The sequence below is a fragment of the Oryzias latipes genome, chromosome 7 (assembly GCF_002234675.1).
Source record: "Oryzias latipes chromosome 7, ASM223467v1".
Lineage (NCBI taxonomy): Eukaryota > Metazoa > Chordata > Actinopteri > Beloniformes > Adrianichthyidae > Oryzias > Oryzias latipes.
The window spans coordinates 20,519,643-21,041,361 of record NC_019865.2 but is presented as its reverse complement, the minus strand read 5'-3'; the positions used below and the strand labels follow the sequence as shown (position 1 = coordinate 21,041,361).

The window sequence follows — 521,719 nt, the reverse complement described above, 5'->3', positions numbered from 1 at the left end:
CAAACAGCTGATGAATGCACAGACGGGTGAAGCGTATAGAGTTATGGATAATGGCAGAGGATGTGAGAGGCAAGGTGGGGTTGCTTAAAAATCCTTGTGGTGAGAGCAAATAATGTTTAATCTTCATGATCACCACACTCTTTCTGAAAATTATATTTAAGGCGTTAAACATGTGAAAATATTTCCTACATATCAATGAGGAAAGGTTGTTAAAAATCTATAGCCATTCACTTTCAACATTTTTGAAGTAAAATCTCAAAAGTACTGTACATGTAAGGTACATTTGCACAAATTTGTTTGTGCAATTCCGCAGTTAGGAGCTGCATCAATAAGTTAAATCAAACAGAAAAAGCGCCCGTCTCTTTGAGGTGAGTCTTGAAGGTGAACCGTGGATCCTGTGGTCATTTCCCCATTCTTCAGAATGTCTGAGCATTTGATTCATTTCGTCTTGCCTTTGAAGCCCCCTGTTTCCTGTCTGTTTTTTTCTTCTTGTTCTGTTGTCAGCTTCCACACAAGTGTTGCTGAATTTGACGTGGGTTACTTATGCAGCCATTTGCGATACGTGGCTGCCCGGGAATGAGACACTCTCTCATCAGGGGGACAATTTGAAATGCCCTTCAGTCACTGCGTTGAACAAGGAGCTCTCATAAGATGCACTTCTTCCCGGGTCGATTAGCGCTCTTGCATTCCTGCTGTTTAATACTGCAGTTTGATGTCTAATACTGAACCCTTTGCTGGGATTACAGCTCAGATGCAATGTGTGAACCTGTTTCAGAGAGGTTTAATGTGTAACTTTAATAACAACCTTAACCAAAAAACCCTTTGCACAAGTTGCCTTCATTGGAAGTCACTTAGGAGTCACAAACAATTATTTAAAGCTCCACATGACGTCTTTCTTCTTTTAAAAGAATTCACATGCATCATTTTTCCTCCTAGTTGAACTACTCATCCTCCGATTGCATTTTTGATCAGTCTTCACAGAGAAGAGACAGCTTATTAGACTAGAAGCTTGCTATCTCTTTGATGGTCTTTGAATGAGTCACCATCTGTGTTGAGATGCTATATTTATATTGTTTTATTTTGTTGTAATGTGGGTTTTTTTCTGTCACATATTCAATTCTTTTATATCTGTAGCTGTGCTGGAGAAGGGTTGGCTAATTCAGTTTTGTTTAAATTTACTGACCTTGTGGCATTTTACACGTTTTCCCTTTGATGTCAGATTTGTTAACGTTCATACTGTGGTCATTGACGCACTGGGAAGAGAAGCATCATCAAGTTGGTCATAGGGGCTCCTGTAAAAGTACCATCAAGCCAGTACTCACTTTGTGAGTGACCTTTAATCACATGCAGTAAATTGATGCACCGGTTATATCCCTGTGACTTAACTTAAGTTGTGTGTGAATTTTGACAGGAGGCAGGAAGTAATTTCTTGTTAGATAATTTACTGATCAATAGTATTCAATAGGCACATTCAAGAGGTGCAGAACACAGTAAAAGCAGACATACTGTCTCTGTTTGAACTGATATGATATCTAGTTGACTCTTCTTCCTTCCTGGTTCTGACAATTTGTATTTTTTATTTTGCACATCAGTTTTCAAAGGTCAGACAAACTGGAAGTCGGTGTTTGCAGAAAAAGTAATAAAAACTGAAAGGTTGAATGAATTTCACATAAGGAAATCAGTGCCTTTAATCCTCATGACACATAGTTCTTCATTTGAACTTTTTCAAACATATAGCAGTGGGACTCACACCCTCTTATTATCTATAAGGATCTAAATGAACTCAATAAAAAATAACAGGCAATTCTGGTTGCTCTAATTATATCATATATATTTGCAATCATTGTAATTTATTGAACACTGCTCATTCCTTATTACTACACACAAAACAATGCAAATAAATAAATAGATAAATAAAATAGATCAAATGACTTGGAGGGATTTAACTGTTTGTTTAGGCTATAAATAGTTTTATGAAAATCCGTCTTCCATAATTCTTTGGGATGAACCATTTCTCAGTGTAAAGGTAAACTGGGTTTTTATAATAATAATAATTGATACTTTATTTATCCCACACTGGGCAAATTCTTCTCCGCATTTTGACCCATCCCCTGGGGGGAGCGGTAAGCTGCAGACTAGCCACGCTCGGGGGGCGACAGCTGGCTGGGGAGAGTGGGGATCGATCTGCCAACCCTTCAGTTGTTGGACGACCTGCTCTACCACCTGAGCTAAAATGCCACCCCAATAGTTTTTAATTTTCTATAAACTGTAGGTACAAAAAAAAGGTTTGGATATAAACATTAGGTACGTTTTTATATAATTGAGAACTGTCTAAATTTAGTAAAGGTTGATAATGAACAAATGTTTTTCTTTTAACTATGTGCTTGTTTTCTTTCTGTCCAATCTAATGTGGTTTGAAACTGGATTTTTCTGCAGTTTCTGAGAGACTCAGAAGTTCACATCTTAATGTTGAGCTTTTCCTGTGAGGATGGTGCCCTTTGGTTTGGTTTGTCTTCAGTTGTTTTCTTGGTTCTTGTCGTTGCCCATTTTGCTTTTTGTTATCCTTTGAGTTAATTTAAGTTTTAAGCATCTGCCACAAAGCCCCCTATGTTTTAGATCCAAAAACACAGATTCCTGACCCTTATTGCAGTTTGAATTGTATTGTTTGCTCATTGGTTTTGATAGACCCATCAACACTCAAATATAGTGATGAGTAAAAACAAAGCTCTTTTTGCACCTGACACTGTTTAATGTTTCACACTAACTTTATTTTCATGCTACTGACCTGTGAAGGACACAGCATATGGAAAGTTAAAAAAAACAAAACAACAACAACGTTCTTAAATGTCATCTTGATGGTCCCGTGTGCTAATGTCAGCCCATCTATGTTTCTGATATGAATTAGCATGGTGTCTCTCAGAGACTGCCTGTTGCGGGACACTTAACGGCGTGTTTCCTGACTCATCAACGACCCTTCTGATCTCCCTGACACTAGTGTCTCCGTTTTCTGAGTATCTAATGCACTTCCCCTTCATTGTAATTTTAATATCTAATTATCCTAAGTTTGATACGTCTTTGAATGAATGTATGAATGCTTATTGTGTTGTTTTGTGCTTTATTCCGTGATTGCTTGAAAGAAACCATTTCAAATCAAATCAAAATCAAATCAAATTGTGAGCTGTTTTACTGGAGCTTCCTCAGCCTCTACCACACTCCCATTAGGTTTTTTTTTTACATTAATGACAGATGTCAAAGCTGGTGTGATTTGAATAATCTCATTTACTAACAGAATTTTGCTGTTGAAGCTTTTGTATCTCTTATTTAAAGTTATTTAGGAGGTTTTATTGTTTTCTTGCTGTTAATATTTTCATCAATATATTGAATTTACAATTAAGAGAATGTAACGTAAAATAAGAAATTTTTACATTAAAAGGGAGAAATAAAAATTTGCTTTCTGTTGAAACCAATTTTAATAAATTAAGAAAATGAACAATTCTCATAAATTATTAGTTTTTATATTGATTATGCTCTAACCTAAAATAATCTGTATTTGCTAAAACAGTTTATTCATTTTTCAAACGCATTCTGTATCCTCTGTGCTTACTTTGGCCAGCGGAGGGCGGTGTCTCCCCTTCCTCCCAGAGACATCAATGACAATTATGTCCTAATTATACAACTACAAAAGTTTATTTAGAACTTCCATTTAAACTTTTGTTTAAACATCTGTTTAAATTTGTTTGTCTTGCAAATAAATTTATTGCACACGTCAGTGTGCTGGAGGGTGAAAGGGAGGAAGACTCTTCAGCCTTTTGACGTTTCTCTAAAAGCTTTGGGATTTAAAGCTGAGAGTAGAGGGGCTGAGTCTGTCTCTGCTGTGGCAAATGACCTATTGATTAGCAGGCTTAAAGACAAAGTCCCCCCTTACAGTCACAGCAAAGCATCCATCACAGAGTTGCTAAAGGAAAGATAGTTGGCCCTGAAGATCCATTAGAACTGAAATAGATCTTCCTCTGCAATGAAGATCAATAGATAACATGCCACTGTAGCTGTTGGGACCGGATTTGTGTGAGAAGCACAGCTTGTCATCATTAATTGATCCTCTAATCAATGCAACATAGGACGGCTTGATTATCAAGTTATTTATGGCTGCTGAAAATTTTCAGGATTTGCTGTTTGAAATATGCAAAAGGCTAATTTGTCTCATTGGAAATAAAGTCCGCTTTTTATCTATTTAAAAGAATACCATTTTATCATTGTCTGCCACGACATCTTAGTCTTCAGCGAAGAGACTATGAAAAGCCACACCGTGAGGGTGAGCCTGTTTGTAGCCCAAAACCTTGAGGGGCAAATGAGCCTAGCAGGAGGAGGGGAGCTCAGAGTGCAACCTCAGTTCCTTCCAGTCTAACAGTCACCAACCCTGTTAGAATGTGCAGGTTATTTTCAGCTGTCTGCTGATGGAGTCTGCTCAAATGCTGGTTGGCGACCCAACAGAGGATGTGAAACAGAAGAAGTGAGAGATTATGCTGCGCAACAAGCTAAATTTGATATTGTCGAATCCCTGACAGTGTTTGCATGTTGTGGAGCCCTCTTCTCTTAGCAGGTAACTTCAAGCATTTAACAAAACAAGTAGCTTCAGATATTATGCCTTTGCACGAGTCTTCTTGCTCTGAGTACTCTAGTGAAGCCTAAAAAATGCAACTCTGTCAGAGCTAAAGCTCAAGTCATTTCCTCATGCTTTGAAGCACAATTCCCCTCAGAATTTTCAGTCCCTTCAAATATTTGCACGGCACCCCTTCCCCTTCAAACCTTCCCTCTCCAAATATCGAGATGTATGTGTGTCCTTGTGTAATACCATGAAAATATTTATAAATTACATAGGGGCCATATAGATAGTTTACGCACGAATGCAGCGTAAACACTGTGGACTGGATAAGGGGTTGTTCATTCTTCAGTCCAAATAAAACGCAGGAACTGCTGCAACCCTTAAATTTGAAGATAATAACATCTAAAGATTGGAGAAAAATAAAAAGATTCCTGATGACATATAAGACATTAATGAAACATGAAACAATCTTAGGCGTGCTTTGTCAAACTTTAAATTCAAGTAGTAAATTTATTTGGACTGTAGTGAAGGGAAACATTTTGTGAATGATTGCAAACTCCCAAGCATTCATTCTTCTAATTATTCTATTTGTGTCCTAAAATACAAGTGAAGGAGCGCCAGACCATCCCAGAGTACTCTTCTTAAGGGCAACTGTACTTTGAAGATTGACCATGAATACCATTCACAAGTGTAGCTTGTTTCGCACAAATTGCAGATGGAAAATTCAGGTCATTTATTTTCTGACTACTTCAGAGGTTTGGCAAAAAGTTGAATAACTAGATGTCACATGAGCAGATGCAAATGTTCAGAGAATGTCATAATGGTTGGTTCATGTCGCATGTTGCTTGGTGGGAGTCTTGGGTTGTGTCCGAATTCCCTACTCACTACTTAGTGCACTATAAAGTGCGTTTGTCATTTTGTAGATCTGTCTGTACAATTCCAAAATTGAGTGCCCTAATTTCCCAGAAGCTCACAACTTTTTTTTGTAAATGGCAAATACAAAATCTCTGACTTCATGAAAGATTATTTATGAATCCACTTGGATAATTTATGAAAAAAAAATCAAACAATTGTATTATTTTTGGAAATATATATAAACCCAATGGATTGTGGTCTATTTCCCCCAATTTAGTGAGCATCAGTGCACACTGGCACACTTTGCAGACACTTCTGGAAATGGTAGATTTGGACAGCTCTACAAAATGGCAAATGCAGTATATAGTGAAAATAATTCTAACCAGAAAAAGATGGAAAGAATTTGCATACTTCTCTCTCTGCATTGCATATTAACTTTAAATTATTCAGGTAATCTGGAGAAACTTCAGCGGATAAAGATCACTGTCATAACCCTACAATCCTCAGGATAGCTTGACACTCAGAGCAAAACCTTAATGTTGTCTTGGCGACGCAAGAGAGAAAAAACAGGGACATAAATAACTATTACAGATCTGTTTTTACATTTATACAATAAAACTGGTGTCATGCTTCTGAATGCACACAAAAAATATATTGAGATTTTTGACAAATGTGTTTTTATTAATCACATTTTGCTGCCACTATATATTTGTATATATAGATATCCATAAAAACAGTGATGAAAATGAATGAGTGATTTCTACATCTGCTGTTTTCATCCCTCCTCATCTCTCACTGACAACACAGCCTTTCAGCTGCAGCGTCTCTCCTCATTCCAGTGCTGATATGATTTTAGTTTCCAAGAAGGGAAATAAATGACTGACTTCATGTGGCTGTATTTTCTTATTCATAAACTGCAAATGGGTGGAGATGACACACATGTGCATGCATCTTTGTCTTGTTTTTACCTCCCTTTGAAACATCCTCTCCTAGCTTGGGTTTATGAATTGCAAGTCACTGACACTTAAGAAACAAAGGAAATATGTGTTTTTTTCTCTTCATTGTAATATTATTAACGAAGACATGCCTTCCAGGCAAGAACCTCAATTTTTGACCGGTGTGAGTCTTCCTTTGGGATAAAAGAGGAGGCAGAACTGTTTGTGGCATTGGGCCTTGCTTCTGAAGTGATGTGATTAAAGGCTTCTGTCTGGGCGGCACGCTCAGGCACATCACAGCTGCTTTAGTTAATTGAATTGTCAGGAAAGCAGACAGGACTAAAGGTAACAGCGAGACGGACGTGCCAGACCAACAGAGTGGCACTTAAATAAAGTTGAGCTGTGCCAGTACCAGGAAACAGATTTATGTCTTCAGGGCATGGCTGCACACATTTAAGGGGAATATTGCATTTTTCTGAGAAGATTGCAAATTATTTTAAACAGATAAAATATCAAATAAAAACTGGCCCATCAATGGTCATAGTTTCTAATGATCAAGCACTGCTGGTCGTCATTTCATTCTATAAAAGTAGGCTGAGAGGTTTGTAACTCTGCAAGTTCTAAACTTAAATTTTTTTCTTTTGTTTTGTCATCAACTTTTTAAACAATCTATTTGTTCTTTTTATCAATTCACAGTACTTCTTATTTCAATGTGATGTGGAAACAGTAAAAGCTGTTTTTTTGGATGAAATATCAGCAAAAAAAATTATAAGAGACACGGTTAGATAAGACTGCACTGACCTTTTCTGTGGGCTTTCATGTTTTATTGATTTAACTTAAAATCATTTATTTGAAAGATTTATTTGGGATTTATTTGAAAGGGACTTTAGGCTGATCTTGCTTGTTTTAAAACATGCAGTAACCACATATGACCAACAAGGGGAACTAGAGAGAGCTACATCCAGTGATAAAATAAAGAATCTTGTAGAACTATACCAACTGAACTAGCAAAGATTGCTTCCTCAATAGTCACAAAAAAAGAAAACATTTAAATTGGTTTAGGATTAATTGTTTTCATCTTGGATTTGATCATAAAGTAGATTCAGATGTGTTTTTCAGGTGTTCTGGAAGCTTCATATAAACGTTTCCTCAAATTCAACTGTGACTCACCTTTCTGTCAAAGAGCACATCCCTTCTAAAGCCTTATCTTAGATTGCACCACAGCCTGAAAATTTGGAAGTAACTGTCAAAACCCTGACAAAAAGGCTGACATTTTTGCTTTTGTACAGGTGTTAAGTCATGGAATGCACATTTAAAGCACATCTGCACACGTTAATGTTAAAAAAGTTAAAACTAAATACACTTTTAATAGTATGTAGTCTGCAACATACAGACTGTGCACAAAAGATAGATTAACTGGTGTTGGAAAGTTAGCATTCAAATGTTAGCTAGATTTATCTTTAATAAACTTCATTATAAAGATTGTTCTACTGAAATTGGAAACCCAAGAGTCATTCAAGTATTGCTTTTTAGCTCAACCCTTTTTTCCAAAAGTGGTTACCTATGGCTTCATAAAGACTGACATAGTAACAGCTGAAGGCAGGGGTTAAGACTCCAAAAAGAAAGTTTACAAACCAGCAGCTAATTTTAGGGTCCACTTCTTTTACAATAAACAAGGCACATAAGTTAAAAGAATCTTTTATAAGATTGAATACTTTTTATGATTTAATCCAGTTATGATGTCTAAGTGCACTATATAGTGTGTAAGTGGAAAGTCCTCCTTTTTTAATCCAGTCATACTATTATTTGTCAGAAGGATGATTTATTTATTTGAGATAAAAAATAAAGTTGCTAAATGTTTATGCACTCGTCAAAACTGAAATGAAATAACTAAAGCCATAATAATTACAGCTAAGAAAATCTGCTGTGTCACATACTAAAGGCAAGCCCAACAAAAACCCAAAGGCAGGAGGGTCTGTGCCAAAAATACGTGCAGTTTAATTATACATGGTCCACCAGCAGAGTGGAGACCATTAACAACAAAGTCAGCCAAGGTCTGAAGAAAAAAACACTTTTTAGACAGTCTTATGACGCAACAGCTAAGAGATGATCTCACTTTTTGTTGGCATGTTGTGCTTTCTTCCATCTGTTTATATTAATTGACGTACTTGTCTGCAGAGATCCTGTGAGTCATTTACAGTTACTCTGATGAAGACATCAGCTGGACTTTTGCCCACTGTGTTTCTATGAATGGATCTTGACAGAGAAAGGAAGTTTCTTTCCTTTCTCTCAAAAGGTTCCTGTTGTTTCAGGCTAAGAAAACAGGAGCAAGCTGAGTGTGACTCTGAGATCCGGAAGTAAAGGTCTATCAGATCCCAGGTTTAGACCGCTATCCCTCTGCATGCCATAATCCACCAAGGCATTAATGGATCCTTGTCATAGTTTATCAGAGTTGACAGCTAGCTCAAGGAGAGTGTCCATTAGAAGATAACATTTAATCAATGCATCAACAGCTGAAGTAAAGCTGAGGAAACTCTTTGCTGCATTTACTGTGTTTCTACTGTAGGCATATGAAAAATGTTGAAGTGAGACAAAAAACAGATAAGTGAGTCATTCAGAGGTCATCACTGACAGTGTCATATCAGGGAGGGGAGCTGTTCAGCCTCGCAGCGCTCTGTGACTGAGGCGTTTTTAAGGAATGGTTCGTCTGGTGTCTCCAGCTTGTTTGACCAGCTGTGCCGAGGTGACATCAGGAGGAAAACTAGTGTTACTAGAATTGCCTTAAGCCAACTCCCACAGAGTTAAGAACTCCTATTTAGTTTCAACACTATCAAGTATCCAAAAAGAAATGTCGTGGGACTTGATGTGTTGTGACAATGTTGTGTGTTCAAATAAAAACAATCGTATACAGTAAAACATACGTATTTTTTGTGGTTTTGAAGTGTGAGAAACAGAAATGGTGTGTGGGATAAAGACTGGTGCTTGCTCCCATGGTTCCCAGGCAGATTGGCATGGTCAGCAGCCCTCCCTCCAGCCCCCACCCTATTGTCCTCATCCTCGTGCTGCTCCTCTGTTGTGTGTGAAGGAGGCGTGTGAGCGAGGAAGAGGCAGGGCAGGCAGGGCTTGGGGAGTGGAGGCTAGACGGAAGGCAAACCACACAAGCGCGTACACAGGCGCACACTCATACACGCTCAGTCAGCGTAAGTGACACAAGCACCGGCTCGACTGAGCAGTGAGTTGCCTGGCTCACTGCTGTCCTTTAGCCGGTATGCCGCAGAGGAAGAGGAGTTTCACTTTTGGAGCCTATGGAGGGTAAGACTGAAAATCCTCTTGAGGACCATCCTTTTTTCTGTTCGGTGTTTCATTGTGAGGATGGGCTTGTTTGCTTCTTACATCTGGTTTAATGATTCTGTGGATCTATTTTTTTCATATATATTTGTCCTGATTTGGCTCCATATGCTTTCATTTCCATGCAGACATCATTTCAATTTCTTATCATTTCTATACCCTTTCATTACTAATCAATGTCATAGTCATCAAATTGCATCCTAATGGTCACTCTTGAGCTTTAGGTAAGACATTAAATGATATCAAAATGAAATAAAGACAATTGAGAAGGTTTACGTTTAAAGATAGTACAGAGGATTTACATCAACCTTTCATGGCTGATTATGGGTGAACATGTAACGAACTTGTATTAGTTGTTATTGAATGAGAATCTGTTGTTTCTGATTCATTTAGAGAAAAAGGAAAATCCTTTTTTCCATATGATGCCGAGCATATAGAACCAGCTAAAGATTTTTAAATAATCAGGACTGCATGCCTCACACAGCCTCGCAGACAGTGTGTATGCTTCATATTGAAGCTAGTGTTTGTCTGTGTGTTGAAGTTGGCTTCATGAGTCTTGAGAATTAGTTCTACCATTAATAGGCACAGCCATGTCAAGTTGTTTACTTCGGTTTACTGCTGACTGTAGCATATAAATGTCCTCATTAGAGGAATTATGGTAGTTGTCCCAGTCAGATAGAACTTTGCCTTGAAAATAAACTGTGTACATGAACAGAACAGCAGGTGGTCTACAGGAAAGTACCTGTAACTGGTAATGAATGCTGACCACAGAGGAGTAAAATTTAACTTGAAACAATCTAAAAAGTTGTCTTGCTGGATCATAACTGAGTAGATCTATGATGTAGAATTTGTCACATTGGGATTTTTTTGGTCTCATTTCCTCTTATTTTTTTTCACCATTTATTCAACTTATAGGTGGTCATCTTACTGTAACCGGTAAAACTATACCTAGTCATGCTGATTTTCAGAAACTGTTTACAACTACAAATGTTCAGAAAGGCAAAATTAAGTAATAATGTTTTTGAGTGCCCTTAAGTAGAACTTTTGGCTACTCTGTCCAAAGCATTATTTCCTACCTTTATCTGCTTGTTAGTATATCAATTAACCCAGCTGAATACAGTCCAGTTATACTTTTCTGATGAAAAAACAATAAAAATGACACTGAAATTGACTTTGGCAATTTTTTAAAATCACTATTTACATTTTTACAGGGTTCTCTTTCACACTTCCGGCATCCCTTTTAAACTCTTTGTGACAGGAAAACCTACTTACCTTATAATTTGTTTCACATATAAAACACTATGTATTGCTGAAATGTGGTAAAAAATTTGCCTACGCTGTCCTGCATTCTGAAATGATCACATCTTTGGAAAAGCTAGATTTTTCCTGCCCCAAGTAAAGCTGTACAGTTCAATCTGTCTTACTTAAAGCTGTGTTTTAACACAAAAACATAATTCATGTCAGCCTGAGTGTTCTTGTTCCATGTCAGAACACCATACACACTTATATGTATTATATATTCAGCTAGCCGTACTCACCAAGTTTCTGGTCTGTGCTGTAGCAGCTGGCAGGTTTCTTTTCGGCTGAATTGGGCCGTGCATCCACAGCTGCATTGCTCACAGCACCAATTAGACAATTTATAAAGCATGCTTTCCAACCATCCACATGCCCTCTACCGCTGCCTTCCTACTCCAGGTTGCACACAATGCATTGTTATCATAGCGAAACAATAAAGAGAGCCATGTTGCATACTTCACCAAAGAATTAGTCAATATAGAGCTCTTTCATTGTGTACACAAAAGTTGAAAAATATGAGCAAAGCCCAACTAATCTGAATTACCCAAATGAGAAATAAATTTTTGATTATGTTGCACCAATAAACATCAGTTGTAGTCAGTATTAAAACTGAGAGATCTTCATGCACTTAGATGAAAAATTGATTTCTTGTTTCAGGTAGCCATTGGGGGTCTAAGCCAGTAGCTTTAAAAGTATTCTTAAGTGTTTGTTTTGAATGTGCTGCCTACTTATTAATATTGTTTTTCATTTAATTCTATAGTTCAGTGTCATTTCTAGTGGCTGGATGGCTCAGTTGGCTGCATTTAGGACTGGTGCGATGGAAACCAAGTTTGGGTCCCCCTGTGCTGGTCCCCAGCCTGGATAAAATAAAGGGTTGTGTCAGGAAGGGCATCGGGCCAAAAATATCGGCCAAATCACATGTGTAAATCAGTGAAAGCTGATTCGCTGTAGCGACCCCTAAAGGGATATGCTGAGAGGTGAAAAACAGTGTCGTTTCTAGTTTTACCAGTCAGATTCTCCTTTGTGCATGTGTTTCATTTTAAATTGTGTCCACTCTCTTTGAATCCGTTCTTTCAAAACCTCATCTTGTTATTCAGGATTGCTGTCAGTCTTCAGTTTCCTTTATTTACTGTCACATTCTTACAGTCTGTCTTGATCATGTGACTTGTTTCATGCGTGTTTTCTGTTCAGTTTTGGGTTTTGTTTTTCTGTCCTTTGTTTGCTGTGCTTTCTGTTTTGTTAAATGAGTTGTATGTAATCCCCATCTTTATGTGGGCCATATATGGTTCCTCCACCACAAACACATTCTGGTGACAATGCTTACACATTATAACGTGTTATGGTCGGAACTACAAGTAAGAAGAGCAGGTTGGCTTTTTGCAAATATTGAACTTATTGGGTATCCAGTAAAATTATGCTTTTTAAGAAAAGTATTTATTTCTTACTAAGAACCAGGACTTTAGATTTATTTTGTTTGTCTCTAAAAATGTCACTTTTTGTTTGTAGTTAAGTGTAAATGCACATACATGGGTTTATTGTGTGATGAGGATCTATCATGACAGAAGAAACATCTACTAAAAGCCTTAACTAATTTGGGAATGCTTATTGATTTGCAGCTCTGGTGAGGCTTTCAGATTGGTTGGCAAACTGTTGTGAAAGCCTTTCATTCCCTAAAAATGAATAAAATGCTCTGGAAAGGTCTCAACATTGTTTTTCCTTTTTCTTCTGAAGAAGGTTTTTTGCTGTGAAATAGTGACATTGTGACACTCTGCTGCCAGCTCATTCTCACTCCCAGTTCGTCAGAAGGAGAATGCCTGTAGAGTCAGAGCCAGCATTTGTCTGCAGCTTCTATGTCTTTTATGAACTTTGCAAGCAAGGTTTTTCATGAGATGCATCCATACAGTTAAAAACTTTGGAGATTTGATGGGGCAAAGGGGAAATGAGAGAGGATGTGAACCAGAAAGTACATCTTTGGAATGTAGTTTTAGATTTACTGAATGTTAAGAAAGGCAGATAAAATTCCAAAGCTAGAGCTACTAAAACACAACGATCCCTTGGTATAACAGCAACACGGAGGCCAGTAAAAAAGGTTATTTACCTTGACAAATAATAAAATAAACATTTTTAATGTTCGCCGCATACAAGTGTTATTAATGATGATTCTTTTTTGCATCAATAAGAAAACAAATGAACTTGGAAAAAAGTAAGTTTCATAAATTATGTTAGAGAGGATGAGCCTGAAAGACCTTGACTTATCTTCCCAAGGTTAGGACTGAATTAAAAGTTTGAGTTCTACAAATAAACCTTTAAAATGTTAAGCCAGCTAAAGTATTCTAGCTTTGCAGTTAAAACCTTGCTAAAGTAGTACAAAAACCCTACGTTACAGATCAAGATTTAACTGTCCAGACCTGCAATCTGGCCTCAGTTCTAGTCTGAGTTTTCTTTCTTTCACTCAGGCTGCTCATATTTTGGATTTTTCCTCTCTGCTATCACATTACTGTCATAAAGCCCAGTCAAAAGTCACAGCAGATAAAATGACAGATAAAAGGCTCACATCACAGTTCCCTCATGGGAAAGCTTGATTTACATCAGTATCCTCAGGTAACTGGGTTCCTCAGACGTCTTATTGGGTGGGGCCAGAAAGATCATTACAGATCTTTTAGTAACAATATCCGTTTATATTGTTTTTTTTGTTTTTGTTTGGAAAGCTTTTTTTTTTTTTTACAGTACATAAAAAGTGCATGCCACAACAGCAGTACTGGAAATTAGCTTGTTTTGTGCTTAAAATGTGTGATTTGTGTATTAAAATAAATTATTTATGACATAAATTTCTATGTTTTTGTTCCTCCCTGACTTAAGAAAAAAATGAGTGTAGAAAAAAATTAATGTATGTTTTTTTTTAAGTAAAATAAATTGTTTGATTTTTTTGTGGGATCTTGGGGTCACCTTAAAACATAACCACAAGTCCTATAGAGAGGTTGTTGGGAAGGCGGTTGTATAAAAGAGATTTGAGAAAAAGTTTGTAAAAACTCAAACTTCTATAAATGAGAGGAATAGAAACTTTGCAGAAGAAGCATTGACTCCTACTGTACTTTTACACCAAAGAAGTCTGGGTGCCGTAGTTCAACTACACAGGGAATTCTGAATTGTCTAAATTGTCCCTAGGTGTGAATGTGAGTGTGCATGGGTGTGTGATTTGTGGTGACAGACTGGCAGCCTGTCCAGGATCTCCCTTGCTTTCACCCACGAGTGGCGGGGATGGGCTCTAGCAGCCCCGGGACAGTTCCCTTGAATAAATGATAACTCTTAATTTGGCATGGTTTGCATTCAAAGTCTGCTCTCTCAAAAATGACCAAACCACCTGAAATGTCACATAGTTAGAACATGTGCTTGTATGGGTTGTACTGTTGGAGTAAAAAGAAAAGAAAAAGGGCATTTAATAACTCCAGCTATAGTCTCAATGGTCCTGACCTCTAACTGTTATTGATAAGTGAGAGCGGCTGGGTAGCTCGGTTGGTAAGGTGGGAAGCTACCACGCAGGAAACCAGGGTTCAATTCCCGGAGGGGAATGAGCAATGGTACTGGGGCAATTACCATATCAATGGCGAGCAGTTAACATCACCCAGTGAGGGTCCTTAGGCAAGACCCTTAACGCTACTGCCTCCCGAGCGCGGCTCCAGCTGCAGCTCACCGCTCCCCAAGGGGATGGGTCAAATGCGGAGAAAGAATTTCCCTTCGTGGGATAAAATACAGTGTATAGAAGAAGAAGAAGAAGAAGAAGAAGAAGATAAGTGCACTACATCATGTTCATTTTCCTGCCTTCCCAAAATACAGAATCTGTACTTTGGGCTGTTTTCTTTTCCAATCTAAATGCATGGTCTTCATGTTACTTAAAGTGCTTCTACTCGTGGGTTGTTCTGCAGATTTGTTTCCTAAGCAGGGAAATAGGATTCATACACCTTCATGTTGTTTGGTTTGCTGCCTCACAACAGAACTTAAGAGAAGACTTTTAGGGAACTAAAACGCATTGTAATTTACATAGTTTGAAACTTAATTTGAAAAGTTATTGATCAAATTGAGCTCTGACAAGAAAAAGAAAAAAAAACTAGGAAAAACAAAACTGGCTACTAGCCTAGCCTGCTAGTCCTTTTTGTTACACCCTTTACTTAGAGGACAATTCCCAAGTGTCGCAAGATTTTCACTACTTCAGATTCAAATTGTGAGCTGTTTGTTTATTCCTTTCTCCAACTGAACAAAGCTTACGTCATTTGCTCCCTTTGCTTTGCTTCAAAGTTTGGTTGTTATTGGATCCTCAAAATGCATGCTCTCAAGTGGGCAATGGAAACAAACTCTGGTGTGGACCAAATTGGCCAGTGTGAATGTGCCCTTTAATCTCCTCAGTTCACTTGAGGTCTTTGTCTGCATGCTCACTGTTGATGAACTATACCAGGTTTACTTACAGGCAAACAGAGACCCTCATTTACAGGCACAGAACAGTGTTTTTTTTTTGGCCTGCACCAGAGTTCTGATTAACTTTTTCACCTGTCACACCAGCCAAACTATCTCAGTAGACAAACAGACCAAACAGTCTAGTGTACAATGCAAGCATGTGCAATGCAGTGGCGCAGTGAGCACAACTACATCCAGGTTACTGCCAGAACTTATCTGACCGTTAAAATTAATAAACCATTTCAGTTGTTGTGATCTTTAACCTAAGGTTTGTTTGTGTTGCTGCAGGGAGTTTTAATGGGCTGCTTTGTTTAGAGTCGTTATCCCCTGCTTATTTCATCTTTGTGGTGGTACAACAGAAATGGTGTCGGAAAAGGATGTGTTTTCTATAAGACGCACACCGCCTTTCTGTTCAGCAGTTGACCTGGAATGGCCTTTAGTTTGACATTTTGCTTTGCCTGTTTGATGCATCAACAGGTGATCTGGGATCCACTCTGCCCAATGCTTCCTAATGTAATGCACTGAAAAGAATAAACAGCTTTTCTTTGACACATACAGCTTTAGAGCTGTATATTAATGGAGCTGCCACTTAATTTCAGACTTTTTGGTGTTTTTTATTAGCTGCTTCTTCTTTTTTTTGTGCTAAACATTGTTGCTATCTTCAAAAATGTTGAGAAGTGAGTTGGGTCATAATTCTGCAAAACAGATTTACCATCTCTACAGTCTCTTTTCGGTTGGAACGTGACACAATCCCAAATACTCTTGTAATCCTGACATGAACACATGGAGCCACGCACTGTGAATGAAGTGAGGGCAAACCTCAGTAAAAATGACCTTCAGGCAACCTAAACAATGATGTTGTTGTAGGGCTGAATAGAAAAAGTGGAAGAATGCTTGTCAGGCCTGTTTAGAGGCAGTTGAGCGGAAAAAAGAGACTGTTTTGAAATCTGAGATGGCTTCAGTTGAAATTTGTATTCCCCGTTAAAAAATGTAATTTCGCCATGTAAACAACTCCACAGACTACAGACTTCTCAGCGTCAAAGAAAATATTCCAATTTACATCTATGCTGTGTCAACAGGGTTAAGATTAGCAGTGAGTTTGCTTCACTGTAACTTTGTGGCTTCAACAGAACTCGAGGTCTGACATGACTTTTAAAGATAAAATCAACAGTTAAACAGAATGCTATATCAATACACAAATGATGTTTATACTCCCATTTTAGCTGATCTGGCATCTGAGGCACCACGAGTTGTACCCTAGACAAAAATGGTCGCACACAAAAACATTCATTTCCAAAAGATTATGCTGCAAGACCAAGCTACTTCAGAAAGGGAGCACTTTGAAGTACCTTTCCAAGGGCAGTGGCAAAGCAAACAGGAGTTGCAGGGCAGCCTGAGGGCTCTTCAGTGTCTGCGCTCTAGGTCCCACCTTGCATATTTACTTTGACATTCACATCCACATTCATAACCACAACAGCAGGCCATCTGCAGAGAACAATGGGGAGGGAAGGCATTGGATGAACTGACAGTGCCACTGATCTTTTCTTCATTTTTTTTCACTCTGAAAAAGCAGAAAAACATTCATTGATTTTAAAATCTGGCCCTGGAGTCACATTGTAATTACTTAACTCTTAAAACTTTTAATCTTTTTTAAAAAAAATCCTTCTTCATGGCTTAAAGGAAAATTCATCGACAGGAACTTTTTTCTTCACTTTCATATAAAGTAGTCAAATTCTGAATGCTAAATTTATATCGCAGCACATCCATCATTATAGTTGTTTTATGACTCTCCTCATGAACTATTAAGAAACTGTTCTCTGAAGACTTGCAAATGCCTTTTTCCTGCTGAAATGTGGGCATAATCCTTACAGGAAGTGACAGTTGGTTGCTTTTTTTCTTTGTGAGAAATGCTCCAGCAAATGATAAGACAAAAAAATGCTGAACATGACACAATTATGTAAACAATACCTGGAAAGAAAATACTGGTTTGTTAATAATGAAAGTCCATCAATCTTTCCTTTTTAACTATCAGTGGTTTGTCTCTTTTTGTCTCAAATCTTTCATTAGGATCAGCAAATTAAAGTCTTTTTTAAACTACCATAAAATAAGAATAAACCATTTATCTTTGGTTTTACATAAACACTCAAGATAAGTGGGTGAAATAGGATGAAACGCCAGGAGAGCAACCATAATCAATTCCATCCCTATTAGGGGCCATTAGAATAAGAAAGAGCACTTCAGATTCAACTAAAAAAAGAAGAAAAAGCTCTGTCATGTGTTTTGTTTTGTGCATGGAATGAATACGTGCATGCGAAAGTCAGCCTAGCAGAGGCACTAATGTGTGTGGCTCCACATACACTGTATCCTACTGTACCATAAATAATGAGGACATTCAACGGCTTTTTGCTCATTTACGTTAGCTGAATGACTCCATGTCAATGGGCCCATTCAAGCCCACACAGAGCCGCGACAGTCAGCCGACTCTCTCAGTTCAACTTTGTCATTTGACAATGTAATTCTTGCTGTGGTATTTATAAAGAAATAGATCGGTGCTAAAGGAAATTTGATAACAGGGCTTCAGACTATTGTGGACAGGTGTGAGTTGTTTTTTTAGTGGGTATTTTACCCCTTGGAAGTTTCCTTGTCGATCCATCAAACTCATGGTTGGTTAAGAGGTAAAGGTAAAAGGTATTGTTTTTTGGTCCGTTGGTGAAGTTAAGAAATGGTTTTGCATGACGTGCAAAATCAAATGCGGCCATCGGCATGCACTGTTATTTTATTTACTTTACTTTTTTTTAAAATGTGTCAGGAATCTGACAGTTTTGATTTTGTCTTTTGTTCCTCTTTGTGTTTTTCTTTTTGACATTTGATGGGAGATTAGATTGCAATGTCAAACCACCAGAGCTTGAGGAGTAATTTGGATCTTTTGTTTAAATTAATTCAGTTTTATTTATACAGCCAATATTACAATAATAGTTGTCCAAATGGGCTTCATACCATTAATTGTATGACAACATGAAATGCAGGCATAACATACAATTGGTAATTTCTAAACTAAACAGACTAAGTTAAACTGGGCATCCCTGCCCTTAGACCCTCCTTAAGGAAAAATCCTAAAAAAAAGGATTAGGATTTAGGAAAAAATCTGAGGAGTTTACTTCTAGAATACTGAAGATATTATAATATTATATATATCCAATAAGGATTTGAGGTCATAAAAAAATAAGATATGTAAGCAGCTTCATATTTTTATTTACCATTTGTTTTTTCTTTTTGTTTTTCCTCTTAAAAGTTTGACACCATCCTTGGTTGTGTAGCTTTATGCAAAAAGTAAATTACCGTACTGGAATTCTTTGCTAAAGCACTCACAGGATGATTTGGTCAGATTGTGTTGGTTTGGACTTTACCAAATTTGCTATGCTTCTTAAATTTTAGTGGTAGAATTACTGCAAGAACATGTTGTAGCGGCAGATTTGTGGCTGAATGACAAACTTGTTGGCTTTAAGCTGGATTTGCGCCCAACTGACTTGTTCCTGTCTGCTGACCTACTTGCCATTAGAAAAGCTGCAAACTTCTTTCATGATGGTAGCTGCAGTTTCTTTTCAAAGTGCCAAAAATGTTTTAAAAAGTTTGGAGGAAGGAGGAGAAAATTACAAGCTTTAAAGCCACCTTAAGATGAATTAACTTCTTGTTAAGTGACACAGCTGCTGACACAGTAGCTGGTTTCTGAGGCTGATCCAGAGCCGTCTTATCCCACTTGGAAGTTTGCTTCCCTGACTACCAGGTAGCTAATAGCAAGGGCTCACTACCTCCCTATTCTTGTGACTCATCTTTGTAAAGCTTAATACAGGAACATAGTTTTACAAAATTAGCTGCACATATTTCATCAACATATTAATTTGGGTATGATTGATGCATTGCGTTTTGTCTTAAAAGGTTGACAGGAGCTCCTTTAAATTTAAGATTTTTGTTGTTATTTTGCCAGAGTTGTGTTTTTAAATGTTTGGCTTTTTTTGTTTTATTTTTGTTCCTGACTCCTTATTTGATGGTGACCAGAAAACCTTGACTTTAATTTTCTGGGAATTCCTTGAAACCTGAGAATGAAAGGGTGGTACTGTATGAAAACAGGTGTCCCGCCCTTACTCTCAGCTGTGCAGCAGCAGAAACAACACCCCAAAATTATTCCGGCGTTCCCACTGGGACCACTGTGCATTCCACCCATAGTGGAGTGCTGATTCATCACACCCCGTGTGTCTGTCGGACTCACTGAAATCCTCCCTAGTCTAAGATAGAACATCAGCATGAATTCCATCTGAGTGTCATAATGTGTCACATGGAGGCCTGGGGCTGAAAATGATGAGAGATGTTTCATGCAGTGGGGATAAGAGCGACAACCTCCTGCAACAACACAAGTGCAGTGAACTGATGTCAGCCAGAGCCCCTTTCCTCTAAATCACACTTACACTTTTTCTCAGAATGAGGAAGATTCTGGCTTTCACTTTTCTTTAGACTGTTTTTTACATAAAAAAAAGGAATCACCAACATTTTTACTTTTGGTTCTGTTTGTTGGGAAGTTCTTAGCAATAATGAAGTTGTCTGTGCTCATCTGCTTAACTTTTTTGTAATCTCTAATGTGCAATTTGGCTTTGCTTGTGAGGTTTTACTTTTGGGAAGTGTCAGTCTACTCCTTTTTGTCCACAATAGAATATTTCTGCAGCAATCATGAGCAATTGTTTATATTTATCAAGGTTTAATGTTGCTTTCATTCACTTAAACAAGTTTTAGTTTCAGTTAAATTTCTCCACATTCAAGAGACTCTTAGAATTGTATTAGCTTTTGTGATATTCAGACCTTACCTTTCCATTTGGTAAAACACGTTGTGATCAAAAACTAGCAGACATCATATTTTTTGTGTGAAAATCAAGTGTTTCCATGCTATGAAAAATCCATAGAAGAACCCCAATTTTAATCTTAGGTTGTTGTTTATGCAAGAAAGACTGCGTCTAAAGTCTGAGAGCACTGTTTTTATTTCAAAGCCTGCACCTTCAGCAGCTATAAAATGAATCAATCATTTTTTTATGACCTTATCAGTCTCTCATGTTGCTGTAGAGGAATTTTGGCGCACTCTTCCTCACAGTGTTGCTGCAGTTCATTAAGGTTTTTAAGGCATTCATTTATGCACAGATTTTTCTCTGCTCCCCTCGTGGCATTTCAGCCCGGTTCAGGTCTGGACTTTTAATGGGCAATTATAACACCCACCATTTTTTATGTTCTCCAGTTTTCAGCTTTCTGTTGCAGATTTGCTGCTGTGTTTGGGTTCATTTAGTTATCAAGATGGTTGTGAAGGACTCATTTGCAGAAGGCCTGAGAGCGACCAGAAATGGAAACCTAAATAGTTTTGTAAATCAACTTGAAGACCTGAAAATGATGCCAAGAAAACGTAAAAATGCTGAATGCAATTAATAAAATAAAACAGCAGAGTGATAATTGATTTAACCCAGGTGTGATCATGACTCTGGACAGAACAGAAATTCAAACAAGACAACAAAAACACAAAAAGAATTAAAATAAAACAAAGGGAAGAACTTATCTACTCTCATGCTGGCTTCATGAATTGCCTCTTTGATATTGGCTTAGAAATATTCTGAAAAACATTTCAAAGCAATTTCATGACAGAAAAGATAATAAGCTGGGGGCTATCGTTCTAAGGAACCCAACATTGTGCAGTCTTACTCTTGGGTATGGTTTTAACAACACTGGACTGAGAGATGTAGGGCTTAGGATGGGATTTGTTTTGTTTTTTCTGAGCATGGTCAGGACAAACCGGCTGGAACATCCACAATTGTCAAAACCACAAACTGTTTTTATCGTTTACTAATAGAAAATATTAAATATTATTATATGGGGATATCTAAGTTTTTTGCAAACTGTGTTTTTATATTATGGACAATACACATTAGCATATTGCATGCAGTCTCTGTGTCCAGCTAACAGGAATTTATACATTAGTTTGCACTGCTTTTGTTCAGGGTCAGTGTTGAGATATATTTTCCCAAACATTTTTTTCAAATTGTGAGAAGTATTTGCAGTCAAGATATTAAGGGCAGTGTAAACAAAAGCTGGCAGACACATAAAGCTGTGGGATGCTAAATCCATTTGCAAGACGCAAATTAATGCACAAGTACCTGATTGACAGACCAGAGACTTTCAACATCTTTCCTGAAGTCTTTTCTTCTTAAAAACATTTTATATATATTTAATATATTTCTAAATTTGCATCTTTCGTGTTTTTCTTTGCACTAATTTGGTTCCATGATGAGGAGCCTATTCTTCAAATTGATTTCATGCGGTGCTTTATGTTCACAACCAGATCAATAAGAGCTCCTTTAAAAGTTCCACCTTTTAGGTGATAGAGAAGCCGCAAAAGAGACAGGAAAACAAAAATCCATCTTACAGTCAGGATGTGGTTTGTTTTGTCCATCTTCTTTTTTGAACTTTCCTCTGTATCAATTAGAGGCTAAGTTTAGATACAGAAAAGTCAAATGCAGAGGCCAGTAAAACACACAGCATCCAATCAATGTGTCAGCCGCCGCTGCCAGTTATGACAAGTCCTGAAATCATGACTCACAGGATCAAACTGAACAATCCTGCTTTCATAAAGCCTTTAAAGCTGCAACCTTTAAGCAACTGTAAGTAGTTTATAGTATACATTTTTATAAATATATTTTTAGAGGTTTAATATATTTTTTCAACCCAAAACTAGAATTGAGGGATAATTACTTTGCTGCTCAAAGATTGTATTTCTTTTGCACACACAGTGCCATCTAGTGGCCAAAATTGATCTCTACATTTTTTTTCAAAGGACCTTTGTTTATTCTATGATTAACAATTATCATGACTGAGTCTATTTATTACATATTTATTAAAATAGTATTGATCTAAACGCAACATGCTTCACAAAGAATTCAAATCAAAACAGTAAAGACTTTAAACCTGCATAAAAAATACAGAGATTACTGTGTTAAAGCCAAATAAAAAATCTATTCAATCTTATACAGCCATACCAAATTAAAAATGATTCATTTTTTGACTTACAAAGACGTTTTGTTTTAAGTAAAGTAAACAAGTGAGTTTTTTTTAATTTATATAGCACCTTTCATAGAACAGAAGCCACAAGTTAAAAAAAATAAAAGAGAAAAACATGTACCAGGTATAACAATCATTTGAAGCCCAAATAATAACATATGAAATAAAGCCATAACACAAATGATAGAACACATTTAGAACACATTGAATAAGACTTCAGCACTGTAGAGTATGTATGTATTATTATTATTATTTTTATTTTACATATTTATTTATTTCTCTTCGTAGTTTAATTGTTGCAGTAAAAAAAAAAAAAAACAATCTAAAATCTTAGTTTTTCAGAATAAAAGCAGGTGAGAAGTTCACCTCTGTGAGAGACTGCAGCTCAAAAATAAAGCATCCAAATTTAGAATAAAAAGATTCACTGCATCAGGGGTGTATATATAAAGACAACTGAGATGCATCATCAAAATTCCTGAAACCAAAATGGGAAAATGTTTGCTTGCAAGGACAAAACAGAGGACGGAAGGCACTGCGGTAAAGAGGTTCAATTTTTGCATTTAAACATGTTAAAAATCTACAAAGATAAAAAACAACTATATTTTCTTAATTAATATCTCTTATGAAGTATCCACAGTGAAAATCTGGGATATAAATGACTTCATGAAACGCAAATGAAATCAGGACATTCTCCCTGATATAAATATGTTTTAAGTAGGGACTTAAAGGAGGACATTGATTCATCTGACCTGATTTCATCAAGCAAATTATTCCACAACCTCAGGGTCTTGGCTTCAAATGTTCTGTACCCCTTCAGGGAAAGGCAAAAGACCTCTGTCCGAGGATCTCAAATCACGTATCGGCACATACAATCTTCAGAAGACATACAAAAGGGGGCAAGAAGTCATGGCGAGTGCAAAAAGTAATCAGTAAGATACAAATTAAGGTCTGATTCAGGAACAGCTGATAGGTTATTCTTGCCTGACATTGAGTAATGAACCTCAAAGCAAAGATTTGGAGAAAGATAAGATTCATTTTGTCTCACGAGAAAAAAAAGAAACAGACAAGTAATCATCCTTTCCTCCCTGGAAGAGCTACTCCAACAGATGGCAAAAGTTATTTCAGGGTAGCTCAGCACAATCCACTCTCTCTATGGACTTTTATGACAAAAATGGGTGACCAAATATCTGCTTGACAAAAATGTGGAGACTTTTACTTATTCATTAATTTGCCAGCATGAGCTGAGCTTGAGTCTTTGGTATTTAGATGGTAATCAGTTGGAATTGGTATTCAAAAAGATATTTCAATAAATCTACCTGTTGGTAGGTGAATATAATCAATAACTTGTTTTGTGCTTTTTTTTTTTCCAGAGTGGACAAGACATTCTCCAAAGCGAGAGGCATATGGTAAGTGTTTTTTTTATGATGGAAAATCCTAAAATTAAAATCATTTATCGTATTTTAAGTATATTTATATTTAGACATATTATTTTTACAACAAAACAAAAAGCAAAAAATATGTCTCTGACTCAGACTTGCCTGTGACATGTCTGTGTGTGGGTCAGTTCACCAACCCGAATGTAAGCCAGATGAATGAGGCAGTGAAAGGAAGAACAGATGGGCACCAGTGCAATGACAGACAGATAGATAAAAGAAAAGATGTTGGCAAGCTCTGCTTGCTGCTGTGAGTGGCACATGTAGGCATGCAGGCAGGGGTGTAAGCATCCACACCTCCTGCCAGAGGAAGCACGCCTTTGTCAAAGCTTAAGAAGGCATGAGTGCCCAGATATCTAATGATGGTAGATTAAACATTGCTTCACACAGTGCCACCCCACCTTCGTGCTGGAATAAAAACACAGGAGTGCACTCCAAGCAGACAAGCAACACCTGGCCTAGTTTATGAACACACTATAACTCTGACTCACACAATAATTGTGTCTTTTTACAAAGAAGACAATAAATACTGGAGCGAAAAAAAAACGGTGCGGAGGAGGATGTAAGTAGGACTCAAACTGTAGTCGAAATAGAGGAATTGTGTGAAAAAGATGGAGGATAGGAAAGCTGGAAGAATTTGATGGGGAGAGATGGCCATGTCTGCTTTATATCAAAGAGGCAAAGTGGGATAATCACAGCCACACTTGGCCTTGTCGTCTAAATTCAGCAAATATGACCTGCAGTGTTGGAAGAGAGCTACAGTGAGCCTCATCACATATGTCTCACGATGTTCACTAAGAATCAGACCTGGAGAATGCAGACAACAGCTGAACACAGTGCAGTTCTTTAAAGAGGGACTTCAAGTCCCACTCTAATCATCTTTGGATCTTTTGGAAAACCATTCCCAGTGGTCTTTTAATTATGATCTTACTGTTTTTTGTCCTAAATTAAAAAAAACTGTGTCGTTTTCTAGGACACAGTTTCTGCAGAGCGGCAGGAGTTTAGTGGAAATTCCCCTCTGAGTTATGGGCCAGTTCTGTTAGTGAAGAATAAGCTTGCTTCATTTCTCATCATCCCTGTGTTTACACTCTCTCCCGCTAGCTTTCAACCCCTCACCCCCCCAACCTAACATTACCAGAGAAACAAAAACAGCAAGCAACATTGGAGCTATTCAGCTGTACAGTTTTGATTTTTTTTGGCAGATGTCAATTCAGACGAGGAGAAACAAAGACACACATGGATCTAGTCATCTACAAGTGGATTTACCAGAAAGGAGTGGAGCAGGGAGCTTATGGCCTGCCGATTGTAGATTTTGCATCACACTTCAAGCTTTTTTAGAAAAGGATCTTTTTCATCTGCTCCTGATTCCCAACAATTTGAATAAAACATTTCTCAGAAATGCAGTTTTATTCTTAAATTTATTTTTATATGTCCTCCGTAATGAGAAAATGCTACAAGAACATGTTAAAAACACAAAAAACAATTTCCATTTTCATTCAAAGAAACTTCAAGAAAATTCTGACAAATATGAATTTGTTTTTGTCCGTCTGTCAAAGCTGAGCATCGTAGAATGACCTAGATTACCCTTTTTTAAAAACTCTCTAAAGGTAGCATTGACTTATTGCCTTGCACATACTGACTCATAATCTGCTGCATGTATTAAATGTCAAGGATTGCTCAGATCTGATCCTTCAGTTACTGCACTTGATTCAATGTTAAATGACCACCCTCCATCTGGTGGGTTATACACAATAAATAGATGATCCACAAGCCCTCCTTCCATGCTCTCCAGGGAGGCCTGTAATTGGTTGTAAGCCTGTCTTGCTAAGCTCCCTGATGGGAAGAAATGGGAGAGGAGGGTTACTCTGGATAATGGTTATACTGAGATGATGTGGTTGAGCCTCCGTGTCTCTCTCTCAGCCACCCGCATATGAACAGACATCCAGACACTAAGTGCACTCTTGCTCCTTGTCCCCGGAGCATGATGGATTATTGTAGTGGGCTGTCTGTTGTGTAACTCTCTGGCCATCCTTTCACACAACCCAGCTGCTGATCCCACTGTTTTATCAGTGCTTCAGCATGACCGCAGGCAGGAGGGGGGTGAACGTTGGAACCACCCACAGGTGCTTCTTTTGTTATATGGAAGAATTCAGAGCGGACTTTAAAGAAGCTGAGGAACTTGTTCTGTGAATGGTTACAGAAATCACAAAAACGTTTTATGGAAATCTCTATTAAAAAGCTAAGTAATTCTTCCAGGTGATTCCGTATCAAAGTACCTTTAAATAGGCTGTTACATCTTTTACATCTCAACATCTTGTAATCTAGAATTTTACAAATTGAATTCAGTGCTTTGCTTCATTCCATAGCTCTTTTTGAGATCTATAACTTGCTGTGTTTTTATGCTTTAGTTCCTTTTTAATTCCAATCCCTGCCTTGCAGATATGTCCAAAGAGTAACCCCAAACACTCCTTTCTGATTTGCTCATTTCCCACGAGAAACGTCCTGCATCATGATCCCCCCCACTGCATGCATGTGCATGCAGGGGGGAGGATCAGACTGACAATCAGCCAACCTGATTACCGGTTTGCTTGTGCATGCTCATCTGTGTACATCAAGCTGAAGTTGTCCAGAATTATGGACATTGTAGGGGAACAAGCTGTCAAGCCAGATCAGACTGTGCTGGCTCTCTGTGAGTCTCCTGCTGTCAGACCAAATATAGCACAAGCTGGACAAGCTTGCTGCTGGTTCTGCCCAACTCAGTAACCCAAATCTTCACATCCATCACCCAGCATGTCCAAAAAATACAAACATCTAATAACTCCAATACTTTGTTTGGGTGGTAATCTTTTCTGTTTTAAAATATTTTTAAACAATTGTTCCAAGCAATAGTTCTACGGGACAAGTCGGGGGTGGGGTGGGGGGTTCCCATCAAAAAATGAAAATCTTGCAGAAAGATAACATAATTTGTCTTGACTGGCAGGAGGCCACTGCACTGCAGGGAACCAACATCTGAATATCACTCATAGCCCTAAACTCGAGCACAAATGAACACAAAGTCATATGGGGTGACCTTCTGTTGCTGAACAGGAACATCTGTGAAAGCGGGATTTCCCAGGGGTTATGTCTAAAGTAGCATGCACAATGACATTGGTCAAAACAAAACCAAAACAAAGCAAGCTGTAAACTGGAAACTACTGGTTGCATCAACCTACTTCCTTCCAGAACGCCAGCTATTCCCGGCTGTTAAATGCACACAGAGTACGACTGCCCGTCTGGAAGGAATTGGGCTCAGGGGGATGCAGCAAAGAGCTGCTACGGACCTTTTTAGTATATTTTATTTCCACCAGGATTTTATCATCCTGTGCTCCAAAGCTCACTTCAGTTCTTTCATCATAAAGCCTGAATGCAGTTTTACATTGAACTTTTTAGATAAAAGACAAGCCCCCTTTTGAAACGTTTGATTTTTTACTTAAAATATCCCTAGGTTTCCTTTCTTGTAAATATTTGTATGGTTTTATCTTTTCAAATAAATGGTTGATTTCATAATTTTTTGGTATGCAGAATCGAATCAGAAGACCATTCAAATTGTTTTGCATATTAGATGCTTTTTTATTTCTTGCTAAAATTTTAGATGTCTTCTTAAAATTGTCAGAGGAACATCAGATGTCCTGACCTTCAAAATTTCTGAAAGAACAGGAAAAAAAATTGGTGCTGAGGCTAAAATTGCAGGCGTTGTGCTCAGCCACAGATTCAGACATCGCTCAGAGAAATGGTTTCCCAAGAGAGGTAATCATCTTTTCATTTGTTTGAGTGCTTCAGGTCAGGGTGAGGAGCATGGAGGGATGGCCTTGAGACCAGTCCAGACATAGAGTTCATTTTGAAACAATTTATGCCATAGTTGTTATTTATTTGTGATTGGAGAACTGTTGCTACAGGCAAGGGAGCAGGTGGCTCTGCACCTCCAGGATTTTAGTGTGAGTGATGATGCAGAGCAGCAAAATCTCAGAACATACTATGTTGGAGGGGATTTATTGATTGTAGAAAGTTTTTATTAATTAACTTTCTAGCCTCCAGAGGCAGCAATCTGTTAAAGGCTCAAAGTCAGCCTGTTCTGCACTGAAGACCAGATTAGCATAAAACAACGATCTCCGCCGTGTCTCTGCAGGCTGCACATTTGACAAGTGCACTTTTTTCCTCTTTTGCCATTAAATTGACAAAATTGCTTTTTTCAGATTAAAAATAGACAAGTTATGACTAGTTGGGTCATGATGTTGCAACAGTTTCTGTTCAGGACAACATTAATTTTTCTTAAGATCGTTAAAAAAATATATCTGAAAACTAGAGAAAAGCAAAGTGGTAGCTCTTCTCACTAGTCTAGAGATATATGCCTTTCAGATAGACTGCCAAGATTTTAGATTAGAAGATTTTTTTAGGATTACTAAAGTCAGTCACTCACCATTAAAAAAGTCCAGGGTCCGAAGATTTCAAAGCCTGTCCGGCTTTGTCATTTCTAGTTTACTACGGATGATTCTACGTATGACTTACCGTATTTTCCGGACTATAAGTCGCCCCTTTTTTTCATAGTTTGGCAAGGGGTGCGACTTATACTCCGCAGCGACTTATATTAGAAATAAATTGAAATAAATACATTGTTAACCCTCCTGTTATGTTCATTTGTGAGGAACAGAGATGATGTTCCTGGGTCAATTTGATGTATGAAGTATGTTAAGTGTTAAGAGTCTGTTAAGTGACTCAGAGAATCAGCAAACTTTTTTTTACAGTAAGATCTTGAAGGCTAAGAACATAATATTCTATTTTCCAATGATTTCATAGATTCAGAAATGCAATAAAAATGACAACTGTTTCTACAAATACAGGATGAAAACAGAGTATTAGTTGGCCAATGATGCTTCATGAAAAGAATAAATAAATAAGTTTTAAAAGAAATTCTGTGAAATTATTAGATAAACAGTCTGCTATGATTGTGTCATATAAGGTTGTGAAAGTTAAAATGCGACTTATAGTCCAGTGCGACTTATCTGTGTTTTTTTCTACTTTATAATGCATTTTTGGGCTGGTGCGACTTATACTCCGGTGCGACTTATAGTCCGGAAAATACGGTATATGGAAATGCTAGACTCTTCTTTTCTGTACTTTAGTAAATGTACACCTCTAAACAGAACATATCAAAACAAAGTTCAGCCTTGAAGACCCTCTCCAATTAAAGTAGTTTATTTGGTGTTAATAACATGTTCTTGTGACATTTTTCTCATGATGGAGAATATATATAAAGAAAACTATTCTCAAAATTGCATTTTCTTAGTTTTTTTTTTCAAACCTTAGTGAATCAGGGGCAGCTAAAAAAAAGAACTTATTTAAGACGTGGAAAATACGCTGGGTGGGCCTCAAGATCTCTGCTCCGCTCCACTGCCCCCCACCCCCAGCCCGCTCATGCCTCATGCTCTCGTGTGCGTGAAGACTTAAGAGATGATCGAGAAACAACACCTATGTGTTGAAGCTTGTTTCAATTCTAAGAAAAGATATATAGATGCTAGCTTGCATTTGTTACCCAAAAAGCAAAAGGGAGGAGAAGGGGGGTGGGGTTGCTCCATGCCAACGGTCACGCACACAACTCAGAGGCAAATTTTTATAAAACGACACAGGTTTTTTTATTTTGGCTAATGACATAATCATGATTACTGCTGGAAAGCCTTTGAAAACAAATCAAAAGATAATCAGTTTGGAACTTTAGAAGTTTGCAAAAGATTACCTGCACTGTTTTCATGACAGAAAAAATATCTTTTATTAAATCAGCAAAACTATTTCAAAGTGTCAGTAGGTTCAAGTGAAACATGGATTAGAAAAATGATATTTGCTAATAGGCTAAAAAGTAATTTTTCAAAAAATAGTACAAATATCAATCTTTATTTTTAAGCGTCTGAAAGTGTAATCTTTTACTCGTATCCTGTTTGTAATCTTGTAAACAATAATTGGTAACCAAATGCACACCTCTGCTTTTCCTTTTTGCTGCTGTGTTTTAAAAACTCAAGCTAATTTTTAATGATTCTAGCATTACTCTGCTCTCTTTTTATGTTCGCCTTTTGTCTGTTCCCTACACAAACTGATTGCAAAGTAGAAAAACACAGTGTGAATATAAAACTCAATTAAAATCAGTCTCAGCACGGCTCAGGTGTGCCACACAGAAATCAAAGCAGCAATGCAAAGTTCCCAAGCATGCTCACATGTTTCTGGCACTCCTTTTTGCTTTGCAAATGACCTGATTAAACATCATCTATGAGCTTCAGAGTGAAGGCAGAAGGGTTCAAGGTTTGTCCATGTGAAAGGCACAGACAGAAAATTCTGCTGGACTGACACATTTATTTACAGTCTAGCTTTCAGCCCCTGGAGACCAAGCACTACTAATTATGTTTCACCCTTTGGAATACACGCGCTGGTTGTTGATGAATAAATCATTTTGCTTGTGTGGAAGATATGTGCTCCACATTCAGCTGACATTTTTTGTTTGTTTTACAATGCCATCAACTAAACTTAATAAACAGTGTACACTGCTCTCTCTATTGCCTGGCCCAAATCCTTTTGGAATTATGGGATCCAGCGAGCTTTAGCATTATTTAAGCTTAAATCTTAAAGGATGCTAGATTATTATCCGGCAGTTTTTAAACTGGGAAATAGCTGCACAAAAGTGCAAAGTCAGAGGTGAAGAAAAGAAGGAGGATGATGTGGGGGAAATTTCCAGAAAGCAGAAATGTTCAGAGGACAAGGTGTTTGGGCAAGAGAGCAGAGAGTCTGGATGTCCTTTCTGCAGGCTAACGGGATGGGAATCCCTGGCAATGAGGTCAACCGGAAGGCATTAACTTCAGGATTGTCCAGAGGACACTGATGCAGAGAGGAGGCTATCAGTTCAAAACCACCAGTCATCTACGGGAGGCAAACAGAAAGCTTATCATGACATCTGTTTTCATAAGTCTGCTCACACTAATTTCTTTTTTTTAAATTTTGTTTGATGTTTGTCAATTTCAACTGTTGATCAGTGACAAAAAATCCTCATGATTTCTTTGGTTGAAACGTCCTGGAAATGAGCTCTTTTGCAGAAAAAAAGAGTAAAGAATCAAAGATTTGTAACCTTTTTATTTAAAGATTAACAAAGGAGATTATTGTTGAATGCAACCAGTGGACAAATCTTTGGATAATTCTAAAGTTTGCTTCAGTTTTTCAATCCTAATTTTATTTTCTAAAGTTGGATAATGGATGGATTGTTTGTTTTTAATGGACCACTCTTAATAGAACAATATGGACCAGTGGTGTAATCCCTTGTTATCTCCTTGTGTTTGATGCACACACACAGTGCAGGTTCTGACTACGTACAAGTGTGGGTTTAGCAAGGAAAGGCACCGCTGGTGATATGAGTCAGGGGTCTGCTGGGAATTGTGGATGTCAGATTAGTGAAGGAAGCACAACGCATTCACAGGGGATTTGATGAGACACATTACAGTAATTAAAAACCTTTCCACTCCTCCTTTCTCATCCCGCAAAAGGAGCATTATGAACTAGCGTTGTAGCCTGGTGTCGGACATAATCACCTTGTTCAGGTCGTGTTGTCATGAACATGAATGTGCGTGTTTTCTCTTGTAAGTAAGTGAGTAGCTGATGCTGGTTGCCACAGCAACAGCCCTAGCTGTTTGAGAGATTGTAGGGATTGTGGATGGCTCCCTTTGCCCTAATAATCCCTGCTTTCTCTGTCAGGGCGGTGGCCTTTGTTAAAAAAGGAGGGGGGCAGGTTGTTCTGCTTTCAAGAGGGGTCAAAGGTGATGGAGATGTTGGTGAAGAGGGGGTTAGGGATGGTGTGGAGTTTCAGATTCAAGGCATGTGAAGCTACAGAGTGCACAAAGAAGAAGGAAACAGAGGAAGTGACAACTTAATAGTGCACATGTGAGGGAGAGAGAAAGAGAGCAATGAAGTGGGAGGAGGTTTAAGGAGGAGAATCAGAGAGGATGCTCACTGGAAATGTGCTGCAGTTGGAAGAGCTGAGAGTGAGGCCAGCAGGTGAACGAGAGACGAGGAGCAGCGAGTGAGCAGAGTGGAGCTGCTGGAGAGGCAGAGGAGATAAGTGAGTGAAGGGAGGGGAAGAGCAGACTGTGAGTCATCTGCAGGAACCTCAGAACAGGTCGCTTTCCGGACTTCCCAGGGAGAGCCCAGTTTACGCTGTGAAAGTAAGTTTTCTATTGAACTCCAGGCTGAACATCTGGCTGAACTGATGCACTGATGCAGTGTCTTCATCCTGCAGATTGTTGTGGTACACTTCTAACCAGCTGAGCTGTGTTATGTAATTTGTTGTGGCGTTGGGATGAAGCTGTGGGTTTCTACAAGCTGATCTATGTGAGGGCTTGAGTTTTAACACCAGGACAGGTGTGTATGTGTTGTATTACATGTATGTGTGTAAAACTGAGTATTTCCCAACTCTGATGCAAATTTTATGTTTGATACATAAGTGATACTTCTCTATCAAGATGTAATTACTGTGACTTTATTTCGGCAATTCTCTCAACACAAACCAAGGAGCTCAAATTTTCTTGGAACCAACTGTGACAGATGAAAGCATTTCATTCCACTTTGCTGCACCTTTCATGCGTGTGCATGAGCGTCTTAGTTCTGCATCCTTCTGTGGAGCATCAGCTCTAATTGAGAGTTAGGGGCAGCTGATGCCCAGTTGTGTTTTGTTGTCTTGAGGGAGAGCCGCTGCTGGAAGTGCTCGACTAGTCAAAAAATGCCTCATTTTCAGAATTGTTCCTCTTTTCATTTGGGCACTGCAGGACGTGTCTTGATTGGAGATTCATTGGTTGTGTAATAGCTATGAGGCGGCTCTGTATGTTAATGATTCATGCTCTCTCTTTTTTTCACCTACATTTGTGTCTGAGTGCATTCGGCAGACTCAGATTTACATCTTGGTTGTTGTCCGTCTTGAACATTGATTCTCTTATCTGCAGCCCAGGCAGCAGCTTGACATTTCCTCCTATAGTGATGCTACTGTATGCCTAATTATTGGTTCATTTCTTTGTTAGTTCCTTGGTTTGGACTAAATTCACTACTTATGATGCTTTTTGGCTGCCCTAGTGCCTCACACTTCACACGGGGTGCTAAAATTCATGAAGGATTTGTTGAATTGCAACTTTTATTTAACATTAAATAAAGCCAAAGATTTAATTGAGAAAGCACACACATGTTGCCTCTTTGTCAAACATGCAGCAATCAGTGATTTTAAAAATCTTTCTGAGACATTGAGTTTAAAGCAAAAGATGCTCAACAGCAGATAAAAAAAAGCCAGGATCTTTGTCTTTTGATGAATACGAAGCTTTTTTTCTTAAGTGTTTGAGTCATTGCTTCATATATTAAAATAATTGAAGACATGCCATAAATAAATATGCTTTACAATCATTTGGAAAAGTATTTTTAAATGAAATTAGTAAAGAAACATTGACATTTGTATCAGAGAGGCAGACTTCAATGGATGCTATTCAGATATGGTTAAAAGTCATGGAAAGCTGCAGACCTTGAGCATATTGCCCTGATTAAAACTGGATTTTTGCGGGACTTTCATAATAAATGAAAGGTCAAGTTAGAGTGTGCTTGAATTAAAGAAGAATACATCAGCCCCTTGCAGTGCTGTGGACAAGAGTCAACACAAATGCATTTATTTTTTTATCTTGGTGAACCAAAAGACCACTAACCATCCCTGTGGCATTACCTTTTGCTGTCTCCTTGCTCGATCGCAAACTGTGACCTTTTCTGACTGAATCCTCTCCTGCATTTTTCTGATTGTAGGAAGCAAGATGGAAGTGACACCCGAGTCTCTCCCCTACTAGAGGCTCAACCACTCCAGCCAACACCCAACCACAGCAGCTCACCGTTCCACAAGGTGGGAAGAGAAACTGGAGCACAAAATTTGCCCGCCTTCTTTCATTGTCTGATAATTATGCAGCCATTTTCCCTGAGATCTTTGAGGAACTCCCCTCCTCATTCTATCTCTTCCGCTTATCTCTTGACACACTTGCTATAGTTTTTTTTAATGTCCGGAATTATTAGACTCATTCTGTCTGCCTGCAGTATTGCTTCACATTTTGTTCTTTTCCTGTTGTTTTAGTTGAGTAATTAGGACGCACAAAGCTCAGTCACTGGAATCATCATGTCTGACTGATTCAATTAATACAAGTCTATTTTTGCCAGTCATTCTGATTTTGACAACTTTTTAAAGCTGAGACTGACAAGTGGATCTTCAATGAAGCAGACACATTCCAGCTTGACTCAGTTTTTGGCCTTTCCAGAGTACAAAAACAACCCCCTTCAACTGTTTCGTCATCATGTTTTACAACAATAGACTTCCAATGATTAAGTTCAATTATTTTCTTTCCCACCCTTACACATGTACTGTTTGGGGATTTAGAAAAGACTCAAAATTTTAAAAGTGACGACTGTTGGGCTTCAAAATCTCATTAAAATTTAAGAAAATTTAATCCTCGAGATGATCTGAAATCACAAGAAGGTCATAAATTAGACAACAAAAGCAAGAGAAAGAATATATCTATTTTCAGCATCACGGCTCCAAGCGAATCTAACACACTTTTAAAATCCTCATGCTTAGCTTTTTGTGTGTCTTTAAACGGGTATTGATGTGAAAAACCTGCCAAGGATATTTTAGGAACATAGAAATGGAACAGATTTAAGCTCTGTGGTGATCAAAAGCTCCAACAATCTCTCTTGTGTCAGACTGGTTTCATACACACTCTCACACTTTGGAATAAGCTTACATTTCTCCCAACCTGGCTTAATCTGTGGATAGCAAAGGTAGTGGAAGGGATTAAGGGAGAGGAAATGTAGAGGCAAGGCTGTTTAACCCTCACTCTTGATCTCTGCAACAGCTGTAGGTGCCTTGCACCTGCTAGTTTCTAGAAAAGATTATTTCAGTACACACTGATATTCTGATTTTCTGTGTCCATCATAAATCTCACACAGAAAAGAAACTAAAGTAATTTTGTTTTCTTGTAATAAATTAGTTGTATTTGATGTGACCCCCTAGAGCAGGGGTGGGCAATTCCAGGCCTCGAGGGCCGGTGTGTCTGCATGATTTCCAGGTACTCTTGCCCTACTCATGGCTGATTACCTGGTTCAGGTGTGTCCAGCCAATAATCTTGCCCTACTCATGGCTGATTACCTGGTTCAGGTGTGTCCAGCCAATCAGAACATGCCAGAGCAGGGTATGCTGGAAAACATGCAGGACTGCGGCCCTCAGTGCCCACCTCTGCCCTAGAGTAAGGGTCTGCAACCCTCAACACTTCAAGAGCCATTTGGACCAATTTCTCATTGACAACCCAGTAGGAGCCACAATCTCTTAGTTTACCCTTTAGAAAAGTAAAACACAGTTTTGCATTTATGTTATTAATATTATGGCTAGTTTTTTGGCCATAAATAAAACATAAGCATGAAGAGAAAATGGAATGAAAAAGTTTAGAATTTGGTGCGCCTTTCGAATGAATTCTGGTTGTGCTTTCTCACCTCAGACTGATTTTCGAAGGCAAACTGGCGCTTAACAACCTGTCCTCTTGTTCGACTTTAGTAAGCCATGAAGCTGCATTTCGTAAGAAATTGTTGGAGCATTATGTAGTCATGTTATGTAGTCAGGAGCCTGGTGGATTGATCCGGAGTGTGATTCAATTGTTTGTAAATAACTTGAATATAGCTTGACTAATCTGACTGTTTTGTTTTGCATGAATGTAGTCCAAAAATGATGCTTTATAGGATGAAAAATATTTTTTTCTCTTTAGCCAGGGGTCAAAAGAGGGGTCAAAAAGCCACACGTGGCTCCAGAACTTTAGGTTACAGACCTCTGCCCTAAAGGAAAGTGTGGTGAACAATAAAGATTATCTCTTAAATCCAGTCCTTGCAAAAAACAAGCTAATCTCCAATTCACCCAACCAGATAAAATGGTTAAGCAGTTACAGTAAGCTTATATTCTTGTTCTTTTCTGAGAAATCTTTGCTAGCATGTAATGATTTTTAAAGTTTGATGAGCAGTTTATGCAAAAGCTAACAAAAAACGACAAATACTTTGACACCATCCACTTTTTGTGAAGCTCGAATGCTACAGTCATGTAAAATATGTTTGTTGTAAAATCAGCTTATTTTGCTGAGTGGTTTCCCCTGAGTGAAATATTTTTTTCAGACCTTTGCGTTTTTTTTGTCCCAAAAAAGAAACAAAATTAACATTAGTATGCTAAATCATACCAACAGTGCAAATGAAAAAAATTTTCATTGGATTTACGTGGCCAAGCTGCTCGTTCTTTATACACCCTTTGAGGACCCAAGTTAGCAGCTGACAGGTCTGGAGTGCAGAGGAGGTGTTGTTCATTTAATTTGTCTGTTGTCATAATGACCGTCCTATTAGCTCTCATAATGAAAGGTCTCAGGACCAACACCTGCTCTTCGTACTACTCACGCTCTCTGGGGATCTCCACGCTTCTTCCACTGTCATCTCTGTGCAAAATAAGAAGAAAACGTCTTATTTCTTCTTGTTTCAAATTTTTTGTTCATATTTGAGCGTTACCTTTGAATGTCATTTGAAGATGAGTGTCTTTGCACAAATGCAAGAGACTAGAAGAGTCAACTTTAGTCTGAGACAAGCAGCATGTAGTGACTGTGAGATAGGAGGCTGACTTGCATGTATTTCCTCCTGCAGTAAAGAGAGTGATAGAGGAGGGCTCATCAAAAGAAGACACCTCTCACCTTCAAGCTAGAACAGCCGGCTTTGCATTGCAACCTGAGACACACGCTTTCTGATAACCGTGTGCTTGCAGCGTGCGATGATAGAACCTGGATCTTGCCTCCGTCTCCTTTTTTGTTTTTTGGGAAGGTTGTAGATAACTGGGATGTAGCTTTGTTCCACTTGTCTGTCGCTGCAGGAAAAGCTCAGCAGTCATGGAGATCTGAATCTAAACCCTGTAAAATGCGTCACATGTAAAGAGTTTTGAAGTTGCAGGATTTTTATTGCCAAAAAGTTAACTATGGCTAAACATCTTGTCAAACAGCATTCTGCTCCAGCATCCACAAAGACTCACTGGAAGAAACCCAGGACTGTAAGTACCTTTATTTAGACACACAGTTAAAAAACATTGGAAAAACTGCAATTTATAACTTTGAGCTACATTATGGTTTATGTAACAAGTCTTTTCTTTAAAATTATACAGATTTTAAAATACTGAATGCAATGTGAACGCAAAGATGATACAATGCTTTTTTTCCCCCATCCTTTGGTCAGAGCTTGGCTTATTTACTTTTAGGGTTTGTGGCAGACTATTGTTTGCTCATGGTGGAGGACTTTACTCATACTCACACAGAGAGCTAAGACATGATTGCTGTGCACACAAAGTGTTTGTTTCAGGCTTTGCAGGCTGAACCTTTCAGTTCTTGCCTAACTATACCTTGGACAGATACATCCACAAGCTGCTTATCATCCTCGATTTTCTCGACTTTTGCAAAAGTCGGGCTTTGCCGACGAATTCAACGTTTTATCGAATCACTTAAAAGAGTCATGCAGTAGTTGGGGTTAAATTTAAAGCAAATTTCATATTAAATACTTGATAAAGGAAAACAAGCATTCAGATATTATTCTTTGATTATTTAATCCGATTGTAAGGAAAGATTTAAGATAATTAATAAGCTGAGAACTATAGTGTTTCATACCTTAAATGTAGCTGAAATGGCTAAAGTGATTAAATATGTTGTCGGATGCCTCATCTCAGGTTGATTTACTGCAACAATACTTCAAGGAAAACTGTGTGGACCCTTGTTTATGGGTGAACAAGTTTATTTTTTAGTTTTCCCACAATTCTTTGTGTGTAACATTGTTGATTCAGCAAATTTTATTTGAAAGACTTGTATGTGAATTAATGTATCACAGATGCGGGATGTCCTCTATATGTAGACATCTTTTGTAGCATTTTCTTCTAAAATGATCGAAATGTTCACACCCACGTAGGAAGAAAATGAGGACAAGGTTTGGAGGACCAAGTATGTTTTTTCTGTCACTGGATTGAGTTTAATGCTACCCAGACATGTTGACAAAGCTCAGTGAGTCCTACAGAAAGAAGCGAGCCTTCACACTCATCAAATGAACTCAGAAAATGTCATCTCCTCTCCTCAGACCACAGAATTATTTGAAATGATTGAAAAGATGCAGGTAAGATGATGCATCGATTTTTGTTTTATTGTCTCGCCTCACTAACCACTTGGCATCTCTTTCCAATTCTGCAGCACCTTTCCTCAGCTACAATATTTCTTATCTGTATGTACTTTAGAGGATATTGAGTCTTGTCGTTTCATAGGCGTGATGCAAGAGCAATCCGTTTTATAGTGCCTCTCCTGATGTGTTCAAAACACAGGCTGACAGCCCTGTAAGCTTATTATCTCACTTCAAAAGCCATCTCTTGGTTTCTGAAGACTCTGGAAGGATGTTTTATTTAATCCCTCACATAAGAAGCTAAGAGTTTTCTCTGAGAATGATGCAGCTTATCAAAGCTCATGTGCACGCACCAGTGTTTGCAGTTTGTGATGAACTGATGGCACATTTAGTCACTGTTTTCCAAATGATCAAAATCGCTGCAGGAAAACTTTCAGTGGCATCGACGTCTCTCGTATCCTACAGTGGAATGGGTCTTAACAGAACATTATAAGACAATGTTTATGAAAAAAGAAATATTTTTCTGTGACAGACTAATTTTTTACACTTTGCATTGATGAGATGTTCTATCTTCCTTGAAGGCAGGCACCATCATCTGGCTCAGTCCAAACATCACTGCATCTCTTTCTCTGCTTTGCTTTATTTAGCTTTTTCTGTCACACAAACACACCTCAGGTGAAGTGATAGGAAAAGGTTCAACTAAAATCTACATAATCGCAATCTCCATGCTCTAATACTTTTTTGTCACTGACTGGATGTTCTTTGCTGTTAATTTGTTTCCCCTCCCTGTGTAGGCTTTTTGAGCTGTCTCATGTTGACTTTGCTTTGTTGTTGGCAGAATACCTTATGAGAAATCTGTGATGTTACGTAACAAGTTTGATCATTTTCTCTGCTTTTTTTAGGTCATGCTTATCTCGTTGCACTAACAACATATTTTTTAATCTTTGAGTTTTTTGGTTCAACATTAGCACTTCTTTAGGACTTTTTGTGCTTTGGTTCTCTTCTTAAACAGGGCAACAGGATGGATGAGCAGAGGTGTTCCTTTCCTCCGCCGCTCAAGGTATGACTTTCATCTAGAGATGCAGTAATTTACACAAAAGGATCAGTATTTGCAAAGACACGAGATTAGATGAGTTGAAACAGGGCATGGTAAGGTAAGATAAGATAGGATAAATAAGATGAGATAAGAAAAAATAAGATATGATAAGATGACATGAGATAATATCCAGGAAGTCAGGACAGGATAGATAAGATAAGACAAAATAGATTACATGAGGTCAGGTGACATGGAATGAAATAAGAATTAACTTGTTGCCATGTATAGTGAGATTAAAATGGCAGTCCAGGTAAAGAAAAAGTAAAATTGAATTAAAAAAAAACCAATTAGCTAAAAAAAGGCAAGTAAAAAAAAAAAAATCACAACATTTTGCCCCTAATAATGCTTGTCAGTCTTGGGTTTCTATTTGCCACACTCTTCATAAACACATTCAAGTTCTGATTAAGAAAATAAGATTTTATCTTAAATGAAAATGTTTTATTCCGGAATACCTGCCAAAGCCACTACGAGGATTTATTCTTTGGTTTTTTTGAGTCCCATCCAATGCTGCTGCAGCCACGCCATTTCAGTTCAGGCTGTTTCCCAGCTGGACTGCCAGGGGAGTAAATATGAAAAAAAGAGTTTTCAGATTAGCACATAGATGCAAATGTTATCAAGACAACTACTAGGAAAAACAAGTCACCATTTTATTTTACTTCAGACAGGGATTGTTGTTTCTTGAAACTTTGGCCAGTTTCAACGTTTTGACTATATGCGTACATTGCTAATTTTTGCGGAAATTTAAAGCTTTTCTTTTTTCCCCTTAGTTGCGAGCTGTGTATGGAGTAATTGAATACAGGCAAGGTTTTGGCTCTTGAGGACCAGGATTGGTCAGGCCTTTTGTAGAATATTGTGGGTTCTGGCTAAAAAGCTCATTGCCACTTCATTCCCCAGAGCAATAGTCCTCCATCACCCCAATGTGGATGGAAAAAGTGATTTTTTTTTCTATCCTCTTTTTATGTTCATATCCACTGTTTTGCTCACACTAAGACAGCTGTTGCCATGTCATGCTACAAAGCACTTCACTTTTGTTCTGCATTGAAACACCCTGCAGCAACAACAGTCTTTGCAGACGTTTGCAGGCTTAAAATGATAACAAAGAATGTAACCACATACAGCATTGCTGCAGTGGTGCAATTTAAAGCATTAGGTCAGCAAACAATGAAAAAACCTTTGAAGACTTACATTGATAACTATTTCTAATGTCACAGCTGAACACATTGCAGTTGCATAACAGTTATGCAATTACTCTGAAACTGCATCCTTTGGGATTCTAGTTGGACATTGTGGCTGTCTTTTATTCTCTGATGTGGAAACATGTTTTTATACATAAATTTTTTTCAGACTGAGGAAGACTACATTCCATATCCAAGTGTCCATGAGGTAGGAAGTCATTTTAGACCAACACTGGTCATCACAACTGCTTTTTATTTTATAAATGTTCCTAAATCCTCTATTATTCATTATCTTGTCGTACCACTGATGTTCCACTTTCTGCAGGTGTTGGGGAGAAAAAGCCCCTTTCCTCTCATTTTGCTGCCCCAGTTTGGTGGCTATTGGATTGAGGGAACCACCCATGAGCTAGGCAACTCTGGAGAGGCAGAGCAGCTCAGGCCTCCGTCCCCAAACAGCCGCACCAAGTTGGAATGTAACACGACAGCTACACTTTTCCGGAAACACTTCCTTGGAAAGGTCAGTCACATGTTGAACAAACATACAGTATGCCTTTGTCCTGCTTCATCATAAATTTACTAACAAGCTCATGGATAAGGTTTTTTGAAAATGTGCCACAAGGAAAGAATCTGGAATTTATTTAAACAAAATAGTGATTAAGGTATCATAGTATGTAAGAAAGGTTTATTCTCAATACATCGTTGGATTTTTTTTTCTTTTCGGCACGTTCTCCTCCTCTCTTTGTTATATGCTTCAATCATTATTAATTTGTTTTGACAAAAACAATTTTGAAATACTATAAGACATTTTTTAATGAATTAATTTGACTGATGCTGATGTTAAGTTCTCACTGCGCCTGTGCATCTTTTTTTGTTGGTCATTTGTATTGATCATATTGCATATTCCCCACAACAGCGGTTTTCACAGTGTGGTCTTGTGATGAATCTACCTGTTGACAGTAAACCATGAATACCAGGATCCAGAGTTCATAATTTCTTCATGCCGTGACCTTTAAAAGAATAGATTTTCTTGCAAATTGACCCAATTGATCATAATAGTTACTGCAAAGTATGCTTGGCCAATTGCTTTCGCTGTAAACCCAATTTGGGTTGAACCAAAACTAAAGCTTTTGTTGGAATGGAAACTGACATATTTATATACACAAATGGGTTTGTTTGGAAGCCGACTGACTGTCAGTGATTTTTTTTTTATAACTTCGTGTGAGTTTTTTGGCACTGGCTGGTCAGTTGCAATTTAATTTGATTATTTTCTATTTCTTCCTTAATTTAAAACAAGAAAGTTTAAGTACATAAAGTATTTTTAAAATCTCGATTAATTTTTATTTAATTTTTCAAGATAAAAGATTATATTTTTGCTTTATGTCTGTTATCTGTTTTTTTTGTTTGCTCTTTATTTTTATCTTCGAAAGAGACTTTTGTCACTGGGTACTGTTTAAAAAAGTTGCAATTACAGCCATAGTTTGACACCTCAAACGAACCCAAATCTTATAAAAATGTGTTTGAGCTTACCACCTGTTGTAACACTCCAACATTGAAGAGAAGAAAGTAGAGCTGGAAAGGTGCTGGGTGTCTATGTGTGCCTTTCATGCGCTTGTCTGTTTATGACAGATGCTAATAGTGCTCTGCTTGCATTGTGCCCTCAGGAGCACTTTAATTACTATTCAATGGACAGCACCCTTGGACATCTGGTCTTCTCTGTAAAATATGATGTGATTGGCGACCAGGAACATCTCCGTCTGATGCTCAGGTAACATTCAATATGCATGCGTGCAGTCTGTGTGACACACATCAACAGGTTGGGCAGGAAAAGTGCAGAATTAAATAAAAAAATAAAAAAACTTCCTACACTCCTTGAAAAAGTGAAAGTGTACATAACACAGTCATTTGTGTGTGTTAACCCAATGTTGACTAAAGGTACACATTACCGTTATCAGATATGTAATGTGGCTATAGATAGTGTCAACAGAGCTGTCATTTCCACGGGAAAGTAACAGATGAACTATGTATGACAGCAAGTGGGCAGAGAAGGAGAAAGGAGAAGAAGGTAAAGGAAAAGAAAGGCGCGCGGGGGGGGGGGGGGGGGTCTGATAATGGTACAAACCGGATCCTTCCTACTGGATTTGATCTTGTCTTGTGTGGCTTTGATGGCCTGCCCTGATTCTTTTATGATTTTCCTCAGAACCAAGCTGAGAACCTACCACGATGTTATCCCCATTTCCTGCCTGACAGAGTTTCCTAATGTGGTTCAAATGGCCAAGGTTGGAAGAGTTTTATGCAGACTAATAGGACTATGGTTAGATTGATGCTGACATTGTTTTATGCTTTTTTCCTATTAAAGCTTGTATGTGAAGAAGTCAATGTGGACCGCTTTTATCCCGTTCTTTATCCAAAAGTAAGTTTTGTATTATAACGCTTCTTTTTCTTAAAATCCCACTCCAAGTATCTTTTGATCTATTTTAAAAGTGCTTGTTTCTTGCCGTTGTAGGTCCTGATCCACAACTAAAGGTTTTTTAAACAACAATCTTTTTTCGTCTGCTCCCGATTCACAATGATTTGAATAAAGAAATATTCAGAAATGCAATTTAGAGCCTAATTTTATTATAGAGAAAAATGCCACAAGAACATAATTCAAAGAACACAATTTTCATCAGAGTGGGTCTTGAAAAGTTGGGGTATTTACTATAAAATCTCATTTAAGCGCTGCACCTGCCCACCATCATTAGAGAAAGGAAATATGCAAATTAATGTTGAATCCATTTATTTCCTTTCCTAATGGCAAAAATAATCTGAATTTGCAAATTTGAAATTGTCCATATGTCATAGTACTGATTTTCAAGAAAGAAAGTGATGCATGCAATTCAGAGTTTAAAATTGTTAAATTACATTTCACTACAATGTTACTCTATTTTACTAACAATACAAAGCAATCAAAGACTCATTTCGGAAGCATAGATGTTCACACTCAGATGTTACTCCAGTAAAAAACAGAACAATCCATCCTGTTTTTGACTGGAAGCCACCACAACAGCAAGACTATGTCTTTTTGATGGTTAAGAGTCAGGCTGCAGGGTGTTGTTCCAGCTGCAAACAGCAGATACTAGATAAAACCAAAGTTGCAATAATCCAACCTTTAGGGGATTACAACGGTGCTGTCTTTACTGTACCATAACATCAATAGTTCACAAACACTACTGACTTAAACAAAGACGATATGGAACAATTACGGATATTCATAATAGGATTATTGATCCTGGTCAGAGAAAATTACAAATGTTTTTTGAGGACGCAAATGAACTTTTTCCTGAAGTGAGGGAACAGTAAAAGACACTGTATGTATGTATGTGTTTTTTTTTTTTAAAATGTGTCTTTTCACAGGCATCCAGGCTCATTGTGACATTTGATGAACACGTGATAAGCAACAATTTCAAGTTTGGAGTCATCTATCAAAAGTTTGGACAGGTGAGCTGCAGATCCTGGATGTGCAGAAAAGCCTCATGACCTCACTCAAAAAAAGAAAAAAAAATCTTTCTGACCTTTTAATTCTCCCAAGAAAGCTGGTTGTGCTCAGTCCCTCGTCTTAATTACAGCTCTCACTCAAACTCAGTCATTGCTGCTGACTTCAACTCACCCTCTCATTATCTGAGGCAATCAGCTCTTTCGTGCACTCCTATAGAAAGGTGGGAAGGCAAAATGAGCAGTTCTGTGTTTTCCAGGGGTATATATACATATTCAAAGAAAATACTGTCTTGACCACCTTGTGAAATCCATGGAAACTTGCCTGAGGAGATATCTGATGAATTGCAGGATGCCTTTTGCTCATTTTGCATTCTGCAGAGGTGCAAAGAAGAGAGAGGCATGATTATCATGCAGGTTTATTAGACATACATTATAAATAATGAAAAATGACAGCAATTTCCTTGTATTTGTGCTTTTGTTTTGTACATCAAATACAAAGTTTATTTGATATGCAGATCACTACAGCACAAATATTTCATGAGAAACTAATTGAAAAAAAGGGAGTTAATTTGAAAGCTAGATATCCACAAAAAAGTTGAACATTTACACTCATGCACATACACTTACAAACACACACACACCTACACCCCCCCCCCCACACACACACATCTATCAGTTTAAAAAAAATGCTATTAGAAAGAACCCAGAAAATGCTGTGGAATTTAAGATAAACAGGTGATATGTGTATGCAAAAATATACGTTTCAGTGAGAATGTAAAACTTAATATTATTGTAAACTGAATATTAAGCATGAAAACATTTCTAAAACTCAGATTCACATTGTCATGGATATGAGTTTTTCCTAACAAAGAGAAGAACCACACAGGAGATGAGAATTTCTGGATATCAGGAAGAAAATAAGACTAAAATTATCGCATAAAAATAAGAAGCGTCATTTAGTATAATTCTTGACTAAATAAAAGCCATTTTTTCAACAAAAAATTCCACAAATAAGGCTAAGAATGCAAACACCTTCCTTTGCAACGCTTTTTCAAGCGGCCACTTTCAACGAAAAGTCCATGCAAATGCATGTAATGCACATTTTAGGTTTCCGCGTTTAAAATGCTTGCGTTCGCACGCCCCTACGCAAGTTTTTACGACCATTTTTGGGTTCTATGTATGAGAAGCGCGAACAATGAATGTGCTTTGCCAGCTAAACCAGACTGAACTTTGGCAGTGACTCATGGATGACGTTCTTTTTAATTAACGGAGGTGCAAACCATGAAATTTGAAAACTCAAATTTGAAAACACACTTTAAATCAAACTTAGAGCATAACTGGTTTGTCTGATGAACCCAGAGACCGCGACGAGCCTGATGATCTGAGTTTGTTTTTTAAATAAATATGAACAAAGGCCATTCCCCTTTGTATAACTGCCAATGCAAGGAGGCTACCAATGAACCAAACCATTTCTGTTTTGTGCCCCAATTGCGAGATTTGCACTGCTTTGACATTTTCCACCAATCCTCTTCCAACTGTAGGTGGTGGACATGTGCTAGTAAACAGTAGAAAAAGAAGAAGAAGCCCCTCCCTGCATGTCCAGTGTGAACATCATGGAAAGAACGTGCGTCAAATGCCCGTTGTGTACCTGTCTTTACAGTGTTTAGTGGGTTTTGGTTTTTGCAACTGTAAGCAAAAGTGCATTTTAAATTTAAGGGCTCTCTTCAATACATAGAAAAACCCAAGACCCTTAAACGAATACATTTATCAAAATTTATCCTAAACCTTTTTCCATCTACTTACTGACAATAGTGTCATATCTGGAATTGACTGAGCCCACAGCCAACATCCAGGGTGAAAATACGAGCTGAAGGTTTTAATGTTTTCGCAAATCCTGTTAATTTCCTAAAATATTTGTATCTCTGCTGCCTCATTTTTGTCATGGCTCACATCTTTTCAGGGTGAGTTAACATTTTTAATTAACAGTTTCATTAACTTGCTTCATTCCTGACTCTTTTGCTGGTTGCAGACCTCTGAAGAGGAGTTGTTTGGTAACAGCAAAGAGAGTCCGGCTTTTGTAGAATTCCTCGAGTTTTTGGGAGAAAAGATTGAGCTTCACAACTTTAAAGGGTAAGAATACAACAACATAATGCAGTTTGCATCTTATGCAACAGACGAGTAGAAGGCTGGCAATGTTTAGTAGAAAATCACAGTTGTGCATGACTTTGTGTGCTCCCAGCTTCCGGGGAGGGCTAGATGTGACTCATGGGCAGACTGGCACAGAATCTGTCTATTGCAACTACCGCAACAAAGAGGTCATGTTCCATGTGTCGACAAAGCTACCGTACACAGAGGGGGACACTCAGCAGGTAAGACAATACAACAGCAGTCTAACACACGCTTCATGATTCATAAAAATCAGTTCCCTGTAGGTGTCATTGTACCATATGCTGCAATTACTCCCCTGTTGTGCAGAAAACAGCAGCACATATAAAAACCTAAAGCCTCAAGAGTCCAGAAACCCCTTCTGTATTACAGCCAAATCCTGGAAGTCTTAAGTTTGTGCATTTACACAAACACTGAACAATGACTGTTTTCATTAGTGTATATATATTTTACGTTTTTTTTATTGATTTTTTAAATTTTTATATTTGTGTCTTTTTTTATTGTTGTTTATTTTTATGCATCATTGGATCGGGGTCTGTGAGGACAGTAATGTCGTCTGTGCCATATTGTAACGTACATTGCACATTTGACAACAAATATATATTAAATCTTAATGCTTGAAGTTGTATAATTGCATAAAAATCAGCTTTCTTGTTGCCATAAAAGATAAACAGCACCACCTTGTGACATCTAGCAGATTTCTGAGCCGTTTGGCTGCAGTTAAAAAATTCTTGCCTTTGAAGGCTTCCTGTAATCAAAATTTAAAAAATCCAGGACATCAGCTGAGACTGCCTTACTTCTAGAGAACCTCATCGTTCAAATCATGTATCATTTGTCTTTTTTTTTTTTTTATGAATTCTTGAATTATATATCCATTACTAATGCCTATTGCCAGCTCCTGGAAACCAAAACCTCAGGATAGGATAATTACAAAATTTATTTATAAACTTTGTCACTTCAACTCAATTAGAACCAGTACATAAAAACTTAAAATAGACACAAATTTAATTTATAAGCTTGACAATTATTATTGCCCTGTTGAAATTATCTTGGAATTATTTCAGCCAAAGAAATAACCTCTTGGGATGGGGCTGTTGTGTTGCAGCTGCAGAGGAAGAGACACATAGGGAATGACATTGTTGCCATCGTGTTTCAAGAAGAAAACACTCCCTTTGTACCAGACATGATAGCATCAAACTTTCTTCATGCCTATATTGTGGTCCAGGTGGTCAACCCCTGCTCTGACAATGTTCTCTATAAGGTAACCTGCTTCCCCTTTGTCCTGTTTTCTACCAAAATTGTCAATTTCTTGCAAAACTGAACACAGTTAGCATATTTGGCACTTTCTAGGTGTCAGTGACAGCACGGGATGATGTTCCTTTTTTTGGCCCACCCCTCCCAAATCCTGCTATCTTTAAAAAAGTAAGAAAAACAGCCACACTTTTATCCACAAATGTCTAAAATGTGTGTTTGACCAGTTTCATCAAATTTTCTTTGTCTATTTCTTGTCTTTTAATTTTTGGTCTTAGGGCCCTGAATTCCAAGAATTCCTTTTTACTAAGTTAATTAATGCAGAGTATGCCTGCTACAAAGCTGAAAAATTTGCTAAATTGGAGGTAAGTTTTTTGAAAAACATTATTATCCTACATGTCTGGCTAATTTACTTTACCATCCATTTTATCGTCTTTTTGTCTGAAAGGAACGAACAAGATCAGCACTGCTGGAGACCCTTTACGAAGAGCTCCATGTGAACAGCCAGGCCATAATGGGTCTTGGAGGAGAGGATGACAAACTTGAGAATGGAAGCGCAGGAGGGGGGGGCTTCTTTGAGTCCTTCAAGGTAACTGAAAAATGAGGACCAGGGATTAGGAACATAAATCTGATTGATGTTCAGTTTAATGATTGGAAAACCACAAGGGGTGACCTTCTGGCTGAAATAGATGGATCTCAGAGTGAAGGATTTGATTTACTTACTGGAGAAGCAGTAATTTTTCCCTTTGAGATGATTTGCCATCAAGAAAATCATTTGTCTTAGTATTTAAACACTGTCATGAAGATGTAATGCTTTTATTTTTTCTATGCATGTAGTCAGGTTTCTCCCTTTTCTCCATGGCAGAATTGTAGGGTCTTTTCTTCACATGTGAGTTGGGCTGCAGCAGTTCCATCAGCACTTCTGCACTTCTGCAATCTCAATGAAGAGAAGCTCTTCCCTGCTGGAAATCCTTGCTCCCTTGCTTCACAGCTTTTTTCTGCTCAGGTGGTCTTACTTTGATGAGGTGCTCAACAACTGGCTGCACATTAGTATGCTTTCGGCCTTTTAGTTTGTCATGATGTCAAGGGGAAAATGGTGGATTTCTGTCACTTTGCTTCATTCGAAAAAGGTTCTTCTGGCTGCTCCACTTGGCCCTTTCTACTTCTTCTCTTCCTCTGCCTGCCAACCTAAACATAATGATTCATCTTAAGCACCCTCTGGGTACTAAAGCTCAGCAGCATTCTCTGCCGCTTCCTTTTCTGTCAGGATTAGCATCATACCAGTGGATTCTGCCTGTAGCGGTCAGTGATCAGGGACAGCCCTGAGGTTCCTCTCTGCCTATAACAGCGATACCGAGGTCACACAAGGCAACACCATCTCAATGTGTTTCCCCCTCCTCGTCTCTTTTTATAGCGGGTGATCCGCAGTAGGAGCCACTCTATGGACACCATGGGTCTAGGTTTCAAGAAGCCATACACACTCTCCTCTAGCCCGAGCGGCCCCTTTAACCACAACTCACCTGAGAACCCCAAAATCATGGGGACAGTAAGTACAGTCTGAATCCTCTGAAGTAAAGCAAACCTGGCTTTGTTTGCTTCCTTCTGCAGTTCTGACGCATTAATACCCCGTCTTCCTCACTTGTCTGCTGCACTAACGTCCCACAAGGTGTGCCACACGGTCAGGCAAGGAGTGCAATTGCAGGAAGCTTTGGTCTCAAGCGCTTTCAAGTTCTCATAATGTCTAAAAGACAGAGAAACTCAAACAACTGAGCTGATTTTGTGTATCTGCATTGTACATGTGTGCTCACTGGAAGTGCCGGTTGGGTTTTATTTGTGAAAATGAGTGTTTGTGAAGCATGTGCACTTTTATTGATAAATGTTAACATGGGAAAAATAGAATTAGATTCACGAGGAAAAGCCTTAGCCCCCATGTCAATTGTTCACATTTTCTGAATCATCGGATCCGAAAAGCAGAAGTATGCATTGAGTCTTCTTTGTGGATTTGTTAGATTAAACACAAATCTAAGTGTTTTTTAAATAAAAAGGTCTTAACACATGTTTTGATTACTGTCTCTGCTATTTTTAACCCTTCTCTTTACAGGCTTACAACCAACCACAACTGGTTCACTGTGCCTCTCCTATTCAGCAAAATGTGTTGCACTCATGGAGCTAAACTTCCTCCATCTATACTTTACATGTGCTTTGCATTTTGTTTGACCTAACATGACTGACTGCATGAAATCTCATATATACCTGTGTAAATCTCATGTTAACTCTTCTCTCTCTTTTGTCACCTGTCATCACCACTCTCTGTGTCTCACTCTGTCTGTTTTTCTGTCTTTTTGTCTCTGTACTTGTCTCTTTTTTGCCTTTTCTTCCTGCTTTACTCAGTCATTGCTTGTCCCAGGCAAAAGTCCCAGTAAATATGGACGCCGAGGCAGTGCCATAGGAATAGGAACAGTAGAAGAGGTTCATGTCTAATTCTAACTCCTCTCTAACTTCCTCCTTTTCCTCTGTTGCTTTTTTTTGTAACTGCATGGCTCTACTGCATCATAGACAAACATTTTTAGCTTTTTGGATTTCAGCTGTGTAATTAGGTTTCAGTCCTTTGGAGTGCTACAGAGAGGGTGAAATGTGTTATGCATCTTTAAGAAAAACTAGAAATAGTTCCATAAAGATTTGCATGAAAACACTAAAGATAGTGTTAGTTCTCCTCTGCTGTTTTTGTGCTTTCCAAAGTACCTTCTAATGTCTTTTATGCTAATTAAAATATAATTACTTTATTTCAGTCAAATCTAGTTTGAGACTCCAGTTGCAAATATATATATAAATTTACAAATACATATCTATATATATCTATCTATATATATATATATATATATATATATATATATATATAGCACAACTGCTCTGACAGAAAGACTATCAGCAGCGTCTCATTCAGTGGCTTTTTCTTTTAACTGGAAGAAAACAGCATCACTCTGGAAATTCTGTTTACTTAATTTCGATTTATTTTAATCAAAATTCTTATTTGCCACATGAAAAAATGTATTTTTCTCTTCAGGGATAATCAAATGAACAAATGAACATTGTTTTTAAAATAACGTATTTATTTAACCCAAAGTTGTGTTGACTCCTTGACAGTCTCTGATTATACCTGGAAAAAGCCCGACCAGGAAAAAGTCTGGACCTTTCAGCTCCAGGCGAAGCAGCGCCATCGGCATTGAAAATATTCAAGAAGTTCAGGAGAAAAGGTGAGCCGAGACTCCTGGACTTGTCTTTAGGGATTTTCTGCTAGAAATATTTGAACTCTGTGATAAGTTTTTATTTAATAATCAATTTCATTTGATGATTTAACAGTAGAGATACCTCCCCAAATACCCAAAAGACACCTGACAGTGGCCATGTTTCCCAAGATCCTAAGTCTGACAACTCAGATCAGAGCTCTCCAGAGGTGCTCACCACAGCCAAAAGCAGGTGTGTCAAAAGATTTAGTTGTTGGCAGAAACAAAATGTTTCACTGTTTTCAGCATTTTAGTCAAAACTGTTTAGCTGTGAAAAAGATAACCCAGAGAGTAGTTCTTACTTCTGTGGCAGGACTCCATCAATTCCTGAGGCCCATGACCTCTCCCGGTCCTCCTCCAACGCCAGCAGCTTTGCCAGTGTGGTGGAGGAGAATGAGAACGAGGCCACAGAAGACTATGACACTGGCATGGTGAGTGAGGATCAAGTCCTGTGTTCAACCGCAGCTAAGCTGACACAGTTTGCGTTGAAGTTTTAAGGCATGTTTTTCTTTCCACTGCTCCTTCCATGTCACCACAGGAGAGTTTATCGTCAGCTGGAACCCCCCACAAGAGAGACTCTTTCACCTACAGCACTTGGTTGGAGGACAACATTAGTTACTCCAGTTCCAACAGCCGTGGAAGCTCACCAGGTAAAAAAAAGCAAAATTCAAAAATGTTACAATAAGCAGCAAATGTGAAAACTTGTTACACATTTTTCTTTATTTTTTGTAAAAATGTAACACCTCCTTAATGTGACATATAAACACCTTTTTTTATTTTGTTCACATTTTATTCAATAAATGCTTGTTTTTTAGGAAAATTAAACAATAGGATAAGTTCAAAAAATAAGAGGGAAAAAGACGACAAAACAAGAACTTGGAGGTAGTTTGGACAAAAAAGGAGCTGATCTACTATCAGAAATCAAGACTTGAGCAGAGTTTCAGTGGTGAACATATAAAGAAAAGGACTTTCAGGCACAGAGTACTACAGATCTCACTTGACGAAAAAACATCATTGACCAGTGAGTCACTAAAGTTTACCTGAGAGACTTTCTGAGAAAACAAGCTTGACTTCACACCAGTGAAAGCTGGATCACAACAATGTCTTGTAAAGTCTGAAAATATGCTATATAATCTTACAGAGCTGTAGCAGAAATTAATCTCTAAAAATCCTAGATGAATCCCTTATACCTGCTCAAAAAAAGACTGAACAACTGCAGCTTTAAAACTATAAAATCAAATCTGTTTCCTATATTTGATTTTACTTTATGACAGCTGACAGAATCGCTGAAAAATTAGGCTTAAGGCTTTATTTGTTGCTGGTTTAACACTTAACTCTTTCTTCAGGTCATGGTAAACCTGACCGAGTGAAGGCGACTGATATCCGTATCAAGCTGGAGCGATCACATGATCATCAGTCCTCAGTAAGAAAAGTTTGACCTCACTCCTAAAAAGACCCATATGATCACGTCTTTCAAGAGTTTGACACCGAAGTCACTGTTGGAAAGACTTTTTTTCAGAACACCAGGGGATGACTCCAAAGCTTTTGGTTCAAGCTTTGTCTGTACTTCTCTTTTTATAAGTTAGGGAGTATGTCTAAAAAATAAACAATCAACTCAAGCTTTTTCCCAACTGTTTTCACATTTTCATTGCTTGTAGTATGTAGTTAGTTAGTGAGTTATCTTACAGGAACAATAACGTATTCTCTCTTGTGTCAGATTAATTTAGGATTGAAAATCTCAGAACCACAGTTCAGTAAGACAGAAAGAAAAACTGACAAATAAAAACCATACAATTAATTCAAAGATTGTACAAAACTGATAGTTTGAGATCACTAGGATACAGTTCATGCCAAGAATTATTTGTTGATGTTTTTTCATTCATAAAATAGCAATGTAAGGGCTAAAATGTATTTTCTGTTGATACAATAAATGTGAAATGAATGATGATTAAAGGAGATTGAGAACATAACATAGTTCTCAATAAGTAATAAATCAATGTTAATTGAAATTTGAAATGATTGACATTTGTGTATGTGACACAAAAAACACCCTCTAAACGTGGACCCTCTTGCAGAATGCTACCTTTCTGGAGACTGGCTTCCTCAAACAAAGCTGCGGTTAAATTTGCAATTACTTCACACCTTCAACGTGCGCATGAAAATGTATATAATCTGCTTCTAGTTGATATTATTGGACAGCTAAGTGCAATTTTCTCTGAATCTCAATTTGCTTTGTTATTAAACATTTTGTGCTTTCACAATGACCCTCTCTGCAGCTCTTAAATAATGTCATGCTGTTTTCTTTCTTTGTCATTTTGTGCAGAACTGTTAGGTCACCCTCTGGTTTTATCCAGGATCCCTATCTTCAGGTAAGACTTCCCTCTTTATTCCCTCATTAAAACTACTATCATTCAGGTTGTTGGGCTTTAACACAACTTTTTGTCTTTTACCTAAAGCAACCCCCATTGGTTTTCTCTCTCTGGGAGATGAAAGACATTCAGGCCCTTGCCTTGAAGATGATGAAGAGAAACAGCAGGTGGAGCTGGGTGCCTGCGGCGATTGGGTCAGAGCTTACCCAGATGCCTGAAAGACACTAGAAAAGGCCATTCACAAAGAGGGGCCAGTTTTGCACACGTTGCACACTCTTTTTCCTTCCACTCCTTTTGTTTCCCTTTTGTCGTCTGTTGCCAAGCTCCATGTGTATTTTTCTACCTTTACTTTTTACTTAAAAAACAAAAAAGCAAATTAGATATCCTAAGCAAACTCTCTTCATAAAAATATAATTGGTTAGATCTATAAGGTGAAGACAGACTTCTCTATGGAACTGGAAGGACAATAAAGACAGCTGCGAATTTACAAACTCAAGCCACAAAAATAAAAAGATGAGGTTATTTGGTGGAAAAACAGAAATAAAAGGACTCTATGACCCTAAATAGTAGCACTAAAATCAACAGTAAGAGTACCAGTACTAAAACAAACTCAAATAGCCTTAAATTTCCAAAATATTTTATTTGGGTTTCATTCTTTACTTTATTCACATGTTTGCAGGTTTTGGGACAACACTAACAGAGAAAGTCAGAAAGCAAATCTGAATGAGACAAACTTAAAGCAAAGTGTCATAAACATGGCAATATTTATCAACCACACTGTGTCACTGCCTGTATAGTCTGCTAGCATGTGAATATTGTCTCTTCTGGGGGATTAACTGTTTGTCCTTGTTGTCTGTTGGAGCGTAACCCAGTCCCATTATAATCTGAGTTGATGTTTTTTGACTTTTTTTCAAATTTCTGTCTGGTGCTCAGTATTTTTTTATTTATTGACTTGTTCCCTGTAGATGACATTGATGGCAAGTATCTATACCGCATCTCTGTGTTTACCACATTCACGATGTGTTGTATGTGTTGCTTTTGGCATAAAATATAATAATAGCACCTGTAAAGCTCTTTATGTTTCAGGGGTCAGATCTTTATTTTGTGCGGTACAGTTTGTTATGCAAAAATGACAAACTGATGTATATTTATTTGCTTTGAAAGAGGCTAAATATCTCCATTTACAACTACTGATAGTGTAAATATAGTTAGTAATATAGTGTATAATGTAAAGACCTTTTATTTTAAATATGACTGACATCTGAAAATGACTGCCATTATTTCTTGTACTCTTAATATTACATATTATTTTATTTGAAGATCCATTTTTGGAAGATGTCCAGACTATTCTGCGAACGGAAAGCTATTGCAGGATAGTCCATCCAGCTGATGGTTTCAGTTGCCTTATGTCACACACTGATGGTGTATGTGAAGCTGAAAAAGCAAATAGTTCATTCTCAGCAGGATCTACAATGAAATGAATGTTTGACTTGTTTGTTTTTATTGTAAATAAAGAACTTGAGAACTTTAAAGGCCCCTTGTTAATATTCTTGCACAATATGTTATATTTTCACATATAAATACTTTGCTCCAAGTAGAGTATGGTGAAAAGCAGCATGATAAGTATGTTTGGAAGATGAATGTTTCTGTTAGAGCATCAATCTGCTGACATTTCATTTATTTTTTTTAACAGTTAAGCCATAGAGGAGATGAACTTGTTTTGCCTTCATCATGTCTCAGCTGGGTTACTACATTTCTCTTTATCTTGGATTTAGCCAGTCATCTCTCTCACATCTCCAACATGTCCAAAATGCAGCTTTCCGTCTCTTGGTTGGGGGACGTAAGAGAAAGCACATTACACCTATTTAGCATCGCTCCACTGGGTGCCTGTGCATACAGTAGTAAAGTTAATTTTAAGATTATTTTATTCAAATAATCTTTCTCTTTATTTGCTGGCCTCAGGTTAGCTTCTTCTGAAGACACCGAGGACCATGCAGAAGCTCAGGGGGGACAGAGTCTTTGTTGCTGGAATTGGAAAATAGAATATTTATTAAATGCATGAATCAATTTTTTTTTGTATTTTGTCAGGAAAATTAACTACTTTTTTGTTATTGTAAAAATTTCCATTTAGAAATGAAAGTTCCATATCTGATCTGTTTCTTATTTGTTTTAAATGTTTTATTGTCTTTTCTTTTCCATAAGATTATGAAAAACACAAGCTTATAGTTAATAATGTTGTGAATCAAAATGAAATCAATGTGACTCCCAGCTCTCCTGGTGTTACAGTCACCTTGGCTCAGACAAGAAGATTTAATCTTAAACTCTCTTCAACATGTGTCTTAAAGACATAAGTCTTGATATCTCTTGTCATCACTTCAGGACAGCACATCTTCCTCTTCATCTTAGGATCTTCAATTGCCAATCCCCAAATTTCTGCAAAAAAAAGTTGTGAGTCATTGTTCCCAAATATCTTAATTTAACTGAAAAATCTCCGCTGAATACTGACATGCAAATCTTCCCTCTAAACCTAATGAAGGTCAGACTTAAACTTTCAGTTTATCCAACCCAACTCTTTGTCAAGACACTTGCCATGTCCTGGCTTTCATACTGATTTGCATTTTCATCAAGCCAGCACAGTGCATGATCACCTCTATAGATCATACAAAATTTTATTAAACATTTAATTTCTAATGAGCCAACACAGAACAGATATCACACCACTGTTTACCGTACTGCCTTCCTGTCTCTGCATTTTGTTTTCTTTTTGAATATGTGGAGTATGGTGTCATGGTTATTGCCTGTAATATTTTGGTGAGAGGTGCAGGGAACATCCGGTTCTCCTTGTGAGCAGTGACAGGCAAGAATTGTAGTGGGATTTTTGGTTGGAAGGTCCTATTGGGCTTTCCATTCTGTAGGCACACATCATCGATTAAAAGGCAATTAGACTGCACCAACTCCTGTTTACTTAAAGCAAAATCTACTCATTAATTTCCCTTTTAACTGAGACATTTTTTCAGTACTTCAATTGCTGCTGCGCTTTTAACTAATTCAATTTTCACTTCTTATGTTTATCAAGAGTTCAGTTGTTGTTTTTAGTTTTAGTTCGAGAGAGAGAGAAAGAGATTTTAACTTTATTTGTGACAGCGGAACCTTCTCTTCAGAGAAACAACACGCGGAATAAAAAGGTTCGGACCATAGGACGCGCAGACCGGAAGTCGGTTCTCCTAAGTCACATTGAAGATTAAACGCCGGTCGACGCAATTTTTGGTAATAAATAGCGCTTTTCCTTAAGTTGCGTTTTTTAGATCGTGGTCGCTTTTAGATGGCAACAAAACTCTTTTCACGAAAAATTAATTTCCAAGCTGTTTTAAACCTTTTATGTGCCCACAAAGCTATCGCAGCTATGTTGTTGCTGTGTTTGCCAACACGCGTGTGTGACTAGATATTGGTTAACCCAAACCTAACTAAGTTTCTCATTTGTTTATTTAAAAAGAAAAAATGACAGAATAAGACAGTTTTTAAAAGGTGAAAAAAGTACAAATTGTAATGCTTGAACACCCCAGCAGCAAGGCTCTGTTGGAAAGAAAACCTCCCCGTCGTTTGTCGCTAACAAAACCCACGATAATGTATTTGTGCTGTCGTGTTTTATCTTTGTTTTTAATAGAATTTTAGCCAAAACTGATATTTGGTCCATTATGTTTAGCATATAGAATAGAAAAAAAAGTCAAGTGTATAACTAAATCAGTGTTTTTTTTTATGTCCTCACAGGAGCAGTGATCCAATTCATTCCTAATGACACAAGACTGATCTTTTCCAGTTGAGGATGTTTGTTTCAAGGGTTTTCCCTCGGGTTGGTTTTTTACAGAGAACAATATGTAAGTATTAAACATTTCCACATTTGTTTGTTCTTGTATTCCGGTACAGATTCTTTGACTTTGATGATGGCTGCCTTTTTAACATTCTTTTGGGGGGAGCTAGTGGTGATGCTAGTACAAGTTTTTGACATTTCTTGATACATTAACTGTTGTTAAAACTATTCAAAAAAGGTTTTTCAAGAAAATGTTTACAAAACCTCATTGAAGATTAGGACACATTAAATATATACAAAGAAATAAGCCTTATTTGTTTTTCTTTGGTTTATCTAGAGTCGTTTTTTGACATTACATTTGTAAATTGTAACGAGAGAGGACGTCAACAATGAGAGGTAGTCGGTGTGTAAATATGCAGTTGTGCAAGAATGTAACAGTGCAAAAATGCAGTACTTAGGTAGAAGAGGTTAGAGGAAATGTATAACAATAAAAGCAGTAAAGAGCAGTAATAAGTAAGAAGTCCAATTTCTGACAGGGATACAGAGTCTGTGGTATTGAGTGTGGTGTGTTAATGGGTGTTTAGTTAATGTGACTGCTTGTGGGAAAAAGCTTTTCCTCAGTCTGGTTAGTCATGGACCACTAGTTGAACAGATTTGGAACTGAGTTAATGCTCTCATTGCACAAAGAGTGCCGGTGCTTTTTATTTTATTTTTTCACCTTAAATTTTATTCTTGCTCTGTTAATTTTTTTTTTTTTTTACTCCCTCATCCTTTTACTCACAGTATTGTTTGTCCTATTTTAGTTCTAAATACTGATAGTTTGTTTTTGATGTCAAAAACAATTTCAGATTCTCTCTTGTCCCTGTTGTCTCTTGTAAATGGGATGACAGATCTTCAAGTTCTTCAACTTTTCATCTTATCACATGTGTCCAGGTACACTTCAAGCCCACAAACCAAGTTTTAATGGATTTCTACAGAAGGCTCTTCCTCCTTCGAGTTCCCCAATACAACAAAAATATCAAAATTACTCAACAGCAGCAGACAACACATCTCCCCCACGATGGATCCAACTTGAGCCGGAACTGGACGAAGCCCTGGTTCCACGTAAACTGTCAGTGAGTCCTCTGGAGAGCTGGCTCTCACTCCGCTACTCCCTTCCTCCCCTGCTGGAGTCCTCTCAGCCACAGGGAGATGTAGAGCTGCTGAATGAAAAAGTGCTGCCCCCCATTTCTGTCCCTTCTTTGGACGATGGGGAGAGCCCTGCAACACCCATGAAGTGCAAAAATGTTCTGGAGATCCGACGAAGGAAGATGAATAGGCATAAATACAAAAAGCTTCAAAAGCGAACAAAATTCCTAAGGAGGAGAGTAATGGAAGGCAGGGGGAAGAAAAAACAGGTAAGTTTAACTGGACTCATCCTAATTTAAATGCCATATATGGTATATGTAAAAAAAAAAAAGAGCACATTAAAGTGAACAATTTTTGTTGTCGTGCTCAGAAAAGATTTGAAGAGGATCTTCAGAGGATCTGGATGCGAGCTGGACTCAAGAAGCCCCCAGAGGGTTGGACTGCGCCAAAGATCTTCATCAAACAGCACGGAAACCGAAGGAACTGAGATACACAAACAGCTTTTTTAGTTTATCACAATCATTCTCATTGGCTGACCTACACATACCCAACAGAGTTGACATCTATGTCATTGTTTTCTATAGAAAGCAAAAATGAGGCCAACTTTATCTAGTGTGTAGTCAAACTCTGTGTAATCAAATAAAGACATGTCTGACCTGCATGTTGTTCCTCTTTACTTCTAAGCTCTCAAAAGCTGATTCAAACAGTACTGTGAACATTTTCCATATCCTCACTGTAGATGGCAGTATTGGACAAATGCTCAAAGTTAGTGATGTAACATCTGCAGAGCTTCAACTATTTACTGCATTTAAATGTAGAATATCAACAAAGAAAATTCCAAAAATGTTAGAAATGTTAACGGGGGGCAGGATGGAGATTTTATTTTTAAAAAAGATCTGTAGACTGAAGTGCAGCTGCTTACAATCTTATTAGCATTTTTGTATTTGGGTTGTAGGAATTTGGAAAATAAGAAATTTGTGAAGGATTCTGAAACTTCACATGTACCAGATTGGCGTTTTGTAATAAGGTATACGAGTTCAGATATTGCAAAAACTGTTCGAGTGGTGAATCAACTGATTCGAGGTAACTGAGGTCAGTTTCATAGACGCATGGATTGTTATTGGATGATAGCACAGCTGAAACATAAAAAACACAATCAGGTTTTTACTGACTGGGAAAAGTTTATTTAGCCATGTAGAAAAGTATACATATGCACTGACTGAAATGTAATGGCTCAGTCTTTGCAAGAGTAAACTTCAATTATTGGGGTTGAACTAGTTAATGGACAGTGAACCATTTGTCTATCAGTGGAATTGTTAACACTATATTTAATTAAAAAAACAACAACTTTAAAGTGGTTCTAATGGGTTTTTGTAAACTAAAACATTATCTTTATGATAAGACATGGGGGCCTGCTTTCATGGATTTTTGACTGGAATGCCCTGATTTCAGTCTCGGGAGCAGTAGTATTTGCCCCATCATTACCCCAATATAATTACTTCTACCTCAACTCACCCAGGGGAGCTGCCCAGTGGTCAGAAGGGTTAAAAAGCCTTCCACTGGATACAGCTAAATGCTTTGACGCCTAAATTTATTTCCAGCTATGAAAAAAAAATCTCTAATGTTTTTTTGCTCAATTATTGGTAATTTTGGAGCTGAAATGGTTTGATACAAATATGCAACCATAGGCATCAAGGGATAAGAATGAAAAATGTTTTGGGTGATTTATGGTTCTTTGGAAAACTCAAACATGATACGACCTTTCAAAATGTGTGTGTTGGGGCCCAACAGAGAACTGTTTCCTGGAAAATGCTGTGAAATCTTTTTTTAACAAAAAAAACAAGAAAATAAAGATTTTGTACACCAAAATTCCTTGAAAAATACCATCATTTGAAAGGCTTTTTTCTGAAAGAAAGGTTAACACCTGTGCTTCCCTATAATTGGGCATGTTGATGGCTGTCCTGACCACATTTTTATCCCTCTAGTTCGTTGACCTTTTCTATGCTGAAGTCTTTGGAAGTTACTGTGCATGTTTGTGAGGAGAGCAGCAGCTCCAAACTGCTGCAGTATTAGGTTTCATGGACTTTTGGAGGTGGAGCATGTGAAGACTCCAGACTTACAGAGCATAAAAACACTGAGCTGCTGCTGCAGCTTCATGAACTTTTAAACTGCTCATCTGCTTCTTCAGTTAAGCAAAGTGCACGACCTCTGCTGCCAGCATGAAGAAGAAGATGCCACCATGTATAATTGTACTTCAGAGTAAGTATTTCTTCTAATTTTTGTCTTTTTTCCTTTGTTTTCTTTAAAGAGAAAGATCTAGAGGAATCTGTCTTTGTGCTATAATTGGATCCAGGTTAGTCATCGGGAATCTTACTGTTTGTTTCACACTGCCCTCCTGGTTTTTAGACAGATCTGTCTGCTTCTCAGCTTTAGCTTAAAGTCGGAATGTCCTTTGTGATTACTTTGTGCAAAAATCCAATTTGCATCTGTAACAGGGTCATAAAAATGACGACGCTCACTTGATGTTAAATTATTGACTGTTGACCACAATTTATCTGAGTGACACACTTTCAATGACAGCTAAACAGACACGATGAGTGAATTGCTACACTGATGACACTATCTGCTTTTAAATCAAACAAATAAACACAAGTGTTGGTCTTCATCCTGACAATATATGATGAATAAAGAGGTAAAAAAATAACTCACTGAATGTATTTAGCCAAAAAAAAAGCATTCTGCAACTATGTTTTCAAGGCATTAAAGCCTTCTTTTGAACAATGAACTAAAACTTTAGATTGTCAATATTGATAAAATGTTGTACTGTGTTTTTTAGCATTGCATAAATAGATGCTTATTACTTGAGGATTATCTAATCCCTGACCTTTTCTCATGCTCTCTTTGGTTAACATTTTTTGGTAAACACTGAAATCATTCTAGTATTCATAATAAAAATTATAGATAAAATGCTCCACTGTATAAAAGTTAGTTAGGTTTGTCGGTGCTTAGTTGTTTTCTGAATTCAGGTCCATAGATGGCGAGCTTCAGTGTAAAGCCCCATGGCTGTGATTGGGTCTTTTCTGTCGATCCAGTCTTCAGTGGCTTTAGTCCAATATGTTTCCAGTTAAATGCGGTTTGAGAGAAGGAGTCAGCACAATCCAGCAGCCAGTCATTATATGTGTCAGTAATGAGTGTTTTACCATGAGTGGGTCGGTTTGAGTCTGGGCTGCGTGGAGGAGCAGGAGGAGGAGGGGGATTTACTGCGACCATGTTTATGATCTTTGGCTCTGTTTTAATGAACAGCCACGAACAACAGGGCATGGAGAAGGTAAGAACTGATGTTTGTGGGAGAACAAACATATGGACATATTTCTACCTTTTGAGACCAAATTACAAGGTTCATATCAAGATAGTTAGTTTAGATTCGGGAAAGACCCTGCAGACTTTTGAGTACACTTTGCCTTGTGGGAAGGTGCCCACCTACTGAGACAAGACCCCGAGGAACATAAATTTAGCAGTTATGACATTTTGAATGAGATTGTTGATGCATTGCTTGCAAATAAATTGCATAGTTGTGGTTATCATATAGAATTAGAGTTTCTCATTAAGTTTACCACATAAATGTGACATATAATGTGAAATTACGGTGGGCAAGACAAAATTAAGTTGTTAAAAGTATGAATTAAAATTTTACAGATTATTTTTGCATTACAAAAAGGTCCGCCCATTTCATAGGCATCTGCAGGTACCACACATGTTTAGTTGGGGGTGGAAATGGCTTGATTGGTTTAAGAAGTCAATGGCTCTGCAACGTTCAACACTAAAAGAGCCATTCAGGCCAGTCTCTCATTAACCAGAACTTGGTAGGAGTTACAAAGTCTTGTTTTACCTATAGAGATATTTAACACCTCTTTGTATTTATGTAACCTTCTTTATGATATAAAGTACACAACTGAACTCTTAATATTCAGACATTATTAAGCAATTTGAAAATGAGAAAAGCACACACTTTCAAAAATAAGACATCCTGTGCTAAAGCTGCTGCAGTAAATATGTTTCATCCTAAAATGTTATGTAATATAAGTCAAGAAAAGCATTTCTTTATTATTTATGGATCTACTTTGGTGGACTGCAGTCCTTTTCTTTACTCACTAATGTTAACTTGAATAAACATATGACTTAATTTGTTTAACATCCAATAAAAAAAGTAGGCTATATACAAATACATGTGTTCTCCCCTCTGGACAGCAACTATCTATCTATCTATGTACCCAGGCTCTGTCCCACCAAAGTGGGGTAGCCTAGACAGGGCACCCATTCTTACCGCCCTCCTTCTCTTCCCCAAACCCTCCTCCTTCATTGTGTTATTAAAATCATTTGTTTTAAATTTATCCTAATAATTAACAGAGCAGTTTTTGAAATTTGTGCATTCTAGGGAAAACAAGGCCACTCAATTTAATATAATGTCAGCAGCAGTGACATTTTTCTTTTTTTTACAAAGTTTATCTTACTGGTATGAGAGGATCTTAGCCGTAAATTCATAAATCTAACAAACTAAATTTAAACCACAGAGCATTTTATTTTCTTCAGACAGAGAGCCACAATGGAAAGGCAAAAGAGCCACGTGTCACTCTGGAGCCACAGGCTGCAGACCCCAGTTAATCTCAGTTTTTAACTAAATACATCCACAAAACGTACCCGATAACAAAATCTGCTGGTAGCATTGATTTTTTTGCTAATTGTAAATACACTTTTTTCTCCCTTAGGTGTGTTCTCCTCCACAATCTTCTCTGTGTTTACTGGGGTACTAAAAAAAAAATCAGGGGGGTATTTTTCAGCTCATTTGCCAAATTCCTGTTTTTATCCCTGCTAATTTACAACCACATTGTTAAGTCTTAAACCAGCCTGATGAGTCAACAGCTTCTGTGTGTCTAATGAGAGACAATTACAGGGGCAGAGACACTTTGCTTTACCATCTGCAGGGAAGTTTATGCCCTTAAGTAAAGGAAACGGCTGACTTTTTCCAACATCAGGTGTCTATGCTGGAACCAAAATATGCCAATAGAGCTTAAGATTGAATAATAAAATGAAAAAATATAGTCAAATTCTCATTGTAGATAACTCTTTATATTTGTAACATAATTTAAAAGGAAACTGATCATCTATAAAGATAAATAGACACAAAAAGGTGAAGAAAAAAGAACAGTCACAGTGATTTTCATTTTTAGTGCTTTTCTAAGTTGGTATTTTACATTGAACAACAAATGTTTATTTACACTTTTCAGGGAATTAATATATTTTACAATATATTTTAAGTAGATCTTATAAAACAGATATTAATAATAATGATGAAAGGCTTTAAATAAACTACAGTGACAAACATAAAACATACCATTATTGGTTTATTGTCTCCCTTTGTAAACATTTAGGTTCCTAATAAATGAACAGCCCAGTAGAAATCTACAGGTGTTCATTGTTCATTTTCCTGGACTTCTGAAACCAAGCAGTGAAGCTAAAGTGAGCCAAAAAAAAAAGAGCCTGGTTCTTCGTCCCTTCAGGATCACGGCCCCGCAGCAAGCCATCAGCAGCCAAGATGAATAAAGGCTCTGTATGCTTTGGCAGCATGCTTCTCCGCTGCCCCTTCAGTAAACAGACAACAAAATAGCTCTGTGGGAATATGCACTGAAAACAGCCAGGACACTAAAGAAAAAAGAAAACTGAAAAAAGGGAACATTAAAAATAAATTAAACAGTAAGGATACACCGGTTCTATTTGCGTCATGCTTTTCTAGACTTTAATAGTTTGTCTGTTCCCTAAAAACATTTTTCTTTTCCAGAGTTTCCTTTTACTGTCATCAAAAACATTTATCCATTTGCTCAGATCTCATCATTGGGTGGGAGGACTGGCAGTGTTCCTCAAATCTTGATCAGTTTTTCGCCTTGCCTTTCTAAATGCAATTTAGACCATTGTGACAACAAGGGAGGGTGAATTACAGGCATTTGAAGCTAATTATCTGTTCTTTGATCTGTTTCAGTTCTTGCTGTGTTCTTCCTGCCGGGAGGTAAGACTCTTATGCAGTGAATATATATAATAGATTAGTTTCTTTTGAAGTGCACCCTGTTGATGTGTGTGTTCCTCTATTGTGTCAGCGTGGGCTCAGAGCGGCAGCAGCAGCAGCAGCAGCAGCAGCAGGCTTGGTGTTGTGGTGGAGGCCAAGAACATCACTCTCCCAGCCGGGTCTAAGGCTGTCCTTCCCTGCCACAGCACACGCATGATATGGACACACGACAGGCTCAAGGACCGTCAGAGGGTTGTGCACTGGGACTTGTTTCGAAGCACCCCAGAATATTCTGTGGAGCGAATCGTGGACATGTCACCAGGAGCTCGCTTGAGGGTCTACAACAGCTTCAACAAGGGCCGCGTTTCTATCCCAGACTCTGCCTTCAGTGATGGAAATTTCTCACTTGTCATTAACAGTGAGACTTCTTTTGTTTCTGCAGCACTATAAACACACACCATAGTCTCTCAGAATATTATGTCATGCTGTTTGTGGCTTTTCTTCTACATCCAGATGTGATATCGACTGACAAAGGAGTTTACACTTGCAATTTGCATCACCATTACTGCCAAATTCAGCAGTCCATTCAAATCCAGCTCAACGTCACCAAGTCCGGTAAGATTTCATCATGTTGTGACGTGTTCTTCCATACAGCTTATCCAGTAAAAGTGTCTTTTAAATGTCCTATTCTCTAGCTCGGAAGGAGAAGCGTTACTGGGATGGAGAGAGGACGGTATTTGTGGTCTTGTTGGGCAGCTCTGTAGTCCTTCCTTGTGTAAACCGCCGCCCGCTGTGGAGGGAGGGCCTGCTGGAGGACCAGCAGCAGGTGGCCCACTGGGATTTCCAGCCACCTGGTGTGCGCCCTGACAGAGCTGACCGACTGGTCGATCTGTACGGCTCCGGGGAGCGAAGGGATTACGGACCTCTCTTTTCACAGAAGATGAGTGTGCTCGAAGATGCTTTCACCTTAGGGGACTTTTCACTGCAAATCTCGGACTTGAAGCCTGTCGACAAAGGCCTTTATTCCTGCCATCTGCACCACCACTACTGTGGTCTGCACGAGAGGCGCATCTTCAGACTCTCCGTGGGGCCTCCCCTTCCTCTTAACCCAACTGAAGAATCAGGCGTTTTCCAGAACAACATTGAACCAAGTAAGAAAAACCCTGTTGGCAGTGGTGTGATTTCCCAGAACTGTCCAGAAATTCCCTGCATATTATTGTTTGAAGGGAAAACTGCATGAAGGGAGTTGACTGCTCTTGTTTGTTATATTTACAGGCATAGTTGGTCAGTTGAATCAGTTTCCTCCTGGCGCCAATTTTCTCCTCAGACTGCCCTACTTTTATATTTGAGCTGAGAAGGGAGGAGGCGGTGCTGAAGGAATGTAGAGGCCATCTGAGTAAAAGAAAAGAAGAAAGTTGGGAGAAATTCTTTTTGAGTCTCATTTTAGTTTAAAAGGGCAATTCATCTGGTAAAAGAATTTGCTCAAGAATTTCTCTTAAGTAAACAGATGGCGTGATCTGCTAAGACCTTGTTTCATCTTCAAGTTTATTTTGTTTTTCTGCAAAGACCTTAAAGTTGCTATGCAATGCAGTTTTTGCCACTTCATATACCTTAATAAAACCCTTCAACTTTAAATTGGCTCAAAAAGCTAACAAGTTTAAAATTCTAATCTATATTAAACTGCTCTTTTTTTCTCTAGCTTTATTTATAGCAGCTCCTGGTACACATCACTGGAAGTTCCCCATTCAAAATCCAACTTCAAACTGCATGTCATTTGTGAAAGAGTCTGTGAAATGGTGCTAACCAACAAATAGCAGTGCTTCTGTCAATAGAAGATAAACTGCATCCACTGCTGGACAGCTAAAAACAGACTTCTTGCATTTTTGCTGTTACTCCTTCTAAGCAATACAGCCGGCACACATAAAAAACTTCAATGATGGAACACCGACAACCAACTGTGCTTTGAGCTACTTTACCGTCACCCTGTGGGTCCCATGGTTTATCACAGATTTCCTGCCTTTAAGAGTCCAGAAGGTTCTCATAAAGAAACTTGTCAAATCAAAATTAGGTTTCAAGGAAGAAAAAAGTCAAGCTGAGAAAAAAAAATATTAGGTTTTGACCTTTAGACTATATTTATTATAGATGGATAAATACACAGAAAGATATTTAGCTCAAGAACATGGCAACAGTATGGATCTCCTCTTACTAAACTGTGAAGCAACAACATTTTAGGCTTAGAAAGATCATAACTAGTGTTACTTTTTTCTGTTCTTTTCATCCTAATCTTAATTTTCTCATCCTAATTTTAAATGTCTGCACTAATAGTATGTCGTGTCTTGATTAGGTTCCTCTGACAGCCTCTGCTTTGTTTCCTTGAAGTTCTGCTATCTTCTTGCAGAGGCGTGTTTGGTAGGAGTCAGAGGAAGTCTGCTACATCTGTTCAACATCTGGGTTAGATGTAACATGAAAGAGCAAAAAGGTGGGAGTGGGGACAAAGTTATGTGTTAGACCACATGTCCTCCCTCCTAAGTTGAAGAATGCGCCCTAATAGTCCTGCAAATTTAGCCGAGAAGAAATGCACACATGGGTTGTAGGCATACACTTGCTTTGAATCGACTTCAGCTCGAAGTCTTCACGCATCACTGATTACCAGTGTTGGATTAAAAGCAAAATGTTTGCACTCTCCCACGGTGGAGCTATTCACTGTAATGCTGCCATCACTCAGTCCCAGAAGAAACAGATTATTTCTTTGTTATCCCAAAGGTAACATTTTTGACAAGTCTGCAATTCAGCTGAAATCTTTATTTATTATAATGAGATTTTTTTAAGTTCATTGACTTGCAAATGATCAGTGTCCCACTGAGTTACAATTTTTTTTATCTATTTGCATCATGCGTGAAAGCCACAGTATGGCTCTGGCACTCATCTGGCCAGGTCTGCTCTGGAGTCTGACCTTATACATGTCCTTGTATTTTTATGCATATTAGGTACATTATACAATGACAGCCGATAATTAGGGACCAAGCTCCAACTGAGAAGGTGGGCAATAATGGGAGAATTTTTTTCTTCTGCTAATTGGCTGTATTTTTTTTATTAAAATATGACTACTAGTCCCCTCTTTATGTAAACATTCACAGTCAACCATTACTGATTGTGTGCACATTGAGTTCAACTATGAGCTAAAAGATTTATTTTCCATGCATGTTGGAAGCAGACTTCTGTGTTTGTGAAAAGACTCCAGAAGTCCTAAATGGAAAACTAATCCAGACACACAGACAGACCACATTACAGAATTCGGCTGTTTCCTCACGCCTTTTCTTTTTTTTCCTGGTCATTCTGTGTTTTTCTGCGGAGAAAAAAAATAACAGCTGCATGACATCAGGTCTGGAAGTCATTACTGCTGGCCAGCTTTCCAAAGCTTAACTGTCTGCTCTGCCTCCAGCTGTCCCTTACCTTTAGGAACACGTGCACATTCAAGAAAAAAGTAATGTTATGTTTGCGGAACTTCACATCCCACTTGATTTTTGATTGATTTCATGCACGAGCTGTTCGAATATGTGAAAAAAATCCTGCTGTCTCAGAGGTTCTGAGTGTTTTTTTTTCTCCTTTTTGTTCAGTCGCTTTTCTGCCTTCAGGCACAGAAGAGGTGTTGCAACACAGAGAGAGTCCACATGTCCTCAACGTTTTCCTGCCTGAACATCAAGGTCACTTTGTGCAGTATTTGGGATACATCTTGGCAACATTCTTGCTGCTTATTTTCATCGTTGTCATTATCATTGTGTTGACCAGGCGACGCAAAAAGAGAGGTACTGTACTGTGTTTATGAATTTCTCTCCCTGTTAAAGTTTTTTGTTATTTTATTAATGTACTACACAATAATTTTCCCTTACAAAACTGTGTTAACTTTCATTTGTGACAGAGCTGGAGTATGAACTGGCCAGAGCTGTAAGGTGAGAACAAACTACCTTTAAAATGTAATTATCTCCTTCATTTTAACCATAACAAAAGTAAAACTTGCTCCGATCAGAGGGAGTGTGACCACAGGAGGGGAAATAGCTTTAGACTACTCGGAGCCGAAGAGCTGCAATCAAGATCCCATGAATTCAGGTGCGGCAGAGTGAATCCATGCAGCAAGCATGCTTGAAATCTGTTAACTTAAACTGATTTCTACTGTTTTATAACATGTGTGTGTGTGCGTTTATTCACAGACTACAAAAACAACTTACTGAAAGAAAAAGACATGGCCAAAGACTGCAATAAGGGTGAGATGCTCTCCTGTAAATCATGCAGAGACTCATACCATCTGTCTGTGCTTTATTCTCCTGTTTTTTCATTCAGATTTTGATGGGAAGATGTGGAACTGAGTGCAATATTTCGAAGATGCTGCTGGCAGGTCCAGAGCAAAAACCAAAGGAGAAAATGACGGTGGAGGAAAAAAATGAAAGGAACACCAGGAAAAAAAGGCAATCCATAACAGGACAGGAGGAATGCTCCCTCTGCTGTAATCCAACGACAAGACTGTTTTTCTTTAAATTGCATTGCCAAGTTCCTTATTTTTTTAATTTCACATTTATGGTAGCATAACAACATGCTTTGATATATCATTTGTTTTTGCATTCATTTTGATGTAAAGAAGACATTATTTTTGAATCTTCCATTTACTTTTACTTTATGATGCTCACACTACTTTCATTTAGCTTTGAGGACATTCCCAGGGTAGCAAGCTAATTTCCCCCCCCATCTCTTTTTTCCTTATTTTATTGTACTGTAATCAACAAAAGGCATTTTTCAGAAGTTTATTTACTGTATGTAAACATTTTCAGGATATTTCTACTGTTAACAACTAAAATCTACTTTTAGCTTATTTCTGGTATTGCAAAATAATGTTTTCTTTTTTGCATATTTGTTCCTATTAATAAAGCATCAAATTCACAAGACATGAACTTTTAAAAACGTTTTTACCTACAGGTATTTTTCAGGTTTCAGGTGAACTGATCACTTTATCTGCAGCAGCTCAGGAAACATATTTTAATCATTCACAATATGAAAATTGCCTCAATTAACCATGTAGAACATTGAAAGTAAGGTTAATTTGACACTGAATTTTTATGCAATATTCCCCTCCAAAACGGCATTCTTGCTACAAACCTGTATAGCTGTAACTCTGTTATGTATGAGGGTGTTTTGTGTCTCCAACATAAAAAAAATGTACCTCGTCTTTGTCACAATTCCCCTGTGATTTAGTGACTAGATGAGTATGGAAAACAAAATGAATAAAAAATAGTAAGAAAGCAAGCTGCTTTTTTATGTCATTGCCTTTTTCATAAACTGTTAAACTGCAATAGACAGACAGACAGATACATAGTTTATTAATAACAAAACCTAACTAAACGTAACATAATACATAATATAATATTTTAATACAAAAATATTTATACAACCGAAATGAATAATAAATATACTATTAAAAAATGGGATGCCATTCCCACTATATCAAACCTCCTTTCCCTTTGTTTCGCATGACTGCGGACTGTGCGCGCGCGTGTTGTTGCACTGCTCAAACACACAACTAGGTGGCAGCACTGTCTCACCAACGGGCAAAATAGCAAATATTCCCAGCTCCATATCACAAGGATGTGGACGGTCCCTTCCTGTTTTAGTACCGAGAGAGCCACCGTAGCGGCTCACACCGGAGCTGGAATACAGACGCTCACAGCGCGATTATGTGTGGATTTCCTCTGTGTTCGTCCACGACGCGGAGCTGCGTTTCCCCCCGCGGGCTGAACGGTGGGAAGTATTAGCGGGGAATGCGGTTGCGGTTGTCCGGGTCGCTGGTATCATTAGCAGGCCTGTTTATTGCGCCGCTTTCCCGTGTTGCTTTCCTGTCAATGATTGTCCTCTCCTCACTCTCATGGCGGAGACTAAAATAATATATCACATAGACGAGGAGGAGACTCCTTATCTGGTCAAACTGTCGGTGTCTCCGGAGAAAGTCACCTTAGCGGATTTTAAAAATGTCCTCAACAACAGACCGGTCAACAGCTACAAATTCTTCTTCAAATCGATGGACCAGGATTTTGGGTAAGCCTTCTTTTTGGCCGTCCGGGCCCTGCTGGGCAACATCAAACGAAAGGCTGCAGCCTCGTTACATGTGTGTGCAAACTGGAGTAGCGTGTCTGTTTTCCTGCCCCTGCCTGGCACCTGCTCATTATCTGCCCTGCGCGCGCGCGCGGAGGAGGAGGAGGAAGAAGAAGAGCCTTGGGGAGCGTTTGAAGTGACACCAGAGCCCCCGACGATGCAGCCCCGCATGCATTAGCCCGCACAGCCAGACCCCCGCTCCTCCTATCAGGGTCACAGCCATGTGCGGCGTGAGCCGCCTTTGACGCGTGTCCACCCTCTCAGGTTTCACAATATTTGGGTTTGTTTCACTTTCTCTGATGGCATAGAGGAAGTTGTGTGTGTGGATCTCGGTGCACAATAAATGCAGAGTGGATCCTGAGGGAGTGTGAGGAAGCACATGACCCTGTAGGCCCTTTTTTAATTGCCTCCGAGACAGATTTATCCCTCCAAACCATGCCCCATCCTCAATAGTTCTCTTTTATTGGTTGTCAAACTGCTATTTTGATTGTGGAAAAAAAGAAAAGAAGGAGCAATCATTTCAGTCAATTCAGTCCTAACCTAATGTGTGTTGTAATGTTTTTTGGGCATATTTAGATACTATTCAGAATGCAGAGACACTATTGAAGGGTGGGGAAATGTCAGTTAACTTCTGTTTCTGGTAGTCTACAGCAGGAAGTGATGGCGGGAGCTTCCTCTTTGGTGGATAGTGCTCATTCCAAGTAGAAGAAATATTTTCTTCCCCATTTCCAGACACTTTTTCTTTTGTTTGTTTTTTATTCCTTTCTCTGGAAGCCCACCCTGATTCTCAGCAGTCACACAGAGTCGACAAACCCGTCACGGTCTTCCCGCTTGGCGTTTGTGTCGAAGATGATATATTTGTGTCAGTGTCTGTTCTCGTTCTAGTTGGAAGAGTCATAGTTGGGCCACGCCGCATGATTATTTTGCACCGTAATCCCAGTTGGAGGGAAGAAAATGCACAGCTGGGCGGGAGACCAGTGCACATTTCCACAGCAGTTGTGGCGCTGCGAGGGGAAGCTATAGCTCTTCCTGCTGTGGTGGTGGTTGTCTGGGCTCGGTGGTCCCCGGGCTCTGGCTTCCTGTCTGCCGGGGCGGCTTCCAGCCGGGCCTCAGGTGATCGACAAGCAGATTATGGAAACAAACAAAGCATATTTGCTCTCCCCACATGAAGACTTCAGGTTGCCGAGCAGATTGCCAGACCAAGCAGCTGTTGCTGCATATGCATCAGCAAAAGCACATTAAAGTGGATTTTAAAGCAACTATGTCTCCACAGGGCCGTTGAATGCTGAACACAAAAGGCGGCGGAGGAACCATCGCCACAGTTGAGCTGATGGGTGAATTTCTAGACACCGTGCATGCCGTGTGGTACTGGCACGGCCTTTAAGCAAATCCTGTCAAAGGCATAGGCGCTTTGTGGTAGCCATGCTGGCTCTGCTGCATACAGACAACATTGTGGCTGTTGGAAGAATTAGCAGCTGAGGAAGAAGACTGCTGAGCAGAGAGAGGAAGAACATCAAATCCCTTGCAGTTATAGTCTTGTGTTTGAAATGTAAATGAGCAGTCAGCGCTCTGTCCTCTGTAGTATACCCCCTGTTGTGCGGTGGAAGGGGGAAAAAAAAGATATTTTCTTTGGGGATTTCTGTTCTGCATTTGTGCTGGCCATATCAGCTCTTAACGCGGTGGCCACACCAATTCCATAAACGGTTTGGCGGTGCAAACAAAACACCACGGTTTGCTGCGGCGATCGTGTTGTCTTTTTTTGAAATAATGTAACAATAAATTGTGACATTCCCATTCAAAAAAAAAATAATCAGAACAGCAAATTAAACAATGAAAATTCCTTGTACAAATTTCTAAACTACAGTAATGTTTGTTTATTCATCAATATTCATAAGGCGGAAACTAAACAGGCTTTGGTTTCAACTTCTTGTGCTTTTCGGGAGACTTCAATGCGATGTTGCCTCTGGAGGTGAGTGGGTTTGAGAGCTCACTGCAATGCAAGTCACAGAGGGACTCTGGAGCTCAGGAAGCAGCCAAGCTGAAGTTGTGAAAGAAACAGGCTTGTTTGTTCCTCAGAAACGTGGGGTGGGGGCAGCTGGGAGATGGGGAATGTTTCTTCCGCTGAGAAAGGGGTGCTTGGTTGTGACAGATTTAAAGGTTCATCTACATACTGGTCAGGAGCAATTTAAGTATCGCAAAAAGTAATGAGTCACTGCAACTCCAAACTTTTTGAGTATCCTACTATGTTACCACTCTATAAACAGCATACTTTTAGGGGGCTTAAGCCTTATTAATCAGATAATTTAGTCATATGTAGCCATAATCCTATTTGACTACTAATATTAAGCTTTTATGATATCATTAGCATCAGTCTATCAATGTCCTTTGAGTGCTGGTAGGAACGGGTGCTGCTTTCACCAGCTGTTGGGTTCTGGTTTCAGTCTGCCCGTCTTTCCAAGTAAATAGAGTAAATAAACACATCTAATCTTTCCCAGCCACACAAATATCTCCAGCGGCACAATATTCCGCGATCACATCGGGTTAGATCTCATGGCATTATCCTCTGAAAGCTGTTAAGAACGCTTAAAGATGTCCGTTGCAAGACGCCAGCTGTGCGACAGATCACAAACGCACACATTTCTTTACGCACAGTTTTTTTAAATTTTTTTTGGTTTGTGCAAGATTAAGAGCCCACATGTTGAAAACGAGGCTTGACTGAAAAGCTTTCGCCATTTCTTCCAAAACGAGAGAAAAGCAGCTGCATGGAGACACTGGGAGCAGACCACCTCATTCCGGAGAGCTGCTGTATTATTTGTAGGGCCACTCCCACATCCTCACAAGTCACCTTACAGCTGGCCGTGCAACTCGACAGAGAGGATGCAAACACTTCCTACCTAACCAGCAGAGTCTGGCCCTCACCTCCCCTCCCTTTTCCTCCCTGAGGTGGACCAGGCCGCAGCGGCAGACTCTGCGGTCGTCTGTTCCAGCCACTGAACTGCGTTATCTCTGTCCCCCACTCCCTGCAATACGGTTCCCACAGCAGCAGCGCACAAACACGCAGCTAGCCTGGCTAATCATTGCATGAGCTGGGAAGTTCTGCCAAGAAAAAACTGTGGAAAAAGAATCTGGAAAGTCGCTGCCAGAGAGAGACACCCCTGCACAAAATCTTCTTATGATTTCCTGCTTCTCTCAAGTGTGTGTGTGTGTGTGGGGGTGGGGGGGTGGGCTCCTTTTTCCTGTGCCATGTTCAAAGCCAAGAGTCTACAGCGTTTTAGAAGTATATATCAATTCAGGAAAAATGCCCGTCCACAAAGAAGCTTGCATTTACGAATGCATGCGGTTAGTGAAAGGAATACTTGGTAAATCTATGTGGCTGTTTCCAGCTTGTGACTCTGTCAGTGTGCAAGGTGTTTTCCCCTGCTGGCTCCAGACATGATCTGTGTGACACGGGCCCAGCAGGTGTGGTGACGGGTTGCATCTGAACGGTGTCCCAGCAGGTCAAAGGCTAACTGTGAGGTATTTTTGTTGAGAATTTACAGCCGAAGACGAACACTCAGAGGGAGGCTCCTTTCACTCTGGATGACTATTAATACACGTTCCTTCTCTTTGACATGTTGTTGTCACGTTCTGCAGCTTTTTTCTATTTACCCACCTAAAAGTAATCAGACAGACTTATAGATCTACTCGTCAGATCTACTGCTAATGGGAACCAACAGCATTTTATTCTCTGAGACACACTCCTGAATTCAAAACTAAGATATTATACGTTTCTCGCAGATTTTTTGTTTTTCGATCCGATTCACTGACCTAAAATTGATCCTGGACAGATTTAGCCAAAAATCCTACCAGTATGGCTTAGAGATAAATACCTGGGTACTGCAGGTGAAGTTTTCCAAATTCCTTGTGATTTTTGTAAGACAATCAAGTGAAAATTAAATATGTGAACAAACAAACAAGTATTAATGACAAATCCATTCACATTTAAGTTTTGTAAAGTTCACCTCTCTGTTGTTTTTCCACATCAAAACAATCCAAACTATACGGTCACGTGTTTTTGCTCAATTCCAAGTTTTTTCTCACATTGACGGCTTGATCCTTTTTTGCTGACATCACACACGTGTTGTCTGCTGTGGTTACACTTGGTTGTTTTTACGTTATAGTAAAATAAACCTACTGTACCTCAATCCAAATGGTATTCGCCAATATTGATTATTAGTCATATATTTCATTTTGGAACAATCTTATAATGGCATGAGTCGATTAAATTAACAACGTGCCTCAGTTGATAGATTGTTACACACCTAGTGAATCAGCTTTCAATGATTCACACGGGTAGATGGTTTTTATGCTGGATGCCCTTCCTGTGTTTTTCCTAAATTTGTGTTTCTTCACCCTCTTGATACTTGGCTAAGAGGGTTGGTGATCATCACTCATGTGTTTCCATTTACAAGTTTTATTACATTTGCAAAAATTGCATAAAGAATATAAATCAAACTAAAGGTTCCCACTTGAACTGATTCAAAGAAGCAGACCTTTCAAGTTTATTGGTGTGAAAACGCCCTATTGTTCCTCGCCATGTTCTTGTGATGGAAGCAGGACAGCAGTCCAATGAAATGTCCTTTCTGATCAAACCTTCACTCTGTGGGTTGCTCAACAGGTCCACATGTTATGGCTTGCACACCTGGACAGGTTTTCATCTCAGATTTGTGTTGTTTCTGGCAGGTCGGCAGTTCAAACCATATTGTTCTTCACTGGTGCAAAAAGTAAACACCTCCACCTGCATTTAGGGGAACGGCCTCTCCATGTCATTGCATGGTGCTGCCTTCTTCTCCTGGTTGGTTAGTCTTGACCCTACCTCTGTTCCTGCTTCCCAGGGTTGTCAAAGAAGAGATTTCCGATGACAACGCCAAGCTGCCATGCTTCAATGGCAGAGTCGTGTCCTGGGTAAGTAAGACGCATCCTACAGCCTTGCTGTGCTGATCTTCTCTGCTCTCCTGAATCCACAGCTCCAGCCACAGAAATGTGGCTCACTCCTAGATCACGCACACAAACACATGTAACACCCCCACAGGAGGGAAACGCTAACTCGCACTCTTCAACTGAAGTGGAAATCTGTGACTGATCCATCACTGAACCACGGCTACAAAAGTCAATCATGTAGAGCTGAAATTAGTCAGTTTATCTGTGGAATCATGTAGCTCCTGAGTGGTTTTATTACACACAGTAAACAACATTGTGAAAGCAAGTTTCCCTTTGGGAAGAATAAAGACGGTTTATTTTTACAGTTTAGCTTTGTTAGAGCAGGATTTACGTCTTCATCACTGTTTTGTCAACCAGGACAAAGGAGTCAGGTTAGAGCTTCCTAGAAATATTGATCTAAAACTAATAAAAAGGACATGCAATTTCGTTTGATAGGATGTGTATTCAATCAGCTTGATGGCTTTTTTTTTTAACAGTCCTTGATGTTTTACATTATTGATCTCTGAAGGGAGACTCATTATTCCTCCCTGAATCCGAAGGTCAGGGGTTAGTCAGGGGTTAGAGTTGTGCACTTGTTAGAGCCGTCTTTCTTAGAAACACTTAATTAGTGTTGATACCGGGGGCAAAGCTCTAAGCCTCGGCTTGTTTATCAGGTTCTTACTTTGTTATATTAGTGTCATCAACCCATACATTTCAGCTCATTGTCTTTTACACCAAACTTCAAGCAAAAGCCCACATTTACTGCTTCCGCTTCTCCAGGGTTTGGACGGTCATGAAAAACCTGGAAACGTTTCGGAAATTAAAAATGCAATGTCTAAGTCCTTGAGAAGTTTGTGAAAAACAAAATCTTCAGTAACATTTTGGAAAAGTCATAACAATGCAATATTTTGAATACAAAAAACATAAGATAAAATAGTTTATGAGATTCAACTTTTAATTGTGGCAGACGTTCAACTTCACCCTATCAGTGATGAGAGTTTGTGTTGCCATAAAGCAGTTTGAGTTGTCGTCAGTTCAGCGCATGGCGCGTTTAGCTTTCTACAGTGAAATGCTACGAAATGCCGGTAAAAATTTAGCTTTAACCATGAGTGGTTTTTCTAGCAGAGGCATCAACCGTTCCTAAAACACATTTTGCACCAGAAATGTGCAAAATGCAGGCTTTTTCTCCAAGTCCTTCGACATCAGCAGCATGAGAGAAGCGGGGCTGGTCAGAGAATTAAAAAAAACAAAAACAGGTAATGATGGTGTTACTATGGAAGCGTATTGCATTCAATAAAAAAAAAGAAAAAAGAACTGGTGATCTACGTTCTAAATTTTTTCCGTCATTTTCGTTCAAATATTTTTAGGCACTACAAAGGCGAAGAACTCCAAACAGGCTGGGCACTAACTTTATCTGCTCATGAAATCTATAAGATGAGCTCTGTAATATTAGTGGATAAAGTCTGTAGGAAGACCAAAACAGGCGATATCATGACGAGCACATAAACAAAACAGATCATGTCTAGGACATGCACACATTGTGGCTTTTCAGCTTTTAATTGCAGCTCATCTTATAGTCTTCATGTTAGCTTGTAGTTCTTTGCTTTTTTAGTTCACTGATTCTTTAACGTCGGGTCAAAACACGTCCCACATAAAAGTCTTTTTTAAATGGATAAAAATCATTATTTTAAAATGGATGGACATACTCACAATGTTAGATCTAAAGGAATTGTGAATAGTAGATAATTACTTTTTTAGAGATGGACGCCATCAGGTCACACTAGTAACCAGCATTGAAAAACCTTAAGTATTTACAAACATTTATATCAAATTAAATTTGAGGGTTAAAAATGTCTAAAACAATAAATATCATGAAAATCAAAACAATTTTTTGAACAGTAAAAGGAACAGATGAAGTTTTTCTGAAGGTATTTTGTCCCAACTCTCAAGAACCAATGAGCTCTTAAAAATATCAGGAAAGGTCTGATTTAGCGGAACCGACTAGGTCTGACGGAAATGTGTTTGTTTTTGGTTTTGGAAATTCTGTGAAAGGTTATGGAAAAGTTTTGGAAAAGTTATGGAAAACCATTGCTAAAAAAGTGTACAAACCCTTCTCTTAGATTCCTTTCAAAATAAGAGCTTTAACTCACCTGCAGGTTTCTGCTTCTTTTAAAATGACGTGTCTCATAACTGTCTTATAAACCTGTGCTGCTGGCTGAATCACTAAGTCCACCAATGACTTCCCTCACCAATAAAACACAAGTCTTTGTGGTTTAAATAACCACTATGATCATCTTTTGATCAGTGCTTTTTTTTCATAATTATAATCATGCGGTTTTTAGCCAAAATCTAAAAACCTGTGTTGTTTTCAAGGGCATAGTTTCTTCAGAGCAGCAGTACTTCATCAGAAATTCGTCTCTGAGTTGTGGGCGGGACATTTGAGAGACCCACTTCCCATCATCTATATGTTTAAACAATCCATTGCTACCTTAAAACCCTTCAGACCCCCAACCTAACATTACTGGTGCAACAGCAATGGCAAGCAATATTGGAGCTATCCAGGCATGCAGTTTTGAGCCAGATGCCAGCTCAGATGAGAAAAACAAAGATGTCAGTCAGAATGTAGCGGAGCAGGGAGCTTGTGGCCCACCGACTGTAGCTTCTACGTCACAACTACAAGCTTTTTCAAACAACATCTTTCACCTGCTCCTAAATGCAATTTTGAACTTTATTTTCTTTATATATGTTCTCCATCATGAGAAAAATGCCACAAGAACTTTTTAAAAACACCAACAAATAACTTTCAACTGGATGTCTTTAAAGGAAATATTAAAACTGTGAATGGAAATGTTATGATTTTTGAGTTTTGATACAGAATTAATACAAATTAAATGTGTTATTAAATGTTGTGTTGCAGTTTATCGATTTTAGGGGCATTTGGGGGGAAACTTTACAAGCCTTCTAAAAAGATGTTTGAGCTGCTTTTATAAAGGATGAGATCAGATAAGTAAACTTCATTGATCCTGCCGTGGGGAAATGTAATTGTCACAACAACTCTGGAGATCAGGCATCAAGCTACAAAGAAAAACAAAAGGAAAGTGTGTAAAAAGATGAAGGTTAGGGCTGCACGATATGAAGAAAACTCGCGAGATGCGATTAATGATTAATATTGCCATGGCGATATAACCTGCGATATATGAACAAATAGCAAAACAACCATAAACATCCTTTCCATTTCACTGCAGTTTAATATAAATACGAGTCAACATACCTTAAGTTAAACTCCAAATGAAACTAGTCTAAATGGGAGGCGAGAATCTAACATAAAACGGCTTCATCCAATTGGTCAAATGCATAAATGGATTTATTTGATTCACTAAATACTTCAAGCTGCCATAAGATTGTTTTAACACATTTAAAGTAACCATTTATTGCGATTTTCGCTGACCTTTACAATGTTTGTATTGCACAGCTTGATATCGCGACGAGAAATTTGCGATTTATTGCGCAGGCCTAACGAAGATGGGTTAAAAAATAAGAGGTCACGGATATATTTGTTAAAATATTCTTACTGCAAAGAAGGCTTCTAAAATTACATAAAAACAGAGGCAAATGTCTTATAAGCACTTCAAAGTTTTTTTAAGAGAGTTGGCATCAAATGCACATAATTTGTCTATCCTCGGAAAAAAGCTATTGTCTTGGTTTTTTTTGTGTAAATCATCAAAAATAAAACTTAAAACAACAACGCCATTACCTAACCTTGTAAAAAGTACAGTTTGATAATATTTTCATGAACAAGAAATAGTTGTTACAATTCTCAATCTTTATTTTTCTCCAAAACTGGAATATCTGCCCTCAATGGGGGCAGACATGTGAATGAGGACCCAGCCTCCTATAAAAGAGCAGTTATGAAAGCAGACTGCTCCTCCTTTTAGAACTGTACCACAACAACACACCCATGAACCCAGAGGTTGAATAAAAACCAATCGTGGCGCCCACCGCTGATGGCCTGTGCACGGGTATCTGCTTTAACATTCTCATTTATGGCTTAGATGAAAGGATGGGTTCCTTTTGCATCATTTGAAAGGAGACATTGCTGGGTAAAAAAGCTGGACACTCTTTCAAGTTTCTGTGCTGTTTACCGTCTGCCCGAGTTGTTTAGCCATGGCTAGGCTTCTCAATTTATAGCCTTTCCTCATTTATACATGCACACAGCGAGTGTCTGTTTCCACAGCACACAAATATCCCCCGTGTGTTTTCCTCTGTGTGTTTTCTTACTCTCTGTTTGCAGATTTTAATGACACAAAAATCCGACTTGTTTGTTCCGTGTTTCTCAACTGTTCTTCACCAGCATGTTCTCCTCTTCCTCAGTTGGTCCTGGCAGAGAGCGCGCACTCCGATGGAGGATCTCAGTGCACGGAGAGTCACCCCGAGCTGCCCCCTCCCCTCGAGAGGACGGGAGGCATCGGAGACTCGCGGCCCCCCTCGTTTCAGTAAGTAGTTTGCTGCGCATTTGTACTACAGGTGTACTGTCAGATGCTGTCAGGCACAGCTCTCTGCACTCAGTGTGCCTTTTTTTAATGTAGCATGCCATATGTGCTAATTAAGAAGTGGATAGTTCACGGGAGACTCATCCTCCTCATCATCATCAGCTGCAGCAGCAGCTTGTATGGAAAGTGTAGGTGCCTGATTAGGCGATGTGTGAAGATAAAGTCTGCTCAAACTGGAGTGTCAGAATACGCACGGCTGTCTTTGTGGGTTCATTTCCACTCGTGCAAGCATTGGAGCGAGGTGCTCGTCCACCCCTTTGTGTAAACATGATGGGTACTCCACTGCTGATTCTCCAAATATAGCCTTTGCGGCGCAAAAATCTTCAGGCAAAAACTGGCACTGAGTGAGACTCGTGTTCAGTCACTCGGAGCATAATTAACTAATAAAAGCAGAGTGCCTCAAAAAACACATTGGTGCTTTAAAGGTCAGAAGAGGAGATTCCCCTGAGCTTCATCCGGGCCACCTCAGCGCCGATTTTGGCGTAAAACTGTCAAATTTGAAAATATCACAGCTTCGACCAAAGAGAAGCGCCTTGCTAAATATAGCCAGGAGGGGGGTGTGGGCTGGGGCTGTTTCAGTCATAATGTTGGGGCAGTACTGCTGAAGCTCTATATTGAGAGCGTGCAATCTGTCATGTCTCAGTGTATCTCTTTATCCAGCGTTTGACATCTCAGCTCTCTTTTGCCCTCTATGGGACGCTCCCCGCCATGTGGCTGTCAGCCGTCTTGATGATTTTATTGTTCCCCTCCATTTCTCAGTGCTGCCACCTCGTGCAGGCTAAACGCACTGCGCTTCTTACCCCACGTCATTTCCCTCCACCCCCACCCTCCCTCGCCGTCTCTCCTTGAGTCCGACAGACGAGCTTTTCTCTCAGGGAAGCGGTGTGGTGTATTCCCTACAGCAAACCTCCTCTCTCCTTCTGTCTGAAAGGAAGCCCGTCCTCCGGCTTTACCTCTCTGTAAATAGCCAGAATACTATTACCACTTCATTTTCTCTTTGTGCTCTATTCATGCGTTGCATGTATTCCACACCGTGAATGGCCGTGTTTGAAGAATAGGTGTTCTGGGTTTAGAGTGAACCCAACTGATGTGCCTCTGCCTGGTAATCCGGATTAAAGTACGCATCTCTATTTCCCAAGAGGAAAAGGCAGACGATTGGCACCAGTTGGGGAGGGGAAGGTGGAGTGGGATGGGAGGGGGCCTCTGTAGAAAATAGACAGAATTTGTTCCCAGCTGCTGGATAAATCTCCCTTCTTACCAGCAGCTATCAGCAGCCTGACAGACAAGCAGCCGTCACTGTCCCCACTTTGCTGTCCAAACAATAAAAAAAAAAAGCGTCTAAAGCACGCATCTTCAGACATATTTGCATACATGCAGTGACCTGTGCTCCAGAAGTCGTGCTCAGGTGCACCCATCTGCCCGTATGTAGCATGTGAGCATGCCCCATTGAGCAATTTATCCCGCTGAGTGAACACAGCGGCCCCAGCATCCAGTCTGCTTTTAGAGATTTAATTAGCATGCGTCCTCCACACACTGTTGTGCAGCCTCTATGTTTAACCACAGCTGATTGATGTTTATTCACATGTTTCTGTTGCACCTCTTTTTGTTCAGTTTAAGCGCTATAAATCCGAGTGCACGTGCGAGGAGTCTTTTTTTTAATTTTTAAGTGCATCCAGGCGCATATGCATGAATTCAGGAGCGATTACTCATGGAGGTAGAAAGTGAGTTTGACAGACTGACAGGACTGAGCAGAGTTCTCACCGGCTTCAGGTTTCCTGCGAGCCCGGTGGCAGTTTGAGTCCCTAAACCCCGCTGCCTGGGGCGACTAGGTTTCCAGCCGCCTGACAAAGTTACCAAGCCCCTCCGCAGTCCTCAGTCTGCTAACCCCAGACCTCAACAGCGGCCGACTTAATGCTAAGCCCACACCTGATCTACCACTTCTCTGTTTTTATACGATTTGTCAGTCCCGTCTCTGCTCCTCTTGCAGTCATGCTTCAGGCACTATGTGGACTTTCAATAGACCTCATTAATGCCAGTATTGTCCAGAATGTCTCCCCTCCCAAGGTGTCTGGTCATTAATGACACTTAGTGGAAAACACATCACATACCACAGAACAATGAAACTGCTATTTTGGCCAGAGGGACTTAATCTGAAAGAGACGTGATATGGATTTCAGGCTGAATGGCAGCCGGGCAGATATTCTAGCAGACAGAAAAGTATCTCAAATCCAGAAGGAGTTTGACCCTGACAATGTTTTCACTCCATTGTGAATCTAATTGAAGTCTTCCGGTTCCAGTGCCAATGCAGTGAGCAGCCGCGATGGCCTGGACACAGAGACGGGAACAGAGTCTTTGCTGAGCCATCGCAGGGAACGCGAGAGGGAGCGCGCTCGCAGGAGAGCACGAGAAACCGAGCGTGAGTATTATCAGCCAGGCACAGATGGATGGAAGGAGGGGAAAAAATCCAATTATCTTGTCATTTTCTCATTATTAGATTTCACTACATCTTCATTTAACTCCCATTTTCTGCACAGAAAAACATGGTAAACACATCCTCAGAAAAGAGAGCAGATTGAGTGGAGCACGTTAAACTTTTTCTAACATCTTCACAACTTTAACAGCTTGCCAAGGTTTTAATAATTTACTGTCTTGCCCAGTTATCCGTGGCTCTGTGTGGAGAGTGCCAGTCACACTTCAGCCTTCTGGATTATTATAGCCTTTCAATCAAAAACATGTTTTTTTAAATGTCAGAGAAAAGCCTGTTGAAACATAGATTGAGGCCCTACACCTCACTCCATCTGCAAGACAAAAAAAGAGATTGAAAAGCAGATGAGGACAAAATGTATTGATTTGAGACCACAGGAAGTGAGTTGATTCCCCTGCTTGCACTTTTTCTCTTGTTTTTTTGTTAACTGCAAAAGCAGCACTTCTTCTTCTTCCTCTGTGTCTGTTCCCCAGTCCTCTGCTCACAGCTTGCCCAGTTCTTTGCATACTGCTGTCCTGGATCATTAACCAAAAACTCATTAATTTGTGCGGCGCAATTAGTAAGACAGTATCAGGTGGGGGTTGTAAGAGGGGCTCAAACTCTTTAGCGAGCTGGGAGCGCATTTAATTATATTGTAGCTGACTTCTCTCTGTTGCATCATATAAGGTTGATCCTGACTTATCACTGTTGGTTATGGTAATCCCCTGTTACCTTGTTAACTCATTAGAAAAAAAGAGCACTACTGTATTTTAAAGGTCACCTCGCAAGACATGCAGCTCCTCGCTCTCTCGCGTCACCTCTCATTGCCTGATGGTTTGTCTCCACGGTTTGTTACCGTCCACTAACTAAGTGAAACCACTCTGGGGGGCTGTCTGGAGCTCCTCCTGCTCCACCAGCAGTTTTGGGGCTCATAAATCAGGGGGCTGTGGGAAAAGTGTAATTCAATTTGGCTCAGTCCGATGGTATGTGAAGACGTATGAGGAAGGAGCCTTGAGCCCCCGTCTTTGTGCTCTCATGCCTCGCTGCCTGCAGCATCATCAGCTGCAGGAATTCCCCTGTCACCTTATACATGTGCTTCAAGCGACCACCCCTTCCCCCTTGTGTGTTTGCGATCTGTTGTACAGTGGAGTGTTCAAGCCTGAAAACATAACCCCTTCTTATCTTCTGTCAATGTCGGTGCAGCGGGAGGATGAATAACCCAGCAGGAGCACATTTCAGGAGGGGGAACAGGTGTATGACCTGGAGGGCAGTCTAACATTTCTCTGCATCTTGTATTCTACGGATCATGTCAGCTGGCGCCAAAAGACGGAAACGCAAGCGTTAATGCTGGACTTAAATGTGCTGCTTGGAGTAGTTGGGATTTGGGTCAGAGAAGATATCACTAAGCCAGAGCACTCGTGCTCACAATCAAGTCTTCACACAAAATAGAAAAAGCAGCTGTTGACCTTAAACCGCGCTCTGTTATCTGAGGTGTCTTAATGTCTCACTTTAGCCGAGCGGCCAAGAACACAAATTGCACTTTTAACAGCCTGTTGGAGTTCTCACATGAGGAGGAGAGCGGAGAGGACACAACATTTTCTCAAATCCCACATTATCGCTGCGTGTTTTGGAGAATCCCTGCTTGTGATTGGTCCAAAGCAGATTAGTAGTCATTCTACTGAGGGGTTGCATGCCATGGCAGGGAGGGAGGAGGCTAGACTTTCTACTCTCTCATAGATTACTTTGTCTTTGCATCGGATGAGCGCACACCGTCGGCTGTGGGTGAGGATTTAGCGTTGGGTTCGATTGGGACATTTGACATTTGGATTTTTCACTCAATAATGGAGATTTCCTTTTGCTGTCTGTTTAATGTAGTTTGTAGTTTCAGTGTGGAGGAAAATTGTCTTGTTTTCCAGCATAACTTGTGAAAGTAACTTTTTTTGTAGGGATGCTTCTCATTCAGCATAGATTTAACTATACGATTATTTTTAACCGGTTTGCAGCAAAGGGTCTAAAAATTTAGTTTTTTTTAAAGGTTTGAGTGAAAAAGTGGACTTTTGCTGGTATGTTTGTCACTGCAGAATCCTTCAGGCTCGTGCTTCACCATTGCCACTTTCTGTTGTAGATAAGCTTTGAAGGCTACGAGCAGCCAGCTGGTGTCTTGAGGCCATCTGAGGCTTTTAAAGAGCGACTGGAACAGACGGAGGAGGGCATAAAGACACAAATTTGCAGGCTGCCTTTGTGACCCTTTGCCTATTTTGTGTGTGTGTGTGTGTGTTTGTTTACTCTGGCGGGACTCATTAGAAAGGTGTGGGAGGAAATATGTGTGAGTGAATCCTGATAGTGGACTCTGATTTGGTGCGTGGCTGCAGTAGTCCGGATTTCTTGAAAGCACAGTTTGGGTAGAGCTGGGAATGGAAACGCCTGCACTGTTGGAATGTTTTGCTTGCTCAAGGCGAACACGTTGGCGACCACGCCCTCTTCGGCTGATGAGACCTTTCCAGCCAATCCGCTGTTACCCTGAGGCAGCACCTCCACGCAGGCTGTGTACGTATGAATTGAGGGAGGATAATATTACTTTTTTGGAATTTATTATTTCCAACTTTATCTTTTTTTTTGTAGTGTCACCAACTCTGATTCCTCCCTCCCCCCTGAGTTTGTTGCTCCTCCGATCCGACTCAAAAACAAGAAAACATGACCTCCCTTCCGTCCGACTCACTGCCTCTCTTCTCTCTTTCTCTCTGCAGTCCCTCGCGTCAACGGTCACTCTAAATCAGAGCGCACAGCCAGGGACTCGGCCATGGGTTACGACAGCGCCTCGGTCTTGAGCAGCGAGCTGGAGTCTAGCTCATTTGTTGACAGTGAGGAGGATGAGGATGCCAGCAGGTACCATGCTGCCCCAGTGCCTTTCAACCAAACATTTCTTACAAGCAGTTTCTAAAAGCAAGAAAACAGAGATCGCTCTGTTTTCTTTTAAGCATCAAAAAATAAGTCTTCACTTTTTTATTATTCATGCGAATTATGGTTTAAATGTAGATGAGATACAAAGATGCTGCATAACATCTTAAGAAAGTTTCTACAGAAAAAGCTAAACAAGTATTGAAAATGCAATAAATTAAAATTACACCCCAATAAACTTATAAATTGTAAAATTATAATATCAGATTGCAATTGTGATGCAAAGTTGTATTGTCTAGGATTGTAAACAATAATTTTACGTCTTCTCTACCAAAAGACAAACCTGGCATCCTTCTTTAATCCAATAAGCACTTTTTTGGTTTGCACTTTTCCTTTGTGTGCCATCAATCCCCCTCTTTTCTTGTTGTTCAGGCTCAGCAGTTCCACAGAACAAAGCTCTTTGTCCCACCTCATGCGCAGACACAAGAGGCGCCGGCGGAGACACAAAGTGTCCAAGATAGATCGGGTACGCACGTCTAAGGCGCATCACCGCCTTGGCTAAAAATTGATGCTGACGCTGAGTGCCAGAAACAGATGAGAGAACTGATGGATGGAGACTTGATGCCTGTTTTTATTTACAACGTGCTCACAGCTGATCTCTATTCTCCTGCCATTTCAGTCCTCATCCTTCAGTAGTATGACAGACTCCACCATGAGCCTCAACATCATCACTGTCACTCTCAACATGGGTAATTCACAATTTACTATTGGATTTATTTTTAATATGAATTTGAGTCATAAAATCTACTCTTCCTTGCGTGTGCATTCACACTTATTCACTGCTTTCTTGACGACAGAGAAATACAACTTCCTGGGGATCAGTATTGTGGGGCAGAGTAACGACCGGGGGGATGGCGGCATTTACATCGGCTCCATCATGAAGGGAGGAGCCGTAGCGGCGGACGGAAGAATAGAACCCGGAGACATGCTGCTGCAGGTGCGCGTCAGCGTCTACACATCATATTTCAGCTCATTCCTGATGAACATCGAGGTGGAATGACCACTCCTCTCAGCTGTTGCTTTGTTCCCCCATCAAAGCTGACATATACAGAGATCATCTGTACCCCATTATGGCATGACAACCACCATGTCACATCCTTGGTCGATTGTTATCGTTACAGTCACTTCCTGTTTTTAACTTTTGCCCTGCATGCAGTGACCTCGTGTGGATTGCATTGACCTCGTGAGGATTTCACTATAGCAGATCAGGATTTGCAGGAATTTGAAGGCCTGAGAGTTCAGCTGAGATTATTGTGTGCTCAAAGCATAAGTGCATAAACACATCTGAGTCCTCCCCGGAGCTGCAGATTAACATTTTAGTCAGGAAACCGTGTAATTTGATATAATGGCATGTCTTGTCTGTCAACCAGGTGAACGATGTAAACTTTGAGAACATGAGCAACGACGACGCGGTGAGGATCCTGAGGGAGATTGTTTCCAAAACAGGGTGAGAACATGAAACTCCAGCTTCTGAGGACAATCTCACCCCCTGCTGTGGACAATAATCACACAACTTTACATTTGATGGGTGCAGTGTTGTACTGCAAGTGTTGTACTGCAAAGTAAACAGGCTGCTGCATAGATGTTCAGAGCATTTGAAGAAACAAAGATTTTGACAAAGACAAAGATTTTGAGTAGTTTTAATGCAGCATATATTAGACTTGTTAGACAGCTAGTTTCTGTTTATTCCAGACCAGAAGTACTCTTTGATCACAGTGGTTTAACAGGATTTGTAGTAATCATTGTGAGAACATTCTTGGTCAAAAACACTTGTGTTCTCTTTCAGCTGAGAGTTCAAAACTATCAAAATTAAAAATCAGTTTACAGTTTTGATGGTTAAAGCAAATGTTATTGTTGTGCGATGGACACACAATTTCTTCTTTGATTAGTTAGATCAAGAAAAAAATGTTCTTTCGGGTTTCAATATATCCCTTAAATTGACTTTTTTTTTTTGCCCTTCAGGCCTATCAGTCTAACTGTTGCCAAATGCTGGGATCCATCTCCACGAAGCTACTTCACCATCCCTCGCGGTAATATTGGGCAGTTTTAAGAATGACTTTAACTGGCAAATATTTTTCTATTTAACGTGTCGTTTTTTTAATGCTAATAATCTCCTTTTGTCTCCTTTTGTTGTTCAGCTGAGCCTGTTAGACCCATAGACCCTGCAGCTTGGATTTCCCATACTACAGCTCTGACAGGACCTTACCCCCACTACGGTAAAGACTAACATGATTGAATGTTTTTTTTCTAAAATCTAACAAACTTGGTTGATTGTTTTTTCTTTATTTGTCCCCTCATGTCAGAGTTTGATGACTTGCCTCTATCAGCAAGTAAAACAGACATGGCAACCATCGTCAAGGTGATGCAGCTGCCAGATTCAGGTCTGGAGATACGGGACAGGATGTGGTTGAAGATCACCATTGCCAACGCAGTCATCGGTAAGTAGAACTGAAGAGATGAGGCAGGCAAACTCTCATGACTGTGATCCACGTTGAACCATTCAGACCGTCTGCTTTCTTCATTGCTGTGTGTCAGTAGTATTCTTGTGTTTGCGACTGACAGGTGCAGATGTGGTGGACTGGCTTTACTCCAGGGTAGAGGGGTTTAAAGATCGACGGGATGCGCGGAAATACGCCAGCAGTTTACTGAAACATGGTTACCTGAGACACACTGTCAACAAAATCACCTTCTCTGAACAGTGCTACTACACTTTTGGGGACCTCTGCCAAAGTACGGCCTCTTCTAAAGCAGCTCCTGTGTTTGCTCCCTGCAGAGTATCGTTCTAAAATCAGTTTCTTTTCATCCAGATATGGCGTCACTCAATTTAAACGAGGGATCCAGCGGTGGAGGCTCTGAGCAGGACACTTTGGCACCACTACCTCCCACCACCAACCCCTGGCCTCTGGGCGGACAGCCATTCCCCTACCCTCCTTTTCCCTCCGCACCTCCCAGCTTTCCACCAGGATACTCGGACACGTGCCACAGTTTCCACAGCGGGAGCGCAGGCAGCCAGCATAGTGAGGGTGAGCCTTATTGGTTTTCCATCAGCTTTTTTCCTCATTAATGGGAGATAACCTTGACTCAACATGCAAGATGACATTAAGTGAACTGTCTCTGGCACATGACAGCGAAATTAACAACCCACTGATGTTAGTCTTTTGGCTTTTTGAGCAGAAAGTTGACATTCAAATGTTCTTGATGACATTTGTGTATTCTAAAACTCGTCCTGTGTTGTCAAGGTCAATCATGAGCATCTTGAGTCATGCAGCGGACAGCTCTGCAGTACTGGGTGTGTACACGGCAAAACTAAATGAAATCCCTGATCGACTTTGTGATTACACATCACCCGCAAGTCCACCTCGATTCATGAGTGCTTGATCGATTCTTTGTTCTCATTTGGAATCAAAATGTGATGGTGTTGCATGGCTTTTTGATTTCTGCTTTAAGGAAGAGAGGAGATCCGGGGGTGGGGGTGCATATTGAGTTGGCCTTAATAGTGCCCTTGTGTTTGTTTCAAGCAGAAAAAAAATGTGGTAAATGATTGCTTTGATCTTCATGCTGGGAGTGATTCATTCATGACATCCTCACTTCTTGCTTTCAGCCATTCTTTCCCCTGATTTGTCAGCTACATTTAGGGCAGAGATGGAAAAAGCAGTCATAGATAGGTCTTTGTTTCAAAGTACTCATGGGTAATTAGGATCATCATCATGTGATGATCTGCTTCTGTCCTTCACGGAGTGCATGTGTGCATTTTTGGGCAGTTTTTTTAAGTTTCCGTGATAAAAAAATGACCAAAACCTTGAAAAATATTAGTTTAAGTACCAGGGTTAGCGGGTGTTCTCGTCACGGGGACGTCTGGGCTGGGCGGTGTGTGTAATTCTGTTGTTCCCTCTGTTTCTGCTGGGCAACGGTAGACTGAAGGAGGAGGTAGTCCCAGGACACTGGGGGAATCGGTAAGCCTGCTAACCCCCTCTCTTCTCCTGCCGCTCTCTTGTCTTCAGTCATGCCTCCTCTCTTTCTCCTGTGCTCAGCATTCTCCACCTATCATACTGCAGCTCCTAACATTTTTTTTTATAAATCTCCCCTCGTCTGCCAGCCTCATGTTTTTTTTTTTCTTGTGGTTCCTGTGCATCCTATCTTTGACTCTCCTGAGAGTTGATTCTCCCTCTCTGCTCCTCGGGGCATGCATTTGTACTGTGCTGGGAGGTGCATGATGCAGGATGATCACTCTGAGGCCCGTGCTGTTAGGGGGTAATCATGCACCACCAGTGCTATTGGGCTTGTATTGAACAGAGGGTGGCGGGGGGAGCGGATCGTTTGACTTTGCAACCGTGTGGTACACCTCCATCAGTTTGACGCCACTATGTGTCATCATTTTCTGCGCATCATCCAGAAAACCTCCATTACGAGGTGATCAGACCTCTGATGCTGGTGTATCATGTTGGGTTTTTATGATCTGTGAATGTTTCAGTGTTTGTAAGAACTTCAGATAGAGTTCAGAATAGTGGTGAAATGTGGGCATCTTTTGATAATCATGTTTCCTCTTGCTGCTGACTTTTGAAGACTGCATAGGAAATATGTTGTCGTGCATTAAGAACTTTATCAGAGCGTCGCTGAGGATCTGTGACCTTTTGCTCCACGAGCTTTGTGTGAGTCAGCTGCAGCAGCTGAGCAACAGTTTCTCTGGATTACAGTGCAAACACTGCAAAACTCTCAACTGAACCGACCTCCTCTTATTTTTCTTTTTTTTTTTTTTTAAACAGGAAGCCGAAGCAGTGGATCCAACCCCAGTGCAGACAAAGGACGACACTCCTCCCCGCAGGAGAAGAGTCAAAGGACAGCATGCAGCGAGTCAGAGCCGGGCGTCCGCGGCGGGAGGCGCAACGACAGGTCCGCTAGCCAAATGAGCCATCACAGCCATACGGTGTCCAGCCACAGTCACGCCCGATCGAGCCTCAGCCAGAGCCATTCGCACAGGAGCCACACGCTCACACATAGCAACCACCCCTCCTTCAACTTCAGCCACGCCCCCTTCACTCAGGTGGGGCCAGGCTCCTGTGCCCAGAGCGAGAGAAGCCACGCCTCCTCCTACGGACCCCCGGGCCTACCCCCTCCTTATTGTTTGGCCCGTCTGGCCCCCAAGACTTCAGTCAGCAGTAGCACACCCCCTGGAGCCCCCCCTGGGAGAGAGTTAGCAGCCGTCCCCCCTGAGCTGACTGCCAGCCGGCAGTCGTTCCAGCACGCTATGGGCAATCCCTGTGAGTTTTTTGTGGACATCATGTGACTGGACAGTGCCTTCACACAGTGAGCACAAAACGCTACTCCCCAATACCGAAACCCCCATGTTTTTGAAGTCCACACAAAGGAATGAAGGCTGAAGGAGCTCAAAGGAGGGGGTCCTCTTACACACAAGCACACCTCCTCCCGTTTTGTATTATGTACAGTTTGTTAAACGTGAGTGGTATTCAGTGTGGTGACGTCTTTCAAAGCTGACAAGCAGATATCCTCAGGAGGGTGGACCTGGGATATGTTCTGCTTTGTGAGACCTTTAATCGGAGTGGATCTGGATCTCCGTCTCCCAGAAGGATCGCCTTGGTGGGAGCTTGGTGGGCCCAGTCCCTCTGGTCCCCACAAGTGTCATTGTGAAACTTACACCAAACAAATGGCCTCATCGGCTGCTTTCAGTTCTAATTTGCCAACTAACACCAACAAGGCCCTGCTAACTTCATGAGAAGGGGATGAAGGGGCTTTTAGACAGCCCTTAGTTTAACAAGACTGCATAGTGCATGACTGTCTCAACTGCTTTAAATAGATTTTATGAAATTGATTTTTTAATGTAATAAGATTATTTGAGGAGGAACGTTACTTCTTGCCAATGTTTTAAAGGATGGATCCGTACACTGGATGATTTTTGTGCTGTTATTTATGTGTTTTTGTCGCATTGACGATGTCATACTTTGTCTTTTATGATTGACTGACAATCAGGCTTCACCCTTTATAAGTCAGCGGCCGATTTCCACCTAGCGTTGGAAAAATGTTTCATCGTCAGGGTCAGTGGCTCAAATGCTGACATTCACAAAAGTATCTTAAATCAAAAAAACAGCAGGCAGCAGACATGCGTCACATACGTCAGAAGGACTCAAAAAAAATCGAGATAAAGCAGATTGCTGAGAGCACCAGACTTTTTTTTTATTTTGGTAACCAAGTGTGAGCTTAGATAAAAGTCTGTGTGTTAAAAAGCAAACATTGTAATATCTTATCATAACATCAATGCCGTCTGTGATGCCCTTCGTCTCTGCGATTATCATCAGGCACTTTTTTTTTCTTTTTCAAGTGACTTCAAGGAGAATCCTTGCCCACAGGATGATGCTCTTCTTGGAAAACCTCTGTTGTATCTACCTTAAATTCAGTTACAGCACAACTCTCAAACACTCTAGTTTTATGAGCACTTTTCCATTTTGTCTCTCCCTCCTTTTAGTATGAAACACTGTTTGCAATCACAGCGTTCTCTTTTAACCTTGTTTCGTTACAAAAGATAAATGAATTGTACATAAAAATTTATTATATATAAATAAAAATCTATATGTTAAAAAGTTGTCTTCTTTTAATAAAGACACAGAGCATACATTAAGAAAAATTGAAGTTTTAACTGACAAAATAATTATTTTTCCTATGGCCACTAGATAGAGACATTTTGCTTCCTCTATCCACCTTAAGCTTTATATAATGTATTCTTTTAAAAATCTATTTTAAAACGTGTCTATTACTTTGAAACTACAAGTTTTAGAAAATAAAGAACTACACAAGACAAGAGCAGTTTTTCACTAAAGCGACTCGATTTAGCCTGGGCGGCTACTGACGTCACCAGAAAGTAGGTGAAGTATCACCTCCAGTCAAAATACACCCCTAGTTCTTCAGACACTTTATGGTTAACACCCCTGAGTGGAACTTCCAACAGAATCTTTTCTGTAAGCACTTTCCGAGTGGGCAGAGATTAATTTCAAAATGCTCTACATTACAAGCACGACCCCCCAGTCTGTTGTATGTAACCCACCGCGCTCCGACACGTGACGGAACGCCGCCAGGAAGGAAGTGACGTCACAACCGCTTTGCAAAGTCACCGCTTCAATAATACTTCTTCTGAAACATCAGAAGTGTACACCTATGCACTATCTGTAGCATTTGCACACTGAATATATCTAGGGCCTACGTCAGCCTACATGCATACGCTACAAACTTACCAGCAGACTTAGAATTGCTGCTGTAATGTTTACTGAACACTTGAAAAGTCCCATTTCAGTATGGTAATTCAGCTGCTGGGGTTTAACACTGTGTTTTTTTTTTTTTGGGGGGGGGGGGGGGGGGGGGGGAGGCTGAGGAGTAAGTGTGAGAGGCGTTTCTTAGCCAGAGCTGTTCTGAGAGAAGAGGCGGTCATTACTGATGTCACATTTTCACGTAGGACGCTTACACTCTTACAGAAAGATCCTGTTAATTTATTAAAATGTCAAATCACCCAAAGGTCACAGGGTGACATGATGAGACATATGCATGACTCAGGAGAAGGTCTTGTGAGTGTGACACATTACAATTAACTTATTTAACTCATTTGCTGTTTCCCAAACTAAATTCCAGAAGTTAATTAATTTACCCTAAGGTAAACACAGTTTCCAGTTAGAGGTAAACTTCCTAACTTGTTTTCCCCAGACAGCTAAAGACACGTTTTACACTTTTGTTTTCAGTTTTCTTATCAATACAAGAGTAGGACATATAGATAGGGAATAGAGTTTGACTGTAGTATCATTGTCTAAATAAAAAACTAAAACCAAAATAAAAAACTCTGTGGTTTTTGCTTTGAGGATTTCAATACCAGATGACCAGCATGATAGAAAAGTTTTTAACTTAACAACTCAACTGGTGACACATAAAGCACTTGTAAGCTGATCACAGGTTGGTGATTCAGCGAAGTCACTGTTAGATGTCCCAGATAATAAAAAAAAAGTTTTTCTTTTTTGTTTGATGTCTTAGTTTCCCTTTTTGTTAGACTGTAAAGAACTGTAAAACGTTTTGTTAGCGTTCCTTCAAAAAGTTTGTCAGACAGTTTGTACATTCTCAAAGTATCAAGCCAGTTCAATGCTTTATAATGGTTTTAAAATAATCTAAATATTGGTCTAATGAGCAAACATCACACTCAGAAGGCTGCCCAGCCTTTTTCTCTGAATTTACTGTATCATCCTGTTTGTTACTCATCTAACTGCCCTGTTAAAAACTTGGACAAGGTCTTCTGAGGCATTTCCAATACTGAGTCACCTGATAATCAAGTTAACCCTTGTGCTATCCTAGACACTTTACCATTGGGAGTTGGGTCATCTAGACCCACTAGACAGTGCTCTGAAACTTTTTTCTTCAATGATTTGTGATCTTCCACCTTTATCCACCTTTGTCATGGTAGGGAGAACACGTCAATGTAAGGGTGGGGTCATCTAAGATAGCACAAGGGTTAATCACCAGCTAGTAAGGCAGGAAAAGCTGAAAAACATGCATGTGTTATTCCGGGCATTCCGGCGTCCTCCCACAGTCCTATGGTAAAAAATGGTAAAAGTAACTAAATATATTAAAATGAATAAATAGATTGATTAAAAAGAAAAAAGAAAAATAGCTATATACACATACACATATCAAATTGATAAAAAAGAGAAAATAAAATCCAATGAATTCCTAAATTTTAATTAAAAGCAAGATTAAAAAGGTAGGTCTGAGCCTTCCTTTATAAACATGAACAGTCTCTGTGGCCCTGAGGCTCTCTGGGAGGCTGTTCCACAGGCCAGGTCCATAAAAACTGCATGAAGCCTGGCCGTATGTTTTTGTTCTAACTTTTGGGGCCTGTATCAGAGGACCTCAGGGTCCGCGAGGGCTCATACTTTAAAATCATATCAGATAAATATGAAGCCCAAGACCATAAAAACATTTGTAAACCAATTAAAGAACTTTAAAATCAAATCTGAATTGCACAGGGAGCCACTGCAGCGATTTTAAAATGGGTGTAATGTGTTCCCGCCCCCTGGTCCTCGTCAGCACACATGCGGCTGACACCACGCCCCTTCTATGACGTGGGAGGAGGCATGAGTCTATATAGGCATTACTCAGACAAGTGTGAAGTGAATACTATGTCTGAACACTGATGTTACTGGGAATAGAAAGCTACAGAACACTGGAGTAAAGAAGAAAAAGTTGATTTTTCACACCGACATCAGGATGGCTGCACTCCTCCTCCGGCTGATGGCTCTCGCTTTGCTCATCCAGGGCAGCCAATGCAGCCTTGGGGACATTCAAGTGGGCTGCAAGAGCTGGGAAAAAAAAGAAAACGGAGTATGTTGTAATGAATGCCATCCAGGTGAGTCAAATTCCAAAATATGGGCTCGTGCTGTTTCAATACTGTGGATGAAATGTTTCCTCTCTTGGAGTTCCTTTGTGGTAGCTGCATGCACCCATTCAAGTTTCAGTGGTTTCACACCACAACAAAAGCGAGGAACTTTCATCATATAAACGTAAATTGTGTAGCATTCCCAGACATTACTATTTTTCAAAAGAGCATTCTTCTCACCAAAGTCTGTTTTACCTAGGATCACTGTGGAACCACTGGTGTGTGTGTATTGAGTCTGAAACCTATTTGTTTGCATGTTTTTCAAGGAAACCACCTTGTTGAAAGGTGTGGACTAAGACCTGCAGACCTATGCAAACCTTGTGAGCCTGGTACTTTTACAGTGAATCCCCTGGACTATAGATGCTACCTGTGCAATGCATGTATCGGTATGTTTTTGTCATGGCTTTCTAAAATCTTACCGCCAGACACTTTGTTAGTGTTGTCTGATCCCAATACTTGGACCACTTTCTTCTTACAGGTGCACAAGTCCAGGTGAAGAACTGCACAGCCAGAGCAGACACGGTTTGCAAATGCATTGAGGGTTACCACTGTGAAAACAGTGAATGTTCCAGGTGTCAGAAAAATAACCAAACAACTTCCAAGCCTTTGGACAATGGTGAGCTGAAATAAAAAATGCAACATTCGCACATACTTTTGCACACACTCATCTGACATTCAGTGTGTGTCAAATTTACCACCTAGTAAACACTAAGATGATTATGTCCTTAAACTGTGTTATTTCATATTTCTATTTAAGTATGCATGTTTTTTTGCTCTGTTGTCAGATTCCACAGAAGTTCCTGTTGATCAAGTAATTTCAAGACCACCCGGTAAAGCAGGATTATTTTTCACTGTTGTCAATTTAACCATTTCACTCTTTTATTTTTTAAGACCTTAAACTAACCCATTTCTCTTGTTGCTACTACAGAAAATACATGGACCATCTTCCCAGTTTTGATCGTGGGTGCAATTCTGATGACCATCTTCATCACTTTCTTCATCGCTGCAGCTGTTATAATCAAAAAAAGAGGCAAAAAAGCAAAAATGCAAAACCCCCAATTTCCCATTGTCAGAACTCCCACAGGTAATTTACTTTTAACATCATGGAAATGTGTGATTCCAGTTGGTTTTGTACTCCAAAATAGTGAAAATAAAAACACAATCTTTACGTTGAATCTCTTTTCTCCCTGCAGATGATCCCAGGACATTAATTGCAATCGAATGTAGTTTCCATGAGGCTCAGCAGGAGCAAGGGACCAGCACAGAGTCATTGATCTCCAAGTAATCCCACAGAGGAGTTCGCCACTTTGCAATACAGAGACTGCTTGCTTATTGGGGAGATCCAATATGGTAACAAGGTAGTCTATAAAATAATGAAGAAGAGTTGGTGAAACCGAGCTGCAGCTGGAGATGTAATTCCTAACAGGGGAAACAAGCCAGGCAACAGACAGTTAGTGCGAGAAAAACTGAGCCACAGCCAAAACATTGCTTACAAGCATTTAAGTATGTAAAAAGATTGACAGGGGAAAAGAGGGACATTCTGGGTGGGGGATTTAATGTTCTTTCCTAATCAAGTAAATAACAGATTTTTGGTCTGTATTTTTGGATGTGGTGGGTTTATAAATGACATTTAATTTAAGATAAAACACTTTGACATTCTAAGAAGTGTGGAGCAGTCCAGTTGCTCACATTGAAAGTCCAGTGCAGTGGGTGTTCAGACAGCTTTTTAGTGGATCTTAACCCTGACCCCCCCCACCCTCCCAATGTCAACTGCCATCACATCTTCATTGTTCAGCCTACTCAGTTAAGGAAGTAACAATGTGCCGCCTTTCATTGTAATTATCGCCAGGAAATGCTTGGACTTTCCTACTATTGCTTGAAGAATTAGAAAAAAAGTCCACACTGCAGGGAAATCCCCTTGTTTGTAAATAGGTAATTTTGCTGTAATGTACAGCAGCAAACAGGCCTAAAGTGGACACAGCCGACAAGCCGCTGACAGATTCCTAAGGAACTTTTTTTTGAGAACCCAGGCTGAGACATTCCTCTTGGGCGACGGATTTCCCAAGGACCTTTACACTGAAAGAAAACTATGGCGAGATAACAATATCTCCAAGGTGCGTAATGTGGGAGGTCTTCATGCACGACTGCCAGACAAGATGCCAGTGGGGTTCAGTGGAAATCCCCACTCATGTGAATCTTCTGTCCTTCGGTACAGTTAGGTGGGCAGCAGTCCGTAAGTTGTTTTGTCAGCGCTGCGTACGTTTTCAGAACTGTAGCGGGCGTGCTTGAGAAATGGAAAATGTGAAAGATGGTGTGGCTTCGTGGGTGAAAATGTCATGCTCTTTGTGTGATTGCGTCGAGTGTGTATCGTAAATGAGTCATCTTAGCCGTAATATCTGTCTCCAGACCTCAAAGTGTTAACTTTTGTGAGGTAAAACATCAGCTTTACATTCAGTATGTTTTGTATAATGCATTTGACTTTTTATTTTAAGTACTCTAATATATTTTCATGTAATAATGTAATGTGTTGTCTAATGATTCTGAATCACAAAGCTCTGTTTACACACTTTTCAAACTTTTATCATCAAATAAATTTTTTTTGTATTTATTCTTGCTTCAGTACAGAATATCATTATACACTGGTTTCAGTATGTAGTGTCTTATTCAATTAACAAAAACAAATGAGAATAACACAAAAAACAAACTGATAAAACACAAAGACAATTGTACTTCACCGCTCTTAGTGTTGTGTACGACAAATACCTAAAGTTGCTTAAGCTGGCTCCTCAGAACCTGCTGCTGCCTGTAGAACTGGGACACTGAGGTGTTGGGGTTTCATCTTTGTAAATAGCAGAGCTTTCAATAATACAGTTTCTAAAGGGAAATCATTGCATAACATTTTATCTCTCTATTGCATCTCAGTGTCAGCATTTTACTACACAAAAACAGTTAACAGCATGTTTCAACTTCATTTGTCATGTCAAATGGGGTCAAGATTGTCACTGCAATTTTTGACCAAAAAAAAACAACATTTAGAAAAATAAAAATAAAGCTGGCACATACTTCTAAAGAGGAAGTTAACTGGAAACATGTCCTTCAGGTTTACCAAAGTGCTTTTACTTCCCTCTTTCTTTCCTTCTTAGTTAAATTAATGGACAGCATGGTTTAAGCCAACGGAAGATTTCTCAAAGTGCTAATGACACTGCAGAAGAATACTTGCTTTGAGGTCGCTTAGTGCTTCTGTGATACAAGTTGGGTAAACAAAAAAGTGGGTGATATTTAAATGGACTTAAAATAAAGATTAAACAAAATACGAGAAATATAAAGCAGCAAATGCAAATGAAAAAAAATCCCTTTAATTAGCAGAGGTGCAAACACGAGGGCATGTTTCACTTTGATATTTTCAATTGTTCCACTGCTTCAAAGTGCGACTGAGCTGATGTGTTTCACAATGAGAACTAAAAACAAAAACTAAGTTATTTATATGCGCCCCCCAAAAAAAAAAGAAAAAAAAGAAAAAAGGACGGCGTGCAGGTTATTATTGCTGCTTGCAAGTCTCCTTCTTCGGTTTTTGTTTCTTTATGTCAGATTTTTCTGCCTGTCGCTTCATTGGGGGAATGAAAGTGGGCTCTTCCAGGAAATCGTGGAAGCTGGAGACAGGAGGTGACCCGCTGACTGGACCTGCAGCAAAAGCAGATGTGTACAGCTATTGTTTCAGGAGTGTGACCTCGACAGTGGCCTTTCCCGTGGAAAGTACCTGATTGTCCGACTGGGCCTCCCACATCGTGTCTCCTGGCCTGAAACGTTGGGTCTAGCTCCTCTGCAACGTTTCTGATCTGTGGGTCTTTTCTGTAATAGAACTGGTTTCAGTCAGTCTGAGGGTCACGATAGATTGTGTGATGAATACAGAGATGGATCTTATTACGGTGGTGTGGCTATGGGGCTGGGTGGCTGATCCTCAGGAGAGCAGTCTTCTGTGGGGGAGGGAAGGCCTTCAGAGTCGAGCCTCTCTCGTTGGACCTGTGGAACAGACAGTTCCGGTTTATGCAACAAAGCATAAAACAGTTCGTTTCTCAAAGAATGTGCTTTTCAAGGAAAACCACCCAAGTTGGGAAGTTTTCTACTGTTCGTGGAGTCCACCTGTCTTTCTCTGGTAGCCTGTCTGTCATGATGACTGATCATCAGTCTGTGGTCACGCCATGATGCCGGTCCTTCCAGCTCATGAGATCGTCGCTTTGATTTGATTTCTCGCTTTTGCATATAACGTGCTATTTCCTAGCCAAAAAAAAAAAAAACACAAAATGAGGTGAAAGGAACATTCAAAGCAAAATAAAAGGGCAAAAGTTCTGTCAAGCGTACCTCATCTTGTGCCACTTGTGCTACTCTGAAGTCCCCTTCTGGATAAGTGATTCCTGAAGATTGTCTGGAGTTCTGTCAAAAGACACCACATGCAAACACTGTGCCAAACACATTCAAAGCAAAACTACATTTCGGAATTCCATACCCTGCTCAACAGCTTTTCCTCTTCCTTCTGAAGCTTTCGGGCCAGTTCTTCATCACGTAGGACCTGGTGCAGTTCCCCCAAGTCAAGACTGGATTTCCTTGGCTCTGGTTGAAGTGAAGCTCCTACAAAGATGAGGTTTTACAATGGATTTATAGTCATTTCAAGTCATTATTTTGGGGTTGAAATAATTTGATTATAAAATGAATAGAATAAATCGAAGTTCAATCATGACAGAAATATGCAAAGAGTCTTAGAGCCAGTCTGATATTCGGGATTACACCTAGAGAGCAGAGGATGTAGGATGTAATAACATTTTGGAAATTGTTTTTGCAAAATTATCATTTAACAATGAAAGAATGAAAAAAAAAACACACAGAAAGTAAAAGCCAAAGACTCCAAACTACTGAAACTGGACACATGAAGCAGAAAAGAGCCACACTCCTGTAAGAGACTAAAGATGCAACCAAAGCCCATTTTCAGATGACACCATGATTCAGGGAAGTTCAGGCAGAAGATGAAGAGAGGAAAGGGGGACAGAATTCAAGTTTTCCCTCTCTTCAGGTCTGGGTGTTACCTCCTGCCATGGGCTTCAATCTATTCCTGGTTGTAGCTTTGCTGATGCGGAGGCTTAGGCTTCGCAGCAACGGTCGTCGCTTGGGACGCTCCACTCCACTCCTCTCCACCTCCTGCGCTCCCTCTTCCTCCTCAGCGCTGACTCTTTCTTCTGTGATCCTGTGCCACCGCCCACGTTCACTTGTTGCTCTCCTGACTCCGCAGTTGTCTGGCATCCTTCCTCCATTCTTGTCGCCGTTTGTGTGTTTTAGCTCCTTCTGCCTTCTGCTGCCTGGCCTCTGACTGTCAGACATGAAAGAGTCTCCTCTGCAAATCTTAGGAACCTCTCCATTTTCATAGCATCTGTCCGGGGCCTCCCTGTGATCTCTGCTACTGTTCTCCCGATACGACAACCTCCTCCTCTCCCTGATGTCTCCATGGAAACTGTGCCTCGCAGTGGCAGTTCTCTGGAAGAGCCTCTGATGTGGTTGCAAGTCACCGTAGGAGACCTCACTCCCATAAAGCACCTGGCTGTCTCTGCTTTGAGGCTTTATTTGCAATGGTGCCCCGCTGCCGCCGATCTTTACAGGCACGCCCCTCTCTCTGAGAATGTGGCCGAGCATCTCCCATACCTGGCTGTTTTCACGCTGCTTGTGGTAAGAGCTCCTGTCGTCATCCTGAAAACTGACCCGTTTCTCAGGGTTGTCCTTGCAGCTCCAGGTTCTTGCCAAGACTTTGTTTCTGTGATCACGTCTGTCATGTATCCTCACTGATTCACTGCGGCTATGTCGCCGTTCTCCAACCCCAGCTAACCCGCTGACCGCCTCCTCATTCCTGCTCCTGTGACGGTCATCTTCCTTTCTGGGCCTCCTTTCTCGATCCTGATACCTGGATACCCTATAGTCCTCATCCAAGTCCTCAGTTTCCTCCTCAAAGACGTCAAATGAGTCTGGGAAGTTGCCATGAGAAAAAGTCCTGTTGCTTTTAAAATGTGGCTGATACACAGATGTCCTCTGCCGAGGAGGTGCTGTGCTGAGTCCTTCATACAGCCGTTTGGACCAAAGAGAGAGCTGCTGGTTAAAAGCAGTGTCGGAGTCCTCGGATTCCTCACTTAAAGTCTCTCTAACTTCATTTCTCATTTGCCCATCAGGTTCTGTTTCTCTGTGATTTGACCAAGAAGTTCTGTTGTTGCGTGAACCAACTCTCTGTGGGGAGCCATGATCATGAACCTCTGAACCTCTGTGGGAGGTAAAGCAGCGCCCCCTGATGGCGTCAGATGAACACTGCTCCTCTGGAACTGCATGCAGGTGAGAGGGGAGCCGATCAGGCTCAGCGGCTCTGCCTTTTGCATTTAAAACATGCAAACAAAAAAGCAGGAAGGGTGCATGAGTCTGTTAGAGACTGGTACAACAAACGTGCACTTAATGGAACAGAACAGTAATAACACAAGCTGCTGGTGAGCGCGTTTCATGCATAAACTACAACTTTTTAGACACAGTCGTTTGTTACATGATGCTAAAGTGAAGAAAGAGTACAGGAGTAAACAGCATCATAATAGAGTTAAGAATAATTCCATTCTACTTTTCTACAATGAGTAAATGAATGATATCAGAATCCAAGTTTTGTAAACATTGTAAAAAAATGGACAAAGTCACAGTGGCAATGAAAATGTCCAACCCGTTAAAACAAAAGCGAAGCGGAACAACACACCAAACCAATTGAAAAATATTTTAACGATACCTTCAGCGTAACCATCGTGTCCTCTGCTGCTCCTCCTCATCCACTGCTCCTCTTCTTCCTGCAGTCGTTTAGCTATTTCCTGTGAGAATACAAGCATCCTGTTAGATATGCGTTTTGTGTGAAGCACAATGAGTACTTTGTCTGATTCAAGGTCGATTTATGTTAGACATTTGACACATAAAGTGCCTAAAAGTCCTCAGGAGCTGTAAAGGACGTGAAGACCTCTGTGTCTGCTCAAAACAAACATTTAGGCTAATTGAGCTGTAAAGGGCTACTTTAAAAAGGAAAGATAAAGCAGGTGAACAGGTTTCTCTAAAATTATTCATTTTTTTCTAAAAGTTTGATCTTTTTTTAAAGTAAATCTTAATTCAACATCAGGCTAAGGTGGGTAGAAATATTTTCTTCTTTTCAATTTTAAAAGAAGTTTAAAACAGCATGTTTTTATGGTGTGGTATGTATAAGTAATGCTTCTATCTTGGCATTTATTCTTATCCTTTTTAATTCATCTATTTTTTATTAGCTATATTCTGTACCTCAACTTGTGTATTCTTGACACTATATCTTCAATGTAGTGGGTCTGTGTACAGTGATCCCTCGCTATAACACGGTTTACTTTTCACGGTTTCGCTACTTCACGGATTTGCATCGTGCATTGTGTTCTGCATTCTGATTGGCTAAAAAGTCACTCCGCTTCTTCTCTACCTGTGCGTCAATAACGCTGCAGTTTAATATGTACACGTACGTAAAACAGCTTGCCAAATGCACATTACGCAGGTGCAAATCATCTTTGCAATTTCGAGTTTCTCAAAACCCATAGAAAAAAGAGCGACTTCAACTGCCAATCATTATGTTCTTCTCCCGATCAAACACACCTGCACCGCGGGCTTCAAATGAAGAAAACACTGCAGGATGCAGCGGCTCAGTCTGTAGAGCAGTGAAATACACCTGAGTCACTATTTGTCCCACTGTACTTTGTATTTTTTTCATAATCATTTTAAATTTTCTCCCGTTTAATCCAATTACTCGGGTCGCAGTGGGCGGGGCTAACCTCCGCGATTTGAAGCCTTCTGTTCACATTGATGATTAAAATTATTATTTGACAGTACAGAAGTTATTTGTTGAAAAAACGTTTCTAAAGTACTTTGATTTGTGAAACAAATGCTTGAGCCTGTAAAATGGTTTGTTCTTTCTTTTCAATGTATAATAGAGGATTTAATTGTATAGTAATTGTTAAAAAAAATAGAGGTTTCTACTTCACGGATTTTGCCGATCACGGGTTCTTTTTGGAACGTAACCCCCGCGAAAAACAAGGGTTTACTGTACTCCTTTTTACTGATTGGACCATGAGTCTGGAATAAATTCTATCTCTCTATCTATCTATAGGCTGCATCAGCTGACAAAAAAATCTGGAGGATTTTCAACCAGCAGATGGCAGCACATCTTAGCGTGTGAAAACAGTAAAACAGCCTGGGTCTGTTATTTTCTAAAGGAGTCATTTTCAGATTAAGATTTGGGTTAGCTTTTGCTCTGTAACAGGGATGCTGCTTTTTCTTTTTAAATTCTCATTAAATTGTTTTGGTTAAAATCTCATCATCCCTGTTTGATTTGATCTATAAAAGAGCACCAGAAAAAAAGCCAAAAACCTTCAACCGATCTAGGGATTTTATTCTTTTTCAAGTGAAGTAGCACCTTGTGACAAGAACAGTTTATTCTCTGCTCTCTAAAAAGGTCAGGAATGTAAGTGGTGGGTGGGCATGATCACATCTTAGTGCTACCTTTCTAATTTCAGCACAAACCTATTTTGCTGACAACTTCCACAACAGAAGAGTCACATTTCACATCATTAATTCCCATCATAAATCACACCAAAAAGCAAGCACAGCTCCTTCTGTGTGCAGTTGGGTGGACGGGGAGCCGCTTTGCCAGGATCAGCACACAATTAGCAGCTTCTGTGCTGGGTTAGGAGTTTAGAGCCACGGGGATCTGGCATTTAAAACTGCACAGTTCAATGATTTTGTTTTTACTTCATTAAAAAGGCAATCTACAGGGACGGACATTTTTCATTAACACCATCAACTTGCAGACACAGTTTAGAGGTTCGACAGCAGAAGCTGACGCTTCATGGGACTTCTGTGGAACAAAACTGAGAAAAAAGTCACACCTAAAACGTGAAGATAGTTTTAGCATTAAAGTGTGAAGACAACTGTAAATCATTTTTCCCAGTGCTGACAAAAGAACCTCACAGCTTCTAAAGAAGGAGCTTCAATAGGCAGCTTCTATTAAAAACTACTTGAGGCCCAAACTGCAGAAGCAGTCGATCAGTTTCAGCCTGTGTTTCGACTAGTTTAAGCATTTTCCTGCTGTAACTACTGAGGCTGAAAATGGGTTCTCGAGAGGAAGAGCGTCCAACAATGCTGCCATCCTTGCTGGACAGCTGCCCCGCTATTTCCAGGCAACACGTATGGAAACTAAAAATATATTCAAGTCGAGTCGAAACCCTGAAGGTCAATGTAATATGAAGCTTCAATCAAGGAATCGGAAGGTTTTACATGAATTCACAGTTTAGTGGGACCAACACACAAGTACATGATAGAAGAAGATGTTCCAGCTGACGTGGTCTTAAGGAACACTTTGGGTCAAAATACAGGATCAGTTCTGGGCTTCCTTTTCCACAGGCTGTTGGTTTCAGGGGGATGAATGGAGCCACCGCCCTTCAAAGCTGCATGACTCATGCATTATCCGAGACTAATACAGACTCAAGCCACTGTTAAATGGACACGAACCGTGCAGCGAGTCTCCTTAAGCTCCAAAGCACACACAGCAAACAGGAGTCATGACAAAAAAAAGTTCACGAGCAGTTTGACCCACAAGCGTTTGTCTGGCGTGAACTTCACCCGCTCACTCACATGTGGGAGGCAACCTCGCTTAAACTCAATGTTTTTTTAACCGTGCAATCAAGAAACCAGCAAACCCAGGACAATAAAAAGGAATGTAGAAATAATTTAACCACAAGCAAGCAATAGATTTACATCGGAGAGATTGATTCTATGATGTTCCAGTTTTAAGTGTTTATGGAGTAACCAGTCAAACCTTGTAGAGCTTTTAACTGTTTTCATAAACCTTTGAAATACAACTTTCAGTTTATGTTTAAGCTTCTTTCTGCAACATTTGTACACTGAGGAAAACATCCAGACTGATTTGAAACAAGCCTTCAGAAGATGAAGAAAACTGAAGAAGAGTCTGTGCTTACGGCGTCGTGCTGCTCCCTCCTGCGCACCTCCTCCGCACTTCGCTGGAGCTCTTCTTGAACCACTCGAGCGTACTCCAGGTCCTGCTCCTCTCTAGCAACAGCAAGGAAAGAAAATACTTTATGATTTTAATGCAAAAATAAAAAGATGTTTAAAGTAAACTCAGTGATGCATAAATGACATGAATTTGTAGTATTTATATCTATATTGAGAGCGGCATACATTTGTCGGGATGCCTGCCTGAGGAGGGCGCTCTGCTGCGCCTGCTGCTCCTCTTCTTCATCCTGCATCCTCTTGGCCAAACGGATATCATTCTGCACAAGCTGGTTCTTCTGCACATTGGTGCTGTAATACTGCTCGACTACAGCGGCAAGGCAGACAAGAGCAAGATGAGACAAAAGGAGACTAGATTTTATGTACCGTAAATGTCGGGCTATAGAGCACACCTGATTACAAACCGCACCCTCCCAATTTAATGAGGATTAACCACTTTTTACATACACAAGCCGCACTTATATACAAGTCGCATGTTGTGGCAATGCAATTGGCACGTCACTGAGACCACAATAGTCTCATAGAGGGAGGAAGTTTAGCCTATTTATTTGAACACACCCACATCTGCCAAACAGCACGGACCTAACTTCAGCTCACAGGTCCCTCAGTTTTGGTGTGGAAATTCACACTCAGATTCCCCACTTCCCATGAGTCTTGGGGGTTTAACCCCCGGTTCGCCACACTGTGTTGTAGATTGAGGATGTATTTGTGCTGAAACCGCGTGCGTGTTTAAGAAGGAGCAGGGAACTGCAGCAGAACGCGATAGCAGCTCTCCCCTCCTTCCGCCTGTAACACGGCAGCAATGTGGAAATAACAGGGCTGGTTAAAAAAAAAATACCAGTAAAAGAGAGCAGCAGTGACTTATAAGCGTGCGCGGCATGCGCCTATGCGCACTCTACGCGCCTCGGCGCAGCGCGTATTCCAGAAGTTTCCTTCTACAACAGTGAAGGAAACTTCTGGCACACAGCAGACCGGCTTTTCCAAACCCGTTGGTGATGGTGGATTTTTTCACACTGCTTTTAACGATTGCCTTTAACTTGAAAGCTGCGTCATATTGTAGTGGCGGTGATGTGCACGTTGGGTCTAATGGCACCAAAGGATTGTGGGATGCGGCTGAGCATGGGTGTTTCTTTTATAGCACCATGACTTAAGTGTCTAACAACTGAAGTGAGGTCCATGCTGTTTGGCTGCTTGTGTGTGTGTATTAAAGCAATCGCGCTTGTAGCTTGACATAATTATGCAGGCAGTCTCCCCTCTGAGACCGCCGTAGCGCTCCTGGCGGCCGTTAAATAAAAGCATAAATGAGCCTCATCATTGAATTAGCCAAAGGATCGAAAGTTAGTGACAAAAGTAGCGGCTTATAGTTCAAAAAATACGGTAAACTTTTCATTGTAACGGTTTGTCTCAGCAGTGACTGTGCAGCTAAAAAGGGTTTTCTTGTTCTAGCCACGCTTGTAGTAAACATCCATTTGTGGGAAGAAGAGCAGAAATCACAAAGGATTTGTAACGTTTTCTGTGCTACTGTGCTGTTGTTGTTGACTCCTGTTTGGAACTTCTGGTAACCCTACAGGCTGACATTTGTGGGATATGCTCCATGGCATCGCCAAGACGTGTCTGACTGTCCGACTTTATGCTGGTCTTCTGCTAAAGGACCATTCCATATCAGGAAAACTGGGGCCTACGGGGCTGCTTTCCTCACACTGACAACTCTTAGGAACCACACAAAGGTTGGACATTTTAAAGATTCACATGAAATGTTTTCAAAACCTTGTGACAACTCCATGCCCAGAGAATCCAGAACAGATTACACTAGAAAGTGGACCAGCAAGCATGATCCAGTTACAGGAGAGAATCACTCCTTATCATGGAAAGATCTATGCTGTAGTACAGGAGGAAAAGGGCCTGATCAACAGTCAGATCAGGAAAAAAATCTTCTGCAACATGTTTTTACCATTTCCCCCAACACCTGTTTCTATCTAGCTCTACTGAACAGTACGCCTCAGCCTTCACAAGAACTCAAGCCTTCCTGCAGCATCAGCTGTTTTATTTATTTTTTTATTACAATCAATAGTTTTCTCCTCTCGTCTTTTTGCACTGGTTTTAAATAGTACATCATCTCCATACTTACTCTCCTGCTCCTGAAGGTTGTGTGCCAAAGCTCCATCCTCCAGCACAGCAAACGTCTGGCACACTAAAAGAACAGATGAAGGCAACATTTCAGCAGACCATAAACAGAAACATCATCCCATACAATGACCTGGATGGAAGGAAAGTGAGTAAAATAGTAAAGACACATCTAAAGAAGCGGACAGCAGTCCAACTTGTGACTCTGTGGCCACGTTTGCAGTAGAGACCCTCCACACTGGATGACCTGCATTAAAAAAAAAGCAGCCATATTCCACTCTGTCTACATTAGCTGTTGGACACATCCAAGAGTCTAATATTTAGAAATACACAACGGCTTTTAGGAGCATCTCACGTTCATTGATCACAAAATCTGTCATCTTTCTGATTTGAGAACATCAAGTTATCTTTTCATAACAAAAAAATGTACAGCCTACAGTGATCAGACAAGCCTTTAGATCACCATAGTGGAATCTGGGAGTGGCTTTCTTTACCTGCAGTGACGGCTTTCAGGTTAAGAGCAGATGACAGTGTTTCAGAAGTGTCTTTATTGCTGAAAAGCCTCCGTGCTGAGCAGGAGGCAGCACCGACTGAAACACCTGCATTTAAGCTAATCTTTTCATCGAGCCCATCAGGAGCCAGGGGTAATGTGGAGGCAATGACTGTTTATACAGAACATCCATCAAGGTGAGGAAGAGGAGGCTCAAGATTTCAGCTTGAAGACCCGCTCCCAACATCTTTTGATCTGTTGTAAAGCAATCCAGATGGACTTTTAGTTATGATTATTCCGTTTTTAGGCAAATCGAAAAGAAAAACCCGGTGTTGTTTTCTAGGACATAGTTTCTGCAGAGTGGCAGTAGTTCATTAGAAATTCACCTCCGAGTTGAGGCAGGACCATTGGCGTGGAGTAAGCCCCTCTCCCTCACTTCATGCCAACCATCTGTTTACACTCTCTCCTGCTAGCTTACAGCCACTCTCAACGCCAACCAAACATTAGCAAAGCAACAAAGCAATATTGGAGCAATGCAGCTGCAGTTTAGATGCAGATGCCAGATCGGACGAGGAAAACAAAGACGTACATGGATCACATTATTCACAGGTGGTAGCATCAAAATGGAGCAGAGCAGTGAGGTTGAAACCTGGCGACTGTAGTTTCTATGTTACAATTACTAACTTTTTCAAACAGCAATTTTTTATCTGGTCCTGATTCACCACGATAGGAATAAATAAATACTCAGAAAAGCAATGTTAAGCTTCATTTTTCTTTATCAAGGCCCTCCATCATCAGAAAAATGCTAAAAACATTTTATTTTATCCGAGTGTCTTTAAGAGCAGTGCTCCTCAACACAGGGCGTGTGGATGTACTTTATACTGAAAAACCACACAGGACGTCCTACTGACATACATTCTTTCGCGCCATTCTGATAAGAAACATTCTCAGAGTTAGTCAGAAATGCTGACTAATTGAGAAATCACTAGGATGCGGTTTCTAGTGGTTCCAACTCACTGGGTACAAAATCACAACCAGATTCTACAGATCTGAAATGCTTTTGAGGATTTTTTTTTTAAAGGTGGGGTTGGTTTATGAATATGTTTAGGCACACAACTTATTGTTGACTGGCTGACAAAGACAAAAGCAGGCAGCTTAATCAGCTGATTTCACTGAACTCCCAATGGTCTTTGCTGCTTGCAAAAAGATGGAAACATTTTTAATTTAGACATCAAATCATGTTGAGGCCTAAGCTTAAAAAAAACACCAGACCAAAAAGAAAACAAATGGACTCTCACCGGAAACGGCAGTTATAAGAAACATATTTTAAAACCTAAAACTAAAAACGCCTAACTTAAAAAACAAAAAGTAAATTAAAAAAAAGATTTTTTCAAGTTGGTGTCTATTGCTGTTTCCTACACCGTTTCATTTTTCATCTGGTTTGAGTTTTGGACCACCATAAACCAATAAGCTGACATCTGGGTTTTTGTTCCACCCCACTCTAAACGTACTGCACTTTCCCGCTGCTGAAATGCTATTTATAAATGTTTCTAGTTTTACAGGAGGGAAATTTGAAGACACAAACATACAAAAGTGGGGAGGCGGCAGCATTGTCTTAACTGTAAATAAGAAGGGAGACAAAGTGCCACAGACAGCCTGCGCTAAAAAAAACACAGCCAGAACTTTTTTTCTCCCTAAAACCCCAAACTGAACCTTGCAGTTAAACACTATTTTAGGGTTTACAGTCCTCTAATGTTTACAGAAATCACCAAGACAGCATGAAGCTACAAAAGCATTTGAGGATACCATACACATAATCTAGTAACTTTCAGCCCGCGACAGTCACTTACACCTGTTGTGGAGCTTAACAGAATATCCGCTCAGTGGATCTCCAACCTGTTCTTGAGGATCCAGCCTGTCAGCGTGGGCCAGACGAGTTAAAGCCTGGACTTTTTTTTTCCTCTATCAGGACAAAGTGACCGCTCTGAACAGTCTTTACGTCCAACATGAACAAAAGCGATGATCCGACAGTAACAAAGACAGTACTTCCTGGAGCAAATTAGCATGTCTGTGTGTGGGTGTGTCTGCACTGTGGGCTAACTTGTTTTTCTCCTTTTAGATTTGTTCGCAGTGGGCGAAGGCAAACAAAACAAAAGTATACTGTGGCGGCAAAATAATTTAAAGGGACGCTTTTATTTTAAAACCATCTCCAGTGATCTTTTAATTATGTTTTTTTAGCCAAAATTTAAACCAGCAGTAGTTCATTAGAAATTCACCTCTGAGCTGTGACAGTCAGCCCGCCCCCACATCCCGTCACCCATTAGTTTACACTCTCTCCCACCAGCTTACAGCCCATCTCACCCCACCCTAACATTACCAGTGCAACAAAAATGGCGAGCAATACTGGAGCTATCCAGCCGTACACTTTTGAGCCAGATACCAGCTCAGACAATGACAATGTACCGTATTTTCCGGACTATAAGTCGCACTTTTTTTTATAGTTTGGCAAGGGGTGCGACTTATACTCCGCAGCGACTTATATTAGAAATAAATTGAAATAAATACATTGTTAACCTTCCTGTTATGTTCATTTGTGAGGAACAGAGATGATGTTCCTGGGTCAATTTGATGTATGAAGTATGTTAAGTGTTAAGAGGATGTTAAGTGACTCAGAGAATCAGCAAACTTTTTTTTACAGTAAGATCTTGAAGGCTAACAACATAATATTCTATTTTCCAATGATTTCATAGATTCAGAAATGCAATAAAAGTGAAAACTGTTTCTACAAATACAGGATGAAAACAGAGTATTAGTTGGCCAATGATGCTTCATGAAAGGAATAAATAATTAAGTAAGAGAAAGAATTACTGTGAAATTATTAGATAAACAGTCTGCTATGATTGTGTCATATAAGGTTGTGAAAGTTAAAATGCGACTTATAGTCCAGTGCGACTTATCTGTGTTTTTTTTCTACTTTATAATGCATTTTTGGGCTGGTGCGACTTATACTCCGATGCGACTTATAGTCCGGAAAATACGGTACATGGATCTATTTGTTAATGCATCAGAATGGAGCAGAGCAGGGAGATTGTGGACTGCTGATGTAGGTCCTACATCACAGCTACAAGCTTTTCCCGTTTCTCATCTGCCTCATATTCACAGCAATTTCAATAAAGGAATACAACATGAAGATGAGTTTTCTTAGTATAAGTATATGTATCCATCATCAGAGAAATGCTACAAGAGCATGTTAAAAAGTCCAAAAACACCATTTCCATTGGAGTGGGTCTTTAAGGGAAAGGGCGTGAGGCCGTGCAGGCCAACACTAAAAACATATGTTCACTGTAAATCCAGGGATACCTACTCTAAGCTTCTTATTAACAGGCCCCAAACAAACCGGAGTCTTCTTCCTAAGAGGATAGTAAATTAAAGCTTCAACTGACAAAGAGTGCATCACCCGAGGTCCATAGAAACATGTAGAAGGATGATTTTATACCGCTTTTGCAGATTCTCCTTAGAGGCGATGGGGAAGGCGGAACAGAACAACCACTGAAACAAACTTTGGAGAACTTGACAGCAAAACAAGGGAAGATGAGCATATTCTGGCAGAGAGAAGAATAAGATCAAAGATCCTCACAGCTTCTTGGACAGCAGAAGTGTCAAGTGGTTTCAAACGGAGAAAATAAAAGGCAAAAGGAGAGGATGACAAGTGCTTCTATTTTCAGGAAATAAGATCTCCCACTGAACGCCCACATGCTCTGCGGCTCGCTTCCTCCATGGCCTGTTCTGTTCCTCACAATCTTTTTTAGGGAACTTGAACTCATCTAACAGATTAGTGTGTTGGAACATAAATTCATCTTATTGGGATAAAGTGCGTACAAACTGGACATACGTTTTTGGGGGGGGGAACACAGAGAAGTGAGAGGTAATGAAATGCTGTCACTGACACTGGGAAGAAGTTGAATTCCTCAGGGAGCTGCCTTCCCTCTGCACGCTGGCTTATATCAGGAGGAGCCACAGCAAAGCCAAAACAGGAACAGATAAGAGGGCAATGAAAACAAAGGGAGTTCATTTAGCGCCGGCTCTTCGATGAAAGGCGAAGAAGGACAAACCCCTGAGGAAACTGTAGTCGCAGCTACAATGTTCACCAAAACAAAACAAAAACCTGCAGTTTCCAGGCATGATAGAAAAACAGAAGTAAAGCGTCTTTCAGGCCAGACACTTTTCATCCGTATTCTGCTTCTTTGACATATTTATAGACGTCATTAATTGCTTTGTTTGTGCATTGGCCCTGCTCGATAAGGCGTGAAAATGCAATGCTGCACAGAGTTCCCTTTGTGTGTGCAAACAAGAGTGGATCGTTGAGTTATCTCTCCTGATTAAAAAAAACAGGGCCCATGCAGACCCACTTCTACCACATTCATTAGTGAGGGCTCAAAGGCTGAGTTAAGCATCTATATTCAGGACATTCCTCAGAAATTCCTAACTTATGAATGTTTTCCACTTCACACATGGGGAGGGGGGACTAGATCAGAGCTGCATAGAAACTAGTAAGTAAGCGACATGCATACATTTTGTATTTTTTTTACTGCAATAAATCATTTTGTTGGCATGAAGAAATTAGATTTAATTTAAAAAAAAAAGTTTGCTATGGTAACTGTCTTGCAGCTGTAGCCTGATGGCACATTTTCCCAGCCATCCCAGCTTTATCTGCACTCAGCATACCAGTCGTGTCAATGATAACTGTGTACAGCTGAAAAACAAAGCCTGAGTGTGGAAAATTCCCTCCCTCCTCAGCTGTCCTGTACCTGCATGTCCCAACTCCTCCATGTCATGTGCAGATCCAGACTCTCTGCTGCTGCTGCAGGTGCAAAATTAAAAACACAAACCTCCTATGACGCTTATGTGATTTAATTAAACGTTTTTATTTTTTTCTTCTTGCTGACAGCAGAACACACCATTACGCACAGTTTCCGTGCACGTGAGGGTCTGCAGGACAACTTACCCTCGTGGACACGTGGAAGGTTGGATTGGTCGATCTCCAGTTCTGCCATCTCTCTGCGCCTGGACTCACTGCTTCATGACTTCACAGAAGACCCGGACACAACAGAAGCGGGCTGTTCAAACACGGAAATGGGTTTTCAGAGCCAGGAAAGTCTGAGAAGCGGGTTTAAGGGTTATCTTCTGACATCAGCAATAACTTCAACCAGTGGAAGTTTAGTTAATGAGGCTGCAGCCATGAGGCTTGTAAACAAAACATCAAACCTGAAGCAGGTATATCGACTGAAGTACAATTACCAACCTGTTCCTGACTCGCTGCACTGTTTTAGGCGTCCCACGCGCAAATTTCCCTTGAAAAGTTTGTGGAGAAACAACAAAAACTCCCAAAAGTGCACTTTTATTCTGTTCCTTCCTCTTTCCTTCTTCGCTTTGTCGCTAATTTGCTTCTTTGCTAACAATCCAAAATACCGCAAACGCGATTCCCACTTCAGACGAGTTTCCCTTTTACGAGGAAAACTACACGAAACGGTCGTGTTTTTACCACAACAGAAACAAAGAGCCTTCAGCTCGTGGTGGGAAGTCAAAGTTAGCCCACAGACTGACGCTTCAGCTGCTCCTTCTTCATGAATCCTACTCGGCAGCAGCAACAGCGTGGGCGGGCAACTGTGCTGCGTTCATGGACACATTCAAAGCTCAAACGTAGTGCCATCCGTGCCACAACTTTCAAATCCCGTTAAAATGTAAAACATGCTGCCATAGTTTGGATTCCTAAATGATATAAAGAAATAAAGACATAATGGTGATACTCCAGGATCAACCACTTACTGTAAACAAAGAGAGAAAAATACTACGTAATACTCATGATACATGTTCTTTGAATGAATGGAAACATTTCCATGAGCCCTTGAAAGCAGCACACAGCCTAATTTTCATGGTACTTGCGATCATCTGCGGATAAGTCTGTAGCTGACTGTTTATTCACTTTTGCCTTATTATTTCGACGATATAATGTTTATCAACACATTACATGCGCATGGTAAATTTTTTTAAAAGAAACAAAAACATATAATAACCCTTTATTAAGTTGACAAAGCAATACAGTTGTATAAGTGTTTTACATTGTTCAATAAAATTTTAAGAACACTGTTTCTTAAAAGTTTCTGTATAAATAACCATGGATAAATAAATTAAGGTGTTAACCCTTGTGCTATCTTAGATGAGCCCACCCTTACATTGACGTGTTATTCCTACCATGACAAAGGTGGATAAACTAAGGTGGAAAGATTTCATTGTAATCCATGGACACCAGTGAAGATCACAAATCATTGAAGAAAAAAGGTTCAGAGCACTGTCTAGTGGGTCTAGATGACCCAACTCCCAATGTTAAAGTGCCTAGGAAAGCACAAGGGTTACAGTTGTCTAACTTGGTAGAAATCTCCATTAATTTCAAAGTTTATCGCGTAAAAGCTCCTCAGTTACATTTCTTAAATGTAAGGTTGCCCTCTAGTGGTTGTGTTGATGAACGACAACAGAACTGAGGATTTGTATTTGATCACAAAGCTCGATCAATGGAACCAGGTGAAGAAATTATCAGTAAAAAAAAAATAAAAAATGCAGCCAGAGCTCTGTTACAAAGCATATAAATATATGTATGACTCCACTTTAAAGAGATTGCTTTATACCATGTTGTTTTTTAAATTTTACATCTTTTAAATGTTTTTTTTGTCTTGTTTTTGATCCTGCCTTTATACTGGTGAGGCCAATGATGTTATAAACGTAGATCTCTCTCTGCTATTGTACTATAGAATTTACATAAGCTGCAGATGTATTAGATTACTTTAGTTGAAAAGAAAGGATCAAATTACGCCCTCGTCGTTACACTGCCATTTCCACCCATGCTGCCACAACAAAACCCTTGTTTAGGCCAAAGTAAGTTTTCCTCTGCATATGTTAAATAAGAGCAAGAAAAACAAAGTCTTTTTAAAAATGAATGATCTTGTTTATCCCTTGTGCTATCCTAGGCACTTTACCATTGGGAGTTCGGTCATCTAGACCCCACAAGACAGTGCCTTCCTTTCTCTTTCGGCTTTTCCCATCAGGGGACCCCACTAGACAGTGCGCTGAACCTTTTTTCTTCAATGATTTGTGATCTTCACTGGTGTCCATGGATTACATAAAATCCTCTTCACCTTTATCCACCTTTGTCGTGGTAGGGATAACACGTCGATGTAAGAGTGGGGTCATAGGATAGCACAAGGGTTAATGGTTTGACGCAAATTTTGTTCGTGCTTTTTTTGGTAAATGGGAGCACTGAACCTGGTGATAAAACAAGAACAGATCCAAGTAATTTAATGTGTTTCATCAAAATGATTATCTGTTTGTTTACAATATGCTTGCATAATTTGCAGTGACACCACTTAAGTGGAACCCAGAGACCAAACAATGTCAACAACCAGGTACAATTACATGTACCAAAAATATTAGATGATTAGAGATGATCATATTGCTATGATCTTTTAAAGTTGTATTGATGATGCAGAAATCAAAAGATTGTAGTTGTTTACATTATTCTGAGAAAAAATAATAGCAAAAATGGAAGTGAGGACTGAGGAAAAGCAGATAAAAATGCACACCTTCTGTTTATTAGCTATTTTTATTTATCATCACTCAAATAATATGCATCATTGTCATTTTCTGTCATTCTTTAACTTTTGGATTGGACATAATATAATATGAAACCATTACTATCATTTTTTATGTTTCACTATCTACGGTAATCACATCTCACTGATTAGATCAACCCTCTGACCTGACAGAAGTGGAATTGCTCTCATATCAAACAAATGGATCTGTCAGGAAAAATATTGATGATCATCGTTTACTAATCAGTCTTGTGGTCCGCTGAAGTCCCAGTTCTCCATCTTTAACCTTTTTAGCCTTGTATCGTCACTGATCAGTCTTTGCTGATTGGTTGGTGTCAAGGTTTATTGATTTGTTCGGGTAAAATAAAATCCAACTCAATGTTTATTCTATAGTTTTAACTAAAATTACAGCCTAATAACTCTTTAGTCATTTGATACACACAAGAATCTAAAACAAAAACAGATAGAACAAAGTACATAATACAAACTTAATAGTTATTGAATAAGCCAGAAGAGGAGGACTTTTGGGATTCTTTCCCCCCAAAATAAAACAGCACGGCCTTAGAAATGTTTGCAACTTTAACAATAATACAAAACCAAAAAACATTCATCTATATTACATTGAAACCAAGCCATAAAGCCCTTACATTGCTAAAATGAAGTTGTTACTGAACATCATAGGCTTCAGCAAAAACAGAATAAAAAGTTTGACCCACTAGTTTCTGTGGATTTTTGTAAAGGGCAGTTTTAACCTCATCAGCTTTGTTTTTGTGTGTTAATTTTGACTAAAAATTGTAGCTTTTCCACACTCTACACTCTGTGTGTTAAGAAATGATGATGATAATAATAATAATATTAAAAAATATTCATGTGAAATTCTCCTAATTAAATGGAAAACCATTTAATTATCTCCTGTATTTGGGCTGGCTCAGCAGTAATGCTCACTTCCGAAATATTGACAAAAAGTACAGGAATTTTGTTTTTTAAAATGAAAAGAAATCAAAGCCCAAGTGTGAACAATGACAGGTGATCCAGCCACATGCAAAGGTCAATACTAATTTTGGAGGCTTTGTAATTGCCTGGTGGGAGTTGAGTCAAACCAAATATAAACCGTGTTTTTCCAACCATAAAATCAAATGGCTTTTTCTGTTCATCTGCTTTTACAACACTGACGTCATTCCCTGTTAAACATTTTAAGTACATGCACAGGTGCAGCATGTAACTTTGCAAAAGGCTCTTATTCTAATCTATGACAAAGCTGCGCTCACACCTCCTGCTGATGTTGAACAAACTCATAAAGTTTTTCACTGCGTAAATAAGAAGAGGCAAATTTACAAATGCATCTTCCACCAGCCAGCTTTCTAAATAATGTGCATCAATCAATTTTATTCAGTGACCTGCAGAAAATGTCCTGCCCTTTAAAACTGACTGCAAATGTCAGATGGCTCTTCGGCAACAAGGTTGTGAACATTTTAAGACATCCTGACTCTCTGCTTATCAATAGGCTCTCCGCTCTCTGCTTCGTATGTTGTGAATCTTAAGTCAAGGGGATTCAAATGGCCAAATGACTCATGAATTAGTGCCATAAAGATGGGGGTCATTTGTCTGGCTGGCTTCTCCAACATCTGCTCCCCTGGGACGTTCTTGACATGACAATCAAAGCACCTGCTTTGACTGCATTTACAAAGTCAGTAAAACCAGTTAATCAAGCCAAAGAGCTCGAAAAACACGACTGTGTCCTTGCAGTGTGGCCTGCTGCTTCCGCCTCTTTATTGAGTCTATAATTCACCTCGGACTGCTGCTTGATTTATCCACACAAGAGGATGTGGATTTGTAATGGCTCTAGTGGCAAGAAGTGGTGTGTGTCTCCTGCTGCATGTATATAACCCGGATGGGATATGCAGGGCATCCAGACGCCTTCACCTGAGGACCTCTGTGCCAATCATACCCACTTCCAGCAACGACCTCCGGCAGTGATGAAGTGCAATCATTTCCTCTCCTGGGCATTTGTGCTTATGGCCTCTGGCCCACTGTTGGCCCACCCCATTATGGATTCAGCTGAGATGCCTTACTCAGGACCCGGTGAGTAAGAGACAATACCTTAGTAACAGCCATTATGCAAAATAATTTGTCAGTTTAGTTGGCTGATTTGCATTATATTTTAAATAAACCCCCCCTCCCCCTGTCCTGGGGCTTTGGGGCAATTAATTGAGTATTCCCAGATCTATGGGAGACTGCTCCACCAACATTCAAGTCATTTTTTCTTCACAGTTCAATTACAGTGTAAGTTTAAGGGATTCTTGATCTGAACTTGCTTCATTTAACTTTACATGATGGGCTCCAGCATCCGTGGAGGAGCAAGGAATCAGCGCTCTGGATGATCTGTCCTTCTCTGAGCAGACTTTTCCCTCACAGGATGGTACTGGTCTCAGATATTCCACATTGATATCCGGGAATATCAACAGAGATGGTAAAAAATTTACACACACTTTTTGACCACAATGTGGCTAAAAATTTCATTCAAACAGTTTTTCATTTGTATAACTAAAAAAAATAAATCTATAACCTAATTTTATAGTGGAAACAAAACAATAAATTTTCCTGGATTTCCTCTCCCAGGTGTCAGAACTGGATTGCTGCCCAGGGGGATGAAAAAAGACGTAAGTTTTGAACAAATTTTAAATTAAACAGAAAAGTAATATTACATCTATTAAAAAATATTTGTTTGTTTTTTCTTTTAGTTTTTTCTGGAGAAGCAGCGTCTTCTTAACCCCTTCGGCCATATTCTAGGCATCCAGAAAGATTTCAGGAAGAGATCTGGGAATACTGAGTGCTTCTGGAAATATTGCGTTTGAAAAAATTCATTGTTGTCAACAAAAAGGCAGAGACTGCACTAAAAAATAAATATATATCATACCTAAACCTGTTTTTTTGCACACTAAAAAAAGTGGACTATTGTCGGTTTTCCTGCAAAAATTAAATGCCTAATGTGTGACTGAAACCTGCTGAAGAAAAACTTATCAGTTCTTGATGTTTAGTTGTCTTTTTTCTTCAGTTTGTCCTGTGAGTGAGAGCTGAAAGTTAAACACTATGTAGTGCCAAAAAGAAATAAAGATCTATAAAAAAAACCTTTTGTGGTTTTTATCATTCCATAAGAAACAATGAAAGCATCCAAGCATTCATAAAAGAGGAAGCAAAAGTAGCAAAGTTGGTTCTCAGGTTTTCTTCATTATTTCCTTTTTTTATTATTTTACAGCAGAAAGAATATAAAGCATTCAGAAAACATCTTCCATATTTTAAGGGCAATTCAAAATGTTTTGCATGGCTTCAGCAGCTGAAATCTTTTTTTATTTTTATTTTTTTTTAACATATCCATCGAGTCAGTGACGCTTTTACATGCACAATTACAAAAATAAAACTTACAAACAAGGGATTGGAATTTAAAAAAAAGGAGGAAAGAAAAACACATGAGGAGAACCAAGAGGAGATGAAACTTCTAAGGTTTGGGAGCAGAGAAAAGTCGGGTCACATAACAGGGAAAGACAGAGAGAAAGACAGCTATAGAGGAGAGGAAAAGAGATCTAACACTAGTTCACATGCAAAGTGAGGACCCGTACTTTCTATCAAAGCAGGGTCTTTTTTTTTCTCTTCTTTTCCGTTTGGATTCAATGAAAACGTGCAATTCGATAAAGGGTGCCATATAATTGCTGTCCATAAACTACTGAATGCTTGTCTTGCAATCCTGGCATTTGCATAAGAGTAAGTCGACTACATGTGTCCAATCATTTTTGAACTCTGCTAGGTCTATATGTCTCCACAAAATAGTTCTTTATTGCTCTGTGTCAACAAGTGGAATAACGCTGTAAAACTGCTCAGTTCTGTTGTCCTGATGCGCCTACCTTTCTCTGGTTTGGGTGCTTCGGAAATAAAAGAGGAGGAAAGGCAGATACCCAGGCCAGTTCACAGAACATCGTGAAACTGATTGATGCTAAGAAGAGTGCCTATCAACTAGCCCGTCATCCCACACATAAATGGCAGTAAAACAAGATTTGCAGGTGCAACTACATTCTTAATCCTAATTATCCTCTATGCTTTGACACTCAAGATAAATCAAAGGCCCAAATAAGTGGCCAGAATTATTATACAATGACTTGACAGGTTTCTGTTGAAAACAATTGTCAAATCATTTCTCCTGAAGAGCTTTGTATAGATTTATATGTGTAAATTGACTCTATTCCAGGGATTCACTTGTGTCTGCTATGCTCAAGGTTGCAACTACATTCTTAATCCTAATTATCCTCTATGCTTTGACACTCAAGATAAATCAAAGGCCCAAATAAGTGGCCAGAATTATTATACAATGACTTGACAGGTTTCTGTTGAAAACAATTGTCAAATCATTTCTCCTGAAGAGCTTTGTATAGATTTATATGTGTAAATTGACTCTATTCCAGGGATTCACTTGTGTCTGCTATGCTCAAGGTTGCTGAGAAGAAATAAATATGCTATTTCTTTTAGCTGTTTTAACTTTTTTCTTTTAATCTGATTATGTACCTATTCCATGAATTTTTTGTTGCTGTGAATCACGTCCCGCTCTGTTTCCTCCTCCCCATTTTTGGCACCCTGAGTAAAATACAGAAGGGAGGTGAACCTGTCCCTCAGCCTGGAAAAAGAGCAAAGCGGCTGTCACCACTCAATTCTCGAGTGAAACTGACAAACCTAAGTGTGTGTGTGGTGCGTGTAGTTGTGTGCACAGGTAAATTTGTTTGCAAAGTCCCAATGTCTCCGCCATTGTCCGTTTGTGAGAATCGGGGGGGAGTACACTGGTAACAATATCAATGAATACTTCAAAGAAAATGAAAACGTCAGGGCTCGCTCTAAAAACTATCCTGTCATCGTGCTTTGTCATGAAAGCCTCGGCCGTTGCTGAGTGTTGATCATTGGTTTCACTCCAGGTTTTTCCTCTGGTCACATGCCCTCTGTCTTTCTGAGTTCTGTGACACATCAAACCAATGTTCATCGCTTTACAGACAGCTATGTCTTTTGACTATCCGACTACCGATTCAAGGAAAGTAAGCATGCTATAGGTGCAGCTTGGTCACCCAGTTAACTATTTTAACCCATGCAAGCATAATAAATCCTTTGCCTTTTTTGCCACAACATTGCATTTGGCTATGCATTCTAACCACAGACTAAAGGGTAGATGGATGCAACAAACCCCAGTAGTGGCATTTCAAAATAAAAAAAAGCTGTTCTGTTGGAAAGTGGATACAAAGGCATGAGGGAGGAAATGAGGATGAAAGCTGGAGAACTATGTTTATACTGCTGCTTGTAAAATGTACCTTTGGTGAGTGTTAGAGCAAAACTGGCAATCATGTTGGTTGATAATGATCCGGCACTAGATGTGTGCGTGATCATAAGCATTCTCTTCAGGTGCATTAAACACACTCACAAAACTGGACTGCTGCTAAGAGAATATGAATAGGCACTTTCTACATAAACCAAAGAGGTCCCAGTTATTATGTGAGTAAAAAAAAAACATGGTCAATGAACCCTAGAAATACCAATTTATCCTTATAAATGTCTGACAGGGAAAAAAACACTGTACGGGAGTTAAATATTGTAGAAATTGGCAACAGTTTTTCTTTTAGGTCTGATGTAAAGTAACATCTCATGCTTCATAGATGGTTTTCTAGGATATTTACTACAGTCCTTTTATCTCATGTGCAGTCCTGGCTTCCTGGCTAAAATCATCTTAGCACCTTTGACAGTGAGAATGGTTCATGTTAGCAAATGTGCGCTAAATTGCATAACAAAAAAAGTAAAATAATAATAAAGAAAAGCAACACAGTCAAAAACAGTTTTTCACACACTTTCCAGGGTGAATTATTTTGCTCCACATAGAATACGTCTTTTGAGACACTGGCAGCCTTGATCAAGGACATTTCTCAAGAAGCACTAAGTATTTAGGAAACACTGCAACCAGTTTGCAACGGAGGGCATTTCTGTTAAACCATATATCAGAACCGGATGCAAGAGAATGTTCGTTAAAAGCAATAAACAACATTGTTTTAGACCATATTGATGGGGAGGGCTTCATAGTTATCCATTGGGCAAGGCTGCCATTTACAATCTTTAAGCTCAGACAACTTGAGATCACATTCTGTTTTCATTGACAACAAAAAGTGAAAAACTTTGATATGCTAAATTCAGTAATGAATAAATGTTCCACAGATCTGCAGAGATGCAGGAGACAAAGATAAATGCAATTTTGTTTGATTCAGGGAACTCTGTAACCTCTGTTGTTTCTGCTATTGTTAGCCATTATAGTCATCTGAACTACTGTGTGTTGTACTGTATGATTATCTGTTCTGCAAAAAATCTACTACACTATCTTCCCCAGGTATATAGCATACTCATACCTTGGCACCATTGGCAAAAGTTTCTTGGGAGCCCAAAAAAAAAAGAAAAGAAAAAAAAAATAGGATAATTTTTTATTAAGATAATTTTGAAGACCCTTCCTAATGCTAAATACAGTATTTTAATTTTTTCTTCTTCAAATATTGCAATAATATCATGCTTTAGCAAAATGTTGTCTGACAGACAAACAAAATAAAGTTAAATACTTCAATAGTGAAATAGTTTTTCATTTTACAGAGCATAGCCACTACTGCTTTTGTTGTTTTTTTTCTCCCCCCTCCCTCGAATTTTTACTCTGTTCATACTTTTCATGCACATAGCTCATTTTGATCCCAGATATTTACACTATATACAAACAATACAACCATACTTCTTCGGCATTCAAACAAAACTATACAAATATTCTGTTTTTGTCTCATACCTGTTTTTGACCCATTTTTAATGAATAAAATAAAATATTTCTAAAATACAGTCCCTGTAAGGAGCATGTTTTTACCTACGTACTTTCAGCCTTTGCTATATACAGAAATCACTCAATTGTCAAAAATATGGATTTGTCAAACCCCTATTTTGGGACAAGCTTAGGGACCCCTCAAAGAATCTCTAAGACGTCAAGGCAATGTATGTGATCTTCCCCTCAAAAGCCAGCACAAGGCTCTGAAGTTCATGGAAAAGAAGAAAGAAAAACAGCAAAATAAAAAAACCTGGATGACCCGAACACAAAATTGGCAAGTTCTTATGTCGTGTTTGAGTAGGGTGGAGGGGGGCATTGGCTAAGAACAAGTTAAATAAAGCCAACACAGAAAAGCTTCCTTAGAAAAATGAAACAGGCTCTTACGCAGGAGACCATGGAAACATGAGCCACTAAAGTAAGATATGAAAAAGGATAGGCTGAGAGACTAGACCATAAGTACACAAGCAAAGACTTTTCTTGACAACAAGTCATGCATTTTTTTTTCTTTGTAGAATTTAACAACATATAGCCTGAAGATACAGATCACCAATACATCGGACATGATGGGAGAAATACATTGAACAATATGAAACAAATTCAAGTAAAGTGACAATATTTATATACAATAAAGCATATTCTTATTCTCTCAAGAAATGTTAAACATAAATATTTCATCCAAAGTTTGCCTCTGCGTGTTTCAACCCCACTACATTCAATTGTAGCTCCACTCGTGTGGGCAGACTGGTGGGGCGCACAGGAGGACAGGCGAAGCTAAAGGGGCTAAACCGAATACCGTACAGTCTGGAGCAGTTGACAGCAGTCGGCGTGGGAGTTATTGATAAATTGGCTCAAAAAAGTCTTTTTTTTGTTTTGTTTTTTAATGAAATGGTTTGTCACTTTAAAAAAAAGTACTCATGAAAACACAGTTAGAGCCCAGAATGTTTCTGCATGGTATGTGTGTCCTCTGAGATCTTCTGCTGCAGTCCTTTGAGGTCCTTCCATCTGACAGACCACCCTGTTGTGTGTCGCTTTTCTGCAAAGTCCAGACCGTTTTTTTATATCAAAAAAGAGCAAAGCAATCCATGAAAAAAGTGCAAAAAATGCCAGCAAGCAAATGTCCCCCTCCCCTATCGTTTCAGTTTGTTATCCAGTAGAAGACGTTGCCACTCTCCCAGCAAAATCAAGTCAGTGGAAGGAAGACAAACATGGAAAAAAACAAAAGTAGAAAAAAAAACATGAAGATGTAATATTAGCCGAACCAGTAACACTGCTATAGAAGTAATAATTAGTGTTTGCATTGATGTTTTTTTCTGTTCTCTTGTAAAATGTCTTGGGTTGAAACAAAAAGAGGACAGAGTAGTTAGGAGAGTGATGTCACATCGCAAGGGGGCTCTTCTGAGGGGTCTCATGTTCCCTGGCCCTTTTCAATTCTTTCACCCTGGAACACAGAGACAGACACGTGTCTATGAATGCAAAACACGCACAAGAATACGTTCTACCAGACACCACACATGCAGGCCTAACTGCGTCATACCGTTCAGCCTAAACTGTTAAAAGACACAAACAAAAAAAGTTAAGTCAGAGCATACGATCAGGAGCTGGTCTGTGAAGAGAATTATAAGTTAAATGCATCAATGTCAGCCTATGTCATATAAGGTATACAATAGAAAAAGCATCTGTGACAAAGTAATAAAAGGAGAACATCATTAAAAGGAATGGTTACATGATGGTACTTTGAAATATTTCAATAATAATCTGAAGATTATTTGGTCCAATTTAGCACAAAAAAAGAGAAAGATTATCACATTTATATCAAATCACAAGATAAAATCTTTTATTTACATTTCTGGTAATATGTTATTTGTAAGACAGGCCATATAAATTATAAACAACATTTAAAAAGTGAAAAAAACCAAAAATAAACGGAAAGAAAAGTTAGATTTTACACATAAAATGTTTTACAGGATAACAATGAATCAAGACTAAGACTAAGAATTTGCTCCAAAAAGGGGTCAAGAACTGTGACTGAAAAATAAACCCAAACAATTATCCCTCCATTGTTGTGCTAAACACTGCGTGCGAGATCTCCCTGCAACATGTTGTTTCAAAAATGGAACAAGGCCTTCAAATTTAATGTCAATTGTCATTAGGCATTTTTCCAGAAGTCAGTGTATTTCTAGGTGTGATGGACTTTTATCATTTGTGTTCTGAGTAAGAGCAATTGATTCTAACTTTTTTTATGCTTCAAAATGGAAATTGAGATCAATTCTAAGTTTACAATGTTGAATTTTGGAAGATACGTTTTTGTCTTTGATACTTTTTATTTAAAACATGTATGATTATTCAAACTTTGCTTTAGAGTCCTTTGGTAAAAATAAATAATAACCCTCTCAGGCCACTCCTTGTATCTTGTTTTTAATATTTTCCTTGCACGTTATTAATCATCCATGGTTGTATTTGCCTAAAAATGATCAATTTTGACAGCCAAGTGTTTTATGTTTTGAAATCTTGCCCTACACAAAATATAGGATTAAAAAGATAGCACACTTGTTTTAGAAAAGACTGCATGTTCCAAACTCTTTTTATGCATTCTTCATTAAATAATTGCAACTAACTCGTTGGAGTTGAATTAAAAGGTTAGTCTTGCATTTGTCAATGACAACAATCTAAAAAGTCTTCCAACCTGTCGAGTGGCTAGAAACAGAGCACACAGGCAGCCAGGCAGCCAGAGAGACATTTGTTTAAGAAACAGCAGTTTCATAGCATGCCTCTATGGAGAAGAGCAAGGCATCTTGATTTGACCACATGCAGATTAAATATAATTGAGAAGAAGCCTCCCACCCACCCCAGTGCTCTCAAACTGGCTTTCAGCACACACACAATGCTGAATAAACAAAAGAAAAAAACAACATAAACAAATAGGACTCCCCAAAGGGAGGAAGGACAGTTGGATAAGCATCTGTAAGTGTCGCAGTGAAGTCACTCATGAGCATTTTGTTAGTTCAAGGGTAAAATCTGCTCCTAAATCTGAGTTTCTCAGTTCACCAGTGGCTCTGGTCAGCAGACTACATGCAAGCAGGCATCAAGCAACAGTGATGAAGAATGGGGAGAGGTGGCCAGGGAGGTGACAGAGAGAAACAGCAAGACAGAAACGGAGTGACGGAATGCACCAGCTGAGGCTTCAGGAGGAGAATATCGCATTATTCAAAAGAGAGATTAGGACATAGTAGGGATTAAAGGACAGGAAGAGGGAGAATAAAAAGGTAAAGAAGAGACGGACAGTGCGGGAGGCACGAACTGAGTTGCTGAGGCTGCACTCACCCGCTTGAACAGTCTATGGTCCATCAAGGGGCTTGGCATAAACAGCAAAACAATACCAGACAGCTATTAGCACACAGTAGACACTGTGGAGGAAGGGGGCAAGGAGAGGTGGGGGCCAAATATTGTGTTGGGGGAGGGAGGGAGGGAGGTGGGGCTTGACATTTGTAAATAATAATTGTTTTTTATAAAATTCAATTAAATACATCCAGAGAACCAGCTGTCTGATTTAATAGATAGATAAATAAAAAAATAATTATGGGACTGATAGGTACACTCAGCACAAAGAGCAACCAAATTGATGTGTTTTTAACCGTCATGACTGATCATCTTTACACACTTAATGACTCCCCTGGTTAAAAAAGTGAAAACTAATTATTTTGAATAATAAAAACTACAAGTTTAGGTTATTTCCATTACAAAATGAAAAACTGATTTTAATCTTTAGAGTCCTGTGTGCTCTGAATCTTAAACATGATAGAGACCTGAAGTCATCATGCCAGCTTTTATTTTGGTGAGTGCAAATGGATATAAACTCATTTTGTTAATTAACATTATGTAACATTAGGAACTCAATCTGACTTGAAATAATTGATTTTTTGACATGTTATTAACTCGTTTTACATCATTTACTACCTTAGAAAAGATTAGGTGTCATTAACAGTTACAAAAATAGATGAAGTTATTTGGTATACATAGTGAGAGAAAGCTAATGCTGTTACAGAAAGTTTCAACCTACATAAATGAAGCCGCACTGGGCCATACTCAGGTTTTTTGTGTTTAAACTAAGTGCTGCTGATTAATTTAATAATTGCTGAATAAGGACCGGTGTTTGCAGCAAGCATGCAGCTTTGCATCAAGGCTGCTTGCAGGAGTGTGAGTCAGTGTTGGAGCCTACCTATGGCGGCAACGTCGCAGGAATCTCATGATCTTCCTGGCAGCCTGATCCTGCCTCTTTGTGAGCAGACTACCTCTGTTGCACAGAAATAAAATAAAATCATCTTCTTGTCCAAAATAGAGAAATAGAATGTTATAAAAATATATCAAATTAATCTGGCAAATTTCAATAAATGGCTAGCGTGCAACAATTTTCAGCTTTTATTTTGGATAAGTTCCTTTCTGGATCTTATTCTCTGTGGCAGGATTCAATGATTTAAATCAATGCCAGTGCAGGAGCATCTACCTCAGTTTGTGCTGCACCAGGGTGGCAGCGGCCCCGTGGTGGCGCGGCCTCAGCCGGCCAAACTCTTTATAGCTGCGGTAGTATTGCTGAATGAGTACAGCAGCCCTCTTGCTCTGCTGGAACTTCTTCTGCTCGTGGTAGCTGCGGAATTTACTCTGGATAAGGATGGCGGCCTGCGTCATCTTCTTATAAAGTGCATACTGGAGACAGGAAAAGAAACCAAGTATCAGACTTAACCGTGTGTGGACATTATTTTTGTTAAACACCACGGAAAAACACAACCATCAAGTTACCTTCAAGGCTATCCATGTTAGCTTGTGAACAGGAAATGTAAAACATAAGTAATATTCTGCAGAAAAACAATTATTCGTATTGAACACACTTGGGTGGTGCCTACCTGTTTATATTTCTTGTAACACCGTTGTATTACAGCGGCTGCTACTTCCTGTTGCTCTCTGAGGGGCCGCCCCTGTTGGAGAGTAGAGTGGGAAAGGTGAGAGGACACATAGACGTCTCACCACAAAAGGATATCAGTGGTCTTCTGAAGTTTCCTGGTGGGTAGCACATGAATCCACCCTGGAATAAGAGCACACATGTTGTGGACCAGCCACCCGAGAATGAATGGAAGAAGTATGCTGCTGCCCAACAGGGAGCCAGATCGGTTTCAGCTGGGCACAAAAGACAAGTGTGAATGTCAGTAAAGAATTTGTCACTCGAACATTCAATAAAAGCCATTGAAGAGGGGGTTAAGGAAAGGGACTGGGGAGGGCAAAGACGATTGGTTCAGAGACAGATTTTTGAAAAGCAGGCAGAAGAAGCTGACTTACTCCTTGCAGAGGACAAAAGAGTTAAAGTGCGAGTACAGGATCTTAAATATATATCAAATTGCAGCAAGAATATGGGGAAAGTGCAGATCCTCCAAGCAAGCCCATGCTCTGCTCAAGCCACTCTTGCCATGCGGAAACCACGGGAACATTGTCATGTAACTTTTCTTGATTTTGTAGTGTGAATATGAGCATAAGACCAAAACGTGACACAAAAATCTTTACAAAAATGGCAAATCCTACACCTGCAGCTTTTTTAGTGTAGACACCAGGACACGGCTGGAAGCGGGCCTGTACCTTGTACTTGCGGAAAGCAGTTTGAACTAGCCGGGCAGCCTCATACAGCTCTCTCTGCTCTGGGTCAGACAAAGTCAACTGGGCCAGGTCTCGTTCCACCTTGCTGTTGGAGGCATTGATGAATTCACTCCAGTCTGCTGGAGAAGGGACCGCCGATCTGTCCAGAGTCCCTTCTCCCAATGGGGAACCCCCGGGACTCAAGCTTGGATTGGAGGACGGAGTCAGAGGCTCATTATACAGAGGCCTGATGAAAGAAAATAGCAGATTACAGCATTCAAAGAGCTCAGGTCCTATTCTTTAGCATGCAGAATTTCTGAAGCAAACAGCATACACAATGTATGAATTAAAAAATTGGTTCAGTCACTTTAAGGAAATTAATTTCATATTAACCCTTTCACCTATTTTACTTAACATAAGCTTTTACATGGGTTTTTTGGTGTTTGTTTCAGTTTTTCAGTGTGTGAATGTGTGTATCCATGGGTGAATGGTACTGTGACTGTAAAACACTTTGGGCCTTCTAGAAGGTAGAAAGATGCTACATAAGTATACACCATTTCAATTAAATTAAATCCTGATACAGCTAAAATGTGCAGTATTTCTTCTCTGTCTGATGGTTTAAGTCTCTGATTACAAATTAGCATATTCTTTGAAAAATACATTTGTTTAATGTAGGTTGCAGGTTTTCATTTTCCTCACTTCCTGTTGCAGCACATTGTAGCATTGAAGTCAGGCTAGAATCAAACCTCCACAGCACCCTAATGCTTTGAGTTTCATAAACACTAGCATTCTATCTGATATTTCCTAAAAAGTCATTTTGCATCATTCACTCTAAGATTTGCCTTAGATGTTAAGTACACAGACTCAATTTTGACTTTGGAATTCTAAGGATATAGTGTCAACACGTCTTTCTGTTTACTTTAAATGTTTCCACTGAACTTCTGTGATTGGTTTTTACATGAAAAGATGTGGATTTTGTTTCACGCATAAGGCACAATGTAGTGTCCATAAATGATGGTTGATGTAGATATTTATTTTGCAAAAAACTCATAATCTTGCAGTTATTTGTACTTTCATGAACATTTGAAATGTTGTGCTTTGAAATCTTTCTAGACCGAAGAGTAGCAGCTATATTTTTAGTTAAACTTCAGTGAATGATTGCTTCAATCAAATAACTGGTAGATGCATTTAATATGAAGCATCTGATTTCACTTTAGAAGACACTGCTTTTAGATTTGGGCTTTTTCTGATCTTGCATGTTTTTTATATTTTGAAAACTCAGCAAAGAACATGTCATTAAATTTTTGACATGTTCTGACACAATCAATCTAGGTTAAGTAGAAACTATTTGATCTTTCTACTTTTAAAAGTTTAAAGTAAATCATCTGTGTAGCAGGAAGGTCAAATATAAAATCAAGCACAACTGCATCATCCTAGTTTGTTGATCCTCTCCATACTGTTCCTTACCGTAGGTGAACAATGCTTGGCAACTGCTCCACATTTCCCAGGTAGTTTGCCAGCCAGCTCATGGTGTTACTGACCCCTGATGGATCTAAGGGCACGGATTCTGTTGTGGGAAAGTTCTCTCTTTTGATTCTCTCTGGCGTTGCTTCAATGATGTGCTCTGCCAGGGTCATCATATTTGCCTGTTTTGTTTAGAAAGACAAAGACAACTGAGGTGAGCACTCCCTGAGTAAATTATCAACAGTGTGGTAGTATATGCGCAGGGCTGCTTATGCAAGTTTAATTGCTTGGCTCTGTGACAAAAATGCTGGCTTTAATGGCAGTGCCGACGATAATAGTGATTTAAGTGGTTTTGCTGGAGGATGTAATTCTTAATCCAGCACTACATCTCTTCAAACTATGGTTAGACTGATATGGATTGCTGGAAAGTTGCCTTGGCCATCGAAAAGGATCAATGGAAACTTTGTTGCGCAGAGATGATCTCTGACTCACAGAGATGACACTCGTGCTCACCTGCAGGTCATCCATCTGTGTGAGACAGGCCTGGTTTTCTAGATCCTCTCGATACGAAAGAAGTTCAGAATCAGCCATTTCTCTGTCCGTCATCACCAGCATGCCCAGCTGATCCCGCTGCCGCAGACGATTGGCCAGTTTCTCCCTTCCCAAGCTACTGCCTCCACTGATCCCCAGCACCTTCCTGCCCAAGTTGTTACAGGAAAAGCTCTCTCTGGAAGGCCACCTAGATGTTCCAATGCTGCCTCCTGTGGGATGACCTTTGTCTGCACTCAGGCCTTCTGTGGACATGCTCTTTGTGGAAGGGGACAGCTTGGTGAGTTGTTGTTGCTCCAGACTCAGAGGAACAGACGCAGCCTTGTCGGGCTGGGTGTGAAACAACTCTGGGTTGGGTTTGTGTTTTTTGGCTAGTGGGAGGTCTCTTTGGCCCTCACTGCTGTAGTAGTTTGAAGGCTCTGACCTGGGCCTTCTCAAGTCTGCCAGAAACATGAAAAACAGAAGAACACCCCCCCCACAGTTAGCTGAAAATAGACACAGCTTGTCGGTTGTATACATATGAAAATATTGTGATCTTCCATGCAAACGATGTTTTTTTTCTTTAGATGCATGACCTGGGTTTAGGCTGGTGGTACTGGACATGGTTGTTGTGGTGGTTGGAGCTCCTTTCTTGCCACTTGGGGCAACGATACTGTCACTCGCCCAGCTGGCCATCCAGCTGTCTGTGGTGGCTGAATCAGGGGCTGGAGAAAAAGACATACGTGTAGTGGGGGGCAGAGGGCCCGGGGGTTGTTGCTCTTCCCTCTGTAGCTGCTCCAGACATTCAGCCAATTTAGTATGTCCACGAGAGCGAGCAATTGACAAGGGTAAGCGACCCAGGGAGTCCGGGATAGCTAGGGCACGCCTGTCCCATTTATACAACACCACTGCTGCCTCCAGGTGACCCAGAGCACATGCCCACATCTGCATGGAAAACAGGAGGACCACACGTAGGTTTAGGTAGACTGAATGCATGACTGAAGCAGGACTTTATGATTTTTTTCTTCCACCAGCAACTTTCTTACCAAGGGTGTGCAGGAAAAGTGATCCACATTAAGGGGGTCCACTTCCAGCTCTAAATCAATACTATCAGCATGCTTTGTGCTACATGTAAAACAAGAAACAGAACACATAAGTCATGTTTCAGTGTACAATCACAGGGCATAGTACCAGCAGGGAGCATGCAGATCATTTTATGCTTACCGCCACTTGATGAGTGTCTGAATGAGGGTAGCGTAGCCCTGGCCAGCAGCGAGGTGAAGGAGTGTCATGCCTCTAAAGGTCTTGGAGTGGATTAAATGTTTGGACTTGGCCCAGCAAGCTCTGCTCATCATCTTCTCACAGACCACCACAACACGGCTCTCAAAGGAACTGCTGGCCTGAATTTGGCCAGATATACACTTTAAAAAACAAAAAAGCACATTTTTTTTCTCCTTTAAAAAAGCAAAATAAATCATTGCTCCCATTTGTGCAATTGAATTTGTGCGAATATGGCACAGTAAGTGGTATTCATTGAGGTACACACTGCAAGATGCAAATACGTTTTTTTTTTTACCTGTGACTGACTGTTGTTTCCTCCCCCACCACCTCCTCCCCCACTGCCTCCTCCTCCTGTTCCTCCCCCAGCTCCACCACTCCCTGCACTGCTCGACTGCTGGTGGCTGGCCATCTCTGCCATCCTCCTCTCCATCTGCTCCAAGCGCTCCAGGATAGACATTCTAAACTGGTTGTCTGTGCAAAAGCAAGGGGGGGACACAGAGGAAGAAACACGTCAACACATAAGTAGCATCATATGTGGGGCAAAAAAAACAAAAGCCGCCTCTTTTTCACGTTTACACTAACAACCCTGAACCCTGACAAGACAAATGCTTACAGAGTGTGCACCACAAGCTGCATCAATATGTTGCTCTGAGGAGATTTGATTTGAGACTGTCGCAGTGACTCGGGGGCTAAACGTCACAAGGCATACAATCAACCGCTGAGAACAAATTCACAAGTCAATTTTTGAGATACAGCAACGCTGAAGGACAGTTAATTACGTTCAGCTTTAAAACACACACAAATCTATGATCACTGTTTTTCTCTAAAGATTATCGGAGGGACAACAGCATCAATTAGCGACTTTAGAAAGAGAACCTTCTCTAAAATAATCCTCTAAAGCTTATCAGACCTCCACTAATGACTCCCATCATTAAACGTCTTTCTCAAAGCACTTTTAAAGAGCTTCAGTAGACTAATAGAGGTTGAAAGACAGCTGGAGCATGTAAAAATGTCTAGAGCTCTTCAGACACTTGTGGGGGGAGTGGACGAATGAAGGCCTGCTTCAGCTGATTAATAACACAATGTTTATATTGATATGAATAGAAGAACTGCCAAAAGGTTGACAGTAGAGAATAAATATGCATCTATTTATAATATATATATATTAAAAAAAAGCTTTGTTAGGCAGAAAGACATATCCAGATTGATTTGGCTTAAATAACATTAACATTTTATGTTAATGGATACTGTATCAATCATTTGAGTGCACAAAAATGAAAAAGAAAAAAATCAGGACAAGCACTAATATCTGGTGTTGGTGCACAAGGCACATGACTTAATGTCAAATTAAATAAACCACGACATCCAACCAGCACCTGTGTGTGCTGTGTACAGACAGTAGATTGGGATGGGCATTGAGGGCCCACTGCAGCATGGAGTATCGAAGACTGCATTAGCATTCCCCATTTAGCTACTATGGGGCCGTTTCTGTGGCAACCTGCTGCCGAGCGGTAACCAGGCGACAGGAACATAGCTTGTGAGCCTGCATCCTATTGGCTTATTGATGAAGGGGAGGAGAAGAGGGCAGTATACAAGGGAAAAAATGTAGACATGCAAACAATGAAAACAAAATCTATAAATCTTTGCCCGAGTGCATGGCCTCTTTTCACTGTCAATGACCCAGTGTAAGGACTTATTAACAAGAAGTGGGGAATCTCTACCTATAGTGACATTGGCTTTTTAAGATTACTCACAAATTAAGGCTCCATAAATAAGGGGATGAAAAATAAAAGGTCCAGTTGTTTCCACCACTTGAAAAAGGAACTAATGTCGACTTCAGGCAAATGGATGCTTGGGGTAACAGCATTTTCCACTTTGAAAGGGGGACAGGAAGAACAACAATGAAGTATTGGATCGTTTTGTGGGTTTTGGACTCCTGAAGTGAGCACGCTGGTAGATCAGCTGATCACTCTCATATTAATGAGGGAAGCTGCTCCGTGTTTGCACTGTCTGTTATTATGGAGGATCCATCTTCACCTCTCAACACAGTGGCTTGAGGAGGCTAAGAGGTGAAGAGTTGCCAGCCTACTCTAGATTGAGTGCATGCGTCAGGGAGGGGAGTCAGTGGGTTGAGATAAGTCGCAGCCCAAGAAACCTGCCTTGACACAAAGCTGCGCTCTTCCTTTCCCTCCGTCTGATACGGGGGGAAGAGTAACAGACAGAAAGATGGAAGGGGGGGGGGGGGGGTTGCTAACATTAGGCTGACATGTCTTTGTTCAGACCCAATACTGCAGTGTGCTGCAGTGCAGATGATGTCATCTCCACCTGCTGCCTGCTGCTCCAAATGCGATGCACGTCCACTGCAGAGGGAGGATGGGGGTTGAGACGAGTGGGAGGAGACAGGGAAGGTGAGCAGCCAAACAGTACCGTAACAACACCGTGACGTTTTAACACCCTCCTCCTCTCTGGTTTACTGCCTTGTGACGGTGTGTGGTGGCAGACATTACTTAAAAAATAACAGGCACCAAAAAAATGTAACAAAATACAGACCTCTGTTTGTTTTAGAGAGATAGAATGAGCAGTTTTAAGAGAAGCAAGGGACAAAACCAGACAGAGGTTGAACTATAAAAATCACAATTTGACTGTCAGTTTATTAAAAAGTAATAAAAGTACTCAAAAGCTTTGCTAGTTGCATAAACCAACTGGAAATGTGAACCCGATATGACTGTGAAGAGAAGCTATCTCATCACTTCTAAAATCAAACAAAAAAAAACCTGATTCTTTTTTTTCTCAAATCTCTTTTATTTTAATAAGAACTGACACATTTGGAAGTTTTGTTTTCTGCCTTAAAAACATTTTGTTGTGAAACGATGACATGACTTGATTTCCTTTCTTTTTTTATTTGACTTTCTTGCCCTTTCAGACCTGACTCACAAAACCTGAAATAAGTGCGTTTTAGTGGAGTTGGATCTTCTCAAAAACAATTCAATATACAATTATCCACAGAAAATCCCAACAAAGTAATTTGGCACTGTGCTTGAAATGCCACTAAGAAAATGTCACTAAAGGTTTTGTGGACATGATTATGTTGTTAGAATAAACTCAAGAGTGTTCTCAAAAAACAAGGAGCCCTTCTCTCACTTGATAACAGTTTTTAATGGCTGACTTGACCCTTCACAAGATGAAGAGCGTGTAAAAAAGGAACAGATGGATGTCTTTGTTCCTGGATGAACAATAATCTAAAGCCTGTTTCATATAATCTAAAGACTTCTACCCATAAAGTCACAAGACAGTTGTTTGAAATCTCTTTATCTCCATAAGCACCACAGCAGGGGTATTGTAAAGCACCTCATGGCTAATTAATGTAGACCCAGAGATGGCCCTTATAAATTGTAATAACTGTTACGTCTCACAGAGGCTCTTTTCTTACTTTCTATTCCCTCCTTGCACATCCTTAGAGAGAAACAAAGAGTTAGGGGTTTTTCAAATCGGCAAAAGGCTTTAATCCACAAAAGCCTGCTTCAGTGGATTGGTCTCACCTCTGGAATGGGGCAGCGACTCTTCATGAGAAAGGATGATAGGGATAAAAAAGGAAGGACACTAAGACAAAGTGGATCAAATTTAGAATTGGTTGCAGGGACAAGGAAGGCAGCACAATAGAGTCAGGATAAAAATGGGAAGTCAAGGGTGAAGCGAGGACGGGAGGGCCTAAAAGAGAATGATGGAGAGCTGTTAAAAATGAAGGGGGCAAAAGGGGAGGAATTACAGGAAATACTACGGGTCGCCAATGTGAATAGTTATCCTTAATCATAAATGTGAAGAATAGTACTATTGCAGAGGGTGTGAACACACTGACATGCAACCTATGAAACCTTCAACTCATAAACCACAGAGAACTCAACAACTCCTGTTGTATAAAATTAAAAATCCTTTACTTAACATTGGTCAACTTACCAATTTATCAAGTGTCACATAAAAACAATAATGGATGGATGGATGGAATTACATGGCAGAAGACTAATAAAATAAAGCCCCTCTTATACAAAAAGTAGTGGAAATTGTATAAATGACAAAATAAGCAAGGAGTACAAATGGTAGACCACACATAACATCATGTACAGATTAAATGTGATAACTGGCAATGAAGAAAAACAGCGTAGTTCAGTTCCTAATCTTTAGGTTTAAAACTAAACCTCACAGGCAAGGGTAAAATTATGTTCCCATTTAACTTAGTGACTGTTATCTTTAAGTAGCTAGCTTATTTCTTACGTGTCTTCCTGTAGGAAGACAAGAGACCGGCCTCCCTCTGGGTCTTTGTGTGGTGATTGACAGGGACTGTTATTTGTGGACATCAGAGGAAGGGGTCAGGCCTCATGGTGGCTGTCCTCACAGCTGGAATTTGTAGGTGTTGACCAAAGACACATCTTTACTATTAGCTTTTTTTTTTTTTTTAACACAGAGACAAATGCATTTAAAATTACAGGTAGGTCTTTCTGTAATTTTGGATGGATGGTTCTGCAATATGCATTTAGTGATATGTGTTTTTTTTCCATTAGGAACATAAAAAAATACATAGAAATAAATAAAGTCACGTACAAAATTTAATTACAACAAACAAAAGCAAGTATGCAGAAAAGTATTCGATCTAACACTTATTAGGCAGCTTAATCACAAGAATAAAACCCAATAATGGCAAAGTTCAACAAAAATCCACACTTTTTTCTCTGCTGGCAATTGTCCACCCTATAGGTCAATTCTAGTGCAGGAGAAGATGCATTCTGTCACATTGAAGTTAAAATGCCAGGAGGGGACACTGTAGGGATTTACTGTCACCTGCTATCACACTAATTGAGTAACACACATATTGACTTTTTTTTGTCTTTGAAAGACGAGAGGTTTGATTTTTTTTTAAACTCGGAAACTCTGCTTTTGTAGTAACAAGAACATTTCATTAGCTTTGTATCTGCATTCTACGTCTAGTGCTGCCTGTCACATCCTGCAGGCAAATGCACAAATCACTGATAAGTGGATATATTTAGAGAAAACTAGATCTAACATAAAACTCCAAAGTCCTTAAGAACAAGCTAGGCTAAAGGATCCAAATACCTTCTTGTCCAAAACCAGACTGACTCGAAAATCCTTTCAAAACAGAACCACAAATCACAGTCAAATCTTTGGTCATACAATTTTAATTTCAACTTGATTTATCCAAACTCTTTAGACATGAGAGTGAGCAGATGGCCACAAATACATATTTAAAATGTTAACAGCTCATTATGGCTTAAAGAGGACTGTTTGATATGTTCTGTTTTAAACAAAAAAAGTTGTTGGTTATCAACCTGCTAATCAACAGCCATCCATAACATCCATAAATGAGACATAAAGGCATAAATCATAAACATCTATTAGATGAGACAGAAGGAAACAGAAGACTAAAGTAAAATCACTCACTACAAAGACATGTTTTTACTGATATGCATTATAGCTACTAAATGATTTACTTCAACGCAGCAGTGAGACTTCTATTTAAAGAACCCAGCAGTCCCCACACAGGCAGAATCTACAGACTCGCTTTAGATTTAAAAGGTGAAGAGGATCATCAGGTTATAAAGTATGGTACAAAAGAAACCAAAGTATCTCTAACACTAAATATAATAAAACTATATTGCTTTAAAATATTTCCAATTACTGAAGACGTTTATTTAAATGTGTTAAAGGTGTAGAAAACAAAAGCCAGACTCTCTCAGGAAAACTTTCCTTTGGGGAAGTTTATCCTGGAATAAGTATTCTCACGACACTACTGCTGCTGCTACACTGCGAGTAAATACTGCTACAACTTCATGATGCCTTATTCTAACAGCAAAACTGCTGCAATCATACAACTTTAGATTCAACTTAAGCATTTTATGTGATAAAGAGACCACAGCTGATCATTTCGAGTGTTTTACCAGCAAACTTAACAGGACTTTGCTTTTAAGGACCATTACATTCAAAGGATGCTTGTTACCATTTAAAAAACTTCACAGATGAGCAACAGGTAGATAAAAGCATGCATTGTGTCACTTTGGGGAAAACAAGTCTCCAGCATGTGAGCCTCTCTAACATCCCAGCAAAGCATCGTTTGTCACGAAATCGTGGCAGCTGACTGCGATCTGAACTGTGCAGCGGTAGATTTCCACGCGACGTGGGTTAGAAACCTCAGCGGCACCGAAGGATGCGACAAGTCTAAAAGCTACAATAACACGTGCAGCTTTGCTCTTGCAGCAGCCTTGGGTCACGCTGACCCAGAACTTCAGCATGAGAAATATTCAATGGTTGAAGTTAACTTGCAATTAAAGAACATGAAATAGTTGAATGTTCTGTGTGTTAAAAAGGGTAAAGTCGTGATTCGAGAGCTGGGCTGCAGCGGTGGAGTCGCAACGTTTCTTTACAACTCCTCTACAGTAAAGACACAAAAGCTCTGCATGCGCTGTCATTGGAAGAAACGCGGAACTTTAGGCATACATGGAAAAAAAAACCACAACAAGCAGCTCAACAGACAGCACAGCCACAACACAACACAAAGATTTAGCTTAACACTTCTAACCTTCTATTTTATTTTCCATTGGTAGACTCCACCTCAAAGCCAAAAAAAAAGTATACAGCCCCTTTGTCTGTCAGGAAATGCAGGTGTCATTCACTGGCATCCTGACCCACAGAGGTCCAAACAAAACTGCATTTCCCACAATGTGTGATTTTGCCCCGACAGGCTAAAACATAGTATTATGCGGAGAAAATGAAAGGAAAAAAAGGCTATATGCATATAAATATATATATATCCTTGATTTGGATGGCAATCTCCACAGAGCACTCGTCAACAGCAGAACAAAGTGAGGGGAGAGAGCGACGTGAGGCAAGAGGGAGAGGAAGAACCTTCATTCTCTTCCTCATCTAATAGCCCCCTCCTCTTCTTCTCTTGTTTCACATTGCACAGTGCCCTGGTGTCGGTTGCTGCTGCCCGAGTCTGCAGCAACCAAGAAAAATAAATAAAAAAACAGCAGGAACCGTTGCGCACACGTGCAGCCGGTAAACAGAGCCACGAATCCACGTTGTTATCCCCCCACGTTCACGAGCTGCGCTTTCCTCTCCCCTAAAGACCCCAGCTCTCTGCTCGTGTTACCGTGCTTGCTGTCATTTTTTGTCCACAGTGACCGCCCTTCTCTGCGCCTTTACTGGGGTACTTGGAGCGCGCTCGTCTCCAGAAAAACTCTGCGCGCTTGAGTTAACCAGCTTTTCCCAAACACGCCCATTCCTCCGCGCCTTTATTTTGTGCACGCGCTCCGCTGTTTGCCACGCACGGAGGCTCAGTCTGCGCCCCCCCACCCCATCTCTCTGGCGGGCTCAGGCGCTGCAATTTGGCGGCTCCCTGCGCACCGTTTGGCCGAGAGATGTGAGCTTGCGGGGACTCGGTGGGGGCAACGATCGCGCTCTGCAGCTCTAACAGCCTTTCTGTCCTGCCCATGGCTCCGTACCTGCAGCACTGCAGAGAAAAGCGCCCCTTCCCCCACTCTGCATTATGACAAATCAAGGCAGGCAGCGGTGCCATTAGCACATCATAGCACAGTTTAGTCTTCCACGGGAGGGCAAACTCAGGGAGCTGAGCTGCGCGCCGCTGCAGACTCAGGGAAAATGTTGAGGAAGCATGCCTATAAAGACAAAAGCCCGTCCGTGGTACCAAGCTGCGCGTTTGACAAGTCAGTCAAAGAAGGTGGAACTTCTATTTATGAGGTTCAATGTGCGCATAGTTGTATTCTGGTCTGTCATTCCAAAGATGTCAAATTAAAATGTGAAACTAACTGACCTATCAAGGATTTGCATGCGCGCTCTGTAGGCGCTGTCCACAACACGTGGTGCTGAAACTCTCTATCTAATAACGTTGTGTTAAAATGACCTCTTTTTGGTGCTTTTGATAAATTGTTTTAATTAATACAGCCTACAAATTGTGATATAATAGTCTGCTGCACTCAAATAGGTACCAAAATATTACTAAAAAATCCTTTCAACAGCATTCTTTTGAAAAATACAATTTATATGAAGTCCAAGTGAATAAATCTCACTGCAACTATTCTTTTTGTTAGTTTGCCACTTAATTTGTCACAAAATAAGAGAAAGTAAAATATATAATTGTATAGAAAACCAAATTTTAAGATACAGCAGGCAAGGAGTTAATATAAGTAAGGTAATAGGGTGGGTTGTGTATTCTCTGAAACAGTCACCTCCTCCTCAACTGTTTCTGTGAATGGGCCAGAGAGGCAGTAAGGTATGAATGGCAGAGGTAGCAGAGGCCACTGGTGTTGCCATGTATGGGAGCTGCCATGCAGGTCTCCATTACTCACTCCCACTCCCTGAAGGACCGTCTGCAATGCAGTTGTCCTGCGAGCCCGCGCTTCACAGTGCCCTACTTTATCCTGCCAGTGCTCAAACACTGCAGCAGCGCTTTCCCGAGCAACAGAAACGCACACAGTGACAGTATAAACACATTTCTACATGATAATCACATTCTGGAGAACATACCTACTGTTGGTTGCTTGAGTCAGAGTCATTAGCAAAGAATACATTTACCAATCTTGCAATATTGATTCATTTTCCATACAGACAGAGATCAATTCCCACTGTTATTAAGAGTAAACATGTGTACACCTTCCTCCGTAGGTTGTGAGACAGTCACTGGACTGCACAAAGGCAAACAACAAACAATCCTGCTTGCTCACACTTACTCCTACTGACAGCGATGAAGCAACAGTGAACATAACATCAATGCTTTTTGACTGTGGGAAGAAACAGGGACATGAGAAAGCCCACACATGGACAAAGGAAGAATGCAGACAACAGATCCAAAGATTCTTGTCAGCCTAAGATGAATCTTATGGTACCTACCACTACCTCACAGCTTAACCTATATTTCAACAAATATTTTTTCAATTTAGACAACAAACAAGCTCAATCTCTGGTTGAAATATTTCCTCAATGTTAATACCAGGTCATTTCTTTTTAATTAATTACTATCTTTGGAAGAATTTTCAGAGTAACAAAAAGGATTTGAAGGTAATTTTTTTGTACTTTCAGGTATGACATTACAGTGATTGCCTGAAATAATATTTTTTCAATTTCAAATGTGTTCCAGAAGCACACTAAACCTCTAATGTTGGTGTCAGGAAATCTTGAACGGTTTTAAGCCCATTTGAAACAGATAAACTCTGACATCACCCATAAGATTCCAATAGCACACAAATTTAAGCTCCAATAAAATCAGAGCAACTCTCCTCCAATCGGAAATAAATATTCTGAAGGTTTTTGACACTGGACAGTACATACATTAATTTTGGGTGAAAAATCAGACTTTAGAATCACATTCACTAGTTGTTTTTTTTGCCACCAACCCACTGATACAGTTGGTACTTCCTAGCAGTCTTTAAATCCGTTAATGAAATGTAAAGATTTGGGTAATACAAGCAGTCTTGAGGGGTTGTTGTATTATAACAGACATCATTGGTTATCTCAGCATTAACCAAGAGAAAATAGACCAGGCTTCTGTGCATTTTTTTTTTGGATGAAGAGTAACTTCAATGTTTTGTTGACTTGTTAACTAAGGCCTGCATCAAAGACATCAAGACCTGGATGACAATTAATTACCTCCTCCTAAACCCAGAAAAAACTGAGGTCCTAAAACCCTGAGAGATGCTTTGTCGGATCAGATAGTCTCCCTAGATGGTGTAAATATAGCCTCCAATTCCACAGCTAGAAACCTAGGGGTTTATTTGACCAGGATTTATCATTTAAGGCTCACATATCACAGGCTTATAAACCTGCATTTTTTCACCTGCACAATATAGCTAAGATCAGAAATATACTATCTAAAAGTGATGCTGAAAAACTCATCCATGCATTTGTTACATCTAGGCTGGATTACTGTAACTCTTTGTTAGCAGCGTGTCCTAAAAGTTGCTTAAGAAGTCCCCAGCTTGTTCAGAACACAGCAGCTAGATTGTTAGCAGGAACTACCAAAAGAGATCACATCACTCCTGTGTTGGTTTCACTTCACTGGCTCCCAATTGATTCTAGAATCAAGTTCAAAATCCTCCGGCTAACCTATAAGGTTTACATGGTACAACCCCATCCTACATTAAAGACCTCATAGTGCCTTACCACCCAAACAGAACACTTCACTCATAAAATGCAGGACTGCTTGTGGTTCCCAGAATTTGTAAAAGCACAGTTGGAGGTAGAGCCTTTAGCCATCAAGCCCGTTATATGGAATATGCTCCCAGCTTATGTTAGAGAGGCCGACAGTTTCTATATTCAAAGTTAGGCTTAAAACTTTCCTCTTTGGACTGGCTTATTGCCAGGTTAGCTAGTAATCGGCGAATATTTGGGGGAATAATTACAATTTTCATTACATCCATTATACATATTTCTCTGTAGAATGAAGATTGTTCTATAAACTAGGCCAGGGCGCCCCTTTTCCCCTGCTTAGATTAATACTATATTGTATTAATATTGATATCCTAAAAATGTATGAGTTTCAAATATTATTATTACCATCTGCTATAAGTATCAGAGTGCATGCAATTTGCTATTAATATGATTGAATTAAATTTAGTAAAAATCACAATTAGTCTTTAGGCTGCTAGAAGTTAATAGCTGGGGAAAGTATGGTGCACTGGGGTTCTGTCCTCTATTCTCATCTACTTCTTCTCTCCTTCTCTCCTCTATTCTTGATCAATTAGTTATCATTTACTTCTCCATGCCTCTGTTTGGTGCCGTGCGATTCAGGTGTTGTCCCTCTTTTCCATTCCCCTCTGGGGGAGCGGGAGTGATTCCAGAATTCCAGTTGGCTTGTCCGTGGTCCTGTTCTTGGCCGTGGACCCTGCTTCTGGCTCGTCTTGCGCCCCCAGCCATTCCCCCTCCCATGTGGATAAAGCCCATCAAATATGTAGTTGTAGATTTAGATAAGTTAATTCTTCTCAAAGAATTCTGGTACATCACATGTCCGTCCTGGGGGATCCCTCCTACATGTAGACATCCCTGAGGTTTCTTCTTTTTTTCCTGTAATCGTTTTTCCTTACAAAGAGTCAAAGGGTCTAAGGGCAGAGATGCCCAGCTTAGCCTAGTCCGTTTAGTTAATGTTTAGCCATTAGTTTAGTAATTACCTACTGAATTCTATGAGTTCATGTTCACAATTACTGGCAGGAAGCCCATTGAGATGACTATTGTTTTAATATGAGGCTATATAAATAAAATTGAATTGAATTGGTGCTACACTATAGGGGAAACATCTGTAAACAAAGAAGCTATATCTTTCTTTAAAACTACTTTTAGAGTATTTAAGGGTCTGCAATCTTTGATGCTAAAAGAGCCATTTGGTCCAGTTTCTCACTGAGAAAACCCAGTGAGAGCCACAAAGTTCCTCCCTTCAGTTTGGACAAATAAACTTTTTATTTTTGAGGCCAGTAAGGCTTTAACTTATCAAATGTAGCTTTTAAATATCTACAATAATTGAATTAAAACAGTGTTATAGCTTCCTATTTGTAAAGCGATTTTAACTTATTTTACTTTAGACAGCAGCAGTTGCAAGTTGTTTTCAAAATAAAATACACCCTGTGTCAAATAACTTACTAACCAAATATTTTTTCAAAGCATTTGCATTTTTTCTTAAAGCCAAAGAGCCACAATGGAGGGGATAAAAGAGCTGTACGTGGCTGCAGATTCCTGGTTTAGGGTGTTTGTATGAAAAGTGCTATATAAATAACTGATTTGATTTGGTTTGTGTTGTTTAACATATAGATAGTATAGGCACTTGGAAGTTATAATCTAAATAACATCAATTCCTTACAAACATGTGAGCAGCAGTTTTGCACTGAACCACAGTTTTTTGTGCATCCAAAGTTTGTAAATAAAACTACCTTAATAGGTTGCGCGTAGCAATCAAACAAATTCGATCTGTAGCTATCAAAAAAAGCAACACAAATCTACATGTAACTGCAGCCTAAATGAAAGTCTTTTTACAATTGTCATTCTGCTTCTTTAAACTGCCAGTCATACAGTATCATGTGTATAATGTTGCCATCCATAAATGTACAACACTTTAAGTCGTAGACAAATGTGGTTGTAGCATTGAAAATACACAAGAACTGCTTTTGTTTTTAGTAATCACCATGGAACTAAAGCTAAAATCACACGTCTGCTTAATGTAAAAAATAGAGGACTGGAAAAATGCTGCACGGACTAATAACTCTTTATTTTACCTCCAGCATTCAAATGGCAGCATTAGAAATATTTGTTGAAGCAGCATGGAATCGTGGCTCCATCTTGCCTTGTAACAGTTCAGGTTGTTGCTGGTGTAATGGGACGGGGGCGATATGACCAACACACATGAGGTGCTTATGTCAACCTCAGGGTTTCTGATTTCGAAAGAACTTTACTACTTTACTATCTCCTCCTGAGAACCGAGGGAAAAAAGTGTCTTACAATTTCTGTTTTTGTGTGATTTCCTATCTATTTGGGCCTAAAAGCACACCTTACAATTTAAATTTAATTTTTATTTTTTTATTTTTATTTCACTGTAGAGGACAACAGGACGATATTTCTGTGAAAATAGAACAATTTGGAAAATCCGAAAAAAAAGAGCAGATTAAATCTTTAGAGTGATATTCATCCAAAAATCATTAAATTTTATTCTAAAAGTATAAAATTCTATTTCACTCTATTGTTACTTGTTGGACCATCTGATACAGAGGAATATCAACTGGTAAATTGAGAGCTTTGCTTTTTACCTCAGCTCTCTCTTCACCACAACGTACCGGTACAGCAACCGCATAACTTCGGACGCTGCTCCGATCTGCCTGTCAATCTCACGCTCCGGTCTTCCCTCACTCATGAACAAGACCCCAAGCTATTTCAACTCCTCCACCTGGTGCAGGGACACTCTACCCACCGAGAGATGGCAAACTACCTTTCTCCGGTTGAGAACCATGGCCTCAGATTTAGCGGTGCTGACCCTTATCCCAGCCGCTTCAAACTCGGCCGCAAACCGCCCTAATGTACGCTGGAGGTCCCTGCTCGATGAAGCCAACACGACAACATCATCTGCAAAGAGCAGCGATGAAATCCTGTGGTCAGCAAACCAGACCCCTTCTGGCCCCTGGCTGCACCTAGAAATTCTGTCCATAAAAACTATGAACAGAACCAATGATAAAGAGCAGCCCTGCCGGAGCCCTACGTGCACCTGGAACAGGTCTGACTTACTGCCGGCTATGCAAACCAAGCTCTTGCTCTGGTCATGCAAAGACTGGACAGCCCTAAGTAAGGCTTCTCGGACCCCATACTCCCAGAGCACCCTCCACAGGATACCATGTGGGACGCAATCGAACGCCTTCTCCAAATCCACAAAACAAATATGGACTGGATGAGCGAACTCCCACAAACTCTCCAGCACCCTAAAGAGGGTGTAGAGCTGGTCTGCTGTTCCACGACCAGAACGGAAACCGCACTGTTGTTCCTGAATCTGAGGTTCGACTATCGGACGGACGCTTCTCTCCAGTACCCTGGCATAGACTTTCCCAGGGAGGCCGAGGAGTGTGATTACCTGGTAGTTGGGAGACAACTAGAACAAAAACAGATTTTCGAAAATGTTGTCATCAATGTACTGTGAAAAGTACGGGATTGGACTCCAGTATTCACAAACTTTGGGGTCGTCTTGATAGGCAGGGCGCCCTGCTAGCACAGGTGTAAACATGTTATGATGGTTGTTTAAAAAACAAAAAAAAATCATCAAGTCAGTTAAAAAAACAACAGTTGTTTTTTTTCCCATTTAAACATAGTACAAATACTACAATGTTCTCACATGGTCATAAAATGTAAGACATTAGCCTGAAACTAAATAAAACATACAAGTTATTCCTGGCCCACAGAACACGACGACTTTGCTGCTCCTTCTCGGACTCATCAGATTCTCCTGAATCATCATCTTCTTCATCTTCATCATCTTCATCTTTCTCAGACTGAATCTCATCCTCATCATCCGAAAGCTCCAAATCTGAATCTCCCTCGACTATCTGGTACAGAATCCTCTCAGCTTCACTTCTTTCTCCTAAAATAATGTGCAGGCATTAAATACATTAAAATGATCCCGGTGTCCACCACAGTTGACATTCATGAAATGCCTGCTGTTTTAAAACAGAAATCATGAAACTGTTTTCAGATCTAAAAATATTGTTCCTAACATGTTTATGACCAAGAATATATATAATTATAATGGTAAAAAAAAGCAATAGAAACAAAATATTTGACTTAACATTCACCTTTCCATAAAATGACGTTACTGGCATGTCATCTTGGTAGAAGAAAAACATAAAGTTCCCAGCATGCAAAGTCATCACAAGACACATCACTGGAAAGCCCATGATGTCCTCTACAGAGTAGAGTAGGATTTGGAAAGGTATCTCTTAATTCCTTAGAAATATACAGGTAAACATTATAAATGTTCTTTATAATGGACATAAATGAATGGACCGGGTCTCAGGAGGATCTGCCTTGAATGCCCAAAAGGGCTTTATACTCACAGTCCTATTCACCCAGGCACTCACACATTAACACACTGATGGCAGCTCTGCTGTCAAACCCTGGCAACAACCTACAACCACCAGGAGCAATGTGGGGTTCAGTGTCTTGCCCAAGGAAACTGCAAAATAAACCTGTGAACTTCCAATCCGAGGTTGACCATATCTTACCCATAATCTGATGACAATGCACCATAGCAAATATTAAACGATCACAAACTGGTGTCTTGAGCATGAAAATTAGTTTACTATAATCCAGAAGCTTCCACTAATCAGAGTTCAGTCTACCAGAGGACCTTTGAGACATGTTTGAAAGGTAGCAGTAGATAGTACCAAATTACATTTATTCAAGAAACTTTTAGTAAACATTGTAGAAGTAGTTGTACTGCATCACACTTTATCCTTTTACATGAGTAGATTTGCAATGAAAAAAAATCAATCTCCTGACTTTGTTGTTGCCAGAATTCTACAAAAAAGCCTTTGCCACTTAGAAATACTAGCGCTTGTACCGGTAAATGCATTTTGATTACTGGTCTGAGTGGTTCTTAATGAAAGAATCTGGTCTGAGCATTTCTGATTTATTTAGAACTAATTGGATTTTAATGATTGTAATAGACTTTTCATTTATTTAAGGTTTTTCTTTTATTTTTTTATGGAACACTTCTGCTGTGTATTCAAGTACTATGAATAAACTCAAAACAATTCTGTACATTTTTGTCTAAAAAAACAGTCATAATCAAATTATTACTCAATACTTTTCATTAGTTACCTTTTTAATTTAGCTTGAGTAATCTAATTGTACCATTATATACCAAAATGCAGTCAGTGCAGTAGTATTGAAGTAGTAGTAGTAGTAGACTTTCTGGTATTAAAGTGTAATCAACATATGACTGTGATTCACGTGTATAAATCACAGTAAGATCTAACAAAAAAAGCATGTTTTCAGAGTCACAAAGTAAACTTATCGACTCAGTTTGCAACCACAACAATTAGCAGAATCAATGCCAAACATTTGGAGTTTTTCAAAAACACAGAGAGCAGTTTAGCTCATAATCTTTTCTGGTGGTTGTGGTGAATATAGCAGTTATCAAAAACATACAGGTAGAACATGATAAACACTGTACTATTGCTAATTCAGTATCATGAAGTAACAGAAAATTTGTATTTGCACTGTGAGAGAAAGCTAGAAAGAATAATAAAATGTGGATAAAAGTATGTTAAAAGTCTCTACTTTTTGTAAGAAGCAGTGTGTTTTGAAAGTCTCTTAAATTTTTCTTAAAGATTTAGTTTCACCAGAATTAATGTCCTCAGTGACTTTTACAAAATAAATGCTCTGAATTTCATTTAAACCAAGACATTAAGTGCCTAAGAACAGTATTTTGTGAATGGAGGACACAAACCTTTTTTCTGTGTTACGCATATAAATCAGTAATTTAGCTGTGACAACCTGGGACTGTGAACATGGTAACACTGGTATAAAATGAGTTACTGAAATTAATATAGCTATCCAAAAACAAATCTCTGCAAAACATTTTTTAACAAAAGGCAAGATTAACTCAGTCAGAACCTTTAGAAGTGAAGTGTCTGAAGATGTTTCCCAAAAATATGAGTAAGTACAGAAATAAAAGGACCAGAAAGACCAAACCAGCAGCTATTAGAGGTGCCAAGGTAACAGACGGAAAACTATAGACAGGAACTGAGAATAATGAAAAGGTCAAATAAGAACAACATAAAAAAGCAAATTCACAAAACCCAACACTGCAAAAAACAAGCAAAAAAAATAAAAATAAAAATAAACAAAGAGCAGACATACCATCCAGAGAAAGCCAGTCGTGCTGAGATGACGGCAGTGATGGAAGAGCACGAGCCTTGTACTCAAACACCACCGAGTTGGATATGATCTGGTTACTGATAGCCACCTGCAGTGTCACCAGGCCGGTGTCATGAGCTAAAGAAGATAAATGTGAAAATGTGTTAATCATGTGGAAAAGTCCATAAGTCTCGGTCCTTGTCTTTCATGTGACACTGCCCTTGACTTATAAAAGAACAAGGTAAAGCTTACATTATGTAAATGGATTTAAACTACTATAACAATGCTCAAACACAAAAATATATATTCCCAGATAAATAATCTGCAGAAAAAAAATTACATATGAGCAGAACCGTTTAGATACAAATTAAATCTGATAGAGCAAACAAATAAACAAACAAAAAACAATAACTAAAAAAAGAAGGTCAAGTAATTTTTACCCTTATGAGCTTTCCCCAGTCTTACCTGGGCAGTAGCAACGCAGCACCCCTGGCTGAATGAGAGATGCTGGGACTGAGATCTGGTCAAACAAGCAGCTGTAGTTTGAGTTGGCTTCTTGCCAGGGACCAGTGATCAGCACCTTCACTCCACCCTGAAAATATGATCATTGAACAAAAACAAATCTGTGTGAACATTAGTCTGACCAAACATAAGTGACGATTACGCTGCCAGAGAGCAAAGACAAATGTGACAGGACGCTGTTAAACGTTTACTTTGACCTCTGCTGCCACCTTCAGGAGATTTAAAGTAATTTCACTTCACACAATTTGTCGATACCCTGACACTAAGTTTCGATGTTGTGCTGCCCTCTTGAGGCAAAATGAGCGTATTGTCGCTGTGTACTACACCAGTGTTTTTCAACCTTTTCTGAGCCACGGCACACTTTAACCTTAAAAAAATCCCGCGGCACACCAGCATCCCAAAAAAAAAAAAAAAGGAGAAACTCATGGTCTGTATTGATCTACAGTCCCTCCACAATCTCACATGCATTTTTGAGATAATTGTGTCAGAAAAAACTGGAAACTGCAGCTGTTTTTTTTCTAAAAAATGCGATAAAAGTTAATTTAGAAGATTTAAAAACAGATTGATGTGTGTTCGTTGTTTCAAGACGTTTAACAACAGATCTCCTTGTGCGCTGTCAATCTCACGACCCAATGCATCATGGGAGATGTAGTGCATAAAACGGCTGGAGATCAGTTTTCGGAGCTTCAGTGTTTTGTTCACTTGTTCCACGGTCTGATACCGGATTCTGTGCAAAGCTACACCGCTAAAGACGAGCTTTAGCTGCTATTTTTGTTAGAACTGAGCGACTTTACGAGATAAATCGGGACAAGGAAGTGAAGACTTTAACCACTTCTGATTGGTCAGACTGATGACATGTGATTAAGCCTTCAAGAATGATTGGTGGAGACAGTTAAAGGGACGGGACTTTTCCAAAATACAGCCGAAGGTGCAGCTGAATCGCGGTACTGTACAGTCATTCTTATCAAAATGTCTTTAATAAAATAAAATAAACGCAAAGAAAATTTATTTTACATCTTTTATATTCCTAACTCCTCAGTGTTTTATCAGGGCCTGTTTGGATGAACAGAGAGCTGAAATCCTGGAGATGGGAAATGTTTTTAGATCAGTTAATGAGGACAATTTCCCACGGCACACTTGACCATCTCCCACGGCACACTAGTGTGCCGCGGCACACTGGTTGAAAAACACTGTACTACACCATCCTTAAAGACCACCAATAAATAAGAGTAATTGAAATCATAGTATATCATTTTTGCCTTTATGTTATATTTTGAGAATTTTATTACAAAAAACATTTGGCTATATCATTTTATATTAATTACAAATCACACAAATCATCACACAATCTACAGCATATCACACAAACTACAGTATAATTGGTTTAATTTAGTTAGATGTTCAAAAATTAAAAGACCTAAAATGTAGTTTTGTTGATGTTTTTTGGGATTCAAAATAAAATATTAGTGTAAATTCTTAGGTGTAATTTTGCAAATCAACTGTTATACCTATGGCACTTTTTGATGATTGAATTGTCTTTTTTCTTTAAACTAAAAGCAACTATCTGCATTTTTAACAAATATCTCCAAAGTCGTCTGGTTTTTGTGACTGTTGGTGTAAAAGTGGTTTTTAGATTTTTTTTGTTATATTTTCAAATATAAATGTAATTAATAACAATTTGATATGCAAAACAAAATTATTTAACCTGTTTTGCAACTATTTTAATCAAATTTTTAAATCAACAACCAACTTTTGGGACATTTTGGCATCCGTCATGTTTCTTTCGTTTTAGTTTGCACATCAATTTTTCAAAACCAAACTGATGTATAAAGCACTTGGTCGTTTCAATTATTTGAAATGAATGTGTTTGCAGTTCCTTATTTAAGAAAAGCTAAGCCAAACAATACAATGGAAAATGTTGTAAGTATACAATTTGATGGTTTATTGATTGTCTTTGGCTTCATCATGGAGTAAATCAGCATCTTTTTTCTTCTTCTAGACACTCCTGTGTATTTTATAGCTGCAGGGATCAGGGAAAAGTTCACTGTATGAAACTTGAGAAGGGAAGTCACCTTGACAGAGCTTGTTCTGGGAAACAACAAAGGATGTGTTCATCAAAGTTCTTGCTAAATCATTTAATATATGTGCATTCCCTAACCAAAGGGGAATGACAAGTTTGTAAGAAAAATCATAATCACACAATTCACTCGAAAAGAACAAAATTGGGCTTAAAAATTGTTTACAGAAGTATGTTGCCATTTATGTTTTTTTCAGCGGATGACATTTGTTTTGCTGACAAAACCAAAATTGAATATATTCTATTAATGCAGAATCTTTATTTTTAGTGTAAAGAAGAACATTTTTTTTGCAGCTGTGTTTTTTCAAGCAGAGAAGGACAGATGGTTCCGGGAAATGAGGGGTTAACATGCAATTACGCTCACACAATCCCTTTTGGCTCTTACTTTGATTTAAAGGTTTCTAAAAACTGATGTTCCCTTAGGATAAAATTTATATAGCATTTATATCTTTTTTTTTTGTTGATTTGGCAACTTTACCAGAATCTGTGCATAAACAAAACTACTGTTATTCTAATGGGGGTGGTATTATATATATTCAGTTCCTTCCACTCACTTTCAAACAATTAATCAAATTGCATTTGACAAACGTCATATGTAATGGATTCAGTGTGTCATGTACTGTGTGTAGAGGTGGACACACGCCTACTTATGATTAAGAGTAAATACAATGGCATGTTTACACACACACCCTTTCCAGCAGAATATCATAGACATTTCCATAATTCCATTCAAAAAACGAAACTTTCATAGAATATAGATTCAGGGCCCACTGTTTGACCAATTTAAGAAATTTCTTTGATTAGTATTTACTTAAATTGGGGTCCCAGCTCATAAAACCCACAAAAACGGGATTTGAAAAAAATGTAAATACAAAAAAGAAATTTGACCAAATTTGCTGGGTACCAGTGTTTTAAACTGAGTTTCACCAAATAATCATCTACTACACTCAAAGCACATGTACAGGTTCCCCATTTGTCATTAAGTTTGATCAGTTTGGTCCTATTGTCTCAGTTTGATTCAATGTGGGGAAAACTTCAGACTTGAGAGCTATCCAGAAGACCATCATTGATTCCCTCTGTAGTCTCGGTAAGCCACAAAAGTTCTTAGCTAAGAAGGCTGGCTGTTCACAGAGCGCTGTGTCCAAAGCAGATCAGTGGAAAGACTAATGGAAGGGCAAAATAGGTCAAAAGAAGATGCACCAGGAAAAGAGGCGACCATGGACTTCTGTGGATTATCAAAAGGACAGGATTCAAGAAGCTGCAGACAGAGTGAATGAGGTGGAGGAAAAACTTAAAAATCCACCACATTCAGACAAATTCACAAGATGGGCTACAACTAATGATTTTGTAAGAGAACTAGACTGAGTGAGTGGGATGTCACCCATAGAAAATTCCTTACTTCTGGCTCCAGTGAAATGAAGTCAATTCGGTTGCCATTTTTCCATGGAGCCAAACAAAAGTGATTGGTCTAAGTGGATCTGAGTCAACGCTTCTATGGGAACTACTGTCACCAATCAGGAGTAAGCTTGTTTGAAGTCCACACCCTTTCTACTGAAAGCGGCTCAGGAGAATCTGTCAATCAGACCTTGAGGTGGGGGGCAGCCGGTACCACATGCTTTTATTGAGGCATCTCATTGGTCAGTTTATAACTTTAATAACGTGCGATAAATAAAAATATATATTAAAAAAATTTGGATTAGCGAGAATTATTTTTAGTTTGATTACATAAAAAAAAAATCCAATCTAATCCAAAACATGTTAAAAAGATGAATCAGAGCCAGAATGGTGATTCTAAAAAATAGAATTAGTAATAGCTGTTTATTTCTCAATAGAAGCCAATGGGTTTTGGCTTCTTGGAGGTAGTTCCTGACTTGAACACAAAGTGGGAAGGAATCACTCAGTCCAGTTCTCATATACAGTCAGTGGCTACAAACTGTTGGGTTCCTCGGGTCAAGTCTGATATGTCTATTTGTAGGTATAGATTTCTTTTGTTTGTCTTATTCAAGATTTTGTTTTGATTGCTTGAAATAAACCAATTGCAATTTATGATGTGATCAATGCATGACAGTAATATAGTCTTCCAATAATTGTTTTAATTTCAAATCAGTACTTTTTCTTTAAATGGGCCTAAGAACAAACAGTAATACTACAGATATTTTTTTCATTTATGAAGCACCAACCTAAATCCTTCAATAAGAGACATGAAGGTAAGAGAGTGCAGCTTCTTACCTCAGGATAGGACCACTCAGGGGAGTAGTCAGTGACCATGAAGAGGCGCCCCGTGGCCTGCAGCATCCCCAGAGCCCCCTGGGCAACAGCTGCAGAAACCACCTCTGCGACGTTCATGTAGGACAGCGAGCCTGCTTCCCCCGTGTTCCCTTCTGCCCCAGCCCTTCCCCCCAAAGACTGGGGACTGCAGCAGGGTTGGAGGCAGAGATCTGAGGGGCTATAGCCAGATCCTCTAGCGCCTCCATCCTCTTGGCCCTGCTGGGCGGGTCCACCTGCTGTGCTCTGATTTTCTGAGCTGTGAGACGTGACCAGCTGGTGAGCATATAGGGCCCCTGCAGTTGACATGGCAGTTCCACCACCGTCCACTGAGATGAAGTCATTAATCAGGTCAGAAAACTGGTTTCCAAATGATATGTCAAAATGGTCCAGACTGATCTCCATGCCTGTTCCTCCTGCTCCTCCATTACTGGCTGCTCCACTTAAGCTTTGGTGGGTTCCTACTGCGTTATACAGGCCTTGTACCATGTTTGTGCCTTGGAGTAGAGGCTGTAGCTGTTGTTGCTGCTGGGTGCGGTTGCTGCCATCGCTGTTGTTGTTTCCATTATGAATAGCTATTCCTTCACCTGTATTTCCTGTCCCCACCCCTCCACTGTCTGAAGCTTGTTGCAGGTAGTGCTCTGCTCCTCCTCCCTCTCCATTTCCAGCTCCACAGGTTTGAATATGATCTGCTGGCTTGAGCAGATTGTCAGCTCCACTCTCTGAGGCTCCAGCTTGACCTGAACCCACACTGCCAGGCTGCTCCAAACCAACCACCTCCTCATGCTCAGAGCCCAGTCCTGGAAAGCTGCCCTGGTACTGCAACAACTGCAGGGAGCCAGCCTGACCAGGCCCTTCTGTGGGTGAGCCTCCATTACAGTTGGTTCTGTGCTGGGCCTGATGAGCCTGATGGTGGTGATGAAGATGTCCATTGGTGCCGGTAGAGTCGGATTTCACCACCTGCAGCCCCATATAAACTCCAGAGTCGTGGGAGTTGTGCTCCATCATGTGTGTTTTCTGTCCCATGCCGGGCCTCCCTTGTTGATTCTGGTTGGGTTGAGAAGCATCCTGGAGGAAGAAGCTGGGTGAACGATTTTGGTGTTGCATGTGAGGACTGGGCAGGGCCTGACCGTAGGTCACCGTGGTAGCACCAGATGTATAGTCTTGCTTGGCATCAATGGCACTGAAATCCATCTGCTCCAAGGTAGTGCTGGGACTAAGAGCCCCGCCAGAGGGAAGCAAGGAACCTGCTGAAGTTAAACCAAGGTTGCCTTGGCCTGAGGTCCCACCAGATGACACAGAGACTCCACTTCCACAGTTTACCACTCCACCCACCTGGTAGCCACTCTCTTTGGCCAGATGCTGCTCAAAGGAAGTATCTTCTGTCTTGATGTTCTTCACGAGAGCTGAGCTGAAAGTGTACCCATTGTCCGACATGGTGGGAGAGCGCTGCAGATTTCCATTGGTATTACTGCTTCCCCCAGAAGAGGCTGAGGAGGAGTTGCCCTCTGTCTTCAGTGCACTGCCTCCATATGTCTGGCCCTGTTTGGGATTGTTTAGAAAGCAGTCCGGGTCAAAGTTCATGGTAGTCTCTGGGATCTTTATGCTTCCAGAGTCCAGACTGCTGCTTAGCACCAGTTCCTCCGATACCCCAGCTGTGGACAACATGGACAGATTATTTCCTGCTGTGGTTGTTCCGGGTTCCCCTACTCCTCCTCCACCAGGGAAGGCAAATTTGTGACGATCAGCATTCACAGACAGCACCAAGCCCTGTGAAGTGGCATCAGGACCCATCAGGTGAGGATTGGGACCCCCAGTAGGTGACATGCTGTAGACAGGGTCTCCAGGGACCTCAGACATAAACACACTTTGGGACAGGCTGGACATGACTGAGGCCACATGACTCATTCCTGTCACCACAGGGCTGTCTGCCATATCTGGATCACTGTTGAGGCCACTGCTGATGGAGACAGGGGAGTTCTGCGTGGTGTCCGGGACCTCCACCTGGTTGGTGGATGACACCTCTGTGCTGTTCTGATGCAGCAGGATAGGCTTATGGACTTTGCCATTGCGTTTCTCCCTGGCGCTGCCCCCTCCACCTCCACTCCCAGAGCTTTTGCTTCCACCATGGGCATTGTGCTCGGTCTTCCCCTCTGACACGTCATTGTTTTGGACCTCAGAGTGTGCATTGCTGTAGCCTCCAGAACGGGCGTCAACTTTTGGAGAGATGATGCGGTGTTTGGCGCTGTTACATTTGTGGTGTACACTGCTCCCAGCACCTGCATGAGAGCAAAAAAAAAACAACAAACAGAGAATTGCAGATGTTGCTGGACATGGGATAGTTAAGTGGGTAAGTCAAATGAGGAATTAATACTTATGGAAGAACAGAAAAATATTAATCAATTTTGGAATGAATTGATGAATCAATCAGCAAATTTCAGTTTGGTGGAAGGTGAAGACTTGTAATATCTTAATTGTTAGGCCAAAGGGATGAAATGAGGGATAATTCCTTTAACATAGTAAGGGACAAATAGGAATTATGAAAACTGTCAAGCATAGTGATGACTCCAAAAAACTCTCAGAGAATTTTTGTTTCAACGATTTAAACACAGAAAGGGGAACCAAAAAAAGTAAGACGATTCTGAAGAAGTATCATACCGATTAAGCTGGTATTTGCATTATTAAATGACAAGTTTGTTTATTATGAATTTTACCATGTTTTTTTTTTTGACTTAGTAGAGGTTTTTAAACTGAACCGAACAGAAACTGAACATAAGCTAATCTAAAAATGTGTCAATATGGGAAATAATTTCAATTTATTAAGAATATAAATGTGCCAAACAACAGAGAACTATGACTACCATAAAATATTGACAGTGTGATAGTAATATTTATTATAATTTTGGAATGTAAAATAAAAATAGAATGAAGAGGTGTAACAATAAAAATGCAACTTTTTACAGCTTTTATTATCTGTGTACAGTAATAGCCTACAGTACTAACATAAATGCACATTTGTTTCTCATTTGAAAGTCCACATGTTGTGGATTTAGGCAAACATTTAAACACGTTTAATCTAAAAAAATGCATGGAAAAGACTATTTTGCTGTACCAATATAGAATCCAGAACACTAATTTTTAAATAAATTGTGCTTTTCTTAACTGCTTTATTTTAAAAGGTATGTTGTCCAAATTTTAAGACATCACTTAGTCTTACACTTTAAAAAAAAGAAAAAACTAGTACTGTGGTGGTTATTTTCCTCCATGACCTGGGCTTTCTCAGGATCCATTGTTCAAGTTACTTGTTTTTTTTTTTTTCAATATTTATCCTGCCCATTTCATTGAACAATGAGTAAAAGTAAACTTGGAGTTGCTGGTATTTTGTTGACATGAGATAAAATTTAACTTCTGTCTACCTCAGCTCATCAAAGTGCATATTGATTATATTTTGGTGTGGACAGCAGTTCTTATAAAATGTGCCAAACTAAAAAGCCAACAAAGCACAAATCTGACAGCTCATTAATAGATGTACATAACAGCAGTTTAGTTAGGACCCAACCTCTGATAAAGTGACTCTTAGATCCAAGTTATTTTATTATTGAAGGCTTTTTATTCTTAGTGACAAAGGGACAAAAGAGACATAACAGAAAAGAATGAATGATGACTGACCCTAACATAGATTGCAAGCCCTTGGTGCTTTACACTTGGTTTCACCATGAATAATATTCCTGTAAAAGACTTCTCACACTGTATCTAATCTGCCATGCTAAACAAGAATATATTCCCATCTTCTCTCTTTCGCTTAGGTTTTCTATTCTGTTCTGACAGGATCATCCGTTCCAGCCCCTAGCCCTTACCCAGGGTACCAGTGCAGAGGCAGTTGTGAGTCCGGGGAGGTGGCTTAGTCTGGTGGCTGTCCAGAATCTGTTGCACTAGCTGCTCCACTGAGAAGCCAGAGCTGCTGTTCCCATTGCTGCAAGTCCACTTGATGCCATGAACTGCCAGGAGAGAGGAGGAGACAGAGATTTCAGCCAGCTCAACGGACCACCAGCCATGCCAACCTCCAGCCCTACCCACTTCCATCGCCGTCTACCAGCCAGTGGGAAGTTAGTACAAAAAACGGAAAAAGATTGCGTTTTGTTTTCTTCAAAAAAAAAAAAAAAAAAAAAAAAAAAACTGCACTCCTTCGAGCTTGGATAAATGTAACTCATGATTCATTCTCTTTGATTTCATCACCACACTATCATAAATGATTTCTTTTCCCTTCTCCAGCTTTGTGAGCTTTCCGTTCTCTAATTTTCTCTAACTAACAATACATTTCCAACCAGTCCAGCATGGAACCCTGACCTAACCTTAAGACAGCCCCTCCTGTGACCTTGAACAATATTAAGTCAGTATTGAATCTGGATCCATCGAACAGTCTCCTTATGAAACCTCCTGTTATACCTCCTTATCTCTGTTTTGCTTCTTTCCCTCCCACGTTGAAACCTTTGTTGTTACTCTGCTTTATATTGTGTGTTGGTGAAGTTGGAAGAGATCTTGACCTCTACATTCATTATTCTGAACTGCAGTTACATTCTGAGAAGTCTCATGGGAAAAACATTAGCATTAAGCATCAACATTTCCCTAAAAAGTTTACATCCGTCCCTTCACTTGGATCCCCGACTCCTCGCTGATGTTTTACATACCAAGCAGGCCCCACTTCTGATAAGACAGCTGGTATTTTTTTATAGTTTGAAGGTAGCAAGAAAGACTACTGAGAGCTACAAGTAGGCTTTCAAAGGCAAAAAAAATTAGTATTTAAGTCCAGAAGCATACTTAGAATATCAAACAAACTCGAGCCAGCTTTAATTAAAGTACTTTTCACTGTAGTACTTCTTTAGCTTCATATATACAAAAGAGAAATGCTCCCCATAAAGACAGTGAGGCTTACAGCTTGTAAGAATTTGCTTAGCGACTGTCTGTTTGCACTTGAGATAAAAGGAAATGGAAACAGTGGAAGAGGTTGAGCGTACTGCAGATTAAAGATACAGCTAGTTAAAATGAGGCGAGAAAAGCTGGGGAAACATAATTAGATGACTGTGATGAGGATCTAACTTGAAAGCGTTAAGATCCTCTGGCAGATTACAGGCTGGTCACCAGCAGACGTCAGTAGAGCTGCTGTGATCAAGCCAAGATCATACGCTCCCCAGACAACTTGCTGTTGATGCAGCAAAGTCAGATTTATTCAGCCTTTTATCTACAATAACGGAGCTGAAAAAAAGAACAGTAAGTGTAACAGGGAAGCTTTTTTCTAATGTCAATTTAATTACTGCGCAAATAATTGTTTGTGTCTAGAGATTCCACTAAACGGGGCAGCTTCAGTCACCATTAACCTTCTGACAGACGTAATGCAAACAACACAAGTGAGATGATGCCAGCATTACTAATAAAGAGATAATGAGATAGCTGGTGAATGAAACAAAAAAAAAAAAGCTGTCATGAATCCTGTTTTGCGGCAAAGCCAGCGAGAAGGCTACAGGACGGTGGAGTGACTCCCAACAGTCCAGCAAACTAAAAGTGAGTGCTTAAAACAACAACTTACATCCAGCAAGCAGAGCTGTGCCTATTTGTCCAAACAATCTTGTCTCCTATCTGCACTAATCCCTCATGCCAGACCACTGCAGCCTTCCTCTTCTAGACAAATGTCTAGATGATGTCAGGGCCCCTGGAGGCTCTGGGTGGTTGATTTACAGTTACCGCTGTGTCTGCCTGTCTGCTCCTCTCACCAAGGCTTCGACTCTAAAGCGGACATGACAGGAGCAGCACCGCTAGGTTTTAATCTCAGGCAGCTGCAGCTGAGGTGCCAAACAGCAACCAGCTCCCATGATAATTCTAATAATTGCATGAACAGCATGATTTTGCCCCAATGACAAACACAGCTGATCTATGAGGCACCTGACTGCCTCTGCTTAACTTGGCACAATGTGGGAGAATGGAGCACAGCTGTCCGCTTCAACTGCTCTGCTCTTTTCTGGCCTGGAAACCAGTCTACTGTCCATCTGAGTGTTTCTCAAAGCTGCCCATGCTGTCAGTACACCAAGGACACAGTTGTGGAATTCTAATGCTCTGATTTAGTGCATTACAGGAAAGGAGTGAATCGAGACGGCTGCCTCGTCTATGAAACTGTTGCGTGCCCGAGCAGTGATGCCCCCTTGCTTCTCCTCCATCTCACAAATGCCACGAGCCGTTAGAGAAGATGAGGTGAAGCAAGGTCATGTTTCAGAACTTACACATGGAAGTATCTTTGTCTGCGAAGGAGTTTATGTGGGGTTTTCATCATCGTGAGACAGAATAACTTGATGTGATCCGTGAAATCTCCACAATCTCCTTTGTTGTTGTTTTTCTACATTAGAGGTGTTAAATGGTTTGTGCGGCAAAATATCAAACAAGGAATCATAAAAGGAAACGAAAAGATCAAAGAGGGTTATTACTTCGCTGAAGTAGGCAGTGTTGTGTTAAAATGCCAATTGAACATGAAAGCAGGGGTTTGTTGGAAAAAAATACTCATGAAACATTATCGGAATACAAAAATAGTTTCTGAAAATTTGCTATTTATATTCAAAACTTAAACTATGGGGTTTACAATTCTGCTAAGTGGGGATAAGAAAATAAAGTAAACATGTTGCCAACATCTAAACAGCCTAATAGGAATGTCAAACATTCGACATAGGTATGCATGTAAAATAGAAAAAACAAATCAACATAAAACTGAGTGCATAAATATGTACAGTGTGGTTTGGACTGATTTTAGTTTTAAAATCAGACACAAACACTGACTCCATTGGTAAATGCTGTCTTTTCTCAAGACCACTAGAGGGCAATGTTGCTCCATCACTGTGAGCCAACGTGTTTGATGCTCCCGGACAAAGAGAAAAAAAGAAAATATCATAGAAGAAAGACAGAAAGCAAAGATAGAAAGCAGGAGAGGGAATACTTGCTCTTTATGTAGCCCCTTCATGTTGCATGGCAGCTAGAAGGCATCACACACTCGCCCTTTTTGTCCCAACAACTACCACAGCTAATGACTTCACACATTACAGCAAATGGTGCTTGATTTTTACATTAAGCCCACAGATGAAATGAATACAGTAGGCCTTTGTTGCTCAGTGGCCGCCCTGAGGTGATGCTTCATGTTCAAATGTCCTTAAACTAATGCAGTGATGAGGGTAAAGATGTAGCTTACATTTTGGTGATGAGGGCTTTTGACTGCTTGTTAAGCAGCTAGTATTTGTGTGTGTGTCTGTGTGTGTGTGTGTTTGTAAAGTTGCTGACACTTTTCTCTTCACCTGGCCACATCACTAATAATTGGCCATCAGATTCAGCTATGCTAGTTTCTGAAAGACACAGTCTGTGGTATTTAAGAGTATTGTAACAGCACTCTAAAATATTTTAATGTCCCACAAAGTCCCCTTTTTAGCTATTATCGCCCAATAAAAACCCTCCCCTTCTTTAAAGTCTTTGCTCAGATGTAAATGCAAATAAAAACCTGCAGTCCACCTAAATAAAAGTTAATAAAGCTAATAACAACAGCAAATGGTCTATTTGAGAAAGATGGAGAAAAAAGAACCAGGGAGGGGAAGTGGAGGTATGGGGATTTCAGGTGAGTCAAATATTCCTGCTCTCATCCGCTAACATGAATCAATAACCAGCCTGCTGCCCTCCTCTGTCTCGATGGTCTCTATGGTTCAGACAAAAGGGAGCTGCACTCTCACTCAGCCCAGAATGGTGTCAGAGGTCAAGGGGAAGAGCTGAACTTTGCACAAGAGTGGAACGAAGCTCCGGGAAGAGGAGATAAAACATTGTAGGAATACTGGAAAGAAATGCATACTGGAATGAAGTGTGAGCCGTCTACAATGAGGGTGGAGGGGCTAAATCTCCCAGACCTGCAGAGTGTACTTCCGTGAGACGTTAGCTATAAAAATAAAATGCAAGGAGCAAATGCAAAGGCTAAAACTACATGAAATGTCTAAGATTCTAAGGTGGTGTTTAAAATACTCACACATTGGCTTGAGCTGGCCAATCAGCTCCTCCTTGGTCCACTTGGCCCATTCTTTCTTGTCGGTATTGATGGAGCACAGTATCGGCCCGCATGGTTTCCCACAATCCTCAATGGCTGGAACATTCAAATAGTGAACAAGGACGATATCAGGGTTCTGCAAAGAAAACAGAGCATGAAAAGGGTTAGGAGAGATGATAGGATGGATCACTTCAGGAAGTGCACAACAGGAAGAGCTGTTGCCACGCGCTGTGGCACTCACACACAAGTGCTTTATAGTTGAAAATAATTCCAAGGTTTTGTGAATGAAGCTAAATTGCTGCATGGTCACTCTCACGCACAGGAGAACAGAGGAGTGAGCGTGCAACAATAAACACTGCCATGCAGCTGAACAAATCTGGGATCAGAATGCAGCAATAATCTCGCTCATTATATGACTGTCTGTATCTCTGCATCTTTAAATGTGTGTGTGTGATTGGTTTGGTGGGCTCATTTACTTGGGTGCCACTATGTGCATTTGTGTTAATTACAACGTGTGCTCACATAACACACTTATGGCATTTTGTCAAATCCTCCCACACAGTGAGACAATGCCCTCCATTAGCTCGCGTTTACCACGTCGAAACTTAACAATTTACTGAATGCAGATTTCCACTGGGTTACCTTTGCAAATTCTCTAAATTGACAGCTTATTAATAATAGGCAGCATTAAAAGATTAGTTGTGCAGGTGTGGATATATGGTAATTTCTTGTGACTATGTGAGGATTTTATTATAAAATGCTTCACTTCCAATCTTTACAAATAACAAAATATATCTAATTGCCCCAAACTGAAACAAATAAGCCAGTCACACCCACACTGACTACTCAAAGCAAAACTCCAAATCTTTTAGACTTTCAAATCTTCTAGGTCAAACTCAGCTTGCTAATGTCTTTGTTGCTTTGGAGGAAAAGAGTGAATCCCAATGTTTGTGCCCAAGTAGTTTAAAAGCAGCTAAAACCAAACCCAGGAGCGTGCATCTAAACAAGATGCGAGAACAGACAAACAAACTTCGACACTGATTGAGAAAAATGCCGTGACAACACATGTGCGTGACTGCAGTAGGAAGCTTCATCAGTGCTAAGTGGCAAATAAATCAAGGTGCTGCTACTGTAGACCTGTGCTCCCTCTCAATGTGAACCATTAATCTGAGAGTGCACCCCCCCTCCCAATCTTCACTACTTCCTTACATCAAACAGGGGTGTAGCTTTCAAGTATGCAGATCCGCAAATGCTACAATAAACATCACAGATCTACAAAACAACCGTCTCTGCGTCATCACTGTCAGGCGTTCTCAGGAAGACAGATGACCTCAACCACAAACTTTAGATGGACATTGCAGTAACTTTATCTCATTGCTTTCCTGTCAGCGACACAGACATTAGATGACTGACGCCTTGTTTAGATGGAGAAGGCAGAGGCAGTTTGTGTTGCCCCCAGATGGCATCACCAGCTGTGTCAATAGCCAAGAGATGCCCTCAATCTTTACTTGGAATGAGAGCACTGAATGTAGACAGCTTCATTCAATTATGAGCGCACATGAATGCATGGAGATGCGCGAGTGCAGGTGGGAGTGAGAACGCGCAGACACATGCACAAAAACAGATTGAGGAAGGACAAACTCATTAGCATAGTGTTAACAGACAGAGCATATAGTTGCGAGACACACAATGGCTCACAGGGAACACTTGTGCATGTAGGTATGAACACTCCTCCATTCAACTCCCACTGGTTTCGCTAACTTTTTACACACACTTGAACGCTTGGTGTAAATACATGTGGCAATCCTGAAGTTTTTCCTAGAAAAGGAATTTTTGTGTGTGTGTGTGTCACCGTGTTCCACAATTGGAAATCTGTTACGTGTTGTCAACAGAGGAGGGAGCTAGAGGCAAACAACGACCAGAACTTTTCACTCTCCTTCCCCAGTCCTGTTTTAATTCCTTTTCTCCTTCTACTTTACAACATATTTAACAGTTTTCTCCCAGCTCAGGCTTACCTCCACTCAGAGAGGCAAAACAACACAATGAAAATGTAAAGCGCCACATAAATCTATCAGGATGGTAATTTAATTTAATTTCCTGCTGGCTGCTTTCTTTTTCCACTGTGTAATATCAGGAGTTTGTTCAGAGAAGAGGGAAAAGGCTGAGGGGGAACTTTTTGCCTGGATGGTCTTTTTCAGAGAAAATGAGATCTCATTAACTTATTGATTAATTGTGTAATGTAGTCTTTTGGTTGTTTTTTCTCTCATTTCCCATGCGGGTCTCAGGGCAGCCTTCCAGCCTCATTTCCACTTTGCTGGGGAGGACTGGGATAGAAATTTGAGGTGTGCAATGATTTCAGAGGCTTCCCGTTTTTATTTCGGATTCCACAAATCACACCTATCTAAACAGCGCTGCTCTGAAAATATCAAGTAATTGTAAAATTAGAGAGAGGCAAAACAGATGTGCCTGATGAAGTTGCAAAATCTGATTGATAAAAAATAATTTCATTGTTTTTGACCATATCTTCACATTCCTCCAAGTACCAACAATTCCTGGACATTTCTGACTGTTTGCATGAATTTTGCTTGTTTCTAGATTCACATGGACATGCGTGCCAACTATTCACATGTATTAGAGAATGAATTATCAAGCAGGCTTGTCTCTTGCCAATGTTTTGATGTTGCTGTGTTGTGTTAATGTTTGCTGCGCCTCCCTTGAACAGATGGATGGATGTTGAGCTAATTACTAGCAGAGTCTTGGGGAGTCAGCCATGGGGGCGGAAGGCTTGCTGAGTGGGTGGTCTAGCGCCATGATGCCCCTCTGTTCACCCTTCTTGCTTACAAATACTACCAAATTCACAAACATACATGGCATGTGGGCACATGTGAGATATCGCGCATTCGGAAATTCAGTTTGTTGCAAAATGCACAAGACCTCTAGGACAAAGCTGGTGTGGGAACGCTTTGCACGTTTGAACACACAGGCATATGCAAGACATCGCCATCGCAACCGAAGGATAAAGGTGCTGTTGTAGCCTGGCAACAGGTTTTTCTGGCACCCACGCATTTTAAGGCAGCCCATGCTCCTACGATCTCTCAGTGACTGCCTGGCTCGTCCTGAAGTCATAACACCCTGTTCTACTCCTAAAGACGAGGAGGGAGAGGAAGACGAAACAATGGCTAATGAAGCTAAAGACAAGGACTCGTCAGATTTTGGTAGGGATGGATACAGTGACCTTCTACTTCATGTTGAATATGTGACAGTGAGCCCACGTGCTGAGCTGAAAAGATATGACTAAATGAGACTTCAGCAGGAACCACAGCAATCGGAAAGATCTACTATAAGAGCTTTGCCAGTGTGTGCATACCCTCATTAAGTCTCTGTGACCCTGCCAAAAATCTGCCACTCCCCTCTTTCATGTTACTGTTACCCCAACAGCCAACCACAGCTCATTAATGATATGGAAAGCAAACCAGAAATCGGTAAAAAAAAAAAAAAAAAAAAAGCAGAAATATGGAGATGTACACTCAGTCGTTCAGGCAGCTTTGCTCTGTGGTTTCACTCGAACCGGCCTCGTAACTTGTGCGCAGAAGTGATAAGAACACCATTAACATGAAAGGATCTTAATTGAGAGGGGATGCCACTTCAAACATGGATGAGCCAGAGCGTGTAGGGGGAAACCTTGTTCCACAGTGATAAAAAGGAAAACATTTTGTAGAGGGTTGGCTTCAAATCTCTTCAGTACAGAGCAGACATGGTCTCAGGTATGAGCAAAGGCTGACTTTCCACCTCAATTCTAACAAAGGAATGGGAAAAATCATAAAAGCAGGGAAGAAATAAAACAGTTCTTCATAGTAGAATTGAACAAGCAGGCTTTGGGGACATTCATATCAATGAAAAATATGATGAAAGTTGGAGCAGACAATTGTTTGGTTGCAAACATTTGCGGTAAGTCGTAAATGAAGAGGGTGATGAATGTAAGGCGGTGTATGTTTTTGTTTGTCTTTCAGTCTGCCCACATTCAAATATAAATAGCCTGTGAATGAGCGTCAAGAGGCAGATTTTTGCACGTTAGTTTCTGTACCTTCATCAGTATGCACGCACAATGGGTGCAATGAGCTGTGAGTCTGAGTGCACCGGCTGCATATTCATGTTGGTTTAGTGAGGAACGCATATTACATTTCACTCTGTGCATCTTTTTGCATGTCTCTGTGGTTTTATCTTCATATGAAAGCACCTTTGCATTGGATCTATGGGTTGCACATCTTGTACACACTGAAAAGGTTGCACGGGTGATTAAAGCCTTGCGCACGTGGGTTTGCGGGGGCAGGTGCCCTGGCAGTGGCACTGTGATGGATAGCATGGCGTGCCAGTCATTAGGCAGCCTCCTGGCCTCTGGCACTGAGGTTGCACTCTTAAACACTGCCCTCCCTCGCCTGTCCCCAAACACCACTGCTTATTTCAAGGTCAACTGCCTCTGTGGTGCTGCAAGTTCACCTCCGCGAGTCACAAGACTTCTTGCTTTGTTTGGAACCTTTATCACTCACTGCCAAAGGGTGTGTTTCAGAACGTGGGGGTGGTTGGCTGGTGCCTTGCCTCGTGCCGGCACACAGAAGCACACGCAGTGCATGAGCACACAGCCTCACATACACTGAGGTAAAAAAAATCTCAAACCAGCCTTGAAAAAACAACAAAAACCCACAACTCCAATTGAAGAGGAAGAGCAAACCCCTGTTTGATCCTGCTTCTCTCCGGGAAGTCTGTGACAAGCTCCTTATTTAAATGTTCCCAGTTTAAAAAAACATCCTAATTTGGGTGTCTGGAGTCAATACTTAACTTAACTGATAGACTTTATAGTCTGCTGCTGCACCCTGTTCTCCTCCAATGCAATACAGTTTTTATGCTAAGCAAAAAAAGTTTACCTGGGGCGGGTGTCAATCCAATACTGAGAGGCAATTAGGTGTAATGTGACCAAAGCAAAATAAAAAACAATATCCTATTTTAAGACAACACATGACAGGCTTATTCTTGCAGGCAGTAGTTTATCTATTGTATTTTTTAAGTCTTTTCCTGTTTGAACAATTTTAACATACTAATAAGTTAAAATAATGTGCAATACCTCTGACAAGTACACAGCAGTCTGAGGAGAAATTAGCCTGATGGAAGTAATCGTTTTTCTTTTCTTATTAGTTTTACAGGAGATCGTTGCAATTTCTTCATTAAAGTTAACAACACAATGTTTTTTTTTTTTATCAATGTGTGCTGTTTAAAGCACACCCGTCTGATCTACTTAATTAGAGCTTTAACAGTATTCACCTCCCCGTCTGTAGTTACACCTGCTGAGCTCTTTAAGAGCTATGAGTTAAGTAACTCCTAGCGCTTGCACTAATGTTGACAGTTTTATAGATGGAAGGTTGGGCTAAAGCAATAATACTGCAACTTTGAATTGTTTTTGATGCAGTGCATGATTAAGCCGATATCAGGTTCTATAATTTGACCAGTTAGGTGTTGCTGACCCACAGGTAAAGCTACTGGGAGTTTTGTAGTGATATTCTCCACTCAGTGATGAAAAGACTGAACTTTTTGACTCTGAACTTTTTTCCCCCCACATGATATGTTCTACCTTGTATTCAGCTTTTCAAACAGTCTTGTACACAGTCTATAGTGGTGCTCGCTTGAATGATGTCTTGACTTCTAAGATTTTCACCACCCACAGCCTGTGCTTCCTCCCACCATGTTTTCACAATATGTTTACTTCAAGTGATAAAACTAATTTAGCTGCAACAATTGCGGTGCATTTTTTCTTATTATGGTTCGCGTGACCTGGTTTCTCATACTACAGTATCTAAGCATCTCCTCTTACAGGAACTAAGACTTTAGTAAAGCTGTAGCACTTTTCTCACATCTATACCGTGTGTGTGTGAGAACATAAATGTGTGACACGTCATGGCCTTTTTATATTCTTAATGTGACAACTGTAGACCTTTATATTGCAGAAAATGGTGCATTACGATATGTCACAGCCCTAGAGGTAGTTTGTGAAGAATTTTCTTTTAATCTGTATCACCTAAACTGTTTCCATCCAAGAGCTGTATGAAGGATGGAAAACAAGAGCCACAACCAGAGATTCTGATTCAGGGAAGATTCTTACTCCACCTCTTTACCTCCACTACCTCGTGTTGAGGCTGTGAAATATGAAAGGCATAACTCGGAACTTTTGAGGAACAGGAAGAGGCCAGCATGTTTGAGCTTGTTTCAGAGGAAGCCAGGGGCTGAGGCCTGTGATGTTTAATTCAGTAGCACATAATCACTCCGATGGAGTTGAGAGTGAGGCTTTAAATAACTCAGCTTAGAGGGGCAGAACTGCTTCACTCTGTGTGGGGGAATGCAAGTCAACGTGTATGTGTGAGAGCATGTGCTGTACGAGCTGTGTGTGTGACTGTGTTAATATATGAGTGCGTTTTGCAATTCTACATGTCTGAGAGTTAGCATGAGAGAGTGCTTCACTATTTTTGAGCATGGCTCCTCCCAACTTTGAAATGTATTTGTGCGGTTCACCACTTTTAAAGGTGGAGTTCATCTGTTGCTGTGCCAAGCGTCTGCATGCATTACATTGCAAGTGCAAAAGGCCAGTATTCAGTGCCTGAATATGGAGGAGCATTTTGGATGCCAAGCAGGCAGGCAGGCAGTAAGTCAGGCGGTAAGCCGGGCAGTCAAGCGTTGAAGGCCCTTTAGCTGCCACAAGTCAACTCACAGTTTACAGCCTACTTATTCATCCTAAGGCCCTTACAGAGTACACTACCCTCTCCATTACTTGTGGTGGTCCCAAGTGAGAGGCCCGGCTGCCCGGAGGGGTTGAGAAAGGGACATCAGGAGCTCATATGGCTGCCATAATGACCTCAACAGCGCCAGTGGCACTGATCCTGATACTCACCGGCCATGCAGGTGACCCAGAGTCACAGATGAGTAGGAAGAAGAAAAGGAAGTTACTGAGCTCTTTCAAATGCAGGAAGGATTCATTTCTCTGCTGTCCATTCATGTTTTTTTCTCTGGTTTTGTTTTGTTTTCGCCTCACGATAACCTTCCAACCTCTGGCTCTCCCTGAGTCTTTTCCAAATGCTTGTTCTCTCATTTTCATCTCTTTCTCTTGGGGCACAGTGCAATTCTTTTGGATGAAGAACCACAGCTAATGCCATCTCTTTCATCTCTCCATCTTCTGTTCTTGTTCCCTTTCATACCAGTGCAGATTCTAATTTGTTTATGTGTGTTGTCTTTGTCCGTGTGCCAACGGACAAGGCAAAATATTTATGTGGCTCTGTCCGTGTGCCTGTGAGTGAATCAGGACTTCACAGGGGCATCCAGGAGAGTGAGATGTGATGGTGCATTTTTAAACAGGGACTTACAGGGAGGACTGAAGTGTGTCCAGCTGCAAGACAGGCTAACCTGGCTGCTCTCTTTCTCTCCAAAAGCTCATCAACAATGGACAACACTAGTTATCAACACCACCCACAACAGCATTTGAGGCTGGAAGAGACAGCTCATCCTTTCACTTTCTGTTAGAACATACATAGAGATCAATATTCACTAAAATGCTTTAAAAACGTCTTACAAATAATTAAACTAAGTCATAAAAACTGGTCTGCTGCGATTATTTGTTCCGTCAAATCTGCTTAGAAGCTTGTAATTATTACAAGTTTGAATAATGGAGCAGACCCTGAACTCAGCTTGGCAAGACCTCTCTGTGAAGAAACACACCAGCTCTGACACACACTCCATATAAATGGGTAATCAAACGTCTGCCCCCAGGGGAAAAAAAAGCTCAAACGGTTTCTTAGCAACCAATAGTGTATATTGGTTCCACATGAAAAATGGAAAAAAAAGGCTGCAGCTGCAAGTGAGAAAGAATTAAAGAATGAGGTTGAGATAAACAGCACATATTAGAAAGAGATATAAGGGTTCATGGGGTGAAGTACAGAGTGGTCAAAGATAAGAGGCTGTTTTATTTGGATATGAAAAGAGACAGAGGGAAAAAAGCGCCATCAAAGGTCTGCCAATCTGATCGACAAACAGCATTTCCCTTGCCTCCCCACAGGGGCAGTGTTGACTGTGAGTTAATCTGAGGTCCATGGACAGTTGAGATCATGGGAACGAGCTGTCAAATCAAGGCTTAGACAGGGATCATCACAGGAATAAATAATTAGCTACACACTGCTACAAACATGTGACACAGGAGGGAAGGGGGCTACATGGGGCTCCAGAAAAACGGTGTTCTTCAAATTACATTAGTTTAAAAAGCAAAGCACAGAGGTGTGAGCTGTTGAAATGATGGAAAAAGTAATGAGTCCTATAAAAATCTGAAAAGAAGTGAAACATGATGTTTTTATCTTACAGAAACTTATGACCAATGCTAAACAGACAAGTCAAGACAAGTCTCCCTTAAAATGATCTAACAAAAAGAAAGAGTTGCATTTTATTTGTTTATCTGCGTGTAAAATGCAAAGAGCGTGTAATAGTTGCTGTGTGCGTCTCCAAGATAGTAGTGTGCCAGTGCATATGTGCTCGCCGCTTTTTGTAGAATTTGCAGTAAGGAGCCACAGCGAGGCGTCCTATCGGCAGCCGGCAGCTGCCACAAGGAGGCTTCCAAATAGCAAGTGCAAGGCCGTGACAGAGGGAAAGCAACATCAGCCTTCTGGTTGTGTAACAGGAAATTAATTGAGACTATCAATATGGTATTAATCATTAAAACACAGGTGCTGACACAGCGCTTTGCTGATTGCTCCACTGGTGGAAACCAGCACATACACAAAGAGTAAAAGTTTAAACTGCTGGTTTGTAAAGAATGCAGATGAAAGGATGGTGGAACAAAGTGCAAAAGTAAATCCAGCTATTTAAATGCATTAAGGTGGGTAGTTTTACAAGTACCTACTTTTTGAGCTGCCTATGAAAGTGCCTAAATCGTGAGGGTAATTGAAAGGACATTCAAATCTCAAATTGCCAAATTATCTCCATTGGAGGCCATGGTTCTTATAACACCTAATCATTTGTGAGGCAAAACACAGCAAGGACGGGTGTTAATCAACCAGAGGAGAGCCTAATACACAAACACTGTCTCCAAATTGTTGTTGGTGTCTTGGTGAAGGCTTCCCATGAATAATATATCACAATCATCAGTGAAGACAAAGCAGAACCACCTAGTGATATAATACAAAATATTAAAAAAAGAAAAAAAATGATGCATATATGTATATAGATATATATATGTATATATATATCTATATATCTATATATAGATATATATAGATATATAAAGATGTTTGATTGTCTATCAATGGTTTAACAGCTGTGAAAGATGTTGGTGTTTATGATTATTTTTTTTGACTAAGTTGAGTCCAGCATCAACTAATTGCTCTTGGCATATTATGCCGAACTGGCTCTCTGAATCTGCTGGTGTCAAGGTAGAGCTTATGAAATGTTTATGATTCTAGAGCTGTAGATAAGACGGAGATTGATCTGGATCAAAAGGCAAATAAGATTGCCAAAGCTCAGAGTCAGCTGAAAAACAGAGGGGAGGGGAAAAATAGACTTTAAGAAGAAGATGCATTAACACTGCTCTGGCCCTGGGAGAGCATAAAGTAATAAGTACTTCCTCTAAACACCACACTGGAAATGCTATACTAATACACAACCACCACTGGCAGCTGATACAGTAGTTGTGTAACTTTAATTAATTACAGTTTTAGAAATTTTTATATCAATGCTTGTTTTAAATAAAATGTGTTTTTTAAAACATTTCCTCACAACTGAATTGTAGACAAACACCAACAAATGATGTCTGGTTCAGAAAAGTGAACGATTATTATGTGTACGTCGAGGATGAAAGAATCTCTATGAAATTGCTTTAATTTGACTAATGTAATGACATAATTGGGCAGATCAGAAAACGTTGAACTGCATTTAACATTTGTTAAACACAAATGGGTAATTTGCTTTTGTGAGCAGTGTTGTGCTGGTGTGTTGTGGTTGGGAAAACAGCATATTTCCAACATAGTAGTAGTGTCTTAGCATGCTTACTCCTGTATTATGCCTTAGTCAAATGCACTCGTACGGAGATTGATCTGTACAAAGGAGCACAGGCGTGTCTTGCAGTTTCCTTGTGGCTCATGTGGCCACCTGTGAAAATGGAACGATTGCTGTGCTTGTGGTAAGTGTATCGTGAAGAATTTGTAAGCATAATGTAAGTTTTACACACATGATGTATGGGTGTCGTTCAGTATCCTTATGCCACACTTTAGTCATTAGTAAGGTGTGCACACTGGCTCTTTACTGACTACATGCCCAAAGCACGAGGTGTGCATGTGATATGCAAGTGCATGTGGGATGCCCACACAAACTACACTTTGATTTTCTAATTTCTTCATTTCTATTAGCCAGACTGCAAGCATGAAACATGCAACAGGCACACAATTATTATTTGAACAGCACTAATGAGCTCCCTGAGCAATGGGAAGGTTTTGGGGAGGTTTTTAAAAAAAAAGAAGACGTACTATGCCTGTTTTCATCTATCTACTTACCCTAACAATCTGACACCTGCAGCATGCCCGTCAAAACAACATGCATGAACATTTTTGCCCTACAGGCTCACAGAGCGATCTGCAACTTTGATATTTTGTTGCGGTCACTTGCGTGCGGATATCCCATGTCCACCCGAAGGGCAGTTGTAATTAAGGCATTCAATTGAAAAAAAAAAAAAAACTATCAGATACAAATAAAGCAAAGTGTCAATGTTTGTCAAAAATTTTAAGTAAAACTTTAAGTGAAGGTCAGTCATTTTTTATTGGTTTCTGTGAAAACAAACAGGCTTAATTGGAGCAAACCACTCCACCACATCTGTTTTTCATTAGACCAAACTTTACTAAATACTCTGGTTTTTACTCATCTCATTTTCAGTTTGCTGAGTGCTATCACTTAGCTTTCCTGTTTAAATCTGATGGACATCTGGAGGAGCTTCAACATCTTTCTTGTGAGAAAACTAACTTCCCCTGCATTTGAGTCTTAATGCAACATAACTTAACAGTGGGCCTGACTCAGACAAAGGCCTGTTGGCCAAACTGTTGAAACCTCAGCCTTTGTTTGAGGGTATATGATGATGGTAAATGGTGTATACTTATATAGCGCTTTTCTACCTTACTCGAAGGTCCAAAGCCCTTTATAGTCACTGTCCCATTCACCCAGTCACACACTCACACACTGATGTCGGCTCCGCTGCCGAACACTGTCGCCAACCTACCACCAGAGGCAAGCTGGGGTTCAGTGTCTCGCCTAAGGACACTTCGACACATGGGTGTGCAAGGCAAGGCGGGAATCTAACCTGCAATCTTACAATCAGGGGTCGACTGCCCTACTGCTGCACCATGGCCGCCCGTGATGAGGTCTTGCATTTAGCACTGCACAAGCCAGCTGGAACTCTTATCAGCTTTCCTGCTGCTAACATTTCTGCTTTGGTTTGCCATCACTGGAGCAAAATGGGAAATGATATCATCAAATGGAGCCCCTTTTCAAAGGCCAGAGGAACTTGTATGTATGCATTAATACGTGTATGTATGTGTCTGCAACTGGGCCAGATAGATGGATGGGATCCTTTGATGATACTCCCAGTGGCCCTGGCAAGCTTACAGGAGCGGAACAAAGCAGAGACCACCAGAGACTTGGGGTCCAGGCTCCAGGGCCTGTTCTGTCCCTCCCCTTCTCAGCTTGCCTTACCCTTACCTCCTCTGATCAATACTGGTACCTAATCACTGAGGACAGTATGTTAGACTGCTCTTTCTCTCATCTCCTCTTTTAGTTTTCTTCTCCAACTCTCTAACTTGCTGCTTCTTGCAAGCATCAACTAAATGCTTGCTGTGTCCCATTTTTGCTATTCTGATTTTTGTTGAAGAGATTTATAGTAAATATTTGAACAAATAATTCAAGATAAGAGAGTATCCCAGAAAAACCAACACTGATGGAAACCATAGTAAATGATGTGCAGCATGCATGAACTTGAATAATAATCCATCTCCTCAATTTGGTGGCTTTATCCTAGTTATCTAATTGCCTGTGTGCTTTTTTTCTTAATAAACTAATGAATGCTGCTAAGCTGAGGCATGGAACAATATAGGAAGCAATAAGAAGCACTACTTTAAACTGCACACTGCATCAGAACAGCTGAATAATTTGTGAGAGAAATAATTACGGGGCAGAAGAGCAGGCATCAATCCTGGAACACCGACAGTGCCCTCACTGGAAACTACCTCACCCATAAGCCAAGGCTCCATTAGGTATTGTCTGGGGCCTGCCGGCTAATTTGTTTGCATCAATAATACATTCAAATGATTTATCTAACTTGCAAATGAGTGTTCATTTACTGGTTTGAGAGGGTAGGAGGAGAAGAGGCTGCAGGAAAGTGTGAAAGGCTGAAACAGCTGGTTGGGGATATCTGGGACAGAGTTAACGCTTTTGAAGGCTGCTGGATGGTGATCCACATTTTTTAGATTTATAATAAAATGGTTGTGTTTTACATGTAGTGTTAGTCAGACTGCATGTGAGGCAGCAAAAGGTCGCAGTGTGAGTGACCAATCCTTGCAAAGTCACGACAAATGCAGCAGAGTCCCACAATATTTTACCTGTTGAACTGTAACGTGTATTTGTGTCTGTCAGAAGAAAAAGCTGTGGCATTAGTGAGACACGGTTGGTTGCCGTTTGGGAATATTGGGACCCCCAGTGCCCTTTGATCTCTGAGCTACACTGCCTGAAGGAGGTGAAAGGCAGCGTGGAGGCGAGCGCTGAAGAGAGAGATTGGAGAGGAGGAAGGAAGCTGGCCATGTACATATGCTGCCTCTCTGTGCCAAGCCCCACTGGCTCAGGCAACCCACACATACGCTGCACTGCTGCTGCTGTTAGCACTCAGGCCCTCTCCAACACACACACACCATGGCACTACTTAGTCAAACAAAGCTGGAACGATGAATCTGGAGAGAGACCGGGTCTCCCCACTCACAGCACTGCCAGCATAGGGTGGCATAACACAGCCTGATTACACACAAACACACACATGCACATACTCAGTGGTGGCTTTCAGCTGTTTGGCCAGTGAGCCCCTATATTGTTACTCTTCTAGTGTTGCTCATTGTGAAATGCTGTTGGATGAATTGCAGTATGAATTGAGATACTTTCATTATCTCCTGATGTGCTGGTCTTCTTCACCTCCATTGAACTTAGGTAGAACCTGTGAAATAATCATTTTTTTTTGCTAGGCCCCCAAACAGACCCATGAAGAGGAAAAAAAACAAACATATATATATACGTACTTTTACAACTTTTTTTCTGAAATCCAGTAAAATGATAACACTCTAAGGGCAAAGGGTCCTTATCATTCACAGTAAAAACCATTTAGAAAGAGATCCAACAATGTTAGTTTTTTTCCACTGATTTTTTTTTGTCAATTGGGGAAAAAAAATCCTGTCTTGGTTGAAATAACAATGAGCAGAAATTGTTCAGAACTGGTGATTCTGAAAGAGAAAACATTTTTTAATCCTAACTACTCCAACTTTTTTGTATTAAGGAATAAGGCGCTGTGCATATATGTTTAATTTAGAGAAAAAGAGGTATATTGTGGATACAGGTACACTGATTTGTGTTGAACTACACACTACACTAAAAAATATAATGAGCACTGGCAGTTTAGATTTAGGTTCCTCAATTACTGCTTTTTAAAAAATTATATTATAAAGAAAAGATGCTAGATTGTTCAGTTTTATCATTAATGCTTTCTTTTGGGACTTTATATTGCTCTAACTACTACAGGGTGTTTAAAAACCCATTTTGATAAAAATAATGTTTTTGGTATTTTTTACATGGTCTTGTGGCATTTTTCTCAAAATGAAGCACTTATATATTGAAAATTAAGCTGAAAAATACAATTCTGAGTAGATATTTATGTAAATTGTTGTGAATCAGCAATAGATAGAAAAATGCCATTAATTGCGATTTTCTTTGCACCGATAATGTTAGGTTGGGGTTGTGAGAAGTTGTAGGCACGGAAAGACAAGGCGAGGCAAGATTATTTGCATAGCACATTTCTTGTACAAAGACAATTCAAAGTGTTTCACAAAAAAGCTAGGAGAGGGTGTCAACAGCTGAATATAGGGGCAGGCTTACTCTGCGACAACCATCCTGTCCATAACTCAGAGGACATAGTTACTGTCACTCTGCAGTAACTATGTCCTAAAAACGACTCAATTTTGTAATCATAAATTAAAGCATCAGTTGGAACATTTTATAATAGATCAAAAGATGACAGGAGGGAGGCTTTAATTGTGCGGAGGAGCATACACAATGTGTTAAGAAAAGACAATAGTAGCATTTGGGGTAAAGGGAGGACAAGGTCTGGATGGCCTCTGAGCTGCACTGAACAGGTCTCCCTGCTGGGATTCACAGCAAGGTCGAAAAAAGCAAGTAAACACCAACCACATCAGATCCAATTTGCTAACACAGATTCACACACAAACACACATATGTTTTTAGATCTCACAGAAACCCATATGTAATGTAATAAACCTACAGAGGAATGCAGACACACCAACACCCCTGGAACCATGACACATACCATAACAGATGCTTGTGTAACACAAAAATCTAATTCAGTGTTCATCTTGTAGTCTGGGCTTCACAAACTCAATTCCCCTCTGCCATCCAGCCACCTCGCATTTAAAGCTTTTTCCATGTGAACGAATGGGGTCAGTATCGTCACATAAACATCACCTCTCCTCCCTCCTCACTCTTCCCCTTTTTTAGTGAATGGATGCTGAGCACTGGTGCATATCTACACAGGGATGGCAAGGGCACAAGGAGAGAAAATCAATACTATATCTCACCACTAAGCACAATTCCAACCAAAAGCAGCTGGAGTTTGCAGGTTGCTCCATACACTCGACAGCTTCATCTAGCTGGCCACTGTGTCCCTGGATTGCTACACTGATGCTCTACAATGCACAACCAGCTAAGCCAGAGCCTTCTTGACACACAGGTAGACAAACTCACAGGCACAAAAAAAAGGTACACACACAGAGACAAACGGCCCACTCCCAGGGGCCAGAGAATTGCAACAGCAATGAGAAAAACCCTCACGAGGCAGGAACACTGTGACAAATATACTTTCATCTCTCACAGGAAAAGAAAGGAAAACTCCGGATCATTTAGCCCACCCTTACTGTGCCCGTGTTTGCCGGTGTGCACAGCCATTTCCAAACATAAAAATAAACACACACAGGCACACATGTTTGTACAAACACACAGGCATGTATAAAGGAAGAGCCCTGAAAGTAGCAGCTCTAAAAATAGCTTACTGAAAACAGAAGTGAGGCTATTATTATTGGACACACGTCCCGCCCGGTCCCACCAAGGAAAGGGAAGAGACTAATGATTTTCCTGGTGCAAGCAATTAAAAAGCTATTTGTCACCTGCCAAGCTGCATATGACGTTAGAAGTCTTGGCAGAAGACTGCAGAGTGACTCCACATGGCAAAAATGTACACATAGCAGAAGGGATGAGCTATAGAATGTGGCACAGGCGCTAATATAGTGCACAAGATAGGGGTAAAAAGGAGAAAGGGAAAATGAGGTAAAATGGGTGGAGACATTGAATTTTGGAGTTCGGTAGTTCGGTTAACAGCTGATTTATCTGGACAGGTTGAACTAGCCAGAGCCTCAGACAGCACATCGCCATCAGGAAGTCATGTAATATTTAAAATGCGGCCAGTGAAAGTCATTCTCCTGCTGCTGGACTACTGGCTAAAATAGAGCTGTATGTTTCCCCCTTTTTCTACACCCCACATTATCACAATAAAACCCAAAAGATAAAAAGAACAAAAACAAAAAAGACACACCTTTCACACGCTTATATCCTCCACTATGTCTGTCTGACGCCTTTTGTTGCTCCTGACTTCATTGAATTGGCTGAGGAGGTTAAAAGAACTTCAGCAGACCAGGGAAAAAGTATAATTGCACTTAATTGAAAATCATGGCTTTAATATATTTTAATAACTCCCTGTTCCTGCATTGGTATCTGTAAAATGAAGTAAACATAAACAACAACGGTGAGATGAGAAAACAGTTTAACTAAGCGTTTTTTGGCGGAAAGCCCCATGGAGAAGATGATTGTTTATTTATATATTTTCTCTTGTTTGTTGGGGCCTGTCGAACTTTCACTTCTTTTTTGCAAAATGAGAAGGTTAGGTTGCCACTCAACAAGCATTCAACCTGACTTACAAGTTTGGTAGCAAAATGTCCTCTGACGTTGATCCAGATGGCCAATATTCAGCTCTGGGGCGTTCGGGGAGAAACCAATATAAATTGGGAGGTGGTTGTAAATAATGTTAAGGCAAGCATTATGCCTGTCTTGCACAAGGCAGTCCCAGCCAGAAGCATACGCTCGGCTGCAGTTATTTATGAGGCAGCTCGTTAACGTCAGGTGATTTGCACTGCTCGTTTGCTCCTGCTCATCTCCACCAAATGATATCATCTCCTACCTCTAATCTTCTAATTTTAATCCCCATTCTCAAAGCACTCCTGCCACCTCTTGTTTTCTCCCCCTCCTGCCACTTCTTTTCTCTCCCCTTCCTGCCTGTCTGACTCCGTCCTCATTTTTTCCTCCTTCCTCCCTGCTGGGTTTCCTTGGGCGTGCTTTGAGATGGAGAGCAGACAAGGATGCCGCAGGATCAGAGCAATTCCACTGAAGGGAGTGCGGATGTTTGTGTTCTATTTGACATGGACTCACATCAAAAAAGACTAAATGAGGTCTGCTTTGACTCTAAAGACTAAGTGCCCTTCATGTCACTTTTCAATTGTCTGTTACAGAAGGGGAATAGGAGCATTACAAACAACTGCACCCACTGAAACCTGGGAGATTCAAGTGTATGCTGAGGTAATGCAAAAATAAGAGTTTGATTAGAGTGGTAAAACTCAAACTTAAAAAGAAAATACCAAAATAACAATTCTCATTACAGGGAGCCATTATACAACACAAAAATGAGATTTAACATTCTATTTCTCCATAATGAAAGACTGTTGTGGCAACTCGATTTTGCTTTCCACTCCAGCTATTAAACTGATTAGGTCTCATTGGCTTTCTTTTTATCTTCCATCTTTACACCAACAGGCCTACTTGTCCTCCTCCTGAATCCACAGAGCAACAGACCTGTTTCAAACCAGATACAGCTAACACCTTCAGAGAATTAGATTTTCACAATGAAAATTGCCAATTATAGAAATTGCAATCAGGGCGGTTGGCTTGTATGTCAATGAGTGGTTGCTGCTTTAAGGGGAATTGAGATCGATAAGTGACTCAGACAACAGGCTTCCTAACACTGAGGCTTTCATGCCAACTCTTCCCTGGTCTCCGTCTGCCACTTTCCTCCTCATCTGCTGCCCTTACCTCTGTCCTTTCTTCCACTGCCTCATTCTTCCCTGTATGACGCATCCGAGTGATTGTGTCGAGATGTCAGCCCTCATCCACGGCTAATTGGGGCTCAGAGGAGTAATCAAGGCAGGACAAATCAGACAGTTCTGGTCATTAGCTGTGACCAGTGTTCTCTGGAAAGATGGGAGATTCGTGCACACTTCTGCTATCATGCCAGAGCCTGTAAAGTGACACTGGTGACTATAGCTTGACATGAGAAGAGATTGGGTGGACTAGGCTTACTGTAAGGTGGATACATTGATTTCTTCTGCTTTCTAACACACAAACCCAGGTGGTAAACACAAATAAGGCTAGGCTGATAACACAATGCCAAGAGACCTCTTATTATCTAAGATGGGAATCAGCAAGCGACAGCTGAATAGAGAGCTTACAATGTACAACACCGAGGAAAATTTCACACATGTTGCTAAAGTTGCTGGTTTAATTCTCACGTGTTCTCAGACAGGAACCTGTGTTTTACACAATCCAATGAGATTTTCAGAAAAGCTCGACTGAGCATTTAAGAGAATGTGAAAACACAATTCCGGAAGATCACCGGTTCCGGGTTACGGGCAGGGCGCGTGGCGTGCCTCTCTGTGAATACAACTATCTTCGAATTACTTAAAAGGTTGATTTTCCCCAAAAAAGAGAGCTGACCATGCCCCCGAAGAAACCCCAAGAATACGAAGACCTCAAAAAGACTCTTGACATTATTCAAGAAACGCTGAAAAGTTTTATGGAACAATGTGTCGGCTAAGCTAACGCCACTTTGGGAAATGATGGAAGAGTTCCGTAGATTTCGGGCTCAAAACGAGCAGCGAGAAAACCGGGTCGAGATTCTGGAGAAAAGACTGGACGATGTGGAACAGCAAGTAAGGATGAATAATGTAATTCTCACTGGAGTACCGATCATCAAGCCTCAAGCGAAACTGAATGCAGGAGCAAGCACTGCTAATGCTAGCACTAGCGTAGCTAGCAGTGCTAATACGGTGATCGGGGCAGAGTCTTTGGAGCGAATTTATTCATTTCTCACATCTAAAGGGATTTCCCTGGATCTCAATACCATCGAGACCTGCCACCTGCTCCCCAGGAGAAAGGAGACGGATAAACCAGCGATCCTCATCAGGTTTGTGAATCACAAACACAAGCTAGCTTTGATGAATCAAAGGAAGAATCTGAAGGGATCTGCTGCTTATCTGAACGACCATCTGACCAGAAGGAATGCTGAAATCTCAAAACATGCACGGCTTCTCAGGAAGCGTAAGCAGATTGAGAACACTTGGGTTAAAGGCTGCAGGATTTACGTCAAACCACTCGGTCCAGAGGACCGATCCAAGGTTCTGGTTGTGAACACCATGAAGGACTTTGAGAAGTGTTTGATCACGGTCGTCTGAAACAACATGGAGTAATAAACCAAAGAGCCAAATAATTTCAAGAAATATGACACGTGGATTCATCACTTTACGTAACCTGAATAACAGCAGAGTTCTGACCTGCAGACAACTTGACCTCAACTTTCACCGTCGCTGATATCAGCTGAAGAAGGATATGGACCTGAATCTAATGTCTGCAGTCATAACATCAAAGAGAACTATTAACTCTGTTTTGAATCCAGAAGATCAGCTGTTATCAGTAAAAGAAGAAATACCAACCTTGGACAATCGCCAGTTATGGACCCTTTTTTTACTTTTCCCCTACAGCATTACTTTATTATAAAAAAAATAAAATAAAATAAAAATACAAAAAAAAAAAATTTAAACAAATAATTAATCACTTATTGAAAATTATTGAATTGATTGACTTTTAATGATATTACTTCACTTTCTCCAAAAAATTGATAAATTGATTCAAAAATCATTCCTAATGTAGCATAATTTTGCACATGTTTTTAACTTTTGATACTTGATGAAATTTTGCTATGAAAATTCCTGAAACAGTGTTGTCTACTTTACTGATATAGTATTATGTTTTATTCATATGAATGGCTTTTATAAGTAACATAATCTGCATATATTTCAGATGACTGATCTGCATTTGCCATGTTGATTTATAAAATAGTTATTTTTGACGTAATACTTAAGTAATTCATCTTTGTCATGTGCTTTATCGATATCTTATGATTTTTAATTCTGTCTGATAAAAACTGGGAACCGGATATTGATAAATCATGTAATAAAATGGTTACATAACGGGGTGGTATTATATAAGTTCGCTTCCTTCCACCCCCTTTCAAGCAATATTTATTAATATGTATAATTATCCTAAGTTTGATTAGTTACTGTATGAATGTATAACTGATGATTATATTGCTGTTGTGTATTATTTGTACTTAATTGCTTGAAATAAACCATTTCAAATCAAATCAATTCCACGTAAAATATTTGTGTCAATAACAAGATTGAAGCCACAAAATGTAAACATTTCGATGGCAACTCTTTCTGAAAGCAGGCACAAAACCCTTGAGCAAGATGAATGTCAATTCTCCGTACTGGCAGAGGCTTAACCTTTCAGGAGAACTGAATTATTTAAGCATCACATACCTGCTGTGGTCCTCTATTTCTCCGTCTGGACCAAGCCCGCTATATGGAGGCTACGTGAGACTATGGCCATGCACGCCTGTTTGGCTGCAGAATGAAAATGGCAAGACAAATGTGCCGGGGGATTTGTGATAATTGGCCGTGCTGGTGGGCCAGGCGATGAGCCTATAGAAAAGGTCGCAGGCGCTGAGGAATGGATCAGTCTTCCAAGAGGAGAGACTGCTCAGCATACCACTGGGGTTTTGCTCAACTTGCTTTTAATGCATTGTGTGTTTGTGGTGGGGTGTGGTGGAAGTGCGCTCCAAGATGGGTCAGTAATTAAACAACAGGGTGAAGAGCTTTTTGTTTACACGCTACAAAAGCTCCAGGGGTCCCTGTTCCTGTTGATGCAAATGAGGAACAAGTAAAATTTTACAAAAAAAAAAAAAGACTTAAAGACAGAGTGGTTGGAATTTAGCATTTTGAGAGTGTTCATTTAAGACTATACATGTTCACAAAGTGTAGTAACAGTAAGGGAGAAGATAGAGGTGGTGAGAGTGTGTGAGCATATTGGGGACACAGGGACATGGCTCACACCCTGTAAAGCTCCTGAAGCAGCTGTTCTCCTCATGGTAGTGAGAGTCAGGGCCTGCCAGCAGCAGCATGCTGCTCAGGGCACCACAGTCTCTCAACATAGAGTTTCAACAGAGCGGAAAAATCTGACACATGCACTCCTACAGAGACACACACATGCACAGAAGGACAAGCATGTGCAGACACTGACAGGTATGCAGACACATACTCCCAATGCATGTACGGCCACCTGTTCTCCTGCCAGTCGAGTGTTGATGTTTTGAATTTAACGGTTGTGTCAAGGAGCACAGTCCCGCTCTAAAAGTCTGCACTTTGTAGCGGCGCATTTCCATTTGATACAAACAACAGCCTTCATAGCTAAAGGCAATTATATTTCTGCTGCCTGCGTTTGCCCCGAGGTTGTAGACAGCCAGTTAAAACCTCACCAGATTTTCCTGACTCTCTACCCTCTCAGTGAAATCAACAGAATGGTGCCTAGCCTCATCCATGATTTATCTCAGTGAAATATTCATTACGTAGCCTCACAAAGTCTGGACGTATCTGATGTGCATCTGGACCTGACAGCTCTGCTCTGTCATCAGATATCACCTGAGCCTCTCGGAATCTGGCACCTGTCTTCCTGTGCTCAACACAGAGGCAACTAAACTGATTCGAATAAATAGAGAACTCTGATAGATATAAAGAATCCATCGGTCTGCCTTTAGCCTGCAGGCACGACTGCTGTGGAGCTGCGGTGCCCTGCGTTCACATAGAACCGTGGATCAGCATGGCAAAAGGAGCTTCTTAAGACTTCCCATTCAATTAACCAGACTGAGATAGACCTCTGTCTCTACTGGTGCAGAAATGTGAAGTAGCACTGCAAGCACATGGGCCAGCTCCTGCGCATGATCTGTTTACTGCACTGGCTTGAAGTATTAATGCATTGGAGTTCAAACGATCTTGTATGTTTATTTAATATACCGTAGAACCAAAAAGGAAAAAACAAAACAAGTATTTGAGTATTGTGCTGCAGAGCACAGAGTGTCAAAAAACTCTCCTCAATCAGAAAGTTATCACTCTGCCTGTCCAGTTAACTGACCTTTGAATTATTCCATAAATTAAAATCACTGAAATACTGTCTAATAGAGCTGGAATGATCACTAGGACTACAGTGACAACTCATTTTCCAACATAACACTAATTCAAGTAGTTCCAAAGTCATTATACTCTGAAGGACTAATGTAATAGGAAAAATGTAACTGCAGTGAATTATGATATTAATAATGTATTCATGTGAGACAGAGACTGGAGCACAGAAGTCTAAGCTGAGAGAGGTAAGAGGGAAAAAGTGATAGCTCTAAAGAAAAAGGTCGTCAGCATTCCCTCCTGCCTAACTAGTCATTTTATTATCTCATTCCTCTCTCTTACTCTTTAAAGCAGGAAACGAAGGGAATGGCTATTGACCCCCCCTCTGTGTTCATGCCAGGCAGCAGGACAAATTATGTTTCCCCTCAAACCCCCCTCCTTATTAATATCATAATTATCTCCACCTCTGTGGCCCTGCCGGCCAGCACAAACTCCACTGTCTGATTTGATTGAGGGGTGCAAGCGGGGAATTCGATTAGCGCTAAACAAGAGAAGGAGGACAGAGAGGAATGGAATCAATCAGTGCCACCAGGACAGGCGAGATACTCTGTGTCAGTAAAAGTGTGTGTGCTTGCAACAAATCCTACAAACAATTTGGATACAGGACCCCCACCCCCACATGACAGAGGCCCGGGGGGAAGACTTGGCAGTCAGTGCTTCATGTTTGCCCATGAGGCCTGACCAGGCACAGCCCTTCAGAACATGTAATTCCCCACCTGCAGGACACTGTGAGAGGCTGCAGGATTATGAATCGAGCAGCCATAGTTGGTGCTGCTTTCACTGAAAGAATCTGTGGCGAATTAAACTTTGAAGCAACATGTGAAAAAGTTGGCACAGTTATGCAATGAATTAATTCATACTGATATGCTAAGTGTAGCATTTGCCAAATTTGACATTGTGCATCGGGACCAAACGCATCCACTTTGGCTTCATTTGTCTATGAGAAATTGCCTCAGAAATGTCAGTGTTTGCTAAAATTTAAATTTAATCCCATTTTTTAAAAATGGCACTGTCATGTTGTTTTGGAAGCTGCTTGGCAGGGGATCGGACTCCTTTTTCAGACAAGTTTTCCTTGTTTTTTCTTTGAGAAATTGAGAACTTGAGTTTTGGGACTGGAATCAGTGCCCCCATAACAGATGATGTGAAAGACTTTCACTTTACCTTAAGTCTCAGGTTTTGACTAAGAAAAACTAATAGAAATGTTGAAACTTTGTGCAAAGTTAGCCGAATATCAGCTACTTTATTGTCCATTTGTGTCAGGATCTACAACAGTGTTTTTGACAACTGCTCTCAGTCTCAGTTGTCAATTAAGTGTATTGTTTGCTACTGTTGACAGCAGTGATACTTTTCTTTAGTCTAAGCCATTTTCCAGGATGGGCCAGACACTAAAGTGAACTAATGACATGAAGAGATGGAGGCAGGGTGGACGGGGTGAGCAGATTGTGAAAAAGAAGTGAAAAGGGTTTAAAGAAAGTGAATGGGATAAGAGAAGACCCCCTTCTAGAGTCTTTATTCTCGTCCCCTGTCTCATTACCCAGGCTTTGACTCAATAAAGAGAGGATTGGGAGTGGATAAAGAGTCAGATGCCTCCCTCAAGCTGTCTTTCATTTAGGCTCCTATCCACTGCCATACATTTGATCATAAATACTAACATCAAGCAACATTCTATCCATTTTCTCACATTTATTATACTGAAGTGTTTGCATGTGCTTACAATACATTTGGATCAGTCTTATATCTTGGCTATCCAAGAGAGTGCATTTATTGCTAAAGATTAAAAAAAAAAAAAGTTTGGTCTATCCTCTGTCATTTCAACCCTGTCTCTACCCCATCCGTCCTCTGTGTTCCTTGCCTGTTGGGGGCTGTGTAATAGGAGTTATTTTCATCTCAGTCTCTCCGTGACTGTGGCTGCAGGATGGCTGAATATTTACATTTTTCACTCACTGGTGACCTTTCCCTGTTGCTGCTCTGGGAGCTCCAGTCTCCTTGCTGCTCTGCTGTTGACAGACTACTGCCTGCAAATCTCATATGGACACAGCAAATGGTACACAGGGACTTAGGAACAGAGGGCTCAGAGAGTGGAGAAGTATAGGGAGAAAAAAGGGTGGGAGTAAGTGTGAAAGACTGCAACCATGCTCTCTGAAAATGGCAGGAAGTGACAGAGAGGCAGAAGGTTGATCTCAGATCAAAAGTTGAATCTCCTTGTCTGCTATATAAATGATAATATTTTTTTTGGCCATGAACATCAATAAACCACTTTTGAGAGATGTAAACTGGACGTTCAAAAAGAATCAATGATGAGAAAACACAAGCTTATGAGTAAATGTTGTTATTTTGGCAGCAGAGGGTACTGTTGTGTTTGAATGGGTGGATTTGTTAGTTGCATATATACAGCCTGGAACCTCGGGAGTTGAGTAAGAAGATCTGCTGAGCCGTGTACAGGGGGAAGGCCAAGGATTCACACTAGACAGTTGTTCTTAGCTAATGCTTCATGGTAACAGGAGAGAAAAGTTGAGTCAGTGAACTCCTCAAAGTTTAATGATTGTTTATGTGTGACTCTTGCAGCAAGCTTACAGAGAAGCTGAAAAAAGTTTGCAGTTTTAAAAAGTAACCTAGTGTGACCCCAATGCTGTTTGTGCTTTATGAAGTGTGTACAAATGTGTTTTTTTTGAACATCTACATGCTCTGGGGCTGAGATTTCTGTCAAAGTAATTTTGGACTGATTTTTCTTCTGGAACTGCAGCTTAGTTTTATTTCCTATCAATCATTTTTTGGAGTGTTTCACACCAAGTTTCTGAACCTGCAACATTGAAGTGAACTTCCAAATTTCACAAAGTGCAGCAAAAACATACAGAGGCAGCATAAGATTACATGAACTAAAAACAAGAGACATTGTGTCCACAATCATAGGTTGGTGTTCCTGCTAATCAACAGTCAATACAATTAGATTTGGGAGCATTAGGATTACTTTTCCTAAGACTAACTTTTAGTAATACTATAAAAAACCTGATCATTAAGGCTAAATCCATTTTGTAAATATCATGTTCCTTTAATAGGTTTAAAAACACAAGTTAATGCAAATCACAAGAGATTGGCAGAGATGAGATAGGCAGGGGAATGGCTTTTAGCAGCTTTAGCTGTTATTACTGCTTAGTACAAAGAATGCAAATAAGGAAATAAGTGTGAAGATAAGAAACTAAAGTATTTTTGTGGTGAGACCATTAAATAATTTTCAGCATTTAGCAACTGATATTACAGCTTTTTTCTATTCTATCTTTTTCGGAAGGGTCAGTTTTTGCTGAGTCCAGCATGGTAAAGTTTTTAGTAAGACAATTTAAGTTATAGTGGCGAACCATAACTATACTAAATAAAAGGTGTCTCTTTAAATATTTAAAAGAAGAATATAATAAGAAAAATGAGTACTACACAGCGGCCACCAGTGTGTGAATGTGTGTGTGACTGGATGAATGGGTCTGTGACTGTAAAAGCGCTTTGTCCTTGTAGGTAGAAAAGCGCTATACTAGTATACGCCATCTTACTATGGACAGAGAAATGTTGGAGGCTGCTGTAAAATGAAAAACCAAAACAGTGTCTGATGTTTTCTTTACATAATTTAAACTGTCTTTTCAAATAAAAACAATAGAGAGGGAAAGAATAAATGCAGAAATGCCATTTTCAAATACCAGATACATTCTAATTCAAGAAACAAATAAGGAAATAATCCAAGCATTAAGTATTTAGACATGAAAGCCCAACAATGCACTTTATCCACATCCAAGCTGGGAATGAAAGCCTTAAAGTTTCAGAAACCAAACAAAAAATTAAACTTTATTTTCTATATACAACTCACGGAAGTATATCCTTTAACAGTTTTAGCTTGCAATTGAGGATAAAACACTTACTGTCTTAAATATTTTCTCTTTGTCACTTTTGTTGTGATTGCATTTAGTCATTTCAACAGATGAAAAATCTTCATTTTTAGAAAAAATACATGAATAAACTTCAGAAATTTCAGGATATCCTTAAAATGTTCTCAGATTTTCCCTTATATTACATGAACCCCTGTGCTATCCTATGACCCCAGCCTTACATGGACGTGTTATCCCTACCATGACAAAGGTGGATAAAGGTGGAAAGATTTCATGTAATCCATGGACACCAGTGAAGTTCACAAATCATTGAAGAAAAAAGGTTCAGCACACTGTCTTGTGGGGTCTAGATGACCCCACTCAAAATGTTAGAGTGCCTAGGATAGCATAAGGGTTAAAATTTCGATACACTGTCATTTTATCTGTTCAAAAAACAAAGACATTTAGTTTTAGAAACTTCTGTTCTCAGGAAGTTGAGCTTCTTCTTTGAATCTGTGTGAAAATGGCTCCAACAGGCACCCTCCTACAGTAATGGCTGCCATGCAAAAAGAGAATGTTAAGATATATGGTGTAGGTGATTAAAGGACAACTATTTACAACTGCTCTCAGCCTGCAGACTTAAGGAGGAACAGTAAGCACACTGCACTGTGCAGGGAGCCTCTTCCATCATGCTTTTACTGCCCATCACTGCAGCTGTTAAGCAGGAGAGATGGTAAAGCTTTTAACAGACTGAGATACTGTCCTGCTGCTGGACAGCTTGTATGGGCACTGCCATGAGAAAAGTGAATGACTGGCACAGATAAGGGAAATGGAGACCAGGAGAGAAAAGGGAAGAGGGCAAGGGCCATTGGTGATAGAGAGAGAGGTCGATGTCTGCCAATCGGTGTGATAGAAATCAATATCATTGGACTAATTCATGTTTTAGAAAAAGTTTGTATGCAAAGGTTACCAGAGAAACTAAAGAAAGTGTAAAGAAGAAAGAGGTCTTACCTGGAGCAGCCAGTAGCACCTACGGTGGAAGGTGGGGATGATGGAGGAGTGGACGTAACAGCCATACAGACACTGCAGACAGGAGAGAAGGAGAGAAAAGGGGACAGAAAGAGGACATTATAACACAGCATAGTGCACAAAACAGCCGGAATTCTCAGCTGATCATGACAGGTGTGACCTTTTAACCCATGACCTTTTTTTCTCTATCACATAACTCCCTCATGGAGCTGTAGGCAGATGGTCAAACAATTGTTCTTGAGAAAAAAGACAATGACCTGGAAGGATTCAGTCAAGGAGGTTAACCTGGAAATATCCCTATAACTCTGTATGAAACAATCCCCCAAACACACCTTATCACCTCTCTGACAATTGCATATTACTTTAGGAGCAATTTTATCAAAAAAAAAACAGGAATTACATTAAGGTAGATGATGGTTGCTGAAAGGAATTTCCCCTTAACAAGCATGGAACTTGTTTTGCGTTTTATTCTGATGCAAATGAAAGCAGGACAGAGTGGGTCACATCAATTTCGTTTAAAAGAGACGAAATGAATAAAATGTAATGTCAAGAACAGAAAATCTGATGGTTCCGTTTTTTAAAGATACAAAAAGAATGTTTGCTTATCTCTGCAAACTTTGCATTAGCTGTAAAAACGTTTCAACCATGAAAAACACAATACTTAATTTTTTAAGCATCGGATACAGAGACACAGGAGCTGTATTACACTTCATGGGGGTGGGGACGCAATAAACAGACAGAATCTAAAGAAGCTTGTTGCTGTCCGTATCTCATCAACTTTGAGATGGTTTGCAGCTGTATGCAGTTTGATAGTTGTTCATCCACGAGCAAAAAAAACAAAAAAACTGACATACAGTCAAGTCAGTGGCTCTCCTTGAAAGAACGAATCAGAAACCTGCTCACCCTTACCTTCTTTAACACTCCCCGGAGCAAGGTAGCACATAAGTAAAGTGCACTGTTATTGATATCCTTATCGTAAAAAGATAATACTGCACTAGGGGGCTCGTTACAGTGGTAAAAGCAATGCAAGGCTGATAATGCTTTCTGGTATGCAGCACCTGGTCCTGCCAGACGTACCTCACCAGCCAGAAACAGCAACAATGCTGCATGGGTTGACAGAAAACAACACTTGGCCCGCCATCCTCCCTTCTCAGTGCTTCTACTCAGTCGTTTTCTGTGTTTTCTGTGTTCATCTGTCTCTCACTTAAAAGTTAGGACATGGAATATTTTTCCGTTTTTAACAAAAGTGCAGTTGTAGTAAAAAAAAAAAAAAAAGAAGGACGTTTCTGGAATAAAGAAAGCAGATAGGTCAAGTTAAGTTAAGTATAAACTTTCTTTAGTTTAAGAAATTGGACAAGAAATGTGGAGAAAATCCTTCTGGGCATCATACATGCAGTGTTAGAGTTTATGTACGTCGGTGCGCCCACATCTCTTCAGCTTCCGGACACAGAGACGGACAAAGGCTTTATTATTTAACAAGTGCTGTAGGTGTTCATTACGATAAGGTGGGTTTCCTGAGGGGCTGTCAAAGAGGAGGCAGTGCTGAGGGGACAGATGGAGGCGTCTTAGTCTAAGGATGCTGGCCTACATTGCCTTTAGGACCATGCAATGCACAGCGCACCTTAAGTATCATGTGCCCCAGAGTTATTTTGGGTCTAGACATAAACTACCTAATTATACCGGAGAAATGTAAAACTTTACAGCCAAAGCACAAGGACAAAAAGGACATGGACTCTAAAAATAATCAAACCTTGCAGATGCACAAACACGTGTTTGGTTGTGTGTATCCAGCACACTGGCATGCAGAGAGCCTAATTGACAAACACATCAGCCCTCTCTGTTTCTCCAGGTGTTCCATTGTTCCATTCGCATCTATTTGTTAGCAGATTTCAATACCAACAAACTCTGCTTGTGACCGCTTGAGATGGTGAGCGTATGCAGACCGCCTCCTGTTCTGATGTTTTTGCTGTACTCTCATCCATTACAGCTGTCTGGAGTAGGATGCATTCCTCCTCCCACTCCTATTGCTCTGCCATCCATTACTCTACGCTGGGAATGGACAGACACTTCCTCCTACAGCCACAGTGAATTCAACATCACATTACTACAGTCAGCCACAGCAGCTCAGCTACACATAGATTTCTTCTGTGCCACTTTGAGAGTATGTGTGCTCCTTACTGTGTGCTTTGTAGGGATTAGTGATGCAGTACTGTACACTTACCTATAAGGACTGGAGTGTTTACATATTTCGCCAAAGTTAATTCAAACAGAAAGGGGTGCATTTTTTTTCCAAAATCATTTTATGCCAGAAAACACAGCATAGATTTAAATAGTTTAGAATGGGGAAATTACTAATTCATTGAGGGAACATTTTTGCAGTCTTCTATAAGAATTTTATGTAAAACAATTATTTTTTATACATCAGAAGCTTTTGCACTATCTGTGTGAACACTGTTTAGGAGATAATAAGTGCACAACAGCTGCCGATTCTTTGTGATGTGCTGAGCCAGCTGCTAGTGAATAATTATGTAAAAACATGTAGCATCACACAGTGATGACTTTGAAAAGTAACATTCAAAAAAAATAAAATGAAAGGATTTGATTTGGACTGAGAGCAGTGATTTCCTTTGAAGTTTGTTCAGATTTCTGACTCTTCCAACCATTTACATGGATAAACACAACCTAATGCACATAAGCAAATAAATAAAAAGAATCTCAGAATGACCATGTCAAAAAAGTGTGTCTTGTTTTCACAGATAACTTAGCATTTCTCAATTTATCATGGATAATATTGTTTTAGCCTTAGGCACTTTACCTGCTGAGAGTGAGCTACGTGTAGCCGGACAGTATAACATTATAGCACGCTCCTTGGGATTGACAGGTGTGCCAGTGCAACAGGCCTATGTGACTAGGGTGACTGGGGAGAGAATACATTAGCCCCCAGGCTGCTCTTCTCTCCTCCTGTTTACTCCATTACTCAACCACACAAAGCGGCATGCCAGACAAACAAGCAGCTTAAAGCATAACACAACTGTTGCACCTGTCAGTGCCAATATACAGTAGGCATCAAACACATTTGCAGTCACACATAGGCTTGTGAGTCCTGCATGAAAATCCCACCGGTTAACTCTCTATCATAGACATACACAAGACGCAGAATTCCCAAGCACACACACAAAAACCCACTAACACATTAACAATACACAATGGAGCAAATGGCTTTTGCATAGACAAGCTCAGCCATATTCGCAAAGCTCATCACACTTGAGTCCTTATCAGTAATTCAAGACGCATATCAGTTACTGGTGTTTCTGCTGCTTTCTGCATGCTGAGCGTCTGGGTGACAAAGTGACGGCAGAAGAACCATTATTTGCTGTCTATGGGCTGTGACAGATGACAGCACATCACAGGGCAAGCAATTAAACGATAATTATACACACATAGCCTCTCATAAAAAGTGCACACTTTCCCAGTGTGTCATTCTGAAAAGCTGCAATCACAGTGGATGCACATGTTCACGCAAACACACAGGTTCACACGTGCATGTGCACACGCAGCCACACGCTTCTAAATGTCTTATTAGTTAGCTTTTGCGCACGCAAAAAGAGACACAGACGGAGGCTAAAGAATTGTTAACCAACGAATTTACAAAAACATGCTTATAATGTATTCATGAGCTGTCACAGCAGACAGAGCGAAAAAGAGTTACGGCGACATGTGTCCTCCAAAGCCAGATGGCGATGGAGAAAATTCATTTAATGCTGCCACTCAAGCAAGCGGTCAAGGCAATAAAACAGCGATATGACCCAATGAAAAGGTATTATTACCAGGGCTAAAAATGCCCCCTCCTCCTCCTCAAAGGTGTCATCACGGGTAGAGCCAGATCAAACGTCATATGGGGCAAACAGGCCAGACAGTTTGTCTTACATAAAGCCATCAGAAATAGAGGCAGAGCAACCAGTTGCTGCCCATCCCTACCTCTGAAGGCAACTTCTGCCCCTCGCCTGCCTGTTGCCCCGGTGACATTCCCTCACTTACATTCATCCATCACAGTTGACAGGTGTCAGGCGCAGCTAGAGATGGGTTTTTGAAACGAAAAGTTGGTGAAGGCAATCTTACCAAGCACACAGTTTTAGGGGGACTGAGAGAGGAGAAACTCTCTTATAATGCCACCATGATGTGTGAAGACAGTCCTAATCAGCACATGGCACCTTGTTTATGTTGGCAATTTGCTGTTTCCCTGCTGTGATGAAAACGTTCCAATGTCAGAGGCAAGTTCGCAGTTGTTGGATTGTCAGTCTCAGAGGGGAAAAGCAGAGATGCCCACTATAGCAACAGACTACAAGCAGCCATGCAACTGTAAAGCTTCTATCGCGTCAAACTTTTTCACGGATAGTTAGCAACTGGCACATTTTTTAAGTCTTTCTTGGTCGGCATCAGAAAACCAGATACGCACAAAATCGTCAGCTTCCTGCTTTATGACTTTATTGAACAAATCCATTTGCATTATTGCTTAGATATGTTTCACAAAAATACCTAGCAAGTTATGTCACTTCTAGTTCACTGCTTCATTAGAAGCAATGCATCATTTGGTGTGTGTGTACTTCTCTTTGTGTGCATGTTTGCATATGTCTGTTCACACAGATGCCTGGGGCAGGTGATACAGCCTGGGGCACAGCAGCATAAACACAGCTCACACAGCAGCCAATCAGCCAACTCTATCAAATGTTATCTGTGGAGGGAATGCAAAATCCATACTCAATAGAGATTCATGGACCACGCAACAATCAAACTTGGTTGGCCATTGGCAGCATTCATGATGACTATTGATCAGCCAACGATTTCTGGCTCTAGACAGATGTGATTAGATGACTTAGGGCTGAAAAGTGCCACTTCCAGTTTGGAGGATGAGCTCATTTTCAACTGATACCATGATGCTCTGTATTTTACCTGCTGTCTTTACAATCATCCACTCTGCTCCACTCCTTCCAATAGTTCAGAGGGGATCAAATTATTTATAGTGCCTAGTAGGGTGGCACTATGCCCAGACGGCGCATAATATGCAGTATATCTGTTTCATTTGATTCAGAGAGAGATGCGTGACTCTGTATGGCGGTGGCATTGTGAATGTGGCTCTTAGCCCAGATACTCTGTCCCTTATTAGGATTCTCCCTTCACATGCCTTTAAATGAGACTCAACTTGTAAGGCTGTAACTATAATTTTTCAGTACATCTGAAGTTTTAAGCAACAGTTGATGAGACATTATGCATAATAAATCAAAAGAGGCTTAGATTTATCTCCCCAGCCCTCTCTATTGGACCAGCTACAGTTTCTAAATCAGTCAAATCTGAACGGGCTACAAAATGAATTGGCAGGCTGCTCCTGACATGAGTGGAAAAATGGAAAATAAATCTAAATTCCTATAAAAAAAAGAAAAACAAATAAAGCTCTGACAAAAAAAAAAAACCTCAATTTATTATGTAAAGAACCAACTCTAAATATAGAATACCCATAGAAAAATGAACACGAGCAGTTGATTTACAAGCCTCGAGGAGGGGAATTATTTAGCCGTGCTGGACGTGTAAATGCAGTTACACATCAGCTTCAAAAGGAAAACAATATCAGGACTGCAGCATTTTGAGAAAAAAATACTTTGAAACACTTGTCATAATTAAAAAGCATAACTAGGTTTTGCTTCATTCCTAAAGGCTCTAGAAGACAAGTAATTCAAAACAGAAGAAAACAAAAGACATTTTAGGGAGGAAAACTGTAGTGATGAAGCGAGGTAGTTAAAAGAAATGTACTGAACAAAGACAGAAATGAGATTGGGATGGACATCAGGGAAAACAGGGGTAGAAAGATAGAGAGAGGGGGGATACAGGTTCACAGGCATGCTTTCGCACATGCCAAAGGAAACTCATGCACATGCTCATGCAAGTCTGTCTCCATGACTGAAGACACAGTGTCTGTTGATGCTAATGCTAGCCAGCTGGGCTCCCGGCCAAAGGCATTAAGTGGAATCGAATTCCACCAAACTAGCTTTAATCAGCAGGTTTTTAAGGTTAGAATTACTCTCCCTCTCCTCCAGCCTGCTGGCCAAGGTTAAAGCAGACACAGACAGGGGCTGGGCTCAGCTAATGGGATAGAGGGTTGGCACAGCCCCTACGGCGAGCCACCGAACCCAAACACACGAAAACTGAAATACACAAAAGTGAAACAACGACAGTGTACTTTTACAGCAATCCTGCATGTACAACAACAATGAAATCTTTAAAAAAATACCTTCAAGAAACTAAAAATGTCATTTTGGAAACACATATGAAGACAGAGGGGTTAAAATAATTAATATTTGTTATTAATAACCTTTTAACTTTCTAAACTGTAAACAAATAATTTGTGCGTCTGTTGATAAAATCCCTTTAAACTTTGATGATTAAGTGGAGCATAGAGGAGGAAATGCATTTAACTAAAACCAAAGATAACCTCCAAACCTTGATTATTTTTTAGACATTTCCTGACTGTGTTATTGAAAGAAGCCAATGCTCCATAAGTAAGCCAAAACAAGGAAAAATACTGAAATCCTTTAACCCAAAAAGAGAGGTGAAAGAGTTTCTGTAGATGAGTGAATGTGTCAGGCTGCTTTTTTATGCTTCACAGTGTCGAGGTCTCGCCTTGACCTCAGCCTACTGCAGCAGTCAACACACTGATGCCCGTCAACAAAAGAGAGCTCAGTAAACCTTGCAGCGCTTCTGTCAGCCTCTCGAAAGTCAAACCGTGTTTCTATAGTGCCCACACTGTGAGAAAAGGCCTACACAAACAATGGTTAAAGAATGTAACTTTTCTTTTTCTGCGTCTGGTTTAGTCTCTTCACGATTGGTGTTTCTTCGCGTGGATCAATGAGGCTCTAAAGTGGGCCAGGCATCAAAAAACTTCAGCCATGTTTATGAAATGCTTTAAAAGTTATTTAAAGGCCTCTTAATAAATCTTGCTTCATTCTGGGAGGTGGGACACAGTTTAAAGTCTAGGTCAATCTGCAAGTCCTCGCGTCATGACATTGCTCTGCTACTGTGGCCTAGATTGCTTGAGTTTGCTCCAGAATGCAATATGCATATTTTTTAGCTGTGCCCTTTCCATTCTCTTCCTTTTTAATAATCCATAAATACTTGTTATTATTGAAATTACCAACTCTATTTTGTCTAATCACAGATGTTCAAGTATTTATGTTTGTTTTCCCTGTCCTCTCTGACCCCCACTGGTCATGGCAGATGGTTGGCCTTACTGAGTCGGAATTTGCTGAAAGTTTGTCCCTGGTAGCGAAGAGTTTATTGCCCTTATTGGAATAATTGAGACCAAATTAGATGATGAAAAAGTAAAATAATTTAACTTTGGTTTACCTCATTTTAAATTTTTCTGGGTTTTTTTGTACACCTCTTTCAAACAACCTTGTTTGTGAAAAGGTCTTTACTTCAATGTACCTCTGCCCTGTAACCTCTGAGCTTACCTGTTGGTTGCCTGTCTAGGACACAAGTGCAAAAAGACTATTGATTGTCTCTTTGCATTACAAGATAGGGACTGTTGAATATGAAGGGTACTTTATTCTATTAAAAGTTGAATAATGGGCACAGCAAAGAGGTTATGAAGATACAGCAGGGCTGGAGGTCAGATTTTTAGTAAAACAGCTGAGTCTGGGAAGACTTTGCTGGGTTTGATCTCTTCATTGCTTTAAGTGGAATCCAAATGCATGTGCTGGAGTGTGGCCAAAGAGACGTCAGCCTCAAACATGCATTCATGTTCCTCCATGAAAAACAAAAAGGGGGAACTTTGGTTTACCTAGTAAAATAAAAGCTCAACAAAAGGAATGCTTGTTTTCATTTTAATGACAACTTAGCATCAGAGCATCAGTGAGACGGGTGCTGCTTATTAAATGTCAACGGTGATGTGGGAGACTGTCTGACCGCATATTAACCTTCTAGCTGAGGTAAGGATAAAAAGGGCACTGTTTAGGGAAGGGGGACACGTCCTTTGCACATAATGAGAGCAAACACCTAACCCACTTCTCCCCCTAAAATACAAACTCCCTTCAGATTTACTGAAGATGACATCACAGGCCAGCCCGTTCCACTACAGATTATTCTAGTAAGAGATGCTGCTCAATCGTAAAACTCAAAATTTGTAATGCTGCACAGCTCAGTTGGGGCTGATTAGCAGACGCTCATGCCCTCTCCCCTTGCAGTGATCTATGGGCATTCACATTTTCTTATTCCTCCTGTGTAAGCAAGGAGGAGCTGAGAAGGTCCGTAAATCACGACAGGACCTACTGAGTGCAGGAAGAGGAAGAAAAAAGACAAATGCAGAGAGAAACAAAGAGTGAGTTACAGAGAAAAATATTCAGCTTGTATGGAAACATGAAGGGAGAGGGGAACGAGGTGAAGGGAGAAGCAGCGGTGCACAAACAGGCGTGAGGAGCACACATCAAGGAGACATGAAAGAGTTGGGGAGGAAAGAAGAAAGGAGGGGAGAGGAGATATGATTACCAAGGAAACAGCAAGAAAAATAAAAACCTGCTGGGGAGAAAGAGGCAGAGTGTGTGGAGTAGACAAAAAGAAGGAAGAGCATGGGGGAAAGAAAGCGGGTGGGAGGACATAGAGACACAGAGAGGGAGACAGAAAAAGGAGAGAATAGAATGAATGCTAACAGGGAGCCCAAACCTAGTACTGAGGCTTTATCCTTCACAGGCGGAGGAGCAACAATCGCAAACACATTTTCTCTCGCCCTGGCCCTAAGAGAGATAAAAAAGCAATTTGTATTCTATTCCTATTCAGCGTCGCTTGGCCTGTTTCTCTGCCTGCATATTTGTAAACACAGCTTTGTCAGAGCAGCTTAATCTTCTCAACACAAACACAGACTACAGGAAGGAGGGGCAAGGAAGGTTGAGTAGAGAAGAACAGTGATTGGAGGTGAGGGTGGGGATGGGTATAGGGTGGTGGACGATGAGAACCAAAGAGAGAAGAAAGGTGAAAAGGGTAAGAGGGTGAGCATGGAGGATGGGAGCTTTGAGAGGCGCCTGAAGCATCTTAAAAGAAACAAGAGCAAAGGACTTTGTTAATGTTTCTTCTGCCACTGATGTCCCTATGTAAACTCTGGGAGACATAGATACACACGCACATGCTGTCATCATGGTCCCCCCAGGCCTAAAGTCAAAACGGGTTGACAGAATCCAAGGCGCAAGCACCATATCATCCCCGATTTTATAGTGTGGATGTGACAGATGGACAAGGTAGGCCCTCGTGCATCTCTTACTGCCACCATTTTTAAATTTAGTGCTTACCCTGCACGTTCACCTTGACAGTGGGCTTCCAGGCCTGGACTTCTAGGTTTCAGAGGAACCGAAGTGCACGTTCAGTAGTGGCCAAATAACAGTCATGTGAAAGAACACACACATCCCTGCAACCCAGTATACACTAAAGCAGAGGAACTGAAAGAGTCGCAGAAAGAGAGAGAACGAGATGGGACTTGGAAATGGCGATTGTCTGGGTGCACATTCGCTCACAGAGGCGTGAAATTAGGCAGAGCGACACCTGCCAATACTCATCGCATTAAAGTGCGCTAGGTTCACCCACTCTCTAGCCTTCTGAATTGCTCTGTAAACTCTCTCTTATTTTCCCTTGTTCGGTTCCAACATACTTTGAGATCGCTTCATTATGACCCATTGTACCCAATTAAAAACGGATAGCTGCAGCGTTCACCCAAAATGCTACATTGCAGAGAAGACGATTCTCTATTTTACAACATGGCAACAATCTGTACCAGATTTTGTGCTCTTATTTTTCATTCACACTCAAGTGATCCAGCCTAAGTCCAAGCAGAACCCAAGACAATTGATTTGGAGCATCTTCAGGTACAGCTACAGCAACAAGATTGACTCTGAAGGTTAAGTGAAACAGTGAGTTTTAATCCTCTATGTACACCTGTGACTTCAACAACATCAGCAGAATCAGTCATAGAGTTGGTTTACTCAAAACAATAATGAACAAGTGAGGGTTGTTGTGGATAGCACTTTTGCCTCACAGCGAGAAGGTCCTGGTTTGAATCCCGGCTGAGTCCATTCTGTGTGGAGTTTCCTTGTGCTCCTCATGCATTTGTGGGGGTTTTCTGGGAACTCTCTCTTCCTTGTCTTCCTCCCATAGTCCAAAAACATGATTTATAGGTTAATTGGTGTCTCAGAATTGCCTCTTGGTGTAAAAGCGAATGTGCGGTCCTGCAACAGACTGTGACCTGTTCTGGGTATACACCGCCTTCACCCAACAGGAGCTGGGTTTGCTCCAGCAGGCTAGTGATCCCAAAACGGGTGCAGGGGGTTCTGAAAATGGATGGATGGATAGGTGTGAGGGCTGAAAAAAGTTCACTAATCGAGCACTAAACAGGGTGCATTTGTGAGGTGCATTTGGTTTTGACACAATTGTCACCAGGGTGCAAAGTTAACTTTCATCCTTGTTATCTGCTGCTGCCCTTTTAATGATTGTTGAACCTAACAAAACTTTGTCTTTGTGTAATATTTATCAGTCAGTGTTATAACTTAGGATGTTACCAAAAAACTACAAGTCTGTCAGTACTTAAATGTACTTGCAACTTTATGTGTGTGCCAAGAGCCCTGCAGAAAGAGACACAGACAAGAGATAGATTTGGAGAGACAGGGATTGCCACAAACAGACTGAGAAACATGCAAAGAAAGACAGGGAGAGAAGCAGACACGCAGCAGGCAGATAGGAAAGCCTGAGAGCCCCCAGGCAGCCTTGAGTTAAAGATGGTGGGGAACAGAACTGAAGGAGGCCATATTATGTGCAGATCACAGTTGGGGGAGGAGGTTGGTAAAGGGAGTAAGGCAGGAAGACAAGAGAGAGGGAGTAAGAGTGAGTGAGGGAGAAGAAAACATCAGCCAGTGAGCCAAAATGAGAGAAAGGAAAGCAAATGAAAAGTGACACTTTAATTCAGGGGGCTTCTTCTGCCTGAGTTATTATGAGATGTTTGTAAGCTGGCTTGTTCATGCATCTACTGGCCTTGTGCCTGGCTCCCTCTCACTGAGAAGACCTGTGGAGTTAACCTGGCTTTATCTGAGCTGCACAGAAGGGGACAGTGCTCTGCCACCATCCTCTGCTTTGATCCTCCCACTTTCACCATTGCTCTTTTGCTGCCTCCCTCTTTTATTCACTTTTCCACCTTCACTTATGTGTAAAATGGCTTTGTACTGGGGCTGCTCTGATACAGCCAAAGTCATCAATGCTCTTGTCACTCTTAATTAACTCCAATTACTCTAATCTAGGAGGCAAAGGTTAACGTTGACTTCAAAGAAGCACTTCTGTACACAGCAGAGCACCAGTCCCACATATGAATGAAACCACTGAATGGAATGGAATCCTAACAAGTGTCTGAAAAAATAACAACATCTCCAAAACGATTGAAGATAATAAGGAAACTTGGACCAAACTGCTATTCCAGTAGAAACCAGACCACATTTGTGATTGAAACCACACACAAAAAAGAAGGCTATAGGATTTTTCTAAGAATTGGGAAAAGTGCTACAAACCAGAGAAGAAAAGGAAACAGGAAGGTAAAGAAGACTGACAAACAGAGGAAGGGAATTACAGGGGGGCATATGCAGTCATAGACATTTCAGACAGGTACAACCTAGCAGCCAAAGCAGACAAAGATGGGCGAGAGGGGGCTGAGTGTCTGAATGTAGGAAAGTCAATCAGGCAGAGAGATGTTCGCTCACTTATACGTACAGTACAAATGCATGTACAACATGACAGACAAGAACATGAATAGAAGCACCGTACGAATAAGGAATATGATAGGAATTGTAGCGGTGGATCAGGCTGAAAAAATATCCTGGAGCAAAGTTACTGTGAGCATGAAAGAGAGGAAGGGACAGAGATGGTGGTGAAGGCAGTCAGCTGGAGTGCCGACAGGTCTCCGGAGGTTGGAATATATAGGACTCTTTCAATCTCTCAACAGCAACTCCAGCCTTCCTTTTTCATATCCTTCCACAGTCTGAGGACGGAGAGATACCTCCGTCCTTCGGAGCCAAATCGGCATTCAAGATGATTTAATGCACATATTTTCTGACATTAAACCCCCAAATCTGGATGGTTATTTGTGAGCTTATGTGCTCCCCATCCCCATTTTCTTTTGAAACCTCAAGGTTACAAACAGTGAAGGATGGATCTAAAATGCCAACGTCAAACACATTTCTGTGTTTGTCTTGTTATGTTTCCCCTCTCCCTGAGATCTCCCTGAGAGGTTTGAGACCAATGCTTGATTTATCTGCTGCATGCACCATTAATCCTGCGACCATGCATGCCTCTGCTGAATAATTGATCTCTGCGCTACTGTAACTAAATCAGTCAAAAGACTGACATTCTACCTCCCTCTCTATGCCTTTACTTCCGTTTTGTTTCCCTGTAAACCTTCCAGTACCTTCATAAAACACATTGTTATAAAGATCAAAAGTGATTTGCCTTCTTCCAGGTTTAGAGTCAGCAAAGCTGTTAAAGTAGAGGTTATAATTAGTGAAAGGGATATGACTAAAAAGAAAGAGTCTCCCTCCAAAAAGAGGATAAGCTGCAACTAAATAACAAACCATTACTTTTTCCATGACAGTGTAACTTAAATATGCCATCATCTTTACTCTAAGGTCTGCCAAAGAAGGCAGGTATATAAACAGGAAGGACTGACCTCTTGAGGCAATCCGTTTTAAGTTATATACCTGAATTTTGACAAGAAAAGCTGTGCCGCCCATAGTTAAAGGGCAACAATGACCCTTCATATCCACACCTCCCTTCCTCTCTTTCTGGATGTCTCTTTGACTTCTCTTTGCATACTGCATTTAAAGTAATAAGTACAGTATCTCCTTGAATGCCACAGTCCTATAAATCAGGGAAAAATAGACCTGTCAGTAAACAATGGAGCAGTTATCATTAAAAACAGAAAAAAAAGATTTGGAGGAAGTCAAGTCATGCATATGAATAGGATGGGACCAGTCTCCTTGGTTTGCCCTAAGTTTCTACATGTGTATATCTGTTTGCACTGATACGTATGCAGAAACATCAAATGTGCACAAGAAACATGTTTTTAACTTGACATCTAATTTCCTGGTTTTAGAAAAATTATACAGATTGATTGTAATAAGATCGATTGGCTTAGAATTAAACCTAAACTATAATTCCTCTATAATCTACATCTTTGAAAACAATTTAAGCCTATTAAAACCTATTAAAAAAGTTATTTTATGACATCCCTGAACTCTAAATGTGTAAGTACGTGCTGTGTCCTTGTCCTGAAATGTAAGCAGTCATGCAGAGGGTGTGGATCTTAAGCATACAAAACATGTTTATTTCTCAAGACCTTGTACAACGAATCAAGGTTTCAAAAATAACAGTTTGATTTTGACATTTATACTGTATAATGACTTCTTTTGACAAACAGCGTACGATCACAGAGTAATTCTATCATAACATGTTGGTGCGAGTGACATTAGTAAGATTTAGGTCATTGCTTGGAAAATGAGCTCTGGATTTCGATTGCAGAGACGACATTGTTCAATGTCACAACAGGGCCATGAAAATTTAAGATCATTTGTTATGTACAGCTATCAATGTTTATGACAGCCAATACATTGCCAAGTAAGCTGTATGTCAACCTTTATGTTGGCTTTATGAAACATGAATCACATGAAATGTCATGGGATGTCACCTATGTGTTTGCAGATATGAGACTTATGAAGAAATCCGTTCTTAACAAGCTTTTGCTGAGTTCAGACCTTCATGTTAATCAGGTGACCATGCCGCACACATGCTGCTTCTTTGCAAAGCGACATTGACATCTTCTATGGCAGAGCTCTTCAGATGCCTCCCGAGAGGAAGTTCTTGGAGGTACTTCAGCCTGTTCTGCTTCAAAGTGACTGGGCTGAAACTTCATCATCCCCCTGCAGATATTGCCTCTCTAAATACTAAATCGATTTGACTCCAATTCAAGTTCACGTTTTTATTTTATTTTTAAATCACATGTCAATTAAATATAGATTTATTAGTCAAATTTTCTTTCTATTATATATTGTGTTTATGAAAAAATTTGAATAACTGGTCATTTAAATTGCACAAAGATTGAACTTGCATAGTAAAATTATACTTTCTTTCTGTAAAAACAAAAATTAACATTTTTGTCTGGAAAAATACAAGAAATTTGCTTTAAAGATAAATTCATCTTCTGCCGTTTTGTCCCTTTTGGGGTCACGGGGCTGCTGGAGCCTATCCCGTCCACTTTTGGGCAAAGGCAGGGTACACCCTGGACAGTTCGCCAGTCTGTCGAAGGGCCGCAATCACACATCCATTCACACCCACACTCACACCTAGGGACAATTTAGAGCTGCTAATTGACCTATGAAGCATGTTTTTTTTGTGGACAATGGGAGGAAGCCGGAGATCATGGAGACAACCCACGCATGCACGGGGAGAACATGCAAACTCCACACAGAAAGGTCCCCCATTGGTTTTCTGTTTCAGGTCTCCCAGCTGGGACTTGAACCGTCTTGCTGTGAGGCAAGAGCACTAACCACTGCGCCACCGTGCAACCCTTTTTTAAATGAAACTGTATTAATAATTCTTTTAAACCCAACCACCCTTTACCTTTCCAAGCTGAGTGCTGGAAACTCAGAAAGACGTAGAATGTGTGTGGAAGACAGTTACAGACATAGCTCAACATTTTCCCAGGTGCAGATTTCCTGATCCAGCATTTCATCACCGCCCCCAGCCGATGAAGGCAGCAATAAACTGGGATTCCAGAAGTTTTACCAAAGAATTTGTCCGCTGGCGGTTAAACAACCCATTAGCTTCAAGAAAAGTAGGTGGTTCCCTTAATGATATTTGTCGAGAATGGAAATGCTCACATCTGTGTACAATGTACCTGCAAACATGCCTCCAGCACTGTTGTCCTATAATGCTATAGACTTCTGTGAGGACCCTAAAGTGCTGCAGCTGCACTTTCTAAAGTAGGTAGAATTACAGCATTACAGAAACTGTAAACTTGTGGGAAGACGAGAAATAATTTGAGCCACCTTTAAGTCTATAAACAGCGGCATTCTGTGAGAAAAGCAGAGATGGCTTTTATCAACACACACGCACACAAACTCTTAATTAAAGTTCTCCTTCCATCATGCTTGAGCTGTGTTGCCTGACTCTACGCTGTGATAAATTCATTCTTTCTGCCAGACAGAGTCACTTGAGCTTCAGTGTGTGTGTCAGTCTCTGTGCACAGCTGCCATCCTTCACACAGACTGGGTGACAGAGGGGTCTTGCATGTGGTCTGGGAGAATCTGAGATCTGACATGTTCCAAAAGCTCCACCCACTGTCAACCCACAACCTCTTTCCCGTAAAGCCCCAGTGCTCCTGCCCTGTCTCGTTATGTGGGCAAGATGTTTGTGGGTCTCTCTGTGCCATCATGTCGCTCTGTCAGCTAACATAATGCCTCCCAGTGGGCGCCGAGCTATTGCAACACTCAGTTTGGCTCTATCTGAAATGTTTCTGTGTGTGTGTGCGTACAGTCTTCTAATCTAAAGAATCTTTTTCATCCACTGGTGTATTTGTTTTACAAAGCCAAAATACAAGAGCGGGAAAAAGGTGGCTATTTTGGTCTAGATGGTGTCCACGCTGACTCAAATGCCACTCAATTTCCAACAGACTGTTGTAAATACAATACCTTTATTTGTCCATGTGTCTTTTCAATTTGTGCCCAATGCACAGGGTAAAATTTAATTTAGTAAGGATATTTACACAACCAGATCACAATGGGGCATTGGGGAGTGCTGGTAAGAGCTGCTTTCCAGCTGGCAGATTAATAAAAAGTCAGTGCAAAGATGTGCGAGATGACAAACAGTGAGAACTAAAAACACAAAAAAGAGCAAAACAATCAGCTCGTTGAAAAGGCTTAAATGACATTTAATATATTTACTGGCAAACATAAACATAAATTGACAATGGGAGGCTGGGAGGAGTGAATACAATATCTGCGATTGTTATTACTGGCATAAGCAATGACAGCATGGACTAGATTGGAGTGGTATATTGAATTTCATGTTCTTTGAAATGAAGTCTGAAATGTGAGATTTGTCTTTTGCCTCTGAATAGCTCTCCGCACCCCACACCCCCATCCCCACCCAATTCTCTTTCATTTGGAGACTGGCACATTCAGTTAACTAATGCACGGTATATGGCGATGCAACACTATTACCCCATTCTCCCAGCCGCCTGTCGAAAGGGTTGCAACATCAGATGCGATTTGGGGATGCTTTCGTCTTCTTTCTGTTTCACATCAGAAATATACCTGCTGGGAGGATTTTTTTCCCTCAGTTCCTCCTCTCTTCAGTTGAAATGCAATTCATCTCATTACAGTTGATTGGGATCCTCATTACATTAGAAGGTGCACACAAGCACGTGTGTTTTCATGCATGTAAATAAAGAAGAGAGATAATGAGCAGAGAGAAAGCGAATGAGAGTGAGCGGGAGTGCAGGGGGGAGAGGATGAAGGAGGGAAGAGTATGTTAATGAGTGTGATATGTGTTGAGGTCGCAGTGTTTGTTCTGTAATAGTGCGTTGCCGGAGAGCACTGCCACCTCAGGTGGGTGATTAGCAGTAATTATATAATTACACCAAATGTGATAATAAACAGCGCGGAGGGAATCGGCTTCATCTTTGCTAAACTTCACATTTAACACCATGTATTTATATATGAATAATTTTATGCACATTTCCTTATGTGCAAACAGAAAGACAAACAAACACATTGATTACTTTCATTAATATGCATATTTGAACACAGCAACACAGGGAAAGATAGACAAACCCATTCACAGCCAGATAATCCTAACCTGATACAAAAAGTAATGGAACACTCACACTTGTCCTCGACTCGCACCTGTGAGTAAAAAGCGATTTGCTCTGTGACACACAGTAACGGCCAATAAAACAAGTGCTGACTCGCTCCCAGAGGCAGCCGAGGGGAGCGGGGGGACAAATGAACACAAACTGGGAGTAAAAAGCTGCTCTCAGGAGGATTTTGCTTTTTGTGTAGTCCTCATGCTCCTTCCTGCTTTAGCAAAAAACACTATCTGAAAGAGCCTGCAATTGTCCATCTCATCGCTGGGCCAGCTTAAAGAAGGCGAAAATGTCTGGGAAAAGAAAAAAGAGAGATAGGTGGCTGGCTGATACATCCCTTGGTTCTATTTGAGGGCATGTGAAATGGCCTTTTTTTATCCTTTGCTCTACTTAGAGTAAAAGCTCAATGCGTATGTGTGTTCATGAACGGAAGTGAGAAAGCCTGTGACCTTCACCGGAATTATATGGTTTTACTTCCATGTAGGCAAAGGCTACAAACAGTCATGAAAGAGCCCAGGAAGCACACAGTAACAATAAGAATCGACAAATCATGGAAGTTTGAAGAAAAGTTAGAGGAAATATCTGTGTCTGCAGAATAAAATAGAAAATAGACTGAGAAAACAGCATGAGGTGGAAGCCTTGAATAATTACTGCTAATAAAGCCTAATGGAATTCATGGCTCATGCCAGGTGTAGGATGATCTGATTACTGTTGGGTGGCAGAGGAAAATTGGGAGCTGATATGTTAATCCCACCATGCTTTTTCATCCATAATTTGGTGAGTAGGTGCGTATCAATATGTGTGCATCCTCACAATTTCAAAATTGCACAAAAAAGTTAAACTTCACACAGCAAGCACACAAGTGTGATGTAATTATCATTAATAGTTTCAGTGTATATATTTCAACAGTGGCCCTGCAAAACTCTACAGTGTGACTCAGTATCATATTAGATTTTATATTGGATTTTTTAAAATCGTATTATTACCAGGTGTGCGTGGCTTACATTTCGAGCATGAGAGCCCCTAGCTGTGACCTGCAGTTTTGCTGCTTCAGAGCATTGACCTTGTAAAAGTCTGTGCCATAGATTGTGCTTGTACGTTCGTGTAGAGCAACACCATATGTGCTCACATGCATGCTGGTTGAACTTTTCAACCAGCTTCTTCCCCAGACTTCCTGCTGATGACTGTTCACCTTGGTAGAATATCAAAGTCTGTAAGCACAAAGTTCACAGCAAAAAGACCAAATTTTCAGTTCATTGTTTATCTGAATGAGGACAATAAAATGTTAGGAAAGTAAAATATGGATGAATGGTTGACTAAATAGTTTGGTGTGTGGCATGAAGAGGCATCTGTTGACTTGTGCACTTTTGGACCACCAAAAGATACTGTAGTTATGCTGAAGCTTCTTGAAACTTGAATGATTAAAACAACCCCTTTCTCGTGTGCAAAGCCATCCCCATGGAGCCTAAACTGTGCTATTTGCTGCTCTCATTTGGCTTTGACTTGGCTCTTACAGGAAAACAATTTCAGCACAGTGAGCAAAAAAAAAAAAAAAAAAAAAAAAAGGAGTGAGCGTCATTAGGCTGGTTGGATATGCCTTTTTCAGCCTGCCCTCTATCTTTCCAAAGCACCTGCTCCATCCCCAGATGAGATCAGGTAGGTGGGGCAGCGGAGGGCAAAGGAAGGGTGCTGCACAGTCTTGCTTTTAGCAGGAAGAGACAGTGTAGACGAGAGATGGGAAGGAAGAGAGCTGTGTGCAGAAGATATCAGCCCATGCCTCAAACCAGGCTCCAGGCAGCTGTTATCGTGGTTTGATTTTTTGCTACGCTGCTCAACATACTCTGCTCATTGTAATGGCTCTTGGGTGTGAACACAGACGTGGCAGCTGCAAGTCAAAAGGATTAGCCACATAAAGAGCAAAAGATGTTTACTTTCAAGGAGTGGGCTTTCTGCACATTTATCAAAATGAGCTTCCAAGGCAACAAGGAAATAATATTCCCAGAAGAAAAATTCACTTCCACATTAAAAAAGGTGCCCGCTGTGTAAACAAATAGAAAGAAAAAACATTGAGATACCACATGTAAAGTCATTACCTCCCAAATGTGAAAAGCCTTGTTCAATAAATCAGAACATTTTGAACACCACTAACAACATGAAACTACAACAACATCCTTTTCTCACCAGATATGGCCACTTTCAAGCATTTACAGAACCAAGACCATTTTTCACCACTTCCAGCCAGATGAAACACCCGTATGAATCATTATCTTTATATAATAGCATATTGACCTTGTGTTGTAGGAGATAAAATACACATCATACCAGGGAGCAATATTATACAGCAGTTTTCTTCATTTTACTCTGCACAAAATGCCTATAATTCGTGCTGAGTAATGACATAATTTAACACAACTAGAGCAAAGCTTGCTCAAATCTAACCCAGGGAACGTATTTGCATAAATGCTTTACATCAACTTACTTCTAAAGCAACACCTGAAGTCCCACTATGACTAGTGAGTGCTTTCGCTCACTCTGTGTAAGGCAATTTATATAGTTCCACAAAGTTTGTAAAAAGCTTTTTACGGCCTGCCAATGTGAGGCCTTGTTGGGTTTTTACAGAGCATCATTTGTGCTTCTGGTGTGAGGGTGAGATAACATATTGGACGTTTATTAGACCTAGAGTCAATGCTCAGGCAAGAGAGCAGCTATAAAACTGCCCTCAATTGCTTGCCGGTGGAGGCAGGCAACTCGGCCACAAGCCTAGTCAGGCCAGATGCCACTGAGGTGCTCACAACATGACTGGCCCCCAATGTCCATCATCACCAGGTTGTGCTAAAAATGTCTAAGAGGGATGCACACAATGGAGCGACCCCCCCCCCCCCCCCCTAAAGTACAGCATGCAATGTGCACCAATGTGCAATAAAAAAGAACAACTGTAGCATTTAATCCATAAACTGAGCATTTTTGTCATGTATTTGCAGGTACTCAATCTCTTCTTTATGGTGTTCAGCACCTCTGTTACTCTGAACTCTGTGGTCCTGTGGGGGTCAGGGAAGGGACACAGAAACAGGCAACTGCGAGATCCAGATTCAGCAACTTCCAAACAAAGATTTACCATCTCTGGCAGAGCAGATAGAGCATGCAGATGTGGGAGGAACTCTAGGAGCCAACCGGTATTTATTTTGGGATTCTTCAATCTCTAAAGCGGGAACAGAACACCGACCAGAAGCCGTTTAGAAACCCCCTGCGGCAGCATTAGAGAGAAACCCAGGACAAACTCTCGAAAACACAATCATGCACACATGTCACGCTGAGACCTGGGAGTGTGGTGAAATGCAGAGCGCTTATAGGACCTGATGGACGCTGCTAGTCCCTTCTCATCGATCTCTTCCTCATGCTGTTTAGCACCTCCGTTACTCTGGGCTCTGTGGCCACAGATGCGTCTGTGTGGTCAGCCGGCAGAAGCACCTCCCCAAACAGTGATTCACAGGAGAATCATAAAAGACAAAATATCCGTCTACATTTGGGCTGTGTCAGACACACTTTTAGGGGATTGTGGCAACTTTATGGAGCTAAGGGAAAGCAGCCCCATCTTTATTGCTCTTTAATCAGAGCAGTGCAGGCTTGGTAAAGATCAATGATCTTTGAGTGTTAGCATTGACTTGGGCCAACAACTCCCAATCAAGGGCCCTTCTCCCACCTAATGTTACATTTAATGAGCCAATTAGTCCACAATGGCGTGGCCAGCATCCTAAATTGTTGTTTACTCTGCATTCATTATTAATATCTCATAGATAGGTATGAATAAAATTAAAAGGAGCAGTGAGACCATTAGCTCCCCACGGTGGATGCTTATTAAGATAGGATACTTTGTTATCTAAGCTAGGGGTGGAGTGGTAATTGTTCGTGGTGAGCAGGATATGCTGGTTCAGTAGCAAGATATGTGTGATTTATAAAACCTTGGAGATGTTGTTGCACGCGTGTATGAGAGACGAAGTGGTGTGGTTTGCTCTAATGCCTCCGAGAGAAGAACAGCCTGCGCTCAATGGCTTCAGATGCTGCTTTAGCTCCCTCATAAACATCCACTGCTCGCGCCCTCCTCTCATTTCCCCTCTCTTCCTCCTTCCATCCCTCACTCCCACTTTAACAGACACCTCTGTGGGGGTATGCAAATTCATTTTATGTCCCCTCTTTGTCATTGTGTCTCTCCTGCTTATTGTGCTGTACTCTCCGTAATCCCTACTTTTAAAGTTTATGCAGGGAGGGAGAGGACAGAGTGCAGTCAAATCAGTTTTTTTTTTAGAAATCTCCTTATTCAGCAAAACTGGAGGTAAGTTGAGCCAAATATGCCCAGCTGTCATCAATGCCGCTTGCTCTGCCATCTCCAAATGGAAATTGTGGAAGTGAGACCAAAACCTGCAAGAATTATTTTTTTTTTTTTTGCCATTTGGGCTTCTTCTCCTGACAAAGCCAGAGCAAAAGAGTGTATGAGCGGCAAAACAAAAATGTCAATGAGACTTTAACTTTAGACTTTAGTTAGCAGAGCGAAACTCTGCTCCGCCCAGCAGCTCTTTCATGCATAAAGATTCCCTGCTTCATCTGTTGATGGGCGATTCAGAGTGTTCTGCAGAGAAAGTTTGGTCCACATCTTGCTAAATAATCTTACTGTGGGAATAGAAGCGAAAATATTCAGCATGTGTTAAAACTGCAGTTTTTCGAAATGATGCAGCGATCCCTTGCTCAATGGATGACTCTTACAACCAATCATTACTATTGCTCTTTAAGAATTCATAAAATTAAATGATCATTGTGGCAGTTTAGAACAGTTTTGTCCCTCTAAGTCAAATGAATTGAAAGATAATAGCTTAAAGGGAAAGTAATTAAATGGCTACAAAAATCCAGCAGAGGCTGCATTATCTCTTATAACAAATTTATGTTTGAGTCCTCTTCCGCCCTTTTCAGTTTAGTCATTCTGAACATGCAAAGGGATCCGGTGAGAGTAAGGAGGTAAGTGTTTTTTTGGTTCCACTGCTTTCCACAAGTGATGCAAGCAATAATAACTCATAGTCAACATCATGATGGAGTGCAGAGGCAATTTCTTTCAAGCTCCTTCTTAAAATAGTCCCAATGACATGTCTGCTGCTTTACATAAGCGCCTCAGTCTGTCTGGAAAGGCTCCGTAATCCCAGTGGTGAGAGACTCTCCAAGAGGAAAACACTGGAGAAAAAAAAAATCATTCAGCACCACAGTGACTGCAACAATTTACAGAAGGTAACTGTGGGGGGTTGGATTCATCTGCAGGCCCAGATACAGGGTAGAGAGCATGTGGGGGGTGGAAAAAGGAAGTGAACAGCGCATGAATAGAATATTAGCCAGCTTACAAACAGATACCACATTTCCTGGAAGCCAAAAAAAAAAAAAATCTGACAATAAATGCTGCATTTGTTACACTTTGTATCCCAAACTGTGGTGAACTCTATAATAAACATAACAGACAAAATATCCACAAAAACAAAACATAAATGTTGACAAATATGAGTTGGAAGAGATTAGAAAAACATAAATTTTTATGTCAAAGGGGCTTTAGCAAAGTGGCTAGATAGGCTGTGATGCTTGACATGATCAACTAAATTAAAGAATTACAAAAAAGTCAAAGAAAAAGAAAAGCGAACTGATGAGCTGCAACAATGACTGGTAATGTGTAACAGTACGTGCATAGAAAAGAAGTAATTATAACTTTTGCGAGGGCGGCGGCTGGAATTAATGCTCACCCTGGAGAGGATGCCTCGATGGAAGAACTGCAAACTTTGGAAAGACAAGTTATTGCTTTCCTTGAAAACCATAATTTCACCATTGAGAGGAGAGTTATTACCGCTCACCACAGTGTTCCTCGTAAAGATCGCAGAGCAAAGCCTGCTGTGATTGTCCGTTTTATTAACCGTAAAAACAAAACTGACAAGTTTAATTCAAATTATTCAAATTAATTTTATGTCTATAGCATCTTTCATGAAAAAAGAACAGCTCAAGGTGCTGTACATAAAAACAAACAAGAACGCGAAAAAAACAATTTCCACACATGCAATAAAACAAGTCCCTTATAATAAAATACACAAAAATGTACACAAATAAAGAGAAATGTTTATATATATATATACAAAAAAAAAGCTAAATAAGTGAGAACCCAGAAGGTGCCGACTGCCCTGCCCTCCTGTTGGCCATGGTGTCAGCATCTAAGCAGCACAAGCACAACTCATCCCCAGCACCTCCCTCCCCACAGTCCCCCAACCTCAGGGCCCAATGTCCCCAACGTGAGCACACCAGGCCAGGCAGCTCGGAGGACCCGGAACAGAGGACAAGCAGGGCCAAAACTCTGGGAGCCCCAACACAAACACCCCAGCCAAGGGTGAAAAGGCACTCGTAAACAGTCTAAAATGTAGAAGTAATACATAGAAAAGTTAAAATATGAAAACAGATAATATAAATTATTCGAAAATACAAATAAAAAAAAGTGCATAAAAAGGTCTAAAACACCTTAAACACACATAAGTTAAAATCTACAACTGTGCAACTTGACTAAAAAGCATCAAGCTAATAAATATGTGATAAAAATAATATACAATATTAGAGTAAAATTCCACATCCCACATACAAGATCTAATTGAGAGCTAAATTAAATAGATGCTTCTTTAGTTTCTTTTTAGAAACCTTAAACAAGTAGAGAAGCTTAAAACAAGCGTAAACCTGCATGAACATCTCGCCAGACAAACAGGGATCTTCAGATCAATGTCGAAGGTTCGCGGACAAGGAACTGCAAGGAAGTTCAGGAAGTTCAGTTCAGGAAGAAAGAGTTATGATCGAGAAAGAATAAGTCAGATTTTTTATTCATAGATCGGCCATGGGTGCAACTTATAATCAGCGACTTGGTGTAGGTGCATGTATCAGTTTTTGCTGCTGACTGCAACGTAGAAGAAGATGCACCGTCCAAAACAAACATGGAGAATAATCTCATCGTTCTCCTCTAGAACGTTATGATGTCTTTCTTATTTGCATTAAGACATGATTATAATTATTTTTATTTTTTCTCTTCTTTGAGTTATGCGAGACAGCAAATCATCAAACTGGGTCACAGGGAGACAGAAGAACAACTATATACACCGTCATTCAGATGCTACTCCTGCAGTATAGAAGGTAACAATAGACGTAGACACAAAAAGACTGAATGATCTCATGAACTAACATTTTGTAGAGCTCTTCAAAATAAGTAACTGTAATCTCTCAACATCTTCTGTGTATTATAAACAAGATATGAAGTCAAAGCCTCAAACTAAAAACCTCAATAAGTAGCTTCTCCACATACAAAGGGAGCGTTTAGTTTATGAACAAATTTTTGGACTAGGATTGAGCATTTAATTTTAAGCATGTCAAAAGAGATAGCGGCCGCAATTTTGACGCATGAATCGCATTCGGTGCATTACGCCGGGCTTGGCGAATAATTCATAAATGCTGGACTTTTCTCTTAAAAGTGCAACCTGTACTCCGAAGCGACTTATATATGTTTTTTCTTCTTATGCATTTTTTGGCCTCTGTGACTTAGGGTGTGTTCAGACTGGATACATTTGTTTTGCTTAAAGTGAACTAGACCGGAATCACCCGGAACAAATATTCAGTCTGAATACACCCAAGGGGACCCTGGTCTGGGAGCAGGAACCGCTCTCAGACCCATCTTTGGAGGTGGTCTCGCTTCGTTTACAAACAGACTGAGCTTCGGTTCGCTCTGAGATTCCTCAGTATGAATACAATTCATTCACGGAGCAGAGCAACTGCACGAAAACGGCCGCTGTAGCCGACATAAACGGAGTAGGAATGTAGGAACAAATGAGCTGCAGACAAGTATAAAGCAACGATTATCATGTTATCAAACAGAAAACAGGGTCAAACTGTTTATTTGCTAGCACGTTTATGTTAACACAGCTGAAAACACTTCTTATAAGCTTTTTTTGATCTCGTCACGTGGCACGCGGCCATTGTAGTTCCGTAACCCTTGTGCTATCCTAGGCACTTTAACATTGGGAGTGGGGTCATCTAGACCCCACAAGAGCACAAGAGCACTAAACCTTTTTTCTTCAGTGATACGTGATCTTCACTGGTGTCCATTGATGTCATAAAATCCTCTTCACCTTTGTCCACCTTTGTCATGGTAGGGAAAACACGTCAATGTAAGGATAGGGTCTGCATAAACTAGTCTATGCAGAGTTGCAAAAATACAATTTATTTCCAGAAATGTGGCTTTATGAGAAAATGTCCAATGTGTCTGATGTTGAACCGAAAGGACACCAAGTCCTTAAAAATTTACCAAGTTAGAAAGATGAGATGCTGTTAATGCGAAGCTGTTGTAATATTGACATGACACTAGAAGCTGGAAAAGGAAACTTGGAAAAACATTTGTACTAATCTGGATTCCAGATATGATACATTCATGGCCAGATCTGATACATTGTACTAAATACACTGCCCTCTACAGAAATACATATTTAAATGCAAAAAGAAAAGCCTTGGATCACTACAGGTTAGAAAAATGTATACAGTAATAAAAAATAGTTTATGCAGGAAATCCTGATAACAACGATACATTAGGCAAATGTTGGACAAAAATTGTATGACAAAAATAATTTAAAATTAAGAGTTTACGGACTAGATTAAAAACAGTACTATCAAAAGCTATTGGATTTCAGAATACTCAAGGCATCTGAAAGGTGCTTGACATAACCAGAAAGAAATCTGAAGCCACAAAGAATCCATCATATATAGATTTAAAAGTGACAGAGTACCTTAGGGACACTTTATTTTGAGAAAACAAAAATGTTTACTGTTCCGTATAATTCCTGGGGAAGCTTTAAAAAATGGAAAATGAGGAAGAAAGACTGATTAAGTAATAGTTCAACAGCAATAAATTATCCTTTAATTTCAGCTAAATAAAATGTATTTTGTAAAGCAACTTTCAAACCCCCAAAAATTAAGAGAGATGAAAATTGACACTGAAATTAAGAGAGTGTAATAATTGACGATAAATCAAACTGGAAGACATACATCAGCTTGGTGGTGATGTGGTATAGTGTCTGCCCTGTGACTGGAAGTTTGTGGGTTTAAATCCATGATTGGTCCACACTGAAGACATTAAAAATGGCATCCCTGTTCGACCCTCAGCAATAAAGGGGTTGGATCGGAGCAGTTAAAGCACCAAATGGTTTGTGAGCTCCACTGTGACCGCAGCTCACTGCTCTCCTAGCAGATAAGTCAAAGGCAGAGAAGAAATTTTACACACCCAGGTATTTCATAACTAATGTAATTTTCATTTATAGAAAACATGTGGCTAGTGGTCTATTAATTATGATTATTACGTTTTTAGGCAAAATAAAAACAAATGTTTTATTTATTTATTAAGGTGTTATTTTATTAGACATTTGCCTCCGAGTTGTGGGCAAGACTGTTGGCGCGGAGTGTTTCCGCCCCTTCCCATTATCCATCTGTTTACATGCTCTCCCACTGGCTTACAGCCCCTCAAGCCCCCAACCTAACATTATTGGTGCCAAAAAAAAAAAAAATGCAAAGCAATATTGAAGCTATCCAGCCATCTAGACCAGCTAAGACAAGGAAAACGTAGACGTATATGGATCTATATGCCTACAAGCGAATGCATCAGAATGGAGCGGAAAAGGACTAGCATTTAGCATTTAACTTTAATTAATGTTAAGCGTGTCAAAAGTCACAGCGGCCACAAATTTGACACATGAATCGCATTCGGTGCATTACGCCGGGCTTGGCAAAAAGTTCATAAATGCTGGACTTTTCTCTTAAAAGTGCAATCTGTACTCCGGAGCGACTTATATATGTTTTTTCTTCTTATGCATTTTTTGGCTCCTGCGACTTAGGATGTATTCAGACTGGATACATTTGTTTTGCTTAAAGTGAATCAGATTTAGACGTACATGAATCTATATGCCTACAAGCGAATGCATCAGAATGGAGTGGAAAAGGGAGATTGTGGCCTGCTGTAGTAGCTCCTACACCACACTTACAAGATTTTTCAAACTGATTCACAACGATTTGAATAAAGAAATACTCAGAAAAACAACTTTCAATTTAATGTTCTTAATATATGATAAACACGTCCATAGGATATACCAACTGATGAATGTACCTTGCTATAAAAATGCCAGAAGAACATGTTAAAAACACTAAAAACCCAATTTCCATAGGAGTGGGTCTCTAAAGGATTGATAAGCTGTGCTACAACCTACACCCTTTTCAGGTAATAGTATGTTCTTTTTGGTTTCTTGTTGCTTTTTGTCTTTTGTATGTTTTAAAACTGTTACCAAAAAAAAAAAACAAGACAAAAATAAAAAGGTTACAGTCCAAAGGGTTGTAGTCAGAAGTTGTTTAAGCTCTTCTTGGACACTTTCTGCTCTCTGGCCTCCTGCATCTGTGCCAGACAGTGATGTAAACCACACTCTCTTCCAGCTAGGTCACATAATATTGGCCAGACAGGAAGAAAGGAGGCTATGATGTCACCTGGCTCCGCACAAAACTTCACTTTCATCTCCATATTACACACATAAAACCTCTCTTCTGAAGGCAGCATATCTATTACACAAAGGGGAGATTTTTTTTCAGGTTTGTCCTGCCTGACTTGCTATTTTCACTTTCCGTCTTTTCCCTTCTTCACTGCCTCATACTGTTATACTCCCGGCTCCCCTACTTTGCTTCCTCACTCTCTGCCACCCTATCACTTCCGCCTCCCTCTTTTCCCTCTCCCACCCTCACTCCCTCTATACCTGAGGCTCTTGTTCTTTTATAGCAAATTGAACCTTTCACTCTGAAAGAAATAATTACTCTCTGGAGAGAAAGGGGACTGCCGTGGAATGCTGATATGACACACAATGTCACCTTGCCAGTCAGAGGCTGCTTGCACACCCGGCTCAGAGAGTAAAGGGGGGGTTTCGAGAGAGGGAAGGAACGGGTCATGGAGCAGAAAGGGTGAGGTGGGATATAGGATAAAACTAGTACAAACATAAAGGAGAAGAAGAACAAAGCTTGAGAGATGACAAGGAGAAGAAACCTTTAGTGCAATTCCTAAAGAAAACAGGAGATGAAGGGTGATAAAAATATAAAAGAAGGACAGGACAGGCAAGGTAATCAGCTGGAGGTAACGAGGAAAAGAATGACCAAAGAAATAGATGGAAGTGGGAACCTGATTGACATGACTGAAAATGGTAGATGAAACTACACAGGAAAGTGAAAGAGAAGGACAAGCGAGCATATGTGATAAGAAGGAGATAAGTAGGTTTCAAAGTAAAACTGGAAAAAAGAATTAGGTGGTCTTTTTAAGGTCAGACTAAGAGAGCTGAGTTAGAGATGAGGAGGGTGAGGGACACGGAGCAGGAGCTCTGAGTGGGGTCAAACCATGGATGGATCCATCTTTACTGACGTGAGCTGGGGAGGAAGAAAAGAGAAAGTGGTGAACCGGATCACTGCCATATTCGCTTATTACCCATCATGCCTTTCAGAAAAGTGGCCATGCGGTCATGATTTGGCCCTGAAAAAGCTAAATAGCTCTCTGTGAGTCTTGGAGATAGAGGGAACACAATCTATGGATGGCTGGGTAGCCAGGTATGAGGAATTAGAGTTTGGAACGTGTAACGCTATTAGAGGGTTTTCAACTGAACCATTAGCTGGATGTTGGAAAAAGCTAGGCTAATTTCTCCAACTGTGAACATTTTAGAGCTAAATATCACTTTTAAAACCTATAAGACTTTCTTGACTTTGAAAATAAAGAATAACTTGAATGAACTGTAATTTTTTTGGACACACCTTCAATTCACACTTTTCACTTTATTTGGAATTGCTACATAAAAAAAGTTCCAGCACACTATAACACATCTAGAGATGTTTCTGAACAATTTTTCTTCCAGAAATATAAATGGTAAATACAGTTTTTAGATTATAATGTCATCTGAAAAAAATTAATAAAATTACAAACCACAGATTGTACAGATGTTTATTATTTTAACCCATGATTTATGCTGCTCAGATTCCCAAAATGTATTTTTATTTTGGAGAAAGCTTTGTATACTATTAACAAAATGGTTGTTTAAAATTTGCCAAATTATACTAATAATACAATTATAACTAAAAAAGTGACATATTTCAACCAAGACTGATCTAACAATTGAATTGGTGGCAGCTGCCATTGTCCTGGATACATAGTAAAACTAAAGCTTTTGATTGGCTCAACCCAAAATTTGCTACCTTGGATAGTCAACTTAATTTAAAAAGTGAAAGCTTTTTCAAATTTTTGGTGTCCCAAAGCAAACTCCAGTCTGGCTGATAAACTGGGTCTTGGTTCAACCGAAACCAAACCTGTAGTTTCCTAAAGGGTGAACACAGTCAGCCAACCCAAAGACAGAATGAGAAGCAAATAAAGAAATAATTTTAAATGCTGTTCATGTTCAGTTGAGATAAATCTACCCACAGCCCAATCTGGACCACTCTTGAAAGTGCATATACATATAAAAGCAACCAAAGTCAAACTAAGGCGTGTATAGTTTACATGTTCTCTGCTGAAATGATTGGAATCTGTTAGGCCATCCTTGTCTGAATCCTAAATCTCAAGACAAAGAAACACTGGCTTATGATTTGAAGCCATGCTCCCAGCAACATTTTTAGTAAACAATTCTAGCCATTAATGTTGGAGCGTTGAAAAATAAACAATAAAAACGATAGTAAAAGAACTTTTCCAAAATTTTATAGAAGACTGAAGGGTCTAATGTTACTCTAAATGTTTTATCTTACCACTGATTACCACAGACCAAATATAAACGTCCATAAGAGATACCAACTGATGAATTTACTTTTCTATATTACAGCAAATGCTTAAATGTGTCTAAAATGACATACCAAAGACACGGTGGCATTGATCTATTTGAAAAACATCTTAAAGTCGTAAAAATACTGGGATGTCTTGAATGGACTACATCACACTGTTCTATGGGATCTCCCTCACATAACTGTTAAATGTCCTGGGGACAGGGGTCAATGTCGTTAAGTACCAAAGTAAGTGTGAACAATGATCTTAGTATGTGTTAAAAAAAAGCTCTAGTATCTGATGCCATGTTTTGACTTTGGGCTTTGTTGTATAAAGTTCAGAAGAAAATTCAAGCTGTAAGGAATTTTCTTAAAAGTATATGCATTTTCTGTGTACTATACCCAAAACTTTGCAGAGTACATACATATTGCATGCACATTGTGCACACCGACAAGTACCTCTAATATCAGCAAACCTCTGCCACCTCTTTCACTGTAACTCATGAAATGAGAGCTATTTTTAATATCAGCTTGAGTGCTTTCTGAATAATGGGCAAATATTACTCAAGGTCACAACTCATTTGTCAGGCTGTGAGTGGAAGGAATGGCTCAGTGCACTAAGGCTAACATTCAGCTATTCCGCTGATAAAATCCACATTGACTTTACAAGTACAAGAGTTAAAAATGGAGAATGACAGGAATTGTGGAATGTGGTGGAGTCTGAGTGGTGGACAGCACAGCATGACAAAATTATTTGCAGTGAAGGGAGGAAGGCAAAAAAAGGAGCAAGAACCACACTTGGTTCAAATTGGAGAAAATCCATCAGCGCATGATGTTTTAGCTGAATACCAAAGGTGGCATGAAGGAACGGCTCTGAGGATAAATTATGTTTCCCCCGATTCCTTGACAGCTTTAGTCACAATGATGTCCACAAAGGGGCTGTAGCGATCAAATGGGATCAGTGATGAATTCATCCAAACGTCACACCTCTTATATCCATGCCTCTCAGGGCAAGCATTATTGAATCTTGTGAGACAGTTTCATGACATTGTGTAAGTAATATAAAAAAAAAGTTTCATGGCAGAAAGTGAAGTCAATCTTAAACCATCTATTGATAATATTTTAATAATTTACAACACCTGAATTGCTTTGAGCGTTTCTGACAGTTTATTTTCCATTGCCCAAATGGTAGGCATTCTTGGTCGTTGGCCGTTGCCTCAAATTGGTTTGTATAAATAAGGTTGACTTGAATTGGCTGTAGTAAACAATAAAATCCAAACAGGTATTGAAGACAACACCATGTCATGTGTTACAACTACATTATTAATCATAAAGGTTCGTCATGTACTGTCATACAACTGTAAACTATTACAGTGCACTACCGCTGTGTTTTTGCAGTCCCACAACGCATGGTCTTAAGTTATTAAGTCATATAGCCCCCGGACTCCATTTCTAGCTATGATGCTTCCAACTCTGGCCAAAGACTTTTATCTTCCTCCCCAGCACAGGCGCGGCACCTCCATGATGCTTTCAATTTTCTGCTCTGTGCTTCTGTGTTTTATGAGCCTGTGTAAAGGTTCCAGCCTAACTGGCTGGGCTGACCTGGACTCCCTGCCTGTTGGTGCGTGTGGTGTAGCTAGGGTGACATCAAGGCCACCGGCCAACCAGTCATAGGACCCTGAAGCTTCGTAAGCCAACCACAGAACACCCGTATGCCCCCAGCCACAAATAAAAAGGGCGGCATTGTGTTCCACACATGCCAGCAGCACATCCGGTCTTCTCTGTACTTGAAAACAAAAAATAAATCATCGCACACAGCAACGCGCAGAGAAAACAGGTGTTTTAGTTTCAATGATAAAGCCTTTTCATGAATTTCTTCAATTGTTCTGAAAATTACTGTTTTGACAATCAAAGCAACAGAATCTAAACTATGTTTTTTTTGTTAACATCTGTGATGTATCCTAAAGCAAAAAATAAATAAATAAAATTTAAATGTAATCACAGAATATCAGGAAAGAAAATAAGATGGATGGATGGATTACTTCTTTGTATATTCAAAAGTGTAGACGCAAGAACTCTACTTTCTGTAAATGTAATATTGCCAATTAGATAAAGCCACATCCCTTAATTTCAGGCAAACTTAACATTTTCTTGACATTTGATTTGTTTAAACTGGCTTAATGAGTTATATAAAAAGTAGTTAATAACCAGCCTGTGGACACCTTAAGGGACTGCCCATGTGAAAATAAAGTTGTTGGCTCTTGGCTATCAATGCATCCATGCATTACATGGACAATGATTGCCTAAACCTTATGTTTTTGAGTAAACACATGAAATGGTGGGAATGTAACTCAATAAGGAGGATTTAAAGTATTTAAAGTTAAATAATAACTTGATGTTCAAGTCTCATAAAGAAAACACGTTTGCTCAAGCCCTCTAGGTGTCTCCATCCTTGGTGAATGATTTGGTTTAGCTGCTTGTCATGCATTTGCATCTGGCCAGAAATGGCTATGGGGGGGGGGTTAGGATCCTGTCAAATCTCTCTCAAGCCTAGGGATTCTCGCACTATTAAATATAAATCTCATGTGGCCTATGAGACAAGTACGGAAGACCTTAGCTCTTCTGAAGAGGTCTGAATAGTGAGCATAGGGTTTTCCTGTGAACGGGAACATGGTGTGATGCATTACTTTTCACTCCCCAGCACCCGTAGTCCACCGCTTAGCTGATCTTTGAAAGATATTGCTTATAAAAGAGATGACTCTAGGCGACAGCCAAGTTCTGTAGTTTTATTACACCTTGGGGCTACAGAGGCCTGTCTTTGGAGAGATAAGGTTGTACCCTTTTCATTTTGTATCCTCCGGCCGATATTTTAAGCCGGCTTGTTAAGGGCAGGCGAGCTGAGCGCTGGAAGAGAGTTTGATGCATGGCTTTACAACAGGAGCCGGGCCCATAACGCTCAAAGGCCGATCATTACTGACCTTAATAGCCCAGTCTGCATCTGGGCTTGATTGATCGTGCCTAGCAGGTTGTGAAATGCACCATCTGGAAAGAAGGAAGGTGAGATGGGAAAGCAGAGACGAGGGAAAAGGCAGGCAACACCAGCCGAGCACTGAAGAAGGGAGGAGAAGGAAAGGGAAAAAAAAACAAACCTAGACGATCTTGCTCTGAAATTGATAGCCAGAGTGGGATGCTGTGGAAACTTAACTGCACTAAGAGGCCAACCAAGCACCATAAAAGCTCCCCCTGACATAAACAAAAACACTTAACCGAACCAGATGTTTACAATATTCATCCAAGGAAGTGCTGCTTGGTAACTCTTGTTTACTTGCTCAGTTAGCCTGGACAAGATGAGCACCATTGAGGTAAGACAGCAAAGCGTGGAGTAAGTGGGATGTGAGTTATGTGAAGAACTGTGGCTTTGGTTTTGAAACCATGCTCTCTGCACCATGACCTGTTCCCTCCCAGAGGGAGGCTGAGTTGAGAGAACTCGTGTCCTCATAATGTATTTGTCTTACGTAACAGGTGCATATTACAAAGCCTGGACTGAATCTAAAGCAAAAACATTAATAGTTCACTATTTTTTCTTAACTATAAAAAAAGACACACAAAAAGAGATTCAATTGAAACAAAATCTATGTGTTCACATTACATTTGCACTTTACTCAACGTTTCTGCATGGAAACTCTATAGGCCATTCAAGCACTATAAAATTTCACTATGAATTTTTAAGGTTGCAGAAACTTGTTCAGCAACTTTCGTGCGTCAGCTGAATCTCTGAAGAGCCCATCAAACTTGTGTTCTCCATTATAAAGCTGTCCTCTCAGTGAGTCAGGGATAGCAGCTGGGAGGAAGGTAAAGTACAGTCCATGTGGTTAAAAAAGGGGCTAAAATAAACTGACATCTTCTTTCTTGCACTCAATTAGACCAATTATTTGGCTTACTGAGTCATTTGATCCAGCCTGGCAATGTGAGTTACACAAATGGGCCTTTATGACACAGTTTTGTATTAGTGAACATTTCTCTATTTGGCACAGACACCTGTACATTACGTAACATGCTGCACACCATAACTTTGCCTATCTAAAATGTTCAACAATACTGTAATCACTAGCACAAAATGTCTTTGGGGCAAACTTTACACTTCAGGGTTTGAAAAGTCTGGTATTGGGTAGATTAGAAAACAAACAAAGAGGAAGAGATGGAAAAAAAAAGATGTAAGATAGCTTTTGTTCACGCAGTTACACACAGCACAATACCTTCAGCCTGTGTGTGTGTGATTCTGTATGTGTAATAAAAGGACACACATAGTGGGCTTATGCAAAATAATCAGAAACAGCATTTGTGTGAGTCCACTAGTGTGTGTGGGATGACAGGGGGCCAGGTGGAATGGAGACTTCTGTCGCTGACTCAACACCTTTCTCATTTTATTACCAAATCACCCATGACAAACAGCTCTGGTGTTTGGCAAAGGTGAAGATGGCAGAATAAGAGCTGAGATGAGAGGCAGTGGAGGTCACCTCCATACAAAAAACATTGAATCTCTAACGCAACATGTTTGTGTCACTTCAAATGTCGGCGCTACAAGATGAAGCCATTTATGTGTCATTTTTAGATACACCGGGTTGACAGTGATGACCTTACTTCCTCCTACTATCAAGACACAAAAGTCTAGGGACGGAGAATCTTCATCACCTGAGTGACTACCAAAGGAAAATGCTTAGTGACAACAAAATCAATGTTGCCAATAAAATATGAAGCAAGCATTCTTTGCAAACATTCAAAAACAATCCAAGCATAGTAATACAAAGAAAAATCTCAAGGTAAGCTAGAAAGTAAGTGCCTTGTGTCAGATCTATTTCAATGAACATTGATAAAAACTCAGCAGTTCTTATGGGGGAGCCAATGCCAACAAAAAACTAAACAATGAAAATGAAATCTCAAAATCACTGCAATGAGAACCTTACTCTTGCTCCAGAACCGTGAGGTTGTCGATGACCCCTTTGCTTCCAAACAGATGCTAGCGAGAACAGTTAGAACACAGGCCTGGCATTCTTTGATGTTCGGGGTTTTTGTGGCGATGTGAGAGGGAGTAGATTAGCCTGATTGACGGCTATAAGATGCTAAGGATGGAGCTTGAAGCGCGGCAAGCCAGGGCGCTGAAGTGGAATGGAGTTCATTCATGAGTTACGAGTCTGTTTCGGTGATGTAGTAAAAGACGAATAAATCCTCCCTACAACCTTTGAAAAAAAGAATACAACCCCAGCCGTATGATGGGGACTCATACAAGATAACTGACTAAGACACTGGCAGCTGACATACATACAGCATGCCAGATAATGTAGCAATCAAACAAGTCAACAACAAAAAGACATTAAACCGCAATGAAAGTTTAAACTTTCTTGGTTTACTGATTTTACATTTTATTCGCAGTCAAGATATGAAAGAAACTAAGTTAAAAAGAAACCAAGAACAATAATCAAACTTTACTCTATAAAGCTAATGCTTTAAAGAATGTTTCAATCTTTTTTAAATCAAGGAAATCAGTTTAAGACCTGGATGGACAAGAAGAAGGCCGATATAAATACAAACTTTGCCAAGAGCTTATCTTTGTCTCTCAAGGACCTAGACCTGCAAGGACAAATGACTGTCCTTGATGTTGTCCCTAAATCCCTGTTCTCAAAGAGGCCATGCTAAAGTTAAAAGGACCTAAGCTCAATACACCCAATGTTGCATTTGTAATGTGACTTCTCCTCTTGTGCAAAACCAAAGTAAAGACTTTGTCTTTACTTTCCCCAGATAACCCAATTTGAAAGCAGAGCAATCCAACACGTTTTATAACATAGACTACCTTGACTCAGGCAGAAAACATGAGCATGATATCCCATAAGGATATACTTTAAAAAAATCAATTGTAATTCATTGTTTTTTTGCAGAGTCAAAGAACATTTTTTTCTTTGTCTTCACGTCTTTTGCTCAGACTGGTGCTGAAGCTCCCAGCAGACCTTGGGTGTAGGGGATTAACATGTCATCAGAGTTAGAGTAACACAGACAGTCTGACAGTTACACTCATGAGCCAAGGCTATATCTAACACCTGTCTCACACTTCCTGTCCAAAAGCACACCTGTTCTGACATAGTGTGAGACTAAAAGACATTCCTGGAGCAGTGTTCACACCTGTCCTAGCCTCAGGGAAACACTCTGTGATGGGGAAAGAGAGACGGTTGAGAATCAGTAAAATAAGAGTGAGAGTAAGATGCAAAAAATAAGAAATTGACACATATTCTTTAGGAGAAACTGGGCTGGAGAAATGGTAACGCCTGAGCATGCTCAGCAGCGCTGTGGTGTCGAGGTTACATTGATGCATGGTGTGACCTTACTTGTAATGCCAGCCTTAATCTACGCAAGTGGAATAAATGAAGTGGGTCCACTGCGGATGTGTCAGGCAGACTTATAAAGACAAATCAACCGCCGCTTGGAGCTGTGTACATGTATTCATAAATGTCAGAGGGATGTCTTGAAAGAGTGGAGCGGCCAGTATCACCAGGCGGTTGATGACGATCACCTAGCTCATGTTGTCATGGCTGCATGGCACTGTTTATCATTTGGTACAACACAAAGTGATGGTGTCACAGATGTAGAAGAAAAAAGAGACGGCATGCTGAAGAGAGCAAATGATGAGTATGCAAAGCAAAGGTACTTTCTTGGCAAAAATGTAAAAAAGATACAAAGGAGTTTATTAAGAATTGTATGTATTTTTGTTTTCACACAAAAGGCAGAACACTTCAACAGTTTTCATTTTAATTTTCAAAGAACCACAGACATTTGCTTGTGAATACAAGCAAATTGTCAGGGAATTGTTTTGGCGAAGGTATCAACAACTGCAAATGTTGGTTTATATTATGACCTTCCCAAAATTAAATTGATGTGTGAATACTGAGAAATGAAATATGATCACAAAACCTGAGCCTTGAACTCATTTGAGCTAAATCATTTATCACAGCAGGGTTGCAGACTGACTTTTGTGTTTGGAGTCAATTTTTACTCAGCTGCCTTTTGGCATGTAGTTGTAGTAACAAGCTATCATTGATCACCAGACATTTAGTCAGTTCACTGCAGAGCAAGGGGACCAAGTCAGGCTGACTAGAGGCCTTCCTTGATAGATGCAAAAGAAAGTGGACATATGATGCTAAGACCTGACCCAAGCATGGGGCAGTGGGACTGAGGTTGGTTTAATGTGCCAACACTTGTGTCCAGTATTGTCCTCCTCTCTTACCACCAGTACCACGACTCCTTCCCCCATCTTCCCTTCTGTCCCTGCCCCCAGTGTCCACTTCTCACGTTGACATGTCCATGATCAATGCCCCATGCAACACGGTGATAATAATGATCATAATTAATCAAGGGGTTCTTCCTACAACTCTAGCAGCCAACAGTGACCTGAAAAAGACACCCAGTCCTCCTTTCCTGTGATCTCCTCCTTTCTCTCTTTCTCCCTCTCCTCCTCTTTTCTTCTTCGTCTCACTGACAGGCCTGAACCCCGGCCCGGCAGAAAGAGCCATGCATTATCCTGCCATCACCACTTCTATTTATATCACACCGTCCATCACTATCACTTATTCTCCTACAGCAGCCTTTACTCCGCCCGCTTCTCCAAAGTGGAGTTTTCTTGAAGCTGCCCCATATTTCCTAGAGGAATAATGCTGCCTATGCAAATGGCTTGGAGTCAACGAAGCAGCCTAGGTGACAGTGAAAAACTAACATTATAATTTCTTTGACACACAAAGAGGCAATGTGCAAAACAAAAGCCACCACCTCTTGCTTCCAGAGTCCTGAGAGTTCCTCTGTCTGCAATCAGCATGTAGTTTTTAAAAAACTTTTTCCATTCCGTTTACGCAATTCTCAAATGTTACAAACTAATACATCTACTTCAAATAGGAAATGTTGCATAACACAATGAAAAAAGGATGATATTTGACACTTGATATGTCTTCAAATCAACGATCAATGATAAAATAAAAGATTATAAACGACACAAAAGACAGTAAAGAAATTAATAATTAGTTGAAAATGCACCATTTTGTGCACAAAATACGGAGCACAAAATATTTACTTTCATTAGGCTTACAGAAAGAAAGCATGGGCCAAAAACATCGAAAATGCAAAAATAAGGAGACAGGCACAAGTGCAAAAAGAGACAAATGCAGATAGTTTGTCAGTTTGAATTATTCATGTGTGCTATGGCAATAACAGGAAAGAAAGATGTGTCAACAAACACAAACTTACCTACCTAGCATTAAAGATGTTGTTTGCATGCTAACAACACGACAGATACTTACCAGTGGAGTGGAATGGAGGCCCAAAAGTATAACTTTATCAGATATTGCTAAATTTTAGAATTCAATACAGGCAAAAACAAGCATGTTAAACAGTAAAATTTAAAACGGGTTATGTTTGGCTCTAATGCCCAGTGTCCCTTTTAGTTAAACCCATACACATATCAATCAGCTCAAGCATCAACTCATGACAGGTAACCATGGTGGTGGGGGAGTCATAATGTTGGCCCACTGCAGCCCCAAATTGTGAATACCTAACTATCATTGAGTTGACCAAACTCCCACAAAAATGTTTTAGAATGAAATTTTCTTCTTCTTTACAATAAAGGAATTAACTGAGAAGATAGGGATCCCAATCACATTAGATGATACCATAAAGTATATTGATGCTCATTTTGTATCTAGAAACTATCAAGCCATGTATTGTTTTTAGATTACACGCTGATTTACAACTTTTACCCTGTAATATTAGGTATGTAACTGGCAATGATTTGACCGGTCATCTTACATTATTCCACTTGACTGGATTTAGAGTTGGAAAGATAATCTCCTAATGTGTACAGGCCAAGATTTTCTAGCAGATGTCTTCTTTATGTGTATGATGTGTGTGAGAAAAGTGTGTCTTGAACAGATCTCATGGACATAGGTACTGGCAGAAAGATATTTCAAATTCCTTGGCGGCTGCTTGGTAACAGTAGCCTGAAGCGTTGGAAAAGGTTCCTTTTTTTGTCTCACCTTCTCTTTATTTCCCCGGTGAGGAGGATACAAAGCTCCTTTGCTCAGTTGAGTTGTACGTGCCAGGCATGTGCTCAAAATGCCTTCCTCTTCTCAGATCCTAGCCACTTAAGTGTGGATTGCATATGTTTTGTCTTGTTTTTGGTTTTCAAATTGAATTTCTTCCTAATAAATCTTGGCAAAAAATACTAAGAACCTGGCCACAGGTGCATTTGCCTATTATCTTCTGATTTTTCTTACTTTGCATTTCGACACATTTTAACAAAGTTTTAGTCACTTTTTTGCTGAATTTCACCACAGTCATGAATATTTTCCACCTCCTACCACTTCTGTGTCCAGTCCTGACTGCCCAAAGTAAATCCTACAAAAACCATGGTTTTCAACGTCAACTGAGGCACTGGAGCTCTACTTAGTTGGCCTACATTTTCTATACAGCAGGAGAGAAAGGGTCTTTCTGTCCTCTATGACCTTTATCGTGCATTACTGGCAGCCGAACTAAATGAAGGTCTTAACACAAACAGATGAATACATGGTACATTGCCTGTTATTATCATTATTGCTGATGTTAAATGCATGTGTACTAAAAATTCATCACTGATCTGACTTTATCTGAGCCAGAAGTGCACTCTGTTGATTTACAGGGCTCTTCATAATTGTGTAAGTACCGTAGTGCTTTATGATGTGATTTTATTTTTATGTTGGCTTCATTAAATTAAACAATGACACCTGCCTAAAAGGTAATACATGGATTTTATCTTCTCTATGTCTTGGAATCTGAAAATAGACAAGGTTTTGTTTGAAAACTAAACAAAGCTAAAACACTGATTCTAAAAAAGGAAGAAAAAACAGTTTTGTTACAAATATTCTTTTTACAAGAGCAGACAAATATAAGGTTAAGATTGAATTTCTTTTTTAGATTTTTTTAACTTGTCCTGTCCAGTTAAATCTCTTGACAGTCAAGGATTTGTAAAGGTTGACTTTGCCAAAGAGTGCCAGCACTAAGACCTATTTTTAGTAACAATTACATGTTCTGCCCAAAGTTCAGTAATACTTTGACTCCATTTTAGGCCAAGTAGCCTGGAGACAAAGGGAATGTTCAGCCAGAAAAAAGAGGGTGTAAAAGAATGATATGATGAAAAAAGGGAAATGCACAATATCTCTGGGGTCGGAGGTACAGATAAGGTAGCGGTTGCTTGCAGTAGAGTGGTTACCTTCAGTTATTGGGGCCAAAGTGAGAGCCAGAGGCACCGACTGTGAACACAGCCTGCAGTGTATGTGCCAGCAGAAACTAAAACAGAGGTCTCAAAAACAATCCTGTTAAAAATCTTGCTGTAAACATGACTCCGCAGGATGCCAAGCGCAAAAAAAAAACTGACTGAAATGCTTTTAGATTGCGTTCTCATGACTAAATCAATACGCAGATGAACGCCTCCTCGAACTTTAGCAAGATGGGAGTCATCGTGAAGGTCAAACAGCAGCTAGTCACACTATTTGGCAGCACATCTCTATACCTCCTCCTGCATGGCATGAAGATAACAACCTAGAGGAGTTGATTAGCGGTAGAGACTGCTCCCACGACACAGGAAAGCCCCACCTCATAAAATCCTGAGCTCTGTGGCAGAACAAGGGAAAAAGGGGAACTGGAGGGAGTTCAAGGCAGGAGAACTGCTCGCCTGCTTCATCTTTTACAGGACAAATTAAAAGCACAGCGGAACAAGTCATAAAGCAGGAAATAATGAATTCAATTATATTTTTTAGTGTTTAGCGGCTGCTGGTGAGATGTGCTGAGTGGGCAACATGAGACGCAGCAACGGGCACAGTCTGTTGACTAGGTTGGTGGCGCTGAGCTTTGCTGAGGGCTGTGTGCGCTCTGACTACATGTCTCTGTGCCCCTAGGAGCAGTTTAGACCTCGACAGGGCCTTCATTAGCAAATGAATGACTCTTAATTGGCCTGGCAAATACACAGGACGCTTGTTGATTATAGGGAATTTTTTAATCCACTGCTTGGAGTTCAACACCGAGGCACAAATACACAAAGTCTATAAACAGCATAATGCAGCCTGAACAACCACAGACGCATACTTAAAAGCTTGCTGTGGTGACAATAAATTCTGTGTCATCAAAATGACAGAAAATGTATGTCTTCTGGGCCAAGTTTGAAAAACTGGACTATGATAACCAACCATAGTCAACAAGGAATTCTGGGACTGCTCGTCTCTCTTCAGTCTGTCTATTCCCCTCCAATTCTCACCACCTATTTTTGCTCATTTTCAATCCGCTCTAGTTTGTCCCCTGGTATTGGTAACACCTCAGCGGGGGGAAGGAATCACAGACAAGAGTCCTGGTGTCCTGGATTCAGCACTGCTGCCAGAAGCACAGTACTTACTGGCCTGTCCGACAAGCTGCTATAAAGAAATAAAAATAATAAATCAGCTGCACAAAGCACCTCAGATTAAAAATCCTACACAGGAGCACAGAAGAGTTTTAGTGAGCAGTCACATGCACACTTACAGATGGCGATAAAGGGAATGAAATGAGTTACGTTTACAAATATTCCATGTTTTCTGTATCAGTAAAGCCATCAGTACACAATTTTATCTACGTGCAACGGTGTGTTTGTGTGGGATGACAGATAGTTACCAAGGTATAAAGGGAAAACAGAAAAAAGTAAATAGGGATTTATGATTTTATGTTTATGGAACCGGTGGTAATCCAAAAGTCAGAATGACGGGGAATCACTTAGGGGATGTTAGAACATTTTAAAAAAAAAAAAAAAAAGAGGGGGAAAAAACCAGCCTGTGTCCCTTTTGTACTGTAGTCCTTGGTGCCACTCAGTCACTGCCCGCAAACCTATTAAAGCCTTGATTAAAACAGACAAAGTGTCTCCAAATGAAGAAAGAGTTGTTGCAAGTGTTAACTGGTAAAGTCTGTCAATTACACCCCTGGAGGAAAGAGGCAAAAGAGAGGCAAAAGGTTGTGGAGACAGCAAGCAAACAACAAGGCGTAGATGATTAGAAAAACAAATTCTATGCTTAATGACTTCGAAGCTCTTCCAAAAAAAGGAACCCTGTGTGAAGAAGCAACAAAAGACATGGAAATTTATAGGTCATTTTGTTGGAAATTGAATTCTCTGCTTTAGTTTGGGTTCTATTTTGGAGAAAAAGAAAAATTGAATAAATATTAATTTAAGTGCCATGTCCTATTTGTTACTTTTTGTTGCACATCGCCACCATACATCACAAAATCCCCAAAGTGATTTGTTCAACACCAAAGCCCTTAATCCCTGAAAAGCCACCCACTGTGTACATCAGCTGCTAAAATATGATGGTATTCATAAAGTCATAAATCTTGTTTTAGTGGGATGGGAAGAGAAAAGAAGGCAGTCTCTCCTGCGTCGTTACAGCTGCATCCCCGTGCTCCATTGAAGCTAAATGTCAACTTTTTGGCTCTTTTTGTTTTTTTCCCCCTTTTTTCCACTTGCCATTTGTTCTAATACTGAAAAAGGAAAATAAGAAAGTGAGTCATGGTACGTTTAGAACCGAGTGAATGACCTGATACTCTAAAGTTTGCAAAGAAGAAGGAGTCCAGATAAAAAAGATTTCAGCAGCCTGAGAAAAGAGAAATCAGTTTATCTGGATTTTACAGTTCAGCTGAATAACATCACGTCAAACTCGCATCCACAAATTTCATAAATGTTTTTAATCATTCAGATACGAATCATCATCAAAATTCTTAATGACATTCTTTCGATTCAATTAAATTGAAATGATTTATCTGAGGTGTCAAGTAAATGCATCACAACATCCCATGATGAAACTCTCACTCATCTGCAGCCAGATGGCAGTGGATTGGCTAATAAGTGGTGTCTGATTTCACGTTGAATGGATGAGAGCAGCAAAGCGCTGCTGAATTTCCTAACTCTACTGAAACAAATCATTAAGGACTCGTTTAAAGAAGAGAAAAAAAATCAAACTGTCCTACTTTCCAAAGAACCCTATAAAAATACATTTCAACTCCTGTGTTTAATTAACTCTTGTGATTCTTATTCTTTTGCAACAGTCACCTTTGAAAAGCTGGTGTGATATTACTGAGAATGGCTGTGATGGTGTCTGATAAAACAGATGAGAGAGCGCATACATGCCTCATAAAATAGATTGCCATCCAACAACCACTTCCTTTCAGCACAATGTAAAGATAAAAAAAGGCCACAGGACAGGCAATTCCCTGGCCATTTGAAAGAATAACACATGGAGAAGCATAATGAATATTGAATGAAATAAAAACGGATATAGCAATAGGCAGACAAAGGGGGGAAAAAAATCTCTACGTTTGACCTTTCCAGGGAATACCTTGTTTTTTTTTTCAATCTGAAACTGGCTTTATGCCACCCTGTGACCCTGAACAGGATTAACCAGGTATAGAAAATAGACAGATTAAAGGAGGAGAACACAGCAAAAAGTAAATAAATTCAGGAATTGAAAAAAGGTATTGAGAAGGAATGCAAGTTTTGCAGAAGAATAGGCTCTATTTCTCAAACCAAGCAAAGGCCCTCAGGGACATGCATTAAACACTATGTGAGGTAGACCTCACCCTTTACTACTCCATTGGCTTATTCAGAGGGGACACAGATTCTGTTAATATTTCATGGGGCAACCAACAGAATAAGGAGGTGTAAGCTCGAGGGAAATCCCAAAATCCCTGTCACTTTTTTCCCTTGTACTGGCAGGCTTCAAAATAGTTCTTCTCTAAGTATTGGATGTTAGTTCTGCACATATTAATTTCCATAGGTGTAAAAGACTGAGCTTTGGCTGCTTTTGGCTGGCACTTCTGACACTGCAAAATGAAATGTATAGAGGAGAAAAGCTGTGTGACCAACACACCGTTCAGGAGACCAATGATGGTTCAAAAAAGACCTACCTATGTACTACTAAATATTCAAACTCCCTAACACTTTGGCCTAATGAGAACATCCTGTTATGGTCTCGATAAGGTGGTTTCTGCCGTCACATCAGACAACAAATGCACAGACACTCCTGTAAACTGAGGCTCATCACATCTTAAAGTGCTATAGACCCAACTGTCATTTCTCCAGCTCTGATGCCCACTGCACTAAAGTTAGATTACAGGCTTTTTGTGTTAAGCCAGTCATGAACCTTTAATGGCCGACAGCAAGATGCTGTGTCAGACATTCCCAAATGGCATTTAAGAAAAGACTATCCCTCATTGCCCCCTGCGTCAAGTGTCAGGAGACGCTGAACAAAATAAAATAAAAGCAGTAGGGTAACAGGGCCTCTAACAGAGCAAAAAGACTTACAATGATTTCAGTGCTCTGGTAGTGGCTTTAAGAGCCACTTTGCTGACTGCATCCCCTGTGTGCCAGAGCAGGAGGACTGTCCTTTATGTTGCAAAAGTCTTGGGCCACTGAATTCCTCGTGTCAGCGATTATTTGCCAGGGACAGATCCCGAGAGGTGATGCTTCTCCCCAAGCACTCCAACTGTGAATGACGTCCACTTTCTGTTCACATGGAGATGGGGAGAAAGAAATAGGCCACAAACTGACCCATTTTAATGAGCCACCCCATTACCTGGGTTGTTAAAAGACTTAAGTGAGGCAAGGAGAGGTAATCTACCACTACAAAAAAGGCAACCTGTGGCAGTGATACCACAACGAAGAACATATTCCACTGTGCTCTTGTTTTTTTAGGAACTTATGTGTAAACAGTTTGTAAATCGGTTCTCCAGTTATTCAACTACTCTAACCACTAATCTAAACCATAATGAACCACAATGGTCTATGACTGAGGAGAAATGAGGCATTAGATGAAGGCAATTCTAAGCTACAAAAGAGAGATAATACATCCAGTGTACTTTGTCAGCCAAAATCTCTAACAGGTACTACAGGACAAGCTTGAAAAAGCTTACTTAGGCAAATGTAAGCTTAACATTAGCAATCTTCTTTTACCCTAAAAATGTTAGTTACAAAGTAATAAATTAAGTAAGTAAGAAATTAGACCCATTGATAACTTTGTCAGTAATGTGAATGATTGCTTCTTTTTGTTGTATGTCGAACTAAAGCAGAGGCCCAGCATTTTATCCTCCCAAAGCACCCATGACAGGTCATCCCCTGGGAGCAGTTGTGTACTTTTCCAAAGTTTGCAAACCACATGTAGAAGGGTTGTTCAAGTGTCATCAGTCACTCAGTCAATACTAGGCTTCTAAGTCATTTATCACAACTTTTTTCAACTGGAAGCACTCAAAAATTTTGCAGAACAACAATGGAATGAGGAAGTGTGACTGGTTTACAAGCTAGCCTCAGGCAGAACATGGTTAGCACACAGGTTGGTCCCCCTGAAACAGTTAATGCCCATCTGGATAGAATTGTTTTCATAAGCGTATAAATTTCATGAAGGCAGAGTTTTATTGCGTTACAAAACAAAGTGTGATAGATATAGAGCCACTGGCCAAACAATATTTAAGTTCTGATACTTATGGTGGGGCTGGAACTCTACCTCACCATATTGCGGCTGACTATTTATTTCTCTCTCGAGTGACGTCAAACTCTGTATGGTGATAGTTACAGTACTCAGAAAGAAAGAAAAATCCTTGGGAGCAGGTGGGAATTTATAGCAGTTTTGTGACTGAGGACATTTGTCATCTAACTAATTAGTGTTTAGCCTCAAAAATATGTTAATGCTTGAATACGTGTATAAACCTTTTTACATTTTTGGCCTTTTTGTAAAGGAAAAAAAATAATTATTTTGTTTTAGTGTGTTGTACACAGGGCTAAAGCTCAATTCACTTCAATTCAATTCAATTTTTTTTATACCCCAATATTACAACACAGTTGTCTCAACGGGCTTCACTAATTGTACAATTGTTCAGAGTTTCAAGTTAAGTGGCCAGGTCTTGGCAAAGCTGTTTTTAGATGTCCCTATGATGGACGAGGCAGACACTCTAAGATGACTGTCTTCATAATATCTTAGTTGACAGTGTAGCTGCAGGGGTCATACGGAGAGGTAAAGGAAGAAGAAAAAAGAGTGAGAGAGACACACGATCAGCAAATGAATGCAGAAGCCGTAGAACACCTTGACAAGCAGATATCTTGCTATAGACGAGATTCTCCTCAGGGGACGTCTGGCTAATTTCCTGTGAAAACAGCAGACTATCCAGGCAGGAGGCAGAAGGTGGAGGTATAATAGATAATGGGAGGAGGTAAACTATTATCTAAAATAAAAAGAAATCTTCAGGGTTAGTTTTGTTAGCTCTGCAGAACTAACTATGAACAAACACAAAGATAACGTGTGAGTTCTGGATACTAACAACCCCTTCCATTATTTTCTAGGGCTTAGTAGTTTTTCAATTTCAGAAAATATTCTCTGAGCAGGGCAACTGAACAGCAACAGTTCATTAAAGAATGAATAAAAGTATCAGTATACTCTTAATGATTCTGCAAGAATGTAAGACGTTAAGTAGCAGACACGTGCTTTATTCCAAATGAATGAATGCATGAAATGCATGAATAACTGATTATTAGTAGGTGGGATAATCTTAATCCGTAAAAACCCATGGTGACATCAGTGTAAAAGAAAAATATCAGAAATGTGTTTAGTGGTCCACTTGGTTTGTGGTATTCTACATTACTTAATTTCTCAGGAAAAATGAGTCAGGGTTCTTACAGTATATGTTAGATAGAAAACAAGAGAATTTCTTGTTTGGAGTTTTAGGTATGTGTGTTTCAATGTCAACTATAGTCCATGACAATCTAAAGTCCATCCATCCATCCATCCATCCATCCATCCATCCATCCATCCATCCATCCATCCATATCATTAAGATTGGGATGGAAATGGTAAGGCAGAAAAATAGAGTAAATGTTGCAAAGTAGATACACTTTTAAAAAGCTCTCCAACGAAAAGGGATTAGAAACTTTAAAGAAATGAACAAAGCATATAAGGAGAAGGTGTTTTAAAAAAGGAGTTAATGTCATGATTTGAACTTGTCTTGTTTTTGGTCCTTGTTCTGTCTTGTTTCTGTTTCCTGTTTTATTTTGAAAGTCTCCTGTCTTGTCTGTTTTCTTGAGTTTTACTTCCTTTGGTCCCCATCAGCCCTGATCGTGTCCACCTGTGTCTTGTCTGCCCTGTCTGTATTTAAGTCTTGTCTCTGCCTTCCTCCTGTGTTGGTCCATTAGTTATTCCTGTCCTGGTTGCCCTTGTCATGCCATGTTCCTCGTTTCTTGTTCCACGCCACAGTGAGTTTTGTTTGGTTTTGTCATCCTGCTCTGCAGCGCCTTTTGTTTGTTCATTAAACCCTCTAGACTCTGATCCTCATGCCTCCGCCTCTGCGTCTGGGTCCAACCGGCTCTCGAGCCACCCTCCACCATGACAGTTAAAGATTTGTCTTCACAAGGATTTGACAAATTAAGTATACATACACACACACACATATACATATATATATATATATATATATATATAAATAAAACGCCCCTCTCACCCTCCGCGGGTGGTTTCTCACACGAGCTCGGGTCCTCTACCAGTGGCCTGGGAGCTTGAGGGTCCTGTGCAATATCTTAGCTGTTCCTAGCGCTACGCTTTCTGGACTGAGAGGTCTGAGGTATTTCCCGGGATCTGCTGTCCAGGACTTACCCTGTCTTAGCCCATGAGTGGCAGCCCCGTGACCCCCGAAAGGGAGAAAACGGGTTTAGAAAATGGTAAAAAAAGATCCATACCGGTAAAATAATAATTTTAAGTTACTGCTCACAAAAGTGGTAATATATTAAACTGAATTAAACAGATTAATAACATACCAGCATGACTTAATATAATAGTGGATTGTATTTATTCATTTTCAAAAATCTGGTCAGTGCAGGATCATTTTTTAGTGTTCTAGTATTTAATTCCTACAGTTTCTTTGTCTGCATGCTGGCTCTGCTCAACTTAGTACCTCAGCAGAATTGGATTTGTGCAACAAATGCTATTACCCTCTTAATACAAACACACTAACTTATACATCCATTCATTCTCTCTCATCCACAAAAGAAACAGCCTCAGTTTTCACAATAACTGGCACTGGAGAGAGGTGAACAATGAATGGTAAATGACAAATTCTGTTCTATTATATTCTCTCAGAGGCAAATATTCCTCTCTACTCTCATGATATATTTAATATACACCCCCTCCAAATTAGCCACAAGGCTGTAAGTATGGAATGCATTTGATATTCAAATCATTTACATGATATAGCTACACACATAACAAGGGCAAACACATCTGTGGTCCCTTGATTACCGAAGAACACAAGCAGGAGAAGACAATTGTTGGTCTAAACTAGGAGTAAATTTGTTTCTCGGCAGAGGCCCTCATCTAATATAAGCAACCTTTAGTAAATTTTGCACAAATATTCCAACTGAAGCTGAAAGGCTGGTTCATCAGCGATGTACTGTATGTTGATAAACAATTTAGTCGTCTATTAGAAGATGCTACTGTCAGCAACATGCGGGCGAAAACAGAAGGAAGAAAGAGGAAGGGAGAATAGAGGTGAAGGAGTGAAAACAGAGGTTGTTCTCAGAAAAGGTCAGGCTGATTGTCTCTGCCCAAATATGCTGGCCTTTTCAAAATTAACTTGGCAAAGGCGATATTTTCCACAAAGCCAGCATCATGAATCAAAGAAGCGTCTATAGTTTATCCCTGAAAGCAAAGTAAACTGCCTCCCTATGTGATGTACTTTTGTATTTTTCTTTTTTTTTCTTACAGGCAATCTCCCCTCCCTTACACAGCTGACATCTTCAATAATTATGTAATTAACGCTATGGCAGGCCTGATTTTAGAAAAAGTGCATTATAATTGCATTCAGACGTTCATTAGGCTAAACGTTTGCCACACTGCGCAGGTGCGGCAGAGGGCCAAAGGCTACTTGTTTTTTTGGAACACAAATGCGGTGTCAATGCCTAGATTGGTTTCTGCTTGATACCGCTGACAGAACAGGTTTTTGTAATTTTCCAATAATTACCCTTACTCTGACACAATAAAATAGTCACTGATCTCAGTTTACACAAACCAGTCTGGTACACACCCTGTGTTCCCTGCCGCATGGTTGGCATTTGTGCCAACAAATCCCAACGCTGCCTGTTTTCACCAAAAAATAAATAGAAAATAAAGATAAAAACCAAAGACATTTCACATAAGGGTGTTTTTTTAGTGCTACCAGTGTTAGTGTAATACAGCTTAGACAAGACCAAAGCTGTAATTACCTGGGCGATAAAAGCCTGTTAGCAATACTAACAAAACACATGCTGTTCAGCATGATGTATTGCATTAGTCAAAGCAGTATGTCTTTGTGAGCAGCTTTTAATGGATTCTTTTAAACCGTACTAAGAGCTGGTGATCCACAGAAGAATTGGAAAAAGTAGCAGCTTTGGACTAAAACCAGTTAGGTGCTGGATTTAAAAAAAAAATAAAAAATTCAACAAGCTTTACCTTTTTTTTGACATGCGACCTAACGGTAGAATTTCATGCTATACACAGCATAATTAAAAGGGAACTTGTCCTGCCTGATTTTTGTAATGAAACACTCTTTTTTGTGGATCACACCATTATAATGTTACAATCTGCTTAGGCAGACACACAATTAGGTCCCAGTAACACCAGCTCTGTCCCTGTCCGTGTGATGATTTCTTCAATTAAGCCTTCCTGGCAGAGAAGGCCAAATGCTTAACTAGGCAGAATTGGAGCTGCCACTAGCTGGAGGTAGCAATGGGCTCCACTTCAACAGCTCATTCATCAGCCCCGGCGCTACCACTGAGCCACCTGTTCTGACACCATGCAGGGATGAAGTCATTTGCATTCTGCTCTGACCCTCTTCTTTCGCTCTGCTCACTTGCTTCTCCCCACCCCAACTCCTACCCCTCCTCACCTTCCCTCGGCCGCTACAACTTTTAAAGTTCCTCAGAGGCTGCTCTGGCAGATAATTGAATACCAGGGTTTGATTTAGTTTGAAATCAATTTGGGAAGGGGCTTTTCATTCATTATGCTCCTTGGCATTGGTGCTACGTCTAAAATCCCTCAAACTTTGGCATGGGCTCCAACATCGTCAATTCAAAGTGAAATTAAGTAGCTCTGAGTTGGATTGACAGGTAGGCAGAGCATGATGGGGCTGGGTCTACTGTGTGGGGAATATGTGGACTTTCTCTCCTCTCTTGGGGCATTACTCCTTTGTGCTGTTTGTCACCACCAGGTGTTGCTGTGAAATAGGGAGAGAGGCGTTTTGACAACAGGCAGCTATCCACATAGTGGATAAAAAGGATAGATGGATCTTAATATATGACTATTTGTTTTGTGACAAGTACCTGCTTGGAAGATATAGGAGTCCACATGTGCATATTTATTACTTAAACTTGTTTTGTCCACAGACTAAATTCCCATTCTTGTAATGTTCCAGCACATTAAGTCTCAAAAGAAGTGATATATACACAAGTTAATGAGCCAAGTCTCAGGCTTAAAGTAGCTAGATTAGGTCAATATAAACAACAATTAACACCACAGATTCTAGAAATACCTTAAAAAACTTCAGATGGCAAAAAAGTTGGACAGATGCTCATGCAGTGAAAATAAAATTTGAATCTTTACTACTAAGTAAAAATAATAAAATCCTACTCCAATTAAAATGAGGTTTTAAACGTTTTCTTGTGGCATTTTTCCCAAAATGGAAGACATTTATGAAATAATTTAAGCTTGAATCTGCATTCCTGAGCATTTCTTTAATAAAATCGTGGTGAATCAGGAGCAAATGAATAAATGCAGTTTGAAAAAGCTCTCAGTTGTGGCGCAGAAACTGCGATGGACGGAACAAAGTCTCACTTCTCTTCTCCATTGTGATGCATTCACTTGCTGACAAATAGATCCATGTATGACTTCGTTTTCCTTGTCTGAGTTGGCATCTGACTCAAAACTGTCAATATTGCTCATCGTTTTTGTTGCATCCCTATTGTTAGCTTCGGGTTATGAGAGGCTGTAAGCTAGCAGGAGAAAGTGTAAACAAAGTGAGCATGGGAAATGAGTGGAGGCTTACTTCTGCAGCATCAGTCACACCCTAATCTTTTCTGATAAACTCCTGCCAGTCTGTCCTAGAAAACAACACAGGTTTTTGTTTTTTTTGCCTAAAAATGGCATTATCAAAATTGAAATACCACTGGAAATGATTTTACATTAGATCAAAAAATGATTGAAGTGAAACTTAAATCAGACCATTTTTGCCTCTGTAATTTTAATAGGCTTTCTTTCAAGACCCTTACAGCTTGTCAACATATTTAAAATATACAAATATACAGCGGGTCAGCCAACAATTGTGGATGTTCTCCCATGTAAAAACATGAAAGAAGCCTGTAATTTTCATCATTGGTATACCTCAGCTATGATGAGACAAACTGAGAAAACTAATCCAGAAAATCACATTGTCTTGTCTTTTTAAGAATTTATTTGCAAATTATGGTGGAATATAAGTATTTCGTAAATAACAAAAGTTCAACTCAATAATTTGATATATACCCTTTGTTGGCAATGACAGCGGTCACATGTCTTCTGTAAGTCTTCACAAGGTTTTCCCAAACTGTTGCTGGTATTTTGGCCCATTCCTCCATGCAGATCTCCTCTAGAGCAGTGATATTTTTGGGGCTGTTGATGTGCAACACTTTGAACTCCCTCAAAACATTTTCTATGAGGTTGAGCTCTGGAGACTGGCTAGGCCACTCCAGGACCTTGAAACGCTTCTTATGAAGTCACTCCTACGTTACCCATGCAGTGTGTTTGGGATTGTTGTCATGCTGAAAGACTCAGCCATGTTTCATCTTCAATGCCCTTGCTGATTGAAGGACATTTTCACTCAAAATCTGACAATACATGACCCCATTCATTCTTTTCTTTACACAGATCAGTCGTCTTGGTCCCTTTGCTGGCAAACAGCCCCAAAGCATGATGTTTCCACCCCCATGCTTTATATGGACACAACTCAGATTTCTTTCTTCTCCAAACACAATGAATAGAGTTCTTACCCAAAAGTTCTATTTTGGATTCAACTGACCATAGGACATTCTCCCAATCCTCTTCTGGATCATCTAAATGCTCTCTTGCAAATTTTAGACGGGCCTGCACATGTACTGGCTTTAGCAAGGGACACGTCTGGCACTGCAGGATTTGAATCCATGGCGGCGTAGTGTGTTATTGATTATAGCCTTTGTTACTTTGGTCCCAGCTGTCTGCAGGTCATATATTAGGTCCCCCCAGTGTGGTTATGGGATTTTTGCTCACCTTTCTTGTGATCATTTTGACCCCACGAGGTGAGATCTTGTGAGGATCCCCACATGGAGGGAGATTATCAGTGGTCTTGTACGTCTTCCATTTCCTAATAATTGCTCCCACCATTGATTTCTTCACTCCAAGCTGCTTATCAATTGCAAATTCAGTCTTTCCAGCCATGTGCAGGTCAACAATTTTGTTTCTGGTGTCCTTAGACAGCTTTTTGGTCATGGCCATAGTGGAGTTCAGGGTGTGTCTGTTTGAGGTTGTGGACAGGTGTCTTTTATATAAATAACGAGTTTAAACAGGTGCCATTAATACAGTAATGAGTGACGGACAGAGGATCCTCTTACACAAGAAGTTAAAGGTCTGTTAAGCCAGAAATCTTGTTTGTTTATACGCAACCAAATACTTATTATCTACCATAATTTGCAAATAAGTTCTATAAAAAAATCAGACAATAGGACTTTTTTCCTCATTTTGTCTGTCATAGTTGAGGTATACCTATGATGAAAACTACAGGACTCTCTCATCTTTTTAAGTGGTAGAATTTGCATAAAATGTGGCTGACTAAATACATTTTTTTTGCCCCACTGTAACTTAATGTAATTTTTAGATTTCTAAATGGAAAAAAAAATCCACAAATTAAACTTTCTAGTTATTTTGATTAAAGGTGCATTGTGGTCCTGCTAATATGTATTAAACTTAAAACTCTACTATCCTGTTCACAGTCAAACTATGTAAAATCCCTAAGATCAATGGTATAGAGATAAAGGAAGCCATTGTGTTTTTTTGATGGATGAGCTTCCTTCAGTGAGGATGATCATTTTCATGGAGATTGACTTTACTTTCAGTCTACAGACCTTTGATCCAACCTAATGCAATCTGGCCTTCGTGTTCCTGAGCTTACTATGTCTTCTCTTTGTGGTTATGAAGATTTTTCTATCAGCGTCAAGGACATGCAGTATTTCAGACCACATCCAAGACAGAGTTTTTGAGTTGCTCCCCATGGAAATGAGTTTTCAAGAACACGTTTTAACTGTTTTTGCCTCGTAGAAAAACAAACAACTGCCAAAGAAATACTCAGAAGCCATCAGTTGTTTTGTTAAAATCTTTAATATGAATTCCATTCGCAAAACTTAAATTTCAAGTATTTTTTTATGATCACTTTTTAGCATTGAGTTCTTTAAATCCTGACAGTATAAGCTACAGTCAGAAATTACCGTTTGAACTATTTATCTGGCACTAGCTGACATATTTTCCACAGTCAGTTATAAATCAGCATGATTTATTTTACTATTTGTTCCATGACTTAATAGGATGTTATCTTCCCTGTATTTGAAAAGCAATTGGTTCATTTGTCACAAAATATGAGTGCACATCCTCTAAACACTTTGGTGTGTTGGGATACCCTTATATCAGATGGCAGGTTAAAATCTTCACTTGGAAAATGGTAACAAATGGTTTTAATTAGTTTCTAAAATATGAAACCAAATGGAAAAATGAAAAAGCAAGGTGGAGATAGAGTTGAATGTATCATATCTTTAACTGCATGATCATGCTACTAACTCAACATTTGATCACGTTGCACTTCAAAGTTGTTCTAAGGGTGTTGGGAGTTCTCCCAACTCCCTAAAGTAAGTAGCTTTATTTACGACAGGTGTTAAAAAAAGGTTATGCTAAGGAATCGCTGTTGCTTGCGTTTCTGTTCAAATAGAATTTCTAAAGAATTGCCAACGTATCTAAGAATTAATCAACATGTAATCTTGATTAAAGGGTATTCTGCGGATAACCAAGGTGCTGCAAGTATACCAAGTGAAAATGAATACAAATGATCCTAAATGGTTTGAATCTAGATAAAAAAAAACAAAAAAATAAAGTCAGGAAGTTTACCAAATAGATTTCAATGAAAGTCTTGAAGCTGGCTTTTAAAGTGAGGTGACTCCTTTATGCCCAGGTCACACTTATGGTGATGTATTAAAATGCATTCAAAATAAACAATCCAACAGCACAATTTATCTATCTTAACAACAATTAGAACTAAAAAAAGAACAAAGGGAATTTTGTAGCTAATTATTCTGAAAGTGCTGAATTTATATCCAATAGCACAAAAGCTCATCCTAGTTTACAACACAGTTTTTTGGAAATCAAAATGGTTACTGATTTAGTTTTTGCTGTAATAGTCACATCTTTGTTGTGACTGTACTTAAAATACTAGTTTGTAAGAACCATGGAGGTCTAAACGACTAAAACAACAAAGACAACACAGCTGACTGGGCAGAGCAACTGTAAGGATGCCGTAACTTAAGTGATTACACAAATGGAGGCTCTACTTTACAGCCTGCTCTTTTGAAAACATGTCTGACATTTCTCTGCATTTTCTCACACTCAAAATCTTTTTTTTTCCTGCAACACAAAATCAGCTCCTTCCGTCACAACTAGTTTTTGATTTACTAAATTGTCTTCCATCTAATTTAAGAATATTAGATTTTTACACCTCTGGATATGGTAATCTGTATCTTCTTTGACCTTGGGAAAATCTGTTTGTTGGGTGTCAAACCCCCTAATTTATCAGAGACAGTCCATTAGCTGGCTATCCAGGCAAACAAACACACAATGGAACAAGAAGGAAAGTTCTCAAGGAAGCAGGAGCCCTCTTTCCAGAGATATCATTAGTTACTGCCTTTCAAACTGCTGAATTGGGACACTTACCTGACTTGCCCCATTTTTTGCACCACAAGAGCCAAGATGTTGATGAATGGATTCATGAAACTGTCACTACCAGGAAATGGAGAAAAAAGGGTTAAGGACATCTTTTAGCTAAAGCTGTCAACTTTATAGAGGAACGCGAGGTCATGTTATTGTGGGAAATTGAACATTTTTTTCTCCATTTGTTCTAGCTTTACAAATGGCACACAGACATAAAACTACTAATGCCTTGTACGTGGGTGTAGTTTAGAGTTCTATTGCGCAGGATTAGTGAATGAAGGACAGAGGATGTAAATTGTGAATTTTCAAACAATTTCAAAGGTTGTGAGAGGTTACCTGGTGAGGTCAGTGGTTGTGAACAGCCTCATATATCTAGATGCCAACTGAGATGGAATGGTAATTACTTCTGTGCATCTCCATGCTGAGACCCAGGCTCTATCTTGTAAGCGGCGATGATTGACAGCCTCAATAAGAGACTTACAAAGCGCCTCGTGCCCTCCGCCTACATGCCCCTACGACAACTGGTCCGACCCATCGTCTGGTGCTCGCCCCCCCGAGAGGGCACGGGTGACACCCCCTTCTGATAATCCTGCCTATCACATCCATCATGTCACTTTGAAAATCTCACAAGGGGGCACAACCAAGGGAATCTAATCAGGTGGTCTAATTGAGGAGCGAGGCTGGCCAATACCAGGCCTAAGAAGTTGGCTGTGCCTGGGCAGGCAGGGGGGATGTCAATAACACTCAGTGGGTGTCGATTCATCAAACCTCCTTAATGTCATTAGTCCTGAGAGGCTTGCTTACCCACCCCCCACCACCGCACCCCCTCCCAATCCTCAATCTTATTCCTACATGCATCAAACTTTCACTCACTCACTTTCTGTTGCCTCCTCTTCGAGTCTCTCAATCTATCCATCTCCTCCTAAAATTATTTTCTCCCTCCCCAACTACATTCAATTTACTTTACTGACATAACATTTACAATTTATATCAAAGATTTTTTATCTGTGTTTGTGAAATAGGCATGTGTACATTCCATTATAGATGATTTCTTTTTCAGAAATTTACAGTTTTTTCCCTGAAATTCTGAAACTTTTCCACTCAAAAATGTTTGGTGTCTGTGTCTTAAACATGTGGTGCATATTCCAGCTGTTTATTAAACAATGCTAGGGCTTCCTAGGAGCAGGTAATGCAGTCAATTACTCCACAATTACCCGGGTAATTATGTAAAATAGAAGAGACATGAGCAGCAGCGGGGGGGAAGAGGACGTGGCAGAGGTGGGTGGATGGGCTGTGTTGGCAGTGGTTGGTGTTCAGAAGGGCAAGAGATTGAGACCTTGAAGTGACAGTGCCAGAAAGGGTGCAACTATAAAGGACAGCATGCCCTTTCACCTGCCAAAAATCCTCATGAACACATTAATAACAGCAAACAGAGTCATTTACTTTCCACTTTCAGACTGACATCCTGAGTTAGCTGTTTTTACACTATATGGATAAACTATTTCTGTGTCCACACCATAAATATTGAATGGGCAATCTCTGATGTCACCCAAAGGATTCTAACTAATTAAAATGAGTCGCAGTCCTACAAAAAAAAAACTTCCTAAAAACGGCTACTGGGCAAGTCATGGTAAATTTAGAAAGTCACCTCCAAATTAAAGAGAAGCATGCCGCTTAGTCTGCATTTATTTGAGCTTCAATAAAATCAAAATGACTAATGTCAAAATATAGCATGCCCCCCAAGGCTAGCATGAAAAGCATAATACAAATAGAATACATTTCGGTTTCAAATCTGACTTTTCAACAGGTTTCAAAAGGGACTTTGAATTTGCTTCCATTTGCAACTTGTCTCCAGTTGTCTTCTATTGAACCGTAACATTTTGTGCTTTTTGGTTCAAACCCATTTCAGGAAATCAGAGGTGAGGGCTTGGTTCAAAAGTAGACATACCCAAACATACACACATATAGATAGATAGATACATTGCATATACTAAAAACAATTTAAAAATCTGTATGCTAACCCTTTTTGTTTTGAAATCCCCTTATAGTCATATTTGGTACCCCTCTTGTCTCCTTTCACTTTCTTCCGATAACAACCACTGTTGCTCTGCAATCATCCGTATGGACTACTTTACACATTGACAGAGAAGCTTTCTGTCAAGTGGACCTGACAAGCATATCTTAGGGTATATTGAAGTCAGCAAAGGCTATTCCATGAAGAAAAAAAAATAGAGATAGAAAGAGAAATAAAAGGATCAGATGGGAGACAAGGGTTTGCATTGACATATTTCTTCAAATCAAAGTTTTGTGTATATGGCAAGAATTTTTTAGTGCCAAAGTAAACACCTAATTCCTTAGTGTCAGCTCATTGGTTAAATAGGATTGAAGGAGGAGTAATGCTTTCCTATATGTCATTTCACCAAATAGCTGTTTATTCAACCCATCTAAACTTTCTCCCCAGGTGTCCATTTTGTTCTTGTGGCTGGGCCTATGTCTGTGGACAAAGGACTTTATCAAATTACTTTGAAGGCTTGAACTTTGTCTAAGATTTGACTTTCTGTTGCACATAAAATCAAAAATTCACTTTTCAAGAGGGAGTTTCACTGACTTGTCGATGCATTTGTTTTAAAAAAAAAGTTGAAAGCGATATAGTTAACAATAGCAGAAGCAGAAGCAGCTGGTCACATGACTATTTTATGTTAGTGAAGACGGGCGTGAAGGAGTGACCTCACACCTCTGTATCTTGAATCAGTGGGATTAAACTCCATTAAGCATGGAGCGCCGCCAAAGCTTTATCTCTGAGTTTCACTCTGAGACAGAACAGAGTGCAAGGGGTGGGGGGTTGGAAAGGATGGAGAAATAGCAATGAAATGTCCTTCACCTTTATTGACCAAATTATGTTTAAAGTAAGAAAAAACTGTGATGAGAAAAAAATGCTTGCCTAGCTAATAGTACAAAGGTGTATATTGCTGGTGTGCATAGCACACACTAACATTCAGGATGATACTTGAACACTAGACACAATTTTTGTAGCTGCTTCTTCTACACACAGATACACATACTTATGTGGCCAAACACAGGGGCCACTTGGTGTGAAGGACCACTGCTGTGACCGTCTCTTGCTCTAAGGCAAAAAAATCTACAGACTATTCCAGCACTTGAAAGAAATAAGGTGCAAAAGATTTAAAAGTTTTTTAAGGAAGTCAAAGGTGTTTTCTTATTTCCACAAATAAGAGAGTAGTCTGTGTCTTTTCAGTTTTTCCAAAAAAAAATAGAAAAGCTTCTCACTATCTGCAGCCAGAAAGAAGTGAGCATGGTAGGAATCAGGGTGGTCCTGTGATGAACGCCCCATGACATTCCCCCCCATCACCTTCTTGCTCTTTCTCTCTCCCTTGTCTCTCCCTCCTCTGGGCAGTTATTGATCTGATCTGCTTCTCTCTCAACTGGAGTCATGATTCATGTTGTTTCGGCTGGTCTTCACTCACCACACACAGACACTGCTCAGTCATGCTCTTCCCTATCGATGTGTCCATCTGTCTCTTCCTGCTCGCCTCCTCTCTCTGCCCTCAGGCATGTCAACCTGCTGTCCACATGCAAACTTTACTCCAGTGCGTTGCTACTACTTTTGAGTACTAGTTGTAGTAGTGACAGTAATAGATGCAATTTTGCCTTTCCCACATTTTCTTATGGTTGGAGATCAAAACTAATCTTTGATTTTTATCATCTTTTTGTACTGTGGAAAAATTCTCAGGTTTTCCAAAATAAGAGATTTGTGAACACTGTCTGTCTAGGCGTGTAACTATTAATCAACTTAATCGATGAATCAATTTTAATTCTTACAATCCAACCAGATCAATCTGTCTGAGGCATGTTTTTAATCAAATTGACCTATAGCATTATACAATTATTTCAAAATGAAATAAACCGATTCTCATTATCTTGGAAAATACCATTTGGATTGAGACATGTGGAAAAACAATAGTGGGCTGAACTTGATGAAAATAAAATGTGAATGGATTTGCCATAATTCTTGTTTACCTTTCTGTTTGTACACATATTTAATTTAAACCTGATTGTCTTGCAAGAAATTCAAGGAATCTGGAAACCTTCACCTGTAGTGTTCTGTACCCAGATATTTATCTCTGAGCCACACTGGTGGAACCTTTGGCTAAAGATGTCCTTGACGGACTTTAGGTAAGTGAAACAGATTGAATTGGATCATTGAAAAAAGTCTATATCGACTCTGAAGTGTAACGGCAACCACAAATTATGATATGAATCAATTAGTTGTTAAAATGAATTATTACATCTCTATGTATGTTACATGTAAGCCTAACTACTCATAAGTATTTCATATAAGACCAGTTCAAAAAACTCTCCAATATTCCTTTGAGAATAATCTTAGTGAACACATTTAGCTGAAAGGATGATAGCAAATTTTAATGGCTGCATTTAATAATACTCATAGGATTTACAGGCATTTCTTGTCCTGCAAGAGATTCAAGTAATAGCTATTGCATTTTAATGTTCTATTTTTAAAACGTACACTTACAAAAGTGTTCCAATCCATTCTAATGCAGAATGTTCATTTTTTAATGAAAAAAGAAGAAAAGAGAAAAAAAGGAGGGAGCCAGACAGAGAGACAGAGATGTGCACAGGCCTTGCAGCAGCAAAAGCACATAAAAGCCCAGCTTCAGCCAAGGCCCTTTCTCCAATGTGTAGAAATTAATTGAGTGAAAAAAAATCTGCTGTTTAAGGTTGAAGTGGGTTATGGGAGGCAGTGTAACAATTGTTTTCTGTTTGCCAGGGGCTATATATCGTTCATTCCTGCTTTCTCTCTTCTCTTCGCTCAAGTCTCGCCCCTCCCTCCCCACCCTGCGAGCTCCCTTACCATCCATCCACGTTCTAAGTCTCTCTAGCTCGCTCCTGCTTTCTTCTCTCCGTTTCATCAGTCTTTTACATTCCACAGTCTTCAGTCTTTTTTTGATTCATTTTATATCTCCCTTTTTCATCTATCACATAGGAGATTTCTTTTGTATCTTTAAAAGCAATTTCCCTGTCTTAAAGGCTACACTTATAAAAGGAGGTTTGGTTAAATCTACTGATGTGCATATTTAAAGTAAAGATTTATTCACATATAAGGCACCCAAACATACAATTTTAGAAAGACTTAGATAAAATAAAATATAGAAACATTTTTAAAAGAAATTACAGAGTGAATCCATATGTGTGTGCGGATTATTGTGTCAGTGAAGTTTCCCACATGTGTGCATCGTTGTTTGGTGACAGTGACAGTAGCAGGAGCAATGTTGACACACAATGCAGAACAAGCTTAGCACCCCCTTGGGCTTAAACAAATGATTCATTCTCTCTGAACATGTAAATGTGCAACAAAAAAAAAAGGAAATCACTGATGTCCCCTGGTTGCTTTTCATTTCAGTGATACATTAAAACACATATTTTAAAAAAGAAAAGTACAAAAATGGAACACATGCAGATGCTTGGTTCAACACAAACTCCATTTAAAAAAATAAAACAGATGCACTTGGCATTTTGTTGACAAAAGACAAAAGCTTTGAGTTATAAAACTGAAATTCTAAAGTAAAACAGACCAACACAGTAAAAAAAAAATCAACAAAGAAAAGCCTCTCTAAAAGCCTTATCTGTTCCCTTTTTCCTCCATTGCTCAAAGCACTGAGGGTTAACCTGTTTACTGTGCTAAACTCCTCTTAACCACTCTTTCATGTAAATACCAAAATGTTCAATATCACTGAGAGGAAACACAGTTGCTCAGCCTGTGTAATTCCATACAATCACTTTACAATTCTCTTTGAACTTTGCAGTTCCACTCATTAAATCTCCTTTGAAGAGTGAATGCTCGAGCACTGGTACATTTTGATTTTGCCATTATTAAATGCAACAGAGCAGAAAATTACATCTAAACTAGTGTTTTGCTGGTTAATAATACATAGGTCATGTGCAGCAACCAACAGCAAAATATGGCCAAGTGAAAATACTTTTCGCCAGAGTAAAAAGTGCTTTGGTGTAACAAATCTTTCCTCCTTGTAAACGTTAACAGACACAATCTTTTTGCAGAGGAGGCAGAAAAGCTGTTTTGGAATGGCAACGCTGTATTTGCTTTGAGTAAAAAGGAAATAATGTCACTAGTTGATGCCTTCTTTAAGCCTTTGGCACCTCTGCTCCTCAAAAGTGTACTAAACACCAACACATCATGTTGCACTTTCTATCCAGGAGATGTTAAATGAACCCAAGTGGGGAATAAAAACGCGGCTCTTTTGTAAAGGAAGTAATATATAGTGGGTGGCTTTCACTGAAGGACAACCTTTGTATTTATAAAAAGACTTCTGTGGATTTTAAGCACAAACTGATGGTGATGGGAAATACAAAAGAAGACAGAGAGAAAATAGGCAGATGCATACAAATGAAGGGGAAGAAAAACCTGTAAGAAGTGAAAAAGCCAAGATGCAAAATCACTCTTTTATTCTCTTTTAGACTCAGACATGGAGTGACCTCCTTGATCCTGGATTCCAGATGAAAAAAGGCATCAGAAATGTGGGAGCCAACCCAAAGCTGATTGTAGATCTTTAAAGTCATATTTTGCAAAAGAATGTAAGGTGAGGTGAGAGTTAAGAGTGATTCTGAAATGACTCGATTTTCTTTGAACTCCCTGCTTTCTTCAAATTCAGGTGGATCAACCGCAGCCCAGGCTGATTTGACAGCTAGACCAGAGCAGGCCTAAAGTTCATACCACTGCATGCTATATCACTAAGCAGTAGTGTTTTCTGTGGAATATGAATCTCTGGAGAGTGTTTTGGCCCGAGTCTCTAAAAAAGCGAAGGGCAGAAGCCTTGGTGGAAGGTGTCTATTAACATTAAAAAATCCTGGCCGTGTATTACCCATAGGTCAGTGTTTGGCCCCAGAGACTAAACAGTCAGATTTTGCAAACTCCAGCCAACCAGAGAGCCTGTGAGAGGTTTAAAAAGCCTGTTCACAAAAAAAGTACCAAGTTTTTGCTGCCTTTCTATAAATCTCTTGTCCCCACTTTGCATATGAGGTAGTTGTATTACTATTACTCCCTTGTGGACTAAATATATAACATTTTGTTAACATGAATATTTGGAGCAATATGGATTGTGAAAATAATATTTTGACCCTTATCTTTTTCTGTTGAAGAATACATCTTGAAAGAAGGACTACAAATTACTCAAAGTAATATGGGAACCCATTATTCTATGGATAGTTCTTAAGTCTGTGCACTGCAAAGTGCATCTAGCGGACAGTTTTTGCCATTACAATAGGCTTGGCAGGGATGTGGGGCATTGCGAGGGAAAACTTAAACAAAAACTGAATGTTAAAAAATGGGAACAAAGCTTTAAATGTGTATATACAACAACAAAAAAATGAAAAAACCTTCAATTTCTAAGAGGACTTTTTCTTAGTCCTATTTACAAAACAAAAAAGTCCCCTGGGTGATGACAACTCTTCAACCAACAAGTGGTAAATTAGAATATTAAAAATATGTTGTTATTGCACCTTTTTTCCAAAGCTTTTTATTCAGTATTTTCTCCCCCCAAAGGCATCTTTTCAAAATTAGCCAATCAGTAAGAGTTGCTTGCTTTAGATGGTGATGGCCGGGTCAGCATTAACAGCAGGCTGAAGGGTTTAAAGCGGTGATGAGTGATGTAGCAATTGAGAGATGTTAGAGCAAAAACTAATTACAGAGGGCTCAAAGAAAAACCTCGAGTGAAGTGAAAGTTTCCAAAGCTGGGGCTAAGCTGTTCTTGAGGGAGCATTAGTTCAGATTCATATAAAAGCGAGGTAACCTACATAATCAAAATCTTTGAGACCAGCTGTGCTGCATAAACAATTAAAACAATTAACTGACTCACTATTTTACAACAATAATAGTTGTTTTCAACAAGAGATTCAAAACTAGATTATGCAATTTTCATAAATAAATTACAACAATAAGTTATGTATCCATGCATTTTTCATATAATGCAAATTTGCAATTTCTGCTTTACTACTTTTTTAGGCCTGTAGTTGCATCATATTTTCCAAAGAAGGAAAATAATTTGAGTTATGGGAAATGTCCAAAACCTTCTCGGACTTCTCAGGAAATACAAAAAGAGGTAGGTTTAGAAAAAGTTAACTTCATTTTGGAGAAAAAATAAAATAAAACAGAAATGTGATTAAACTGCTGTCTGTGCAGAGAATGCAGCCACCCCATATAATAGTCTATGAAAGTTACAATACAAACCCTTTGCTGTCTGACTCTGAGGAATAGTAAACGGATCTTAATTTCACAGCTGACTTGGAGCAAGGGCAGGGAGAAGAGCATGCAAAGGTTAGTTTTTTGGTGCCCTTTTACATCTGACTTCCTCATCTGTTGATATCTGTCACCACATCTTTAAACTGTAAACCCAAAGGAACTCTATTTCACAGATATGGAGCTAGTTATTACAAGCCTCTAAGATTACCAACTTCCCTAGTGTGGCGTCTTCATTCCAAGACTGTGATTCTACGTGCAAGACAATTTAAATGGACTAAAAAGCAAACAGCCTGGTTTGCCAAAAAGTAAAAAGCCAGCAGTTGCACACAGAGAAATTAAGTGTTGAAGGTCATGTGATATTGAAAGCCAATGCAGTGTAGCATCCAGTAGCATCCACTCCATTACAACATTAGCAACTAATGTTTTGACATTTGTCTTCATTATTATCAATGAACAGACGCGATTGAGCCACCAGCATGCTCCATTAGCTTCCTTCATGGCACAGTTGCACAGTTGAAATCACACATTAGGGTGGATCCAACATAAAATGACAAGTTACGGGGACTAAGGACATGCCAACTTATTATTTACGCGGTGGAGGGTGGGGCGGTTGGGTGAAAAGAGAGCGGGGTGGAGCAGAGGTGGGAATGGGAGTCTGGGAATTGGTAAAGCGCTGCACTGACATTACGATCTCAAGAGCTTGGAGGATCGGAGCAGCACAGCACACCTTAAGAAGAAAGGCTCATTTCAGTTGGTATAATTAGCCTGCGGTAATGAAATAAGTCAGAGGCACTGCCACCTTCACTTAGGAGAAAATCGATCCATGTTTAAGAGAGTTTATTAAAGCTTAGGAATAATGGGTAGATAGGTTAAAGTAAGGGAGGAGTAGAGTAGATGGAGGTTGAAGACACATTAGCAGCAAATCAACAGTATGTGGTAGCATTGGCTGAAAGAGTAAAAAAGGCAGGACAGATAAGCTGGCTTTAGTAAGAGTGGATGTTTCTGAAATTTACCAAAGTGAAGGCAGGGGATGCTAGAGCTACATACATTAGAAGACATTCAACCCAAACATGAAGATGACATCACTTTTATGTAATAAACCCAATAAGACCCTATTTAGACGGCATCTTTGTAGTGCTGGACATAGCCAGAAGTACGTAACCGGCTAAAGCTGGAAAAAGGAGGGAGGTGGGATAGTTACTGATAGACATTTTTCCTAAGGTGTCCCAAATGCATACTGGTTGATGTGGGCGCTGCTTGCTCATTTATCTGGCCGTCTGGCCAACTCACCTGGAGTGATGGGGGAGACGTCAGGAAGGCAGGCTGCTATTTCACGGCCTGTTAAGCGCTAATGCCGCAACATGCCCCGTGCTCCAATTTTAGGGAGCATAGAGTGCCCGACTCAAGGTTTTGTCTGTCTGGACTTGTGTGGTAGTTTAGGGAGGGGGCAGCAAAATCAGCAAGGAGAAAGATACTGTAAGTATTCGTAGAGGATAATGAAAAGTCCAGTGAATGAACTAAAAGCTGGGAGAGTGAAAAAAGTCTCAGAAAAAAAATAGTAAAAGGTAGAATAGAGAGAAAAAAGAATATAGCCTTAGTTTACAGACTGCTGAGACAGCACTGCGCAGCAGACAGCAGTAGAAGCACACACTGACATCTATTCCTGCCATGCTAGGCTGCTTCCTGTGTTCCCCAAAAGGCCCCATAGTTATAGCCAAAACTATTGAATATCAAAAGCCTAACCCACCCAAAGCACTTGTCCTTAGTGTGCATAAAAACTGGCCTGTGCAATAATCACATAACCTCTATTAAGCACTGAGTGGCTGGGGAATTAAAGCAATGAAAGCACAGCATGAACAAACCTCTGCATAATAAACCTAAGTTAGGCTCAAGCTGTGCAGACTCTTTGCATTATTCCTTGTGATGATATGATATAAAAATGGGATTTCACTGATCACGGTGCAGGCTTTAGTGAAATCAGACAGGCTTTAAATCTTTTTACAATATTTTAAAAAACGGTTAAATATTAGCACCACTATGCATGATGGGTAATGGAGTCCATCGCAAACCAGAAAACAGTAAAAGATCAGATGTACCATGATGTTCTGACTGTGTTGGCTATTAAGATATTTAACTATATCTGCTAACAGATAAAAACAAATTAACCCTTGTGCTATCTTAGATGAGCCCACCCTTACATTGACGTGTTATTCCTACCATGACAAAGGTGGATAAAGGTGTAAAGACTTCATGTAATCAATGGACACCAGTGATGATCACAAATCATTGAAGAAAAAAGGTTCAGTGCACTGTCTAGTGGGTTTAGATGACACAACTCCCAATGTTGGGTCATCATTCAAAAATTACCCCTTTCTACTGTAATTTTGACAAAAGTCGTCACATCTACCAGAATTTTCCTTTTTTGGCAAAGCTTTTCCTTGAAAACATGGGGAAAATAAAACTTTCTAACCAAGAATCACTAATTGGTACACAGATTTGAAAGGTCTGTTGTATCTGCATGCATATCTATTGGTTTCCATCCCTGCTGAATACAAACTTCAACATGAAATAAATGATAATTAACAAAGAATTAAAAGAGAAAAAAGATAGCTGTTCTATGTATTAAAAATCAATTAAATCATTGCAATTCATTGATGAGGCGATACATTTGTTTAAAAAACTGTCAAATGTGGACACTAAACTTTTTCTATAGAGTAATTAATATACATTAATTTGTACAATATTTATTAATGAATTTATTTATTTATTTTTACAAAAAAACCTGGCATGATAATTGTGTCTGATGTCTGAGAATACACTTTAACTCACACAGTGTTTAAAACAGCAGCTGTGGCTCTGAGCCTGTATATGTGGCCCCAGCATATTGCATTCGCCTAACTTTGGCCCTTCTGCTCATGCAGCACTCAATGCTCAGTACTCAGCTCAAGTTAATTCAGCTTTTTTCCTTAACACGCTTAGTTATCTTGCTCTCTGTGTCTTCGACTCAAAATAATTACTATCCTATGAATTTTCTATTTTATGTCTTTATATAGTATTTATCAAATGGGAAACCATCAATTTATTTCTTTACTTAACAGAATTGATAGACATACATTTTCAATTCATCCTAAAACTAGCGATTCATTTTTTTTTCCATTGAATAACTTTGTATTCAATCTGTCAATTTTAAAACACAATTTACATGACAAAAAAATGCATTCACACTTCTGTTGTAATGATTTGCTAAATTAATATATAAAATTAGAAAAGGCGAGATTAAAAGATAGATAATATTGTAATCAAAGACATAGAGGATGTAATTGACACTTTTTGAGTTGCAGTCATTTTAGTTTCCAAATGTTTAGGACTTGTAAGACTATTTTCATTTTTTCCAGCTTTTGTTTGTATCACTCTGCTATTAGCTTGGATAAAATATACTACATGCTGTAACTATACTGAGCAACGATCAATAAATAAATAAACTAATGAAGCTTAAAACAAAATATTAAAACCTTCATGTTGTCACACATCAGATCATATTATAAATGTTTTTTATATTTGACCTTTCCCCTAAGCGAGTGGTGAGCCACAGTTACTTGAGAACCATTTAGTGGTAAAACCCCCATAAATTTTGTCCAGGGGGGGTTCTAATCACTTTTCTTTAGAAATCTTATAAGGTCATATCTGGTTGCTTATGTGCAAAAGCCACAAATAACTGCTGGAAGTCTTTAGGGCTGTGTTTACGTTTCTTTTTAAACTGGCTCCCTACTTGACACTCAGTATTAAGGGTGAATAGTGACTGTAGTCTGATGCTCCTCCAAGGGGCAGGTCAAATGTGGAGAACAAAATGTACCCACCTAGGTGTGTGACAATTAGCATGACTTTCCTTTTTAAAAGCATGCATATTATCACAGGAATAGAGACTCATCAACAGCTGTGTTGAGTCAGAGTTCAATAACTAATTATAAGCTTTATAAGCTTTTGCTCAGCTGCGTTTGCCTCATTCAATCAGGGTGTACTGCAACCCTGACAAACCTGGCAAATGTTCAAATGTACATTGTATGACAAATTCACCTTGGTGTCTATTAAAATGTATTTATATCTCTTGAAATTCAAATACTAAAAGCAGACTCACACTCAGTTAGAGAAAATGAATATTGTCAACAGAGAAGATCAAATCCAAAAATACATAGCAAAAATAGGCAGCCTAAAGTAGGAAATGAACACTTATCTTAAGAAGAAAATCACTACAAAGTAGTAATCTGTGTATGCAGCAGTTAATTTTTACTTAAGACGAAATCTTATAATAAGATATCAAACTCTACAAACAGGGAGTTCCGAGCATTCAAAAAGGGAAAAATAAACTAACTGTTTGAATGATTTTAACTTGAAGGTTATACAGCTCAGTAACACGTATTTATTTACTAGTTATTTTAGACCAAAATGAGAATACAATCGTAGTATAGTATAGATCACAAATTGGACCATCTCAATAAAATCTTCATAAAATCTAAAACTAGTACATAATCTTAGAACATAGATATATATTTTTATTTTTAAAATTATGGCAAAAATGTCAGTCCAACTGGTCAATATGTATTGAACTTTAACATAACATTCTTTAAATTGAACCAGAAATTGCTGTGCAATTCAGTTTTTCTAAGTCTTAAATCAAGTTTTACTTTTGTCAAGAGGAGCAAAATGTTTTTCATTCATTTAATTAGCCATTTCTTTATTTTAAAATCCTAGCTCTTAATGAGACCAAACATTCTCTGCAGTGCTGCTTAAAAAAAAGCCTGAAAAAGTATAGAGCAAAGATAAGTTAAGACAACTTAAAACCTGGTCAAATATAGTGAATATCTAATGGTTTTCACTGTACTCCCTAAAAACTGTTTTACCATTACAGGAAAATATGAAGTGTCTGACATAGCAAGCATCCTTCCCACAACCTTTCAGCCTTTTGACTAGAAGCACTACAGCAACGTTTCTTCGTGAACTGAGGTGGAAAAATCCCAAATATTTAATATTTAGATCTTGTGAATTAAAACAGCAGCCGCCTGATATTAGTGAGTAAGACTGATTTCTCAAAAAAAAAAAAAAGAAATATATATATATATATATATATATATATATATATATATATATATATATATATATATATATATATATATATATATATATATATATATATATATTTTTTTTTTTTTTTATTGAAAATATTTTATACAGATAATTTAGCAATAATACTTTTATGCTCACAGCAGAAATCCCATAATAACCCTGTAATGATCAAGACCCACTACAAGTTAGGAGCCTTCAAACTCAGTGTAGATGCAAAATAGAAAAATGTGAAAGCAGTTTTTATGCCAATATGCAGAAGTGATGCAAACTGACTAAAGCCTTTTTAAAAGCAGAACTCATACAGCCTGAACATACATGTCATAGTCTAACATGTAGAAATGATCACATTCAGCTGGGTGAATGACAGCACTGTTTTTTTAGAGTGACACATACGCAGAAAATACTCAGACAAACAAGAGAACAGAGCCCCTGATGGGAGAACGCCCCAGCCTTGTCTTTGTCACACTGTGTGACACAGATGCTCAACAACTCTCCCTGAGGTGTACAGTTAGGTGTACATTGTGTTTATGTCCTTGTGTCAAACAAGAGGACAAAGTCCCCAACTCTCACACGTTTTGACTTTATTTTGTCTCGACCCTTGTGCTTGTGCTGTCACTGCTCCTAGCCACAGCTGTAAAAGAAAACAGACCCAAAAACTTGCACAGATACTGATGATTAAGGGAGTTCTAACATCTGCGTGAAGTTTTAGCATTTTTAACCCGACAACTGATAAATCAAAGTTTGAAGATTGCATCGCATCCACCTCAGATTAAAGGTGAGCCAAAAACAGATACATCTGGGCCTTTTATGGCGGCAGCTGGTACAGGGAGCGACTTGGGCTGAGGTTAGGGAGCATTTGCTCTACAGTGCTGCTTTGAGCCAGCAAGATTAATGTAGGCTCTCTGGAGCAAAGGCAACAACCACAGCTTTAATAAGGTACAAACAATCGGTTCCACTCCACCAGCTTCTCAGGGAAAACTATTGTTGTGCTGCATTGTTTCGTGGTGAGGTTCCTTGGAGACACGTGTCTACTGCAGCATGTGACTGTCTCCATTATAGCCAGGGGAGAAGTCGGCGTAGACCTCAGTTTGTCTGTGTCAGAATGAAGGCTAGCACTCACTCCCCGCGCCACACTCTCTCAGCTTCCTTCTTCTAAATCCAAACTTTTGTTTGTTCACTCACCTCAACTCCTTGCACTTTCAACTTCATGTGATCCTCCCGCGTGGTCTTCCCGTCTTTTCTTTTCTTCCAGCAGTAGCCATCTTTTCTGTACTTCACCTTCTTCCTATTGTAGAGTATCATCGACCCATTCTGAGGCCTGCATCCACAGAGATGGAGGGAGAGCAAAAAAGAGGATGATTAGATGAGAGGAATTTTAGGCAAAGCTCCAGTTCTGCTCAGGGACTCATTTCTGAGATGTACAAAGAAGTCTGACGTGGGTCTGCGCCAGGCAGAAAATGCACCAGTGACTTAGATGACAAGACTTCTTTACGGTGTTTCCCAGCATTGATATGCACCGTTTGACAACGAACTAAGCACCCCTCAGCTTACTTTTTTTTCCCTCCAGTGACAAGTGTGTATGCTGTGAGGTGTTAAAGTGGCACTCATCACAGAACAAATTATATGAAGTCTAATGCGAAAGGCAAGCGGCAGGAGGATGGAAGCGTTGGCATCCTTCCTTATCTCTCATTCATTGAACTTAAATGAGTTGTAGTGGTAGAAGTCCCTTGAGGGAAGAGAAGATCCTCCCTCACACTCCATTCATAATTCATTCTCCCTCCACCAGACCACAGCCTGTAGGCTCATAATGATATAATGTAACTATTTGACAATAATCTCCCTTTCCACTTAGATTTGTAACAGAGGCATTTGGCACTCAGTGTTAAACATTAACATAAAGTATAGCATGAAACATTTATGACTTTTTCAACAATTAGGTAGAACGTTAGGTGTTGCAGCAGATATAGTTTGGTGCATTGTGCGGGTATCGTGTGGAATGGCCTTGTATCATCGTTATGAATACATGCAAAATAAAATTCTGCACAGTTGCCCACACGCTTCACCATCATCCCAAAACACAAGAGTAGAAAACCTTTCCTGAAGAAAAACTATCCACAGCTAACAAGAAAGGCTCAGTTTCAGTGTCAGAATGGTCACAAATGCAAAATCAAGCAGTTTGAGCATTTGTTTGAAATCACAATACAGACTAAAAACACCTACAAATGGCGTCATAATTTTCTTAAATTACTGGTACTTATTTGTTTAGGATGTACTGATATACGGTTTCAGAGGATTTCGCAATACCCTTGGTCATTTTTTCCAAACTTTTTTCAAAAAAAGTGAAACATTTCCAGAAAGTCCAATGGACACAAAAAGTGTAAATGCAAAAGTAACATACTCAACTGGAAAGGTTGGTTAAACATATTCACACAACACGACTGGCACATGAGTCCCCATTACAGTTTGCTCACAACTCAGAGCTGGAATGTCTCAGTCTTTTCCTGGTTTCCTGGTTAAGCTAAAACAAAGCTACTCGTTTGTTTCAAGATGCCTTTCAAGGATTCAAGGATTCAAGGAGTATTTATTGCCATTTTCAGTGAACAGAGTAGTTTCACAAAATAGGAATTTGCTGTGGTGCTAATGTGCGACATAAAACACTTAAGAATAGAAAAAATGAACAACGGTGAGCAAAATTTAAAAAAATGACAATGGTCAGAACAATAAATAGAAATGAATTGTGCAAACAGTGCAAACTGAGGATGATCAAGGTGCAGGTAGTGGACTGGTAATTGGACATATAGGTGAAAAGGTTTAAGGGGGGAGGAGTTAAAAAGTGTTCATGAGTCGGACTGCAGAGGGAAAGAATCGTGAGGTTCTGTTCCTGTTGGACCTTAGCCTCCTGTCCGAAGGGAGTAGTTCAAGTAGGCCATGTCCAGGGTGAGAAGGGTCGGCTGCTATCCGACCTGCAAGTCCCCGGGTTCTGGAGACGTATAGGCCTTGGACAGATGGAAGGCTGCAGCCAATCACCTTCTCAGCTGAGCGCACAATACACTGCAGTCTGTTGGCTGATTGTAGCTCCGGCGTACCACACTGTGATGGAGGAGGTGATGATGGATTCTATGATGGCCGTGTAGAACTGCACCATCATCTGAGCCAGCAGCTTGGCTTTCTTCTGCTGCAGGAAATACATCCTCTGTTAGGCCTTTTTGAGCAGAGAGCTGTAGAATACAAGAGGCTGTTTTACCCTCCATACTTACCCTGACCTTAACCCTGTGGTTTGGAGGGGGGAGGGCACTTCCTGTGCTTGAAGGCGTGGATTATCACATTTAGAATAGAGAGAACCTGATAATACACGAGCATGAAAAATATAACATCCACATTTGCGGATCCAAACTAATGTTTGTTTAATTACAACAAAATGTTGAAAAAAAATCTCCTTAACATTTTATTGGTTTCTCTAAATTACACAAACCAGCAAAAGTTTTACATAGAAATGCTGCCTGACTTGTACAATAAAGGCTTGTTTTTCTCCAAAAGCGACTGCACAATGTGACTGTAAACACACATTTATGTCTCTAAAACATGAATAAAGCATGCACAAACCCAACCGCCAACACACAGAGACACAGTACAAGCAGCTGCTATGATTTGGCCCTCTCCCAAACGAGAATAGGTTTGTGTTATAGAGTTAGAAAGCTGCCCGAACAAGCTGCTAAGGATGCAGTGTGGCTGAATGGAGCTTAACCATCTAATCAGATGGTGAGCCTTGTTAGTCTTGTGTTTGTTGTTCAGACACCACACACACATCTGATACAGACGGGAAAAACTGCAAACTCAAAAAGCTAGAAAAACTCACATCAAAGTAAAGGGGAAAAGAAACTGGGTTGATTTATGCTTTATGCAACAAAAACCAAAATAAGAAAACCCAACGGTTGTTTTGCATTGTTTTGTTGTTTATTGTTACATTTTCTTTTCACAAGGTTTATTTATAATGCTGCATGCATCATTTTGCAGGGCTGCCTTTGGGGTCTAAGGCGTGTGTTTATCTTGGTATCACTCATCAATCATTTTTGCTTGCTGGCTCTCAAGGGCCAGTGGAGAGGGAGGAGAAGGAGATGGTGGGGTCCCCACAGTCCCCGGTCTGTGGCCCCTGACAGCCCCTTCTAATGAGAGACGCCACTCATACAATGACATGCTCACTCTTTACTGATCTCCCTTCCTCCCTTCCCTTCCTCTCTCCATAGCCCCACTCTTCTTGCCGTCAGTCAGCTCAAGCTGTGCACCAGGGGACGTCTTTGTCTTCCCCCATGCACCGACTCCAGCTCTTCCTTTTCTTCCCCTCTTGTTTCATCTGTCTCAGGATCCCTCACCTCCACCATCCCACTCCTCCCTCCTTCCAGCTGTGTTCTTCTCACTTACCAATCTCTCTTGTGAAGTGCTTAGCATACTTTGCAGAGATTAAACCCCATTTTTATTGGTCAGCCTGAGGAATGGCTGTAAGAAATCGGTTCTAGTTTACAACATCTTCGCACCCACAGTGAAGGTATGCTCATAAGTATACGTTTTGCAGAGCTGGAATAGCCACATATAATCTACATGATTTGCATGCCAAACGGATGCCCACATCTGCACTCATAGCCAGGGGCCCAACCTAAAAGTTGGATGCTATTATTTGGTTCATACCACTCTGAGTTTTGTCCTTCAAAAGATATCAACGGTGCGCACTTCTTAAAATGTAGCTATGCATGAGACCAGAAGATGGGCACGGATGAGATAAGGCAAAGAATCAAATGACACTGGGCTATCTGATCTCCTTCCGAGCACTGGAAATTGGGGTGAGGCTTCAGTGTCAGAGGCTCTGTGCCGTATTTATAGGCACGGCACAAAAACTTATTCACTCAGCTATTTTTGTGGGACTGTTTGGTGGATGCTATTTTCAATTTAAGGCACTTTAGACACAAAGGGGAAAGCCTAAGGACCCATTCAAAGGGTTGGTTCTGAGGCTGATAGTGGTCTAAAATGCACCCTTTGTCAAGTTAATGCTTCTTCTGTCCCTCCTGCTGTCTCTTCTTTCTCCCTCTCGCTCCTCCTATCACTGTATACTTAGGTGTTTCAATCAATTTTATCGGAAATACAAATATTTAAACAAAAAGAGGAAAGGCTAACAGCTCTGTTGTCACAGACCTTCTCTTTTCCTGACACCTACAGTATATGTAGCATATTTATATGGAAATATGGGCCTCCATGTAAGTGCACACAGGCTCCACAACTGCCTCCCATCACTTTTTTTTCAAGTTTGCAGTGATAATAAGCTTTATCCTCAGGGCGATGTTAGGCCTTGTACGGTCCTTTAGGAATCATTCATTTGCCCAGGTAATGGCATTCCTTCGATCAGATTTGTTCATTTGAAAAAGTCAGGGGAGGGGAGGGGGGGGATGGTTTAATGAGCCTGGTGACGTGTTTAGCATGAAAAGACAAAGCAAAAAGAAAAAGGGCTCTGGACTATATATGGAAAAAAAAGAATAAATAAATATTTAAACAAAAAGGACTCAGTTTGCTCAGAAAAAGTCGAACATATGCTAAAATGAACTTCTGCATGAGGTTTTCATGTGGAAAATGATGTGTTTGTAGAATACACAGCTTTTGTAAACCATTGTAAAACCAAAAAAAGAAAGCAAACTGACAGAAAATCCAACTTAGAGAGCACCATTTATTCACGAATGAAAAAGGTTTTCCTTCACAACTGTCAAAGAACCCTTCAGCTGTGAGTCTGGAAACGCAAAATGTATGATTAGTGGTATGATTCCTGTATTTTGTTTGTTAGATGTTAGTCACGGTATTAACCCAATATGAACCTTATCTTCTTCAGGGCTGGCTCAGCTGGCAATGGAGAAGTATGTTAAAGGATGAGCTGGTTGGGATCAGACATGGATCAAAAGATAGGTAATGCTGGCTGTTCCCAACTACTGATCACAAGTCAGACATGACCTCTTCACAAGAACACTGACACTGGAGCTCAACACATCTAACCATGTACCTGTGTTTTACGTACAAACCGGCCTCATTAAACCACAATCAGAAATACAAACAAGCCCCTGAGGACTTGCGGTGAAGCATTTTCCACATTTACACTTGCACTGAATGGTTACTCCAATGAAAACTGTATTTTTGGTGTTAGTCTTTTGGCCTTTTTCATGACGGAGGACATATATGAAGAAAATTAAAATTAAAACTACAGGAAGGAGTGTCAGAAATCAAGAGCAGACAAAAATGGTGTTGGAAAAAGCTTGTAACTGTGATACAGGTAATACAATGGGCAGACCACAAGCTCCTGTCTTCACTCCATCCACTTCCAGGTGACTAGATCTATGCAAGTCTTTGTTTTCCCCATCCGAGCTAGCATCTGGCTCAAAACTGTACGGCTTGAAAGCTCTGATATTGGTCAACATTTTTGTTGTAAGGTTGGGGGTGTGAGGGACTGTAAGCTAGCGGGAGAGAGTGTAAACAGATTGGATGATGGGAAATGTGTGAATGCTTACACCCTGCCAATTGTACTGCACACAACTCAGAAGCAAATTTCTAATGAACTCCTGTGCTAGGCACAGGTTTTTTGATTTTGGCAAAAAATGTCATAATCATAATTAAAAGACCACTGGGAACACTTTTGAAATGCTTTAAGAATGTCTCACTTCATCTTAGAATACCAATAATGAGTGAAAAAAAACAGAGATGCTGATCATTTCTGGGGCTGTCAATCTTTTGTACAACAAATATCTAGCATGTTAAAACACACATGTGCTTGGGAACACATGCACACATCTGGGGTTGTCAAAACACAGCGGAGATATTTCACATGAAATGTAATTACACTGCAAGAAATGGTACTCTATTAGTTGGCACATCATCTTTGAGTTATAGATGCATGAGCAGAAAGGTGCTGGCTCTATGGCGAGAGCGCCTATCCAGACGCATCACGTGCAATTGATGACTCGCAGATAAGCTGCTCCTTTCAGCCATGCCAAAGCATGCATCAGGAAGTGGGGCGTTTGCTAAAACTACTTTAAATGTAAATCTGCCACGGCCCCAGGATTGAGATTCATCGTCTGCACTGCTCTCAAGCCCTCCAGCTCTCCCGCTCCTGCACTTACATCAAGACGCCGCAGGTCGGATTCGTCTCTGACTGCAAATGAGGCCTCAGCACCTGGTCACTGTAATGCCCATTGCTCCCTGGGCTCTGGTATAGAGTGCCCTCAGCTCTAAGCTATGAATGAGTAATGATACTGTATAAAAATTAAGGGTGTGAGGGCAGTCTGGTGTGTCAGCTGCAATTTATTGTTTTTTTGTTTGAAATCATCACATCCTTTCTTTCACACAAACGTGTTAGCTGGTTTCTTCTTGGTCTGTGGCATCTCAAGTCATTTTTACACATATAGGAACCAATTTTGTGATAAAAAAGCAAGAACATGAGCTAGGCTTAAGTGAATAATCAAGTTAGGTGAGCCAAACAGGGTGTAACATACTGATCTCCAAGGATATACAGACGGGGCTCATTGTTTGTTTACAAAGAGGGTTTAACTAACTACCATTATAATGATGGGAGGGTAGCTGGGCCCCTGGAGCCGTAATTCAGGATAGGAAGACAGATCATTTGCCTCCACCATTTTCTCTATCTATACTTCCTGTGATTGCCATGAAACTGAAGCTCCTTCCCACTGCCTTGCAGCAGCAAGCAGATGTCCCCCCCACCCCCACCCCAGCCCAACTTCTTTACTTATTGCTATAAAAACATTACAAACAATTTACAAAGAGTCTAAAATATGGTTGTAGCTACACATCTGTATCTCTGCACCTGTGAGACCTTAAAGAGGATAAGGGTGGATTGGTGTGAGAGGATGGGTGAATTGTTGGGGGACAACGCTAGGCAAACTGAAGCAGTGGGGGAAGAGGGCACGGCTGCTCTTATCTGGTCCACAGCAGCGAGGCAGAACGAGAGGGCGGCTGGTGACTGGCGGTGATGCTTTGCTGATAGCACTAAGCTGGTTTCATGCACATTTCAGGGAGGCTGCCATCACCGCTCTGACTTAAAGCTCTCAACTGCTGCCAGGGGATGCTATTTACAAATAGCCATGTCATACACTAGTTTCATCGCCCCATTCTCTATGTCAAAGCATACACTGAGCAGAAAGGACTAATGTGCAGCTTTGATGTACGGCTTACGTGACACAGATTTTGAATGTCAGTGCTTGTAAGGTTTTGGAATGGAGGACATTTGTTATTCTCTTGAAATTCACACCGTCACAGTGTGTGTTTGTGTGTGCCACTGCACATGATGTTGGGTCAAAATGTTGATGAGTTTCATCTGCTTTCTCAAAGGGCTCCCACATCGTATTTGTGCTGAATATTTTTTACCGTTTTCGGTCTGTGTGCATATGCTTACTTTGGAAAAAAAAAAGTCCTCACAAAGATGATGATTCAAACCTCACATCCTCTGCAAAACCTCACAAATCATCCAAGGTACATCTCAGTGTGTAATAAATGATGTTGTCAAAATGAAGCTTCTCTGCAGCCCGGCTAGTAGAAAACGACATGCTGTGTTCATTGTGCAAATGCAAACTTAGGTTCTGTGGTTGTGCCTTATTATGACACTTTGTAAAGGGGAAGCTTTTGTATATTCAATAATGCATGGCCAGCAGGGGAATTGCATTCAGCCTTTTTTTATGTCATGGGCCAGAGTTGCTGTTTTAGCAGCTTATGTTCTCTTACAGTAGAAAATACTAATGCAATTAAATCCAAGATGAACTAGGCTGCAGCAATAAAAGGCCAGGTTTTCATTATTAACAAAAACAACCTTACTTGCTATAAGAAGCAAGGGAATTCTGCCAGCGAATCATAAAGTGGTCGTGTTCCAACGTCCTTATTTAGATCACTGATCAAATCCATTCACACCTACTTACCAGCTCTTTAAAAACATTCTGTAAAACATAAAATCTAAAGAGGACAAACAGAAGATGCAAACTCAAATCAGTTAAAGCTAAGAAAAAATGTTTTGAATCTACTTAGGTAGTTGTTCATTTAAACATGTATGTTTATAATTATTTTGCAAAAAAGACAATAGATATAATTAACTGATTAATATGCTAAAAGTATTCATCTTCATTCTTGATTCATCCATCCATCCATCATTTTAACCCGTTAAATCCCTTTTCAGGGTCATGGGGGTACTGGAGGCTGTTCCAGCTACTATTAGGCGAAGGAGGGGTACACCCTTCACAAGTCGCCAGTCTGTCGCAGAGCCTCAAACTCACAAACACAGACATACAGTCAAACCTAAAGGTTGTAAACTGTTTGTTTAGACTTATATTTAGGGGTGTGACAATTAATCTACTCAACTGATGAATCGATTTATATTCCTACGATCCAACCGCTTTTATTTTACTGTAACGTAAAAATGTCATCGGAGCGGACAACACACATGTGATGACAGCAAAAAATGATCAAGTCATCATTCTAGTCAAATGTGTGGAAACACTTTGAATTTTGCAAAGACGTGACCATACAGTGTGGTAGAATGTTCTAGTAAGGTTCTGTTTGTATTATTTTGATGTGCAAACACAACAGTGGCTGAACTTGATGAAACTAAAATGTGAAAGAATTCACCATTGATTCTTGTTTACTTGTTTGTTTGTACACATATTTAATTTACATTTAATTACCTTGCAAAAAAATACAAGGAATCTGGAAAACTTTACATGCACTGTTCAGTTATCAGGTATTTCTCTCTGACTCACACTGGTTGAAGTTTTGACAAAAGAAGTCCTGGATCAATTTTAGGTCAGTGAATCGGATTGTTCATGATGATCCAATATCAAACTGAGTCGTATCAGCAACCACAAATTATAATGTGAAGTGAATCATAGTTAAAATGAATCCCTACTTATATTATATCATCATTTATAATAATATCCATTTTCCCTTTCAAGTAAATCACTAAAAGAATCTAAAAAAAAAACATGTGTAGTGGCAGAGATCTGAACAATAACAGAACCTGCCCCCCCTCACATCACGGTCTAGTCAGACCAGAGTTATGGATCACCTGAATGCATTGTCGCCCTTCTTGTCTCTCTCCCGGAGCAGTCAGGGCCACTGAACTTCCCATATTGATCCACCAATGACGGAGCACAGCAAAGGCCAGCTATTGAACCACTTATGATTAATTCACAAATCCTGCCTTGTCCACAAAAAAGTAAAAGAACAAAGCACATGCTGTAGGAACAAGTGGAAAGAGAGAAGGATAAAGGTCACAAAACTCAACTTTCTAAAGTGAGACAAAGCTGACTGGGAAGTGATGTTTTACAAGCTGACCAAGCCAGAAAGCCTTTTGTGGCAAAGCCTCAACACAGAGCTGTAGAGTGGTTGAATAGAGAGACCAATAAAGAAGAGAGTGAATGAAAGTGGATAGAGAGAAGGGGAAATAGAGAAGAAAAAGAAGCCATTCTTCTTCCCTTTTCCCAGTCCGTTTTTCACTCATGATGATAGACCAATAAGAGTGTGAGGCTGAAATTGAGTTGTTACTCCATTTGGGTGCTGGAGCGAATAAGAAAGTCTATCCCACCTTTCACCTGGGAATCCCAGCTCTTTTTGTGCCCCATATGGCCACCATACTAACCAAAGCCAGGCATCATAGCTTTAATTGGAGCTCAGGGTTTGGCGGCAGCTCAAGCGCAAACGCAGAGAGAGGTGGAGAAGAACAGACAACACTCCTGGTTAAATGATGGTGGCCATGCAGATCAAATCGAATTTCAGGCTTTGCTGGCAATACGAAGCTGATACTTCTTGAACATATTGGAGACAAAACTGTACTGCTTGGACTTAATTCTAGCATTTAAGGGTCATACTGGCCTTCTGCTCTAATAGTTTTATTTAAAAAAAGGTCTTTATATGTGCATTAATGCCAACATAATTCCTGAACACAACTCTTTCTCAATGCTGATTGATCTTAAAGTTTAGAAAAATGATTAAGTACATTAAGGGTGCACAGACTGACAACTTTGGTCTTAAAGAAGAAAACTGTGAATCAATGCTGTGAAAAATAAGGGGAATGAAATCTTGGAGTTACTGTACAAAAGGGTACTGAGTGTCAACAAAAATGTGTGGCCAGCTTGATTTATTTTCTGCAACCACTAAATCAATGGATAATACATGCAAGTTTGCTGGCAATTAAAAGTAGTATTCAGTGTTTCATAAATACAGTAACTGCAGTACAATCTGTTTATTCACTGATCATCAAACTGAGCTGTGACCAGCCTTTGTGCAGCTGCAGGACTACACCATGTGGGACAACCAGTGTGATCCTGCTTTCGAAGAAACAGATAAAAGCGCCGGTCTGCAGAAAAGATCAGACTGTAGTTTTTCTGGGAAGCTTCCAGCTGGGAATGCATGCAGCTGTGTCAGTGTGCAGATGGGTATTCAGAGTGTCTTTGCACAGCCGAATAACTTTTTTTTTTTTTTTTTCACTTTTTGTGCAGTTGCTAAGAATCCTTTGAGGAATTCTGAAGTAACATGGTCCCACTATAAAAATGGCTTAAATACTTTATTTTATCAGAAACCTTTTTACATTTACAAATATGTTCCTTGCGGTTGTGGTGACCATACAATGCATCCTATTTATACAGATACTTTAAAATAAGAAAAAAAATAGGTTAAAAGATGACTGGTGGTGAAAGGAGTAAAACTGTGTTTCTATACTTGCAGCAACTTTGTCAGTAAAGAGATCTGACAGATTTCATTGCTTTAAAATATTATTTTTCTGTGCATGTTTTCATAAAAACCCTTGACTCTGACCCTGACACACATCTGAGATTATTCTGCTCTTTTTTAATGTCTCAACTTGGGTCAGGACTTTGGAAATACTGGCACTAACACCAACAGTGAGTCTGTGCAAACCAGAGTCAAAGCCCAGTCTTTTCTGGGACACAGAAAAGGTCGATAGTAGACTGTTTCTTTTGCTTCCATCTGATAATTTGATGGTCAAAAATATCACATTCCGATCATGACGTCACTTGCTTTGGGATTTTCCAAGTTTATTGCTCCATAGAGAGAAAGCACACTAAAATAAAGTCAACAGTTGTTCTGGTTTAGATAAAAGTAGCCTTTTTTTTGTTCTTTTTTTGATTCGTTTATATTTGCTCCTTTGTTGAAACTGTTTGAGACTTTTTTCCAATCTAAACTCTAGATTAAAAATGTTGAACCCAAATACCACTTATTTGAGGTTTTCGTCACACAGCTTTAACTTAATAAAACAAAAATGTCAGGAAATAGTTTGTTTTGTTAATGGAATTAACTTTAAACCAAAATGTGAAAAAGTTACTAAATACATTACAACGCTCTTAAAAGCTAAACTGTCCAAGTGTTGTAGTGAAAAGAGACATAAAGTAGCAAGATTTCATTGTTTGCCCTTTTTTATCATAATTTTACAAACCAAAATAATAAAAGCCGATGAACCCAGCATTGACTAATGCAAAATGTGAACCATCAAATTTGAAAAACCATAAAGTTTGCCCTATGTCAGGCACGGAGCATGAGTCACTCACACTATCTTCAGCAGCATGTTTAAACCACAGCAGTATGCAAGGCTGTCGCACTGGCCAAGTTGATTGACTATTTCCCACATATTTAACACACCAGTGAGTCTGCTCATCAGTCACCACTACACCTAAGAGCGGTTGTAGGGGGAGTCAAGGCTACAGAATAACAATGACAAAAGAGCTCCCACACACTGTCTCTAACAACCAAGTCTTCATTTACAAAGTATAACTCTAACTTCCATCATGAAAACATTAGACATCACAGCTAACCAACAACCACTACAGAGAAAAAAAGAATAAACTATAATTAAAAGCAAAAGTCAAGTTTGTCTGAACTGCAAATATTCATATTTTTGATAGACCAGAACAAAATTCTTGTGTATCTTTGTGACATTAAAAGAGATGTATGTACTTACTAAGACTTATTAAATAATATTAATACTTAATTCATGATTACCTTTGATAAATCTCCTAAAAACATGTCTGAAAATTTCTAGCAGGAAACCACTTTAAAATCTATAAAATAAAAATGCATTCAAAACGACAATTTTTAAATTATTTTTTCGTTTTAATTAGTTATTTCATTCATTATTAAAAAAAATTCTAAATACCAATAGGGTTAGGAGTGTCCTGAGATGGTGTCTCACATCATAATTCATAGTTATAATTAACCAGAGTAATGTAAAAACATGTCCCTTTAAAAACATAAAATAAAAAGATATATATTAAACAATGTAATGAGGATTTTTTTTCCAGTTTGATATCTTCTCTAACACACTGTCAAATGTTCAGAACACAAAAACTAGAAGTCAAGGCAAAGTTTTCTTATGCCGGTAGTTTTCAATCGCATGTTGTGGCTGATAAAACTAAGGCGTGCTCCCCTCAGCACATGTGTTATTCATGAATTCAATACCTCAGAGCACCTCTTCCACATGTTAAGGGAATTTTGAACCAGATTTGCATGACAACTCCTTTCTTAAAATAGTCAGTCGTTCCCGGTGTCTCACACCCATCTGGAACTGTTTGTGACTGAGTTTTCATGAGTAATAGGCAGCAAAAAAAGAGTGATACAACCATATTTGACTCATTGAAGATAAAAATGAGTTTTATGCCAAGAAAAAAGTCAACACGAATGTGAAAACTTTCTTGTAAATATTTTGCATCCATCTAGTCACGAGCTTTGACAGCTAAGTGGGATTCGAGACTTTTTTCTCCTTCACTAAACCATTTGTGGAGAACAATGAGACATTGATTTGATTACATTTATGCTATGATAAACTCCTTCTGAAACCAATCTTGTGGATTTATTTTATTTTCTAACCGTTAGTGATTTCAATGTAGTGAGATTTTTTTCTGACTTTGGTGTTAATTCGTCTGCAAACGATATTTAATCTTGTGGTCCACATGGTTCTCTACTGTAAAAGGTAATTTGGTAATCTTTTCTTTTGTATACATTTCTGTCTGTCTGCCTGTGTATCTATATATGTCTCAGAGCATATTTACAGAGATACACAGTTATTTGGGCAGAGGCCTGTCACTTGTGTGTCTCCAGAGGGTGGTGAGCCCAGACACCATATAGAAAGAAAGGGTGAAGGAAAACTAAGGCTGGAAACACAAAGAAGCGCAACTAATGAAGGAGGGTAGGGAGTGGTGAAAGTGTCAAGACCCACATTGGACTGCAGGGCAGGAGCAGTAAAGACAAGCTAGTGGCCTCTGCAACTTTAAGATTGCCATTAAACTCTTGCCTTACCCGTGTTTATGGTCGGCTTTGTGTGTCAGAGGAGAAGGGGATCGTAAAGCAGGGCTTTGTCTGTCTGTCATTGATTTATTTCCTTCGTTAGGGTGATGACACTGCCCGCTTATGATGTCCTAGCACAGACAGTAATTACAGAGCACTTCTGTCTTTATTGATGTCACTTTGTTAGTTTAATTACGCTATATTGGGTTTTAGAGTCGAGGGAAGAGCAAAGCAATGATGTAGGGCAAAAATCGTCAATGAAATATCCTCTTTTGAAGATGTTGGGTGAACTGAGTTGGGAGGTAATTAATTCACGGAGAGACATATAAAGTAGGCTTTTTGCTTCTCAGTATCTACAAAGGCAACGAGGTGGTAGTTGAGGAGGATGTGAAAATGATAAGAGTCCCAATGGAGCTGACAGAGAGTTGTGTAAAAACCCTTGCTTTATTTGTGTTTTAGATCAACCATTGGTTTAGATAGAGTGTGTTCATGATGGGATGGGACCCGGGGGGGGAGCATACCAAGGTGACCCTTGAAAGGAGGAGGGAAAGGCCACCTGCTTACTGGTGGTGGCAAAATGAGGGTGACAGCCATCCACCTGTTTGAGAGTTCTCTAATTCCGAACCCCATCTGCACACAACGCTTTGGGATATTTCCTCCCTCGGGAAACTTGTGACCCTCCCTGTCGTTCAGTTGAGTTGTCCTCCTGTTCACTGTCCCTTTGCTCACCTGAAACTGTAGCTGGTAACCTCCGACCAGAGGCCATTTCAGGGCACTGTAAAACACTACAACACATGGGGGGCTTTGTTGGCATTGTTAGTGGTTTTACTCTGCTTCTCCCTTTCTTGTTTCAAAGTGATACAGCCCCCCCAGGCCTTATGTGTCAGTGTGCTATAAGTTTTCTGGCTCGACTAAGTCATCACACATGGCCAACAGGGAAGGCCTTTATTTGCTCCCCTTTTCTACTTCTAATGTCCAAACTGAAAACTCATCATTGTGTTCTGTAGCAGAGATAATAGCTGGCCAACAAAAGAACAATTTGGAAACTCAAACAATGGTCACATATAGCACACTGTCTATTTGTCACTTCCCCTTTGCTCTCTTTCTTTCACCGTGCATGCAGCTGTCCGTGTTTCTTGAAACTGAGGGGAACACACATACACAATTAAATTCTTTCATGAGCCAGTCCAGCCAGTGAATAGATCTCTTTCTTCAAGAATGTCTGTCTGACTATCCCATGGTTCCAGTTGCTGTACTCTTGTGGCCCGAACCTACGCTTGTGTTTGCTCCTTCTAAATAGGTTTAAACCACATAACAGAGTAGGGTCTATGTGGAAAAGACCCATCAGACATCTGACATGTATTCTGATCTCCCTTAGAGCTCCAGAGTAAAAAAAAAAATCTGCTGGTGTCTATTGCTCTGCTTAGACAAAAAAAAACTGAGATAAAATGTGCAGAAATAGAAGAAACTAGAAAAAAAAATGAAGGGAATAGAGGATAAAGGAAAGAAGAGGGAGAGGATAAACACAATACACTAGAGAGAAGGATTAACTCTTTGCCATTTTCCAAGAAAATTGAAGAATTTTAAAAATATGTAATGAGGTTACTCAGAAAACACAGTTCATAGATGCTTGCAAAAAGTTGTCATTCATCTCTGCATGTTCTACACAAGTGTGTTCAAAGTGTCATGTTACCTTTAAAAATAGCATTTTTGTAGATTTAATAAAAGTAAATAAAATGATGTGACGCCCCGTAGGGATAAGTAGCAATCTTTCCTTAAAAAGCCTTTGCAGCCCAAAAACAAGTTGTTAAAATGGCTCAAAATATTTTTAGCTTGATCCACCCATGCTTATGATCAGCGAACTTTTTTCAAAAATAATCACTTGGTCTGGTTTTTTTGCTTTTAATTTGATCCTAGAATCCAAATTTGCAAAAAAAGAAATCGAATAAAAAAGCAACCCTTTGATGTATGCAGTTCTGTGACTAGATGACTTGTTTATCTGTTTAAATTAAAATGATTTCAGGTAACAGTCTATTTATTTTAAAATTTACCATTAAAGGTAAATAAAAAAATATTATATGGCTGTGCTTAAACTTTGGTTCGTGAATTAACCTCGACATCTTTTGAAGCAACTCTGCCTCTAACCACTTCCGCTCCAAAATTACATTTATTTAGCATCTACATAAAATCAAAAGCAGAACTGAATTTTGTTTTATAAATAGAAATAAATTCACGCGTCAAGGCGTTAATTAAATGAGAATATAATTGTTTTAACTTTCCAAATTCAGTGTCATAAGTGACAAAGTTTAACTGAGAAAATGTGGAATCAGAATTAGTAAAATATACAGTATGTAAAAACAAAAACAAGGTTGACAAAGAAATAAATTGAGAAAAAGTTTCACCTGTTTTGGTACCTCTTATCATAAAATTAATTGTTATATGGGATTTGCCCTTCATCCGTATCTTTAACGGTAACAATGTATGCAGGACAATTAAGTTGGACCTAATCATGTTTGGTGGATTCCAGCTGTTAGTGCATCATTAGATTTGATTGGCTTGTAGGTAACATAACTAAAAAAGGATTAGTGTGGTAACATTGGATCTTGGTTTGTTTTAAGTCAATTTGTTTTAACTCCCTAGACATTTTCATCTTGGCTATACATAATCAAACCAGGGCTTTTCAAAAAAAAAAAAAAAAAAAAGTAGCTAAAGTCAAATAAATGTCTTGCTGTGCTGACCATGCATGTCTATTAAAGGCCACATCACACTTTCTGTGCACATTTTTTCATTTAATCTGTAAATGAGGTGCATGAAATAGTTTTAATCCATGTATATTTTTTTCATTTACTTTTCTCTCTCAAGTGTGCTTCAACACGTTAGTGTATCATTGCTCAAATGGAGGGGGTGATAGAGATAAAAAAAGCTGTTGATGTTCAAGAGGTAACATCATTTTGGGCTGCACTAGAGGCAGTTAACATATATCTGCCATTAAAGAAGCTTAAGAATTGACATGCTTGCAAATGCACAGGGGCTTACATTTGCGCACAGCATCAAAATACATGCAGTGCAGTATAAATGATGCCCATTAGTCTAGATCTAAGAGTTGCATCAGGCTCATTCATATGAGGTACCTCAAAGCCAACTGTACCGGGAAACATTACTGAGGAATCCTTTGATTATTACGGGACACTTCGGAAAACAGAATTTCATTTCCTAGCTGCTTTGGAGGCTCAAAAGATGCATTCATTCTTGCTTCTAGCTGGAGCAGCAGCTCTTGGATGATCTAGAATATGTGATTTTTTTTCTTTTAACATTAATTTAACTACCCTGTTTTATAACCATCTGCATACCCTAAGAGTAATTAAACAGCAAATTCACTTTTCCTTTATTTTTGTATATTCCTAAAAACTAAATTATATCTCATAGAAATCACATTAGCATGTTCTTTTGGCCAAAAGGGAAAAAGGCAAGAGTTAACAGTGGACAGTAACAAGGATTGCCACTGAAAGCAGAAAAAGGCCACAAAGGAAAAGAGACACTGACTGACTGAAAATAGGGGGATCTGTACACACAGAGAAGAAGTAGAAGATCAAGAAAAATAGAGAAAAATTGAGCCTGAAGAAAAAGACAGTAAGTGGTAGTGTGAAGGGGAAGGTGATGAAGGGGAAAGGGAAGGTTGGTCTCATTACTATTAGACCTTTATTTCTTCCTCCAGGCTCAGGTGACCCTAGTTCGCTACCCCTCTGCCTTTCGCACCACTAATCATTTGGTTTTAATCATTAGAAATATTCTTCCCCTTTGTCCCTCCCTCTCCTCTCCTCACTTCCCTTTAAGCCCTACTCAGCGCCCTAGCCTTTGCCAAGGTCCAGCTAATTTTATTCTAATTGGCCATATCATCTGAGATGGGACTAGTCTGCTTGACTGTCCTCATCCATCTATCCACCTTTTCTCTGTTCCAGTCTTCGTCCTCCCGCATTTTCCTCTGCTCGTCCCTACTCTCTTGTGTTCACAACTTAACGCCTCTGCTTGTTTCTCTTCCTCCATCTTTCACCTTTAATTTTTCTTTTCACGTATATGCTGTTGTGGCAGCTCCCTTCCCGCCCCCCGTCCATCTTTCACGGCGTTCACTGACATTGTCGTCGTCCGATTGTTTTCCAATTTCTGTCGTCCCTCTCCTGTTGACCTTACATTCCACCAGACAAAACAAATAGCCACGATGTTGTCTGGCAACAAAAAGCTTTACGTGACTGCTTTGACACAAACACAATGGCATGAAAGAACTGTGTAGCTGTTCAATTAGGTGAGGCTCATGGCTTAGGTCGAACTTTCTTTCCCATTTTAAGGCGAGCTTGTTGACACGGATTTTGCATCAGATGACACACACAAAAAGAGTCTGTTAACCAAGGACACTGACTTTTAGTGAAACAAAGGGGTATATTTAGCCTTCTTGAATAAGTTTTTGTAAGTCTAGTTGACGCTGATTAATTACAGCACAAGTAACAATGATGCTGAAAATTTTTCTACCCTGTTTCCATTTGTGATACAAGCATGACGGTTTTACCTGAGTTCCACTTAAGCAGAACTGAAGGATTTGGTTCTAAGGGTCTGTCATTGCGTGTAATTAACTCTTGTCACTCTTATAACTTTTAGACGTATAAAACAGTCTGAATTTATTGGACAAAATTGTGATATTTAACTACAGCAAAGTGCATATGTAAAGTATTCATATAAGATAAAAATATGAAATGCTGGAGGTAAACACAACTTCGGTGTCACTACGACTAAGCAATTTAAGAAAGAAAAAAAGAAAGCAAATAAAAGTCCAACATTACAATGAGACACTACAAATCCTCTACTTTTCTTTTCTCCTCTGGATCAACAGCTCCAATAAATTTTCATTACACCTGTGTGAAGCGCTTCAAATAGAGCCACAGAAGCAGAAACTAATTACTTTCTAATTTATTGACTAATGGCCGCAGCCCTAGGAGACAGCTGCGATTGTTCTAACAGTCCTGCTGCTGCAACTGCTCTCAGGTCCACTTTAGATTCATAACCAAAATAATTTATCATTACAAGCACATTAAATTAAACCGTATAGACCATAACAGTGGTAATTTATATCATTTTGTTGTTAGAAATGCTTTTTTCCCCTCACTCGTCTCGAAAGCGTACAATCTCTGCAGTCATCTACTGCAGGTTCACTTTGTTCTTCAAAGAACTCTTTGGTGCTTTATTCTGCATTTGCACAACATCGGTGGAGAAAGGACAAAAGAAAGTATTTAAAAAAAAAAGTTTTACATAAAAAAACTATGCTTTTTACCTTTAATACTTTTTCTTAATAAGCCAGCTGGTCTCTGTTCTGATAGAAAAAAAACATATACCGTACAAACCAAAAGTTTGGACACACCTTCTGATTAATTTAAATGAGAAGGTGTGTCCAAACTTTAGGTCTGTACTGTACATTCTGTGCAACTGTCCTCATTGCTTTTTTTGTTGGTAAAAAAGGGCTTTCAAGATGTCGATGTCCCCATTAACAGTATTTGAATGGTCACCCAGTGGTTTGAACAGTGTGACAACAACATTAGCCATGTGTCAGGTACTTCTTAATCACTATTATGAATGCCATTTGTGGACTGAAGGGATATTCTAAAGCTGCTTTGAGATGACATTTTACACTGGTGTCATTAAGATAGAAGGTTTGTATGATCATGGAAGTTCATTTTGTAAGCACTAATTAGAACTGACCTTGCCCTGCAAGAGGTGAATGGTGTGAAACAATGCCTATAAATTCCCTGAACTGTGTGGTTGGACTGCAATAATGAAACAAGTAAAACAGAAAAAAAGACATGCTGCTGTGTCCATTTTACTTCAGAGAAAAACTATTAAACAGTCCGTAAAAGTTATGCAATCTATAGCTTTCTGCTGCCAGATGACCTTTAGTGGCTTTCATAATGTCATACAAATGTTGGTTTGCATGCTAAATAATACGTGCTTATTTAAGTAAAACAAAATAGGAAAAAAAGGATCCAACTAAATAAAAATTTGACATTCGGGTTCCACAAATCTAAAACAGAACCTGTGTGGAACTCTAAACTAAATATACTTCAAAGGAAAAAGGAACTTAAAATTAGAATGTCAGCCAGGTGACACAGAAAATTTAAAAATAAATTTCAAGGTCACTATTTTTGTGTTAAAGAAAAAACAAAAAAATTTATAAATCTATGCAAAAGTAAAAAAAAAAAATCATCGCAATGGTTTTTGAGAGAAATGTTTGCAAGAATAAAAAAGAATACTGTATAGAAACAAATATTAAACAAAGTTATTCTTCATTGCAAAAAAACCCAAAAAAACAGCATAAATATAAATTTGTGAATTGGTCCCTAGAAAAGAAAAGAAAAACACTCATTTTATGATGACAAATTACTTACAAATGTTCCAAGTACCACAAAAGGTTTCGAAGAAGAGGGCTTCTACTACTGATAGTTAACAATTACACATCAATTCTGCTGTTGAATGATTGAAGTGGCACTTAAAGCTTTAGTCACCACAATCTGCCCTAAGCATCATAAAAACCCAAGAGCAAATTAAAGGGAATAATTGAATCTTACACAAGCATAATTTTTTTTTATGAATTTATGCAAAAACTATTCAGTCTAAGTTACCACATGACTTTATAGCCAAGCAACAACAAAAAAACCTGAGTTACAAAGCACCTGCTTAACTCAGTATGTTAAGGAGCCATCTGCCAATTGGTTTGTCTGAAGTTCAAATGCTAAAGTCTGATAAGTTTGCAAATGTATGAATTTGTTCTCAAAACTGTCACCTTTTAAAAAAAAGGCATCTGTAAGGTGACTAATTGCTTAAAACCAGGTAATTATTTAAACATAATGAAACAGATAACAGAGAAATATTCCGGCAGGATCAGATTCATTGACTGGAATTGTTATACTAGTTCATAAAATTGGCTTAGGTAGTAATAAGTCCACAGAAACTTTTCGGAATATTTTGGACATTTTCACATATTAATAATAATAATAATAATAATAATAATAATGGATTAGATTTATCTGTGCTTTTCCAGACGCTCAAAGCGCTTACAATGTGTCCCTTATTCATTCACTCCTCATTCATACTTGGTGATGGTAAACTACTGATGTAGCCACAGCTGCTCTGGAGCAAACTCACAGAGGTGTGGCTGCCAGTTCGCGCCTACAGCCCCTCTGACCATCACCGGGATCATTCATACACATGCACACGCCAGTGGAGCCACACTGGAGGCAAGGAGGGTGAAGTGTCTTGCCCAAGGACACAATGACAGTTTTCTGGAGGGAGCGGGGATCGAACTGCCGACCCTTCGATCATTGGACAACCCACTCAACCGCCTGAGCCACTGCCGCCCACATATTGGTACAACTCGCTCATCGTTTGTTTGTTTTTGCGCCCCCTCCCTCAATATTTCAAACATTACCTGCAATAAACGCAAAGGGACATGAGTGAAAAATTTAGGTGTATGATAGAAGGTTGATATTTTTCAATCCAGACAATGTAGAAGCTGAGAAATTTTTTTTTTTCCTGTTTTTAAAGTCCTCAGAGTTTTACAAAGTTTGCCATATTTATCAACACTAACATAAGGACTTTTGTTGCAGTTCCACTAGTTTTTTGTGCTCTTGTGTTGTACACTTCTGTCAAAACCTCACAGTTGACAGGAAAGTTTAAGATCTTACAAAAAAACTTAGCTTTTACAATTCAACCGGTGCAATTTTGAAGTTAAGAAAATACAGACAAAAAGGTGTGTCAGAAGGCTCACCTGAAACACACAAATGCGCATACCAATAAACACAACTTCAGAGTTCTGACAAGCCCTGTGTGGGTTAACTTGTGTATGTGTTCTAAAATGTGGCACAAAGAGAGTATGCCTGCTACAACAATCAAATTGCGCACCAGTACTGTGGAACACACACACACACACACAAGTCAAGTAAAAATTGCCGTTAAATCAAAAGCAATCTCTTTTCTGTTGGCAAATTACACACAGAGAGCTCTTGGGCATGCATATATGCGCGCATACACACCCACAACTGACAAACACAGTCAAATACAATGTGAGACTATTAGGCGTGGAAAGATGTTGGAGGAAATGAATGACATTCTGACAGTACATCCTCTCCAAACCTGAATAAAATGTGTCAGCTGAGGGAGTATAAAATCTCAGAATGAGAGGTTTTTGGCATAGGAGATACGGACAGAAATCAATTTCAGGGCCAAGTGTGGTGCCAAGGACGTCCAGAAGGGCATAGCTCTGTTGATCCGTTCATATCAATTTGCTCCCTTCCTGAAGACAGAGAATGCAATAGTGTGTTGGGCTGCATCTTTAAAAAATATCGCTTAGATAACGGTGCCATAAAACACATCATTTTACAGTCAAACCATCTCAGACTCAAATGCAGTTGGAGCGGAAGCCATTTTCAAGCAACATAAAGTTTAACATGGCGCTACATCTGCCGAGCTGCTAGCTTTCACACTACGAGGAACTGAGCAATTTAATTAGGGAACAATGGAAAGCATTTTGTGACACAACACAGAGCCCCACCCTCTTTATTCAGAACTCGTACCTCCTAAACTTGGTCATGTCTGGAATGTACACTTAATTGTGCTGTCAAGTATGCAGTCTGGGAGTTTGCAGAAAACGCATTAAGGCTGTTGCGACTCCTTAACATGGATGCAATTATCCAGATGAGCAGCTTGTGTTTATCAGCCTTCAAGTTTCCATTTGTTAAGAGTTATACCACCCTCTACGATTAAGTGACAGTGTTAATGAATTCTTCCTATTAATATCTCCTATACAGTCTGTACCCTTATGGTCCATAATGAAATAATTACACCCATTACTACTAGATGTAAAGCACACTAACCTTGATATATTTGTAACCATTCGGGTGACTTGTCAGTGAAAAACTGTGCAATGCATTAATCATGCATACCGGTAGACCTTTGCTACCATCATTTGAAAATATTTAAGCTGAATTTCCCACAAAAATTATGCTTGGTTATTTTATAGTAATGAATTTAGATGTAAAGATCTCCAAGCTATAGAGAACTTTCTGGACAACAATACTTTTTCTTTAAAAGCCACAAAGAAAATCTCTTTTAAAGTTGGCCGTTTTTCCAATGGAGCTTCTGTCCACCAAGCGTTTCAACTACCTGAGCGAGAAGAAACCAGATCATTAATGCACCCTAATTCAGACAGTATAGATTACAGATCGTCGAGGGTAAAAGTTTGATTTTTTTTGCCTTGACAATTTGAGAGAAAATTCCCTGAATAAATTTATTTGATCAATTCTGATAAAGCACTGAAAATCAGGAAAGACGTTTCTATTTTCATCTGATAATTACTAAGAATAATTAGGTGCCTCAACAGGGTTTTACTTCATTCAAAATATAAATATGGACTAAGTGGAAACTTGGAAAAAAATATGTAATTAGTGTGAACATGACATTATCTTACTCTATTAACATTAAGAAATTAAAATTCTGTGTCCCTTGACATTATAAGACAATCTATTACAACAAAAAAGAATAAATGTCAATCGTGGGTTTGTTTGAGTGTCCCGAATGAGAGTGCAGGCTGAGACATACGTTTCCACTTGGAAGTCCAGATAAACGTGGGGTGTTGACTTAAGAAATTGCCCCACAGAGGAGTCAATTTGTTTGCCTTAATTACATTGTTAATTTGTTGAAGCTTCAACTTAAAAAAATAAAATAAAAAAATCATGTGTCATATTTTCTGCTGTGATAATGGAGCTGTGAGCGAAGGGAGGGGCAGTAGCTTGGGTTGAGTGCTTTTTAAATGGCTCACCCTCTGCTTCTAAACGCATAGCTCAGTATGTTTTCCCGCCCATCTTTGGGCTTCTTTTTGGTGAGGTGTGTCGGTAATGAGGCCCTCCTGTCGTGCTGCGCTCCTCTCCTTTGTTTTCGCAGAGAAGTGCACCCCCGCCATGCCCTGACATCCTGACAGATAAGAGCTGTAGAAAGCATATGGCCAACGCGACAATGCCTCCAACGTCCTGTTAACTGTCTTAGGGCTCAGGCATAATGAGGGGTAAAAAGAGGGGGACTGAATCCTACACCGAAAACATCAGTCTGCACATGACTTTTTTTAATAAAATGTCACAAAACTGCTAAAATAGAGAGAGAAGTGTTACCTGAATACCAGTGTTTCCAACAGAAAAACTTAGCAGACATAATTGATAAGCAAACATGCAGTCACAAAGATAAACAGCATGCTATTTTTTAAATACATACTTGAGATTCACCTGGTTACTAAAAAGTTTAGAAAATGTATCTGAAACTTGGGCACATTAAAATGTGTGATGTCTTTGTTTTCCTAAAAATACAAATAAATAAGAAACACATTTATAAAAGTAAGGACAGTTTATCTTCTAAACTAAAATGTGATTTCTAAAAAGGAACATTTAGCTCTATAAATAAACATTTTTCCCTTTTAAAAGATATATGAAAAAGTAGAAACCAGATGCAACAAATACATTTTGGCACATGATGACCATTATAAAGATTTTTTATGGCTGATTTGGAGCTTGTAAACCTCACTGTGAATGTGGGGGGATAACATCTAAGAACACTAATTTAAAAATGATTGTTCATATATCTGTTTTTTTACTGCTCATTTATTCCTCGCTTGAAGCTCTCTGGTTTTGAAGACAAATATTACCAATTTGAGTAAATAATAGTTTTTTTAAGATTTTTAAACTGAGGTTATCTGACATGATTAAAAATTTCTTTTTTTAACTACTGCTGAGCACTAAATTTAGAGGCTTTGACAATTTTACCATTCCTGCAAACAAGTCAGATAACTAATCAAAATGATGGTAAAAGGTTTGATCTATATGGTCAGAGTGGTTATTTTAGAATACGTTTAAACCCCATATTCTTATTTCATATCTGGTTGCTGTTCAGAGCCAAATTCTTAAAATAGAATTGCAAATCTACTGCAGTGGGATCTCATTTGACACAGGATGTATTTTATTTTGATAGAACCTTGTATCTGTTCCTGTCAAAAGTAATATCAAAGAAATATTACAATTAAATTATTGAAAATATTTAAAAGCTACACTTCACAAATCAATGGCTTGATGGCCACAACAACAAGAATAGAGTTTATTTTTCTAAATGTTGAGGTGGTACTTAACTGCTCTCGCTGCGTTTTGATCAATAAGAAAGTGCTCCAAACGGCTCTTCTAATGTTTCAGTTTGCAGACCCCTGTTTTAGTAGATCAACCTTAAGACCACAGAAAACCTAAAAAACAAACAAATAAAACAACTATACATCCACAAAAAAAGCAACTTAATCTCAGGTTGTTAAGGGCTCCGTTGCTCAACAATAGCTTTAAGAATGGAGATAAGGATTAAAACAATCTTCAACCCTAAAGACAGATATAGAAAAAATGTTGTATAAAAAATGTCCTTTTCACAGAGGAGACCAAAGCGGCAATGTTGGGTCATCATGAATCATACCATATTCGGCAGAAATGAAAGCACAGCATAGCAGGACAGACAAAGCATGTAATTTTTCACTCAAGATGGTGGAGAGGTCATGATTTGAGCTTTGTAAACACATGACGAAGGCCCTTTGGAGTTACAAATAAAAAGGTAGGACTCAATGAATGTCTTACCTTGTCCTACACCTTTTTTAAACTTCTGTTGACTTCTGTTTGTACCAATTCCTATTTTTTATTGTTTTTCTTTTTTTTTTTATTAAAAAAAAGAAATCAGTCACTCAATCAATCTGATAATAAATGCTCTTAGACTATCTAAATACTGAGTTGTTCTAGATTCATACGTGACCTCCGAAAGCTTAGTTTGCAATAATTTAGATTCCAAAAAAGTTGATAAAAATGCAGATTCACAGAAAAAAAGTGTTCCAAAAGTTATCTTATTTTGAATATAACATTGCCCTAAGGTGTAATGTAGGTTAAAAAAAAATAAAAAAAACGTTATTAGTCAACAAAACTTTTAAAGAAATGATGGACAAAACGTTTCAGAAGAAACTGTATACACTCATTTAGAAAACAATCACTACATTCAATTCTGTTAAAAAGTGCTCAATGAAGATATTTAATAATGGTAAGTCCTTATTTTTACATACACTTGTTATGCAGCTAAACCTCTAAAACTGCTAAATTAATAAATGAATGCAGTCTGTCATTTTATCTTATTAAAATAAAAAATAACTACTTTTCACAACAGCAATCTGTGTTCTTCTAGACAGTTTTAAAGTTAAAAAAAGAACAAGACCAAATTCTCTTTCATGCATCACAGCATGGAATCAGTTAAGTAGACAGCTAAGTTAGAAAAAGAAAAGAGATGTCACTGACTAGGAGCATGTGAGTGATGGTGTGTTTGGCCACAAAGTGGCTGCTTTTCCTGTCAACTGTCAGTGTCGTTAGCCTTGAGAAGCTTTGGTCCAAAGCAGCTAAACGTGATTTTAGATAAAGCGCCCATTCAGCCATGGCCTGGACATGGCCTCCCTCTGGCCCATACTCCTCAGCCAGTCTCCTTCCCTCTCTTATGTCTGGTCTGTTATCCTTGAACATCTAGACATTCCCAGCACGCAATCCGTTACCCCAGCCAACCCGGGTCCCTCTCAGCTCCTCTGCCCCCTCTCAACTCAATACAGCATTGCTATCCCGGCTGGCTATGAAGTGCTTCTGAAAAGTGCAGAACAATGCCAGGGAGTTGTCTTTCTCACTCTCATTCAAGTCACTCACTGGAGGGCTTAGAAAAAAGCTGCTCAGCATTTGTTTCAATCCTCCTGTGAGAACGGACTGAAATTATCACAGTGCCAGACTTGCTAAAATTTATCCGAAAGTCTCAAGGGTTTACAGTAAATGTGCAGCAGCCTGCGCCAAGCATTTTATGTTCAGAGACACCTTTGGAAAAACTGGGAATCTGCATCAGCGGCTTTTTGTATGCAAAAGGCAAAATAAAAAAGAACAACGAAGAAACCAAAAGGCAATTATAGAGCAGAAGACTTTGGGTACATACTGATCTGCTGGGGGCTAGCCCTCTGAGTGTTGGGGTCCTGTAGCTAAGGCTATCAGTTAAGGGAAGCCACAGGTGGTGTGTTTAAATATCCTGCCTGGCACTCTCATTGTCCAACAGGTGGAGTACATTAATATTAACACTAATGCAAGGTCCTTCAACACTGATCTGCAGCAGAACAAAGAAGGGGATGCCATGAGTTACCTTTCATATCCACAATCACGAGTGATTCCTTGATTTACGTGAATTAAATCAGAGGTCCTTAATTAGGTTCCACTAACACTGCCATGTAGCTTTTGAAACCTCTGAGCAGGCTGTGAATGGATAAAAATGGGAAAACATACTAAATGAAATTGGTTTACTGCTGAGCTTGCGTTCTGTGACTGTTGAATGGAGGAGCAAAGCAGGGGGAAAAAAGAGTGAGGAGAAATAAGTAGGGTGAGGAGACAGACAAGCTGGGAGTCTCAGGGCGAGTCACACCTCTTTGCTTCGGAAAAGCTCTCAAATTCCATGTGTGACCTAAGGGAGAGAACTCCAAAGAGTCAGTTTGAAAGGCTATGATACAGAGCCTGATGGTTGCAGACTTGTGAGTAAATATTGTCTGCCATGAGCAAGACTCAGGAGTGCAAAAGGTACAAGACAAGTCACCTGGAGAAAGAGCAGTCTCGCATTTATGAAAGTACAAAACTAGAATGTTTAAAAGCAACTACACCTTTTCAAATGAACAATAAATACTCCTCTATTCAAAATATTAAAATTTCCATTTTCATATAGATTATTTTCCTTTATGTACAAAGTGAGCAGCCATACACTGACCTATAATCACAAATTAGGGCTCAAAAATCTTTACCAAACCAACAAGCCCTATATGTAGGGAAAATTTCCAAAAATTGTACATAAAAATATTTAAATTAGGGGCTGCACAGTGGCGCAGTGGTTAGTGCTCTTGCCTCACAGCAAGAAGGCCCCTGGTTCAAGTCCAACTGGGGGAGCTGAAACAGAACATCAATGGGGGACCTTTCTGTGTGGAGTTTCCATGTTCTCCCCATGTATGCATGGGTTCTCTCCAGGATCTCTAGCTTCCTCCCACCATCCAAAAACATGCTTCATAGGTCAATTGGCAACTCTAAATTGTCCATAGGTGTGAGAGTGCATGGGTGTGTGATTGTGGACATTCTACCCTGCAACAGACTGGCGACCTGCCCAGGGTGTCCCCCTGCCTTCACCACATAAGTGGCCAGGATAGGCTCCAGCAGCCCTGACTCCAAAAGGGATACAACAGAATAGAAAATGAATGAAGGAATGAATATTTAAAGTAAAATTATTATTTAAGTAAAAGTAAAAAAGTTATTGACAACAACTACTTAAGGACCAAGTACAAAATCTGAATTGTATTACATTAAAAAAGGCAATGCACAAATTATACTATTTTAAATATAAAAACAACATATAACTTTAAAAAAATGAATTTAATTAAAATAAACATAGCCTTGTTTATATTCCTTTTGGTAACAATGTTTTCAATGTGTTGGATTATTGACAATACTCTCTAAAATGACATTTTCAAACCTGATGCTAACAATGATAATGATAAAAAAAAATCTATATATATATATATATATATATATATATATATATATATATATATATATATATATATATATATATATATATATATATATATATATTTTCATATAGTCATCGGAAAGAATGCCTGATCGGAAGGAAAATGCGTCATGTAAACACGGCGTTCGGAATAGTCTGGCCTGATCAGACTTGATCGGATCAAAATTTCTTTCCAATCGAGATAGGTGGGTTATACCGATTGTTGATCCGATCGTTGTTCATGTAAACGGTTCATTCCGATCGTGTGTCACTGCTGCTCTGGTTTTACGTCATGCATGGACGGTGTTTCGCTTCAGAGAAAGCTTTAGACCTCAAACAGGACGGACCGGCTGCTCTGCGGAGGCCCGGTGCGAAGCGCCGCTCCGCTCTCGCCCCACTGGCTCCATAAAAAAGCACTGACCACACAGGTTAAAACATAAAATGATTAGCGAACAGGCGCTTTATAATATTCATAACATTAATAAAAACACGCTTGGAAGATCGTCTCGTATATTATATTATTATTATACAGAAAGTGTGACCCATGTGAAAGTTTGTTCTAATCGGAAAAAGTTTTTCTGGGCCCATGTACACGGTTGAATTTTAATCCGACCATTGATCCGATCAAGATATTTTGCCCATGTAACCGAAGCTATTGTGCTTAACAAGCAAACATGATGTTTGTTGTTTCTATCTGAAACTGTTGGAGGATTGCTGATTTGCTCATGGTGGTTAGAGTCAAAGCCAATCTATATCAGCAAGATTTATTGCCAGAAATCGTTTTACTGGCCGATGCAGAATATAACCTTTTTGTGCAATTATTTGCCAATATCAAACATGATGATGCATTGCCTTAAATGATCCTCAAGTGAATGTAATGTAGAAAATGTACTTTAAAGTACCAGCTCTAAATGTAGGATTACATTAAACTCTGTTACTTTATTTAAAAAAGACAAAAACATTGAAAAGGACATAGGGAAGTTTAGTTTCACACCCCACACAGAGATCAGAAGAAACAAAATTAGCAGCTCAATAGGTTTTAACTTTGCTCTCAGTTCCGACGCACAACTTGGTTTACAAAAGACCAAATACAGGTTTACAGGCTAGCATGACATTAATTGAGAGGTGACCTATACAGCAAGCACAGCAAAAGGTTACCATCTCAGAATTTTGTAGTATTTATTGGAACAGAAAAACATAGTTTGCATGCTTTTCTTTGGCTGAAACCAGTATATATCAATTGTGCATGTGGAACATGAACCGTACACAGGTTCACTTGAAACACTCAACCAAACACATCTGGGACTTGCTTCTTTCTGAAAGTGGAACATAATGCTTTCACGCTCCCCTGGACCTTTGAGTCACCTAATGTCAGGATAGCCAAAAGCTTTTAAGTGCTTTAAACCCATAATAATCCAAATGCTTTGTCTCCCATAGTGAGCCATGTTTTTGCTAGTTAGAAAATGAAATGCAGTTGAAATAAAAGCAAAGATAGGGGACATTCAGACATTTTGGGGGCTGCTGGGGATTTGGCATCTATAAAGGAATTAACAGGAGAACACAGGGTAAAGAGGCTCCCAGAGTGTGTGACGGGAAAAGTGGAAGAAATGCAAGTTAAGGACTGTAAACCCATACGAAAGCACAAAAAACAATGTCTTTATTAATGTGTGCTCCTTTTCTCTTGTGTTTTCCCTCTTTACACTGTTGGTGATGCTTTTGTTTTGAAATAAAAAAAGCTACGGATCCACTGTTGCAATGCAAATTGAGAAATACTAAAGGCAAAACAAAAAAAGGCCTACCAACATCCCACTCATCACTAATCCTTAGATGCCCTAATTGTAGGTGCAGGCTTTCCTGATTTACTTCTTTAGGAAAAAAGAAAGAAAGCTATAGGCTGTGACTAACACCGGACCTCACTGTCTTCTCAGTATGAATCCCTAGCTAGAGAACATCAAAACATAGAGTTACACTCTTTTTCCCTTGCGTTTCACTTTTGATCTCAGTTCTCTTTTACTTTGCCATCTCAGTCTTTTCTATTTTTTTCTTTACTCCGTTCCCTTTCTGTACTCTGCACTGCTAGAAGTAAATATGGATCTTATTGCTAGTAGGTGGAGCAGGCAAATCCCTGTCTTTGTTTCCTTAAAATAGGTTTAATATACTATTACCCAACACAGCTGAGAAAGTGTAAGACTGTTCAATCAGTTAGTTGGTGCAAAAAAAAGAAGGTAAACATAAAGTTGAAAGAAAAACAGTCAAGACAAAAACGTTTTCAGGACACATTTAAAAAAAATAAAAGACGACAGAAAAACTGTAAGCACCTATAGTTTTTTACCTTTTAGAAATGTTGTCTCTATTAACTGACAGTGCTAACCAGCACACTCTCTGATGTGGTTCTGCTGCACTGATGTGTAAAAGGTTCAATGCAACTTTAAAATAGTATAAATACAAAATAACTAACATTTAAAATGAGAATTTGGACGGCTTCTTTAAAGATGCATTCAAGGCATGACGAAAGAAAAGCATTAAAAATTGAAATGCAGGAATGAGATCCCGGCAAATGTCTGAAAGGCGAGAGAAATAGCCAGGAAATTTTAAGGGCTCTGTGTTGGTCAGCAAGAAGTCAGTAGCATGTTTGGTTAAATAAAAAAGAAAAGGGAATTTCAACAAGCTTCAGAAAAAATTGATTAAAAAAAGTCACTGTGTTTGACATCCATTATTGGCAGCTTCAGAACAACAATGAAATATTTAAAAAACATAAAAATAGAATTTCATCCTTAAATAAAGTTAACAGACTTAAATCTCAACTAAAAATGGTTTCATGATATAAAAATTCTGCTTTTTCATTGCAGACAGGACACTTTATTACTTTTATTATACCTGGTTTTATGAATAAAGGTCTGACGCTAAGCAGAAAACTACTCTTTGTTTTATAGACTCAAGTTTAGGATTATTTTAGAGCATTCAAGAAAAGAAAGTTAACCATCAGGTTTATAAAATATCAGCAGAACTCACGATGTTGTAATTTTCCTTGCAATAAAATTTGTATTCAAATGTTTCAGACATTTTCTATCCCTCATTTTGTTCTTTTTTATACTTCTAAAAATACTTTGTTAGTTTGCATCACTCGTGCCTGGTCTTTTGGTGATATCAGCAGGGCATCCAAATCTTCATTTAACATTTAACTTTGCCTCACAGGTCTTGCAAGGATTATGCTTGAGTCAGTGAATGGCCTCTGGCTTTGTTTTGGCTGAAAAGTATCACTATGGTTAGGAGGTCTGAAATGGAACACAGCCTTGACAGTCATTACAGCATCCCTTTATTTCCCTGTCTTTCCTTTAGTCTGTCTCTTAATCATTGCAGATGTCAATGTCGGCTCTATTCTATTTTCCTCTCCCTACAAGCACAAAACCAGGGTGCACATTTGGTGCTGGTGCTGCAGATTTTGATGCTTGGCTGTCACTGTGTCATTGTCTGGTGACATAAAGCACAGTAAAGCACTAAGCAATGATGAAGTGAAAGGGTTTTAAACCTGTGCTCACTGGCACATCTCTTCCCTTTCTACCAATGTCATCTGGATAGTGTCATTACCCCACTGTGCAAGTACAGGCAACCCACACCAAAAAATAATGAATACTGCAAACAGGGAGAGACAGAAAGAGAGCTGCTTCTGTTGCACTTCTTGCTCCATCATTCTGCTAGACGCTTGATTAGATAGAAGGGATAATTTACGAGCCACTTCATTGCCAATTCAATTGGCACATCACCTGTAAATAATTAAAAGCCTTCATGTCCGTTCTGACATAATCATATCCCTATCATAATACTGTATCCAGTTCTTTCCTTTGGAACAGAAGCGGGATGACTTAACGACTTGGCTGGTGTGCCTCCATAACTCTCCTGGGAGCTGACTTCTAACAAACACAAAATATAAAGATGATTGACTGCTCACAGAAACTATGAAGATTTGAAAATATGACAGAGTCAAACTTTAGAGCCCAAGTATAACAAGGTGATAAAAAAGACAAAAAATAACAGGTGGAATCATGCTCCTTTAGCTTTTAAAACCACATTGTTTGCAGGAAGGGGTCTTTTAAAATGTTCTAGTGTTCTAAAATGATGTCAAGCTGAAAGCTATTTTTCTTACCTCAGTTTAAAAAGACATGAATATAAAGTCTTCTAATCTGCGATGGTTCTCACCTCTCCTGCAGTGCACTATTCTCAAATGTGCATGACAAAAAAGACGTGAATAATTTATCAATTGTCTTATATCTGAATTGATTAATTCAGTAATGTAAAATTCATACATGGCTATCCTGCAAATTCTACCTCTCCCACCTTTAATAAAGCAGTTAAAGTAGTATGGGACCTGTCTTGAGTGAAGTATAAGCTAGGGAGGTGGGTGGGGTGAAGGGGCCTGTGGTATCTAATTTGTGTATAATGAATCAACAGTCAAACTTTCAGGAAAGATGAGTGAATTGCACCTCAAGTGATCTCTCATAAGGCAGCGAGTTGTTTAGGGAACAACTTCAAAAGAGCTCAGCGACAAATACATTTTAGAAACTTAATACATCAAACAGGTCTTAAAAAAAACTGTGGAAGTTGGCCAGATGGATGAAGGGCAAACATTATCTAAATAAGGAGCCTGTGAACCTGAAGGCATCTTTATGCAGAAGGTGCACAGCAAGCTGGGTTGTTGCACTGTCTTTAGAGCTTAATGACAACAAATGCAAAGGGTCAGTCCTGTCATTTCACGTTTTTTGCACGTTTGATGGTGCCACATGGCAACTTATCATCTGCTGTACTTCCTGTACTGGGAGACTCAGTTGGGGCGAAGAAATGGGACAGAATGTGTGCCAGTGTTTGTGTGTGTGTTGTGCCTCACACTCATGTTGTGCCTGTTCTTTGCCGGTTAGTCACCCAGTTCTCTGGCAGCCATCCAGGACCTATTTTCTCCTTCTCTTTACATAACAGCAGACAATATCACTGAAACTGTGTGTCCTGTCCTGCTTTTTTTTCCTTCCTTCCTCCTCCACCTCCTCCTCCACCTCTGTTCCTGGATTACTTCTTGGTCTTCCTCACCCCACTATTCTATATGTGTCGTACTTCTAAAAACCTCACTGTTTGGTACAGCAGCCTGACTCCATGAAATTGTGATTAGTAACATAACCTCTCTGACCACACCCAAAAAGCAATGTGGTACAGCAGATTTTACGTGACCTGGAGAAGTGTTTGTAATCAGCTCTTTACCTAACTGCCCCTTGGGACTTCCTAAAGGACAGGGCTCTGCTAACATACACCATATGCCCACAGGACAGCACCCTACAGGGAACCAGGGCACAGTGGGCTGAAAATATGGATACGGAGTCACACTCCATACTGTCCTAGCCAACGTGCAAAAATGTTGCAACGACAGAACACGATGAGGTGTAAGAGAATGGCACAAGAAGACGTAGAGGGCAAAAAATACGAAATAACAAAAAGGGAAAAAAAGATTTGGGGTGAGCATGTTAGATGGAGCGAGATGATGTACAGAGATGAGGGTTGTGAGTGTCAGGGTGTGTGTAGGAGCAATGTTGGCAGAGTTTAGTGTCTGGACCACTCAGTGAGTCAGGTGTGAATAATACGTTGAGTCTACTTTGTGTGAGTAAGAGAGAGTCAGGAGGATAGAGGGAGCAGAGCGAAGAGCGAAGCTGGTTGTCTCTGAGAGTGTGCGGCTGAGAGTGAGCTCAGCTGTGTCTACGGCCTGCTCCATGACAGCCAGCATGCTGCACGCTGCTCACCAGTGCAGAAGCGCTAATTGAATTAAGTCTTTATTATCAGGTTGCAGAGGCAGCAGTTCTCCCCATCTCGGCCCGCTTGGCTGACACTTTCTCCTTGAACACCTGCTTGACATCAACTTCCTCTTCTATTTATTTATCCTCTGTCTCCTGTGGCCAGCTACTGGCTGCCTTCCTTGCTCACCCTCCACCTCTTCCCCCAAATTGGCATAGAGAGTTCGACTATAGGCATCACTACTTCCCGTGCCGCCTTTGTACATTTCTCCAACTTGGACGGCTTAAATTAGATAGCTTCAGTTTCAGTTCTCATCAAAAAAGGACACATCATAAAACATGTTAATTTGCTGGACCGAGCCTGCTCTTCTTGGCCTTTAGCAACAGCCCCTCTGAGAGTAGAGGGAATAAAGGCGATAAAGCTGGATGATGTTCTATGTTCTATTGAATGGTCTCTTGTGGGCAAACTGGCCAGTATAATATACAGCAGCTGGGATGTGAACCAGCATACATCCAGTCACATGTCCATTTCCACTTGCCTCAGGCTCAAACTGCTTCCTTGAACTCAGATTGGGCATTACTTTAGAGGGCAGACAAACATGAGGCACTATTAAGTTGGCTAGCAGTTTAAGGCCCTTGGACTTGGCAACGTAAGCTGAAATCTATTGACCATTTAAATGTTCCCATCCTGTGCCTCAAAACCACAGGACTCCTCTGTCTCTGTGTTCAATCTTCACCTCCTTTCACACCTACCCACTGTTTACTCCCTCTACCTTTCTTTTTTTTCCTTCTTTTTATGTCAGCTCAATCCCGGTCTATTCCATCTCTCTCCTGTTCTTGTGTCTATTTGCGTAAATCCGTTCCCCCCCTTGCTCCTTCTCCCCCTTGCCCTATCCATCACCACCCCTCCCATCTCCATCTCGTCTGTTCGCTTCTCTTATCGACATGTTTCCATTTTCTAAACTGCTCCCGCTCAATCAAATTCACTCTTCCTTCAATGACCATTTTTCATTTTCTCTTTCATTCACTCTTACTTCATGCCGCCTGGGTTTACCTAGCCCCTGTCCTCTCTGCTTTGCTTCTTGTGCTGTATTTCGCCCAGCTCCTATGGCCCCAGGTGGGCATCGCTGTCCTTGTCACTGCTGTTGCCTCTGCAGAAGCAGCGGGGTACAGTGTCCTTCAGGGCCTGACATGTCGGAATAACCAAGTGTCCCTATTCAGCAAACTAAAGTTTCACCCAAGACGGCTTTGGATAAAAGTACAAAAGAATAGAAGGACAATTAGAAGAAAGAACAATGATATGATTCTTTAACAAAGTGTCACTTTCAATTTACTTCATACAATAGATCTTTTTCTGAAATCAGGCTTGGGTCACTGCCTGAAGTATTTCTTTCGTAAACCCACTGGTTTTATTGAATGCCTCTTCATCCTTCGTTGCTTTGTTGCTGTTTTTACCCTCCTTCTTTGTGCCTTTTCCATTCCCGTGTCACTCCTGCTACTCCTGTCCTTTCCTCCACAGCACTGAAACTCTGCCAGCAAGAGAGTGCCACTACACATCAGGACCAGACACTATCACATCGTTGTCTAAGGCACAACTCGCACATGCACACACATAAACAGAGGGTTCAGCATGTCTCCATACTTTGTGCCAGACTTGGTGACAGAAATCCTGTTAACACATTAAGCTTTGAGGGGTGAAGGTGGAGGGTTCTCTTTCACAGTGGCAGACTCGTCGAGGTACTAACTCGAAGGCATGGAACACACCCTGTTTATATTTCAACTCACACACTTATATATGCCATCATTGTCATGTATCACATTGTATTTATATCATTGCAATGCATCAATACATTGTCAATACATTGTTAATATATCTTAAGTTTGGTCTTTGTTTATGGAGCCAGTTATATCTGTACGTGTGAAAACACACACACACAGACACACACAAACAAGTTCTCTACAAAGATGTTGAATCCATGCACAATGGCAAACAAACAGTCATTAGCAGATTTTAGCTTGCCTCTCGGTTCTGTGCTGCTCTGTTGTTGGTGTACTCACGCCTCTGGGGCGGTGCCACTGCTGTAGGTTTTAATAAAAGCATTGTCTTTAGAAGCTGTCTAAAGGGACTTGGTTTCATTTTGGAGCACCACTGCCGCTGCTACCGTTGCTGTGGATATGAATATGGGAGGAGAGAGGGCTATTGTGCTGGGACACCGAGGCAGCTAGGTTCAGTGTCGCCGTAGTGCCCTCTGAGGACTGAAGCTTATTGTTTGATGGTTTCAATATACAATCTGTGTGAGAGTGTGGGAGACAGAGCGTGTGTTGTGGTCATGTGCCTGCATGCACATGAGTAAATGTATGCATTGGGACCTGAGCAAAAGTCAATGTCAACAGAGGCCACAACTCACTTTTCAAAAGTAAATAAAGCTTCCAGATTTGAGATGGTGAACAAAAATACACAGATATGTCAGTCCCATAGGAGATGCATGCTCTTCTGCTGTGGTTTGAGATTATTTGCAGCCAACTAGTACCATAAAACAAACTGTAAAACACTAATGCCTGACTGTCCCTAATGAAATCCAATGATGAGTTACGGACTGTTATAATGGGATGTCTGTATATGTCTGCATGTCTGTATATGTCTGTATATCACACAAGAGTCCATTAAATATTTAAAAAAAAAACAACAGTCACTCCATCTGCATTCAAAGTCCTAAAAAAAGCACCACAAGAGGAAACCTGGGTCAAATATAATGGACAATGGATGCCTGCTTTCAACTGGAGGACCATGTGCCTCCTGATACTTAGATTTAATGCCTTTATCTTCTTTTAGTTTCCACCAAACTCCTATTGATACCTTTAGATTTCTTTGAGCCCGAGTACCATTAAAATATACTTAAAGAGGGCAATAAAATAGCTAGCATAGGTGTTTAGAAACCTGTGGTAAAAAAAAAAAAAACTAATTGTGCCTTTAAGTGGGTCCCCTCCTGTGGAGTGAAGGTGCAAGGTAACGGCCATCTTAAATCACAGCCTGGCTGTGGCCTTCATTAGAGCCATAATGCAAAGCTCTCGCTTTAATGGAAATGGAAGCCACTGAGGCTGTGGGTGTAGATTAAAGTGTAAGGCCCGAGTGGGGAAAGATTTCCCCAGCTCTGACAGGTGCGGCCTGAATTAGCTGTAGTGCTGTCTGAGCAGTCAGTGGGAGAACACTGGTATTGATTTTAAGCACTGTTGCACTTCCTATCTGAAAGGGAATGTGTATTACTAGAGCTAAGCACATCAATCACTCAGCATTCCACCACTCTCCCCTGGCATGCATCAGATTTGGAAATGATAAACAAAGAGAAAAAGGGAAAGATGTTACTGTATTGGTTTTGCTCATGTGCAGCAACACACGTTTCATAAAAATACACCTGTGGGCACTTGCAATTGGTTCACTTAATCTTCTCTCCCTTGTGTTGACAGAATGGCATCGCTTTTCAGGGCATGTCCTGCACTGGGTGTCACCTTGGTCAAACAGCTGGCGTCAGCTTCTTGAGCTTGTGAAGTGGTCCACTCCCATGTTTATGACCTGCATGTGTCAAATATGTTACATGCATGCAGTGCATCCTTGCTGCGTCGGGCCTCTCTGTGCATGACACCGCTGCTTATCTTTGCCTCCCACCATAACCCTGCTGACCCAATCCAGCAGTGCAGGCTAGGGAGGCATTAGCCTCCTCAACCTGTTCCCACGGGGGTCATCCCGCAAAACAGAGATGATGATGGCACAGCCACAGTCAGACCCGCCCACACGTACCTTAAGATTTGTGATGACAAATGATAAGGCAACACTTAACCACAGGTGCCCCAAGTGTGGCCTCTTACATGTGACCTTCAACTGAAAGCTTTTCATGTAGAGGCCGACTATCAATCACCTCCAATCAATCACACACATCCCTTCACCTCCTACCAACCTTTCTTGCCCCCAACATCCATCACTACACCCTACCCTTTCACTGACATCTAGAAAAATAAAAACACTTCACAACCTTTCTCCCTGTCTGTCTTGTCTACAAACACATGCATAAAGGAAAGACACACACCAGCAGACACATGCACATGCACTTGTCCTGATTTTAAGGCTTTGCTATAACTTGTCATCTGCTGTCGTGCTGTCAGGGGTGTTGTCTGTTGGTGTGCTCTTGGAAATGCTCCCTAGGGACACATAGGTAATATCAACACCTTCACTAAGACAAGACCAAGATGGTGGAACAGTATGTTGGTCATTGTACTGCTGACCTTCAGAGGAGACAACTATAGCATCTTTGTGAGAAAGGCAAACATCTCTTATGTCACATTCTAAAGTTTTCATGTGGAATAATAAAGAATTTCTGACATCTGTAACGTTTTTAACACTGACAAGGTGGTCTTTTCATTATACAGATTTGAATTGTATTAATTGAGCTTATTTACCTCATTGCCACGAGACAGCATGCATTTAAGAGATACAGATGAAGGTGACTTTAATAATAACTGAACCAGGTGTATGTTATGGTTGCATAAGCTTGACATTAGATTCAAGTTGGTGGTTTGGAGAGCCAGTCCTTGAAAGTAAAGGGACATTGATGATAAAAAAGAAAAGAAAAAAGATAAATAAAAAAAGAGGTGAGCATAGAGCTTTTACAGACTGTAATTACACAGGAGAACATATTCTAATTGGCAGTGTCTTTATGCACAACTATAATCAATGTTTCTCTGAGGCATGAGAAAAGAGAAGGGTAGGGGGGAGCAGTGGCTTCTATGTCAGAAAGCCCAGAGTCCATTTGCACATGGATGGGGATTGCAAATACTGCCAACATAGCCAGTCCAACTCACAGAGAATAAAATGGTCTAAATGCATAAATATGTATAGCTTAGAATAGGAATGATGCATGTAATGTGTCATTTTTTAATGCCAAAGATGTGCAAACACCTTTCTATACACACTTTTCTACAAGTCAAAACCAGCTCAAACATTTCTTAAAAATCAATAGGATGTGTTTTTCATTTATCTCTATCCACATGCCTAAACAATATGAGATTCAATGCAAGGCTGAAACTACTCCACTTTTCAAAAGATCACAGCAGCTCTTTGTATTTCTGTCCACATGTGGGTGGGATCTGCTCTGCATTTTGGAGTGGTAAATGTGCAAATACAGATAATACCAATTTAGCTGGCTATACAAAGCAAACATGCTCCTTTGTCTTCTGTTTTGGTGGCATGCTAAAAGGAAGTTATTGGGCAATATTAATATTCTATAATGTATCAGTAAACTATGAACTTTTCATTCCCCTCTGGAGCTTGAGGTTGCTTGGGAAACTGTGCTACATAAATATGTAAAACAAATTATGGTAATTTTGGCTTTTTGAGTGAAATATTTGTAAGGCAATAACTCCTAAACTAACTCGTGTATTCAAAATGGCTGGAGTGCAATAGTCTTACCTTGTTTTAGGGGATGTCGTTAGCCATTCTTCATGCTTTTCAAATGTTATCAAGTAAGCTGCAATTTCCTGTGAAAATGAGAGAAGAGTAGAAAAGGATGGAGTCAGGCTTACATTTGTCATCTCTAATCACTGCTCTCCTGTGTTTGTAATACATTGATGAGATGACTTAATTGATATTCAGACAGTCTAACCAGCAGCACAAACACAGCAAAGATGGAGACCTGGGCAACGCCTGGGAGTTCAGGCAGGTAAACGCACCCTGGTAGAAGTGAAATGAAAGGCAGAAGTGGGATGCAGCTGAGGTCAGACCATCTTCTGAGACCATCTTTGTTATGAAAGCTTTGATCAAGTTCTCCTCTGAGAACATCAAGGTGCTCTCAAAGAGATTGACGTCTCTGTGTTTGAGAGTGAGCAGCTTTTAACATTTTAGGTCCAATCCTCTCCCAAATCCCTTTGATCTGCCCTTGACACTCCTCCAAGTATCAATCCTCTCTTTAACCTTTGAATAATAATTACACACAATTCTCACAATATTGAGATGCATGCGTTCTCCTACTTTGGAAGAGGCTGTAGATCCTTTGGAGTGGGCTATGTACAAAGAAACGTAATAGATCCACAGAAAAATAAAAAAATAAAAATAAAAATAAACCTGCCACTGGCGTAAATAGATGCTTCAAACATTTTAATGTTTCTCGAGCTCACCCTGCACACTGTATCCATCTGTCAGCATGTCAAAGGGATCATGTCAGCCTATACCCTACCATTTTATTATCACATAAGTGGGCAAAAAAAAGCATTTGGGACACTAGCAGACATCCTAATAATTATACACTGACTAAAAATATAAAAATATAAACGCAACACTTTTGTTATTGCTCCCATTTTTTATGGTATGAACTCAAAGATGTGAAACATTTTCCACATACACAAAATAACCAGTTCTCTGAAATATTGTTCACAAATCTGTCTAAATCTGTGATAGTGAGCACTTCTCTTTTGCCAAGACAATCCATCCTACCTCGCAGGTGTGCCATATCAAGATGCTGATTAGAAAGCAGGATTATTGCATAGGTGTGCCTTAGACTGGCCACAAGAAAAGGCCACTCTGAAATCTTCAGTTGTATCACACAGCACAATGCCACAGATGTCGCAAGTTTTGAGGGAGCGTGCAATTGGCATGCTGATAGCAGGAATGTCCACCAGAGCTGTTGATAGGGAATTGAATGTCCATTTCTCCACCATAAGCCGTCTCCAAAGGCGTTTCTGAGAATTTGGCAGCACATCCAACCGGCCTCACAACCGCAGACCACGTGTAACCACACCAGCCCAAGACCTCCGGATCCAGCATGTCCACCTCCAAGATCGTCTGAGACCAGCCACTCGGACAGCTGCTGAAACAATCGGTTTGCATAACCACAGAATTTCTGCACAAACTGTCAGAAACCGTCTCAGAGAAGCTCATCTGCATGCTCGTTACTCCAGTTCGTCATCGTAACCGACTTGAGTGGGCAAATGCTCACATGCGATGGCGTCTGGCACGTTGGAGAGGTGTTCTCTTTACGGATGAATCCCGGTTTACACTGTTCAGGGCAGATGGCAGACAGCGTGTGTGGCGTCGTGTGGGTGAGCGGTTTTCTGATGTCAATGTTGTGGATCGAATAGCCCATGGTGGTGGTGGGGTTATGGTATGGGCAGGCATACTGTATGTTATGGGCGACGAACACAGGTGCATTTCATTGATGGCATTTTGAATGCACAGAGATACCGTGACGAGATCCTGGGGCCCATTGTTGTGCCGTACATCCAACAACGTCACCTTATGTTGCAGCATGATAATGCACGGCCCCATGTTGCAAGGATCTGTACACAATTCTTGGAAGCTTAAAACATCCCAGTTCTTGCATAGCCAGCATACTCACCGGACATGTCACTCATTGAGCATGTTTGGGATGCTCTGGATCGGCGTATACGACAGCGTGTTCGAGTTCCTGCCAATATCCAGCAACTTCGCACAGCCATTGAAGAAGAGTGGACCAACATTCCACAGGCCACAATAAACAACCTGATTAACTCTATGCGAAGGAGATGTGTCGCACTTCATGAGGCAAATGGTGGTCACACCAGATACTGACTGGTTGTCTGAGTCCCCTGACCCCCTCAATAAAACAAAACTGAAGATTTCAGAGTGGCCTTTTCTTGTGGCCAGTCTAAGGCACACCTGTGCAATAATCATGCTGTCTAATCAGCATCTTGATATGGCACACCTGCAAGGTGGGATGGTTTGTATTGGCAAAGGCGAAGTGCTCACTATCACAGAATTTGTGAACAATATTTCAGAGAACTGGTTATTTTGTGTATGTGGAAAATGTTTCACATCTTTGAGTTCATACCATAAAAAATGGGAGCAATAACAAAAGTGTTGCGTATATATTTTTGGTCAGTGTAAGTGACAGAACTTATTTTTTACAGGAGAAAGTTAAAAAAAAAAGTTCAAAATGGGATGAAACTTGATGTTATTTCTCATAAAAAGAGGAAATTACTATTATATAAGAATGTACGTTTCAACATTTTGAAGCACCAACACATTTTCTATCACGTATCGTCACTGAACAACTCATTTTACTCTGAGCGGTGCACATGTTATTTCGGCATTTTTTTACCTTTAAGGATGGTTGTGATGATGGTACCAACGAAAGCAGAGATGATATTCTAAAAGTTTAATGGTACATTTAATGTTTCAAGATTTTTTCAAGGCCAAAACAAAAAAAGGCTATATTAGCCGCAGCTCACGTTTTTCTTTCTCAGAAAAACCCTCAGGTACTAAAAGTTTTTTAAACCAAGCCTTGGGCTGTACCATGTTAAGGGGACATTGGTTGTTAAACCTCTGGACTGTGAAAAGGATAATGCTGTTATGTCATTTTTCCATACCAAGTGAATCATATCTACAAAAGGCAAAGGTAACCCACAAATCAAATAAGGAAAACAAATGGACTCCAATGTAAGTCAAGATGTTTTGTATTTATTTGTTTATTATAGACATCTTGTAACCATTTCAATTTATATATTAGAAAAAAGATCTTTAAAAAATTCAGTTTAATGCAGCTCATCAAGCCGTGGTAACACATGCACTTTAGTGGATATTGGTTTAACGGACAGGTGATTAAGAGGACCACGACCCAAGGGACAACACTTTCATTTTGGGATTGAAGCTCATTAAAAAACATAAGCTGCTGGAGCTCATTTTACCCAAGTAATCTCCATGGAAAAAAGCAGAAATGTATATATTTTAAATATATATACTGGTGACAAATGTAATAAGAGTTAATTCTACCGTATCTCATTAGTGTCTTTTGGGTTTGACCCTGTAAACTGAGGTGTGGCCTTTTGACTAAGTGGCACCCAAATCCTCCCATATGTCAGTCTTGTTTTCCTGGCTATTTGACATTTTCTCAAAGGGCCAGGTGTGGATGACCATATGGTTAAGACAAAAGAACAAAAAAAAGGCTTCAAAATGTCTCTTTAGACACAAAATCATGTGATTCCATTCAGTGTAATCATCGCTAATATCTCCCAAAATTCCCAATGCCAGTCATATTTCTCTATTGAATTGTTCCTCTGGCTAAAACTCTTGTTAGATGAAAGAAAATATCCAACTAAGCAGCATTAATGTCAACTTCAAAAAGAGTACAATTACAACTCTATTTTGTGCAAATGTTTAAATATAAAATATACATTTTAACAGAACTAGGGGCATATTATCATGGTAACTTAAAAGAAAATATACTTTTAGATTGTTTGCGTTTTGTTCTTTCTTCCTTTTTCGACCAGTTGACTATTGACAGCTACAACAGCCACCCAATGGCTTTTTTGAGGCTGTGTCACAGAAGCAACCTGGCACAAACACTACACACTGGCGATAGCCCACAGAGATGCTGCAGGGTGTTGCGATTAGAGGGGTTCCCAGGCTGGCAGGGGTCCCAAAAGGAAGGGGGGTGGTAGCACGACTGGAACCGCTGCCTCCAGGTGCAGGATGGGAGATAATGCTGTGTTGATTAACTTCCTGTTCTTCTGCCATAACGACCAGAGGCACTAAAGCTACAACAAGATGGAGTCTTGAATTAAGGAAAAGATTAGACTGACAAGGAAGGCTCAGATCTGCTCCTTTATTTTTAAATGTTTTAAACTGAAAAACATATATATTTTTAAAAACACTGTTTCAACAGTAAAGAGTGAGAATGTCCAGATGTTTTAAACTGAAAAAAAATACTTGAAGAAAAAAAACATGATCAAGGAAAAAAATACTTTTTCTTTGCTCATCAAATGGGGACATTATTTTTTAATTATGCATTTGTAAATAAATGACTCTAGCAGTTATTCTATTAATCCTTGCTATTCTGTAGTCATTTTAGGTGGAATAAACAGCAGCTGGAAGCTTCTTTAGAGACTACTGTTTCTGTTAACACACAGCCCCTTCATCACACTTGTCTTTAAAATCCAGCAACAGCCTCCGCCTCAGTGGCAGCAGGTGAAATAGGGGGCCACATGGTCTCGTATTTTTTTAAAAATTAAACAAAACAAGAAAAAAGATGGGCGCCTCTATCTCTAGCTCTCTGCTCACCCCTCCCTTTGTGAACAGATGCCAGGGATTATTCCGGCCCCCGACCAGCCATAAAGGTGCAATAATCTTATGGTGAGGAAACAAACAAAAACAGACGTGCAGCCATTAAACAGCTGCAAGGAGACAAAGTTTGCATGGGCGGCATTATGAGAGGCTAGCGCGTTAAGGTTGAGCAAACACGCTGGAGGGTTAGAGAGAGGCAGGGGGGTGGGGGGACTAGGCTGTGTGCTCAACACTGATGGTGCATCAAAGTCAAGCCAGCTGCCGTCAGCGAGCTCAAGACTATCTGCTGACCTCACAGCCTCTGGTTCGCTCTCTGTAACTGGTGGAACATTTAGTCCTAGCTCTCAGAATGCATAGGTTTATAGACACTCCTTCCTTACTTAACTCCTTTTTTTCCCTCATCTTCCCGCTGACGTGATCCAGGTTTTGTCTCCATATGTTACTAAAATCTGTACTGTTGTGTTCTGCACAGCTCAAATTAAGGCAAAGTCCCAGAAGCCTGTGCTAAATAACAATAAGCATTTGCTTGCTTTAAAGCTGAGTCTGAGTGTGAACAATGCTTTCTCTAAATGGCACAAAAAAAAGGATCCCTTCATTTTCTGGGGTAAGAAACAACCTGGAGCTGTTTGTTCTAACACCCGTCTAGTTTGTTTCTTTTGTTTCTCTAAGAGATGTGACACTGTTAGTAGAGGAGGCCACAATCAGAACATGACAGATCAGTCTGAGGGCCGATAGAGATAGAGAGGCAAGAGCGTTCTTGTGTTTCTGTTTGCCATGTTACAATCGGATGGCCTGATTACTGTTACCTGTCTACGCATGGAACGTTATTAACATCCACTTCGGGGGCTGTCACTTCTGTACTCGTCAACGTGTCTCCTAGTTGCTTATATAGCCCCCACATACGCTCATCTAACTTGCATAGGTCTTTTTTTTCTTTCCCTCCCTAACCACCGAGGTGAAAAGGAAAGCCACCGTGAGAAAATTTTCATTTTGAGATGACTGGCTTTTACTGTCGCACTTTTCAAAAGATAGTTCCTTTCTGGCGGTATAACATTTTCCCTAGAGAGAGAATCATCTTTTGAGAAGTCTACCTTTTTGAAATCAGAAATGACACTAACATATTCATCCCACTTTGTGTATTTGCGTCAAGAGCAGGAAACTTTAAACAAAAAAGGGCAGATGCACTGGAAGTCCCACAATGTGTACAGTGATTGTCTCAAGTATTGTGATGATATCAGCAAAAGTTGTTTGTAGACATGATCAGATTTATTTCCGTGGAACTCTCCCAATTCCACAAAACTCAGTCAAACATGGCAGTAGAGTTTGATGGACACATCTTTAAGTCAATTTGTGTCAAACGCTGTTCTGTTTAGACTCTCAGTCATCAACTTTTGAGTTCTTCTAAATTATCTAAGGACCCTTTTTTTTTTCCAATTACTGCATTTTAGTTGACATAAAATGAGCTATGAGGACAATAAAAAAAAAGCATCCAGATATGCTGCGGTGTGGATATAACGGTACCTACAAGTTTAATACCGTTTGTGGAATTTGTTACCCGTTTTAAAAATCTGCAATTTACCAGACATGTAGGACCTTGAAGTAATGACTCAGCCTACCCCATATGATGTTTGCTGATGTCTGCCAAAACCAGACATCTATGAGGACAATACCACACGCTGAAACACACACGCTGACACAAAGAGCTCAAAATTACTGTACATGTTTGTCCATTACAGTATTATTCCAGTTATACTGGTACTCTAGTGACACTAATGAAAATGCACTTAATGAATAACTGTATTAGAAAAACTAAGTTTAGCAACAGTATTGATTGCAGTAAAAGCTTGAGCTAATGAAATGAATATGAGAGGAGAGGAAGACGTGAAAAAAAATAAATTAAGTCTGGTTTGAGAGCTGAGCACAGTGCCTCCAGCTTGCCTTATGGTAAAATCTAGGGAACACATCCTCAAAGCTTTGACCTTGCCCTGTATTGAAAGCAGGAAGTGGATGAGATGAGAGCCAAAGGAGGGAGATGGTGAGAGGAGCCCTCCCTCATGACTGGGTTATACTGTGGAATGCCAGGTCATCTGATATTTCCTTTAGGGCAACCCAGGAAAACCAACCTGACCAGGGCCATGCACAAATGGACTGCTGGTGTGCTTCAGGAGGGCAGAGGAGTTTGCTGAAGCATCAGGCAATCACAAGATTACATACACAGGCACAAAAAAAAAAGTAATGCAATTAGACACAGATGGAGATGAGCACTGGAAAAGAGGATGAAGGCGGAGGAGAGGTGGGAGCAACTGAAAATGGAGAAGATAATCAAAAAGAAGAGTCGAGGAAGAAAGTTTTATATTTTTCTCCCTTTGACAATAAGAAATGCATTTAAAACAGTAGAAGTGTGAAGATATGGTGATTAAAAAAGGAGAGCTTGGGTTTGATTCTGCAAGCAAAAGCACCTTGGCTGAATTTTTTTTTTTTTTCTTCGGTTTTTCTTGTATTGTTGTTTATACTTCATGAATTCTTAATGCTCCTGGAATAATGTACCACACATTGCATTTATATAATCTCATATGGCCACATTATTCTTTAAGCTAAAGAGAATAGTGGGGTAAAGTGGACCGATTTTGACAAGCTTAAACCTTCAACTGGCTCTTAAGATTATCATTATAGTAAAGGTGTTTCATAAAACAAGGCAGCATACATGCAATTAAAACGAATGCTCAAAACCGAGTAAAGGGAGAACAAACTAAGAGAGACGACCAGGAAAAAAGTGAGGAAGAGTTTGGAAAGTGAAAGTAAGCAACAATAGAATATGCTGTTGACAGCTGCTCTTGGCATCTGTTGATGAGGAGAAAGGCTCTTCTACGAGTCCCTGTGCTGGGTTTAAAAGACGCCCTCACCAGCACGCTGCTCGTTACAATCTGCATGGGGCTTCCCTGCTGACAGGGAGAGGTGTAAAGCACACTCTGTCCACTTTGTTTCTCCACTGTGAAAAGGCAACAGATTTGTTGCCCACTATCTTGCAAAAGACAACAAACATTCCTGCAGTTTAGTGATCTATATGCATCAGAGTGATATGAAAGCAAAAAAATCAATCAAACACAACCCTGAGAGCACAAAAATGCACCATAACCCTTGTGTATGTCCAGTATAATCACCCTGATAACATAGACCTTAAATTGGGAGTAAACCATTCCTACAGGTGTACCGTCCAGCCAAAACATCTACCGGATCGCTTTAAGCTACTGCAGTCCAGTGTCCTTGTTCCATCCAGCACTTGGAAAGACCAAGGCAAGACGTTCATTGGCCTACATTATACATAGTTCTGGGATCAATTTGGCATTGATCTTGGATAGTGATGCTTTCCAGTAGCTGGTCAATGCTTCTCTTCACATTTCTGCTTGGCATGCTGGTCACAGGACTGTTCTGAAAAAGGAGGCATTCTCTTGGGGACACTCCTCTCACTCCTCAACGCCTCCCTGCTCCCAAAATCAATGTTACCTACAGCAGCTGCTCCGCCAGCATTCTGTTTTGTTTACTATATCTCTTCTATATGCTACATATTTTTGTACAAGAGCTTGCAATAAATGACTAAAGTAGCAGAGGACCAGGGTTACGTCAAATGGGGGTTGTTTTTTTGCATGTGTGTTTTTGTGTTTGTGTGTGTGTGCGGGGGTTGAAGTGTCATGATCAGACTGACAAATTTTGAGTATTTTGTCAAATATTTCATAAAGTTTTTGAACAGTGAAAAAAGTCAGATCCAGTATCAGCAGAAGTTACAGTAAACTCCTTTAAGTTCAAAGGTAAAAACAAGTTGAAATGTATTTTGATTTGTATTCCTGAACACCCTAGTGGGGCATAGTTGGGCCTGCTACAAGTGGTGGGTTAAAATGACAGGAAAACAATTTAATTTTCAGAATGAAATCTTAATATATATGTAATTCTTATTTAACAAATTACTACTGTTATTTATTTTTAAATCCGTTTCTGTTCTGCAAATAGGAACTTTATGAGATTCTCCAATTTCAGGCATTTTTTTTTCATCCTTCATCACTGAATTAAAAAGTTGGAACCACAAAGTGATGGAAAACAAGACAGACAGAAGGATGGAACCATGACAGATTGAGCTGGCATGAGGGTGGCTTTGTACCTTTTAGTAGCATGCCCTCTGCCTTGAATACTACCAAAGAGAATGTAGTAGTTTGACTTTGAATGACTACAATGATGGGCCACCCCTGACCATAGAAACCAATAAGTGAAGACCATCGAAAAGCACTATTTTAAAAGAGGGTGCTGCAACTTAAAGTGTACGGATGGAGCTGCATGTGCTAAACAAAATAAAGACTGGACATGATGTTGACTCAGATAAAATGCATTTATCTTTGTCAGTCCTAATTAGGGCGGATTGTGACCAACCACTTGTTGCTATGAGTGCGTGTTGATATACGGTGCATATGGGACCTCCTGTAGCTTTACCCTTGAGAGTTGTATGTGCGCTGATTTTATTACACTTCCTCTTTTAGCATAACTCTAAGACGTATAGAGGCTTGGTACAAATGTGGAGAACTGCATTAGTAGAAGGGGGACAAACTGCATATGAGCGCTCTGCTACAGGACATAGTGCTAAGTAACCGAGCTCAGTAACCTCTGACGTCCACGCTGCACGTCCACTTAATTAGCCATGCTAAAGGTTGTGTGTTCCCTACTGTTGACAGCCCAGCCAAGGAGAGCGGAGAGTGACGGCACCCCCATGATGGTGACCTTACAGCAGCCCCACTGCTAAGACTCCAGACTGTTCCCAAAGCCCACTGCTAAAGTTTTCTTCTCTCTTCTCTGTTCACGAAACACAAAGCTGCAGGAGTACTCAAACTTACTGGATGGGGGGGGGTTACTCTCCCATTGAACATACTTTTAAATTCTTTACTATTCTTCTTTTATTCGTCATGTTTTATTTTTTTAGCAGACAGTAGATATTAAAAATGTCATGTCCGATTGTGCAGCCGTCAGACTCCAGGTCTTCTTGATTCTTAATACATTTTCACATTTTGAAGAGTACAGACATGAATGTTAGATTTGTTGTCTTCATCTGCTTTGTGTCAGAAAGATATTACAGAAAAATATCCACAGAGAAACATTAAATGTCATCTACATTTAATTGAGGTAGGATTTCTCTCACCAGAAACTCTGTAAGAATCAAAGCACTAAACATCAAACTATCACAAAAATGTTACTTAAGTCAGGATGCTATGGCTTTATATGGATTTGAAGTGACAGCGGAATACAGGACATCATTTTTTTTTTTATTAATCAACTGCTGCCAGCTGTCATTTCAGGCCTCCAGCAGGAATTATTCAAGGACTTTATGGAAATCTCATATTCAGTTGGTTCTAAAACTAAATTTACTTTCAACTCCAAAATCCTTTCATGTCTGTATTATCCTGAAAATTTCACAGACATGGAAACTTGACTTTGACTTTTAATCCAAGACAAACACTGTCCAAAACCACCTTCTCCACACAGTCTATTGTTTCAGCGTTTTAGCCATACACTTCTTTTAAGTATGACATGGATCTTTTTGCTCACTTGTTTTAATCATTTTTTTATTAATAGAGGAATAGTTAAAGTATTGCCTTGGGTCCCACAACTATTTCTGGGTTTTCGGCGGTTACATCATGAAACAGTGATCAATAGCCAAAATGTAATTTTAGAATTTGCCAGTATCGATCTGTCGATCTGCGACGCACAAAACAGCATGTCATGTAAAAGCACGAAATTTCTGTTCAAAAAAGAAAGAAAACTGTTATGTGTTTAATCAACTACAGTATTTGTTGTAACATTGAGAAAGAAAGGGTTCAGCTGTCCTCTTTTTCCACAAAGATTGACATGCTCTGCTCTTATGAGAGATAGAAAAGACATGGAGATAAGACAAGTCTGAAATCTCACCCATGAGATGACTGGATCTCAAGCTCGGGCCAATTAGCTGACAGAAACTCATATTTCCCCAACAACTCGTGAGCCTAAAAGGATCCGCCTTTGTCCATCAAATCCATGCCTTTGTCTCGTTTTTGCTTCTCCCTGCCCAGTTTGCCCAACAGTCACATTCACACACAAGACAGAGATTTCATTCTTACAGGAAGAAGTACTTGCCGTTCCCACTGCTGTTCTTGTCATGCTTCTTTGTCTGAAAATGCACACATTTATGAACAATGTCTCTAAATTCAGCCGGACAAGTCAAATCAAACCGTACATGAACTGCATTAATCTTTTTCCAGCACCTGAAACCTAATTAAATCATGTGGTCCTAAGTTCAGGATAAATTCTGTTTTTATTTTTTATTTTAAGTAAGTGTGACTACATGTGGATTTGATTCCATCTGTCCCAAGTATCAATGGCCATTGTTTCGCTTAACGGAGAAGCTGTCAAACGTATTATGCCACTTTGCGTTTACATTACAACAACTGGTATGGGATTGTGAAGGTCACAGACACCTAAGGCCCAACAAACCTGAGGCGTTCCTGTTTTGTCTCCAAACTCCAGACATCTATGTAACATTAACCACCCACGTTTGATACTGTCAATGAGCACTTAACACAAGTAATATTCTTGTTCAAGGACATTTTAACAAGAAGAGTCGACCAATTGTTTCTATGCATGTAATAGAAAATCTTGATGGATTTGGTGTTTGTTTCAGACAACTTTTCTGCCTTTATCTGCACACCCCCAATCTTACCGTCCCATCCAAAAGTTAGGGAGCTCTTTATAGACGACAAGGATCGATCAGTCAGATGCTCCAACGTCCTGTTCCCGTTGTGAGCCCAGTCTGGCTTTTTCTGTAGCCCTCGCCTGTTTTTCTCTCTCATGTCGCCTGCTGACTGCACGCTCTTAATTAAACATGCCGCATGGCTATTAATTGTCCACTAGATTCAATTTGTTCCTCGGGCACACCATGAATGGGCCTCTCTTCCCAGGACAAAGGCATCCGAACAGCCGTGTCAGAGTTGAACAAAAGGCTCTAGCCATCATTTCTGTCTTAACCAACCCGGGCTGCTACAGCTCACAGGCAGCCTCTGAATAAGGCGTTATCCACAAGATTTTTGAAATGTTCAAAGAAACCAACATGGAAATTTCCACTTGATCTGTCATTTGCCAAACTGTATTATGCCAGAAACAACATTTTATTGAAATTCAGCAGATACACATTTTCGAGGATACTTCTCCATCTAATAATTACTTTATAAATCTTTTTTTTAATATATATATTTTATAAACTGCTTTTTCTTTGATTATACATTGGATTTTTTAGACAGATAAATATAAACCTAATGACAGCTGAGATGAATCTTGGAGCAAGCAGCTGCCAAGGCATAATATAATTCATGGCCATGCATCAATGTTACTGAAGACTGCTTCAGCACCCAGCCAGAACCCACAGAGCCAAGTGCCAGCACATACATCCCTCTGCAATTCCCTCAGTCGTTCCACCTCTAAGTCACCCCAGCCATCACCCCAATCAATGGCCCTTTCCCAAAAACCTGAAAGCTCTGGGTTCCAGTTGCTGCCAAAAAGGCCTATCTGCAGCTTTTTTATTTATTTTTTGTGTGAATCCTCCAACCCTTTTAATAAAACAAGCACAAAGTTTTTCCCCTTTTCTCCTCTTAAGCCTCACACAGAGCAGAATCCAATCAAGAGCTGCTCACATACACAAAGACATACATACTTTTATATAGCAAACCTTGTTCAAACAATGTGTAGTGGAATTTTTAATGAGAGTTAGACAAAGGTGCTGTAGCATACAGAGAGGGAAGACATTTTCCCCAGCGAGCTTCTATGCTTGCCTTTTCAGCAATCCCAATATTTTGCTGCTGGTGTACTCACCAAGCATTTGAGGAATTACTTATTTAAAAGATAAGGTTTCCTGTGTTGTCAGCAAAAAGCGCCTCTTGTCCATAACAGGAGAAAACCAATGCAGTGTGAAATCAAAGGTCACCCAGAGACAAATAGCACTAACAGGCGAGAGCAAGGGTGACAAACGCTCCCTCAATGCGCTCTCCAAATTAATTAAGAGTGGAGATTTAAAATAGCATCTCCCTCACAAGGAAGAACAAGCGGCTTTGTTGTTTTGAAAGCAGGACTTCTAGGAGAACAAACACGTCCCCCTTTCCTTTGTGGTAATCCAAGAATGTTTACTCGTGTCTCTAAACTGTCTCTTTCATTGAATGTTTCATGTGTTTAAAAAGTTATTGATCTCAGTCTTGACAATCAGTTACCTCTGCTGAGCTTGCTTCGGCTGATCATGTTAGCCCATCTTCAGCCTAGGGCCCTTGAGGGGGGGTTGCATTAAACACCTTACCCCAGGCACCCTGATAATCCAGAGAATTTGCAGGTGTCTCTTTCTGGCCGTGACCACAAGATAAGAACAAGTCTGAAGGGCAAGACAGCAAGCAATAGGCAGTCATGAGTGTGCCTTTTTTTCCAGCCCACAGTCAGTCACCTGGTTGAGAAGATAGAATAAAAACAGCAGGTCATACACCAAACTTGGATTTAGACGCCTCACTAGTGAACAGCTAGCGTGAAACATCTGCATCCCCCTATCTCTGCGATGGCGACACTATAAGCTGATCATTTACTGGATTACTCTGCAGTGAGCTGCTGCCTGATGTGCATTCACAGATCAGTGTAGTGGAAATGTTTATACGGAGTGAACGGAGTGATGAGAAAGTTGTTCCAGTGTCTTAGATAAGCATGGGAAGCCTGCATGCTGGCCTTAGGCATGGATCATGATGCACTCACCAAGCATTGATCCCAGTCACAATGAGCAGTCAACCAGTACCAACCCAGAAAAATAACTAGCAAGAGTTTCATTAGTCCAAAAGGGGAATGCCTAGTAGGGTTATGAGTGAATGGATTTGCTGCACTCCATTCACTCAACCTGTATTAATGCAGAAGTAGAATTCTACAAAAACTCTTAATATACAGTGAAGGGCCTGAGCCAGGAAGAAGCATTTAATTTGAATAAATGTTGAATGTCTTCAGTTTGGGCCAATTAATCTTACAAGAAGTATCTGATTCCGGATGGAAAAGCTGTGAGAAATAAAAGTTTGGCTAATTAGATTTACCATCAAGGCCAGTCACTCCACACTACATAATATTCTACAAATATATTGCATTTAAAATTGTTCATTTACAATGTATTAACAATAAGGGCTCCTTGCCCTTGATATTGGTGAAATATGGAAAAGGGAGCTCATAGCACCTAGTCAGAGTATACCAATCATGTGTAAGGGTATGCTCAGCTGCATCTCTTGCCCTTTAAATGGTCATTTATTGTTCATTAAGTACGTGTACAAGTGTGCGTGTGCGTGTGAATGCTTTTATCTTCCTAGGTGTGTTTAATACGCTTTTCTTTCCCCAGCGGGGGGCAGCACCACTCTGGCCTCACTTTTTCCATCCACTCATCCATCCCACGTCTTGTCTAATTAAACATCGTTAACATTCATCCCAAGGTCTTATGCAGATGAGCACGGAGGGAATGTGGTGCACTGCGCATTAAGAAAACAACTTGGGGGGTGGCAGAGAGGTGAGCTCAGGGATGAGGTAGGGTTGTAACCGAATTGAGACGTGCCTGGATATCTCCGATTTGACCTCATTCATCAATTAATTACCACCATTAGTAGGAGGTGATGTGGAACCAAAGCTGAAATCACTGCAGCGTAGCATCTCCACAACCAGTTTGTTGACTGTGCATGTGACCAGGTGTATTAAAAACAGAAACCCATTAAGCACTGATGGATGTATCATTTAGTGCGTTTAGATTTATGTGTACATACAGTGTGATCAGAAAGGCAGACATGTAGACAAAGTGACAGCCATCAAGCCAAACTCTTCCGACAGTGTCTCCTCAACAGAGCTGTGATAACAGTTCTGTCTTGTCATGTGGCTGTCACTTTATCACAGAGAGTCCCACACACTAGACCATCACCAAAAAGCTCTGTACCAGAGCTAACAGCCAGAGGTTGGACTGGGAGTTGACAGAGGTGGTCAGCCCTGGTTTTAGGGCTTCAACAAGATTCTCACAATCTGACTGAAGTTATTTGAAAAAAAAAAAAGAAACACAGGGACACATCCTTCTGGTCTACACACCCGTCAGTCATTCTAGATACAATTTTTAGTTTGAAGACATTTTTACAACCTTCCATGTTTCCATAAAATTCCAGTCAGTACTTACTCACAAACCAAACAAGAGATGTTGGAATGTAAGCACATTGCGTCACACTAAACAAAAAAGTGACTTTTTTTTACAGAATTTAAAAGCTTCTTACAATTGGTGTTATATGTTTTGTCCAAGGAAAAAAATACTGTTTGTATTGTATTGAATTGTATGGCATTGTATTCTGTTCTATTCAATTAAAATATGAATTGTCATTTCATAACCAACTTAAGAAATGCAACAAAACATTAAACCATGCAACAACAACCAAAATTAAAACTGTCATAAAATATTTTCGTTCTGCATTGTTAGCAATTGTTATCGTCCGCTTTGGTCCCGAAAGTGTCTGTAAGACCAAATAATCTCTTTTGTATTTGGATTCTTGGAGAAATGGCTACCAATAAAACAATGAATACAGATAAAATTAGAACCAGAGAGAACCAGTGTCAAAAGCAATCACCTTTTGGGACTAGGTTGGATCAGAGGAAAGAACAGAAATAGACACAAATCAATTATTGTGTACATTGAACCCAAAACCAATGACTTGGCTGACAGTTGAACAAACCACTGAGATATATGTATCAAAGCCAACTCCTTCCCTTTTCTTTCTTTCTCTCTTGTTTCTCTAGGTAGCATTTAAAAATTCAAAGCGCTTATATCTGGGAGACGCATTATCACTGTAAAATTGAAGATATAAAAAAGTTTTGTAAAATAACTTTAGACAAAGTCTGCAGGCTAGTTCATTTTAATTGATAAATGCAAGAGCCAAGTATATTTCAGATTAGCATACATCATAGTGCAATTTACTCTGATACTGTACTCAAATCATTCTTGTCTCCATACAGCTGGGAGATCTCAAACGGGCTTAATTTAAATTTTTTAAGAGTTCATTTTGAATTTGAGCTAATCAACCAGCATAATCTGAAAGTTAATGGGGTAAACTAGCCAGAAAACTTAAATTTACCATTCAGTATTGTTTAAAACTATTCTAAAATTTGTTAACTGTCTGTCATTTTGGACTAAAGAACAAGCTGTGATTAGCAATTTATTTTGTGAAGCTATTAAAAAAGAAGAAACAATGTTTGAAGTTATGCACCAGTGGATTTATTCAATTGTTTAGCAGAATTTTCTGTGCAATTTTTACTGCTGGCTTGGTAACTGCTTAAAACAGATTTACCAGGGACAAATTTGTGCAAAAAAAGTTTCTTTAAAATCCCACTCTGATCATCTTTTGATCTATTTTAAAAGCATTCCCAGTTGTCTTTTAATCATGATTGTGACGTTTTTAGTGGAAAAAAACAAAACAAAAACCGTTGTTCTGTATAACATAGTTTCTGCAAAGCGTTCATCAGAGTAGTGGGCGGGATTTTATTAAATATAGGTCAATAAACACAATATACAATGACAAAAAAAAAAAAATCAAAATTTCTGAGTATTCCTCTAAAAACCTTTATCTGAGCACAAGCCCCTCCCAACCCACAACAACGAGTGGGTCCTCACATTGTGACGTAGATAAGTGAGGAACAGCCCCTTCCAGGAAGAGTCTGTGCTGCCAGCACCGCCCCCAGGCTAATACAAACACGCACTTCCTCCGAGGAGCTCGTTGTGTTTGGCAAAGACACTTTCCTTTTAAATATGAAACTACCTTTACAAAAGTTTAGATGTTGTTTGTTTTCGTGGGTGAGACGCAGACAAGCTGCCACACAAAGCGAAAACGGGTGCCTCAGAGATCGACTTGTCTTACTTCCGGGTATTGAAATGAGCTGCAAAGAATAACAATTTTTTCATTTAAAAAAAAGGTATTTTATGTGCCAAAAGGTAATTTATTATCATGTGACATGGACATTATTTACTATAAAGAGCTTAAGATGGTATAGGCCCTTTAAGATTTTAGCTTGTTAGAAATGCTTCTTGCTTAGATGTTTTTTAGTTACTTTAGACCTGTTTACTCTCTTGACTGTCGCCTCTGAAATCCTGTATTTGGATAAGAAATAGAAACTTCCCCAGGGTCAGTTTAAACCCTGACAGTGTATGTCACCTTTTACACTGGACAACAGTACATCTGAAGGGGTATCTTGTTGTTTGAGCTCCACTCATCCTTTCCAAGTATTTCCCTCAGTTGCTTTTGTTTTTCTGCCATGTTATTTAAATAGAGTTTGTGAATTTAAAATGTTTTTTTTAAAACCGTACTTTCAATCCTGTATGATTCTGGTGACTCATCTGTTATTTTTTTGCTTTTAGGACATTTTTTAAAGATGTATCATCTTAACTATAGAAAGCATATCTTGAGAGCAGTTCATTCCTGTTTTCAAAGGATGAGCTCAAAGCTGTGTAACAATGCTGTGCAGAATTATACAATAAAAAAAAAGATAAGCGGGTTTGAGTCATTTGGTCCAGTGATTAAATATTAGAATGTAGTCTTATGTTACTCTAAAACACGTATACTTGATTTTTGTCACTGTAGGGATTATTTAAAATAGCAGATATATAAAATATGATTAATGACTTAAAAAAATATTTGAAATTATTTTCATCCTAAAGTTTCTTTAGGCAATTTTTTAGCATGATGGCTATTTTAAAATATGCTTTTATTGTAATTATCAAAGATGTAACACGTATGAAAAGAGTTGCAGTAGCCTGAGTACATTTTGTAAGAACAGTGCACAATCTTTATAAAGGATGACACTGAAGAAGCCCAGCAAAGACATAAATGTAGAATCATTTGGGTTGATGATGAGGAGGATGACACTGTTTTAGGGACACATGGGTGGTTTGATTACCACTGTATATACTGGTTAATTTACACCAACTTCTCTGTAAAGTTCACTGAAAGCTATTACTTAGGCTTTTTCCATGCCAGCATTTTTTCTGGTTTAATCTTTCTTCTAATCTTTTTTTTTTGTCTTGTATATTCGACTTAGGTTTGTCCTATTAGTGCAACTTTCTGTGGCATTGCTAACACATACATGAATGTAAGGGAATATTTGTTTAGAACAGTTTAAAAAAATTCTTATAAAATCATTGCGAATGAGGCCCATATCTGCTAATCCCTTTTTCCTTTTTTCACAAGCCCACTTAGCACAATGATTATCGGTAAGATCACCTTGAAATGCATGCAAAATAAGAAAACAAAAGGGAACCAATCTCGTTGGAAATAATGAAAATAAATGAAAATGTATTGCACAGTGTTTAATTGAGCGGAATGCTGCAAAGTGTGGCAGTTCATGTGGCTTAAAAGAGAACCTGCTGTGGCAGTGAAGCAGTTGTAGTTGTCAGTTATTCACACAAAACTTGGACTTGTGCTTTTTGGAATCCATGCTGATGGTCTGCTGTGCATGGCAGTACAGCACAACACTTCTTAAGATCCTGTTTGTAACTGTGTCTGGAACAAGAGCCTGAGGGAGGAGCTTGCTTACACTCACTCACCTTCACAGTCAGCGTCAGATGCAACTCTGCGCACAGCATGCCTCCTGTAGGCACTCAAGCACATATGCAAAAACCAAAAAGTGCACCCTCGAAAATACACTGCACACAAACACACACTTGTCACACAAGCTGTGTGCACAAACATTATAGGGTCAGCTCGCCGCATGTGGGCTTCTCCAAAGCATGAAACGCACTTTGTGCTTAATGCATATCTGATGTGGTTCAGGCAAGCTTGTCCAAATCTTCTACCTGTCACTGTCCACTTAGGTTGGCTTCCAGGATCGGCATTTTTTATTAGGTGCTTGGCCTGTTTTTTTCCACACACATAGAAGACATGTAGTTCTTGGATTACCACTAGTGTTTTCAAGAGGTCAGAAATAAGTTAGACTCAGCATTGCTATGGATAAACCTAAAAGCAGGGGGCGCTGTTTAGACGGCTAAGTACTTGTAGCCAGGGTGAGCAGAAGGGCTAAGGAAACGATGATAAAGTGCGGCATTAGTGCAGTGATTAACTCCTTTCCTCGCTCTTCCTCCTCTCGTTCAGTCCCATTTCCTCCCACTGTGGGAAAGGAGGGGAGTCTCTGATCAGTGTGTGCGAGATTCCCCTGACACACCGTCCATCTGTGAGTATGAGATGGCAAGTCAGCAGGCCATCTTCACCAGCATGCTGTTGAGATCCCATCACAGTGTCTCTCTATTACAAATCCTTCCTCTCAGGCTCTCTTCACAGCTTTGAAACCTTGATGAGATACACTGTCTCTTTTGATATGATATGCTGAAGGTAAAAGCTGTACTACAACCACACACCTGTCACCCATGTACTACAATTACAAAACAATGTTAACAAAATGCTGTGGAACTATAAAAATAATAATAATAATAACAATAATAAATAACTATCAAACCACTACTTATCAGGGTTGTAGTTAGTGTAATTTTTAGGACTTGCAAGTTTATGTATTCCGACATTTTAACCTTTTTTTTTAATAACTACAGTATCAGCAGAACTGTTTTAACAATTAGATAATACAATTAAAATTTTGAGCAAATGATTAATATTGTTTTTGTAAGGTAATATATTTTGTAAATGTGCAACTAAATTACGTAAAACCAAAGTAGACAGTAATTTAGAATAAAATACTTTAATCATTCTTTGAGGATTTCAGACTCTGTAAACTTTAAAGAAAGCTTAATCTATGACAAACATCTTTTTTTTGTCTTTTTTTTACCTTGCTAGATACTCACTTGCTTTTGTCATAAGAGATTATAAGAAAACCCAGAAAACAACCACCAGACAATTCCTAAAATCCTCAGTTAGGAGCAAAATACATACATTTGACTTGGCATTGATTTTTCCCTTACTTTGTAAATAGAAAATATACAAGAATCTCTCTTTAAATTTGAACCTTCAATTTTATTTAAGCTTGTTTTATTCCAAAATCTGTCAACTGTTGAAAAGAAACAAAAAAAATACCAAGTAGAACATCAAAACAAGCATGTGTTTATTACTTGTTTGTTATTTAAAAATAACTACTGGAAAGCGAGAGTCCCAATCAGGAACTGAAATACTTTTATAGTAATGATACGTTCTAGCCATGGAGTAACCAGGTAACTGTAGTTACTGACTTGCAGCCTGAGGTGATGAAATAGTTGCATCTCTTCACCTAAAACCCTGTTTGTTTGCTAAAAAGAAATATCACCAACTCTTGTTAGAAAGGATCTCCAAACCCTAAGCACGAAATTCTTTTGAGATTTAAAGTGTCATTAGGCTTCACACAGTTGGGTGTGTGGACTGTTGTTTTCTGCATTTATCTATCCGCTGGGGAGGCAGTCAGCAACAGTCACAGGCTCATTCGGGAACAATTTGGCAGCTTAACCCCCAGGTTCCAACTCTTAATGCTGAGTGAAAAGCAGAGAGGCATTCAGGCTCATTTTAAGTCATTGGTATGAGCAGATCATGGATTCAAACACGCAATGCTCTAGTCTTAGTGCCTACAACCAGCCACTAGGCTACCGAGCTGTTTTCCTCAAATATAAATTATAAAGTGAGTCAGACAAGCATGTGAAAGTGCTGACTTTTTTACATGACAAGCTATATTGCAGAGATGTACTTTATATACATTATTGGTAGATTCCTTTCTTTTACATTTTGAATAATTAATACATTTTGATATTTCTCTTTTATGCAGACTTTAAGTGACAGTTTAAACTACACACTTGCTGCATCTTTTAATAACTATAAATAACAATTTAGTGTAAAACACTCAAAAAAAATCCTTCTTTTCATAGTAACAGATATTTAACCTTTTATTATTACAACAGTATGAAAATGGAGTAAAAGTATGGCAAATCCATCGATACATGGTTCAATGTGTATCATAAAAGCTTTTACACTGTTTGTGATACTTTAAGACTTTCGCCTTTTCCAACCCCCACTAGGTGCCTTAAAGTAAAAGGGGTTTTCACATTTAACTGTGCATCTTTTCAATGCTGTTTCTTTACTCCTGGCACTATACATTTTCAACAATTCAATTATATGTCAAGGCTTCCTCTTTTTTATTTCAAGCAGCTGTCTTTTCTTTTTTTTCCTCATCCTGGAATTACTCTTCTATTATTTAGATTATAAATTGCCTATTTGAGGTTTGTTCCCTGTTTTGGCGACAGGTAAACATCTGCCTTCTCCATTAAACAAAATTTAGCACATAGCAGACAACATTCTGGAATTGACCATTAGTAGTGGTTATGGATATAACCACCATTCTCGTAATTATTCCTCTAATTTATCTGTAATTGCACGACGGCTTTATGGAGTTATTCTCACCTTGGATGCAAAGAAAAAGATTCTTGACTTTTTGAAAGGTATTCATGTTTGGGCGATTTGCACAAAAACCTATCCATGATGTCATAAAAGAGCAGAAATAAGTATAGGCAAATCCAGGTCTCCACTGTGGCAATTTTGCTGGAGAGCTTTTGTACTTGTGACAAAGGTTTCCAAATTGCAGTCAGCTTTTAGCCAGGCTACTATTGCACTTCTGGTCACCGAGGAGATAAGCCTGTCTCCCTGATCTTCAGAGTCCTATAATCATATGCAATTGTGGTAAAGTGAAAAGAAAGACACGGCTCTTTACTGGGATCTATGGCTTATTGTATCGTATGTGTCACACGAGCCAGGGATCAATAGCACTCAATAGTCTATTAATAGGCAAGTCTTGACTCTGCTCAGACTATAGCACCAGCCTGTCCACTAAACCAGGCCATGAAAAGGAGGGTGCAATAGAAACCAATTCTCACTCCTCTGTTAGCTGCAAAAGTCTCTTAATCATCTCAGTTTTCCATTGACTCAATGCCTTCTCTGTCTCAACGAAGGCCCTTCTCCGAAAAAGGAAGCTAACAGGCGGCTCCAACACCCCCCCCCCCCCCCCCCCCCCCCCATCTCCTCCTTGCCATTAGGAATATGACGGTCTATTGAAGAGTTTAAAAGAGAGGTCAATGAGGATTTTCCAGCTGCACAACAGCATCATTTCTGTTGAGACTGATGTATTCAGATAATAACTTTAAATCAGTAGCGAGCACCACAGTATCACTGAATGTTTTATTACAATAAAAATCTGGTTGTTTATTGAAAGAATCCCCCTGCTCTCCTTCACCTGATGATGATAAGCTGCCCTTTAAACAGGAGCGATTGCTGATGGTTGCTCGGACAGTTCAGGAACATCTTCACTCTAAATACAAGTGATCCGCTTAATAGACCGTAAAAGTTATCTGACACAAAACACCAAAAATCCGACTCCAGTCATTCACTCATGCAGGCAATCAAAGGACACCTGAGTAATAGAAAACAAATATTGATATTGATCTGGAGTCTTTAATTTCCTCCTGCCTCTGATAATGTCGAAAAGCGAAAAGGGCTTTAGGCCTTCTTCTGTTTACCATCATGCACAGATTACCACATCAATTCTGGTCGAAGGAGATTTATTGATAAATTCTTTTGTGTTTGCTATAGCCTGTCATTTTTTCCAAGTGCCTTTATTAAATACTGCACTTTAGTCTAAAGAAGTGCTTATTTCAAACAATTTGCCTGATGGAAAATAAATAAACTCTGCAGGCTGCTCCCCCACCACAATGTTGATGTCAGGCTTGTGCATACGATTTTTAAAGACATGCAGGAAGAAGGATGATGCAGTCATTCAATAGGATGATGCATGTATTTTGTTTGTTTTTTCCGTCTCCCACCCCGACCGCCACAGCCAGTAGGGAATGTAACTGCGAGGGGGGAGGCGGTCACAATCACATGATCTCCCCATGGTAGTTGATCTCCGCCGCCCCCCCTCCTCCCCTTTTGGGAGATGGGGGCTGTCACATTCATCTTTGTCAAGGCACGGCATGCCAGCCATTCATCAGACCTGCCAGCAATGGCATCCCTTTCCTCCATGTGCCCGGAGAGTGGGCACGTCTAAGACTGACCGCATTCCAGATACACACAGATAGCAACACACAGACATTCTGATGGATTCATTTATTAGGCCTCTTTATTACCCAGGGGGCCAATGGTGAATTGCAATGTACTGAATGCCACGGCATTCCACAGATATGCTGCTGCCCTCCAGGCCCTCTGCTCTCTTGGACAGGCTTTCAGAGGGTACAATAATCTTCTGAACAGTGCCTCATTAGACACTGAAGGTCATGTGGATTATGGACTCGAAGGTGGAAGTCAGCATTTAAAACAGAGAAATAACATCTTCTTTTTTCATGGTTCTTTGCATCTGCAAAGCACTTAAAAAGCTTAAAGTATACGATCTTACCTTGACAAGACAAGACTTTTTTTCTCATCTGTCTCCATGTTCAGGGCTGAACACTTCTTTTGTTATAGCATGTTGCCTAGTCTGCACAAATCCTGTGGCTTTTTGAACCGTATTTTTAAAAGGCAGCTCTGAATCAGTCTTTTTGTAGACTACGTGACAGCCGGCAGATTCCAAAGCAATTGGAGAGAAACCAACCACCAAGTAGATGTGTGTGGATAGAGTTCAATACTGCCTGCAAAACTTAGTATTATTGATTGCCCAGGAAGGTAAATTCAATATAGTCTAAAGAAGTTAGAATTGTGGATCTACAAGCCAAGCAATTCAATAGTGTTCATCTCATGCAATGGTGAGGATCTGGGCACTGTCTGATTCAATCCCAGAAGCTGTGTAGAGGGCTAGCAGGGATAGGAGAGCCAACAAATGCAATCCTCTGCAGTTTCAGAGGCGATCTTAGGAGTCAACAAATTTAATAGAGCCACTTTATCCCTTCATATGTTCGTGCAACTGATTTAGTGTGCGGAGGCTCCCCCTGTAAAGCTTGCGGGAGATAGGGAGTTTATCCAAAATAAACTGTCGTCTTTATTGCATCTTTCACTGAGTCCAAGCCAAGACCAGGTTTAATTGTACCAAATCCATCGCATGTGTTCATGCTTGTCACTCATGAGTGGTGCTTTTAAAGAAAACCGCTCTACAGCAAGTTCAGTCAGCAACAATAACCATTGTGAAAGGATCTAACCAGTGTATTGCTTAAATTTGATGTTACTCACAAGCAAAGTAAGCAGGTGGATTTAAAAAAAATATATAAAACTTTAAAATGTTGAATACGTTTTTATCTGTAAAGAGAGATGCAACAGCACAAGGGCGACAAGACTTAGCTTACCCTGGACATTAACAATCAAAGCCATATTAAGTGTGACATAAATTAGCCACAGATAATATAAACTGGTGCACAGGGAATGGAGCAGGGATATGGTGTGACTACTTCAGAGGGTAGGATACATTTCTTTTCAATTAAGGGTATGAACAATGTCAAAGTGTGTCTGTAATAGATTCAAAGATTCAAAGATTTTTATTGTCATTGTATTTCTACAACGAAATTCTGTTGGCACTCAGTCAAAAAAAGAAGTAGACATCAAAGAATAAAAACCAATATAAGAATATGAAACATCTGAAATAGGTTAAGAAGTTTTAAATATAAATTTCATAATAAATAAACAGCTTTATTGCACATTCAGTGGTATGTTACACTGAGGGATGTCCGAGATGAATACGATTTGAGTCAGTGGGAGATAGAAAGCGCAGGGGGGTGATGGAGACTACAGCTCTGGGAAAGAAACTGTTTCTCAGTCTATTTGTCCTTGTTTTTAAAACGCGGTACCTCTTGCAGCGGCACAAACAGGGAATGTCCAGGGTGGTTGCTGTCCTTGCTGATGATTCGTGCTCTTCTTTTTAAACGCACTTTGTACACTGCGTCCAGCCGCATGGCCGGCCCTCCCTATACGCGAATTACGCAGCCGCGTAGGGCCCCCGTCACTATCAGGGCCCCGAAGTGGCGAAAAAATAAACAAAAAAGACCCAAACCTGGCAACCAATTTCATAGAATTTACGTACCAGCGTGCGCTCTGAATGTTGTGCAAGAGAAAGTTGCCTGCACTTTTGTGATCCCCCCTTCAACACACCTGAACCAATCTGGCAACCCAAATAAGGACGTTACGCCCCTCTTAGCAGCGATTGGTCAACATCATTGCATCTGAGCCTGGCACACTGTGTATTTACGAGCTCATTTTATTTCAATAAAGTTGGGGAAAAGAAAAAAACGAGCACATTTTGTCACACTGATCAAAGCGACAACAAGACAACTTCATGCCATTAGTGACTTTATCCATCATTAGGAGCTGAAAAAAGATGAAGAATTCAACATCAGTCACAAGGTAAGTTTGGAGGATGTTGGGGCCGTATTTTTTACATTATCCAGTATTTTTGTGCAGCTGCGCGATTTACGTAAAATACTAATCGATCCGAGGTGAAGATTGCACATTAAGATTAACGACCCCGTTTTTGTCGTAATTTCCAATGGAAAACTCGAAAATAATTCTGATACCCAAGTTTCCAAGATGAGGTCGGACATGACCTTCTAAAACAGCTGAGAGCAGAGAAAAGTAAATAATGATGATTATGGTGGCTGAAAAATGTTTAACTCACGTTATCGTATTGGTTATTGTTTTGCTACAAATATTTAGTGCGTTCTGCATTTTCAGCTTTATGTCATTAAAACAACTGCTGTTTATTTTAGCAGGTCAGGTATTCCGACTTTTTCAACATTGAACGTGTCTTAAAATCTTGCATTGGCATGAAATATGGAGAATCAAAACTGCCAAATACATAGGAAATGAATGTTCTCATAAAATGATAAACAAAATAAATGTACTAATTTTAAAATCATGAACATACAAAATAATTGATAAAGACGTGTATAAATGCTTAAATTTCCATTTATACTCAAATTATTGTTCACATTTATTATTTATAAATGGGTAAATTTTTTTCTTATTTGTATTTTGCAGTTTTGATTCTACATAATGATGATGTTTTGCACAGTTCCGTCTCAGCCGACAGTTTCTTCTGCTCTCAAAAAGTATTGGAGGTGGTGCAGCGTCCACATCCCAAGATGTTCCTGACTTCACTGAAGATGTCATCTCAGGTAATTTTAATAGCATGTAAAGTAATTTAAAAAACAGTGTCTGCATAACCCCTTATGTTCATAAACAGCAGCTGAAGAGAATGGAGTCCCAAGTTGTTCATAATAAAAATGAATAAATATCCCAATCAAACAATAAATCTCATAAATATATAAAAAGATCATGAATTTGTGAAAAACCTGCACACAGATTTTAATCGAGCCACTAAACTATTAGTAGTTTTCTGCTTTAGGTATTTTATTAGCTTTATCATTGATTATTGTATAATTATAATTCTTGTTTTTTAGCTGCAGAAGAAACTCCTGTCACCACATCTACTGTTGAAAGGGAAAACATTTGACTGCTTTACTTTTCACTGTTTGCTTTTATTGAAGTTATGTATCTTATGTTCCAGAGGCTCCAAGAGAGGCGTGTATGAAAGAGGAGCCTACTGGATCCAAAATTCCACCTACCGGTACCTCAAACCCAGTTGGTCAAGCTGAATGACCAACCACACTCTTAGATCCAGTAAGAATGGATTTGGTGCAAAGAGGTCCTTTTCAGACTGAAAAAGACTCTGACTTTCTAAAATCCCCCTCAGTGAGCTGTTGTTTTCTTTATGTATGATTGTTTTATCGTTATCTGATTTGGTATTAAGTTGCTGTTTTTAATAAGTTGGAGTTTTGTGAATGTCATTTGTTGAGTGCCTAATGTTACATTAAAAAAATGTATATCTATATACATTTGTCATTCATATTTATTTCTTTGCATTTAAAATTTGTTTGGCACCACTAAATGTGCATCCAACATGCAGACAATTTACTGTATTCAATTCTTCGGCAGCAACAATAATTCACAAATGTATTAATAGAGAGATCTCATTTATATTACAACAACAGTTGCTTTTTTTGGTGCTGCTGATCAGTTGGAGGGCCCACAAATTAAATTTCGCTTAGGGCCCCCAGAAGACCAGGGCCGGCCCTGCGTCCAGGTCTGGGAGCTCAGCTCCCACAATCCTCTTCGCTGTCTCTCCTCTCATTGAACTCATTAAATACTAGCACCATTATCCCAAGATACTAGGATAACAGAACCCTTGAACTAGAAAGAAAATTGTAATTGCAAAACATGTGTGATGCAAAATTCTAAAATTATGTTGTTCTTTTACCTGGGAAAACTAGTTTTTCACAAGGCTTTTAGAAGATAAGATGGGCTATGAAGGCTGTGAAACCGTTTATTTCTTTGGAACCTCTGAATTACACTAGCTGTGGTTGTAATTCCAACATTATGCTGCACTGTCAAGCAGCTAATAAAAATATGCTGGCAGTAGTCAGGGCAATAGTCAAGTCTGATATTCAGATGCATTGAATTTTTATCTGTACTGAAAGCAAAAACCATTCCATAATCTCACTCCATTCCCCCCTTTTCCAGGCCTGCATCATTTTAAAATCAGTTTGAAGCTGCAGTTTGGAGCAATTGACCAAAAACATGTTCATGCATATTATAAGAACCACAAAGGTGTGTTAAAGAAAAGTTAAATGTCCCTGTGATTGGCCTGCAAATGTCCTAAGCCACTGATTCTGAATTAGATAGGGCCTTAAATCCACTGTAGTGTAACCTAATTCTGAGATCACAAAAATATGTTTCCTATCCGCATGTGATTGCTTTTTCCCAACTTACTCTATTTCATAACCAAAACCATTGTGAAGCTAAGTTGAAAGAAATTATCCTCAGATGCACTGCTTGTGACAATAGCGCAGAGATAACCCTACTACCAAGAGAGACGTCACGCTCTCACCTTTTGACGAATCAAGTCAAGGGGATGACACCATGTGACAGTGTTGCCTCCAATTGTTGGTGTGAGATAATATGACTTCGGCTAAAGCCCTCTGTACCTCAAAGAGCACGTTCATCTTCATGACTTTGAATTTATTACCCATCATAGATAAGTCTCCTTTTCAAACACGGAGCTCTATTTGTCAGTGTCACCACACAAAGGAGAGCGAAAACTTATTCTTGCCTCTAGTCTCAACTTTTGGTCGTCCCTTTAAGCTGTGTTTTTTTAATTAAAAGAGGTCCCTTTTCTTCTCTCTCTCTCTCTTTTTTTTACAGGAATGTCTTCTTGATACCACTTCCCACAGCTTGAAAAAGGCATGATAACATATCTTTCAATTACAGTTTTATTGTTAATACCATCTGGTTGCCATTCAACCAGTCTCTCCTCCTCAAGCCACTGTGTACCTGCATAGGGTAAAAGTGAAGGATCTGCCTTGGAAAAAAAAAGGTCTGATTTGTACCCATCACACACTGGCAGCAGTGAGGAGACCAATGACTTTTATCTGCAAGCAGAGGAAACACACGCCACCTGGAGAGAAGCTGTGTTGTGGCGGCAGGTGGGGGGAGGGGACTTTAAATGAGTGGAACACATTGGAAGGGAAGGTACTGACCCAACTCCCTTCATCCCATACCTCTGCTGCTCCCACTTCACACTGACAGGCAGTTAGATTGAGGGCTAAGATTAGCAGCCACTTTCTCACAGAAGGGCAGGGAGATACAGTATTGAGAATGAATGGCCACATCATGTTGTCAATGTTGTAACCTTGGCAACAGACAGAGTACTATTTTAGTCTCCCAATTGGCCACCAGGTTAGCTGACAAGACAACAGAATCTTCACTGCTGATGATCAGTACTGTTGCCGCGTATAAATATTTATTTATGTGATGCATGGAAATGTATACCTAATTGACGTTGGAGCTATACACTAACTACAACTTTATCTAACTTCTGCAAGGCATATCAACAAATATGGAAGTGAAAAACTGATGATGATGGTGGCACAGTATCATCGAATGTGAAGACGAGTGTGTGTAATGATTTATTTTGACTTTATAAGTGTTAAAAGTGTTTACTGAGCAAAAAATAGTCAGGCAATGTGATGTAACAAGACCAATTGTCATGGAAAGGTTCTTCTTTAAAGCTAAAACAAAATAATTAGGTTTTTAGAATGAAATAGATAGTATTAAGTGCAATAATTTCCCTGGATTTTTTAGTGAATCTGCAAAATATCATTCATTGTGTTTGAAATCTGTGCAACAGTCAAGAGATAAAATCAAGTACTGCTGTACAGGCACGTGCACTCATAGGGCCCTTGGGGTGCTTGACCACCTGATCTTTTTGCCTCGTAATAAAAAGTGCCCTATTGCCCTCTGTTTTTTTTTCCTGTTTTTGTTTTTTTTGTATTAACATTAATACATTTTGTAAGAGAGACAAAAATATGGCGACAAAATCCCGCAGTATTCTATTGAACCCATGTTTTGTAATACAGGGTTCTGAGCTGCTGCTTCTGTCTTTGCGGCTCCACTGGGATTCAGGCCCACCAGAGAGAGTTAGGGACAGCCGAGGACAGCGAGAGAAGCTGCTGTCCCGCGGAACTGAAGAGACGACGTGACACTGAAGCAACTTAAATCTGAGCGTTCTGTTCTAAAAAGTCGCCATCCACTGACTTAAATATGGTTCATATTTTAGAAAAAAAAGGGCTTGGTGGCAGAAACATAAACATTTAAAAATAAACCTAAACAAGACAAAAACGTTTGAGCAACAAAAAGCTGATAAAGCAGATGACCTGATAAGTTGGAACTGAAAACCAGACATGTCAACTCACCGCAGACAGATAATAGAAATGAAGACAGCTGTGAATAACTAACATGAACCTGGATTGACTGACAGGACAGAACATGATGAAAAACGGAACTAAAACCCAAAATCCTCACAGCAACACTTTGATATCATTAAATATTATTAATAATTTCAGAATTTATCTGGGGATAAAAGTTATGGGATGACTTTGCTTAGAATATTATCATTACACTGTGCCAACATAAATAGCCTCCAGTGTTTTATTGCTCTGATGTTTTTCAAGTCTATGATAAAATGAACAAATTCATGTTGACGATAATTTGTTTACATAAAAAAATGACAATTATGTCACTTTCACCAATAATGGCTGAGTATTTATCTACTAGTAGTTTATTTTAAAATTTTACTTTATTATCATATTGTTTAAAGGACAAAAAAATGTTTTTGCTGCTCTTTTATGACTTTGAGCCCCTGCCCCTCTAAAATCCTGTGCACGTCCCTGCTGCTGTACCAGTTTTACAATCCTTTAGAATAATTTACTTTGATAAAATAAGAACTTCCTTTTTTTCAAATAATAATACTTACAGACACACATTGTCCAAACAAAGTAATCTATATGTGTGTTTAAAATGTTAAAAAGGGACAATCAGTTCTCTGAATAAAAGCCTTTTTGCCGTGTCAAATCATTTGTAGTTCAGCTTTTTCCTGTATTAATTTCATAATCAAAGTAAAAGTCCATGTGCTGTAAGAAAATCTAATCTTCAAACTCCAACCTGGCTTCTACTGATCAGCTACAGGCTATTCATCACTGCCATTACCTCACCATGCATTTTTAGCTTTTCCTCCTCTGGCATTGCTGACCAGCTTTCTTTCTTCATCTGACTGACCTCATCTCTATCTCTCCATTCTAAGTCCTCTTTGGAAATTCAACCTCCAGACTATTTCTTACTTCTTTTTTCCATGCCCAGTGCAGTCATTATTCCTTTATACCAATTTCACGTTTATAAGAGCCAAACTTAAACCACACCCCTAAAACTTGTGTTTTACCCTCATCAACGATGCGATCATATGTTTCATAAGTGTAGCTATCCAGCACTTTTAAATAGTCTTTATAGAAAATCACCGTGCTGAAGTGTTATTGTATGTATTATGTTATTGTGTGTTCATTAAACACTGGAAACATAAAAGCAGGTTGCTGTTTAAGAAATGTTATCTAAAGCATACTTAAAGTTAAAGTCCCACTCTGGTCATCTTTTGATCTAATGTCAATGCGTTCCCAGTGATCTTTTAATTTGGTTATGCTGTTTTTAGTCAAAATAAAAAATCATTAAAAAAAATCCTTTTCTGGGACATAGTTTCTACAGAATGCCAGTAGTTTGTTGGAAATGTACCTTTGAGTTGTGGGTGGGACTGCTTGGTGCGGAGCAGCTCTGCCCCCACTAGCCGTCACCTATCTGTTTACACTCTCCCCCGCTAGCTTACAGTCCCTCACTTACCCAAACTAACATCGCTGGTGAAACAAAAATGATGAGCAAAATCTGAGCTATCCAGCCATACAGTTTGGAGCAGGATGCCAGCTCATATGAGAAAAAAAAAGATGTACATGAATCAATTAGTCTCCAAGTGGATTCATTAGAGTGGAGCGGATCAGGGAGCTTGTCACCCACCGGCTATGGTTTCTGCATTTTTAACCTTTTTTTTTTTTTTTTTTTTTTTACATTTTTTGTCTGTTTCTGATTCAACACAATTTTAACCCAAAGCCTGGATTTAGTGAGAAATGATTCATCCTGCTTGTGGATGTTATGCAAGTGGATGCTGCTAAGTTTAAATTATAGTGGCTTATTGAGGCTGTTTTGTCGCTATAAGGATACTTCTCTGCTCTGCTTTCATGTACTTTGTTCTTCCAAATTTCACCAAGCTGTTGTGAGCACCATCAGCGGGGGGTCCCACTTTTTACTTTGTGAAAAATTAAAAATAGCACCACTTCAGGGCAATTCAGCCGCAAATGTTTTCCCCTACAGCTCGTCTGCAACTGGAGATGCTCAGAAACAGGCTGACTGCTGAATCTGGGGGATTATAGAGACGGCTCTTTGATCAGGCCTGGGTGAGCTCTGAGATCTCTTTAACTCCCTTTCTCTCGTTCCCACATGCCTCCTTGTTTCCCCTGTCCTACTCTAACTATTTCTATTAATGATACTCTTTCTATTCAACTCTCTTTCAGTTGGGTTCCCTATTAAAAACCAGAGTGGTTTGTCAATTCCTTTCAGTGTCCAAAGGCTCCCAAGCAGAGGGTGGCAGTGTTGCCCAGTTGAGACAAATAGCAGGAAACAATTCAAAAAGTTTAAGTGCTGATATTATAGTGAATGGGTAATCCACAGCCAATTCTTCTCTGAATCAGCAAGTATTTTTCTGCCTTCTTCTTAGTAGACATGTCTAATGTAATTTCACCCCTCTCTGCAAAGCCATGGTTGGGTGAACCTCGCAACACGCTTCTTTCTGTTATGACAAAGATTCGTTTGCTTTCTTTTGGCCTAGCAGGGGGCCTGTCTTGTAGGCAACTGCCCCTCTTTACATTCAAGTGTGGGAGGGGTTAAGAGCCCCAAAGAGGCGGGTGCTTTGATGAAATGTTCGCTGCAACATTTTTTACATAAAACCTTTTGATTTGTCTTGTGTATGAGGAGTTGGGACTATTCAGCACTGTTTTATTTCAGAGAGCTGAGACGTCACGAACAGTTTCACAGACAGCAGCACATCTGTGTGCCGATAAAATATTCAGGAGTAAGACGGCTCTCCGGAGGAGAGCAAGCTACAACTCCTCCACACTTCCTCCACCAGCGTTAATCATTTATCAATAACTCTACCCTCCTGCCGACTGCCTGGGATGTTGGGGGCACCTCATTAAAAACACCTGCTGAAATGGGGAGGGACTCCAAATGAAAAATAGATCTAGACAAAATAAAACAGTAGGTGCGAGGAGGAAGGTCCGGACCAAGGAGCCTTTTTACTGTCTGAGATGGCGAAGCTTAGCAGGCCCCCCAGAACCAAACCGCCCACTACACCATTGCAAGTACAGCATAAAGTGATGTAGGAGTTGCAAACACTGTACCCTGTATATTTATAGTTCTTCTACCTGTACAGTACACTCCATACAGTTATTTGGGGCTTTGAGTCAGGGGAGCGAGAATGAGGAACAGAAGAACCTTCACAGCTTTGAGTGACTCCACCACTGTGCTTCCCAGGCAAAGCTTTAATGTGGACAGAAGTTCAAATAATGTTTGTTACAAACTTTTTGATTCTAAAAAATGAATTACTCTGGTTAACTGGACCATCATAGATTAGCAATAAAATCGATACCTCAGGTAACGGTCTGCCAAATGTTATCACACAGGTTGAGTGGATTATACTTCTTTGAAATCAATAGAAACATTCATCCTTAAAGGGGGTTGGTTAATGCTTGGGGGCGTGACACTGGCCGAGTGAGGTGATGTTAAAGAGGAGATAGCTGGTGTTCTGTTGGTGTGAATGCTGAAACTATAAAAGCAGTGGGTCGATTGATTGGTAGAAAGAAGGGAGGGATATGCACAAAAAGTTCATAACCATAGAAGAAGCCTATTAACCTTGGTTGGTACTTTAAATGTCATTATTTTTAGCTGACACAACAAAAAGGCCTGCAAGAGCTGTTCTCTTAGCGATGCGCCATGTAAATCACTTTTGCAAAAGGAAATTACTTCCCGGGGTCCAGTGTTATTAATCTAAATTCTCTGGTTAGTCAAATTGTTGCACATAATAAATATGGAGCAGCTTGTGATGCTTATCTGCTGTGACATCCCATTTTCGCCAAAACATTTTTTTTCCCCCTCATTTTCCTTTTATTCATGTTTCAGTGGCGTTTTTGAAAGAGACAGTTCAACTAAACAGCACTAACGTTGGGGGAAAGAAGGGAGGGGAGAGGAAGGGACAGTGCTGGGGAGACACATTCCCTCCCTCCCTCCCGTTTTTCCCTCCCCTGCTCATCTTTCCATCTTTTCCTTAGATGATGTCTGTCTATGCTGGCTTCTCTTTCTTGCACGTCTTCATCTATTCTCTGTCTCTATCTGTCTGGCTTGATGCTACACACACAGACACACAGACACAGACACACACACACACACACACACACACACACACACACACACACACACACACACACACACACACACACACACAGACATATCTGCTACCCTCTAGCTGGCAGCTGCAGATCTGGTTGCCAATATAGAGCAGACCAGATAACTCACAACGCTGTCATATTAGAATAAGCAGCCTTGACAGAGAGATCATTTGCATGCACCCCATCACCAAATACCAAACTGTCTCCAGTTTTCCACAGAGGCCCTACCATTAGAGTGGAGACAGTAAGACACGGAGACACAGAAGGAGGCACATCAGAAAGCAGGTTAAAAGGGGGGTAAAATTTCAACTGGGGAAAAGGACCCAGCACAAACAAAACAAAAAAACCTCGATATCAAACTCAACCGGCTGTAAACGTGCTTGCAATCGTACTGGAAAAAATAAAAAGTGTCTCTCTCTGCTTAAATGCAACCATCCCTTGTTATAGTGTGTTATTATTTGACAAGACTGTTACTCCTCCGCTGTGATTCTTTGACTATACACCACTGGTGAAACTGTGACCTGGGGTCTTCAAATCTCTGTTGATTTTCCTTATGTGTATACACATGTACGAATGAATGTGTGTGTTGGGGGAAGGTGTGTGGGTGTGCATCTGTGTCCTGATTATGCAGGTATAATTGTGGGGAGGTGGTGAAAGCGGAGCCTCAAGGTCAGGGTGGTGTGGCTCATCAGCTATAGCCTCTATCACTTTAATTAACTCCTCCGAGGGGCTTAGGAAAAGGCCCTTGTTAAAAATTCACCACAATGGGGCTGACAACCATTGTATGAGAAGGAAGGGCAACATGCAAGTTGCTAAAAATAACTCCTCTAAGCACAGCACATGACTACTAAGATGGGCAATTATGTAATTCTACTTGCTTAGAAATACGCAGCAAGTTTAAGTCCGTGAGTTGTGTTCATTTGTGAGGTGATGGGATCAGCAAAAAAAAAAAAAAAAAAAATACACAAACTTCTTTAAACAATAAAAATGAGTCTGCCGTACATTCGTGAGATGCCAGAGGAAGTACAGTTTTGATCATTCAAAGCCTGTGCGACTTGGAGTTATCTCAGCATGGAGCTCCTCAAAAGGACATCATGCTGTTGGGAGAATGAGAGCAGATGATTTTCTTTTTTTTTTTTTTTTTTTTTCGGAAAACCCCCCAAAAAAGGGAAAGTGGTTAGAGCTTTTTGAAGCTGCCAGATTCATTCACATGCGATAAAACTACAAATTTTGATATTTGCAGAAGGAAGTGAGGAGTTTCAATAATGTACAACATGTTTAAAGCACCTTTAACTCGAAAATGTTGTCTGTGAATAGGCAGAAAACAGTCTAGTAGGTCAAAACATGAAACTGAATATAAAATAAGAAGTACAAAATAATTACCAGAGGTTTTGACAATACCCCAAACAGTTGCTATAACCATGATTGAAAAATAAAGTTGGCTGAACACATCATGCGATGCAGCTTGGCTCAGCAAAAAGAAAACAACCACAACTGTTGTTTTATGAGGCCATCATGAGGCACTCGCACGGCAAGATGGGAGGCAGAGGGTGGCAGAGGACAGATCTGTATCACGCTGTTTGCGGATCAATTTGAGAACTTTAATTAGCCAAGGGGTCAGGTCAGCCAGTTTTGCAGTCCCAGGTAAAGCCCATCAGTGGGGGAGCTTACAGGTGCCTTCAGCCCTAATCTCTCCGCCCATCTTGCTGAAATTAAAGCAGCAAATGGGAAATTGATTTCTAGCCCCCCTGTCTATGGCAATATCTTTTTTGTCTTAAGGACATTAGGTGGGTTTGCACTTGCCTAAGCTGTTCTTTAAAACGTTCATTACTGAAACGGAGGCCGTACTGGCAGGCTTCCAGGGAAACTATGAGGAGGAGTTCTTGAAGCTGCTTACTTTTTTTTTCATAGCAACAGGTCATTCAGGCAATAATCCACAAAACAAACTCAGTCAAAGCATCAGTGTTTGCTTTTTTTCCATCGTCAAACCCGAGATGCTGCAAGACTGAGGAGATTAGGCCACTTTGAGATAGCTGGACTCAATTCTTTCTCAATAGAGGTTCTCACTTTCGTTCAAGCCAATCAACTTAAATCAAATTTGTTACTTTCAAGTTAAAGAAAAGAAGCCCCAGAGGAACACAAAGCACTACAACTACAATATATAGAAGATCAAAATGTCTAAAAAAAACATAAATAAATAATAAAGCTGTGAGAGTGAGTCAGCAGAATCTTTAAAGGAAAGGGATGGGAAAGCTGCAGCTACTGATATCACATGGAATCAAATGGAGTCTAATTCATTTCCCTCCCTGCATGTCACTTCCCTCAGATCGCAGTTTCTGTTGTGCCGTGTTGATGTTTTCCACTTTATGGCAGGGTGCTATTTGTCATTCTAATGAACCTCTCTGTGGGAAAAAAAGATCCCAGGAAACATTTCTCAAGATGTCAGGGAGCAGAGAATGTAAAGTGTGCAACACGGTTAATTCAAGTAGGCCTGCCCTGCAGGCAAGAGGCCTGCCTGTGTATCAATTCTAAAGAGGGACAATTCATACCAAATTGAGACAAGTAGAAGAATATTTGGAGACAAGAATTTATGGCCTTTTATCTTTGTTTAGGAGAAACAAAGCTGATAAGAAGGCAGCCTTGGTAGGTATACAAATGAATGGATGTCCATAGATGTTAAAATGTCATAGCAGAGCCAAAGACACCCAAAGTTCACAGGGCTGATGCCGGTGTGAGACTGTTCTGCACTTTAAATAGGAAGACAGAACAAACCGGGCTGTTGCATGCATGTGATAAATCTGCCGGTATGCCAGGGTTCTTTTCTCATTTGTTAAGCAGCCATGTGTGAAAATGTTAATGAAGGCCCATATAATCTCGGAAATTCGCACTATTAGAATTTCCTTCACGTACACGGGCTTTCTGCTTACACACCGACTATTGTGCGCATCAATCCTTCCACTGTCGTCCTAATAATAGACCTAATTGCCTCCGTCAGCCCACAAGCTTTCTCTGCCCCTCTATGCATCTCAAAAAGAAGACGGTCTCATGACAAACCCCTGCCACGAAACAAGCAGTAAACCAAGATTTATACAACGAGCAGACGCAAAAATTTGTTGTACTCTGTGTGATGTCATTTTGTTTCCACTCTTCATAATCTCATCCCCTAAAAGATTATGCATCAAGATGCACATTTCTTTGCTCAACTTGACAGTGCAAGCTTTTGTAGATTTAAATCAGTCTAAAAAGGATGCAGACAAAGCTTGATATCAGTCTCATCCTTAAAGATAGTCACAGAGGGGTTCCATAGGGAGAAACTCTCTGTGGCAGTAGAACAATTGTTGCTTGATATAAAAAAAAAATCAGCTAGTATTTTACTTTCCTCTTCCTACTTAGAAGTGAAAATATAAAGACACACTTTGAATTTCCTGCCTAAATTAAAATTTGAGTGCCTCTGGCCTCTTTTTTTTTTTTTTGCTCATAAAAGCAAATTTGTCAAATCATTTTTAAAGGAAAAGGTGAATGTTTGTCAGTCTTTTTCTTTCAGAATAGAGCTTCTTTCAGAGAGAGGAGGCTGAAGGATCAAAACATCCTTAAACTTGCAAAGGAAAAGCTGACATAACAGAGCATGTTGATTCTGTTGTGCCGCACTGTATCAAGAGTGCACAAAAAAAAAGAAAGCCATCAAGGATTTCCAAAATAAAAGTATGTCGTTTTAAAAAATTTGATATTTTGGGGGCTTGACGGTGAAGACGGTGAAACGCTGAAGTGTGTGCACCTGCTCACATATGCTTCAACAAAGAGCAACACCCGTGGTGCCCCCTTAACTGCTTAGAAAAAAAAAAAAAAAACTTAAAGGTGTCAGCCAAAAACTTGAATGCAATAAACTAAAAATCTGAAGTGTGAGAGAACAATAAGCATGAAGACAAAGAGGAGCTGACAAAGTCAGACTGATAATCAAACTCTTGATGTAGTGTTCACACCGAACAGGACTTGCAAAGTTTCAATGTGAAGTCAATATACAGACATGATCAGAGGTCCTGGGGCCAGATATGAGTGTCATGGCGTGATTTGGGTGTCTAGAATTAAAAAATATAAACTTTGGCAAAGAAGACGTATGACATGTTCAGTGATGCAAGTCTAAAATCAACATGGGGGAGAAGCTGATCGTTCTCGTCCTGAACATTATGATCCTTTTCGTATTTGCATAGAGACAATTAATAAAAAGATCCTCTAATTTGAATCTTTTATTTTTATTTTCCCTCCTTGGACTATAATGCTTTTGAAGAGCTCTTCAAAAACATTAAACCTCATCTTTCAACTTCATCTGTGTCTTCCATGCATTGTAAATTAAATGTATGCAGACACTGCTCCATGTAGCAATCAGATAAAAACATTAGGTGGTAACTCCTCTCACATGCGTCTGGGGCATCCATTTTTGAGAACGTTTTTGGACAAGTGTTGAGTAGCGAATTCGCTGCGCATCCAAATTGAGGTAGGAATCACTTTTGGTGCGAACATAACATTATGTAGACTGAGGGTTATTAACTAAGACACAGCAGCTGAGTTCACTGATAACTTAAACCTGATGTGAACATGAGAAGCTCAGGAACAGATAGTTTTAACAACTTAAGATAACCAAAATAAATTGACATAAAAATAAGAAAAAGTCATAAATCCTCACCAATTTCAAGCCTTAGGTGCTAGGGGGGGTTGACCCGTACAGGTGCTGCAGGTTTTTGAGTTGTCTGCCATTCATTACTGTCATATCTAAAACGAGCGCAGGTGGGTCTTGCAGTTCCCTTGATGCTTATATGGCCTCAAGGGATGTCACGGAGATGGAGTCTATGATTATCATGCGTGTGGTAAACGTCTTTTGAAGTATTTGTAAGGATAATGCAAGGTGTTCGCACTTTTGCAAGTGGGATCTTAAGGTACCCTTACACCACACTCTGCTCATTAGTAAGGAGCGGTTAATGGCTCCTTGATGACTGCACGCAAATGTTGCACGCACAGGGCGGGCACATGATGCGTAAGTGCCCGTAGGACGCCTGTAAAATGCCCACACAAACTACGTTCTGATTGTTAAGGAGCATGCACTTACAGTATCACATGAACAACACTCACAGGCAAAGCACAGAATTTTTTTAGGAGGTTTGGAGAAATGAAGGCTGTGTCCACCCCGCATCCACCCGTGAGGGCAGTTGTAACTGTAACTTAAGGTGTTACAAATGATGGTGGATTGATTGGTTTACCATTTGTTGTACTTGTATCGCTCCCATGGAACTACATTTTTTTTACTTTTACTGTGCAGTTTCCCCATTGTGCAGCATGAAGTTCAGTTTTTGGAGAACACAATACAAAAGACTGGAAAGTGCAGAGAAGTGGGTGGAACCATTGAATGTTAAAAAGAGTAAAATTTAAAATTTTACATTTAAAAAAGAAAATTATGTGTAAATGTGACGTTACTTATACAGGACAAAACCTACACAGTACAAGCAAAAGGAAAGAAGATTTGACACTGAACAACTGAAGCAGTGATCTTAAAGACACTTAAAACTAAGCACTTGTGGTGATTTCCAAATCTGAAGTTAGTTTGATTGAAGAACAGGAACTCAAAATTAACAACATAACCTTACATAAGATACCACATTAAAGTTGATTAAAATAAAATAAACTACAACACTAATAAAAGCCTAAAGGCACTGATCCTCATAGGCGTCTGAGTCACACAAACGCCTTTCTTTGCAGACAGCCTCAAAGTCACCAATGGAAAACATCAGATTGTGTTTTTGGCAATAGGATTTGATTTAACACTTCGTATTTGTCAATCTCGAACACTGGAACAAAATATTCTTTTATATTGTCAATAATGCAACATATATTTTTTATCAAAAGCTTTTACTCACAATATGTGGTCCAAAACATGATTAGATGTTTGCACAGTGGTTCAGTGGCAACTGAAAAACTGCAAGACCATCTGTCTCGTACAACCCAAGGTGGTTTCAGTCTTTTTGCTAAAAGTGGTGTCTTCATTATCACAGACACTACTTTGTTACTCTGGAGCTTTTGCTCCCCATGCTCGTTATTCACAATTACAAGGTTATGCATTTTTTCGTTAAAAATTGCATATTGATGGATGCACAGAGATTGAGATGGTGTAGATATACCAGCCGTTAAGATATAAAAAAATATTTTTAATGCAGACCGTTATATATCAAACATGTAACTTCTCCTTGATTCATTGGTGACTATATGAAGTGATTCATTTCCCCAGTGGGTCAAAAATGTGGGCCTTGTGAACTTTTGGGTCAGTTTTTGTTTAGAAGTTGCAGCTAAATTCTGTGGACACTGAAATGAAGTGGCTCCTCATTAGACCTAATGGTCCAGCTATGCATACAATGCTGCGCTCAGTGTTCTAATGGAACAATTAGTATGTGTTGTTTCATTATTCAAGGCATTATTTACTTATTTATTTATTTAATCGTTATTAAAAGTCTCAAAGGAAAGCGTGTTAACAAATGTTTGGCTTGAGATTGCTTTAGAGGGAGCAGTGTTGAGGCTGTTGCCGTATATGATTAACGCCGTGCCGATTAGCGTGAAATTTTGTGCAGAAAAAGAAAAAGGAAACAAAAGACGGGCAGGTCAAAGATATATCTACAGTCCCACTTCAACTAATCAAGGCAAAAACCCTTTTAATCACTTTGATATACACATTTTTTTCATACTAAGTCTAGATGAAAAGGACCAAAAACGAAAACACTACATAAAAACTACACTACATAAAAAATAACCAAGGTTAGGAGTGTTAATGTATTGATTTGATTAGAAATTATAGTCACTAAACATATTTAAAGCTTTATTTCATACATTGAAGTAAGATTCCCCATAGATTTTTCAATTTTCAGTGTCTACTATCTCCCACATGCAGATATGTGTGTTTATTTGCACATGACCTGTAATATGTAAAAGAGTATTTGCTTCTCATAGCTGAATAAAATTCTTGTGCAGTTAAAAGGTTTTGTGTTTTGTGAATGTCGGCTTTTATCCACTTCAGAATCAGACATGGCAGGGAATCTTTTCTTATCTTTTGATCCTCAGACAAACACGACCATCACATTTAAATTGCCTGAGTTGTTTTGAATATTTACAATTTGATGTTGTTGAATACGTACACACACGCTTTCAGGCTCATTTTGACTTTTCTTCTTCTTTTTTTTTTCCAGAAAGAGACTCCTGCTGGAGCTACAGATAGATGAGCAGGTGTGCTAGCTCCAGGGTCCGGACACCTTCCAATTAAGACACACAGAAGCAAAAACATTCCTCCACACTGACCTCAGCAGCAAACATGAATTACATTCACTTTAATGGACACACACTGGCTGCCTGTCTCTCGGAGTCGTCCCTCCTACTGCTCCACCCACCCTATCTGTTAACTGGAGGTGCATAATAAACCCAATTTAATCTGCGTCCAGCTGTTAAATGACAAAAATGCATGGTTATGTTGTGTTTACTAACAAGTAACTATGCATGTGGCTTGTAACTGCATTAGTGTGTGCCTCTGTTTTCCTTCAAATATGTTTTCTTGTAACATTTCATAACGTCCCCAGAGGGCCTGACTCTGACTGTCATAACCCTTCTGCCTTTTTACAAACAAAGGGGAATGCTAAGATCCTGCTTAGCTAAATCCCTGTTTGCTGCTTTTATGATGTTTGGCCCAGACTGCAGTGCAGAAAGGGCATACCTCACACGCAGACACATTACTTTCAACCGTGGGAATGAGTTGTTTATCACTGCAAATGCATAAAACTATCAAGGTAAAACCCTTTAACAAAAACAGATATAGATGTTGTCGGTGAGAGTATTTTTACACCACTTCTGTTTAGATGACAGATTACAAATAATGCTAGATGGTAAAGCAATAATAAAAAGCTAATTAAAAAGCTAAATACAAAATATAGCTGCTTCAAATCCTTAGAATTGTAGCATTGAAGCAATTATTTAGGATGTATTAAACCCACAGTCAACTCAACACATTCATATTTCAACAGTATTTTTTTGTTTTGTTACAGTGTATTTGGCTAAAGGCAAACCAACTAATACTTGCTTGTAGCCATTCAGAATGTGGAATGGCACCATCTTGCTGAAATATGCAAGACTAGTCTAGAAAATAAACTGACTGCAGTTGTGAATGTTGCTTTTTTTCTTTTTCAGACTGTAGCGATAAATAATAAGTAGCACAACAACATTTTTATATTTATATTCATATAACGGGACATACACTATAAATAATGTCTACAATAAAAAAAAAGAAATAAATCTGAGGTCTGTAGTCAGTGACCTCTGTGCACAACTGCTCTGTTAGTCTACCACTTTGTGTCTGGGTTGCTGTTGTGCCCAGTTGCTTCCACTTTGGTCTAATACTCCTGTGGCCGTGGTAGTCACTTGAATTCAGTTATATGGAAGGGGTGAGGGAATACTTTTGGCAACAGGCACCACTGGAAATAACAGTGAGTCACTTCAGAAAATGGAAATTGTCAGATCCACGTCGCAAGGAATTGAACTTAGCTGAAGTTTTAGACTGACCATTCACATTAACCCTGCAGGAACCCCTGGGACAGGGTTTGTTGGACACATCATACATGTTTTTCCATCCATGAAGGACTGACACCATTTTATAAGAGGTTAATTTGTTCTCTGGATTAAACACAAGATTTTAGGGCTGTGATTGACATAAGTAGAGGTGCATTCCCTTCATCTAGCTTTACTACTTTTTCCAAACTTACCATCAGGTCATTGTCAGACAATTGAGATTTATTAATAAAATTTATTTTATTGGGGTTCACATTATTCCAAAATAAAAGCACATTTACCTTTGTCCAGTTTTGTAGTGGACGATAAATTGAACTTTCCAATGTCATAATCAAAGCAATAATACAAATAATTTGATGCAAAAGATGCATAATACCTTTCAGAAACAAAAATAAATAGGAAGGTAAATCTTATCAATCAAATCCCTCTCTGTTCACAGCAAATAAAAATTAAATACAAAGACAAAAAAAACATTTAACAGTCCTGTTTGTTTGGTGTTTTTTTTCAACCAAAGCATGTTCCTGGGGATTGCAGAAGATTCAGAAGAAGAAATGGAAGAAAGAAAACCTCAGGGTGGCTGAAGGGTACTTTGAGGTCTCATTTATATTCAAGCCAAAGTTCTAAAATTCCCTCCAAGCAGCTTTGTGGTCAAGATATTTTTAAAGTTTAAGAATGTACATTACACATTGCTGCTAAGACATGTAAGAGAAGAAGTAAGAGAAGAAGAGAGTACACGGCTGAGTCTCCAATGGCTCAGCAGGTTTTTCTTTTTTTTCGTGCACACACTGGGAAGAGTGTGCCAGGCCTGAAGGTCAGCTTGCCTCCTCATCAGCCCTTTTGTGTGGGCCGCACAGTGCACAAAGCAGCTGGAGGTTGGAAGCTTGGGGTGCGGGGCCGCCCGTCATTGACCACCACTCCCTGCCTAATTACCTCCCTGCCCCTGCCCTGTGTTCATCCAGACCTTTCCAGTAAGTAAGGCTGGGCTGCAGAGATGGCTCAGAGCCTAGCCTCATTAGATCCTACAGGGTCCTTCTGACTGAAGCAACATATCCACCCGACAGCATCACACACTGTTGACTTCAGGGAAAAAGCTAAGACAGATAATAAAACCTACCAAAAAAAGACTACTTATTTGTTCCATTCAAGAATTACTAATCTTTTGAAACAAGGGGATACATTGGTGAAAAAGCTTTGGAATCGTTGTGTCTAATTATGCATACACACCAGTACCACCTCCTTTGGTGAAAACCTCAATTCTCTTCTAAGTCTCCTTGTCAGTGTCTTTCCTGCTGTGACAGAGATGGAAAAAGCAACTTCACTAAGGGGTCTTATTTGTTTGCCTGTTTTTTTTTCTTTGTTTGCTTTCATCTTTATCTTCGATGACTGCCCCTTTCTCCAACCTCAGCTCCCCAGAGAGGAAGTGGGCATGGAGGTTAGGCGGGATGTGGCAAAAAAAAAAAATAAAAAAAGACAAGAGTGTGTCTTTTTGAAGGAGAATGAGAGGGGGCTGAAAATGGCAAGTGTTATGAAGGAGGTATTATGAAGAAAGCTAATCTGCCTGTGAGGGAGAATGAGTGTGAGAGGAAAGAGGATAGGAAAGACAGGAGCATTTCACTGAAATGGTCTACAAGGAAGGGAAATCAAGACTCTTAAAAGTAGTGATGTATACGTTTGGCAAGATTATTGTTACCCAAGAAGGTTGTCGCCATCCTCAGATTGAAAGGCTGTCAGTGCAGGTAGATGCCACAGGGAGGTGCTGTGACAGAAGGGGCTTTGACAAGGAAGCTGGTCTCACCAGCAGCTCTGCTCATCAAGCAGTGTGCCGCTCCAGAGCACAAGCTGTTTTCTCACTGAGATAGGACTGTAACGATACAAGCAGGTCCTATAAAAACTTTTTGCTCACGTAACAAGAATGGATGGCAGTAGAAGTTTCAAACAGGCCTTGTTTTATCACTTTTCCCCCTCATATCCTCACCTAAGGCGGCTAGGATCTAACCATTCACAGATTTGTAATTAAGATTCCGTTTCTCTCATCAAGCTCCTTTTTTTTCTCTGAATTCACGGTTTTAGGAAGGCCTTGTGCTTGTCGATGATCCAGACGGTGATTGTCATAATTGGATTGCAGAAACGGAATCACAACACAGGCGTTAAACGCAGCAAAAGCCGGACTGCACACATCTTTTGATGTAAAACTTCACGAGGAACTATCTACTGTTCATCGTTGTACCTTCATCCTTGTACTCCTTTTTCCGCAGACACTGATGAATGCCATTTATTTATTTGCTGGTTAATTTCTTTAGCTGCTATTCTCTGGGGCATCTATGTTGTAATAAAGAATGAGGTGATTTGTTTCTCTCCCTCGCTCATCGGTGTGCAGCTTATGCTGTCCCCAATGGCTTAGGCTATACAGCGGCTGTAAGATGGAAGTCAGTATATTAATCACGATGGTGACAAGGAAAGCATCCTGCATACTGCCAAATCCCAATGGTCTGCAATACACACTTTTCCTAAAATCCACTCTGTTACTATTGTGCAAAATGGCAGAGAGCTGGATCTCATTGTGATCCATGATCAGATCGGATCAGACAGCTTCCAAGGGACTCACACTGTCAAAAACACTCACTTTCACAATTAGGTCCTTGGCTTGGACCCTAAACGTGAGTTCAGTTTAGCTGTGAGGAAAGGTAAGCAGGTGAGCCTGGTCTACAGGACTAGATGGTAAAAGTTTTTTACCCCTTTAAAACAGGAGATGTCAGTGGCACACGCTCTTTGACATATCGTAACTCTTCACATGCAATCAGCATACAATAGCTGATTCTGACACAGAGAAAAGTGGCTTTTCATATTGGCTTTGCACTAATATCCAACACGTGACTAAAGTGAAATGTTGCATAATGGCACAAAGACGCTTTACTCCACGACAAAATCAGCTGATTTTACGTCAATTGCGTAAGCAGTTCACTACAGTGTTGCATGTCAGTACAAGGCTGCTTTTCTTTGCTTCAAAGTCTGCTAGAATTGAAATAATTGCATTAACTGTTGAAAACGTTTGGTATTCAAAAGAATGTAAACACTGTAGCTAAAACTCCAGTATGAAAGGGTTAAACAATCAAACTTTTTCTCTAATAAAATTGTTGAAGTTGCTCTCTTTCTCTGTAGTGTCATACATAGGCAGAATTCTTCTGTTATTATTGCTTCCTTGTTATGTCTTTCTGACTGTTATCTTTTTAGCTGTTTGCTGCGCTGCATTTTTCTATTCCTGAATCTTTGAAGCGCTTCCTCGTTCAAGGCTTTTCGAGAGGGCCATTCCCCCTGACGTTTACAAATGAAATGAATGAAAACCACTGGTACGGGACTCCTCCACAGATAGATGCTCCATTATACCTTGGTTTACTCAAACAGAATCTTCCCTGTGACTGGCTAAAAGCTGGGATACTGCTCTGAAAAAAGGGTTACCAAAGATAGCACAGGATTCAAGGAAGTGGAATAATGCTGGGTTTAGAGAGAGGGAGAAAAAAGGTTGCTCAATGTTTTTTAGCCCTTTGAAAATTGATTTATTTTTACCGATACAAAAAACCCCATGTATTCCCAACCAATGGATGAAGGATGAAAGGTATCATTTATCAGAAACCCATTGGTCCACTCAGGAGCACAGAGAGTGTTTGTGAACATGGATAAAAATGCTGCGTGTACATGCACAGCTATGTGTTGTGTTGACTGCATTTAAAATTCAGGACAGCAGCTACTGCACGGAGAATCTATATGTATACTTTTTGGAGAAAGCAAGAGGCTTTTGCTTTTTTTTTTTATTCTTCATCTCCATACTCCTTTAATTGGATCTTAGTTTTTTACCCAAATTGTCCATTATAGTAACAAGAAAAGTGGCAGGCTTTGTATAACAGGGTTCTTTAAAGAAGAATGTATTAAATCGGCTGACTGTAGAAAAAAAGAATACCTTTTTTTTCTCTGTCTGTGAAGAGGTTACTCTATAGTGTTGCTGTTTCATGTCAATGAATAAACAACATTGAAGCTTTAAGCATCAGTTGTAATTAAAAAATAAATAAGAATTCCCAAGATATGGTTCCTATTCCAATAAATATTTCCTGAGCTGACAATTTGAACTCAGCTTTTTAAGCTACTGGTGTATCCAGTAGCAAATATTATCACGAGTTTTAGGTATTCATATTAGAAAAATGTACATAATTCAAGAAAGCCAGATTGGTCCATAACAAAACAGGATACCTCTTTAATAAAAAGGTTTAAACAAATGTCGATCAAACTATTAGTAGGGCAACTGTGAGTCCTGGAAGGGATGGAATGGAATTCAAAGTGAACACATGAACACTTTCTTCAGCAGACGATGGAACAGTAGCACACAAGAGAAGAGAGCTGAAACGAAACAATCATTTCAAAAAATACCACCACTGTTCTGGGATCTCAGTTCTCCCCCCTCCCGGAGCCAGGAGCTTCCAGTCTTTCAGAATCCTGCACTGAAAGCAGGCCCACCACCCTTCCATCCTCTGCTTTCCATTTCAACTCAACCCCGTTCACATTAAGTCTCACTTCCTCCCATAAATCTGGAAAAATCCACAAACCACTGTCTGGTGTGGCCTATATGTCTCCCTCCCTCATCTACTGATGGTATAAAAAAAAACTTTGGATCCTAGAGAGACCCGTCGCCCTCTTTGCTCACCTTAAAATAATAAAAAGATGAAAGAATGATTGAGAAGCTATATTAAAAAGAAGTGAAGTCAACTTCATCATATAGGTTCACCAAACATGACGGTTTAAACCTAAAAAATTGTAGAGTAAAGTGTAATGACTTTATACATATGACGTAAAAATCCTTTAACCCTATTATTTTCTCATACACTTTCTAAAATCCAAGTCTGAAGTTTAAAGACGCACTTCCAATAAAAAAAATTGTTTTCTAGTGTTCTTTACATCTTCATTTAGCGGTTTACTCTTTATAGAGGACTGATATAAAGAAAATTGAGATTAAAATTGCATTTTTGAGTCAAGCCACAAGCTCCTCGTCTAAGCCAGAGTTGTACAGGGCACCTGAAAACCACATCTGAGTAAAAGTACAGATACCTTATTGTAAAAATCCCAATAAGACTTGAGTAAAGGTATCTGATTTTAAGAGAACTTAAGTATTTTACCGGAAGTGTATGTAGGCTCAAAGAACACCAAGAAATGTGAAAAACAATTTACTGTTAATTTATGAGGTTTTATTTTCTAATATTTATAGAAATGAAATGTAATACCTCAAAAAAGGTTTTAAAAATTAAGTTTCGGTCACACTCAAATGTTCAAAAAAGGCAGAAAAGATGTTTAAAAAAAAAAAAAGAAAGTAATAAAATGTAATAAATTCACATTTAGAGCTGACTTGGATGGGATTCACCTCCCAGTCTCAGAGTGAAGCAATATTTTTGTTCAGCTTTAGCAAAAGCTGGTTCTTAAAGATCTTGGGACTTTTTTTTTTTAATTTGACAATGAACTTGTAACCCCTGTGCTATCCTAGGCGCTTTATCATTGGGAGTTGGGTCATCTAGACCCACTAGACAGTGCGCTGAACCTTTTTTCTTCAATGATTTGTGAACCATGGATTACATGAAATCTTTCCACCTTTATCCACCTTTGTCATGGTAGGAATAACACGTCAATATAAGGGTAGGGTCATCTAAGATAGCACAAGGGTTAAAAGCACTTGTTTTCATGGTGCATGAGTGCTTAAGTAGATACTGCATCCTGTAAGAGCCATTCTGTTTATGTGCAAATGAAAACATTTATTTTAAATAAGGCCATATATGGTCGTCCGTGCTGACAGTGGCACTGCTTGAAATGCTGGCTTCGGCTTCATTACTGGCTGCAGCCATGTCGCTGCTCTTGGTATTAGGCAAGATGTCTGCCAATTCACATTCACGTGATTTAGCTCATTAGTAGCATCCTATATCTTCAGCTACCTGCAGATGGCGATATCGTCTAATCACCCAACAAACTAGCCATGGTAACACAGATAAAGATATGGACTTGTTGCGTACAATCTCAATGTAAATGCGTGATGTAAGTGACAGTAAGTAACGGTTGACATGTCGTGGAATAAAGAGTACATATATTCAATACAAAATATAATTGAGTAGGGTGTAAAGGTTGCTTATATTTTTTACACATACAAATTAGCCAAAAATTACTTTGGTAAAATAACAAGGCCCATTTACTCAAGTACTTTACACCACGTGTCCGAGCTGGAATCTGGCTCAAAACTGTAAAGTTGAATAGCTCCAATATTGCTCTACGTTTTTGTTGCACCTCTAATGTTACCTTGGGGTTGTAAGGGGCTAAAAGCTAGCAGGAGAGAGTGTAAAAAAAAAGGGTTGATTGGAAATATAGGTAGGCTTCTCGCCAATGGTCCTGTCCAAAACTCAGAGTTGAATTTCTAATGAACAACCACCGCTCTGCCAAAAAATATGTCCAAGAAAATGAGACAGATATTTTGATGTTGGCTAAAAACAGCACAATCATAATTAAAAGACCTAAGAGGATTGGAGTGGGACTTTAAAAAACCAAACAGAAAAAATTGTTTATCAAAATACCAAAAACATTTTCATCTATTACATGAATTAAATGTAGCAACATTGTAAAGAATGTGTGTGTCACGTTTTTTGAGTGAGAGGGCTTCAGTGAAATGAAGCCTTGAGTTTAACACTGTCTGCAAGAATTCAGTCACACAACGACAGCTTTTGATATTAACAGGAATCACAGGAGAAGAGAGCTATGCTTTCCTGGTGGCATGTTCATTGTATGTGCAAGCACAGACACACATATATAGAGAGAAGAACACTGCTCCAAACTCATCACAACCCAGCAGTCCAAGCCTGGGCTCATTGCCCCTGCCCACCACTTCTACCGGGGTGCTGACCACACAGTGGGTCGACGCCCAGCCACGGGGGTCCATGTGTTAGCATTCAGCAGAGTGAGAAACAACACCACCAGTGGGCTCATATCATCATCCACCTTACAACTCCCAGCACCTGACATCTCCTCACAGTGCTATTGTTTCGCCTGACTGCTGTTCTCTTGCCCTTTTCTCTCCAATGCAGCGCGCAGCAAAGGGCTGCACAGTCGGGAGGATGGGGCTTGTTTAGACAGCAGGGGACCCCAACGGCACTCAGTGGCAAACATCAAATATGATTGGTCCAGGGAGGCAAAGGGGAGTTTGACAGGAAAATAATCTGACCGTTCCAGGTGCCTGGAGTATTTCGCCATCTGCGTATACTACAATACACATCAGAGTAGAAAAAAAGAATCTGTTTACCTGTTGATGCCAGCAACAGCCCCAAAGAATCCATGCATATGGAGGCAAACAAAAAAGAAGAAGAAAACCATTAGTTTCTTGGCTTTGTGTAAATTTGAAGACACATGTGGTGTGTTTGATTATTATTATGAATCGGAACACGAAAAAAGATTTCTAGCTGGGAAAGAGACATCTGAACCAAAGAAAACCTGTGAACCTTCATTCTTTGGCACAACTCTGTTGTTGTTTGTTTTCTTTTTAAGCCGCTGCTTACACGGCTGTTTGATGTGGAGATGAGTGACAGGCAGTTCCCTTGTACAACACAATGTAGCGGCGTGTCACTTTGAGCTAAGCTGACGGTGGACGAAACAACAGTTGATTGGTTTCTGTCCCACAACATGGCCCGTGGCTCTGCTTGTTTTGATATGGTGCCTTCATACTTTCTATGTAAAATACATCATGATTATGTGACCTTGTCTCAAGCTGTCCACGGACACGGTGAGGAAGGCTGGATCAAGAAACACAATTTACTGTATGGGATTGCTGACACGTATTGATATACACACGCACTTACCACAACTACGCTCTTAGCCGCAGTATAAATCAGAGGCGCATTGCTGTTTCTTTTTGAAGCTAGAGGGTTGAAAAAGCCAGGCTGGATAAAATGACATTGTTTTTAATTAAAGAAAAACCTAATGTAAACAATCATACAACTTTTTTTTAATTGTTATCATATATGACCTATGAGTGTATAAAGACTAAAAATACAGATGCTTGAACTTTGGTTGCCCATGGGTGATGTGAAGGCGAACGTCTCTTGATAATACTACTTATTCTGCACCAGTCTGATTATAATAATAAGCAGCAACACTGACAAGCTGGCTGTCCCACGTTCCAAACAAAACAAAACAAAAAAACAGTTATATGGAGTGTAAGTTATGGCATCTCTTAATTTATGCATCTCGTGCTCCCTCTAGTATTTCCTTGAGATCTTCTACAGTTGCTCAAAACCTATTACTCCATTAAAACAGCTGACTTTTTCCCATTCTGCATGAAACAGGTCAGCAGACGGAACACCACCTGTCAACAACACAAACAGCCTACCGTCAACAAAAACAAATGGAAAAACTGTGTCACACCATTAATGTAGGCTACCACTCGTCAACTGTGATCATATTTATGCCTTCCTGCAATAGTACTTCTCTTCTTTCCTCCTCCTTTCCTTAACGTCTACGGGAGAGAGACAAGTTCCTGAATATTTTGCAACAAAGTGTGATGACTAAATTATCAAGGGCATTTCCGTCTCTTCAAATACAGCAGAACTGTTTAATTTCCTTAACAGATTGATGAAATAAAATTAATCAAATCCTACTTCTGGAATCCCCCTCTGCAGTTGCATCTTTTACAGCATAACTTTGAGGGAGCCTCCATTTGCACTCCCACTTGCAAACAAACACATTTAATCTGGCAGCAAACAAAGAAAAGGTTCACTATGGTAACAGCACGTAACACCTATGGCAATATGTCTCCCTATGTATGCTTCCTAATTAGGATTCATGGATCATCAATGAAAACCATTCTTTGTCGCTCATTTGGCACCATGCGAATAATTGTTTGCACACCAACATGGGGGAAATGGAAAATATAGAGCTTCCATATTTAGACGCGATAGATTTTACAGCTTCTAGTGCCAAGGCTGCAAAATATCTGGTCATTGATTGCCTGAAAAGTGAGGTTCAGACACAGTTTCTCGCTGCCCTGCATTTGTTGACTGGGTAAAATATAATATGTTTTCTGTTTTGAACTATAAATAAACATTGAATACTTTATGGGGACAGAGGGGTCCAAGCTAACCAACTCATTACAATTGTAACAACACAAGCTCAAAATTCTGAAGCATGTGTTGGCTTTAAAATTTATGGGGGGGGGGGGGAATCACTTTTAAACCAGAAAGGCTGAGCTGTACATTTGTATACCTATTCCTTCTTGACAGCATTACAGGAGCAAGCTGCTTCAGAATGAGTCTGGAGACCACAACATGCTCTAATTGATATGACCTTTAATTGCTCATTCAGTGCAGAGGAAAGAAGAGGAAGACATCAAGCCAGTCCACTGTGGCTCAGGCTAAAGAGGCGCGGTGTAGATTGGTCTACACTCCCAGGCCCTGTGGACATAATTAAACCTGAATAACAAAACACTTACACAAGTGCTCAACTCTACTGAACAAGATTCTGAAAACACGCACAACACCGACACAGAGGTGTTTTAGTTCGTCCCTCAATCAGAGTGGATCTGTTCCTGGGGTGAATGTAATTGGAACTTAGACAATTATAGACTGCATTAATGAGGTCCTGTTGTACATGGCTAAAATTTGGTTGGTTGGTTGGTTAACTGAATTTTTGAGGCTCATTTTTAAAATGTCTTCTATGAGACCACGGATGTAAGAGTGTCTGATTTTAATGTTTTCAAGTAAACTCACTTCATTTAGAAAGTGTGTTCCATACTTTGGTTAGCGACAAAAAACATATATGGAAAAGGTCAATAAAAATATAAAATAAAGACTGCAATGCTTGGCTTCAAGTAGGCTTCAATTTATGTACTGAGGTCAAAAAAACCCATACGCTTGACTACTTTGCCACTACATGATCCCCAAGCTGAAGCTCTTTGCTGCCCTTTCGCAGACCTCCATCATCTCCACCTGCAGTCTGCCTGCACCCCAGAGATCTTTTGCTAGAACAGTTATGAATGCAGGTGTTGGACGTCTAGACAAGAGGCTCATTAGCTTTCCCGGGACACATCACCTAGTGATTGCAGAGGCCTAAGCAGAGTTGCCTGGAAGGCTAGGACAGGCCCTGATTGAGAGCGTGCTTTATTACAGGGGCTGCGGTGGGGGCTTGCGGATTAACACATAAGTCTTCCACCTTCATGGGTGCAAAGAGCACTTGTTGTGCTTTGTGCAGCTGGAGGGGGGGAAAAGCAGCACCGGGAGTGAAACAGCTTTTCTCACTTTGTGTTGATAGACCGATCAGAGGCTTAACTCACACATCCTGGAGGTCTGGATGGATTTATGTTACTTACAGCAGTTGGCCTAAATACCTGAAGGGCTTGGATAACTTTTTAGACGTTAATCTAAGTTAATTGGTTTTATTAACTTTGGCGTTGCCGCATGAACCTGTACATTTCAGGGAGTCTAACATTTCCCGGCATTTGAATGTGAAAGACTTTGCAGTCAACTCCAATTGTTTATCACAAAGAGGACAGTTGGTTAAGAAAATAAAAGGGCCGGCAGTCTTAGAGCTTTCCTCCTCGAGGATTTTAGTGAAAGTGGGCAAACATTAACCTAAGATGCCCTTCAAACTAAAGCTTTAGGACATGCAACAGGTGAGCAGCATTGCTTCAGCTTTATGTAATACCTGATGAAATATTTCTTAAGGCTGATGTTGCTAAAGCGAGCGGTTATCTCTCTCCTTCAAGTAAAACACATTTGGCACACGTTTGAGTCTGTGCAGAGGACAATGTTCTGATAACTTAAAGGGAGCTACAAAAATCTGAATATTAAAGTGCTGCAAAATCTCAGTTACTTCTAAATACACATATTTTAGTATGACTTTCAGGTTGCTTTCAAGACCAATATTAATGCTCAACGGAAGCTTTTTTTTTTTTCTTTTACAACAAGTACTTTACATAGATGCTTAAGAGAGAAATCCAAAACAAAAGTGCAACAAACAACTTTTGTTTGCTGTGCCTTCTGCATAATAATGCCTGAGGGCCAACCGATTCACTAAAATCTGTTCTCTGTAGGGAGAGGGAAACCTAAAATAGCAGCCTCTGATTGTCGCACAATTGGCTTAGACTGCACTGTGCAGCTGCGCTCTAAGCCTGTCTGTCTGTCATTTAACTGATTGCCGTGTGGCTGCCAACCTATCAGGTGCATCACCACTGAAATGTGGACTGATAAGCACACAACAAACTTCATCCCAGAGCTCTTTCCAGAATCACGGGGTCAAAATCTGAGCGTGTACAGAGAATATTGTTGTGCTGCATTACACAGGCCTTCAAGAGGCATTCCATTTTTGATTAACATATTGCCATTATGGCGAAGTTCAAAGCTAAGCTTGCACAGCTGCAGATATGAACAGAGACAGCTTCATTCCTTCCATTAGAGCAGAGAAATGAAGGAGAAGGAGAGAAGCAAAAGAATAGACAGTGTATTCTAGGGTAGCCTTGGTTAATTACAAGGATACACGTGTGATAAAACACCCATTCACCTCTGAGGGCTAATACTACTGGAAATATCCTGTTTTTTCAGACTCAAAACAATATACAGATGCAGAGATCGCTTGCATGTAACAATCCAGGCTTGTGGTTTGTAAGGAAGGGTTAAAATCTATTTAGTTTGTACCAAACATGCTTTAACTGAGATAATAATACTACCTCATAAAAAGAGTACTGAATTTAATAAAAAGCGATTTTTTTTTCTGTTTTAAAAATAATCATTTTTATTAAATGTGAAAGACCATTTAAAGACCCACTCCACTGACAATTATGTGTTTTTTGTGTTTTTAATGAGCTGCTACACTTGTAGAGTTAGATTAGCTAATTCTTCTCTCAGAGTTTTGGTGCATCACCTGTCCATCCTGGGAGAGATCCCTCCTTCATGTGGACATCCTTGAGGTTTCTTCTTTTTTTTCCCTGGAATCAGTTTTTTAGGAGTTTAGTTTAGTCTGTTTAGTTTGGTTTAGCAATCAGCTATTGTATTTCAAACTGATTTCATGTTTTGTACAATTAGTGAAGCCCATTGAGACAACTGTGTTGTAATTTTGTGCTATATAAATAAAACTGAATTGAATTGAATTGGAGGATGTATGCATTTCTGAGTATTTCTTAAGTCTAATCGTTGTGATTTAGGAGCAGAGGAAAAATGCAGTTGGAGAAAGCTTGTAGCTGTGATGCAGCTGCTACAATTGGCGGGCAACAAGCTCCCTGCTCCAATCTATCCTGATGCATCCACTTGCAGACAAATAGATCCATGAATGTCTTTGTTTTCCTCTTCTAAGCTGGCCTCTGACTCAAAGCTGTGCAGTTGGATAGCTTCAATATTGTTTGCCATTTCTGTAGCGCATGAGTTTTAGGTTGGGATTGTGAGGGGCTGTAAGCTAGTAGGAGATAGTGTAAACAGAAGGATGTTGGGAAGCAGGGCTCCACGCCAACAGCCAACTTAGAAGTACATTTTTGATGAACTACTGCTTCTCTTCAGAAACTATGTCCAAGAAAACAATAGATTCTTTTGATTTTGCCTTAAAAAATGTCATAATCCAAAATAAAAGACCACTGGGAAAGCTGTTGAAATAGATCATAAGACGTTTGGAGTGAAACTTTAAATAAAAAATAATAATAATAATAAATTCACTGAACCCCCTTATCAGCTAAATCCAAAATATGTAAAGTTTGTGTCAACTGAAGGTTGATTTTTTTTTTCTTTGAACAGTCAATGTGTGATAACATGGCAGTATCTCCAAATATTAATTAATCTTGTCTGTGTAACTTATTACTGACATGCCTAAAGTGAAGGTGATAAAAATGGTGTGTGGTTTATCTGCTCTTCTCCCCATTGAAAAGAAGTTACAGATAAAACCGGTATCATGAGGTTCATGGATGATGAATCATGTCCACAGTATTTTCTTTCTCTTCCGAAGTCAATAGGCCTGTAATGTGAGCACAGCAGCGGGCTGTCCCTAGGCAGGCTGACTGAGCTCACTAATGAAAACAGAGGAAAGGAAGGGAGAGAAAAAGAAATGAGGAGTTGTGTGTCTGACCAAACACAGTAGGGATACTTTCAAGGTCACTTCTAAAGAAAGACAGACCGAGAGAGCAGGGGATTTAGAGACAAGGCAGACATGAGCGAGATGGTGATGAGACCAGAAATTAAACCTCAAAGAGACGAGGGAACCAGAATGAAACAACCCCTGTCTGGAGGAATGTAAGGTTTGCAATAGTAAATAATTGCTTTCTTTTTTTAAAACTGTTCACTTATCGTTTTAAGTGCTGAGAACTGCAGGGGCTTTGCAATGATAAAACAACGCAGCAGAAATAAAACGAGTAACTACTAGGGAAACAAATAAATGGGCCATGCTTCATTTTTATGATCATATTAACATTACTTTATCAATAACAAATCAGACATTTTTGATAGCTCAGCATTCAAAGTAATAGGCAACAGAGCAATCCAAGCTGAAAGCGAAGAAGTAAAATGGGCTGCAGCTGTGCAGCAGGAAGAGGAATTGGAAGAAGGCTGTCATCGGAATGTCAGAAACTGGACTCTTCTCGAAATGCCCTAGTGTGGACACACACTGAGGCGTGACGTTACAGCAAACCTATTATCTACTTTTCTGTCATTTTGGCCTTTCCATTACAAACTTTGGACCACATTCAATTTCATCGCCAGAGATGGCTACAGCTCTGACCATCACACTCTCTTTCACACCCTCGCTGAGAGGGTGTGTCCCTTCAGGGAGAAGATGATGGTTTTAGCAGCACTTCATCCAACCTTAAAAAAACACTTAACAGTATGGATCCACCGTTGATTTAAAAAAAAAAATGTCACTGCTATTAGAGGTGTCAGTGCTGCCCACCACTAATCAAAAAACTAGCTTGCAAACAGAAATGCAGTGTTTGCAGAATATGTCAAAAGAGATAGCTCTCCAAATGGAAACTTTTTGGAGGGATACATTAATTTGGCTGCTGGGAATTTATCGGAAGTAGAGAATGACCATGTGCGTTGCTATGAGCTGTTTGCATGGAAACAGTTTGGTCTCGGCAATCTTCTCCTTGAAATTCCATCACAGACATGTTAGAGGGGAACAAGGCAGAAGAATTGACCAGGATCTCATAACAGGAGGTTTTAAATCACGGAATAAAGTGTCGTAGAATCAAAACCAGGACTGTGATCTTCTAGTTCACCTTTGAGAAATGCTGTAAAGTCCCACTCCATTCATCTTTTTTTAAAGCATTCACAGTGGTCTTTTATTTATGATAATGCTGTTTTTAGCTGAAATAAAACACCTGTCTCATTTTCCAGGAGCTATTTACATGCTCCCCCACTAGCTTACAGCTAGGGCTGGGCGGCATGGCCTAAAAATAAAATCTCAGATTTTTTTTTTTATTCGATTTCCAATTTTTTTCCGATTTCCCCCCCTCCTTCTTAAGGAAAGCAATAAGTACAAACGGCAGCCAACTTAAAGCAAATTTTGCTTTTATTTAATCAAACACAAGACAAATGTAACCCCCATTTCTGGGATGAATAATAAATAAATGAACACACTCTTGGAATCAAAGGTAAGTATAAGATTTTTCTTCTTCTTACTCCCTTTTGGACTTGTGTCGTTTATATAATTTAGTGTAATATAATTTTGTCTTGTCTTGTTTTATAATTATTTTTTTTTGATTTATATAATTTTGTCTTGTTTTTGTCTTTTTTTGTTATTCTATACTTGTTTTCACTTGTCCAAAATAAAAAGGTTACTTACTTACTTAAAGTCCCAGCTGTGTTTAAGTCACGCTTTGTAGTCTAGACTAAAAGAAGACAAGCATTCACCTTGAGAGTAGCACCATTTTCTAAAGGATTAACAATACAGCTCATATCTGGGGTCTAAGGTTTTAATTAAATTAAGAAACCCCGTCTTCTCCACGGACAAGTTGATGAAGCAGCAGGAGTTGCGGTCAACCCCCCTGCCGGCGCCTCCGAACACAAAATCCTCTGGCGGCCGTGTCGCAAATGAATACCGGTACAAGTAATAAGTACAACGCAGTATTCTTTATTAACAAATAACAGTAACTCACTATCTAAATAATGAACTAACTATATAGGCGTTGTAGAATGAGTATGTGTATGTGTGTCAGGGCGCTGTGTGTGTAAGAGGACTGAGTGCGTGCCATGCTAAAGTGAGTGAGAGCCTTTGACTGCGATGAGCTTTAGGCAAATGTTGCAGCGTGGGGTCTCTTCCTCCACGTCGGTGGCAGCAAACCCACATCAGTTCCAAAAAACAGATGATTTTATTCCTTTCATGGGAACAAACTTCCCACTCTCATCGGTAGCCATGCTGTCACTTGCTGTTTCTTGTGTACTATGATGTTGTTGTTGTTTGTCGCTTGCCATACCGCCGTGTGAAACTAACGCTACGGAAGCTCGAGGGAGCCAAAAATGTGCCATTACAGAAAAACTCGATTTAGTTATTTTTTAAATCGCCCGTAACAAAAAATTCAAATTAATTCATTCAATCGATTTTTCGCCCAGGCCTACTTACAGCCACTCACACCCTCATAACCAAACAATACTGGTGCAACAAAAATGGGGAGGAATATTGGCGCTAACCAGCAGTACAGGTTTGACCCAGATGAGGAAAACAAAGACATACATGGATCTATTTGTCCACAAGTGGATGCATCAGATTGGAGCAGAGCAGGGAGCTTTTGGCCCACCCAGTGTATTTTCTACGTCACAAATACACTCTCGATTTAAAAACATCTTTTATTCGTCTGCTCCTGATTCATGATTTGAATAAAGAAATACTAAGAAATGCAGTTTTAAGCTTAGTTTTCTCAATATATGTCCTCTGTCATTGGAAAAAAAACTGATAAGAACATGTTAAAAACACCAAAAAGATCATTTTCATCAGAGTGGGTATTTAAAAAAAATGCAGTTTTGTTTATTTAAACACAAAAGCTGAAACTAAGCTCTTTAAACATGACTTTTCTGTAAAAATTGTTTGCATATTATCAAACTTAAAGCAGCTACACAGCATCTAGTATGTCAGGAAATGCAAAAGAAACATAAGCAATTACTTCCACTTGTAAATCTTCCTCATCGTGTCATTTGATACAGAGATCAGTCGGCATGGATTGCATTCTCAACTCAATCCATGACAGCTGGAAGCCAGGAGCTTTTTATTATCTCTTTGTCCTCCTTACTTTTTTAGATGTTGTTGCATCTCATCTGCTGTGTTTCAATGGCTCAATATCTCTCTATATCAGGATTTTGTCAAGAGGGACTGGTGTGTTCACTTTTAAACTTGTACAGGAGAATTAAGCAAAGGATGTTATACAAATGAAACCCGAAGACTCCCAGGACTCTCACTCTCCTCAATCAATATGCAGGACAAGATTAGCTAGCATTAAGAGGGAAATGAGGACATCTAGATAAACAAAACTTCCACAAGGAAACTGCCAAATGGTTACGGATGGATGAACGATACATGGTTGGTTAGTCAGGAATATATCACAGAATTATGCTGGACAATGGCTGCTTTGCTAGAGCACAGTAAAGACTTGTAGTTTGCATTCAACGTGCATCTGTCTTGGTATGTGGGCACCCTTAGTTTCAAAGGTAGCCACTTAAGGTAAACACAAGTGTCCCTCCTGACTTTGTAGTCATAACCTGACTCAATAAAAATATGTGTCCAGGTTTCTCAACTGGTGTGGCCAATTAACTTGAAACTTGGTGACAGAACAGGGGAGAGGCTACGACTTGGGTAATTATTGATCTAAGTTTACTTTCCCCCTTGGTTACATGTGAGGAGCAGAGGACACAGCACCAATCTAATTAATCGTGACATAATTTGATACTATTGCTTAAAGTTGTTAGGGATTTCTGATCCTCTCCACTGACTTAAAAGAGCTACTCTGTAATTGCAAAGCTTTCTCTCTGTGTCATAATAAGAGTGAAAGCCTACATTATCGTACCACTATTATAATCTCTACTAGACAATATACATGCTCTGGTTTTATTTCTTTTTTTCCAATATGTCAGTCTGTGTAGAATATAGTCACGTTTTTACTTTATATATTAAAGGTCCTGCTTTGGTAAAGCTTTTATAGCATTCCAAGCAATGAAACAAAAGACCAACAGTCGGAAGAGTAGTTATAGAAAAATGTGTTATTTGTCAGGGTCTAACCTGAATGCAATGCACAGAAGGTGCACATAGTCATAGCGTAGAAGTACTTACTCGGTTCTTTGCTTATTTTTTTCTTTGCGGGTGTTTTCCTCACACAGAAGCCGTAAATCTGAGTCACACATTCTTGGTTTGAATGACAACCCAATCATTGATCGGATTATTTTGCGGGCCAGAGAAGGACACAGGTGGAAATACAGAAGTAGTTCTACAAAGTCATTTGTAGAGCGGCTTCAAAGAACCCCATCTCTTATGAGACCTTGTGGGTCAGACAAAGCAATGCTATGGGAAAAAGCGCTCAATGCATGCTGAAACAGTATCTGACTTCTGCTCAGGATTCTGAGCCACATCTCTGAAGAAATGCTAACCAGCATCTTTCCTTTTCCCACTTCTCTCTGGGATTACTTCTAACCAGTCACTCTCTGAAGGCTTCTCTGCAGCACCTCTGCCAGACAGAGGCGTAATATTTATCAGTAGAACAGAGGGACTGCACAGAAAAAAGGATAGACAATTTAAGTGGGCTCTCTGATAAAGCAGTGTTTTTGAAGCACAGCCCGTTTAGCTTCACCAAGACAAAAGGAAATAAGGATGGGAAAGCGTGTCTCGCTAAGGTGCTCCACATCAATAAGCACCACAAATACCTGAATGTCTCCCAAATACAGGAGAAACTCTATAAACGCCCATCTTCTTTTAAACTTGGCCTTTTTGATCATCCTTTTCTTAAAAGTAAAGACTGTTACTGCGTGCACCATAAAGAGTTCAAGCACCCCGTGACCTTTTGCCTATTATTCAAACGCCACAAAATATTGTTAATATTTAAACTTTCCCAGGAACAGGAAAGTCTCATCTACACTAATCATTTATAACTGTGTGTTGTGCAAAAGCAGACTGGTCCCTGAATAGCACCAGATGGTAATTTTCCAACAAAAGATTGTTTTGTTAACTTGTAAATGCTTTCATTTCACTGACATGGTATTATCTTTCTGTCTGTGGTTATCAAAGGTGAGTTTGAAGTGTGGTTATTTGTGTGTGTGGGGGGGGGAGGACCTTTGGACCGTTATCAGCATTAATCAGGAATGTAAATGACACCAAGGATACCAGGGGGCTCCCTGGCAATCTCAAGTCATCCAGAAATGCCAAATGCATGCCAACTTCGCAGAAGAAAGTAGTATAACTCTTCACTGCACCTAATAAAAAAAACACAAGATTGATTACTTCTTTCTAGGAGTACTGTGCCACTTGACTTATTTTTAAATTACAACATTTGAAATCTTCATATTGCGCTCTTGTTTGTCTGATATTATCAGGTCAGATTTGATCATAAAAAAACAAATTAAATATTTTTTTTCAAATGAGTCAACAGCATAGATTAGTATCTGCAATGATTTGTTCCTTCTTTTTTTTTGGGAAGAGCCCAGAGTAAAAGCAAAAGTCAGTAGAAGTTTGAGGATGCAACACTTATAAACAAGGCATATTTTTACCTTCCTGATTATTCTTAAATTGTTTTTCTGTCATGTTTCATTTCACACTCTTTTTGTGAAAGTTTTCCTACTTTGGTTCTCTTTTTTTTTTTTTTTTTTTTTTAAAGTCTGAAAGTCATTTGAATAAAAATGGGTGCAACCAAAACCTAAAAACAAGCATTTGGCTTTAAAGGAAAAATGCATGGCAAAAGAAATGCAGTTTAGTATTGTTCTTTTACAAAGCTGTATATCTCACATTTTACATTTGTTCTAGCATTAGCATATCCAGTCTTTTTCTGTCTCTCCTTTATGTAGGGTGTTTACTGTTTTTCGAGAATCCAGTTTCCAATGCTTCACATCAACACTAAAATACTTTTTTTAGCTACAAGTATATGACCTGAACAGTGTTAAAGAAATGTTGGCTTATAATAGTTTGATGAAGTTTTTCAATACACAAACAGTTGAGCTGGTTGAACTGTTCAGAGGGAGAAAAGATCACCTTTGGCAGGACAATCATCAAACATATAAACTAGACACAGCAGAGTGGTTTTGCCGTTTCCAGCCAACTAGAGGTGGGCGACAGTTAGGGCTCTCCCGTCCCGTGAGAACAGAAACTGTTAACACAGCAAAGGCTCCAGCATTGCTGAGTGGCACTAACACAGGGAGGGGCTGTATAGTGAGAGGACTCACCTCTCTCTACCCTCCAGTTTCGCTCATCGAGCAAAAAAGCTTTCTCTTGTCTCTTGGTCTGGTGTAATTTGCGTCACGATCCCTGGAATTCAATTATTGATCCCTTTTAGCCGTGCCTGTAATCTTCCTGTTCCGGTCATATGCTTCGGGGGCCAGCCAGTGTCACACACTTATACCAAAATGATCTATTACATAAAAAGCTACCAAAACCTTTTATAAAAAACAAATCTGGATGTTTTCACTTTACCTATACCTACACCTAATTACATTACATTTTGTGGAAGGTATAAACTGTAAGTGTATAACAATATACTTTTTAATCACTGAAATAGAGGACCTACAAGCTAAAGGAGGCCCAAAAATCCTTCTGTAAAACAACATTGTCGCTGCTTGAAATTCAGCCGAAGTAATGAAATAGCAATGAATGGCTCTAACAGGAAATCACAAGAACTACTTTATCCATACTCTATGGGAAATGAAAACTCTAAAGACAGTTCACTGAACAAGAAGAAAGACTGAGGTTGTCTAGTTACTAAATTAATGCAGTTTTTTTAAATGACTTTGTTATCGTATACAGTTAGTGAAATTGAAGAAAAATATTTTGTCCATCATTTGTTAAAAAAAACATTTTTCTCCTGGACAGACTAAATATTGTCATATCTTAGAGGATAAGTGGTTTTTGGATTGGTCAGTCTTTGGTTGGGAGACATCCTGGGACTTCCAGCTGTAGGCTGGTGTGACCACAAGGGGGCGCACTCCAGTGTTCTCATGTGCCAGGTAAATGCAGAGGGTTGGATCAGGAAAGGCATGTGTGGCAAAACTGGAGCCAAATCTAACGAGTTAATCACAGGGTGATTCGCTGTGGTGACTCCTGCAGGGAGTAACTGAAAAAAAAGTTGGCTTCTCATGAGGTCTTACAATTGTGTAAACATGTAACTAGATTTATAATATCTTAGTTTCGGAAAAAAAAGCCTAAATGCAGAATCAGTGAATACTAAATTAGCACATTCTTCTTTGTTCTGTGGAACAAAGAATAAAATGATTTGATAAACTAATCAGCAAGTGTGAGCACTTCTGTGAAAGCAAAGGCTTTGGGCGTTTGGGGTATTCAGGTGTCTAAACACAATGCTAAAGCAACTGCTAATACTTTTAAATCTGGTGAAGTTATTGTTGCAAAGCTGATTTAGTTTCCATTCATGTATAACATGTTTACAGCAAAAGTAAATAAACCTACAAAAGATTTCTTTTATTTACATATCACAGATGCACGTCTTGAATTTTTATGAGCTGCAATATCCTTCATATTATTTTTAATCAGGGATTCAAATTTAGGTCAAATGTTTGCGTAGTCTTGTGGTTGAAGGGTTAAGGTCAGGTTTGGACTCTGGATGGAATAAAAGCAGAGGCCCTTCAATTAGGAACTGACGTAATTAGAACAGACCCACTGACTGCAGCATGGTGCAAAACTGACTGACCCACAGCCATCAACTGTGGACCTAATTTCCCTGCAAGCTGTGGCCCAGAAGTGACAGTTCACCAGGAGGGACACTAACAAACAGGAAGAAGCAAAATAAATCTGTCAAATTTGGCAAAATTGACTGAAAACAACATGATGGGGTTTTTTAATGCTTCCAAAACAACAAGTAACTTTGAAATAGAAGGAAATGGATGATGAATTCTATTTTATCATTTAAAAAGAAAATTGTGAAACTATTAAATATGTTCATCTATTGTAAGAGCCACTGCAGAGGTTTTCCTGGCTATCACACAGAAACCGCATGTTCTGAGTGTTTGATGTTTTAAGATGCAGAATGTCCCAGGAGACCGATGGTCATCGTAACATCTCAAAAGTAGGTCAAACAGTGCTGCTTTGCTAAGAGGCTCTTTCAGTGTGTGGCATTTACCAGATTTTCTGCATTAAGGCGCACTTCGAAGCCTTAATTTTCTGGTTGAGAAGTACACGGCACTGGGTTAATAGGTCAGTCTGTTTTTTGTGCAAGTTGCAAACCAGTCTGGGTGTTTTTGTAAATACATCAACACGGCTAACATGTATCGGAGTCGGACCATGTTTTTTTTTTTTTGCATGTTACTAGCAAGGTTAAGAGTTAGCGCAGTCACAGTAACTTTGCTTTAGCTCTATCAGGCTGTTTTTTGTTTGTTTTTTTTACATATTGCACATAGGTTTAGGAGATACAGGTGTTGCAAATACACTAATGCTGTGAACGCAGTTAATAAAGTTTGACTGAATGATGAACTTATCTCTGACTCTTTTGTCTCGCTTAATGCGCCTTATATAGGCCGTACGTTCAAAAATAGACCATTCATTAACGGTGCCCCCTATAATCCAGTGCGCCCTATAGTGTGGAAAATACGGCAATACTACTTCTTTTCTGGCAGTTTGAAAACAATCACAAGGCCAAATGTCTTACAACTGGGAAGCTGTTGTAGATCTGAATAGTATTTGGAAAGTTCAAGAAAAATAACACGTTTTGTATTCAAGGTTGGGGGAAACTTCTACTAAGTTAACTTGGTCTTGAACTAAGTGATAAGACAGGGAGCTTCTGAAGGCATTACCATCACCTCTGACAAACAAGCAGTTGTGTTTAATTATCAAGTGTTTACTCTTCAGCCCCCGCACATCAGTCGCACAGACCCCTCAAAAATCTGATACCCACAGTGGACACATGCTATTAACTAGAGTCAACAGAGCAATGATCTGTGCCTGGTGTTCCTGTCCTGTGATAGGTGAGGATCTGCACCCACACCACTCTGCTCCACCTGTCTTTCCAGTCTGCCGAAGTTAATTTATCTGGGTGATAAGCAGGTGGACGAGGAGGAAAGAGGCCCTCAGACTGCAGCACTGTCAAACCTGGCAGACTGAGTGACAATGCTAATAGCCTGCTCCCATTAACCTCACCACACGCTTCACCTTTATCTCCCACACACAAGACTGTTTGTTTGCTTGTTGGATGATAATATTTGCCCCTTGATTTGGAGGCTCCAGACATGACAAATTTATTTGTGCATTTTGAGGAGGCCCCAGGAGTCAGGTAAGGAGAGGTTTGACCGGATGCTCTCTGCAACTCCAGTCTATGATGAGGGGTTATGTTCTCACCTTGATCTGCCTCTGTTCTTGTTTCCCTTTTTTCACTCTCAATTGAATAGCATCCTTGTCTGCTATTATTTTATCATGCTCTTTGCTTCTAACGATGCATTGCAATTCAGTGCCACAAAAAAATCTGCACATTGCTCGAGTACATTCGGGTTGCTTATTCCTATCTTGGGGCCAAGGTCTAATAATAAAGATGTCTAGTGTTAGTATATGGAGGAGTCCTGTGGTGAGCTCAGTGCTTTTGTGCCAGGCAAAAGACTGAGAGATATTGCTTTAATTGGAGAGTTACTGGTCCTGCAAGGCATTTGGGTGCCAGACATTAGCATCAATGCTTCTTTCAGTATTCTGCTGCGCAAACACAAAAATGATATTGGTGGGACAGCAGGTGATCCATAAAAGCTGTGTTTTAAAACCTTGTTAATTATTCTTTCAGATGTCTAATGAACAATGGGGATAAACATCTTGTGCAGGGAAAATCTATTTTAGACGAGAGAAGCTAACCCTCTCTTGAAATGGAGAACTTTCTAATCTTTGAGTATTAAATAAGTCAACGTGACTCTGATATGAAGCCCCTTTAAAAGTAATTAGTGCACTGAATTCAGTTGATGCGATTTTGGATAATTAAGCACACATATATTGTTTTGCTGAAAACATGCACTCAAATATATGCCTTTAACATATGGTAGGCATATGCAAAGTATTATTTAATTTGACGCAGAATTTAAATATGCACAGAGAGTTGTCCTTATGATCAGATGTTGTGATGTTCCCTACCAACATTACGACCTGTTTTATTCTCTAAATTAGCTATAAAATTGTTTAATTCTATTTTGCTGCTAGAACCCAAAAACCTTTTATACCTTTTAGAGTATAATGTAGTACTTTATCCCAAAGCTTTGTTGATAATGTAATAACGTTGTTGTGTTTTTTTTAAATATATTTTTGGTTTTGAGGATATTACATTATGCATTTGAAATCAAGAATGGAGAAAAAATGATTTGTACTCAGTATAGTTTAAGAATAAATGCTAAATCTGCCTGTTTATGATCAAAAGACAGAGTAATTATATATTAATTCAATAAAATACTGCATTCACTTTAATCAAGATTATTTTATTGAGTCTGTTTTCTTCTGAAAAGGTTATAGTTTTAAATCCCAAGAGTTTAAATCAAGCATCAAATATTTGTGTGGTCCAAGGATCTCAGCTTCCACACGTACACACTACCCGTTTGCACAATTTTTCATTATTGCTGTAATGTTATCACAGTACTATAGAGCACAGTTACACTCCCTTCAAATATCTGGATCCCTAAAATATGATGTTGTGAGGGACTATGAATCTGTCAGGTATAGATATGGAGTGATTGAAGACATTGCTGGTGGGAGTGGATGTGGAGGAGACAGCTGAGAGGATTATCAAGCAGGGACACAAGGTAGAGGAGAGACTAGAGAAAGTTCTGAAATAGTCGAGACAATGAGATAAACGTTAAAAGCAGAAAAGTATTGTAGGACTGTTCTACCCCACTGTTTGTAGTGATAATCAAAGTGAAATGTTCTTAAATGTGTTCTCTTGGCAAGTCTATGGATGAAATTGTCTGCTAAATACATCAGCATGCAACAATAAAACCGAATGATTACAATGTGTAAGGAATGAAAAATACATTTTCTTAACATAAAAACATGTCTAATGCAGAGCTGTGTCCAAGGCAATTGCAAATTCAATGCATTTACAAACATATTTTGAGACACTATGAGATATCCTCATATTTAGCAACAAAGGAAACCATCACAACATCTCCAACTGTTTTTCACAGGTACATTTTTAGCCAATTTGACTATTTGCTTTGTGCTGTTGATGCATGGTACCCAATACATTGAAAATTCTTTAAAATGAAACACATTGAATTGAACTGATTTCATGATTGTTCACTTGGCAGGAAGTAGATTTTAGAGGAAAATGTTATTTCTGGAGTCATATTTTATGTTTTTCGATATCTGTTTTATTCCTGCTAAACAGCAGCAGTATAAAACAACACATGCAATGGTATGGATGCTCCATGCAGATAATTATGGAACATTAGGGAGCTTAGGGGAATCAATGTAAATCGTTTTTTAAATAAACATAAAAGTGCACATTGTTGGCCAAACTTCCTTAAAAGCCATAGTACAAAAAATAGCCCTCTGTTTGTAAAGAGGTTTCACTAATTTCAATTTGACAAATTAATTCTTTGCTAATAATGTGATGAGATTACTTCAGAGTACACTTTGCTTTACCGAAAAAAAACACATTATGTGAACCCAAAAAGACCTAAAAGCAGCTGTTTGAAATAATGAGCAGGGTGGAAGCAATCAGAGCTTCAATCCCATCTAACAAAGAGATTAGAAAGAAATGTGGAGCTCAAGAGCACCACAATTGCTGACTCTACTAAAAGACGTTGGTTAAGTTGTTGATTCCCTAAGCACTAAAAACTTTGTTTTCTTGCTCTTAATCTGAACTAAAATTAGGTATTACTGCAAATTTCTAGGAGTAATTAAAATTCCCAGGGACATAATGATATTCCACAGAGATGGTCTGTTTATTAAAAAAAGAAAGTTGACAGTAAGAAGGGATTATCCAGAAATGGAAAAGGCAGTCCTTTATCATTTTGGAAGAAAGTATTTTTCAACAGGCACACGCTCAGGTAAATACATGTATACACTTTATTAAATAGTACTTTGTGTTTTCAGACTAGAATACAAGCACAAAAAAAAAGTGTCTGCCTGACCAAGAAATGATTCTTTCAATTTAAAAAGAATTTATCTATTTTTATCTATTATTAGATTTTTTTGCTCCTTTCTTTTTTGTGCTTAGTCCACTTTATCCTACATTTCCTACCCTCATTCCCTCCAATCATATCTTTCTCCTTTGTCTGACCTGAGTTTACCCCCATCCATAAAATTAGATTAAATAAATAGACAATAGGGGGCCAGATTAAACACCTCTGGAGTGCCTAGTAATAGTGTAATAAACCCCTTTTGTTACATTAAAACTGTCTAACACAAGAAAGCACTAAGCTCCTCATACTATTTGATGAGCATGTGGACAAGATATCAAAATGGCCTCAGCAAACCGGTTTTCTCAAACCATCTTTGCAAAAATGTTGGCAACATTTACAGAGTTGCGTGATATATTAAAGCAAATATATCTGTGGTTGTGACATTTGGTAAACGTAGAAATATGGATAAACAAAAATATGACATTATGAAAAACAGTGAACCCAAATGCATAATTTTGGAGGACTTGCAACGTTGCTGACTGTTTTTAGACTTTAGCTGATCATCTTTTACCACGTGGTTCTATTTCTTTTAAAGGAAACCTGTTTTCCTATTTGTTGGTGTGTTTGGGAGCTCTGTTCCGCAGCATGACCCAATTTCAGCTGTCAGACAGACTGTCATAATCGCAGCAGACTGCAAAGTCACACAACGTTCAACTGAGGTTGAATTTTTGCTCCTTTTAAAACCTTTAAAGATCTGAATTCTATCTATTTGTGATTGTAAAATAACAGTTCAATAAACTGATGAGTTCAGAGCACCTATTCTAAATATAACTGGATTAGACTTTAGATATTGACTTCCTTTTTGACAGGGTATTCTTTCTCCCATGAGGATTGTTGGTGTTTGTGTGCACTGTATAGATTTTTATTTGGACATTTTGTCTTCCACACCACGTGTCAAACAGTTACCTTTTATTGCCATTTTTTTTTACTGACATTTCTGACAGTGGTAATTGAAACCTGCAGTGGCTTTGATATTTCACATAGACTTACACATAGACATAGCTCCATTTCAAGAACCTCACTCACCTGTTTGAAGCACCCAGTCTAAAACTACATTTTAAATTTATGACAAAAGTAGGCATATATTACTAAGAAGAATGTATCTAGTATTTTTATGTAATCTTGAAAACTAAAACTTTTTGTACTGGCCTTTTTTAAAAATGTCAGCATACATTTGATGCCACTGTGCTCCCAAAGTATGGGCAAAACGAACGGGGGTCAATTTTGATTCAGTTGACCTCCCCTTTAAAAGGTTCTAAGATGATGAAAAAGTGTAGCAACATGTTTCCACTGCTATGTCACTGACTGTCGTTTTAGGCTATTGACCAATCAACTTGGATTACATGTCTACGGCTTGCTCATTACTGAGTCCCACTAAAAGCACCTGAAATTTTCCCCAGTGAGCTAGCATGTAATGGAAAAAGTGCTGAGAGAGCACACCTTTCTTTTTACTGGGACGCATCGAGAGTATTAAAGGGATGGCATTGGATGGCATTAGGACATGATGAGTAAAAAATGTCTCCCTTACATCGGGCCAAGAAGCTGATGGGATTTTCATGCTAGACTGATTCTCCGAAGGCATTCAGCAGACTCAGGACATATTTGTTCCCAACGTAGTGCATAGCTAATAGATGTCTTCTGCGTTTTGAAATACAATAAATGAAAAGCATTTTCATTCACCCTTTAAAGTTTTTTTTAATCACACAAGGACATTTTTTATCCTTAAAAAAGAATTTCTTCAAGAATTTGTTAAAGAATTATAAAAAAAAAAAAAATTAGAATCCATGATGCATGGATGTTCTCTTGCTTGTTTTGCTCTGAATTTGATTTATACCATAGCCAATAGTTTCCACCGACCCTTTTGTTCCTTAATTAAGTTAAAACTGTGTTTGCTCTTACAAATATACATTTGTTTAATGTCAACAATGTAAATGTCTTTAAACGCCATATTTCATCTCTGTTTCCAAAATCTCCTCCAATCTCGCCGTTTGTTTTGGCGGGAATCAAAAACACTTTTTTCTGCAGCAGAAATAGCTGTAATTATGTTTTGTTTTTGTTTTTTTTAACTTGTCCTGTCCAACAGCTGGCCAAACAGATGAGAGCTGAAGGCCTCTTGTGTTGAATATATTTTATTTTAACAACAGAGGTTATGAATCTCTCTATAAAGGCGGGGCCTGTCCACACACACACCCAAATGGCACAAACATACCTGTTGGCTCCAAAAGCGTTCACTTGTCAACATTTACACAATACAAATAATGTTCCCACATGCATACCTATGCATTCAAACCAACTAGTGTGGAACATTCCATTCAACCACGCAAAATTTTTGTGCAAAGGTGAGCTAACACCTGTGCTCAAGTGAGTGTTTATGTTCTTCTAAAGTGGATGATGAAATGTAAAAAGAAGGAGGGAGAGTGCCCAGCCATCCCCACACCAAGACCCCCGCCGCAGCAGCAGTTGCCGCCAGAACCCCCCAACACCCGCACGGCAACGGATAGAGAACAACCGCCCCCTGGGCGATCAGATCCGCCACCCAGGCCAGGGCCAGCAGGACCGCCACGGGGGCCCCCAAAGCCAGAGAGCAGAGAGGCATGGGGGGACAGAGAGTGCAAGCTCCAGTCCAACCAGGAGAGCAGACCCCCCCCCAGAGCAAGCACCGGGCCCCAGCCCCCAGGCACCGGCCCTGGGAGAGCTCTCGTCACTGGTTGCCTCAGCTGGAATTATGTTAATCGCATAAACAGTTGAGGAATTATTGTAGCACAAGAATGTCAACTATGGAGCTGAAGCTCCAGTATTAAAGTGTTAAGGTCCAAAACATTAACAGTTACAAATTCCAGTTAGTCATACCCACACACTGTTGGCGGCAAAGCTGCCATACAAGGCGCTAGCTAGACAGAGGCAAGTCAATGGCAAACTGAGAATCAAACCTTTGACCTCCCAATCAGATCTTGACAGCTCAACCTCTACACCACAGCCACCCTGAAGTGAAATTGACTGAGCTTGATAAGTGGAAACAAAGCAAAAGGGTAGATGGAGAGCAGGGTGCCATAGAAATGGTGTTGTGCCAGAGATATTCACTGATCCATGCTGAAACAGATACATTTGATCACAGCAAGTCTCAGGCTTACAGCATAAATACATAATAAACAAAAATTCGGAAACACGTGCATGGTGCATGCATTGTGCATGTGTTTCAGAGGCCTGTGTGTTACCACTACATTGACTGGAGCAGGGCAGAAACATCCATATGGATGGTACTTACGGTTCAGACTTGTTAACATATCTCCGCCTTGCAAAGCGTTACACACCCAGGCAACATGTCGACCAGATTTGATGATAACAAGTCAGGTCTCTGAGGGAGGATTTAATAAGCAACAACTATGATAAAGCTGGATCCATTTATTTGGTCAATTGTTGCTACATGATGCAAAACATTTGTTATGTGTGAAACAAAATAGACACAGTTAAAAAGAAAAAACACAAATTCTCCTCATTTAATAATCCAGTCCATGGTTGTTTAAAACAGTCTTCTGGTTAGCACCACCTGATTGTGGTAAATCTACAGGCTCGCACTGGACTATGATAAGGCAGACTTGGAGCTTGGATCACAATTTCATGTCTTGCAATTAGAACAGCCCCCTTCCCCCCCAACAGTACAGCAAAAACTCGAGGAAGTCAAGAGTGATGAATTAGTTCAGTGATTTTACAGTGATATTGCTCATACTCAAGGCTGCAGGAAATTGCTGTTCCCATTCAAAGAGCTGAAAATAAACCACGAAGAAGTAGCTGAACTTTTGCCACAGCATCCTTTGCAGGCATCATTAACTTTGAACTTTTGTTTGTGTTTATATCAACTTCAGTTCGCCTGCCTGATTTGGACAGAGTGGAAGCGTCCTTCTCTTTTACATGCTCTTTTCCATCTTCTTCGGTGAACTCAACTGGCACATCTCGCTTTTGTGCTGTCGTGGGATGCCTATCCTCAGTACCACCCTCCAGCAACCACGCCCACCTCTTTTTACTGCATGCTATATGTGCCTGCCCTGTCTGAGGCGTTGATAGGTGACAGGTTGTGTGTTATACTGGCAGTCTCAGATATCTGGCATTTGCGGTCAAAAAGAAAGGGCAATGGGAAAATGATAGAGAACACATTGCATAGACACACGTAATGCCAGGAGGCTTCAAGGGTGAAGGGCACAGGAGTCAGCACCAGAAGTTCGGTAGTGAACGTTAATTAGCACACAATTTTGACCTTGACATGCCGCACTTTCCTCCCCATCAAGAGGCAATTGTTACCACAATCCAACACAGAGTGAAAGAAAAGCCTCAGCTGAATGAGATCTATTGATGGCAGAGTGAGCAGTGAAGGGGGACGGAGTCAGGAAAAAAAAAAAAAACACTGCAACAATACTTGACATCCTCCCTCATCAACTCTCTGTGACTTTGGGGTGTCCCACCTTTATTTGGATTCATTTCACAACTTCAGAATACAAAAACACAATCTTCAGTGAATGAGGCTTGTGTTTTTAGATTGTGCGTCTGCATGGTAAGAACCTCTAAGCCCACGCTGTGTAATTAACAGAAGTTTTGTTTGAATAAATTTTAAAAAGTCCCTCAATGACACTTAAAAAAGTTCCCAGAGGTATTTTAATTATGATTAAGAAGTTTTTGACCAAAATCCCACATTGTTTATTTTTTAGCGATAAAGAAACAGTGAAAAGTGACATATTTTTTGGTTCAAAATCAACACTTTTTGAACAATCTGCAGGATGACCAAACAAATGTGTGTACAAGACTGCTGTTTAATAGAATTACACACGAAAAGAACTTTGATAATCCAATGAAAAATGCTTTGAATTACATTATAATTTAGGCTACGTTGCCCCAGCATGCAGCACTGGCTGTGGCTCAGAACTGATTTGAAGCTAGCACATGCAGATTGTTGAATTACCTTGCACAGCAAATAAAATGAAATGCCATAAAGAAAATGACTACTTACAAACAATTTTCCGAATATGTTCGGCCGGTGCTGAACTTTTTTCAGGAGCAAAGAGTTTTTAACTTGTGCAGCGTATTTTCTATGTCACAAATAAGCTATTTTAAAACATTTTTTTTTGTCTGTTGCTGATTTACAATTATTTGAATACAGAAATACTCAGAAATGCAATTTTGAGTTGAATTTTCTTTGTATGTGTCCTACATCATCAGAAAAATGCCAAAAGAACATACAAAAACACATTTTTTATTATTCTGTGACTGTTGTGATTTAAGATCAATTAAATATATCTCCACAAAAATCAATCTTTTTCTAATTTTTGTCATTTTAGTCTGAATTATTCTTAGAGAATTAACACCATATTGGTAAAATACAAAAGAGTTTTTGATGTCTTTTCTTTCCCTCAACTATGACTTACAGATAAGTTTTTCAATTGTGGCTGCACACATGTTAAGTGAGCAATTGGGTCTTTCTCCTTGCTGGCGGCAGGCTGGTTATCCACTGTCTGCACATATATATTCCAGTTTTTTGCTCCTGGGAACAGACCTGCACACCACTATAACAGGGACAGATAGCATTCAACTGTTCTACAGGCTGTGAGAGTGATACAATTCTGGTGAGCGTGACTTTCTGGGAAAATGGTTTGGTATTTTTGGCTGAAATGAAACAGCATGAGCCAGGCTTACACAGCAGGACAGAGAGTTAGCTGCTGGCTTTCGTGCAGACTGGTAATCTGGTATCCATAGATTAGTGCTGCTGTCAGTTTCAAACCTTCCATGTGAAATGCTTTACTTGGAAAAGCAATTTTTTTTATTTGTTTAAGCGGGACAAGATTGAGTGTAGCCCTTAAATTGGGTATAATTGGGGATCATGTTCACATCACTGACAAAAGGAGCTGAAATAGAGAAATTCCCACAAACTACTGTGTTCAATTACGATGTGTAGTCTTTCTACAGAAGATAACAGATACATGCTATTAAAAAAAGTATTTTTTTAGTGACTGGAACAAACAATATTAATTAAAAGAGAAAAAGCTAACAAAAACCCCAGCTTTCTCCAACATTTCAGAACCTGCAACTGCTTTTTATCATATGACAGTAAAATTGAAAGACATACTTTGGAAAAGTTGTTTGCTTTTTAAAAATGAGAAACAAACAATGCTGGATACCACATCAGAGTAACTGCACCCCTGTACTACTATTCTTTAATTTTTGCTTCTAATCTTTCCCCATATTTTTACAAAGACAAGATTTGACAATCTACATGTGTTATATGTACACTAACCATGTTCAAAGTCAAAAAGAGAACATATAATGAAAGACATTGTTTACTTTACTCCAAATATATACACACTAAAGACCCACTGCAATTAAAATGCTGTTTTTGGTGTTTTTAGCACGTTCTTTTGGCATTTTTCTGATGATGGAGGACACATATTATGAACATGAAGCTTATTATTTCTTAATTAAAACCATCAGGAATCAGGAGCAGAGGGAAAAAAATGCCGGTTTAATAAGAGCATATTTGAGAAAATACGCGGAGTGGGCCACAACTGCCTCCTTGCCTCCCTCCCCAATGAGAAGGGGAAGGGGAGTTGTATTTCCAATTAACTACTGCCGCTCTGCAGAAAGTATGTCCGAACAACAACAAAAAATCTAATTTAAAGATTTCTGCAAAATAACAGAATAAATATATTTATTAACAATTACAGATATATTCTTTGTGTGAGGTTTTTTTAAAGTGTTTTTAATTCTTAGATTTCTGCTCAAAGTCCAGCCCTTTTGTAATATAATCTAGACATAATGAAGACCAAAAGTTTTACCAACAGAGCTAAATTCAAAACCCAGTGAAAAAAGTACAGACAGATTCCTAAACATGCTATATTAGAATAACACTGGCCCTTTCCTGGGTTCATTTATGCATTTATCATTTTTTTATAGGCTTTTTTAAATATAATGAAAAAGAAGAGATGGAGGAAAGTGCAAATAATAGTTAGACTCATTACAAGCCTAGTTTATTGTTTAAAAAAATAGCTGTTTACATGCTTGAATTATCCTGGTCAACCTTAGTTAACAATTTATTGTAGAAGCTTCTCTACTTTTCAGCTTTAACTGTGAATATAATGAATTTAGAGCAAGTAGGTGTTGTGGCTCTCTCCACACATTCACTCAACCCCCTTTTAAGCTGTCTGTTCCTGGTATCCTCTTCATCTCCGCCTCCTCATGCAGTGTTTCACTTCTCCTGGAGAACTGGAGCTCAAGGTCACAGTGCCACAGTTGTGGAACATCTAGCTTTCGGGCCAAAGCTACCCCTAATCATCGGAATAAGTCAAGTGGCCCCAACAAGGACGAGTGAGCGTGTATGCAATTTAAATCATGCTATATTTGAAAGCAGCAGCAGAAATATTAACCAGCTGTATTACAGCAACCAGTAAGTGCATTACTTTATGAGATTTTCCATCAAAAATACTTCATGAAGTTAAACGTTGCCTGCATGTTGATAAATCACCTCACAAAAATAGTTCAAATCTATCATCTATTATATTAGCCAATGTCTGTAGAAGTTAATGGGAGTCTGTGTGGAGAGCAAGAGCATTGTGCAGAGTGAGTTGTGTGAGTAGGAAGCCATAAGGGAACTGAGCCATGGCCGTTTGCTCAGCAGAGTACATCAGGACTGACAGCGACATCAAAGAGTGGCGACAAAGCCTTATGATGAGGATGAAGTGTGTTTCTGTGTAGGTGTTGGGGTCACTCTCCAGTCACGGGGTTAATGACTACCAGTATGGGGGAGGCCATCTAATTCTCCCGGTGGCCATTCATAGCATGGCATTTCCGTGTCAGTGCAACAGAGTCATGGATGGGGGGAGTTCAATGCAAGAATTAATGGGTTTAACGCAGAAAAAAATATCCATGCATAATAAGGCATAAGACTTGATTTATACTCACAAAACATGAATAATAAAGCAAAAGGACGGAAAAACGAGGAAAGCCCTGGCCAAAACCCCCGCTGGGAGATAAAAACAAAACAAAAACTGACATACAGTATACTCAACCTCCAACCCAGTATCTCTATATCGCTGAAACAAACCAAGAATAGCAGCGAAGGAGGTAAAGGAACAGCAAGTCTTTCCTCCTGCGCCCAAGTTTATCTCAGTCGAACTGCAAACATTGCACTCTCTTCATCACCTCACTCTGCCTCATCTCCCTGTTTCCCCACTATATCTCTGACTAACACACTTATGTTTATGGTGGCAGACAGGCAAACAAACATCAAAATCAGGTCCCTGGGCAGATGTGCTTCCCAGTGTTCTGCACAGAAAACGGATTGTTCAAATGCTGAATAATTACCATGATAATCATCTCCATCCCACAAGGGCCTGAAAATGCATACCTGACATCTGACATTTGGTACCCATGAATCCTCTCTCAATCTGCATAATCACATTCATACCTAATTTCCATGCTTATGTTTGGAAAAAAAAGAGGGAGGTGAATATTGTGCAACTAGGTGTGGGTTTAGTTAGTATAAAATAACCACAACAGAGTATATCCACATTGGTGCTCAAACAGTGATTAAATCAATCAGTCAGCAGGCTGACAGACAGGGAATATCAAAACATCTGTCACACAACACACAGGTGTGCACACACATACACACCTGGTACTCCCTTGTATATTACTCGATGAAAATATTTTGTCACAGCTTAGAAAATTGGTTCTTTTTTTAAATTTGTTTTCCAGATCAAAATCTATGCTGAATCAGAACATGTATTAGTTGCAGTCATGAGCACATGTCCTCACTGCGTGCTAGGCCTATATTAGAGGTGTCAAAGTCTGTAAAAACCTTGAGGGCCCTAAGCAATACTTGTCACCTTTAGCCTGTTATTATAACTGTAAAAGGACAATTAGACTGTCAGTGCAGTAAATACGTAGTGGATTGTCAAAACAACAAGCCATACGACTTTAGAAGACTTTAACACTCTAAGATTGGGCGCAGAAAAAAAGGTATGGAATCTAGTATAAGTGCAATTTAACACCATAGGAATTCTCTGTGCAACAATTGAACAGGACAGCAGATACATCTATACTCAAAAATTAGCCCTTTTGAGAGTTTCGGAGCTGAATAAATGGGACTTTTATTTTATTCCTTAGCAGAAAAAAGCTGCACACATAAGGCACAGACCAATGAATCAAGGAAAGCTTTTCCAAAGTCTGACCTTCATACCAGCTCTGACAAATCACAATGGACATGCTTTGGCTTGGCAGTATGCAGTCATTGATTGTAACTGTGAAGTCTGCTTTGTATCAAACAGAGATTCAGGAACTAAAGCCAAACTAAATGATGACCTTTGAATGGGATAATGACCCAAACTACTCCAAGTTAATAAAGGTTAGAAGATGGCATTATAAAGTCCACAAATAAATTAAAATTCTATTAGAGAGATACTGTCATTGCTTGGGTGTTTTTGTCAAGGTAACTGCATACAAAATACTTAAATAATCTTAAAAAGTATTAAATAATTTTTAGAGTTTTTGCTTTACCAGCTTATTGTAGTACACAGGAACACAGTGTTTTTTTGTTAATTCCTTAACACTTTTAACTAAGCTAAATTATTACCTCATTCTACATGAAGGGAATGTAAGACTTTCTTAGTTATTTTGGTCAAAAGAGGCAAAAGCAATGATTGACGATTTGACTTTTAAACTACTTGGGTCATTTTCCCTTCATGCTTTTTTGTCATCTAAATAGGAATGTTAAAAAAAAAAACGACAAGTAGTACAATAGTTGTCCTTTATACAAAAACGTATCATGGAAAGTACTCAATGCCCTCGCTGTTGAAAGTAGTTTCTCAGTTGCAGAGCCTCTTTACAGCTTAGTCCAATCAAAACTGTTAGAGAGCAAATTTCTTTTTTTTTTAGTCAAAAGATTTTGCCTGCCATTAATCTTAAGCGTTGTGACATTTTCCAACATGGTCATGGTCTTTTATACAAAGGAGTTTTAGGGCAAGTTTACAAAAAAATAAAATCTTTTTAAATTACGACTTTTAAGTCGTAAATATATGAAAAAGAAAGTCATAACTGTTAAATTACAAGATTTTAACAGTTAAGATTAACGAGGAAAAAACACCAAAGTTTTCCGTTTAGAAAAGGCTTCTTGGTGCAAAATGTCGAAACGGAGTGAATCTCACAAATCTTGCTCGAGGCATTTTTCTTTTACAGCTCTATTCCGATTTATATAATTCTATCCGAGCACAATTATTAATTTCTCCTTCATGATCTCTTTTTAAACAGTTGGCAGTTTTGTGTATTAAAAATTACGTTATTTGTCACTACCAAATCTGAGTCCCTGATTGGTCAAAGTTCAACTGATTTACCTTTCCAGCTCCAGTTTTTACATTTTTCTTTTCCAATTTTTTTGTGATTCCTAAAACATCAGGTTACAAAGTCGTGAAATAATGAAAATGTATTAAGCAGCCAGACATAAGAAACATGTTTGTACTTGTTTAGCATAGCATGATTTGCTCTGAAGGTACACCACTCAACCCCCCACCCACGCCCCCTCCCATCCTCAGTAAAAGCACATGGCCCACTCAAACACTAACAGCTCTTCAGAGCAGCTTGGCTTCAGCATGAGCTCCAGTCCCTTTCACTCTGAGTCATGCTGTGATGGGACGAGGGTCCAACCTCTCATAGTTCCTCAAAAGCACAGTCACTCATACAAAATCTGACTAGCAGCCAGATCCATTCCTGTAGCTTTTTGTTGCTTCCACCTGAGAGAAAAACCATTAAACTGTGATGGCCAGTCATTTCCACGGTGGCTTATGGTGGGTTTTATTAGAGAGGCTCAAACACAGGGTTGCCCCACGGAGGATGATCTGATGTGGTCTACCATGGGGTGCCTGGGTTTTAATGCAAGCCCTCCCCATTTCTTTGTTTCTCGTTATTGAGCTAAACAGAATTAAGAGCTTTTCAACTGGGAAACTTTTTTTTCCCTCTGTATTCGCCCTTTTGAACAACCTGAGGGGGATTTTAACATGCTATTACCCTTTGACACAGTGCTGTTATTAGAAGTAGGAGAGTTGTGAGGTATTTAGCCCAGGCTTCAGACAGTGAAATTGAATGCAGGAAAAGACCTGTGCTCTCCAGCGAGAAGAGATGGAGAGGGTGCCTGGGGGCAGCGGGGCTGGAAGGCCCCAGCCTGGGCCCTGTCCACTGCAACCTGCCAGACACAGCCTGAATCCCATTTATTCCCGGTGACCTTAAATAAAATGCTGGCTACCCCTGTGGGCCCCATGTGAGGCTAAAACCAAATGGGCTGTGTTCTCCATTCTTTCTACCCCACTGGTAGAGAAAATGAGCTTTATCTGTGGGGGAACTCGAAGCCATGTGACTAAATGCCCCCTTCCCTGCATGAGCTTCCCCACAAACCCCATTTTGCAATTAATCTGCAAAGCTGTCGGCGTTTAATTACTGGTGTTTGGTAATAGCGCACTCTAATGTGAGAGCCATTTATGATTTATTTTTCCAATGTAGTGTCACCACAGCAACATGAATGTTTGCAGTGTTTCTGAACACCTTAAACACGGTTTTATAGCGATAAACTTCCTTATCATCAAAGTGTTGGGCGCTCTCTCATCCTGTCCACGTTCTCCAAGGTGACATGGGGGCTGTCAGACAAAGGTGCTGCTTAATTACTGCAAAGGAAGCGATAAAGGAAACATGGAATCCTAGTTGATTAAGTCAGGTTGTTAAACCAGTGGGCGGTGACAAGTATTTGAGAGGTGAGAAATTGTTAGATTAAACTCAGTGTGTGTCTCTCTTGGCTGTCAAGGACTTGCAGCGAACAGTACAATGGAGCACAGTCATCTAAAACTCTGGTACATGAAAAAATAAAATTAAAAAATAGTCAAAAGCAGTCCATGCAATATATTAGTTAATAAATCATCTCGTTAGGACAGAGTCAGTGGACTAGAAGTAGCAATTTCATACCTAGTTTGTACTTTCGTGCCTCAAGATCAAGCATGGCCTTTGTTGTTCTGCACTTTATTAACTGCAACATTTAATTTTTGTGTGCACACAAATAGCTAGGGAAATTTATCAACAGCTGTAAAACACTACTTTCAGAGAACCATCAAACAACTTGTCTCTGCATTATTGTCCCACCAATTTCTCTGACATGTTCAAGATAGCTTCTTTTGCATTTTCCGTCCAAGCTAATAAAACTGTCAGCTGTTTGTGACGCGTATCCATGCGAGGTTCTGGTGGTTTTCAAGCAGAGCCAAAGTCTGCATCAGCAACTCTAATTAAAGTTGAGTTAATCACAAATAGCTGGATGGGGCCACAATTGAGGCATATGTTAAGAATGAATTACTAATTAGAGCGGCAAACAGCAAGAGAAGTCCCAGACTGCTTGAGAAGTCTCTGCACGTTACTAATATATGAAAAAGGTATAAACAAACAGCAATCTGGTTGTTTAGCTCCTCCATCCCACTTACAAGGATCCAATTATGGCAGATCCCTGGAGCCGCCAATACAATCAGGCAAGAATAAGTTGGAGTTATGATTAACTGTGAAGGCCACACATTTTCTGTGGCTCCTCCAGACAGAGGCGACTGCTGGGCCCATGTGAACCCTAAAGGCTTCACTCCCAAAGCGGAGAGCCTAGCAGAGGAGATCAGATGGATGCATTAAGAGAGAAAACAGTACAAGCCTCGGATACTGGATTCAGTGCTTTAATATTCTCACTTTAAATCTCCAGAGGGTTTGGTTCCACGGAGCACACCACACCTTGCAGTATAACTCAGGATTAACACTTTAAAGCACTTAAACAGTGCTCATGGCTCTATATGTCTCTGATGAGTTAGGTGAACGCACCAGTTTTTTGGATAAGCCAGAGTATGCGGTAGATTTTGAGGGTGACGACTAAGTTGCCCGACAGCAGAGGGACAAAATGCAACCAGTTTCCCCTCTACTCAAAACCAGAGAAGCGCAGGAGCTACAAATCTTTGTTGACAGCATTTTGACCACCACTGTTAGCTTTTGAGTGTTGAACCCCCACCGGTGAATACAAAAGCGCAGGTAGCTTATGTCAGCAGAGTGTCTGTAGAAACAGAATCCTTCTATATCAAACCCTCCCCAGTGAAGCCTGATTTCCTACATCCAACTGTGCTTTTCGCCACACTTTCAGCAGCAATTTCAGTGTGCAGCCGAGAGGTAAGCAGGGCGATGGATGAACTGTGCTTTTTTGCCATTTATCATTCAGCGCTGGAGGTCGTGTACAGTTAGCCATCTGGATCACAGGGAACTGTACAATATTTTCCCTCATATCAGACTGTAAGGAGCAGGTGAGCAGGGGAGAGAAGGAAGCAGGTGGCAAGCCTTTTTCCGTGTCAAAGATAGACTTGAAATTCATTTCTTTTTGTTAAGAGAGAACATCTGCAAATGCAACTTGTGCACTGTGTTGGTACTGGTGTTGGGTAAATTTCAAGATAATTAATTGTTGCTGTTCTTCTGCTGTCTCCCCACAGGCACCATGTGCTACACTTTTGTAAACACAAAAGTACAGGGGGAGCTCTCAGATCATCAGCAGCAATCCTGCGTTAACGAGAAAGACACCTACAGTCACACCACTGGAGGTGAACAGCGTGATACAGGCGGTGCTGCACACACAGTAAACGCACATGCGAACAAGAAGCTCTGCAGGTGGGAAACAGCAAGACCCAGCTTTAACCTTAACCTGTTCATTGCTGTCTGAGACGCTCATGACAAGACAGCCTGCCAGGATTGCCTTTGTTTCCTTTCGTCTCAGTTAGGAAGTTCCGGTGTTGTAGAGGCTTCTTACACCACTTCGATTACAGACACTGATTAGTTGCAGTCCTTGTTCCACCAGGAGGCTACTCAACCTTCAACTGGTTCCAGCTTTTCACCCTTTGATCTAATCTGTATTTTCCTCCAGCCTCACTTCTTGTTTGGTCTCAGGTATAATGTGACCGATGTGAGTGTGTGTGTTTGTTTTTAACTACACTGTTTTAGTACAACAGCACTGGGCAGCCAAGTCTTCACTTCCTTCCCCAATGATTAATATGTAGGCTTGCTGTTGGGCTGTAGGGGGAAAAGGGGAGGTTGAGATTGGAGATTTGTTTGTGGTTTAATTAGTGCAACCCTGGCAAATTCTCCAGCTATAATTATGGCCAGTGTTCTTACTGACCTTTCTGTTTTATTCACGCTTGCATGTTTGGCTTTTATCTGATCATGTTTTATTCAGGATCTCCGTTATGTTCTGTTCAGCTAATGTCCACTGCTACTGTTGCAAAAAGATAAAATAAAAACTGAAAAGGGAAAAAAAAATCCCTTACAGGATGGCCCAATGACACTTCAATCCTTTATCATTTTTCTTTGAATCCCCTCCCCATCTCCTCTGAAATTGCAAGGTTCCTCTGTGCAGAGATGAGGCCAAAATGCCACTGCCTGAGAAGTTTGTCCAGAAGGCAGGAATCCATTTTTATAAACATGTCATTCTGTTTGCTTTCATAAAATCAGAATTTTCACAGACTGAGAGGGAGGGGGGAACAACATATGAATGCCTTGCCTGTACCAGCTGCCCAATGTAAATTAAAACCCTTTTTTTTTTGCTTTGGGGTGCTGTTTTCCATGTTCCAAATGTAACAAAAAACAGACAGATAATAGCAAAACATTTAACTTTTACAGTGCTGACTTCACAAATGGTGTTCAACTTGGATTCTTATCCTGAAAAATCTTCCATTATTACAGCTGCATTTCCCTATTCTTACGAGATATCAAAATTCATAGCTTTGAAAGAGGAAACAGATGGAAATTTGCTGTTTCCATTACACTCCACATCATGCTACATATGCAGCCAATGAAGCTACAGACGTGTTCCTAATGTGTATGCATGTATGCGCAAACTATAGAATACAAAATCAACATTGGAATATGAGAGAGGGACCAGCACTGGGGGGGGCAACAGTATGCTGCCAGGGCCCCTGTGGTGAGGCAATGGCATTCTGTTTGCAGGCTTTTCTTTAGTGAAAATGCTTAAAATGAGCCAAACGAGAGCAGTGCTTATCCAGCAAAATTGCTGCTAGATGGAGCAGAAAGTGCACAAATTTTCTATGACACCCCAGTAATGAGGTTTTATAGTAACCCTGGCACTGAGTGGAAGGGCTATGTGGTCCTCTTCTCCTAAACTCAGTCAGCTCTCCCTGCACTCTGAAAAAAAAAGTAGTTTGTGGCAAAACACATAACAGGGCAGCCATTCAGTCTGCACTCCTTTTTATATCAGGAGTTAACTTAAACTTAAATAATGTTCTTATTCGCACAAGGAACATAAATTTCTCTCCTCGTCTTGTTGGCATGAAACTGCTTGCTTTTCAACATGTCTTGTTGTCACCGGAGCCCAGACGGCATTTTCTAAAAACTGAAGTCAGTGAAAGCATGCACACACTTCTTCAGTGCATCAGCTCTTCCAAGTTCAATGTGCTTCGTCTCATTGTGAATTTTGTTTGTTTTGTGTTTGTCACAGCAGGTACCCATGGCTTCGCTTTTCTTTTTCATGTTTACTTGCGTCTCTCTCTTTCTCAGGGCAGGTTGGTGCTCCCTTAGCCTGATTCTGCTGCAAGTCACTTTCTGTTGGCGGATTGCCTTGTTTCTGTCACGGATGTTAAATACTGAGCCAAAGTTAAGATTTAATGAGAACTGCACAATTCTGTACCAAAACAACTTCCTATCAATTAGCATTAGATGCATACAATTATAATAAACTGTGCTGAACAGAATTGTTCTTAATGAAACTGGATATGAATTTAATAAAGCAGTTTAAATAGAATCAATTATAAGATGTCTGAACTTTGATTATAGTGGAATTAAATATTCTACTTTTGCAGTTAAGCTTCTTGAATATTTAGGTGTGAACTTTAACTATAATCACTTCACTAAATTGAACCAAAATGGTTGTCCATATAAAACGTTTAGGTTCTTAGAGATTACTTTAAAATAGCTTTTTTTTACATAATTTATCAGCACACAAACTCTGATTTACCACTTAGCTTGACTGTGCAAGAATTTGCTGATTACAATATGGATTAACAACATACTCTTTTGTGTATTGCTTCTAGTTTGTACTAATAAAAATGCCCCAAAATCCCTTTGTTTTTTTCTTATTTATTTCTAGCATTTTTCCTTTACATAACACTAAAACACTTTGATGGATTAATCTGAAATAAAAGAGTAACGTAAATGTATCATTTCAATTCACCAGGAATTGAGGGGAAATGTGTTTTGACAAAAGAAGCAGAATGTGTAAGTTGCAGCCCTTAATCAACCTAATAAATCTTTTACACACCTTCTGTGCATCCCAGCTAATAATTTGTATAACCTGACAGCAGCTAAAATCACATTAACTCCTATGCCACAGCTGTTATTTTCATACATCTGATGTAAGAAGTTGTCTAGGCTTCTGTAAAATTTATGTCTCTGTTTTGCTTTAGAGAGTGTGCGCCTCCAGAGAAATTCTTCTTCTCCTTAGGGAAGCCAGTCTGGATGTCCCCCCCTCCTTCCCCACCCCCACCACCCATTAAACTGTCTGCTGATTTTAATGACGGTGAGGGAAGCTGATGTGATTCGCCATTATTGAAGCCTGCACCCGCTGCACCTGCTGAAAATAGTCCTCTGAAACCCGCTAATATGTTTCTTATTAAGGTATTACTTCTGCCTAATCCTCCTTTTCTTTGAAACAGTACGTGCCCCAGGTAATAAGAGGACAAAAAAGACAAGACGGGAAAATGGCAAGGAACACCTGGTTTGTAGGGCATTCCAAAAGAGTTATGAAATATTTTCAAATAGAATTGCATTCCAAGTAATTTCACTTAAAAACATGATCAGAATAATTGTTGATAGAAATGTAATTCAAATTATTTCATTTTACATGAATTACCAGTATAAAATAGTTGTCTGTTGCACAAAATTGCGCGGATGAAAGTGAACCTTTTTTGATTACTCTCTTTGCTCTCTGTTTGATCAGAGTCTCCCTGAAGACATCTCCCACCCAGAATCCTGAGTGCCTGAGGCAGTGGTCCATGATGCATGGCTCTATATCCTAGAGCTAGAAAAGGTCAGCCATGGGTGTTTGTGAAAGCCAGCAGAACTGCTCATTTCTGACCGGTTTTTGTATCATGCAATACAAAAGCAAATGCGCTCCATGGCCTACCACTGACATGCGACACCCCCCCCCCCCCCAAAAAAAAAAAAAAAAACCAACAACAAAAAACAACAAACCTATTGAAGATAGAAGTGAGGTTATATGTTGGTGTTATGTGAGCAGAGGTCAAGTCATCACAGGCTTGTCATTACCTCTGTTTTTGTGCATCCATCAGGATAGCATCCACCAAGTTATTTTAAGGGAAGCACATCGCCAGGGAGCTTTGCAAAGTCAGCAACTCTCTGATGAATTAAAAATGTATGCTTGGATGGAAATAATCTCAGTATACATCATAATTATTACCTTAAAGGGAAATTTATCATGTTAAAAGATTAAAGCTATTTCTGGAAATGATCTTAGGATTTTAATAGTTCATTAAATATGATATCTGCTTTGGAAACATGTAACCGTTGCATCTCAAGCAATTTAGGCCTCTTTTCTGTGTAATCCATCTAAAAGGCTGGGATTTAGCCTGCACTTTCTGACAAACATGAGGCCAATCACAATGCATTAGGAATCTTTTCTTTTTGACAACACATCAAAATGTGACCTTTAAATGATTCTTGTTACCAGGGATGCTGAACAAGAAAATCAATAGGGATGCAGCTAGAGAAGAGGAATTAGCGCAGTGCAAATTGATCATTCCAATTCATTTTCATCCAGGTCTGAAAAGCCACAAATACACATCTATTCTGACCACAAACTGCTTTTAACACATCAGAGGAGCCTTTGAGTAGGGAAATATGACAAGCTCAACACATTTCTCTGTTGCAAAAAAATAAAATAAAACAATAGGGGAGGAGCAAGAATCCTGACTGACAGTCATCTCTAATGATAAAAAGCCTGTTTTTCCTTTTCTTTTTATTGCTTCTCTGTGCTTTTTATAGTGTGCCTCAGTTCCGCTGCCTCTTTTCACCACAGGGAATACGCAATGGCAGAGCTCATTGCCTGTTTCACACAGTTTATTGGTCCATCAAACTGCAAAAACAAATACATTAATCATCAGAAAACACTGATAGATCATTAATTGTTGTACCTCACTGTTGATGTCACACGTTGTTGAATCCTATCACAGATAATCACCGCACTTTGGTGGAACTTCATTAAACAGACCACTTTTTGATGCAAAGTCTGAATGTGCATGTTCACAGTCAAAGAGATAAAAGACAAACAATCTTTTCATTCCTTTGCAAGACTCTTTCTGAAAACATTAAAAGGCATATGTGCGGAAAAAGAAAAAAAAAAAAGAAAAGCTGTTTTCCCACTTCCCGCACGCAGCTGAGATTTGGGAGCGTATTACCACAGAAATGGCAGAGCTCAACAGATAACTGTGATAACAAAGATAGCAAATCTGGCAAATGAAAAATGGCACTTCTCCTCTACATAGAGATACATCAGTGTTTATTAAATCAATGCCAGACAGAGGAATCTGAAGGTAAAATAATGAACCACTTATAAATGATCTTTGCTTCGCTGGGCCTTACCTGATCAGGGTGTTCAGGGACCACCAATGCAATGCATATTAGAGGGAGGTCTATTAATCCTAGTGCTTGCTCATAGCTGACTATAAAATGGTTGAGTCCTCTAGGACTTGCTAGACTCATTCTTTATCATTTTTCAGCACTAAAAAAAAAGTCTGCCACACATCTTCCATTGATTGGGTGTGAAAGTTTGGGTTTTCTGTGCATTTCGCCCACAAGAGTGTGGATATTTCATTACGGAGTTCTGGGACACCTTTCACACAGCATCCATGGCAACTGAAGAGACTGCTCTCCCTCTAGAAATGTGCTTTTAATTGAGTGACATCCAATCAGGGAGTGAAAAACGGCAGCAGAGTTAACAAAACAGGTCAACAAGAGACAAGGACTTCCAGCTGAAACCTTCTACCCAGCACAGAGATTAGTTGTTGAAAGTTCTTGGCCGAATCAGTCTGCTTTTAATGAGTCTGCAACTTTGGGTGAATTCTTCACAAGATCCTTGGCTGAATGTGTGATTGCAAATCACGAGCCATTTTTAAGACTAGGGTGGAGAGGAGGCATGTCTTTGATGTACCGATATTACTGGAGCTGAGAGGTCTCAAAAGCTATGCCTCAACACATATTATGTAGGTTTTAAAGGAAAAAATTCCCAGAGTCATCTCTTTTGTTCCCTTTTCTTTACTATGTTTTATGCAGCATAAGGCATGGGCATCTCCTATTTTCGGTCTGAAGCATTATTTGTGCTTTAAGCTTTTAAAAAGAGAATTTTTCTCCTTCTTTTCTAATGTTGAATCAGCACACAGTGGGACACAATCAGCTCCCCTCAACCTAAAATCATCAGCAGTGACAGCAGTCTGGAGTGACACATATAGAGAGAGGGGGTAAAGGCAGAGTCCCAGTAAATTATCTGCCTGCGCTTTGGGGAATCATTGGAATTCATGATCTTTTCTCAGTATGCTAACAATAATCTTCTGCTAACTCTGTCTCGCACATCACTAAGCATAGCAAACACTTGTCTTCACAGAGTCTCAGGCTGCCTCTCGTCAACATGCAAATTTCCGGCCTCCGTCCCACTTTGTATTACAAGTGTGCCCTCAACCTTTTCCAATCACTGTTTCCCATGCAGCTGTATGAAAATAAAACTGCGTTCATCAGTGGCTTGATACATTGCATCTTCCTCACAGAGGATTTTACTTTGATAAATTTTTGAGCTGTAAACAACTGGCAAATGGGCTTTTTCTGTTTGTTGAATGCAATGAGACACATTCTAATGGTCTCTAAATGGCTTTGCCAAACAAATTCTCCACTCAAGAAGCATTGATGTCCTCACAATAAAAAGGAGAACAAGTTGCTTTTGTTAAAGAGGCTTCAATAAATGCTTCTCAAGGACAAATAAAACTCCATTTAAGAACACCTTCTGTGTTCCTTGATGTTCTGCAACAGACTATTATTTGGAAAAGCCTTTTTAATTGATGCTTCAGATTTCCATTCATACCGACACCTTAGCAAGATTTGATTTAAGCACAAAAGGGATTTGTTTTGCTTTTTTTCTAAATCTGTTCTGAGAGACAAAATTCTCTTTGGGCACGGTAAAGTTCAAGCCTTGGAAGCTGAATTGAAAAGTGAAGAATAGAAAAGCAGATGCTTCTGATGTAATCCCTTTGCACCTCAACCATAAAAAAGTGTTGAATTTCAGATAAGTTCCAATGACAGCAAATGATGAGACCACCATGCGCTTCTATCCATTATGTAACTTGTTGGTTGAATGCTGTATGGCATTCAACCCTTTGTTTTCCTCTTACGCTATCTTCCGCCGTTTTTCGGCACTTAACTCCTTCTACAATTTTCAACCTATTTTAACCATTCAACTATTAAACTGTTCAGCTCTTTCAGCTTATTACTGCTATGACTTTTGGTTTTTCAAATCCTTGAACTTTTTAAGATATTCCAGGATTTTCCATGATTTTTTCTCCATTGAAATACATGGAGAATTTTTCGTGCAGAAGTTCACAGTTAAACTTCTTCTACAATCTTTCACCTATTTTAACCATTCAACTATTAAAATGTTCAGCTCTTTCATCTTATTCCAGCTATGACATTTTGTCCTTCAAATCCTTGAACTTTTCCAGATAGTCCTGGTTATTCCCGGATTTTCCAATATTTTTGCTCCATTGGCCACACCTTTGCTTCTTTAAACAATTGTAACTTTAACATTCTTTTGGCTAGAGACACCGTTCAAACATTGAAATGTTCACAAGGTTTTGGACTTCAATATAAGGCTCAAAATTATTATGGGATGGCAACACCACCTACAGTTTGGCGGCCATTTTTTGCCAAAATGTGAGGCAATTTTAAACTTCTTCAAACTTTCACCTATTTCAATCATTCTACTATTTCAATGTTCAACTCCTTCAGCTTATTCCTTTCGGCTATTACTTTTGGTCCTTCAAATCTTTGAACTTTTCAAGATATTACAGGATTTTCCAAGATTTTCGCTCCATTTAAATACTTTGAGAATCCTTGAAAACCTTTGGTTCTTTCAACCACTGTAACTTCAACATGCCTTTAGCTAGAGATACCGTTCAAACGTTAAATTGATCACAAGGCTTTGGACTATAAAATAGGTTTAGAAATCATTATGGGATGTCGACACAACCTACTGTTTGGTGGCCATTTTTTGACCAAATCTGAAGCAAATATTGCATTTAACTTCATCCATGGCTGGAACTGAACATATTGAAATTCACTGGATCTGGACATATAAGGAATGTGGGCGTGGTTAGCAAACAAACTTCGTTGCTATGGACGTCCAAAGGTTTACTTTTTCTGATTTGTCTGAAACTGATGGTTCGTCATCCCCAGGCGACCCAAACATAAAATGGTTGCTATGGAGATAGAAATAATAGAAAAGCCGCCATTTTGAAAAAAGTGGATTTTCTATCAACTTAGACATGTAGCTTTTACCAATATGATACTCTCAAACAATGTGTTTTTTTGAGTCGGTTGATGATGCTGATTCCAATGCTAGCACTTTTAGCCATTTTAGCAACATCTTCAAATTTTCAACAGTTCAGCCATTTTTTCAACAATTTCAGCTTTAATGCTTAACTCCTTCTACAAATTTTGACCTATTTTAGACATTCTACTATTACAATGTTCACCTTTTTCAGCTTATTCCTACTAGGACTTTTGATCATTTAACTTTTCAAGGTTTTTCCAGTACAGTTCAGACATTTCTTCAGCAAATTTAGCTTTCATTCAGCAGTACAGCATTCAACCCTGCATTTTCTTCTGGAAATGCAGCTCCTTCTAGTTTTTTTTAGTGTTTCACTTGTTGTGTTTAATATCTTATGTTTCATGTTCTAATGATTTAAATACCAGGTCAGAAACTCTTGGCAATCATGTAAAACATTTGACTTGAAAACGAGTTACGGCGTGTGCAATTAAGCTGTCGGAACATGTCTTCATTAACATTCGGACAGTAATCTAGCCACTGTTTTGTGATTGCAATTACATTTTAAAATGCCTGGAAAGCAGCGTGTCTTATCAAGCTCGCCATATTATTACGGAAGCATTTCATCTGCCTCACCTCCGGCGTGAAGCTTTGATGGTGTCAAGTGGGAGACAGCAACCAATTAAAAGAAAATCAGTCAAACAACCTGGGGTCAAATCTCAAGATGCTCCCAATCACTCATAATTTCCTGTTTTTGCCTTCTGACTACCCTCTGATTGGAGTCTGATAAGCCGGCATGTGCTGTGGTCAATGCACAAAAGCCAATTGTATCACACCAACAACAAAGTGTGATTGTTGCTAAACGTTGTACTTATCTTTTGTTATTCTGATTAGGTCCGGTGACTTATTGAGCATGGCCGTTGGGAAGATTTTAGTCATAATGGCTGTACTCCAATTGATTTTAGGAATGTGGAAGCTGCCTGATGATAGGCATGCGTGCGGCACAGTAGTACTGATAGTATTTCTGTGCACGTCGTCTGCTGTTAGTCATTGCTGTGTTCAGACGAGGGATGATGTTTACTCTGCTGAGACAAGCAAGTCTACTGCTCTGGGTTGCAACCTTGTGACTTCCTTCTCCCTCCTGCTGCCAGCTCCTCTAACGTCCAGCCCTGGCCCTGCCACGCCATCAGCCCACAGGCTTTCTGTTTTTGCTTAACACCTTCCCACAGCCACAACTGGGATTTTTTTTTTTTTTTTTTTTTTGCAATAAACTTGGTGAAATAAAATAAATAAATAAAAGGAAATGAATCCAGTGCATTCTGTCTCCCTGGTGGGTGTTCAGGTGTTATTTCAGGAGATAATAGCATAATGCACACAAGGGGACGTGATGACTGCAAGACTCGCTGTGCCACATTTCTTTCTTTTTGTCTTTAGGTTTCTTGTGTTGTCACTTTCAAACATTACCTCCACCCACACAGGTACCAAAAAAAAAGGAAGGAAGGAAGAGAGAGAAAAAGGCATGGTGAAAAGGGCTACACAATTTCTAAAATTGGGAGTTGAAATTTAGGGTAATTCATTCATTCATTCATTCATCTTCTTTACCGTTTATTCCCTTTCGGGGTCACGGGGTTGCCGGAGCCTATCCCGGCCACTTGGGCGTAGGCAAGGGATGCCCTGGACTGGTCGCCAGTCTGTCGCAGGGTAGAATATCGTCAATCATACATCCTTTCGCTCTCACACTCACACCTATGGACAATTTAATTTAGGGTAATACTTTTTTAAAATGTGTGAAAATGTGGTTATGTGTTTTATCAAGCTAAGATGATGAAAACACATGACAGAGTAAAAGGCAGAAATCAAAAACATCGGCAAACAAAAGTAACAGTTGGCTTGTGGGATGAGAAAAAATAACATATTCCTGGAGGGCAAAAAAGTAAACAGCAACAAAATGAAGAAGCATGAAATTTAAAAACCATCGACTGAATATGAGAACTGGACAGAGTGAGTGTGACATCACCCATAGAAAATGGCTTACTCCATGGCCTACTGAATTAAGTCAAGTCATTCGGCATTTTTTTGCGATATGAATGTCCCTCTATTCCAGGGATGGGCAATTCCGGTCCTCGAGGGCCAGTGTCCCTGCAGGTTTTTGGTGTTTCCTTGCTTTAACACAACCATGACAAACATCACAGTGTCATCAACAGAGTTGTGCAGACCTTGGTAATGTGGGGATGATGATTGTTAATTAAAATCAGGTGTGTTGAAACTGAGAAATATCTAAAACCTGCAGGACACCAGCCCTTGAAGACCGGAATCGGACACCCCTGCTCTAGTCAGTAAACAGTGATTGGTTTGAGTCGATATGAGTCAACACTCCTATAGCAACCACTCTCGCCAGTTAGGAGTGAGCTTGCTGGAAGACCACGCCCCTACCACTTGAAAGCAGCCTCGGGAGAATCCTAATCAAATGATTTAAACATCCAACACAGACCACATACTTTTATTGAGGCATCTGGTTGGCCATTTTATAAATTGAATAACTTGCACTACAGAAAAAAATATTATGAAAAATTAGAATAAGGTGACCATATTATATAAAGGTAGCAGTGCAAGAATATTTATTCTGCAAATAGAATGACTGAGATTCAGCTGTTTATTTTTCAATAGAAGACTATGTAATTTTGGCTTATTGGATCAGCGGTTACCAGGGGCCGTTCAGTCCAGTTCTCTATACAGTAAATTACATAACCAGAAAAACAACTAAATCAAACTTTGAGAAATGTTTAACAATTAAAAAAAGGTAACCGAAATAGACAGCAAAATAAATCATGGAAATGAGTGAGTTTCTTAATGGCAAAAAGGTTTAAATCAATCATAAATCATCAAATAAAAAATGAAATGGTTACCAAGCGTATGCAGGAGGTCAGGGGTCAGAGGTCAAGTTCAATATAAACACGGAAACCAATATGGCGTCTGCACGGATGTCTCTGGAAGAAATAAACAAGGAGTTGAAGTAAGTACACTTCACTGTAAGTGCTGTTTAAGTCCTACATCTACTTGACAATATGTAGCACTCAAATATTAATGTGACACAATGCTGTAGTAAGCACTGATTCACAGCAGTGCAACTGGAGCTGCTCAGTTTTCTTAAGTGGTGCCGGGCTATTTCAGAGTTTACTGAATCAAAGACACACTTATTCCAGCCCTTTAAAGCAATGGAGGGCATCTTTTTATCCTCCTATAACCATGTCAAGACTATAAATTAGAGTTTGCTCATTTCCAAACCTCTCAGCAAAATTAGGTGGACTAAGCAAGACACCAATGGAATGCTAACACACACTCATGATTTATGCGTCATGATTTCATACCTATCTCTTCTTCTAAGGTTACACACATACAGTATTCTATACGCACATTCAGATCCTACAACAAAGCCGACTCTGGTAAGACAAAGAGTATGTCAATTTTTCCCCTTTGTTTTACACTCCTAAAAAAAACAGAAAGACAGTAAAAGAAATTCTATAGTGGAACTAAAAAATGGTCTGCAAAGCTCCAGCAGCAGAAACAACAGAGGCATTACTCTTTGCCAAATGAACAAAAACTACACAAACAGCTGTGCAGGCCAGGCAGAAAGTATTCATCTATTTAAGTCTGCACATTTGGTTATGAATAAAATGCTTTGCCTTAATTTGATATTGTTTGTACAAAGTGGAAAGCATATGCACCATTTCAAATATGCTACTCTGGGACTTTTTGGCAAATCGCACTAAAATAACAAAATCTCCAGCTTCTGAAAGTATTTCTGGAGTTTTATTGTTTAAAAAGCTGCTCACATGATCCCACCGATAACTGTGAAAAGGGTTACAGATGACTCAGCTTATGTTAAATGTATTGGAAGACCCAAAAAAACCACAAATAAAGATCTTGATCTCCCAAACATGTATTGGGAAAATATGAACAAATAGAAAAGAAATGAGACAAAGGTGAACAGCTTTGTTTACAACGAAAATGGGGCCAACTCAACTGAAACATGAATTTAAAAAAAATGGCTAGGCTGAAACTTCACATGGCAAGAAAAAAGGACATCAGAGAAATGTGTGTTTCTTCAAAAAAGATGCTGCAAGATCCTTTGCACAGTTTGAACATGAAATCGAAGCAACATCAAATGTAACACAGCAGCTCTGTACATATTAGGCCCCGAGGCAACATATCAGCACTAAAACAGGAAAGGAAATACCTTTCAAAACAAGTAGCTTTCATAGGTACCTAGCAGCCTAAGATCACGCACTCCATCTTAAATTAAATGTAGTTTGGCTTCTTCTGTTGTATACCAAAAAGCAATAGAAGACAGTTGGGATCTTCCTGCATGTGGGTGATTAGCTCCACAAAGAGAAATCCCGCGCAGTAGCCTCAAACGTCATCAGAACTTTTTGCCAAGAAGGCAACATAGCTGTTATAAAGCAATAAGAACTGCCTAGCGCTACGACACAGCTTTAATCGCAGCGTTTTCCATCCCTTATTAATTCTTGACCATTGTGGATAAGCAAAAAAAAGTTTGATCAAACCGTAGATCTTAGGGATAATTGCCTTCAGTGAAAAGCACCACTTTTAAGAATAAAGAATCCATACTCTTTTATAAAGTTTCCCCTACAGTATGTAACACTGTAATTTCTTGAGAGCAAAATATAAACGTTTCTACTCCGATCACAACAGATTTAGTCAATAAATGCCCATTCTCTTGCAACCGAAACCCATAATAAAAATAAAAGTTTTCTAAGTGGCCTGTGGCTGTAAAATTGAAACACTAATTTTGCCTCTATCCTCCAATCATATATTATCCGGGCGTTTGTATCTGCTTTGTGGTAAAAACAGCGAGCAGAGGGAAGACAGAGCGGGAGCTGATGACAGGGATTCATGGTTGCTCTGAATGCAGACATACTGTTCCAGCGTCTCGCCTCTCTCCCAAAAAAACATATGAAAAGCTTCAAAGCCTGGAGATTTACGCTTTGGAACACATCTTCTGATTATATCCAAAGCTCCATCTTTATTTATTTATTTATTTGTTTTAGAGCGGGGTAAAAAGAAACAAACAAAACATCACCTGTGAATCGAGAAAGCCTTTTTGCAGGAGGTTTTTGCACCTAATCCCTTTCATTTCAGGTCAGTAAAATATTAGTGCTTTCTTACTGCTCTGATGGTCAAATCACATTTCAAAGATTCTGTGTGCCTCTCATCAGAAAGAAGGGAGAAAAAAAAAAAAAAGAGAGGGCAGTGGGGAGCTCAAGCAATCCCCCATCTATTCCAGAAGAACCAATCATCAAAGACAAATTACAGTACACTTCACTGGGATATGCAAATTACAAATTAGATGCAAGTCATCAAAAGATCAGCATTGCAATATTTTGCATCTACAAATTGAAAATGTCTGCTTTCAGATCTGATTTTATTACCACCATTGCATAAAAGGAAAAACATGAGCCACTTTAAAGAAAACTGAATGCATAAAAATGTTTCATGCAGGAAAAAAGCCTGTCTAGTCCAAAAGAAAGAGACAAAACTACAGCAGATCATTACAGACGGAGCAAGAAAGTGTTGACGTGTTCTTTTGTAACTGATTCTCTGAGAGTACAGCTAATGAATATCCTCTATGGCATCGTCTTCAGAGACACCTGAGATCTCAAATTGAGCAAGAAAATCTTTTTCAGAAATGCTCACGCTTGCAGACAATCAAATGGATTCAATTAGCAACACCTAGCTGCTATGTCAGAAATGATACTGAAGGACAAAGAATATACCTAATGTATTTGTTCCACGAAACCACATTTATCCTTATAGTGTGCAGTTAAATGTTAGGTAGCCATTCTTAAAAACTGCAGTGTGCACGTTAAATCAAAAGAGTGACTTATCTTGCTTATTTTTGTACCTCAAAATTTAACACTGAGCTTGCTGTAGACTTGACAGATGGCTTAACAACACTCTAAAGTGGCCGTCGTAGGGGCAGTTGCGGCTCAATTGTTAGACTTTCTTCCAGTCACAAGATTACAAGTGTCATCCCAAGCCGCACCACATAATATGTGTTACTGGGCATGACAACAAACCCCCACACTTCCACTGATGCATCTATTGGAGATAAATGTAGAGGTGTATTTAAACTGTCAGGCTTTTCAGCATCCATTTTCCCAGCACGTCAATATGAAAAAGCCTCATTTTCACCTTGATGTTAACTTCACCGATCAGCTGATTCTTTAGAAAGTTCCAGAGATCCCTGTTGATGCTGCATTTTATTATAGGGTTTATTATTTCTATTTACAATACCAGGTCTAAACATGTTGAATGTCTAAGTGTGTTCTGTCAGTTGTCTTTTTTTTATAAGCATGATGAAAAATTCAATAATTTACAAGAAAAACGGAAATTTATATTTAAAAAATGGATTTCCTACAATGTTACACATTCCCGAAAAATCTAGGAAGTTTAACCCTTTAACACCTGAGCTGTCACTGGCGACAGCAAAGAGGCTCTTAAAACTACCGTTACGATTTGAGCGTTTGCACAATTATCATAATTCCATTGGACTCTGTTGTGGAGAAAAACACATTTTCTCTACATCAGAATCAGCTGGTTTACCGTGACTGCTTTGCTACTGGAAAGTGTTGCAGGGGGTCAAATGAACAAATGGTTAAAGAGTTTCTGTAATTCAAAGAACGAGCCACAGCTCTGGTGTTAAAGGGTTGATGCAGTGCTTCTCAATTATGTTTTGCCAGGCCCCCCCTAGGAAAAAGAAAAGCACTGGGTTAATGGATTAATGCTTCAAATATTCCAGATTTCTTTTTCTTTTTTATTATTGAAAACTTCCAGCCCTAATGAGTTAGTAAATTCTCAATAAAAGCATCTTGCTTAGTTGCTTTAGACCTTGGGTGGCTGTTTTTGGTGAGTCAGATGTAATGGCTCTTATTTTCAATTTGAATAAGTGGATGCGTCCAAACCTTTTACTGCGACTATACATACGTATATTATGCACTTCGGCTGGTGCAGCATGCTATTGATGTGAGGTGATTTACTAAACATGCAGTCAATAGTCGATACTAAATGCATCCTAAGCACATCAATTGCAAACATGTAATAAAAAATAAAGGTGTAATAAAAGCTAACATATATAATCTTCTCCTCATTTGCAAACTGATCGCCAATGCACACAGCATAATAAGTTGCTATAGGACACAGACTGACTGTGCAGGGAGTGTAACAACTTCTTTGAAGAGATTTTTTAACTAAGAAGAAAACAAAAAAGATAAATAAGATAATTTTCCGTTAAGCTACAAATTTCTGATTACTGATTTATCTAGCTGCTCAGCTGAGGTTTCTCTTTTTATCTAAAGAGGAAAAAAATGCCATAATGTTAGTCTAAACAATAGAAACCTAGACAGAAAATTGCCCAGCCCTGGGGGAGTCACAGACTAAAGAGCTGGTCAATATTTCAGTACAACTTATGCATCAAAATGGCTAGGTCAGCTCCGGCATCTCCGTGCTTGTTCCCTTTTCCGCCTCTTCTTCCCATCTTTGTCCAAAGGGAGGACAATAGGCACATCACCGAGGTGTGAACATGTTGATGAATTCACCCTTTACATTCGGCACTTAACACGTAAAATCCTGGGCTTATATTCAGATGCAGAGTGGTACTTTGCCAATGTCAATATTTCTCTCCAACATGCAGAGTAGGCATACAGGCTAATGACATGCCAAGTATATCAGCAAAAGAGTCCACAAGAAGGGGCAGAGGACTGGGGTGGATGGATAGCTCCAGCAACAAATGACCTGACAGGGAAACTGCACCTACAGACATCCAGAGAGACGGAAAACAAACATGCAATCTCTTCTTTTGCATGCATACCCTGTCACATACACATACAAAAACTGCTTTTCCTTAAAACTATAGCCAACATTAGGATGCAGAAAGCTTACAGAGTGTCAGCAGCATGTCACCTTAAGTAATGTATAAAACAGAAAAATGGCTACAAGTACCCAGGTTACTGGGATTTTAGGGTCCCTCCATCGATATGACATTGTTGCCATTTCTCAGAGACTTCCACCAATGACAGTATACTTTGTCAGAGGTAGCTGTGGTCAGGTAAACAGATTTCTATTTTCCAGATCCTTAGTGGAACTTGGACATCCTTGATGCCCCCCCTGACACGTTAAACTACCCGCAAGGTGATCCTGCAGCATCTTGGAAAGCTCACTGTCAAAGTACAACTGGGTTATAGTGCAAAGAATTTTACTTTTAGACAGCCTTGATTGAAAGGGGCTGTCTTTTATTCTCTCAAGTACATGCTTCCGCTTTCCCCTCTGCCGTGGTACAAGAGTGCAATTATGGTTGCTGAAGACTTCATACATTCATCATTCTTCTCACCTATGAAGTCAAACACACATATATCCACTATATCAGCACTCCCTCTTTCCTAAATCATGCTTTGTTCTGTTGGGTGTGAAGAAAACTGCTTTGGCTTTGGCTATCAAAACCCACTGAGCCAAAAGAAAAGGATGTGCATTACACAGCTGGAATCTGAAAATTAAATGACTGTTATTTTTAAAGCAGGGTTATATAAAGAACACAAATAAATGCATTTTAAAATGTGGTGACTGTCCAAGCTGATTTTAGGTCTCATTTGGAAAGGAAGCACTTCCAATTCGGTCTACAAGTTTAATGACTGTGTTCAGTGAAGATATTATCATAAGTCAATCCTAAAAGCTGTAAAAGCTGCATGTCTTCCACAGCTATTTTCCTGGGTTTTAACCTGAATTCTTTTTGTGCTTTGAGTGTTTGTAGGTGAAATCAGGATTCATTGGAATAAATACAGACTATTACAATGAAAATCACAGGCCAAACATAACTGGTAAATGGTGCCCACTTAAAGCGCATTTCAGCCAACAGCGCCCACAACTGAAATGCCCTAAGGCTTTAACAAGAAGTTGAAAGATTATTTTAGACCTGAGTCTTTTGAATTCCCTCAAAGGTTGCAGCTTAAACACAGAAAACAAATTAGAATGCTGCTCATTTTTAGGTTTCTGTCACAGTAAAGGGCAAAGAAATAAACGACACCAATAGTGTAATCTGGAAGTTTAAACTCAAAAAACGTTTTTGCTTTTTACGTGGAAGTTTTTTATCTGTGCCTATTAATGTAATACTTTGGTAACCATCAAATGCAACATCTTAACTTTAACTAAATTGTCCACTTTTCCAAGTATTTACAGGGACAATGATGATCAGATTACAAAGCCAATTCACAAAGACCCATTTTAAAGCGAACAGGATGGTTAATTGAAACACCAACCATCCAACTGAAAGACGGCCGCTCCCAACTTGAGCCAGAGCTGCCTGAGGCGGAACATTAAAATGTATGACAAGAGAAACCTGGAGCTAGATTTTTCAAAAGCTGGAGGTGCCAATGACAGTGAGACCTGAAATACTTTTTGTGGCAGACGAAATGCCGTCCATTTCACTTGAGTTAGCTTACGACTAGGTCAAATTATTATTATCAATCATGTTTTTAGACTAGTAATTTACATGTCTTGTTTATAGCATTTGTAGTTTTTACTTTACTTCTATGGCAGAAATTATTTTGTAATTAAAGTTTTGTGGAAAAAAGTGATTAAAACTACGTATGTAGGAGGAAAGGGGGGAATTTCTTTGACTAGTACCTAGCCAAAGAGGACTAGGCGCAAAAGAAAAATAAAATGAGGAATTCACCCTGTAATGCCAAAGCTTCAGTATTTAAATTCTTTCAACTTCTGTAACTCTTTACTAGTTTACTCAATTGATGGTATTCCAGCGAATTCTGAATTCCAGCCGCCTTGCGCTCATATGCAACACTTTAAAGTAGTAAAGTGTTTACACAATCAACTTAAATCAACCGATTCTGTCGCAGAGAAAAGGGGCTTTGTGCCGTGCTGCATCAGAATCAGCTGATTCACATTGAGCACGTAAATCCTCAAAGAGTTACGTTAATTAGGTATTGCCGGTGACACTGAAGGTTGAAATCGTTTTAGCCACTCTTTGATAGGTTTGCAAATATTAAAGTTTCTAAAAATTGAGCAGAAATGTAGATAGTGCTAATAAACATGAGAAAATTGTATTAATTAAGAAGATATTAGTGAAACAGCACAATCCGCTTTAGGCATCCTCCAAAAAAAGTGGTCAGAAGAAAAAGGTAGCAATAAATATGCAACCTTTTTTCTCCAGATAAACTTTTTAAATGTAGTCTTTTTCTCTACTTTGTCAACACAGACAAAACAAACTCTAATAGATCAACTTTCTATGACATCAGCATGTAATTTCAGCACTCAGTGCTTTACACGATTCTATGGTTAAAAAGTCATACCCATTTATGTTACAGCCATCCACATTTTGATCTTAATTACGGTCGGTGTACGGTGAGCTGTTGTAATTATAACGACCAAAATTAGCGTTTAATATATTACAAGGATCGCGGGGTTTTTTTTGTCAAGGAAGTTCCTTATTTGTAAGTAATCAACCACTGATTTCCCTTTCTTACAAAATTCCACCTCATTTAGAAAACATCTAACACAGCCTCATAAATCTTAAACATGATGAAGTGAAGCAGCAGAGCAGAGGAAGGGTATGTTCAATTCATTTGAAACTTCAAGGATATTTATTCATCAATACAAGGCTACTTTAGATTTCCTAAGCCGGACACCCTGTCCTAGTAGATGAAGCATGACTGTTTTGCATAGTGTATGTATGAGGGTGTTAATTGTAGTGGGAATATTTGCCATTTATTCATTACACAAGCTATTTCTCCTGCATTATTCATTCCCCAACATGTTTTAATCATGCTGAATGTGGATTGACAGTGCTGTGTCACCACTACTTTCTAATCAAAAGCCAGCAAAAAGCTACTCCATCGTCTTTCAGGATGGCAAATGTTAAAGCTCAAACAGATTAAAAAACTGTCTATGTGCAAATATCCCAGACATTCTAATGAAAGGAAGATGTTTACATGTTTTTCTTCACTTCTTTTTGTTATGGGAATTGCAAAATGCCAAAAGAATCAAGCGTCTTGTTCCTTGAGCATGTGAGATTGCTGCTTGTGTAACTGTGATATATCTATATGAAACTCAGTAGGGGGGCTCTGTGCTTCAAATCTCTAATTTTTTCCTCTCTAAGGACACTTTGCGGGTTGAAATCAGGGAGCATAAAGAAGGCATCCTGTCCCAGACACAAACCAGTGCCATGGCACCTTTTTTTCCCCTTGTCCTGTACTGAAGCTGTCACTATTGGTGTCTGGGGCCATGAGGCAGGCAATTTTAGTGTTGTGGTGTGAATCGATACCCAATCACATCACGTTCGCAGGCAGCACATCAACCTGAAGAGGCCGTAGCGCAATTTACAGCATATTGTTTTTGGCCCTGGGAGCAAACAGGCACCGGGAGGAATAGAAGCATCATGGCAGAGCAAGACAAGGCCTTGTCATGGCCATAACAGCCTTATCTCTGGCCACAGAAGTACTCATATTAAACACCAGAGCCAAGGAAACCTCAGATACACAATAGGAGCATAATGCATTTGCTGTTTAAATTTCAGTGGTGGAATCCAACATGGTTGCTTTAATACAGACATTGTCATCTTAAATAAGACCAGGTAAAGTATCGTGGTGTGTTTTTTTGACATGTGTATTGCTTTTGCCAAGCCTATCCATTTCTCGCACACAACAGGCTTAATAAGGAAATGAAAAAGTCAGACTATGTATAAAACTTCAATTGGCACAAATGTATGAATGATATCAACATATTTTTATCAAGCTATTTCTGAACCTGACAAAAATACAAGTGTAAAAAAAAAGAATCTGTGCAGGTAGTATTAAAAAAAAAAATCACACTCTGGGGGGTGTGACAGACTCATCATTCAGAGTAAATAACATAATGTTTGTTTGTCAGCAGCTTGCGTCTTGTCAAGCCAACAAGTGGTTTCCGTACACACCTGCAATCATTACCATCACACAGCAGGGTTGCCACCAATAGAGCCCACAGCCATGCTGTGAGCACAGTGTGCTGCATAGATTAGAATAGAGAGGTGCATGGATTTCTCCAGAGAAACACAAACTCAGTGGGTGTGGAGGCATAACTATAACTTTAACTGTCCTGCAAGAACATCCTCATTTATAACTGGACATTGCATATATCCTCCTGATAAGGCAAACCACACTGTTGGATTAAATAATATAAAGGGCAAAAACTACTTTTAATTGGGAACCATCCTTGTTACACAGTCAATAAGCATCTCAGTATTAGAGAGATCAACTGTCAAAAAAGTTTTAAAATAAAATGATGTTTGATCAATACTCTACAAACTTGTATCCTCATTTTCTTTCCAATTCAATTAGGAATCTGATCAAAAAGCATCAGTTTCCAGCAGGAAACAGTCCTGTTAAAGGTAAAAATGAAAGACGGGAATGGTGCTCTTTGATTGATGCTGCTTTTACCCATAGAGATTAAACCTCTTCTTCACTTACAATATCTGTGGACGACACTAAATGCTGAGCCTGAAACGGTTGTTATGACTACGTAATTCTTTTTAAATGATGTTTTTATAAAGTGCAAAACTGTCTTAGGCAAGTCAAGGGCAGATCGACTGAAGCATTCTCTCTCTCAGCCAAAGCAGATATCTGCTGCATTTTTCTTTTCTGAGTTCTTTCAGTACAGTCGTGATCAGGGTAGAGGTAACGCTAGAAATTTTTCTGATTTAGTTGGAATTCACTTTCACAAAAACAAAAGTCAGAATCAGAGTAGTCAGTAATTTTAAATATTCTTCAGGCCTTCAATGGATGTAATTAACACAGAGAATCTCTAAAATCATCTAAAGGAGGAAAAATGAAGTCTAAAGATATTTATAAAATACCTATTGTAATTCAAGAAATCCAAAATATATCTTGTGTCTAACTGCTACACTTATTAATTCACTTTTATCTTATTTTATATTAATCCATAAGTGATTTTTTTGTCTTCCTTTGTTGCAAAAAAATCTTCCAACCCTTAATTTGCAGTCGTGGTCAGTGCTTACGTTAGCGCAGAGGAAAATGTTTTTTATATAATAGTTATGAAGGTTTACTGATGACATTTTCCGCACTCAAGATTTCCATACATCCGTCCCACGCAAGTGACACAGCAGGAGTCAGTAATGCAGCATCAAAGTAAACTTGCAAACATTGTGAGACACTTGTTCAGGTTTCTGCGAAACCTTCTGCCTTATTTTTCCAAGTACACCTTTGGCTGATCAACCCCTTAATAATAGACTTCTTATTATGATATATATACTTCTTCGAATGAAAGTTAGCTGTTTCTCTAATATATTTTTTTTTTTAAAAAGAAGAAAAACATGAAGAAACATGGTTTAAAAAAAAGTTAAAGATTAACAGCTTTTTAGAGCAGTCTGATGATTACACACACAGCACATTCTAAGATTTGGTCTCTTTAGTTCACTGTAACTTCAAACTAAATTGTCTTACATCTTAAGGTAATTGTAACTTGGAAAAACACACCAAAAACAATGTATTGACAAAAAGGAACGGCTTAAACCTTTGCGCTAATTAAAAGCAATCATTCTCTATTTAATGAGAATCAATATAATGTCTGCCCTGGTGCAAAGTGTGCATGATGGACAAGGGAAAAGTAAACTTGAATGTACCGAGTTTTTGTGGATACTCACAAATAACCCAGGGTCCTCTTTATTACTACATCATAGACCTTCCCCCTCCACCATCACGGTTGTTCTCCATGCACAGATCAGTCTTCATGCATACATATAAATTTGAATTTTCATCATATCTGTATGCAGAGCAGATTAATCAGCGGTGCAACCCCTGCCAAGTACAGCACATCCATATTCCTGGAGGCTTATTGCACGGGGAGCGGCTGGTGATAAAGCAGGTTCGATATGCAGAGCTGGTAAAAACACAGCAAGTCCAACAGCATGGTACAAAACGCAAAGACTACAGAGGACAGGGGACTGAAGCACGATGCCTGTTAAGCTGGGTTTAAATAGAAATCTCACCGCATTTTTAATATGAAAAGGGAAAACAGGGCCTGTCGTTTTCTCTCGAGGTAAAGCCAGCATGCAATATTCATGTTAGTATATGTTAAGGTATGGTCGATACTATTCCTCTTGGAGTGTGTTTGCTTCATATTTTAGCATCTGAGCTAGAGCTGCAACTGTTTTTTTAAAGACCCAGTAAGTATGCAAAACCTCCCGTCTTTACATACCACAAAATATATTGGAAGACAGAGCTATATTAAGGTAACTCTGAAAAGTTCATAAGCAGAAAGGCTTTCTTTAACTGCAGCAGCTAGGCTGTTCTATGAACTGAATACACAGTACCTTGAAACCTTTAGGATAGGTAAACCCAGCAAGCCATCAAAGATTTTCTCCTCTTTGGCATATCTAAAAGCCGCCACAGAGAAGTGAATGACAACTTCATTTCTCATCTGCTACATAAATCAGGGAAACACTGTCAAAGTCAGCACTTCAAACCCAGAAATTCCTGGCGCTTTCTAAGCTTTGGACAATTTCTTTAACAAAGTTTTACGCAGAAGTGAGAGAAAGAAAAAGTAATTTCTTCGACAGGCAGACATTATGTGATAGAGCCGACTTTTCACTGCATTAAAGAATGGGGTTCCAAACAACAAAGAGATAGTAGCTGTTTAAAAGGCCAATTTTCCAGTCCACATTGTCATTGTCACACTCTTAACTCCAAAGGCAGACATGCACTCTGGCATCAAAGGCCATTGATTTTCTAATCAAGAGCAAATGATGATTAAGGCATATCTGCCCCCTTATCTTTCCGTTTAAAATCCTCCTTTCTGGATTCAATTTGACTTTGGCTGTTTTGCTGCTGAGGGGAATCGGGACAGTCAAAGACAAAGGCTACGTTCACACTGCAGGCTGAAACGACCCAATTCCGAATTTTTTGCCCCTAAGCGGCCCAATTCCGATCTTTTCATGACAGTCTGAATGACACAGATCCGATCTTTTCAATTGCGACCCAGGCCCCGTGGGTTTGCCGTCCTGATTCCGAATTGTAGCCGATCTTTTCAATTGCGACCGCCGTCTGACCGGCCAGGCGACTTGATTCCGAACTGTACGTCATCGACACGCAACAAACGTCATCATTTTGCGTTAAAGTAGGCAGGAACGAGAACGTAAACATCAACCATGGTGGACGATGCTGCTGAGATCAGTCAGGGGAAGGGAAGGGAGATCCCCGATTGGATTAATATTTGGGGTGATCGCTCTTTCCAGGCCAAATTCCAGGGCTCTGATCGCAACTGGGCGGTTTTTGAAAAAATTTCCAGATAAATGGCCGAGCGTGGTGTTGAACCTTTACCGCGATAACTTTTTTTTCTTTCTCCCCGGCCTTTCCGACCGTGCTCAGAAGCGCGGGGGACCCGAGGCGATCCTCCTCCTCCTCCTCCCTGTTCTGATCCTTAGATTCTCCAGAACAGGTTAATAAAGAGTCCATAGCATTTATTTTGGGGGAAACCTTCTTTTATTACCGTCCTCCGTAACACACAACATGAATGCGCGCACACACTGCCCCCCCCTATTCTCTATCGCGGCACGCGCTTGCACACACACGCGGGCGCGCGGCCCCAACACAAACACATTTCCATTCCACAACAGTGGGTACAGACGATCCCGACTCCAATGCCTTCTTAAAATGAGAAGATTGTAATTGTGCTGCTCCTTCGTGAAAATAAATTTAATATTACAAAAAGAGTTCCGCTTTTGACAACACTGTTGTTGACATCCATTGTTAACGTTTGCTCCGCAAACAACAAGTGACGTCGTTCACCGTTGAGTATTCTTCTGGCTTCTGCGCATGCGGGTCTCGTTTGGGTCGTGTCACGGTCACACTGGAGATCACAAAAGTTCGGATTTACTTGGAAATGTGAACGGTCTAGCAAACAATTCGGATTTTTTGAAAAAATCCGAATTGAGCATTAAGCCCTGCAGTGTGAACGTAGCCAAAGACACCTTGTAGAGACAATGGGCGGTGTCATGAATGATTAAGGCTAGTGGAACAGAAAATGATCGCCCATCCTCCCTCTGCCTTGGTCGCTCAAGGCCTAGATCGTTACCATGTTTTTCTCTTTATCTGAAAACACAGGAACATCGAAACTTTTGATTTGGCAAACAACGATATGGAATTTAATTGCCGCTGATTGCTAGCAAGCACTGCCTGTAAATATGAAGAAAATGTAGTTTATCCACCAAAGGCTCCCACATCAACGCACCCTTAAGTTCCAAAACTGGGTAGCAACAAACAATATTAAAAAAAGGTTGGAAAATGAAAGCCCCATTTCTTATACCTTGATAACATTAAGAAGTAATACCACAAAGCAGAGCTGACTCCCCCTTAGGGTGCAAATGCTCATTTCTTAGCAGACTTCAATTATGCCAACTCCCTTCCCTGGTCGGCGGTCTTCCCGTGTATATGTTTAGCCTTTGTGCTACACCTGCCTGAGGATGAAGGATTAACTTCCACTCTGCTCTCAAAGCTTGGTTTGGACTTTGGGTTTAACTGTCCTTCAGGACAAGCCTGCAGCTCAGCTTAAGAAAGATACCTAAACCCCTCATTGCTTCTCGTACACACACTATTTCCCTGTTCCAGCTCGGGCCATAAACACTGAACTGGGAAGGGAAAGAATCAAAGACAGATGGGCACCATCGGTCCCTGCCCTTCAAGCAGTGCCACACGAGCACACAATACAATTCTGTTTGGTTTTTTATTGCTGTTTGTGGTGAAATAAACAGAGATGCAGAAAGTCTGCAGACTAATAGAGGAAGCAACTTATAAATCATGAAAGATCCAATATATTTGATGAACAGGGGGTCATTGTGTTACAGCTGTTCATGCTCAATATACCATTTTAATGAGTTATTGCACCGTGATAATTCTCTTACACAGACAAATAATAAGACACAAGGACATTTATTTCCAGATCCATAATTTCTAGTTAGCAACATCTAAGTGTTCATCACAGCCAAACAAGAACATCCCGTTTTGATTGGAGGGTCATTCGGAAAGTGCTCATTTTCTCAGGTTCATTCAGCTTCTTATTAGCTTTGTTCTTCCGAGCCTCTAGCTCTGTGAATTTGAAGCCACTGTGAAGGACGGCAGCCATCAAGACAAAGATGAGATAACTCTGATATATCTTTGCTTGCACAGCAAGAGCTGGCTTGTGAGAAGTAAGGCAGCAGGCCACTGCTGGGTGTACGAAATCCTTTGTCGACAGATGGGACAACAGAGGGAACAAGCTTTGTTACTTTTGTAGTTTCGTCTCTCATCATCTTGTCTCTCAACACCAATGACCTAAAAGAAGATCTCTGTAAGATGAGGTAAATTGAAACAGAGAATGTGGACAACCAAATCACTTTGGCATTAAAGTTGATGATTTGTTATAGGAAAAGACAACTAGTCATCTAAATGCATGAGCCTCTCAGTGTTTAATAAATGATGAACCTCAAGACTTTTACATTTGGGTAAAAAGGCTGACTTTAGTCTGTAAAGTGATTCAAAAGGTACACTGACTGCTAATGCACAGACGTGTAGCTCTGTCATTTCCATCACCAGATTGCTGAACCATTACCATCCCCACATGATTACCTCTACCTGTCCTTATCAGTGAACACAACGTACCGCTGTAACCTGCCATTCGCCGGGGTAAGATTTGTGTTTTCTTATGGAGAGGTTTCTGTAGATTTTAACCTTAATCCTATCAGCTAATGTGAAGGCACTGATCCGCAGCTGTCTTGAAGGTTATCTGTGCATGTTTCACACCCACAGGCATTTATTATTTACATAGGAGCTCCCCTGAGGCACCAACCACCACAGGAGGTGTAAATGGGAAATCTACCTCCCAATCTGCCAGCATCACATCCCTATCTATACTGCATGGCTCACTGACTCAGGAGGATGTCATGTCAGGATTATCATCCGTTCCCTGGAAACTTCATCATCATTGGCAGCTGTGGCAGGGGCTCAAGGCTGGTATGTTTGCTTTCTTGAAACAGGGGATCCCCAACAGCAACACCTCGAGGACACCTCACTCTGCCTTTATGGAGGGTTAGGGGTTCAAAATGGGAGACTATTATTATTTGCTGTCTGAAGATAACTGTCAATTGAAAACCTAAAAAGGATGCCTTTTTGTTTTAGTTTACATGAAAAAAGGATTCACTGTGTTTTTCGGAAGATTAAGTCACACTTAAAATCCTTTAACTTACTCAAATTTTGGATGTATTTTTTATAATCCAGTGCACTTTATGTATAAAAATAAACATTTCATTCTTAGTTATTGATATTGTGCCTTATAGTGCTCCTTATAATAAAAAAAAATTGGTATATATTTTTACATGAGAGAACACACAAGAGAAGAAGGTTGAGCTGGTTTTGTGGACAAAAAAAAAATGCATTCCAAACATTGATCTTGCCCAAAAAGATCTGCTATTTCTTTAAAACTAACCAAGCTTCTAAGGGGGAAGAAGATATTTATGATGGGGAATAGTATACATAAAAATGTCTGGTTGAATTTTTTTTCAAGAATCTTTTAACCTCTTAAGAGGCTAATATTTGAGCTAACCCTTTTTCACACGTAGTCACAGGGCCCCAGTTAAGCAGAATTAACTACAGTGGGAATGTAATCCAAAATATGATGTTCACGCATGAAGACGCCAGTATTCAAAAGGTTAACTGCTGGACAAATCTTAGCCAGTTTCAGTAAAGCAAAAGGCAGTCAACTTACTGAAAACTGGAATAAAACTAGCTGGAAAATTATTTTATCTGTAATCACATCATGTATTGAAAATCAAATGAGATATGTGGTAAATTATAACAATATATGCCTTAAATTTCCAATTAAAGCTTCAACCAGAATTGTATTGTCTGACAGCACCCACCTAGTTAGGTGGAGAGGTGACAGCGGTTGAAATCGGCAATTTCATGGCCTTATCCTATAATCTCATGGATAATTAATTCTAATGATACTCTTATCTGCAACAGCCATTATGATAAACATCGATGCACAAACCTGCTCGTGTGGATGCGCTATTGAGCGTACAAGTGACCTTTCTGGACCCCACGGACCTCTGAAGTCATGTGTGAAAAACACCTCGACACCTACACCAGCCCTTCAGTGTGCAGGGTTGGCTTTATATTAGCATGAAAGGAGTATTTTATTGAGACACACAGAGGCTCGCTCTTGCATCCTTCCAGCGCCACAAGCCCAGACACTATTGGCAGGCCTGCTCAGTCACTGGAAAAGCCATCATGTCAGCACACTGGCAGAAGATAGCATGTTGTGCTAACGGGTTTGATGTGGTCCCCTGAAAGAATCGAATGCAGTTCATCACAGAAATGACAATGTACGGGGCTTTTTTCAAGCGTTATTGTGCACCAGTAGAAGTCTATCTGTAAATGAAATTGTGTTTTATGTTTAAACCATCTTATACAAACATGAGGCTTTGCGACATGTTATAGATACCAATAAGTCTTAAGGAAAATGTTTACATGTTGATTTCAGATATAACTGATTGGGTTGGTCAGCATGAATAACAGAATTATTATAGCATGTAAATATATCTAACCATTCAGATTTTAGATTGTGGTAAACTACTTCTAAAAGAAGTAAGCCAATGATCAATATTGAGAGTAATTTTCCATGTTGACCTTTAATGAGTTCTAATCTAACAGCACCGTTTATAAATAATATCTCAAAGTTAATAATTAATATCTACCTTTTTCAAACAAAGATTATAATACAATAATAAAATTTATGATACATTTATTTTGTGCAAAATATTAATTATTATGAAAGTTATACTCAAAAAACATAATATTTAAATTGATTTTTTGTTACCGATAATCCAGCAGTGAGCATACATGTTTAATGTAAATTAAAGATACTGCCCAATAAAGAAAGTTTATTGCAACATAATAAGAGTCAAACAGCCGAAAGTGTTAAGAAACCAGACTTAAGTACAAATGCATGCATCATTGCCTAAACTGCTCATAATAATTCATAAATTGTGTAGGTGTTTTTTACAGAGCTGTGATCCATTGCTTTGATCAGCCTATCAGAACATTTTCCACTTTCATCTCAGGAAATTGGGATTTGGGTGAAGGAAGGCAAGCCTGTTATTTGCTTAGTATTCGTGGGGAGTATGCCAATTTGGCGTTTTTTTTGGTTTTGAAAAGTTATTGGAAACATCAATTTCTTATTAATACAGAGCGCAAAACATCCAAGAAGTACCGGTGCACCTTGAACAAAACAAGTAAGAAAACAAGTCAAGAAAAAAAGATATAATTACTAATGAAATATATCAGTTTTAACTTGCTGTCTCAGCTTAAAAACTAAGTATGAAAAGGTATAGTCCAAGAACCTCAAGCTGTTTTCCTTTTCTCTTGAAAGCTTGTTTAAAAGGTTTTTGAAAAACAAATAAGTGCAATAATAAAAATAGGTTTTTATTATTCAAAAACGCAAAACCAATGTTTCTAAAAAGAGGCCAGACACTGGACATATTTATTTTTTAGGCATCATTTAAAATTAAGGGGTTTCAACATGGATCAAAGTACAAATCTATAGTTTGTGCTTTTAGATGACAGCAGTTTTCCTCTGTCAACAAGTGTACTTATTAGCAGTGAAATCAAGAAGCCATAACAAAAAATCCCCATTCAGTTAGGAACTGTGGAGAGAATAAATGAACCCACTGCTTTGTAAACATATCACTGTGCTCCAGTAACCCTTTGACATTGGAGATGTCCCCAGAGACACCAAAATTACACACGCTCTAAACATAATTTTTCGACAGTTCGTGCGATCAACATGACTCCGCTGATTCAGATTTGGATAAAATGGGCTTTGCATCTTGTCTATACCAATATGCTTTTCACTGCAACAGAATCAGCTGGTTTGCCTTAATTGCATGAACACTTCACAACTGAAAAGTGTTGCATATCAGCACAAGGCTGCTTTTCTCCACCTCAGAATTGGCTGGGATTACGTTAATTGCTTAAACTGTTGAAGAGTTGAGGTTCTTGAAATAACTAGAGCTAAAGCTCCGTCCGGTGCTGAAGCGTTAAGTTATAAAGATACTGAGAGTTTGGGTGTTTGTTTTTCTTTATAGGATAAGCTTGGATCAGAAAAGTAAAAGTCCAATTTGATGCCAGAATATGAAAGCCGGATTCTGATTTTCATCGTATAAATATGTACAGGTGCTTCATCAGCTGTAGGATCTGAAGCAGAGTTAAACCGCAACACCTACACTGTTGCTGACCTTGCAGTTTGAAATTTTCAATTTGATCAGAGTGAAAGGGAGCTTTCCTTTACCTGTTTGTTAACATAATAAAGTTCTTTTCCACTATTTTCTTCACACGGAAAACATAAATCTAAGTTGGTGGAGCAAACTTCTTCTGACTGTCACTGATTGAACGCAGCCGAAGTCCAAAAGCTAAATTATTTAGCCAAGAAGTCCAGTTGATGAATGTTGGTGGTGCAGGTCAATACATTACAGGGATGTGTGGACCAACCCCTCTGTAGGATTTATTATGCATAAGGGGAGATAAAGGCCATTGATTGTCTTCAACAAGGTCACAAAAGGTCTCTTTCTCTATTAAAAGGGTCTATCTCTTGTGGCAACAACCTTAACCTAGCATCTGGTGATTTTGTACTAAGAAGTTGATCAACACCTTGGGGGGGGGGGGGGGGGGGGGGTGTCCACTGAGTATCTCACAGTTACCAGGTGTGCAAAGCAGTAATGAGGCGTATTTCTTTGAATCAATATTCACATTTTTTACCTCACTGACAACAAATGTAACAGCATTACTAATGCAATATTGACCACATTTCTACACACATAAATGACAAATGGGGCACCACTTAGGAAACGCACAGATATGTTTGCATGGTACTTTAAAGCAAACTTTATTAGACCACTTTAAAAAGTAGTAATAGTATTGTTTAGCTAACTTTGGACTGGAATTATTTTGCAGGTCCTCCAAAAGAAGTATTAATTAAAAATTAGCCTGTTTCTGAATAAATGCGACACAGATAATTACCTACAAACTGACCAATGCAAGCAAAAGTGGCTTCTAGAAATACAACAGAAAAGGATAGTTGAAAGCATGAGAAAGTGCACATATGAGGGAAACAGCCACACCGATGCATTCATGCCAAGGGTCCAGGGGAGATTTCTAAGCATTTTCATTGTTAGATACCATCAAAGCACTTTCACTCCTTTCTACTTATAGTATATAAACATGACTTTGAAAAATACCCTGCAGTGGGAGAACAGCAGAGCCACTAAGGGTCCACGTTGCCTCATCAACCGAGATTTCAAAAGGCAGTGCAGAATTTCAATGGTGCTTCAAGGTTTTGCTAAAGGACAGGCTAGGGGAGCTAAAGAAAGGGGACGGGCGGAGGACAGGTTAGTGTGGACTCCAGAGGCGCTCATGACACAAGCCTTTGAGGCTAAAACACTGAGGTCAAACAACAATCTGATATGCATCACACGATAAAGCTCCAAACATTTTTATCGGTAAACTTTACCAAGAATGAAGGCAGGACTTTTAACTAACCAAGAGAAAACACTACCTTAACAATAAAAAACACAAACAACAACAAAAAAGCAACCACTCAGACTTTGCTAACTGGTCAGAAAAAGTTCTAAAAATGCACTGCAAAAATGTAAAAGGACCAGAGACACACTGGCTATCTGTAATACACATTCATTCCATGGAGTTTCAGGTTCAGTGCTTTACAAGCTCTGACATACAAGGGATTAAATAAGCTGAATATCTTGAAGTTCAGCCCTGGAAGTACCTAATGAAAAACTCATATCGCCACTATTTTTTTTAAAACCACAAACTCTTTTACATCAATTTGAAAGTACTGCGAGAGTAGAAGTAGAAACCATATGGTGGGAAAGTCCAGGCAGAGCCCAAGTAACTTGCAACCAATGCAGTGATAATGTGTCCAAATACCTTTTCCAAAAAGACTTAGATAAGATATAATAAAGTGAAGACATTGAGTGATAAAATAAAAACCCTTGCTGTGCCATCATTTATAATTTTATAGTCCTCGTTTTTTACAAATGTTAGTTGTATAATTCATTTTTTACTGCAAGACTACTTTGTCCTTAAATTTGATTTAATATATGCTAATGGGATTTTATTTTTTTCCTCAGACCTAAAGAAAGAAGTTAACTTTCCAACATTTAGGGGACAGAAGCAACATAGATCATGAGGACAAAGATTCTGTCAGTTTGACTTCTAAAAAAGGGCAAACATGGGGGAAAAAAACATGGTAGCAAGTGTTGAAAGGTAAAGCCACAGAGAGCCTACACATTCTGCAACTTTATTTGCTCTCAAAAGGGTTTTTTAAAACTCATTTAGTCCTGGTTATATGGCCTGTGGGAGCAATCATTATGTCTTTGTCAGCTTTATTTTTCAAATTTAAACAGCCGTATTGATGTGAAAAACTTCTCAAAGAAAAAAGGGGGACTTCACAGATTACCCCGATTAACAAAGGACTCAAGGACTTCTAACCAAAGGGGATTCCTCCAGGAAGAGGATCCTACAAGAAGCCTGGATGGACAGCTTTGAAAAAAAGTGAATTTGGAACAAATAACTTTTGAGAAATTATCTAAAAAGTCAGGACGACCTATGAAAGAGTACTGCATATAGTTGTATTGTATGTCCTTTAAAGATAATTATTCTCTTATATTTTACAAGTAGTTTTCTGTATTTGTACAAAAACAATTACATATTTGTAAAGAAAATACCTGTTTATTTTTACAGTATTATTGACTTTGTTTAATATTAGTCAACATATTCTAACTCAAAGGTTTTAAATTAAACGTCTACATTTTAGACAAGGCCTGATGAAAGCCAGTCAGTGGCTAATCAGGACTTATGGAAGTCTGCCAAACGCTTCTGTCTGCAAATTTACATAATGTCACTCATACAGTTGGAAAGCCAAAATGAAATAGCCAGGATGAGATACTTGAGACTCAACTAAATGATTTTTTTTCAATGTCATAATTCAAATAGAAAGTATGATCAACATACTTTTTGTAGCTGAACCATTAAATGACAGCTACATGCAGAAAAATATTTGTTTTTCTTCTAAGTTTTCCCTCCTACATATAAACAAGGTCAATGCTAGCCCTAGTTCTAGCCCTCCGTCTTTGACAATGAGAAGGTTTAATCAGATGAAGCCCTAATGTAGCTGGGGTGTAGAGGCACAGCAATGCCTGGAGCTGTCAATCAGATAGAAAAATGCATGATGGGCTGGGATCCAAACAGGCCCACAGAGAATCCTAGCCTGCTGTTGTTGCCGGTTCCCTGTTCTCAAGGACCTTTAGAGATCAAAACCAAACACACAATGAGACAGGCAGCAAGACGAAGACAGAGATACAGAGGGATCGACCAAAGAAAGTGAGTAGGATAAGCAGGAAGGATGCCATGAATCAGAAGAACCCCTGTGGCCTTCCACTGATTAGGCCTCCTACTGACTCCAAAGAACAGTCAAAGGGATTTCCTGGAGAATGTCTGTGAAACATACACTCTGAGTCAGGGCAGTCTCCTCTATCCGGTGCCAGATAAAGCATCTTCCGATCTCAGCCCCATCCAAACATGTTCTAGTCTGTAGTGTGGAAATGACGCGCTCCTTCAATAACCTAAAAAAGATCCAGTTTTCTCTGAGGAATACTTGAAGTAGCCTCTCTGCTTTCACTCTCTCAACAAAAATAAAAAAGATACATGGTGCGCTTCAGTTCACCGGCTGTGTTGTTTAACCTTGGGAAAATACAAAATGGGACAAGTAATAGAGCTGAACAAATACTGAACTCATGAAGCATTACAAAACAACTTAGAACATCTAAAAATGGACAGCAGAAACATAAGTGAAAGGAAAATCCTCGGAAAAATGAGCTCAGCACGGGCTCAGTCCAGTGAAGGCACAAGTTTATTGGAGATCCCCGCAAGGCCTTTGTGTTGATGGATGTGCTCTATCAGAACAATCTCAAAGGCTGGCTCTAAAATGTATGTGGTCAAAAACTACAGCCGATGGATAACACCGAAAGAACATTATCCAATCAAATCTCAGAACAGTGCCAGGAACACAGCTTTGTTCTAAACTTTGAGGTGTCTGAACAAGTGTACAGTGGAAAAAAGACTGGTTTTCTTCTATAACCAGCTTTTAATATCAACTTTAAAAGTCAATTTTGAACAGGTGTAACTCTAGCAGTGACACTTTGGCTTTAATTAATTTCATTGAAATGTCAGACAGTAGTTTCAAAAATAATCCCTGAGAGCAAAAATGCAAGAAAGATCCTATTTTTGCTGCAAAATGACAACACAAAAAATTGTGCTGGGGACAATAGTACCTTATTGAGTTCTTAACTTATTCACACTGATAATTATTTGAAAACACTTTTGTGTATTTTTGTTTTAACCTTTAAATTTAATATAAAGTATCTCCCTAACTGCCTCTGAATACTGAGGAGAGTGTTGGGAACACAAATCAAAAGGTGGACTGACCTTTGGGGAGTTTGATCGAAAAACTAATCCGGAACATAAACAGAAAGCGACTAATAACAAAATTGTGGAGAAAGGCCAAGTGTTACATGGACTTTTTTTTATTTTAAATTATTCCAGGAGGCAAATTTGATAGGACCAAAGTTAAGGTCCTATGAAGGTTGCAAGGTTGAACTGCCTTTTTATCAGAGTACTTCCAGTCTAAAGTCTCATAAGCAATTTTAATGCGAGCTACACCTGGAACATTTGTAACCGGTTTAAGTTTGCTTTCTGTTGCTGATCAAATTGTACAGAATAAGAGGTTTTCTTTGTCATCTGAATATATCAATAATCAGAATCAGAATCACTTTGTTGATCCCACACGTGGGAAATTTGTTCGTTACCATAGCCAATGACAGCATTGTAAACATGAAAAGAAAAAAGAATAAGAATAATATTAAAAAAACAAAATAAAATTAACATAAATGTAAACAATAAAGTGGTAAAGTTTAAAAGGCTATTTACAGACAGTTCAGGTAAGATAGAAAAATGTGCAAAAAAGAAAAAAGAAAAGATGTGCAAAAAAAAATAACCTTGAGTGTCTCAGCAACAGACTTGATGCAGAAGACTAAGATCCTGCTACTCTGAAGGAATGCGATAATGTATTTGTCCCTGTAATTGTTTGACTTCATTAAAGGTTTTTTTAGTAGTTTATTTTTTGACAGATATTCTTTTATATAAAACATTAAAAGGGTGAACAGACTAAAAAAAGTTGTAATTCTGATTTTATTTATTTATTTATTTATTTATTGATGAGTCTGTCTTACAGCAACACTTACAACTTATGAAGATGGACTGTTTTGTTGTTTCCCAACACAAGAAAAACAAACCATAATTGGTTCTAGTTATTGAATAACTCAACATAACTATTTAATGTTAACCTCTTGTTGGTTCAATTTTGATTGTGGTTTGGATCCTTAGGTAAACAATATTATACTCTGTTTATTTTTTTTTAAGCACACTACTTTTCTAATTTAAATTTAAATATCAAATACTTTTTGATCAGGCTGCATGGTGGTGTAGTGGTCAGCACTTTTGCTTTACAGTAAGAAGGCTCTGGTTTGAATCCCAGTTGGATTCTTTCTGTAGAGTTTGAATGTTCTTCCTATGCCTGTGTGGGTTTTCTCTGCACACTTCTTCCCGCTGACCAATTGACCAACAATATGTATTGTTGGTCAATTGGTGACTTTAAATTATCCATCGGGAGTGAATGCGAATGTGTGGGGTTGTCTGTCTTTGTGCGGCCCTCCAAAGGACTAGCAAATCATCCAGGGTGTACCTTGCTTACACCTGACAGTTCCTGGGAACCCTGTGACCTCAGAAGGATTTGAGGTCATCACTGGATTTACCAGATTTAAAAATTGGTGGAAACTTTTGAATTCTTTATTACATTTTGAAAAACAAATTGTGATTAATTATAGCTAATCACAGAAAAGCATGTGATTAATCATGAGTAGACATTTTCATAATGTCCTTGCACCAAAACAATTAAATTTAATTTCTCTATTTGCTACAATCACATCCAATAGTAGTCATGTTGGCAATTGTAGCTTTGGTCACAGGCTGATCTGCTATAGAACTCTGTAGTTAATCTCACACCTCGTCCAGATATTTTTAATTTGGTTTTAACTAAATAAGTTTTTAAAAAGAAAAAATTTGCCTCAACTTAAACAAAAGAGGTGAAGTTAACCTTTAAAGGGAGAGTTAAACAGTTGCGGTGACTGCAGTAACTTTTCATTTTAATTTCCTTTAGAAGAAGATAAATTAGCATCATCGCTAGAAAAAAGTCTTTTTTTGACAAAACATTGTGTCATTTTTCAATTTGAATATACTGTTGTTATGCTATTGCTGTTTAAAAGACTTTAAAAAGTCACCAGACAGCTCTGTCCCACATATGAAACTTCAAACTCTCCCTCATTCACATTGTATTTCAGAATGATGATCGGCTTGCAAAATTGGATTTTTCAGTTAGTGGTCCTGAAAACATTAAGTGCACTTGCTGAACAATATCACCCCGGTCATGAACAATACTTTATCTGATTGAATATGCATAATTCAGAATAAAGTCATTTTATGCTCCAGTATTTGCAGCATTGGCCTTTTTGTATTCAGAAGTTTCCTAATAACAACCCCCTTTTTTATTCTCCACAGGATAAGAATGTCAGGACTACAGCTGGCATTAACTTTGTTTGCACTCTCTTGTTTGTGTCCTATTTGTCTAAACTTGTTAACATGGTTCTAAATGCCCCGTTATTGTTTGTTTTCCCTCGCAGACCTCCGCTGTGAGCTGCAGCTGAGGTTTGATTTTTTGTTATCCCTCAGTGTTAGCCAACCAGTTTTCTCTCCATTTGAATTATTCAGGGATGTCTGCTAATTTCAAATTAACTGCAGCCAGAGATATAGCAATAAAAAAATCAAGGAAATTTGATTGTTTCATGCAAACTTTATCCTTTTCTTCTGACATTAAATTATTTGAAAAAAAATCAGGGGAAACATTTTAACAAATGGAATTACTTGTGGATCTTTTTTTATATTACTGGAAAGATAAATCATTTTAGGACAGTTCATGAGGATAATTAACAATGAATCACCATCCCAGTCATTTCCATGATAGTAAAAGAGCATTGGGCAACCGTCGCAAGTGGTACAGAACTGACACATTTGGAATAAAGCAAAAGCAACCAGATGAAAAACCCATTGCTGCTATAAAGAATTCAAAATTCAAAACCTTTATAGAGACTCAGTTTTCAAAAATGCATGACCATGCATTGCAAAGGTCTGTGATTAGATAAATAGATTACAAAGAGGGTCACGGTAGTGAATATGATAATACTCCCCCATCATGGCTGACACATGGCTGTTCACTCAAGGGAACATTTTCCCTATGTGGAACAAAATAATAGTTTATTGAAGCGAAGATGTGCACATCAAGTGCAGAACTCATTTTCTTTTATCTTGTAAATAAAGTAAAACTCCATTACAGCATGGTTCTGCACAGAAAAACCCTGACCCAGCAATTCAAAACAGAACTGCTGAGATATTTCCATCCTTACCTGAATAGCTTTGCCGGGCCGTGAACACATGAGCGAAAAAGGAAAGAGACGGAAGATAAGAGAAAGGAGAGAAGCCAGAGGAAGAGAGTGGGATGGAAAGAAATCGAAGACACAAGCTGGGTTCAATTTAGAGACTTCCCACAGGAGGTGGAGTGACCTGTATACGCTACAATAGAGGTCATGCAATTTTGAGTGGATACCCCTGTCTTCAGAGGATACTGAGGACCCCTGCCTTGATGTGCACATCCAGGGGAAAAAAGCAAAAGGGTTCCTGCTGCATGCAGAACCGCCTGAATGACCTGACTGGTGGGTTTCTATTACAACTGCCTCCCTACACCATCGCCTTGCAATTGACACTTCACAGTACGCGACAACACTGGCAATCAGTAAAGCTATCAAGCTCGCAGGACGTTACTATGAAGTCAGCCAACCGTGGATACTCCACAGATTCCTTCTTTTTCTGTCTCCTATTTTCACTAGCCAAATGAGGTGACGAAAGCAGCAGCAAATACATTATTTAGTCATCTGTAATTGAGTGTAAAAAGCAGCAGATCAAAACACGCCTCCCCACCAAGTCAACACAGACATGAATAGATTTCCTGTAAAAAGCATTTAAATTTAGTGGAAAACTGAAATTATAAAACACAGTGGTATGGAAATGTGGGAGCAGATGGTTTGTTGCCCTTCAAGCCTTTCATAAGAGGTTTAGTGACATGTCAGTGCATAAAAACAGAATTCCTAACAAAAAGAACTTTAAAAATATGAAATAAACAAGGATTCAAGGTTATAATCAAACTAGCTCACATTTATATGTTTATGGAAAAACAGCAACAGTATAAAACAAGAATAGAGTAACAGAAAGACAATAAAAACAAGAAACAAAAAAAGATGGAATTGGTAAACATGACCTTTAATTGCTAAAAATTGCTTCAGTTAATGAATATATTTAAACATGCAAATAAGGGGGTATTTTAATTAATCTGCTCACAGAGAATTCTGCATGGTAAAGACCTTTGAAGAAGATAAACATTTAATCAAGGCCGACCTTGTGTTCCATGAGGTGACTGTCCATAAAAACAAAGCTGTCAGTGTGGGTGTGGCAGTGGAGTGATAGAAATGTTTCAAACAGGCAGTAAAAAAATCATTCATTCATTCATTCATTCATTCATTCATTCATTCATTCATCTTCTAAACTCGTTTTTGTCCCTTTCTGGGTAACGGTGCTGCTGGAGCCTATCCCGGCCACTAGTGGGCAAAGGCAAGGAACCCCCTGGACAGGTTGCCAGTCCAACGCACAGCAAACAAACTGAACCTTAAATTAGGCTTTAGTAACAACAACCCTTACGGCTAGATATAAGCTGTGTGCGAGAAAAAACAATAGGCAAATCTGTTAGGGGCACGTCATAGACCACCCTGTTAGCCTGTTTTCCTATAGGAATGCTGTGAGTGACATGTCATAGCGAACACTATGTAAGGGGAAGACGGGGAGACGCAGGTGTGTCATACAGATTTTTCTTTTTTTTCAATACCCCTAAACCCTGCGCCATGTGCAAGGGATCCATTAGTGCAGTTCAAGTGCTCCTTGCGTGTATTCTGACTGTTAGGATTTAATATATTAGACAATCGAAGTGTACTTTGTGTGGGCATCCTACAGGCATTTAATTATCACCTGCACACCCCGTAAGAGCGGCCTTTGTGCGCGGTCACTTAGGAGCCAGTGCACAAACTTCACCAATGCCAAGAGTGTGGCTTAAGGACACTGTACGACACCAATACTCATATGTCATAAATCAAACAACTTACATTATCCTTACAAATGCTTCATGGTACACTTACCACATACACGACTATTGTACGTTACATTTTTGAGGTGTCCATACAAGCCTCAAGGTAACTGCAAGACACACCTGCCCTCCCGTTAAGACATAGCCACTCTTGTCTATGACCCTCTGCGGGCCTAAACAACACAAAAACCCTTAATCACCTAAATCCTAAATCCATGAAATTTGGATTTAGGATTAGGAAATAGGATTCAAGACTTGGAATTTGTGACTTTGGAACAATTGTCTTTACGTTTTTTTTTTTTTTTATCTGTTTCAAATTTTCTTGTGTTTCTGTTACATTTGTGTTGGAATGGACACAGCAAAGTCATGTGTTTGTGTCTTCAAAGCCTTTTTTATTTTATTTTTTACAGCACCGTGGTGACGTCCAATCGAATGCTCATTTAACCTTCAGTTAACAAGACGGGACTTGACTATTCAAGAAGTAATACATGAGCATCTCTGAATTAATCCTGAAGTTTTGTTTTGGTCAAGAATTTCGCTGACCCACAACCTACATGCAACAAACCCACCATTCACGTAACTCAAGGACGTGTTGCCAAGCAAAAGAAAGGTGATACTAATTAGGTTTTTCAATGCTTTGGAATGACACTTCTTTCAGAGGGAAAGAAATCAATAATACATTGGTTAGATGTAAGCCTGTTGTATTAATATCCCTCTATACTCTTAGTGAAAATGTTTTCATTAAAAATGCATTAAAAAGAGACACTGCTGTTATCAGGGAACAGATGTATTTAGAAGAAAGTGATTCATTTTTCCTGTCTGGTTGCATTAAAGGAAATAATTGATGTGTAAAATCAAAACAGAAGGGCTTGTGATAACACAGTGGCACGCAGTGGGTTAACACAAATTATGTTTCAGTCAGAGATAAGGAGTAAATGATTGCACTGCACTGCATCCAGCTTCTGTTGTCATTACTGCAGATACGTTACAGCGTTACTGACAATCTATACAATCTCGTCAGTCGCTTTGTTTGTTGTGCGTTTTTTTTTTTTTTTTTTTTATCACAGCTCCCCTCCCTGTGACACCAGCTGCCCGGTGAGTCCACAAAGTGTTTTCTACTGGCTCTCCTGCTCTGTCCTGAGCGGTGACATATTGCACGCAGGCACCGTACTGTGCCGCTGCTGGCAGCGGTGTGAGGCAGAGAGGATTATTCCTAACGACAAGGGCATTAAATGTGTAGCGGGCCGGTGGAGGCCTGAGCTGATGCTCCCTTGTCTGTTTTGGTTCAGCACCAGTTCAGAAGCAGCCTCCCCCTAAGCTGAGTGGAAGCTCACAGGACTCAGAGCGTTGTGGCGTTCATTAATAGCAAAGGGTGTCACACCAGCTTAGACCCAATGTCCTGCCTCAACCAAGGCTACATGCTGTACTCCCCTGCTCTTAAAACCAAGGAACTCAGAGTGTAGTCACTTTTCCACAACTGGAAAGTTTTATCAGAGCGCGAGAACATCTTGTTAAAGGTTTGCAAATTTATAAAAAAAAGGATTAATCCTGCATGTTATGATGTATAATACCTTTTCTTGTCCTTAGCACTCTGGTGACAAGTTAATTTAATTATAGGCTAAAAGAACTTGACAGTAAAGGGATAAGGTAAAGGTGTTTAACACAAAAAGTGCTGTTGGACTGATGCATATTCATTAAACACTTTAAATCTTCCATATTAGGGCTGCTGAAATTCCATTTCTTTGACACAAATCCTTTCCTGCAACTGGCACAGAGGCACAACCAACATCCGGCTGACTCATTTTTGATCTTCAAACAGATATAAGCCTAAAGCCTCACTGTGTGAGATGTCCGCCTTTAAAAGAGATTTTAATCTCAGTCGAAATGTCTAGCAAAACAGAGGTTGTTTTTCCCGAGCACCGAGCAGACAATAGCAGCTGGAAACAAACCTGAAGAGAATTCTGTGAAGCTTTGCTCCCACGTGTCTCACCTGAGAAGCAGGAGAACATCGAAGGCTGGAAGAGCAACTCCACAAATTCAAAAATATAGACTTACAGAAAGTATTTCTTTGGGAACTTTATTCACTATACAGCCAGCTATCCTGTCAATTTTTTGACAAATCAAAAATCAAAAAAATGTCACTGATTATTGGAAATGAGGAAAATAAAACCTTGTTGGAACCATGACCTCATTTTTTATTTGATTGAGTAGAAGCTTCCTTGTTTTCAATCACTGCCTGGCACCATTGATTGTACATGAGAACTCTACACCTCCTCCTGTTCCAAACAGGAATGCTGGTCCTAAGAAGCCAAAATCCCATTGACTTCTATAGAAAAAATAAACAGCAATTACTCAGTCAGAATAACCATTCCTGCTCTGCTAACTTTATTTAACACGTTCTTGCTCATTCAACTTTTTTTCATAGTCATTTTTTTTTCTTTAGTGCAACTTATTTGAGGTATAAACTGGCCAATTAGATGCTTTAATAAAAGTGTGTGGTCACCATCTAAGCATTTGATTGACAGATTCTCTCCAATCCTCCCAAGTGGCAGGACTTTGGACTTCCAACAAACCTACTGCTGATTGGTGAGAGTGGTTGCCAAAGAAATGTTAACTTAGCCAAACTTGAACCAACCTCTGCTCACTGACGTCCTCTGGTTCCAACACAGCAATGTCTATATTGTTAAAAAAAATGGCGACTGAATTGGTTTCATTTTGCTGAAGCTGGAAGTAAGCCATTTTCTATGGGTAACATTAGGGCTGCACGATATGAGGAAAACTCGCGATATGCGATGTTGGTGATTAATATTGCGACAATGATATAATTTGCGGTATATAAACAAATAGCAAAACAACCAAAAACATCCTTTCTATTTCACAGCAACAGTTTAAAAACAATACTCCAAATGACCCTTGTCGACGTAGGAGGCAAACATCAAACATAAAAGGGCTCATCTGATTGATCAACAACGTAAACGGGTCCTTCTGATTGGTTAAATGCATAAAGAGATTTATTTCATTTGTTCAATATTTCAAGCTGCCATGACTTTGTTTTAGCACATTTAAGGTAAACATTTAAGGTAAACATTTATTGCGATTTTCGCCATCTTTTGCGGGATGCATTTTGCACAGCTTGATGTCGCGATGACCAGAAATTTGCGGTATATTGTGCAGGCCTAGGTAACGTCAAACTCGCTCAGCCCTGCTCTCATATACAGTCAATGCATGGCCCGCTGATAACTTAAAGGCTAATACCACAGTCCTCCCACCTTGTACGCTACTTGTAATTCACCAGCAAGCGCACCATTCAACCTTCTTAGCTCCCATCCTCTCCCTTGAATTTCGATACGACTGGTTTATCTAATTTTCCTGTAAATGCTTCAAATGTATTCCCGAGCAACATCAGACTTCACTGGGGAGTCATGAGAATGATAGAAATGAATAGCTCTGGATGAGCTTCACTTCACCTAAACAGCAACACCACACTCTTGCAGCTCCCTTCTCTTCTTCTAAAAATAGCAAGCCCCAATAAAATAAAGTAAAATGGAGTTATACCAAACTTACTGCTATAAAGAGAGGGCAGCAGTAGACAGGACCAATCAATATTTTATGAATATTCTTTCATTTAGAAGCCTTAAATCGGTTTTCAGTCATGTCAGGAATTCTTTATAGGGGATTGACTGGAGGTGTAAATGTATGTTAATAACATATGGAGCATTAAAAAAAAGCTTGCAAAGCTATAAAACGTGGAGTGTCTATCATCATTACTTCTTAACATGCTAATAACAGCCTGTCAGAAGAGGTTAATGACGTTTTATTAAAACATCTAAACTGTACAGGTCACACAAATTTAATATATTTATGCTTTTTTTTTTACCGCACAAAGCAAACCAAATCAATAGTGTCCTATAAGCCCCAAAATAACTTTCTTGATTACTTGTTTGGCTAATGAAAAAAGGCTCAAGGTTGCCCGCTTGTCAATCCTCTAACAACTAAATAAATCTGATTAACTGAGGGGGAAAAAAAAATCTAAAAAGAACTTTAACTTGAAAAACGGCTTACATAATTCATCAATCATCGAGCAGCTCCCACATAATTTCTCCCAATGGATTAATTGATAAATCATAACAGCTCTGAATATTTAACACAGTTGATCAAATTCTGGGTTTCTAATGCATCTGCTAAAGACTGCATGCGGTATGCTTCATAAAAACCCTACCAGATGACTAAATATAGTGCCGAAAGACAAAAACAAGACTGAGGAAAAGAGAAAATTTTGGAATACATCAGATGATAATTTCTCAGATGAACATCGCCAGTGAACCTAACAGGCTACTCGGATGCCTGAAACACGTAAAGGAGGGAAATTAGTGCATTAGGCATGCTAGTCTTGTGCCGGAAATATGCACAGAATTGATGAGGTGTCACTTTCAGTAAGAGTCACACAATTGCACCGACGTGATCCTGTGTGATCCCTCCCCTCCTGCCTGTCTGCCACCAATGAGGCACAAATACTCCGATTTGCATGGTCTGCACACAAAAAAAGAGAGACGTCCTTGATGTTAGGAAAGGTTGCCTTGCTCCCTTCAGCCCTGGCAAACACTTTTGGCATGCAGACCGTACAGGCAGGGCGAGCATCTACGCTGCTCATTTTCACCCGGTTCCCTTTCAGCCTGCCAAAACATTCACGCAACAATCTGCACCCGACTAACACAACGTGGTCTTTTCCAGAAAAATGATTTCTTCCCGTACTAAACCGGGAGACGTGCTAACAACCGTGGCCGACAGCATTAGCCAGCAAATGCTTAGACTTACATTTTGAGATCAATTTCAAAGCCGTGTTAATTAATTCAGACTGCTGGCAGCACAATGCAGGTCAAACAAGGCAAACAAGTTACAACAACAGCCAATTAGAAACACACAAGCGTTTTACATTTTTTTTTAGAACTAGGGCAGGGCTAGCGTGAACAAAGACATGACAGATGGAAAGCAACAGTGGATGGAGAAACACAGAAAACATAAGCATACTTCTTTCTGTATCAATCACCTTGTCGCTTTGTCTTTCTCCACTCCAGATAAGGTTTATTCTTTCAGTTTATGATGCAAACTGCACAAATTCTTAGCAAAATATTAATTCCCTCTTTGTCGCAGACAGATTGTCTTTTTTGTATATCCTGATTCTTCAAAACCAGCCTGTCTGGTGCCTTATCATCTGGTTGTTTTTCACTCAATTAACTTTCATCGCTGCAGATGACTATATTTATTTGGTCACAATTTGTTAATCCCAAAGCACGGGTGGTTGATTTTTGCATATTGGCTTTAAGATTTGTCACGGAGTGTATTTAGGTCTAATTACCACCACTTTTTTCTTCGAGAAGATGAAGCAGCCCTTTTAATCTATCAATAGAAGAATTGAAAGCAATAAATTCATCCACCTTTCCCCTGAGAAAGTATGGTGACAAATGAGTTTTGGAGCAGGCAAAGCCAGGCAAGTTACAAATTACATGGAGAATGACGTCTTTAAAAGTTGCGTGTTGTTTCTGCTGGGCTTTAAAACAAATTAAAGACTCTGTAACTAATCAATCATGAAGATTGCTTGCACATTTATTGATCCTTTTTGTAATATTCAGGTATTCTCTGTTGTATTTTAAAATATCATCCATTATGCTTTTTTATTCATTTGCATTTATAAAAAACGACATAAAAAACTATGCGTAATCGTATCTTAAAGACACAGACTAAGACTTGATGACGTTTCTTTTAAATAGACTGTTTTTTTCGACTGATTAAACAGATTTTTTTCAGCATAATAATGCAAAGTATAAAAAAGATTTACCGTACTCTAAATATCTTGAGTTTAAACCTTTAAGCATAAACGGATTTATAAAATGACCTCGCAGACAGTGCATTCCAAACCAGATAAAAACTGTAAATATCCAGTCCATTTTTATTGTATTTTTTCAATACATTCCACGCCTAAATTTACCATATCACAATTCCAGGTAAAACTATTGATGCAGAGAAAGGAGGGCGAATAATTATCTACTGAACGATTTTGCAATAAAGCTAAATATTAGAAATTAAAGAAAATAGAAAACCTTGGTCAAAGTGTAACAATCGCTTAAATGCAGAATATTATAGCAAAAGCATTGCATTAATTTTGAAAAGTTAGTGAAGATGCACTAGACTCAAACACATATAGAAATAATATTTACATACGCGTGTGTGTGATGTAGTGCAGTATATGTAATTCAAGTGTCTGGAGACGGATTACAACATTTGCGATACCTGTAATCTGAGGAGGGATCCCCTGTTTGAGCCTATAATATATTCAAACACATGACATATTTACACATTTAGGTGATGGCAGCAGGCAGAAAGGTTTTTTTCCTCCTCTTTGAGGAGCCTCACAGACAGGCTGATCAGGAGAGAGTTCACACGACTTACAAATCTATCTGAAAAGGGCCTGCGTGAACAGCTCATCTGCCGGACTGATAGCGCTGTAAAGAGACAGATTTAGTGGAAAGAGGAATGATGAGCAGCAGATTCCTTACCTCATTAGTGTTCCACCGGTGTCTCTCCTTTGGCAGCGACGTGCATTTTGGTAGACATTCAAGCAGCTTCTTGGGCAGGTATATTTTCAAATGTCCATGTTCATCTGCAACAAGAGCAAGACAAATAAGAATATTAAGCAGGGCTTCATATGGTATTGACTTACTCATCTGCCTCTTTATCAGTCTATAAGTCTCTCTAGCCAAATGCTGACTGTAAAATAACCATCCAATATGGATATGAATTCAAAAATAGAAAATTGCATACATTTTATTTTGTGGTGGGATCAATTGTTTTACGGTAAAATGCAATCCATCAGGGCATTTTAGCAGAAATGTTTAACTATCAACTTAGAAGGCCTGTGTCTATTCATTATTTATACACAATCAACACACTTGAGTGATTTTTATGGTGTATGGAGCTTTAGTACAGAAATCTGTGTGCTCCACAAAAGAATGTGGCACATTATTCAGGGAAATAATTGCAATTAGCAGGCCCAGTACTTACATCATAATGTATGCATTTCAATCTGCAATTTGTGTTTCTTAATCAGCTCACAAGAATTAGAGAACAGCAATGTTTATAGAAACCCCTCGCGGTGATGCATTCAAGTATTTATTTAATAACTTTGCTGTCTTCGGGCTCAAATATGCAGATGGTTGGAGAATGAACACATATTTGTTTTAGGAAGAAAGAATGATTTGCAAACATGTTGAACCCTGCTTCTTGCTTTTGAGGGCTTTTACTGATCAATATGAGAAACAGTACAACAAAGGCAGAAATTAAAGCAACACATGCTCTGAAATAAAGAAAGTTCTACAGAAGACGTGACTTTGGATTCAGAAGTAGGGATGTCAGTCATGGAGAGGTGATGAAGGTGGAGGATGCAGCCATGACTGAACAAAGGAGAAAGGAGAAACAAAAAACATATTTCTAAGCCTCAAAAAAGCCTTTATTCTCAGAAAGTGAGCCTTTTTTTTAACCATTTTTTCTGTCCAAATCTAAAGCGAGGAGTTGGTTAATCTAGGGAATGTTCCAATGTGTGAAAATTAATCTATTATTATGCTTTAATGAGTGCAAATTGAATGTAAATAAATTCACTGCAGGTGATCCAAAATACTTAATTTATCAGTCATCCAAAAAAGCTAAAAATCTAATTTCTAGGGAAACAAAAAGCAGAGACTGGAGCTGCAGTCTTCTGTGTCGACACAACCTTAGGTTAGGAAAAAATGAGCAAGTGAAAGGCAAAACAGAAAATTCCTGACTTTAAAATCCCCTAAAAGGTTGTTTCAAAAGATTAATAAAGGTTTAATAAAACAAATCATCTCCATAAACTCAACAAATAACACCAGAGTGCTCTGCCTCACAGGATATCCAGATGTATGCAGCTACCTTCCTCTCTATAATACAAAGTGTGCATTGACTGCCCAGGAACATCCATATGGAAAATTCAACACAGCTGATCCACAGAGACAGAGCTGGCGTCAAGCCTCTGAGTGCGATAAGATGGGACGTCATCGCCCCCAAAGGAACGCAAGAGTGGATCCACAGGATCTGCTATATCCGTCTGTCCCTGTAATTCCACGTGTATTCGGTGTTTTATATGAGCCGCGCACGTTATCATTCGCTTTGCCCAATTAAGAATCACAGACAGCATCTGTTCTGAGGTACTACAGAGCAGTTTTATTGTCTAAACTGAGGAACACGCTGCAGCTGAATGATCAGAGAGGAACAAAAGGAAAAAAGCAGAAGCCGCTTTCATTCAGGGAACTATTCATTACACAGCATCACCTGAAAAACAGGAATTAGCAAGAAATAAAATGAAGTGGACTCACAGTCCAATCAGGGCTGTAAAAATGAATTTACTTTTTGAAAGTACTATTGATTTATATATGTGTGTGTTTATTTTTTTAAAACAAGATACAGCACCCGGCATTAAATCCAGTGACGTCTTGGACAAAGACTTGCTTCTTTTAGGATAAAAGAGCTGCCAGTCATGCCCTGTGAATTTCAGGCTCTTTCATTTCGGCTGCAGCCACCTCAGTGTCTGCTCAGTGAGTGGCAGCGGCACATTCAAAGTCAGAGCAGTTAGCTACGCTTGGAAACTAATTTCTATTTATCAATTCATTTTCTGCATAAAACCCTTGTCTTCAACTTGCATGGGGACATTTGTCAGATGATGTGGTGTTAAAAAAAATAGAGAAAGACTTCAGGCTGTCGTCTTAATGAGCAGCATTTCCTATAATATTTCACTCTCAGTTCAAGGTTTTTTATGCGAAAAATGGAATAACACATAAATGAGAACAGCTTTCTTGGGAATTCTGCTGTATTATTATACAGTATATGTGAGCAAAGCATGTAGGAGGGGAATTAAACAGATGTGAAGTTATGATTCTGGCAAACACCAAGGAGATAATGATTAATATTCTTGTTTTTTTCCTGCTGTATATCACCATTATAACTTTCATACACATGATATGTTTTGAACGCAGCGATATCATCCATCACTGTCTGATCTACAGTGTGCCTTTGATACATATCACCACGCTCTACTGGAGGTTAAAAGTGAGGACAGATAGACAGATAAAGTTTGCAGCAATGAACATAAAACATGGACGTATGGACGTGCAATTTCCCCTGTAAAGGCCTAAAACAAATTGGCTCAGCATTTTCCGCACTTAAAAGACGCACCTTAAAGGCTTCATTTGTTTTTCAAAAAACGAGTACAGTTGTGTGTACTGATGTTGAAGAGATTTTGAGAGGTACGCGTCTCTGCCCAAATGTCAGTTTGTTCGTTTTTTACGAGTTTTAAACAAGGTTGCGTGTTATTGTAAAGACGCAAACTTGGCTAACCTGTAGCAATATTAGACTATGTTTTTTTACGTGTTGCAAACAAGGTTAGTCATTGTAATCATGGTAACATTCGTTTTAGCGGTATCGATCTGTTTTAACATGTTGCAAACAAGGTTGGAATGTTAAGTGTTGTTAATACGCCAACATGGCTAACCTGTAGCGTGTAACAAATAAGTTCTAGAGCAGGGGTGCTCATTACGTCGATCGCGATCGACCGGTCGATCTTCAAGGACAAGAGGGTAGATCACGGGCCAGAAAAGATTTTTTAAAAAAAAGTACTTTTTAAAAATCCACCAGCCAATCAAAACCCTCACCGAGAAGTACGGGACTTGATTGACATGCAGAATGGCCAATCGGACATCTTCTAATACGTCACTGCAGACGCGTGTTTAAATTCACTGAGCGCAAACTCTGTCATCAGAAAGTCGCTTTTTGTCCCACGGCACATCGAGTCCCTGGCAGAAGACCACTTCGGACAACCGGAGTGTTTATTAAAGCCGCACCACGTGTCTCTTGCTGCTATCAGCTCTGCAGTTCTCGCCCGATAAATACGAGCTCATTGAGGAAGCGTTTCATTTCTGTGGCACGCGCTTCATAAGGAGCCAGCAGCGCCTTTGAAATGCCATGATGCTCCCCCATTGCTCGGTATACAGCAGAGCATGACATACGATGGTTGCTGCTTTCTGTCTTTGTACTAAAAGGCCTCATCTGTTAATACTAAAGTATCTTTGTGTAATCTCACTGTGTAGTTTTGTATATGTCTGTATATATATATATATATATATATATACATACATACATATTTTATAGGTAGATCTTTAAAACATTGTCGATTCAAAAGTAGCTCACACGCCAAAAAAGTGTGAGCACCCCCGTTCTAGAGTAATTGTAACCTTAGTTAATAAAGTCTGACTGATGGATAGACTTGTCTATGACTATTTTGTCTCGCTTAATGCGCCTTATAGTTCGGTGCACCAAATGTATGGTATATGGATGACTTAAGTTTGAAAATAGATAAGTCAATAAAGTTGTGCCTTATCTGTGCACCCTATAGTCTAGGAAATACGATAATACGTATTTATCTTTAGTTGTTCTCAAAACTTAAGTCTGAAATGATCAGGCATTGACTAAAATTATAAACAGACCATATCACATGACACTGGATTGAAATAATATCTTAAGTTTAGCTCTGTTGGCATAAATAAAGACAAAACGTATTGGGACTTTTTAAAACTCAATTAGCAGACCTCCATTTCTCTGGTTGTCTCCCAATGGGAACTGAGGGTTGCGGAAGGGTTAGGCCCTATCACCTCCCCTCACCCCCTTCTCCACCCCCGGTTTCTGCCTGTGGGTAAGTTCCTGGCCATCTCCTTCCAATGTGTGCTCTGAAGATTTCCAACTGACAGAAGGCAGCAGCAGCAGCAGGCAAGCCTGTCTCTGCACAGATTATTGAGGATTCAGTGCTTCCCTCTGGCGCACACACTTCTGACACAATTGACACAAGACTCAAGTATGCTGAGGATTTTCTCGCTCAGTGAGTATAGTCAGAAATCTGTACGACATGTCTATTCAGTCTTCCAACAAACTTAAATATTTGGAGTAGGAAACGAGCCACCCGTGTGGCAAAAATCTCTCACTAGGCTGCAACAATTTAATAACCCTAAAATTACACCAGTCGTGGTATACTTTGTGTAAAGGATTAGGTGACACCAGAATTTCAGTTTTCTTTTATTGTTTTAGTGTTGTGAAATCTTTTTAATTTCAGCAGGACTTTCCCTTAAAATAAGAAAAAAGAGAACGCCTGAACGGCAATGCATGCCCAGTTACAAGCTTTAGGGGTGCTTTTAACTTTAACAACTTAAGTTACTCATGCAATGTGCACTGTTGCATGAAATATGCGATTTTTAAGGTGGTGAAAAATGCATTTTCCTATAAGTTTATATGATGCATTTGCAGATATAATCATAACGTGTTCTGAATAATGGATTTGGAAATATTTTAGTGACTACGATCACGCTGAATAAAATGGAAAAAAAAAGTTTAAAAAGAGAAGTACAAGGTTACTTATGACAAACATTTAAATATGACTGTGCAGAACAGAGGTGACAGACCAACACAAGATCATGGTGCTGTACAGACTGATGGAATCTGTTTCCAGGAATCTCCCTGGAAACAGCGGATTCAATGATTTAATGTCCAATTCCAAGTGACTTAAATGATGTAAATATTATTAATGAAGTGATTTAGAAGAAAGATTAAGATAAGTAAACTGAATGTAATAAGTCAAACACAAAAAAATAAGCAAACACAAAATTGTAAATTGAAAGAAAAACAAAAAAAATCAGAAAAACTGAATAAAGTTGAAATTCAATCAAAACAATTGTACAGGTTTTAATTTTCAAAGCACCCTTTGCTTGTTTAACCCAATTAACAAAATTTTTTGATGTTCTCCCAGTGCTGAAAAATGACAGTTGAATTCATTACGTCTGTGCCGGTATAAACAGGATAGAACTTTTTACGTTTAAATTTAACAATAAATGGAAAAACAGTCGAATTAAGTGAGCAGCTGGGTAATTGTCAGTGGCGTGTCTCAACATCAAACCTCTTTAAATAGTTATCAGATGTCTCACTAAAAACTATCAATATATGTCATATCATGCAGCACAACTGTGAGATTACTGCCTTTTTATTGTGGTTTAGAATTCTGCCAGTGTAGGGGCTCCATATTTCATAAGACTGATAAAAGATCAGAAAGCTGAGCTCAGATTGTTGGTCTCTGAGCTCTGTCCCAGTGACACCATTAAGAAAACATTATCATAAGAAGTTACATCTTACATCCCATGAAGACTTTATCAAACTGTCTTTGATATTAAATGGAGAAATGGAATGTGTCTTTCATTTTTACACTCTGAAAAATGACCTAATGCTTCTCTTTAGTCCTCTTTCAACTAAACCGGGGCGCCAAAGAAAAACACACAATATATAAAGCTGCAGTAGAAGCAAAACGCTTTCTTTACAAATGTACACTGGCATTTTTGAAAGACAGACACTTAAAATAACTTACAACAAAACAAAAAAAACATATTCTCTGATTGTTTACAGTCAAAACAAAAATGATATTGTGATTAATTCTTCAACAGTTTTCTACCTTTATATTTTCATCATAATTTAAAATTATTTAACTTAATATGACAATTTTATCATTACAAAATTATTGATTTTATAAAAATTGTCTACCTTGACCAAATCAATTTAGCTAAAATCTCTCAAAACTTTAAACTTGAAATAAAGTACACATAAATGTCATAAAAATAACCAAAAAGGGTGAAATTTTAGGGCAAAATATGATCATGTTTTTTTTATTTTCTGCATATTTTTATATAAACTACAAAATCTGACATGTGGCACAATGTGGTGGTCAGTCTTGACTAGAACTGACACAAGAAGAGGCAGACAGCTGGATCCAAGTGCAGCAGGTTTATTAGCTCAGCTAAAAGTCCACAAAGCTAAATCAGGGTCAGGCAGGCAGGAGTCAATAAGAGGCATGAGAGCGTAAGAGGAGTAACAGGGCTAGTCAGGATCTAGGCGAGAGTCGGGGCAGGCAAACAGATTCAGAAACAGGAGACAGAAGAACAGAAGAATTTGCTGACTGAATCCAGAATCTTGACTATTGAATAATCATCATTGATTGAAAACCGGTGTGTTTCATTTTTAGACTTTTTAGATAAGATTTAAAGATTCATTTAAACTTTGTTTTCAGGAAAGATATTTGTAGCTAAAAACATTTAGGAACTTTTTCTGACATGTGATTAAATGCTTGACTCTTTAAAAATGACATAAAACAACACAGTTTGAGCAAGCAATGCACACTTACAGTATGTGTCTTTAAGGTTAGCAATGAACCTCACTGGTTAGTGCCAGACTATCCAATGTAAGTGCCTTGTAAGTGCCGTATTGATGCATACATACAAAACCACAATAATTCATATGAGATCTGACAGTTCTGAAATAAAGCTTCTCTGTGTGTGGGTGACCTTCAGTTTTGATTCTAAATAAAAGAATAAACTTTTTTTTTTGCTTTCATTTTAGTTTTTTTAACAGTGACATATGAAGAAAATAATAATTAAGTAGGATCCCAAGGTATTTGCATTTACAAAATTAATTACATTTCTTTGATTAGTTGTGAAAAGCAGAAGATCTTGGCTTGTTAAAGCAAAAGCTAAAGCTTTTCAAAGATGTGCACATATTTAATCAGAAACACGAATCAATCATGACATGATTTGATTAACTAATTCATCATATAATTTGTATAGAATGTTTTCTTTAATTAAATCAAAAGTTATAGAGTTATTAATATTTGGGTTGTCAATAAATAAATATTGTTTCAGTTTTTGCAAACTATTTACCTAAATCAAACAACTCTCCTGAGCAACTGTGAATGGAGGTGGCAAAGGAGCACTGATCTGAACCAACTGTACAGTTAACTAAAGGAGATTGACTTTATGTAAAAAAGCATTTTGCTTTTTGCTTTTTTACTAAAAGCATTTTGCTTTTTTAGTTAGAAAACAGTAAGACTGACGCTTCACACTGAAAAACTCATGACAGCACATCCACAAGCACAAGTGATAATTTGTGACACAACATCAAGTTACAACCTCAAACTTTTGACATAAATGGTCCATCTGAACTGATTAACCAATCAGCAACTGCCCCTCTTTCAGCAGCCAATCAGAGTGCAGCATTTCAATAACCATTGAGAATGCAAAATGTTACCGAGATTAAATAAAACAGATCATTCCTATGTTCCTTGTTTCTCATTTTCGCGAGAACATTTGTATTGCGATTCTATTCATTTACAATGCAAAACCTAACTAACATGAACTGGACAATAAAAAAGGGTCCATTTAACATGTCCAATATTTTTCACTGTACATGATTTGCTATGGAAAACAAGATTTATGATATTGATATTTATTTGTATATTATATTTTTTATGAAATCATTCATGTTTGCAAAATGATTAAGCATCCACATTTGATTCTGACTTATTCTAAATAAAATTTGAGTTGATTTAAAACGTTTTGGCCATTCACAATCATACTTACTGCGCCAACAAAGATAAAATTGAATCTAATCTTTAGTTTACAGTAAGGGAAGAAGTGTTTACTGTGCAGAATTAGAGATAGTTTCTGTTTAAAAAAAAAGTTTTTTTTTCTTCATTGTTGCAAGATTGCATTTTCTGTCTCAAAATCTGTTTCATTTCCTTTTTTAAAAAAAGAGGCAAGTTTAGATCCATACACAATCTGACATATCTAATCAACTGTACACCAGTGTAGGATAAAAACAAAAACCCTTGGATCTTAGATTTCTCACAGCTTTTCTAGCGATGTCAGAAATGGCCGCCAGATCTTCCCAAAGTGTGTCCATGTTATTTTATTACAGAATCTCCTTCATCTCCCTGTATCATCTCTTCTGCTTTGTCTTTCGCCTGCCCCCTTTAAGGGTTGGCACAGCAATTCCTCCGCCTTTATCTAACCCTCTTCTCTGCTATCTCCTCGCTCACACCAAACACCCTCGTGTCTTCCTACATTCGTGAACCTCCTCTTTGGTCTTCCTCTAGATCTCCATCCTGGTAGCTCCAATTTTAACACCATTTTACCAACATAATCATTTTCCCTCCTCAGAATGTGTCCAAACCATCTGAATCTGTATCCCTGATTCATCTCTAAATCATCTACCATGATCTGTCCCTCTGATGGATTTATTCCGGATTTTATCCATCTTCGTCCATCCCAAAAATAAACTCAATGTCTTCTTCTCTGCTACCTCAAGCTCTGCCTCCTGCCTCTTTCTCAGAGTCACCAACATCATGGCTGCTCTCACCATGGTCTTCTACACCCTTCCTTTAATTCTTGCTGACACTCTTTTGTCACACGTCACACCTAAAACCTTCTTCCACCTGCTTCAACCTCTTTGCACACGTCTCTTCACCTCTTCCCCACATCCTCTGTTCCTCTGTTGACCCTATGAAGTCCTCCACCTTCTTCACCTCTTCTCCCAGTAACCTGACTGTTCCACTTCTTTCCCTCTCATTTACAAACAAATACTCTGCCATGCTGCAGCTGACCTTCATACCTCTCCTTTGTGCAGCAAACCTCCACCTTGCTAGATTTTACTCCACCTGCTATCCGCTTTCAGTACAGATCACAATGTCATCTGCAAACATTATCATCCAGAGAGATTCCTGTCTAACCTCATCTGTTCGTTTGTCCATCACCGCACAAACATGAAGGAGCTCAGAGCTGATCCTTGGTGTAGTCCCACCTCTGTCACACCTATAGCAGATCTTACTGAGCCATGCTTTTAACAATAGGGCAGAAGAAAACACCCAGTTTAAAATTGTTCATTTAAACACATGCCGATTGAGTGGTTATGATTTAATGCCAAACAAAAAAACAATGACATTTAAAAAATGCTGGAAGAGATAGACTCATAACTGTTTATGAAAATATGGTACGTTTGCTTGAGTGGTAAAAAGTACAGAGCAGCTGATTTTGGAAATAAATGTATCCATAAATGATCTGCAAAAATAACAACAAAAAATAAATTTGAAAAAAAAATGTAATGTTTTGCAGGTCAAATTAGACAACTGTGCTCTGACTGTCAACTGTCAAGATGAAGTTGCTGATTGGTTGATCAGTTCAGATGAAATTTTAATGTCTGAGGTTGCGACTTGTGTTTGTGGACAGAAAAATAAATCTACACGTCAAGGTTCAAAATAAAGCTCTTTTGCAGTTCAGTATGAACACTACGACTTTTAAATAAAATAACTGTTTCATATATCACAAGTTAAGCTAAATCTTTTTGCAGTACATGACCATAAAAATAATTTCTGATATTGATGTATTTGATTAGATTAAATATTTTTGCTGATGTGAATTGGACATGCAGTGCAGACGGGACAATGTATTTAGAATGAAACCAAATCTGTTGGTTGAAATGACTTTCAGCATTGAGTGAGTATCTGTGCAGTGATTCTGAATGGGCGAATCTGTCAGCTGACCTCAAACCAACTGAGCATGTGTTTCACTTGCTGTGGAAAGATTGAGGGCAAAGAGCCTCCAAAACAAGCGAGAACCGAGTGGCTGCTGTCTGCTGTACAGGCCTGGCAGAGCGTCGCCACAGAGAATGCCAACTATCTGCTAATGTTCATAGAGCAGACAAAACAAAAACAGGCATGAAAGCAAAGAGTTTGCAAGAAAATACTCATTGCTGAAGTACCCAAGTATATAAAGTTAATATTTTTCCGATTTAATAGAATATGTGCAATGCATATTGGTGTCTAAATTAGAATGTTACAGAGATAATCAATGTATAGAGTAAAGAAAAATGCCTTTTTGTAGGTTTTTCCAGAATCAGATGTGGATGATTGCCTTTTTTTGGCTGGTAGGTCTAGAACAGCCCCCGTCTGTTTTTTTCTTTCTTTCTTCTCTGTTAAATAAACCATGTGTTTTAGATGTGGCACTTCAGATGTTCAGAGTTGGCCTTCTCTAATCTGGGAGTACTTGTCTAACTTGAAAGAGGCCTTGTTTTTACACCAAAGCAGTTCTGAGGAAGCTCTCCATGCACACATAAGTGAACTCATCAAAACTGAGCTCTCCTTCTTTTAACAGCTTTTGCACCCTCCGAATAGGTTCATTCTTTCAGGTTGTTTTTAGAAATGCGAACAGTAACTGAGACGGTGCACTTTTTTTTTTCTTTTGGATTCCCTCCATGGGGTATTTCCATGCATATGAAGATCCTGCCTAAATAAAGATCTGCCCACAAAGACTCAGAAATCCACCTGTACAGTTATATAACCAGCTAAAAATGAACTAGAAATACACATATCTTTCATGTGAATTTATGGAATAACTTAAAAAAACGTATTTTACATTTGCTGTAAACTCATGACGTTTATGTAAGTGTAGAGTTTAAATAGCGATCCCGATGACTGCTGATAACCACGAGAGACATACACAAAAAAACAACTATTGGGTTGTAAAATACTAAAAAGCAAGAGGGGTTGACAGAAGAGCTTGTTTCCTGAGAAGATGTGCTGAGCTGAGCTGGCACATGGCAGCCAATTACTTTCCAGCTCTTGATGAGAAAGCTCACACACAAGCAGCTAAAACAGGCAGAGAAACACTTTTCAATACAAAAGGCTTGCAGGCGTATGTTCCAATCACAGAAGAAACTGTGGGTGCCATCGTTTAAATGGTTATAGAGATATAAATTTCTCTGCGCTAATGTTTGGATCATCACTGATCCTGGCTGCTAAGCAAAACACTTGGGCTGAATTTAAGGGTATCCGTCATGCTAGCTTGCTCCAGCCCCACCCTAGAGATGAGAGCCAGGGTCATGAGACTGGAAAGGCTGACAAAAACAAATCTTTAATCAATATCTGAGCCCTGAACGCAAAACCCTCTCTCTTCCGTCTCTGTCTCCGAGCGCTCTGGGAGTGACAGTTTTTCTTTTTAATCTGTGCCCACATTGTGGAGAAATTGCAAGCTAATGTTTTGGCTATAGATCATTCAACAAATCGCTGCTGGCGGTGAATATCTAAAGTAACTGTTTGAATCCAAACACTTTCAACATCGGCCCAGTGGCTAATAAGGCTCATGGATGTGAGGAGCAGTGTAACTGTGGCAACCCTAACCGCACTGGAGGTGAATCACTTTAGAACAAACAGTTGTGTGGATAAGCTTTTGGCTCCGACGTCAAGTAAGTACTGCTGTGAAACTGAATTAGGCCTGAGTCTGCTGTCATTCTGTTTGTTGAAAACCCTTCCACAGGAAAACTGTATCAGAGAAACAACTGATGTCTGAACTACAGGAGAAAGAAATGCTGCATAATTATAGCACAGGCTTTTAAGTCATTTTTATCACTGCAATTTTACTAATTTATTTTAAACATGTCCTAAGTATGTTGCATTGTTACATGCAAATTATGCTTTTTTTAAATCAATTTTAAAAGGGGGGGGGGGTGTAATTTCATAGCACTGTGTTGAAAATATTTTGAATTTGGGATTAACAATCTGACATTCCTCTTGACTGTGCTAAACTTCAAAATGACTCCAGAAACCTGAGCATTTAACCATATTTAGACAGAAGGGAGAATGATCACATAAGCTGCCAAATTCAGTTAAAGAAATACTATCTATTATAATGCAGGCATGTCCAAAGTCCGGTCCATGGACCAAAAGCTGCCCATGTCCAGATTTCTACTAGCCCTCAGGCTCCTGTCCTAAAAATAATAATAAGTGACCTTCTGCACTTTCTAAGAACTGTGCCTGATTTCTTGGTTAAAATTGGCTAAATTACATTAAAAGCCATTGTAAACATGTGACAACAACCTGTGGCTACTTGACCTTCAGAGCCTTAAGTACCAAAATAGAATAACAGATTTATTTATTTCTTTTGTGATCAAATTTACAATGGTTTATTTTCAATTCATTTCTATTTTAATTGTACAAAACATAAAACTGGTTATAAAATACAATAGCTGATTGCTAAACTAAACTGGGTATCCTTGTCCTTAAGACCCTCCTCCTGAAAAATGTAAGTATTTGTGTTACTTTCTTGTTCACATGATTTAAATTTAGAAGTTAAGCATTCAATGCTGAATAATGTGCAGCATTTCATTTGAACGCAGATTTCATGTTGACAAAAGTTGTTTTTTTTCAGACAGACTTTTTCCTTATTTTATTTTATTTCTGGTCTTTAAATATGAAATTCACTCTTATTTTGGTCAAAATGTATGAGAAATAGGAAGTATCCCATTACAAAATATATGTAAAAATACTTCATTTGCATTTAATGTGTTTATAAGGATTTAAAGAATACAGGCCAAACCGTTTGCCGTCACACATTTTCCTCTTGCCCTTTTTGCATAAAGAGTGGATACCCCTGTTTTAATGCAATTTCAAAATAATACATATGTTTGCATCCACAGACACATCTACTATGTGGAGTTTGTGAGTCCTGTGCAAAATTAAAACCAAATTTGGAAAGTCAAACATCAAACTGGTCCAATGACAAATTGAACTGGAAGCTTTAACCGTGGCTAAACAAGTGTAAAACAGTAACAAGTTGTTGGCAGAAGAAAAGAAACCGTGGAAGCAGAGATGGGCTCAGACAACCAAGGAGAAGCAGTCAGTGGATGACATGCTGGGTGTTGAGAAAGCAATAAATGTGGATGTGAGGGGTAAAAAGAATGAAGAGGAAATGTAAAAGCATTTTTTACACCACGCTGGGCTTCATATTTCAATAGTTTGCAAGAAGTGAACTAATCTGCCAAATCTGTCTCTAGAGTTTGCTCTAGAGACAAAACCTGTTCAAAATTGTTACTGAACATATATGACTTCAATTCAAAGAAATAGATTTTACAGTTATGGTAAGATTATATTATTGACTGCCATATTTTCTGATTTTAAAATAACACACATCAGCTAGTCAGCTTTTACAATTAGGGCTCTTTGATTCTTGCTAGTCTTTAGAGTTTTACACATTGATTTCAACTTCACTCCCGTCATCTTTTGAGCCATTTTGAAAGCGTTCTTAATGGTCATTTAATTGTGATCATGCTGTTTTTAGCCAAAATTGGAGGGGAAAAAAAAGGGTTATTTTCTAGGATATAGTTTCTACAGAGCGGCAGTAGTTCAGTTGTGGATAGGACCGCTGATGGGGAGCAACCCCGTTCCCCCTTCCCCTTGCCATTTCTGTGAGCCCTCTGTGTCCACGCTCTCCCACTGTCTTACAGCCCCTTACACTCCCAATCCTAAAATTACAGATCCAACAAAAATCCAGCGCAATAATGGAACTTTCCGGTCGTTGAGCCAGATGCCAGCTCAGACGCGGACAACCAAGACGTACAGGGATTTATTTATCTGCAGGTGGACGCATCGATGCATCGGCATGAAACGGAGCTTCTGGCTAGCCCAGTACATTTTCTACATCACAAATAAGATATTTTTTTAAAATGCTTTTTTTGCGGGGCTGCTCCTGATTCACAACAATTTTAAATATTCAAAAATGCAATTTTGAGTTGAACTTCTTAATGTGTCCTCCATCTTCAGAAGATTGCCACAAGAACATGTTGCAAACACCAAAAGAACAGTTCTGAACATCGGAGTGGGTCTTTAAGTTGAGGACAGGTTGGTCACGGTCATCTCTACAGATGACAGTGGATTTGGAGGATCTTTAAGTCATCATAGAAACCATCCTTTTTTTTTGCTGCCGGTTTTTTACAATTTTTTTTTTTGTACAGATAACATGGCGTCTACTTGGGGAACTTGATGGTATTTAATTAAATCAATGTCTTTCCCTGCCAAAGAGGAATTCCTTCTGGCACTTGGCAAGTCCACGGCTTCCGCTCCTTGTTTAAAAGTTGGACGGATGCTTTGTTTTCATAGAAACTCTTTAATATTTTTTTCCCCACACACTTACATGGTTTTAATTACATGAGTCAATACTTGGAAAATCAACCCAGAAAGTTTAGATCATTCCCTTGTAAATCTAAGGTAACAGGAAAAGTTTTGTAAAATATTTTAAAACTATGATAATTTAATCAAATCAACTCATACTAGTACAACTCAATCATAAAAAGGGGCAGAGAGAAGTAAACAGACTGTTTTTTTTCCCTTTTACAAGAACAATCAACTTAAGTAACACCCTGGCAAAAACTAAAACTAAATGAAAAAATAATAAATACTACTACTTTCAATAACTGTTCCTACCAGCTCAACATGAAACCAGAATTCAACCTCGTTGGAAACATACTGGCATGAAAACGCTCTTTTCTCAACAGTAACTCACATTAAAGGGAGCACATTTTAATGGTGGCGGATCTGATAGTTTCTTGATATTTTCCATAAACTGTCATAGTGACAAACTTTCATCCAAACACTGCTGGGGGATTTAGACATAAATGGCGCTCTAACAAGCCTCATTGCTCTACTTGCCATTTTCTTGAGCTCTGTGCAAAAGTGAGTTTTGTCAGCAAATTTAACTCCCAGAATAACTAGGAGGATGCACACCGCACGAACTCGAGAGGGATCAAGGATAAGAGGTGCTGCCGTAAAAAAGAAAAAAAACGGCATTAGTTGAAGACGTCATCTGCCACTAGGAGAGTAATATTCAGAATATGCTTTTTAACCTATTAGGATCAAATAGCATTTTTGTAAATACTGGATTCAGGTTATTATCGTAATAAGACTATGGACTTGTTTAAAATGTGTACTGCATTTTCGGCACGATACGGCACACCTTCAATGAATGATCTATTTGGAAGTTATGTCATCTATGAAGCGCACTGAACTATAAGATACATTAAGCGAGACAGAAGAGTCAGAGATAATTCAGTCAGACTTTATTAACTGTGGTCACAGTAACTCTAGAACTTGTTTGTAACACGCTTTATGTTATCCATGTTAGAAGAGTTACCTGCTTTGCGTTTTGTAACTCCCATCCCTGTTTGTGACACGTAAAAAAACAGACTGATCCCGCTAAAGCAAACTTTAATGTGGCGACGCACAGTAAAGTCAACCCTGTAAGTAAAAACACAGTCCAACACCGCTACACATTAGCGTGTTCACAATAACACCCAAGCAAACATTTTGACAGATTGCCATGTAACTCTCAAAATCGCTTTGACATCAGTAAGCACAAGCAGAATTAATCCATGTAAAAGACACTCCGGATTATAAGGTGCACTGTTGTTGGTCACTTTTCTGTATATCCCTTCAAGGATCACACACACTGGTGGTTTGGCAGAGATTTTTAAGCTTCCTTACACATCATTGCATTTTATCCGGGCTGGGGACAGGCCCAGGGAAACCCAGACTTGGGCCCTCTTGTGGCTGCATAGTTAAGCATCAGCGTGAAGGGTCTTCCCAAAGAAATTGAACCCTGATTTCCCATTTGCCAGTGCACTTAACCAACTGAGCCATCCAGCTGATATAATGTTGTTTTTTTTAATTAAGGCTTTTAAGTGTCCCTTATAGTGCAGACAATACGGTGAACAAATTCTCTTTTGTTCAGTTTTTAGTCATTTTTGTTCAAGTAGCAAACATTTTGTAGAAATCAAAATCAAAGAGTCATCCACTATTTTTATGTTTTGTGATTCCAAAGAGTTTTCATTTTCATAAGAAAGTCTGTTTTTTAATGCTGGTAACAGCTCTGAGCGTTAATGAAAAGAACATCAGACTTTTTAAAGTCTTCACTTCTGAATGGACTCTTGCAACAACAGGACAATTTAAGCCATGTTCGGTTTCCTTGGCGGTAATGACAGCGACGTCTGCCCTCCAGGGAATGGACTCCCTAAAGCCTGATGGCTCTTGATGAGAACATGGAGAATAGCATTCTAGACATAGGCTTAAAATTGCATGGTGTTGGGCACCCAATTATCTTTATCATTTGGCCCATAGCTTGTTCAATATATCTCTAACATACAGAGGGAAATTACGATCCGCCCACAAGTAAAAGACGAACCTGAGTGAACTTAACCGCAGAGAAAAACAAAGAGAACACCTAATGGCTTCTGGGAAGAGTGTTTGACCTGAAATGTACACACAACTGCTTGTAAAGGATGCAAGGGTGGGTTTTTCTTGGTTTTCTTTTCAAACGGAAAAAATGGGAAGAGCCAGAATGCCTGGGAGAAATCTCTAGCAATCTCATTGGACACTGAGCCTAATTTTTTGCAGCAACAGGAAATATGCAGTGTGGCACCTTTTTATTTATTTTTTATTATAATTACAGCACTTTCAGCAGCACAGGACACATTACAGCTCTGAGCTCTTTTATCAATATAAGAAAACGTGAAATAATAAAAGGGAGGACTGTCGAAAAGTCAAACGGGGGGAAAAAATGATTAAAAAATACAAAAGCTTTGTCCTATTACTGTAAGTTCAACAAACATGCACACATGGTTAACTGCCTGCAACAAACTGAAAATGACTCTTTATGTGTTCTCAGCCCTCACCAAGCTCACCCATCCATAAAAATCCCATCTCAAGGAGAGCAGAGGTGAGGTCTCCCTCCCTCTCCTTCTCTCTTAGTCATTTTTTTTTTTTTTTACTTTCTCTGTCTTGCTTAGAAATGCCCACACACATACACAAAAAAGCCCCGTCTTTCTGTCTCATAACTACAACCACAATTACTCAGACGATTACTCAGATCAATGGTTCGCCTGGCTGTTTGAGCCCCTGCATTCAGACTGTCCTCGCAGAAAAACAAACCTCAAGGCTGGAGCGCGGTAAACAGAGAGTGTGTGACATGGGGACAGGATAGTGTAATACCACGCAATAACATGAAGGAGAATAGCAAGACCGGCAAAACATATTGTCAGTCACAGCTGTCACACATGAGGGGGTAACACAAAAGTCTATCAACAATGTATCTGTTACAGCCTACAACCCTGTTTCATAGATCTGCACAAGTGCTCCCCTGCCATTAAATCTCTCCAAACACAAAAAAAAGCCAAACAATTTGCTGCTGCAGAGCTCTCCCAGTGGCAGATAGCGCTGCTGAAGAAAAGAGCCTAACAAGGGGTTTGTGGACGATTTTGGGCCCTTTATTTAGAAATGACAATACGTGAGCACACTTAATTATGCAGTCTCTGGTCTAGATCAACGGAGAATCCAGCAGTGAAGTGACTTGTGTGTTCATTAACAGCAAAAGGGACTGCTGAGAAACAATCTGCTTTAGGGGGGGTTTCTTAGTGGGATAAAGACAGAGGCTAAACTTTAGATAAATCCTTTAGAGCTTTAAAGCTAAATAAAGGGAGAATCTGGCCTATATATAGTGACTGTTTGAGCAGAACTTCAGGAGGCAGCTGCCACAGATGCAAGTTTCGACAAATTATGAAAACGTCTGTGATGTATTTGTGTCTTTGTCATTTGCTGTGTATGAGTACTGCTGTGTATATGCCACTTTTTTGCTGTTTGTGTTTGTGGATGTCTTCTTTTGCTGCCGAAGACAATAAAATGTCCGCTTTGTGGGATAAAAAAAAGTTTACCTATTCTATTCTATTCTATTGGACCGTTTGGACGGAGTGATTGTGATGTCACGCATTGAAAACACCTAACTCCCCCCCCTGATGAAATGAAGTTGCAAGTTCTTGTGATTACGGACGTCGCCATGTTGGAACCAGAAATTGTCAGTAAGCAATGATTGGTCCGAGTCGGTCTGAGTCAACGTTTCTATGGCAACCTATCAAGAGTGAGTTTGTTGGAAGGCCTCCCTCCTACCTCTTCGGAGAGTCTGCCAATCAAACGCTGTGAACATTCGACATGGGACAACCTACTTTTATTGAGGCACCTGATTGGTCAGTTTATAACTTGAATAACTTGCACTAAGGAAGAAATATCATGAAAAAAAAGTAGACAAGAAACATGTAGCAGAACAAGAATGATTTTTCTGACAAATAGAATAACTGAGTAAAAGCTGTTTATTTCTCAATAGATGTCTCTGGGATTTTGGTTTCTTTGTGCCAGCAGGTACTTCCTATTTAAAAACCATTGCCAAATGGGAAGGGTCACTTAGTCAAGTTCTCATTTATAGTCAATGATCTTTGCCCAAACATTTCAAAGAAAGGGTATCTACTAATCAACCTAAAATGTATTAATTTTTTATGCACAGTTTTAATCATGTTTAACATGTCTTTCCATGTCCTCTTTTCATCCGTTACAGTTTGAAGAAAAAAAGAACAGGAAAAAGGCAAGTTCTAGGCTGTAATTGATGGCTAAACTTCAGCTTTCCCTCTGAGGGTCTGCTCAGGTCCTGATCCCCTGGCCTCAAACTGAAACAATCACTCTTAGTTAACGACAACACTTCAGTTATTGACAGCGTGATCCTGTAAAGCAGACACTTCAATCAACAGAGCAGCCGCAGGAGGTGTTGTGTTGGAGAACAAAACAAGGAGGGGAGGGGGGGGCATGGGGGCATGGGGACGGATGAAATCAAGAGCTAAATGCATGAATTGATGAATGAATAATAGATTGGCCAGCTACTGGCTTTTCAGAGCAGCTATGCAGTATTAATAACTGACTCTTACTGTTCGTCTCTGTGTCATCACTGATACTCTTAGGTGGACCGTGGCCAGCATAACACACTGCTGATCTGTACATTCGATCCGGATTACGAACTTTCTTCAGTCCTTCAGGAGGCAAAGAGAAAAGTAGAGACAAATCCAGAAGAAAAGAAACAATTCACCCCCCTGTAAAGTGTGAGAACTTAACAAACTCCCCATGCAAGCAACATCCACAGAAACTAAGCATTGCATACATTTCAAACAAACACAGAATCATGGTTAAAATTCAACGTTGGCTCTTTAACATACATGCTTGACTTACTGAATATGTTTATCCCGTCAAGAAAAAGAACACACAGTGGGCTAATAAGGGTCACCGCTGCTGCGGCCCGCTTTGATACAGGTCAGTGAGGTTTCAGATTGTTCTGGTGGTAAACTGAATGATTTGATACAATCAATCAGAAGAGGCCGCGCCAAGCGGCGTGTAAAGGTCTATTACGTGCAGGCATCAGCAGCCACAGACCGGACCTGATCCATGTTTCACTGATCCAATTAAAAACGAAGCGCCCACTTTGAACACAGACGCAGGGAGAGCAAGACCGTCACATTTAGCCCTTCTTTTAAAAATAGCAAGCATTTATACCCTGGCGGCACAAACATTTTGCTACTTTTTTTTACAAGTCTGATTGCATTGACGTTTAATCTGCTTCCTTACCCTGAACTTTTGTGTGAAACATTAACATCGTGAAACTTTGTGGGACTGCGCTGCCCTAAAAGTTCAAGCGAATCGAGCACTTTAAGCTGCTGTGGGGATTTTTTCTGTTGCAACTTGAAATCTAACTGCTTGTTAACACTCCTATTGGAAGTTTTGTATCAGTTAACTATCTTTTCATTAATATATTAGCTTTTTTATTTTATTTTATGTTGTTCCAATATGCCAGGAAGTATTGCTAAGTCGTAAAAAGAAAAAAGAAAAAAAACGGATGCAGAATGATTCAACCTCCAAGCATTATCAAAAAACGTCAGGCTTGTCGTTGAAAATCGCCTTGTTTCATTTCCCCACATAAGACTCCAGCGCTCGAATATTTGTATAAAATTCTGCTAAAGTAGATTTCAAAGACCCCGTGGCAGTCGTTTTATCAAGAGCAGTGTCATTGTAAGACATATCAAGCCTGTCCTCTCTGTGCCCTTCTGGCCTTGTGCTTAAAGTAACACGCACACAGAGCTTTTTATGAGTGTGAAGGGGTGGGGGGGGGGGGGGGGGTAACCCTGAGGGCCTGGGACATTCAGTTAGACTTGAGACAAAAAAAAAAATCCCAGGATGTAAACTGTACAGGACAGAGTAAGTCTGGGGTCACGGCCTCCTGGTTTAACATAAGATGTGAGCCTCTCTTGTTATGGGCCATCATAAGACATGCCAAACAAGCTCCAGCCATCAACGCCGCCCACGTTCCACAAGGACAAAGGGCTGATGGGAGCAAGGCTCAGCTCCCTGGGTAGCTGAACACAGGTACACGTTATGTAAAATAAAAAAACGCAAAAAGTCATTGTCTCTGAAAAATCCCCCTTTGCATAAATGAAAAGCTAGGAAAAATACATACAGGAGTAAAGGCTCCTGACAGCTCTATGTGTGCGCTTTGAGGACTAGGTTTGCATAAGGCGACATGGCATTTACATAAAGGTATGAGGCAATCTCCTTCTCTACGCTCTCCTCCTCCTTTTTTTCCCACTGACCGGTCTCCCAGGAACACTGAAAATAACTTGACCAGCTCAGCAATGGGACTTTCAAGTCAGGGTTTTCTGTGACGCCGCTGTGTGTCGGTTATCACCTATAAATCCAATGTTTCAAGTTCATCTACGCCAAGGAATATATTAGGACTCTACACGTTGGCACATAGTTACCGTCACAAAACCAGATGTCTTCTTCTTAATTTTTTTTTTTATTTTTCTTTTATTTGGAGCCAGACTTTTAGTTAGTGAGCTTATTTAGCTCAATACCACCCCCTGGTGGCACTGCCTATAACTGTTGGCACACTGACATGCAAACAACTAAAGTTTGATCATTTTCCCTTCAAATAAAGACAATTAAGGAACATAACAACCCTTACACACTCAAACAAAACTCGCTTTTAAAGTTGGCAAGACAAAAGTTTGAAACTTGCAACAGAATAATGACTAAGTTTTGAAAACAGACTAACTTTTTAAACAATTTGCCTAGAAAGAATTTCAGCGCTCTCCTTATGGTAGTCTTCAAAGTCTAAAATCCTCTTTCTGCTACATCTCAAAGTCAAATATGAACCAATTTGGCGTTCGTGTGGCAAAAAGAAAAATTATTATAATTCAATATCCTTGTTATGCTCAGTTTTGCTAAATAAAAAAGTTATAACATGACAAAACTGGGGGGAAAGTGTAGGATTAATAAAAACTGGATATGTGCCAATGGGTAAGATAACATACAATTTTTTCTTAAACTATTTTAGTCTTTGTTTTGTTTTCATGCAGGCATGATTGCTCACCCCAAATTTCCATGGGCTTTTCTGAATGGTAACAGATCCCTCAGAGCATATGTAAACGAATATTCCAATATAAATGGTAATTTATTAAGTCTGGAGGAGTCTATTTATCTTTATTTTATTTTTGGAGGGGGGCTTATAGAATCAGGGAGGAAGTCATGATTCTGCTGAAAGTGGAGTCATGGGCAGACTGCTGGAAGCCCTGATCTCCATCCTGTCCGTTCCCTCCAGTGTGATGGCATTTCAGAGCGCGTTATGCGCAGCAGCAGGCGTTACAACGCTTTTATTAGACCCCAGTTTCAGCCCAAATATAGGCCAAGTAGTACGAATTGGCATTTGAAGGAAAGAAGGAAATAAAAACAAACAAACAAACAAACAAAAAACGTGCGCGCGAGGGGGGAAAAAATACATCACTTCTGACTGAGTCGTAAACACTAGTCGCAAAGGAAACGCACGCGCCACCAAAACAATAAAAAAACGCACATCAAAGATGTCTGACAGCTTATTGTTTCGGTTAATTTGAGTTAAGGAAAGCAGCGACTAAACTCGCAGAACCTTTGAAAGCGGAGCAATAAGGAAAGAAGTTGGTCGATGCCGACGACATGCTGTCATTAACTTAGCTTTGTTGGGAACTACTTAAAGGTGGAGGTTTTGGCGGCTCTGGAGCAGGTGGAGCGGCGGAAAGCGGGACTTTTACAGCGCTGACTGCGTGTCCCCGTGGCGTGGTTTTTTTTCTTTCTTTTCTTTTTTTTAAATGTGGGCTACGCTGGGAATAGTGGCTGGCTAGAATGGAGGCTAATATTAGCTGGCTAGTGATGTCTCCACGTTTGAGCTGCCTGTTCGGAACAGCGGAGCCGTTCCCCGCCGAACATTTCTCCACTTGTCCTCTCGCCTGTGCGCACACTTACGAGCCTTCCGAACAACCGCACCGCGCTCTCACCACTAAATTAATCCCATCATATTGCTCTTACCTTCCGGCTTGTTTTCGGCAGCCATTTCCCCTTCACGCGCAACATCCTCCTCCTCCTCACGACCGTGGGTACCACGCGCGTGCACGGGGAGGACAGCACGAGGAGGGAGCGAAGGAGCAGGGGGAAAAAAGAAGAGGGGAGTCGATCCGAACTTACTATTGGCTGTGAGGAGGAGACTGGCAAAGAAAAACAACACAACTCCCCTCACCTCCGCACCAAAAAACCATTACTTATTCTATCAATAGTATTGTTCATATTCTCGTCTTTTTCTGTATTCAGATGAGCTGCAAGTCTAAAAATACACGTTTTCACATAAAACGGCAACAAAGGGAATTTAAAAAGTTATTTTTTGATGCAGTTTCATCCCATGCACTGCTGTTTAACCCAATTTGCCAGTTTCTTTCCATGCAATATCAAGTTGTACACAAAATATTTCCCAGGTACTGGGAGTCCCACTGAGTTTTGTAAGGGCTTTAGCAGTGGATTGGTTTGTCAATTTACATGGCAGTTTGGGACCTTTAAGACTTCCTTTAAAAAAAACGTTTCCTACAGTAATAATTTAGAATCTTTTATTGGCAAATTAACCAACAAATGTACTATAGGGCCAGCAACTATCAATCATAATACATGTGCTCTCAAATAAGTTCTCCAAATCCAGAGCTGATCTTCAGCGTTGAAGGCAGAGCGCTGTTTGAGGTGGTGGTGCTGAAAGAACAGCTCCCCCGCAGCCTGCAGCATGTGCGCCTCATCAGATGCTTGTTGGTTGTTTCTACAGCTTCAACAAAAAACGAAATAAATGTGATGCAATGATGAAAACCTTTATGTGTGAAGGGGATGTTCTTCCTTTTGCCTTGGTTGCTTCAAGTGGATGCAATTAATGGCCCCTGTGGACATATAGCCCATGGAATGTGTCCTCCTAAAATATGGAAAGATTGGTGTGTTTTTTTTCAGAAACAAAAGACGAATTAGGAAAAAAACACCAATCTTTCCATACAAATTTAATTATTCTAAAGATACGAAGGACATTTGCCTTAATATCATTCTTTGAGCCCGCTTAACAGATTTTAAAGCTCAATTTGATTTGTATTTGCTTGTTTGTTTTGTTTGAAATATGTTACTTTTTCTTTTTGTTAAGATAAAATACTGAAAATAGTGAAACAATATTTCAAACACACATAAACGATTCACCGTAAAAAAAAACAAAAAAACTAAAATGTTGCAGTAGTGTATGCCGAACACAAGTGGGCGCCAGAGTACACAACGAGTCGCTTTGTGCTCTATTTGACACGAAGAAGAGATGACCGGGCATAAACATGGCGGCTGCCTTAGATGAGGAAGATATCTCAAATGAAGATTATTATTCCCTTCTAAATGTCAGAAGAGAGGTATGGTCTGCTACTATCTTCTAACAAATAAACTTGTAGATGCATGTATCAATTAGTCAACGATCTTTGTGTTGTTTGGTATTAGGATTGCTCGCAGACCCATGTGTGTGTTAGCTAAGCAGCTATCTCGTGACCCTCGCTTAATATGTGCATCAACTCTTTGGTTGGAAACTTTTTAAAGAATAGCTCGTATGGGTTTTGCCAGCATAGCTAAGTCTGTTACATGTTGTTGTGGTTACTCTGAAATGTTGGCTGTCAAACTAATAAGTTATGGAATGTGCTAACGGCTAGTCTAGTCAGTGCCACTGCTACCACCACTGAACTCAGTTTTACACACATGCTCCATAGAGTACAGGTTAGAAATGTGTATTTCTACTCAGAAATTATGTGCTTTTTGTACACGGATAGAAGAATTTCCCTAACTTGATAATTGCTGTCTTTAAAAATACTTTGTAAATTCAAATATTTCTTACAAATCAACCTGAAAAAGACTAAAATATCATAGAGAAATAAAGGGGTTAAATGTCTTTTTACAATTTGTAGTGCACTCTAGTTGTTGGATAAAAAAAACATTTTTTTTTCTGGTGTGGGGGGGGGGGGGGGGGGGGGGTTGTCACACACTTGTTCTCCATATTAGACCATCCCCTGGGGGGGGGCAGTGAGCTGCAGACAAAGCTGCACTCAGGAGCCATTTAAACCCCTCAATCATCCTTTCCCGTTTTTAAAGTCTTCGGTATGACTCAACTGTGGATTTGAACCCATGACCTTCCAGTCTCAGGGCGAACACTAAGGCCACTAGGTTGGTTAAAGGCTATCGAGTTGGTTCAGGCCAATCAGTTGTCTGTTGGTTTAAGTTGATTTGTTTGTTTCTCCTATATAATATGATTTATTGATCTACATCAAAAAAGGCTAAAAGATCTCCTGAGAAATGGTGTCACCAACATTGGCTTCCAACTCGCAACCAGCATTGGGAGGCACAAAAAGGAATATAGCCTGGTTGTGTGTGTGTGTGGGGGGGGGCTTCTCTATTCAGTTGGCACCAGGCAAGGGTTCACTGCACCTTTTACCAGTGTGAAAGAGACTGTGAAATAGCCAAGTGGTCTGTTAAAAACTCTTCATTTTAATGTGCAAAAGCCTGAATGCTATACTTTAAAGAGTTTTATTTTGCTGGTTGCGGTGGATTGCACATCCTTTGAAAAATGGTGCTGTTGGCTTATCGCTGCCGCTCTCAATCCATACAATTAGGTCCAACTTTTGGCAGCAACAGCAAATGGAAAAAAAAAACAAGCAAGATATGGAGAATAGTAGCTAACAGCTCACAGTCTTTTTTTAAAAACCAGCGGATGGTCTATCTTGGCTGTCGTTTTTATTGTAAACCATTTATTCTGCATTTGTCTGTTTTATTGTGTAGAGCTGAAACTTAGACTTAAGTGCTGCATTTCAGTGAGTTTAGATCATTCATGATTACATGAATACTGTATTGTATAGCTCTTTTTCTAAAGAATAAGGGGTATTCTGTTAGTTTAGGGAAAGCACTTGTTTCATTTTCCTGGTGCACATTTTCTCAGTGTTTTTTGTTTTCATTTGTTTGCTTCAGGCCACACAGGAGGAGCTGAAGGCGGCATACAGGCGTCTGTGCATGCTGTACCACCCCGACAAACACAGGGATCCCGAGCTAAAGCGCCAAGCAGATCGGCTTTTCAACAGTGTACATGAAGCTTATGAAGGTGAGTGAACTTGATTTAACATTCTTTTTCTTTTCATTGTATGAATAGTCTTACATCAGCTGATGCCTTTGAATACTAAGCGGATCAACAGCAGGCACATCTGTACATAGTGCAACATTGTTTTGGTGGAAACACACTAGGAAAAGGATGCGACACAAACCAGCGCATGATATCAATAGAGGTTATTTAGGAAAAGCAGAGGTTTGGAAGAATTTTCTTCCTCACCTTTGTGGCAGATTGAATAAAAGTCACAAACTTAACTAGTAGTTGCATATAGATGGATTACGTACATTGTTTACTCACTTTTTGGTGTATAGTTTATTCATATTTTAAATGTAATATTTTTTTCTAGTGCTTAGTGACCCACAGACACGAGCGATCTATGATATCTATGGCAAGAGAGGACTTGATGTTGAAGGATGGGAGGTAAGTGTATCAGTAACTATGGTTGTTTGTTAAAATGATGTCTTTGTTGAGTTCTTGTTTACTATTTTGTGTAATTTTTATCACCTAAATATAAATACACTGCTAAACTTTTGGCTTCTCTTTTCATTTCATTGCTATTAAATTTTAAATGACTCACTTGGTTATTTTTAATATTGTTGCAACTTCTTGTCATCTCAGACAAAGCCTTTGATTATGGCTTCAATTACAGGTGAATAATTCTGGGCTCTAGCTTATATTTAAAAATGTACTTTTTAGAATCTGTTTCAAAATAGATATTGAATCCATCTTTAATCAAAAATGTAAATTGAAACACTTATTAAGCCATGTCCCCTTTTTTTTATCAAGCAATACAATCAGATTTTTGTCAGTCTTTAGTGTAAGAAGCTTCAACTATATGAAGTTTGACACAGACTTCGGCATCTAATTAAATCAAAAATCAAATAAAATTGCAAACTTGTGAAGCAGAGTGGATCTAGTTGTTTGGAAGTGTAACCCAACTTTGCTGTTGACCTTAAAGTTGAACAAAAAATGACTGCCTCTTTCCTATTCCCTGTGACTCCCTCAAGTTCTGCTTCTTTCTGCAGGTGGTGGAGAGGAGAAGAAGCCCAGCAGAAATCCGAGAGGAGTATGAGCGGCTCCAGAGGGAGCGAGAGGAGAGAAGGCTTCAGCAAAGGACCAACCCAAAAGTACGCTGGGGGGAAGATAATAATAATAATAATAATAATAATAATGGATTGGATTTATCTGCGTTTTTCCAGACGCTCAAAGCGCTTACATTGTGTCCATTATTCATTCATATTTGGTGACGGTAAGCTACTGTTGTAGCCACAGCTGCCCTGGGGCAGACTGACGGAGGCGTGGCTGCCATTTCGCGCATCACCATCACCGGGACCATTCATGCACATTCACACACCAGTGGAGCCACGGAGGGTGAAGTGTCTTGCCCAAGGACACAACAACATTTTGGCTGGTGGGAGCGGGGATCGAACCGCCAACCCTTCGATCATTGGACGACCCGCTCAACCACCTGAGCCACTGTCGCCCAGAACCGATTGAATCTGAACTCATTCCGGTTCCTTGTTCTTTTTATAATGTGTCATCATTGTTTTGCAGGGAATGATAAGCGTTGGCATTGATGCCACAGACCTTTTCGACAGATATGAGGAGGACTTTGAGGATATGGTTGGAGGTGGACTTCCATATGTAGAAATCAACAAGATGCACATATCCCAGTCAATAGAAGTTTGTGAATTTTTGTTTTTTTTTAGTTCTATGGAAGAAATATTCCTCACATGTGATTCCTACTCAAACGTGTGTGTTCCACTTCAGGCTCCTCTAACAACCAGAGACACAGCCACTCTGTCTGGATCCTTGTCCACCCACAATGGAAATGGAGGTGGAACCATCAACTTGGCCCTCAGAAGAGTCACCTCTACGAGAGGGTGGGGCGAGGTGTGTTTGTTACTAAACACCAGTCTTCCTGTGTTCCTCCACATTAGTTGATATTCAAGCAGCATTATTTTTGTGTTTATGCAGGTGGAGTTAGGAGCTGGGGACGCTCACGGACCTCTCTTCGGATTGAAACTATTTCGCAATTTGACGCCACGCTGGTACGATTTGAAACACAGGGAAAGATATGTGATCATACCAGCATGAACAGCTCATAAATGTTCTTTTTTTATTTTTTTGCTTCAGTTTTGTGACTGCTCAATGTGGACTTCAGTTTTCATCACAAGGCGTGCGTCCTGGGGTGACCACGGTGCTTGCCCGTCACCTCGACAAGAACACTATGGGTTATCTTCAGTGGCGCTGGGGGATCCAGTCGTCCATGAATACCAGCATAGTGAGGGACACTAAGAGCAGCCATTTCACTCTGGCGTGTCAGGTTAGCGGCTTCCTTTCAGTTTACAGTCAACAGCCACATAATTCAGCTGTTCATTCAAATGTGCAGGCGTGTAAACGTGCTCAAGATATCTAGGTTTAAATAAAATATCTATCACACTGGTGGCCGGGATAGGCTCCGGCAACCCCGTGACCCCGAAAGGGAATAAACGGGATAGAAAATGAATGAATCTATCACACTGTATGTTTAACTGACTTTGAATGTGTGCTATATGTTGAGGATGTTTTTATTGCATGTTTATTTTTTTGTGCCTATTTTAGGTGTTAAATCCAAATATTTACGTAAAATAATTGAAACTTTGATGCTTAGACCCAACAGGGAGTAAGATGCTGCTAGAATCAAGCTTTGTTCTAGCCGAGAAAAACCCCAGGTGTCTACACCGGCTTGAAATGTACCATCCCTCCGGGCCTACAAGGGATGATGAATCATCCATGAGTGGGTGGTGGAGCTACATTGGGACTTTACTTCTGCAGTGATAGCTGAACAGGGAGAGCAATCCCACATTTAAACTTGGCAGCTCTTGAGTGATTGGTTAATGTAAAAAGGTGCGTGGGGTTGTGATGGCATAAGTGCTCGTAAGGGGCTTTGGTGATGAGGGATATAGGTGGTGTAGTCCTGCTGACCTTTTTCCGACCTTGCCGTTGGAATGTACCTGTGGTCACATGACTCATGTAAGACGATGTCTTTGACTGTGGGAAGTTGCAGCTTTAATCTCCTTCACTTTTTTGACATGAATGTCATTTAGAGTCAACTTTTGCTGCTGCAGCTTTATGCCTCGTGGGCTATTGCTGCAGGTTTAGAACTTCTCTTTGTTGCAATAAATTCATATTGAAGTTTGAGGGTTTTTTTATTTTCCATTTTAAAGCTATTTAGTTAGGCATTACTGCTAGAGGCATTTTTTTCAAACTTTCCTTTTTTCTTTGTAAACCTTTTTGCTATGAGTATCCCTGCAGATACAGATCTGCCTCCAACAGACATTCAAACCCCTTATTTTGAAATTTTATTTAAAACTTAGCATGACTTTACCCTAGTACCTAATGCATTGATTGTATATAAGAACTGGATTAAGTGAGTGTGATGTCACAAAGCCCTGCACAGTAAATAGCAAATTATCGTCATCGCGCTATCAAGCTGTGCAATAGGCATATCGCAAAAGACGGCGAAAATTGCAATAAATGGTTACTTTAAATGTACCAAATCAATCTTAAGGCTGCTTGAAGAACAGTATTTTACAAATCGAATAGATCCATTTTTGCATTTGACCAATCAGATGGACGCCTTCTTGTTGTTAGATGTTCTCCTCCTATGTAGACTAGGGTTAACACTGTTGAAAAGGAAATTATGTTTTTGGTGGTTTTTCTATTTTTTTTTTATGTATCGCAAGTTATATCGTCATCGCAATATTGATCACTAATATTGCAAATCACAGGTTTTCCTCATGTCGTGCAGCCCTAATGTCACACATAGAATTGATGTACTCCCGGTCCATTGAAGCTGTCGGTCTGGGCCGCTTTACTATGACAATCACTCTGGCCAATCAGGAGTGAGTTTGTATGAAGACCACACCCCTACCACTTGAAAGCAGACTATGCAAAATCTGTAAAATTTCTTGAATGTGAGACTATTTACTTTTATTCAGGCACCTGATTGTTCAGTTTATATTTTTGAATAGCTTGCACTAAATATAAAATAAAATGAAAAGAAATTACAACAAGCAAGACTGTGTTAAAAACATGTAGTAGCCCAAGAATGATGCTTCTGACAAATATAATGACTGAGTAATGGCTGTTTATTTCTCAATAAAGGTTTATGGGATTTTGGCTTCAGCAGGTACTTCCTATTTGGAATGTCAGTGGGGGGGTTCACTCTAAGTTTTAGTTATCATTTAGTTCAGCAGATCTAACACAGGTTTGTGACCATTCAGTGCATAATTAACACTAGTTAGTTGATTCATGATCCTTTTGTCTTTGCAGCTTGGCATTCCACACACATTTATGATGATGAGCTACCAGTACAAGTTCCAGGATGAAGACCAGACAAAGATCAAGGGCTCAGTAAAGTATGCTGTCAAACTGCAGTACAAGTTGTAATTGTAACTTCACATAAAAGGGGTTAAAGACCCACTCAGATGAAAATTGTGGTTTTATATGCTCTTGTGGCATTTTTCAGATGATGGACATATTCAAGGGGCCTAATCTTAAACCTTTTATGGTAAAAAAATATCCATATATATATGGTAATATTTTACCTGTAGCACACTTAAGAACAATTTTTGAAAATTAAATGAGTTATTTTTGCAGCTCATTTTCCTACCCGGAAGTAAGACGACTCCATCTCTGAGGCACGTCCAAACTTTTGCTAAGATGGATGTGCAAATTGTGCATGTAAAAGGGACAGCGTTTTTGCCGATCACTGCAAGCTCCTCATAGAGAGTGTGTGTGTGTGTTAGCCCGGGGGCGGTGCAGACTCTTCCTGGAAAGGGCTGTTCTCACTTGTCTACGTCACAATGTGAGAACCCACTCGCTTCTGTGGCTGCTTCTCAGAATATCGCTTTAGGGTTTGTTTTTGTGAGAAATGAGCATTATAATACACTTGAAAGCTCAAAATATTAATTTATCATGGTATAGGCACTTCAGAAAAATTAAGCACAAATTGCATGTCTGAGTATTTCTTTATTCAAATCATTGCGAATAAGGAGCAGAAAAAAAAATGCAGTCTGAAAAAGAGCTTATTTGTGACGTAAAAATACTGACGCTCGACAAAGGACATTTATAGACTCTTTGCCAATGTTCTGCGCAGACTAAAACTTATATTTAAGTAACTGTCAACACATGGCCAACTGTAAAACCACAGGAGACTACATTTGAGGACTAGATGTCTCTGTGCTTAGAGGTTTGACTTTATCCACTGATGAGGATACTTCTACTAAACAAAACCGTATAATAGTCTTTTGATTTTTCTGCATTTCAATTTTTATTTAACTGTTGGAAGTTGGAGAGACAAGCAAAACCTCTTCATCAAAATGACTTCTTTTTGCTTGACAGGTCAGGTTTCTTCGGGACTGTAGTGGAGTATGGAGCTGAGAGGAAGATCAGTCGACACAGCGTGCTCGGGGCGACTGTCAGCGTCGGAGTGCCTCAAGGTGTCACTTTAAAAATCAAGTAAGTGCTCCAGTTTCCTGCCATGTTTCCAGATGTATGATTGTTGCTTGTAGGATTTAATGAGATAAAAACAATCTCAAGAATGTTAGAGGGTTTCCATTTGCGGCTGCAGATAAACATCGACTTCCCTCCATTTGCAGACTGAACAGAGCCAGTCAGACCTATTTCTTCCCCATCCACCTAACGGACCAGCTCCTGCCTAGTGCGGTATTTTACGCCACGGTTGGACCTTTGGTTTTCTACCTCGCCATGCAGCAGCTTATTATTCGACCCTATGTGCGGGCCCAGAAGGAACAGTAAGACGCCATGTCATTGCGTAGCTTGCTTAATGCCAGCAATATGATTTTTTAATAGAATCACATGCATCATTATATTCTGATTTTTATGAGCCAGTTTTATTCCTCCATTTGTCTTTTAATTCTTCAGAGAGTTGGAGAAGCAGAGGGAGAGCTCAGCCTCTAATATAGCCAGGAAGAAACAGGAGGCAGAGGCTGCGGTGAGTGTTGGTACAGATGCTCCACCATCAAGATATATTATTGGCATCCTCAGTTAGGCAAAGGGCTGCAAAAAATATTTTTCAAAAGATTCACAGAAGCTGAATGCTGTGAGATTGTGTTTATGTCTCCTTCACCATGTACTTTTTTTTTTATCTCCAAAGGTTTTGCTCATGCAGGAGTCTGTGCGCAGGATCATTGAAGCTGAAGAGTCCAGAATGGGTAGGAACTTTGAAAAATCCATGTGTGATTCTTTCAGAGCTGTTCATGCGGTGTTTTTAGATGAAATCGGCCCATTTTCATCGAACTCCCTCTTTAGGCAAGCGATTTGCAGCTTTGGCCGCTGCTGTAATCTGTCAAAAGTACAGTTAGACCAACATTGATCATTTCAACGGCTTCATTCAGGCCTCGGCGTATTAGTGGCGAGGACAAGGTGTGGAAACTGCGATTTGTCATAGGACAAACTGGGGGAATGTAACGGCACAAGCCTCTTTCTTTCTACTTGTCTGATGGACATTACAAAAAGAAGTCCAGCATTTGGTTTGCCTTTCAATGCACGCCAGCTTTTGAAGTAATGTTGTGAAGCGAGATGCGCTCCTGGAGTTCATAGGACACGAATGCCAACTCTAGCAAAACACAAACTTTAATTGCACCTCGAGTTTAATGCCTCCACCGCTGCAGTCCAGCCTCTTCCGTCAGGCATAGAGCAGACGGTGCCGGCTGACCCAAACATTTTTCATATTCACTCCATTAAATTACCATGCAAGCTGTTCTGGTGCAGCAAAAAGCAGATATAGCTTTGACATCACTTAATGCCACAACAGAAGATTTATGCTTGTGTTTGCTCAGTTTTTCTCTAACTTTATTGTAAGTTTACTTACCGGTACTAATTTATTTCAAAAAGAAAAAACAAATTGGATTATCAGGCCTGTTCCATTCTGTAGAACCCATCCAGCGTATTTTAGATTTCACAAATGTTCTACACCACTAATGCGCTCTTTTCTAAACTGCATTTTTTTTGGTCTGCTCTCGATTCACAACAATATGAATAAAGAAATACTCAGAAATGCAGTTTTCTGCCTATGGATCTTCATAAATGTCCTCCGCCATCAGAAGAAATGCCACAAGAACATGTCAAAAACACCCAAAATACAATTTTCCTCGGAGTGAGTCTTTACCATACATATAAGAAAAGATGAAGCAATCATTTAGAAAGAATTTTGGCTGTCAAAATATGTGAATTGAGATTCAGATGGACATCAAGGGTAAGGAAAGTAGAAGTTGCAGACTGAAGGTAAGTACCCAAACACATGCAGTAGAGAAGCATGTCTGGGCACAGGTATCCAAGAGTTATTCAAGGTTTCTGGGGTTTCGTCTTTTCTGTTTGGGATGCAATGTTTGAACGGTGTTTTTTTTTTTAGAAAGGAAGGAAAGTTCAATTATATAGTACTTATATAGCAGCCATGCAAAGTTATTATATAAATTAGGAAGTACATTAGGAAAAATGAAGGGGAGCGGTTGAAACAATCTTAAAGAAAAAAAAACCTGTATAATTATGTCTTACTGTCTGAAAACTAAAGGTTATTTTAAGCAAATTCCCATGTGGAAAAGAGACATATAACCTATAATAAACTCATTTAGTTTTTATTAGAAGTGTGGTAACGGATGTAACAAGAAAAAGTCAGGCAGGCGGATGCATCCGCTCCTCTGCAGGGTGGGGGGTCCTGAGCTTGCATAGTATCAATGTTCAGCAAAGCAGAGGCTCAATCGTTTGAAAGTCATTTCTGTTTCCCCACTAGGCCTCATCATTCTCAACGCATGGTACGGCAAATTTGTCACGGACAACAGCCGAAAACACGAGAGGGCAAAGGTCATTGATGTGACTGTGCCACTGCAGTGTCTGGTGAAAGACTCCAAACTCATCCTCACTGAGGCCTCAAAGGTAGCAGCAATGTCTCCTGACAAGAATAGCAGGAGATTTTTTTTTTTTTACAGCTGTAGAGTTAGTTTGTTTTGTTGAGATAAATGCATCAGTGTTCTAAACGGATGTTCACAGCTTGCTGTATTAGGGTTGAGTTTGCTGCATTGCTTTGTCTTTCCAGTCGGGACTCCCTGGCTTCTATGACCCCTGCGTCGGGGAGGAGAAGAGCCTCAAGGTGCTGTATCAGTTCCGTGGAGTCATGCATCAAGTCTTGTCAGGAGACACAGAACCACTCAGGATACCAAAGCAATGTAAGCTGCTCATAAATAATGCAGGAGTATTTTTTTTTCATAGGATTTCTTAGCATTTACTTATTACTTGTTTTTTATTCAGAATAGATCAAAATGACGCAGTTGTTGTTGTTATTTCTTTGCTGAACAGCTCACAGGATCGATGCAGACACATAGGAGTTCCTCTGCTGCCCAAGACAACTCATCTCTCCAATGCTGGACAGAAGATGGGAACGCTCAATTTTAGAAACCAGATGGATTTTTGTCTTTGTTACTCAGAACCCATAGATTTAACTGCTTGTCTTTATATTCATTTTAAACTTTCAAAGCAAAGTTATTTCATCACAGTCTAAGTTTATTTAAAAATAGAACATTATCAAGGGACAGGGTCCGGAGTCTGCAAATGTGACAGCAAAATGAATGGTTACCACGGCGATTGGAGTCTGCTAGCCCCTGTGGTACCCATTTATTTGGTATGGCTTTGTTTGTTTCACACTGAGTTCTGTGTTGAGCAAAAACTTCAGTGCCTACTTGATTGAAAATATGACAAAACCTCTGATAACTTGCCATATTATTAAAGAATCTCTCTCATGTTGATCAAATTAAACCAGTATTTTACAGAGTTTTTTGTTGTGTTAAACTAAACTACATCATTCAAATATATCATTCTGCTATTGCATTCATGTACTGCCCTGTTTAAAAGGACTGATAGCTTAGAAAGAGATGAGTCCTCCTCTTTAACCTCATATGGAGAAGTAAAACAAGCATAGACATCACACAAAATGATTTTGACTTCAACTTAAAAAAAAATATGCCTTAATACTGAGAGAATGAAAATATTGTAATATATGTATATTCAATTGCACTAAAGTGTAAAGAAAAGCACATCATAAAAGCAACAGGCGTCACTAAGTTGATGCACCTGACTCCCCAAAGTGTTGAAATGATGTGACTGGAGATAAAACTTGGGTCATTTGAAATGAGTTGTAAGGTTGTTTCTGTCGTGTCAGAAATTTGCATTAATTATTAATCAAAGATGAGTATTTTGGAAAGTTAAAAAAAGTAGAGATACGGGGAGAAACTAATTAGAAGCCAACATGTGGTTTAAATTGTTTTATAAAACACAACTTTTATTTTGCCTTGATTAAAGCAAATGGCTTTAATGAGGAGGACCACAGCTGCCATGGTTAAGTGAATGAAAGGAATACATGTTCAAAAGAACAAGCCTTCATTATAAGTGGAAGTGATTTAACTAATGACAAATTGTAGGGTTCAAACTAAATTAACAAAGATTACCTGTTTTCATCAGAGGATTGAATTCCTCAAAAGACCCAAATTGATTTAACAAGCAATCAAAAAAATAAATTATTTTTAAGCTCCTGTTTTTCTCGGTAATGGGGAAATTTTAACATTTCTGATGAATGCTACAAGCAGGGATGCTGAAAAACTAAAGACTTGGGACAAAGGAGAAAAGGGAATATCAGCCAGTGAAGTGCACTGACAACCTAGGGGTGTGACTTCCGTGATGAAGCCTGTGCAAAATAAAAAGCCTGCTTAAGGGCTGTTCTTTTTATTCTTGGCCTTTTTTTAAATAAATTACACAATTTACATTTTTGAATATTAAATTTTAACAATTGAATCAATCACATTTAAGTTTTACTCCATTAACTTTTACTTGTCCTTTGATTTTCAACTCCAATAATTTGCCTGTTATGATTAAACGATTTCAGAAGCTTCTTTTCTTTCATGAGAACCACTTTGGCTTTTTGTCCCACTCAATAAAGTGGTGGTTTAAGTGTTAGTATGTTGTTTAGTGTAGTTTCTAAGCTTTGTTTTTTCAGTCACGAAAAAGAAGAGTAGAGGTTTTTGGTTGCAATCTCTTCAGCTGTGCTTTCACAAGGCAGAGGGTTCAGGTAAGTATTTCCCACAAGATCACTGACCTGAAGGCTCCTCTGCACTGCACACATGTGCATGAGAGCTAACATCTTGTTTCCTGTAGCAATTTTATAAAAGTGTTCAAATCTTCTGTAGAGAAAAAAACAACAAAACCACTATACAAATCCTGAATGAGGCTGTCTGCCAGACTGACTGAAATTATTATAGCTGGAAATTATTAACATATAATTATTATGTTCAGTAAGTCACAAGCAGCTGCTGAAACCACTTAAAAAAGCTTCCGAAGTTGCTCACATTTCTAAGGGAGTTATTTCGTTAAAAAAGACAACCCCTACTTTGATTTTTTCCCTTTTGTTTTTACATATAGAAAATAATCTTTTTTTTTGTTAGATGTTTTTTTTAATAAAGCAGTGCTGCTTTATTTTTCCTGTAAAGACATTGTAATGACTTCATACTCTGCACCAGATGTGGAGCCATTAGCATTTTCTGAAACCAAATATAAGGAGAAACATTTCCTTGCAAAAAGTTAGTTTTTTCTAAGAACTAGAACAGATAATTAATACATTATTTTTCCCGCTAAGACTCGTGAAGCCATTTGGATGAGAGCTAAAAATGTATCAAAGAAAGAAGACTTTCAGCCCAGGTGTCATAATTTTACTTCAAGACCCCAAAGTTAAATGAAACAATGCCTCATGTCATGTTTAGCCTAAATCAAAGAACCTGTGTTGATTTTTTAGCCCATAGATTGTACAAAGGGGCAGTGATTCATTACAACTTAAATTGTTTGCACAGAAGTAACTCTATGTTGAAATCCCATCATCTCAGTGTTTACACATTTCCGGCTAGCTTACAGTCCTTCACAACCCAAAGCTAACATTAGCGGTACAACAAAACCGGCGGGCAAAAGGCAAACAGTTTTGAGCCAGATGACAGCTCCAATGAGGAAAATGAATGCATTAATGTATCTATTTGTCTGCGAATTGATGCAAAATCGGGAGGAGCAGGGATTCTTTGGCCCGCCCATTTCCGTTGCTGCGTCACAACCATTGAGAGCATACGCTAACTGGACTGAGTGGGTGTGACATCACCCATTGAAAATGTCTAACTTCCAACTGCAGCCAAAAGAAGCCCATTCAGTCGCCATTTTTCCATGATATGGATATCGCCATGTTGGAGCCAAGAAACGGTGATTGCTTCGAGTTGGTCTAAGGCAACGTTTCTGTGGCAACTACTGTTGCCAATCAGAAGTAAGCTTGATCAAAGTCCACACCCCCTTCCATTGAAAAGAGGCTCTGCAGAATCTGTAAATCAACATTTCAAGGTTGAGGCCACATGCTTTCACTGAGGCATCCGATTGGTTAATTTATAACATGAATAACTTGTGATAAAGAAAAATTATTTAAAAAATTAGGATTGGCAAGAATAGATTAATATAAATATGAGAAAAATGCTACAAGAACATGTTAAAAACAACAACACAATTGTTGTGGGTCTCTAAAATAAAACCTGAAGGTGAGGCTTACAGCTCTGTCCTACAAGCTACGATAACAGGCCTGTGTGTAAGGACTGTTGCAGCTTGACATTTTATGTGTTAGCTCTATCACATTAAGGTTTTCCCTTATAATCATTTGATTTTTTTTTTCAAACAATCCGTAGAAAAGCAATTGTTTTCTGACACATCTGTCCATTTTCATGCAGAGCTGGGTATCATTGCATAAATATGTAATTGATTGAATTTTGCTTTACACGCTCACAATTCGATTCAATTTAGGATTCTATTGAACTAAATATTGATTTGTTTTCAAATTTCTTTCCAAAACCAGTTTTATTTGATCATAATAAAAATTTCACAAAGCAAGTGATATAAACTGAACAGGTGGATTTAAAAAAATAAAATTATGAAAGACTTGTTTGATATTGATTAGATTTCTTTCAAACTCAGTAATATACAAATATACAGCCATTAACGGTCAGTATAGAAGGTGGCGTGTATTTGCTCTAAGAGTCATACAGCCCTTGGAGAATGTAAACATGTCATAAAGCTTTTATTTATTTATTTATTTTTTTGTAAAAAAAACTTGTAAAAACAATGAAGGGTGCAAATTTGTAAGACACAATTTCGGTGGTATTGAGATTTTCAAATGCATATCATTTACTCTTGTATTCCTGAAACATTACAACTGAACATTATGAATAATGTAACGATCCAGCCGGACCGTCACTTTCGTGGGGTAACTAAAGCCAACTGCTAATTTAGATGGCTTCGTTGGTGAGCTGTCCGTGACCCCATACACCGCAGGACCCCGGACAGTCTCAAGCAGAATAAACAGGAGGAGAGCCACTGTTCCCTTTTGTATGGAGTCCTATACTTAGAGCAGGACATAGGGATCAGAGGATCTGCTCTCCAGTGGTTTAAATCCTATCTGTCTGATAGGTATCAGTTCGTTAATGTAAATGGCCATTCCTCTCAGTGCACTCGAGTCAACTATGGAGTCCCACAGGGCTCAGTCTTGGGACCGATCCTGTTTACGCTTTATATGTTACCCCTAGGAAACATAATCAGGAAACACAGCATTAATTTTCATTGTTATGCCGACGATACGCAGTTGTATTTATCCATGAAGCCTGACCAGAATGACCAGATAGAGAAACTGAACGCCTGCATCAGTGACATCAAGACCTGGATGACAATTAATTACCTCCTCTTGAACCCAGAAAAAACTGAGGTCATTATACTTGGTCCTAAAAACCTCAGAGATGCTCTGTCTGCTCAGATAGTCTCCCTGGATGGTATAAGTATAGCCCCCAATTCCACAGTTAGAAACCTTGGGGTTTTATTTGACCAGGATTTATCATTTAAGGCTCACATATCTCAGGCATGTAGAACTGCCTTTTTTCACCTGCGGAATATTGCTAAGATCAGAAATATACTTTCTAAGAGTGATGCTGAAAAACTCATCCATGCATTTGTTACGTCGAGGCTGGATTACTGTAACTCCTTGTTAGCAGCGTGTCCTAAGAGTTCCTTAAGAAGTCTCCAGCTTGTTCAGAACGCAGCTGCTAGATTGTTAGCTGGAACCAGCAGAAGAGATCACATCACTCCTGTGTTAGTTTCGCTCCATTGGCTCCCAGTTGATTCTAGAATTAAGTTCAAGATCCTCCTGTTAACCTATAAGGCCTTACATGGAATGGCCCCGTCCTATATTAAGGACCTCATAGTCCCTTACCAACCAATCAGAACACTTCGCTCGCAAAATGCAGGACTGCTTGTGGTTCCTAGAATTAGTAAAAGTACGGTTGGAGGTAGAGCGTTTAGCCACCAAGCCCCTGTCTTATGGAATAAACTCCCAGCTCATATAAGAGAGGCCGACTCAGTTTCTACATTCAAAGCTAGACTGAAAACATTCCTCTTTGGACAGGCTTATTGTCAGACTAGCTGCTAGAAGTTGAAGCTGGGGTAACTATGGTACACTGGGGTTCTGTCCTCTTTCCTTTTTTACTTCTACCCTTCCTCTCCTCTATTCTTGATCATAATTTATCATTTAGTTCTCCATGCCTCTGTTTGGTGCAGTGCGATTCATGTATTGTCCCTCTTTTCCTCTCCCCTCCTGGGGAGTGGGAGTGCTTCCAGACTCCAGTTGGCTCATCCGTGCTCCAGTTCCTGACCGTTTACCTCGCCTTTGCTCCTGCTCCTACACCTGGCTGTGGATCCTGCCTCTGGCTCATCTCTGGCTCGTCTCTGCTCTGTACCTGACCGAGTACCTCGTCTCTGCTCCTGCTCCTACACCTGGCTGTGGTTCCTGTCTCCGGCTCGACTCGCGCCTTTGACTGTCCCGATAACCACGGCTGGATGAAGCTCGTCTGCTGGACTTTAATATATGTAGTTGTAGATTTAGATAAGTTAATTCTTCTCTAAGATTTCTGGTAAATCGCCTGTCCGTCCTGGGGGAGGATCCCTCCTTCATGTGGGCACCCCTGAGGTTTCTTCGTTTTTTCCGGAATCCGGTTTTTTTGGGAGTTTTTCCTTACCGCGAAGGGGGGTCTAAGGGCAGGGATGCCAGTATAGCTTAGTCAGTTTGTTAGTTCATTTTAGTATTTTTCTATTGAACTCTTTGTATTCGTGATCCTTTTGATTTCATGTTTTACTTCGAAGCCCATCGAGACGACTGTTGTTGTGATTTTGGGCTATACAAATAAAATTGAATTGAAATTGAATTGAATACTGTTCATAATTAAATAAATAAATATTTGATTAAATAAAAAAATGTGACCTCATGCAAATACACAGTCAACCAATAAATCTCTCATAAATATATAAAAAGACCATGAAATGATGAAAAACCTGCACACTGATTTTAAATTAGCCATTATATTATTCAATATATTTCATTTTGCTTTAAAAACCTGTTTATTATTTTAAACAGCATTTTAAAATATTCATTTTTAATCATGTGGAATATTATTATAATTCTACGTCTTTTTTCAGAACCTTAGATTTCAAAATCAATATTTTCCAAAGTAGCTATTTTTTATTTCATGTTGCTGTTTTTCACAATGGCTCATTTATTTCATGAAGAGCTTTTTCAGCAGAATGGGTCTATCTGTCAATCAGTGAAAGTGGGCGGGATCTAAACGCTCATTTGCTGATCCATGGAAATCGACTCATATTCCTCGATACCCGCTCTGCGGTGTGCCAGTCAGAGAGATGACATATTTCAGCGATATCTGCGCGGCTTTGCTGACATTAGAGATCAAATAGAGACAAAAAATCTGTCTGCTGCAGAAGATGCATGCATGGACCACTCTGTTTTTGTAGTTTGAGGGTTTGTGTGGACCAAAGGAGCTCCGGTCGTCCACGTGAAACTGCCTGACTCTTACGCAATTCACTCAGCTCTCCTTTGCTCTGCAGCTAACAACTCTGCTGTCGTCATCGTGCCTTATGTCGGCTCGCAGGAGGCGAGCTGGCGGACCGACATAGAGTCGGACCAGACAGCAGTGGATAGGGGAACAAGCCTGCTCGGGCCTCCTGAACCTTATGATATTTTTTCTATTTTCATTGAGACAATGATTATAAATCAGGTCCTCTGTTTTTTTTTCCCTCTTGGGGAAAATGTTAAACCTTTCCTGCGAACGTTTCTCTTTCTGGTTGTAAAACGCAGCGGAGATCCGGGGTTTGATTTGGGGTTCACTTCCCCGTTCAGATGCTTCCAGAGCGGGTTATTAAAAGATTCAGTCTCTATACTTTGGATATACTTTTTTATTATTATTATTATTATTATTACTTTTCCGGCGAACTGAACAACAGACCCTTAACTTAACTTGCGCTCACACACACACACACACACACACACACTTTTTGCGCTGGGCGCTCTGATTTATACGTAACAGACATAGTTGACTGCAGGAGCTGAAGACTCTCTGGGACTATCTCATGAACTCAAACATGGAAACATTGTTGTGGAACTATTCCAAATATATAAACCAGGGGCCTGTTTCAGAAAGGAGGTTAAGTGTAAACTCTGAGTGCATTAACCCTGAAATCAGGGAAACCCTGGGTTTTCCGTTTCAGAATGGGAGGTTTGTTAAACCAGAGAAAGCAGAGTAAGTCAAACCCGTTTCTGAAAGAGAGGTAACTTTTACTCGGAGTCAGTATCCATGGTTACTTATGCTGTGAACTTAACCTAGTCGGGAGCAGGTTTTATTCTCCAAACTCAAGGTTTCTGCCGGTCCCCTCCCCTTTTTAAAGACGAAGCGGTATTTTTCGCTTTAACCTTCATTGCCCAAATTTCCGTCATACATAGACGGTCTAAGTGACAAGAATGGCTTTTCCTTTTTTGGAGGACCCAATAGACGAGGAGGCTGCATTAATTCGTAGAGAATTATATTTACCTTGTACGAGGATTTTGAGAAGACTCGATTTTTTGTCATTTCCCCATACGTTTTTGTTTGAGCGTTACCGTTTTTCGTTGCAGTCAATTACATATACAAAATGAAAACAACATTAGGTATGTATTGCTATGTAGATGTTTCATATGTCAAATATTGTCAACAAAGCCTACATCCATGACATGCAGATTTTACCTGATTGAATTATGTTTTTATACTTCATTTTTAGCTGCTGCCATGTTCTTTTAATTCCTGCAGGATTGAATCTACATGAAAATGAAATCAGGGACATTGAATTAGATTAATGTAACAATTACTTTTAGGAAACACAATTTGCTAGTACTGCTTACTTTCTTAATCCCATATAAAACTATACCACTAGATCAATACAAGGGTAGTGTTGCAGCGTGTGTGCTGAGCGGGGTGCGATCCACGAGAGACAAGGGGAGGGGCGATTGCAGGTGCAGATGGGGGGGGGGGTGAGCACGGAGCGGAGGTATGTGCGTGGTAAATATTGTGTGTTCGGAGGACGGAGCACTTAGTTAAATAAAGAGAAGGTGTCATTCCCAGAATAACTGTTTTGGAGTCATTCTTAATCCGCTCTGGAGGTTGAGGGTTTCCAACGGGAAGTGAACCCCGAAGGAGAATTCCCTTCAGCCCTGAAGGAAATCTCCCCTGCGCTTCTGACCACGGTCGGAAAGACGAGAGAAAAGAAAGGAGAAGTCTTTGCGCAGCGAAAGGTTCAACAGTAGACAAAAGTTCACTTTTAAAAACACAATTGCATGTATTGATATTAAACTGACCAACGTTTGCAAGAGGGGAAGGTTAACAAAAAAGTCCTCTAAACATTACCGACGTTAAATGCATCCCCCCCCCCCAGATTGGTTCTGTACACTATGCAGTATTTCATGCATTTACACCAGGAATAACACTTCAAAAGTACACCTAAATATCGCCATTTTTTATTTCACTCCTTACGCTATTTAAAAAGTTATTACAGCCAATATTTTATAACAATGATTTAAATGCAAACTTAGGCATTAACTTGAGCAGCTATGTTTTCCCACGCTAACTGTCTCTGTTTTGCAGATGCAGCGGTGTTGCTTTTCTTCTGGAATATATGCTCATATTCACTGTAACTCTGCAGCAGCACGTCAAGTTCAGCTGGCGAAAAATACGCAGACCTCTTTTTTTCACGGTTGCCATGGTGACTCGTGATATCTGCGCTCCATTGATAATGGCTTCTTATAGTCGCGGTGCGCACGCTCACCTCCGAATCAGTCCACTCAGAGTTGATGGCCTAACTCGGATCAGCTTCCCTGAAACAGAAAACTCAGAGTTGTTAATCTCCCGATTGACCAACTCAGAGTTCAAGTTCAACCTCAGAGTTGGTTGAACCTCCTTTCTGAAACAGGCCCCAGATCTCTTAACATTCTCCATGTGCATTGTGCATCCATGCATTTTAAGTGAGATAAACACAGGCAATCACTCCAAGTGGCTATCAGGATAAAGCATTAGCTGCTAGCTCCAAAAAAAAAAAAAAAAAAAAAAAAAAAAAAATTAGCTGCTAGCTCCTCCCACACGCGGCATGATGTGTTTAATGAACTCCAGTTCACAGAAGTTTTGTGAAAGTCCAACAGCCACTCAGCCTTACTTAGGCCACTACTAGATGTTCATGAGAAGATGAAAATTGCAGAACCGACCACAAAATCACCCGAATTATGCACACTCGCCCAAAGCCACTTTTATCCGCAAATTTAGAACAAAAACTGCCCAATTTCTTGTAACACTGTGGATGTGTTGAGGTGCACACTCCCCCTAGTGTTGAGGAGTGGGCATCGCGCCGTCACGTTCACTGAAGCATCTTCGATCGATGTAGTCAGGGGACTTAGGGTGCTGCTGCTCATGTCTGAGTAAAGGAGTAGCCAATCAAAAAGTGTCTCCGCCTTGTCTGGTTTGATTGACAGATAGACCCATTCTCCTGAAAAAGCTCTTCATGAAATAAATACGCCATTGTGAAAAACAGCAACATGAAATAAAAACAAAGCTACTTTGGAAAATATTGATTTTGAATTCCAAGGTTCTGAAAAAAGAAGTAGAATTATAATAATATTCCACATGAATAAAATGAATATTTTAAAATGCTTTTTTAAAATAATGAACAGGTTTTTAAAGCAAAATGAAATATATTGAACAATATAATGGCTAATTTAAAATCAGTGTGCAGGTTTTTCATCATTTCATGGTCTTTTTATATATTTATGAGAGATTTATTGGTTTACTGTGTATTTGCATGAGGTCACATTTATTTATTTAATCAAATATTTATTTATTTAATTATGAACAGTATAGGACTCCGCACTTTTGAGTATTTAGCCCGTGTATAGGCTCCGTGCACGAAAGTAAGGAGTTCTACTTCCGCCGCCTTGAGTGTGAGGCCGACCATTTCCGGCTTGCGACTTCTATAGCAGCGACACGGCAGATTTTGATTGCGAAAGATGGCAAATTTCACCCGTTTTCTACAAACAAGGTCTCCCGAAAATTGACGTGAACGACATCTACGGGATTGTCGACCAGTGCTTGGTTACGGGCAAAATATCGTGTCGAAAATACCGAAAAGGAAATGTGTCCCGTTGTAAACAAACCTTTGCTGTCACATTTATGCAGCAGCTCGGTAATATACGAGGCGATCTTCCAAACGTGCTTTTATTAATTTTATGAATATTATGAAGTGCCTGTTCGCTCTCATTTTATATTTAATCATTGTGGTCAGTGCATTTATTGTGGAAGAAGAACAGAACTGAAGAACAACCCAGTGTTAGGAGAGGCTAACAACACGGGCTAACAACATCAGCCTTTATTTGTCGGGGCACAATTAGAAGCACAATTCCATGTGTCGTGATTTTTTGAACAGTTTCTAAGGACTGAGCGGCATTTCTGCTCTGAAAAGCTCACACACTGCCCCGTGACGGCTGTGTAACTTACACAGCTTACACTGTAAGCTGGCCGCTCGAGCTCTGCTCTGTCCTCGCGAGTCCGGCAGCCGCTAACCCAGAGCGGCGGCTCGGCTCGCAGTCCGAATTCTCACACATAACAAAACGCACACGTAACAAAGCACCCTCCCCTCAAACACATTAATAAATCCAGCTGATCTGCTCAGTCAGAGAGGTTCACTCGGTCCACTGGCTCCGGAGCCCGAACGCAGAGCTCGGATGCCGGGTCCAGACGTCAGTGAGCACGCATCCATTCACCATCCATTCGGCTCTCGCCGACACATATACTGGAAAGCTATGAAAGCTTATATTAGTACTGTTGTACTTTGACAAATTCGAACACGGGTACACAACAATGTTGTGATGTCTTTTTCACGCGTTGAAACAACAAACGCCTTTCTTTTACCCGAAATCCGCTCCTATTTACTCAAAACTAGCAACTCAACAAAACTCCCCACAACAATAACACGACCAACAGGAAGTTGTCGGCCTCACACTCGAAACACGGAAGTTAACCGGAAGTTCTGTCGTGCACGTAGTCTATTCTAAGCACACATACAGCTCAAACAGCATGGAGCGTCAATTCAGCTTCCAGCCCTCTGACTCAAGGTTTCACCCTAAGCTCCCCACTTCCCATGAGCCTTAGGGGCTGAAGGCTGGGCTAACCCCCAGGTCGCTACACTGCCCCCACATAAGAGGGTTAGTGTCCCCACAACCCTCACATAACTGCAGAACTGAACAACACAATTAGCAAAACACAGGAACACACTGGCTGGAGACTCCTTCGCACAATCCTGGGTTTCGACCGCCACCGTGTACAGTCCTCCTCTTAACTGGCTGGGTTAGCACATCTGCAACTGACACAGTTCCATGCCAGCATGTGCCCAGCCAGGAGAACCAGTCCCCGCCTCTGTGGAAGCACCACCATCAGGGTGCACGTCACCATGGGGGAGTAGACTCTCTCCAAGTGAAGAGCTGCACACCAGCAGCAGAAGGTCCCCAGACATCCCAGGCGATCGTCTTCATCACTACGGCTGCTGTAGGGTCTGCTTCGTCAAACCCTCCTCCCCAAAGCGAATTTCTGCTGTCCGCGCTGACAGGTCTCGGCTCGCAGCTCCGCAGGTGGGAGGTCCAGCAGTGTAGCGCCCTCTAACGCCAGGCCTGGGTGTGTGAGAAGTCCCCTTCGGCGTCTAGCCCTCATGGCCGGTCGCTACAATACACTGTTGTTAAGTTGCGACTATATCGCTAAACAGTTTATTTTTTATACAGCTTTCGATGTCTTTTTTTCTTTTTAAATTACCATTTATTTTGTTATTTCTTTATTTAAAAATAAATTAACTAATATATAGATGCATAAAAAGAAATTATCGTTAAAAAAAAGATCTGGATTTGCATTTGTCTTTGAGGATTCTCAGGAAAAGTGTGAACGTTTTATTCACCGGCATACACCGTAATATGCCATGATGACTTGTAGCCATATATGTTGCTTAGGCTTAGGGTTTTCACTGTATGTTTAGTTCGAGTGTATACAATGCTAAAACTAAAAAACTACTTCACGTACATTATATAATCATTCTCGGAGGATATAATTACGTAATTGTTGTTGATCCGGTTAAAAAAATAGCTCCGCCAACTTAAAGGGCACTGTAAACTAAATCGAGCCCAGCCTTGACGATGACTCGAAGGCGGAAGAGGAAGGGCGACTGTTAGACACCAGGGGGGGTATTCCAGAAAGCAAGTTATGCTAGCTCCCACGGTAAGTTTGAGGCTAAAGAAGTGTACAACCACCGCTTTAGGTTCCAAAAACAGAGGTATGTTTCAGGGTATGCTTAGTTCCCCTGGCAACTCATGCTCTGAACATAACCAGGGGGCTATTCCAGAAAGCAGGTTATGCTAGCTCCCACGGTAGGTTTGAGGCTAAGGAAGTTGATTACCTCAGCTTTCGGTTCCAGGAATGGAGGTATGTTTCAGGGTATGTCAAGTTGCCATGACAACTCATGCTCTGAACATAACCTGGTCTGGAGCAGGTTTAGTTGAAGGTTAGTTTGTTTTCAGAGAGGTGAAGGAGCATGGCGTGTCTATTTTAGAATTAGTGGACGAAGAAGCTCAGATAATACTTTTTCCACCGTGAGAGGGTGATAAGACCACGTTTGGATGTTGGAAAGATAAACTTTTTTAACTTTGCTCTAACTTAATTATTTGCTTTAGTTAAGATAAATCAATTCTTTTTAGTCAAGTCAGCTAAAAAATAACACGTAATTATCAGACATTTCTTTTACTTTCATTTAAATTAAGTCAATTAAGTATTTTCTTATTTATTTTTTTATCTATTCAATTAAGTAGCTGTAACTTTGTTGCTGCTGTTAGATCAGAAACGCAAAGGATTGTGGGACACCATTCCCATTGCCTGTCTGGACGGATTTGGGTTTAAGTGGGGTTTTTTGACCAAATGTGTTCAGTTGTTTAGCTGTTTTACTGTGTTTTGCCGAGTTATTTGTCCTACTATGTTTAATTCTTTCTGCACCATGAGTGAGAGGGAGGGAGAGGATGATGAGTTTATAGAGCACCCCTACTGTTTTGTGATGTACATGTAAGAAATTAGGTTGAATAAATGTAACTCAATTACTTGTTACCAACTGAATTAAATGAAGTTGGATAAGTTAAAATGTCACAATGAAAAAAAATACTATCAGAAATCATTGTGTTTACTATGTCCGTTCTTTTTCTCCAAGCAGAAACTCTTATGCTGATGATGCAGCCGTATTACTTTTTTGATGGGCGTATAATCTTCATACGGCGTCATTAAAATCTCCGACTCCATCTCACTGAAGTATAGCACTCTCTTTTTTTCTCCACGCGTTTCCATGGTGACTCTGGAAATCGGGGATCCATTGAGAAATGCTTTTATGTACTTGCTGTGCACGAGCATTAACCCAGGGTTACCAAATCGAGCGTAATTACGCCAACTCATATCCGGTCTTTTGGAACCGACATACTCAGAGTAAGCAAGTTCAGGTGGATTTCAGCTAAAGTTCAGGGTTAAAGTCAGGGTAATTTAAACATGCTTCCTGGAATACCCCCCCCCCTCCCCCCTGTAGTCCTGCAAAATATGTATTGAAGTATTCTTTTTTAACTGATGGTTTCTTAATTTTTATTTATAAATAAAAACATTTTGTCTGCGATTGTGCCCATCTGGGAACGTAATGATGAGCATATTTTTTTTCTATTAAAAACACTATAAAACATGGGGGGGGGGGGGGGGGATGTAAGATATAGAAAATTTGAAGAAATGGGAGAAACCCAAAGCCCAGATTTCAACGCCCAGAATCACCCAAATACAGTTATATTCATGTGATGTGTGGACCGGCTAATAATAACTTACAAGGAAAGCTTATGAAACCACAAGCTAGCGGTTACTGAAACTGTTAAATAAATACAAAGAAAAAAAAGGCAAGTTTAACGTTTTAAGAAAAAGTAATTTTACATTTCATTTTCATTACACGTAGAGTGTCACATTGAGATAATAAATTAATTCTTTAAAGCAAGAAACGAAACCGAGGAAGATAATTCCATTAATGCTAAGTTTTACCTTGTGCTTTTGTTTTTGCAGGCCTTCCATTTACCCCTGGACATCCTGGAGGAAATGTTTCTAAATGTACCCCCACATCAGGTGGTCCGTGCCTGTCGTTTAGTGTGCCATGAGTGGAAAGAAGTTGCAGACAGGGACTCATTCTGGAGAGAAAGATGCAGAAGAGAAGGATATCACCTCTGCCATGCTTCCAAAGTACCAACCAACTGGAAACATTTCTATTTTATTAGCAAGAACATAAGAAATCTTCTCAAAAATCCAAGAGGAGAAGGTGAGAAAAGTGGCCTCACTGGTAGCTGTTTAGCTTTTTATTAGAAGGAACATTTCAACCAAAACTTCAGAAGGAGATTGTCTTTAGACAGGTTAAAGAAGAAATATGGTCTTAAAGAGTATCACATTGAGATTGTTATTTCATTGTTAAAAACTTTTCATTTTTGTTTTTCCTATTTAGATGAGTTCAATGGGTGGACCATAGTTGAAAATGGTGGTGACCAATGGAAAATTGAAGCTCCTATGGTATCTCATCCTAATGAGGGAGTCCAAAAAAACTTTGTAACCTCTTATGGGTGAGTATTCACCAGCAGGGACCCAGTGATTGTTCAATAAGGCTCTAATCATTTTTCATAGATCAAAAACTTTTCTTCTGTCTTCAGAATGTGCTTAAAGTCGCAGCTGATTGATTTAAAGAAAGAAGGTTACAACTCTTCATTTATGGATGAAATGCAGCCACACATCCGCATATCTGATTGGTAAGAGGGCTACAGGTGACTGACGCGAATTTTGTAAATAGATTATAAAAGGACATCTTATATTGTAAAAACAAGTTCCCTTGTGAAAATACCTCGTGAAGAATCACTTAATATGCGTGTGTGTTTTTTTTAGTAATTTTTTTAAGGTTGTCTTTATTTCTCACCTTTGCTTTGTAGGTACGCGCCTCGATGGGATTGCGGCAGTGAATATATAATCACTGTGGAGCTTCTGAATGACAAGAAGGCCGTTGTTCAGGAATTTACTCCTGAACCTGTTACCTTTCCTCAATGGAACGACCAGCAGTGGAATCAGGTATGTCCAACCTAGGGATGTCCCAATCAGGTTTTTTTGGCCCTGATCCAAGTCAGTTGATTTTGAGAATCTGCTGATACAGAGTACTGATGCAATACTTTAGTAACCGATAAAAAAAACAATTGCAAAATAAACTCGCCCATATTATCCCCCTATTTTTATTTTATTTAACCTTTTCTTCTGATTTAACACTCAAAACAGAGCACTCTTGTGAAGTAGTTTAAATAAGAAGGGTAAAAAAGTACAACTGTTCACTAGGAAAATAGTTAACTATTAACTAGTAAAAATAGGTGATAATTAGTCATGTGAGAAAGTTTGTGGACTTAGGTTTTAGAATTTTCTGAACTAATAAACATGTCTCATCTTATGATTCATATCTCTGTTAGAAATTGTTAAAAATGATTATCTTTCAAAATTGTCATAGGATAAATATGACGACTATTCATGACTAGCTCATATAAATGCAACCATTTATTAGTTTTAGTTGTGTTTAAAACATTATTTCAACATTTTTCTTTGGATCTCCTTGATCCCTTGGCAGCTGCCTCGCTGCCATCTCTCTTTTTAATTCTCTTTTTTTTTTTAAAACAAGCCTTTTTTTCTTTTGAAATCCCCTTTGTAGGTTGTTGTTTTCATTAGAAAACTTCTTGTAAATTTTAAATGTTTAATAGAAGAGTTATTGAGCCTAGCAGTCCAAATATGTGATTATCTTGCTAGCTTTGCTGAACTGTTTTTGTGTGCCTCCCATTGACAGTAAAATAAGAACTGGACTGAACAACCCCTCCCCTCATGTTCCAAACAGGAAGTACCTGTTTGTCCCAAAAAGCTGAAACCCCATAGACTTCATTTAAGAAATAAACAGCTATTACAGCATTGGCAAGATCCTGGATATCCATGTTCCACTCAAAACCAGAATGATCTCCTTTACCCTCACTGCTCTCTGGTCCCCCCACCCCCACCCCACCCTCAGACAACTAAAAGCTTAAGGAGGTGGACTTGAAAGACTATTCAAAAAAACGGGTTCTTCTATCCACAGAGAAATGAACATCAGCCACCTTTCCCACTACAAAGACTCAATTTCTAAAGCCAAAACTGCATACTACTCTGCACTAATAAACTCCTGTGAAGGAAATTCTAAGGCCCTCTTTTCCAAAATTACACAGGCTTTAAACCCACTACCACCTCACCTGTACACTTCTGACTTCTGTGACACCCTGACGTCTTCATGTCTATGAAGACTAAAAGCTAGCGTCTTCACTTCAAAAATAAAGAACATCCACCAGGAACCTTTAGTACATCCAGGCTTCAATCCAGCTCCCTCATTCCCAACAACAGTTTCTGCCCCATCTCAAAGATTCAGTTCATCTCCAAAGTTCTTGAAAAAACTGTTGCAGCACAACTTTAAAAACATCTTTCTCACAATAAATGTATATGAACAATTCACGTCGGGTTTCCATCCCCTTCACAGCACAGAGGTGGCTCTTCAAAATCTCCAACAACCTCTTCCTAGCTGCAGATACTGGCCTACATGACGAAGGAGATATCATGGAAAAATGTTAGTGAATTGACTTCATTTGGTTGGAACCGGAAACAAGGGTGACATAATAAGCGATTTGTCCAGTTATTTATTATAGAGTCAATGGTGTCTTCTGCTGAAACTAGTGCTATATTCTGCTGCATTTTACGACAGCAAAATGTCATGATCTGTTCATGTTATGCAGACTTCTAGTAGAGTGTTTATTTGTAATAATAAGCTTGAAATATATAGTGCTTATTATTATGAGAATAAGAAGATATCTGATCCCTGATCGGGAAACAACATCCAATTTTGATTAAGTCTACGTGGTTGGGCCAGATTACCGATCGGATCAGGACATCGCTAGTCCAACCCCTTAATTACAACAAAGTTCAGAGGTAGTTTTGGTGTCCTGACAGTCCTCAATCCCTCTTTATTTTTTTCAGATGACTCATGTTTTCAAAGGTTACGGGCCAGGAGTGAGATACATCAAATTTACGCACGGTGGCAAAGACACACAATACTGGGCAGGCTGGTTTGGCATTCGAGTGACAGATAGCTGTGTTGAGATCTGTCCAGCTGATGATTCGTAGTTTTTTTTGGAGATTCATCCAGTGTTTGTTTAAAAGGTGGCGGTTGAAATGTTCATTACTACATCAGAGATTGCCTTTTAATGCTTGTCAGGACAGCGCTGCCCTGAACTGGTAGTACGAGAAACAACTGTATTCACATGCATTTTAAAAAGCTTGTTGACAAATGTTTCATATTAATGTGATCAAATATTCCGTCCATCATCTATCAGTCTATGTAATAGTTGACAGTGATTTGTCAGCACCAAAGTCACATTCATGTTTTGTTTTTTTTCTGATTTCTCTGTCATCTTTTTTTTTTGTCTATAGCTGCTCTTTATGTTTAAATGAATGTATTTAAACCTATGCAAACTGTAAGAGCTGTTTTTGGTTACTAATTGTCTAAGCATAACTGTTATTGAGATCTATTCCTACTCGTCTAGTCCCAAATAATGACTGAAAATAATTTTTTACATCAAGAAAGATGTGTTCACTGATGCTTTGCATTCAAGGGTTTTTAACCTGGACTCTTCCATAATGCTATTACCAATAAAGCATTGTGTAGGCACTGGCAAATGTTACATTAGAAGTATGCTTTACCCAAAAGTGTGAAAGCTTTCAATTCAAGTTTAAAGATTGCTAAACACATTATCCACTAACGAATAAATAAAGAACTTAAGTAAAATCATAATACTGACTTTTGTGTGTGTTTGTGTTTTTCAATTTTTTTTAATTCCCACAAAACTACAAAAATGAAATCATACAACACACAAACTTGTTTATATTTTTGTGACAATTAAAACATTACATACATTTAAAAAATGTATACCGATCTGTAGCCTCTTTGTTTTGTGGTTGAAGATTATTCCATAACGTGATACCCTGTAACATCTTTCTTAAACTTAAGTTGTAAATTGAGGTTTCTTGAAAATTTCATATCCTTTTAAGTTGTTGGTACTTGTGTCTGATATCAATTTTATTTTCTATGTTGTAAAGTAAACATTTATTATGCACTTCATAAATTAATTAAAAAAAATGCTATATTTGACTAGAATCATGGATAACTCATGGACCTATTTATGTAGTTTATAATAATGTATCTTTTGTCTGCATAAAGTATGAACAATTGCAAGTGATTCATTTGGAGAAGGACAATTACAACAAATTCTTAATTGATGATTTTCAACCAATGAATGAATTTCTAAAATGCAAACAAAAGAGTATCAATTACTGCTAATTAAGGCTAATTAATCACTGATTAATGTTTTGAATCATCTTAAAAAAATAGATACAAAGAATATTTAATTTCTTATTTCATTTATTAAAATAAAGAAAATACCTAAAATACATCATAGAATGAATTTAACATAGAATTTATTTACACTTAGGATATAAGACATGTGGAACATAGAAATCAAAAACATGAGGCAGTATAAAATCAAAAAAGTTGGAGCAAAGTCTAAGCAGCAGCAGAAAAATAAATAAATTAATAATAATAAAAATAAGTAAAATGAATAAAAAAAATGTCATTTTTTGTAAAGAATAATATTTAAACATTTTCTGAATAGCAAAGCAGTAATGAATAATATAAAACTAAAATTATTAATAAAATATCATAAAAACAAAATCAAGAAAAACAAAGGCATTTATCCATATAAATTGATAAACAAGTCAAGAGTTGAATAGCTCTATTTTTTAAGGGATTACAAACTATAAGTAATTATGTCTCTCTTGCAAATAACGACATTTAAGAACAAATAATTTTTTGGTTTTAAAAAGAAATTAACTGTTTTTTTAATCACATTTATTGACTGTGTAATAGAACCGGTTCTCATTTTCAGTCAATGGTTACAACCAAACCGATTGAGGGTTTCCGGGATGTTTGCATTCTCTTCGAGAATTCTCAAAATAGGTGAGTGAATGTTTTTAACATCGGCATAGGCCGACATTTGCTACGATCACCACATGAAAAAAAAACACGGCCAGTTTTGCTTGTATGTATGTCATATTCAGATTTACAAAAGTTGTGTACATTTCAAAATCACAGTAGGATAGATAAACTTAATTTTGGCTTTGTAATATGGTTTCAATAAACAGCTCCGCCTACTTGAGGGTCATTGTAACAACAATCGAACAAACCCTAACGAAAACGAAAGGCGTAGGGAGTCAAAGCAGACAGACTCAAACCTTTAGTAAAACAGAAATTGTATTTGCGTATGAAATAATTAACATTTTGAACTGTTAGTCTTTTTATGTCTTTGTTTGCGATTGCCCCCATCTGGAAACGCACTGACAGACGGATATTATTTACGATAAAAAACGCTAAAACATGAGGGGAAAAACTAGCTTGTTATAATTCTAAATTTTCTTTTTCTCTAGACGAGAAACTAAAGTAATGGGACAGTCTCAAAGCGCATATTTGAACGTCGAGAATCAATCAAAAACAGCTGTAAGTAATCGTGTTATTATGACATGCTGTCAATCAATAGATTACGCTGAAGTGAAACTATAGGCAAAAGCGATTACTGCTTGTAAAGTAAGTTTAAAAAAATAAAGTCAAGTCCAGCATTTTATGGTAAAATTTTATTGTATGTTGTATGTTTCATTTTCCGTCTTTAGCACCGTCGTACCAATTACTAGTAGTAGAAAATGACTTTTTTTCGACAATGTTAGACGTGGGCTCATAAGAAGAATGAACCATTCGACTAAAATTTAGAGGGGTGTTTAGATGTACTTCTGAGAAAGACCTTATTGAGATTGTAAATTCATAGTTAAAAGCAACATACAATGGATAATGGGGGGGGGGGGTATTAAAGTTTGGTGCATTTTATTTTATATTATTATTCTAATTTATTTTTTGGTCTTTGCAGGCTTTTGATTTACCCCTGGACATCCTGGAGGAAATATTTCTAAATGTGCCCCCACATCAGGTGGTCCGTGCCTGTCGTTTAGTGTGCCATGAGTGGAAAGAAGTTGCAGACCGGGACTCATTCTGGAGAGAAAGATGCAGAAGAGAAGGATATCACCTCTGCCATGTTTCCAAAGTACCAACCAACTGGAAACATTTCTATTTTGCTTGCAAGAACAGAAGAAATCTTCTCAAAAATCCAAGAGGAGAAGGTGAGAAAAGTGGCCTCACTGGTAGCTGTTTAGCTTTTTATTAGAAGGAACATTTCAACCAAAACTTCAGAAGGAGATTGTCTTTAGACAGGTTAAAGAAGAAATATGGTCTTTAAAGAGTGTCTAATTGAGATTGGGAATTTATTGTTTTTCATTTTTGTTTTTCCTATTTAGATGAGTTCAATGGGTGGACCATAGTTGAAAATGGTGGTGACCAATGGAAAATTGAAGCTCCTATGGTATCTCATCCTAATGAGGGAGTCCAGAAAAACTTTGTAACCTCTTATAGGTGAGTATTCACCAGCAGGGACCCAGTGATTGTAAGGCTCTAATCATTTTTCATAGATCTCAAAAACTTTTCTTGTCTTCAGAATGTGCTTAAAGTCACAGCTGATTGATTTAAAGGAAGAAGGTTACAACTCTTCATTTATGGATGAAATGCAGCCACACATCTGCATATCTGATTGGTAAGAGGGCTACAGGTGACTGACGCTCAGTTCCTGTGCTGCAACAAGGTGTTGCCCCGGAGAGTTAATAAACTGAAATAGAAAAAATCTGAATGGTTTCAAAAATTTTGTAAAGTTCAATTGTTTAAACATATTTTATGAACATTATGTTAAAAATAGTTCTACATATTCAACAACAACAAAATTTATAATAAAATATGGGAGAATTTCTTTAGCCCACACATTATCTTTGTAGGTACGCGCCTCGATGGGATTGCGGCAGTGAATATATAATCACTGTGGAGCTTCTGAATGACAAGAAGGCCGTTGTTCAGGAATTTACTCCTGAACCTGTTACCTTTCCTCAATGGAACGACCAGCAGTGGAATCAGGTATGTCTCATAACCTAAAGTACAACAAAGTTCAGAGGTAGTTGTGGTGTCCTGACAGTCCTCAATCCCTCTTTATTTTTCAGATGACTCATGTTTTCAAAGATTATGGGCCAGGAGTGAGATACATCAAATTTACACACGGCGGCAAAGACACACAATTCTGGGCAGGCTGGTACGGTATTCGAGTGACGGATAGCTGTGTTGAGATCTGTCCAGCTGATGATTCGTAGATTTTGGAGATTCATCCAATGCTCGTTTGGAAGGTGGCTGGTTGAAACTGGTAGTATCACTGACTTCAGAGAATAAATGATATTTACATGTGCTTTAAAAACTTGTTTCATATATATGTTATCAAATAATACATCCATCATCTTTTATTCCATAAACAAAAACAAATTGAGATTAATTCAAGGATTGTCTTTATATCTTTTTTCCTTTTTTGGGTTTCTTTTTCTTCCTTTGTTGTATGTTATCTAATTGTGTGATATTTGCTGATACCCTTCTTGTTCATATGATTATGTTGAAGGCTATTCAAACTATACATGCTGCATCATTTGAGGTTTTTCTAAAGTCTTGTTGACTGTCATACGTCTACTTGGTATCTATTGTGACACTGTGGTTGTGGAGCCTTAGCGATGAACCCCCATTTTCTTTGTGTATTTCTGTTTTGTTAAGATCAGGAAGGCAGGTTGACCGTATCATTTGGAAACTCAATTTGCATTTGACATTTAACTTAGTTCTGTTTTATTATGTTGTTCCTGGTTCACCCAGAGCTTAAATACTTCACTGTTAACTTTCCATCTTCGAGAGCAGATTTGAGCCTTTCAATTTTGCAGTGCAGGTTATCTATTTGCTTCTGTAACTCTATTTGTAAATTGTTATTTTCTGTGTCCTCCATATTAAACTATACACAATGAAAAGTTGTTTCATTATTTCTCTTAGACTACACAAATGGAAATAACTTATTGTTTAGAATATAAGCAGATAACTTGAATGTAGCTCGCAGTAAAATAGATGATTCAGTCTATGAACTGCCTTTTCAAATCAGACTTTAAACGTACGTCATCCTTTTTTTTTTTTTTAAACAAAATCAATATACAATATAAACTGTTGACACATCAAAGTGAACACTTTTTAGAAAAAAATTAATTAAATCAAGGAATAAACAAAGTGATAACAGTCCTTTGCTCAAAATTTAACCTTTATTGTTCTTTTAGTCTGACAAATGTTCCTTAAACTTGATGTTTCCTTCTTTAACCAGTTCTGATTGGAGCAGTTAATGTTCTTGCTGAAGCTTGACCTTTTCTTTCTCAAGTTGAATAAAATGTTCCATACCTTGTCTGACCGTCACATCAAACTGTTAAGTCAGCTGCGAAATGATCGCCTTGTGGACCCGTAGAATGGTGCTGAGTTGCCTGATGAAGTGTATGATCTTCAACGCCAAACAATTGGCAGCACAGCGCCTTGCTTGTCCTCATGACTCCGTGGTGCAGCGTGACCGTGGGATGATGTAGGTGTCAGCTCTTACTGTAGCATTCCAGCTGGACTTGATTCAGACGATGGACTCAATGATAGTAACTGATGGACTATGATGGGGTATTCCAACCCATTTATTTACTCCACAGTCATAGTCACACCGTAAGACCTGAAGAAAAGCAAAACAGCAAACTTACAATAATTCCTTTTTGACAAAAAAACATTCTTTACCTCAGTTAGCATTGTTAGATTGTTGGATAACTTCAAACAGAAACCTATTTTGTTATTTTACACAAAACAAATTGAAAATAATCACAAAACGTTTACAGTAAACATAACCAAAAATCTTACCTGTTCGCCTTCCAGCTAGATGCCAAAAACGAATTACAGCTTTACACATTTATCTGTCTGGTTTTTTTTTTGTCTGTTTCCTTTGTTGCCGTAGCATCAGCCGTTAACCGTTTTTTTTTGTTTCTGTTGAACTGACACACTTCACAGAAAAAGCAGAAGTAGGTGGAACCTTCACAATAAAAGTTTTCAAAACAAAATACACTTTATAAACATTAACACTGCTTTTTATCATTTTCTTTTACATCTTCAACATACTTCTTTTGAAATTAAAGGCATCTTCAATCAAAGGAAATGTTAAACAATAATAAGAAAACAATTAAAATGGGCCATTTACAAGCCGTTCAGAGACATCAGAACAAGCAGCATTTTCTCTTTCTCTGAGTTTCGGGGGGCTCTAATGCGGCTAGGATAGCCTCATCGAATACGTTCTTCAGTCCTCGCTGCAGACCAAAGGAGAAGAAGAGACAAGCACAGGGAACACACAGTTAGACAGAATTTGCAAATGCCGTTAGCAAAAGACGAGACAAAGCATGTCCAGCCTAGAGAGGAAAATGTTAAATACAAGGCAAATGAAGGGAAGATCCTACCTGAGTTAGGGCTGAGCACTCCACATATTTGACTGCCTTGAGGTCACGAGCCAGCTTTTCTGCCGTCTCTGGGGTGATCGGCTTCTGCTTGTTCTTGGCCAACTTCTCCACTGTGGAGGGGTCATCGCGGAGGTCAATCTGAGTGCCTACCAAAAGGAATGGGGTCTTGGGACAATGGTGAGTTATCTCAGGAACCCACTGGAGAGGAGAAGAAAACAAAATATATCAATATACAAGAGAGGTTTGCGACTGTAATAATATACATGTAAAATATTCCTGTCCATGTCATTTTGTTGAGCTCATTGTGAGTGTATTTTGGTCATCTATAATAAAATCCAATCTTTTTACAGAAAATCTTAATAAGCCACATGAAACTATTAAGATCTCTAAAAATTCTTTTACAAAAACGTTTTACTACTTTAAATATTTTAAAAGTAATATTTGATCCTTTCAATATGTATTAACAACCAAATATGTTTATTTTAATGTTAAGAAGTTATAATTCATTGTTTTTTTTGTTTTTTTTACAAATACTGTAAGACCTTTTTATAAATGTTTCAATCAAATGCTCTAGGATAGTTTTTTTAAACTGGATGTGATTTCAGTGGCAATATATATATATATATATATATATATATATATATATATATATATATATATATATATATATATATATATATTAAATTGATTATTTGTATCCATCTGTGTAAAAGTATTTTTTTTAGACCCAAAATGAATAGTCAAGGATGCTAGAAGCATGGTCTTGCTGCCAACATCAAAGTGTGAAAGGGTACCACCTTAAAGACACACTCCGATGAAAATCCTGTTTCTGGTGTTATTAATATGTTCATGTGGCATTTTTCTCATGATAGAGGACATATATAAAGCAATGTAAGATCAAAACTGCATTTTTAAATTTTCTTTATTTAAATTGCGATGGATTAACAGCAGGTAAGTTTCAAGAGGAGCAGGTAAGAACCCGCCATTCAAAAAATTTCCCCGTTGTGACGCAGCAACTGAAATAGGCAGTCCAAAGACTCTCTGCTCTACTCCATTCTCATGGATCCACTTGAAAACAAAAAGATCCATGAGCATCTTTGTTTCCCTCGTCTAAACTGGAATCTTGATCAAAACTGTACGTCTGGATAGCTCCAATATTGCTAACTGTTTTTGTTGCACCGCTAATATTGGGTTGGGGATTGTTAGGGGCTAATGGGATATCAGTGTAAGGTTACTTCTGTGCCAACAGTCCAGACTAAAACTCAGCTGTAAATTTCTAACGAATTCGGCTCTGCAGAAACTATTTCCTAGAAAAAGACAGGTTTTTTGATTTTGGCTAAAAATGGCATAATTATCAACATTATCCTCCCTCCTCTCTTATCCCAGGAATTGTTCCCTCCACTCTCAAAAAGGCTGCTGTCACACTTATACACAAAAAACCTGGATCAGATTCCTTCAACCCCAACAATTTCTGCTCTAAGCTTCAGTTGATGTCCAAAATTCTTGAAAGAACTGTTGCAGCAAAACTTTAAATGCATCTTTCTAACAATAACTTATATGAACAATTCCAGTCTGGTTTCCATCCCCTTCCCAGCACAGAGGTGGCTCTCTTCAAAATCTCCAACAACCTCCTCCTAGCTGCAGATAACCAACGCCGTACAGCTTTTCAGCAACTCCTGAATCTCTCCCGCCGAGAGCGCTCCCCTCAACTTTTGATCCCGCCGCTCCCTACCTTAGTCTGTCCATAGCTGAACCCCATTGGTCCAAACTACCAAACAACAGGCTGAGCGACAAAACTGAGGGCCAATCAGCATCTCTGCTGGATGTGTTCAATGAACTCATTATTGAACTTAAAACCCAACCAACAGCCACCCAGTCCAACTCAGTCCGCTACAATATGTCTAAAACCAAAAATACAAGTGAATGTGTGCATCTTATGTAATTTCAACACTTAAAGTACAATGAATATGTGGATTCTTTTTAATAACATTGTTATGCTGTTAATAATAAATAAATGATGATTATGTCTTACCAGTAATGCGACTTCTGGTGCTGCATGGTTTTGCTGATGGGCTTGTCTGGTTGATATGTGGTGAGTTTAAGCTTCATGTGTTGAGACTTTCATCCAATGAGTTATGTCGATAGAGGCGACATTGATATAACTCATTGCTTTCATCCGTTAAATGTGATCGTAGGTTGATCTTAATGTTCTTTAGATGTGAGAAAGACTGCTCACATTCATTCGTGGAGCCAAACATTGTCAGTAAAGCAATACTCACATGCTGCAGTGTATGGTATGTGACGGGCAGCGTGTTCTAAGTTTTGACAATCAGTGCGCCGTTTCACCAAGCTGCCTGAGCCCACTACCCCTCCTCTTATCTTTACCACACATTTGCTGCTCCTTCTCAGAGACAGGAGCTGCGCAGCTGCAGGGATGGTAATTCACAGGTTTCAGGCTGTTACAAACTCTGTGATATAACAAAAAATAGAAAAAAGTTAGTGGGACAAATTTATTTTCTCCAAGCACCGCTACTACTGTGCGTCCCCCCTTGGCATGGCTGCTGTGATGAAACATTTTTTTTAATGATTTAAGATTTGGCTGGGTAGCTCGGTTGGTAAGGTGAAGGGCTACCATCCAGGAATCCAGGGTTCCAATCCCGGAGGGGAATGAACAATGTAACGATGGTAATGGGGCAACTACCATATCAATGGCGAGCAATGAACATCACCCAGTGAGAGGCCTTGGGCAAGACCCTTAACACAACTGCCTACCAGCATGAATGTGCATGAATGATCCGGGTGATGGTCAGAGGGGCCGTAGGCGTGAACTGGCAGTCACGCCTCTGTCAGTCTGCCCCAGGGCAGCTGTGGCTAAATCAGTAGCTACAACACGTATGAATGAAGAGTGAACGAATAATGTAAGATCTCGCTGGAAAAGCGCCGATAAGTCCAATGCATCATTATTATTATTTGTCTGTGAGCCAGATGTGGCCATCAAAAGAGCCAGATATGACTCTCGAGCCATGGGTTCCCGACCCCTGGTGTACACCAATGAAAGTGGATTTTCTTAATTTGAACACAACTAAAACATATAGAGTGAAGCGTGGAGATTCTGTTGGAACGAAAGCGCACAGACGGGAGTTTCCAATTCAAGCCAAAGATTTATTACCCTAGAAATATTTCTAATACAGATATCCGGGCTCAATCAATCTTCCTGAATGCCTTTTATTAAAACAGGGCTCACAGCAGGAACACAAAGAAAAGAGCGCTGCTTCTATCCCTGGCCGGGGATTTATACAATGTTTTGATGAGTATGTAAATGCAGATAGGAGGGTGAAGAATCCACCTGGTCAGTGGTCTCCCGTTACACGGCTCCTAAGGACGTTAGCTGATACGTCACCATCTGCACAGAAAGAATCCACAACACAACCTGCAAACAGCCTTCCCCCACACCATGAGTGCTTGGCACCCACCTCCGCAACCTGTCCTCTGACGTGTCTGCTCCTTGAAACTTAAGTGGGGCCTTTGTAGGGCAGGCATGATCTACTAACAGTGATTGTGAACCAGGTCTGAGTTATATGTTCTTCAAGACAAAATAACTAACATTTCTTTTTTTATATTTTTTTTCATTAAAAAAATGTATACTGATGTAGCCTCTTAACTTTGTAGTTGAAGATCATTCCATAATGTGATACCCTACATGATGACATCTTTCTAAAACTTTAGTTGTAAATCGAGGTTTCTTGAAAATTTCATGTTCTTTTAAGTTGTTATTACTTGTGTCTTATGTCAATTTTATTTTGTGTGTTGTAAGGTAAACAGTTATGAAGAGATTAACAAAATTAATTTTAAAATACTATATTTTATAGTGTTTTAATACTATAGTATTTTAAAACATGTACAGCTCGTGGATCTATTTATGTAGTTTATATTTTGTCTGCATAAAGTATGAACAATCACAAATGATTCATTTGGAGAAGGACAGTTACAACCAATTCTTTATGGATGATTTTCAACCAATGAATGATTTCCTAAAATGCAGACAGAAGAGTATTAATTACTGCTAATTATTGCTAATTAATCACTTATCAATATTTTGAGTAATTTAAAAAACAAATCCAAGAACTATATATTTAATTCATTATTTCATTTATTTAAATTAAAAAAAATCCTAAAATATGTAATAGATTGAATTTTCAACATGAAATGTACACTAAAGGTCAGGATGTAAGACATTTGAAACATAGAAACCCAAAATATGAGGCAGTACAAAATCCAAAAGGTTGGAACAAAGTCTAAGCAGTAGCAAAAAAATAAATTAGTAATAATAATGATGGAGGATGTCACCAGCACCAGGACTGTAACGGACTATCCCAACCAGAAACCTTTCCTGAACGCAGAGGTGTGGCCTCTGATAAAAAAACAGAAAAGCTGCGTTCCAGTCTGGTGACAAGGTGGCACTCAGAGCAGCGAGCTGCACGCTGGGGTCAAGAGGGCCATATGCTTAGAAGATCCAGGGACACTTTATGTCCATTATTCCCCGGAGTATGTGGAAAGGCATTAAGTGCATCACAGACTACAACACCAGAGATGCACAATGCATCAATGGGGACGGTTGGCCCCTGCCTTGCTCCTTCATGGACCAACCTTGGGCCAGGTGGGTGGCTGCCTTGAGCGCGGGGCGGGTCTCCCTTGGGGGATCCTGGCTCGTACCTGGAGTTGTGACGGGGGGATGCCCAGAACTCCTGGGTGGTGGTGGGGTGCTCATCTGGGGCTGTGGGCGCTCTTCTGGGGCGGGGTCCCGCGTTGGGCCCTCCATCCAGGCTGCTCTCCTGGTTGGACTGGAGCTTGCACTCTCTGTCCCCCACATGCCCCCCTGCTCTCTGGCTCTGGGGGCCCCGTGGCGGTCCTGCTGGTCCTGGCCTGGGTGGCAGATGTGATCACCCGGGGGGCGGTTGTTCTCTATCTGCTATCTTGTGGGGGTCCTAGCTGCTGCTGCTGCTGCTGCTGCTGCGGCGGCAGGGGGTCTTGGTGTGGGGATGGCTGGCCTCTCTTCCTCCTTCTTTTTACATTCCATCATCCATTTTAGAAGAACATAAACACTCACTTGAGCACAGGTGTTTGCTCACCTTTGCACTAATATTTTGCTTGATTGAATGAAATGTTTCACACTACTTGGTTTGAAGGCATAGGTATGCGTGTGTGAACATTATTTGTATTGTGTAAATGTTGACATGTGAACATTTTTGGAGCCAACAGGTATGTTTATAACATCTGAGTGTGTGTGTGGACAGGCCCCGCCCTTATAGACTTGTATTACATCTGAACCTCACCGTAATGAGTATAACCATCCTGCAACTTGTGGCTTTATGCTGCTTCATGGTTTTACCCCCCCTCCTTCTATAATCACCCTCCTATCCCCCCTTCTCTAACATCCCTCTCTCTTCTTTCCTCCTTTCCTTTTCCGTCCGGTCCAACACAAAAGATTTTCAAATATGATTAAAATGAATAAAGTTTGGCCTCGATAACAAAAGGGGTTTATTCAGACATACCTCTGGTTTGTCAGAAGATTAATAACCCCTGTTGTTAAAGTAAAAAAAATATGTCCAACACAAGAGGCCTTCAGCTCTCATCTGTTTGCCCAGCTGTTGGACAGGACAAGTTAAAAAAAAGAAAAAAAAAGAGATGCACAATGCCCTGAGGACCCCTCTCTACCAGATGCACTCAACTACTTTTACTCCCGCTTTTGAGGACTGCAATACCGCCCCCCCCAGCACCAGACTCACCATCCCACCTGGCGAAGAGTTTCTCAGCGTGATGCCAGTGGAGGTGAGGATGACCCTCCAGAGGATCAACCCTCACAAAGCTGCTGGACCTGACAACATCCCTGGACGGGTGCTGAAGGACTGTGCACACCAGCTCACAGAGGTGCTGACAGACAGATTCAACACCTCCCTGAAGCAGTCAGGGGTCAGTGGAACATCTGGAGAGCTGGTGCAGAGACAACAACCTCTGCATCAACATGAAGAAGACCAAGGCGTGCTGGGATGGGGATCGCAGTCCTAACCTCTTTCTACAGGTGTGTAGTGGAGAGCGTCCTGTCCTCCTGCATCCCTGTGTGGCACGGTAGCTGCTCTGTGGCAGAGAGAAAAGCTCTGCAGCGAGTGGCTAAAGCTGCACAGCCTGCAGGGCTGCAGCCTGCAGACCACCACTGACATCGATGAGACCTGATGCAGGTAACGAGCCTCTCGCATCCTGAAAGTCCCCACTCACCCCTCACACCCTCTGTCCTTCCTGCTCCCCTCAGGAAGGAGGCTGCGGAGCATGAGGAGCAGGACCACGAGATGAGGAACAGTTTCTTTCCAGAAGTCTGAACTCGGGAAGATCATCGTACCCCTCCCCCCAGGGATAACTTGCTAAATCTCAGTGCAATAATCATGGGACTGTGCAATACCGTAATATACTCTCCGCTGTTCAATTTTGTATTACATTCTCCAATACTCAATAGGAATCAGCTCTATTTTTTAAGGAATTACAAAAAAACAAGTAATTAGGTTTCTCTTGCAAAACAATTACCCAAAATTTCACATAATAACTGCTTTTTAATTTGAATCACAATTATTAAATGTATTGTAGGTTCTCATTTTCAGTCAATGACTACAACCAAATTGATTGAGGGTTTCCAGAATGTTTGCATTCTCTTCAGAACTCTCATAAATAGATGAGCGAATGTTTTAAACACCGGCATACGCCGACATTTGCTTCGATCACCATAGAAAAAAACACGGCCAGTTTTGCTTGTATGTGTGTATGTCATATTCAGATTTCTGACAGTTGTATACATTTCAAATTCACAGTAGGATAGACAAACATAATTTTGGCTTTATAACATGGTTTCAATAAACAGCTCCGCCAACTTCAGGGTCATTGTAACAAAAAATCGAACAAACCCTAGAGGACTAACAGTAGCGAAAGATTTTGGGAGTCAAACCGTCAGACACAATGCTTCCTTTAGTAAAACAGAAGTTGTATTGGCGTATGAAATAGTTAACATTTTCAGTCTCTGTATCTCTGCGATTGCCTCCATCTGGGAACGCATCGACGGACGGATATTATTTACGTTAAAACATTAGGGGAAAATTAGCTTATAATTTTATAATTTGTTTTTACATGAGGAGAAACTGTAAAGTAATGGAACAGTCTCAAAGCGCAGATTTGAGCGTCCAGAATCACTCAGAGACAGCAGTAAGTAATCGTGTTATGATGCAGTCGGGGTAAGCTGAAGGGAAACTAAGGGGGAAAAGCGACTAACTGGAAACATTTCTATTTTTCTTTGAAGAACAGAAGAAATCTTCTCAAAAATCCAAGAGGAGAAGGTGAGAAAAGTGGCCTCACTGGTAGCTGTTTAGCTTTTTATTAGAAGAAACCTTTAAACCAAAACTTCAGAAGGAGATTGTCTTTAGACAGGTTAAAGAAGAAATATGGTCTTTAAAGAGTGTCACATTGAGATTGGGAATTTATTGTTTTTCATTTTTGTTTTTCCTATTTAGATGAGTTCAATGGGTGGACCATAGTTGAAAATGGTGGTGACCAATGGAAAATTGAAGCTCCTATGGTATCTCATCCTAATGAGGGAGTCCAGAAAAACTTTGTAACCTCTTATAGGTGAGTATTCACCAGCAGGGACCCAGTGATTGTAAGGCTCTAATCATTTTTCATAGATCTCAAAAACTTTTCTTGTCTTCAGAATGTGCTTAAAGTCACAGCTGATTGATTTAAAGGAAGAAGGTTACAACTCTTCATTTATGGATGAAATGCAGCCACACATCTGCATATCTGATTGGTAAGAGGGCTACAGGTGACTGACGCTCAGTTCCTGTGCTGCAACAAGGTGTTGCCCCGGAGAGTTAATAAACTGAAATAGAAAAAATCTGAATGGTTTCAAAAATTTTGTAAAGTTCAATTGTTTAAACATATTTTATGAACATTATGTTAAAAATAGTTCTACATATTCAACAACAACAAAATTTATAATAAAATATGGGAGAATTTCTTTAGCCCACACATTATCTTTGTAGGTACGCGCCTCGATGGGATTGCGGCAGTGAATATATAATCACTGTGGAGCTTCTGAATGACAAGAAGGCCGTTGTTCAGGAATTTACTCCTGAACCTGTTACCTTTCCTCAATGGAACGACCAGCAGTGGAATCAGGTATGTCTCATAACCTAAAGTACAACAAAGTTCAGAGGTAGTTGTGGTGTCCTGACAGTCCTCAATCCCTCTTTATTTTTCAGATGACTCATGTTTTCAAAGATTATGGGCCAGGAGTGAGATACATCAAATTTACACACGGCGGCAAAGACACACAATTCTGGGCAGGCTGGTACGGTATTCGAGTGACGGATAGCTGTGTTGAGATCTGTCCAGCTGATGATTCGTAGATTTTGGAGATTCATCCAATGCTTGTGTAACCCTTGTGCTATCCTAGACACTCTAACATTGGGGGTTGGGTCATCTAGACCCACCAGACAGTGCTCTGAACCTTTTTTCTTTAATGATTTGTGAACCTCTCTGGTGTCCATGGATTACATGAAATCTTTTCACCTTTACCCACCTTTGTTATGGTAGGAGAACACGTCAATATAAGGGTGGGGTCATTTAAGATAACACAAGGGTTAAAAGGTGGCTGGTTGAAACTGGTAGTATCACTGTGAGTTCAGAGAAAAAAATATATTTACATGTGCTTTAAAAATCTTGTTTCATTCCTCAAATTGTTGCTATTATACTGTAGAATAAATTTTTTTCTGAAGATGCAGACAAATGATTTTTGTATGGGGTGGTGGTGGTGTTGAACTGTAGTTTTTCCACCTCGTACTCACATCAGTTGAGGTTTTTCTAAAGTCTTGTTGGCTGTCATACGTCTACTTGGTATCTATTGTGACACTGTGGTTGTGGAGCCTTAGCGATGAACCCCCATTTTCTTTGTGTTTTTCTGTTTTGTTAAGATCAGGAAGGCAGGTTGACCGTATCATTTGGAAACTCAATTTGCATTTGACATTTAACTTAGTTCTGTTTTATTATGTTGTTCCTGGTTCACCCAGAGCTTAAATACTTCACTGTTAACTTTACATCTAGGACAATAAACCATTGTCTTATTTTGCAGAAACATGTCTTAGTGGTTTGAAGACTGAGTGATTTGGTTTGTTTTTATTTCTTCCTGTATGTTTTCTGTTAGATGGGTGTATATTACCATACCAGCTAAATAAAAGAGCACTTTTCTCAAAGGTGGGAAGGCTTTAAATTGTTTTAAGATTGTTTTTGCTATGTGAACATGCTTAAACCCATTTTCCACTAATACAAAAGAAAAAAGTAATTATAATTATAATACTGCTTTATTGTAGTTCTTTTACAAGCAAAAAGAAAAAAATTCAAACAATACAACTTTGTCAAACTGAACACAAACCAGATGCATTTTCCTGGCAATTCCATCTGGGTTTCATTGAACCCCATTAGTAATACACTTTCAGTAAATAAGTTATCCCAATTATATTAACAAATTCAAGCCCTCACCCTTGAATAGGTTTGAGTGTAGTCAAAACTTCACTTAGTTCGGTCCATTAAGATCTGAAAGCGTAAATGATGCTAAATAGCTAATGGTGAGGTAATGAGTCGGACATTTTCAACTTGCATCACCTCCACAACACACTTCTGTTGGAAACCTAAAAGGGGACAACCATGTGCTCAAACTGTTTTAAAGTACTCTGATCCGGATGCTTTGAAAGTTTCCATAGCAACAGTCAAACGGCTTAATTTCCTGAACACAACTTCGAAACCTACGTACGGGTTGAACATCCAACTCTTAGGAGTAAAAAAAAAAAAAAAACTTTTCCAGATGGCGAGAAGAATTCTTCTTTGACCAAAACAGGAGAAATACAGTCTAAACCAACTGGAGCTTGAGGTCACAATTTCAACAGGAAAAAGTATTACACAAAAATGTAAGCATTTGTTTTTACATGATACTCAAACAAGAAAAAAAACAACAACAAAAAAGACTCCTGGAATCCACATTGGTCCTTTTGGAATAAAACCTCCCAAAATTGTTTTAACCGTCTTCAATTTGTCGGCGGCCTAAGCAGTAAGGTTTTACATCATGTACATTTAAAGTGACATCAAAGGTTTTTCAGTCTCAAAATCATTTTACATAAGAAAAAGAAGCTTTCATGTTAACTCAGTGGGATGGTTAATATTTTATATCTCAACTTGTGGTGGAATGTGCTTCTGCAGAAAACCCTCTTGTATCCCATGGAGTTAAATTTAGAGAAGGATGAGGACCAGCGTGAGGAAACTCAGAGCAGAACACATTTACGCCTTTGCTTAGGCTCGGGAGGCTCCAGGGCAGCCAGTATTGCCTCATCAAACACATTCTTTAATCCTTTCTGTGAAAACAAAATGTTATTATTCAAAAAAGGTAGTCCAGACAAACAAATGTGCTCCTGCTAGAGCCTAAAACAAGCTGTGGGAGTAGAAATGAGGCAGGGCAATGAAAGATTTCCTTTATTCAGATCATGTTTTGTAAGATTCTCTCCATGATCAAGATGAGTAAAGATCTTGATCTAGCAGTAAAGAAATAAAATGTCACTACAACTGTAAGACAAAAAAAACAACAAATGTTTCTTATTGGATACAACACATGAGCTCAGTACCTAGTTAACATCAACTTTAAAAAAAAAAAACTCTTAGTTGTATCCAATTGTATCCATTTGCACACAAAGTGAAGTTTAACATTGGCATTCTGTCATCTTAGGCCACATGTGTGATCGTGGTTAGACAAAGTGGAAAAGAGAGCACACAAACAGAAAGAAAACTGTTAACGGGCACAGAGTTTCAAAGAAATGCACGTGATGGACATTTCTTTACTATCAATAAGCAGCAGACAATCGAGAGGCAAAGCAAGCCGTTCAGAGACATCAGAACAAGCAGCATTTTCTCTTTCTCTGAGTTTCGGGGGGCTCTAATGCGGCTAGGATAGCCTCATCGAATACGTTCTTCAGTCCTCGCTACAGACCAAAGGAGAAGAAGAGACAAGCACAGGGAACACACAGTTAGACAGAATTTACAAATGCAGTTAGCAAAAGACGAGACAAAGCATGTCCAGCCTGGAGAGGAGAATGCTAAATACAAAGCAAATGAAGGGAAGATCCTACCTGAGTTAGGGCTGAGCACTCCACATATTTGACTGCCTTGAGGTCACGAGCCAGCTTTTCTGCCGTCTCTGGGGTGATCGGCTTCTGCTTGTTCTTGGCCAACTTCTCCACTGTGGAGGGGTCATCACGGAGGTCAATCTGTGTGCCTACCAAAAGGAATGGGGTCTTGGGACAATGGTGAGTTATCTCAGGAACCCACTGGAGAGGAGAAGAAAACACAAATATATCAATAAGATAGGTTTGCGACTGTGATAATATACAAGTAAAATATTCTTGTCCATCTTTCTTGCTTTTTATTTCTTGAGCTCAGTGTGAGTGTATTTTGGTCATTTAAAATAAAATAAAATAAAATCTTTTTACAGAAACTTTTAATAAGCCACATGAAACTATTAAGGCCTCTAACAATTCTTTTTCAAAAACCTTTTACTGCTTTAAATATTTTTTTAATAATATTTCATCCTTTCAAAATGTATTAACAGTCAAATATTTTTATTTGAATGTTAAGTTATGTTTTTTGTTTTCTCCTAACAAATACTGTAAGATCTTTTTATACATTTTTCAACACAACGCATGGGGATAGTTTTTTTTTAAACTGTATGGGATTTCAGTGGAAAAAAATAAAAACTATGAAATTGATCATTTGTAGCCGTCTGTGTAAAAGTACAAACAAAAAACAGAAGTTATTTCACTAATTTTAATACTTAATTAATAGTTTCATCCTTTTGAATAACTAATGAAGGTCTCCTTCGCTTGTTTAAATAAACAAAGTCTTGTTCATCCAGGCAGATTTCTAAGGGAACTTTTATCACAACTTTTCCAAGGATTTATTGAACAAATACGTTAAAATATAACTTTTTCTGATTTGATCTCAAACAATATGTATAATCTTTTTTTTTTTTACACAAAATGAATTAGAAGCAGGGTCATGCTGAGGTTCTTGATGCCACATCAAAGTGTGAAAGCACACCACCTTAAAGACCCACTCCAATGAAAATCCTGATGACATTTTCTTCCCCCCCTCCTGCAGTCTGTGCTCCAACCTGAAACCCTCTAAAATCCCTGTCAAATAGAAGAGAAGAAGTCTTCCCTTCATCTTTCCCGGTTTAGCTCATTCTTTTAGAGCAATTATGCTGCATTTTTTAAACAGCGCACCCCTGTTCTGTGTCCTGATTGGCTGGAGACCATGTCAATCAATCTCCTCAGTCCATGCCGTGTCTCCTTTACAGAAACGCGGAGCTCCTCAGATCAGAAATCTGTGATCGATCAGATCTTTGTTTTCATTTTAAGATCCTGGACTTAATTTTTCTATGAAGGTTTGAGAATTTAAACAAGAGAGAAAAATGGTGAAAATGTTCATGTCCGCCTGAGAAAAGTTTATTTAGGCAGTGAGGAGTTTTACTGCCATAAATGTCTGTAATCAGACTCTGTGGATTTCAAAATCACAGGGTTATTTTTTTAACGTAACTCCTGCAATAAACGAGGGAACTCTATATACTGGTGAAAAGGTAACACAGATATATGCGTAGCTGCAGCATAAGACATTGAAATTTGCTTTTTCATTATTACTGGATGTGAAACAGACGTGCAGGACACAGCACAGCTAAGCAAACTGAGACGTGCGATGAGCTCAAAGTCTCTGCGGAATTATGACGGGACAGGATCCATTATTTATGGACGACAGTGGGCGACAGTGGCTCAGGTGGTTGAGCGGGTCGTCCAATGATCGAAGGGTTGGCGGTTCGATCCCCACCAGCCAAAATGTCGTTGTGTCCTTGGGCAAGACACTTCACCCTCCTTGCCTCCAGTGTGGCTCCACTGGTGTGTGAATGTGTATGAATGATCCCGGTGATGGTCAGAGGGGCCGTAGGCGCGAAATGGCAGCCACGCCTCTGTCAGTCTGTCCCAGGGCAGCTGTGGCTACAACAGTAGCTTATCATGATCAAGTATGAATGAGGAGTGAATGAATAATGGACACAATGTAAGCGCTTTGGGTGTCTTGAAAAGCGCAGATAAATCCAATCCATTATTATTATTATTATTATTATTTATTTATTCATAAATGTATCAGTATATTTTTCCGGAATTTTTGTCTTTGAAAATCATAGTGTTATTTGATTGTTGTTTTATTTCATAAATAGTGTTATTTATTTTAAAAACTCTAGAATATTCTGTTTTAGCATATAATTTTCAATCCAAATATTTTCATCTACATTCCATGTTATATCATTCTCACACCACGCATCGGCTCGCAGTCCGGCCCTTCTATCGAATTTTAGAACCCTATGTGGCTCGTGACTTAAAATAATTGCTCACCCCTGCTGTAAGGTGTACTTCCCGGCCGACAGTCCAGACTAAAAATCAGCTGTGAATTTCTAATGAACTACTGTCACTCTGCAGAAACCGTGTCACAGAAAAAGATACAGGTCAGGGCTCCAGACTGCGACCAATTGCTCGCATTTTGCGACCAAAATTTGAGAGTGTGCGACTGAATTTTACATCCAGTCGCACATGTGCGACCAGTAAATTTGCCTCCCCCACCCTCCGTATTTTTTTATACATTAAATGTGGAAGGGGCAAGTCAATGATCAATGAAATAATCTGAGACGCGAGCGCATACGCACGCAGGCAGACACACACACTCGCGCACATACTCATGAAACGCGAGCACGTACACTCTCGCGTGATGCCCGTCTGTGAGGCGGCCACTGCGTGTGAGAAGAATAAGTCACTGTAAGTGGCTAAAATATGTGGAGGGGGAGGGGCCTAGAGATATTCGCGCGCGCGTAAACATCTGTGGAAAGGAAACGGAGACAAATATCGTCACAACCTGATATGTGCGTCTGAGCTATGAGCAAGCGAACTATTGATTCGTTCTTCCGGCCTGCGACTAGTGTACAGCAGGGGTCTCAAACTCGCGGCCCGCGGGCTATTTGCGGCCCCAAAGATGATATTTTGCGGCCCCCGCCTTAAATGAAAATTTAATGTTACTGCAGCCCGCCAGTTTTAATGAATTACACTTTTTCATTGTCGTGCACGGAGATGACCAACCAATCACAGTGGGGTATATGACTCTTGGGGGCGGGACAATGACAGGGCTTGAAAGCAGGACACCTGACAGCCCCCTCCCCAGACCACATTAAGGAGTTCCTTACTTTCCTTTCTAGAACGTATCTATTCGCTCGTAATTTTCTAAATACATGCAGTCAGTGCTGAACTTTTCTCTGGGTCACACAGACCCGGAGTAAGGTTAAGTTTTGGTTACGGTTACGGCGGAGCATCAAACGGTTTATGCACGGCTGTTACGGCAGCACACCGCTCCCGCGGGAGTCGGGTCAGCTGAGGGGAATAAATGTCCCACACCTACATGCGTGACAGCTAACGGGGCTTGAACATTAAACACGTGCGGGCAAAAACAACATTAGTTTTAGACACACTGAAAATACGTGGGGAAAATGCAACGATAGCCGTGTTTGAGATGAACCGGCACCTCGCCTGGATCGTTGTGGGGAGACCAGGCCGGGGGGGGCGCGCTGTGAGATGAAGGCGAATCTGCAGCGAGACTGAAGGACAACAGGAAGTTGGAGTTGTCCTAAACATTCAATTTAGTTATTATATTCCTCTCCCCCTTAGTGTGATCTGTGTTATCATATATTTATTTTACGATTATTTTAATGTTTTGTAATGCATGTAGTCTTTTTTAATGAATTGGTATTTTAAATTATTTTAATTAATCACTCAACTACAAAAACCATCAGGACACATGTCCCATAATGCATTGTTTTGTAGTCTGTAGGGCAGCTTTCAGTCAGTTCAGTTTCCAGCTGTGTCCGGGTAGGTTTGCCCCTTGCTCCCACCCCTTTCTCGCAATATTTTTGTGATGATTGACAGTTGATGTTGGAGCAAAATCAAAAATATGTCTCACACCAGGTGATCTGCGCAGCGTTGAGTTCACCTGGGTGATCTCAAACACGCTTATTGTGCATCTTGGCTGCACCTATTTGGTGTGACCAAGATAAATTTCCATCTGTTTTCTTTACTATTTGTACTGTCATGACAGCGATGGTGCTGTCAGTTTACCTGTTGTTGCATTTTCAAAAGTGAAGAATAAAATGTGACACTGAATTAGAAACAGCACATTGTAATTTCTGCATCTATTATTAAAGTATTTATTAGTAATACAGTGGAAATTAGTAGATTTGGTTAGAATGTTGATTTACAGTATGCGCCCCTAAATTTTCTGGTTGTGCCCCTAAAATTTTTAGTTAGGGGCCACTGTGCTCCTAGTGAAAAAAGTTAGTCTGGAGCCCTGCAGGTTTTTTGATTTTGGCTAAAACGGCATAATCATAATTAAAAAACCACTGGGGTACGCTTTTACAGCAGATCAACTATAACTGGAGTGGGACTTTAAGGCAGCTCTCACAGCTTAATGTTCAGACTGTCCTTTCAGACAAGCGTAATAGTGGGACACAACAATGATGACAGCATATGACTATAGAAACATACAAAAGCATTTTCCAGTGCCTTAAAAAAAAAACTGTTCATGTTCATAACAACAAAGGAAATTCAAGTAAAAAACATCATGGTTAAAACAATGAAATACACCCAAAAAGAAATGAATTTTTTCTGTCATCAATCAGGGTTTTTAGAACTTAAATTAACCAAGCTTTAAGACCCATCTAGCCTCCCTTTATCCAAAAAAGAACTTCCAGCAAATCTAACAGCTTTGTCTAGTGCCACAGCTAGGACTAATAGAAACTAAAGCTACATTTAAGTGACCATTTTTAATGAAAAGTCTATGTTGATGTGCGTTTTGGGCTTCCACATCCCAAACTCATCCATTCACCCGTAGCTACACAGGTTTCTACGACTGTTTGAGCTCTACATACAAAACGCCTGACCACTGGGTGAGCATTAGAAATGAAACCAGGGGAAACTTTGACCAATCAGAGACTCGGACTTGGTAGTGACGTACTTTTAATTCACGGTGGTGCCAATTGTTTGAAAATTGATTGTGGAGGAGAAATTAATACAGTTTGAGCCTGGCTGAAGTCTTTCATTTATCAGACTGGAGCTGAGAAAGAAGAAGCCTGGAGCAGCATGTCACATGCCCCATGTGTCATAGCATGTTATGATATAGAAAAAACATCTTACAAATTAAATGTTGACACAGATTATTTTCCCTCAAACCCATTATTTTGACATACACATTAGGGACTTTGTTAATTAATGACCTCCAAAATAGATGAGGAGTACTTTCCAAACAGGGAAGTTGGTAGAACCGATCCGCCTGTAGATCACTGACCGCAACTGCCAGCTGCTGCACAGCTGTTTATGTCAGTTTCCATAGTAACCGTTGGATTCATTCTACTTAACATGATTGCTACAAAGTAGAGCTGGGCAGCATTACAGGTTCTTAGCCATTTTTCATTCACAAACTGAGGGATGCATTAGCAAGACTGTTATTTCAAGAGAGTATGTGACGTGAATCATCATGGAGCTGTGAGCAACTGGAGCGTCTTCTCTATCTTCCATTCAAAACGACAGAAAGAAATGCCACTCTAAACCTATATTTTCCTTTTTTATGGGATCAGTGACATTAATTTCTTTACAATCATGCTGGAGGACAGAGAGTCAGTGAATGAAACAGCAAACAAAATAATGGCCAGAACTCTTGGCAAGAGACAAATAGGAAGCAGCTGCACTCGTGTTCCTTCATACACAGCAAACCCTGCATCCCTACACCACTGGCACCAGGAAATGGTGAGTGCTGAGAGCTTGGCTCCAAACCACAGCAAGCTGAGATCACACAGCTTATCCAGCTAATTAGCATGAAAGTTAGATGGGTCTAAAAATGATTAAAGTGAATTTAGCTTATCAAGGCCATTCAAAGTAAAAAAATAAAATAAAGTAAAGTAGTTTGCAGCATTTTCTTCAAAATATATTATTTTTGGATACAAAATACTTTTGATCTTTGAATCGTGACATTGGTATTATTTCCAAGAAAAAAACTAAGAACAAATGAACAAATACAGGGGTCGCATTGTGGGGGTGAGCAAAATTACTGTTATAGTGGACACTCACCTTTTCTTTAACATTCTCAAAGGAAGAGGGTGACACAACGGAGAAACAAACTAGGAAGACGTCGGTCTGAGGGTAGCTTAGGGGTCTCAACCTGTCGTAATCCTCCTGACCTGCAGAGAGACAGTTGGCTCAATATGGGAGTAAATTGTGATGGTAGACAAAAGTCAACACAGTCAGCAGCAGTTTGTGTTAGTAATTTAGAGATCTCCAACCGCACAGACAACAACTAAATGCTCAAAATAATTAATAAAAAAAAAAAGAAGTATTTAATAAGAACTAGTACATTTTAAAACTTGGATTATAATCTATTATAAGTACTTTGTTTTCTTAGTTGTTATGCTTATATACTGTATTTTTTACTTTGATCTAGATTGACAGATCTAATGAGTCTATGTTGACACCTACTGACAGTTGAGAAGAATTACAACTTTAAATATTATTCCCTGACCATTCCATTTTTGTCTTTACATTGTTATTTCTACTGTAGTTTTGACCCTGGTGCAATAAAAGCTTGAAATGGCCATTATGCAACATTCATGCATTGCTCACTTTTTTTCAATTTCTTCACCAAATGAGCCTTAGCTGGAAATTGATTTTGAAATACATAACTTATCAGAAATAATCTTTGCGTGTCATTTGTCAAAAGAGAACCAGAGTCGTAAAGACTCTTCCCAGGAGTCAATAAGTGTTTCACAAAATGCAACTATAAAGGCTTTAATAGGGAAAAAAAAGATTAACAGAAACAACTTGAAAATGATTTTCTCTAAGTAAACCCTTAACTCCTCTATTCTGTTACGGGGACTTATTTAAAGACAAAAAATATTTGCATTATGAAAAATGTTAGTCCCAACTTCATTTTCTGGAATTCCAACCGTAATCCTTTAAAATCCTCCGACTGTTTTAAAAACCCTGCAAGCGTAGCTGATTGGTGTTCAATTTCTGATCGACTGAACACACCAGATCCAAGTAATCAGGTCAGCTGGAAAACAAGCAGGAAAGGGGCTCTTGGAGAGCAGGGTTGAAGATCACTAAAATTATTACTGTTTAAAAAATATGTGCTCTGGTTTTATCAATGTGTTGTAACGTCATGTTCCAAAGCCAATCAGTATCAACTGTGGTGATAGCCGTTTTGTACCAGCACTGTTCATACTGATTGGTACCCGGCTTTGATAGCGATTTAATTTATCAAAAGACCAAAACTTCTGACTACTTAGTTTTTAACAGTGATTATTTTGTCCTTTTTACCATGCATTGAAATTAGCTAATTTCTTTCTATATATGTACAATTTTAATAAGTACAAGACCAAAACTTTATATGTAGTAAGCAGGAAGTTAAAACTGTTGACCACCAGGAACTAGTCTAAAACAATATATAACAATGTGACAGTAGATTTCCTGCATGGCAGTCTTAAATCCAGCCAACTGAGCTATCCAGCTGCTTATGTATATACATGTATGTTAGGCCTGCACAATATACCGCAAATTTATCGTTATCGCAATATCAAGCAGTGCAATATCCATATCGCAAAAGTCAGCAAAAATCGCAATAAATGGTTACCTTAAATGTGCTAAAACAATCCTATGGCATCTTGAAGCATTTAACGAATCAAATAAATCCATTTATGCATTTGACCAATTGGATGGACCCTTTCCGATGTTGACCAATCAGATGAGCCCTTTCATGTTAGCTGTTTGCCTCCTACATCAACGAAGGTCATTTGGAGTATCATTTTTTTAAACTGTTGCAATGAGATGGTAAAGATGTTCTTGGTTGTTTTACCATTTGTTTATATACCGCAAATTATATCGTTATCGCAATATTGATCACTAATATCGCACATCGCAAGTCTTGCTCATATCGTGCAGCCCTAATGTATGTAAAGGTAGAAAATATGAGATCTATGTAGCTAATACAAACCAAGCAGACCTGCATTACAATCTGCAATTCCAGAAAGTGCAAATTTGGAAAACATTTTATTATATTTTATGTTAATTTTATTTAAATAAAACGGTTTAAATAAAGTCATACCTGCTGTATCAAATAACCCCAGAGTGTATGGTTCACCTCCAATCATTACAGTTACTGCATAGTTGTCAAATACCTGTGATGAAGAATATTATCCAGATTAATAAAATGTTGGATGGAATTCATCCCATTTTGTCTTAAAACCATAAAGATTAAAAAGGAAGAATAATATGCGGGCAATACTTACTGTTGGTACATATTCAGAAGGGAATTTGTTGGTGGTGTAGGAAATCAGCAAGCAGGTTTTTCCTACTGCACCATCACCCACCACAACACATTTGATCGTCTGCATCTCTGTGCTTTCTGCTGCTGTTAGCAACTGAGAACTGCAGAGAGAGAGAAGGAGGTGTTGCCTCACTTTAGGCTAGCTTGGGCCAGTTCACATTTCAGACGGTACATTATTTTAAACGTTGTTCAGGCCTTTTAGTCTTGTTCATTAAAAAAAAAGTAATCAACAGTTCGATGAGCAAATTAAACAGCGGGAAAATACTCATGCTTCAGCGTTTTATTTACTTCAGTTCAGTCACGCCCCAGTATTATCATTCACTAGAGGCTAACGATGGCTCGGTGCTCAAAAAGCCCGTAAAAAAAACAAGTATGGTTAAAATTCGGAAATAGTACCAGGTGTTATTTTCACACGGACATTTTACTTAATCAGAAAACATATTTAAATTTAGTTTTTGTATTTGTACAACAAATGATAAGTGCTGCTAGTTTCAGTCATCCAATGCTAACATGAGGGCTAGCGTAGCAAACTAGCAAACATTAGCATAATTGCTGCAGCTCAAAGACTGGTGGGAACCCAGCTTGTAATCTTTAAATGGATTTACACAAAGGAATTCAAATGTTTGGGCTACGTACCTATTTTACCCGTAACTCTGCTTGCAAAGGTTGGCTGTCGGTTTCGCCGGGCGTTGGCACCAGCGAGCAGTAACTTGGTTCAGTCTGTCAGTGGGAGTCAGTCTTTACTTCCGCCCATTGTCGAGCTCAACACAATCACACCGGATGTGACTTTCAAAGTAAGACATTCAGCGCAATGCTGAACAAAATCAACAATATTGGGATCAAATTATTACAATAGAAATACTTTACTTTCCCAAGTGACTAGGTAGTGTAAGGCATTACTGTTGAATTTTAAGTAATATTTTTTTACTTATTACGCGTTTATCAATTTGCATATTTTATAATACTAGCCAAAAATGTTGTTTGAAGCAACAAGACAAAAAGACATTAACAATTTATTTTTCAAATATGATTTTCTACAAAAATTTAACAACTATTTGAAAGTCTTTTCTAATTTATTATTATTATTGTTATTATTATTATTATTAGTTTTAACTTAAGCTAATGTAATGAACCACTTTTACTGTAGGCTTCATAACAAACATTGTAACTTCATTGTTTTCATTCCTAATAATTGTGTTTTTTCCGCGATTTTCAGGGGTTTGTCTTGTTATAGACAAGATGGAATAATTCTAACACGCATTTGTTGAGTTGCAGTTTTAGTTCATTGGTCTCTAGTTCTCTGGCTTTGTTTACTCTTTTTTTCTCCCAAATTAATAGCCTTCATTGAGTGTCCTTCAGTTGTTTGCTTAATGCTTTAGTTTTACCAAAGGTGTACAAAATTATTACCAGTTGATTTTACACTGGAACTTTAGAAGAAAACATGTTGTATACTCAAGTAAAAAGAAGAAAAAATGTATTTAATAGTACAACAGGAGTCATGTGTATTAAATCCCTGAAAGAGGATTACATGTACTGATAGTTAAGGGATTATAAACAACAAAAAGTGATCTGTATTTCATCTTGGCTATTAAATGTGCACAAGACAAACAATTAAAGCCTAAAATTCTGCAGTCATCACAATTCAATGTTTTGGATGTTACATTTTAATTTAATTAAAATGTGTTCCTTTAGCTAAAACGTCTTGTTTCTACATTTTGGTATCCATACTGTGGATTTTAAACAATCCTTCCTTGGCTTTTATTTTACCAGCACAGCTTCCCTGGTTGTGTTTGGTCTCTTGACAAAAGCTTTGTGGTGACGTCACCTCATAAGTCTGTCTTACCTGACATGTTTGCCTTAAAAAAAAAAAAAAAATCTTCACAGACTTAGCCCATTGCTTATTTCTTTTTCTATTCTTGCTTTTGTTTTTATACATATGTGTATTTCGTGTTTGCAATTGTGTTCTTATTGCATACCTGATTGTGGTTTTTTTGTAAAATGGCATAATGTGCAATAAAGTTTATTTACAAAAAAAAAAAAAAAAAAAAAAACATGTTTGCCTTAAAAAAAAAAAAAGACATCTTTGCCTTGAATTTAATAGCTCTGTACATTTGCAAAAAGTCATCAATTATTTTTAAATAACAAGATTAATGGATTCTGGTTCTGATTCTGCTCCTTTTATCACAGGAGTTCTGATCAACATATTTGTTGAGGGGCTGTTGCATTTTTTGTCAATGATAATAAATGTTGACAAATACAGATGTTTCATGTGAATAAAATGTTTCAGAAAATAAAACGCAGAAGGAATGTTTAGACAAAATAAATGATTGATTGAAATATTTTTTGATTAAGGTATTAATTGATTGTTTCTGCATTTTGTTTTTTGCATATTGAATGCAATTCTCAAAGACAGATAAAGTGTGATTGTGAACAGAAATCTCTTAAACGTTTAAGTTCTCAATATATAATAACACCTGACTACATTCCAAGATACAGGGCCAGACGCAAGCAAAACCAGCAATGTAGTGATGCACGCATGGAGCCAGTGATGTCAACAATGTTCACTCACCTTTTTCAATGTAGTTGTTCAGAGTTCCAATAAATAAATGGAATACTTCAGTATACTGACTTCTGGCAGATATTTTTTAGCTCTTGACATTGAGATATGTTAAAATACCAACCCCAATATTCATAAGGTTAAAACTAAAAACACATTCTCTTTGCGCATTAGAAGTATTTAAGGGACATTGCAGTTCCATTATTACCCCAAGTATAATTGAAATAGGAGGTAACATTACAAACTGGACCTCAAGCCCTCAGTCTATTTTATTCTTCTCACTCCACAAAGTTTTTTTTCCCTCTGGTTTATAATTATTAATTAAAACCAATTTTTTTGTTCTGCAAATTTGAAATACATGGCAAGAGGAACAAGATGAATGGTAATGTTGTTCAAATGATGCAAATTTTTAAGCTAGATTTGTAATTCTTAAATGGGTGACCTTAGGCATCAACTGTAAAATACATTTTTAGATGTATTCATAATAATGCAGTGTCTACAAATAATTATATTCAAAATGATCTAATTAAATCAAATCAAATCAAACTTTATTTATAAAATAGCGCTTCTCATGCACTTTGTGCAGCTCGAAGCGCTTTAACACTAAAAACAGTAAACACACAACATTACAATAAAAACCCCAACCCACCCTTCACCCTTCCCACTCCCCTCCATTAAACCACATGACCCATGGCTCCCACGTACAATGAATTATGACTATGTAACTGTAAAATAAATAAATAAATAAATAAATAAATAAATAAATAAATAAATAAATAAATAAATAAATAAACAAACAAACAAGTATGGCTTGGCTCTGCTGTGAGGAAACAGTATCTGGGAATCCTTTCATACCAGGAGCCAGCCCGGCCAACGGAACATCGCCACAGCAACCACCCAGACCGGGACAACACCGGGGTCCCCCTCACAGCCATAGAGCTGTAAAATTAGACCCCAGCCGCCCCAGCAAGGGCAACAACTGCAGCAACAACCGCTGACCAAGCCGGCAAGCCCTGGAGGAAAAGATCCCCTCAAGAAACACTGGGGCTAAAATCATAAGATGCTAAAATTAAAAACATAAAAAAGAAGAAAAGAAAAAACAAAACATAAAATTGAGAATAAGATGCATAAAATTAAAATAAATACATGAAATAGCCTATACTAAAACTAATAGAATAAATTAGCAGTTAAAATCAACTAAAAGCTAAATTAAAAAGGTGGGTCTTGAGCCTCTTCTTAAAAACTTCTACAGTCTCTGCAGCCCTGAGGCTCTCCGGAAGGCCGTTCCACAGGCGAGGACCATAATGGCAGAACGAAGCCTCACCATAAGTTTTGGTCCTCACCTTGGGAACAACTAAGAGGCCAGTACCGGAAGACCTCAAGGTCCGCGAGGGCTCATATTTTAAAAGAATATCATTTAAATAAGAAGGCCCAAGACCATAAAAACATTTATAAACCATTAAAAGAATTTTAAAATCAATCCTGAAACGCATAGGGAGCCAATGCAGCGATTTTAAAACCGGTGTAATGTGTTCCCGCCCTCTGGTCCTCGTCAGAACTCGTGCCGCTGAGTTCTGTAGAAGTTGTAAGTTTGAAAGAGACTTTTTGGGTAAACCAGAGAGCAGGGCATTACAGTAATCTAAACAACTGAAAATAAAAGCATGCATTAGCACCTCTGTGCTGGCAAGAGAGAGGAACGGGCGGACTCTGGCAATGTTCTTAAGATGATAAAATCCTGTCTTAACGACATTTTTAATGTGTGGCATAAAATTTAGCTCAGAGTCAAAAAGTACGCCCAGGTTTCTCACACATTGAGAAGGTTTAAAATTATGAAGATGTGGTAAAATCATCTCTCTCTTGTCTTCAGAACCGATGATTAAAACTTCAGTTTTGTCCTGGTTGAGCTGTAAGAAATTTTCTGCCATCCACAACTTTATATCTAAAATGCAGTTTAAAAGAGTGTTAACCGGTTCAAGGTCATCAGGAGACACGGCGATGTAAAGCTGTGTATCATCAGCATAGCTGTGAAAGTCAACGCCATGTCTCCTGATGACATCCCCAAGAGGCAACATATATAAATTAAACAGTATTGGCCCTAAAATCGACCCCTGGGGAACCCCACAACTTATTTCATGGATTCCTGAAGAGTACGTATCCATACTTACATAAAAGTGTCGATCTGTCAGGTAAGAGTAAAACCACTTAAGAACATTTCCAGAGAGGCCCACTAGACTACTAAGTCTGTCTAATAAAATCTGGTGATCTACTGTATCAAAAGCGGCACTGAGATCCAGCAGCACCACGACAGAAAGTTTCTGAGAGTCATAGTTTAATCTAAGATCATTAACGATCTTTAAAAGAGCCGTTTCTGTACTATGGCTTTTCCTAAAACCAGACTGATATTTTTCTAAAATTTTTTGGGCATTTAAAAACTCATGCAGTTGAGTAGCGACACTTTTTTCTATTATTTTACTTAAAAATGGTAAGTTGGATACGGGTCTATAGTTATCCAGATTTTTTGGATCTAATTGACTCTTCTTCAGAAGGGGCCTCACCACCGCCGTCTTACAGGCAGAGGGGAAGACCCCCGTCTGAAGAGAGCAATTTACTATATTTAAAAGCTCTGACTCAAAGAATCCATAAAATGTTTTAAAAAGTGAAATGGGAATGGGATCTAAAAGGCAGGTTGTAGTGTTTACTTGGGATACAACTCGACCAAGCATCTCTGCATCAACCAGGACAAAACTCTCCAGTGTTTCTTCTGGTAAAATCAATGCTGGAGGTCTGTTAAGATCCGTGTACTGCATGGATGAAATGTTTGATCTTATAGCATTGATTTTACCCATGAAGTGGTCTGCAAAGTCCTCACATGCAGCATTAGATGATGGCATGGAGGACTTGTTGAAGTCTTTGTTTATTAAAATATCAATTGTTTTAAAAAGAAATTTGGGGTTGTTATTTTCTGAAATGATTTTTTTAATTACCAGAAGACAATGCAAAATCATTTTATTTAGACAGCTCATTTCAGATCTATATACACACTTCATATATTCATGTCTTTAAAAAGAGAACAACAATGATGATCAGTTAACTGTCCTCATGTTCTTTGCAGTCTTTCTCCTCCAAACAATCAAATGAGTCGATGCCAAACATGTCAACGTCGCAAAAAAAAGAATCCAGCGAAGAGTTGCCCACCAACTAAAACATATAGAAGTAAACCCCCAATGAAATTATTCTCTTTAAAGATAACCAATTGAAATACTTCTGATTCAACTGATTACTGTTTCATTCAGCAGCATCACACTTGATATTTGAGTCTCACCTCTCTTGCTGTTTTTCCAGCATTTGAATGGAGTTACTTTCAGTAGTGGTAGCTGGACTGGTCTCAACTGAAAAGAATGTAGATCATCAATTAGTAAATAAAATACAGTAAAAAAAACTAAAATATATAGGGAAAGTTTTGCTTTTATGGTTTGATAGATGATGGAGTCAAATATTTCATTTTAGCTGTTTTAGATGTGTTAGAATCTCAAAATAAATAAATATTTCCTGCAATTATCACTTAGTTATGACAGAGTTTTAGGGCCATAGAAAGGAACAGTAATATTACGAGATGTAAAATCATAAATTTATGACTTTATTCTCGTAATTTAACTGTTTTTTTGGGTAAATTTATGACTTTAAAGTCATAAAAATAAAAAAAAGTTATTTGTAAACTGGTCCTAAAACTCCATCGTATAGAGTGGATTCAAACAGAATGAAAAAGTTATTTTTTTGAGTTGGATCATGATGCATCTGTTCAGGGTCTCCAAAAACATACCTGCATCTGAGACACGAAGCGTCACTCTTTGAAAGACATTTCTTCCAGATCTAGAGATGACACACCAGTAAACGTTTTCATCCTCTTTCCTGAGGGGACTCATTGTCACATTAAAAATTCCAACTCTGTTGTCATCAGCGATGAAGGTTCTGTTGTTGATATGTTTCTTGGGTGTTCTCACGACTATCCTACACAGTTCATATACAGACCCCCTGCACCAGTATTTTGGGTTGTCCTTAAATTCGAGGTCATACTGACAAGAGACGGTCAGGGATCCACCGCGGGTTCCTGTTACCTCTTCTGGAGCGGACAACTGGACACAGCCCGCTCTTTGCTTATTTGACCATAAGACACTGAATAACAGAGCTGCAAAATGCAAAAACACTGTTATTAACCCATCTTATTGCGTTTTCTTCCCAAAAAAATTAAGTCTTTAGCATTTACCTTTATATATGTGGACGAGCATCCTTAATGTTCTCATATTGCATCTAAAAGAAAGAGTGGTGAAGGCACGGTCCGTATTAGAGGAGGGTAACTTCTTCTTTAGGGTTTCGCTGACATCTAAATGTTGAGAAATGTAATCATTGCAAAAGACTCTTTTTCAGGAAGTTGGCTTTTGTATTTGTTCAATGAGAGCACTTCTATCACATTAATAAGATAATAAAATGTTTTGTTATTATCAAACCACAATATGCACTGTACAGTATTTATATATTATCTAAATGTATGGACAAAAGCTGAGAAAATTTATATTAAAAAAAATAATACATAATATATAGTAGTTTTTCTAAAACTTTTGTGACCTAGCAGCCAATTAAAAACTTAAAAATAAACAACTTCCACTTCTGCTATCAGGCTTTCCTAAACCCTCATTACTAATTTCTTTTTTTTTAAATCAGGAACTTGGAAACTATTTTAACAGGAGGTGGCACCGCCTTGACTGTCAGCCGCTAGTCAACCCTGGTGGCACAATTAGATTTAATTTGGTATTCTTTTATAATTTTGTTTGACTTTACATTGTTATGTCTAAAGAATTATGTGTTGCCTTTTCTGCTTTCAGATTTTTCTTTCTCCCGCGGCACATTTATTTTTCACATCATGTGTTTGACCATCTTTTTAAAATATTGTATTAAACAGCAAGTTTGGATCGATTAACTGCTGCTGTTTTTACTCTTTAAAGGCTAATAAACAGTCTGCTAAGGTATAATCATAAAGGAGATGAAGTTAAAAATTGAATGTAAATGAAATTTTTTCCATTCTGCACAAAAAGCAGGCGTCTGATAGACCACCAAACGTGACGTTTGACCCGTTACACATGAAAAACAGAAGTACAAAGGTGACATACAAGCCCTCATGGTTGCATCACATAGAAACGAAGATCTGTTTGTGATTTTTATTTCATTTCTAAGGGGTGTGAGTTTCTCATTATATTAGTATTAAGGACTCTTCTTTTTGAAGTGTACATTTTTTTATGTTACAAAATTTACCTTTAAACATGATTTTTTAAAATTATGACAGTGTGATTTAAAAAGAAAAATAAACAATGACAACATTATAATAACAGTTACAATAACAGTGACTTCAAATGTTTTGTAATTGCAGAGGAAAGCAGAAGTCATTTATCTTTGTACTGTCCCTGTTTTGACCTCTACCTTCCATGACGACAAAATACAAAATTGTGACAAAACAAAAAAAAACGGCAAATGTACCAGAAATGTACATAGAAAAGACTAATTAAAATTTCCTAAATTTTCCAAACAAGTCACATTAATATCTATGTTTTTCTGTTGTTTACCTTCTTGCAGCAAATGAATAAATACTTAATTTTTATTTGATTTCAAAAGCTAGAGAATGTACCTGTATCTCTCATAAAGATATTTTCAAAAAGACATAAGCATGAACCATTTTTTGAAAGTTTGATGTCTGAGTGCCAAACAAATCTGTTCAACTTTTATGTTTTCTCGTACAACCTATTCAAAGGTTTTATAAAAATATTGGCATTTACTCTTTCTTAATGGTAACATGATGGTTTGAATCTTATCATGTATACTGCAAATACAGGCTGGTAAAAAAAAAAAAAAAAAGAAAAAAAAAGTTTCTCAGAAAGAATAACGACATTTTACTAATGTCATTGCAAAGGTAAGAAGGTTGGACTGTTTAAGATGCAGAAAAAAAAGTATTTTTTCTCAACATGAAGGCCAAACTATAAACCATTTTCATTGTTTCTGCAGGGGAAGATAAGAGAATTTACTCTTAAAAACTGGCCATCAAGTACCTTAAAAAAAGCTGCTCCCACATTAACCCCTCAAAAATGGTTTCAATCTATGTCTATTTTAAGATTACCATTTAAAATGTTATTATTATTGTTCAAAAATTTAAAGAGAGCCCTCCTTTAAGGTAAAACGGATTACCTTTATGCCCATGTGGTTATTTTGCTGCCGCACTTTTGATTCTTTTCTCGGCAAATCTTAAGTAATTCGGAGCAAGATATCCAATGTGACCTCCTGTCACGGTAAATCCCTGTGGCGTGTCCAACGCAATACCTTGACATATTGAAAGTTCTAGATTATGAAATCTGAAGTTCAGCACTAAATATTTTATTTCTGGTGACATTCAAGAGAAGATGAGAGTTACCTTTGGGCACAAGGCTCAGCAGAGGAACACAGCTCGGCTTCTGAAGTGTGTGCTGGAAAGGACACAATTGATTTAGCTTATCAGGCTTTCAAGCGGCTGGGAAACATTGAATGCTTCTGGTGTGTTCCGACTCATAAAACAAAAAATGTGCAATTTCATTTAAGGTAAAAACGATTATTGTCTTTTTTTTTTTTTTGCTTGTTTTTCTGAAAAAATAATTTCTACGCTCTTTGTGTTTTGAATTGGTTACGCTTAAAACGTTTCTTTAGAAATCTTTTTTATTGTATTTGCAAAAATGTTGAAACTGTCTCTTGCTGGTAAAATAGCTTTGAACATTGACACAAATTATTATTAGGTTCCTTTGCGAACTTTAAGGAAGCAGGGGGCTTATTCCAAATCAAACAACCAAACAAACAAATAAAAAAAAACTCAGCTGATGTGATTCATGCTAATCCAGACTGTGATTTACGCCGCAAGTTGTGAAATCACATATTTGGCCATTTTCTAATAGCAGATGGAGAAATTTGAACCATGGATGACAAATGTGTATGAGGTACGCTGACAGCTCGAGAAGAAAAGTGAAAAGGTTCAAGTTGTTGCAGAATAGATGTTGTACCATTTTTAGAAAAATCAAAGTTTATTGGTCACCAAACTAGTAAAGGGTGTCCTATTAAAAAGTACTTCATGTATGTTGGGCTCCCCTCTGTGCATCTACGGAAAAAATGACTGAGAACTTATTCTCGATGTTACTTTTGACATGAATACACAAGGAGCTTTTTTTTGTTGCATAAATGCGGCCAAGTGGAGGTTACAGATTGACAAGTTAACTGTTTAGACGGAGGCTGTTTGATTTTTGTTCTTGTTTCTCTTGAGGTAACATTTCCGAGTACAAAGTTCCTTCCATGGCATGTTGGATTGATGTAAAACCAGACACCAAATAGATCATTTCAAAACCAAAGAAAGCACACAACTGCAAGGACTGGGATTATGTTACACATTTATACACATATGGTAAAATATGTGAAAACAACCAGGAAAAACAGATCAAATGGTCTCTGTAAGATTAGTTTCATACAATTAAGATTTTTAGGAGAAATACAAATTCAAGGTTTATTAGAAATTGATTTACAAGAGGAAATTAAACAAAAATTGTTAAGGTATTTTCATCAACAATGGCTGTGCTTAAGCCATTTTAACGGAGAATAACCTGAATAAATGTTCATTCAGGTGTTGCTGGCAAATGTCTTTGTTGATTGTTGCAAGATTTTTTCTTCACAGCGAAATAAAAACCAACCAAAACTTTTGCTGCTCCTCTCAGCTGCTTTCTTGGCTCTCTGTTTGCTCTGTTTTGGCTGTCCCATTTTGCCTTGCTGTATCTGGCTCCTCCACCATTGCAGACTTCTTTGAAGTACCTGTTGGGATGGAGGGTGGGGGGTTTGTGAGACATGGAGTTTGAAATTTAAAAATAACAAACTCTCAGGAAATCCAACGACACAAATCTTTCTTGGAGGGTTGTGACATTTTGGAGCTCCTGTACCTGTGAGGTAGTTTCTGTGCATTTTTTGGAACAGCAGGAGACCAATGAAGAGGATAAAGCCAATGCAGGCGATTATCATCCCACATAGCAGGAAGCTGTAGCTGCCTTTAGACTGAATAATCTAAAGAGTAGACAGCAAAATTAGACTTCTGCATGTTATGCACCATGGTTATAATCATGGTTCTTTTCTGTGGAATCATTAGACTTACTGAGCCAACAAGGACCTGCATCACCATCTCTCCCATTCCTGCACATGTAACTAGGACTGAAGTTGCACAGCCTGTAAAAAGATCACACGGGTTACTTATTCATCTTTAATTGACCACTTTTTCATGACTGCATGAGGCAGATTTGAACTTACCCTGATAGTCAAGGATGTCTTCTGTGTAGGCAAGCATGCATGGGAATATGCTGCTCAGGAAGAGACCACATAAACATGTTCCAACAAACAGAAAAACACTGCTGGTGTAGAAAATCAGGAGCATCAACACAGTGACAATCGCACCGGCCTTGGAAAACAAAAAGATCAGCTCATTTAGTGCTCACGTCACCGTATGTTGCAGGCTGTCTTGCTACATGATGGATTGGCCTTACCAGGTTAAACATGAGCAGTCTCCCCGGCTGGAAGCGGTATGAGAGGGGTATAGACAAGAGACGTCCAGCAGTGATCGCTGCCCAGAATATGCTAGCCAGGTAACCTGCTGTCTTATTGGGCAGTGACATTGGTGGAGCCACAGCGTACGTGTACACAAAGCCAGCGTATGCGCCCTGAGTGCAAAGAGTCACATCAATGCGTGCGCCCTGCTGTCTGTGCTTTATGTGATGCAGATCTTGCTTGCCGTAAAATGTTGCATTGAAAATAATCTCAGCAGTGATTTATCTGCACCTCTTACTCACCACAATGCCATCGGTCATAAAGAGCACCATTCCTCCGAGGATATGAATCATAAAGAAGGAGACTGGCAGCCCGCGCATGTTATCATTCTGACAGCAGCTGAAGATGTTCCCGTGGCCTGTGTCAGAGCAAGAAGTTACGCATGGCAGACTGATGAGGAGCAAAACTTCATTAATTATTTTGCCTTCATCCCTGGTGACAGTTTATATGATCATGCAGAAAACATAAAAACACATAAAAAGATTTTTTTTTTTTACCTCCCACATCATGTTCTGTCTGCTCAGAGTCAGGGCCTTCAGCCTGCTGCTGGTTCTCCATTGCAAGCTCATCTTTGTCCAAAAGACGTGGCGTGCCACCGGGGCAGCATGGGATAAGCTGCTCCCGGTAAATCAGGAACAGGACTGCAATGGGCACAGGCAGCTGAGAGCGCATAAAAAACACATTTATTCGTTTTATAGTTTCAGCAGCAGAACAAACAAAAAAATTAACAAATTCTTAGTATCTTACATTGATAATTGCCATGATCCAAAAAGCGTAATGCACTGTGGATCCTTCGTTTGCCTCATGGGGAAGGTCAGTCTGATTTATGTTGTGCTCTGCAATTGGACTGTTTCTCAGCATGTTCCTGAAATGATGCATGATCTCAGTCCCGTTCTCTGTGAGGTTCCCACACCCAGTTTCAGAAAGGAAAGGATCTGCAATCAGTGGGCTCACCAGGGCTCCAAACCCAATGAAGAAGTGCAAAGCCTGCAAAAGAACAGAGAGGACAAACAGTTCAGTCCATCAGAGTTTAATAGGTAGCAGTCTGTTGGGACGTCCAAGGCTGACAATGAACTAACTACTCAGGAGCATCTATCAGAGTGAATGTTGGTCTTTTTTTCAGTTGATTGAAAAGAGTTTGATGACTGTGACAGCTGTGACAGTAGTAGGACATCTATTTTACAAATAAGTCAGTTTCCCCACCTGTAAGAAAACAGCAGAGTCCTTCTGATAGATGGTCACCAGCTGAATGTTAGCAATGGTGTCAATAATACCCATGGCCAACCCAGACACAGCCATGGCAATTGCCAGCACCAGGACATTGTTACACAATGGGATGATGGCAAAAATAACAGAGATCATGAGAGCTGAGACGCACAAGGCTGCCAGAGCGCTGAACAACCTTCAACAGAAAATAAAGACAAAAACAGAATTATTGAACCATATGCTTTCGGATCATTGGTGTGCGTGCCCATAGTTGGTCGTACTCACGTTTTCCTGAAAACACCACCAATCGAGCTGCCAATCAGCAAGCAGAACTGCTGAGCAAAGAAAACCCAGGTAATCTGACTAAGTGTAGAGTTTGTTTGACACTGCAAATCCAAAATTGTGGGTCCGAGGAAAGCAATGCAGAGTCCAAAGCTGAAGAAAAGACTCCAATAAGTTAGTGTATGATGCGCATTTCTTTTGAAAAGGGTTACAATTCGCTCATCCACAAACATCTTGGTTGGATATTAAGAAACTGTATACACTTAGATTAAAAATGCTGTTTTTGTATTTAAATGTGTTTTTGCTGCAGGACATTAAAGCAGCTCAGTGCGTGTTTCCTATCATGCAGAGGGCTTCTGAATCTCTTATAAAGCTTCATGAGTTCTCTTCCTTGAATGGGTCAGGTAACCGGATGTCTTCTTGAGTTAATGGGTGAAGTAGGGATGCCTCCAACAATAATATCCATATCTGAAATAAGTAAATGATTATCAAGTGTGCTAAATTACTTCCAGAAAGTGGACATTTGTGTTTTGTGGCCTGGTGAACTAATTTAATGGAAAATGTGTCATTCAGGAAGCGCTGACACAAAGATGTCTCATGTTAAGTGTTCTTTTGTACCCGAAAAACTCACTAAAACATATTCAGATCACTTTCCAAACTTGCGCAAAATAACAAATAACTACACTAGTGTCCAACAGAGAATGAACGGTAAAGTGAGCAAGATTTTTTAAGACTTTTAATTTTTTCACATACGTTTACCAGATTTTGTGTTGATGGTCTCTTCTAAAACTACTGTTTTGATCATCCCCACAAATATTTTCATGATTTCACATTTGAATAACTCCTTTGTCTGATTAAGTTTGAGAATATCTCTGTCATCATGGAAACAGAGACTGTTACTCCCTAAACAGGTTACCTAATCCGTCAAAGACAGAGGAAATACTCTCAGTCATTCATAGGGAAAAACTAAGGGCTCCAATTACCGTCAACATTTATTTTCATAATTATTTTGAGTTTGGGAGTAAGGAAAAGTGCTAAAAAAACAACAAATGCTTCTGGAGAACATTCATCATCCCATACTGGCCTGAGGTAGGATTTGAATCAAGACATTACTATGAAACCAAAATAATAAAATCACACATTTTCCACATTTTTTTCATACAAAACCCCATTTTTTGTTTCTTATTAACAAAATATATTATTATATTATTGATCTTTTTTCATTTGAAATTGAACATATTTGTATACTTTGTGTTACTGTGTATTTGGAGGATATACATTTTGGTTAAAGTCAGCCTGACCCCATTTCAGAATCCATGTCAGCAGTGCAGAAAACGGCGAGTGGCGTGCATCTCAACACTCAGACCTGGGTTTGCTTTAAACCAATCCGCTTAAACTCTGCAGTGAAGAATGGTTGGTAAAATGTTACCAGGCTGTTAGTTATACAAATTATACATAATCCCTTTAATCTTTGTAATGATTGTATAAGTGAGGTCGATGTTTGTGCTCAGATATGGGCTTCCGGCGAATCTTAACACCAAATCGGAAAACTGTTTTTTTTTCTACCATAGATCTGATTTAAACTACGGTTCAACAGAGGTACTTATGTGTTATACATGTGGAAGCTGATAAAACGTAAACATTTTTGATTCTTATCTTATCATTTTCATTGTTGTGTTTTGCCGTCAGTAAATCCGCCTACAAACTCACTTCCTATCTTTCGTCTTCAGTGATCTCATTTGCCTCCAACACATACATTACAGGCTTATCTGAGGGAGTCAGATGCATTTTAATAAATGAAAAACTTGTACTTTCTGTTTACACCGATGTGGGAATTGTGCAAAAAAATTGCACATTTACCCGTGTATCTATATCTGAGATGCTGCAGCATGCTTGAGGCTCACTGATTCAAATTTGTGAGCTGTTCCACTTATTTTCCCAATGTTTGAATTTGCTGGCTAGGCTCTAAACCCTAACAAATATGTGTGTTTGTACAACCGTCATTCATTAACAAGCCCTTCCTCTGGTGGAGATGCAGAGACCCTTAATTACTTATTCAGGTAATTGTCAACCATTGTTAAAACTGTTTTTACTTTAATAAATAAAAGAATTGTGACATTAGAAATGAATACAATTTGAATCTTTTGATTTGATGAAAAATAGCAGAATTTCCTAAATTTATTTAAAAAAGGGGATTAAAAAATCATATTTATATTCAGCTCTATAATTAGGCTTCAACCAGACATCATGTTATTTCATCCTGTCAATTGAGTCAAGTGAAAAGCATCCTTATCCGTGAAATCTGACTCTGTCACAAAGAAAATTAATGGTAATTAATTAAGGTGCAGTCAGCCGCAACACTATAAAGAAATTATTACTGAATGTTTACACAATCTTGCAACAGAAAAGGTATTTTCTGATAATCACTTGATGCTAAAACACTGTTGTCAGAAGCATTAAAAAGTTGATCTCCTTGTTTCACAGAACAGTTTGGAAACTCATCATTTGTTGTGGTTTCAAGGAGAGATGCCTTTTCATTCTGGTTAGACGTTTTACTGGGGCACTGATTAGTTCTGCTGCTGTTTCTCTATTTTTACTCCTAACGTTTAATGCAAAGTGAGTGCTTAAGTGGGTGACAGCTTTGTTCCTCTGGTACAGCAGCTCATTAGACTCAGACTGTGATGCTACGCTGTTGTAAGTCAAACAGGATGTGGTTTGGCATTCTTGTGGCATTCTTGTGCACAAATGTGCAATTAACCTAGGATATCATGAATGGTAAAAACCACACAAAGCTTTTTCGGAGGATTTCATCAAACGTGCTGAACATCTAAATAATCTTCTATATTAAGACAAAATCATTTAATTTTTCAAAAGGGTTTCTTCTGAAACGTGAAAGTAAAGTTTAGCCCTGAAAGACTTCATGGTATACTCGATTTAAACCCTTTCAAGTAGTTGGATTTATTGCAGATTTCTGTTGCAGTTGGTAAAGGTGATGAAACTGAACTTCTTTGTTATTTCTTAAGCAAAAAGTAGTCTATTTAAATGTCCTACAAGTATACCTAAAAATGAGAGTTTACTTTTTATATACCATTTACTGTATACTAAACCTAAAATGTTCCACTTTAGCCTGGATAAGTATTCAGCTAGTATTTTTTCTACACTACATGGTCAATTGCATACTTGTTTCACTTAAACTCTCAGGTATACCTAATAAAATAAACGTCAAGTGTACTTCTTTTTGCTGTTTTCAATTTTTTAGTAAGCAAATATCTATTTGCTTTTAAATGTTTACCAGATTCATTCTCAAGTGTCACCTTATGAGACTGAAGTAACAAGGGTCTTTTGAGTTCATTAAATGGTTTTAGGTTTTGGGCAATACTGCATGCCAGCAAGCAGACTGAAGGTTCTTCATTACCATGCAACACAGGATTACACAAATGGAAGCTGCACGTTGAAGAGTAACTAGTTTAAAACTTTGTCATTTAAAATGAGGCACGAAAGTGTTACTCATTTGTAAAACCAACCCAAGTGAACTTCTTATTCGCAGTTGTAGTAAAATATTTAAATGGATGAACTCAGGAATATACCCTTTGGAAATTAAAGAAACTTTAGACTTTAGACACCACTAGATGGTGCAAAAAGCTATTTTTCAAACCCAGGAACAGCAAGTGAGGAGGACAACAGACAATCAAATATAACCTGCTTTTTAGAGTCAGTTAAAGCACACAAACAGTATTTTTAAACTATCACTGAAAAATTTCAATAAGAACTATTTTCTTGAAAAGAAAAGTGTGTTGCATAGACTAAAAGGTCCAAAGTGGCGTTGGCCTGTTACTCTCTGTCTCATTTCCATATGCTGACATTCATCCAATCCATAATTAGAGCCCAGTGGCAGTTCCAGGACAATGTGACAGGAATCACAAAAAGCATGCTCTAATTTTTCCCCAGCTCAATGTAACATTTACCTCGTTCCTTGTAGGCTATGTGTGCATTGAGCCTGCAAAGTAAAAAAGATGCCATTGTTTAAAAAAAAAAAAAAACTGCCTTACTTCCAACCATATCAAGTATCATCAAGTTTGCTTAATGAATTGTTTATTGATTAAACAGTGCCGGGTCAAATACGACTAGCACAGAATGCTTGTGGTGCCGGATGCATCACCACACCTATGGGATGTTAACCCCTTTTCTACATTTCAAACGTCATAAAAAGTGCATCATGTGTTGTAGCTTGGTCAATTCATAAAGCTTATTGTATATTAGTATTTGCAGTTTTACAGCGTGCTTGTAAAAAGCACACACATTTTACGTATTTTTGTCACAATTTGGAAAATATATCCTAAAGCAAGTAATTTATAGTGTTTTTAGTTGAATTAGGCTAAACTATGAACATTTTCAAGAACCACAATTTCTACAGTATTGAATTTCAAAAAACGTATTTTGTATATAAAATAGAGAACTGCCTCCCTTGCAGTTAAACCTGTTTGAATGAAGCAGATGCACCAGGAATTGTAACAAATATACCTTTCAATGTTGAATGAAAGTCTGAAAATTAGTGTAAAGGTTCATCAAACAGATATATTGGCAAAAAGTGTGTTAACGGAAACAAATAAAATCCTCCCACAGGAACAGTCATTCTATATTGTAATCTATTTCTTCTAGCGACTCTTATTTTGAAGTCAGTACCTGTTTTGTAGTTCTAGATGGAAATACCCCCTCAGCAGCCCTCTAGTCAATCGCAAAATAGAGACAGAAATATGAAGTATGCCAGCAAACAGACACGTATGCAGCAATTCTCAAAGGAAGTTGTTGCTCAAAGACATAAATCTTTAAAAAATATATTCATTTATTTTTAGTAGCTAAATACTTTTAGCTGAGATCAGCTTGATAATGCTAGTGGTAAAGTGCATTTGTTCTGGGTAATGGAGGGTTCTCCCCTGAGAGAATAGCTAATCTACAGGTGTTGAAAAGCCTCAAGCCTAGAATGATACACTGGTTTCTCTTCCTAAATCCACCAATATGTGTGCTTAGGATTCAATTTAATCGTTTAGTTACTTTTAGAAGTAATATTTTAATGGTGAGCCTTGTTGACTGAATAATTTTTTGTCTGGTAATTATCATTTTGGATTGTAGACTTCAATTGAGTTGATAATGTTGGTTTTGTTATATGGAATATAATGGTTTTATTCCTATATTTAATAGGAATCAAAAGTACCTTATTTACTTAATTTTGCCTTATTTGGTCCTCAACTTTGAATGAAAAACCTTCTTTATAGAGAGGACACTTGGTCAAAACCTCTAAAAAGTAACACTTTTCTTTTTAACAGAACCAAACTGTGACTCGGAGAACTGGGGGTCTTACTCCTACATCTGGAAAGCGGTTTGTTCAGATGGACATTAAGGTGGTTAGAAGGAAAATCCAAACTCAGCTGTTTCATAGTCTCTAATGGGTGTGAAGTTAAAGTGCGGATTTTGTATTCACTCATGGAATCTATTGTGTGTTTAACCTGAAACACAGCCCACAATAGAACCTAGAAGTGTGGGAAACTAAACAACTTTCAAAGCAACACACTCAATGTTTACAACATTAGGATGGGCTCCTGAGCTCCAATATTAACAGAGCCACTCAGTGAAATAACACATCTTATATTTCAGGGTTTTTTTCAGAGTATAACTTGGGTCTTGTAGTATCTTGGATGGAGTACTGACACTTTGTCTCTAATAGGTCATGTTTTCATGTTATGCTTAAGTTCAGTAGAGCACAGTAGAGCCTTCTTCAAAGGCTTCAATCAGGAATTCCTACCATCAACTTCTGAAGCACAGCTGGGGATCACATCTGGGTCTCTCTAAAGGAGATTGTCCATCCACTGAACAAACAAATGTGTGGGTCTTTTATGCTTGCTGTTATTTAAAACTCGTCTGTGACCTTGAGTGAATGAGTACATGAGAAATAATCAAAAAATGCCAGTCAGGGAACCTGGATAAATGCTGATTCCTTCTCACATGGGGTAAATGCACAGTAAAATGTACTGCAGGGTGATTTTGATGCAGGAATCTAACCAAAGTGCTAAAGTTGAGGTCATCTAATTTTTTCTGCATTGACAATAGGTTGCAGTCCTTTCATTGTCAAAGCAACCTTGACCTCTTCCATTTCATTTTTTAAAGCTTTTATGTATTTTTGTGGATAAACAATTTGTTCAAAATAAATGGTCGTCTATTCTGCCACCCCATCAATGGTACATTTTTCCTGATTGTTCTTTAAAAACTGTTATATAAATTCTTTCAAAAATGCTCAAGTACCTCTTTTAAAAAATCCTTTTGATTGAACACACTCACTTTTCCCTAAATAACAGTTTCAAAAGTCAATCCAGTCAGTCCGGCAGATCATTCAGTTACGGCAGACTCATGCCTTTAGAGAAACACTTAAAACTGTTGAGTAAACATAACATCTTGTTTTGCTGTAGCTTTAAAAAAAAAGAAACCATAATTGTACTGTAGAATGTTTGAGATTTGATTTGGCATTTAAAGTAAAATTCTATTTTACTCATATTTTGCCATTGACCTCTTTGAAGTAGGTTTAAATTTTCAAATGATTGGAGCATTGTCAATTCACAAGATAACCACTAGTTGGCTTATTCCATGACCACACACTATTTCTGTGTACAGGGAATGCTCAAGTCCAGGTTGGAGTATTTGGAGCACAGTATAGAGGTGGGACATACACTAACACTAACAAACAAACAGAATTAATTCAAAAAGTGAGACCGTATTTGCCCAGTGACTATGTAGCTTTTGCAGACCACCTCAGAAAGTGGAAGTGAAGCAACAAAGGGTTCTTGTTTAAAGAACTGATGTTGCATTTTTGCAGACCAAAGAGAGAGTTTTCATAATTGTTTTACTTCTACGGAAGGCAGGGATCATAGAATCATCTGACTGACAAGCGTCAAGCTGGCTGAGGTACAAAATCTGTCAGACCTCGCTGTACAAAAGGATTCCATGAAGTCAAGGAGAAAGTCTGAAAAGGTTAGGCAAATCACAAACTCCATCAAAACTTTTAATATCAAGGACTTGCATTTGTATTCCGTCTTTGAGCACTGGAACTTTTGGTCTATACACCACGCTTCATCCCAAAGTTAAAATACCTTACACAGCAATCTCCTCACTGGGAAATGAGGCCTCCGCATCAAGGCTACTGGAGAGTCACATTACTGTTGGTGTTATTACCTTTTTCCACTGATGCACTACTGCATATTAAAAGCTTCAAGAAAAACAGTGACTACCTGGTCTGTGTGTGACTGCAGGTGGAACAAACCGTGTTAGAGATGGGTGACATTCATGCAATCAGCCACCTCACATCCTGCTTAGGTGGGGAGAGGGCAGTATGACTTCGTTCAATTTCAGAATCCCTTGGTCACATTTATTTCAAAGGAAGGACGTCGTTTCAAGTTCTAAGATATTCAGAACGAGCTGAACTTTACATGAAATATTTTAAATGATCCAGTAGAGTTCTGCAGGTTTTAATGAAAGCTCGCTCTTACTTCTTTAAACAGCAATGTTTAAGGATTATATCTGTGAGTAATTATGGTTATATTGGTGTAAATTGTTGTTGTTGATCTCTTCGTTCATTTCCTAGATTGAGGAAAAAAGCACATTTCCAATTTTAGCTTTATAAGAACTAGCCAACGCTCAGTAATGCCACCTCATTTACATTCTAACCATTTTGCAGTATATTGCAGGCAATAAGGTGCAGAATGGACAAAAGTACATTTCCCCATTAGGGACAGAGTAACAAATGGTCCTGAAAGTGGAAAAAAAAGGAATCAGCACTTTTCCAAACTTAAGGTGCTGAAAAGTGGCAAAAGCAGAGTGTCCCATCTGAGAAAACAACTTTCAGTGCTAAGTTACACACTTTAAACAGACTTTAAAATATGGCAAATATTTGAGAAGTACTGAATTACATAATGTAATCAACGTTGAAATTTGCATCAACTACCATTTTGGAACATAAAGAAAAGAGAAAAAGACAAAAAAAGATTTGTATTCTAATCTTTAATAAAAGTGTCTCTACATGTGGTTTGAAAGAAAGGTCATCCATCAAGACACACAGGTATTCATACACAGGAACCATAATGCTTGTGAACACTTCATGGAGTTAAAAACAATAACACAACCTTTGTCTTTTCTGTAAATAGAACAGTTTTCAGTGAGGTTCAGACAGCAACAAGAGCTTTCAACAAGAAGTTTCAGTTTTTCTACCACGATAACTGTGGTATCAATTCCATCAATGATAGAAAAACTATGATTAAAAAAAAGGAGAAATGCAGAAGATTGCAGATTTGGTTAACAGTGGTTTAAAGTCCCACTTCAATCATATTTTATTCTATTATTGTAAAAGTCTAAGTGGTCTTTTATGATTAAGTCATTTTTAGCCAAAATTAGAAAACCTGTGTTGTTTTCTAGGACATAATTTAAAACTGTGTTCTGCCTTCTTTTTTATTGTGAAGCACTTTGGCACATCTAAAGGAGAATAAAGTGGATTTTAAATAAAGCTTCATTCATTCATTCATTCATTCATTCATTCATTCATTCATTCATTCATTCATTCATTCATTCATTCATTCATTCATTCATTCATTCATCGTTTCTGCAAAGCCAGAAGTTCATTAGACATTCACCTTTGAACTGTGGGTAGCACCACTGGCGTGGCGGAGTAAGCCTGCACTCATTTCCCGTCATTCTTTTGTTCACACTCTCCCGCTAAATCAAGAAACAAAATCAAAAAAGACCCCCAACCTAACATTACTGGTGCAACAAAAATGGTGAACAATATTGGAGCTATCCAGCTGTACAGTTTTGAGCCAGATGCCAGCTCAGATGAGAAAAACAAAGACTTACATGGATCTATTGTCTGCAGGTGGATGCATCACAATGGAGCGAAGCAGGGAACTTGTTGCCCTCCCATTGACGCTTCTATATAACAGCTTTTTCCAACAGCATTTTTTTATCTGTTCCTGATTCACAACTACTTGAACAAAGAAAGAAATGTAATTGCAAGTGTGGTTTTCTTTATATTTGTCCTCAATCTTGAGAAAAATGCCACAAGAACACGTTAAAAACATAAAAAACACAATTTTTATTGGAGTGGGTCTTTAAATATCCTGATAGTACTTTTAATAAAAGTAGATGACCGTATTAAAAAAGTGAAACTTGGTGCAATTGTTGGACAGCTGGAAAAATCAAAGATATAAAGAGAAATAAATGTACAAATTAACCCATGACAGTTTTTGACCAAACTTATTCATACATTGAATGAGAGTATTTCAAAGTACAGATTATAATTGTTTTAAATCTGAGTTTCTTGACGGAAGAAGCTCATGCTTCAAAGAATTATGGTTAAGAGTATCAAACATTACAGAAAAAAAAAAACATTAAGTATTAAACACTGTGTTGTTTTTATCTCAACTTAAAATAAAATAAGTGGATTGTTACATTTGCTTTAAAGGAAACTACCTAAAAGTATTTAAAATAAAAAGGATCAGGATGGACAAATACATACAATGCAGCCATTTTTTTCAAGTAAACTGAACTGTTGAAAGTCTATGTAAAATATCCCAAAGCAATACCTTTGTGATCAGATGTAATCAACCAGGAACAGTTGATACCCCCATACAACAGAGTCAAAGAAGAACATCAAAGAACTTCATTCTCCCTGAAGTAATTTAGCAGCACAGGATATGGCAGACTGTTCTAAAAAAAAACGACTGCTTCAATTCAGCCAGCACAGGAGCAAGCAATACAACATTGTGTTCCTTTTTATGGATGAAATGCTTTGTCATGCTACCAGGGCAGACAATAACTTCAGTTCTGCAACAGTGTTCAAGCTCAATGGATTTAATGAAGGGTGAATGAATAGCTCAAAAATGGATGAGGAGCAGTAGATTTTTGCATCAAGGACTGAATCGACTTTCTTCTCTCAACATTTTTTCATCCCAGCCTGAAAAGAAGAAAGAAGCTCGCCTGGAGACGTACATTTGTTCAAACATCTGAAAAAAAAAGAAAGGATAAAATGATTAATTTTTCAATTGTAAAATGGCTTTTCTCCTCTTCTCTGCCCGTCTTCTTTGCCCCCACCTCTTGCAACACAGTTGTAGAGTGCAGAGCAATGATGCATGCCTTAGTGAAACCTGGTGAATAGTAATGAAGCAAGGCTGTGTGTCTATTTGAGAGAAAGCAAGAGGAAGACAGAGAGGGTGTGGGAAGGGTTTATGGGTAAGAAGGAGGAAGAGGAGGAGGTTTACTGGGAGAGAAAACAAGGCTCCTCTTGCATCACGGGTGCATCACAAGAACCATTGACTGTCATTCTTTTAACTCTTCCCATGTTTGTTCCCCGTCAACTAATCTAACAATGGGACATCCCTTGTTTTATTGTGTGTGCCTCACAGCAACATATTACTTATTAACCCCCACTGCTTAAAAAAGTAAGGGGGAAAGGAGGGCATTGGAGGAAAAGGATGGAGAGGCAGAAACTCCGAGTGAATGTGGCTCAGTGTGGGGGCACAGCACCTGCTGTCCTCTGCTCACCAATCACACAGCAGTCTCCCTTTTACTAGTGCTGGACTGTGCAGAGGACAAGGAAAAACCAGACGCATGGAAAGTTAAGATCAATATTA

General features: G+C 39.3%; 14 protein-coding genes across 40 annotated transcripts; 9 read left to right on the top strand and 5 right to left on the bottom strand.

Annotated features, from left to right (window-relative positions):
* The first annotated feature begins 9,548 nt into the window (after positions 1-9,548).
* On the top strand, positions 9,549-54,599 carry rap1gap (RAP1 GTPase activating protein). 12 transcript variants are annotated; one of them, XM_023956781.1, is made up of 27 exons: positions 9,549-9,705; positions 23,943-23,978; positions 33,846-33,939; positions 37,102-37,149; positions 38,217-38,252; positions 39,265-39,312; positions 40,693-40,731; positions 40,849-41,040; positions 42,185-42,288; positions 42,721-42,799; positions 42,880-42,933; positions 43,917-44,000; positions 46,027-46,127; positions 46,237-46,366; positions 47,269-47,424; positions 47,514-47,585; positions 47,693-47,779; positions 47,863-48,003; positions 48,829-48,960; positions 49,806-49,883; positions 50,559-50,668; positions 50,772-50,891; positions 51,012-51,129; positions 51,237-51,348; positions 52,045-52,121; positions 53,022-53,067; positions 53,155-54,599. In XM_023956781.1, the coding sequence occupies exons 1-26, from the start codon at positions 9,662-9,664 to the stop codon at positions 53,028-53,030; spliced, it is 2,301 nt and encodes a 766-aa protein (XP_023812549.1). In that variant the 5' UTR covers positions 9,549-9,661; the 3' UTR covers positions 53,031-53,067; positions 53,155-54,599. The 12 variants fall into 12 exon arrangements, with proteins under 12 accessions (XP_023812549.1, XP_023812547.1, XP_023812550.1 ...); XM_023956779.1 differs by having other exon boundaries at positions 9,550-9,705; positions 50,994-51,129; XM_023956780.1 differs by having other exon boundaries at positions 9,552-9,705; positions 50,775-50,891; positions 50,994-51,129.
* Positions 54,600-56,220: 1,621 nt separating this feature from the next.
* On the top strand, positions 56,221-58,664 carry aurkaip1 (aurora kinase A interacting protein 1). Its single transcript, XM_004070843.3, has 4 exons — positions 56,221-56,334; positions 56,836-56,942; positions 57,809-58,272; positions 58,374-58,664. Exons 2-4 carry the CDS (start codon positions 56,891-56,893, stop codon positions 58,488-58,490), a joined length of 633 nt encoding a protein of 210 aa, XP_004070891.1. The 5' UTR covers positions 56,221-56,334; positions 56,836-56,890; the 3' UTR covers positions 58,491-58,664.
* Positions 58,665-60,116: 1,452 nt separating this feature from the next.
* On the top strand, positions 60,117-69,355 carry LOC101165637 (matrix remodeling-associated protein 8). 3 transcript variants are annotated; one of them, XM_020704815.2, is made up of 10 exons: positions 60,117-60,262; positions 64,038-64,064; positions 64,153-64,479; positions 64,575-64,676; positions 64,757-65,212; positions 67,697-67,867; positions 67,981-68,011; positions 68,089-68,168; positions 68,270-68,323; positions 68,400-69,355. In XM_020704815.2, exons 1-10 carry the CDS (start codon positions 60,223-60,225, stop codon positions 68,423-68,425), a joined length of 1,314 nt encoding a protein of 437 aa, XP_020560474.1. In that variant the 5' UTR covers positions 60,117-60,222; the 3' UTR covers positions 68,426-69,355. The 3 variants fall into 3 exon arrangements, with proteins under 3 accessions (XP_020560474.1, XP_011475764.1, XP_020560475.1); XM_011477462.3 differs by having other exon boundaries at positions 60,119-60,262; positions 67,679-67,867; XM_020704816.2 differs by lacking the exon at positions 60,117-60,262 and adding an exon at positions 61,309-61,331 and having other exon boundaries at positions 67,679-67,867.
* Positions 69,356-69,676: 321 nt separating this feature from the next.
* Positions 69,677-91,723, top strand: dvl1 (dishevelled segment polarity protein 1). The gene is made up of 15 exons (XM_004070841.4): positions 69,677-70,142; positions 75,074-75,143; positions 79,530-79,651; positions 82,006-82,124; positions 84,920-85,058; positions 85,503-85,596; positions 85,750-85,819; positions 85,928-86,067; positions 86,501-86,577; positions 87,093-87,160; positions 87,269-87,346; positions 87,434-87,568; positions 87,693-87,860; positions 87,938-88,153; positions 89,894-91,723. The coding sequence occupies exons 1-15, from the start codon at positions 69,973-69,975 to the stop codon at positions 90,412-90,414; spliced, it is 2,187 nt and encodes a 728-aa protein (XP_004070889.1). The 5' UTR covers positions 69,677-69,972; the 3' UTR covers positions 90,415-91,723.
* A 2,555-nt stretch (positions 91,724-94,278) lies between these two features.
* On the top strand, positions 94,279-97,193 carry LOC101168710 (tumor necrosis factor receptor superfamily member 26). Its single transcript, XM_004070936.4, has 6 exons — positions 94,279-94,521; positions 94,818-94,937; positions 95,030-95,167; positions 95,337-95,381; positions 95,480-95,635; positions 95,745-97,193. Exons 1-6 carry the CDS (start codon positions 94,383-94,385, stop codon positions 95,834-95,836), a joined length of 690 nt encoding a protein of 229 aa, XP_004070984.1. The 5' UTR covers positions 94,279-94,382; the 3' UTR covers positions 95,837-97,193.
* LOC101168461 (coiled-coil domain-containing protein 50) lies at positions 97,119-113,068 on the bottom strand. 3 transcript variants are annotated; one of them, XM_011477460.3, is made up of 14 exons: positions 112,566-113,068; positions 112,269-112,380; positions 112,072-112,124; positions 106,778-106,840; positions 104,818-104,956; positions 104,598-104,688; positions 101,348-101,426; positions 99,630-100,949; positions 99,056-99,177; positions 98,911-98,982; positions 98,692-98,826; positions 98,477-98,571; positions 98,309-98,400; positions 97,145-98,232 (listed from the first exon to the last, which is right to left on the bottom strand). In XM_011477460.3, exons 3-14 carry the CDS (start codon positions 112,091-112,093, stop codon positions 98,090-98,092), a joined length of 2,373 nt encoding a protein of 790 aa, XP_011475762.1. In that variant the 5' UTR covers positions 112,094-112,124; positions 112,269-112,380; positions 112,566-113,068; the 3' UTR covers positions 97,145-98,089. The 3 variants fall into 3 exon arrangements, with proteins under 3 accessions (XP_011475761.1, XP_011475762.1, XP_011475763.1); XM_011477459.3 differs by lacking the exon at positions 112,072-112,124 and having other exon boundaries at positions 97,119-98,232; positions 112,566-113,066; XM_011477461.3 differs by lacking the exons at positions 99,630-100,949; positions 112,072-112,124 and having other exon boundaries at positions 112,566-113,027.
* Positions 113,069-116,024: 2,956 nt separating this feature from the next.
* LOC101165144 (urotensin-2-like) lies at positions 116,025-118,037 on the top strand. The gene is made up of 4 exons (XM_004070840.4): positions 116,025-116,988; positions 117,251-117,376; positions 117,526-117,566; positions 117,648-118,037. The coding sequence occupies exons 1-4, from the start codon at positions 116,805-116,807 to the stop codon at positions 117,759-117,761; spliced, it is 465 nt and encodes a 154-aa protein (XP_004070888.2). The 5' UTR covers positions 116,025-116,804; the 3' UTR covers positions 117,762-118,037.
* A 226-nt stretch (positions 118,038-118,263) lies between these two features.
* LOC101168211 (calmodulin-binding transcription activator 1-like) lies at positions 118,264-443,936 on the bottom strand. Of its 7 annotated transcripts, XM_023956772.1 has the most exons (24): positions 443,612-443,932; positions 440,152-440,253; positions 421,209-421,312; positions 295,098-295,165; positions 256,062-256,197; positions 186,590-186,661; positions 159,985-160,138; positions 155,801-155,941; positions 151,908-154,222; positions 147,545-147,671; positions 147,083-147,217; positions 130,968-131,143; positions 130,616-130,812; positions 130,438-130,516; positions 129,988-130,336; positions 129,377-129,852; positions 128,867-129,045; positions 127,403-127,646; positions 126,679-126,750; positions 126,575-126,595; positions 126,282-126,481; positions 125,997-126,071; positions 125,102-125,132; positions 118,264-123,218 (listed from the first exon to the last, which is right to left on the bottom strand). In XM_023956772.1, exons 1-24 carry the CDS (start codon positions 443,634-443,636, stop codon positions 123,186-123,188), a joined length of 5,511 nt encoding a protein of 1,836 aa, XP_023812540.1. In that variant the 5' UTR covers positions 443,637-443,932; the 3' UTR covers positions 118,264-123,185. The 7 variants fall into 7 exon arrangements, with proteins under 7 accessions (XP_023812540.1, XP_023812542.1, XP_023812541.1 ...); XM_023956774.1 differs by lacking the exon at positions 126,575-126,595 and having other exon boundaries at positions 443,612-443,934; XM_023956773.1 differs by lacking the exon at positions 125,102-125,132.
* A 932-nt stretch (positions 443,937-444,868) lies between these two features.
* On the top strand, positions 444,869-455,560 carry dnajc11 (DnaJ heat shock protein family (Hsp40) member C11). Its single transcript, XM_004070839.4, has 16 exons — positions 444,869-444,996; positions 446,594-446,723; positions 447,076-447,149; positions 447,755-447,856; positions 448,284-448,412; positions 448,500-448,622; positions 448,707-448,780; positions 448,866-449,055; positions 451,047-451,132; positions 452,118-452,234; positions 452,375-452,530; positions 452,661-452,730; positions 452,893-452,950; positions 454,528-454,670; positions 454,831-454,960; positions 455,091-455,560. The coding sequence occupies exons 1-16, from the start codon at positions 444,925-444,927 to the stop codon at positions 455,114-455,116; spliced, it is 1,680 nt and encodes a 559-aa protein (XP_004070887.1). The 5' UTR covers positions 444,869-444,924; the 3' UTR covers positions 455,117-455,560.
* An 11,727-nt stretch (positions 455,561-467,287) lies between these two features.
* LOC101167959 (F-box only protein 6-like) lies at positions 467,288-488,021 on the top strand. 4 transcript variants are annotated; one of them, XR_002873534.1, is made up of 11 exons: positions 467,288-467,470; positions 469,325-469,574; positions 469,755-469,869; positions 469,957-470,052; positions 470,230-470,365; positions 475,321-475,570; positions 475,745-475,859; positions 475,942-476,037; positions 476,273-476,408; positions 476,492-476,967; positions 487,715-488,021. XR_002873534.1 is itself a non-coding variant. In XM_023956768.1 (10 exons), exons 1-10 carry the CDS (start codon positions 467,456-467,458, stop codon positions 476,636-476,638), a joined length of 1,356 nt encoding a protein of 451 aa, XP_023812536.1. In that variant the 5' UTR covers positions 467,288-467,455; the 3' UTR covers positions 476,639-477,321. The 4 variants fall into 4 exon arrangements, 3 of the variants coding, with proteins under 3 accessions (XP_023812536.1, XP_023812537.1, XP_023812538.1); XM_023956768.1 differs by lacking the exon at positions 487,715-488,021 and having other exon boundaries at positions 476,492-477,321; XM_023956769.1 differs by lacking the exons at positions 467,288-467,470; positions 487,715-488,021 and adding an exon at positions 467,584-467,619 and having other exon boundaries at positions 476,492-477,321.
* Positions 478,544-499,130, bottom strand: LOC101164400 (cell division control protein 42 homolog). Of its 3 annotated transcripts, none has more exons than XM_020704813.2 (6): positions 498,998-499,130; positions 498,324-498,462; positions 498,140-498,212; positions 496,111-496,220; positions 478,823-479,020; positions 478,544-478,675 (listed from the first exon to the last, which is right to left on the bottom strand). In XM_020704813.2, the coding sequence occupies exons 2-6, from the start codon at positions 498,426-498,428 to the stop codon at positions 478,586-478,588; spliced, it is 576 nt and encodes a 191-aa protein (XP_020560472.1). In that variant the 5' UTR covers positions 498,429-498,462; positions 498,998-499,130; the 3' UTR covers positions 478,544-478,585. The 3 variants fall into 3 exon arrangements, with proteins under 3 accessions (XP_020560472.1, XP_004070885.1, XP_011475757.1); XM_004070837.4 differs by lacking the exons at positions 478,544-478,675; positions 478,823-479,020 and adding exons at positions 488,199-489,882; positions 490,030-490,227; XM_011477455.3 differs by lacking the exons at positions 478,544-478,675; positions 478,823-479,020 and adding exons at positions 488,199-489,261; positions 490,030-490,227.
* Positions 485,958-487,326, top strand: LOC111947667 (F-box only protein 6-like). Its single transcript, XM_023956771.1, has 6 exons — positions 485,958-486,067; positions 486,162-486,198; positions 486,373-486,487; positions 486,570-486,665; positions 486,901-487,036; positions 487,120-487,326. The coding sequence occupies exons 1-6, from the start codon at positions 485,993-485,995 to the stop codon at positions 487,264-487,266; spliced, it is 606 nt and encodes a 201-aa protein (XP_023812539.1). The 5' UTR covers positions 485,958-485,992; the 3' UTR covers positions 487,267-487,326.
* A 4,777-nt stretch (positions 499,131-503,907) lies between the features above and the next one.
* LOC105354429 (CMRF35-like molecule 3) lies at positions 503,908-505,298 on the bottom strand. The gene is made up of 4 exons (XM_011477454.3): positions 505,183-505,298; positions 504,739-505,104; positions 504,241-504,307; positions 503,908-504,116 (listed from the first exon to the last, which is right to left on the bottom strand). The coding sequence occupies exons 1-4, from the start codon at positions 505,217-505,219 to the stop codon at positions 504,002-504,004; spliced, it is 585 nt and encodes a 194-aa protein (XP_011475756.1). The 5' UTR covers positions 505,220-505,298; the 3' UTR covers positions 503,908-504,001.
* Positions 505,299-508,352: 3,054 nt separating this feature from the next.
* LOC101167709 (major facilitator superfamily domain-containing protein 4B) lies at positions 508,353-511,391 on the bottom strand. The gene is made up of 10 exons (XM_004070933.3): positions 511,056-511,391; positions 510,768-510,966; positions 510,312-510,551; positions 510,062-510,224; positions 509,807-509,922; positions 509,504-509,677; positions 509,271-509,418; positions 509,119-509,189; positions 508,910-509,030; positions 508,353-508,784 (listed from the first exon to the last, which is right to left on the bottom strand). The coding sequence occupies exons 1-10, from the start codon at positions 511,283-511,285 to the stop codon at positions 508,687-508,689; spliced, it is 1,560 nt and encodes a 519-aa protein (XP_004070981.1). The 5' UTR covers positions 511,286-511,391; the 3' UTR covers positions 508,353-508,686.
* Between the last annotated feature and the right edge of the window lie 10,328 nt (positions 511,392-521,719).

What these genes read in the sequence shown, in the direction of transcription:
- rap1gap (XM_023956779.1), top strand. Translation starts at nt 9,662, where the DNA reads ATGCCGCAGAGGAAGAGGAGTTTCACTTTTGGAGCCTATGGAGG. An exon ending in CCTTTCCTCCGCCGCTCAAG is followed by an intron (nt 39,313 to 40,692) that starts GTATGACTTTCA and finishes AATTTTTTTCAG; the next exon opens with ACTGAGGAAGACTACATTCC. An exon ending in AAAAATTTGCTAAATTGGAG is followed by an intron (nt 47,780 to 47,862) that starts GTAAGTTTTTTG and finishes TTTGTCTGAAAG; the next exon opens with GAACGAACAAGATCAGCACT.
- aurkaip1 (XM_004070843.3), top strand. Translation starts at nt 56,891, where the DNA reads ATGTTTGTTTCAAGGGTTTTCCCTCGGGTTGGTTTTTTACAGAGAACA. An exon ending in TTTTTTACAGAGAACAATAT is followed by an intron (nt 56,943 to 57,808) that starts GTAAGTATTAAA and finishes ACATGTGTCCAG; the next exon opens with GTACACTTCAAGCCCACAAA. An exon ending in GCAGGGGGAAGAAAAAACAG is followed by an intron (nt 58,273 to 58,373) that starts GTAAGTTTAACT and finishes TGTCGTGCTCAG; the next exon opens with AAAAGATTTGAAGAGGATCT.
- LOC101165637 (XM_011477462.3), top strand. Translation starts at nt 60,223, where the DNA reads ATGAAGAAGAAGATGCCACCATGTATAATTGTACTTCAGA. An exon ending in ATGTATAATTGTACTTCAGA is followed by an intron (nt 60,263 to 64,037) that starts GTAAGTATTTCT and finishes GATCTGTTTCAG; the next exon opens with TTCTTGCTGTGTTCTTCCTG. An exon ending in TCAAGATCCCATGAATTCAG is followed by an intron (nt 68,169 to 68,269) that starts GTGCGGCAGAGT and finishes GTTTATTCACAG; the next exon opens with ACTACAAAAACAACTTACTG.
- dvl1 (XM_004070841.4), top strand. Translation starts at nt 69,973, where the DNA reads ATGGCGGAGACTAAAATAATATATCACATAGACGAGGAGGAGACTCCT. An exon ending in TCGCGGCCCCCCTCGTTTCA is followed by an intron (nt 79,652 to 82,005) that starts GTAAGTAGTTTG and finishes TTCCGGTTCCAG; the next exon opens with TGCCAATGCAGTGAGCAGCC. An exon ending in AAGTGTCCAAGATAGATCGG is followed by an intron (nt 85,597 to 85,749) that starts GTACGCACGTCT and finishes CTGCCATTTCAG; the next exon opens with TCCTCATCCTTCAGTAGTAT.
- LOC101168710 (XM_004070936.4), top strand. Translation starts at nt 94,383, where the DNA reads ATGGCTGCACTCCTCCTCCGGCTGATGGCTCTCGCTTTGCTCATCCAG. An exon ending in CCTGTGCAATGCATGTATCG is followed by an intron (nt 94,938 to 95,029) that starts GTATGTTTTTGT and finishes TTCTTCTTACAG; the next exon opens with GTGCACAAGTCCAGGTGAAG. An exon ending in CATTGTCAGAACTCCCACAG is followed by an intron (nt 95,636 to 95,744) that starts GTAATTTACTTT and finishes TTCTCCCTGCAG; the next exon opens with ATGATCCCAGGACATTAATT.
- LOC101168461 (XM_011477459.3), bottom strand. Translation starts at nt 112,317, where the DNA reads ATGGCAGAACTGGAGATCGACCAATCCAACCTTCCACGTGTCCACGAG. An exon ending in GGAGGGAGCAGCACGACGCC is followed by an intron (nt 101,427 to 104,597) that starts GTAAGCACAGAC and finishes GTATTCTCACAG; the next exon opens with GAAATAGCTAAACGACTGCA. An exon ending in AGGAAAAGCTGTTGAGCAGG is followed by an intron (nt 98,983 to 99,055) that starts GTATGGAATTCC and finishes GTCTTTTGACAG; the next exon opens with AACTCCAGACAATCTTCAGG.
- LOC101165144 (XM_004070840.4), top strand. Translation starts at nt 116,805, where the DNA reads ATGCAGGGCATCCAGACGCCTTCACCTGAGGACCTCTGTGCCAATCAT. An exon ending in CGGGAATATCAACAGAGATG is followed by an intron (nt 117,377 to 117,525) that starts GTAAAAAATTTA and finishes TTCCTCTCCCAG; the next exon opens with GTGTCAGAACTGGATTGCTG. An exon ending in CCAGGGGGATGAAAAAAGAC is followed by an intron (nt 117,567 to 117,647) that starts GTAAGTTTTGAA and finishes TTTTTCTTTTAG; the next exon opens with TTTTTTCTGGAGAAGCAGCG.
- LOC101168211 (XM_023956772.1), bottom strand. Translation starts at nt 443,636, where the DNA reads ATGGCTGCCGAAAACAAGCCGGAAG. An exon ending in CGACTGGCTTTCTCTGGATG is followed by an intron (nt 131,144 to 147,082) that starts GTATGTCTGCTC and finishes GCTTTTGCACAG; the next exon opens with ACAACCAGTTTAGAATGTCT. An exon ending in ACCATAGACTGTTCAAGCGG is followed by an intron (nt 123,219 to 125,101) that starts GTGAGTGCAGCC and finishes TCTGTGTTCCAG; the next exon opens with GGTGAAAGAATTGAAAAGGG.
- dnajc11 (XM_004070839.4), top strand. Translation starts at nt 444,925, where the DNA reads ATGGCGGCTGCCTTAGATGAGGAAGATATCTCAAATGAAGATTATTAT. An exon ending in TTGATGTTGAAGGATGGGAG is followed by an intron (nt 447,150 to 447,754) that starts GTAAGTGTATCA and finishes TTCTTTCTGCAG; the next exon opens with GTGGTGGAGAGGAGAAGAAG. An exon ending in CGCAATTTGACGCCACGCTG is followed by an intron (nt 448,781 to 448,865) that starts GTACGATTTGAA and finishes TTTTTGCTTCAG; the next exon opens with TTTTGTGACTGCTCAATGTG.
- LOC101167959 (XM_023956768.1), top strand. An exon ending in AACTTTGTAACCTCTTATGG is followed by an intron (nt 469,870 to 469,956) that starts GTGAGTATTCAC and finishes TTCTGTCTTCAG; the next exon opens with AATGTGCTTAAAGTCGCAGC. An exon ending in CACATCCGCATATCTGATTG is followed by an intron (nt 470,053 to 470,229) that starts GTAAGAGGGCTA and finishes TTTGCTTTGTAG; the next exon opens with GTACGCGCCTCGATGGGATT.
- LOC111947667 (XM_023956771.1), top strand. Translation starts at nt 485,993, where the DNA reads ATGAGGAGAAACTGTAAAGTAATGGAACAGTCTCAAAGCGCAGATTTG. An exon ending in AACTTTGTAACCTCTTATAG is followed by an intron (nt 486,488 to 486,569) that starts GTGAGTATTCAC and finishes TCTTGTCTTCAG; the next exon opens with AATGTGCTTAAAGTCACAGC. An exon ending in ACGACCAGCAGTGGAATCAG is followed by an intron (nt 487,037 to 487,119) that starts GTATGTCTCATA and finishes TTTATTTTTCAG; the next exon opens with ATGACTCATGTTTTCAAAGA.
- LOC101164400 (XM_020704813.2), bottom strand. Translation starts at nt 498,428, where the DNA reads ATGCAGACGATCAAATGTGTTGTGGTGGGTGATGGTGCAGTAGGAAAA. An exon ending in GGGGTTATTTGATACAGCAG is followed by an intron (nt 496,221 to 498,139) that starts GTATGACTTTAT and finishes GTCTCTCTGCAG; the next exon opens with GTCAGGAGGATTACGACAGG. An exon ending in AGTGCTCAGCCCTAACTCAG is followed by an intron (nt 478,676 to 478,822) that starts GTAGGATCTTCC and finishes TTTGGTCTGCAG; the next exon opens with CGAGGACTGAAGAACGTATT.
- LOC105354429 (XM_011477454.3), bottom strand. Translation starts at nt 505,219, where the DNA reads ATGAGAACATTAAGGATGCTCGTCCACATATATAAAG. An exon ending in GCTCGTCCACATATATAAAG is followed by an intron (nt 505,105 to 505,182) that starts GTAAATGCTAAA and finishes TGCATTTTGCAG; the next exon opens with CTCTGTTATTCAGTGTCTTA. An exon ending in CTGGAAAAACAGCAAGAGAG is followed by an intron (nt 504,117 to 504,240) that starts GTGAGACTCAAA and finishes TATATGTTTTAG; the next exon opens with TTGGTGGGCAACTCTTCGCT.
- LOC101167709 (XM_004070933.3), bottom strand. Translation starts at nt 511,285, where the DNA reads ATGTTTGTGGATGAGCGAATTGTAACCCTTTTCAAAAGAAATGCGCAT. An exon ending in GGTGGTGTTTTCAGGAAAAC is followed by an intron (nt 510,967 to 511,055) that starts GTGAGTACGACC and finishes TTTCTGTTGAAG; the next exon opens with GTTGTTCAGCGCTCTGGCAG. An exon ending in AGACATCCTTGACTATCAGG is followed by an intron (nt 509,190 to 509,270) that starts GTAAGTTCAAAT and finishes ATCTTTTTACAG; the next exon opens with GCTGTGCAACTTCAGTCCTA.